At 47.3% G+C, this 529,551-nt stretch overlaps 8 protein-coding genes across 33 annotated transcripts; 4 read left to right on the top strand and 4 right to left on the bottom strand.

The window, feature by feature from the left end:
- The first annotated feature begins 7,436 nt into the window (after positions 1 to 7,436).
- On the top strand, positions 7,437 to 8,172 carry LOC131827734 (putative ALMS1-like protein). The gene has a single exon (XM_059168675.1). The coding sequence runs from the start codon at positions 7,690 to 7,692 to the stop codon at positions 8,170 to 8,172; it is 483 nt and encodes a 160-aa protein (XP_059024658.1). The 5' UTR covers positions 7,437 to 7,689.
- Positions 8,173 to 19,310: 11,138 nt separating this feature from the next.
- TMEM71 (transmembrane protein 71) lies at positions 19,311 to 50,538 on the bottom strand. 13 transcript variants are annotated; one of them, XM_059165595.1, is made up of 11 exons: positions 50,190 to 50,537; positions 48,750 to 48,831; positions 47,474 to 47,534; positions 45,480 to 45,692; positions 43,796 to 43,968; positions 33,476 to 33,526; positions 31,459 to 31,632; positions 27,492 to 27,567; positions 23,784 to 23,845; positions 23,622 to 23,682; positions 20,374 to 20,576 (listed from the first exon to the last, which is right to left on the bottom strand). In XM_059165595.1, exons 2-11 carry the CDS (start codon positions 48,793 to 48,795, stop codon positions 20,561 to 20,563), a joined length of 933 nt encoding a protein of 310 aa, XP_059021578.1. In that variant the 5' UTR covers positions 48,796 to 48,831; positions 50,190 to 50,537; the 3' UTR covers positions 20,374 to 20,560. The 13 variants fall into 13 exon arrangements, with proteins under 13 accessions (XP_059021571.1, XP_059021573.1, XP_059021572.1 ...); XM_059165588.1 differs by lacking the exon at positions 23,622 to 23,682 and having other exon boundaries at positions 19,311 to 20,576; positions 50,190 to 50,538; XM_059165590.1 differs by lacking the exon at positions 23,622 to 23,682 and having other exon boundaries at positions 19,311 to 20,576; positions 48,756 to 48,831; positions 50,190 to 50,538.
- Positions 50,539 to 62,328: 11,790 nt separating this feature from the next.
- Positions 62,329 to 137,624, top strand: PHF20L1 (PHD finger protein 20 like 1). Of its 13 annotated transcripts, XM_059165575.1 has the most exons (22): positions 62,330 to 62,615; positions 64,785 to 64,904; positions 81,879 to 82,050; positions 82,193 to 82,277; positions 85,519 to 85,607; positions 85,830 to 85,919; positions 90,380 to 90,593; positions 91,169 to 91,297; positions 96,554 to 96,636; positions 100,142 to 100,394; positions 102,607 to 102,795; positions 103,045 to 103,251; positions 109,228 to 109,284; positions 110,476 to 110,583; positions 122,967 to 123,131; positions 126,400 to 126,581; positions 127,560 to 127,659; positions 129,031 to 129,226; positions 132,633 to 132,999; positions 134,232 to 134,397; positions 135,760 to 135,929; positions 136,559 to 137,624. In XM_059165575.1, the coding sequence occupies exons 2-21, from the start codon at positions 64,822 to 64,824 to the stop codon at positions 135,900 to 135,902; spliced, it is 3,078 nt and encodes a 1,025-aa protein (XP_059021558.1). In that variant the 5' UTR covers positions 62,330 to 62,615; positions 64,785 to 64,821; the 3' UTR covers positions 135,903 to 135,929; positions 136,559 to 137,624. The 13 variants fall into 13 exon arrangements, with proteins under 13 accessions (XP_059021568.1, XP_059021558.1, XP_059021560.1 ...); XM_059165577.1 differs by having other exon boundaries at positions 91,172 to 91,297; positions 135,760 to 137,624; XM_059165574.1 differs by having other exon boundaries at positions 62,331 to 62,615; positions 64,789 to 64,904; positions 135,760 to 137,624.
- Positions 137,625 to 149,584: 11,960 nt separating this feature from the next.
- On the top strand, positions 149,585 to 385,492 carry TG (thyroglobulin). The gene is made up of 48 exons (XM_059168674.1): positions 149,585 to 149,633; positions 150,482 to 150,590; positions 151,986 to 152,083; positions 153,226 to 153,429; positions 153,791 to 153,950; positions 160,811 to 160,917; positions 161,600 to 161,743; positions 161,898 to 162,083; positions 165,969 to 167,063; positions 167,483 to 168,070; positions 172,206 to 172,445; positions 174,539 to 174,676; positions 175,044 to 175,121; positions 175,702 to 175,814; positions 178,158 to 178,260; positions 179,211 to 179,411; positions 183,456 to 183,668; positions 185,212 to 185,366; positions 187,615 to 187,771; positions 189,231 to 189,455; positions 196,398 to 196,547; positions 200,936 to 201,106; positions 206,472 to 206,588; positions 207,241 to 207,356; positions 210,950 to 211,058; positions 216,001 to 216,192; positions 220,112 to 220,276; positions 229,157 to 229,222; positions 231,204 to 231,284; positions 235,256 to 235,393; positions 236,248 to 236,424; positions 237,737 to 237,848; positions 239,699 to 239,778; positions 240,439 to 240,582; positions 247,054 to 247,116; positions 271,268 to 271,402; positions 273,083 to 273,247; positions 277,348 to 277,567; positions 278,540 to 278,633; positions 281,020 to 281,179; positions 287,955 to 288,157; positions 349,213 to 349,377; positions 350,424 to 350,591; positions 364,671 to 364,852; positions 366,617 to 366,724; positions 382,789 to 382,923; positions 384,232 to 384,425; positions 385,285 to 385,492. Exons 1-48 carry the CDS (start codon positions 149,585 to 149,587, stop codon positions 385,383 to 385,385), a joined length of 8,274 nt encoding a protein of 2,757 aa, XP_059024657.1. The 3' UTR covers positions 385,386 to 385,492.
- On the bottom strand, positions 295,412 to 377,099 carry SLA (Src like adaptor). Of its 2 annotated transcripts, XM_059165572.1 has the most exons (10): positions 376,950 to 377,099; positions 331,052 to 331,120; positions 328,337 to 328,602; positions 316,364 to 316,461; positions 308,218 to 308,317; positions 307,341 to 307,427; positions 304,485 to 304,588; positions 302,162 to 302,293; positions 297,984 to 298,116; positions 295,412 to 297,421 (listed from the first exon to the last, which is right to left on the bottom strand). In XM_059165572.1, exons 4-10 carry the CDS (start codon positions 316,422 to 316,424, stop codon positions 297,208 to 297,210), a joined length of 831 nt encoding a protein of 276 aa, XP_059021555.1. In that variant the 5' UTR covers positions 316,425 to 316,461; positions 328,337 to 328,602; positions 331,052 to 331,120; positions 376,950 to 377,099; the 3' UTR covers positions 295,412 to 297,207. The 2 variants fall into 2 exon arrangements, with proteins under 2 accessions (XP_059021555.1, XP_059021554.1); XM_059165571.1 differs by lacking the exons at positions 328,337 to 328,602; positions 331,052 to 331,120; positions 376,950 to 377,099 and having other exon boundaries at positions 316,364 to 316,629.
- Positions 379,812 to 380,648, bottom strand: PNO1 (partner of NOB1 homolog). Its single transcript, XM_059165573.1, has one exon. It carries the CDS (start codon positions 380,644 to 380,646, stop codon positions 379,888 to 379,890), a length of 759 nt encoding a protein of 252 aa, XP_059021556.1. The 5' UTR covers positions 380,647 to 380,648; the 3' UTR covers positions 379,812 to 379,887.
- Positions 385,493 to 435,492: 50,000 nt separating the features above from the next.
- CCN4 (cellular communication network factor 4) lies at positions 435,493 to 469,607 on the top strand. Its single transcript, XM_059165569.1, has 5 exons — positions 435,493 to 435,839; positions 453,249 to 453,528; positions 460,229 to 460,489; positions 463,746 to 463,939; positions 465,509 to 469,607. The coding sequence occupies exons 1-5, from the start codon at positions 435,771 to 435,773 to the stop codon at positions 465,806 to 465,808; spliced, it is 1,104 nt and encodes a 367-aa protein (XP_059021552.1). The 5' UTR covers positions 435,493 to 435,770; the 3' UTR covers positions 465,809 to 469,607.
- A 5,020-nt stretch (positions 469,608 to 474,627) lies between these two features.
- On the bottom strand, positions 474,628 to 528,248 carry NDRG1 (N-myc downstream regulated 1). Its single transcript, XM_059165568.1, has 16 exons — positions 528,063 to 528,248; positions 515,621 to 515,697; positions 512,832 to 512,867; positions 502,139 to 502,244; positions 500,053 to 500,173; positions 496,316 to 496,378; positions 495,523 to 495,583; positions 494,415 to 494,501; positions 491,964 to 492,020; positions 489,490 to 489,593; positions 488,041 to 488,097; positions 487,192 to 487,243; positions 486,059 to 486,106; positions 483,723 to 483,758; positions 479,771 to 479,822; positions 474,628 to 476,556 (listed from the first exon to the last, which is right to left on the bottom strand). The coding sequence occupies exons 2-16, from the start codon at positions 515,681 to 515,683 to the stop codon at positions 476,345 to 476,347; spliced, it is 1,155 nt and encodes a 384-aa protein (XP_059021551.1). The 5' UTR covers positions 515,684 to 515,697; positions 528,063 to 528,248; the 3' UTR covers positions 474,628 to 476,344.
- Between the last annotated feature and the right edge of the window lie 1,303 nt (positions 528,249 to 529,551).

Here is a 529,551-nt window from a genome sequence, read left to right as displayed (position 1 = left end):
CGGGGGTCCGCGAGTGACCCCCCACTCGCCCCGCGAGCCGCGGGCGGGCTGGCCTTGAGCTTCCTTAGCCAGTTTCCCCATCTGCAAGACGAATGATAATGACTTCTAAGGATCTTTGTGAAGATTTTCAAAGAGATGATGTGCGTGAACGAAAGACACTTTTTGAAAAAAACAGCCTCCATACACGGGGTGGTTACGTTGTTGGATTTCATGCCCTTGAGGTCACAGCCCAACAAGGATTTCCTGCTAACAAGTGTTCCAGAAACGCGACCCTCCATCCGCTTTCCCTACCCACCACTTTCTTAGCTGTAAAGAGTAGAAAGTGCATCTGCAGTAATAACCACGACTCCTCCCTCATTTCCCCAGACCCCTCCCCAAAAATGCCTAATAGGCTTTCACTGATTCTGGACTGGGAAGAACATCACTAATGCATCCTCATTCATCCTCGTATGGGAGGGCTTTAGTGGATGACACCTCCCAAAAGTTGTTTTGTTTGTGTGTTTATAGCCACCTTCACTGATTTTTTTTTTTTTTAAGATTTTATTTATTTGGCAGAGACAGAGATCACAAGTAGGCAGAGAGGCAGGCAGAGAGGAGGGGGGGAAAACAGGCTCCCTGCCGAGCAGAGAGCGGATGCGGGGCTCCATCCCAGGATCCTGGGATCATGACCTGAGCTGAAGGCAGAGGCTTTAACCCACTAAGCCACCCAGGCGCCCCATCCTTCATCAATTTTGCCCACACTCACTTACTTCTGGCAACCAAAATTAATTTTAATTTGTTCTCTGTATCTACAAGTTCCTCTCCTTGTTTTCGTTTTTATTTTTTGTTTTATTTTAGATTCTGCCTATAAGTGACATCCTTCAGTATTTGTCTTTCTCTGCCTGACTTACTTCACTTACTATAAGACCCTCAAGGTCCATACACATTGTAACAAACGGCAAGATTTCGTCTTTTTTTATGACCGAATAGTATTTCAGTATATATATTTATAAAACGTTTCAAATGACTGAATAGTATTTCATTACATATATGTATGATCACATTTTCTTTATCCTTTCTTTTTTTTTTTTTTTTTCTTTTTTGGTGGACACTTAGGTTGCTTCCATATCTTGTGTGTTGTGAATAATGCTGCAAGCACAAGGCAGTAGAGATATTTTTTTGCATTAGTTTTCATTTTCTTCAGGTAAGTACCCAGGAATGGAATTGCTGGATCATATAAATGCTATTTTTTAAGTTTTTGAGGATCTCCATACTGTTTTTCACAGTGGCTGCACCAATTAACTTTCCCACCAACAGCCAAGAGAGTTCCTTTTCTCCACATCCTCACCAATCATTGTTATTTCTTGTCTTTTTAAGGATAACCATTATAACAGGTATGAAGTAACATCTCTTTGGGGTTTTGATTTGCATCTTCCTGATGATTAGTTACATTGAGCATCTTTTCATATATCTGTTGGCCATCTACATGCCTTCTTTGGAAAAATATCTATGCGGATTTTCTTTCCATTTTTAAATCACAAAATATTTGTATTAAGTTACATGAATTCTTTATGTATTTTGCAAATTAACCTTTTAGCAGATATGTAATTTGCAAATATTTTCTCCCATTCTGTATGTTTCCCTTTCATTTTGTTTGGTGTTTATTTTTCCTTTATTTGCTTTTGTTTTTTGTGTCAAACTCTCCCACCCCACCGACAAAGGTCATTACCAACACCAGTGTCAAGGCACTCACTCCTGATATTTTCTTCTAGGTGTTTCATGGTTTTGTTTTTAATGTGTTATTATTACAAAAGTAATTATCGGCCTCTATCCATTTGCAAAAGAGAGAGAGAGAGAGGGAGTGCTATGTGTAAAATATTTTTTTAAAAAACTTCTCCCATCCCAATCATAGTAAATAATACAAAGTCCATGTTCTTATCTTGATATGTGTGTTATGTTTACATTATAAAAGAGGATTCAGAGGGGGCCTGGCTGGCTCCCTTGGCTAAGTACCTGACTCTTGGTTTTGGCTCAGGTCATGATCTCCGAGTCATGAGATCTAGCCTGCTTCCAGCTCCGCTCAGCATGGAGTCTGCTTCCCCTCTCCCTCTACCCCTCCTCCTGCTTGTGCACTCTTTCACTCTCTGTAAAATAAATAAATAAAACTTTACAAAATAAAAGAAGATTCATAGCGTACTGTTGAGTGTAAAGAAATGTAGTTTTTCAGCAGACATCTGTTAAGCCTTTACCATTGCTGGTTATTAGTGTTTGTCAGGTGGATACCAGGGCATGAACTGTAGCCGAGAGGGAGAAAAGCTGAACCGGGTGGCGTGAAGGAGGGGCTGGGAAGCCAGTCAGCCTGGTAAGGGAAACAACGCGTGGATATGCTTAGATCAGGGATAATGGAGACCGTAAATGTCAGGGCAAAGAAACGGAACTAGAAAGGTGGGGTTTCAGGCTCCATATCCGCACCTGGAGAGAAATAGTTGGAGTTCCAAGGAGACTCCCAACAGCACTCAAACCCTAAGTTTAGGTGACATCCTCTGCTCCTGCCCCAAACGCTTGTTCTCATCATTTCACTATTTTTTTGGAAGCCACACAATGTGGGGTGAAGAAAGTGAACTCTGGCACTGGAGACCTGGTTAAAATCCACAGACATGTTACTATGTGGCATCAGACAGATGACGCCACCTTCCAGAGCTAAGACTTCCCCATTTCCACATGGAACCGACAGTGCAGGCAATCTATGGCTATGCCACGGAGAATCTGTGGCTAATGTCTGATTGCTCACGTAGGAGATGACGTGCCCTCAGCAACAAGTCAGTTTACCAAATATGCCTATACTTGAACTTGCACATTTGACAGTGAGAGGTTCATCAAGACTAAAAAAGACCTATTTCTGACAGGAAGCTGGTACTGGGGGATAATCCACATAGAAGGGTAGTTTCTGAGCTAACAGACATGAAGTCAGGACCAGTAGAAAGGACCTTGGGATCTGGGTCAGAGAAGAAAAAAGGGAGATAGTCTGGAACTCTAGAAATTTCTCTCAAGATCAATTGTAACCCAGGTATCCGGTATGTTGGCTCTAAACTTTTATCCTTACCTTCAGAAAGATTCACTCTTAAACTCTCGACCTCACTGTTAAGCTGTCTAGGGATCTTAAGGGCCTTGAATTTTTCCTATGAAACTTAATATCTGTTTCCCATGAAATTTAATATCTGTGGACCTAGGGTATTCTATCCATTTATACACAAGTGAACAAACAATGCTGTCATTCTACTGCATAAAAGTCTCTGGGATATTTTTAAGCACCATGTACTCAATATGGCCCAGTGCTTTGTCTAACCTAATTAGTCTAACCTAATTCTCACATTAACTCTTGGAGATAGACAATGTTATCATCTGCATATTGTCAATAAGGAAACTGGCATCCGGTGAGATTGACGTCCGGTAAGATTATATTACCAGAATTTTATGCCTCAAACTGCCCCCCATACTGCATCACTTTTTTTTAATTAACATATAATGTATTATTCGCTCCAGGGGTACAGGTCTGTGAATCACCAGGTTTACACACTTCATAGCACTTACCATAGCACATACCCTCCCCAGTGTCCATAACCCCACCACGCTCTTCCTACCCCCCAGCAACCCTCAGTTTGTTTCGAGACAGAGCTACCTGAAGGCAGGAAGGGGGTTTATTTTTCATCTCTGAATCCTACCTATGAGCACAATTCCTAGTTGCTTAATAAATATTTGTTGAGTGATTGAATAAGTCAGTGAGTCAATCTCTCCAAGAGCTTGACATCCCGGATGGATACATCTCACGACTTAAGTAGGATCACCATGGACGTGTCCATGCTTTAAGGGGACCTATCAGGCTACTCAGGAAGAATGTCCCATCCTTTTGGTCATTGGACATTTCTTTGTCTTAGGACCTTTCACCAAAATCTAGGATAAGAGCTCCTTTGGGAAACAAGGTCTTGATCAATTTACCACTCTGGTGTAAGAGAGAAGAGCCTCAGATGATAAAACAGAGAAACCGTAATTTGTCATGGTCCATCCTGGGCTGATTATGCTGTGTTTTTCCTCAACCCAACACCACAATCACTGTGTTTCTTAGAAACAAAAGCCCCATGGAGCACAAAGGACAGGTACACGATGTGCTGTGATTGTTACAGTCCACTGATGGAAGGGAAGTGGGGAAATAAATCACAATGTGACAGCTCCAAGAAAAGCGAAGTTCGAAGTTCATTTTACTCCAACCGAATGAGACTGTTTAGAGTCATGGTGTGCGTCTACTTATGCAAATCATTATTCAAAACAGACTTGTTCCTGTGGCTCCTGGAAATATAAACAGATGAGTGGGGCTTCCTGGGGATACAACTACACTATTTTTGTGTGTCTCTAAGTAGGAGAGGTAAATCTCAGAAGTTTTTTTTTTTTTAATTTCTAATAACAGCAAAAAATTCCTCCTGCTTCTTTTGTGCTGGATAGATTCAAGAGACATTGACATATAAAGCTATTTGTTTCTTCTTATTTTTACTATTATATATAATTTAGTATTTTTATGATGTGTAATTAATACTGCAGTTACGATTCAGTTGTGCTTTGTGTTAATTTTCCTTCAGAAGGAAGAAAAATTGCATTGCATCTTTAGGACAAATAAATAAGCCTGCCAAGTTACCAGCATCTCTATAATATCAATTACTTGTTTGTTTCTCTCCTTCCATCCATCAGCAAATATTTGTCAAGTGCCTTCCGTATACCAGACACTATGAGGAGTGATTGAGACTATATATGTAAAACTCTTAGAAGAGTTCTTGCCATGTAGGAAGCATTCAGTAAGGGCTCACTGTTCATATTTTGAAAACAAAGTAATTTCCTCCCTAGATGGTAATCCTAAAGTAGGTACTATTATTACCCCCATTTTACAGATAAAGAAACTCTGTCTATTTTGGATCAATGTAATGGAAAGATCTAAGAAAATCAGATTTAACAGTGTTGCTTGTCTCAGGGGAGATTGGAGGTGGACAGCATTATTTAAATTGGTCTGTTACATCCATTTGAGGGATGACATCTCCCAGCTGTCAGGCTAACAACAGGAAATGAGAGGTGGGATAGGACTAGTAGATAATGTTCTCGTGCTTCTTTGATCCAAATCTATGGATATGAATTTGTGTTTTTTGATGTGAGTTCCTCAAACATGAGACACTTCCACAATCAAATGAAAGTTTGAAACCACACCTCCAAATCGAGTGTAAAATGTTTTTTTTTTTTTTCATTTATCCCATCTGTTAAAAGATAAACGGAGGTACACTAAAACTTTCAAGAGTTTATTTGAACAAACATGGATTTGAGTCAGGCAGTGCCAAACTGAGTGCCCAAGTGTTCCTCGTTCATAGAAGCTAGTGGAAAAGTTTTTATAGAAAAGACAGGACACATGGGGTGCCTGTGTGGCTCAGTGGGTTAAGCCTCTGCGTTGGCTCAGGTCATGATCTCAGGGTCCTGGGATGGAGCCCTGCATGGGGCTCTCTGGGCTCTCTGCTCAGCAGGGAGCCTGCTTCCCCCTCTCTCTGCCTTCCTCTCTGCCTACTTGTGATCTCTGTCAAATAAATAAATAAAATATTTAAAAAAAAAAAAGAAATAAAAAGACAGGACACAAATCAAGGAAGTCCTGTGATTGGCTATAGCTTAAACAGCTGCCTTATTGGGGAAAGCCTAACCGACTGTAGTTGGTTATCCTTAGGTTTTGACTTCTACATCTTGAGGCATTTATAGGAATTAACTCTGGCTTTGATTTTGGTTTACTTACATAGGCTGTCGATGAACTAGACCCACCTCAGTCTCCTGATCTCCTCATTTAAGTACTTGAACACCTCCAGACTTCTGCCCATGCCCATTAGCTTAATAAAAGTAAGAGTTGAGGGGCATCTACGTGGCTCAGTCAGTTAAGTACCTGGCTCTCGATCTCCGTGTTATGAGTTCAAGCTCCACACTGGGCTCCATGCTAGGTGTAAAACCTACAACTTCAAAAAAAAAAAAAAAAAATTTAAAAGTTGACATTTTAGGAAAGATTTTTACTAATTTGAATATACTCAGAGGAGAGTTACCAGGATATCCTACCCCCCCAGTAAGGGTTCAAGTACTGGGCCTTTACACATTTTACTTGACCTCATTGCTTCCTCATCTATAAAATGGGAAAAGTAAAGTGCCTACTTGATTGGGTTTCATTGAGGTTTGTAGGAGAGAATGTATAAAGCATTTGCCCACAATAAGTGCTTGATATATCTCCATTTTTATTATTATGTGTGAGGAAAGATGGAGGGCAATGAGGTTGTCTCAAAGAAGACTGCTGGGTACAGCCAGTGGTTAGAATAGCAGGAGTCAACCCTCCCTCTGTTACCATCCAAAGAGCCAGATCCATCAGCACACATTTCCACTGGAGGAATATGTTATTGATCTCAGAAGGCTGTTGACCAAGTTTTCCCTTGATTAGTTTATTTGTTTCCAGCTCAGGCATTTTGTTATTTTTTTTTTAGCACTTCCTAAAAGACAAAGTGGTAGCAGGTGCTGAGGCCTAAAAACAATTACAGAAGAAAAACTAAAAAAAAAAAAAAAACAAAAACAAAAAAAGAAACAAAAACAAAAACAAAAAACCTGTATCCACTAACTTAATTTTCTCTGAGAACTAGGTAAACAACAGCTTTGTTCAGTTTTAGTGTTAGAACACCTGAGTCCAGCTCATAGAAAACCACATTATTGTTTGAAAACCACTGAGCTCTACTAACTATGGGCAAAGACGTGAGAAAATGAAATCCACAAAAGTTAGAACTGTATCTCCAAAAACATTAATCCTGCCATAATAAAATCGACAAGGATAAACTTGAAATGAGGCCCCTGGGGAAATTGCAAGTAACTGCCAATTTTGCTAATGATAATAAGTTTATTTTAATTGCTAATATATTCCTAATTACTCTACATCTAAAATGTTTACTTCGCCATCAGTCATCTTCTTTGATTTATGTTCTTTGTGAAAAGATTTTGTCATATCAATCAACCCTTTTCAAGTTTCGTGGCAGCTGCTGAAATGATCTCACCTTTCTTGTCACATAGTTTGGCTGGGCACCATTTGTCCAAAGGCAGAGAGAAGCCTCCCTACTAAATCCTCTAGAATTCATAGTTTCCCATTTCAGCTAGAGGAAAGTAGTATTTCTAAGACTTGGTTATATGAACAAAGAGGACTGACACTGTTTATTCCAAATTCTGTTTTTAATCTGATTTTCTGTTTGTCTGCTCTATCTGAATGTGTGTGTGTGTGTGTGTGTACATGTGCATGCATATCTGAATAATTGTTTTAAGAATGTAATGTAGTTGGTGTAAAGATTTCTAATCTGGGTGGGCATTATAGGGTCCCATTAGCCCATTTACTCATTTTTTTTCTCTTTTAGTGATGTGACTTCTTGGTCAGAAGAAAAAACAGCAGAGAAAAGACTTCTTGCCAACGATCTTGGGGACAAAAAGTTAAGGAAGAACAAGCACTGCTTCTGTGAACGAGTTTCATGGTTTGTTCCCGTGGAAAATGTGAAGTCTGGTCCTAAGGAAAACCTGCCCCAGCATCATGATCCCAGTATCTGCTGGTTTGCACCAATAACCAACACCAAACAGTGGAGGGAACCACTGTGGGAATAGAACTGGCAGGGATGCCACATGCACAGCCATGGGGCACTAGCAGGCCCAGGCAGAGAGCCACCAAGGCTGTTTGTGAGAGTCACTCTACAGGAATCCCTTCAGTTTCACAGACCTGACTTCATCTCCCACTCTGGGGAGCGGATAAAGCGTCTGAAACTGAGAGTCCAGGAGAGGAAGCTGCAGAAGATGTTGCAGAGAAAGCGGGAGGCCCTGGTCAACGCTGTGAGAGAACGGCAGGGCCGGGACCCTGCGCACCCGCTTCTGAAAAGAGGCTTCCTGGATGTCCGAAAGAACAAGCCTATTGGGAAGAAAGAAATGATTCAGAGGTCTAAACGGATTTATGAGCCGCTTCCAGAAGTTCAGAGAAAGAGAGACGAGGAGAAGAGGAGATTGGAATACAAGTCGGACCGGCTGCGAGCTCAGCTTTTCAAGAAGAAAGTGAACAATCAACTCTTGGGGAGAAAAGTTCCCCGGAACCGATATGAGATATCGAGTCCTTAGGGCTGGGGTCGAGTGGTGACCAAGGCTGACAAGGTCTGGACCATGCCAGAATGTGTATATTCACCAATGGAAATAGACAGTAAACAAGTAAACAAATAAATACTACATAAGACCATTGCATGTGATACGTGTTTTGAAAGAAAAAAGGGGCGGCAGATTTCATCTGGAGGATACCTAGTTTGGATAATCAGAGTAGGTCACATATGGAGTGAGTCCTGAGCATGAGAAGGAGCCAGTTATGTGAAGAACTAAGGAAAGATCGTTCCTAGGCATAGAGGAAAGCAAAAGCTCTCAGACTAGGGAGAGGCTGGCCTGCTACAGGACAGAATAAGGCAGTTAGTAAGATGAGGAAGAAGCACAGAGAAATGTTAAGGAGGTGGGTGAGAGGCAAATAACTAGGTAGAACCTTGTAAGGTGACAGGTTGTTATTCCAAACATGATGGACACAGGCATGAACAGAGAGAAGACTGTGAGGGAAGAGGAACAGATGGAAAAGAGCCCAGAAGACTCCCTTCCCTCATAGCCCTTAGAAAGAAACAGATCCACCAACACCTGATCTCAGGCATCTCACCTTCAGAACTATGAGAAAACAAATTTCTGTCACATAAGCTCCCAGGTTTGTGGCACTTAGTTACAGCAGCCCTAGAAAACAAATAATAGGATTTGAGAATGAATACTGACATTTTTATTTGGAAAACTAAAAGAATGGCCTTTCCATGAACTAAGATGGTGAAGATGGTAGAAGGGGAAGATTTGGAGAAGGTAGAAATTAGGAGATCCATTTGGACATACTAATTTTCAGATATGTTTTAGACATTCGATGAAAATTTTGATAAGGCAGTTTGGGTGTATAAATGTGGAGTGGAGGTCCAGGATGGGGATTTAGGTGGAATGTTGGGTTTTTGTTTGTTTGTTTGTTTTAGTAGAGGTATTGACACTCATGTACATAGATGAAAATGCTCTAGAAGTGAGTGTAGATGAAGAAGAGATACCAGGGCTAAGCCTGAGCATACTACAAAATTTAAAGTTGGCAAAATATGGGAAATGAGCAAGAGAGACATAAAACCAGTGAAGTAGGAGGAAAAGCCAAGTAAGAGAATTGCTTCCAAGAAGTAAGGACTGATGAACCCTTGTCAAATGTTGCTATAGGTCAAGTACAATGAGATCTAAGAATTATTCATTGGGTTAAGCATCACTGAAGGTTGTTGCAGCTTTGCCAGGGGCTAGTATGGTAGATGGTGGGGTTATAATCCTGATGGGAGTAGGTTTGAGAAAGACTTGGAATGGAAGATTCTTCTATAATTTTTTGCCCCCTATTCTTTTCTTCCAATTCTATAAAATTATAGAAGAAAAATCTACCAAGGAATTTCATGTCTCCTGGGAGCAGAGCAATGGAGAAAGAGAGCAGTTATAAAGGATATGGGATCCAAAGAGGGCTTAATTAAGGCAGGTGTTATTATGGCACATTGGCATTCTACCACTGTAGAAGAGAGGGCAATTCCTGGAGGAATCTCCATAAATAGATAAGAGGGGGTGGGCTGCAATCATGAGTAGTGAGTCGGCCTTAGATAGCAGCAAGGACTTTCCATCCACAGAACAGGAAGGAAGGAGAGTAGGAACAGATGCTTGTAGGTGGATAAATGTGGTGCCAATGGCTGGTTGTGTCTTCTTAGCTGTTTCTATTTTCTCAGTGAAATAGGAAGCAAGGACATCAGCTAAGAATGAGGCTTAGAAAGGATGTCTTGAAGGTTTGAGGAGAAAGATAAGGCAGCAAATGGTCACCTGGGGAATGGAAGAGTGAATACATAGAACGGGGTAAGATGATTGCCAGGCATCATCATCACACCTTGAGAGGTATGGTTACAAATAAGAAAGGCCTCCTTTATACTTTCTCTCAAGCCATATTCAGAGTGTGGAAAACTGCATAACAGATGGAGCTTCAGACGCAACCAGAGTTGTGGGTTTACCAGGAAAGTACAATGAATGGAGGCAGGTAGAAGGGAATGACTTTATGATAGCTCATGGGATCTAAAAGAATTTTAGATCGGACAGGGAGATATTCTGGGGGTGACAAAAATGTCTTAAAATTGGACTGTAGCACTGAAAAATTGTTGGAAGAGAAGAGGTGGTAAGCCAAAAAACAGTAATCGTTGAAAGTTGAATGTCCAAATTTGAGATTATGAAGGAAGTAATGACAGGGTCCAAGGTTTGATGGTGACAGTGTGTGACTGTTTCAATGTGGAAGACAAGATTAGATCAACATCATCCTCCATAAGGAAATGCAAATCTCTCCGAGGATGGGGACCACTGAACTCCTCTAGGGCATGACTACAATCAGAAAGACAGACATTACCAAGGGTTGGATGAGGATGTGGAGAAACTATAACCCTCACACACAGCTGGTGGGGATACAAAATGGTGAAATTACTTTAAAAAATAATTTGGTACTTTCTTAAAATGTTAAATATAAATTTACCAGATGACCTAGCCATTCCATTCGTAGGTATCTACCAAGGAGACATTAAGACATATATTCCCACAAAGACTGATATGTGAGTTTCATAGCAACCTTACTCATAATAGCCAATGAGCAGAAACAACCCAAATGGCCATTAAGTAGTGAATCAGCCAACAAAATGTATTATATCTATATATTGGAATACTACTCCACCATTAAAAGAAATGAAGTAATGATTCATGCTACAACATGGGTAAACCTTGAAAACATTATGCTAAGTGGAAGAATCCAGACCCAGAAGACCACACATTATAGGATTCTATTTATATGAAATGTCTACCAAAGGCAAATCTATGGATAAGGGAAGTAAATTAGAGGTTGGCTGGAGCTGAGTGGTGGGAATGAGAAGTGGCTGCAAACGGACAGGGAGATATTCTGGGGGTGACAAAAATGTCTTAAAATTGGACTGTAGTGATGGCTGCACAAAAATCACTGAATTGTATATACTCAAACAAGTGAATTTTATAGGATGTTTACTGTAACTCAATAAAGCTGATTTTTTGAATAAAAAAGAAAAATAAAAGAATGCAGAAAACTGGGTGGCCAAAGCATTTGAGGGGATATGTATGTGTGTATTGAAATCACCAGGAGGAATGACAGGAATCATTGTGGAGGGAGTGACAGCTAGGGAGGTGTTAACATCTTCAAGCAAAGAGAGGTCGGTAGTTGGCTGCATCATAAAGGGGCAGCAGATGGTGTAGTTTGATGAAATGAACTCCAAAACTAGAGATTTTAGGGGAGGAAGGACAGACAAAATCCAGAGGTGGCCATGAAAAGCAAGGAGGCCAACCACCCTACTTCCAGGTTCAGTGATACAAGGACTCTGGGAGAGAAAACCAAATTTATAATTAATTACTACAGTAACCTGGTGAAGTCTGCAGGGAAGTATGACATGGGGCCAGACATAAGGCACTATTCTCAGCTCCTCCAGTGGTTAACAGTTGACCTCAACTTACCCTCTTGGACCCTTGACAATGAAATGAGAATAATAATCATTGTCAGTCTCACAGGATTGTTCTGAGAGAGAAACAAGAGTAAGTATTTACAAGCCCATCTCATGTTTCATAGTAAGAGCTATTATTCTCAAATACTTTCCATTTCTGCTGTTGAGAAACCTGAACTTCAGAGAGGTTTAGGTGATTTGTCCAAAGTCATACAGCACTTAAAGAACAAAGACAAGGGTCCGGACTCCTTCCGTCTTTTATGCAATCACCCTTTTGCAAAGCCTCCTCTCAGCAATAACACCCCTCTAGGGTTTCTGTGCTGACTCTGAGACAGAAATAATAAGTAAACATTCAATTTTTTCAGTGCCAAGAAATAATAAAATCAGAGAATTTCTAAAGCTAAGTTAGGATAAGCCTTGTATAAAGAAGCATCTTGGAAATTTTAGATACAGTCATTGTTTCCACCACAACTCATGGCCCTCCTGCTCTCTTTCTCTGCACCAGCCACACCATAGTCCTTGCCAGTTCTGTGTTGGATCCTGTCCAGCCATCTGCTCTTTCAACAATTACTTATTGATTACTTTCTAAATTCCAAGCACCCTTCTGTGCCCTGAGGAATCAAAGAATTCCTGACCCTCCTGGAGGTTCTGCTCTGGGGGAAAAGAAGAGGCCAGAGATAGGGGAAGCCAAAGACCAAAACCAAACCAACCAGATAATAAACTACATATGAACAAGAAATATCATTTCATAAAAGGAGACAGTTCAGTTTCTGGGGGTAGTGGAAGTGGATAGGGAGAACATTCCTAAAGTGGTTGAGAAGTCTTCTCTGCAGAGGTGGTATTTGCCTGATGAGAGGAAGCTGGCTTTGAGAAGTTCAGAGAGAAGAGTGTTCCTGCCAGAGTGTGGCAAGTGCAAAGGCCCTGAGGTGGAGATGAGCCTAATATATTATAGGAACAGAAAGGACAGCAGTGCTGTGACCATGACATACTGAGCAGAGAAAATGAAATGTGGGACAGGTCTCTTCGACAGGAAAGTGAAATGATCTGATGTACCTTTTAGAAAGATCACTGAAGCTGTTGTGTGGAGACTGGGCACATTAGGAAAGGAACATGTCAGGTAGGAAAATTTCTGCCTTGAAATAAGTTGCTCCCTGGTCTTCAAATGTCCCTTCCCATTTTCTTCACCTTCCAAGTTCATGCCCCTTCTTCAAGAGTATTTCAGAAGGATGCACAATAGCCAAAATGTGGAAACAAGGTTAATGTCCATCAGTAAGTGAATGAATGGAGGAACAGAAGTGGTACATCCATACAATGGAATATTACTCAGCCATAAAAGGAATGAAGGCAGACAAACCTTAAAAACATCTTGCTAAATGAAAGAAACCAGACACAAAATGTCATGTACTGTATGATTCAACTTATACAAAACATCCAAAATAGGTAAATTCATAGACTGAAAGCAGACCAGTAGTTGCCAAGGGATGGGGGAGCGGTCACTGGGCTGACCACATAATAGCTACAGGGAGGGTGTCCCTTTGGGGTAGTGAAAACATTTGGAACTTGATAGAGATGGTAGCTGCACAACATTGTGACTATACTAAATGCCAGTGAACTGTATACTTTAATTTTATGCTATGTGACTTTCATCTCAATTAAAAATTTTGAAGGAAACATTTATTCAATTTTTTTTCTAGCAGACAGGATAAATGTATTCAGACTAACTTCAGTTAGAAGGAAGGATCTATTGGAAAGACACTGATTCCTCAGAGACTTCCAGAAAGAGCTGGACAGCCAGACTGTGGGGGGATCTGGAGGATACATAGGGGATACACAGCCCTGGCTAGCTCCTGCCCCTCCTCCAATCACTCCCATCCCTGGAAAAAAGAGAATCTGATTGACCAAGCTGTGCCCCACACCTCCATGCTCCCCAGGGTGTGTGGTCTGGGTTTGAGGTCGTAGCCCTCCCAAAACCAACAGACTGAGGGAGGGAGTCATTGAAAAAGGGGAAGAAGCAATACAAGACAGAATAAGACAATAGATGTCACCTCAACACCCCTCAATTTATACATTCTTTCAAAAGCCTCTGTCCGGTCAATGTTTGGGGAGCATCTCCCCAGCTGGCACCACCTGGGCGCTGGGGAGGGAAGTGGTCTCTGCACTCCTGGAGCTGTAGTCATGAGGAAAGATGCTCACCAGCCCTCTGCCAGTGGGCGGAATGCTGTGTAATGCAGTACAGAGGACACTAGGGAAGGTTTTCCGTCTCTCTGTGGCTCCATGGAGTCACCTCTGTCTTATTGCTCATCACATTGGTATCACTGCTTCTTTGCTTGCATCACTCATTAGACTATAAGCCTTGAGCTGCACGGAGCTCAGAACTAACACAGAGGCTGAAAGTTGGTGGCGGGGGGGAGGAGGGAAGGAAGGAAAGAAGGAAGGAAGGAAGGAAGGAAGGAAAGGAGAGAGGGAGAAAGAAAGAAAGGCAGGAAAAAAAGGGAGGGGGAGAAGGGAGGGAGAGAGAGGGAGTGGAGAGGAAGAGGAGGACACGCTGATACATTAGATGCCCTAGATTTTAGTTTATGTCCCGCTGCCTTTTTGATAAAGGGTCTTTAAAACTAACTTTTGAATGGCCGTCTTGAACTCCACACTGGGGGTGTGGAGTGAGGTGGCTTTCCTACAGGGTGACAGCTGATGGCTGCCCTTTCACTAAATCATAGCAGGGGGTTAGGCCTGTCATCTGCCAGAGCCCTCTGCTTCCAACAGGACACTGGCTGCATGTTTGACCCCAGATGGTGGCTGTTTCCATGCCCAAAGTCCTTCTCACTGGGTGGCTTGTTTTCATATCTCATCAACCTTGCAACCAAGACAGTTTTCTTGGATAAACACCAAGATGTTGGCAGTGGCTGTCTCTGAGTTCAGGGATTATGGGTAACTTTCTCTCTTGTTTATTTGAATGTTGTCCTTTTTGTTTAAACAAAATGATGGTGAGTCACTTTCAAAATAAAGAAAAATCAAACTAGGCATTTCATGACAATGATGCCTTTCTCATGCCAGTATTGAAGCTCACTTTCTCTTCCTTGGTCTTCTCCATGACAGTAAAGTGATAGTCCCCTCCACTTCAGAGAGAACCACAAGACACAGACTCAGGTCTGTTGTATAGAAGAGCTACAGAGAGGCTGAGGGACAGGCCCAATATCACAAGGCTATAATTGGCAGGTAGCCAAGTCACTCTCTGTCTGTCTGACTGCAAAACTCATGTTGTCTTTCCACTACTCTGCCTGCCGTTAAACACTGGAAGGAGTATTTATTCAGCTAGACTGGCTCAGCCTTGACCCAGCCTGACCAGGGCTTGTCTCTTCATTCTACTGCCTCACCTCGTCACTGAAAAATTCATGTGGTCTCCGATATCAGAAGAATGACTTTCATCACTACTACTGTTACTACTAGTAATAGTAATATTGGTAGCTCCACTTGGGAAGAACTTCCTATACGTCTAGCACTGTGTTAAGCTTATGTACTTTGTCTGCATGTGGACTCATAAAAGTACTGTGAATTAGGTAACAATGTTATCCCATTTTATGGATGGGAAAATTAAGGCTGAGAAAGATGAAATATCTTGTCCAAAGTGACATAACAGAGCCCAGCCCCAGCGCTGGTCAGCCTCCAGCCCAAATATCACGTTGTACTAGTGCTACTTAGCATTCAAAGGACGTGATTCTGCAGACAAAGAATCCAGGAAGATGGGAAGGTGGAAGGCTCTAGGTACTTGATTTTTCCTTCCACTGACAAGGAGAAGGAGACAGGGGAGAAGAAGCAGTGCAGCTGCTGGCACTGAGTTTCAGCTCTCTCCCCTTGCCCACAGCAGCTCCCTTGCAGAATCAACTTGAGTTTCACCCACACAGAAGTATGCCATCTCAGTTTGGGTTGGGCTGGAGGATGTGTCACCTTCTCTCCCCGCAATGCAATCGCAAAAGGACATTTTGCTAGTCCTGAGGCACTAGCCTTTGTCCCCTCTGCCCCCACCCCCACTCCTGCATTTCATTTTCTTTGTTTTTCTTTCTTTTAAGGCTACAAAAGGATAAGAAAATTTTTGCAAAGTGGTTGCCAGCTTTTAGTATCCACCTGCTAAATTGCTGCCCACCCCCTAGGTACCCCGTCTGGCTCCATGGCAGGTGTAGCTTGCAGCTGTAGCCCATTTCACCCAGCATGGGACAGATGGAAAGGGATACAGCCATCGCAGCGGGATAGATTTTTTTAAAAATACACGACCAGACCTTCATCAAGGCCTGGTAGGGAAATGTGGCATTGATGCAAAGTATGCCAAGTTAGCAGGTGTCTGCTCTGCTGTGTTGCATGAGCAATAGTGGGATTCCTTTTGGGGAGGATGGGGGGTTGGTTGGCATCCCCTGTGGCACAGGCAGATCATTTTGCATCTGAGTTATTTTCAAGTGACTCCAGTAGGTTTTACTTGGGGAAACACTGAGGGGAAATGGCACTGGAATTTTAATAACCTGAGTAGAATCTGGGCTTCGCCAGTTATGAGTTGTGCAACAGAATGAAGCATGCATTCTGAGATCCACCATTCCTCATCTTTAAAATGTGTATCAGAGTTGGCTAGAGCTCACCAAACATCCACATGCTCCTCTGCATTTCCTGGCCTTTCCCCCATAGTTGTGCAACTTTAACACTTACTTGTGGCATGTAAGGGAAGGGACACGTCATCCCGCAGCCCAAGGCACTTAAGTGGGCAAGCTTCGAGGTCAAGGGCATAGTTAAAAGATAATGGAGACCTGCCTGGTCCACATCAGGCACTACATGGGTTTGCCTGCTACAGCAACTATAATATGAAATGATCCTTGGCAGGACCATGGGGGGAATTATAGATAAGGCAGATACAACATCTAGAACATAGTAGATGCTCCATCAGAAGAGCAGGTCTTTCCAGGAGCTGGGTACAGCTATAGAAGCCTTTACAAGCAGAGGTCTTCAAGTAGACCGGACGATGCTGGGCAATTTATGACATAGTGTTCATGTGAAATCTTGGACAAACTAGATTTGAGAAACTTGAGTTACAAGAAAGAAGGTAAAGTTCACAGTTTGGCTCTTTTCATTTAACCTCTTGCCTCATGGAAAGCTTTTCCTAGAGTTAGTGTTTCTGGAGAGAGTGCCTGGGGCAATATTGGATCTTCAAAGTCCCATGTCCTTCTCTTTTCATCTTTCTAGGAGTAATCAATAGTGGGAAAAGCAAGGACTGAGGGGTCACACAGACATGGGTGTAATACCTAGACCTCTTACTTTGCCCTCTTTGTGCTTGGGAAAGTTATCAAAGCTCTCTAAGCTTAGCTATAAAATGGTAGTTTTAATACCTGTTATTAAACCAATAGGACATATGAGAGATAGATAGATAGATAGAACCAATAGGATGTATGATTGATAGAAAGAGGGAGAGAGATGTAGATTTAGAAGGATCTAGATGTAGATCTAGATATCTATTGATATATATACAGATGAGCCCTGACTTACAATGGTTTGTCTTAGGATTTTTTTGACTTTGTAATGCAGAAGTGATATGCACTCAGTAGCAACTGTACTTTAAAACTGTTAATGTTACCTTCATGACAGAGGGACTTTAGAGATGTGACTAAATAAAGGATCTTAAAATGGAGAGATTATCCTGGATAATCTGGGTGGGCTTAATATGATCACAAAAATCCTCCTAAAAAAGAGGCAGAGAAGGCCAAAGTCACTGACAGCAGAAGCAGAAGGGTGTGTTTTGAAGGAGGAGGAAGGACCCCGAGGGCCAAGAAAGGTAGGCAACCTCCAGAATTTGGAAGAGCAAGGAAATGGAATTTCTCTGGAACCTCCAGAAGGAACATGGCTGCTGACATCTCGATTGTAGACTCCTGCAACTCATTTTGGGGCATTGGACCTTCAGAACTCTAAGATAATAAATTTATTTCGTTTTAAATCGTCAAGTCTGTGACAATTTGTTACAGCAGTGGTAGAAAGCTTATATGATTGGAAAGGAAAAGTCCTGGATGCAATAAAATAGAACATCATTATAAACTATTCTTCTTATTTCTTTTTTAAGAAAGGATTTTCTTTTTTTTACTATCTATTTGAGAAAGAGAGAGTGCGAAAAAGAACACACGCGGGATGGGGGTTGGGGAGGGTCAAAGGGAGGGCGAGCAGATTCCCTGCTAGGCAGAGAGCCAGAGGGCCTGGATCCCAGGTTCCCGAGCACATGACCTGAGCCAAAGGCAGACGCTTCACTGACTGAGCCACCCAGGCACCCTAATTATTTTTATTTCTGCTTCTGACTTGGAAATCATGAAAATTCAGTGACCCTATATAAACGTGTGCACAACACAGGGTCACAGGAAACATAAGGAATTCTCAAGGCGTGCTCTCCTGATAGAGCATCAAAATGAAAGTCTCTCTATGCAATTAGCTTCCAATTAAATCCCTCTTCAAAGCGTGTCATGAATGTAGTTTGAGACCACCTTCTGATAAGTTTGCTTACTTGTTAAAAAGACAAATGTATGGGACACCTCCCAGATCTACTAAATCATCCTGCAAATCTATTCCAAGCTGAAGATGGTGGCAGGCTAACTAATGGTCCTGGAATATATGAATATTACCTTCTAGAGCAAGAGGAATTTGTAGTCAGGATTATGTTAATGTTTTGGAGATGGGAAGATTGCCCTGGATGATTAGAGTGGAATTTAAATGTAAATACCCGTGTTCTTTATTTTTTTTAATATTTTTGACTTTTACTAAAGAAAGCATAAAGTATTGAATTGTACATTTATGATCACTATTATTTTAAGAATCAGTCAAGTCTTCATCTTACCAGCATGTTTCCAATACTTCCACATATCCTAAATAACATATCTCTCAAAAAATCTTGAAATCTCCTATAAGTAACCTGTTATCACTTTTCAATGTAAACATTAATAATACGATTTCTTGGGTTTTCTCTAATTTTTTTCTTTCTTTCTTTTTTTTTTTTTTTCATTTTATTTGCCTTGTATCTCTTGGCCATTGGTACAAGATCCTCTGGGATACTCTGGTGTGTTTTCCCAGAATATTACTTAACTCTCTCGTAATCCTCCAGTCATTTCTGGTGATAAGGGAAGTTGACACTTCGGTCCTCCCTACTCTCCCCATCTGCCCTACTCTACACAGTCTTTGATGTTCGGGGTAAATCACAATTTTTTTTTTTAAGACTCATTTGTGATTGTCTAACACCTTTTTTTCCCCCTTTGGGGTAAATCATAATTATAGACGAATACATGTGTCCTTTGGGAGAGAGGTGAAGGGAGATTTCACTGCAGACGAGGAGAAGGTGATGTGATGCTGGAAGCAAGCTGTGTGCCTGGAAGCTGGAGAAAGGAGCCACCTTGCAAACAGAAGCCGAAACTGGCAAGGAAAGAGATTTTTCCCTGAACCCCCCAGAAGGAAAATAGTGCTGCCAAACTTTGATTATAGACTCCAGAGATATGAGACAATAAATTTGTGTCATTTAAAGCCACCAGTTTGTGGTAATTTGTTATGGCAGCTATAGCAAACTAATAGTGTCCAAATAACGAATTGCAGTCGTGACTGCTCCTTATGATAGATAAATGATAGATAGATAGATAGATGATAGATAGATAGATAGATATAGGCACATAGATATACTTTGCTGACGACTTCATTTATTTAGTAGTACAGTACTTTTTAAAATCAAATTCACTAAATACAAATAATACAAAGAGTGATATTGTAATATTACCATTTTAAGCAAAGACAATTTTCTCCACACAGGTGGAGAGCTGGAGAATACCCTACATAACAACTTTGAACTGCAGGCTACGTTTGCCTCAAGAACATATTCCAAGCAAGAGCAATGATAGGGAGCATCTTCTATACTTCTATGTCCCTTCACCCAGCTGAGCGACTGCATTTTTTATGCATTTCATTTTTATACATTTCAAGGCACTTTGATATTTTGTCTTTGGGGGGGGGGCCTTAAAGATTTTTTTCTTTTATATCTTTATTTTTTTAAGGTTTAATTTTTATTTATTTGACAGAGAGAGACAGAGATCATAAGCAGGCAGAGAGGGTGGGGGAAGCAGGTTCCCTGCTGAGCAGAGAGCCTGATGTGGGGCTCGATCCTAGGACCCTGAGATCATGACCTGAGCTGAAGGCAGTGGCTTAACCTACTGAGCCACCCAGGCGCCCCCTCTTATATCTTTATTTTAATCGCTCTTAAGTGAAAGGTAATCATGAGCTCAAGAAGACTGAAAACTTTGTAAGAAAATGGCTCAAAAGAAGAATGTGCTTTCCCAAAGAAAACCTCTTTTATGCCCATTTTCCATTAACCTGCATCTGCTGACACCGACCCCCACCCAGCCACTCTTCGGGGAGAATGGTGAATTTTTTTCTACATTGTATTTTATGCTCAAACTGTGATCTATTTATTTTCAAGTTGGTATTGATTACAGAGACTTGCTTACATTATTCGATTAAAGCACTTCAGCAAGGAAGAGGCGTTTGCGGGCAGGCCCAGGAATCTGCATTGTTACAAGTGCCTCACGGAAGTCTCTAAATGGAAATTAATGTTTGAAAACCATGCGTCAGGGAATAAGAGAGGAATATCTACCCAGGTGGTTGTTTCTCTATCACAGTTTCTAGTCTGTCCTTTTCAACTGCTAGTGTTGCAAAGGAAACACAAATTAATACTATTTTCATGAGCACATTACAGTTACGAGGACACAAATGAGATTTTTTTTTAAAACACATAACCAAATTAAAATATTTTTTTCTCAATTATCCAGCTCCTCATTCTCCTCCAATAAAACAGTTGATTCCAAGCAGACTGCAAATCAGACAATTTCTGGATATTCAGATTGAAGGCATTCATCAGAGACATTCTTAAGTGGCTGTCAAATTTTGGCAAACCTAGATCAGAGAAGAGAGAAGAGAAATGCATGATTCATCCACATAGGCGTGAAATGTGATAACTACTGCAATCACTGTGTGCATGGGGGCACGCGCGCACACACACACACACACACACAAGCTTAACTAATTGTAACTAGGAAGAGTGGAGCCTCAACTTGGAGTAACTTTTATTTTTATCGCAGCTTGGTACTTAGTTAACCACCATTTCATATTGTTTTCTTTATCCACCTGCATCGCTTCCTCCAGAGCAGAAATCCTTACAGGGTTTTCCCAATATTTCTACTTGCTAAAGTTTATTCATTCATTCACCAACTGTAGAAACACACATTCTGACATGTAGGAGTCGAGGGAACAGATGTTACCCATCGCCTTACTATGACATCAAAAATGTGCAAAATGCACCCTGCCGATGCCAACACATCATTGGTAACAAGGGATACCTGCGATGACCTTCATTTGAAAGGGGCACTTGGGCCGATGATGAGCCATGTGGATAGTCCACAGATTCACAGACTTTAAATTGAACAAATAAAGTGGTTGAGTGAAAATCGCGTTATAGGATGAAAAGAGATGGACTTGAGAGGTACGAAGTGTGAAAGAATAGAGCCCTAATCTAATCGACTACGTACAGTGCAGAACAGGTGTGGGATAGCTGCACCACTAATGTTTGTGGAGTTGAATTAAGTGCTTGCACTCCTCCCCCTTAGGTTTTCATCCTTGATTGCTAGAGGAGCCTTATGAGTCATCCTTACCTCTTGATTTTAATAACCATGTCTTTGGTTTATTGGCTTCTGGATATGTTTATGTGTGAGGGAGAGAGTTACAAAATGTTTGATATACAGACACAGAGCTCTTGGCTGCAAAGGAAGTATTTTAAGAAATGATGCAGCAAATACATACAAATTGATGAATATTCATGGTATATGTACTATTCTCAAGACATTGAGATGCATACAAGAATAAAATCATTAGCCCTTGTTTTCATAGGTCTTAAATGCAATAGTGTGTGTACAAGAGGCTGGGGAGAGGGCAGCCAATGGGACAAAAATAGAGAGGGAACAAAAGAAGAACAAGGTAAGTACAGACACAAATAATCAAAGGAGGGATCTTATTGAGGCTGTAGATGAGTGTATGTAGGATAGAAATATCATCATCATCCTGATCTAATTTCTTTTAGGAGAGAACAAACAAGGAGCTCAAAACAATGGCAAGTGCTCTGAAAGCAACAGGTGACACTATGCCCTACAGGTGAGACTTTGGAATTCCAAGAAGACGCCCCTTCTTCCATACCGCCATCCCTCCCAGACTGGCAAAACCACTCTCCTGATGTTCCCCCAGCCTCTGTGCTAACTCTGTACTTGCACTAACCATATTAAATGGGACTTCACCTTGCCCTTTACATGTCTCTTTAGACTTTGCAATCTTAAGGCCTTGGCATAGCAGCCTTGGCACCTAGAGGCCATGTCTGACAGTTAGGAAAGACTCCATATTTTTCTCCTGGGTGCAACCAGACATTCAGCACAGCACAGAATGCATCATAAGTTTTCAACAAAGATTTAGTAGGCTAAGTGATGTCACTTTAGAAATAAAGGGGTAAAGATTTTAAAAACCATTTTGCCAAGGTTCACACAGTTAATGTGCAAAGAATTACCTAGAGAGGTTATTAAAAAAAGAAGGCTCCTTGGAAATTCTTGGATTCAGAAGAGCTGGAATCAGGAGAGAAGCTCTCCAGTTGGTTCTAGAGCAGATGTCCCCATCCCATGCATTGAGAGACTCTGCTCTCATTACAGAATTCTTAACCAGATGATACCTATATTTCTGATTAATTGTACAAGTTCACCTTAAAAATCCAAAGAGAAAAGATTTGAACAAGTCACACCATCTGACAAGCAACAACAATGTTTTCACTTCTGAAAGTGGAGGTACAAAATGGCTCTTTGTGTGAATATCTGTTGTTTAGACATTGTTGGTTAGTCCAGTCCTGAATGGTGTGACATCTCAGGCCAGAAAGTTGAGTGTGCATGCATTTTTGTCATTAATGCCAAGTGAGGTGCACTCCAAAGTTTCTGCAGACCTAGAGAGTGACCTGTAGCTTGAGGGAAGGAGTGAGTATCTTAGAGGAATTTAAGTCATTAATATACAAGGGCTACTGAATAAGAATTTTTTGGGTGGCCTCAGGACCCACTTTCCTAACTATGAGGTTAAACAAATCTTAGCTATATCAATGCCTGCCCCCCCAGAAACCCTGGAATGTGAGGAAACGAGGAAACAACGGGAAACATCAGTCAGAGTGTCAGGAAATCAATACTGGCTAGAGTCCCAAACAAAATAAATCTTCATTAAGTCCCATTGTGATTTCAGAATTAACACAATGATTTCATAAATAGGGCAACATTGTGTCAAGAGCAAAGGTCAGTAAACTAATTTGAATTGTAGACATCCATCTGTCTCCAGTCTATGGGAGCTGGCCTCTGGCAGCCATATTGAAGAGAAGGTAATTAGTACCATCCATCTTTTGATGGGATGGTGTTTTGCAGACTGTTTGAAATTCTGCAAACATCTCACTCAGACCCCAGTAACCCTTTGAAATATGATGAGCCATGGCAGTTAGCACACAGGGGGCTCATTACAAGAGTGAGAGATGGCAGAGAAACCACACTTTGTAACTGAGACCACTTCACGGGCAGTTTGCCGGTTATTTGGGAAACTATAAGATAAAGTCCTCTCAGTAAGAGGTATTTATAAAGGGCAGTGCTATGCATCTATAAAAGCACTTTGAAATTACTTAAAATTTCTAAGTTCATGTTATTTATTAAGTCCTACCTCCTCAAAGCTTAATTGTCTATTTTGAGGATTTTGTAAGAATTTAAGAGACAGAATGATAATGCCATTAGATTTTAGCATGAACAGGAAGTATTCTTAAGGACAAGTGATCAGGACCTTTCCTGTGTGTAGTCATTGTCATCTATTACTCAGCAAGAAGCATTCTCAGAGAGCAGATTATAGTCATCTCTGACCAGACGGTGATAAGCCAATACTTACTGAGCATAGGTGGTGGTTTTGACATAGCTGGCAAGGCCAAGAAATAATGGCTTGACGGTATCTTGGACAAGAAAGAGAAAATAGTTAAGAAATATTTTTAAATGACCCAAATTGGAATAAAATACAAGGATCAGGGGAATAACTTGAGAAGTGGCTACTTACAGGCAAGAATCACCACCAGTGAACATGTGAAGACACTGACTAATATTCCTTCCAGAAACCATCTGAAACAACAGGATTTCTCAGGTTTAGCAAACAGATTATGCCTTTCAAACACATGAGATGTTCTTGTAGACTAAAGGCTTATGGTTTACTTTAAGAATTACAGTAACTATAGTAATAACCGTATTGTGGTGTTACTGAAGGATAGACATGGGGGTCAATGGCAGAGAATGGAAAGACCAGAAGTGAACCCATATGGATACAGTTAACTGAGTCTTATCAGAGGAGAAAAAGCAGTTTGGTGGAGAAGGATATCCTTCTCAGCAATGGTGCTAGAACAATTGTATATCCACATGCAAAAGATGAACGTCCACATACACATCACACCTCAACACAAAATTGAACTATGTAACTCAAAATAAGCCATAGTCTGAAATGTAACCACAAAAGTTTCAACTATTTAGAAGAAACAAAGGAGAAAATCCATAGACCAACTGCTTTACAACCTTGCCCAAAAAGTATGTTAAAATTCTGTGGGGTTTTTTTTTAATTAAATTTTATTTTCTCAGTGTTCTGAGATTCATTGTTAAAATTTTGGGTTTTTACTGATCTGATGGGTATCGTTTCACAGGGTGGAATTTTTTTTTAGAAGATTTTATTTATTTATTTATTTATTTATTTGTCAGAGAGATTGAGAAAGCATCCACAAGCACGGGGAGTGGCAGGAGGGATGGCAGGTAGTGAGCAGGGAGCCTGATATGGGGGTCTGATTCTAGTACACTGGCATCATGACCTGAGCCAAAGGCAGACACTTAAGCAACTGAGCCACCTAGGTGTCCACAGGGTGGATCTTTTTAACAGAATCATTTACTTATTGTTTGTATTTTCAAAAAATGAATCACTGAAAGAAATTATAAATAAATATGGAAGGGAAAGGAAAATATCACTAAAAAACTCCACTGGCCTAAAGCAGCCATTAATAAATATTGATGAATATCCTTTTAGACCTTTCTTTGTATGCATTGAAGTTATTAAACTGAAACTTAACCAATGTACAATAAATCATTTAAAGTGCACATCTTGGTTTTCTTTCTTTCTTCTTCGTTTTTTTTTTTTTTTTTTTAAATCCTGAACTCCTCTATTCCCTACCCAGATGAAGATATGGAATATTTCCAGCAGCCTCTAACATCTCCTTTGCTTACTCTTTTCCCCAGAGTTAACCTTTCTTTCTTTTTTTCTTTCTTTCTTTCTTTTTTTTTTTTTTTAAGAGAAGTAGAGAGGGTTAGGAGGGACAGAGGAAGAGGGAGAGACAGAATCTTAAGTAGGTTTCATGCCTAGTGCAGAGCCCCACATGGGGCTCAATTCACAACTCCAAGATCACGACCTGAGCTAAATCAAGAATCAGATGCTTAACTGACTAAGCCACACAGAGGCCCCCTTGACTACTTTCTTAGAGTTGTAATAATGGATTCATTTTGCCTTTTCTTGAATTTTACATGTATCTGCAATCATACACTCTTTTCTCTGAGATTCATCCATGCTATTATACATATCAATAATTTTTCCTTTAACCAATCTCTTACTTACATAATCTTTTTAAAATTTTTGAATAACTTTAGATACACGGAGAAGTTGCAAAAATAGCACAGAGCATTTTCATTTACCCCTCACTGAGCTTTCCCAGGGATCAGTATCTTATACTGATCAGTATCAGTATCTGATCAGTATCTTATGACACTATGGCATAGTGTCATAATGAAAGAACCAATATTGGTACTTCACATTCAACTCCACACGACTTTTGGACTTTACAGTTTTTCCCTAATTTATCCATGTTCCATGAAGCCATCCAGGATGCCTCATGACATTCAGTCATGTCTCCTTATGTTCCTCTGGGCTGTGACAATTCTCAGACTCTCCTTGGTTTTGATGACCTTGATAGTTTTGAGGAGTCCTGGTCAGATAATATGTAGAATGTTCTCAATTGAAGTTTTTCTCTGATTGGACTGAGGTCTGGAAGACCACAGAGACAAAGTGCCATTCTCATCACATCATATCAAGGGTACATGTTATCAGTATAGCTTATCTCTGTTGATGTTCACCTTGACCATCTGAGCATCTGAGGTCATATTTGACAGGTTTCTTGGCTGTGAATTTCCTTTTTTCCCCCTTTCCATGCTCTGCCTTTTTTCAGGCAAGTTTCTAAATGCAACTCCCACTCAATGGATGGTGAGTTAAGCCCCTTACCGGGGTTGGGGGGGACGGGAGTTGGGGAGGTTCGTATCTAGAGGAATTAACCAAAGAGGAACATTTCATTAGTTGTCCCATGAAATAAAAGTTTCCATGATCAACTAAGGTTGGGAAACATTCATAGATAACATCTTAACATTAAGTTAAATAAAGCTAATCATGTTTCTTCCTTATGCTATTTCACTGGGTCTATATTAGGCTAATGCACATATGATTCTCTGACTTGGGATACACAATGCAGAATTTTGCAAACTTATTTTTAACCACAAGACCTCCCCCACTTTTTGTTCTTTTGGTCCCACTGTAATCTAAAAATATTTAATACTACTTAAACCTCTTAATTATCAGGGACACTTGTTTTAAAATACAGATTTTCACTAGATCGGAATTAGTGTCTCAAGGGCTGGGATCCAGGACTTTGTATTTAAAAACACAACTCTTCCAAGTGATGTGAGTATTTAACCCTCAAGAGGTGGGACTTGAGAGCAAGCAACACTTGCTTACCAGAGTGCAAACACCCAAAGATCCCAGGTCTAGACCATTTATCCCTGTTTCATTGATTCAACAAACACTGATGAGCCCCTGGCACTGGGGATACAGAAGTGAAGGAGACACACAATGTCTCCACTCTCATGGAGCTCACATTCCTTCAGGGAGAGATAGGTCATTAACATTTAAACAGGTGAACACATAATAGGTCACATGGTGATAAGTGCTCTAAGAAAAGTAAAGTGAGGCATGTGTGGTATAGAGTGGTATGCTATTTATACAGGGTTGTCAGAGAAGGTCTCTCTGATGATGTGACATTTGAACAGATTCCAGAAAGAAGTAAGGACACATGTTATAGGGCTTTCTAGAGAAGGCTGTACTGGGCAGAATAAATAGCAAGTGCAAAGGCCCTGAGGCATGAGTGCACTTAGCATAGAAGGGATTTGACCGCTGCCCTAGAGACTTGGGCAAGAAAAGAATAAGAATGGCATGCTGAATAGAGGGTAGAACAAAAATGTGCCTATAATCAGGCAAGAGCATTATGAGATCTGAGATCTGAGTGGGCTTCCCTGGAACAGATACTTCATGTGAGGATATAACAATGTAATAAGAAAGATGGAGTCCCAGCAGGGACTTCACATGACCTTATTGGAGCTTCAAATGCCTTTGAACTCCAAGTGGGGTTACTCAGGTTTTAATTGTAGCAGGGAGTCACTAGAATTTAAATGAAAGATCATACATAATAAAATCCAAATTCCTAGCAAAACCCACTGGCTTTTGTACACTCTGTGAGATAATGAGAGGGGGGAAGTGATAGAAAAAGAGGCACTTAAGGGGCACAGGCAAAAGAACCGATCGTAACCACGGAGCTACTGAAAATGCATTGTGGAATCGGGTGAAGAAATTATCAATCAATTACAGCTTTATTAATTATGAAACACTGCTGCATGAAAATAAAATTTGAATTACCTTGCACATGCACAGATGATGAGGAACACAGCCAGCAGAATTGCTGGAAAGGAGACATCTTGCCACAGACTGGCTTCTAATAGAAAAAATAAAAATAAATGAATTAGAAACCATTGCTGACAATCTTAGAACAACAAAATTACAATAAAATTTCTTTTTTATACACCAAAAAACCCCCACGAAACACATTTTCAAATGTATGTCAGCTCAAGCAATTTGCCGTAAGTAGCAAGATAAAATTATCGATGCCATACAGATTCATTCAACAGATAATTTTAGCAAATAATAAATTTTTTCTGTCTTTAAGAAATGATTATGCTACACAAACAGTTTTGGAGCTTGCCTTTTACTGTAAAATTTTTACTGGGGAAACATTTTGTGGAATATAAGCTAATGTCAGAAATCTAATTCTGATGATGATGACAATCAAGCCTAAAAGTTATAGACTGCCTTACAATTCACAAAGAGTTTTCATACCTCCTTGAGTCAACACAACAAACTGTAAAGTAGAAACCACTGTCATTGCTCTTACGTGAGAAGACCAAGACTGAGAGATGATGAAATCTCCCCAAGGTGACATAGCTCTGAGGTGTCAGAGCCAAGGTTTAAAAACCATGTCTAGCCAGAACACAGTGTTTTGCTTGAAATGGGGCAGGGAAAGAGAATTGCAACTTTGCATACTGTGAGTCTCTAGAGAGGAAAAAAAAAATGTATACTAAGAACTATTTGTCCTTGAAAAACTCTGCTATGAATAAAATATTTCAGTGCTATAAAGCCACATTGGAAATGACAGGAAATCCCCTAGGAATTGTAATCATTGAAGTCAAACCGATCATGAACCTGAATATTACTGGAGTGATCTAAAAGAAATCAGAGTTGGCTTAAGAAGAATCACACAAAGATCTAAAGGAAAGGATAAAGAGACCTCAGCTTAATTTCTGCCAAATGCTTCAAAAGCTTTATTTTGCAACAGTTGTTTAAAACTTGGAATGACTCTGTGCTGTGAATGTATTTATTTCTGCTATTTCTGCTATGAATGAAGATTGAGTCAGCTAACAAAACCTACTTAGTCCATAATGTGGGTGGCGTACTAAAGATTGGCAGTGCAAAATATAGCAGTTGTGAATGATGTCACTGAGAATGTACGGTATTTCATGTATACTGTGAATTCAATAAGTTATTGTGGGTTCAGCTGAACACTTAACCATTCTTCTAAAATGTGTTTGTATTCTTAGCTGACTCTGATTTGATATGGAATTTGGAAAACATTTCTTTACAGAAACAAGTCCAGCTTGACAGACCGCCAAAATCATTAGACTTGAACAGTGAACAGAGACTGGTTTAAATTCAAATTCTACAAAGATACGATTATGTGATTTGATACAAGGTATTCACTAGTTCATTACATCAGTAGCCATTTACCTACTATCTAGTTTGGCTTAGTTCAACTGTTACTTCCTTCAGGAAGCCCTCCTTGATTCCTTCAATTCCTCTATGGCTCTTAGCTACTCCTTCTCTATACCCCCATTATCCCTCATGCATTTGCATCAGCAACCTTAACATACTGAATTAAAAGTGTTTTCTCTAGATTTCCCCACTAGCTTGCAAAGTCACCGAGAATAGTAAGCATCTAACTGCTGTTCTTTGGTGGCACGAGGTGGTGCCCATGGGGAGCCACCTCTCCCTGCTCTTAGTACGTGATTCACTTGGAGACTGAGCTCCCTCCCAGCATCCAATCTCCTTCCAGCCATCTGGAGCTTCACAGACTTATCGACAAAGTGATTCGTTTTGCCATGTAGATGGGACCCTTCCAGAACCAGTGAAACTGGGTCTCTTATTATAACTCAAGAAGGCTATGATCTCTTTCCGCTAGACTGGAATCTGGGAAGTTGCAAGCACAACGCTATCAAGAAGCATCATAGAGTAACAATAGCCTTTTTAAAAAGATTTTATTTGTTTATTTGAGAGAGATAGAATGAGAGACAGAGCATGAGAGGAGAGAGGTCAGCAGGAGAAGCAGACTCCCTGTCCAGCAGGGAGCCTGATGTGGGACTCAATCCTAGGACTCCAGGATCATGACCTGAGCCGAAGCAGTCACTTAACCAGCTGAGCCACCCAGGCGCCCCAGTAACAGACTTTTTAAAGAGTAAAGCTGACATAGAAGACAAGAAACAACAGGAGTAGAAACTGACAGTAATCTGAAATCTATGCCCAGAATTTTCATTAATGAACCAATAAATTCCATTACTGATTAATCCAACTTGAGTTGGGTTCCCACCCACTGCAACTCAAAACATCCTGACGGACAGAGATGATGTCAGGCAGGCCTCTATCCTTAGTGGGTAGAAGATCACCTGGACTGCATACTCACAACCTACGTGTGAAGGAAATCAAACAAAATCGGATGGAGACCTTGTTTGCCCAAGGACTTCACAGTGGGAGAAGAGGAGGAAAATGTTTTCAATAGATTAAGTTCAGAGGGCTAGAGAATCGGAGGGAAGTGTTATCCCCACCAGCCCGAAGGGGACAGACAAGGGCCCACAGAGGTGTTCTTAAGTCTGGGCCTTGAAGGGGGTAGGGGCCTTCCAGGTACAGCAGTCTGGAGACACATTCTGGACACGACATAGCAAAGCACATGTACAAAGGTTTACCTGACCTGTCTAAACTTGAGTATCCCTATCTATGAAATGAAGATAGCACACTTAATTGGTCCACCAGTTTTGGAGCACCTGCTCTGGATCAGGTGCTATGTGGGCTGGTTGGTATCCAGATGACTGAGACATACTGTCCACCCTCAAGTAGCTCAAAGCCTGGTGGACAAGACGCAAAAGCAAATATGCAAGTGTGGTAAATATGCACGAGCAGTCTAGGAAATGGGCATGAGAGAAGGAACCCTTGAAATCTAGATGAGTACAAAGAAGGGTCACTTAACCGCCCCCCTAACCCCTGGAAAACAAGGTGGGACCTCTGGAGGAGGTGACTGTGGGCCATCTGGAAACTGTCTAAACAATGAAAGTTGCTCTCTCTGTCATCCCAGCACCTGGAAGGGAACCACAAAAGCCTTGAACAGTCACCTAGTAGCTGACCTGGGAACCAAATGGAACGGGGGCACAGTGAGGAAGAATGGTCAGTGAGATGCAGATTCATGGTTTTGTGAAGACAAATAAAGAGAAGATTTTTTTTTTTGTTCAACCTCAGTCTTATGTAATCATAATCTCACATACATTTTGAGTACTTAGGATACAGGACACGTGATGCTAAGTGCTTTCCACGAATTATTTTAGTCGTGACAAGGTAGGAACTATGATATCTCCATGTACAGATGAAAATGCTGTTTTAGAGAGTTCGGGGAACCGCTTCTGAGTTACAGCTAACAAGTGGGGGCTGGGCTTTGAACCTTGGCAAACTGAGGGACAGAGACTTGATGCTGCGCTGTGTGCAGACATGATTAATCTGATGTTGGCAAACTGGAGGTTGAAGAACATGCTTGTTGAATTTATTTCAGATTTACTCCTGACAGGAAATACCAATACCTTTATATCTTTTGACTTTTCCTTGCCAGAGGCATTGCACTAAAGGGTGCTTCTGTCTTCCTTCCTTTCTTTTTCTTCTTATAGAATATGTCACAGATACAGCGAAGTATGAAACATAAAATCACAGACACCTGTGTACGCATCACCCAGCTTCAGCAAAGCTTCACATTTTGCCAAATGTCTTCAGGGTTTTTAAGAGTAGAAATAAAACACTGCAAATCCAGTCCTTCTGGTGCCTCTAAGATGACACCCTGAAAGCAGGGACCTCCTCTGCTCGTGCGCCACCTGCGGCTGCAGTGCCTCAGTCCTCCCCTGCGCCCACAGGCAGATCCCGTTCCCAAGTGCACCTTAGTCATCTCTAACTCATTCTCTGGCCCTGAAAGGAGGAATTCTTTGGGTGTGGTATAGATTTAAAAAAAAAAAAAAAAACTCACTTGCACGATCCAAAATGTTCCCTGGGAAATGTTCAGAAGCCATCACATGAGACTGAAGAGCCCCATCGTGGGAGTTCTGTCGTGGAATCTGAGACATGGCATGGCTAGAGGAGGGGGCTACATTCGGCTGTTCCGACTCCCAGGCATCAGTCAGGGAACAGTCAGAATCCCCGCCTGGAAAAGAAGAAGGGCTCAGTGTGCGGTGCTGGTGTGCGGTCAGTGGCTCTCCAGGTGCAGTAGCAAATGGTCATTGCCATAGCGACGCTTTGGGAGTCTGATGGGAGATGGGTCTCTGAGTGGGGTGGCATTTCAATTTGTCCTCATCTTTGAAGGCCCCAAAGGAAAAGGCTCTTCAGTGCAGAGACAGCAAAGGCCAGAAGCTTGAAAGCCTCATGAAGAAGGACCATTCCAATACGATCAGAGCAAAGGGACCCACTGGGACATAAGGCTGGAAAGCAAGAGTGAGAGCAGGTCACACAAGGCACTGACTTATGCTGCAGGCAGGGGAGAGCTGGAGTGTCTCTGAGTGAGGGTGTCACTGGACATCCACACTTCTGTGGTATTTTCAGGTGGATAAAGCATTACGTGGTTTTAGTATATGGTAATATCCAGGTGGCCTTGCAAGTAATCATGAGCTAGTAGCCTAAGACTCAGGTACAGAAGAAGATTCGTTTATAGGATATCTCACTCTTAAACCCTGAGTGCAGTGGGGGTTATACAGATGGATTTGAGAGATTTGTAATGAGTATATGAGAGAGGCTCGTGAGCCATGAGCCTCTCTCATATACTCATCAGAGGGAGAGGGAGAGGGAGAGAGAGAGAATTTCAAGCAGACTCCCTCCTGAGCAAGGAGCATGACTCAGGGCTTGATCTCTGGACCCTGAGATCATGACCTGAGCTGAAATCAAGAGTCTAATAATCAATGGACTGACCGGCCCAGGCACCCTCGCCTCTCATCTCTATTGCAAACAATAGCAGAGCCAACTCCTTCTATTTCTTATTCATCCATTCAGCAAACATTTACTGGATGTGATTCTATACGAGGAGCTGACCCAGCTGCAAGGATACAATGGTGAAGACGATGTCTCGGTCCTCATGCACCTCATGCTCTGGTCGAGGAGAAAGAGAATAGCTGTGAAGGGCATTCTCCCTCTGTAAAATACCTTGAGATGCTGGATCAAATATAATAAAGATCTCAACTTTTTTTTTTTTTTTTCATTCAAGGAGGCTGTGGTTTGGAGAGGGACAGGTATACACACCAACAATGAAGATGCTGTGGGGTCATTGCTAGCATGAAGGGCAGCAGAAGGCATCCAGGGAGAGTCTAGGAAGGAATGTCTGAGTCCATCGGGGCAATCCAGGCATGCTTCACAGATGAGATGGTGCTTACATGAAAATCGGACAAGTAGGAGTTCTTCCAGGGAGATAGCAGGAAGAGGGGAGGGCAGACAGAATAAACAGGAAGGGAGTAGGGCAAGGAACGAGGGGAAAGGGAAAGAAGAAGAGGAGAAGAAAAGACATTAACCCACGAGAGAACATGGGGGAAGGTGTTCCCTGAATAGCGAGTGCTCCTATGAGCTTAGACAGAAGGGCATGTGAGGGTGGATACTCTTAGGAGATGATCTTGGCTGGACTGCTAAGCAGGGATCCGATCACGAAGGGCCTCACGAGTCACACTCTGTTGCTAAGATATATTTCCAGGGAATCTGGAACATGAGTGTAATGTGAGGACTGCTCTGTGTTGAAGTGCTCACTCAGCAATAAGAGACTCATATCCCCCATTCCAGGAGCAGGGAGCGATTGTGGAATCCCCCCCAAATACATGGGGTCTTCATACAATGGTGCTCCTTAACTGGAGGAGATTTCTGCCCCCAGGGACATCTAATAATGTCTGAAGACCTTTTTGGCTGTCACAGATTGGGGGGGGGGGGGCAGGCGTGGCAGAGGAGGGAGTTGCTGCTGTCATCCAGTGACTAGAGCCCAGGGATGTGGTTAGCATCCTGGGGGCAGGCCTCACAGTGAAGGATCGTCCAGTCCCAAGTGTCAGCAATGCTGAGGTTGTGAAACCCTGTCACAGAGAGAGCAGACCCGAGTGTAGAATGAATCCTGATCATCAGAGCTCTTTCAGCAGCTCTGGTAAGCACTTACAAGCTGAGAACATCTGTATTTTCCTACATTTTCTGTATCTTCCTGATTGCCCTTACTCTTGACAAAATACCCTGCATTCTGCCTTCATAGGGCAAACCATAATTTATGATGTCATAATTATTATATAAACACATACTATTTAAAACACAATTTGTGTGGTTTTTGTTTAATACCTACTTCCCTTATGAGACTAAAACCACCATGAGAAAAAGGCCACTTCGCCTGCCCCAGCCCCAGCCCCCAGCCATGATGTGGAGCATGCTGTTAGCACTCAGTAAGGTATGTAATACACAGAGAGTTCAGGTAGCGGGGCAGGGAGCATGAGACATGTGACGCCGTTCTAACAACTTGGGCCGCTGTAACAGCATCACAGCAGCCACAGAGATGGGGTGGGGGTGGGGGGGTCACTGCTCAGCTTTGTGGAGGCTAAAGCTGATTTGAGTTTGAGGCTTTAAGCAGGGAGAGTGGCCTCCTAGCCCAGGTTGGTGGGCTGACTCTGCATGTGGCACTCCCCTCCCACAGCCTGGATACTGAGCAAATGAGCTGGTGCTTTTGGACCCGGGAATTTCTGCCAACCCTGCAGTCTCCCTCCCACCATCCCACCCACACCCTGCGGCCGCTTGATAAAAAGCAGTCTGCAGAAGCATCCCTGCTGGTTGCCATAGAGAAAGGAAACAGCAGAAAGTAAAACACAGGGATCCTCCAGTAATGTCCATGCGGCCCAGGAGGTCCTGGACCATGTGCATTGCAGCATCAATCATAATGGCCACGCTCCCAGAACAACCGAAGCATTCATCTATAGATGAAGGAATGAAGAAAATCCTGCCATTTGCAATGCCATGGAGAACCTGGAGGACATTGTGCTAAGTGAAATAAGCCAGTCATAGAAGGGCAAACACTGTGCAGGTCCACTTACAGGAGGTACCTAAAATCCTCAGTCACAGAGGCAGAGAACAGAGTGGTGGTTTCCAGGGGCTGGGAGGCACCTAATGGGGGATTACTGTTCAATGGGCATAAAATTTCAGTTACACTTGATGAATAGGTTCTAGAGATCCACTAAGTAACATAATAGCTGTACGTAACAATAGCATTGTGCTCTGCAACATTTGTAAGGAGAATGGATCTGATGTTGAGTGTTGTTACTACAAACATCCCCCAAACACACACACATATGCACACAAGGACACGGAAACTCTGGAGCGCTTGGATATTCCTATGCCTTAATTGTGGTGATGGTGCCACAGGTGTTTGCACCTGTTCAAACTCATTGAATTTACACATTAAATATGTACAATTCTTTGTAAATCAGTTATATCTCAATAAAGCTGTCAGAGAGAGAGAGAAGCTTATCTGGTCAAATTCACATGGAAGTGAGAAAGAACTAAGAACTTTCATGGCTGATTATTTCTTGAAGGGTGACGTTTCGCTAAGATCTGCAGAGCTGTGGACGGGAGACCTGTGAGAGCAGTGAAAATGTCTCCATGCTTGGCTGCCTTGTTGAACTCAGAGCCTTGCCCTGGGAGCTGCATCCCTGTAAAGTACTGGAATCTTATTCAGAATTTCCTAGAAGAGATGGCATTAAAGAAGGAAATTGCAAAAAAAAAAAAAAAATCTTAACATTAAAGAATGATCAAAGAATTTTCATCTGTGGGAAGACATGGTTTGTCCCCAATGTACACTTTCCCTAACTGACATTTAATTTTTGTCTCCAACCTTGATAATAAATGAGAGGATCCTAATGCAGATAACATTTCCACAAACAGTTCTGTTGTATTACATTTGAAGGTATTAATTCTAATCTGTTTCTCCTGATGTATTTAAATTCAATCTAGCTTACTTCCATTTTTAAAAACGGTCTGTTTCTTCTAAGTGTATTTCCATATCCTTGCATATAAAATGGGCATTATTGTTTGCTATGGAGGGAAACACAAAGCCATATACAGAGGCTGCCATCAAAGATATAGGAGAAGTATTGGCTCTGGAGAAAAGCACAGACCTCAAGCTGGGAAGCCTTGTCTGAGATTGTCCTGCCTTTCTTTCCTTGGACTGGCAGAAGTGAAGTGGGCAGTCCTGACCAGTCCTCCCTGCAGGAATGTTTTATCTTCTTTCACTATGACTCACAGGCCCTGGGAACGTCTCCCGAACTGCAGTCTCGGGGTCTGGGGAGCTGCAAAATGCCATGGCTAAAAAATGATTGCAGCTGATGAGGAAGGTGTCTAGACACAGCTGCAGAAGGGGTGAGCTAAGGATAAAATAGGCAACCAAGAAAAATCCTTTTTAGTCTGAAAAATGAGGCACGAGAAAGTCAGGGGAAGTAAGTTTTGATTGCATCCCTTGCCCAGAGAGAAAACAGCAGAACAATTTAATTTTGAATTCTTCTTGAGTCTTCTAACGAGGCAACATTTCCAGAGAAAAATAAATTGCTGATAAAAGTCACGGGGCCTTGGGTAAATCCGGAAAACAAGAAGTCTGGGGAAGATTTGATTACAGTTGACAGCAGAGATGAAGGATTTCAAAGTCCTGTGTGCACCCGGTTTGCCTAATTACTGATTTTGGAGGGGGGGGGTGGTTTGATTTGTTATATTTAGAAGATATTTGGAAACCATGGGAATTTTAGCAAGATATCTCATACTCGCATAGCACTCGTGTGGTCCAATTGCTTTACAATTGTTTGGACATGTTTCCAGGAGGAAACTACGGGAAAACTAGATGTTAATTTCTGAATACATGTAACATTGCCTTTAGAACACCGAGTCCCAGACTTCTAACAACCAACCACCATTTTCCTGGTTTTTGCTGTACCCAGAGTCTGCCTACTCTTAGCCATCTTTAATATTTTCTTTGTTTCATTAAATCTTTTACTTTGAAGGAAACGTTATGTCAATCACTTAAATGCCACAAAGAGAAAGTAAATGTAAAACTGAGTACAATGAAAATGAGACTTTATTTAATTTGCCCGAAATACCAAAAAGCTGAGCCTGTTCTTTGTTAAAAGAACTTCGTGAAAACAAAAGACTAGCAAGACTTTGAGCCTTAAAGTACCAAGATTCTAAACTAAGCCTTTCTCCTTGGTTATGTCGGAAGGGCTGAGAGAATTGGAAAAGGGACCACAGCTTCTCTGTCACTGTGAGAAATGGTGTTCGTGACTTTTTTTTTTCCTTTAAGATTTATTATTCATTTTGAGAGAGAGAGCATGAGCGGGAGGAGCAGAGGAAGAGGGAGAAAGAGACTCTCCGCTGAGCAAGGAGCCTTACGTGGGGCTTGATCCCACAACCCTGAGATCATAACCCTAGACAAAGGCAGATGTTTAACCAACTGAGCCACCCAGGTGCCCTGGTGTTCATGACTTCCATGTCCTAGAGGGGTCGGCCACCCCAGCCCCCACTTCTGGAAATGTTGTGTCGCACGGAGAAGAGACTTACTGCATGTATTCAGGAAAGCCAACCTATAACCAAGAGATGGAAACCTCCAAAAAGCACCTGATGGGTGAATACAAGCAAGCCACTGCTGCAGCAGCATTGCCAGTGAGAAGAGTCATCCTTAAAAAAGTCATGGCAGTCCAAAATAAGCAAATCCATGGAAACGGCAAGCAGACTAATGGTTGACAGGGGCTCGAGGTGGGAAGGAAGAATCGGGAATAGGTAATGACTGCTCATGAGTGTGGGGTTTCTCGTTGCGGTGGTGAAAATGTTCCAGAATTAGAAAAGGGTCATAATGGCCTGGTGCAGTCACTGTGGGAGACAGTATGGAGGTTCCTCAAAAAATTAAAAATAGAGCCACCATATGATTACTTTACTGGGTATTTACCCAAACAATACAAAAACATTAATTTCAAAAAGACACGTGGACCTCTGTGTTTATTGCAGCATTATTTACAATAGCTAAGTTATGGAAGCAGCCTAATTGTACATCAAGGCATGAATGGATAAAGAAGATATCTCTCACACACACACACACACACACACACACACACAAAATGGGCTACTACTCAGCCATCAAAAAGAATGAAATCTTGCCATTTGCAACAACATGCATTTGCAACAACATCTAGAGGGTATAAAGCTAAGTGAAATCAGAGAAAGACAAACACCATATATGTATTTACTCATGTATGTATTTTAAGAAACAAAACAAATGAGCAACACAGAAGAAGAGATAAGCACAGAAACAGACTCTTGACTGTAGAGAATAAACAGATAGTGATCAGAGGGGAAGTGGAGGGGATGGGCGAAACAGAGCGAGGGCTTAAGAGTACACTTATCGTGATGAGTGCTGAGTAATGATGAGAATTGTTGAATCACTGTATTCTCCCACCTAAAACTAATTTAACACTTTGGTTAACCACACTGGAATTAAAATAATTTTTTTAAAAAGTGATCAAAGTTGCACAAATACCATGTGAATACATTTTTAAGAATCACTGAATTGTATACATTAAAATGATAGATATCATGATATGTGAATTATATCTCAATTAAAAGGTAATTAGTGCTCCTGATTACTGTAGACATTTGTGCCCATCTACCTGGGATGCCAGGAGTAGGTAAAATGTGCTCTATGTTGCCTTCTGATTAAGATTTCTCATGTAACTTATTTATGAGAAAACTTTTCAAAGCTATAGGACACTTGAATTGACTTCTATATTAAGCTGTATACATTAGCCATTTCTTTATATTCTCCTCTTCTGTGACATGCTCTTCTGGTTTCCTGAGAAATCTTCCCCAGAGAACCTTTCCTGGGTATAGCGTAGTGAGCATATGTTCAAGACTCTTGGGTTGGAATTCGGGCTATGCTACTTACTAGTTTTGTGGCCTCAGGGCAAGTATCTAATCTGCCTTGGTTTCCCTCTCTATAAGAGAGATAAGGATAATATCCTTTCTATGTTATTACAAATGATAGGATTTCCTTTTTAATAATGCTGATTAACATTCCTTTATATGTATATACCATATTTTCATTCTTCATTCATCACTGATGGGCACTTGGGATGTTTCTCTATCTTGGCTCCTGTAAATAATGCTGCAATGAATCTGGAAGTGAGGATAATATCTCTTTGAGATTTTGATTTCAAATCCTCTGAGTATATGCCTAGAAGTGGGATTCCTGGATCATATGGTAGTTCTATTTTTAATTTCTTTCTTCTGTGAAACCTTTACATAGTGACTGGACCAATTTACATTCCCACCAACAGTGCACAAGGTTTCCATTTTCTTCAGAACCTCATCAAGATGGATAGGCCTAAAGGACATTATGCTAAATGAAAAAGTCAGACACAAAAGGAGAAATATTACATGACTTCATCAGTCCAAGTTTCATCTGTGCCAGATAAACAAATCCTACTCATCTAGTGCACAGTACAGAGGCTATAGCTAACAATGCTGTGTTGTGGCCAAATTTTACTAAGAGGGTCGGTCTTAGGTTCAACGTTCTTAATACATGCGCACGCACACATGGGTAATACTCCTTCACAGACACTGGAGAGAAGGGATGTACATAATACGGAGTGACTGGGGGACACCTAGAATGCTCAGGTAGTTAAGTGCCTGCTTTCAGCTCATGTCAAAAGCTTGGGGTCCTGAAACTGACCCTTATGTGGAGTTCCCTGCTCAGTGGAAGTCTTCCCCCCTCTCTGCTCCTTCCCTTGCTGGTGCTCTCTCTCTCTCTCTCTCTCTCTCTGAAATAAATAAATAAAATCTTTAAAAAGTACATGGGTTGGTTGGTATAATGTTGGCCCACAATAATCATTATGGTTAAGGGGAATTATGACTGGACCTTCTGATCATTCTCCTCAGTTTCTTTAACTCCCATTTCTGCTCATTCACATTTTCTGTAAATAAACCCCTTTATTCCAGAGACCCCTGTAACAACTTCTACTATTGGCTTCCAAAGCAATATCTTTAGGTCCTTTCTTGTTCTGCAATGCTTTTGTTATGTTTCCAAACCTCCCCGGGCTATCGTACTACTTCCCATTTGTGCCTCAAATTCAGTTCATGTGAAATAGAATTTGTTATCTCATTTCTTGACTCAAATCTGTTCTTTTTTTGCTACTTTAGAGCTAATAAGTCCCAAGCAGAACCAGTCCCTATGCAAGTATGTACTTTTCACGAATTAGTACATATCACCCTCACAATGATTCTATGTGCTACTAGTATCCTCTTTTATATGTGAAGAAATGGAGGTTGGGGGTGTTCATTAACTTGCCTAAGAACACTCAGGCTGGAAAAGATGGCTTCAGAACTTGAATTCAGACCCATTCAGCTCAAATGTCCATTCCCCTCTTCATTCTGCCAATCCTGTCTTCCAGATCTTCGTGATGCCTCAACTTTTCCTGCCTTCCCCCAGTGTTCTTGGATTCTTCCCACTTCTCATTGCTATAGTCACTCATTCACCAATCTGTCCATTAGGCCTTGGAGAATATTTGTTAAATCTCTTCCTTCCTCTCTACTTCTAGATGTTCCTTTGTCTGCCTCTTGGTTTTAATCGCCCCTGAGCTCCCACTTGTCACCCTTCATCCAATCTTCAGTTCATGTTACTGTCAAGGTCATCTTTGAAAATTCAAACCTGATTATGTTATCGCCCTGCTCAAGAGCCTTCTAAGGTACTTTTGATTGAGTAAGGTAAAATCCGAGCTCCTCAATATGGCACAGAAGATTCTCCAAATATATCTTCTGTCTATCTTTCCAGGCCCTACTTCCCTGCCTCCTTCTCTTCACATCGTCCTGTTTATACATCCTTGTTATTGTGGGAACTAGGATACACTCTATTTAAATAATCTTTTGTTTGTATAAGAATTATGTCTTCATTTAACAAGTACTCTATTTTTAAATTTAAATTTATCTCACACACACAAGTACATTTAAATACTGGTGAAATCTTAATCCTATTGTGTCAATGTCAATTTCCTGAGTTTGATAATGACTGTATATAGTTGAGTAAGTTGTAACCAGTGAGGGAATCTGGATGAAGTGTATGCAGGCCTTCTGTATACTATTTTTAGCAACTTCTCATGAATCTATAATTCCCACAACTTAAAAAGTTGTTTTTTTTTTTTTTAAATGAATGTAGCATTGTGTTTTCTGCCCAGGAAGAAGAATGAGAAAAATAGTAAGACATGCAAGTACTAAACCATTAAATTATTATATGGTTGTATTATATGTCTCCTCTTGCCTGCTCTTTGAGCCTGGGCTGTGGGGTATATATGTTGAATTTCATCTTGGAAAGAAAAGTGAAATCCTTTCTGGCACTAGAACAAAGACTGGGTTTTTGAACCAGACAGATCCACATTGGATTCCAGTTCTGCTGTTTATAAACTAAATGAACTTGGGCAAGTCACTTAACCCTGAGCCTCACTTTCACCATAACTATAAAATATTATGATCATAAGACCGACTTCCTAGGGGGTTTGGGGATATTTAAACAGGATAATGTATATAAACAAGGTAAATACTTAAACGAGACAGAAGATACTTAGCTTATAAATAAACACGCTTGACTTCTTTCTCTAAGGTTACATCAGCAAATCCTGTTGGCTCTTTTTTTTCTCCTGTTGGCACTATCTTTGAAATGGATCCAGAATCCTCCTGCTTCTCACCTCTACCTACTTCATTCCAGCTACTATTATCACCCCAGTGAGTCACTCCAACATCATCTTAAATGATTTCCTTGCTTCTGCCCTACTACCTATCTTACCTTTAATCTGAACACAGCAGCCAGAGTTACCTTGTCAATGTATAAATAGAATCTTATTCCTCTGATTAAAATCCTCCAATGGGTTCTCCCCTTATTCGGAGTAGAAGGTGAAACTTTTGAACGGGCTTCCCATTGTCCCTGTCCTTCCGCACTGGCACAGCCACATCCCTCTGAGATCCTACCCTCTCTCTTCCCTCTCACACTCAGCCCTGGGGTGCTCCTAGCCCAGGAACTTTGTGCTGGCATTTCCTTTGCCTGGATTGTTCCTCTCCTAGATGCTTTAGTTCCACTTTGCAGCCAATGCTCAGAAGTCATTCTTACGAGGTCATCTTAATCGCCCTACTTAAACTTGCAATCCCCATCTCTTCCTCCTCTGTTTTTTCCCACACCACTTACCACTTTTAACGTGCTATGTAGCTTACATATTGTCTGTCTACCCCTACAGGGATGCAAGTTCCATGAGAACAAGTTTGCTTGCCAATATGTCCCAGTGTGTAAAATGGTCCCTGGTAGATAGCTGGCCCTCAATAAATCTTACAATTGAATGAATGAATGAATGAATGAATGAATTCCAGCAGAATGAACAACATGAGCACAGCCACAGAAGTGTGGAAGAACATGGTCCATTCAGGAAACTGAAAAAGGATGACTGTTCCCAGAGTAGAATGTGTGTGGGGGTGGGGGGGGGGTCTTTCTCCCTCCCTTCTCAGAAAGCATCTTGAAGGATCCTCAATCCCAGCCTCCATTTCTTTACCTCCCACACTCTTCACCCTCTACCCTCTGGTTCTCTTCTCTTTTTTAAAAAAGGTTTTATTTATTTATTTGAAAGAGCGAGAGAGAACACAAGCAGTGGGGGAGGGGCAGATAGAGAGGGAGAAACAGGCTACGCACGGGACCCGATGCGGAGCTCGATTCCAGGACCCCGGGATCATGACATGAGCCGAAGGCAGAGGCTTAATGGACTGAGCCACCCAGATGCCCTTCCTAGTTCTCCACCACCAATAACTTCAAGATCAACAAATCCGGTTGTCATCCCGTTTAACCCCTGAACATGATTAGTCACTGATAACTACCCCATCCCTCTTGAAGCCCTATTTTCCTTTGATTCTCATTTCATAACACTTAGTCTTCCTCTCACCTCTCTGGATGCCTCCTCTCAATCCCTTTTGCAGACTAATCCTGTCCTATTCACGCATTCAAAATGCTCCCTTCTGGACTCCCTCTTTGCCAACTCTACCTTCTTCCTAATATGTCTCAGCCATTCTGTGGCTTCAGAGGCGATTCACAGATGTGTAGCTTTAACTCACACTGTCCCTTGGAGACCCAGATTGACTTGCCCCTTATGTCCCAAAGGAACTTCACCTCAACATGCTCCAAACCATGCATGTGGTCTTCCCTCACCCAGCAAACCTACTCCCCAGATTCCTCAGACCTAGCCATTTTGTCTCTTAGCTTCCTCCTTTGCCCAGAGAAGTCCCTCCTATTTTCTGGAAAACAACTCAAATGCCACTTCAATGGGGATGACTCCTGAGTTTCTGATTGGGTCAAATTTCTCATTACATCGTATATTTTTCTCCATGGCATTTACCACAATTTTATATATTTATATTTACCACAAATTTATATATTATATTTGTTTGTGCAATTATTTGACAAAGGTCTGAACCTCACCCCCCTGCCCCAGCAAACTAGAGGCTGGGGTTATGTTATTTGTATTTACTTTGTGTCCCCAGACCTAGCACACTGCCTGGAAGATGGTAGGTACCCAATAAATAACCACTGTCCCCATTCTAGTAATAAAAATAATTGTAACTACAAATCACTGAGTATCAGGGATTGAAATATGCTTGACATTCATTGTCCATTTAATCTTTAAGATATACTTTGAGTTCATATCATTGTGTTTACATACATATATGTGTATCTATATACACATATTTACATATAGTAATATTGTGTTCTGTGTATTATATAATATGTATACACAGTATCATGTATATTTAATATGAATATATATGATATACATGTATATATAATACATGCATGTAGCATGTATTTCAATAGGAATACATGAATATATATATTATACTCTACATATGTATCTTGTTTTTAAAATAAGGAAACTGAGACATAGCAGAGTTAAGTAACTATCTCAGTGTGCTCACCCAGAGACTTGGACCCAACTTCAGTGTCTTTTCTCCATCTCTATCCTGTATAGACAAGATACACTGAAGATGTACAAACACATATTTCAGGTATTATCAGCTTAATAATTTACACATTTAAATTAGGCTATTTTGCATAACATGTGACATGAATACGTATGTAATTGGATCATGTAAGTAGTGTGGAGAGAACCTTGGTGATTTTTTTAAAATGTGGCCCATTCCTTCTATGCAATGATGGTCATCTCTGGAATTTATATTGGTCTGGGACCGCATGGTTGCTGCTGCCCATTTGTGAATGATATTGCACTGTGGAAAAGGAGATTCAGACTCACCAGTTTCACTGCAATGCTCCATGTCCAGCCTCCTGACCCCCTCTAACCAGGTGTCCTCACTTAAGGAAGAGTCAACATCACCGAAGATGTTTCCGTGCAGCCAGGATTTAGAGGTCCTGAGGCTGAAGAGATTAGAAAAGGAACGGTGGACTCTCTTTTTCTTTCTAAATATTCTGGAGAGAAATGGAGAAATGAAAGTAGCATGATGCATAATGCATAGCAGCCACGTTTGGTTCAAAACCAAAAATTTAGTGAAAGTGATTTGATGCATAGAACCCATCTCTGTAACTCGGATATGTGAAGCTCATTTCATTTGTTCCCTCTGTTAATCCCACAGAAGTTTCTTAAATTTCTGTGTGTTCCAGGTGCCTGGATCAGTATCAAAGATGCTGAGATACAAAATAAAACCTTCGGTACAAAAAGTTCACAAACCAGTACAGGAGAGAGACAAGAACTATGCAGATGAAGCTAATGACTTCATAGAGCTTATCCCACACCAGATGTCTTTCTTTGTGGTTGACATAAAGTAACTCATATTATCCTTGGAACAGCCCCGTGAGGGAAGTACTATCCTGACCCCATTTTTCAGATCAGGAAACTGAAGCACAAAAGGTTAAGGCACTTGGTTGAGGTCATATATCTAGTAAGTGGCATAACTGGGAAGCAAACCCAGGCAGCCTGGCTCTGGCTCTAGTCCCTGGTCTGCATTACTATACTAGGTAAGGGATGTGTGCTCCGGCGGAATTAACTGGAGGCTGCTCTGAGAGCATCAGGAAGGGTGTTGCTGATCAGGAGTCAAGGGAGGTTTCTGAGGATAGGAGACCACGGAGCTGCAGAGGATGATCTGATCCAGTCATTGAAGAACAAGTAAGTCTCATATGGGCCCATGCTAGGAAATGAGGCTGGACAGGTAACATGAAGGCAGGGAATGAAGAATCTTGAATAGTTCTCCATTATAGTAACATTATGTAAAGAGCTACAATTTGATGTTAGGGTAAAGGGAGATCACTGGGTATGTCAAGGGAGAGGCATAGTGATGACATGCATCTGATTTGCATTTCTGGGAGGTTTTGCCTGCTCACCCATCCATACTGCCAGCACCCTATCCTCCACATTGTAAGAACAAATCTGGTCATTCATCATTTGTCAATGGCTCCTCCTTATCTTCAGAACGAAAACAAACACCCTGAGCTGGGCTTGAAGCTTCAGTTTGTGTCTGCCCAGTCTTCCCTCCTGCCTCTCCACCCTGAGTTGATTTCTGCCAAACCGCCTGCCGTTTTCCAAATGGTACAGGGTCTCCCAGGGCTCCATGCCCATTCCATCTCTGGAAGTCTCACTTGCTACTTTTATCTTAGCTAACATCCTACATCTGTCAAGACTCTTGTCAAGACTGAAATCAATCTGCATTATCTCTAGGAATCTGGTTTTAACCTGTTTCCCCAAATGAAATGGGCTTCCTTTCCTCATCTCCTCCACTGCATTCTGTTCAGACCTTGACCGCAACACCCATACTGCTTCAGCGCGTTGGTTTGTTTTCACGTCAGCAGCCCTTGTCCCTTATGAGTCTTTGTGCCTCCACGATAATGAGCTCTTAGGAATCATCGCTAAATGAACAAATGAACGAATGAATAACTAAGTGGGTGGACCAGACTTCAGATTCTTTCATGTAATCTCCTCTACTTACCTCACTAAATTCTCCTTGTAAAGAACACTGGTCTGGGGTGGGCTCAGAGTTATGTTGCCATCTTTGTCATAGAGGAAACTGTCTTCTGTCCAAGTGTAGTATCCATTGGAGAGGAGTCTGGGACTTCGGCGACAGGCAAAGTGGGAGGCTGTTAGGAGATCTACAGAGCAGCATTTGAAGGAAGTGTCACCATCCAGGAAATCACAGGCAAAACTAAAGGGGGAAGAAGGAAAGTCCTTTCCACTTCTATCCACTACATCCAGTCCCACAAAAACCACATTTCTAGCCACTGTGAAGGAAAACACCTCTTAGCATTCATGGCTACCAGTTACTTCTGCCTCCCTAAGAATGTCACTTCTACTCTGGGCTTCATCTCCTCACTAGTGAGATCATTAAACGACAGGGCATTTAGTGCCTTTTTCTGTTTTAAACATGTTGATGAAAACTTTCTGTCTAATCAGTCTTTTCACCACATGATGCAACTACACCCCTGACATTAATCCATTTTCTTGGATGAAAAAATTGCAAAACAGCCTATCTGGGATGTTGGAAACTTATAGTCACCACTCCTTTTCTTTGAATAGCCTTCCTGTTGCGATATCTTTATTCTTTCCCTGATTGATAAATTTCAACCTTGCAGCCACCAGGCACAGAAGAGTTACAGGGTGAAGACACAGTCAAAGAGATCTTTTTGGCCTTTGCCGATTTCCCTCTAGATCAGCTGCACAAATGACTATGCAGTTGTGATTTGATATCCAGGAAAGTCTCCCATTTGGTTGGGGAAAATCTCCATGTGTGTTGGGTTTGAGAAACAACCATATGCCTGTGTGATTAAAAGGCCACCTTATGCCACAAGCTTTACGGAATTTCTGATAAAGTTTCATTTCATTTTTATTTTTTTAAGATTTTATTTATTTATTTGGGAGGGAGAGCATGAGAGACAGAGCACAAACAGGGTGGGGGCAGGTCAGAGGGAGAAAGAGAAGCAGACTCCCCACTGAGCGAGGAGACTTGGATCATGACCCCAGCCTAAGGCAGACACTAAGCCAACTGAGTCCTCTGATGAAGTTTTAAATGTAGAAACCTGTCCACAATTAATACATGCACTAAATTTAGTAAAGGACTATTTTAAATGGATATTATTTGTTGAAATTTACTATGGGCCTGGCTCATACTTCATGCTTTATCTACTTTTCACAAACCTCCCCCAAAACTAAGTATTGTGATCTTCATTACACTGTAGGAAAAAAAAAACAAAAAAAAAAACTTGAGATGCAGAAAGACAAATAACTTGGACATTTAATAATAGCTGGTGACAAGTGACAAGGCTAGGATTGGAGTCCTGGTCTATCTAACACTAAAGCATGGGCTCGCTCCACATGGCCGTCTTGTTCATCCTTGACTGATTCATTTGACAGTAGCAAGAGGCCTAAAATTTACAAATAAGGCCAGGTCCTAACACCAAGGCATGATTCCTTTATACCACTGGCACATTTTACAAAATGCTAGAGAAAACATCAGTTAGAGCTACATAAGGAATAAGAAAGAAGAGAAAAAAAAGAGAGAGGAAAAAATGAAGGAAGGAAGGAAAGAAGAGACTTCATTACAGAACTTGAACAAAATGGTAGACTCTACGTGGTTTTTTCGGAGAATGGAATCTGGACAGCTCGGGCATTGATCTAGAATCCTGTTGCTTTTATAAACTGAGATAGTAAAGCATATTTAGGAGAACATCAATTTGAGAAAAAGCAACTATTCATCAGCCTCCAACAGTTTCTCCACTCTCCGAACAATTCACATGTGCTCCCACACTCACAGTCACCCCCTCCAAATCCATTATTCGGTTAGGCAAGTTTTCATTTTGCATGTACATGGGACTAAAGATTTATGCCCGTGCCAAAACTGGATGAGAGATAAAACTAATATTTTTAAACCAGTATGACACATAGGAAGATACATGATTGATTTGTCTTGAGAAAAGTCCCATAAGATACCTTGGGAAAACACATGTGGGAGACAGCTCTCCAGTATATCTTCTCTCAGAGCCAGAAGAACCTGCATCGGCAAAGAGGAGAGAAGCACAAATTTATCCCACCTCCCCAACATGCTTGACTGCAAATAACGGAGGCGTCAAAGAAGGTATGAATAGCTCCAGGCTCAGCAGAGATTCCAGCTGGTGCAGGCATCCAGTGAATCAAGACTAACACAACTTGTCACCAGACCCTTATGGGGAGCCAGAAATAATCGAAGGGCTTCTATCTTTTGTTTCTTCTCTCACTCAACATCCTTTAGAGGTTTCCGAGTGGAGGATGAGGCAATAATAAACCATTAGCATCAAACTGACTCATGAAAAGGAGGAAGAAAGCATCTTGTGTGAAGCTGTAGAAAACCCGAATCAATGAGCCAACGTGCTGGTTATTTTAGCTTACTCAGTAATTTGAGGGATTCAATCATCTGCCCAGGCTGTCTCTCATTAGGGCAGTTTAAGGCGCTTTCATTGTAAAATAATGAGCAGAGGACATTAGTGGAGGAAAAAATTAAGTTTCGTTTTGTTTTATATAAATGATTTTCCAATGTATGAAGCCTGTGAATATTCTCAATGAAAAAAAAAATCATCCATTCATTCTGCTCACTTTAACCAAAGGCATAGCAACAGATTTCAGTTGGGCAAAGTGCAGTTAATTAATATTCTAAACTCTAAAGCGGGATTTTATACAGTAACGTGTGAACACTTCTAATAGCTTCAGTGAAACTTGATTCCACTGCAGATGATTAATATCTAAGACAAAGTTTAGGCTTTCAGATGGGGCTGGTTGATTTGTAAGGAGTAAATGGTAGGTATGTGTGTTGGGGGAGGGGTTAGAAGCAGGGCTTGGGGAGAAAATGTCTAGAGGAAGGAAGAAACTTGAAACCACTACCATTTTAACAACGCCCTTACTTCCTGCAAGTAGCTATCAAAATCATTCAGTATTTTTTTATAGACAGTTTTGCATCTTAATAGTGGCTGATAAACAATCTCCTTTCACATTTATGCACAGGCATCTAAAAAACCAGTGATTTTTTTTTTTTTTCTACTAGGAAGACAAATACCACATTTCTCTCAAGGAAAGAAATGAAGTCAAAATCATTGCCAAAGTGAACACTGGCACTTACGAAGCACAAGCTACTGACAGATGGTTAATGGTATGAGTATCAGCAAAATCAAAGCAAGGAAATTGCTAAAAGAAGTCTAATCGTTCAAAAGATAATTGCGCATAGCAGTTCTCCTACATTTACTTGCCACTGGTGTTGACATCAGTTGAGATATTCGGTACATCTTGGGAAGCCTGCTTGTTCAAACTTCACAGATTTTCTGAAAGAGCCATGAAAAAAAGGTGGATTATATATTAAAAATAGAAAAATCATGCCAAAACAGATGGCATCTACTAATTGCACCAGTCAGTCTTGTTTACTGAATGACACGAGATTTTGGACTGAAGGAGGAGACTGGAACCAGTGACCACTGAGATTATGTCTGCATCTATGGTTCTGTACTATTTCCCATTGCCTGTCTGAGGGCATCCAAAATAATCTTGTTCTGTAAATAAGAACAGCATTTTATTTGAGAAAGCAAGATTTATGCAGTTGATCTGTCCTCAAAATAAATAATGCCAGTGAATTATTTGATTAAGAAATCAGAAAAGAAGGTTGGGTTTTGTAGAGCCCTCTAAATAAGTATATTTGTAGTTTTGTCACCCAATGCACATCGCCGTCATTATCGAGTTTCAAGCAATGCTTGGAGATTGGTGTTGGTCTTTTGCGCAACGCCTCGGACCACTGACAGGTAGTCATAGCAAGGGCTGGCGGTCTTTCATAGACGCTGTCAGCCTGGACATTCTCAAGCAGCACAAGAGTGCACTTAAAATAGCCTACCACCAGGCAGATTTCAAAATGCAGCTCTCAGGAATATATAAATTTACTTTCTCAAATACAAATTTAAAATACATCTAAGTGTGTAAATTATGTAGACTTTGATCATATCCCACTCATCTCATAGATCTATCTGCTGTACACTATGACGCTTTCTACACATCACTATCCTAATAGCCTTGCAAGGTAGGACTAAATTCTTTCCTAATTTACCACCTCTTTCCACGTTTTTAAAATGTGGTAACTGGTAATGGATTGTTTTTGTGGCTGTCATACATTAAATCAAGCCAGGATAATCCTACAGCTCCAAACAGATTCTTTCAATAAACCAGATGCAACACCTTTTCAAAAACAGAGATCCTAGGTATAGAGACCTTTAGAGAAGTCAGGATAACTCTCTGGCATTCATTGGAAGATCTCTAAATCAAAGCATACATTTATAGATTTTTATTTGGAATATAAAATAATATTGCTTGCACCGTAATATAATAGTTTGCCACCATCCTTTTGATTTTTGATCTATACCATCTTAAAGGTGCAGCCCAAATTATACCACGTTCGCTTTTCCCAAGTATTACATTTAATTTTAAACCAACAAGTCCTGTGGCAGAAAGCAAGGTTTTTACTGCTATCTCTTACAAATACTTATATCAAGCTACAGGCAGTATACTAACAGTTAATCGAGTATTAGTAACACTAAAAAAGCCTTCAGTAACAGCTCTAAATCTTTTCAAGAAACAGATTCTGTCTACCAGTTCTATCAAAGTAACACATCCATTCTGCAAAATAATCTGTCCGTACATGTTTCTTCCAAAGGGGGTTCCCACTTTCTTCTTCTTCTTCTTCGTGATAAATAGAAAAATTACTGACGTGCAAAGTTTCCTTGGGTCGACGGTGAAAAAATCCAGGACTTCGCAGTTCTTCAGCTGAAAATCATGTTAGGGTGTCAACAGGTGCACAGAAGTCCTGTAACGAAGAGCATTCTCTCCTTCTAACAGATGCCTGCGAACATCACCGTGTGCAGGCATTTGCAGAAAGTTTTGTCTTCAGTGGCCTCTTGTTCTTTTGGCTGCTTCCTAGAATAAAGGGGCATGTAGTTCTTGAGAAAGTCAGCTTTATAACTGCTCTTGTTTTCTTTCAAAAGCAGCCTGCGTAACCAGAGACTGAGAGGCAGGATGAGGTCACACTTCCTGTTGGGCTCTCATCAGTGGCATTCACACCCAGGAGTATGGTGAAGACTCAAAATAGTTCCCTGGACCGGCAACAGGGGATGTGTAGCCCACAAATCAGGCCAGCTGGATGTACCCCGGTCACTCGAGGGATGCTTTTCTGAGCTACCTCATCATCCTTGCTGTGAGAATATAAGAACTGCCAGAGAAGCAACACTTCTTGCTTGTCATCCTCTGACCCTTTCCAGTATAGTAGCACAAGCTGTGCTCTGTCCAAATCAATTAAGCTTATTGGTGATAACACACTGGTGCTATTAAATTCAGCACCAGGAACTGGATTTTGTGAAAATGTCTGTAGTGGCAGTACGTTGATTCACCAAATGTTGAGATTTATAGGAACCTCTATGGGTGGCATTTTACATTTTATATTTATATTTTAGCTGAACTCAAAGAATTTCCTGCTATCGGTGGGTTCCTAAAAATCTCTACTATTGTAAATGATATATATATATATATGTTCTAGCAACACTAAGGTGCTTTGGATATGGAAAGGATGTGGGTTTAGGAGTTGCACAGACTGAGATTCACACTCTGTCCACCTACCAGCTGTGTAACCTTGGATTTGTGGCTTAATCTTTTTGAGCTGCAATTCCTTCAATTATGAGTAATAATACACATTTTGCAGAATGCCTTGGGGAATGAAATGAGATAAAAGAAATGAGAAATAGGTGAATCATCAGCTCAAATGTCCAAGATATGTTACTTATTTGCTTTCTGGAAATCAGTTTTTCTTCCGAAGCCCCAATTGGTCAGCTTGGCAATAAAGTTAATTTCATTCTTTCTTGAGGTTCCCTTTTTCTCTGAGGTTATGCCAAAGGCAGGATCTTCTGTAGAACATGCCCCGAGCTGCAGAAGGTGTTGGGGGAGAATGCATCTACTCTGTGGTAGACAGTTTGCCAAGATGGCCCTCAAAGAGCCTTGTGTGAGCCCCTCCCCTTCAGTGTGGGTTGAAGTGAATAACTTGCTTCTCCTGTGTAGATGAGACACAAGTGATGGGTTGCCCTCCCACAATTAGGTTGCAAAAGACTATGGCTTCTGTCTTGTTGGCCTCTCTATTAACTTCTAGGCTTACGCAATTTGATGAAGCAAGTGACCGTGTTGGAGAAGCACACAAACAAGAATCTGAGGGGTTGTCTCAAATGACAGGGAAGGACTGAAACCCTCAGTCCAATAGCTGGGAATCTAGCCAACAGCCACACGAGTGAGCTCAGGAGTGGCTCTTTCTCCAGGTGAGCCTTGAGATGATGCTAGCTCCAGCCAATACCACAAATCCCTTTTCCCGAAAGGCTGGCATCAAAACGACTTTAATTTTTGGACTATTCTTTTACTGACCTGGAACACATTGGGAACTCATTAATGATCATAATCATTGCTCACTTTATGGAGCTTTACTATTTACCAGGCACAGTTCTACTTCCTTTACATATATTAGCACATTTAATCCTCATACCCACTCCATGTGGGAGGTTCTGTTATTATCTTCATTTTACAGATGAGAAAACTGAGGCACAAAGAGTTCAATTCTTTGCCTAAAGTCACACGGCCAGTAAAGGGTGAGCTTGTAAATCCACAATTCTAATCTTGGATTTTTAGCCTGTAAGCAATAGTGATCACCTCAAACATGTTCGAGCATTCCCTATGAACCAGGCACTGCATGAAATACTACGCTGTGTGCAATCTTGTTTAAACCTCATGCAGCCCTAGGAAATATTATCCATGTGCAGGATAGAGGGTCAGGAGTTTAGATAATTCTCTCAGCACTATGAAGGGTCAGAGCCAGAATTCCAGCCCTACAGTTTCCTCTTGGCTTTTCTCTCCTCAGACCCACTTGTTTCCTTGCTATTCCTTAAATGCCAGACTTGTGTCTGCCCCAGGGTCTCTGTGTTCACCCTTTTCTCTGCCCAGAATATTCCCCGATAGTCACAGAGTGTTCCTCCTCACCTCCCTTAGCTCCTGACTCAACTGTTTTGCTCACTTACTAAATTGCCCTCCACATAATCTCCTTGTTCTTCCTCCTGCTTTATTCTTCTCCTTAGTACTTCTCACTATGTCATATACTTCAACATTTATTTTTTTGTACTGATAAAAATATTCTTCAGCCATATTGTAAGTTTTATGAAGGCAGAGTTTGGACACCTTTCTTCATTTCTGTAGACCCAGAATGAAAAATACTGCCTGCCATATAATAGGTTATCCATTAATATCTGTAGAATCAATGAATAACTGAATTAACATCTAGGTACAACTGACTTTAGTACTTTTATTCTGCTCACTAGAAATCAGTGTTTTTAAAAGGATGTCCCACAGAAGGCCCAATTCTCCACTGTTAATGGAGGAGATGTGTGCAGAAAGGAAAAATGGTGAGCAGTAAATTTAAGCCTGCTCTCACTTGGAAGTCCTACCCAGAGCAGCTAGCAAGACAAATAAATAAAAGGTATTCAAATCAGAAAGGAAGAAGTAAAATTATCCATTTGCAGATGACATGATCTTATATATAGAAAACCATAAAGATTCTTAAAAAGAAAAAAAAACTGTTAGAACTCATAAATGAATTCAGTAATGTGTGTGTTTTTTTTTTTAGGATTTATGTAAGATTTCTTGCAGCTAGAACTCCTGTCTTAAAAATGCTCTAGATATGTCCTTACTGTTTGCTCAGGGATCATATTTGAATGACGGTGGGAATAATTTTTTTAAGAGATTGAAACGGAGAGAGACAGACTGAGACATGGCAAGTCAGGAAAGGAGGGAAATAGAAAGAGACCAATTAGCTTGTGAAAACCCTAACATAAAACCTAAATAGGAGCTCGCATTCTTGGTGGCAAAGACAGTCTCCTCAATAAATGTTGTTGGGAAAATTGGACAGCTATATGTAGAAGGATGAAACTCGATCGCTCTCTTACACCATACACAAAGATAAACTCAAAATGGATAAAAGACCTCACTCAAAATGAGCCAGGAATCCATCAGAATCATAGAGGAGAACATAGGCAGTAACCTCTTCGACATTGGCCACAGCAACTTCTTTCAAGGTATATCTCCAGAGACAAAGGAAACAAAAGCAAAAATGAATTTTGGGGACTTCACCAAGATCAAAAGCTTCTTCACAGCAAAGGAAACAGTCAACAAAACAAAGAGGCAACCCATGGAATGGGAGAAGATATTTACAAATGACAGTACAGACAAAAGGCTGATATCCAGGATCTATAAAGAACTCCTCAAACTCAACAGTCAAAAAACAGATAACCATGTCAAAAAATGGGCAGAAGACATGAACAGACACTTCTCCAATGAAGACATACAAATGGTTAACAGACACATGAAAAAATGTTCATCATCACTAGCCATCAGGGAAATTCAAATCAAAACCATGTTGAGATACCACCTTACACCAGTTAGAATGGCCAAAATTAACAAGACTGTAAACAACATGTGTTGGAGAGGATGTGGAGAAAGGGGAACCCTCCTGCACTGTTGTAGGAATGCAAGTTGGTACAGCCACTTTGGGAAACAGTGTGGAGATTCCTTAAGAAATTAAAAATAGAGGAGCCTGGGTGGCTCAGTGGGTTAAAGCTTCTGCCTGCAGCTCAGGTCATGATCCCAGGGTCCTGGGATCGAGCCCTGAATCGGGCTCTCCGCTTGGCAGGGAGCCTGCTCCCCTTCCACTCTCTCTGCCTGCCCCTCTGCCTACTTGTGATCTCTGTCAAATAAATAAATGAAATCTTAAAAAAAAAGAAATTAAAAATAAAGCTCCCCTATGACCCTGCAATTGCACTACTGGGTATTTACACAAAAGATACAGATGTAGGGGCGCCTGGGTGGCTCAGTAGGTTAAAGCCTCTGCCTTCAGCTCAGGTCATGATCCCAGGGTCCTGGGATTGAGCCCCGCATTGGGCTCTCTGCTCGGCAGGGAGCCTGCTTCCTCCTCTCTCTCTCTGTCTACTTGTAGTCTCTGTCAAATAAAATAAATAAAACCTTTAAAAAAAAGATACAGATGTAGTGAAAAGAGGGGCCATGTGCACCCCAATGCTCATAGCAGCAATAGCCACGGTCGCCAAACTGTGGAAAGAACCAAAACACCCTTTGTCGGATGAATGGATAAGGAAGATGTGGTCCATATACACTATGGAGTATTATGCCTCCATCAGAAAGGATGAATACCCAACTTTTGTAGCAACATGGACGGGACTGGAAGAGATTATGTGGAGTGAAATAAGTCAAGCAGAGAGAGTCAATTATCTTATGATTTTACTTACTTGTGGAGGATAAGGAATAACATGGAGGACGTGGGGAGATGGAGAGGAGAAGGGATTTGGGGGGATTGGAGGGGGAGAAGAACCATGAGAGACTATGGACTCTGAAAAATAATCTGAGGGTTTTGGAGGGGTGGGGGCTGGGAGGTTGGGTAAACCTGATGGTGGAAATTATGGAGGGCACATATTGCATGGAGCACTGGGTGTGGTACATAAACAATGAATTCTGGTACACTGAAAAGAATTTTTTTAAAAATGGTGTTCTATTCATCTCTATAATCTCCAGCAGCAGATACAGGGCTGATGCAAAGTAAGTCCTCAGATGTGTGTTTTCATGGAATCACAGCAAGTGAAACTGAGACCACCATCAGAGATTACAATGACTAAAAATGTTTGTCCCTGTGACCGATGAGAAAGAAACATCAGGAAACGCCTGACATTTTTTGTGTATCAGTTATAATTGACAAAATATGTAAGACTTGTTCCATTGAGTTTAATCATCATTACAACCTTGGGAAGTAGATTTCATCCCATTTCTATGTGAGGAAAGGAGAATCAGAGATGTGTCTAGTTCCCAAACATTCTGGTAATAGTGTCAAGATTCATTTACAATTCCAAACCCCTAGCCTTTCATTATTTGAAGTTGCTATTTAATTAATTAATTTTAAAAGATTTTATGTACTTATTTGAGAGAAAAAGAGATATCAAGAGAGAGAGCATGAGCAGTGGGGAGGGGGAGAAGTAGACTCCCCACTGAGCAGGGAGTCTGGGCCCTGGGGTCATGATCTGAGCCAAAGGCAGACATTTAACCAACTGAGCGACCCAGGGGCCCCTAAGTTGCTATTTTAAAAAAAATTGCAAGAAACAAGTAAATGAATTTATTTTCTTTAAATTTATAGTCTTCTACGATCTTCAGAGTTTAAAAGAAAAGAAAGAAAACCAAATGGTGTTTACCGTATCCTGGTGAAACTGGCTCTGTTGAATGTTTTGCAAAAATACAAAAGAGGAAGTAATCCAACACCTGACCACAAAGTTGTGTTTCTGCAATATTTTTTTACTGAGGCAAAACAGTGAACTGTGGCAATGTTTGTGCAGGCAAATTCCCTGCCACTACCCCCTTCTCTTCCCTCCCCCAGAAGGGCACCGTTTCATCGGAATGTCAAGAGGAGATGTTGGTATTGTGTTCTGGTCCCCACCAAGAGGACAGATGCCTAGACCAATTGCAAATGACCAGTTAGAGTGCATATTCTGACCTTGCACATTTGTGCATGCTGCCATCTATGTCATGCCCAAAGCACCTTTTTGTGTGTTGGTCTACTTGACTGCCCTGTTAAATGCCTCAAGATCAGGCATTAAGCTCATTTATCACTATGCTCAGTACTTGGCACACTGCAGATGTTCAATAAATGATTGTGGAAGGAGATGGAAGTAGAATGATATTTTTTATCTGCCAAAGCTTGAATCAAAACTATAAAGAACGATAGGGCAATGATTATTTTAGGACCTGCCTAGAACTCTCGTTCGAAACCTTCTCATCCTCAAAGCATTTTTCAAATGCCACTTCCTCTGTGCAGTCTTCCTTGATTTGCTGAGTCAGAATACACAGAGGAATATATGTTCATTTCAAATGTAGTAATATCTAATTGAATATTAATATTGCTATTATACCTGGTTGTTTCTGTTTCCATCTTCCCATGATGGCAAGTCACCTTTGAATTGGATCTCTAGTTCTATTTTTCTTCCTGTTCTCTCAACCTCCATTGCCCAGTGTCTAGCACTTGGGAGAATTTCAACAAAGTTTGTGAGTGATTAAACAAGCCAATGAGTGACGAAAAAATGCATGCATGCTGTCTGCCTTATCTGAGGATGCCAATGAATTAGCTCCATTCTCAAGGAAAATAATGATCAAGAAGAGGTTAAAACTGTTTGCTGCTTGGTTACTATTCATATATATACTTGCTATGTTCTACTGCTCACCCTCTCCTCCCCAAGTTTTTTTTTTTTTTAAGATTTTATTTGCCTATTTGAAAGGGGGGGGGACACAGCAAGAGAAAGAGGGAGGAGGAAGAATCTCAAGGAGACTGAACAGATTGTGGAGTCCTAAGCAAGTCTTGATTTCAGGACCTTGAGATCCTGACCCTGAGATCATGACCTGAACTGACACCAAGAGTGGGTCAATTAACCCACTGAGCCAGCCAAGCGCCCTCTCTCCTAGTTGTAACAATCTCCAGCAATGTGTTTCTTTGGTATTGAGACCACCTCTAAAAGTAACTACCCAGGGAATCAGGAACATGAATGTTATGTCAATATCTCACTAGATTTGCCTTTCATTTGGCTTGCTTTTTAGTTTTGCAAACCAGGAAGAATGTTCTTAAGTTTTGTTGCATGGCTGTAAGTTGTAATTTGGAGTTACAGTCAGTAAAAGCCATTTGCAGTGAACATTAGTTGCTTTGTTGCCCAGCTTCTGCTCTCTTTCTTCCAAGTAACAGCATCCTAATTTGCTTCAAAGGACCCACTCATTCCCATCTCTCAGTCTATGTGGTTTGGCCCGGTCTCTACTCCCACTTGCCTTATTGGGGATAGAAACCAGATCCACACCACATCAGTCCAAATCACCTCTGTGGCCATCATGCTTAGTTCATAGGCAGGCACCTGACTTAATTTAAGTCAATGAAAGAATGACTTCTAGGACTTGTTTTTTGTTCATCAAAGTGTTGTGATGACAAGACTGAAGCTGTTGGGGGTCTAGATGTGGATTCTGAGAGTCAAGCCAACCCATAGGAAACAGAGTAAAATAAAAACAGAGTAAAAAAGATATTATAATTTGATCCCTGACTCCAACTGCCCCAGAAGGCAGACTTAACCCCTCTTGATTCCACAAGCAGAAATTCCCTTTATGCTTCTATCTGTTTGCATTATATTTTCCGTCGTGTGCAACCAAATGAATTCTAACGTATTACAGTTCTGAAACGTCATGTACCTTAAGAATCATGTAGGATGGCTTTTAAATACTGATTGCTAATCTCCAAATCTAAGACATAGGTTAGGGCACAGGGACTTGCAGTTTAATAAAGAGCCCAGGTGGGTCTAATGCAATGGTTGGTGGAGCAGTGCTTGAAAATACTGCTTAGTTAATGGAAGGGTCAAAAAAACAACAACAGAAATTGGAAGAGGTAAAAAGAATCAACATAGAAGCTGAGAGTTAAAGAAAGAACTCTCCTCTGTCCTGGTATTGCAAAGGAGAAAATCCACCAAGGAATAAAGAGTTGATTCCAGATTCAATGCTTTTGCAGATAGGGAAACTTTACCCTATTTCCCTTTATTATTCCTTCTTACTTTAGGGAGCATGATTGTGTGTCTCAGTTTGTCTGGGACTGCCCATGAATCCACTCGTTATTCTGCCATAATTATAATAGCAACTTTTTTTTTTTTTTTAACTCTCCTAAGTGTCCAGGTTTGGATGACAAACTCTTGGTCACTCTATTGTTTCAGGACAGTCTGCACAAAAAGGACTTCTTTATCATTTAGATCTCTTGCTGCATTTTTAAGCTTTTGCTGAGTGAAACATATTTTTTCCCCCTATTGTATGGCCTTTACTAGCAGACAGATATTTCAAAATCACTACCGCCAAGTCAAAAATTCTTAAAAATCTCAGAAAGCCATATATTTTCTGAGTAACATATGAACTTCCAGTAAAAGTAAATAAATAAAGTTGTTTATGCCATCTGATTGTCTTTAGGGCTGACTCATTTTAAGAAAGCAACATATAAACCCATACATTGCAAAGGAAATTGTGTTAGAGATGCGACCAGGATACTCTGTGGACATATGGGAGAGATTGTATCTCTCCATTCTGTTCGTACATGGGCGAGAGGTCAACAGCAAGAGATTAATTCTGGAAAAATTATCACTTCTGGTCAGTTGTAAAGGGGGTAGAATGACAGGCAAGACAAGTAGGTTCATAGGCAGGGGAAGGAAGTGAGGTTTGTGCCATTTTCAAATATTTTTAAACACCTGGAATAGAGAGTTGCCATAGGTGTCTATTCCAACAGTTCAGGTCTTTATTCAACTAGTATATTAACAAATTTTTTTGAATTGTTTGCTTTTCTTCTTTGGTGCTGATTATAAGATTCGAGAAAAATACACAGACAAAATGGCTTTCTTGTGTTTCATATGTAACAAAGAGTATGTGATATTTTGTAGTAACTTTTTCCTCCCTTAAAATAAGTAGATAGAATTGTCAAATATTCCAGGAGATAGAATGGTTCCATATTTATATTTTTAATGTCGGAGGAATTTAGTTCAGTGATTTCTGCTTAGGGACCGTTGTTTCAAGATAATTTGCTCACTGCTTGTTTGGTTCCACTCAAACACAGCTGTAAGTTCTTTCTTTCTATATTTGGCAATGAACTGACTGATGGCTAACATTAACCATCTGGATGAGGGGTGCATTGGGTGGGAGACAGGGGAGGGGACATAGCAATGCTTAGCTTCACTGCATGGCTAGGAAGTCATCTCTAGACTTTTCTACTTCTTATATCCCTGCCCCAGTCCTGAACTTTGCGTCTATATGGTCAAAAGAGGCAAAGATAGAGCATATGAGTTTTCCTCAGTTTTATCAAATTTAATGCCCCCTTCATGAGTTAATATTATGTAATATTCTCTGGACTTTTCTAAAATTAAATTCATAGGTGGTATAATCAAGCTATATACATTTAAAAAATTACTATAATGACATAACAATAACATAAAAACAAACTTTATGGAGATAATCTATAATAAAAAGAACATGTATTTCAATACATAAGTGTTCATCCATGACTCACAAAGAGACATAATGCTTGCATCAAATGCATCAAATGCTTGCATCAAAATTTAGATTTACCTTGAATGTAACAGCTACAGATACAGAGAGATACAGGTATATTGTATCAGTGCCTCAAATACTATGAGTAGCTTTGTCAATGGCAGTAATTTCATTTACTCCATCTAAAGATGGAGTAATACACAAACAATGAATTGTGGAACACTACATAAAAATCTAATGATGTACTGTATGGTGACTAACATAACATAACAAAAAAAAATGGGATAAACTCTTGGATGTGTTTGTAAAAAAAGAACAATCTTCCCTCATACTGCATGGTTGCTTCAGTCCTTGAAAAGTTGTGTTTATTAAAACCTTGCAAAATACTTTGTGCGTTGATCCAAAACTGAGTTCTAGGCTTAGACAATTATGAAAAAGGTTTTGACCTACATGAGTGTTTAGAGGGACATTCAAAGTCATGCATGACCTGGGACAGTTCTTCAAGATATGGGACTGCACTGTGTGCCTTAGGATGTCTAGAAGACCTCTTCTGTCCCCACTAAATTGCAGCAGTACCCTACCTCAATCATGTGACAACCAAGAATGTTCCCTTCCCCATTTCCAAAGTGTCCTTTAATGGATAGTATTAAGTCCACTGAAAATACATGCCTGTAAAATTCACAAGCTGGGAATCATTTACATAAGATCTCATTTCATTTTTTTTTCTTTCAAGTTGTATTATTGGCGGGGTCCCTTATTAAGTCCCAATTAAAATAGAAGAAATATATTTTCAGGGTAGATTGGTGAATTCTTAACAAATGGTGTAGAGCAGATAGAATCTATGTTATCCTTTATGTATACATTTTAAATTGAAAGCAATCTCAAATTTTCATTGATGTTAACAACAGATATTAATTTTTTTCTCACTGGCTTATGAGTGAGCTTGGGTTCTTCCAGGGTTCAGGTAGTTAGCTCTAGGCTGAAAGTCAGAAATTTGGTCCCTGGTACTGTCACTGCTGTTGGAGAAGATTTTCCTTATTTTCAACATCACCAGCAGCTTCTCATACAGTCTTCAAGGACAGAGTCTAGTAAGTGTAGCTAGAAGAGCACTTTTGCTGGAAGAGAGACAGGGAATGGGAGCTTCTGACATTTTCATCTTATTAGTGTGAGTTTGACTCTGCCTTCAAGAGTCATAAGGTGTATCGTCAGTTTGTATTTGGTTATGCTGCATCACAAAAAACTTCCAAACTCTCAAAAGCTTAAAAGAATGAACATTTATTTTTCTCCTTATATTACATATCAGTTGTAAATCAGTACCGAGTTCTGGGCTCATCATGATCTGTCTAGAATCTGGGTGACTAGAGCAGCTGTCATCTCAAATATTGCTTATCACTGTGCCAGAGACAGAAAACTGGATGAATTGCGCTTTAAAACTACCAGCTGGCCATGACAAAGTTCATTTCCAATTTTATTTTACTACCCAAAGCAAATCAAAAGGCCACACATAATTCTAAGGCGGGCAGAAAGTATAATCCTGTCATATGTCCAGGAGATCCTGGAAATATATGGTATACTACACTAATGACAACCATGATGGTAAATTTTCCAAACATGGAAAGGGTTCAGATGCTGGGCAACTCCAGTACAAGGCAATTGTCCACTAGAGACTGTCTTATTTACATCTTTTCTATATATCGCCATGCTCAGTCTAGCTCAGTAGCTATTAGTAACATAGTAAGTGCTGAATGAATGTCTCTGGAATAAAAGGATATGAATATAGTTGTTTAAATTACCAAATCTCACTATAATTAAAGCTTAAAGAGAGATATTTTGCTATTTTAACTCCACACTGTAAAGCATGATAAATATAAGTGTTATTTGTATGCAATGTTGCATTTAGAAAGCTTGAGATCCAGAGTGGTACATTGGAAAGAGAGAGAAAAAAGACTTTCATTGGTTTGAATGTGTTCACTTGTTGGTTTCCCCTCCTGTGGGGACACTTTCTCCTGTGCCTAAGTCAGAGTCTGGTACATGGTAGAGATACAAGAAAAGTAGCTCTGCTATCCTTAGCTGGGTATTCTTGGGGAAGTCACGTTCCTTTACCCAGAGGCTCCTTAGCTTCAGAAGACACACACACACACAGAGATCTTAGTAATATGTGCCTTTTGTACTGTAAGAATCTCATCTAAGAGAAAGCAATACAATTGTGCTAATGCGGTTGTCATGTGATGCGCTAGCAACAGAGTAACTTCCACTCAATAGCTGTTCGCTGACTGTGGCAACAACCATTCGCTCTATTCTTCTTGTGGAATGGGAAGAGTGCAGTGCATTTACCGAAGTTTGTTCAAGGGGCTGGGGTTGAGTTGTTCTGGGAACGTGTTTCCTATCAAATCGACACTAATAATACCCAGTGGGCTGTGTCCTCATCTCTCAAAGGTCAAACACTTCACAACTACTAATGGGCTCCTGGTGCTCGCTTTCTCTCTTTTGCTAATCACGACCACTCCCGCTAGCCGTCAGCCAACTGCTGCAAAGCCCCGCCTCCCAGGGCGGCTCTCCAATCGGCTGCGCAGCCTGGGCCCAACCCTCGCGAGTCACGTGACGCATCCAGGCCCGCTTCCGGCGCGTCGCGGGCGGCTTACGTCGCTGGGCCCGGCGTCGCGTCAGGGCTGGCCGGCGGTGGTGGCGGCGGCGGCGGCGGCAGCAGCGGCGGAGGCGGCGATGGCTGCGGACGCTGAGCGGGCTTGAGGGCTCGGACCTGCTACCTTCCGCGCGACTTCGGGCGCGACTCAGCTCTGCGGCCCCAGCTCGCTCCCCTCCTGCTTCCTCCCCGGCCGCTGCCTGGGCGGAGGCGGAGGCGGAGGCCCGGGCTGGCCGCCCTGCTCGTGTCCCGGCTCGGCCCCAGACGGCCCGGCTGCTGTGCGGAGAGGAGGCCGAGTCGGTAAGAGGCGGCGGCGGTGGCGGGGCCTGGAGGCCGCCTGGATCCCGTCTGGCCGCCGGGACGCCCCCGCGCTGGTATCTCTCCAGCCCGCTCCCCTCTCGCGTCCCTCCCCTTAACTCGCCGCCTCTATTGTCTGGACGCCGCCGCTCCCTCTCCGCCTCCCTTCCTTCCCCCCTGCCGAGGGCCGGACGGCTGTCAAACCTGGAGGCTTCTCGCGCTCCCCGCCAGGCCGGTCTGCGCCCTTCCTGTGTCTCTGCCAGCCCCTCCCGCCCCGCATCCACCCCCTACCTTCTGTGGCCCCGCGGCCGTTCTCTGACCTTTGCTGCTTCGCTTTCTCGGTGTTGTGTCTTGCTCCTTTTCTTTTCCCTCCTAGTTGTCATCTCGTGCAGCGTTAACCGTCCTGATAAATGTGTGCCATTCTTGTTTGCCTTCTTTTCGGTTTCTGTGCCTCCGCGTTCTCTCTGTCCCTTTTTCTCTTTTTGCTTCAAGTCTCCCCCTCCCGTCTCCCCTCCCTGCCCCCCGCCGCCATAGACTGTCTTACTTTGCCTTTTCTTTATTTCAAATCCCTAGTCATCCTCCTCTCTCCACCCAGGGAAAAGGAAATTGTGCCTCAACCCAAAGTATCCCTGAGAGTTTGTATGTCTTAACTCCACGTTTATGGGTTCGATGTTTGACTATAGAAAATAGTGTAACTAGTCAACACCTCTTTCTAAGTTCTTCTCGTGAAGAACAGTAGAAAAGTTTGGATAGATTTCTACACTATCCAAAGTCTGGAGAGATTTCTATATTTAAGTAACTGCCTTATGTGTTATACGCTGACCAGACTTTAAAAAAAAAAAAAAGCCATGCTTTTGTTCTTTTACACCAAATATCTCTGGCCTAGCTTCCCCTTAACTTTAATGAACTAATCTTTGTTCTTGACATGGCCAGAGGATAGTCTCCCCCGCCCCCCATGAGCATTTAGGTTTGATTTTACATATTATTATGGGAAGTATTGGTGTTATTTTTGCCCCTTACCTATTAGATTTTTTGCAAGAGGAAAAGACAGTTGGTTATTTTTCCTGCTACATTCTGTCCCTTTTGAATTGTGAGCAAACCATTTAAAAAATACTGTAGTTGTGTATTTTCTTTTTTAACCTGAGAGAAAGCATAGTCGTATTAGTAATTCTAAATCTCTAAAAAAGGTTTTAGGGATCTCTCTTTCCCCCCAGTAACAGTAGGTTTGCATTCCTGATTCCCTGTTAATATTTTTATTTAGCCTGTCTCAAAGTGCTTCATATTGCTCAAGTACTAGTGAGTGAAAAAGGCTACCTCAGGTGTTCTGGGTGTCCAGTGTGGCCAAAAGGAGAGTAAAAAGTGTGCGTGGCAGTGATGTAGAGAGGGATATTCCTTGTCGGTTTTTGTTTGTTTGAGTGTGATGAATATTATGACCCCTTTTGTCAGTGTGGACACTGACAATATTGAAATAGAGTGAAATAAATTTTCATTAAAAAGGCATTAAGTGCATTAAAAAATCCACATCATCATTCCTTATTGAATATGAAGTATAAGGAAGACATTTCTGTTGCAGCTTTATATGTTAAATTAAAATTATTGGATCATTTGCTACCAAAGCAGGAGATCATAGCTTGAATGGAATTCATAACAAGAATTACAAGAATTATTGTTGATGTTGTCACTGGCAGAGGAGTGTCTGCTGTCCCTTCATGCTCGTTAGTGTCTTATTTAGTGTTGTATACTATGAGGCACTCAAATATTGATTGAAAACCTTCATTAATTTGTACTCTTACGAATTTCAGCAGTCATATCCCAGAACCACTCAGGTGTCTTGATTTTTTTCAGAGACGGAAAACTGTTTTCAGCACGCGTGGAGAATTTTTTTGGGTATTTTCAAGTTAAAATTTCAAGCATTTTAGCCATTAGCAAGGTTAAATGCTTGTCTGTTCTTTTTAAATAGTTCTTTTTCATGTTCTTTTTCCTCGATTCATGATCAAGATTGCTTGTAAGGTATATGATATTATATCTATAGATATTGGTAATCATCATTCAGATTTCTTTGAAATTTGGCAGTTACTTTAACTTCTCATGCAATGCTTTTAAAATTCTGTTTTATTCCCTATGCATTTTATGCATTAGAATCTAACCTTTTTTTTTTTCCCCCCTCTTGAGGTAGTGAAAAGAAAATACTGAAGAATAGGATTTCAAGATGAGTAAAAAGCCCCCAAATCGTCCTGGAATCACTTTTGAGATCGGTGCTCGTTTGGAGGCACTGGACTACTTACAAAAATGGTATGGAGAATATGGAGCTCTTGACTGAAAGCACGCCTTTGGTAGTCTTACACATGTTGGTCAGTTGCTGTTCTTTTGACAGCGGCAGAAACATTTCTGTATTCACATTTTGAATACACATGGACATTGTTTTTTAGTTTTCTTGCTCTTTAGCAAACTGTGTAGGTTTGGCATTTCAAAGCTGTTTTTTCAAAATCATTTTAAGGTGTTTGAGAACTGAAAATAATTATCTAGAATATGAAGTATAGAGAAGGTGTCAGTACTCCTGTGTACTTGATACAGGCTAGAGTGGTGGTGGGAGGGGGGAATTCGTTTAGATAGCCAGCTTCCCAAGATTTGAATAGATCTTGATGTAAATCTTTTTTCTTGGCCTGTGTCAGAGGTGATCTTCAAAATACAGAGTATGTTGATGGTTAGCACAGTCATTATTCACTATCCCATCTAAAATAAAAAAACAGTTTACCTCCTCTTTCTCCCGGGGATAGTGAACTAAAGACAGGTTGTTACTTTCCCATACTAAATGGGCAGTATTTTCAGACCTTTTAAAATTTCTTCTGTTCTGGCCATGTGTGATCAGTAGTGAATTTAAGCTACTAATATACCCTTAGTAAATGGTATAAGGATAAAATCAGCACCCCGAAAGGAGAGAAGAGGAAACAACACATGGGTCATGAGGCCACGGTAGGAATGACGAGGATTCCCTCTTTCTTCTAGGGAATGCTTTCCTCATTCCCCTAAGCTGCCCCTTAGTTCTTGTCCCTGGAAGGAAGTCTCTTGTTGTCATTCTCAGCGCTCTACCTGAGGGGGCATTTGAGAATTCCTCTCTGGGGAGTGGGGTTGGCTTGGCTCTCTTGAAGCCCATTTATTTTGATGAGAGATCTGGTGGCTTAGCAACTCCAGAACTTCATCCACTAGGCTTTTTGACATTTTCTGTCACTACAACTCCCTTGAAAACACAGTGGGTATTTTGCAAATTTGCTCTTGATTGATTTGCATTAAGTCAACTTCCTGAGTTGACAATGGCAGGCAGAGAAATCTTGTTTAGTCATGATATTTGACTTAGACAGGTCTTGGGTTTTTATCTCCAACATATGCAGCTGTAGAATTCTGCACATGTCCCTGATACCCAGGCTAATGGGCTCTGTCTTGGACACTGCGGTGGGACATTTTAAAACTATGGTTTGCTGTGGGAAGGCAGTTTTTTTGGCCCCATGCCTCTAAGGTGCATCTCAGAGGGTAGTTCTTTTTAGGGGACTTCATTGTTAGTCTTATCAGGTGGAGAATGTACATAGTACTTCAGGAGGGGCTTGGGAAGCACTTGGAACCAGGCAGTAGCATCCCTCATAGTCCTAAAGCTAAAAATTATTTCCAGACATGGTGGAGTATTCACTGGGGGAGCGCACATGTTCCTGATTGAGAAGCGCTGCATTAGGCCATACAACAAAAGATGCCAGTTTAGTCAGTAATTGGCCATCTTTGATTCTCATTTGACCAAAAGAAGCTTTTCACTCAGAAGGCACACTGTTAAACCTCCACGTGGTATGAGAAATGATACTTCCTCTTTGATGCTAATCTTAATTAATCTTTTTTTTTAATTACCAGCTTTTGAATCACTAGTTAATTCATATTAACATATTTTCTTAGGGTTCCAAACTGACAAAGTTACAATCGAAATAGCTTCCAGTGTTGGAGGAGCACATGGTTTACTAGTTTTCTTAGAGGATTTTAGGGAAATTAACATAATTTCGGTATTAGTAAGAAATTTGCTTTCGATGGTGAAATGTTCTCTGATTCAACAGCTGTCAACTTGATGATCCAGTAGTTAAAATAAAAAGATTATGAGAGAGAACTACTTTAAAAATCAAGCCTGAATGTGCTTTTACATTATTTGGAATTTGAGAGAAAAAAAATGATAGTTGTAGCTGAAGTTTTTTTTCATTGTCTTATGTTTCACACCAAGGCAATTTCTAAGTGCTTAGGTAGGATGGTAACAGGCATCTCTACTCGTTAATGAAGTTTAGCTTTGATTTTAATGACCCTAGTAGTAATGGTCTCCTTTTTTTCTTTTTAATTTTTAATTTTTTTTGTTGTTGTTGTTTAGATTTTAATTATGTATTTGACAGAAAGAGATCACAAGTAGGCAGAGAGGCAGGCAGAGAGAGAGAGGAGGAAGCAGGCTCCCTGTAGAGCAGAGCCCGATGTGGGGCTTGATCCCAGGACACTGGGATCATGACCTGAGCCGAAGGCAGAGGCTTTAACCCACTGAGCCACCCAGGTGCCCCTAGTAATGGTCTCCTTAAAGTAAGTAACATCAGCCAAAATAATCACATATGGCAATCACTGAAATATGTCAGCAACTTGATTTTTATGAACTCATTTATATGAAGATGTTAGCATTCTGCTACAGTTGGAATTAAGGAATTAAGATATGTATATTTTATATGTGTAAAATAACTACCTAGAATATGTATATAAAATATTCTAGGTAGTTGAAAGAAATGATTTTTTTGTTGTGACTTTATTAGTGTAGGTAGTTTCAAGAACTAGTTAGTCTTGGGCAGTCCCTTTGATTTAGTATTAAAGTCCTTTTCTGTAGGACAACTAATTAATTACTAAGATTTATTTTGTTTTATATGGGCACAAGAGAAGTTCTGTGAGACACTCTACTCTTAATAGGTTTTACTTTTAAATAAGATAATAAACTTTATTCTTCATATCATTGCCTTCATTAAGACCCATTCTGTATTTCATACAAATGCTGCAGATTTTTGCTTTAATATCAGGTAAAAGTGTAGAAGGATTATTCAAGTGTTGAGAAACTTTACTATTTTTTTGAGGAGCAAAATATTTACCACTGAAAGTATTCTGAACTGATTCCCCTCTCTCTTCCACCTCTCCCTCCCTATTTACTTTACTCTTCTGTTGCATCCGTAAAGAATGCTTAACCTTCCACATTTATTCAGTACGTTTGGAAAAGTTTTGAGTTCTTATTTGACATGAGTATCTTTTGAACTATTACAGGCAATGAACAGGGAGGAAGCAGGAGTGCGGATAGTGCTTACTGTCTCTGCACACAGGACATTGCCAGTAAGCCGTGTATCTGTTGTGAAGGAAATGACCTCACATGTTGGTTGGTTACCTTTTACAGAGAAGGGCAGAGGGAAAGTTGTGATAGTGGAGAACCCAAAATCTCAACTTGTCCTGTGTGTAAAAGATGTTTCCTATGTAAAAAAAAAAAAAAAAAAAAAAAAAAAAAAGGAAAAGAATTTTTACTGTGTGCCCTGGAAAGAAAACTGAATTCTAAATCAAGTGGGCAGAAATAAACTGAATTTAAGCTTCCACTTTTAAGTTTGGGGTAGATTTGATTTAATTGGAAGGTGCAATCTATTTTTCTCATGGAAAGGACATTATTAATGCTTGAGCAAACCATATTCTAGTCTTCAAAGTTCAGAAAGATATTCAGAAAAATACACTCTACATTTTTTAAAGTAGTGATTTATTACTTTTTGTTTTCTAAATCACTTTAAAACTACATCAGAAAGCTCATTGATGGTTTGATTATTTACCAATAACTAACTAATGCAGGCCTAAGAAGCCAACAAAAGGCCAGTCATCTCCAGGGCCAGTATGTGGTTTTTGGGTTTCCTGTAGTGACTACACCTAACTCCTGTTGGGTATTGTAGGTTGCTTAATTTTGTTTTTGGGGGGATTGCTTAATTTTTAAAAATATTGTAGTTTTATTTAAAACATACTGATTAATTTCTTTCTCAACAGTCTTTTAAAAGTCTTTCAAAAGACTTAATATGCTACTGTTTATAGATAACGTAATCAGCCATCTTTGGTCTTACCTCTGTCATATTTTCTATCACACTCCTGCCGTTCAAATGGTGACAGATCAGATTTGTAATCTCTTGAATGCAGTGACATCATAAGATTGAAAAAGGGTACAGGTTGTTGATACAGTAGTGTATTTGGGGGAGGAGAAAGTTTAGAGTTGAAGTTCTGCTGGAGATACTGTAAGTGGATTCTAAAGATGAAAGATGCAGGTTCAAAGACTGTCACCTCCTGGTCCTGTAAATATGGACAACCTCTTGACTTCAGTTGGCTTGTCAATAAAATGGAAGCAATGTTACTGGCTTTTACTTAAGAGGATTATTTTAAGGATCAAATAATGTATTTAAACCTGCTTCAAATTCTATAAAATAGTACATAATTATTAAGCATTGAGGTAAATGCAAGGGAAGAGGGAGAGGTGAAAAATCTTTGAGGATTTGAAGACTTAAGTGTATGTTTTTAAATGTGGCTTCAGTATTGACATGAGAATGGCCTGGAATGTAGAAGGAAAGCCATGTCCTTGCAACCTGCTATAAATCATCTTTTTTGGGTGATGATAAAATCTTTTTGTTTGTGCATAGCTTTCTAGTTACAAACACCTTTGCAAATATTTTATCTAATCACTCTGAATACTGTTCAGTGAGAAAAGATTGAACTTTTATCTTTTGAATGAAATTCAAGTAGTTACTCTACAGCAAGTGATTTATGAAAACAAAAAAAATTCAAGTAATATAAAATTTGAAATGCAGAATTAATTTAAAGCATTCAGATGAGTTAGGCTCTTCTGACCTTTTTTGGTAATATTTCTATTTAATTCTCTTATAGATCTAAAGGAAAGGAAAATGAAAAATTAAAAAAAAATTGTGACGCTGTCTCCAAGTATCAGAGTTTGATAGAACAGTGTAAAATTTGAATTGACAAATGCTATTTCCACACATGGGAGTTTTTTGAACTGTATGGAACATTTTCAAATGTGAGTTTTTAAGATGTTCATTACCAAAATTTTTACAGTGTGGAAAATTGAGGATATTTAGACTATAACAAGTATAAATGCTTTTTAATTTAGGTAAAAGTACATTATTTTCTGAATAAAAAGGGTTGCTTTTTCCTAATTGAATTTAACTATTCAAAGGCAAACATTAATATAAATAAGTTGTGTTTTCTGTATTTGGAGTAGAAGAGTACTCCTGAAAAGTAGTATGTTGATCAAATTTAAAAACCAGTATCATTTTTAAATTTTACTTTAGGTGAGTTTGAAACTTGTAGAAACCTTAGGTGAATACTTTTAAAATAGGAAATCTTTTGCTAATATGAATAAAATTCTTGAATATTGGGTTTTCCTAACTGTATATTTGAAAAAGATTCTTTTGAGTCACTGCCTACCTTTGAAAGCCTAATTAGAGCTGTAGACTCAGAAAAATGTACATCATATTTATATGCCAAAAATACTGAGTTATATATTACAGGTGGTCATAGAAAACTTATCCATGGGCTCCAGATTAAGACTCTTCTAGCAGAGAATTTCAAATTGAAATCTGTATGATATGTTTTTTTAATTCTGAGATTTTTACATTCTGAAAGTCACTAATTTTGAATCTGAAGATCTAAATGAGCTCCGTTTAACCATCAAGCAAGTCTGCATCAGTGCACAAAGACTGTAGTTAACTTAATTTGTTAAAATTTTCATCAGTAAGCGCCCTATAAACTTTTAAAGTGAAGATCTTTCTCCTCCTCCCCTCAAAAAATATAGAAAGCAAGGTTAGACAAGGGTCAGAGTACATGTATTCATTATAAAATACACCTGGTTCTTGTTCTTACTCTGTTGTTCTTTTCATTATATTGATTTATTTTCTATAGAGCTTTTTCTTCTCTGCTCAAGTTTTTTGCTTATCCTAGTTTTCTTGGAAGGTGAGAGAAAACAAATCCAGGGAAAAGTAAGTTTAACTGGAAGTCAGGAGATAACGGGTTCTCAGTGCTGTTCTGTTGTGAACTCTGCGACTCTGGAAAGTTAGTTCTCTGCTTTAATGTCCTTAAAATGAGGGTGTGACATATTAGGTAATCTTTCAGGTCCCTTGAATTAGAAACTCAGATTTCTCTTACCTACTTTCCATGTAGGGAGGGAGGATTTTTTAAATCTCACTTTTGGATGGGTAAGTAGCATAGACTTGAGGCAGAAGTAAGAGACAAAAAGTAGAAGTCATACATAGTTTGCTCAAAACTGCTGGGCACTAAAAGAACTTTGAGAAAAAATGAGTTGAAAAAGTAGGGAAAGGTGAATCTAGTTTGGAACAAAAATAATAATTTTGAAGGTTGGAGTATAGTGGTATTGGGGCACATGGTTACCCTTTCTCCTTCCTGCTCTCCCACTCATTTAAATACTTCCATTGTGTAGTTCTGAAATTACATAGTCATAACTATTGGCTTAGAAAAGTATATGTAACTAGTCAGATGCTTTAACTCCTTAATTTTCCATGTGGTAATAATTCATTGATTGATTCTCTTGCAAAGTTCACTGATGCTGTAGTTTTTTTGTGTTTTTGTTTTTGTTTTTGTGGTTGGTTTTTTTTTTGGCTGGGGGGGGATGCTGTAGTTTTGAAAGTGATTCAGGTGAAGTCTAGAAGAGTGAGTCTCAAACTTAGCTTCCTGGGATTCACCTAGAAGGTTTGTTAAACATAATCACTAAGCCAATATCCAAAACTTGTGATTCAGTAGGTGTGAAGTGGGGCCCAGTAATTTGCCTTTCTAAAAAGTTTCTGGGTGATGCTGCTGCTGCTTCTTTGGGAACAGCATGTGAGAACCACTGGCCTAGAGTGTACAGAATTATTAACCGAAAGATAAAGTTTTTTGAGTTGGATAGCAGTGGAAATATCCAGGATTATTTTTGAATTTATAGTCTATTTTTACTTCTGTTAGTTGGAAGAAGTAAAGTGTAAATACTTGGCAAAGTGATGCCTGATTCAAAACTTTTTTTTTTTTTTTTGCTGTTTTCCAGTAAAATAGAGCATACTGATCTACATGAATTTCATGTGCTTCAGTTTTCTTGCTCTTCCAATTGCTGTAATTACCACTACATGGCTGGATAGTTGGATTTAGATTCTTGTTGCTGTGGGTGGGAAAAAGACTGTCCCTGGTTTTAATTAATTATGGATCGCTGTTGTGAGATTGTAACTTCTATAATGATTCAGAATATATAGGAAATACTCAGTATGTCACTAGAATTTTATAAGGAGCCTGTCATGTATGGAATGATCTTTACCAGTTTAGAAATGACAGATCTGAGGTTTGGAGATATTAACTTTTTTATTCCAGTTCATCTGGAGTAAAAGTCAGAAAAATCATCTTATAGCCAGGTTCTTTTGACTGTGAGTCTGGTGATCTCGTTACAATAACCTGTTGCCACACATAGGGACTCCCTGAGGTTTGAGCCTCAGCTTCAGGGAGTAAATGGGCTCAGTGTTCATAGGCTATCTTAATTCCTGACTTTCTCTAGTGATATGTATCTGTCTGGTGTTTAGAAGGGCCCTGAGGTCCAGCATGCCCATATCATTCTTGTTCTGTGGAATTGGCTTTTGCAAGGCAGGTTAATTGCTGGCCTGTCTGTCCTAGAAACCCTCCTTCTCAAGCTCACCTTTGAATCGAGCCTTCAAGCTGATCATTTCCTGGCCTCCTTCACAAATGCACAGTAACGTAAAGTCCAGGAACCTCGGTCTTATTGTGCTGTGCTCTGTGTGTCAGTGTGTGCGTGCACACTACACTTATATAATGGCAGGGGTTGGATTGGAAGAGAAGACGGTTTTATTTGCTTATCTGACATTTGATTGAAAGTCGGCCGTCATGTATCACATGCTTTCAACTCTGAAAAATGTTTAGCAATTCTGGTTTTGCTGAGTAGTCAGAACTGGTATCTACAGATGCTGAAAAGTTTTTAATTTTGTTTTTGATTCTTGAAGTGAGAAAAAAATACTCAGTTTTAAATATCAGTAGTATAATATTTTTAGAAGCACTTAAATTGATATTGAAGAGACAGCTTAGTTTTGCTATTGTTCATAAGGGTTCTAGTTTTTAGTACTTTTATATGACTTTTTATTTCAAAGAACTATTGACTATCCCTACTATCACCTTCCATAGATCATTATTCAGCAAAAAGAACTTTTCTTTTTATTAAATTAGAAATTGATATGCCAGTATTATGTTATTTCAGTAACTATAATTAATTCAACTTTGAGAGAATTGTTGCAGTGAATTTGAAGAAAATTTGGATATTTAATATTCAATGTGTCTTAAAAGTCTGTTTTTTCATTGCCAAAAAGCTAACCCTCTTTAATTAAAAATGAATCTGTTCTAGTTCATTATGGTTCGGTAAGGTAACAAAGTATAAGCTTCTTACATGAAGTGATTTTATCCCTAAAGATACCCAGCAGAGCTTACTGAATTTTGGCAGGTTGGTAAAGAATGAACCCAGAGTTTTGGGGATATCATGAGATGTGGTTACTGTAATTTTGGCAAGGGAATTATGACTTAGGAGGCAAAAACCAAGTATAGGATTATATTTGTCAGACTAGTTTAGTAAATATTATTTTTAAAGTCACTTAGTGTTTTTCTTAGTTCTATAGGAAATCATACTCTATAGATTCCTTCCTGTATTGGGCTTGGGGGGGGGGGGCAGAGGGAGAGGAGAGAAAGAATCTTAAGCAGGTTCCACACTCAGCATGGCACCCCACACAGGGCTTGATCTGATAACTGCAAGATCTTTTTTTCTTTTTTAAAGATTTTTATTTATTTATTTATTTGAGAGAGAGCATGAGAGGAGAGGTGGTCAGAGGGAGAAGCAGACTTTCCATGGAGCTGGGAGCCTGATACGGGACTCGATCCCGGGACTCCGGGAACGTGACCTGAGCCGAAGGCGGTTGCTTAACCAACTGAGCCACCCAGGCGCCCCACAACTGCAGGATCTTGACCTGAGCCCAAACTGAGAGTTGGAGTCCTAACCAACTGAGCCATCCAGGTGCCCCGGATTCCTATCTTAATTTTTAAATTTATATTATAACAATCTGTATACACAATGGAATATTACATCTCCATCACATGTAAGAAAGGATGGATACCCAGCTTTTGCATCAACGTGAATGGGACTGGAGGAGATCATGCCGAGTAAAATAAGTCAAACAGAGAAAGGCGGTTATCATATGGTCTCATTTATTTGTGGAACAGAGGACATGAGGAGAAGGGAATAATGAAGGGGGAGAAACTGGAGTGGGAGACGAACCATGAGAGACTGGGGACTCCCAGAAACAAACTGAGGGTTTTAGAGGAGATGGAGGTTGGGGAGCTGGGTGAGCCTGGTGACAGGTATTAAGGAGGGCATGGATTGCATGGAGCACTGGGTGTTATGCAAACAATGAATTATGGAACACTATATCAAAAACTAATGATGTACTGTATGATGACTAATACAACACAATTAAAAAAAAAATCTAAAATTTATAGCAATTTTGAAACACCCTAAAGGTTAAGCTACTCTTTTCTCAGACTCTTATATTTTAATGCGGTGTTTCATACTTAGGCACAGTTGAGATATAGTACACCTTTTGTCTTGAGAAGTTCTAATAATAAAACGAGCCTTTCTATGCATAGGGAGATTTTGTTTTGTTCTGTGTAATTATATCTGTTTTCTGTACTCTTTGGGCTAACAAAAACCAACTTTAGGCATTTTGTATCAAAAACACTTATATAAAATTGAATTTTCAAGAAAAAATAAACAGGATATAATGTGACTTTCATCTTACTTTTGTTTTCAGTACCTCTTGGTAAGAGCACCCTATATTTGAAACACTGCAGTAAGTGTGATAGGAGTTGAAAATCATCAGTTGGCAAGATGCCGAATATATATTGCACAGTCTTTAAAGACAGACAAACCTCAATTCGAGATCTGCTTAAATATCTGTTTTTACTTGAGCAAGTTACTTAACGGTTCAGAGCCTCTGTGACCTTTCTCTAATAACTGGAAGCAGTAATAGTACCTAACTCAGAAAGGTTCTTTGAGGAGTAAGCAAGATGAGTGATTATTAAAATCTTATCATGGTTTTTGTCAATCAGAGGCACTTAATAAATGTTAGGTTTAATGAAAAAAAAATAGCATGAATATTGGTTATTTTATGTAGAGAGGAGTCTGCTTGGGAGACGAGTGAATGTAAATCCTTAAAACTTGAATCAGTAGGTATATAAGCACCTATAGCTACCTGTAGTAGTAAAATAATTTTTTAAGTGCTAAATATTAAGAAATAGGAACTAAGTGGACGTCAACCTGCTAGAGTTTTGAGTTTTGTTGCAAAAGTAATGAAGAATTTGGTCCTGTTGATTTGAACAAAGTATATGAAATATACAGACTTGTGGTACAATACCAGAAGTATTTTTGGTGGCATTTTTTTGGGGTAGAGTAGGAAAGGAATTCTTGATAGTCTAATTAAGTCTTGCGGTGGGAGATGGTAATGAGTAGAGAGTAGGTGTAGGCACTTTGATTGGTTAGAACTGACTGTGAATGAATGTAGGGATGGCAGGAGATTGAGGTACTAGGGAGGTGGACAGCAGTAGGAGTTTGAATCCCGGGATCTGAAATGAAACCTTTATTTGAAAGGTGGTGGCATCAAGGTTCTAAAGGAAGTCAACGTGGCTAACTCGGATCTTACCTGTTCTTTGCTGCAAAGGTCCTGGACAGATAGGCAGCGGGGTGGTCTGGCGGCTTATACTGGACATGTGTCCTGGGGGTGGACGCCTCTGAAAAGAGGATGTGAGGGATGATGTCATGGGACGCTTAGAATTCAGTGTTGGGAAGATGTGATTTTTGACATACAAGCTATTATCTGAATGTTCTGGAAAGTCTAGATTCTTTTACTTCCATTTGGGAATGTCAGATTTGAATTACTCATAAGAATTGTTTTCATGTGTTGTTCTTCAAGTGTGAAACAACTTAGCATGCACTACCTAAAAGCACTCAGTCTAAAAATACTATAATAATACTAGGTGACATTGTTCTTGTAGTTTAATCAGTGAGTTAGTTGGTTGAAGAGAATGTTTTTGAAAATTACAAAGTGTACTATAAATTAAAATTGCTTCCAGGAGGCTAAAATTTTAAAAGGTTACTATGTTATAAGAATATTATGTTTGGTTTACATTCTACATTAATTTTATAATTGGCAAATAATTCTCCTCCTGACATTTGTATGTGAGGGAGTTCTGTATTTCTAGTTGTCCTAATGTGTTTTAGCCATTTTTTTATGACACATTAGAGTTTCTTGCTTGTGAAGTCCTTATCCACAGAACTGTTTTGAGTTGTTAATCTTGACTCCCTAAATTTTCTCTTAACATTAACATTTGGATTATGTATAAATCAGATTTCAAGTGTGTTTCACTTTTTTTAGTTAGGAGAACATCTAATTTAGGTATTCTTTGTACTATATATCTTTGCTATTTGACTGTAACATAGCTTTACTATTTCACTAACATTGTATGGTAATTGTGTTCCCTTATTTGGTTCTCTTTTTCCCTCCCCTCCTTCTTGAATTTGAGTTTATTGATTGGAATAATATTTTTATTTGTAGCTTTATTCCTACTTCAGTGTTTGGCACATAGTGAATTAGAGACTCAGTGTTTATTGGGTTAAATGAAACAAATGAGGAACTGTCAATTTTTAAATTTACATATCTTAGAAATTTTATTATCCTATCAGTATAAACAAATGACTATTATTTAAAATACACAGTTTGAATAACTGTTGGGGCATGTTTTTAAAATACACTGCCTTTTTGTTGGGGTGGGGGGCAAAAGGTGGCTCAGTTGATTAAGCTTCAGACTTTTGATTTTGGCTTAGTGCTCAGTGGGGAGTCTTTATAATTTTCTCTCTCCCTCTATCCCACACCTCCGCTTGTTCTCTCTCTCAAATAAATAGATAAATCTTAAAAAAAAAAAAAAAAGGTAAAGTATTTTGCCTTTTTGATTAATGTGGCATTTATTTCTTAGAGTGAATTCCAATGGTCTTTAGGACATTAATAATGTCTGGCCTGTTCAGTGGATTGTTACCTATCAATGAGTAGTTAAGAACTCCATCTGGTGGCTTAAGTGCAGGAGGCCTTAACTGTGTTAAGGAATTTCTCTTGTCATTTCCTCATGGTTGACTTTCTTCTATCCAGACCTTTACCTGTATTGATAATCAAACGAGATGACAGATCAGAATGAGTTCAAATAATGTTTAATTGCTTTACTGTTAATATATTGAATATAATTTTTTTTAATAGCCGCGTGCCCATTTTTTTTTCCTTCCAAGGATAGTGGAGCACCTGTATTATGAGTGTTAATAGATAATTTTGCTTTCCAGAAAGATTTTTGTTTTTAATCACGGACCCCTTTAAAAATCTGATTAAAATTGGGATCTCCTACTTCAAGGGAATACTGGTTGGCAGCTACATGAAACATAGCATTTTGCATACAGCCTCAGGGCATTGTGATCTCTTGATGTAGTCAGAAAATCAGGACCTGCCCATGTAAAACAGGTGAGCTAGTACAGCAATTCATCTGTAATGGTAATTCCCACCTTAGATTTCTTATATTTTCTTTGTGTTTTGACAACACTAAAGAGTTGATACTGTAGGGAACTAATGCAGTATATTCAGTGTATAACCAACCTCTTTGGTCAGTATTTGGTTGTCAGTGGGTTAGTGGATTTGGTCCAGAATCCTTAGATATTGCTACTCTGAACAGTCTTTTACAAGTGGGAGATAACCAGTAACAGTGTTAAAATGCTGGTATTCTCAGATGAGGCAATAAAGCATTATTAAGAGTTCAGAGAAGGGGGAGCGCCTGGGTGTCTCAGTGCGTTAAAGCCTCTGCCTTCGGCTGGGTCATGATCTCAGGGTTCTGGGATCGAGCCCTGCATCAGGTTCTCTGCTCCGTGGGGAGCCTGCTTCCCCCTCTCTCTCTCTTTGCCTGCCTCTCTGCCTACTTGTGATCTCTGTCTGTCAAATAAATTAAAAAAAAAAAAAGTTCAGAGAGGATGAAAATAATTTTTATTCTCGGTATTGAATTTGTTCTGCTCAGTAATTATAGCCACAGTTTAACTTGACATTACAGGACTTTGACTACACTAACTCAGAAAAGACCATCTACCATCATGATCTGTCAATTGCATGAAAATGATGCTGCTGTAGGGCAAGATAGAGAGGCACTTGTGAATACATTCATTCAATAGTATTGTCATTCATTGTATGTATCAAGGCATTGTTACTATGGACCATTTGCTAGAACAAGGAAATCCTTTCACTAAATCAGATTATATGTTAAGTTGCCATTTTGTGCATTTTACATGTAATAGCAAAGATTTTGATGTTAGGGTTTATGTTTTGTTTTGTTTTTTCCTGAGGTGTCCGTGAAGACCAAAGTAAGGGATTTCCTATTTGTAGAATGACAGGGCATTTCATCAGTTTATTATTGCAAAGCCCTTCAGTTTGAACCTAGCTAATAAGTCCAGTCTGATGTCGCACTGTTCACACTACTGCCGATTGTGTCGTCTAGCCAAAGGGAATGGTTTCCTCGAACTGCCCCTCCAATCTTTGATCAAGAGTTTCTTAAGGACAGACACCTCATTCTGCTTCTGTCTGAATCCTCATTATGTGGCTGATTGCCTAACATTGGTTTTAAGTTAATGAACGTTGATTGACTAACTGAAAGTGTGTACACTTTACCTTTTTTTGTACCTTGTTCATTAAGTCTAAATCCAAGAAGTCCTAATCAAGATCAGCGTAGATAATGTCTCCCAGGAACATTCAGTGAATTCGTCAGTTTTCTCTGAGCTATTATTAATAGCATCTTATATAAAATTTTTGTATATACTTACCAGTGCACCATATATGATATAATTACTTTGATATAGGCATTATCCCATTTCTCCTGTAGGCTTTTGTGCCAGTTGTTTTTGGCCGTGAATACCCTACCATGTGTATTCTTGGATTGTGTTATCTATACCTTGGATGGTTACCAGGATCCAAGGAGATAAGGTATATAAAGAGCAGTTGACACTGAGTAAGGAAAGAACATAGAGCTAAACTAACATACATGTAAATGTTCTGAATTTGTTCTCTCCTTATCTGACTTTAAGCTAAACTCCTTGAAGGTAGGTAGGAATTATGTTTCCTCTTCTACAGCAACAGTACCTAGCAAGTGTCTTAGTCTTATTAGATGCCCAAATTTATGTGGAATGAATGAATAGAAACTTAGTCATCCTTGATAATGGTAATATTTATGGCACTTTTATTTAAGATTCAAAATTTGATTAGTAAATGTTGTAAGAATAGAGATAATCTTGGGTATTTGTGTTACTCAATTCTTGGTCTTCATCTGAAGTTTACCTGTCATTCTCTAGATATTTATGTAAAGAGTACATAATATGCTATAAATTATCCTGAAGCAGTTCCCCAAAATACAATTTTTAGTCTGGTTGTTACATCAGGCATCCTGACAGTGAAAGGAATTTGAAATATTTTAGGAAAACTCTAAGTCACTTAAAAGTGCAACCCAGATTTAAATTATTTGAACTTACTTGGATTCTAACTCTTTGCCAAATCCAGTCAAGTTATGGAAATAAAGTTGTGTTTAACTCTGTTACTGTGGACCATTCTTATTTGGAGAAATGTTTTAAATATTTGGAATTGTTTACATTTAGAATTGAAGGAACCTAGAGATTAAACCCCTAACGTTTGTTCAAAAATAAAAAGATGTGATAATAAACAGGTGGAAATAGAAATTTGTCCATTTTTGTAATTGATAGAAAATCTTCTTACAATGATGAAGTGGCCAGTGAATACTGGAAAATACACTAAAGGGCATTCTTACCTCTAGGCTTCCCTCAGTGCTAGTGGCAGTTTTTATGTTTTAAGAACGGGAGGAGTGAAAACATACAATGAGAGCAACATTGTAGAAGTCAGTCATGAAAGCATTGATTCTCAGTGGGTGAGGCTGGCGTGTTCCCCTGGGGGAGTATGTTAATTCCCTGTGTTTTCTTGTGTTGTGTATGCTTTTCTTTAACAAAATGTTTCTTCATCCATACCCATTCCCCCAAAAAAGACTGAGAAGACTAAGCTCTAACTTAAGGTTATAACATTGACAGCCTTCTTAGTTCTGAAGATCTGTACAGATAGTCTTTAACATCACTTCTTGTTCATCCCGAGTAATTTGCGAGTGGCTGGTGTGTGTCTTGTCATTGGACTAGATGTTGGGGGATACAAGGATACACATATCTCTTATTCCTTGAAGCTAACAGGTCAGGAGGTATCTTCTAAAATCTTGTCCCTTAGAGCTCTGGTAACACCAGAAATGTTAAAAGTTTTGCGATAAAAGGATCAGCTATTTCTTTTACTTCGGTAATAGTAAATGTTTTATCTCCAAGTTGATAGGACCAAGAAACCTTTAAAGAAAACAATGTAGCTTGTTCTCTAGTATTTTCCCAAGCTATTTAACCACCAGGTCAGGGGTATTAACATTGCAAGGGCTGTAAATGCTGTGCTGCACATAGTTTAGGAACCTGCACTGAAATCGATATTGGCCAGGTGGGTGCAGTGAGAGCAGCTGGGGCCGAGAGCTGGGAGGGCTTTACGCATGAGATTACGCACTCCAAGCCTGGAATGAGTAGCAGAAATGGAATAGTGGGGGAGGCAGTTTAGGGCTAGGCAGAAAGAACAGTGTACAAATGCACAAATGTTTGACAGAGCTTGGTGTTTTTGAGGAAGTCCCAAGCAGTTGAGTATCATTAAACCAAAGTGGGGAAAGAAGCTACACCAAAGGACTCAGGGCCTTTGAAATGTTTAAGAAGCCTTGAATAGCATGAGCGATGTTTAAAGCCTGTAGTAATCGGTTCCCAAATTTCAAAAATAAAAAGATGTGATAATAAACATGTGGAAATAGAAATTTGTCCATTTTTGTAATTGATAGAAAATCTTCTTGCGGTGATGATGTGGCCAGTGAATACTGGAAAATACACTAAAGGGCATTCTTTACCTCTAGGCTTCCCTCAGTGCTAGTGGCAGTTTTTATGTTTTAAGAACGGGAGTTAAAATTTCAGAGTTATGTAAGATCTGTCATACTTTATGGTGAAAACCAGTTCTCCATAGGGGGAAGAAAAATTCCTGATTTATCAAAAACTCGCAAAAATATGAAATTATTATGGCTGAATCATCTACCATGTGCTGCTATTAAATTCTTAAGGTTATTTAATGATACTTTTGAAAAATTTTTGAGTCATCTGTGAACATTTAATATGGTACATTAGGAACGATGAGGCAATTTTCCATGTTGCAAGTTTCAAGTTAACTAATTTCTATTTTAGAATTTATTGTAGGAGAATCATCACACTTAAAGACAGAACAATGTGATGTTTTTTTATATTTTAGAATTTAAAGTTTAACTGAGCTTTCCCTGCTATCATTGATCTGCATTATTAAATATCAGAAAGTACACAGAAATAGAAAAAAACAAAGTGGTTTTGTGTCATTAAAGAGACAAATGTGCATGTTGGTATTTTTTGCTGACAAATTCATTTTACATACTTAAAATTCTACTAAACACAGTGCTGCTACTTGTTTACATTTTCCCATGTAAATTTTTTGTAAATACCACATTTAAAGACTATATAACGTATCATTCAGAGGATATACCAATGTTTGTGTAGCTGTAGATAGTCTTCAGTTTTTCTAAGTATATTTTTAGATGGTTTCTATTTTCTTTGTTATTATAAATATTTTGTATATATAGTTCCAGAATTGTAATGGTTGAGTCAAAAAGTGGGAATATGTTTAAGGCTCCTGAAGCGTATTTTTGAATTACTTACCAAAACAGTGCAAGTGATTTTTATTTCCACTGGGATTGTATTGAAATATTTATTTCACTAGGTATTGAGACCAATCATGTAAAAAAAAAAAAAATAACAAAGCAAACTTTGTTGGTTCAGTAGTTTAAAAATCTGGACCCATATTGTTCTGTTTATGGTTTTTATGGTGAGCAATATTTCAGTTAAATTATCCTTTTTTTTTTTAAATACTGTGTGTAAACAAACATTAGAATTTTTTTTTTAATATAAAGCTGCTTTTTATTTTGGAGGTATCCATCACGAATTGAAAAAATCGACTATGAGGAGGGCAAGATGTTGGTCCATTTTGAGCGTTGGAGTCACCGTTATGATGAATGGATTTACTGGGATAGCAATAGGTTGCGACCGCTGGAGAGACCTGCATTAAGAAAAGAAGGGCTAAAAGATGAGGAAGATTTCTTTGTAAGTAGAACTTTTCCATTTGGCAGCCATATAATGATACATTTCAAAAGGAATTCTGTTAAATATTACAAAAGCTTAATTTTATAAAGGAAACGCTTATTTATTATTACATGGTATTGATCTCAAAAGTTGTTTAAAATAGGATTTTAAAGCTGGAGAAGAAGTTCTGGCTCGCTGGACAGACTGTCGCTATTACCCTGCCAAGATTGAAGCAATTAACAAAGAAGGTATGTATTTGAGGTGGTCTGAGATTTACAGTGGGATTAATAGTTAAATTTAACTGGATTTCTAATTTTAATTAATGTGTGTAATTGTTACATATGGTGGTTACTTCTCTTTGTTTCAAACTTTACTTTCCTACTAATATTCTTTTTTTGGGAGTATTTTATTTGTAGTATATAGGATAACATGACACCTGATCTACTGCCAAAATAAATTTTATATTAAGAGCAATAGTTAGGAGTGGTGGATAGTTGGTTAAAACTGTGCAGCATTCAGTTCACAGGTTTACATTGTATGCATTTTATTTCTTATTCTCATCTTCTTTATTTCTGTTTCTGTTTGTTGGCCAACAAACAGAGCCTCAACCAGAATGTGAGGGAAGATTAAAGATCAAAGGAAATTCAAATCAGGTTACCTTGGAAGTAAAATGCGGTAGAGTGTTTTCGGAGGAAGGAGTGTGAAAATTTATCAGTTTGAGGATTTCCTTTATTGGATCTTTTCCCTGCTCGTTTTCTTTATTTCTACAAATAAAATTGGGACTGTTAAGTTTCCTAATAGCCTTTGTGGTATCTAATGCTGATATTGAGCAAAAATTACTGAACTGATCAGAAATGTTGACAATAACACAGAAATCAGGTGTGTTAGTATGGCCGAAGGTGAATACTTATGTTGGGACAGTAATGTATTGAAGAAAACAACAAAACAAAACAAAAAACAACTTCTAGACTGATTAATTTGGAAAGACTTGAGAATTAGTATTTAAATTAGTATTAAGAATATACCTAAATATTTTATTTTTAAATTTCGTATTTAAAATTTCACTTTAAAAAGCTATAAAATAGTTTACAAGTATATTTTTCAAGTCAGTAACACATTAGTTTTCTATAATGATTATTTTTTAAACATGACCACTCATTCATTCTTTTCACTGAAGAAACACATTGAGTGGCAGCTTCTTTGCAACAGGAGCATTTAATCTAAGTAAGGTGATGCTTCCTTTAAACCTGAAAGACAGACGAGTCAGCTAGATAAAGAAGGAATGAATGGCTTTTTCAGACAGGAGAAAGGTATATTGCAGGAGAGCAGAAGAGAGGCTTGTCACTTTTTAGGAATTGCAAGACTTTGATGTGATTGGAGTGAAAGAGCCCTTTAAAGGGAAGAGAATATCAGAAGAGGTGGAGAAGAGAAGCAAAGATCTGTGTATGCAATGTCTTGTTGCAGAATTTGAATTTTATTTGGAGATGATGGGCAAGAACTGTGGAAGGTATTTGAGCTGAGGAGATTTAAAGTAACAAACTTGAGAAAAAATGGGAGGTAAGAGGAGATAAAAGGGGAAAACATTTAAAGAGAGAAAGAATGTTCGGTGTGGCAAAGTAAATCGTTGTTTAGCTTGAAATTATGACATAACTTTACAAAGGCCTATTCCAATGTATTGTTTTAAGGAATTGAAATAACAAATATGGCTATGATTTTACTACCTACCACTAGTCCCCTTACTTCCAGAAGAGTTGAGAGGCATCTCCATTGTTAGGTTTGCGGGTCACTTGCTTCCATGCTTAGAGCTCTTTGGGAGTGTAGCATATTACAAGTCCGTGTGCACATACACTTGCAGTGCCCTCAGAAGCAAAGCCCCCATATTTTATCCTATCCCATTTGTCCATGGGCATAGAAAATAAAATTAAAATTGCACTGGTGGAAGAATGAAGACACTTACTGCAGTCTCTGCCATTTCAGGAGGAGTTTAAGTAAGCCCTTAGTGAAATATTGACAGGTGTAATTTCTTTTTAAAAAGTCTCCATTGTAGGTATTTGTCTTGTGATTTCTGTATGTTCCACATGGTGGATGAACCTGCTTACCGTGCCCAGGCCGCCAAAGAAAAACCAGGCAAAGGATGCCTTCAAGAGGCCTTCTGTTCGCTGTAGGAACTAAACAAAATGAACACAAATAGACATTAAGGTGTTTGAAATATGTCTTAGAGAAATCGAAGAGGAGGGACAGATCTGTAAACTGGAAGGCACAGGAAGTGTTCATGTTATGGGTGGGATTTGAAGAGCTGGTCCTTGAAGAATAGGTTGGAGAGAGGAAAGGACAAAGGCATCACAAGAGCAGAAGCAGTGTGATCAGCAGTGGGGAGGGGTGCATGTCCGGTTGGCATAGTGTGGCGCCTGCTCTCCTCTGGAAGGCCCTTACCGGAGAAGGAAGAGGACAGGTGCAGGAATGAGGTGGTGTCATGTGCGGTGGATGTGTGTGTGGTTCGGTGTTCTCGAAATGTTGTCGGTGTTCTTAGAGCCTTGCTACTCTGTGGGTCAGTGTTTTCCCAAGACTTGGGTCTAGATCTTTATCTCTGTGACACTGTGAATTATGCTGATTATAGAAAAGATGAAATCCTATGATGTTCAAATTGCAAAATTAAGGAAAATCTTTATACATCTATATCTGGCTTTGGTGCCAACTTCTAAGCCGATCATACTTACCACACTTACTGTTTATACGCCTTTTGTAAAGGTCTAGTATCTGTTAAAGTGGCTCTCAGCCCTCATTTGTACAGAAATGATAGAAAATTATTGAAATTTCTTAAGTATAAAATCTGTGTGATTTATATGTTTTGTGATAGTACTGACTTTTGTTGACTTGAAAACATGGTCTCTGTAACCAAAAGTGAATATACTTTGTGATTGTCGTGAGAACACAGTCTCAAGCCCTAAAAGCAGAATGAGTGAGTGGGAGAGGCATGGGCATGGGGATGTAGCTATGGCTGTGCTGCTGTTTAGTGGACTGCTGTGGACAGAGCCTTCAGCCTCCCTGGAATTCAGTGTTCTGACCTGCAGAGCAACAGTGTCATCTAGATGGCCTGTATTTTCTAACTTCAAAGCTTGTGGATCTGATTCGTACTTGCTAGTTCGTTAATAGAACACGTTATTCGCGAACAGAATAATCTTTCCTTGAGTAAATGACTTTTTTTTTGTCTATCGGTTCTTTCTCTCTAAAAAGAAACTTTCAAAGAGAGCAAAGGATAATTCCTATAGATAGATAATTCCTTGGGATTTCTTTGTAAATAATGATTTTATTAGGGGAAAGGGAAAATAAACTTTAACCAACTTGGTGGAGTTCTTAATGGGTGTGTGTTTGCAGTTACTGCAGTTAAACAGTGTATATGCTTCTGTCAGGGCATTACTTGTTAGATTTCAAGTGTTGCTGTAAAATTCAGTTGTATTTTCTAATGATTATGACTTGCTCCTGTTTCAGGAACATTCACAGTTCAGTTTTATGATGGAGTAATTCGTTGTTTAAAAAGAATGCACATTAAGGCCATGCCCGAGGATGCTAAGGGGCAGGTAAGGGTGCTCAGCATTCCTAGCTACCCAAAGGGATGTCTTCTTGAATGGTGACAATCAAAAAAAGTTTTTATATATATATTTTAAAGTGAACTAATTGTAGGATTATGTGCTGATAGCCCCAAATAGCAGCAAGAAAAAGAAGCTTAGAATGTAAAATAAATTTATACACTTGATTTTTGCTTCTTTGGCTTTAGACCTGCTAAAGTTATAGGTCACTAGTTTCTGTTCCAGGTGAAATCCCAGCATCCACTAAGCTGGTGTTGTCCTATCGACCCAGCTGGATCGTGTAACCAGTCTATGGGAAGTGAGGTAAGTGCCTTTTTTTAATTTCATTTTGTTTTTCCTGGTATATAGTATCATTTAGAAAGTTAATTTTTAATATAAAATTTTATATTGAGTTTCTTACCTTCTTCTTTCCTTTTATAAATCATAGTCATTAATCTTCTTTTAAAAGGCGCTTACCTGACACTCTAGGCTGTTTCAGGTAGGGCTTTCTGAGTCATGGGACGTAAGCAGTCTATTACATGCTTTGTCACTGCTCAAAGCAAGAAAGAACGGTAAGCATTTAAAGGAGAATCTGGGATGAAGTTAAAACCATGATTCCATTGGTTGAATATGTTTCCTGAAAAACTGGAAAGAAAAGGTGCCAGTAGAAATTTAAAAGATTTTCTTTTATGTTCTGCTGTTATTTGGGATTTTCAGCACCTGGACCTACAATTAATTTTTAAAAATTGAAAGTAATCTATGAAAATGTCTAATATGGATATATGCTACATATTTGTTCCATACTGTGCAGGGAAAAGTATCATTCTGAAATGTGTTGAAGTCATCTGGTCAGCTCCAGCCAAATGTATATCACCGCATTTAAAAAAAATGATTCCCGATAAATTCCGAGAAGTATGATTGTTTTAAATCACCTGGTTTTCAAAAATTTAGTTTTGCAGTGTTCAGCTAGCAGAATTTTCTTCCCCAGTTAATATGGAAATGCAATTTAAAATGGAATTGCTTTTGATCAGGAAATTGCTTTGTGTCTTCCTACCTGTATGTATAAATAAAATGTTCCTTTGAGCATTCCGTGGTGTGATTTCTTGGTTACTGCATAGAGAGATTGATTAAAACATTGGGAATTTAGTTTAATATACATCTTTAATTAAATTCTCTCTCTCTCTCTTTTTTTTTTTTTTTTTTTTTTTTGCTTTAAAGCTTTTATTTTATTCTGGTTATTCAAATGTTGGTGAGATGACATTAAGCCTAAAACTTCATTTTTTTCCAAAGTGGGATACCAAGCAATTTTTGGTAAAATTACAAGTCATAAAAATTTATGGGATGTATTGGGTGTTTACTTTTAGTAAGTAGGTACATCTGAAATACAAAGTACTGAAAGAAAATAGGGGTAACACTGCATTTTTTTTTTTTTTTTAAAGAGAGAGAGAGAGAGCTTGAGAGTGTGCACAGGCCAGGTTGGTGGGTGCGGAGGGGTGGGGGGGTTAGTGGTAGCGGACACAGGGCTCGATTTCACAGCCCTGAGATTACTACCTGGGCTGAAATCAGGAGTCAGAAGCTTAACCGACTGAACCACTCAGGCACCCTGAGTAACACTATTATTTCTTTTAATTTATGTTTTTCTTCATAATTTTTAATACTGGCACACTAAAATATTGGTAGAATTGTTTTTTATAAAATGGCCTCATTTTATAAGTGTCTTTTTTTTCCCAAAAAAGTTTTTGACTTGTTTTCATGAAGGAAATATACTAAGTCAGGTGTTGTGTGGGCAGTGCTGAGAGAATCCAACTTTGCATGTATCTTAGAAATTTTCAGTACTTTGAGAATTCCTTTGTAAAGATAACACAGTAAATTTCTTTTACTAAATTAGCAAAGGATAAATTGATGCAGTATGGAGATATATTCTTCTCTAAACTTTCTGTAGCTTTTTCTGTCCTACTTTTTCTTTTTGCAAGTGTGCTGATGTAATACTAATATTAAAGATTTGCTCTTAAGGTCCTCTACTATTTATAAAAATTTTTTGCGTACATTATTTAATTGGGTTCTCATAGCAAATCCTTTGACACAGCTATGACTGATACTTCTATTTCACAGTTGAGGAATTCAGAACTTAGAGAATTGAGTGACTGACTTAAAATTTCATATAACCGTAATGCAGAGTGATTCTGAACTTACAGCTCTGTTGTCTACAGGGAGCTTTGAAGCAGATCATTAGTTCTAATTCATGGAATGATCACACCAGTTATTTTTAATAGTGGATCTTACCTGTTTAAAAATAGAAGGGCAGTATAATGGGAGAATTCTTTAATGACACAACTGCAGTGATTCCATGATTAAAAAGTCATATGACCAGGAACTTTAAAAAAATTATCTGATTGTACTTTTAAGAGCTACAATATGAATCTCTCCCAGTTTTCTGTTCAGAAAAAAGGTGGGGGAAAAAAGAGAGAAAAGAGGTGGGGATGGAATTTACCCCTGGCATTTGTCAGCATTTCTCTAACAACTTAAAAATTTCCTCACAATGTGGAACAGAGAATTAAGCACTCTCTTCATAAGACCATACAGGTATGATCTCTCTGAATTTGGCACTTTGCTAGTCCGGCTCTATTTTTGTTTCTCTTTCTGCTTTGTTGCTTATTGTCCATTTCATCGGCGAGGTGCTTTTTTTCTCTAATACTTAGTGTCAGTCTCAAGGCTCAATTTAGCTGTAGCCCTTTGACTTACTCAGACTGTTCTTGCCCCTTGTGCCTGTTCTCATACACTCTGGTTGCCGTGGCTTTGTCTAATGGGTCCTCTTCCTGGCGGTGCCCCTTGACTCCTTTCCTTCTGCCCTTGACCCTGAAGATTCCTGCTGCAGTGCTCACCTCATCTGTTATGTTTCCTGAAGCCTTCTAGTAGCCTTTCTCTTAAGTCAAGATTAATCTTTTGTTTTCTTCCGTGGTATTTTGTGTATTATTCCTCCACTGCCTCTTCTGTCACACTGTCTTATAGTTAATTTTATTTGCCTTTCAGTTCCTTATAGGTAACAACAAAAAACATGACTCTAAGTATACCTGGGATTGGACAGTACTGGTTTATCTGGTTTGTTTTATTTTGTTTTACAAATTAGAGACATAAACTTGTATTTCACAACTGTGGTTGTTTTTTTTTTTTTTCCTTTAAGATTTTTATTTATTTGAGAGTGAGTGAGAGAGAGATCATGAACAATGGGGAAGAGGTAGAGGGAGAAGCAAACTCCCTGTTGAGCAGGAGCCAGATGCTGGGTTCCAGCCAGATCCTGCGTTCCAGGATATGGGGCTGGATCCCACCGAAGGCAGACACTTAACCGACTGAGCCACCAAGACACCCCATGTCTTAATTCACTTTCTAATAAGATATGTACTGGGGACACACTTTAAATACTGAAAAAGCTATATGCTGGTCATCTTCCAGGCAGGAGTAAAGGTGTTCCTTCTAGGCAGGAGCAGGGCCAATGCATTTTTGGGGTCTTTCAGGCAGCATCTCTTAGGAATTGTCTCATGCATGCTTAGCATGCTTCTTGGCACATGTAGCAAGGTATTCAATAGAAAGTTGGGTGAATGTTTTAGGTGCAGTCGCATGATAGTTTTAGTTCATTTTAATCATGGGGACATAACGAAACAGACTTTGTTGGTTTATTTTTAATGGCTTATTGTCTTCATATATTTTCAAGACTGAGCAGCCATCAACCTGTATCACCTAATGATTGACTTTTGCTAATGACACCTGTGAAGTAAATGCACTTGATGTTGTGAAGTAGTGTTTAGTTATATGGACTAAGAATTGAATGTATTACCCATTTTTGTTGAATTTGAGTTAGTCTCTTTGAAGCTTAGTGTTCTCAGTGGAAGATTAACTGTAGAGATAGTATAAATACTTGTTTTAAAAAAATCTTTTTGATTGTGAAAATTAAAATGTTAGCACCACTTTTTAAGTATCTTTTCATTTTTTTACAACAAGCATTTTTAGTTAAAAATAAAATAGTAATAGTAAAAATTATTTAGCAACAAACTGAGACTATAAACACAGAAAGAGTAAAGCATTCACATCTCAGAAGAAGGGCGATCCACACAAATACTAGGAAGTCGAAGAGAGAGGGAAATTCGTCTGGAGCCTGACTGCATGTATTTCCCCTTGGTCAAATCAAATGGCTCTTTTTCTTTCACTATAGTTCTAAGCTGTTGTGATAAATTGGTGTTCAAATTTTCAAAGCTTTAAGAATTAATAAAATCATACCTTGAATTCTGTGAAGTTGACCATACTGTGAGTGCTATATTCTTCCTAATAAGGAAGAGTAATTTGCTCAATGGAAATACATTTCATTTAATCTTTACAGAATTGCAACGAAAGCATTTTTCTCTTACTTCTTTTACGCTTTGTTGTATTCAGAAAAGAAATGCAATTTGCCACTTGAATCTAAAGTGCTAAGAGCACCATGCAGTGTTCCATATTTATTAAAGGGTTGCCTCTATTATTAGGTTTTATTTCTGTGAAAATATATCAAAGGAATATTTGTTACTGAATATTTTCTAAGTTTATGTAAGGTTATACAATCCCAGTAACCCATTAGATCATTAAATTTGATAATCACTGTGTTGATTTATCGTATAAATTAATTAATTCAATTTTTATATTTGTGTGCATGTGAGGGTAGCTTTGGAAATGTGAGACATGTTTTTATTCATTAGTGTAATTAAATTTTGATTAATTTTTTAATACTTCACATGTTTTGTGTTTTTCCTTTGGAGGATTGGATAGCTCTAGTCAAAGCAGCTGCCGCAGCTGCAGCCAAGAATAAAACAGGGAGCAAGCCTCGCACCAGTGCCAACAGCAATAAAGAGAAAGAGAAAGAGGAGAGGAAATGGTTTAAAGTACCTTCAAAGAAGGAAGAGACTTCAACTTCTATATCTTCTGCAGAAGTTGAGAAGAAGGAAGATCTACCCACATCTAGCGAAACTTTTGGTACAAAATATGTTCTTACGTTCATTCTTCGTGGCAGGGTAAACTCGCTAGAGAGTAAGCCAGATCCTTTGGTTACCTGCAGTTGGAGGGTATGGTGGAATGATTGGGCTCTTCCCTTGCATGAGGGAAGAAGTTAACTTCTGTAGCAGGTTGCAGAGCTGAAAATTACTGTCTAATATGGGTACTGGTTAATGGGTGATCTTAGTATTCTTCAATAGAAATGAGTTCCGATTTTGACTTCTAAGTTCTTATTAGTAGGCTTTGGGGTTTTTGTTTGTTTTGTGATTTTTTTTTCCCCTTTAACTTTTTAAGTGCTTCTGCATGTATTTTAGTATGTAATATGGAAAAAGCAGTGAGTCACTTTCTTCCTGCTTTTCTTTACTAAAGAATAACTACTTAATGGTTCTTTATTTCTAATATCAGTCTGGAGAAATTTGTGTTTTTTAAAGTTCTGTGTTAAGCACAGGTAAAAATTAAGTGCAAAGCATTTTTACTATTTTGTTATCTAAAAAAAAAAATTATGTGTTTTAACTTTGGATTCTAGATAAACTCTCATATATGTATTCTATTAAAAGTAGGACTTCATGTAGAGAACGTTCCAAAGATGGTCTTTCCACAGCCAGAGAGCACATTATCAAACAAGAGGAAAAATAATCAAGGCAACTCATTTCAGGCAAAGAGAGCTCGACTTAACAAGATTACTGGTAAACTACAATGATTTTTTTGGGGTGGGGGGGGAAGGATTGGAGGGTTTGATTTTAGAGTAATCTGTTTTTAATAAAGTAAAATGTATCTCGTGGTTTAGTGTAACAAGCAGGTTAACAAGAAAGACAGTTACTTTATGGTTCTTCAAGGTCAGCATCCTCCAACACTGTCAGCTTTTTCTTTTGTGAAATGTGAAAACTATCACATTCTTTCTACCTACCTCACAGGGATGTTGTGAGGATTGATAGGATCAAATGTGATAAAATTCCAGAGTTTTAAAATCACCTGGTAGGAGTAGTTTCTATAAACATTGAATTATCTGCTTTTGTCAGTCTGTGGTGACATCATCTCTGTGGTTGCACATATTATTATATAAACATTTCTTACTCTTGCCCTGTCTCGTTAAGGATGGTAGCAAATAAGGAGCGCCTGGCTGGCTCAGCCCATGGAGCACGCAGCTCTTGATCTAGGGGTGCTGTGTTCAAGCCCCATGTTCGGTGTGTTTGGTGTAGAGGTTTCCTTGAAAAAATAAAATCCTTTAAAAAAAAAAAAAGATGGTAGCAATGCGGTTGGAAAGGTGAATACTTAATTAAATGTAGTTCCTGAAATGTGTTAATTCCAAAGTAAAAGTACTTTTCTAAGTTTCTCAAATTTATCTTCAGGTTGGTCCTTAGAAGCTCGTCTTATTTTTCTGTGTTTTGTTATAATTTAGGAAGTAGGGTGCTAGGATGGTGAAAACTCTGGAAGTCTAGCCTGGGTAGTGTTCACAGGAGAAGAGATTAAAGTATCTGAAGCAGGGCCATGTCACTTCCAAGACCTGTTCAGCCTAATGATTCTCCTCTTTCAAAAAATTGTGAGCATACTTAATTTTTCACGGTATATGCTAAAAGGGAAATTAAAATACTTCCAAGTATTTAGTCATATGTTTTTATTTTAAGGACAAAGTGGTTTTTAGTGCTTAATAAAGCTGTATAAACCTTTGTTGGCATTCTTTTAAATAATATGAAGAAGCTTTGGTGTCATTGTCAGATCAAAGAATAAACGGAATTTAGACATGTTGACCATTTTCTGAAGAATAGAACCCATTGAAAAATGACTGCAGCTGAGGGTTCTTTAGAACCACTGTTGTCTCATGGTAGTGTTCATCTTAAGTCATTAGAATTGGTTTCAACAGGTGAGGATATGTAGTCTTTCTATTTGTTAATACTGTTTTTGTGCCTTTTTCTGATAAAGGATACTTTTGACCCCAAGTCAGGAAATATTTCAAATGAATTCACCCATTCCACCTTTTCCTTAGAAACTGTTAGCTTTGTAGAAAGTCAAAATGTTATCCAGGTGGTTGTTATGATGGCAGTTTTAAGACTTCGTTTGGCCCTAGCAGAATGGAAACTAGGGTTGCATACTGTGGCAGAAGAGGAAGAGCACTTCCAGCTCCTATGAGACCAAGACCGAAAGAGCACTACTGGAGGGGTCAAGACCGAGGGAGATGGACGTGACACTGACGCGGTGTGACTGCCAGCTTACCAGCCTCAAGGGTTGTCCTGCAGTCTGGAAATCTGCTTTTAGTTTCAGGCAGTATGTTCCCACAGGTGCTTTACTGAGAAGTTCAAGCCCAACATTTAAAGAAATAAAAGAAGAAAACAGCCCCGTGCACAACAATGCATTATTTACATAAGGCCTTGAAAAGACAATAGTGGGTAAAACCATTTTGCCTCAAGGAAGCTCTAATGCTGGTTGCTTGGTAACATCCTGCACCTTGTATGGAGGGACTGTGCCCCTCACTTCAGCCCTTGGGAGTCTCAAAAGAACAAGTGATAGTTTGGGAGCAGTAGAAAAATGTGAGATGTTTATGGATGTGAAGAAGCCATTGTGTTTTTTCCCTTCATTTACTCAGAATATTGAATATGTGATAATCCTTTTAATAGTTCATATTTCTGCATTTATTCCTGTGTTCACCTTGCAACTATATCATGCAAAAAGATGAATAGATCTTGCGAGATTATCTTCACTGGTTGAAGCTCAAGCTTGTTTTTGTGCAGTACATTTCATTTGTTACCATAAAAAGAGATGAGAACTACTATAAGATAGTGATTTTGTTATGGAATTATGGTATATTTTAAATTTATCAAGCTTGCTTATGGTGTCTTTTTGCCCCTTTACTACTGAGAGGAATACGGCTGTGATCGTGGCAGCATCTCAGCCTGCTCTGATGTCTCCCCCCGCCCCCACCAACTCCATTTTATTTGTTTTTGAAGTCATTCTAGCTGGAAATAAGTGGACCAGCCACTGGATAAATGTAATTGATATATTCACCCTCCTGTTTCCTGTAGAGATTCTAAACCTGAATTCTCTTCAGGCAATGATATAAGATGGCTTTTTTGAAGTTTCTGAATAAGTACATTCTGAAATGATAGTTGCACAGTGTATATATGTTCTTCCAGAGACTGACTTTTCTTTATGTAATGTACACTATTGATAATTACATACTTCACACATTACTGAGTTAGAATTGACAATTTTACAGAGAGATTTAAGAGTCCATACTTCGGGACAAAGTTGCAAGCGAACTTCAAGCGAATTTGAGTAGATTTTAAAATACAGTTTGTTAAGGGAACAGAAGAAGTAACATCAGCATTTGGTCATGGTGTATTTCTGCTAGTTCTAGGAGTTGCTGAATTTTAGCCAGCTTAGATAAGTGTGTGCAGCTTATGGGATTTTTAAAATAATTTAAAAAAAAACAACTCAGAGGTCTGAATGGGCCAGTACATGTTACTGATGATAATTTTAAGAATATTTGATTCTTATTCGCAGCAAGAACTTTGTGTTTTGGAATCCCTGGTTGAAAAGTGGAGCACAAATTTAACTAGTTTTTCTTTCCTCCCTTTTGCCATTCCAGGGTACTCTGGCCTCTATTCTATTCATTCCTGTTAGCAGAGAGTGACCGCTATGTATTTTGTAGCAGAAGTACAGTATTGAGAAACTGTGACTTTGTGGTGACTCATGAATATTTGATAATGTACTTTAACCTGATATTTACCTAATAATCTTGAAATGATTATGCATTCTGTTATGATAATTACAGATGCATTCTTCTGGAGGCAGACCTATCAGTGATATATTGGTAATAAGTATTTACAGATAACTAAAATTAATTTGTAGCCTTTCCCTTTCACTTAACTCTCTCTTCTCATTTTCTAAGGATATTGCATTTCTTCCCGGCATCTTCACAGGCCAAGAAAACAGATTTTGGACAGTCTCTTAAGGCAGCAGGAATCAGAGACTTGCCAAAGACTTTTATTCTTTTTCCCTTTTGTTGTTTGTATTTGGTACCTCTTCTGTAAGATAGCATGGATATAAAGTATGAAAAGCATTTATCAATTGTATTGGATGCATATGAATTCTCAGGATGTCACGTATTGTATTTTCTAATCTAATTTTGAGTACTTTTTTTTTTATTAAATGCCCTGTTACCTTTTATAAGAATATTACAAAGCTTTATTTTTCATTCATAAACCATTAAGTGGGAATTGCTTTTAATTAATTGGGTCTGTAATATCCTAATTCAAATTCATGAGTATGTCTGAATTTTTTTATTTTAAAGCTTGTGGTCCCTTATTTTAAATTTCATAATTGAGATCTCTTCTGTGCACTGATGGGATTTGAAAAGTATTTCTAGAACCTATGTGAAAGGAAGCAAAAGTAAGATATATTTGATAGACTGAATAGCAAAATATTTGTCTTAGTTGAGTAAACCTTAGAAGTGGAACCTGTACTCAGTTTCCTTTAAAAGAACTTAATCCCTAATACTTTCCTTTTTATTTCAGTAGTATTGATTCTCAAAAATACTAGCTCGAAAAGAAAAACCTAGTGAGCATGGTTGTATATGTTAAGGAAGTACACCATGCTATATCTCTTTCAGTCACCTAAAAATATGTTCAGAAGGGATACCAATATGATTAGGATTGGATTTATGATTTATAAGTTTTTGTGAAATTATTTCTGTATTGGGGTTTTCCCCCATTTAAATCTATACTTAATATTGTGTGAGCAAACTATATAGATTGTTACATCAACTGGACCAAATGTATCAAAATCATTGTTTTACACCCCACCTTTTCTATCTTAAATTACAATTCTGGGTCCTGGATATTCAACTTCCCAATAAAGGAAGGGTGTTTTAACACTCATTTAACACTTGGCTCTAATACTGCTTTACGGGTATGATTTTAATATTTGAATTCATACTTAGATTACTTAACATCTATCATACTGTTACCTGAAAAAGTCAAGAGATGTGGCCACATGGATAGCCTGATGTTACTAATACGGCGTCTGTGGGCACTTTTTCTATTAGGTCTGCTCTACACTCCTTCAGTGTAGTATGGCTGATACACTTGCTGTAGTAAGTTTACTGTTATGCCATCAGTTAAATTAACTTCCTTTGAAGCAGAGTTTTTGTGTAACCAACTTCAAAATGACAAAAGTGATTTCTGGTCACTTTTTATGTGCCAGTGGTCATCAGCAAAGACATATTCGTTATCCAAATAAATGTCTTTTTTAATTTATAAATTAAGGCAGAGTTTTAATGTCTTGCAAAGTTATTTTATATACTCTAGATGAAATATTTTGTTTTCTAAAATTGAGAGTGATACACGTTGGAGAAAACTGGAATTCCTAGGATGAGGCTATAATATTAAGCTCAAATGTAGGAAGGGTCTGTACTTTGGTCCTGTCAGTGTTTTTGGCACTTTTGTAAGAAGATAAGGTACAGTGAGGTACAGGGATAAACCCATAAAGCTTAGATCAAGGGAACCAAGTAGAGTTAAAAATAAAGCATTGTTCTTTTTTGTTGTTGTTGTTAGCTAATAATGAAAACAACAAAACCTTACATTCTAGATGTTTGGAAAGATTTCTCAGATCTTAATATTAACTATTTCAGTTGTATAGACAAAGCCCATATTATGAATATTAATCTAAGCAATCTTGGGTTTCTAGACATTAAGTTGTAGAATTAATTTTTAGGCTAAATGTGTGTGTGTGTCTATGTGTGTTTTAAGGACATCTTTAGGGGTAATATTTTTACAGGAAACCAATTGCATAAGCATCTCAGGTGCTGATTTAGTCCCTTAAGAGTGTTTGTATTTTTGACAAGTAAAATTTGAGAATGGGGGATTTCAACTGCTAAAATTTGGGGGAAGTTGGAGTAAAAGTCATTAATTTTTCTAATAAGCAATTTCTGTACAATTTTTCTCAAGGTTTGTTGGCATCCAAAGCTGTTGGGGTGGATGGTGCTGACAGAAAGGAAGACTGCACTGAAACAGCTCCAATGCTGGAGCAGGTATGAAACGGTAGCATTTGATTGTTTTCAAGGTTCCCAACTGGAATGGTCACGGAGCTATAGTATCCACGTAATTGAAATTGCCCTTGTGATCAGATGTGGGAATAGGAAGCTAATTAATGGATGATATATTTTTAACTTTGCCTTCTCCCAGGTATACAGATAAAACTACAGACTTTGTTAGTGTTTGTTTTCAGTAGACTGGCATTAAAGCCTCTCTCTCCAACATTTGAAGGCCCAGAGACAGGCATCCCAGGGTATAAGCTTCCAGCTGGACCACCTTTAACTAGCTTACAAAAGACCCTTACACAAATACTTTTCATTTGTGAGTTAAAACAGGGTTTTTGACATCTAATAAAGCTTCTTTTGTAAGAAGTTTCTTTTATATTGTAACAGTTGGTGTTGTTAGACTGACTATGTGTTTTATGAATTGATCAATGAGCCATACATTTTTGCTAGGATGTATATTTTAATAACTACAAAAAAAAGAATTTTAAAAAACTATGAAGGGTCTGTCTTTAAACCACCTAATAGAGGAATTTAAAAGCGAAGGTTGCAGTTGCTAGATTTTGCCTTGGCTACCTTCAGATTCCCATAGTACCTGTACATAATGAACTGTGCATGCTTTTACATTCTCTAAGGGCTTAACTTCTTGGGCACTGTAAGACTATAAGAACACAGTAATAGCCATAACTGGATTTCCTTGGTTCTCCTGTTTTAAAAATCTGAGCCTTAATGTAGTTTTAATATATCCTTTTGTATTAATTTAATTTTCTTTATTAGTAGCCTAATAAAGAAGACTTTAAAATGAATATCTTTTGCTCCTCTCTATATGCGTTTTACAAAATAGTCCAAATTTAATTGATATTGTATTGAGTTTTTCAGGGTTATTTTAGGCCTGATTTGATAACAGTGCATTGTTTTGGTGCCTCCATTTAATGTTGTATTAAACCAATGGCTTTTAAATTGATAAATATGTCAGCGAATCATACCTTCTGATTTTCTGTGATTATTAAGCGGTTAAGTCTCTGCCGTTACTGTCAGTATATCAACCAAATTTTAAGTGATTTTTTTTTTACTCTGTATTACTATATTCAACGTCCCAGATATAACAATATTTTGTATTTTCACCACTGTTTATGGTATTCTCAGAATGCAATAAATCAGGGACTTGGGTAATAAAATGTTTCTGGAAAATTCATTACAATGTCAATCTTTCATTATGCACAATCCTGATGCGGTGAATGTGATTGTGAAAATTACTTATTACATGTGGAAGTTAGCATAAAGGGCAGTGCCCATTTCAGAGAGAATTACAGACAGTAAAAAAGAGAAAGAAAAATTGAGTAACTCGGCTGTTTCTCTTTGCATAAGTAAGACATTTTTGAGAGTCCTTGCCAGTTTTGTAACAAAGAGACCAATAATCATTACTGAAAAGTTTGTAAATTATTTGAGTTTTTTAAGGAACATAAGTGCTGTTCCCCTATTTTTTGTCATTCAGATTGATATCATTGTGAAAATGTTCTGTAACCAAACTCTTAATTTTTATGCTGTTTGCCCTGCTTCAAAGTTAAAAAGCCGAGTTATAAAACTCTTAATTATAAGTATTGGTATCTAGACTTAAAGGAGAGGTATTGATTGTCACTAACCTCTGTTGTCTTAATGAGTAAAAATAATGTCACTCATGACATCGATTGATAACAGGCCTATAGCCAGAGCTTACTGTGCTAATGGATTTCCTTTATTTACATTTAAAAAAAATTCAAACTGTGGTTTTGAACCCCAATTCTCAGATATTAATTATAGATTATTTAATTGTATTAGGGAATTGTCATGTTATATTTACTTTTGGATAAACCTGCATTAGATGCATAATTCAGCAAGTTTTAAAAAATGTTAATTTGTCCTTGTTTAGAAGTTAAGCACCTTATCAAGATACTAATTTAAGTTTTAAAATCTTGTTTTATAACTTTGTAACTCGAGAGTACTGGATGCTGTAGTGATGTCTCTCACATATGTGAAGATGAACAATAAAATTGTTTATTTACAAGTAATGGCTCTAATTACTTTTCTGGCAACACCTTGTATGATAAGTCCAGGAATCCTTTCCATATATGGAGTACTTTTTCAAATGATTATTCTGCACTTATACACATGTGTAAATGAGTAAATTCAAGAATAGAAATGACAACTGAATGAATGGGACACTTGACACCATCCCTTTGATGTGGTATGTCTGACATGCCATCGGTAGGACATCCAAAGGTGCCCTGCTTAATACCAACTGTACCCCGAAATTTGAGTGCCTTGTATTTTAGTGGGAGCAGAAGGCTGTTTGGTCCCCAGACAGTGATCTTTCATATTCGAGAGAACTGCAGGCTGCTGACCTCATGGTCATCCCTCACAAAAGATCAGGAAGTAAAAAGGTTCCTGGGGACAAGCATGTTCATAGTGGCAATTTGATTCTATTTTATAGAGGCCTGTTTCAGTATGGATTTTTTAAAAAGTGTATCTCCTATTTTGCTCTCAAATAAGTGTGTCAGAAAGAGATACAACATAGGCATTCCCAATCCATAGATGATAAATCCATCTAATGTGGCTATTCTCTATTGTCTTTGGACACATTCACATCTATTTCTACATAGGTAGGAAATTTTACTGCCAAATGAATAAAGAAATCCTTTATGAAAGAACTGACAAAGTTCTAATTTTTTTTTAAAAGTATCAGTTGGCAGGAGGAAGGTAAAAATTCTCATCTAAGAATGCGACGTATTTTGTTTTTAAATCCAATGTTTTTAACTTACACTTGGTTTTACTCCTTGGTTTTTTTTTTGTTGTTGTTCTTGTTGTTGTTGTTGCTTGTTTTGTATTGTTTTTTAGTCTTTTAACTCTGTATTGCTGGTGGCTTTGATTTCATGATGCACTATGCTTATGAAACTCTAGCTTTCAGCACTAAAATGAGTTAAAGATAATGTTTCGTTAATTTGGTCATTGTTTTCCTGTTGAGATCTTTCTTTAAAGGGAAACTGTCTACTTACACCTCTGCATTCAACTTAATAAAGGAGATTGTTTTATTAGAAAACATCTGAAAGTCAGAAGCTTTTAAATGTATTCTTCTACTGACCTGGAAAATGAAAGTGCTGTTTACTTACTTGTTATTAAGGTAGTTGGTAATTATGCTGTCAAGTGAGATATGTTTCAGTTTAATACTGTGAAAATCTTCGCCCATCAAGATAACATTTTATATTCTGAGAATATTATGAATAATATGTTTTTAAAAAGTCAAACTTAGACTAAAAGTTGACAGCATCCCTTTAAAGATAGCCTATTCAACTTTTAGTTAATAATTTGTGGGGTTCTTTTTGGTTTTTCATTTGTAATAGAAATGTTATATGTTGCTTAACAATGTTTTTGGATACTAAAGTTGCTTAACAATCAAAATAGAATACAAGAACAAAAATGAAGAAACCAAAATAAAAATATCAATTTTTTATTATTTATTCAGGCGATTTCACCTAAACCTCAAAGTCAGAAAAAAAATGAAGCTGACATTAGCAGTTCTGCCAACACTCAGAAACCTGCACTGTTATCCTCAACTTTGTCTTCAGGGAAGGCTCGCAGCAAGAAATGCAAACATGAATCTGGAGATTCTTCTGGGTGTATAAAACCCCCTAAATCACCACTTTCCCCAGAATTAATACAAGTCGAGGATTTGACGCTTGTATCTCAGCTTTCTTCTTCAGTGATAAATAAAACTAGTGAGCACAGATTTTTAAAAAATAGTTACTTATCCTATAAGATACATTAAAAACAGTTTGATTGTAGTTATATTGTATTTTTATGAAGTTGCTTTTTACAAATTCCAACTTAAGTGGATATGATAGGGAAGGCTTAAAACTATTTCAGGGGCAAAAAGCATATACATTTCTGACTGATTTATTGTACAGAGACTGTACTGATTGAGAAACCTTACCATTTAATAACGCAAATTTTTACTGTAGTTTGACTATCCTCAAGAATAATCCAAGCACAGTGAGAGGCCTGATTCATTACAAAAAACCAAACCAAAACAAAACAAAAAGTTAAAGACTCACACGGGATATTTTTTATCAATTCCTGAGACTGCTGTTACGGTGGACCCGGTTACCGTCCTCATTTGTCTCGGTCTCCCTGCAGTGCATTTTATCCATTCTTGTTCTGGGGTTTGGAGTACAAATTTCAGTTTATTTTTACTAATGAAAAGGAATGCTTCCTTGGTCTTATTTTTAAAGATTTTACTGTTTCAATACCACTAATCTTGAGGTGATTCACTTGTTAGTCTTTTTAAAAATAGCCTCCATCATGGGTCTGGATATAGAAGAGAAGATGACCCTGCATTTCTCTTGTTTAGTATTCTAAATTAGAGACATAAGGAAAACTGTTACGTGGGAAGACCCTAGATACAAGAGATACTTCTGTTGGCGATTGATATATCACTTGATCTTAGCCAAAAGGCCGAGAAGCGATTGGCAAATGATACATCAAGTGAATTAGTATCCTGATTAGTAAATGAATAAGACACATTTTCTTATGAACTCTTCCATATCCTGTCTTCCACTGTGAAAAATGTTGGCATTGAGAAGACTTTGATCAGTCAGCTATAGTTGCCTCTGGTTCCATTCAGTTGCCGTATTTTCTACCAAACCGTATTTTTGAATTTTTGAGCAGGATTTGGTACTTTTTTGGTTTGGTTTTGTTCTTTTCAATAAACAGGTAGAAAGAATGGGAACAGAAAAACTCCGTTGTTTCCTCATAAAGCTTCATTGCATTTTGACATTTATCATATGAAGTGATGTCATTAGTAGTCACCGCAATGTCATGTGACATTGATAAGTATTTTATTTTGAAATTGTTTTGTATTTTGGTATTATAGCCACAATGTTACAGCAATTGAATTTTATTCTTTTATTTTTTTCAATTATCACCATGTCTTTTTTTGTTTCGATTTTTGTAAAATTACTTTTAAATACCCAAAACATCAAGCTCTTTAGACCACTCTTATTTCCTCCTTCTAAGTTAACATGAGTGTATTGGCCTGTGTAATCCTGCCTGTTCTAAATTCTTCCATGTTTACATGCCACATAGAAAGAAGAAAACTAAAGTTTAAAAAAAAAAAAAAAGCAAAAAAAAAAAAAGTGGAAATTTTGCGTTACATAGACGATGTTTAATCGACCCACCAAGTTAGCTTATTAAAAAAAACAAAAACAAAAACAAAAACCCACAAAAGAAAAAACCCATGAGGACCAGAATAGTATTCTGTTCTTTTAAAGTCCTCATTATTTGCCTATAATAAGTACTTAAAATTGTTTATGTATCAATTTTTTTTAATGAATCAGGCCCAAACTTATGTTTATAAAAATCCGTTTGTGGGAATGAGGGTGGGATAAACTTATTTACGTTACTTTTATTTTGGCAAGAGAAGCACTAACTCTACAATGCATGTCAGATTTTTGTCACCGATGCCCCTTGCCTTTTTTTTTTTTTTTCCCTTCGAGTTTCTAGATTGTAATGTAGCAAAAGGAATATATATATATATATATATATATATATATATATATATTTAATTTTTAAAAAATCTCAGCTCTACAGAGACTATTTTCCCAAAGGAAGAATGACAACTATCACAATGATCTGCAATTAGAGAATTAACTGTAGTCTGTCTCTTGGGAAACTACCTGAAATCAATGTTCCATGTTTTTTTTTTTTTCTTTTTGGTTCTAGTAGGCTTTAGATTTTAGAAGTTTTGATTAACTTTTTGTGAATGAGGGCACAGTTTTTGCCTTTGATTACTTTTGGAACATGCCGTTCCTTGTGGATACCTTACAACATCAGAGGGCAGAATTTGAATCATTTTTCCCATTTATCTCCTTAAATATTATAAGATGGTCCTGGCATGTGTCTGCTTCGTGAACATTGAAGATCTTTTTCTAGGTTCTCCACAGCCTGTGAACCCCCCTAGACCTTTCAAGCATAGTGAACGGAGAAGAAGATCTCAGCGCTTAGCCACCTTGCCCATGCCTGATGATTCCGTAGAAAAGGTTTCTCCTCCCTCTCCAGCCACTGATGGGAAAGTATTCTCCATCAGTTCTCAAAATCCGCAAGAGTCTTCAGTACCAGAGGGTAATGTATATTGATTTCCTATAGAACCAAACGTAAAAGAGATAAAGATTATGAAAGCACTAAGAAGTTTCTTCTTTTTCCTTATTACGTCTTTTGGACTTAACAAGCACTTCGTTGACCCTACAAATATTTGAGTGCCTTCTGTCATGCCAGGCACTGTTTAACTTAGATAACATTTTAATCCACATTGATTTTAATGAAGCCAGTTTATCTGTGTTAATATTCTGTTACATTCTTTATTTTGTATAGTGCCTGATGTTGCACATTTGTCACTTGAGAAGCTGGGACCCTGTCTCCCTCTTGACTTAAGTCGTGGTTCGGAAGTTTCAGCACCACTAGCCCCAGATCCAGCTTACCATAATGAATGTCCCAGGGCAGAAAAGGAAGACACACAGATGCTTACAAATCCTGCTTCCAAAGCAATAGCTGATGGAAGAGGAGCTCCAACAGCATCAGGTAAAAAAAAAAAAAAAAAAAAAGTAGCTAGGGTTACAGTTAAAGGGTATAGGCATTTCAATGTCTAATTTAATATGTAATTCCTCTTGATAGATGCTTTTATGTAATCTCTATGGGAGATAGGATTTCTCTGTCAAAAGTTCTTTTGGGAGACCATTCACCTTTACCTTTCTTGGACTGACTTCTTGTTTTGTCACTTCAATCGACTTTCTTCTTGCTTCTTTCTTATATCCTATTTCTACTCAAATAGGAATTGTTTGAGCTAAAATAACTAGAGGGGTTCGTGGTTTTGAAGCCAGAAATTACTTAATGGGATCAGAACTTAGGTTTAAGGATTTAATAGAAAGTAACATTTCAGAAACACATGGCTTAAGTTTAACTGTGTACCTTAAATATACTCCCATATTTGTGGGCAGAATCTCCCAAATTTAAATGTCATTTGTTATAATGTTATTTTGGGCCTCTGATGTGTAAAATCAGCCAATTAACACATTTGGCTGGTGGATGATTTTATGATATTGTAACATATGATATGGTTACATTGTTTAATTTAAAAGTCTTAATAGAATTTTAACCTCAGCCAAAGAGTATACATGATTTATAAAAACAGGGAATACTAATTTCAGATGTTCTTCTAGTAAACTACTAATTTGGAGATGGATGAGAGAAGTTTCAGTTGAGCCAGAAATGAAGAAAAAGACACTGATTCTTGATCTGCAGCTTAGAGCATTAGGAGTGACTGTTTTAATAATACCTTCCCTTGAGTCACTTTATTTACCAGCTCATCAGATGAAGTGTAAAACAGAGCTTGCTCTTTTCTGCTGGTGGCACATACTAAAATGAAATGTTTGAAGTAGCTTACTTTTTAGATTACTGCCTTTACCTTCTTTCAAAGTAAAAATGTAATATTATATACACAGTTTTCTACGGTTTGATTTTACCAAAAAGATTGAAGTTACTTTGTTTCTGTATTTTGTTTTAAAAAAATCAGTGCCCAAATCTGAAGATTTATAGGTTTTGAAATATTTTTCATTTCCCAGATCCGATCCATTGCCTTTGACTCTTTTCCAATCCCCTTCTCTCCATAGGGTAGTTAATTTTTCTTTTCCCTTTCTCTACAAAATTTCTGAGTTACCATTGACTTTTTGAGATATTTTTCCTGATGAAGGTCTTCTCCAGTTCTTTAATAATCTGTAGTTTATTAAAGATATGTATGGATATATGAAAAGTATATTAAAGTTATAATGATTTATATCTTTTGGGGAAATTTGATGTGCATTTGGAAATATTTATATTTTCTTTAAATATATTGTATTTTGTATATTGTAAAGAAAATATTGTATTCTCTTTGAATATTTAAGTAAATATGTATATTTTCTAATAGTGTGACTGAAACGTAGACCAATATAAGCAGCTATGTAATAACTGAGAATGATGTTATTGTATATCCTAAATATCAAAGTAGTGATTGCATATGGAATGGGAATCCTTGAAATTCAAATGATTTTGCTTCTAATCAGAGTAATAGCCTAGTTTTTTTCAGAATTCTATTGTATTTGTGGACATACGGCTAATTGTGGCTGGGATGTGGTTCTTGGTTCTCATAATAGTTAAAATGTCTTTGGGGAGAGGGAAGGCACACACCTTTTTAAGTCTTGGAAATAATTTTGATGAAGTCACAGTAGTAAGACGGTTTTCTGGAGAAGTGAATGGTAGAGAGTGGTTTAGATTTGTGAGATGATGAATTTGTAGATGCGCTGAAGAGTGAGGATCCTCTGCGTGTGATGATGGCTGGCAGCTTCAATTGCTTAAATCAAGGAAATGCATGGTTTAAATGTTAATTACTGAAAGTCCGTTTATTAGAGGGTTGAACACAGCCACAGTGTTTGAATGTGGCGTGATGGGGTTTCTAATTTATTTCTGTTACTGCTTTTAATGTTTTATTTTTGGAGAAAGCAGTGGAATTTATGTCATATCTTAATTGGACACGTTTTTATTAAAATTTTGTGAGCCTTTCTGACTTGCATTGAAATTCTGAGTGGTTTGATTGCTTTTTTCTCCTAACATTTTTGTTACCTACCTTTTCTCAGTGGCTTTGCAGGCTTTGTTGGGCTTCTTACTGCTTCCCAAGGAGTCTTTCATGTATAAAGTACCAGCTGTTTGTGTTTGTTTGTTTTCTATAATACGTGTGTTTGCTTTGGTGGTTGGTTGGTTTCCATCTTCATTTTATTTAATTAATTAATCAATTAATTTTTAAAGATTTATTTCTTCGACAGAGAGAGAGGGAGAGTACAAGCAGCGGGTGGGGGGGGGGGCAGAGGGAGAAGGGAGCCGGATGCAGGCAAAGGCCGTAGCTTAACTGACTGAACCATACATCTTCATTTTATAAAAGTAAATTTGTTACTTTTGAATTTTAAAACGTCTGTAGAAAGGCTTATTTACTTGAACTTTTATTAGAGGCATTTTTTGTCAAATTGAAATTTGACAGAAATTATATTGAATTTGACAAAAATACAATTTGTATTTTTGTCAAATTGAAACTCTTGGGGTCTTTAGAATGATGAGGTTGTTAGTCATGAGCTGTAAAATGGTTTAACAGACTTAGATTTTCAATTTTTTGTGTGTTTAAGAGACATCCACATTGCTCAATTTTAAAAATTGTGGCAAAGGATTGATGAGATTATGTAAGTTATCATAGATACCTGTTCTTTAACAGGTTAAAGTTTTATTTTTTAGTTGTAGCGTTAATGAACTCACACTAATCCTTCTACATTCTTTTCCTGGCAACCATGCAGGCATGATGGTAATCTAGGTGAGCATAGCATTGCTGTCCCCATTCCCCAAAGAGCTCATTGGTGCCCTTGTAAAAATTGATGCCTTTGTTCTCGTTTCATTATTGGAGGGCTTGATCTAACAGAGCCAAGCAGATTTAGGTGAGGATAGAACCTTAGTTTTGGTACTATCTGGAAATGTTAGCTCATTTTCTCATTAACCTGCTGAAATTATGTGTAACAAACACTGAATTGCTCTTACCTCTTTAAGGAGTTAAAAAGATAAGGAATCTCCTTGTAGGGAAGGGTGAGCCAGCAGTAATCCCAGGAGCTCTGATTTGCGGACCACTGGCTTGGGCTGTGGCGCTGTGCTAGCACTTTAAATAGATGGGTTTTAGTCCAGTGTCTTACCTCAACTTGGCATTTACTTTTTTTTTTTTTTTTCTTAGATTTATTTATTTATTTATTTGACAGAGAGAAATCACAAGTAGATGGAGAGGCAGGCAGAGAGAGAGAGAGGGAAGCAGGCCCCGAGATCACGACCTGAGCCAAAGGCAGCGGCCCAACCCAATGATCCACCCAGGCGCCCGGCATTTACTTTTAAAAAGACTTTTGTTTTTAAGTGTTTTTCAATTCTTTTCTTTGTTTCCAGAATTGTGCAAAACAAAACTACAACCAGGGACTCTGTAATCTCCTTCCACCCCCATGCCACATGTTGATGGCTCCTACAGAGCCTGGGGTTTCCATGCGGAGTCTCAGGGAGTAGCCTGAGGAATTACGGATAGTTAGCATACTGGAAGGGGCTTGAGAAATCCCCTGCATTGCTGGGTTTCGTGTTGTGGGCAAGCAAATGCAGTTCGGAGATTTCTCTCTTTTTACATAGCTCTGTTTGTTTTTATTGTTCTTTTTTTTGGGGGGGGGGGTTGTATTATGAATCGGACTATCCTGTAATATTTTGTTTGAAGTTGTTCTGTTGATAAAATTTAGTTTAAAGTATCACCATTCTGAATAGTAAACTGATATCCTTGTTCTTTGGGTCCCATATTCCAGCACATGCTGAAATGAGCCTCAGGTAGTGAACTTGTCATAAAACTAAATTTTTTCTCTTGTTGAATTCTTGAATAGGTCTATTTTACTTTTCTACTTAGGTGTGTTTTTAGAAGTCCTGCCATTATTGCAGAGGTGAACATTTAATATTCTTATATAAAATATTGACAGCCCTTTGTCAGTCCCTCAGTTTTACTTCTGAAATTTATCAGTTAAGAAATCTAAAGGTTTGGGGACCACTGGAACTCGTGAAACCTGTATCTAGACCTAGTCCTTTCTGAAAGCACTCTGGGAGTGATTATCTCTTTTCTGCTGTATTCTGGAGCAGCAAGTGGTTCATAGACATTTTATTTGTCCAGTGAGTGAAGGCAGCCCAGTAAAGCAGTTTTTCCTTTGGATCACCTTGGATTTAGTGCTCCAGGCGGTGGGGACCTGCAAGGCAATGATCATGATCAAGGGCTGCTTCTGAGTATGTCTGCTGCCACTGGGACTCAGAAGCTCCTTTCTGATTGTTTGTCTTGTAAATGCCTCATTATTTTCATGTAAAACTCATCAAATATGTAGAATGTTCAGTGTGTGGTAATTAGTAGTTAATGAATAGTTATTATTAAAGGGAGTGTTGTGGGGTACCTGCATGGCTCAGTCGGTTAAGTGGCTCCCTTTGGCTTAGGTCATGGTCTCTGTGTCCTGGGATTGAGCCCTTAGTTGGGGGGGTCCCTGCTTGGTAGGGAGTCTGCCTGTCTCTGCTACCCTCTCGTGTGTACCCTCTCTCACTCTTTCTCTCTCAAATAAAATCTTTAAAAAAAAAAGAAATAAAAAATAAAGGAAGTGTTGTATTTGTTCAGTAGTCTTGATAACGTGGAAATGTAGTTGTATTTACCTTTGTGCTGATGTTCCTTTCATTTTTTTGTTGTGAGAGATTTGTCAAGGCGACTATCAATATTCTTACTTAATTTGAAACTTAACTTATTAGAGCCTTACTAACATTTAATGTAAGTTGAGTGGTATTTTTGTATTTTTATTAAGTTTAAATTATATAAAATATTTGAAGATGAATGAAATGCTAGCTTTTTGATTCTGTATTAAGTGACTTAAAAATCAACAAACCTTGTGAAGGGCAATATTAAAGCATAATAGACTGAAATTGTATTTTAAATGCACTGTAATATTTTTCTTAGATGAACCTTAGGTACATATTAGCATTGGAAACGGTTGAGTATGGGTTGAGAAGCTTGATTAAATGTATGTGTGTCAGCTACACTGTTACTGAGGTGTATTGGTTTAAAAAATATATTTTGGATTATTAGTTAATAGTTCCCAGATGTCATGAGGGTTGAATATTTGCAATGTGTAAAATGAGCTTTTGTATCTTACATTTAGATAAAGACCAAAAATGATTTGTAAAATAATTATATTTTGGCTTTTATCGTTACCTAACAACACATTCATGATGGAGTTCAAAGGTACAGTTTATTTTAGACAACTGAAATTAAGTACTAGTTTTAAAACTGTATGCACGTTGTTGAAAACCAGTGTACTTTAATATGAAGTTCAATATTTCATATAGATGACCTGAATAGCATTCATGTCACAGAAGTGGACACATTACATCAGACCTACCATTAGGGTGCATTTCAGCATTTGGATTGCCAAAGGCTGTGATGTCAGAGTAGATCTTTACGGATTGCCCAGTACATTTATCTAACTTTTTAGATGGTGTAGTCTTCAGTTATTACCACACCACAGAAGAGAAAGTGAAAAAAAAATACTTATTATTACTCCAACACTAGTCTAAACATTTTATGTTTTTTGACTCCCCTAATACTAATAACGTGAGGTAGAGAGTCATTCCTAATAGGCAGATAAGGAAACTGAAGCACAGAGAGATTAAATAATTTGGTCAAGGACAAACAGCTAACAGATGGTGGAACCAAGATTTTAATGTGGGTAGTCTGAAGGAACAAAAATCCTTAGTTTATCAGTCTTTTGAAGTAAGAAATCTCACTTCTTTGTCACTAGTTCAGGAAATAAAATCATGTAGACCTTTAGAAGAAAAGAGTCTTAAGTAAGGTTTTGTGAGCACTTGTAAAGTAAACTATCGTCCCCTACTTTTAAACCTTTTCTGACTAAACTTACCTATTTTCCCCCTAACCTGCAGGAATATCGAAAACAGAAAAAAAAGTGAAATTGGAAGAAAAAAGCTCAACAGCATTTGGTATGAACAGAAAGTAATCTTTAAGCAAAAGACTATTGGCTTGACAGTGGGAGGACATAGTCTGTCCCTTACTTTTTACCTGTTAGTGCTCCTTTAGGTGTAAGTGATCATCTGTTTTAGTATTTATTAGTATTATTCAGCTCCAGATATATGATTTCTTAAACATATATCTTATGTGTATTTTTTTTGTCAGGGGAGTCTAAGGCTTTCTCTGAGAGTTTTGTCTTTTTGAACACCTTTACAGTTGTGGCTATTTAAAAATAAGACACCATTTAATATTGTTGAGACTTAGGGAAGGGATGATGAATTAAAAGTCATTTTTTTTTCAGACTTTCTTCTTTAGCCGAACTTATAAAAAAAAGTTACCAAGTTTTCTGCTTTTTTTTTTTTTTTTCCTGTCTTCTGTGCTATAATGATGAAAAGTTTTGCAATAATTGTTGATAGTCTTAAATATTCTGTAGATTAACTCACTGGAGCATGTGTCCCTAAAGTTTAAATATGTTTGATAAATTGTAGACTACATCATTCTGAGTTGGAGTAATAGTTGAGTATATGTGATGAACCAATTTTAAGTAAAGCACCCTGGGACACTGCTTTAACATCCATTTGTTTTCTTTAAAGTACATATGATTGGGGTGGGGGGGGGGAGGTATTTTAAAATTTGGGGAAAAAGTTTAATGAAATAAGTTTTTTGCTTTGTGTTCTTAGCCTTCATTGTTGTACACACTGGAAAGTATTGGAAGACTGAAGGAATTATTTATGGATTGATTTTATTTTTCCGAAGGAAAAAATTTCATTAAGTTCTTTTTTAAATTTAACATATTTTCTCATTAAATTCTATGTGGAAATACTGAGTCTTCTCAGTCAGGTCTTTCTTAAATTAAGGAGTTTATTTCTTGCCACATCAGGGAACTGAGTATATTACTCATTTAATATTTTAACTACTGTCTGTGTTAACTTCAAGGTGTCAGGAGTTGGGATTTCTCAACACTGCTAATGAAGACCCCCTCTTAGAGCCCAATAAGCTAATCAGGAGTTCCAGATTCATGACAGGAACAGTTTAATTGAATCCATCCACTGGGCAGGTGACTGGAATAGCTGATTAAAACATAAATGCTGCTTTTAGGTTAACCACAGAACAACAGCTCAGGATCAACCACGATTGCTAACTTTATCACTTATGTCATTTAGGTAAGAGAAAAGAGAAGGATAAGGAAAGAAAAGAGAAGAAAGACAAAGATCACTACAAACCAAAACAGAAGAAGAAAAAGAAAAAGAAAAAGAAATCCAAGCAGCATGGTAAGTATACTAAAATGATGATTCCTGGTTGTTTTTTTTTTTTTTTTGATGATTCCTGTTTTTTAAAATTCTCAGATTCTTTTCAATTTTTCTGTGTCCTACCAAAGTGAAGGTAGGGCAAGATCCCCATGTTGTTGAGAACTTGAGAAGTCCTTGTAGTTTTTCCTTGTCTTGTTGATTTAGAAACTATGCAGCTTTGTTTACTATAGTCTGTAAATTAATCCATCTGCACACTGATTGTTACAGCTGATTAGAGACTTTCATTTCTGGCATTATGGTGGATTGGATATGTTTGTCAGGTGTGCTTCAACTACTGAAGGAATTCTTTTCAGTCTAGAATTACAGTCCCTTGAAGTAGTTTTTAAAACCAAGGATGAAATAAAGATATTTTTAGAAGTTGAAAAAAAATGATTTTTCTAGCAATACCCTGTCTAAAGGACATCCTAATCGTGTACCTGAAGGCTGAAGGAGAATGATGACAAAGGAAGGTAGGAGATGCCAGAAGAAAGGATGAGCAGAGAAAATGTAAATATATGGATAATTCTGAACATTGATTATATAAGTCATTTTGATTTGTGGGGAAAAACAAAATGGCAGAGAACAAAAATAAGTGACAGAATAATAGCTTGTAAATTGAGAGAGACATGCTTGTATTTCAGTGTTTTTCAGGTCTTGTATTGTTGTGGAAGAGCAAAAGAAATGCATTGCTTTTAGGCTCTAACAATTTAAATCTGCGTTGTAGAATTTCTAACATGAATACTAAAAGAATGGAAGCTTGGGGTATAATTTCCAAAATAGATAGTAAGAAAATGCAATGAAAAAATCATCCAAAAGAAGGCAATACAAAGAGAAAAACAGAAAATAAGAAAAATACAAATTAAAAAACAAGATGGTAGAAATACAAATATATATGTAATCATAGTAAGAGATTATCATAATTGATTTTAAAAATCCAGTTACAGGTTATTTTCAAGAGATAAATCTAAATATAAGGATGGAGAGGACAGAGCATTGTTGAAAATTAAGAAAAAAATGTGAGCAAATACAAAGCCAAAGGAAAGTTGGAGTAGATATGTTTGTTTCAAATAGTCATTAAGGGAAAAATTATTCCTAGAGATAGGCTACCATTTGGTGGTAAAGGTTCAGTTCACTTTATAAGTTCCTAGGTACAAAATTTAAAAAAAAATTGTTTTTGCAAGAATGTGCATAAGTGGGTAAAGGGAGAGACAGAGGGAGAAGGAAAGGGAGAGAAAGAATCCATGGCAGGCTTGCCATGGAGCTTGACCTCATGACCCTAAGATCATGACCTAAGCGGAAATCAAGAGTTGGACGCTTAACTAACTTGAGCCACCCAGGCACCCCTAAAAGTTTTAAGTTTTATAACTGAATAAAATCACAATATATTTCTTAGTAATTAGTAAATTAACAAAACTCAAAAATCTTCTGTGAGGGTAAGAAAGGCGGCAGCAGCACAGATGATCTCACAGGCCTCTCGAGGACACGGACCTCAGCAGCCACAGAGCAGTTTGCTCAGATGCTAATGTGTAAAAATTGCATGATGCAGCCCTAAGCACATCTCGACACATTGTAAAGATTGTGATAATGCAGACTATAGTTTCTGACTACAGTATAGTTAAATCAATATTAAAAAGATAAGTAGAAAAACCCCATACGCTTGGAAATCATGCCACACATTTTTAAATAATTCATGGGTCAAAAAACATTACCAAAGGGAGGGTAAAGATTGATTTATTTGAGAGAGTGGGAGAGGAAGGGACAGAGCACATGAGCCAGGAGGGAGGGGCCAGGGGGGGAGAGAGAGAGAGAGACTCTCAAACTCCACACCCATGATCTCAGGGTCATGATCTCAAGGTTATGAGCTTCAGTTCTACAACTTACAGTGGAAGAGTAAGAAGCCAAAAATAATACAGTCAGTCTTCAAAAGAATAAAGAGAAGAATTACTATTTAGCTATAGTTTAAAGTGGCAACTTGATGAAGCAGAGGAAGGGATCCGTGAACTCAAAGACAAGACAACTGAATTCACCCAATCAGAGCAACAAAAAAGAGAAAAAGGATAGGTTAGGATAGATTAAGGGGCTGCTGGGACAATATAAAATAGTCTAACTTTCACATTAGGGTCCCAGAAGGTGAAAAGATAATTCCATGCAGATGGAAACCAGAAAAAAGCTGAAGTAGCTATATTTTTGTCACAAAATAAACTTTAAAACCGACAGTAATAAGAGGCAAAGATATCACCACATGGTGATAAAGGGGTCAGTCCAATAAGAGGATACAACATTCATAAATATTTATGTACCCTATATATAGGAGCCCCTAAATGTAAAAAGTAAATATTGCCAGATCTAAGGGGAGATGTACCCAGCAATACAATAATAGTAAGGAATTTTAACGTCCCACTTACATCAGTGGGTTGACCATCCAACCAGAAACCTCCAAAAGTAGAAGAATACCCATTCTTGTCAATTGTACATAGAACGTCTTCAATGTCAGATCATATGTTTGGCCACAAAACAAATCTTAATAAATTGAGGGGGATTCAGATCCTCTTAGACATCTTTTCTGACCACAATAAGTAATAAGAAATTAGAAATTACATGGAGAAAACTGGGAACTTTGTGAATATGTGGAGATTAAACCACATGCTGAATAATCAGTGGGTCAGAGAATAAATCAGAAGGGAGGCAGACCGCCTTAAGACAAACGAAAATGGAAATACACCAAAATTCATGGAATACAGCGAAAACAGTTGTACGAGAGGAGTTCCTAGGGATAAATGCCTTCCTCCAGAAACAAGAAAATTCTCTATTATTCATCTCAAGAAAATAGAAACAGGAGAAGAAAGAAAGCCCAAACTTATTAGAAGAACGAAAATAATAAAAATTAGAACAGAAATAAATAGAGAAGATCAGTGAAACTAAGAAATGGTTCTTTGAGAAAGCAAACAAAATTGATAAGCCTCGTAAAAGTAGATTGGATAAATAGAAAAGCCATTACATGTGTTTCTGTTTTATTTAGGGAAGTTAGTACATGTTCAGCTAAAACATTCTTTTTTGGGGAGGGTGTCTTTTTGGGGATTTTGGGATTACTTGATGAAAGGGAGATGGTAATGGAAAAAAATTGATAAGCCTTTAGCTAGACTTATTGAGAAAACAATCAAATAAATAGAATGAGACAGGAAATGTTACAGTGATATGACAGAAATGCAGAGAACCCAAAGGCACTACTATGAGCAGTTATATGCCAACAAATTGGACAATCTAGAAAAAATGGATGAATTTCTAGAAACATACAAAATCCCAAAGCTAAATCATGAAAATAGAGCTAAATAAATAGAAAATCTAAACTGACTGGTTACTAGTAAGGAGATTGAATCAGTAATTAGAAACCTCCGAACAAAAAACGTTCAGGACTGAATGGCCTTGCTGGTTAATTCTACTAGATATTCAAAGAAGAATTAGTACCAAAGTCTTCTCTTAAACTCTTGCAAACTCTGACGCTTCCCCCCCCCCCTCAAAAAAAAAGAAGAAGAGGAGGAGGAAACTCTTGCAAACTCTTTTTATGAGGCCAGCATTACCCTGGTAATACTAAAACCGGACAAGGGCCCTATAAGAAAAGAAAATCACAGGCCGGTATCCCTGATGAGCATTGATGCAGAAATCCTCAACAAAATATTAGCAAACCGAACTCAATAATATGCTAAAAGGATCATGTACCATGATGAAGTGGGATTTATTCTTGGGGGTACAAAGATGGTTCAACATCTGCAAATAAGTTAGTGTGTTTTACCATGTTAATAAAATAAAGGATAAAAATCACATCATCTCAGTAGATGCAGAAGAAGCATTTGACAGAATTTAACATTTATTTAGGATAAAAACTGAGCAAAGTAGGTATAGAGAGAATATAACTCAACATAATAAAGGCCCATATAAGACAAACCCACAGCTAACATCATAGTCAGTGGTGGGAAAATGAAAGCCTTTGCTTTAAGATCAGGCACAAGGAAAAGATGCCCACTCTTGCCACTTTTATTCAACATAGTTTTGGAAGTCCTAGCCAGAGCAGTTAGGCAAGGGGGGAAAAAAAAGGCTTCCAAATTGGGAAGGAAGAAATAAAACTGCCACTCTTTGCAGATGACATGATATTATATACAGAAAACTCTAAAGACTCTATCAAAAAACTATTAGAACTTATAAACAGATTTAGTGAAGTTGCAGAATACAAAATCAATACAGAAAAATCTTGCATTTCTATGCACTGATAACAAACTACCAGAAAGAGAAATCAAGAAAATAATCCTATTTACAATTGTATGAAAAAGAATAAAATACTTAGGAATAAACTTAACCAAGGGAGTGAAAGATCCCTGTATATTGTAAAATACCTTTTTTAAAAAAAAAATTTTTATTTATTTATTTGACAGACAGAGATCACAGTCAGGCAGAGAGGCAGGCAGAGAGAGAGAGGAAGGGAAGCAGGCTCCCTGCTGAGCACAGAGCCCGATGCGGGGCTCGATCCCAGGACCCTGGGATCATGACCTGAGCCGAAGGCAGAGGCTTTAACCCACTGAGCCACCCAGGCGCCCCTATAAAATACCTTTTTAAATATAAAATGTAATATACAATCTAAAAATAAATATATAAAATATAAGACCTATATTTTGGTGTACTAAGATGTTAAAGAAAGAAATTGAAGAAGATGCAAATGAATGGAAAGATGTTTTATGCTCATGGTCTGGGAGAAGCAGTACTGTTAACTTGCCCTTACTATCGCTACACAATCTACAGATTCGTTGCAATCCCAATCAAAATTCCAAGGACGTTTATCAAAGAAATGGAGTAACTGTTTCTAAAATTTGTAAAACCACCAAAAACCCCAAATAGCCAGAGCAACCTTGAAAGGAGCAAAGCTGGAGGTATTGCACTTTTTGATTTCAAATACTATAAAGCTACAGTAATTAAAATGTCATGGTATTAACATAAAAACAGACACTTAGATTAATGAAAGATAATAGCCCAGAAATAAACTCTCACATATATGGTGAATTACTTAATGAGCGTGGAGCCAAGAATATACAGTGGGGCAAGGGGATTCTTTAATAAGTAGTGCTGAAGACTGGCCAGCCATATGGAAGAGATTGAAACTTGACCACAATCTTATACCAAACAAAAAGTTAACTCAAAGTGGATTAAAGACTTGAACAGAAGATCCCAGACCTTAAAACTCCTAGAAGAAAACATGGTTAATAACCTCCTTGCCCTAGGTCTTGGTGATGATTTTTTTAAAAATCTGATACAAAAACAAAAACAAAAATAAACAGAAATACATCATACTGAAAAGTTACTGCACTGCAAAGGAAACTATCAACAAAATGAAAAAGACAACCTACTGAATGAAGAAAATGTTTGCAAATTATCTGTCTGATAAGGGGCTAATACCCAAAATATATTTTTAAAAACCTCTTAAAACTCAATAGCAAAAACACAGTTTAATTAAAAACTGGGCAAAAGATTGAAATAGACATTTAGCGAAGATGTACACATAGTTAAAAGGTACATAAAAAGATACTCAACATCATCAATCATTAGGAAGATGCAAGTCAAAACCCCAGTGAGGTAACATCTCACACCTATTAGAATGGCAGTTGCCAAAAGACAACAAGTGTTAGTGAGGATGTGGAGAAAAGAGAACCATTCTGCATATCGGAGGGAATGCAGCCACTGGGAAACAGTATGGAGGTTCCTCAGAACATTAAAACATTAAGGAATAACCTTATTCAGCAATTCTACCATGTGATATTTTTCCAAAGAAAACAAAAACACTAATTTGAAGAGATAAATGCATCCTCATATTCATTGTAGCGTTATTCACAGTAGCCAAGTTGGGGAAACAACCTAAGTGTCCACTGATGGATGAATGGATAAAGAATTTGTGTACACAGACACACAGAGTGGGGTATTAGTCACAGTAAAGAATGAAATCTTGCCATTTGTGACAATGTGGGTGGACCTTGAGGTCACCATGCTATGTGAAATAAGATAGAGAAAGACAAATACCTTATCATCTCATTTATATGTGGAATCTTAAGGGAGAAAAAAAAAAAAAACCTCATAGATATAGAGAACAGAATATTGGTTGCCAAAAGCAGGGGGTGGGGGTAGGAGAAGTGGGTGAGGGTATCAAAAGATAAAAAGAAAAAAAAAATAATAAAAGAAATTCCCTTACAGGGGAAAAAAAAATGGAACTATTATACAGAGGGTGAAAAGACAGCACAGACTATCAGAAAACACTGCAACAGGTGCATCTGACAAAGGATTGGTATTCATACTGTGTTTTGAACTTACAAGTCTAGAATAGAAAGAAAAATTTCCTAGTATGAAAATAAGCAGAAGATTTTAACAGGTATTTTCACAGAATTGGAAATCTCTTTGGTAAATGGTAAGATGAATATGTAACGTGATGTCCAATCTTATGAGAAGCAGTATTAATGTAATTTTTAATACCTGTCGGCATCTATTACCTAGCAGCTATCTGCAAAAGTTACAAGGTGGATGGTATCAGATGTTGCTAAGGCAGTGGAGACACAATACTGACTACTGTGGAAAGCGGCCATTGGCAAGTGTGCTCACCATGTAACTTACAGTTCCTAACTAGGCTCTCATGACCCATCAGGAGGCAGTTATGAGAATGGCCATAGCAGCGCTGACTGCCCAGATACCCATCAAAGTCACACACTGATTCCGTGGAATCTGTATCACTATGTAAATAAATGAACTATATCCACAGGAATCTCAGGAACAAAATGATAAGCTAAAAATCACTGAAGAAAGCGTGTAATATGATTTTTTATATGTAAAGATCAAAAAGTTGTAATACAAAACTATATGGGAACATAGCAACAGCATAAAGTAGCAAAAAGTAGCAGAAGCGTAAAGAACAGCAAGAGAATGGTGAGCAGAATTTCAGGACGTGGTAACCTCTGAGGTGGGGAGTTTATCAGTTCAAATGGGAAAATGGTAGAGTAGGACCTTCAAAAGTGAGGACAGGTTCTCTTCAACTATGTGACAGGCACCTCAGTCTTTTGTGGTATTGACTGACATGCTTTATGTCATCCCAGGGTTTTTTTCATATTCATTAAACACTTGTAAAACCAGGTTTTTTATTTAAATTTTTAAAAAGATTTTATTTGTCAGAGAGAGAAAGATCATGAGCAGGGGGAGGAGGGGCAGGGAGAGAGGGAGAAGCAGACTCCTTGTTGAGCAAGGAGCCCACTGTGGGGCTCTATCCCAGGACCCTGGGATCATGACGAGAGCCAAAGGCGGACGTTTAACTGACTAAGCCACCCAGGCATCCCTAAAAGCCAGTTTTAAAAACTATAAAGCCAGCTGGGAAATTTCCAAGTCAGTAATTAGTGGTAAATTCTTCAGATTTTTAATTCCCTCACTATGCCCCAAATCATATTTTAATTGTTTCTACATTCTCTCACCCAAAAGCTGCCAGCGTACATTTGACATAGGATCAAACAGAGGACTGAAAAGCTTGAAACTACTTTCCAGAGAATGTCTTGAACATATCTGTGCGCTCGTGTGCCCGCACTGCCCCTCGTGTGCCCGCACTGCCCCTTGTGTGTTCTCCCCTCACCCCGCCCTTTCACATACGGGTCCCTGGGGCCCAGACTCCTGACTTTTCCTAAAGTCAGGAAAATCTGGAGCTTCATAAACAAAAACCACTGATCACAAACACATTTGATATATGAATACCCTCCTGGGAGGGAATGTAACGCAGACTCGAGAAGCTTCAGACCACATATCATACTGCCAGGTGAACTCCCAAGTGACCAGAGGCCAGGGGGATTTGGCGGACTGGGGTACTGCGGCGGGGACAGCCTCGCCTCATGGCAGGAAGGGCGAGCTGCTCACGCCCCCCTCTGCCACGTCAGCAAACAGATCGATTCCAGGACTCCCCAGCAGACACAGACTCTTAGTGTGCTAATACCCTGTGTAAGGGTGGGCGGGGGGGGGGGGGGGACGGAACAGGGAGGGGCTGACCAAGGACAAATGAAGAGGGGGTCACATTTTGGCAGCGTTGGGGAGAATGCAGGAGGTGGTGGTGTCCTGGAAGAAAGAGGGTGATCTGGATTAGTAAGACCGAGAGGAAAAGTTGCAAGGAAAATTGGCACCTCAGAGTTGTGTTCTGCAGTTACACTACTCCTGCTTTTAGAGAGCCATTAATCCTTAAAAACATGTTCATATATTTTTTTATTTTTTAATTGAAAAGAGCTTTATATCGTTTACATTTTAAAATCAGACCTATAAATGAAAAATCTTAACTTTGTAAATAGAATCCTAGCTAATACTTAAAGATGCACCGAAGCATTGCTTTTTATACACAGCAGGTGTGGAGTTGGGTAATCACAGGCATCTGTGCAATTAATTATTACATTTGAGAATTTATTCTGGGCTATTTACATTCATCTTGGAAGTGACTCTTCTCCAGATTAAATTAGAAAAGGAGTCTTTAAAGCTGGAAATAGGGGGTTTTAAATAACTTTAAAATTTTAAAGACATCTTAATTTTAAAACATTCACATTATTCCTACTTGAGGTTCCTAATATAATATGCATTTTATTCTACAGTTACTACAACCAGGGAGCTTTAAAAATTCTTTCTTAACACTGAATGTTATTTTGCATATCCTGCCATGCTTATTATGTATTAGATGTGCTGTAGGCATTTTTTATACAGTGATGTATTTAATCCTCCCGTTAACTAATGCTTTTTACAGTGAAGCCTCTTATACCCATTTTAGAAACCGTGAACTGAAACAAGTAGAGCTGTCCAAGCTCACATGGCTAGTGAGTGGTGAAAAGCAGATTCAAACCCAGGGAGTCTGGTTTCAGTCTTAATTTTAACATGAACCATCATGCTCTGTTGTTCTGTTACTTCTTGGGCCTTAGAGAGTGTTTGCTGGACCCTGCGTTCTTCCCTTTAGCAGGTTTTACTTGTCTTTGCTGGCGTAGGAAGTTCTTTCTTAACGGTTGTCCGTAGGAGAAATCGCCATGTTGGGATTTAAGAGTGACATCCTTGCCAGTTTTTACCTTTGTTACTTTGAGCCACTTGGTTACTTTGAGCCAGTCGCTTTATCTTCTCATCTTTCCTGTATCTGAAAAGATGAAAAGGCGTGGAGAGATTTAAAAGAACTATAATGAGAAATGCCAGGAGAATCTGGAGCATTGTGTGGTGAAAACAGAGACTCCCTTCTAGGAGCTTGTAGGCAAGCCTTATCAGCATATTGTAACAGCGATAAGAAGCACATGTCGTATTGGGAAGTAAAAGTGATACAGAGTAAGTTCTGTCTGTAGTGTAGAGAAGCTGGAGTGATCAAGGAAGGGGCTTTATGTGGAGGATTACAGCTGATCTAACCTAAAGCTAGCAGTGGACCTTTGTTCACTATAGCCAGAGGGGCCTGGCATGGGGAATGCAGGTGTGGTGTAGAGTGCCAAGAAGTATTGTTTAGTTGCTAATACCACATGGAAAGATTATCTATCAGTCTGTTTTATTTGTAACCACCAAACTGAGGTTTCTGTCATTATTCTGACGTTCAGGCAATATAACATGTCATTGATCAAAGGGCCACTTTGAAAGCTGAGCTTTGGGTTCAAATTTTCATTGCAAAGTGGAACTTCGTCGTCCTTTGGCAAGTTACTTAAATTGTATAAATGTCAGTTTCCTCATGTCTAAAGTGGTAGTAATAGTTTCTGCTGTGTAGCTTTACCTTGAGGATTCAGTCAGGTAATCTTCATCAGGTACTGAACACGATGCCAGCTAGCATTTAGCAGATGCCCTTTCCTCACCTGAGCCCAAGTAAGAGGGCATGGGGCAAGCTGTGTAGAGCCTGTGGGGCCAGGAGAGGCACAGTGGCCCCGTGCTGTACCAGGGTCACTCTGCAGTCTCAGCGTCTGCAGCGTCCAGGTGGGTGCCTACTCCTGACCTGCTGGTGGCGAGGCCTGGGAATCTGCTTTGCCAGGCTTTCCGGTTTGTGTATACATGAAACATTGAAATCCACTGGTCACCCTTTTTGGTTAAGAGTAAGGCTCTGTACTCAGGCTCCCTGTGTTTGAAGGCTGACTTTACAAAGAAAGCTGTGTCTTCTTGGGCAGTTCAACCTTTTCAGTCTCTGTTCTTCGGCTTGTGAAATGGCACTAGCGGCTGTAGCTTCCTCGTTGTGTTAGCTGGAGGATTAGGAGTTAATACACGTAAAACACTTAGAATCGTGCTTGGCACAGGGGTGCGCAGTAGACGTGGCTGTGCTGTAGTATGTACGGTCAGTGCTATGTTCGTGTCCAGTTGCTGCTGGCACATAGGACTACATATCAGTGACTTTAAAAAACCTGGATTTATTAAAGTTCTGAAGGTCACGAGTGCAAAATGGGTCTTGATGGGCGGAAGTGAAGGTGTCAGCAGGACTGCATTCCTTTTGGGAGGCTCTAGGGTAGAATCCATGTTCTTGCCTTTCCTAGCTTCTAGAGGCTTCTCTGTGTCTTGGTTCATGTCCCCCTAACCATCTTCAAAGTCAGCAAGGGCCACTCAGGTCTTTAGGGACTCTTGTGATTACATCGGGCCCACCCAGATAATTCAGGGTAAATTTGAGGTCAGCTGATTAGCAGCCTTAATTCTGCTTTGCTACAGAACCTAACACATTCATAGGTTTGGGGATTAGAATGTGGGCCTCTTTGGGGACCATTGTTTTGTCCACCACAACCACCGACTTTAGATGGATACTCAGTGCACACCTACACTGGTACTGCTCTTCTGGAAACTTGCTTTCCTACTCTTGACCTTTCCTCCACCTCTTTCCATTCCCTAACCTGCCTTAGGTGTCCTTTGCCTCATATACATTGAGGAAATAGAAGCCACCAGATGAGAACTTGCCCATCTGTCTACAACTATGTGCTTAGCTGTTATGTCCATCTTTAACTGCTTTGCCTCTATGCTAATGGAAACTGTTGTCTTTCTCTTCTTAAAATCCTTCACTTGTCACCCTGCCTCCCCTTATTTTTAGATTTTTGCAGACGATGTGTAGGATCTCCCATCTTTGAAAAGCCTCTGGGGGCACCTATGTGGCTCAGTCCATTGAGTGTCCTACTCTTGGTTTCAGATCAGGTCATGATCTCAGGGTCCTGGGACTGAGCCCTGAGTGGCACCCTGCACTCAGCAGGGATTCCCCCTCTTCCTCTCCCAACTCCTCTATGTCTCCCCCCACTGTACTTTCTCTAAAATAAATAAATTCTTTAATAAATAAATATCTTCCTCTGGACCCAGTTCCTTGTCTGGTTTCTCCTCCTCCCTCTTACTCTTCAGCCCCAACCAAGAGGCCCTCTTTTCACCTCTTGGTAGTTCAAGCAGAAGCCTGGAAACTGCCCTTTTGACGCCAGGCCAGCCCCAGAGACCTGTGGTCTGCAGACCTGCAGATCGCTGGTCTCCCTGTCAGTTTTCAAGCCAGCTGTCCTCTCCCAGGCCAGACCGTGGCGCCCCCTGCCTGCGCCTCCCTGCACCCTTCCTCATTCCACAGCTCCAGTAGGCTTTGAAAACCAGAAGCGGACTTGTGTCACGCCCTTTTTGCCGAGTTTAGGATTAAACTCAAAAACATATGTGTAACCAGACCTGCCCCTGCCACTCTAGCCTCATTTCTTCTTTCTGTCCCTCACTGTGCTATAGCCACAGTCTCAGATTTTCAGTGTGCCAGGCTCTCCTGTGCTCCGGAGCCTTCCCAGGACCCCGAATCCTGCCCTCTCCTGCCTGTCCCTGTCAGCATAGCCAGCTCTCCTGGAAGCTGCAGGCGGCTGCTTCCTGTCCTCTGTCTGCATGGCTCTTGCTAAGCTGAGGAGGATTGGACTCGGGTTAATTTCTTTTAGGACCACATAATTTCATTGAAATATTTTTTGCTGAAAAATGTATCAGTTGTCAGTGTAATAATTGACATGCTACACATTAGGAGTGCCTCTTTACAAATTGCAAAAAGAAAAAAGTTAATTTCCATCTTGTACATCTTCCTGTAGACATAGCCATGATTATAATGGAGAGAATCTGTAGAAATAATCATTTTTCCCTTCTGGACTCGCTCGCAAGACTTTATGGATACCAGCTGGAACGTGGCGCTCCCTGGTGGTCTGTGTGTATTGCCTGGGGGTACGGGTCCCGGCTGTTCTTCCCCAGCCCAGTTGATTGGATACTCCACGATCTCGCTGGTGGCATGGTTATTTTATGTCTTGTAAAACTTAACTTTCTTGTTAATTTTTATAGTGACTCTTCCTGATGCCCTGATGCTTTATTAATATTTCTTTATGTATCTTATATTACAGACTATTCAGACTATGAAGACAGTTCTCTAGAATTTCTGGAAAGGTGCTCTTCTCCACTAACTCGATCTTCTGGGAGTTCTCTGGCTCTGCGAAGCATGTTTACGGAGAAAAATACAACATATCAGTACCCGAGGGCAATTTTGTCAGTTGATCTTAGTGGTGAAAGTATGTGTAATCATGTAATGCTTAAACAAGTCTTAAGATTATTAAATGGGGAACTGAGCTGGAAACATACTTCATTCAGTGAGGGCTTATCTGAGCACGCTATTGAAGAAGTTATCCCAGAAACTAATAGGAAAGTCTCAACCTTTGCAAGTTGAGCTACTTTTTAAAATTTCTAAAAAGTAAAATTGGCTCTTATCATTAATTATAGGACATCTGGTGAGGAAGTTCCTAGTGTCTACTACGTACTGGTTATGGGTGTTTTACATGTGGATTCAGAATCTGTCAGGTTGCCCTGCCAGCCATCCTGGCTGCCACAGCTTGAGTATACTCGCCTTCCAGGGCTCCCAGCAGTGGGAGGGAGACTCTCCCCATGCAGACCCTGATGGCAGTGGCTGGAGACTAGAGTGAGGGATGGGGTCTTCATCTTATGTGAAACCCCAGGGGTACTGACGGCTGAGCTCACTTCCGGCCTTCACCTTTCTTCTGAGGGCCCAGCATGGTAGGTCCTAGGTGATGTGTTTTTGTTTGCACGGATACCACTCGCTTTCTTCCAGGCCTAACTCCTGTCTGGCCTCCTGTGGAGAGAAGTGCCATTTTCCCTTCCTCCTAAAATAAGCACCAGGCAGTTTGGAGATTTAACATTTTCAAACATAGAGGGGAGGGAGGAAAAACTCCCTCTTCCTTTTCTAACAAGCACAAGTCCCCTGTTCCCTTTTGGGCCAGTGGCTCTTCACCCCACGTGTATGTGACAGCTGTCACTGTGATGCTTTGAAACGACCGATCCAGAGGTGTGCTGCAGAGTCAGATGAGATTTCCGGGAGAGTAGATGGAGTTCCTGAGTCATTCTTAGGATTGACAGTCACATAAGGATACTCCTTTTGGGGCCGCCAAGGTCAGAAAGTCCTCACCTTATGCAGAGTGCTGGAGAATGGAGAGGCTAGCTGGTTGGCAGTGCTGTCGGAACTAGCTGTGTGAGAGCTTAGTGGCAAGAGCGTTGAAGGCAGGTGTCCCCAGTCCTGGCCGGTGTGTGACCGAGCCCTGAGCCGGGAGGAAGGAGGGGCGTTGGTACAGGGTGCGGGGCGTTGGCCAGAGGTTCTCAAGTGTTAGCATGCAGCAGAACTACCTGGGAAGCTTGTTAAAACACCTTCCTGGACCTCCTCACAATGCCTGACACCTAATGAGCTCCCGGGTGATGCTGATCTGGAATCACCACTTAGAGAATGTGTCTGGGGAAACAGCAGTGGTAGTTCAAGAAAATGGTGTTCCTGTGGCCTCTCGGTTGGAGCTGTTGTCCATGTGGTATTTCAGTACGAGAGGGAACTTTTTTTTTTTAATTTGCATTTCTTTTTAACTTTGAATCCATGGGGCCATTTACTCAGTCCTTAGAATTCAGCCAAACATTTGATGCTTGGGAATTAGTTATTCAAACTAGGGTTTCTGGCCAGTATGTTAAGTTTGTATTCTAATGCCATAAAACCTGGTTATTTGGCCATGAAAACATATGTGCGACACATGCTAATTCCTTTCAGTGATAATAGTTGTATGAATTCTCTTCTGATTGCCATCCACGTAAGGTCACACGTATGCTGCAGCTGTGCTTGGAACTGTTCACTCGCGTTCCGGTCTGCCATTTTGAATCATGAACTTGTGTTCAGGAAGGCCCAAGAGAAAATACTAGTTTTGGATTTAAGATAGTAAAATGAGGAATGAGTGAAATTTCCCCTCTCGGTTCTCAAGACTGCTTATCTTGTTATTAGAAGGATTTTATAATGCCTAATTGATTTGCTCCTTGAAAATTTTTCTGTATTTCTCTAATATTTCTTCTGACCTCACTTTCTTCAAGATATCCTAAGACCCTAAAGAAAAGAAAATGTTTATTTTTCTGTAAAACATTAACTTTGGATAAGTCAAAAAGAAAGCATTCAAAAACGGGAAAAATCAGAATAGAAACTGGTAAAAGAAGCACTAAATCATGAAATATTTCAAATATAAACAGCATGACTTTTTTTAGTTCGAATCGGGCCAACTTCTTTCTGGTCCGATTGTCTGAAAGAGAATTTTCTCTGGCTATGGACTCCCTCCTTAGCTCCTTCAGGAGCATTCTGGAGCAGCTTACTGCGTATAGCAGGCTTCCTTCTAAGCCCTGGCCGTGGAGCATTCAGAATGCAGAGCCCTTAGTGCTGCGGCCTGTTGACACTCTACAGAGGAGGTGAGTAAGGAGCAGGTGCAGGAGTGGCGCAGACCATGACGAGAGGTCGAGTCACTGAGGCAGAAGGAGCCACCTCTGTCGCTCAGGTGCTCCCTGAGGGGCCTCACAGCAGCGGGCACGTCTTCGACCAGGCATCCCCCGTGTTTCTCCAGCCACACTCCTGCCAAACCTTTAGTGTCCTGTCGTCATTTCTTTCCCTTTGTTGTAAATAAATTTTTCCTTGTTTTGCCTCGATTTTTTCTTTTTTTCTTTTTCCTCAGTGGCTGGACTAAATTGGCATCTTTGACATCAGCAGTGGTACAAATACAAACCTAAAACCTGGCCTTTAAAAATGTTGTGGTCATAAATCTAGTTTCTAGAATATACTTACTCAGTTTTAAAATATTTTAAGCAAAGTGAAATTTTAGAACTCTACATAGGGAACTTGTGATCACAGTTTCAGGAGCAGTGGTGACATTGAGAGCACAGGCTCTGGAGTCAGGTAGTCCTGCCTGCAGTTAGCTCGACCGTTAGCTGGCCGCGCTGTTCCAGCAAGTAATAGATCTTCTGTTTGAAGTGCTTAGTATAGTACCTGCTGCACAGTTAGTGCGCTGGTGGTTGAGGATTCTGATGCCGTCAGGAACAGCAGTGTTGATGTTACAGACTGCAGGCATACTTCTTTTTGCTGAAGTGCCTTGACTGTCGTGTAAAGAATATAATCCATTCTTTTTACAAGCTGTGAATCTGGAGAGGATGAAAAGGACTAATGTTTGTGAAAGCATTTGAAAACTATGCAGATTTGAATTATTACCACCCTTAGCCATGACCTCTATAAGCACCAAGACGAAGGATACTTTCCAGGTTACTTGTAATAGTGTAGATGTTAAGATGTAAAGCCAACCATAACTATTTCTTCAAAAATTGTTTCTTTGTTCAGAGACATATGCCAATCCCATATATCTGGCCTTCCTTTTTATATACTTAATGGCTTATTATCACTTCCTTTAGCGCCTTTCTATCTGGAAAAGTGACACAAGCATAGGAAAAAATACGCTGAGTATACCTTTATGTATATTCTAGATTTATCCGATGTGGAATTCCTAGATGATTCTTCAACAGAGAGTTTGCTTCTCAGTGGGGATGAGTATAATCAGGACTTCGATTCAACCAATTTTGAGGAATCTCAGGATGAAGACGATGCTCTTAATGAGATTGTGCGGTGTATTTGTGAAATGGATGAGGAGAACGGCTTCATGATCCAGGTAACCGGTCTTCCCTGTTGTGGCAAATAATCATTTCAGGTGCTCAGCAAGCACATCAGGGCGTCTGTGTTCTTTTGTCACTCGTGGTCTCACTGAAGACTGGTCTCTTGCCTATCATGTTTAAAATCCCAGTAGTAATGACGGGAAGGTCTCTTCATTTGAAGGTCTCTTCAGATGAAGTAACGATCACTCTCCCTTTGCGAGAGTGTTGAGTTTGAGGTCTTCAAGCCAAAATTCTGGAAGCCATTTTTGGAAGCCATTTGGGTGGGTGAGCATCTAGATATATTGAAGGGTAGACTGTATCAGCCCTTTGGGCCTGGATCCCTGTTTGTAGCCCTTCAGTGGGCAGATGAGGAAATAAACATTTCCTCTCTTGTCAAAAATTGTTACAGGGCCTGAGCATTACAAACCACCTCTCTCTGTAGAAAGGGTATCTTTAAGAAAAAAGGAGCATAACCCACATTTTGTGATGTCATTTAGCAGATTTGGAGATGTTAGTTGCAAGAATAAAGAGTAATGTTTTCTCACCCTTTTCAAAGGTATTCTCAAATAAGGGAACTACAAAAGTATAGGGTCACCGCACAGGTTATACTTGAAGAAGTGACTGCTACAGGCAATCCTACGAACTTGTCTTTTTTAAGAAAAATGTCCACACTTTAATAAGCTATTTTAGGGATATATTTCCCCTACAAATTAGTGGGAAGTAAATGAGAGCAGTAGTTTTGTGTATGTGTGTGTTACGTGATTTAAGTAATCTATCAAGGCACATTTTAATAGCTGCAACAAGAGGGAGTTCTTGAAGTAGCCGACTCTTTGAAATATAAAATTCATCCTCTGTCGGCACTTGCATCATGGTGTGGAGTAAGAGTTGAGCTCTGGGAGGCAGCGAGAGACGGCCACTGCTAGCTGAAAGCAAGGGGACTTGTCTTTTTTGCTGGTGAGCAGACCTGTGACTAAGCACTCCTGTGTTTTCGGCAGTGTGAAGAGTGCCTCTGCTGGCAGCACAGCGTGTGCATGGGGCTGCTGGAGGAGAGCATCCCCGAGCAGTACATCTGCTACGTCTGCAGGGACCCTCCTGGTAAGCCTCCTCCCCGTGCTGGTGGCAAGATGCCCAAGATCTCGTTATGCCTAGAGATCTGTTGACGTAGGGTACCCACTGCATAAGACATTGTTACTTCTTCATCAGTTAAATTCTGCTTCCATGGTGAAATTTTAAAATATTTTTCATTGTTTGTGACAGCTTCGTTTTCTGTGTCAATTATTGAGGCCAGAACATTAGCCTCGTTTTATTAACATAACTGCTCCACTACTTGAAGGACAGAGTTAATGTAGGTCATTTTCCTGGAGAAGGATTAGCCCTGTCGTGTGTCCCTGTGTATTGATTTCTAAATAGGTTTATGTGTGCCTCTTTAAGTGGAACTGTATTCTGAATGTAACTCCTTGTGATGTGATTAAAAAAGTTCCTGACTGTGCTGCATATCCAGCTCATTTTAGTAGACGGGCTCTCCCGATGATCACGGTCCACCCCTTATTTTACTGCTGAGACAACTGAGCCATGGAGAGTTGCACGCCATGTGCACAAGGAGAGTACTAGACATGGCAGAACTGAGGTGGAAACCTGTCCCTTTAGACTCCTTGTTCAGTGCCTTCCTCCGTGCCGGAGGCTTTCGAGTAGCAAGGTCTTGCATATCGTGTACACTTTCAGCTGCCCAGGTAGAAGATAACTAGATATTCCCAAATAAAAGCCTACCAGTACTCCTCTTGTCTATCTTTAAAAAAAAAAAAAAAGAAAAAAAGAAAAGAAACATTAAGAGGCAGGAGAATGATTCAGATCTATATGAATGTAGATATCTGTTTGTTCATTCAGCAGCCTTCATTGGATGCCTTCTATTTGCCAAATGCTGGTAAGAAGTAGGATGATTGATTCTAAGCATACCTTTCCACTATCTCATAGTATAGTAGGGGTCACAGACACATAAGCAACTAATTTAACAGACATTGACGTTGAAGATATTGGATTATACAGGAGCCTGTGAGATCTTGAAGAGGGGTCCTTATTCACTTAAGTCGAACTCTTACTTCATCCAGTTCAAAACAAATGTTAGCGAGAGAACGGGTACCCCGTTTAGTTTCTGTCCAGCCCTCTCAGCCCTTCTACAGGGCAGATGACAGACACATCAGAAATGGAAAGCCGTCCCCTCAAGGTTCCTCTGCAGGTATCCTCTGCGTCTGAGCACATCCTGAGTGGAGTGTGTTGTCGCTAGTGGGCAGGAGACCCCGAGGTCGGAGGAGGCTCGCCGGCTTCTCAGAATGCTGTGTTGCTCTTCTTCTGAATTTATTCTTAGTGCCAGAGCTCACCTTGCTCATGGCAGTGTTAGTAAGATGCCAGTGGGAGGGAAGTCCAAGTAAGTGGAAAGCTTTGTCATTTTAATGTCACCTTCATCTGCAGGTCAGAGGTGGAGTGCGAAATATCGGTATGATAAGGACTGGTTGGATAACGGGAGGATGTGTGGGTTATCGTTTTTAAAAGAAAATTACTCTCATCTCAATGCCAAAAAGATAGTATCCACACACCACCTGCTTGCTGACGTCTACGGTGTCACGGAAGTCCTGCACGGGCTGCAGCTGAAGATCGGCATACTGAAGTAAGTGCGGAGCCGCGGGGCGGCGGGTGGCGTGCACTTGAATTCCGGGTCATCAGGCAGCCTTTGGAAGGTTCAGATGAGCAACTGGGGAGACAGAAGAGATATTTGAACACATTTTAACTTTGAAAAATAGACAGGATTAATAAGCTTTTTGGATGAGTAGCTAGTTCCTGCCTTTCGTCCTGGAATGAATAAGCATGGATGAAGGTCACTACCACCTCTGCTAGTCCAGCAAATGCTAGTCCTTGCCCTGCTGTTCTGTGTAATTGCCGTAGGCGCAGAATTAAGTACAGTTGCTTGGTGAGCCGGTATTTTGTGTGCTCCTCCAGGAATGGTGTCCAGATGTAGTATTTTTTAATTACCTTAAGATGGACTCTGAAGGGAGCAGGTCATATAACCCATCCCTCTACTCTGCACCAAATGGGTTTTAGTCATCCTAGACTCTTTTCCCTTAAAACAACAACAACAAGAAAAAATAAACAAGACAAACAAACCCAGCCTGAGCCTCCCTAAGTAACATGTCCAGGTATTCTCGAAGCCCATGTTTTCAGTTCTTCTAATCCCTGCCTAGAATTCTTCTCTTAAGACAGTATTTTATATAAAAACAGGATGCTTCACTGGTTTCTCACAGGACTGTCTTCCTTGGGACTCACTTGCCTGGGCCGGAAACTTACCCTTCCCCCTCCTCGGCCTCCGTCTGTGCAGCTGTCCCCTCAGCCTGGTGGGCCCGGGCACCTGGCCGTTGTAATTCCTTCTCGTTGTTCTGTGTGTCTCTCCTCTTCATGCTGGCCCAGCCCAGGCCGCTCTTTTCACAGTGCCACACCTTCTTAGTTCTCTGCGGCTCCAGTCTTGTACTCTTTGAGTTCATCCTTACTGTTGCCAGTATGAGTTTAGTAAAAGATAAGTAGGACTTTGAAGTGCCTGGGTGGGTGAGTCGGTTAAGCACCTGCCTTTGGTTTAGGTCATGATCCCAGGGTGTCTCTGCTCAGTGGGGCGTCCGCTTCTCTCGCTCCCTGCGCCTCTCCCTGCTGGTTTTGCATGTGCGCTCTCTGATGCTCTCAAATAAATAAAATCTTTAAAAAAAAAAAAAAGAGAGAGAGAGAGAAATAGGAGTTTGCCTCTTTTTCAGCTTCATATCCCACAGTGCCTTCCCGGCTCCGCAGCATGCACGCGGAGTCCTTCCCTGACGTGTATTCTGTTGTTTGCTTGCGGTGCCTTCCCTGTCCCACTTGTTCTCCCCCGACACTGCAGCTCTACCAAACCATAATCCCTGAGTGAAGCCTGCTTTATCATAGTTACAGGCCTTTACTAACACTTCGAACCTTCTACAGCTAGTCTTTTTAGCAGGTGCCTCTTCATGATACCTGCCCGACCAGGGCTGATCACTCACCCTTCTTGGCAAACTCCTTACATACTGAGGTTGGCACTTTTGTGCACTTTGTTTTTTCATGTCCACCTCTCCTCACTACACCATCATCTTGTTGCCAGTCCCTAGTATACACCTAAGTATTCGGTGACTGTTGAATGTGATTTGCTTCTGTTGTAGGTCATAAATCTGAATATGGATTTCTTTTTAAAAAGGGCATATGGATGCTAAAACTTGAGGGAAGAGCTAACCTATTAAAAAGAAAGTCTACTTCATGCCAGAAATTAGTGCTGTAGTATCAGATTTCATTTAATCCTTAAAATAAGCCTGAAAAATAGATCTCCTCTCATTTGATAGATGGATAGTCAGAGATAGAGGTACTTGTCTAAGCTCAGTGACAGAGCAAGACAGGGTCCATTAGACAGAGTACAAAGCCAACTTTCTGCTGTGCCTTTACTATAAGAGAATTTTAGTATTTTCTGATACTAAATTAGAGGTCCAAAAGATAAAATGTGTAATTTTAGAACAATACTTGGGTACTACTAAAAGAAAACTAAAGTTGGCCCCTGGGTGTTTGTCTAACCTGGAAATAATTAATTCACAAACATTGAGGTTTCTGAAAGGTTTATGCTTCCTGAGTATTTCCCTTTCTTATCGATTCTGATTGAAGAATTGTGGTTTCACTCACTGCAGAATTTTAATGACTAGAATTAGCGATAGGAGGACATTATCATAGACTGTGGGTGAGGGCTAATCACTGCAACCTCTTTGGAGGCCGCTTGGACATTTATCACATTTAAAGTGTGTGCCCACTATCCAGCAGCTCCGTATCTGACTGAAATTTCCCCACTCGTGTGCAGAGAGCACACGAACACGCACACACGTCTGTAGGTAGGAATGGGCTGGTGAGCCTAGACGGGGGTACATGGATACTGTTGAGCTCTAGAGTAAAAGTGGGGGAAACATCTGTGCACTGAGGGGGCAAGATGCCCAGATATGTTGTCTATGAGGAAGGCAAACTGAGAGCCCCATTTGTATAAAAAGAGAAAGTATATACTTCTCCATTTAAAAAAATAATTTTAGGGGCGTCTGGGTGGCTCAGTGGGTAAAAGCCTCTGTCTTCGGCTCAGGTCATGATCCCAGGGTCCTGGGATCGAGCCCCGCATCGGGCTCTCTGCTCAGCGAGGAGCCTGCTTCCTCCTCTCTCTCTCTCTGCCTGCTTCTCTGCCTAGTTGTGATCTCTGTCTGTCAAATAAATAAATAAAATCTTAAAAAAAAATAATTTTATATGTATAGAAAACATCTGAAAGATAATACCTCATTTTTTTATGATTGCCATGGTAGGGAGGTTTTTACTTTGTATGCGTTTATTGCCTGGATTTTTTGTCATGAGCAAGTATGAATGAATGAAGATTTTAAACTATTGTTATATACAAGTTTTTTGTGTTGTGCAGTTTAAAAAAATATGGTGAAACGTCGGTAGGAAAAGAAGGGCATCAATCAAGTGATGATGTGAGCTGTGGACAGAACTACATCTATCGTTGCCCTTCTTAAAGATTTTATTTATTTAAGAGAGAATGAGCACGAGCTGAGGTGGGGTTTGCTGAGGGAGAGGGAGAAATAGACTCCGTGCTGAGCAGGACCCTGAGATCATGACCTGACCCAAAGGCAGATGCTTAACCCACTGAACCACTCAGGGGTCCCTCGTCATTGCTTTTCTACCTGAGTATTATTTCTATAAAATTCTATTCTGCAAAAAAGAATTCAAACTTTGGATTAAGTTCTGGGACAAGTTACCCTAAAGAATACCTCTGCTTTGGTCTTGAACCCCTGCCCTCCTTCTAGCCTGGTTCCCTCAGTGAGTCTGGGTCTTCCGCAGAGAAGTGGAGACCAGTTTGCCTGAGTCCGCACACTCTCTGTACAGCACACACGGACAACCAGCGGTTATCTGTATCAGCTTTACTTTCTGAAATTTATTATGGCACTAAACTTGTTTCCCTCCTGCCCCTGAACTGCTCTTTTCTCCAACTTTGCTTTAAGGAATAAACATCATCCTGACCTTCATCTCTGGGCTTATTCTGGGAAGCGAAAAGACCAAGATCAAGGAATTGCTGGGATAGAGAAGAAACTAGCAGTGCCAGACACAGTTAATATAGAGGAAAAGAAATACCACATACAGAACCATAAAGAACCACCTCGTTTGCCCCTAAAAATGGAAGGAACGTACATAACAAGTGAGCACAGTTACCAAAAGCCACAACATTTTGGTCAAGACTGCAAGTCTCTTGTAGACCCTGGGAGCTCAGATGATGATGATGTTAGTAGTTCTGAAGAAGAACGAGAATTCCAAACAAAAGATAAAACCCGTTCACGCTACTCAGTCAGAGAAGATGGAATGCCTGGAAAGGTATAACTAGTTCCTTTGTTTTGGCTTGGAAAATATGATAGACCATAGGACAGTTTTATAAAATAAAACATACTGAATTCCTAGTATAACTAGGCTTACATTTCCAAGTTCACGAATACCTTGTTGGGTAAAGATATTTGCTTTCTCTATTAGAAAACACTGGCTATTTGAACATTGAATTATCCCCTAATTCAGAGTTGTAGTAATTCAGTAAACGTTCGCCCTAATCAAAGTTTCAGTTGTTGTAAGCATGCTTAGATATCTCCAAAAACTATGAGACATATTTTTTTCCAAATGAAGATGTCTGTGTGTGAGACCGTGTAAGTGTTTGTGGGTGTGTTTATATTAATACAATATGTGTTTCAGATAAAAGGTGGCATTCCAGTCTTTTTAAAATTTTAGTGTACTTACATATGCATATCAATTGCATTATGCGATAAACTGAATTCTTACAGCTCTGTGTCCATTGAATTTCTGTGAACTTTTTACTATTCATAGAGATTGTCTTAGAAATAGTTTCTTCTTTTTTCATTGATTTTTCAGCTAGTAATGCCACTTTATAATTAGGTCTTTATTTTTCTGGCCTTGTTTTATCAAGAAATCACTGTAAACAAATAAATTTGGGAAGCCTCTAGTTCATGATATTTGTGGCAGATGATTTAGTCAAATTACTGTCCCTTTTATGAAATAAATTCTTTCTGGTGAGTCGAGTTCAGATTTTTTGTGTATGTGGAAAGCATTTTGCAATTCTTAAGTTTTTAAAAGATTTTTATCTCTCTCATGCCTCACTGATTTAACTGCAAGAGTTAATTATAGTCTACGGGTAATGAGACTTTAAACTGGCCTTTGTCAGCCCTCATGATTTTTCCATCATTGCTCTCTGCCTTCACTCCACTCATGTCATTAGCTTAGATTCATTGAGGAAGGGGTTAGTCTAGATGAGCTGGGGTTTCTCGCTACAGAGTGTAATTAGCAACTTATTTCTTTAGCACGTCTTGTTGAATGCTCTCTGTGGAGCCCCGTGCTAGGCTTTGTGGAGAGACATGGCAAGCATATCTGCTCTTTTAAGGGCCATCACATAATTTAATTATGCGCTGGCACTTCCTTTAAAAATAATCTAAGAGTCTGATTGGATTTCACTGATCGTTGTAGTAATGAGGTGTTTGGTGTATCTTTCCTGTTATGACATTACATTTCACCTAATTTTGTTTTTTCCTAATGGTTCTTTGGAGAAGAATCCGGCTGAGAGGAGTACGGTATTTATTTATAATGATAAAAAGGGCACTGAAGACCCAGGAGACTCACATCTTCAGTGGCAGCTCAATCTCCTTACGCACATCGAGAACATGCAGAACGAAGTCACCAGCAGGATGGACCTAATAGAGAAAGAAGTTGATGGTAATTTTAAGAAAGAACTAAAATACAGTGGCTACCGTCTGCAGAGTGTATTTATTATTGTTGTGGCGACGTTGTGTGAAGTGTTTTAAGTTACGGGCTGAGAACCGTAGGTGCTCCGTAGGTGCTGTCCCTACTGATGGCCTGTCCCCTTCACGCCGCATTCAGTACAGCTGGGGGTTAGGGTCTTTCAGGCTGAAAACAAGACGATTGGATATTATCTCATTTTTTTTTTAAAGGTGGATGTTAATTAAATACCGGCTGCAATATAGAGAACATATGGAATATTTATTAGTTTCATTGAACTGTGTTTTCTTTGGAAGTCAGTGTAAGGGCCTTAAGCATATTTAAAATATGAGGTGAAACATTTTGTATCTTTGCTCTCACTGTGGTCAGTAGGAAGTAAAATCAACAACAACAAGAAACCCCCACAAGCTCAAGTAGGTAAAACCGAAGTTTGCACACACGTTTTCAAATGCTTTTCTTTTATATTTTTCACTTTATTACATAGGACGCTGAGGAGTGGACAGGAAAGATACTATCCCCATTTTATAGTTGAGAAAATTGAGTAAGAAGTAACTGATTCCTAATCCAATGGGTTTTTTCCTAACGTCATACATAAGATTGTAACCCCCCGTCTTTTTTCTTAATTTCACCCTACAGTAAGCTAGAGCTCTTACTGCTTTGTTTTTCCCTGAGGAAAGAGGAAAAGAAAACCCATTTCAAAAACATCTTCCATTTGGTTTAATTTAGCTTTTTGTTACTGTAATGTTGTGAGTAGATATGTGACGGGGGAAAAATACATTGGACACTATCCCTTATTATTAATAAAAAGTGTGGAATCAACTAACTGCATTTTGCCTAGACTTCTCATATGCTTGCATTTTTTTAAAGTAATGATAAAGTAGTGGGACTGGAAAGGACACCGAGAAGCTGCCACCCCCTTTCCATTCTTAAAAAGAACTTCCTGATTTAAAAAAAGAATGGTTAGAGTAGTTAAGTTTTATTTAAAATGAAGTAGAGATTACTTAAGTCTAAAATAATAGCTTCAGCAGGCACAGGAAACTGTTTCCTATTCCAGAAGAGAGTAGAAGGAGATATTCAAAATGAAATTAGTTTATGCCTATGAAGGGAAAAATTACCTAAAATAAGAACAGAAGTTACCAAGAAGGACTAGAGCTCTTGTGGGATACGATATAATATAAAAGCTGCCAAAGCCTCTCAGAACTGGCTTGAGTCTGTTCCTGGCCTTGGGGAGAACGGAAGGTGAACCCTGTCTCCATCCTTTTCCAGCCTTCCAGGTAGACCATCTTGTGACTTCTTCCAGTTGCCATTTAAATTTGTTTGTTCTGTTTTCTCTTTTAGTTCTGGAAAGCTGGCTTGATTTCACAGGGGAGTTGGAACCACCTGACCCTCTCGCAAGACTGCCCCAACTTAAGCGCCATATCAAACAGCTCCTAATTGACATGGGCAAAGTACAACAAATAGCAACTCTTTGCTCTGTATGACAACAGTGAAAACCTAACGAAAAGAATGTGGGTTTCTTCAGTTGATCATTTTTATTATCCACGTGACTGCTAAGTGGATAGTTAAAAAAACGTAGTGATGTTTGGTCATTTACTGATTTGTGACATCAATAGGATGGCACCTTGGAAAGGAAAAGGAAGAACAACCTCTATCAAGGAAGCTAATATTAGAAAAAGTTTATGCGCAAGCTGTCTGATAATGTGTTATATGCCAGGGATCAATGAAGTTGAATATAATCTGTACCAAGGAAATTGAGTTGGCAGGATTTTTCAATAGTTGCTTTACATGAAGCTCGACATACGTGTAGAAAGAAAGATGGTGTGCTTATCTAATTTTTAGTAGAAAGATCTATGTAATAAACCAGCGTTTGGCCAAAAGCAAAACTATAGAGGCAAGGAGATTCTGGAGAGTTCTATAAGGTTGCCGTATGAACTGTCTTCTCTGCAGGTGATCCAGCTGCTCCGGGGCTTAGAGTATTTAAACTTGTATGGGATCATGAGCTGTTTCCTAGGTAATGAATGTCCGTAATCAGAAAACTGACAGTGGAAGCCTCACTTCTGAGGAAAACAGTTGTGGAATTCTGACTTCATTTTGATTACATATTTAAAAAATGCCAAATAATTGAAATTTCTTGCAGGCATTAAGCTCATTATAAACAGAATGGCTTGCAGAAGAGTCCGTGTGCCAAATGACGATGACACTGCTGGAGAGAGAGTGCTAAATGTTGTGGGAGTTCTGCTCCTGGGTCTTGCGTATGCCATCAGCCCATCAGAAACACAGATGTCATGCAGACTGTATATGTCCTACATACAGTTGAATTCAGGACTCAGGCATCCGCGTACAGTTTGATCCTGAGTATGCTTGGTGTTTGCCTTCAGATTAAATATTGTAAATCACCTCAGCTGGGATGAGGAGTGACAAAAATAACGAAATAATTTGTGGCTGTGGATTTTTTAACTGCTGGTAGTGGGATACTGGAAAAGCTTCATTTCTGAAGATGAATTTTATTTTTAAAAAATACATGCACACTCAAAACTTTTAGCTTTGATCACAAATGGACACATTTCTGAAACCAAAGGCAACTAAGTTGCTGAGTTAGCTCTTGCTGGATTTCGGGCCCAGGCCTTCCTGTCCGCCAGTGCTCTTGTGAGTTGTGTGCCGCCGCCGTGCCCCATATGCGGGTGTGCGTGAGCGTGTGTGCTTGTTTGAAACAAACACTCAACGTACATATGTACATAGCCTACACATATTTATATCTGCACATATCTAGTTTTATTACTATAGACTATAAGAGTTGGTGGTTAACATGAAATGTTACCTTTTAACAGACTTTTTAAAAATTAAAAATGTATGTACAGGTTTTGAAACTTTTTTAAAAAGGAGAAAAAGATTGTTCAGAGGAGGCTATTTGATGAAATAACACTTGAATATTTTATGCCTCATTCTGTTTATCAGTTCTAGGGATCTGTGTAAATGCATTTTAGAACTGATACACAGTAAACTTGAAATTTATCTTTGATAAGAATACATGCCACTGTACATTCAGATATTATTTAAATTTGCAAACACACTGTTCTATATGTAAGGTACTGTATGTAAAACTCTTTATTAAAACTATTCCACATATCCTAAAATTTCAGCTTGCCTTCTTGCGGCCTTATATTTTGATGTGAAGATGATTAAAAGAGTGAGCAAAACCGTCATTAGAGATTTTTATTGCCTTTTGACATTTTCCAACTTGACAAATGTGCCAAAGATCAACAGACATAAGATACAGTCTTGTGTATTTACTTGTTATACACAAACATTATCAGAGATCTTACTGGGAAATGAAAAGCTTTAATAGAGGTGGTTGGGATACTGGCTTAAATTTGTATATTAAAGTAAAAGAAGAGTATCTCTCTTCCATGTGTGGCCTAAGCGTCCTAATGTCTGTATTACCTTCCGTTTGTGTTAAAAATAATGACTCTAATCTTTTCCCTGTGGTCGTTAAATTCCAGACATTGAATTTGTATCTTTTTTTCTTTTTTTTTTCCAGAGTGGAGCAGATAGCATCCTTAGCCCATGAATAGTGGAGTTGCCTAGATTCTTGTCACATACACAGAAGACCCTTTGTACCTAGTAATACTCCTCTTCTCAGTCCCTGGTGACCACAGTTAGATTGCTGTGCATTGTTTCCGTAGTACCTTATGATCAAATCAGATTATTTGTTAGCAGCCAGCAAATGAGAAGTTCCATTAATACTTAGCTTACTAAATTTTTGTTCTGCTTTTATGTATACGAATTGAAAGTACGAATTTTTTAATGTAGGTGTTTGGGTTTTTTTAAAGATTCTATTTATTTATTTATTTGACAGAGAGAGATCACAAGTAGGCAGAGAGGCAGGCAGAGAGAGAGAGAGGAGGAAGCAGGCTCCCCGCTGACCAGAGAGCCCGATACGGGACTCAATTCCAGGACCCCGAGATAATGACCCGAGCCGAAGGCAGTGGCTCAACCCACTGAGCCACCCAGGAGCCCCTTAATTTAGGTTTTTAAAGTCAGTCAATGTCAGATTACTTTTATACGCAAACCTGTTTAGAATATATCAACACTTGATTTGAAGTAAGCTGCGCTTTTCCCTGTTTGAGTATGAATTGGTTTTTGAGAAGTAAGTTCATTGTGAGAGGTTTCAGATGAGTTTTCTTTCCACTTAGTCTTGCTTAACAAATACATGTCTTTAAGTATCAGCAGTAGACTAGAGAGGGTATTTCTTGATACCTTTTCACTGCTACCCAGACAGAACCAAACGAGCACCGGTGGGAGGGAGCCTGAGTATGGGACTGATCAATGTAATGGTACTCCCTCATGCGCTTGCCTGGTCCTCCCGACTTCGTATTCTAAAACTCAAGGACAGTGCACTCTTAGAGGAACCCAGCCACTCTCCTAGTTTCCTAGCACTCTCATTTTCACTGATTTATTTCCTCATATACTCATAGTCCACGTCTTTGAAACAAAGCACCCTATTTCCCCTCCAGTCCCCTGGACCTCCACCTTCACTCCCTGCTGTGACATGATGCTGAGAGCCCCAGCTTGAAACTCACAGTCTCCCCAGATCTCTCCATCCCCACCTGTGCTGCCTGCTCAGAGCAAACGCTGTTTACCTCCTTTGCCATCTCTAGTTTTTTTTTTTATCACATCGCGCTGTGTTAATACTGGTGTTGATACTGGCCTCCTGAAATTTGAACCTTGCCATCACTGTAGTTCATGAAAACGGTCACTTGCCAGGCTAGAAGGTTCAGAGTTCCCATGCCTGCTTTATGCCAGTGTGGTGTGTTACCTGCAGAGTCTGGTTTAATGCTTGTGTGGATAGTTGGGCAAACAGTCCTTTTCAAGTCCTCAAGGAAGTCCTCAGGAAGACTTAAGTGGCAGGTTCAAGATGCAGAGGCTGTGCTGGTCAAGCTCATGGCCTCCAGCAGAGGTTTTTTCTTTGCTGATTTTGTTTGTTAAGTTGTCTTCTCTGAATCCGCTAGTGACTCCCTGTTTCAGATCAGGTCTGTGCCATCCGGCTTTCAAATTCATTTAAGCCTCATTGTTAGATAGACCATGCTCATTTCCATGGCTTGCCTCCTTAACATTTCTCTCTTCTGGAAGATTCTCCTTTGTGTCTCTACAAAACCGGGCAATTACTGGGGCTTCAGTTTCTCCTGCATATCCCAGGCTGCCTCTTGTACCCTGTCCTGTGCCTGCTGCAGAGGAGCAATGTCCGGGAGCGCTGTACCGGGCGCTGGGGGACTGGTGTGAGCTCTGCAGCTACGCCACTCTGGTTTTCACTCTGGCACAGGACTAGCGGTGATCGCTCTGAGCTCGGGGGCTCTTCACCCAAACTGTGCTGAGAGGTAGATGAAGCAAATAAAGTTCCCAGAAGCTTCGATTAAATTGTGAAGTTGAAAATTAGATGCAGCGGTCACACTGAATGTCCTCCTTGTGCCGGCCATCAGGTTATGTGGCTGGATCTGGAACTCACCAGCTCCTAGCCCGTCAGAAACACTGAAAGCCTGTTTTTCAGAGATGGGTGATCTCGAAGACTACAAGGAGCCAGAGAGGTAAATAATGGAAAGGTAATTGTCTTTGTAGGTAGAGGGGTTTGGGGGAAATAGAATATGTACATTAACTGGAAAAAACAAACAAAAAAAACAGGTCTTTGAATGTTTTCTGACCTCTGTATAGGAATTTTGGAAAATTATCTGCTCCTGGTACCTATGTCATTGGGTACCCCTAAAAGCGGATCTGAAGATAAAACTTAAGTATGTTTACTATGTTTAAGAGTTCATTCAAGGAAGTTAGAGTGAGGAAGATTGGGGGCCAAGGGAGGAAAAAAACAATAAAGTTATGCACAGCAGAGGACACCGCAATGGGCAGTGGACCTTTGTTTTTTCCATTTGAAACTATTCACCATAAACTTAAACAACTGTAAAGGGTGTGGCTTCCAGTTTGTAAATACTGGCATATTAAAATCAACCTGCTGTTTGTTTTTTTTAAGATTTTTTTTTTTTTTTTAATTTGACAGACAGAGATGACAAGTAGGCAGAGAGGCAGGCAGAGAGAGAGAGGAGGAAGCAGGCTCCCTGCCGAGCAGAGAGCCCGATGCGCGGCTCGATCCCAGGACCCTGGGATCAGCACCCGAGCCGAAGGCTTTAACCCACTGGGCCACCCAGGCGCCCCCAACCTGCTGTTTTTAAATGTATGTAATAGAGTCAATCATTTTGCTACTTACCAACATCTATTTTCAAAATACACAAGCAAGCTTATTCTTGACATTGGGAACTTTCACTTATTTTTTTTTTTTTTAAATTTCTTTTCAGCGTAACAGTATTCATTATTTTTGCACCACACCCAGTGCTGCATGCAATCTGTGCCCTCTCTAATACCCACCACCTGGCTCCCCCCAAATCCCACCCCGCCCCTTCAAAACCCTCAGGTTGTTTTTCAGAGTCCATAGTCTCTCATGGTTCACCTCCCCTTCCAATTTCCCTCAACTCCCTTCTCTCCATCTCCCTATGTCCTCCATGCTATTTGTTTTGCTCCACAAATAAGTGAAACCATATGATAATTGACTCTCTCTGATTGACTTATTTCACTCAGCATAATCTCTTCAGTCGTATTTTTTTAGTCTCTTTGGCCTTTCCATTTCACTTCCCAATAGAATGTTGCCTACCATTATACTTACAGATGTCTATCATTCTGCCTTTTGTCCATGAAAAAAATAAATAGTAAATTACAATTTAAAAGTGGACTTACAGATTTCTTACTAGAATGTCAAAAGTACATGTAGTGAACAGAAATATTAGTAGAAAATGGGGAAAATCTAAATTAGAATTCAGTAATTCAACCCTCCTTTAAACCTAATTGATAGAACAAGTAGAAAATCAGGATATAGAACACAAACAAACGTGAACACTCAGTTTGACCTAAATGGCACACTACATTCTACCCAACAGCATGAGAACAGAACTTTCCTTTTCAAGTGCATATGGAGTAATCAGAAAGATGGACAGTATACTAGGCTATAAAACAGTTCTCAATACCTTTAAAATAATTGAAATCAGAGTATGTTCTCTGGTGACAATGGAATTAACTAGAAATCTGTATAGCATATCTGGAAACTACCCCACCCCCGACCATGACTTGAGATTATTAACACATTTGTAAAATAACCATGACACAGAAAAGTTATAAATAGAAAATACTTTAAATAAAATAAAAACAATATGCTAGCAATAGGGAAACCATATAAACCAAAATGGTTCTTTGAGCTAATCAGTAAAATTGGTTAGTTCCTACATAAACTGATAAAAAATTAGAATGGAGAAGGGAACATTACTATGTGTCCAACAAACCATTTTTAAAGATACGACCATAAAGTTATACGCCAATAAAATTTGACAGCTTACCTGAAGTGGAATAATTCCTCAAAAGATTACCAAAAGTGACTCAAAGAAATTAAATAAATTGAATTCATAATTAAAAGTGTTTTCTCAAGACTCCAGGCCTGAATGTGAATTCTATGAAACAGTTAAGGAAGAAATCTCAATGTTGTGCAAGCACTGCCAGAAAATAGGGAAGAAAGGAACACTTAACTTTTAGAGACCCAACTTTGACCTCATGCCAAACCAGGAAAAGACACCAAAAGGAAAAGGAAATTACCAGTACATGGTCCTCTTGAATAGACACCAAAGTCCTCAACCAAATATTAGCAATGTGAATCTGGTGATCCATTGTAAGGATGATAGATTAAGTTGAGTGTTCCACAGGAATACAAGTTTGGTTTAATATTTTAAAAAATCAATGTCATGTCATCAAAATAAAAACATGTTCATCTCAATAAGAAAAAGCATTTTATGTTTCAGGATTTATTCATGATTAAAAACTCAGAAAAGAAATGGACAGGAATTTGCATTAAATATTACCCTTTATGTTTTAATGATAAATGAATACTTCTTTCCCTAAGATAAGGAAGAGGGCCAGAATGTCCACTATCTTCACTTCTAGCCACCATTGTTCTGGAAGTCCTGCTAGTGCAATGTGTCACTGAGCTTAATAAAGGAAGAAAAAAAGGTTCACTACTTGGAAAAAAAGAAACATTCCCAAGTGACGTGTATAGGAAATAGTGTAAGGAATCTACCAGAATGCTGTTAGAACTATTCTTTTGCACATGAGTAACTACTGGAAATTGGATTTTTTAAAAAAATGCCATTTTCAGCAGCACCAAAAATGTTAATACTTAGGGGTAAATCTGAAAATATACATGCAGAACCTGTACGTAGAAAAATAGAGAACAAGGCCTAGAATACAGATGGGATAAAGGAATAGAAAAATACACCAAGGTCTGGGATTGGGAGATGCAATATTGGTAAGTGTCAGTTTCCCCAGAACTGACCAGTAGATCTAATGCAATTCCACGTAAAATCCCCACAGACTTTCTGAAGCAGCAATCAGCAAGCTGATTCTAGAATTTGGAATTCACAGGGAAATGCAAAGGACCTAGAATAGCCTAAGCAATTTTGAAAAAGAACAACAAAGGACAATTTCTGATTGGGGCTTATTATAAAGCTACAGTCATTAAGACACTGTAGAGATGACAAAGAGGGATATAGACTGATGGTACAGAATAGAGAATTCAAAAACAGGCCTAAAAAGTTAGGGGCAGTTGAATGGATGAGAGCCGGCTGCTCCCCATCCTTGCCAGCATTTGGTGTTGCCAGTGTTTGTTATTTTAGCTCTTCAATAGGTGTACTGCGCAATCTCGTGTTAATTTCCACGTAGGTTTCTAACGTTCCAGCACCATTTATTGAAAATGCTGTTTTCCCTTGAATCACCTAGGTGCCTTTGTTGAAAATCAGTTGGCGGTAATCATGTAGATTTATATCTGTACTCTACATTCTCTTCATCCATTGATCGATGAGTCTCTCTTTAAGCAATACCACACCATCTTGATTACTATAACTTTATAGTAGGGTTTGGAATCAGTGTAATTCCTCTATGTTCTTTCTTAACTGTACTTGATAATCCTGGGTTTGTTGATTCTTGATACACATTTTAGGATCAAATTTTCAACTTTTCAGAACATGTTGCGATTTGGACAGGGATTGCATTGAATCCCCAGGTCAGTTACCATCTTAACACTTGAGCCTTTTGATTCAAGGGCATGATGTATTTCAACTTTCGTTCAGAATTTCTGTGTTGTTTTCTCAGCAATGTTTTGCAGTTTCCAGTGTTTAGATTTTGTACTTTTTGTTGAATGTATTTCAAAATATTTAATTCTTAATATTGTGAGTGGAATTGTTTTTTTCCATTTCATTTTCAGATATTTAATTGTTAGAGTATAAGTAAAATTGATTTTTTAGTATCTTTGTGACTTTTTTTTTTTTTTTTTAGATTTTATTTATTTTACAGAGAGAGATCACAAGCAGGCAGAGAGGCAGGCAGAGAGAGAGAGAGGAGGAATCAGGCTCCCTGCTGAGCAGAGAGGCCGATGCGGGGCTCGATCCCAGGACCCTGAGATCATGACCTGAACCAAAGGCAGCGGCTCAACCCACTGAGCCACCCAGGCGCGCCTCTTTGTGACATTGTTAAACTCACTTATTAATCCTAGAATTTGTGTACATTCTTTAATATTTTCTGAGGAGGAGACTAAGACGACTTTATAGGTTCATGAAATGTGAGATCCTGGATTGGATACTGGCACAGAAAAGGATATGAGTGAAAAGCTGGTGAAACTCACTGAAGTCTGCAGTTAAATAGTATTATATTGATGATCATTTCTTGGTTTGGTAATTGCAATATGATTGTGTAAGATGTTAAGGTTCAGTGAAATTAATTAAAGAGGGACCTGTACCACTATTTCAGTCTCTGCATAAGTTAAAAAAAGTATTTCAAAATAAGTAAAAAAAAAAAAAAGACACATAGAATGAAACTTACTGCGAACTATGGATTTAGTTAATGTATACATATTGTCCCAATAATTGTAACAAGTGCACCACACTGATGCAAGATATTAGTATCCTTCACCTGTGTGAAGGAAGGTATATGGGAACTTTCTATGCTCAGTTTTTCTGTAAATCTAAAATTGTAAGGCCTATTATAAATTTTAAAAAGTTGAAGAGAGAAGAATGTGAGAAGATAATTATAATATGCTATCTTTGTAGTTTGGAAAGAAAAGAATCCAGTGAAATTATTACAAACCCACAGGCAATTTAAGGTTCTATCCTTGAAATAACTCTGTCTAGAAGTCAGGCTTGCCCAAGAAATCAAGGAGGAAATGCAGTCATTAAAAAAGTATGCTTCAGGGCGCCTGGGTGGCTCAGTGGGTTAAGCCGCTGCCTTCGGCTCAGGTCATGATCTCAGGGTCCTGGGATCGAGTCCCGCATCGGGCTCTCTGCTCGGCGGGGAGCCTGCTTCCCTCTCTCTCTCTCGCTCTCTCTGCCTGCCTCTCCATCTACTTGTGATCTCTCTCTCTGTCAAATAAATAATAAATAAAATCTTAAAAAAAAAAAAAAAAAAAAAAAAAGTATGCTTCAATAAAGTCAGCACGGGAGCACTGGGGAATTGAAAACAACTTTAGAAGGTAGGAGAACAAGAGAATTTGGTGTGGGAGAAAGGCTGAGCTCTTAGAAGGCGGGCTGACCTGATTTCAAGTGGACAATGGAGCTCTGGGGGCCAGAGCAGGCTGATCAGTCAAGAAGTGGAGCCTCACGGGAGAGGCAATTGCTTTGAGAAGAGGCACTAGAGAAAGCAAAGGATCTTAACTGTTACCAAATCAGAACAGACTTGAAAACATTGGACCAGGCTGCACTCAGATCTTGGCACTCTTGTTGGGTTTCTCTGAAGAGAGACAGGACTAGGATCATGGGACTATTGACAAGTTCCATCTTAGTGCCACAAAGGGGGACCCCATAGTAAGAGTGAGGGAGAAACATCCCTTGAATGGGCCACTGTATAGGATGCTTACAGAGAACCTAGACCCATGTGAGAAGACGGGACCAGAAGCATCAGTACAGAACCACTGACCCCATGGGGGGGGGGGTTATTACTGCCCAGCCAGGGTGAAACTCCCACTTCCCACATGACCATCCTGTCTCCAACCTGAAAAGGCGCTTGGGGAGCCGCCTTATAGTTTGGCAAAGGTGGATTTCTAGGGTCCCCAACTTAACCTTTGCTAGCATGGATGGAGGTAGAGCCACAGTTTTGTTTGTTTGTTTGTTTTTTCAGTGATGCTTGCTGGAATAGAGCAATTACCATGCAAAAGATTTTCAGGAATTTTGGTGATTTCTCCAGCAACCCAGCAGGAGGGATGTGACTCTTGAGTCACTGGGTATGGGGGAGGAGGGGAGAAGCTGTCCAAGGCAGCGGCATGGAACCCAGCCACATGGTAGCAGGCTGGCGTAGAGGAGAGGCTTCTGGGGAGTGATTCTCTGTGGTGGGCGGCAGCTGATGGAGGTCGGAAACAGGGACATCTGATGTTATAAGTGAACTCATGTGAGTTTGCTCCTTGGTATGAGTTACAGGTAGAGAGGACACCAGGTAGAGTTGTCACACAAAGGCAACTATTTCCAGCAAATAAGGAGATCATGGGGAATAACCTCCAAAGCTGTGACTCCTCAGCAAGGGTGAATGGGTGCCTTTATTTAGGGTTGGGATGATGATTTAGCTAGGGAAGCGTCGTCATTGTGGGGTTGGGCATAAGTTTGTGCACGTGCCTAAGGAGACATGCCTGCACATACGTTGTATGTTATGTTTATGGGGCTTGTGGTCCTCCATGGGTGGGGATTTTAGCACTATAATGAGGTAGTGGTAACTACAGGTCACTCCAGGGTCACTCCAGGGTCCTCCTGCGCAGGCATGTGTTGGCAGTGGAGCTCAAACTGGCCTGGATGGTCTGCACAGTCCTTATTGCTCCAGGGGTAGTTTCCATTCCCATCTTGGGCCTTCGATGAGAGAGAAGCGGGAAAGGAGAGCTTAAGAAAAACATTGGACAGAGGCTGGTGGCCACAAGCAGCTGGGCAGTGAAAGTCAGCTATTTTCCTCCTCTTCATTCTAGTTTCTCTCTGTTCCTAACTTCTTCACTAAGCCCCCCAGTATCAGGGCAGGGAGCAGCTGAAAGGAAGGTTCTGCGGCCACATTCGGGGTCTGAGCATCCCAGCTGTGAACCAGGCATGGGTTGTCTGGAGAGGAGCTGAGCAGGCATCACCGCGGAGGCCTGTGTGTCCCCATGTGTCCCTGCATGTCTCCAGGCTCTCAGCCAGCACAATGGGGGCAGCTGAGTCACCGTGAGAAGGGCCAAGAGCCTGGCGCCGGCCCCAGCTCCACGCTCTGCTGCCTGCTGGAGAGAAGCACCTCTTCTGTGCTCCCCGTGGGCACCCCTGCAGCCCCAGAGCGGTGGGGGGGGAACCCTCACGGCCCCCTGCATTCCAGGGTTCCAAGGCCCTGCCCCTGCTCCCCCAGCACCAGACCCAATGGAACAGAACAGAGGCTGGGCCAGAGGCAGTGACTCAGCACGGCGTGGTGCTGGGCCTCCCGCTCGCCCCTCATCCCCCCTTCACTCTTGGGGCTCAGTTCCGGTGGGCAGGTCAGCCATGCTTCCAGAAGACCCGATCCTCCTCCTGACCAATGTCGGAAGGTAGCAGCAGCCTGACACCGGGTCACCATGCATCACAGTGCCCTGGTCACCCCCTCTCTCCATCCCATCGCAGAGGTGTCTGTCAGCTGCATCCTCCTCAGCAGGGCGAGCGTAGCACAGTTCGATTTTTGAGAGACAGACCACACTCCCACATTTTTACTACAGGCGTTTGCTGTGACTGTTCTCTTTTAGGCTTAGTTGTTAATCTCTTCCAGTGCCTCATTTGGAAACTGAACTTTGTCATAGTTGTGTAAGTAGGGGGGAAACCCAGTACATACAGGCTTTGGTGCGCATCTGCAGGTTCAACCATCCTCTGGGGGCTTGGAATGGGTCTCTGGGGATAAGGAGGAGGGGCTGCTGGATCCCCATGGTGAGCAGTGTCACTTGTCCTGTGTCAGAGGGGCTGGGTGGGCGAGTTTTTCCTGTAACATCTCCTTTTCCAGTAAACACCAACATTCCTTCTCACACTGCCTTTGCCTGAAATGAGTCTCATTATTAGTAATCCCCGCCAGCCCTCTACCCCCAGGGCTAGGTGGTCTTAGGAGCTGCCCGTGGTCTTGACCTTAGAACACCTGTGCAGTGATTGTCCATCTCCCAGCCCTGCAGCTGGAGAACAGCCTGGTGAGGACCAGGGTGAGCAGCCATGCCAGTGGCTAGTCCAGAGCTAGGGGCCTGAGGAGGCCGTGAGGATGGGTCAGCCCCAAGGCTTGGGAATGAGCTTTTGCTGGTAGGCTCTGGGGGCTGCTGAGAGGTGAGTGGAGAGGTTAGGATGTCATTCAGCTTTGCCCTTAGAAAGACAACAAGAAGAAGTCGTCGAGAAGCTTTGTCTGGGGACATCTTGAATTTGGAATGTCTGCGGAGCACTGAGGCAGAGTGGACTTGAAGCTTCTGGCTGGAGCTGGGGCTGGGCCTGGACCTGGGGCTGAGTTAGGGATATTCAAGCCTAGGGCACATGTGATTCCCCAGGAAGGATGTACAGAACAGGATTTCTTACCCATTTTTCATCCCACTCCCTGCCAGTTAAAATAACTGTTGAGTTTTACTTTCTGTCCTTTGAATCATGAACATAATAATGATGAAGGAAACCAAGGTTGAGGAGTTACAAGCGGGGGCTGTTTTAAGCACTGTGTGAATGCTCGTAATGTTTATGACACCTCTACTGGGGGGCACAGCCCACGGCTCTGAGGTCAGGGTCCCTCATTCCTGTCCTGGGTGCAAGCGTGCCTCCCCACCCCCCCCCGGGGTTAGCATCCCTCCAGACCCTCGCCGGCTCTCCCTCCCACTCGAGGGGCCTCAGCCAGGTCTTCCCTGCCAGCCCAGCACCCCTGCCCCTACCTGTCACCAGTCCCTCATCCTACAGGCTGTTCTGTGTATCCGTCACTCCCTGGCACCATGTCATTTGCAAACTGAGAACATCAGTAATATTAATTGCCGGCTTCTCTCGAGCCCGGACTCTTCAAGTCCCGTTTTTCCCCCCTTACTGCAGACCCAGCAAGTCAGTGCATGGTGTCATTCTCCTTTTTCTTCTGTTTTCCAGAGAAGGAGGCAGGGGTTCCAGAGCGTGAGGAGCGCGTCCCACGGTCGCGCAGGGAAAGGAGTGAAGAAAGGAGTCTGGCTTTGCCAAGAGAAAGCACACTGCTTTACAGCCTCTGTGTGGCAGGTGCAGCTCCTGCAGCTCTGGGCTGGGGATTCGGAAGTCCTGGGACAGACGGGAGAGGAGAAGTATGAATAGGAGTGTGTGTGTGTGTGTGTGTGTGGCTTTTCTCACTAAAATTCTTATATTCTATACTAATAACTTTGCCTGCTTCCTGCCATATTCTCATTGTCTCGAATAGGGTCCACTCGTGGAGTGTTGGTGGGGGAGTCTAAAAAATACTGATGGAAGTAGGAAGCCGGGGGGGGGGGTGTAGAGAGGAAGGAGAGAGGAATGGAGGCAGGAAGGAGGGAAGGAAGGAGGCAGCGAGGGAAGAAGAGAGGAGGAGGAAATGCGTTGCTCCTGGGAGGGCTGAGCCTGATGCACACAGAGCCGTAGAGCTTCGGCCTTCATTTGTGAAGATGAACTTCAAAGCTACCCAGCCCTGTTCTGCTCCACAGAGCCTCAACAGGTTTCTCATCCCCCACTGGCCACATGAGTGTCCTCAGAGCGGACAGACGCAGGTGGAGGCCCCCTTGTGACCAGCCCCCTTGTGAACAGCGCAGGCGCCGCGTCACTGAGTGCCCGTGGGCGGGGGCGCTGGTTCCAGGGCAGGGCTATAAAGGCTCCACTGGCTGAGGGCGGGCGGTGGCTTCTACCCCTCCAGCCCCAGAAGGGCCCACAACAATGGCACCGGCCTTGTGGGTCTTCAGTCTACTCAGCGCAGCCTGCTTGGCGTCGGCCAACATCTTCGGTGAGTTCTGAGCCCAAGGCCACGGAGCAGAGGGTTTGGAGGGAGCTCTCGGGCCACAGCTCCGAGGTCAGCCAGGCTTGGCCCCAGTGCCCCCGGACATTTCTGATCTCATTCAGTCCTCATGATATCCCAAGGAGGGAATTCAGATGAAGAGACAGAGGTTCACAGAAGTAGACTGAATTGCCTTGAGTTCACGGAACCAGCGATTGGTGGAGAGCAGATGGGAAATCAGATCTCCCTAATTCAGTTGTAGCTCACCCCACCCCATCCTTTTAGTGAATTTTGACACTGACTTTTTTTTTTTTTTTTTTTGTATCTCCTTAGCTATCTCAGGCCGAGGCCATCCGTGGGAGGCATTTGAGAGTAGTCTGTAGGTAGTGAAAAAAACCAAACTCACCTGTTCAGTGAGATAGACATAAGTTCCAACAGCAGCTCGGCCACTTGCTGGGTGACTTTGGATAAGTCTATGCTTTGGTTTTCTTGTTGGAAAAGTGAACACCCCTCCCGGGGTGGTTGTGATTTCTGAGTAAGCTCCTGTGTGTCACATGCGTTCTCAATGTGACATACAAATACGACTTGGGGGAGTTACTAATTAGTTTGCACTTCTGACCTGTGCCAAGAAAGTGTCCTGCCCCCAGGGGTGGCTTGATAAATCCAAGAACACCTTCTTTCTGGTGTTCAGACCTAACCCCACCAAGGTTCAGGGTAGTATGAGGGTCTGAGAGTTGACTTTGAATCCTGCCCTTGCCAACGGTTGACCTTGAGCAGGTCCCTGTCACTGTCTTAGTGACACAAGGGTAAAATGCAGACATCACTTCCTGGGAGAGGCTGAGGGTTAAATGAGCCAATGGCATACTTGGAAACATGTGAGTAACTGCCAAGTTGCAAGTTAGAAGGTGATTATTGATGATGACGCCGGGAATACAACTCAGGACAGCATCTGTGTTTTGGGGAGCCCATCATTGTCAAAGAAATCCCACCCACACTCTTCCCTGATGGGCTGCTTCCCTCTTCCCAGAATACCAGGTGGACGCCCAGCCCCTGCGTCCTTGCGAGCTGCAGAGGGAGACAGCCTTTTTGAGGGGAGCGGACCACGTTCCTCAGTGTGCAGAAGACGGCAGCTACCAGTAAGACTCCCTCAGCCCTGTGGACCCCCGGGGCCCTAAGAAATGTTAAAGCTCATCTCCACCCCTCCCCCCTGACCCTGTGAGGTGCCCTCACCTCACAGGGTCTCCCCCACCTGTGTTCATGGCATGTGACACTGTCACGAGGGGAGGGTGGCAGGTGTCCTCCTCTAGGATCTGTTCCTCAGGCTGATGGACGCTGGATAATCTGACCCGGAGTGTCCCAGTCACTGCTTCATTCCAGCCGGGATCAAGGACTTCCCTTTTTTCCTGCCCAAACGTGCAGTGCAATTGCTTTAATGAAAGGTGTGGGGGATCAATGCGTTGGCGCCTCCTGTCCTCTGTGGGTACTTGGAGAAGTCCGAGGTCAGGGGAAGGACAAGCTGCCTGGACTTCGGCCCTGCTAAGGCCAGCGATCTGGGCCAGGCGCGTCTGTCTCCCCAGAGTGAGCGCCTCTCCGGAAGCAGTGTTTGGCCGCCCTAATGTGAACGTGTGTCCTGGGCTCTCCCTAGAGAACGGAACCATAATATACACGACATCCCAGCAGAACGCGCAGGAATCCTTTGTGTGGGCCTGGATTCTGACGTTCCTGTGCTATTCCAGCCACATTGAACGAGGGGAGCTCTATCCGTGGACTGCGTTCTGGGAACCCCTGTGAAACATCGCTGCCGACCCTCATTTTTTTATGTGCTCTTAATGCACCCGGCAGCACCTTACTCCCCAGAGCGCGGAGACCCCTTGGTCCAGCCCCTTGTTGGGCATCTGGGATGTCGGGAGCGACAGAAGCGCTGGGGGGAAGCTCACCTTTGTGGTTTTATTCGTGTTGCTGTTCCTTGTCACTTGCAGTTCCAGGCACCACCCCCCCCCCCCCCCCCCGCCGCCCCGGTCCTCCTCAGGGGGCTTGTGTTGGCTTTTCTCCTCACCCGGAGCCCTTTTGACCTCCTTCTGCCCCTAGTAGGACAGCCGATCCTCCTGCCGGCCTCACCGCAGACGCCATGTATCCCAGGCAACCCGAGAGTGCCTCCTTGTGTAACCCACACCCGAGGCTCTGCTCTCCGCCGGCCTAGACCTCACGGGCTGTTTTGCCCACCCCTGGGCCACAAGGGCACTGGCTTTACCCCCTGCAGCAGATTCCAGGTGGCAGCCACATGGTGGGGCGGGCGTTCGCCGCAGACCTTGTAGACCAGACGGCCGAGGGTGGACGGCTGAGCTGTCACGCGGATGAGCAGGACAGGAAAAGGCCAGCTTTGGCACCTGTCGCTCACCCCCTCCACTGCATGTCCCCCTAATTTACACGAATGAAAACTTGGAAGACTGGAAAGGAGAAGAAGACTAAGCTGGGTTGTGGCTCGGGGCCCCAGTAATGCTGTCTGTGTGGCGTGTCTCTCCTGTCTGCAGGACCGTCCAGTGCCAGAGCGATGGGGGCTCCTGCTGGTGTGTGGATGCCGATGGCCGGGAGGTGCCTGGCAGCAGGCAGCCTGCTCGGCCCGTGGCCTGTGAGTGCAAGAGGGGGCGTCCAGGGAAAGGGGGTTCCTGTGACCCGGCAGGTCTCCCTCTGGGTTGCTAGAGGTTCCTCTCCCAATTAGGGTAACAGTCCTGCCCACGAGGCCCTACTTCCTGCGGGGCTTCTTTGAAAATCCAGTGGGCCCGTCAAGTCATTTTTTCAGCAAACAGGTGCTGAACCAGCCCACTTGCGGGCTACATGCCTGGCTCTGAGGAAGCCACAGGCCAGACATCCAAGGTCTCTGGAAGCAGAATTAGGCCACAGACACACCTAGTGCTTTCTTACCTTGGTGTTTCTAAAATCGGAGACCTAGGTGAGCATTTCCCCATCGAAAACAAGTATTATCATGTGTAGTCAAAGAAACACAGCCTCTCTGTAAAGCACGTCAGAGCTAAGCCCAAGACAGAGTCCAGTGGGGACTGGTCATCTTTAAATGGTGATATTGAGCTTGGAGCCAAAGATCTCCTTTGAGGAGAAAAGCTCTGTTTGGGGGCATGGGGTTGCTCGTGGCGGGCCTGGCCAGCCTGGGGAGCAGGCTGGCTCCCAGCATGCTCCGGCTGAAAACCCCAGCCCGGTACCATGCCCTCACTGAGCTGTGGTTCCCCATCTTTCATAGGAATGTAGGATCCGCCTCAGGATGTAAGGCAGGCGTTGAACCCTGGGCACACAGTCGGTACTCAGCAGAGGCAGTGATTGCCAAGGTCACTGTTCTTCATGCATCGAGGAGGGTGGTCGTGTTTCAACCCTACACATAAGGAGGGAGACCCAGAGTGGTGCAGGGAGGGTTGCACAGCGAGGTGCAGGGCAGGGACGTGGGAATGCTCCGAAAAGCCTCTGCCAGCAAACAGCCTCCCCTCGGCAGCGCCCAGGCTGTGGGGGGTTCCCGTGGGCCAGTGGGCCACAGTGGAGTCTGCCCTTCCCTGACCTGGCACACAGGATGCTGGGCGCAGTCCTGGGATACGGCCGGACAGTCGGAGCGCTGGTCCTGAGCTTTCTGCCAGCTCGGAGGATCTGAGGTTCATGCGCCTGTCGCTCCCTCTCCCCCGGGGGTGGGAAGGACATGTCCCAGTCTCCAGGGAGAGAGCCTGAGGCTGTCGCCGCAGCACGGTCGGACACTGCTCCATGCACCCGCAGGTCTGTCCTTCTGCCAGCTGGAGAAGCAGCAGATCTTGCTGAGCGGCTACATCAACGGCTCTAAGGCAGCCTACCTCCCCCGGTGTCAGGCTTCGGGGGATTACGCGCCCGTGCAGTGCGACCTGGGGCAGGAGCAGTGCTGGTGTGTGGACGCAGGAGGGATGGAGGTGTACGGGACGCGCCAGCGGGGCAGGCCGAGCCGCTGTAAGTCTCTGGATTCCCCGCAGCCCGCACGCCCAACCCCCAGCCCGAGTGTGCGCCCCTTTCCACCAGTAACCGAGACCTCGTCGGGTCTCCCCGACCAAAGGGAGAGAGCCTGGCCCTCAGTGCAGAAAATGAGAGCAGTTGAGGAAGGTTTTATCACTTCTAATCTCGCCACATGGTGCACGACCAGGATTTGCTGGCCGGTTGGTAGAAGCATCTGCATGGAGGTCCGTGGCAAGTCCGCCGTGCGGGATCCGTCTCTGGCTGGGTCTGGGCCACGTGTGTAGGATGAACACGACTGCAGAAGCCTACGCACCTACTCCTACCTCAGCCCTGAAATCTTGTCCTGGAAATTGTTTAGGTCCCAGGAGCTGTGAGATAAGAAACCGCCGTCTCCTCCACGGGGTGGGGGACAAGTCACCAGCGCAGTGTTCTCCAGATGGGGCGTTCCTGCCTGTCCAGTGCAAGTTTGTCAACACCACAGACATGATGATTTTTGACCTGATTCAGAGCTACAACAGGTAAAAGGAGCCGGCCTCTGGGGTGTGTCCGACCTTGGACTATCTCTTGTTAACCCTTGCTGAAGCTCTCACTCACGCTGGGGCTGGGGGCTTCGGGGTGTGAGAGGCCCAGGCTGCTGGGAGTTGAGAGAGGCCTCGCTCTCATAAGCTGCTGGGCAGCTGAAGGACAACAGTATTTTTTAACAAAGCAAGCTGGCAACAGACATCCAAATTAAGACTAGCGCAAACTCCCACTGTCCCCTTGCCTGGGCCAGGCAACCCACGGAAATAAAAAGACCGGAGAGCGAAGACATATGTATTGGGATGTCTACTGTGTTGCTTCTCACTGTAGCAGAAAACGGAGAACAAAGCGACAGAGAGACCCAAGGTGGATGGCTGGATAGGTGGCTACCACTGTAAATACGTGTGCAGCCACTAGACAGAATGCCTTGGCACTCCGCCAGTTGACTTGGAGAGGGTGCTGCCATGTATATCATGATAATACACAAGATACAAGGCACTTGTTTGATTACTTTTTATGGAACAAATAAGCATACATACATCCTTTTACACGCATGGACGGGGATAGGATTCTGCTCGGGTCTGTACGAGATTAGGTGAGCACAGGGGACGGATGAGTCAGCGCACACTGGGTGGGGGTCATGGCCATCCGCAGGGTCAAGCGGCTGTGGAGAAGCAGGGGTAGGGAGAGGGGAATCAGCAGAGAAGGAGAAAAGATGGCCCTCTTACAAGCACGGGCATCATCATATTTAAGCATTTTTTTGTGAATTGTGTGTTTGTATGCACTTATACATAAGCATAGGGATTTAGGTAACAAATGTACAAAAGGAGATGCATGACAGATCTTGACCCAAATAATCAGGTTGCTTCTGTTATTCAAGATGACCCCTTTGTCATTGTAAAGGGCCAGCACAGACTCAGACAAGATTGAAACTCCTTGAGTGAGATCAGGAAAAGTATTAGTCTGTGGCTGCTGCTGGGAATTCTCTTGGAGAACCTGAGCCTCTGTGTGGTTGGCTTCCAAGCAACCCGTTTCTTGCCCTCTCCAAGAGAGAGTTCCCATGGGCTGCGCTGGGAGAAGTCTCAGGCTCACAGTCTGGCCACAGGAGCTGGCCCGTGAAAAGTCTTATTTGAGCTGTATATTCTTCTAAAAACCAAAACATTTCAAGTTAACTCCATGAAATTTCTGTTTGCATAGGTAAAAATAGTTGAACATCAGCAATTTCTTATGTTTAACTTAATACACAAAATTCTGAATTCCTGAATTCCCCCATTGGCACCAAGAAGCTGGCTTTGAACTGTCCTTTTTGGGCTGACCACACATGGTGCGGCACTCTGTATCCCTCTGCCTACTCCTTCCATCCGTGTTACCTGCCGGGCCCCACTGCATTTGCCTCTATGACCCTCATTCTAACTCCACCCCTGCTTGGCAACGTGACCTGCTCATTTACTCTCTCTCTGTCCCTGTGCCTCAGTGCCCCCATCTGAAATATGGGGAGAGGGCAGGGACAAGTCCCTGTGTCCTAAGTTCTGGGGAGGATCTGATGAGACCTCATCCATGAAACCACGGAGACAAATGCAAATTATGATGCATCTGTAGGGATTCTTCCCATACCGCCCAGGTGCAAAAAACGTAATTTTTTTTTTTTCCTTTCCCAGGCTTAGAGAATGGCCTGCCCGTGTGCACATAAGGATTTCTCGAAAGCTCGATTTACTGATACTTATTGATGCACACCAGTGTGTACTCAGTTCAACTGAGTGCTTACTCTATACAGGCAATTTGACATCCTTCTGCCTACTTTAATACTTACAAAAAAAAAAAAATTATGTTCTCTAGCAAGAGATGACGCATCTGAAACACAGAGGCTAAGGAACTCCCGGGAAGCACAGTCAGTGGGCGCTAGTGCTTCCTGGCTCTACTTACTATCCCACACAACCCCGATTCAGCTCTCTCCCTGCAGCACCCAGCACAGAGCCTGGTGCACAGTAGGCCTGCAGTTCGTGCTTGTCTCGAGCGCTTTCAAGAACTTTTGCGGGTGACAGCTTGAAGCACAGTTCACAGCTCCTTCCACAAGAGGGCAGTCAAGTTAAATGCAAAAGTTCAAGACTCCGCATCCATTGTTTAAGACAAACAGACAAAAAAATTACTCCTGAAATGAGATCCTTTCCTTCATGAAAGCAAGTGTGTCTCAGGGGGGAATTCCGATTTGGAAAGGTCATGGGAAGGGTTGGGTGGTTGGTTACGGGAAGCCCAGCCGTATTCAGAGGTTTCTTGATAAGCCGACCCAGGCAGTGCCAGGCCCAGCTGCTCCACAGGGCATGGTGGCAGGAACCCCAGAGGCCAGGTAGAGAGTGTAGATTTCATCCCTAAGGTTGAAGATAAAATACAGAATGTCCAATTACATCTGAATTTCAGATAAGCAAGGGGTAATTTTTAGTCTTAGTATGTCCCCAATATTGCATCAGGAATTTTGAGCCTGTGGGGGTTGGGGGGAGATTGGGTATATTTTGAATTTCGGAAAGAATCGACTGTCCGGAGAAGAACAGGGGGAGTGCTCGGAGGCTGCTCTGTGGGTCCGCGGGCTCCCGCTCGGGTCCAGGCGCAGACCGTGCTGGCGTGGACGGAGAGCGTGTGGCGGAGAGCGCTGTGAGGAGACAGAAGGGCTGGAGAACCATGGCTGAGGTGGAATCCATGGCACTTGGTGAAGGTGGAGAGTGAGGCAGAGGAAGAGCCAAGCCCAGGTCTGGTTTCTGGGTTCATGCTGCAGGATGAGTTTAGAAAAGGAAAGTCACCAGTTTGGTTTGGGAATACTGAATCTGAGAGGCTTTCTTTTTGAGACTTCCAAGTAGAGAGCACTCGGCAGCTGACTTACTTGCATGGGACCTGGAGGGGAGGCCGGAAGCCTATGGTGAGCTCATTTGCCAACCTGCTGTGTTGTTGTGCACGTGCCGGGGGATGATTTGCACTTGAACGGGGCCATAGTGTTTGCCTGTTTGAAGCAGGTCCTTTTGCCTCCTGGAGGCCATGGCTAAGGACACCTGTTTGGCTGGTGACTTTGAAAACCATGTCACGGTGTGAAGTAAGTTTTGCTGGTTCTTCTGACTCTACTCCACTTTTCCTGCTGCCTTCACGCAGCCACTAATAGAGAAACATATTCTGCCCAAGCAGATTGTAGGTCAAGGTTTTAGGAGCCGATGCCATTGCTAGACTTTAGTGGTCCATGCTAAAATTCAGTTAATTGATTTGTCAGCTCTTGTCCTTACTGACTAAGCAAACTCCAACTTCACAGCAACCCTAGATCCTTGGCCACCCATGCTAATCAGTTAACCCAATGAGAAGGATCAGATGTGTTTTAACGTGTGGCACGGGGACATCATTCTAGAACATGGGGAGAAATCTTCGAAGACTGACCACCAGTTACCCTCATAGGAGACATCCATACCAGGTCCTCTATTGAAGGAGTGCTCTTCTGACTCCTAAATTGCTAATTTATTAATTGATGGTTGGATTTCTAGAGGAACCATCTCTGGGTGGACTGGAGAGTCTGACTGAGGGGCAGTATCTGCTGCCCGAGCTCAGGGCATGGATGCTGGTCTGCACCAGACCAGGACCAGGTGCCTGGCAGGGCCGGACCTTTCATATTCCACTGAGCCAGAGCTGTGATTTCTCTAATTGGGTTGGCCACAATCTGAGCCTCAACTCAGGACAGCCACCCTTCCCCTTTCCCCCTGCACCATGATTTTCTTTCTCAAGAACTTTCTTAAGATCCTCCTAAGGGTTTGCTCTAATTCAGCAGAAGGGACACATCCTTCTCTACTAGAAGAAATACGTCATTTTTTATTTTTAAGGTTTTGTGCTGATTTTCTCTTCCTCCTTTCTTCTGACATCCCCAAACAGGCTAGAAACGGGAAATAGAGCAGATCATAGGGGAGACAAAATAAAGGTAGAAAATAAGAATAAGACAAGGCAAGGTTGGCACCACACGTTCTATAAAGGTTTCTTATCACAAATATAAGGGGCTTCATATTGGTCTTCAAGCGCCTTATGCCCAGGAAGAGAAAACATTCTCAGTTATTTGGTTTCCACCAGATAAAAATAAACCTGTTTCTCAGAAGAACACATTTTTTTCTTCTACTGAAGATGCAAAAATCTTTGTTCCTCTGATTCTCATAAAAGGGACAATGCCGTATGCCACAGGGTCCTATATAACTCAACCATGTCCTGCTGCTAACAGGACAGTTGGTTTCCTAAGACCCATGTCTAGAAGGAGAATGGGCATGGAGCTTTCAGGAACAGCATGTTCATGGTAGAGATGCTTGTGTCCTGACGTTCGTCACCAGACCTGTGCCTCCCCCAATGACGACCAGTCTCTCAGTTTTTCCTTCTGCCCATACTATCATCCCCTGCCCCTGCTTTGAAGTTGGAGACACGCTAATGGTCCTTCTAGACATGTTCTCCATTCTCTCCTTGCCAAATCTTTGTTCTTAGCTTCAGAATCCCACTCCAGACTCACTTCCTCTGGAGCATTCCATGGCTATACACCAGGTTCCAAACCTAGTTGGCCCAACTATTAGGATAGAGCCTTACCCCCATTTCCTTTAGACCTGGGTTCAGTTTCAGTAGTTGGACTTTGGTTGGGGTGGCAGAGAAGGGTGGGGATCTAATAAGCAGGAGGTTGGAAGCATGGCAGAGCCCTCCCTGCGTTTGAAGCGAGGTTGTGAGGATCCGGTGAGATTAGAGGGTGTTTGGTGCAGTGTCTGATCATCCAGAGCATGCCCCCTGTTATTATTTCAGGAGTAGTCATGATGAGCAATGACCCCATAGGGTTAAGCCAAGGCTGGAGCTCTGACACCCCTGCCTCTAGACCTAAGCTCTTTTCAGGGCACACAGCACTGGCAAGGACGGGTTCCAGGTGTCATCGCCAGGGGTCTGCCCCGAGGCCAGAAGACGACAGCCCTGGAGAGACCAGGTGGCAGTAGCTGCCCTCAGGTCATCTTCCTGGGGGTTTGGGAGGACGCCCCGTCTAGCTGAAGCTACAGTGATCTGGCATGTGCAAGAAGGAAGGATATCGGGAGTGAGGTCCCTGCAAAAACAACGGAGGCCCAGGTACTGGGTAGCATCTAAGACAGTGAATGCAGAGAGGAGGTCTCTGACCCTAAAGAGGTGGGATGAAGATGGCTCGAGAGTCTTGCAACTTGCCCTGGTCCTGGGACATGACCCTGAAACAGGCCTTGGGTGGAATCACCAGAACATGGGTCTAGAGTGATAGAAACTTCCTGTGCCTAGGGCTGGAATGGGTTTCAGAGCCTTGGTCCAGCCAGGTGCCCCAACCCTGCATTCTCCAGGATGCGTGTCTTCCACATCTATTAGATATCGAGAAAGGCAGGCCGAGGAGAGTGTCTGAATGAAACAGAGTCACACGCCTTTCAGAATGTGGAACAGGAGCCAGGTGCAGCCAATATACATTTTTTTTAAAGATTTTTATTTATTTATTTGAGAGAGAGACAGTGAGAGAGAGCATGAGCGAGGAGAAGGCCAGAGGGAGAAGCAAACTCCCCATGGAGCTGGGAGCCCGATATGGGACTCGATCCCGGTACTCTGGGATCATGACCTGGGCCGAAGGCAGTTGTCCAACCAACTGAGCCACCCAGGCGTCCCCAACATACATTGAATAACACCACTGGCAGACGTAGGCGGCACGTGGTTGGTAAGACCTGGGTTTAAACTCTATCTTCCACCACTGTTTTCAAGATTGGTAGCCAATATAACATACCTTACCTTCTGCAAATACACCTGCAGTATATTTGCAGGCCGTACTGTATTCTACCCTTTTTATGTAATGTTATGTATGCATCCATTTGAGAAATTTACCATCATTTACTTATTACTTTTCCTATCATTGGACATTAGGGTTGTTTTCAGTGCTTTGCTGGATTAGATGGCACAGCGGTGGGTCTGTACAGCGAGCTGCTGCTTCTGCTCACTGACTGGGGATATATTTCCGGGCATAGGTAGAAACACGTTATGCTTGGTTCTCAGGTGCTAGCCCTCTAGGGCATAAACGCAAAACTCTCGATGTTACATAAAGATGAAAAATTCCTCTCTGGTTGCTGAATCATTGCACACAGGAAGAACTCTTGAGTATGGTTTTTTATCACATAGCTTCGTCTTACTTCAGGATCAGGAACCCAGTCGATTAGCTCCTGACGGCAGTTGCCCACTCAGACACGGCGTGGGCACCCTTTCCCTGCACTCGTGGAAAGGAATGCATAGCCTTTTTAAGTGGTGTCGTGTTGATTTCACATGTTTTCAACTATGGGACTGGGAAATGTCCTCAAGAATTTCCTATGGTGGAATCTGGCTTCTTTTCAAGCTCTGGAAAAGTTGTAAGGGGCTTGGAGTCGTTTGATCTCCCCAAATGAGATCATCTGCAATGCACCATATGTTTGTGAAGCAAACTTGGCCTTTCGTCCCTAGAGTTATAGTCTAGTAAAGTTATACTCCAGTAATGTGAGGTTCATCACCTGTGTTCCGCCTGATCCTATGAGGCACATGCTTGGGTAGAAACTGATGAAAATTCACGAGGGAGAGAGAGGACTAATTAGTAGGTGACAGCTGAGCACAGCTTCATTTTCACTCATCCAGCTTGGCTCTGGCCAGGTCAATCCAGCTTAGAAAAGAAACATTTACTGTAAAAAACGTGGAACAAATGGCATGAGATTTAAAAAAAAAAAAAAAAAAAAGGCAGACATTCCTTCTCTCCAGATGAGATGAGTCCACAATTATTTATTTCTACAAGAAGAGCTTGTGAAGACTTATGTTTTAGGAAACAGTGACCATAAATCTCCTTTTGCCTTAGGTTTCCAGATGCATTTGTGACCTTCAGTGCCTTCCGGAGCAAGTTCCCTGAGGTGTCTGGGTATTGTCACTGTGTGGACAGTCAAGGGCGGGAGCTGGCTGAGACAGGTAAGCACACCTCAGGCATATGGAGGGAGAGAGAGGTGTTCCCCAAACCTGGAAGCTTAAGTATCACTTCCTGCCAAGCAGAAAGAGCAGTGTCTGCCTCCTCCCCTGCTAGGCTGCCCTGGGTCTTGAAGAGACCACAGTTTGCAAATGTTCATCTATGGTGCTTCGAACACAGCTGCTGGTGCATATGGAGCCTTTGTGCTCACCGGAAGGAGGAGCTCCGCTTTGGGCAGATGCGACTCTGAGCCTGGAGAGTGGAACAGAGGATGCATTTTAATCTGCTCTCATAAGCAGTGCTCCTTTGTGCTGCAAACAACCTGCACAACTGTACACAGCAGCCCTGACTTTGGAAACCATTAATTTTTTTTTTTTTAAGATTTTATTTACCCATGGGGGGGTGGTGGTAAGGGAAGTAGAGAGAAAGGGAGAGAGAATCTCCAGCAGACTCCCCACTGAGTGCAGAGTCTGACGTGGGGCTCGATCTCATGAACCAAAATCAAGAGTTGGACGCTCAACCAACCGAGTCACCCAGGCATCTCCGATACCATTAAAATCTCAATCAGACCTGACACATGGTGTTGCCCGCGTAGGCACTGGCTCTCCTAATGTCTGTGTGATCATCCAGGTCAGGACTTCCTTTCTGAATGCACCCGGCCCTTGACATGCTTCTGTCCTCGCTCAGGTTTGGAGCTGTTACTTGATGAAATTTATGACACCATTTTTGCTGGCCTGGACCTTGCCCCCACCTTCACGGAGACAACCCTGTACCGGATACTACAGAGACGGTTTCTAGCAGTTCGGCTCGTCATCTCTGGCCGATTCCGATGTGGGTACCGAGGGGCTGAGGCATGTCCATGTTTCTGCTTGGAGGAGACCACTTGGGTTTCAGAGTCACTGCAAAGCAAAGAGAATGTGTGCTGTCAACCCACGAGCCTTGTTCACCTGCTGTCCTCTCCTTTCCCCACCCCCATCTCTCCCAGGCCCCACAAAGTGTGAAGTGGAGCGTTTCACAGCGAACAGCTTTGGTCACCCCTATGTTCCCAGCTGCCGCCGGGACGGGGGCTACCAGGGGGTGCAGTGCCAGAGGGGAGGCCTGTGTTGGTGTGTGGACGCCCGAGGGAAGGAGATCCATGGAACTCGGCGCCGAGGCCTGCGGCCATCTTGTGGTGGGTTGCCTCTCAAGGGCCTTCTCTTTGGTTCTCATCAAGTTGTATAAATTTCATTGCTTCTCCAGACCAACCACTCCAGAGCCCACTCATTCCACTGCCTCCTGAGTGTCCCCCAGAGGCCCTTCGAGCCCAACATGATGGAAAACCCACTTATCGTCATTAACTTCCAGCATCTTTCTCCTCCCTATGTCAGCCGTAGTTGCTTCCTCAGTGAGCTCAGAGAATATTGGGGGCCTCATAGGTGAAGAAAGAAAAGAGAATTATGTTTACTGTGCTGTGAGAGAAGTATGTACCAGTAACAAAAGCAGCGCAAACAGGGGAGGGTCAGGTCTATCTTGCAGAGTGTATGAAGAGGAGACGTTCAGGAAGGCTTCATGGAAGAGGTGACGCTTGATTAGTCTTCTCAAGTAAAGATATTTCCTGAAGGAGGAAAGTAAGGAGAGGTGTTCTCTGTCTATTGAGCAGAAGAGTGAAATTATAAGGACATATATGATAAGCACTGGTGTGGTACTGATGCTGAATCTGCAAGAAGGGCAGAGAACAGTGTTGCAGTAGGATCAGGATGGCGCTCAGCACTTCAAGCCTGGGGGATGGTTAGGATGAGACAGTGAGGTTCTCCTTACAAGAGCAAAGGCTTCATCCTAGAGGTCAGGTGAAGAGGTTGAGGGATTTTAACCTAGAGAGTTCCATGGTGGGTTTTGTGTGTAAGAAAGACCACCCAGGCACTTGGAAGCAGGGTGTGTTGAAAGCAGGATTAGACTATATGCCTGGGGCCAGTGTGAAGGTCATTGCAATGTCTTGAAGACTGAGGAGGGGACTGTATTACTTTCCTGGGGCAGCTGTGACAAGTGACCACAGAATCAGGGACTCAGAACAACAGAAATATATTGTCCTACAGCTTTGGAGCCTAGAAGTTCAAAGTCAAAGTGTTAGGAGGACCATGCCCCCTCTGAAGGCTTCCGGGGGGAAACTCCTTCCTTGCCATTTTCCTGGCTTGTGATCATTGCCAACAATCTCTGGCATTCCTTAGTTTGTGGCAACGGGAGCCTCAAACCCTGCTTGGTCATCAGCGGACGGTCTTCCCTCCTGTCTGCCTCCATGGCTCTTCCTCTCTTCTCAAAATGACACCAGTAATATAAAATTAAGAGCCCACTAGACCCTAGTATGACCTCATCTTAACTACCTACATCGACAATGACCCTATTTCCAATTAAGATCACATTCTGATGGAGACGTAATACTCCACAGTGTACATGGACCACATCTTCCTTATCCATTCGTCCATTGAAGGGCATCTTGATTCTTTCCACAGTTTGGCGACCATGGCCATTGCTGCTATAAACATTGGGGTACGGATGGCCCTTCTACAGTGTAAGAGGGTTCCCCTTTCTCCACATCCCCTCCAACACATGTTGTTTCCTGTCTTGCTAATTTTGGCCATTCTAACTGGTGTAAGGTGCTATCTCAATGTGGTTTTAATTTGAATCTCCCTGATGGCTAGTGATGATGAACATTTTTTCATGTGTCTGATAGCCATTTGTATGTCTTCATTGGAGAAGTGTCTGTTCATATCTTCTGTCCATTTTTTGATATGATTATCTGTTTTGTGTGTGTTGAGTTTAAGAAGTTCTTTATAGATCCTGGATATCAACCTTTTGTCTGTACTGTCATTTGCAAGTATCTTCTCCTATTCCGTGGGTTGTCTCTTTGTTTTATCGACTGTTTCTTTTGCTGTGCAGAAGCTTTTGATCTTGATGAAGTCCCAAAAGTTCATTTAAGTTCATTTAGGGGTGAGGGAGAGGAGGAAGGAACCCAGGAGCTGGATGGATTCCGCAAGACTGCAAACAGTGAAGGAAGTGGGCAAGTGTTTATATAGTCTCAAAAGGGATCCAATGCTCAAGTTCATTCAACAGTTCCTGTGAAGTCACTGATGTCTCCAACTTAACATTTTGAGTGTTCTGCATGGTGTTCGGTAGTATTCTATCTGCCAAGTGCGAGAACTTGGAAGAACATTTTGAAGGTCTGTCTTGACGGTATTTATGATTAGACTGACGTTCTCTTAAAACCTAGGGAATATTGTGCCCTCCGGGTTCCAGGTGGACATGGAGAACTATGGTTTTTCCAAATTAAAACCAGAATGTTACCAAATGTGGGGATCATATATTTTTACTTTCTCCTCTCTGGTGTATCTGTCCTATTTCCATGCAAACGAATGCCACAGGGAGTCAATGTCTGCATGCTTTTGCCTTGGTAACACTACATAACAAATGAATAGAAGGGATATGCCCTCAATTTGGAAAACAGAATAAGCAAAGCCATGGACTTTATTTCTTCCATACCTCCCTGTAATACCTTCCATTCAAGGCAGCCATGGACTGGTTGAGGGATGTGTTAGGGGTTCGGATGTTCCCAGTCTGTTTTCTCTCTCTGACCACATGTTCCTGTTCTTTCTCTGTTGCCTGGTTACAGAGGGAAATTGGCTGACTTCCTTTTTGGCATCCGTGTGAACTGAAGGGAAAGAATTATTTTAAAAAGTTGGGGGTGGGTGGGTGGCTGGCTGGCTGAAAAGGACCTCTAAAATGTATGGTTTTATGGAGAAACATGAACTTACTTGTTTCCACCTGTGGGATGGAGATGCTTGGAATTTGAATTTAAAGTCTTTTTCCTTAATGTGATTGCAGTCAAGCTAGATTATTCTGATAGAGTGACCTGGCCAACCATACATGGAGTTGACTGAGCTGATCACTGTTTAATTAATAACTTCAAGGAAAGGTCAAGATGCCTAGAAAAATGTACTGTATGTTTGTTGCATGGCATTATTATAGGAAATATTTCCATATTTCCTATAATAAAATATAATATATTATGTATTACAACATAGGAAAATATTTATTATAGAAATATGAATAGCATTTAAATTATGGTTCTTATGGTCCAAGAGCCTATAAACTAGTTAGCCTAGACAAACCTACCCACAAGGAGGGGTTAGGCAGCCGTGCGAAGAGCATATAATGAAGTATTAAAGTCCATTAAAAATTCCAACAAAAGTATGCTAGGAAAAAAAAAATTTCATTAAAAACCAATAGGAATTTGTGGGTGTATTAGTTTCTTAGAGCTGCTGTAACAGATGACCGCAAACCGGGTGGCTTAAAACAACAGAAATGTATTCCCTCCCAGTCTAGGCCAAGAGTCTGCAAGCAAGGCTTGAGCAGGGCTGAGCTCCCTCTGAAGTCTCAAGGACTTTCCTCCTTGGCCCATCCAGGTTCTGGGGGCTGCTAACCCTCAGCCTTCTTTGGCATGTAGCTGCTTTCTGTCCCCATCATAATGTGGCCCTTTTCCCTGCGTGTCTGTGTTTTCACATGGCTTTAGAAGGACATCCATCATTGGATTTAGGGCTCACCCAAATCCGTGTGACCTCATTTCAACTAATTACATATGCCAAGACCCTGCTTCCAAATGACATCCTATTCTGAAATTCTGGGTGGATAGGAATCCTGGGCTGAGGAGACAGAGAGGACATTTGGTGTGAGTGAGTGTGTGGTCAGGACATTTGGTGTGAGTGTGTGATCAGGTTTTTAGAAAGGGGGCCAGTGCCTATGACCCCCAACTTAGTAGGGGGTCACGCTCCAGGGAAAGGCAGGAGAAGGAGTAGCGTCAGTTGGAGCACTCATGCCCCCAAATGGCCACCACAGATGCTACTGGGAGTCGGGGCGGGGAAGAAAATAAAGAAATAACAGGCTAGAGGAGACAGAGGTACAAAATGTTGATGTTCTTCATTGAAATGCTTGACATCTTACTACCGGAAGGGTCTGTGGGGCGGTCTCAGTGTTCCTTGCTGACGTTGAAACCGTTTCTCCTGTCTGTCTACTCTGTCTTGTGCAGCTGAAGACCAACTCTGCATCTCAGAGAGGAGGCAGGCCCTGTCTAGACTTCACTTCGGGCCCTCCGGCTACTTCAGCCAACACAACTTGTTCGTGGCTCAGGAGGGAAGATGGATGTCTCCAAGAGGAGCCAAATTTTCCACATCCTGCCCTCCCTTGATCAAGGAGCTCTTTGTGGACTCTGGGATTCTCCACCCAATGGTCGAAGGGCAGGATAAACAGTTTCCTGCCTTAGAAACTCTCCTCACAGAGGCCATCGGAGCGATTTTTCCCTCCCGAGAACTGGCTCGCCTTGCCCTTCAGTTCACCACCGACCCAAAGCGCCTCCAGCAAAACCTCTTTGGAGGGAAATTTTTGGTGAATGTTGGCCAGTTCAACTTGTCTGGAGCCCTTGGCACAAAAGGCACATTTAACTTCAGTCAGTTTTTCCAGCAGTTCGGCCTCCCAGGCTTCCAGAATGGAGGGACCCATCTCGCCAAGCCCCTCTCCTTAGGATTAGATTCAAATCCTGCCACAGAACCCCCTGAAGCCTCTAAGAAGGGAGATGCTACGAATAGGCTGATTTTGGACAGCTTTGGCTTTGAGATCAACTTGCAAGAAAACCAAAATTCCCTGACGTTCCTTGCTTCTCTCCTGGAGCTTCCAGAATTCCTTCTCTTCCTGCAGCAGGCTCTCTCTGTGCCAGAAGACATAGCGAGGGATCTAGGTGATGTGATGGAAATGATGCTCAGTTCCCAGGGCTGTGAGCAGACACCTGGCAGCCTTTTTGTCCCACTGTGCTCAGCAGAAGGAAACTACGAGGACGTCCAGTGCTTCGCTGGAGAGTGCTGGTGTGTGGATTCCCGGGGCAAAGAGCTTGCTGGCTCCAGGGTTCGAGGTGCACGGCCCAGGTGCCCCACAGAGTGTGAGAAGGAAAGGGCTCTCATGCAGAGCCTCTCGGGCAGCCTGCCTGCTGGGGCCAGCCTGTTTGTCCCTTCTTGTAACAGTGAGGGCCATTTCCTACCTGTCCAGTGTTTCAACTCAGAGTGCTACTGCGTGGACGCCGAGGGGCAGGCTATTCCTGGAACTCGAAGTGTGCCTGGAGAACTCAAGCGATGTAAGTCATTGAGTATCCAAGCCACAGATCCTGATTATCTCTTGGGGCCCTGACATGATGCAGTGCAGAAAAAATGGATTCCCTCGTAACTGCTGCAAAGGCAAAATTAGCCAATTCACTTACAAATTGTCCAGAGAAGCGCTGATACTGTCAGCCATTCTGATGAGTGAATACGGGGACCCTTTTGGCCTTCAGGAGCTCAAAGTTTTCTGTAGAGCTGACAACAGCTGATTGTAACAGTGCAACTTCGGTGCTGGGGATGCTCTTGGTCTAGATGTTATTTACAGATTTACGGTTGATGGGATTTCTTTGGCTGTGTAAGTTTTTAGGTAGGATTTGGATAGTCAGGGGTTTTCATCTTGGTCTTTTGGGCTCATGAAACTTTTTCACCTGACCTACCTGTTCCTTGTCCCTTGCAGGCCCAACGCCCTGTCAGTTACAGGCTGAGCAAGCCTTCCTTGGGGTAGCTCGAGCACTGGACTCTGACTCCAGCGTGCGGCCCTCCTTCTCCAGCAGTTACGTCCCACAGTGCAGTGCCAGTGGACAGTGGAGGCCCGTGCAATGCGATGGCCCTCCTGAGCAGGCCTTTGAGTGGTACGAGCGATGGGGGGCCCAGAACAACAGTAGCCAGGAGCTGACCCTTCCAGAGCTGCTAAGGAAGATCACAAGCTATCGAGAAGCAGCTTCCGGAAGCTTCCGTCTCTTTATTCAAAGTCTGTATGAGGCTGGCCAACAGGACATCTTCCCAGGGCTGGCAAGATACCCTTCTTTCCAAGATGTCCCACTGGCAGTGATGGAAGGCAACCTGACCCAGGCTGGGGGGAACATACTCCTGGAGCCCTACTTCTTCTGGCAGATTATAAATGGCCAGCTCAGCCGATACCCAGGGCCCTACTCAGACTTCAGCATTCCTCTGGCACACTTGAACCTTCGGAGCTGCTGGTGCGTGAATGAGGCTGGTCACGAACTGGAAGGCACCCGGACAGAACCGAGTGAGATCCCGGCATGTGAGTTAAGCCGTGTGGAGAGCTGAATCTGTGTTTTTACAAGCAGGGTGTGTGGTAGGGGGATATTGTCAGAGCTGGCATGAAGTTCGGATATGGCCAGGTACCTGCCTTTCGTGGTTGAGGCACCCGAATGCGTTAGTCAGCTCTTGGTGCTGTAGCAGAATACCACGGACTGCGTGGCTTCACCAACAGATGTGTCTCACAGTTCCAGAGGGTACAAGTCCCAGATCAAGGTGTTGGCAGATTCCTTTCCCAGTGAGAGCCATCTTCCAGGCTTGTGGAAGACCACCTTCTCCCTGTGTATTCACATGGCAGTGAGAAAGAGCTCTGGTCTCCTCAACTTTTTGTAAAGACACTAATCCCATCCAGAGGGCCCCATGCTCATGGCTTCTTCTAAACCTCATCACCTCTCCAAGGTCTTCCTTCCAAGTACCATCCCCTTGGGGATTAGGGCTCCAATACATGCATTCTGGGGGGGACATGAGCATTCAGACCACAACACCAAAGCTCATGGAAAGGAAGTCACTTCCGGACACCACTGCAGTAGGTGTTGGCAAAGTTAATGTAGTTCAATTTTAAATTTTAATGTAGTTTGAAGTTAATGTAGTTCATTGTATGATTGATTATTTAAATCAATGCCTCAAATTTGAGCTGGATGTTGTCTGTGGTCAAAGCATGATCTTAAGACCGAGGAAGGCTGTAAAGTAGATATGATGTGGCTCTTGGCCCCCTGTAATCTCTCATAGATTAGGTAGACCTTTGGATTGAGCAATACACAATGTGATTCTACTCACAAGGGCATGCTAGGTGCCCTGGACCTCAGGCAGTACCCCTGGCTTCAAAGTCCCTTTAATTTATTTGAGAGGTTTAATTACAGGACTGATTGGAGAGCAGCCAAAGGAGGTCGATAAGTTCCGCTCTGTGGCTGGCGGACTTATAGGAGAGCTGTGGCATCTGAGGCATGAGCAGAATGAGGCTGACTCTGTCTTAAATTAAAATGTCTTATTACCAAGAGGCCATGCTGGAAGCTTGAAGGGATAACAAGATGGATTCAACACTTATTATCAAATGAGAACCTCTCTAACCAGCACTTGCTAATATTACAGGAGGATATTACAGCTCTTCAAGGCCAAAGAAATCTCTCAGTCCATTCTTTGCAATGTTCAACACTCTCCACACCTTTCTGGATCATGATAACGTCAATCAGATGATTTTGACATTAGCCAAAATGTAGGCTTTAGCAGCAAGTGGGTTTTTAGAATGCTGGGTCATAGGAGCATGCAGTAAGAACAGTAGTACCCCAGGCGAAGTCCTGAGTCCTAGCAGCAGGCAGACCCTACAAGGGAATGGATGGGTATCGGCATGCCTGTTGTATAAAAAGTCTTTTTCTTTTTTTCTTTCTTTCTTTCTTTTTTTTTTTTTTTTTTTTTTTTAAGATTCTCTATACCAATAGTCAGGTCTCCCACATGGGTACATTCCTATGATTTCAGATGCTTTAACACTGAATTTAGTCCTCTTCACATCTGAGTTTTGAGCCCCAAGTTGCTGAGACCAAAAGCACATTGTCACTTGAGTAGTTAGGTTTGCTCACCTTGGCCTGAGTGCCAGGCAAAGCATTTGAACTGGGCTGCGAATCTGCAGGCCTTTCCTGTGAGTACCAAGACTGCCCCCAGGGTACAGGTTAATCTGCGGAAGCAAGTATTAGAGCTCCCATCTGCAGATAGTGTCTATCTTTTCCTTCTAAAGTTCTGCTTCTGGTTTTGCAATGACATATTTTTAACAGCTGGAACAGCGGAGCGAACTTTCTCTAATATATTATTATAGTCATATGTGTCTTTGCTTTACAAGTAAAGAAATACACATGTTCCGGGGGTACTCATTCAAACTCTTTTGTTGATGGGGCACATGATCCAAAGAGTTTGATGACCAGGGTTTGGAGACTTGACCCTCCAAGTGTGGTTCATCAGCAGCATTAGCATCACTTAGTGAAGCTGATCGAAATTTGGAATTCTGGACCCCACCTGCTGAATGGATCCCTGCCTCTCTCTAGGCTCCCCAGGAGGCTCTGATGTTCCCAAAAGCTTGAGAAGGGTTGGCCTAGAGGACACAGTACAGGTTCTGCTGGGGTCCTCAGCCCTGTTTCTACCGCCGACTATTCTGTGGCCAGAGACACAACCTTGGTTTAATCATAAGGTCTGCATAAGAATGGATAAGTCCCTTAAAGGTTGTTGTGAGCTTTGTAAGAGGTAATTGATGTGAAGTGCCAGGTGTGGTGCACAGAGAGTCCTTCCTAAATGGTTGTATTCATGCAACTGACATTAAGTAATAAAGTGACCAGTGACCTTCCTACCTGTAAGCAGGGCAGACGGTCCTGCCTCCAGGGACATGAGGTCAGCTCCTGTCCATATCATAATCCCCAGCCTGCTTGAAATTTTGCTTTTTTTAGGTAATATGCAATTATGGACAACCACTGTATGGTTGAAGTAATACACTGTGATGTATGATGGGAAGACAATCCTAAGAAGGGTGTGGTGTCTGCTCCCAGGGACTTAGTGAGGGAAACTAAGGTGTCATCATGTGAGTAATAAACAGAAGCTCTGGAAGTATGAACACAGAAAACCAATGGAGGATATGCCCAGAGACTGGGGCTATTCATGGGTTGGGGGGTTGGGTAAAGGTTTGCATGGCATCAGCTTCTGAATTGTGAAGGATGTTTGCCCACCCGAAAATGGGTGGCAGGCCCTTCCTAATAGAGGAAATGGTATGTGCCAGGTCAGGGCAGCCAAAAAAGGGTCTGCTTTGTTGGGAATGGGGTGGGGGAAATCTCAGTGACATAGGAAGGAAAGGGACTGGGAGGGAGTGATGGAAGAAGAAGGTAATTATAAACCTGAGCCAGACTTTACAAGGTCTTATGTGTCAAAACAAATCTCATATGTCCAGTTACAGAATTTCCATTCCTTTCTGGAAGACATGGATAGCAAGCTTAGATTTCTAAACAGGAGTTTTCACTTCAGGGATTCCTGATCCCTGGAACTGATAGGATAGATTATTTGATCAAGAACATCCATAGAAAGCAATAATGTTGTCAAATTCCAGAAGTCAAGGGTTTCTGCTGATTCCGTGCTGTCAAAAGGACCCACTGAACACATTCACTGATGAATTTACGAAGTGGTTGTTTGTGAATAAATATGGCCAGTGTGACTTTTGTTAATAGCGACAACTTCAGAGACAACATGTGCCAGACACTGTGCCAAGCTCTTCACCTGCAACACATCATAGAATAATTATAAAAATCCTATGAAGAAGATGTCCCAATCTTCCCCATCTCACAGACTGAAGCTCAGAAGGGTTAAACACATTATCCAAAATGGTACAGCTAATAAGTGATGCAGCTGACATTTAATCCATTCTCTGAGAACCATGCTCTTTTCACTTTGCAAGAATAATTCTCTACTAACCTACAATGTTTCCCTTCAACTCTTGATATCCATCCATCCACCCACCCATCCATCCATCCATCCATCCATCCATTTATCTACTCCCACATCCATCCATCCATCCATCCATCCATCCATCCATCCACCCACCCATCCATCCATCCATCCATCCATCCATTTATCTACTCCCACATCCATCCATCCATCCATCCATCCATCCATCCATCCATCCACCCATCTATAGCTCTCCATCTCTCCTCTGGAGGCAGCTGGTCAAGATCTCTGGTTCTGGAGTCATACTGACTAGACTAGAATTATGAATCAACTACTTGTTAGCTAGGATGGAGCCTACATGACTTTGAGTTATGTGACTTATCCATGCCTCAGTTTCTCATCCGTAACACATGGCTAAAAATGTTATCTTATTGGGCTGTTGTATAGATTAAATCAGATTGTCCAGGTAAATGCACTTAGAATAATGTCTGGGAATAGACATTAGTTTTACTCAACTTCTTACACAGCAGGTCCTCTGTAAATGGTGAGTGAATGCAATTGTAGAAATGAAACAGAAGGAACATTCCAGGCTGTAAAAAGAGCTGGGTGAAGGAAACAGCCGTGGCAGACACGTGTGCATATGTATATGCACACGCATCTAAGAGGGGTCCAAGTGTCCAGCCATGATCTCTTTACTCCCCCAGGTCCTGGCTCTTGCGAGACGGTGAAGCTTCGTGTTCTGAAGTTTATTAAGGAAACAGAAGATATCGTCTTGGCTTCCAACAGTTCTTGGTTCCCTCTGGGAGAGAGTTTCCTAGCGGCCAAAAGCATCTGGCTGACCAACGAGGAGCTCTCCCTTCCTCAACTCTCTCCACCCCGGGAGACGTTCTCAGAGAAGTTTCTGAGCGGAGGCGATTACGCCATTCGTCTGGCAGCTCAGTCTAGTGAGTTCCGTGTACTTCTGGCTTCTTGTTCCGGCTCGTTGGGAAGGCAAGGGCTTGACTTAGCTCAAACTTTGTGGCCTGGGTTTTCCCAGGCTGGTGGGTCCCTGAAAAGACAAAGTGGTTTTGTGTGCCAGTCAAAGCTGGAATGATGCACACCTCTCCAATATATTCCCGAATCCACCAGCACAGCCACTTAGGGGCAGGTCTCCACATTTTGTACCGTGGATGGTGCCCTAAGTCCACCACGCAGCCACGTTTTTGCTAGAATGTGAGGGGACCTGGGCCAAAATGCTCATGGTCTGTTCTGAAGCTTCCCTCTACTTCTGTGGGGAAAAAGGAGTTCCATGCGATCAGTGTTGCGCTCACCATCTGTGATTCCTTTCATACGCAGAGAGTGGGGTTCAGGCACATGCCCACATTAACCCAGCGAATAGCTAGCAGAGCCTGCATGGTTTGGGCCCCCGAGCCTCTGTCCCCTGCTGCACTGATCCCTGGTGCCCAGAGCCTGGGGCTGTCTCATTCCAGAGCCCCTGGTCTTCCTCCACCACTTGAAGCCTCTGGGGCAGGAGCGTCCGAGCGCTCTCCCGGGCCTCTCACTGACCCCACACCGATTGGGCCGGGCAAACAATTGCTCTACTGCAAGCATCCCGAGCTCCCCGCTCCTTGACAGATGATCTCAGTGGCTTCCCTCTCCGGGCTTCTCTGGGCTGCGGTCACACAAAGCAATGCGGCGTTGCCCCTGACAACATCCGTGCCAAGACGAGAGCCCCCTGCCCACTGCCCCTCCCCTGCAGGCCGGAGCCTTCCTGCTTTCCCCCTCAGGGATGTCTGCTGCTGCCACCTGGGGATGGGGGCTCAGGTGTCCAAACCCCAGTGAGAATCTTCCAAGCACCATCTTTGTTTCCTGCCTCACTGCCATGCCCGTGGTCTCTTTCGGAGCACGAGGCACCACGTACTGGTCATCTTTCTGTCGTGGGGCCTGGCACAGTGCCTGACAGATAGAGGAAGCGCAGGCAGTGTTGCTAAACCATCCTTCTTGCTTCTTTTGTTCCCACTTTATTTCTCCTCCGTCCCCCCCCCCCCCCCCCCGCCAAGTTCAGACACTTCTTTTCTCTGTTCCTCAGGGAAATAGGGACTTCTGCTTTCGGCAAGAAACCAGTTGTTTTCCATTTGGTCCCTGGACAAGGTTTGATGTCATCAGAGGGTTATGTGGGACTGATGCTCGCGTGGTTGTGAACACTGGTTAGGGACGGACTGGAGAGGAAGGGGAGAAGCTCTTCCTGGGATTTAGTCATTGAATGGCACCATGGCATTTTCTTCAGAAGTGAAGTTAAGGAAGTTGCCCTCCACCTAGCAGCGCGCTCTGACTTTGCCTGTCTGGGGCGGTGGTGAAAAGAGGAAGGGTTCATGGAGAAGGACCAGGGGTGCTCATTTCTCTCGAATCCTTCAAGACGAGAGGAGGTGTTTCTAATCTCGCAGAGGCGAGGAAGCTGCTTGTGTGTAGACCTCCACGTCCTGCAGGGTCTGGTGGCAGACCTAGGACCACAAGAGATGAGGGTCACAGAGTGTCTTTGGCCAACAACACGTGGTCGCCGTGTTCTCAGGCCTGGGTAGGGAGGGACGCGGGAGTCCTTTTACCCAACTGTGCTTGGCACGAGCTTGGTGCTCAAGATCTTTAGACATAAATGTCACACTGACCCTGTCGGGGAGGTATTAGAACCATTTCACGGGTGGGAAGACCGTGGTTCAGAGAGCTTAGGGAGCTCGCTCTTGCCCACTAAGATCACTCATGAGAACCAAGAGGTGCTGTGCCAGGATTTGGGCAGAAGCTCGTCAGACCCACTGTCTAGGGTCCTGGTCTCCTCAAGGGGTCCTGACCATGGGCTGCTGGTGTCTCCCCTAGGGAGCCGCGAGCCCCTCTCTGAGAGGAGCAAGTCGGGAGGTGTGCTCCAGTGGGAGGCCGACCACTGCCCGCTGGGCTGCCCTAGATAAGACCCTGTGGCTGCCTGGCTGTTGTCAGTGCCAGAGCCCACGTGGCGAGGCCCTTCCAGGTTGGAGGCTCACGCTGCGGCTCCCCTCTCTCCCTACCGCAGCCCTTGACTTCTATCAGAGACGCGACCTTCTCCCGGGGGAGTCCACACGCGCAGCCGCCCTGCTGCGGCCCGGCCCCTATGTGCCCCAGTGCGATGTGTGGGGAGGCTGGGAGCCCGTGCAGTGCCACACCGGGACCGGTGAGTGGGGATGCGCACCCTGGGGCGGGGGTTGTTGGTGGTGGAGTGACACCCCACTTTGTCCTTGAGAGCAAAGGACTTTGTGCTGGGATCAGTGCGCTGAGGCCCCTCTTTGGCAGTGGGTGGCAAATCCCTGAGCGTCTCTGACTTTGGTTTCCCAACTGTTTGATGGGAGTTGGGACCTACCAGCCAGAAGGTCCAGTGAGTCCTTGCGGGAGGGATTGGGGTGTGTGATCGTGGACGGGGGGCAGGGGGCTTAGACGTGGGACTTGCTGGTACTTCTGTGAATGCACAGAAGGAAAGTTGTTTGGGGGCACATACCCCCCTGACGCACTTCCTAAACTTCTGAGTCCTGACTCTTTCCTAGGGTACTGCTGGTGTGTGGACGGGAAGGGAGAGTACGTCCCTGCCTCGCTGACTGCCCGCTCCCCACAGGTCCCCCAGTGTAAGTGAAGCTCGAGGAGCTCTCTCCCGATCCTGGTGGTGGGAACTCTAGCCCAGCGGTGACAGCTGTTGTTGCCCAGCCTAGGGATGCCCCTGGATCAGCCCGAGTGCCCTCAGACCAGCCCCCGAGGGCAGCCAGGCCGGATTTTCCCACATCCCCAGTCCTGGAAGATTCTCGTGATCTTGGCCCTGCCTGATCTGGGCACCTAGCTTCCTAGGAGGGGAGAGTCACCGACCACGGAGAAAGGGCCTGGAGTCCCCTTCTTCCCACCTGCTCCCAGGACACGTTCATCTGCTTCTGCCATCTCACAGTCTGACAATCGTCCCACAGCTGCTCGAGAGGCCAGCCTCCCTCCTGGGGCTCAGACCCATGTCATCAAGACCCACATCACATTCAAGGATGATACACCCCTCTTCCCCCACGGGTCTCTGTCCTTCAACCATGGCCTGCTTCTCCTCTGAGGTTCCAGATCTGCGCAGGGTCTCTCCATCTACCCCAATGGAGGGACCGCCTGGGCTCCCTGCTTTCCCCCTGCACCCACGGCCAGTCAGTTAGGAGTTTCACTGTCTCTCTCCCTCAGGCCCCACGGCCTGTGAGACATCTCGAGCCACCGGGCTGCTTTCCAGCTGGAAACAGGCTGCATCCCAGGGAAACCCATCTCCAGAAGACCTCTTCATCCCAACCTGCCTAGAGGTAAGGCTCTGAAGGCCTAGGACGGGTTGAGATGGGAGCCAGAGCTTTCTCCCACACGCTGAGGATGGCTTTTCTAGTTTTCAATCAACTTGTTTTAGTTAAAAACTCATAGGCAGTCACATGACATCAAAAACTAATGATGTACCGTATGGTGATGAACGTTACATAGTGATGATGACAGAGAATATCTATTCTTTAAAACAAGGGAAAAACAAAGACAAAAACAAAAACACAAGAAAAACAAAACCAAAAAAACCTCACAGGCAGTTCTAGGCCTGGGCTTTCGTCTTCACCCTGGCGACCCTGGCTGGGTGACTTGGGGCAATTTGCTGACCTTCTCTGTGTCCTAGTTTGCTTTATTTGACCCCGAGATTGGGCCATGTTTTTAATCCTACCTAGTGTGAGGACTGTTTTGAGGCCCCAGGGAAATACCTTCCATGAAATAATCTATACTTATGTACTTGCTCCTGTGCCTTTCCCAAAGTCATCCTGGCCACATTGCTATGCCCATCTCATATCTGTTTCTTATTATAAAGGGAAGACATTATAATAGTACCTTTCTCAGATTGTTGGATGATTGCAGGAAATGATACAAAACCCCAAAGAAAGGATTCTCACGGGAGTTTTAATCCCTTACTTGCTGAGTGTTGGCAGTCTCTGCTCAGTCCCTGGTGGTTTCTGGAAGCCAGAGGAAGTCAGCCATGTAGAAGTTAGACTACAAATCCCTGAACAGAAGCTTCCTTATTATTTTTTAAGGGTTTTATGTCTTTAAGGTTTTATTTATTCATTTGAGAGAGAGAGAGAGGAAAGGGGAGATGGGCCGAGGAAGAAGCAGACTCTGCTGAGCAGGGAGCCTCGATCTTGGGACTCCAGGATCTAGATCTGAGCCAAAGGTGGTCACTTCACCAACTGAGTCATCCAGGCACCCCAAAGCTTCCTTCTTCTTCTTTATTATTGTTGCTTTTTGGGCTGTGGACGTGGATCCCAGTTACTACTGAGTTGACAGAGAAATTAGCCTCTTTAGCTTTTTATCTTGGCTTACAGCCCCCTCTGGCTGAGACAGAAGTCTCTTCCACCATCCTGGGTTCAAGCATCAGCCCATGGATAAGGAGAGGTAGAAGCCACAGCTTCTGTCTGAGGGAAGAGCAATCCTGAGCCAGCCCTGAAGGAGTGGTTTCTCAGCCTGCCTCCCGTTTAGGTCCCAGGGGCCAGGAACAGGACTCAAGCCTTCCACTGCCCCAACTGGGCAGTGGATGGCTGGGTCTTTGATCTAGCTACCTTGGAGATGTTCAATTAGTGACCAGAATGTTCTCAATTTTAAGCCTTTCTCCTGTAAAATGTTTTCAAAGTTTTCCTTGCATTTGAATCTTACCTGTATAGCTTCCAAGCCATGTAACTAGGGGCATACACCTGACCTCTCTGGGCCTCTGTGTAGAAAGGGGGCAGGAGGGTCCCTGCCTCCTAGGGACTGCGTGACACTCTGGGCGAGGGGGGTGGTGCGGATTGGCATGGAGTGGTCCTCATGATTATGCTCCCTGTTACTGTCAGGTGCTCTTACCGCCATTTCTTGCCTGTGAACCAAGCACAGCAGAGTATGAAATAAGGAGTGGTGAGCAGAAGCCCAGAAAGCCCTCGGTGACAGCCAGGAGGCTGCGGGCGGCTGGTTTTCCGCAGTGCACCTGCTGGTTCTCATGCTTTTCTGTGCCAGATGCAGGAGACAGGACAACGTCTATCATCAAGGCTCCGAGAAGGAGTGCGTGCAGGCATCAGACGAGTCCTACCTCCTTTTCCCTTTAGTGGGGAAACTGAGGCCCAGCAGATCGAAGGGCCTTGCTCAGTGTTCCCCAGCTGGTCCCAGGACAGTCTGGGAGAGAAAGGCCCAGCCAGATACAGTCTGGGTAGCTGCCTTCTGCTGATTTCTTCATTCTCTCTTACAGATGGTGCAGACTTCTTTTCTCCTAGGGGTGCTTGTGGAAAATCATTTCTGGCACTGGGCTGGGGAGCTTGGAGCAGGATAGTGGCTGGGCTTTGGGGCTGGACGGGTTTAGACCCAGCCCAGCTCTGCCATTCTCTGCCTATGGGGTGTTGCTCTGACCCTTCACATCTCTGAGGCTCAGCTTTTCCCACCCTAAAAGAAGAGAACTGTGGGCCTGGCCTCATGGGATTATTGTAACCATCAATTCCAAGAACGTACATCAAGGGTCTGTAGCCCATAGCGTCTGCCTCTCTTTTTGGAGAAACCATCACCATAGTTTTGAAAGGAACATTCTGGATGTCTGCCTGCTGACCTGGTGGCCGCAGTAGCATCTTCCCTGGGGTGACATGCCCTTGGCTTTGTCTCAGACAGGAGAGTTTGCCAGGCTGCAGGAGTTGGAGGCCGGCCGCTGGTGTGTGGACCCAGCCTCAGGGGAGGGAGCGCCTCCCAGCAGGAACAACAGCACCCCATGTGAGTGGTTGCCTCTCCTCTTGCCCCTGCCCGCCATGAGCACTGGCTCCCTGTTCCATGGCTCTGGAAGCTTCTCCCCTTGCTAAGCCTCCGGTTCCTCTCTGTGAAAGAGGCACAGTGGATTCTTTGGCAGGGAGGAACCAAGAAGTGCAGACCAGCAGGGTCCCCGATGCAGTGGCTCTGGAGCTTTCTGGGGGCACTGGCTGTGTGTCGCAGATGCCACACTGGCCCCTGCCTGCTCCCTCAGCTGCCAGCCTGGCCCTCCCGTCTGCTTTCCATGGTGAAGTCAAGATGATGTCCCCAAAGTGCAAAGGGGCTGATGTCCCTTCTCTGCCTCCCCGGGGTCCTCAGGGCCCAAGCACCGCACCGTGACTCATTGGCCCCGGGGTGGGGGTTAGCGTGTGGATCTTACACCTCCCTCTGCTTCTCTCCTTCGCTGCATTTTCTGCTCTAAGGACTGGGTGTTATCAACTGTAGTCAGACTTTTCAAGAAAGAGGATGCTCTCTTCCCCCCGGGTCTTCACCTGCCCTTGTGCCCTCCCTGGCTAATTCCTACTCAGCCCATGCATCAGTCCTTCCGGACTGGCCTCCCTTCCAGGGCAGAGGGCAGTGATTTCAGCGGGCTCCCGGACGACGCTGCACATTGTCCCCCTCCCCTTTTCACTCTGCGCTGTAATTCCCTCCCCTACTTGTTCAGTCTCCTTAAAGATGCCACGTTCTGTGACAGCAGTATGTGTGCGTGTGTGTGCGTGCACGTGTGTGCGTGTGTGTGCGTGTGTGTCGGGGGGGTACCGACCTGACCAAAGCCCAGGCTTTGCCCTATCCCAGGTTAGCCCCGCAGTGAGAAGACAGCCCCAGACCCTGGAGGGCCCAGCAGGTGGCTGGCGGCAGGTGGCGGTGGGTGGCAGCTATGGGGGCCAGGGGCCCACTGAGCTTGTCTTTGTGTCCAGGCCCGAGCCTCTGCGAAGTACTTCCGAGTGGGGTCCCATCCAGGCGAGCCGGCTCAGGCTCTGCCCCAGCCTGCATGGCAGAGGACGGAGGGTTTGCCCCCGTGCGGTGCGACCCGGCCCAGGGCATCTGCTGGTGTGTCCTGGACAGCGGAGAGGAGGTGCCTGGGACCCGTGTGGCCGGGAGCCAGCCGGCCTGCGAGAGTAAGCTGTGACCCTGGGAGACGCTCTCGGGGCTGCGGGGGGCGGGGGGCTGGCCCGGGGCGGGGGGAGCTGCTGCTCATCTCTTCCTTCACGAAAGCTGGGGAGGACTCCCAGGCGCCAGGGGAGTCGGGGCGGGAGGGGCGATGGCGAGGGGCTGGGGGATGCGGAGGCAGTGGATTCTCATGCTGCCAAAACTTGTGTCTACTTCCTAAGAGTGCTCAGCCCTGCAGCTGAAGTCCAGGAGGGTCTGGGCAGGGATCCCCAGAGCTGGTATCTCAGAACTGGGGTGCTAGTCTGCTGGGGTTCAGGGTCTTGGTTTCCCCATCCTCGAGTGGGGAAGGGGGCCTGATGCAGGATCTCAGGGACGGTGGGGCCATCCTAGCCGGGAGGCTTCAGAAATCTGTGGAGGCGTTGATTTATTTCTAGTTTTAGTTAAAAAAAAATTGTTTTGGTATCAAATACTAAATTATCTATCAGATAAATATATAATATTAAAACACATGATTATAGATTAAAATATATTTACTTGGTTTTCAGTGACTTACCTTTTATTTTTTCCTGTATACTCAAGTCATAGGATATTATAGTCATTTTAAAATGTATGTGAGCAAGTAGGTTAGACTCTGTGTGAATTCCGCTTCAGGACGGTAAAGGAAGATGCTGCAAAATATTTATTGCAGATTGGGGCATTGGGTCTGGTGGGATTGAGAAATACGGCGCTATGATTCTGATTTCATTGCAGCTGCCTTTCTTTTGCTGTCCTTATTGGTTTATTTTTAAAATTTTGTCGTCTGTTTACAACATTCTGAATGGCGGAGACGTTTTGCTAGGCCTAGAGGGTTGTATATATAAAAAGAATTGCTGTGGATTCGTGAGTGTGTATTTATATTTGGAAGGAGGCAGGGGGAGGCTGCCGAAGCAGGGTGGAGGGAAGAGCTGCCCCCTCTCTCTGCAGGGCTCCTTCCCTTTTGTCTCTCCCCGTCCTGTGGTGTGCCCACGCCTTTCCCCACACGCCCGTCCTCCCGAGCTCTGGCGTGGTCATCTGTCCAGGGCTGGACAAGGCAGGACCCTGTCATGCTCATCTCTGGGGCCGGGAGCAGCTGTCACCAAGCAAGAAACATAGGAGGTGCCCGATGGGTATTTATGGGCGGAACTCCCTGTCCTGTGTCCCACAGAGGTGTGGTGTCAGCCTTGGTCAGGGTGGAAACAGTCAGCACCCAGCTTCCTCGTCATCTAAGAGTGGCTCTCACTGTCTGGGACGGAGGACATAGACGGATGTGTCTCCCCCAGGAACAGGGCTGGGAGCACAGGTCCTGTAAGATTTGGGAAGACCCCATGTGACGTGGCCTTGCCGGGTTCCAGGACAGTGGCTCATGTGTACAGGAGATTGACCCGCTGAAAGTGATTTTCACATCTCGTAGTTCAGTTTTGTCCCCTCAACAGCACTGATGAATAGAACGGTCCCATCCCCCCATGTTATGGAGGACAAAACTGGGGCTCACAGGCGTTCATTAGCCTGTCCAGTCTCAGAGCCAGCAAGCAGGACAGCCAGCACCGACCACGAGGCTCCTCCTCCTGACGTGTCTGCAGAGTGTGGCGGAGAAAACCAGATGTGGGGAGCAGGCAGACTTGAATGCCAACTCTTACACTCCCTTGCTGGGTGACCTTGGGCTAGTCCCTTAACCTCTCTGGACCTCAGTTTCCCAGTCTGAGGGATTCCCAGCACTATAGCAATTTCTTGAGTCGTTGTTAGGATTCATTCAAATAGTCTTTATCAACTCCTCAGCCTGGTGGCTCAGAGCACAGCCTCGGGTGCCATGCCTGGTCCTTTCCTGGCAGCCGCAGGACTTAGAGCAGAAAGGCTCATCTCCCCGTGCTTCGTCGTCCTCACCTATGGCCAGAGGGTGACAATAGTCCTCCCCCACGGAGTTGCTTTGAAGATGAAATGGGTTCAGGGGAGGCACTCAGGACAGCCCCCGCACACAGTTACCGAGCTGCGTGTCCCTGGGCAGGTCACTTAGCTCCTCTGAGCCTCCATTTTCCCCATCAATGAGATGACCCTGCCTGAGCCCAGAAGAGAGCAGGGCCCTTGGAGATAGTATTATAACTGCCAGTGTGGAGGGCTCCGAAGAGGAGATACGGGGCTCGGGGAGCACAGAGGAAGGACAGCGGTGAGGGGCAGGGGATGTGCATTCCCATCTCGGAGCAGCACCAGGTAAGGGGAAGCCCTTTTCTCCCGGGGTAGTGGTTAGATTCAGAGGACCCGTGCCCAGGTGCTCTGTCCCTCCAAATCCTCAACATTCGGTTTCTTCCTCTGTAAGGGGAGGGTGATAACACCAGGGCTGCCGACTTCATGGGCTTATTTTGAGTAAGGGGCAGGGAAATACTGATCACGACCTAGTTTCACAAACTCGAAAATTCGTGGCTAACGATCACATATGGCGACGGCCAGCTTAGCCTGGTGGGGCACCAAATGCCCCTTCTTTGTTCTGAAAGGGTTAATTCATGTCCTAAAATTTCCATCGCAGGCAGTAACGTAGTTTCTTGCTGTTATCCATAATAATGACTCAAGTTAATGACCATTTATTACGTGCCGGTAACTCCTCTGAGCTCTTTATGGGCCTTAATTCATTTCGATTCCCACCATCCTTAGGAAGTAGCATCATTGCTTATTGTCGCCATTTTTACAGAGGAGGAAGCTGAAACACAGAGACGTTAATTAACATGCTCAAGGTGCTCAGCCAGAAAGCGATTGAGCTGGGATTCAAATCCCTGTCGGCTGGCCCCTGAGCCCACAGGCTGACTCTCCTCGTCCCCACAGACACGTGGCACTTGGTGAGAACCAACTCAGCAAGCCCACGGCTGATTACTGCAAAACCTCGGCCCGACGCCAGTGTGGGTATTAAAGAGAGGGCCCCTGTACCCTGGAGGTCAGAATGGGTCTTCCTCCGTCTTTGAGGCCCCCCGAGGACCCTCGAGTCACATGTGGATTACAGCTGTGAAAACCAGACCCATGTGGGCGGCAAGGCTGGGCCCGAGAGTCAGATAATTAACTAAAGCTCTGGTCATGTATGAAATTGGCTCACCGAGAGTGCGAGTTATTTCCTTTACTTGTTCGTCCACTTATGTAACATATATCCCCAGAGCTTATGTTCTGGGGGGAACAGAGGAGAAGCACCCTCTTTCCGGCCCTGGCTCCGTGCGGCGGGGAGGCCGGTGTGCAGGTGATAAGTTTTGGATGATTGGCCCCGTGGAGGTCCGCCCAGGAGGCCAGAGAGCTCGCTGCGTGCACCTGGGAGAGCCACGGAAGGACTTAGAAAGCAGGGGATGCTGAGCTCATGATGCAGGGTCATAAAGGGAGTCCAGGCAGCTGCACAGGTGAAGGGAAGGCCTTGGGGTGCGCAAGCAGGCTGTGTTCGGGGAGCGATAGCCCTGCAGAGGCAGAGGGGCAGGAGGGGTTGAGAGAAGAGAGGGTCAGGTCTGTAGGCCCTCAGGGCAATTGAGAGCCTGTGTCCAGCTTCACGGGGGCATCTCCACTGGTGGGCGGGCTTGGATGGGATGGAGCCAGGTGTGGAAGCTTCTGGAGGTAGTGTTTTGGGAACAGGTGGCTAACACCTAAACGAAGGGAGCGCAGTGGGGACGGAAGGGGTGGTCTGCAGCCCTCCCTCGCTCTGGGGAAAGCGGATGGGACCATCTGGGGGCTGCTGCTGTGTTTTGCTTGGGACAGCTGGGGGTTGGGGTGCATGTTGAGCTCCGGACACTGACGCAGGAGCAGACCTGGCCACTAGTGAGGAGGTCTGGTGCGCTGCCTTCGACGTGGAGACAACCAGGTGGCAAATGGACTGACAGGTGGGAAGGAGCTCGGAGGACCCAAGCTGGAGAGGAAGACCTGGGTGTGGTTCCCGCTCAGGAGTCTGTTCAAGCGGCGAGGATGCGCTCGCCCAAAAAGAGGGCGGAGAGAGGGCGGGGAGCGGGCCGGGGAACGCGGGAAGTCAGAGCCCCCTTGTGCGGCTAGCGCCCACCGGGGCCCCTCTTTCCTTCCAGGCCCCCAGTGCCCGCTGCCGTTCAGCACGTCGGCTGTGGCCGGCGGAGTGATCCTGTGTGAGCCAGCCTCGGGCGCAGGAGGAGCCCCCGTCCAGCGGTGCCGGCTGCTGTGCCGCCGGGGCTATCGGAGCGCCTTCCTGCCGGGGCCACTGCTCTGTAGCCTTGAGGAGCAGCGCTGGGTGTCCCAGCCGCCCCAGCCCCACGCCTGCCAGCGTGAGTGTCCACCCAGCACCCAGCTTTCTCTTGGGGCTCAGGGCGGAGCACCTGCATTTTCCCCGCCCGAGTGTAGCATTTCCATGGTAAGCCAGGTGGCATCAGGAGGGGGAGAGAGGGCCCTACGAAGCATGTTCTAGAAGGAGCAGATGTGCCTCACAGACTCCTAGGGTTAAGCTTTATTTGGGGCTTCTCTGGAACAATCTGCTCCTTGGAAGAACTTCCAGCATCTCAGGCTCTCCTGGGACGTCGTGGATACAGGACTATAAGTAGGAAGTATGCGTTCTGAGGGCCATATTGGTTCCTGTGGTGTCGACAAACTCAGAGCTGTTTGGGCTCTGAGAGCAATGCTGACTCACCAACCTCTCCCTCTCCTGGGTCCCGTCCGGGGCTCCGTGGCTAATGCCTGGTAGAGCTCTGGGGCCTTGACCCTCTCGGTGGGTATCAGTTCTGATGGCTGTGGGGCTGGGCCCTTGGAATATCAGCAGAGGTCCTCTCTCCTGCTCCCCCAGCGAGCCTGTTGGTGCACCCACATGGCTGTGAGGCCTTAGTGCTCTGACTGCATCCGCCTTGGCTGAGGCTGGCCACGATTACTCATAGTCTAGCAGGGCTGGGGAGGGTGCTGGGACCCACACGGGGTCCCCCCAAGGCACTGGGAGGAGTGTCTGAGACAGATGCCCAGATCCTGGGGCTGTCACAAGCCTCTGGGTGGTTGTCGGAAGACAGCATTTGTGGCAAAGCTGCTTGGGATCAAAAAAGAAAAAAGAAAAAAAAAAAAAAAACAAATATGCTATCCAGAAGGGCATCTGGGTGGCTCCGTTGGTTAAACATCTGACTTTTGATTTTGGCTCAGGTCCTGAGCTCAGGGTGGTGGGATCAAGCCCTGCATTGGACTTTGCACTGGGCATAGCATCTACTTAAGATTCTCCCTCTCCCTGCTAAAAAAAAAAATGTTTTCCAGAAAAAGGTCAGTATGATTTGGACAAATCAATGGTCTATCTCCCTGATGGTGACAAAGTGGCCTAAGCTGAAATTAAGACCAGGCTAATCAAGACTGGATCTAGAGTAAAGCATTTGGGAGAAGAGAGGAGTGGGTCCTGAGCCCTTAACATTGTATGCAGGGCCATTGTGTATGACTGTATAGGTTGTGCACTGAACGATCTTAGAGTATGCCTTTCATGTAGTCCATGGTGTTCCATCTTAACTGGCAAAATCCTATGTAGCAGCCCTGTTTTGAATGCAAGATAACATGGAAGACTTTCTAAGAAGAATGTCCTGCCTGGAGCCCCAAAATGTAGAGCAGTGTGCTTTAGAAGCTGAGGCAGGACTGAGCACGCCATGAGGATGCTAAATAATTTCAGAGCCATCATGCTAGGAAGTGCTTAGACTCTGAGGATGATAGTGCAAGGTGGTAGTGCTTGTGTGTTCTAAGCTAGATGAAGAAGGGTGATTTCACCGAAAAAAAAAAAAAAAAAGAAAAGAAAAGAAAGACATCCCACAGGTGTGTTGCCTATGTCTGCTGACCTCCGGGGCTTGTGTGCAGGGCCCCAGCTGTGGCAGACCCTCCAGACCCAAGGGCAGTTCCAGCTCCGGCTCCCGCCTGGCAAGATGTGCAGTGCTGACTACGCGGGCTTGTTGCTGGCTTTCCAGGTCTTCATCTTAGATGAGCTGGTGGCCCGTGGCTTCTGTCAGATCCAGGTATGTCCCTGACCTTCCGCATGAGTCGGGGCTTGGACTGGGCTCTGGGTCACTGTGGCAGAGGACCTCAGGGCTCAAATGAACCTAGGGTTCGCCTCTCACTCATTTTACCAATAGGCAAAGTGAGGTTCAGGACAAGAATGCCCCTTGGCCAAGGCTAATCAGAGTGGTGGGATGGAATCCGTACTCATCACTGGCCATTCTTTCTGTGTAAAGACGTCAAACCAGGTGTGTGCTGAGTGCTCGCGAGGCACCAAGCACGGCTCGCTGTTGGCTGGATTAGCAATGCTCATGGGGACCCTATTATTACTCCCGCTTTGTGGATGAGGGGCATGAAGCCTGGAGGGCTGGCATAATTGTCCAGAGCCACACAGCTGGGGATGAGGAGCCAGGCAGATGACATGGGGACAGAGCTGTGAACGCCCATGGAGGACTGCCACCACCCGTGGAGGAAGGGCTGTAGGAGAACAGAAATGCCAGGATGCACTCCCTGAACGCCTGTGCCAGACGTATCTTTAACAAACCTGCTAGAAGGCATTATGGACCCTCCCTGGAAGGACACTATTGCATGCCAGCAGACAGACCTAGTCCTGTGAATAATGAAATATCAGAGTTTTTAGCTATGTAATAAGCAAAGGCTTCTGTGATTTGAAGTCAAGTATTCACAGAAGGAGTCTTTAAAAATTGCTCAATTTGGGGCATCTGAGTGGCTCAGTCAATTAAGCGTCTGACTCTTGATTTCCACTCAGGGCTTGATCTCAGGGTCTTGGGATCAAGCTTTGAGTCGGGCTCTGCACTCGGCAGGGAGTCTGCTTCAGGATTCTCTCCCTCTCCCTCTGCCCCTCTCCCTGCTCATATGCACACTCTCTCTCCCAGATAAATAAATCTTAAAAGACAAAAGTTGCTCAATTAAGTAAGTTCTTGTTTTGTTCAAACCTTGTTAACTCATAGAGAAACTCAGTTTTAACCCCATATGCTAAAAATTTTTGGAGAATATACATTTTCACAAAACCAAATACAGAGAGTCATACTTCTAAGACAAAGACAAACATAGATCGCCCCCTTTTATCCAAAGAAATGTACTTGACAACACGGGCAGTAATATGTATTAATTATTGAGCCCGGGCTCTGTTCCTGGGACTCGGCTAGAAGCTCTACATTCCTTATCTCTGCTTATCACAGCACCCTGCCCAGCGAGCATCAGTAACCCCTAAGTTATAAGCTGTTAACTAAAGCCCACCGAAAGTAAGTAAGTTGCCCAGGATTTCACAGAGCTAAGTCCAGGTCCTTTTAGACTCTTTCATTACACCAGGTTTGTTCCTTCCTCCCTTCTTTCTCCCATTTAACAAATGTTTGTGTGCCTGTTACAGGCTAGGGAACGGTTTCAGGCACTGAGGACTAACACGAGCAAAACAAAGCCAGGCACTAGTTAAAGCGGTCAGGACAGACTCTCATCAGTAATATACTAATGCTGTAGGGAAAAGGAATCTAACTCGATTGGCACTCAACTTTGATTTGTGCCTGGACCCTCGTGATCCTCAGAGGGAAGAGAGGGCCAGTGGTGCCTTGCCCCCTGGGGTTGGGTTGAAGGGAGGGCGGAAGGAAGTGATGTAAGGCACATTCTGACACCTGGTGTGGGCTCGGCAAGGTTGGCTCCTGACTCTGTTCTTTTTCTTTTTTTTTTTAATTTTTGTTGTTGTTGTTGGGGAGGTGCCTAGGTTGCTCGGTCTGTTAAATGACTGCCTTCAGCTCAGGTTGTGATCCTGGGATTGAGTCCCGCATCGGGCTCCCTGTTCAGCGGGGAGTCTGTTTCTCCCTCTCCCTGTCTCTCTACCCCTCCTCCCCCACTTGTGTTTGGTCTCTCTCTCTCTCTCTCTCAAATAAATAGATGAGATCTTAAAATACATATATATACATATATATATATATGTACATATATATATATATGCAAATATATATTTATATATATTATATATATTATATTATATATATTATATATATTATATTATATATATTATATTATATATATATATTATTATTTTTTTTTTGAGAGAGAGGAGGGCCAGAGGGGAAGAGGGACTCTTAAGCAGGCTCCATGCCCAGCCCAGAGCCCAACTTGGGGCTCTATCTCATGACCCCAAGATCATGACCTGAGCCAAAATCAAGAGTCAGTTGTTCAACCAACGGAGCCACCCAGACGCCCCAGGGACTCTGTGTTCTGGAACTTAAGGGATCTCTCTCCACATAGGCAAAGACTTTTGGGACCCCTGTGTCCATTTCTGTCTGCGACGGCTCCACGGTGCAGGTGGAGTGTCTGACTGGGGAGCGTTTGGGAGTGAACGTCACGTGGAAGCTGCCGCTGAAGGATGTCCCACCGGCTTCTCTTCCTGATTTGCATGACATTGGTATGTTTGGTGACACTATGTGGCCTCAACATTATACAACTTCTCGGAAGCTGTTTCTCCATCTGTCTTATGGAGACAGTAGAGCCTATAATGCCTTCCCGGCAGGTGTTAATGAGTGAATTATGCCCTGGCCCTTGGAGGACCCAATTATTAAAAAGTATATAAGAATCAGCATCCTGCTAGTGGCTTACTAGAGTTAAGTAATATCTCCCGATTGCACTTCCGTGGATAGTTTCTAATTCTTCCCTCGATTTGCTGGGCTCAGAGAAGGAGACGGTTGTGAAGAAGGGGAGAGGGGAGGCGGATCTGAATTGGTTTATAATTGATGTTCTGCACACTTGCAATTATAACACATCTCAGACCACTTATGCTCTTTAAACCCATCATGACACTGTGTCAAGTGGGGCCGGTGTGTGGATGACCTGAGAGAGTGGAAGGATCCGAGAAGGAGGCGCAGAGCGGACTGTGCAATGGTGCTGTGAGCCAGTGTAGATATAATCCGTATTGTGACTGGGGGTGGGCAGCCCCCTTTGCTCTCCTACCACCCAGTGGCCAGACACCCAGGGTCAGTCATGGCTGCAGCTTGACTTTGGTTCGACGATGGGGAGCTTCTGGAAAATGCTGCCAGAGTGTAACCCTGGGGGAGAGACTGAGTGTCTCTCATTGTGCAGTCCTCGTGGCAATAGTATCCCCCAAACAGTGTTAGGAATCAGGGGTCCTTTTCTGCTGCTGGAAAGAGCTTGGAAGATTCAGGTGTGTTTGAAGATGCAAAAGGAGGAGATGTTTATTTCTGGCGTCCATGCTGATGACTGTGGTTTCAGGCCTTCGGCTGGCTTTCAGTAGCCTGCTGTAGCATGGTGCTGATTGTGTGTGGGAATCCATCCCAACTCCGGATGTGACACTCGTCTGCTTTTTCCTAGGAAATACTTATGGATCAGCAGCTGGATGCCTTTTCAGTGTTTAACCACTGAGGTAGATGGCTGTGTTCCCTCCTGGAGGCTAGGCCTTCTCTTTGAGTGGTCCCATCACACACATTTGCTCTTAGAATCTTCACTGATTACAAGAGAGGCATTGTCAGCCCCATTTAGCAGATGGGGAGAGAGAGGTTCAGAGATCGTGGTTTGCCAAAGGTTGGAAGAGTTGTGTACCCATATAGAGCACCTGACATTACTGACTGAACATAGGATATCTTGTACCGAAAGGTCTCATGTTGGTGCCACAGAAATGCTAGGATCCAGAGACCTGGGTTAAAATCCTAGTTGCATCATTGCCTCCTGTGTAACCTTGGGCCAATCTGTCCCCTTATATAGGCCTCAGTTTCTCCCTCTGTAAATTGAGTAACCAGGCAATGCTTACATCTCATTTCTATGGCGACATTCTGGGTGGCTCTGCCCCTTGGTCTCCCCTGGCCCTTGCAGAGAACAGTGGTGACATTCCTGCCTCATCCCGTGTCTTGCAGAGGAGGCCTTAGTCGGCAAGGATCTCATTGGACGCTTCACAGATCTGATCCAGAGCGGAGGGTTCCAGCTTCATCTGGATTCCAAGACCTTCCCAGCAGACACCTCCATCTACTTCCTTCAAGGAGACCACTTTGGCACCTCTCCCAGGACGTGGTTTGGCTGTTTGGAAGGATTCCGCCAAGTCTTGGCTACCAGCAATGCCACTCAGGACCCACTGGGGTGTGGTAGGTCCACTCCCTCCCCTGGGACTGCTGTTTTCAGACATGTGAGGCTGTGAAAAAGGCCACCAGAGCCCTGGAGATAGATCACTCTGTATGTACAGAGTGGGGAATCACTCATTTAATTGTCTGGCTAAAGCCTTTCCAGTCATCGACTCCGTGTAGGCATGTGGTCATCACCCCATCAGGTAGTGGCCAAAACTAGAGACACAGGGCTCTTCCTGGTAAGTGTAAGATCACAACTAGTGATCGTTCTTCTTGCTAGGCTTGGGCCTTGGGGTCTGGGCCATGTTGTCTTTGTGGAGAAGGCTGATGTCCATCCTGTGTGCCTGCTGACATTTCTTAGTCTGGTTATGGCAATGTGGTCCTCATCACCACGTCCAAATGGCCATTGATCAAACTAGGACTTCCCCTCATGGGAGGTGATTCTTGGAAAAAGTTAACAGGGGTTGTCCTTCCTTGCCCTTCCCCTATGTATCTTTGAAGTGTTTGTTTGTTTGTTTGTTTTTTGTTTTGTTTTCCAAGAACGCAGCTGCAAGTTTATTGAATGGCAGCTGCATGAGTCTGGCTGCCATCACGAGTCAACACAAACTCTGGCCCTAAGATAATCCATATTTATCATCATCCAGCTCTATAGGTTTGAATTCCTGGTCTGGTCTTATGAAGCCAAAAGCCATGGTGTCAGCAGGGCTGTGTTCCTACCAGAGGGGATCTGTTTCCTTGACTTTTCTGGGGTCTACACATTGCCCATATGTCTTGGCTCGTGGCTTCCTTCCTTCATCTTTGAAGCTGTAGTGCTGTAGCTCTCTGGACACTGCCATGGTCACAGCTCCTTCAGACTCTGTCTTTCTCTTCTCATGACCCTGGTGGTCACACATAGCTGGGCAATCCAGGACACTGTCCCTATCTTTGGGTCAACTGGTTGGACCAGTTTCCCCTTGCTGTGTAACCTACTGTGTTTGTGGCTCCCGAGGATCAGGATGTGGCCGTCTTTTCTGCCTCCTACTTCCAAGGGCTCACGATGAGAAGCCTTCCTCCCCTGTGGCATGAGACAGAGGAGCATTGTTGCTGAGTTACAGAAAGGGAAGATGTTTTTCAGTTATTTATTTTCCATTATTTATATTGGTTGTAACACAAGAACTACACAGCCTCTCCTCCTGTGAAATGGGCCAAGTTCTAAACTCCACATTGGATTTAAGATGCAGCTGACTTTTACCACAGAAACTCAGAGATGCACCCACTGCCCCCACTGCCCATTAATATCTACAGGAGATTTTGCAGTTTACAATGCACTTTCAGAAGTATTTACTGCTCATGATGGGCCCTGGTGGCACATCATGCTCCCATTTAACAGATGAAGAGTTTGAAGCTGATGAAACAAGCTAAAGCATGTGTCGTGTCCAGAGCAGGGCTGACTCAAAGGAGGGACTCAACTTCATAAAACCAATCATCTGTGGGTGTGTAACCCAAGGTCCTCTGGGACCAGAGCTCATCCCCTTTCTATCCCATAGAGATGCCCAAACAAAGAGGATAAGAAGTAGGTGGAGTGGAAGGTGTCACTTGCCAGGGTGGGTGAAACAGGGTCAGAGTGATGGAGGCGTTCAGAACCCCCACCATTGTGTTCTTACACTTACCAGGAAGAGCCCTGGATTCCACTGCTCTGTGTGTGTGTGTGTGTGTGTGTGTGTGTGTGTGTGTGTGTTGGGGAAGAGTGTGTTGCGGGGGTGTATTTGGAGGAGCAGCAGCAAGAATCTGCTTTTGTAGTCACCCCAGGTAGTGTTGGGAAGGGAGTCCAAGAACCCTACTTGGGTGCACTCCCGGGAACATGGTGCCCAGAGGAGGAGGATCAGGAGTTGGAGACAGGTGCTAGGCAGGGGCCAAGTGAGGGACCCCTTACTGGCTCTGCCTTTGCATTCCCCCTCCACCATGACCCTGCTCCTGCATATAAAATCAAGCCCTGGTTCAGAAATCTGAACCCGAGTTTCCTTCTAGGGAACTCCTTTGTTGATTAGATTATTTCATGTCTATCAAGATGGGTAGCCCAGCTCAGCAGGAAAGACAGAGCAGGCAGGAGAGGCTGAGCTAGGAGCACAGCAGTCTTGTCTGAAGGATGGTAAGTGGTAGGGGCACTGGTGGGCAGAACTCAGGGTGGCAGAGTTTTAGAACGAGTGGGAACCACAGGGTGGCCTGGAAATGGGACTAAGTAAAATGTTTTGCCTGGGCTACACTTGCTGCAGGACAGGACTTGGCAGTCTTGTTCCACAAAGGGCCAGAATGCAAGTATTCTGGGCTTCCTAGACAATACAGTTTTTGTCTCAGTGACCTAACTCATCCATGGTAGGGAGAAGAGTATGGCTGTGTTCTAATAAAGCTTTATTGGCCAAGCAGAAGGGGAGTTGCATTTGGCCTATGGGCTGGGATTTGCCAGTCCTAGCTCTAGATAAACCTACGTTCTGTTTTGCAGCTGCTATAGCTTTTTACTGACTCCAAAGAGTCATTGATCGTGCCATTCAGCCCTACCTTCTTATTCCAAATGGTTAGAAAGATCTAGAATGGAGTTCACAAAAGCAGCACTGAAAACTCTGGGTTTTCTCTGCTCTCAGTGATAATATCTACTTGTTACTGAGTTTCTAATATGTGCTGGGTCTTCCTAGCATTTCTCTGGTCTAGAGGGTCAGGTATTATCAATCCCATAGTTTGGACGAGGGAGCCAGTGGTATTAGGAAACAGCTCTTGGAAGCCAAGTGGCTTTAAGTTCTGGGTCCAACACCTTCTCAGCGTGGGTTCTTGGGACATTGCTCATCCTTGCTAGGCATAATCTGAAAAATAGGGAAAATAAGACCTATTTTGTGGGGGTCGTGGTTTGCACAACATCATGTAATCAATACAAGTATATTCCTTCACACGTGGGAATGCTCCACAAATGGCCTTGTTGATTGGCCCTGCTGGGATCCAAACTCAGCTCCACTGATTCCAGATGCTCTGTCCTCTGCATCACGTGTCGCTCTTCTCAACAAAGGGGCTCTTAGTGAAACCACACCGTTGGATTCTTGTGTCTATTCTTATTGGCTCTTTGCCCCTTCCAAGGCACATCTGGAACACAGCTGTGTGGCTGCAAGCAGAGCGTTGTCCTGTGGAGACGAAGCAGGGTTTCTGTGTGGCATCTCAGGGGGGCTAAGCTGTATGATTCCCTCTGGAGGGCAATGACTCAGGGGGTTGAGTGGGAATGTCCCCCTCCCGTGACTCATGTGGGCATGGAAGCTTGTGTCCTGGGAACAGAGACCACAGGGAGGAAGGGGCTTGGTTTGCAGCTTTGATGGGGTCAGTTACGTTCACCCTCTTGCCTCAAGGCCAACCACGCAGCTTCCCTTGAGAATGACCTGTCGGCAGCTTTCGTACCAGTTCAGTCCATTAAGGAAAACCTTAGAGAGATTATCTGGATTTTCTATTTTCCATTCTAGACAATGTGAACTTTCACTCATCCACTACAAGTTCTTATAACCGAGCTAGTTCTCTGTTTTGTTTTGTCCCCGAAGTAATATGTTACATCCTGTTCCCTCTCTCCTCTTTTCTTTTCTCTTCCCACCCATGCGTGTAGCCATCCATTCAAGTTTAGAAATCGTAATTATGTGTTAAACATCAGTTTGCATACTTAGGCAGGCCAAGGTCATAGCTCTGCGTTTAAAGAACTCAGTCTGGGTGTGGAAGAGGGAAATGAAAAGTCAGATAAATGTCCGCGTCAAAGCCTTTGACGTCGCAATCCGGGCATTCAGGGAAGACTTGCTGGGGCGGCAGGGGCGGCTTGCAGTGTTGAAAGGCACATTGGAATCGCTGCTCAGGCAAGAACAGACAAGAAGTGGGGTGTGTGCCTGTGTGTGTGTGCACGTGCGTGTGCATGAGTTCCTCCGTGCTGAGGGTGCTACAGTGCTGGAGGGCATTCCAGAAGAGGAGACTGGTGCAGGGCGTCGCAAAACTGTGGCTGTAGGGGGACAGTGCAGGTGGCTTATGTGGCTGGAGAGTGGGGTGTGTGGGGATATGACAGGAGACGTACCCAGAAAGCCAGGAAGGAGCCAGGATGGGAGGGGCCTGGGGCCGGCCAGGGCCAGACTGAGGGGGCTCCTAGGGGAAGGATTTCAGGTCGGAGAGTGACAGGGCCAGATATGGGGTTAAGCAGAGCAGGTTAAGGAGTGAAGGACACTTGCACTTCCTCCCAGATGCTCTTCTTCCACAGAGACACGTGTGTCATTGTTTGGGGCCCATCGGGATGGGTTGGCAGGAGGGACAGCATGACCTGGAAGTTTTGTGAAGTTCTCAAACTCAAACCGGCCAAATTGTCTCATTTTATGAGGGAGGGAACTGAGACCAAAAGGTTTTCTGACGAGTTCGTGGAGGGGGTCAATTGATAAGCCCAACCCGTTGCTGTGGACGGAGGGGTTCTTCGAGAGCCCACACCTGCCAGGGGCAGGGTGAGGATATCGAGCCTCTACCTCATGCTGACTTACATGGGGTTCCCACGGGTGTGAAGGCTTTGGCGACACAGCAGAGAGAAACGGGACACAGGTTCCTGGTGCATCGTCACGAGGCCTGCAAGTTACTGAGCTTGCGACAAAAATTAGTCCCTGTTCCCCTCTTTGACCCCTCGTCTTGCACGCTGGGTTCGCAAGCAGAACACCTCGGGCTGGTGGAGAAGGCTTTGTTTTCCTTCAGCAATGAATCTGGAGACTTCCTGAAAAAACAGTCACAGTCCTGGGTTCAAACACTTGAGATGATCAGCGAGCTGACTCATAGGAATAATGAAACCCCACTCTCTGAGGGAGGGTATTAATCGCTCAGGGCGGACCGGAAAACACAGTGCTCAGTTTCCAAGCTGTCTCTTGAGTTTCTGGTTTACTCAGATGTGCCGAGTACGTGTGCACACTACAGGTAGCACGGGTCAGGTCAACACGAGCTCCATGCCCTACATGTCCGCACTCACTTCTTTGGCAAGGGAAGGTGGTTGAACTGGTGGATGGAGCGAAGGCTTTAGTTTGCAAGGAATGGGGCTCACATCCCACCTCTTTCACCCCACCTCCTGGTCCATCTTGACTTCAAGCTTCAGCTGTCTCCAGTCTAGGAGATGGTACCTTTCTCATAGGACCTTGAGGTAACACGTTGAAACAGTCTGGCACCATGCTTGGCATAGCCTCTGATTTTACATCCTCACTGCCCTTTGCAGAAAAGCATGCTAGGGAGTCAGCACGAATGTCCCAAGGCTCTGCATTCTCTTCTGTGAAATGAAGTTAAAATCCCAACTCCCGGGTGTGTGGTGGTCAGGTGTCAGGCACAGAGAAAGTGTCCTAAGAGTGGCCAAGCTTCCAGCCCCCACCTTCACTGGGGAACAGCTCACTTCTTCTGGAAGTCACTTGGCAATATCTTGGGAACACAACCCAGCACCAACAAAGAAAGCAGAAAGAACCTCCTTCTCCCACTCCTTCTCTGAGTTCTTAAATCAGTGTGGCTAGTTCATGTTCACTTTCCGGACCCTAACTTAGAACTCTTATAAGATAGGCGTCTCTCCACTTGGAGTTTCTAGCTTCTCAGCCCATGTCATATCAGGGGAAGCAAATTAGGAAAGACTTGGTGTCAGAGGGACAGAAAACTGCGAGATTCTGCAGACTCACGGGTAGCACTGGGAGGTGAGGGGTGAGACCAGTGAGGCATCTGGGGGCAAGATGCTCGGAGGCTTCAATCTCAGGGTCACACTTGATATTTCTGAGTGAATCAGAATCCCAACAACCCAACAGTGAGGGCCTCCACAAATCCTGCATACTGGGTGTCTCACCTCACTGTGGTCCCAGATCTGAGCAATGCCCCTGATGACCCACCAACAGGAAAGGGCCACATGAGTCAAAGGTGGTGGTACTGACCTGCTGAGATTGCCCAGTTTGGACAGAAGGGGCACTGAGGCCGGCTCCAAGGAAGGATTCCCTCAAGTATAAAAATAGTGATGGGTGGGGGCGATGGGTTAAATAGGTGATGGGGATTGAGGGGTGCATGTGTCGTGATGAGCCCTGGACGGTGCGTGGATTTGCTGAGTCACGATCCTGTATACCTGAGATGAATATAACACTGGGTGTTCATTAACTAGAATAAAAATAAAAACTTTAAAAAAATCATGACCATTTGCTGAGCACACATAAGGGTCTGGCATGATGATCTGTGCCTTCTGTACATCATCCTGCATTCCCATGGGATGATACTATTTATAACTTTCACGGAGGAGAAAAAGGAGGCTCTAAGAAGTCCAAAGTCATTTGGGAGTAGCAGGCAGAGGGATATGAGCCAGTCTGGCCAACTCCAAAGCTTTTCCCCCTGGCTGGGCTCCATCATGGCCCTCACTTAGGGCAGTGTCCCCATGGTGGCCGAGGGATGGACCCTCCTGTTTCGGGTTGTTCTCCAACCTCGTCTCCGGCCATTCTTCCCTTTGTCTACTAAGCTCTAGCTTCATAGCTGGCTTTGTCTGGCTTTTTCCTTTCCATTCCTTAAATAATCCAAACTCATTCCTGCCTCAGGACCTTTGTCCTTGTGGTTCCCTCTGCTCGGGGTTCTTCTCGCCTAGCTCTTTGCCTGGGGCGTTCCCCATCATTCAGTGTCAAACGTCACCTTTCAGAGGGCTTCATCACTAACAAGTGCTGCTCTCCCGCCTCACTTTACCCATATCTGAAGTTCTTTTCTGATGCTGCTTATCCTACATCCTGTCAGCTCTTGGGGAGCAGGAAGCTTGTCTACCATTCCCACAGCTTAGCCTTGTTTGTGGGAACCTGGCAGGTAGCAGATTCTCTGTGGGTACTGGTTAAGTGAATGAGCTCTTGTGCTGCTGCTGCAATTAGCATACCCTGTGTGTTTTGAGGTTCCCCTACAAAGCAAGAGCCTTCTCTTTAACATCATTTCTCTATTGATCTTTTCTAGTTAAGTGTCCTGAAGGAAGCTATTTTCAGAAGGATATTTGTATTCCCTGTCCTGTTGGATTCTACCAAGAACAGGCAGGGAGCATGGCCTGCGTCTCATGTCCCCTGGGCAGAACGACCATTTCTCCTGGAGCTTTCAGCCACATGCACTGTAAGTTCTGCAGGGTTCTAGTGTGAAAGAGAAACCTTCCAATGCAATGGGGACACAGCAGAGTAGCTCAACCTTGGCGCTATTGAAATTTTGGGACAGAACATTCCTTTTGGGGACTGCCCCATGCATAGCAGGATGTTTATTTAGGGACATCACTGACTCTTACTTTTACATGTCAGTAAGACACCCTCCCCTCAAGTTGCAACACTCAAACATGTCTGGGGACATTGCTGAATGTCTCTTGGGTGGGGCACATAGTTGCCCATGCTGGAGAACCATTGCATAGAGAGCACAGTAATCAAAGGGGCCCCACCTCTGAATGCCACACTCTTCTGTCGGGATCTAGGCCAGACATTTTATTAAATGTTATTTTATTAAATGCTACCAAACCCCCTTTTCGGTAAATATTATTAGCCCAACCTTTACAGATAAGAAGGCGAAGACTCAGAGAAGTAATTTAACCAAAGTCATTCAACTAATAGGTAACATAGCTGGTCTTTGTTTGGTCTTGGCATTGTCTGATTCTGAAACTTCTGATTTTTGTAAGTCATCCTTATCAGATTAAGAAATCTAAGACATTTTCCACCCACAGTCATTACAAGTATGTAGCTCATGTTCCCTTTCTGGCCCTATAAATTTCTCAGGACCGAGTGTACATGTGGCCTTCCCATAGGTCATGTGATTTCACTTGGCCTACTTACTTGAGAGTCACCTGGGTATTGCTGGGTTTTTCCTACCAAGGACCCACAGCCTGCCTTGTTGTGAGCATCTTTCCATGTTTGCCTAAAATTATGCTAACATGAAGCAAACCATCAAAGATTTATATCTGAATAGATTTTAGAATTTTAAAATAATTCACCTAAAGAGATCAAGTCATCTTCTCTCATTAGTTCCCTGACCAGAAATAAAGATTTTATTAATTTATTGAGAGCGAGAGAGAGAAAACACGAGCAGGGGGAGTGGCAGCCAAGGAGTCCCTCAGAGTCACGAGCGGACTCTGCACCTAGCCGGATGGCAGGGCTCGATCCCAGGATCCTGAGATCATAACCTGAGCTGAAGTCAGACACTTAACCTACTAAACCACCCAGGCACCCCCCAGAGGAATATTTTCTTAAAAGGGGATCAATGCAATGTACAGATCCTTGTTTATGAGGTGGCAGTGGGTGGGTGCTATAGAAATGGCAGGGACGAGAGGAGGATCCTGAGGCTTTGCACCAGCCAGACCCAGCTTGTTCCCCGCTCCTTCCTGCTGGCACTGTGACTGAGGCCTCCCTTGTTCCTTCTCTGAGTGTCAGATTCCTTATCTGTTAGATGGGGCCCATGATCCCTCCCTCGTAAGATGGTTATGAGGCATGTCTTAGTCAGTTCGGGCTGCTACGTACAAATTACCCTAGATTAGGTGGCTTCAACAACAAATGTTTATTTCTCATGGTCTGGGAGGCAGGAAGTCCGAGATCAGGGCACTGGTATGGTCAGGGTCTTGGTGAGGACCCTCCTCCTGGTTATAACCTCACATGGCCTTTCCTTGGTGCATACACAGAGTGAGGGATCTCCTGTGTCTTTCTCTTTTCATAAGGGCACTGATCCCATCACAGGGACCCCACCCCTATGACCTCTTCTAAACCTAAGCACCAGAGTCTTACCTCCAAATACCATCACATTGAGGGGTAAGGCTTCAACATCTGAATTTGGCGGGACATAAACCTTTAGTCCACAACAAAATGCGGCCCATTAAGATATTCAAGGTGAACCGTAAGAATCATCCCCATCCTGCTTTGGGGGTGAGCTTTGATTGCATCTCTGTGCAGAAGTGGAGGGCTGTCATATCATCCCCATTCTCCTGGGTGTCTTCCTTGAGTAACAGAATAGATTTCGGTGGGTGAGTCTCTAGGGTCAACGGTAGAGTCTACTCTCTGGGTATGTTTGTATCTAAGAACATCTCCATGACTCATTAATATCACCATTCTGCCTGTGGTCTTGTCTGATCCGTGTTCTTAGATGGAATCACATGAAAGAGAAGCACAGGGGAGGAGGGTCTGCCAAGTTTTAAGAGATGTCAAGTGATTACAGTATTTCCTTGGTTTCTTTCTTGGTGTTAGGCTAGCTCTTAGAATCTCAATTCCTCTATATTACTGTCCTCACCCACAAATACTTTCCTCCTCTGTTTCCTAACTGTGCAAGTCTACCAGATGATTTTGGAGGTTCTGTTGATAACCGAGTAGCTCTTTGTTTATTTGTTGGTTTATTGATGCTTTAATTCGTATATGACATGCATGGCATGCAAAACATCCTACTTAAAAAGTAGCCTTTGTAGTCTCTCCCCACAAAGTTGTAATTGATCATCAGTTAGTCATATGACTAATAGTCTTAAAATACAGAAAACTAGATGTTCGCAAGTCCTGGGCTGCACGAAAGAACATTTTCCACCTTCTTGCCAGCCCTGGAGAACCAAGTCAAGGTATTCTCTTTTGATATCATTTGTCAAAAATGTACCAAGCACCTTTTTTTTTTTTTTAAGATTTTATTTATTTATCAGAGGGGGGGGGGAGTGAGTGAGCACAGGCAGACAGAATGGCAGGCAGAGGCAGAGGGAGAAGCAGGCTCCCCGCTGAGCAAGGGCCTGATGTGGGACTCGATCCCAGGACGCTGGGATCATGACCTGAGCCGAAGGCAGCTGCTCAACCAACTGAGCTACCCAGGCGTCCCCCAAGCACCTTTTTTAATCTTAAATTTTTATTGAATACATGAAACAAGTAGAGATAACTTCCCTGTCCTCAGGGAGTTGAGAGTCTGGTAGGAAAAGAAGACATGTGAGGATGCAGATGAATGTGTATAATTACTAATATAATGGAGATGGTTGTTTTATGCTACTGTAGCAATGGACGCCAGGTCTGGAAGGACAAGTGGGGACTAACCATGGAGCAGGTGGAGAAGAGAGACTTCGGGGCAGAGGAAATAGCTTAAGCACAGGAATAGAGTTATTGATTCAGCTAGTATTTATTGATTGGGTCTTTTTGAGGGGGGGGCGAGGAGTGTTTCTGGACCCATTTCCAATGTGTGTGTGTGGGGGGGGTGGTCCCCACATGAACCATAAGCAATTTGGACTCTCAGAGATAGTACCAGATCCCACAGATTGAGGACTCGGTCCCATAAGAATGACCCCACTGCCCCCATCCTGTGCCTAGTGGAAAGCCCAGGCTACTACCTGTGTTTCTGATGGACGAGCTACAGGCTGGGGGCTCCATCGACCCCCTCCCACTCAGGTGTCACTCCTAAGTCCAGGCTTTTATGTGTATTTCCAATCAACTGGCTCTGAAGCCAAGGTTCCCACTGCCTCCTCCTCATATGATTAATTTGCCAGAACAGTTCACAGAACTCACAGAAATGCTTTACTCAGTAGACTGCCAGTTTATGATAACAGGGTAGATCTCAGGAACAGGCAGGTAAGATAGGCACAGGGCGTGGCGTGTGGAAGAGGCCTGGAGGGTCCACGCCTCTCAGGCACATTGCTCTCCGCACATCTCTGTGTGTTCACCCACCGGGAAGCTCTCAAAACCCCATCTTCTGAGTTTTTAGGGATGTGTCATTACAAAGAAGGCTTGATTGAATCACTGGCCATTGGTGATCAGAGGTCAGGGATAGAGACTGAAAGTTTCAATGCTCTGGTCACATGTGTGTTTGTCTTGGCAACCCCATCCTTGAGAGCAGTCCCAAAGTGACCTCTATGATGTGACCAAAGATGCCTTTATGGCTTTCACCGCTTAGGAAATGACAGGAGCTTTCAGGGACTGGGTGCCAGAAATGAAAGCAAGCCCAAATATTTCTTATTATAAATCACAGTCTCACAATGGGGGAGCTTGTGTTATGGCAGACACTGAGCGAGACCCTGGGATCCTATAGGGAGCAAAACCAGATCGAGTTCCTGCCAGCTTGGACCTTCTCTGGGAAGTGAGGAGGGCAGCTGTCAATCCATTCATTCACAAGGACAATCGGAAAGAAAAGCCGTGCTGTGGCAATGAGCAGGGGTACGGAAGGATAGGAGCATGTAATGGCCAGACGTGGGGGTCCCGGGGCCTCCCTGAAGAAGCAGGGATTGCATCAGACGAAGGAGAGCTCCGAGCGCTGAGTGCCCTGTGGACTGTGGAAGCACAGGGGGCGTGTGTATAGTTAGATGGGCACAGCCAGACCTCGGGGTTTAGTGGCCCCCCCAGTGGGCCTGGACATAGTCTTTTGACCAAAGGCTGGGAACACTGATGAATCTGAAGCTGGGGAGTGTCTGGGTGAGACCTGTGACTTGCAATCCGATGTCAACAACGGGAACCTGGGGCCCCCGAGGGAAGGGGTCCCGAAAGCACATCAGTGACGGTGCACGTGTGTCTCGTTTGCAGGTGTCACTGAATGTCAGAAGAGTGAGGAGGGCCTGTGGTGTGACCAGAACGGCCAGTACCATGCCAGCCAGAGGAGCAGGGACAGCGGGAAGGCCTTCTGCGTGGACGGCGAGGGGCGGAGGCTACGGTGGTCGGACATGGAGGCTCCTCTCTCCGACTCCCAGTGTCTGAGTACGTGCTGGGGGCGAAATCAGCCACGTGGCTGGGGAGAGGGCGCAGGCTCTCAGGGGACTCCTAGAAGCGGAGAAACCCATGAGCTGCATTTGTCTCTGACTTTATTTTGGAAATTTTTAATCTATGTAGGATCCGAAAGTGGGATAAACAAGTCACCTACCACCTAGGTCCAAAAACTGTCAGCATTTTCCGCCTTGTTCTTCCTCTCTCTTTTTGATCGTTGGAGAGTAAACTTCAGACATCACGAAACATCACCCCCAAATACTCCAGGGTGTATGAGGCATGGATTTAAAAATAATTAATGAGCTGATTTTCCCATTCTTGGGGGCAGTGTGCCTCTAATAAGCTGGTCATCTTCTCTCTTTCAACTGAATATTGTGGGGAGACTTGAATGCCAGTCCTGGTTCCATAACTTACTTGCTGGGTGACCAGAGCTAATCGCTCAACTTCTCTGATCCTCAGTCTCCCCAGTATTCTCCTGACCCTGAAGGGCCAACATCATCCCACAAGGGCAACGAGCATTCGTGGAGCACCGTCCTGAGCACGGCACAGCTGTTCAGTGACGTGACGGGCGGGGAGGTCCTGGGTGAGCCGACACTGGACCTACAATAGCAAGTGTGATGGGAGTCGTCGGGTCAGAACTAGTTCCATCTCCGTGGTGCCCTTGAGAAGCTCTGTAGTCTGAGCAAGCTATTGACCCTCAAGAGTTTATTCCTCGGTCAAATGGGGCTGTTCATGCCTGCCTTGCAGGGGAGTGGAACATGTTAGCGGTGACGTGACTGAGAGAGGTAGTAAGCTTGTCAGAATCATGAATAGACTCAGTCATATTAGCCGCCTGTCTCCTCCTCAGCGAATCAAGGAACAGGCAGAGGCATGCCCAATTCTGACTTTTCTAAGTCTTTAGGACTTTGCCTGACCATTCTGTAGCCACCTTGCTGCCCGAGGTCTGGCTGACCTTTGCACACCTGAGCAGACGGGGCCGGCACCAGCTGCCAGTATCTTTCAGATTTCTTTCTTTCTTTCTTTCTTTCTTTCTTTCTTTCTTTCTTTCTTTCTTTCTTTCTTTCTTTCTTTCCTTCCTTCCTTCCTTCCTTCCTTCCTTCCTTCCTTCCTTCTTTCTTTCTTTCTTTCTTTCTTTCTTTCTTTCTTTCTTCTCTCTTTCTTTCTTTCTTTCTTTCTTTCTTTCTTTCTTTCAAGATTTTATTTATTTATTTGACAGAGGGAGAGAGATTACAAGTAGGTAGAGAGGCAGGCAGAGAGAGGGAGAGGAGGAAGGAGGGGGGGAGAGCGGAGAGCCCAATGTGGGGGCTTGATCCCCCACAGAACCCTGAGATCATGACCATGGCCAGGGCCGAAGGCAGAGGCTTAACCCGCTGACCAGCCAGGTGCTTCTCTCAAATTTCTGCATAAAGAGAGGGTCTGATGTACATGGGCCTACTACGTGCCAGGCCAGGCCCTGAGCCAGGCAGTGTGGTGAGCTTCACAGAGGCTCTGAGGGGTAGATGTTAGTGTCGCCGATCATTCAGCCAAAGAAACTTAGGCAGGAATTGTCTCCATGACTTCCCTCCCTCGCTAATCAAGGTATAACATACCTAGAATTTGAACCAGTGAGTGTCTGACCCCCAAACCCATTCTTTCCATAACAGCAATCTGCTTCTGCTTCGGGTTATCTACTTCCTTATGAAGCACACACCTGCCCATGCACACAGACTTCTACACACTTGTAACACACACACACACACACACACACACACACACACACATACACACAGCCTACGTGCTCTTGCTCTCCAGGGAACTGGCGGCAGCTAATCACATCCAACATCTGAGAAAATCCATTTTGTAATGCTCAGAACAATCATTCCCTTCTTCGACAAAGCACTAATGCATCTCAAGGGTGCGTGTGCGTGCGTGCGCGTGTGGGTGCATGTGTGTACCCAGCTGTGTGCGCGCGTCCCCGTGAATAAACTGTAAATCCAGGAAAAGTCTAATCCTCCCCCTGCACCCCATTATTCCTCTTCTTGGGCAGAAACAGCAATCAGGGGCGTTAACAATTGAAGGTGCTCTTGGCCGTGGGGCTGGCGGACCCAGATGCCCTTCCCAAGTGAGGCCGAGGCCGGCCACAGTGCGGAGCAATTTGCTGAGCCCTGGCAACTCCTGGCTATTCCAGGATCATCACCTAAATGCTTGCCTTTTAACTCCTCTCCTTTCTGCTTCCCTGTGGATACCTTGGTGCCCAGAGTTTAATCTGCACTTGGCAAAGCGTTTCAGGCTTCGTTGGGCCCTATGCTCATCCAGAGCAGAAAGGACAGCTTCGTCAGTGGTCCCAGAAGGACTTATGAGCGACAGGACAGCCTTGTCAACTCCAGTGACGCGTCCGCGAGGCTCCAGCTGATGAACAGCCTCCAGGTTGGACCTCACGGTCTCTGGCTTCTTATGCAAAGCTCGGAGTTTCAGGTTTCCCTCTCCGGGTACTCAGGAGGATTTCCATGTTAAGAAGCTGGGTCCCCATGGGATGTCAGTAGCCCCTTCTTGGAAGCCAATCAACTTGGCTTTGAGAGGAGCTTCCCCTCGGGGAGAGGGATTGCAGTCCTATTTTTCAGGCCTTTGTCCTCTAGAAAAAGCCCAGCTATAGATGTCAGCTTTATCTGCAGGTAGGGTTAGGGTGGGGGAGATTTGCCTCCTATCCACCTGCTGTGTCCAGCTCTGGGTTTCCACCCACAGGGATTACTACTGTGACCTGCCCTCGTCCTCCTGCTCCAGCGTGAGCCCCCCCCCCCCCACAACGATTTTTCCACGATGCTTCAGAACAACTATCTACAAGGCTCTTCTGTTTATGCATTGCCCCTTACCACTCTTCAGAGGTTCTGCACTGCTCTCGGGATAAAGTAGAATCACATGCCTCACCCTCCACTCTGGGTTCTAGCCTCCTTAGGTAATATTACCCTTTGGGGCTAGGATTGTAGCTTACTTTTTGTTCTATCCTGTGGTCGTTGGTGCTTGTCAGCAGAATGAGAGAGTTGCTGTAATCATTTGGGCCTCTTTGAAATTGTTCCCAAAAGACCATCAGGGATGGAGAGTTTCCCACCACTGGCATTCCTGCAGCCAGTTTGACAGGCCCTGATAGTGAGTGCGGCAGGTGTCCTTGAGGGGCGCCAAGGGACCGGCAGCTGCTGAACTGCGGTCGTGTACCAGCTTTTCCATGTTCTTTGGTTTCATCCTCCCAACCACAAAATCAGGCTCTCAGAGATTGAAATGTGCACCAGGACACAGAGTCGGTAAGGGGTGGTAGCGCCCGAGGGAGGGACTCGGGAGAGCTGGCCCTCTTCCCCCACTGCCTGCCCCCTCCCTTTGTGGCAGTTCCCCTCTGTCTTCTCTGTGTCACCTATGGGTAAACCCTTAGTTTATGCCCAGACTGAGTCGTTTACTTGCTGACTTTGGCTTCTGGAGATATCATAAGCTCATCTTCCTTTAATTCTAGATCCAATTTCCTCATTCTGCTTTTTGCTGAGCCATGCCCAAGACTTCCTAGAGCATGTCAGGTGCCCAGAGGTCTATGCGGGGATCTTCGCAACGTTCCCAGGCTTCCTGGGGCTGCGATGATCTCGGTAGTCTTTGGTTCATTCTTCACTGCATCCAGCTAATTCAGGGACACCAGGCCTCCGTCACTCTGCCAGCTGGCAGGTGTTCACGAACTGTCAGAGCATTGTCCTTGCCTTGGAAAGAGATGGGCACCTAAATAGCTCTCATGTGGACCCTCTACACTTTCCCAAGACATTTGCAAATACCCACTGAGTCAAAATGCAGCCTGTGGGAAATTGTACCCCTAGATTGTAGAAATCTGCCAGCTAATGCAATATTCTACGGAATTACCAGCAATTTAGTGCCTGGATTGTTTCTGTTCTGTTTGGCAATGAGCTTCCTTGCAGGATGCTGCAACATGATATTCATCACCAGGGTGTCCCTTTTGCAAAAACCAGCAGATTGTCTACCTGAAGTGCTACACTGACTGCATTTTCAGCCTCTGGGAAAACTTCTGTCGGAAACTGAAAGACCTAATTTTGTTTAGTTTGCTACAAGGTTGTGAGCCTCTGTCTCTACCTGTTAAACTTTAGAGACAAAGGGATGAATATAGCTTGGGGTTTGCTGGACTGGAACCTGTAGACTCTATAAACAAGAGAGCAAGGGGCGTAAAAATTTCAAAATAAATATATAAATAAATAAGAGGGAGAGAGAGGAAGAGATGAAAACAGAATCATTGAGTGTGGGCTGAGCCATGAACTTGACAACTTCAGTGATCAACATGGAAGGAATGCCTGGTAGAATTTGAATTTTTTTCTATATCAGAATTTGTGAAGGCGTAAAACATGCTATTTCTCTTGTAATAGCATCCTGTCTCCCAACTTTTTGTCAGAAGGAATAAACTTTGTTTTTCTGCACTAATTATAAACATGGAGAAGAGTTTGCTTTGGGTGGTCTTGACTATATTGACGTGATAAAAAGCAATCCAGCCACAAGTCTGTTTCACGAAGCAATAGTGTATGAGAATGGTGCTTTTGTGTGTGTTTGTAATTCCGTCTGTTTTAGTTTAGGGCTTGGTTTTGATAGTTATTCACAAACCATTGACACTTCTGGGCATTTGTTTGTTTGTTTGTTTCAAAAATGAGTCTCATTCCTTGTGAGTTGCCCACTGTACTTTTCACTTGGTGAAGAATGAATTCTGAGTCTTATTATAAGTCTCGAGATCTTATATTTATTTCTTCTTCTCTGTTTAGTTCCCTGAGCATGTGTCTCTGTCATTCCTACCAGAGAAGAACTCAGGCGTGTTGATGGTAGTTAGAGAAACAGACACTGACATATCACTCAAAGACTGTGATGAAGATGCCTGGGCCACAGGACACGTCTTCAGATGGACGTGAACCCACTTGTGCCTGCCTTATTTGTCTTTTGAAAGATAACTTGCTGCTTTCCAGAAGGAAGTAAAAATTGTTTTATGGAAATAAAATTTCAATTTTTAATAAAATAATTATAAGATAATTAGCATTCAATGATCAGGACCAGAAACTATAAATTTAGAGAGAAAATCCATATCAATGAGAAAAATGAGTAATAAGGATGAACACAATATTGGATTTTCTCCTTACCTCCTGACAATGAGGGAGCAGCCGGAGACATGATTACACATAGCTCTCCGCATCAGATACGAAGCAGCTGGAAGTATTTTCAAAGAGAGTTCCTCTCCTGGGGACATCTGTGTGACCAAGAGCTGTGAATGGAAAGGGGTTTCTTGACTAGACATTTTCCTGGCTGTAGAGCCCCCTGCCTTTTAGAGTCACATTTGATCAATCTGCTTTCCTTTCAGTGATGCGGAAATTTGAGAAGGTTCCAGAATCTCAGGTGATCCTCAGTGCCAATGTCACTGCGGTGGGCAGGTCCAAAGTTCCTGGCTCTGAGTCCCCCCTGCTGCAGTGCTTGACAGGTAAGGGGTGGTGAGGAGGTGGGTACACACAGAGATCGGCTCAGCTGACCTTGGCAAGACAAATCAAAAAGAACCATTGAAACCCTGATGAGGAATTACACTTTATTGGAACACTGGGTGATGGGCATTAAGGAGGGCCCGTGAAGTCATGAGCACTGGGTGTGATACGCAACAAATGGATCATTGGACATTGTATCAAAAACTAATGATGTACTATGTGCTCGCTAATTTAATTTAAATTAAAAAAAAAAAACTTGGAAAATCAATGGATTCCCAAAATGTATATCCAACTCATAATTTCACTTCAAATTTTATAATACACCTACTGTGTACCAGGAACAATGCGGTGCCAAACACAGGGGAGCAGAAATGAAGGATGTAGATTCCTCGTAGTCTTACTTGTCCTGGTTGGGAGAACTCTCTCTCTCTCTAGCAGCAGCCAGGCCAGAGAGGACGACATCAGCTCTCCTTCATTGAGTGTGTAGATTACAAGGATTGTTAGGAGATCATAACTCTCCAGTCTGGGATGGTCACTGGTGTCCCCGTTACAGATGAGTGTGTGTTTGGGTGTGTTGGGGGTGGGGGCATGTGTCCATCTGTCCTCAGCATCACCTGAGAACGACAGGTGCCGACTGGCCCGTTCTGCCCACAGACTGTGCTCTGGACGAGACCTGCAGCTTCCTCGAGGTGTCCACGGTGGGATCAGAGGTCTCGTGTGATTTCTATGCTTGGACAAGTGACAACATCGCCTGCACGACTTCGGCCCAGGTGAGTCGTGGCAGCTGTGTGGGGGTTCTGTGTCCGATGTGCTCTGACTGACTGAACATCAGACTACAGGAAATGGAGACCGCATGGACCGGTGGCGGCTCAGGCTGCGGCTGTGTGAAGCAACGTCCGTCTGAGCAGAATGGCTTCCTGACCCGGGTCAGAGGGGACGTCCGTGATGAGCACTCCCTTCTGGGACCCACCAGCTTATCTCACTGGGCAGACTGGTCGCTGGGACGGTGGGACCTTGTCCAGAGCCCTAAATACCATGTCTCTCTGACTGCTGGACTCCAGCATTCCTTTCCAGTGTACAAGTAAAATATGATTATAGTTTAAAAAGAAAAATGTTAAATATTAGTTTGAACCACATGAAGTAACTGTGTCTGGAGGTCAAAGCTGGCGATTTCACTGTTACCATGAATTAAGATAGACGAGGGCAGAGAGGGAAGCAGTTGTCCTGACTTCCCAACTCCTAACCACATGCAGATCTCCATTTTTACTCTTCCAGTTTTTCATGGAATCTTCCAGAAAATGTCTATAAGCTTCCTTTTTTTTTTCTTTTTTTGGTTTGTTTAAATGGTAAGATCTTACAATATTATTCTTAATATTATTTTCTACCTTGATTATCTCACATAATGTTTAACTCTCTGTTTAAAATGAATCTCGTTCTTTTTAATGGCAGCATACCAACCCATTCTATGGATGTACGTAATTTATTTCACATTTTAAAGAAGATTTTAGTTAGAGAGAGAGCGCTTGAGCAGGAGGAGGGGCAAAGGGAGAGGGAGAGAGAGAATCTCCAGCAGATTCCCTGCCGAGCGCAGAGCCTGTGCAGGGCTCAAACTCACAATTCTGAGATCATGACCTGAGACAAAAATCCGGGGTCACACAATTGATGGAGCCATCCAGGTGCCCCTTTATGTCACAGTGTTAAGGACATGTAGATGTGTTAGCAGTTTTGCCATGTGCCCTTTGCACACGTACCTGTGCAGGGGTGTGAGTATGTGTTCATAAGTGACATCCCAGAAAGGGCATGCAAGGTGGACCCCTGAATTGTAGGACTCAGGCCAGGGTCTGTAGCTGCAGGAGCCAGAGAAGAGACAGGGAGGGGTCTTGGACTGAATCCCAAGCCTGTCAGTTTGGGGCTTTTATTTATTTATTTTTTAAAGATTTTATTTATTTATTTGACAGAGAGAGATCACAAGTAGGCAGAGAGGCAGGCAGAGAGAGAGAGGAGGAAGCAGGCTCCCTGCTGAGCAGAGAGCCCAATGCGGGACTCGATCCCAGGACCCTGAGATCATGACCCGAGCCGAAGGCAGCGGCTTAACCCACTGAGCCACCCAGGCGCCCCAGTTTGGGGCTTTTAGACCACGTGCAGATTCCTAACCTCAGACTCCTTGTCTGTAACATGGCGGCTGGACCTCAGAGGCTTCTGGTGAAGATTTGAGAAGCTAACACAAGACACACAGTAGTCAGGGCAATGTTAGCTCCTTTGAGTTTAAAGGTTAAAGCATTTGGGGGAGGATGACTGTGGCTTTATTTTTCCTTTCTATGGTGACTGAGGCCTGCCTTAAGATCTGCCAGGAGGAGATGGAGCCGGGGAGTGGGGCGGGAGGTCAGGTTCTCAGGCTGGTGATGGTCAGGCAGGACCCATAGGCATTAAGGCTGTTGCACAACTCAGAACGGGTTGGTTTATTTTTTATTCAGGCTTTCCAGGTACTGTCCCCTCACCTTGGCTGGTCTGTGTCAATGTGATTCTATAAATGGGACACCTCTGTCCACACTCCCCATAGTATTTTGTGGTCAAGGGGTCTGAGGTCCCAGTCAGTGACCCCACTTCCTGGGCAGCTATCACATCCCTGGGAATCTCTGACCTAAAGAAATTCTCCTCTATTTCCCTAAGAATCAGATCCAACTTATAGGATTATTAATAACGAAAATAGCTGATATTTTCTGAGCACGTATAAGTACTTGGCATTTCCCTGAACAAAAGTATTGAATTATTGGTCATCAGAGCCTCTGATGCCCTGACCACTGCTTGCTTTAGTAAGTATGGATTTTAGTCTATAAGAAGTAAAAACACTTCTTCATTAAAAAAAAATGCAAAATAGGAATGAACTCTCCCTCCAACTCGTCAGCCTAGGAGAGACCGTCTGTCACAGGGACCGTTCCGGAGGTGACTGTGGAGGCAGGTTTGGGTCCCAGCCCACTGCTAGCTTGTTGCTCTTTGTCCCTTGGTTCCTCAGAGTCATCACCTAGGATGCAGGACACCTGTATCTCCCAATTCTAGTGAGGACTGAGTAAAGTCATACCTGGAAAAGCTTACCGGACAGTTTCTGCCTCAGAGAAAGAGCTCAGTGCCTGTTATGATTGTGGTCACCACTGCTGTCAGGGTCGCTTGACAAGCTGGCAGAAATCCTGTCTCAGCTGTCACAGGGCTCCCCTCTAGGACCTGGGGCTCTCAGTGCTGTCTCAGGCACAAGGGTAAGGAGTCAGTTGTGGATCATGAGTGACGCAAACAATCCACACCACCCAGCGCTGAGACCTTAGTGCCAGGTCCTGCCCTTAGGATCCCTAGCACCTTGTGTCCGGGGTAGGTTTGGGGTGTGGAAGGGACTCTTTACCAAGACAGGAACCTTGTGCCATGGGTCTAGGCTGCTGGTGTATGGTCCAGCTGACAGTCGCCCCACGCCCTCCAGGTCTGACCCCCTACACGGGGGCTCTAGCTGGGACCCGCCACCCATGCCCTTCTCAGAAGTACAGGACTCTCCGGGTCTCAGAGGCCCCTCCCCCCTCCCCAGGCCATCATTCTGGCACTGAGCTCAGATCTTCTAAAAAGGAAGAAGAGCTGTTCCTTCAGATACTTTGCTTTAGCTCCTGGCCTTCGAGAAGATTCCCACAGCTGGGAAACTCAGTTAGGCAACCCTGAGGGGAGGCAGAACTCTAGGAACCAAACACAAGCTGATAAAAACAGGTTTATCCTGCCGCCCCACACAGCGGGAGTACTAGAAAGAGTCAGAAAGAGAGATTGGAGATTAGCAAGGAAGACAAGGCCTTTGGAAGTCTGACCTCATTTCCAAGCTTAGGAACCTTCCTCTGATCCTCACCGGACATAAGCTATGCCTATCAGGACTGCTGCTGGCTGGCTCCTGCCTCTCTTTCCTCTCTGAGAACCATGGGCTCTAGCCCTCAAAACACCACAGAATTCTTTAACTTCATTTCTGCCATTTCCTTTGCTTAAAATCCCCCTTCTTTTATTTCCAACTGACGAACTCTTACTCCTACGTCAGTACCCCACCCAGATTCACGTTTTCTGGGAAACTTGTCTAGCTTTCCCTTCTCAGTAGAATGAATCATTCCCTCTTCTACAGTGACCCCCTCTGGAATAACATGTGTCTCTGCAGCTAACACCCTGGGCTGGAATTTACCGCGTACATGTCTGTGGGCTCTGAAAGACTGGGAGAAACTAACGGGTTGGAACCTTCTCTTTTTTATGTTTGTGGTCCCAGTGCCTCGCCATGGTTAGGGTTGGATAAATGTTTGTGGAATTGAATTGACCATCACGGGGTAATAATGCAGCCTCTTTCTGTCTCCAGCATCAAGACACGTTGGGGAATTCAAAGGCCACCAGCTTTGGAAGTCTTAAGTGTCGGGTGACCGTGAGGAGCCGGGCTCAAGGGTCCCCAGATGTGTATCTGAAAAAGGGTAGGTTGGTCAAGCTGGAAGGCTGGGGGCCTTGGTGGCTTTACTTGGTTGGTGTTCTGAGCTGCTTCCTCATGGGCCCCTTGAAGGAGGGGCCACACTGTCCCCAGCCCCTGGGGTGGGGAGGCTCTCTCTGCAGGTGAGGAACAAAGTGGCAGAGCAGATGTGGGGGCTGCACTCAGAGCCTCGCTGAGGGCAGACTGCCTGTCCCCTGCAACCCCCGGAGGGGGCTGCCTGTGAGCGGGGAGCATCCCCAGCTGGGGGATGGGCTCTGAGCTCCTGGCGGCTGCCCCTCTGGGCCTTCCCACTCATGAAGCTTCGCACTCCCCACCCTTTGGTCTCCACTGGCCCTGGAAGTTACCAGACCTTCTCACAATGGTCCAAACCTCCAAGCTCCTCCCCTCACCAAGCCTACTCGGGGACTACTGCATAACACGCTGCACTGCGCATGCCTGTTTCCTGCCGGCTTGTGAACATGCAGATACTGGGTCCTAGGGAAGCTCCATTTTTTATTTTTTGAGGAATTGCCACACTGTTTTACAAAGTGGCTGCACCAACTTGCATTCCCACCGACAGTGGAAGAGGGTTCCCCTTTCTCCACATCCTCTCCAACACACGTTGTTTCCTGTCTTGTTGTGGTATTGATTTGAATCTCCCTGAGGGCTAGTGATGATGAACATTTTGTGGAGCATAAGGAATAACGTGGAGGACATTAGGAGAAGGGAAGGAAAAGTGAATTGGGGGAAATCGGAGGGGGAGACAAACCACGAGAGACTGTGGATTCTTGAGAAACAAACTGAGGGTTTTAGAGAGGAAGGGGGTGGGGGGAGGGGTGAGCCTGGTGGCGGGTATTAAGGGGGGTATGGATTGCATGGAGCACGGGGTGTGCTGCGTAAACAATGATTCATGGGACACTGAAAAAATAAAATTAAATAAAAAAATTTTAAAAACCACAATAAATAAATAAATAAATAAGAAAAAAGGAAGAAGGAAGAAGGAAAAAAAAAAAGAAAGAAAATACAGATGCAGAGTCAGTACCCTGGGGTTGGGCCAGACTCTGTCTTTCAGATAACCTCCCAGGGATGCCAGAGCTGCTGGCCGGAGGGCCACGCTTGGAGTAACAAAGGTGTATCATAGCCCCCCGTTTACAGCCTGCTTCCCCACACAGCCTTCATCCACCCTTCCAGAAATTCCCAGAGGAAGGCAAGAAAGGGTTCATTGCCCCTGTTTTACAGATAAGGAAACTGAGGCTCTGAGAGATTAGGAGAGTTTCACAAGGTCAAACTGCTAATAAATTGGGGAGGTGGATTTGAACCTAAGTGTGTCTGAATTCCCCTGCACGGCTTCACAGAGCGGGGACAGGGAAGGCTGTCCTTGTCTGCTCTGTCCTGCTCGCCTCCTGCCCTCTCTCCATCAGGCCCAAGAGAGGGGTCAGCACATCCTGGGCCTCGGGGAGGCCTCCCACAAGCTGGGACCCTTTGCTGGTCCCTGCTTTCTGGGCCCTCGTTCCCTGGGGTCAGGGTAAGGGTGCTGGTGCCGGCCTGCCTGGACTGAGCCCATCTGCCCCTCACTGGCTGTGGCCAAGATCCCGGACGTTCTCTGGGCTTCCATTTCCTCAATAGTTAAATAAGAGTCACCAGTGAGCTGGGGAGGTTGGCAGGTTTGGGGTGAGGTTACCTGCGCTTCTAGAACACTGCACAGCATTGGGTAAACAGCAAGAGCAGGAGATTTCTAAGATGGTTTGCCTTCTTGCGGACATGTTTCTGATGGCCCGGGGTAAGGCCGTGGACCAGAAGGCAGCCTGGGGCCAGGCCGAGGGCCTGGGGCTGGCAGGGAGGGCGGCGGGCGTGCCACCTCCCAGGTCTGTAGCTCAGGGGGCTGGGCTCCTGGCAGTTCCAGAAGATAGCAAAGAGCTGGCAGAACGTGAAGACGGTGCCATGGCCCAGGCCTCGAGTCTCGGCGGGTCTCTGGAGCGGTCCGCAGCCCACCGCCCAGTCAAGTGTCTGTAGCTTTCTGTCTCTGGCCTTGCCTTCACCTATGGCCTCCATTCTGTCTGAGGGGAGGGCCCCCCCCGGGAGAGAGGAGTCCGGCAGGGCTGGGATTTCTCTCATCTGTGGCCAGGTGACTAGAATTTCTGCCCCAATGTTTATTCCAATTATTATAATTTTTTTATCCATTTTAAAATAATAACAGAGCACAAAGGTTTTTTTTTTTTTTTCCTAAAAAGGAAAACCAAAATCAAACAAGTAACCCCTCTCCTCGCCAAAATACTCTTTAAAACCAATCCTTGGCCTTTTATCACATTTTTTAAAAAGGCAACTCTATTCCTTTCGAAGTGTTTGTTCTTATGTGTCCTTGTCTTCTGAAAGTTTATACTTTGCGGAGGATTGCAACGGAAATTGAGAAGCTTCCTTGCTGCCAAACTAAATCAGGGCAGAACTGGGGTTTGGGTTTTTGGTGTTTTGTTTTTTGTTTTGTTTTGGTTTTTTTTTTTTTTTTTTTTTGCTTTTTTTTGTTTTGTTTTGCCTTTTTTTTTTAAATCAGAAAATGCACAGACGCAACCATTTTGCCTCCTAAGAGAGCAGAGAAGGGAGGTTCAGACTCCTACCTCCCCTCCGCCCAGCATCATCTCTGTTCAGGAGCCACTTGTTTAGTTTCCAGGCTGTAAGACAGGGATCAAGTGTCCCCAGTGAGGAGGAATAGACACAGTTTTTGAAAGCCTCCCACGTCCGGGGCACATGCTAGAGGTAGGCAGGCACATGCATTCACACACCTGACCTTAAGTGACCCAGAAGACAGGACCTTGATTCATCTTCCAGGACCGTCCTGTCTGCGCCCACTTAGAATCTGTGGCCTGGAACATGGACGAGCGGCCATGTGATTTTCCAGATGTAAAGGAAGACAGTACTAGAAGGTTCTTTCCCGATTGTCTAGCCCAACCCCTCGTTTCACAGATGATGTCTACAAAGAGGAAATTTCTTGCTGCTCCAACAAGGTAGAACAGACAATCACTGACTGATAGAGAAATCGACCTAGCCATAAGCTCATTTCAGAGGGTTTTGATGAAGTGTTTTGATGAAAATGAAACAGAACCATGGGATGAAGACTGACGTAGGCTTCCTGGACAGTCAGGTTCACGGAGGCAGGAAGTAGAACTGGGGTTACAAGGGGCAGGTCGGGGGAGGGGATGGACAGTTAGTGTTGGACGGGTGCAGGGGTTCATTTTGGGATGAAGCAAAAGTTGTGGAGGCGGATGACAGCAGCGATGGCCCCATAACAGTGTGACCGTACTGAAGGCCTTTGACACATCTTACGATATGTAAGATAGTTACAATGGTAAATCTTATGTTATATACATTTTAGCACAACTTAAAGAGGAAAAGAAAGATGAACAGTCTATTCCATGGAACATCCCACATTCCATTGTGGAATGTTGGTCAGGGAAGGTGCTTCAGAGGAGGGGACTGGGAACTGAGGCCGAAGGAAGAGGAGGATTCCACCACCAAAGACCTCAGGGAAGGGGGTCCTCCATGCTGGGCAAAATGTGGTGAAGCACGGGCTGGGGCTTGGCAGACTCGGTGCATGACGGGGCGGTCATGGGGAAGGGGCGGAGGGAACCAGTGCTGGGAGGAGGTGGGGCTTTCTGGAGGCCTGTGCAGTGTCTGCTGAGTGTCAGCTCAGTGCCCGGCGCAGTGCTCAGCCTTTTTATGTGTGGTCCAGCTGTTCACCTACTCAACGTCCACGATGATTACATACTATCATCCCCATTGAACGGATGGCCCTGAAACGCTGTAGGGACTTACACTCCAGTCTGTCTCATTCTGAAGCCTGTCCTCTTGGGACCCACACTGTGAGCCTCTCCACGACCTCCAGGTGCATGAATCGGTTAAGCCCTGGTGAACAGCTGGATTCAGGGGAGGTCAGGCCGGTGGAGAGCGAAAACTCCACCTTGCCCTGCCTCCCACCAGCTGTGTCAGCCTAGGCTCCACCGCTTACTCTCTTCCCCCACATGGGAATCGGACATAATAATAGGATAGACATTTCGTCTATAGATCTCTATATATATCCCTGGAAATATCTCCTCCTTGCAAAACGATGCTCTAAAAATAACAGGGCTTCTGGGAAAACTAGAGTTAGGGACAGGCGAAACCCAAACCTCGCCATTTTTAACCAGAGGACTGACAACAGCAATCACAATCCTGTTTAAAATGCTAGCAGAATTTTTAAAAAGACATACTGAATCCATCACAAAGAAAAGCTACAGAAACTCGTAGAAGAGTCACAGAGCTTGATGTGGGAGGGAGTTGGGGGGGGGCGGCTGTCGGCTGAGTTAGGGAGGGGAAAATTGCAACCGTCTCTTTGAGGACAGAGAAGGTGGCCAGTCTGGGGCCAGGGGAAGAATGTGGGCCGATGGGCATGGTGTATGGTTCTGCATTTCTTGCAGCTTGCCACCCTCCGCTGTGCTTGTGTGTACTGCGTTCACCTGTTGTTTGATGGCAAAAGGCAGTGACGTGCTGGGGAAACCATAGATGAACCGATGTGGCTTGAACCACAGAAACACAAGCTGTAGCAGAGCGGGCTGAACCTAACTCCCAGGGCAGGGAAAAGAAAATGAAGTCATGTAGGCAAGGCGCGTGTCCCTGTGTCTATGTAGACAGAGCTCAGTAAATGTGCGCAATAATAAAAATAATAATAAATGTCACCTCTCCACAGACGCTTGTTAGTCCTTCAGGGGTATGGTGGGTGTCTGTCCAGGTCTGCTGGAGCTCTCTGTTCTCCACACGTGGGCAATCCAGAAGCTCCGTGGTGCAGAGTGTCTCATCTTGGACTTCGCACTACTGTCCCTAGCCCAACCAGAGGGTCCACTGTCGAATGACCAGTAAACTGAGGTCAACTCCGAAGGGTTTTCAGATTTTTAAAAAAATTTTTCTGCCTTTTCCCCCAGGCCAAGAGTTCACCACAACGAGTCAGAAGAGCTTCGAGCAAACAGGTTTCCAAAACACGCTCTCTGGAATGTATGGGCCCGTGGTGTTCCCAGGCTCAGGAGCCGATCTGATGGGGGCTCATCTCTTCTGTCTTCTGGCGTGCGACCGTGATTCCTGCTGTGACGGCTTCATCCTTGCTCAGATTCAAGGAGGTAATCAATGTGACCGTGAGGACCGGAGCCTTCCAGTCCCAGGACCGTGGCCTGACAAAGGAGCAAGCAGGGGTGCCGAAGCCGGGATATACCATGTGGGGATGGCGTGGGGTGGTGCAGGTGCCAGGTGATGCTTTAGCTTATGCGGTCCTGCAGGTGGAGTTCATTCTAACAACAACTGGGAAGCTTTAAGTGAAGGCTTAAGTGAAGGTTTAAGGGAAGGCATGCCATGCTCAGATGTGAATTTTGAAGCTTTGGTTTGAGTGTGCAGAAGGTAGTAGCTGGGGGGTTGGAACAGAGATGGGGCTCAGTTAGGAGCGACCCCCACAGTGCAGCTGAAAGGTGGGTAGCATGGGCTGGGATGATAGCGGTGGAGGTGGAGGAAAAGGGTCAGGTTGAAGGTATCCTCAGCAGGCAAAATTGGAGGACCGAAGAAGGGGAAGGTGTCAAAGACCATTCTTGGCGATCCAGATTGTTCGCCTGGTTGGATGGCTTGTTTGTGTGGCGAATAATGGAGGATACCACCTCCTCCTCCCCCTGGGAGAGGGGGACATGAGGGCACGAGCCCATTTGCAGTGTGCCAAGTTCACAGAGCCCTTAAGACATTCACAAGATGTGGACTAAGCTTTTGGGTACAAAGGTCTGGAGCTCAGAGGGGGAGTCCAGGTGGGAGATAGAGATGCATGAGTTCCCAGCACTGAGGTGGTATCAGAGCTGTGGGTCTGGATGGGATTTCCTAGGAAGAGGGTACACGGTGAGAAGGTAGGGGAGGGGCGTGATCCGTAGTGAACACCTACATAATGGGGAGGATCTTCAAAGAAGATGGGGAGTTAGAGCCCAGACCTCTGGGAGGAGCCCCAGGAGGGTGTGCATCATGGAAACCGTGGTAGAGAGGGTCAGAAGATGAAGGGAGGTTGTCCACAGGCTTGAATGCTGCTGGGAGTTCAAGCATCGTGTTTATAGAAAATGCTGAGGTTAGCCCACAGCTGTCTGTGGGGCTGGATGAGAGCATGTTGTTGGAGGGGTAGGGCAGCAGTCTGGGACTGAGTTGAATTCTAAAATCCCTTTTAGATTTAATGCTCTGTGATTATATGATGTGCATTCATGGTAGTGTTTAGATAAGCAGAAGTATACATATAGAGAGAAAGATATTATACATGCACACATGTACACACGCACAATGATATAAACACAGGTATGTATGTGAAACGCTGCAGTTAAAATCTGCAATGCCGCCTGCCCTCTCGCTGAAGACACGGTAATTCCTCCAAATGCTCTTATTACTCACCAAACCATATGGTTTTTCAACTTGGAAGGTTGTTTTCTTTAGAATCGTATATGGGAGAATTAGTTTGTTCCACGGAACAGTAAGCCCACCAAATCCTTTTTTCCATGACATTTCTGGCTCGCACCTCGCTTGCTTTTCCCTCCAAGTGGCACCTGTGACCCGTGAATTATGTGGAGCTGAATGACCACCTCACCATGCCACAGGTTAAGCCCTCTTAGAGATGCACATAAAACACCAGACAGATGTTTTCCCCAGGCTTGTCCGATGGGCAGATCTGGAGCTTTGAATTATAAAGCTTTAGCCGGATCTGTCGATGACTGGGAACAGACTCCCGCTCCGTCCTTTTACTGTCATCTGGAAAGTCATTTAACCTTCTGGTAGATTCCCCCTTCCCCTCCCTGCTTCTGCCTCCTCCAACCTTCAACTCCTAAGTGGCTTTGCTTCCACTGATTATTAAAGACAATTCACGAGACTTCGGTACCTACATTTCAGTGGGTTCTGAGAAACTCGTGTGCCCCCGCACTGCCCAGGAGTGTAACGGAAGCCAGCAGGACGGATCCGAATTATTTTGAATCTCTAGCTGGCACTCATCTCTCAGACACACGGAGTTCTCGTTGACACTTTAGCACGAAAGAACAAAGCTACGTGGATTTCTCTTCCAAGGTCTGAGAGCAGAAGGAAAAAAATACACCCACCTCTTGTTTAATTCCATGACTCTGTTTCCTGGCTTGGGAGAGGGCAGCCACAGGGCTCAGACTTCCTCTGGGCTCTCAGTGGGCTCTTAGGCACCCCTGCTACCCGGGGTGCTGAGAGGAGGCTCAGTCTGGAGGCCCCCCCTGAGACCCTTGCTGGCCATCTGGCCATTCCTCCAGTTCTCAGCTGGAAAAACCTTTCTTTTCTGTGCCTCTGTTTCCTCATCTCTGAAACGAATGGTCTGACCCGGTCAGGGAGTCTAGAGCTGAGTGTGCAGCAGAGTCATCTGTGATGCTGTTGACAAATCCTGATTCCCAAATGTCACCACCACCTACCCCTACAACCTACTAAGTCAGAAAGTCTGGTTGCTGCTGAGGAACGCGCATCGTCAGAGCTCTCCCTGTGTTGTTGTTAGAACCAGTCAGAGCCCCGGGTTTGAGAACCAGCAGTCAGAGGACCTGTAAGGGGATTGTTTACACAGAGATGCTGCTGTTGGTTTCTTATCACCTGTGGGTTAAGTGGCCAATGACGGGAGAAGGACAAAAGATCAGATTCATAAACTAGACATCTGAGTCATCGACTTTGGGGAAATTCTGGTGAGAGATGAGGTTGAAACTCTATCCGGATCTGGGCCTAAATTAGGATAAGGAAGGGAATGGGGTTATGAGGTGGCAGATTTCCTATTTTTTTTTTTTTTTCCAGGCGATTCTGAACGACCACACTAGCTATAATGGGATTATTTATTGAAATGACATAGAGATTATTTAATTTTTAGATCTCAGTAAATTTGGGCAATTAACTTATATGAGACTCAGTTTCCTCACCAGTAAAACAGAAATAATAATGTCAGTAAGAATTAAGGGGATTAACATTTAAAGTGTTTACCAGCATAGTGACTGCAAAGCACAGACATCCGAAATCTTTGAGTGACCTGCCTTATCTCACTAAAACTGATGTTGGACGCACTCAGTACGGGGTAAATCTTCCTGGTACTAAATGAAGTCGTAACTTCAGGGAAACATTTTAAAAATTAGGATATGTATTCAAAATTAGCATACGTAGGAGTGCCTGTTTGGTTCAGTCTGTTAAACGACCAACTCCTGGTTTTGGCTCAGGTCATGAATTCAGGGTCATGAGATCGAACCCTACAACAGGCTCTGTGCTGAGTGGGAGTCTGCAGGAGATTCTCTCCCTCCCCCTCAGCCCCTCTTCCCGGAGTGTGCACCCTCTCTCTATCTCAAATAAATAAATCTTTTTTAAAAAATCAGGCTTTACAAAAAATTGATCCAATAAAAAATTAAACAGAGTAGTCTAGTGCATCCCCTGCTTATAGAATTCTCTCTGCACATCCCAGAGGGCCTCTGCTTGAATGCACCCAGAGACAAGGAACTCACTTCCTCATAGGGAAGCTTGTGTCATTGGTACAGAGCTCCTGGTTTTTCATAGTTCTTTATTTAGAATCTGAGTACTCCTTTCTGAGTCCCTTCAAAGTTGCCATGTGTGTGTGCGTGTGTGTGTGTTGTAGAGAGAGAGGTTGAGAGAAGGCAGAGAGACTGAAGCTGCTATTTATTTGCTTAAAGTCTCAAAAAGATCACTCGGTGGGGTAGAGGGCAGAGAATGAAGACAGAGGTCTCTAGCACTAAGACTCCCAGTGGTATTGAAGACGTCACTGCTGCTGACCCATGAAGAAGGGCTCTACTGGAGGGGGAAGGCTTCAGCAGGACAGGCATGGGGGTGGGCCTCCCTTTGGGACTATCAGAGAAGAGGAACCCGACTGAACACCAGCCTCCTGAGCTCCAGTGTCGGTCCGAGTGTCCTCCCGAGGCATCGTTACCCGTCCCCATCCTCCGAGCCTCTCCGGGCACAGACATGCGTCCCTAAAAGGGCCCTCCTTGTTCTTCATCACATCAACCTCTCCTCTCTCTCCTGACTCTGCAGGTCCCATCATCTGTGGGTTGCTGAGCTCCCCTGATGTCCTACTTTGCAATGTCAAGGACTGGAGGGACCCCGCTGAAGCCCAGGCTAATGCCACGTGTCCTGGTGTGACATATGACCAGGGGGGGCGCCAGGGAACGTTGCATCTGGGAGGCCTAGAGTTCCAGAGTAAGTCCCTGCCTTCTGCCTCACTTCTTTCAAAATGTATGCTTTGCATCTCACCAGCAAGTTCTGCCATTCCTCTCCGAGGAGCCTCCTCGTACCCTGAGAAAGTAATATTTCTGAAAAGAAATTGCAGAAAGACACTGCTTAAAACCTGAACAGAGCATCTCAGCAGCTCTCCCAAGGCTGTAGGCTGGCTGGAGGGAGGCCGGCGCAGCTGGGCAGCCACACTGCTGCAGAAGGTACAGCTGCATTGCCCCTAATTATAGGCGTGCACGGGGCTGTGTGCCCTGCCACCCGCACTCCGTTGACAGAAATAGCTATTCAGCTTGCTCAGCTCTCCTTTCTTTCAGAAGCTCTTCCAACATTTTCCACAAACTTATAAGCATGAGATCTAGACGTTACCCCAAAATCACCTGCCCACCCCCTCATTTTACAGGGCTGGGTATTAGCGCCTGAGATCCCACGGTGGCCAGGCGGATCACCTCTCTGCCTCCCCCAGCCCTGTCGCCTCAGCTGGCGTCCATCAGAGAAGAACCCTAAGCTGAGGACTGACCATACCAGCAAACTCTGTGTCGGGGCCAGGGAGCTCGGCATCCCCAGAAGCTCATTAGAAATATGGATGCTCGGGTCCCACTCGAGACCCTCAGGGTAGCCCCAGGAATCTGTTCTAACCAGCTCTCTGGAGAATGCCATGTCTGCTGAGTTTGGGAAGTTTGAGAAGCCCTGACTAGGTGACCTGGAAGTTTCCTTCCAACCCGAAAAGTCGGAGTTTGGTGAGAACCCAGCCCAGAGGCTCACTGACCCCAGGTTCCTCTGTGAGGCCGGCTGAAGCCTGGTTCCATCTTGCCTCCTCTCTGGTTTATTTGCCGGCACATGGTTCCAACCCACCCTCTGCGTTGGGAGGGGTGAAGGCAGTGCAGGTGTCAGCCAGATAGGGCAGGGGAGACCAAGGGGGGGGGGCAGTCAAAGAGCCCTTGGAGGCTTCCTGTCTCTAGATGTTCGTCCTTCAAAATGGGCAGCCACTATTTCCTGCCTCCAGGAGAAATCTGTAAGACCTACTTCTCAGTGTAAGGCAGCTCTTGGGGTTCTAATGGCAGAGAGCTCAACATCTCCTCCTCCACGGGCCTCCCTGACTACCCTGACGAGTTCAATGTTTCGCCCACCATAGAGCTGCTGTGTTCTGTGTTCTGTGAATGGCTCCGATAGACTATGCGTTGGGCAGTGTGGTGGGCAGGGACCTGAAAGGGTGCCTCAGCCTGTCTACTCTTCGCACTTGCCAGCTGGGAGTGTGCCCGTGCTGTTGAATCCCAGTTTTGGACACCAGTTGTGTGACCTGGAGCAGGTCAGGAGATATCTTCAGGCCTCATTGCTTGTCTACAGAATGGGGTAGCGAGAGGACCCATCTCCCAGGGCTGTGCTGAGGTGGGCGGAGAGAGTGGCGATTATCTTAGACGTGTCTTCCCTATGCTTGCCATGAGCCGGCCCTGCTCTCAGGCTCTGGTCACGGCTCACTCATGCCCCAACCCAGTGCTTGGAGAGAGGCACTGCTTTCCATTCTCCCCACTCTACAGCTGAAGAAACTGAGGCACACTGAAAAGTCTTATTAAGGACCGAGTGCTTCCAAGGAGAAGGACTGGGACCCGAAACCAGGCAATATGGCTCCCGAGCTGACGTTCTAACCCACTCCTCTCTGTAGGTGCTTACAGATCATAGGCTGCCACATAGTATTAATGTTAGATAATACTATTATCATCATTTTTTTAAGTTTGTCATAGTCTTTGGTTGTTTTTATGAAGTGGACCCATGTCTAATGAATTTCTAGTTTCCCACCATCCAGCATGAAACCTGACATAGAGAATATACAATATCTGTGGAATAAATATTTACCAAAGCCTAAAAAAAAAAAAATCCTGCCTAATTAAGTGGAATTCCATGAGACTTAACTTTTTTTTTTTTGGGGGGGGGGATTAATAAAATCAAGTTGCTTATTGATGTGGTAGATAGCAAGCATATGGTATCTATTATTCTGAGAGGTAGACCAGGGTGAAAACAAGTGTTTGCAGAAAGACGTATGATATCTTCATGGGCAATAAATCCAGAATGAATTGCTTCACATGGAGCATGTGCTTGGTATGTGCCCCAAAATAAAGAATGTGTCCTTGTCTGGCCTCCCTGAGAAGGAGTGATTATCAAATGACTTTTGAGGTTTTGGGTTTTTTCCCCGATGTGTATATTTTCGGGTGTGGACAAAGCTTTAAGAAGGGTACTCTTTGGTGGGGATTTCAGGCACCTTGAATTTATATCCATGATGTTCCAAATTGGGGGTCACCTCATACACAAACGGACCATGAGGCCCTCTCCAACTGAGAAGAATAGGGCACAGATGTTCTCTGCCGCAGTAATAGGTTACTCTTCAAGTACAGTGCGTCCCTGGGAAAAGAAAAAAAACATGGTTTAAATTCTTACTAAAATGTGAGTAACTGATAGACCTCCTTTTCTGACAATACATATTGATAGAGGGAAAGAGGAGTGAGGATTCCATGGAGCCAGACAGCGGCAGGGGGCCACAGAATGGATCGAAAGCACATGGGAAGGATGTAAGGACCACAGCGATGAACTCTCTCTGTTACGGCCTCTGCCTTCCCATTTAGTCCTTGGTTAGATGTTCATTAAAACACAGACTTTGGAATCAGACCCCAGAATTCAAATCCCAGTGTGAATGCTTACTCCTTGTATGGCTTTTCTGGGCCTTGGCCTTCCCCGTTATAAAATGAAGATAATCATGACTTTGGATTCTTGGGAGGTTGGAAGGATTGAAGGAGGAACGTGTGGTGAAGCTTTGGGAGTGGTGCCCGGAGCAAAGGGGGCGCTCCATAGATAGTAGAGATTATGGGGCAACGGCCTGCATCAAAAATCCTGGCGATGATTTCTGCATTTCTCCTCCAGCTCTGTGGCCCTGCTCAAAGCACTTCACCTCTCTGAGCCTCAGGGTCTGCATCCGTAAAATGGGGGCACACTTCTTTGCATATTAAAGAATGAAGGGCTAACATGCTCTATGGGCTGTAGTTTAAGGCACGGTTTCTGAACCTCAAGTCCTCGCTGCCCTGATGGCACACCTCACAGAGGCACCCTGTAGGACTTCCGGTCTGGACATCTGCTCTCATTAATCAGCTCACCAGCCCTCTGAGAGTCTGGTCCAACAGGTGGTCTGGTTAAATTAGCATTTACGTACAAAGTGTAAGTGAATCGATTGCCATTTGTAGGAATTGGCAACCCAACAGAATCCACTAAATTAAAACAGGAAGCACATCAGTATCTGTGTTGCATTTTACAAAGCACTTTCACCCCATCGACTCACTGATCCTTTTGATGCTTGAGTGAGGCCGCTGGTTTCATCACTCAGGAGAGTGCAGTTCTGAGCTGTGACGGGTCATACTTACAGAAACTGCCTTTGCATGAAGTGCCGTGGCTGGAACCTAAACCTCAGGCTTTGGGGAACAGGGCTGTCCGTGGAAGCTCTCCCCCGCCCCACCCCATGGTGCCACGTGCTTGTATAGTTTGTGTTGTCCCAGCAAATTAAGGAGTCCAGTAGTGGACGTCCCTCTGGGGTTGCTCCGCTCCAGACATCGGGTCGTTAATGTCAGGAATCCACACGTTCTCCTTCCAGGATGTTCAAGGACTGTGGGGAGAAGGGGACAAAAGGCCCCGGGAAAACAGGAGGGTCAGGGGTGGGCGGCAGAGGTGACCTGTGTGGGCATGAACAGCCACAGAAGAGGGAGTTGTTGGGCTCACTTGTCTGTCACTCGTCCTGAGAGCTTGCTGAGTGTAGGCGCCAGGCCAAGAACTGGGGCACACACAGGGAGGAGTGGCCTCTGTGTTGGAAGGAGTATGAAGGTTAGTTGGGGTGACAGGAAGATTACTGACATGCAGTGGTGCCGTTTGTCCGTCTCAGAGGACTGACAAAAGTCCAGAGAACTCAGAATTCCCTTTTAGTTCATTTTTCCTTGTTTGTTTACGCAACCAAATATCAGTTCACGACAAACAAACCCACAAACAAATAACCCTGCAAAGCCCCTGGGAGCCATTTTATCCCATAAGAAGGCCCAGTGCTTTTCCTGGTTGTGAGATTTCTCTTCCCTTTTGTCAGATTTCTGTTTAAACATTACTCTCAAGAGAAGAATCCACCCCGAGTCTGTGTCTCCCAAATTGCCCGTGGGCATCTCTGGATGTTTCAACTGTTTGAGACTGTCTAAGGGGAAAGGCTTAGAAAGCTCTGGAACTGCTTATGTCTTCTTTCTCACAATGTCTTGAAGTGCAAATGAATGAAAACTAGGCAGATTAAATGTCCCTTACTACCCACAGGGACTTATCATTTGACAGGAAAAACAAGCCTTAGCAGAACACTCCTGGGTTTATTCTGAATCCCAAAGGCTTCATGCTTTGGGCAGTGCTGAGGCTCTGCTCATGGCTGGTGTCCTCTTCATAGGAGTCTGTTTTGTATCAGTGCTTGCTACTGTCTCGGGGTGTTGGGAGGTAGGTGGAGAAACATACAATGCCTCTGGGATGCTCACTGTCTCCACGTGAATTCAGAGAAGACGTCTGGTGTGCACATACAAATAGGATGATTCTATTATAGTTTTTTACAATAGCAGTCATGTGCTTTGCACTAAGCAGAGCCTGAGACAAGGATTCAGGAAAGCAGTTAATTTAGGAAGGGCAGGGAATAGAAGGTAGACTTCGAAACCTGGGCTTTCTAGTTTGGGATGCTGCCCACTGCCAGGCTGTAGATTTAAATTAACTGCCCAGACACAGCACATGAACTTGGCAGAAGTGTCCTGAAGTAAATTAAGTGCTCACCAACCTCCAGGAATCAGGTTCCGTGCCAAACCCCAAAACTTCTAAATGTGTATGTGTTTGTGTTGCCTTGATTATGGAGAGAGAGGTGATGAGTCAGAGCATGGAGACCTGTTTGTGTCACAGGGATATTCTAACTCAGCTGTCATGGAAAGAATGGAACAAATGTCTGGATAGTCAAAACTGCTTTACCTTAAAATATTGCTTAGTGGGGAAGAGGTGGAGTTATGTTTGCTTCGGTCCCATGCGCTTCCTCACAACCAACAATATTGAGTCGGGGAAGTTTTGGGGAATGGAGGGAAGCATTGGACGTCTGCATTAGGAAAGCTAATTTAGTGGGCAGCCTTCCTGTGCTTAGGAAGATGATGCTCTGTGTTTGCTTGGTGGGCTCTGAATATCATTGATTACTCTGTTTTCCTCATTCATTCCTCCTTGTAGACATTAATGTGCTGAACACCAGTTCTGCAGCAGGCCTTATGCCAGATGTGTGCGACACAAAGAACACTAAGACCCTGTTCCTGATGTCCGAAAGCTCTAGTATGTTCAGTGGACAGTTACAGTAAAGTGTAAAATTAAAGATAGAGATGCTTGTTGAGTGTTCTGCAAATCTAGAGGAAGGGCATATAACCCAGCCAGGGGGTTTGTGGGGGCCTTCTAGAAGGAGGTAGCATTAACCCTGATTCTTAAAGAACGAGTAGAGGTTCACCAGGTGGAAGGGGGTGAGGGCTCTCGAGGGCAGTGATACAGAAGGCTGGAAGCATGCATTAGGTGGAACTAGGAAGACAGGCCCCTTGGGGATGGCACGTGGCTGCTCACACTGCCAAGAACCAGGTCCCAGGGAAGTGATTCTGAAACCTACGGTAGCTATAGCAAGACTGGAGGTAGGATTGCCTTTGGGGAAGGATTCCTTGGAGCTATATGACTGGGGGGTAGTGGGAGAGAGTCAAGGGGACCGGTCAAAGTCTGTGATGAGGCCTGAGCCAAGAGGGAGGGTCCTGCTGTGGGGGAGGATTGAAGACCAGTTTGGGAAACAGCCTGGGTGGATGTGGAGTTTGATGCAGGCAAGGAGGATGGGTCTGAGAGAGTGACCAGGAAGGGGTGGGTACCCTTGACTGACTTGGAAAGTAGGAGGAGGTGACTGTGGTGGGGGATGGGGAAGACAAGAGAGAGGGTGATGCCATGCCCTTCACCCTGTGGCCTCTATGCCTGCCTGTGGAGACCTGGCAATCAGTTCAGTAGTCAAAATACCAAGGCTGTTTTCACTTTGTGGTGATTTACCCGCATCTACATGTCAGTCTGTAGATGTCAGGTGGCTTTCTGGATCTACCAAGTGCTCAGCTTTTTGTGTCCTGGATGTAACTGAATTCCACTAGTTTGAATGGTGTTGAAATGAGCCAAAACCAAGGATGGGGTTAAGACTCACCATATTTTCCTGGCTAGAATGCACGGGGCTCTACTGCCTTGATATGGACAAAAAGTAGGAAAGAAATCCTATTCTCACCACAGTTCAGTGCATTCTGGCTCTAAAATACAGTGTGAGACCTGTCCACCTGTGTGGAATACCTGTTCTTCTCTGGGTGATGGAGGGCTCCTTCAATTGTCCTTGCCACTCCATGAAAAGCAGGACACATCTACCACACCACATCAAGATGTTCTGGGCAACGTGAGAGGTTCACCCACTCATCCAAGTCAGAAATGGGGACTGCTGAGTGGTAAAGAAATGCTTGAGGGATTAGTGCTCTTGAGAAGGAGCAATGATGGGGATGTGGACTAATATTACTGAGGGTCCATGATCTAAATGCTCAGGTGTATCCCATGGTAAATTACTTTGTAAAGGGTTCCTCAGTTTCAGTCTTAGATTTGAGAGCAATAATGCACTTAAGATTGATAAGAATAAGATAATAAGAATGAGAATAAGAAGAATAAGAATTAAGATGTTGTTGTTTCTCCTACTTTTATAGAATAAATAAGAATCCTAATGCATGGATGAGCTACACTATTTGGAAAATTTTACCTTATTTATGTATTTTGTGTACATCTATATTACCAAAAGGATAAATCTCTCTCGATATATACACACACATATACGTATGTATACATATATATATACATGTATATATACGTGTATATATGTATATACGTGTATATATATATGTATGTATACATATATATACATATATATATGTATATACATATATATACATATATATATGTATATACATATATATGTATGTATATATATGTATATATATGTATGTATATATATGTATGTATATATATGTATGTATATATATATGTATATATGTATATATATGTATACATACGTATACATACGTATATGTGTGTGTATGTGTATATGTGTGTGTGTGTATAGATGTGTGTGTGTGTGTGTGTGTATATGTGTGTGTGTGTGTGTGTGTGTGTGTGTGTGTGTATCCTCCCATCCTTTTGAAGAGTCAGTATACCATATAGATTTGGGTGTAAAAAGTTTTAAGAAACAAATTCTCTAATTTCCCTTGGGGTCAGGTCCCAAGTCCCCTTGCCTGCCCTTTGTCATGGACAAATGTGACCAGGAAGGGTAGCTGAAGCACAGCAGATTGCTCCATGTTCATGTTGGAAGAGTGTACTATGGGCTCCTCTGTTGTGTGTTGAATGAGTTTCAAAGTTTCAAAGATCCAAGTCTAGATTTCCCAGACATCATAGGTTTTAATTTCCCCAGATTTTTATAAGAGGCATCCACCCTCTGAGGAGGACGAGGAGAGAATTATGAGTGGGTCTTTTAAGGAAATGTGTAATCCCAATATTGGGCAGTGTGAGATGTTCTGGAATTGCTGCTTATTCCCATTTTAGAAGCAAAACCAAATGGAAGTGTAGCTCAATATTTTGGGCTCACTTCCCTGACCTAGAGCACGTCACACCATTCTTGGTATGGAAGGGCTCATGACTTGAATGGCTGAGTTTTCCAAATCATTCACTGTTTAATTAAACCTCTTTAAACCTCCTTAAATACCCCTCTAAACACAAGAGCCTTTATAGGTGTTTGCTATTTTGGATGGACAGAATTCTAAAATATGTTATCCTCTCTTCAGTCTGGTGATTAAGAGCAGGGGGTGTGGAGCCAAGCAGGTGGGATTTGAACTCTGACATTGGCCTCTGGATTTCGATCTGCACCTCGAAATCAGGGACAAAAATGCCTACCTGTGAGGTTTAAATGAGGCAGTATCTGGAAGGTGCTCATCATAGTGTTGGGCCAATGGTGAAGAGTTAATAATAATTGACTATAATAATACATGGTTCTTAATGATACTAACATGATGTGATTAACTTCTTGAGGTCTCAGGTTGTGAACCATTTGTTTCCTGCCATGCGTGGAGTTTTTTTCCTCCAGAACCTCTTCTTTCTTCTGAGCTCTCTTCCCAGGCTTTCATAGCGCAGGGGATAGAAAAATCTTAAGTCTGAGCAGAGGCAAGAGAGGCAAACTTGACCATCAAGGAATGGTGTGGCAAAGCCATTCGCAGCTAGATGATTCCAGAAGAATGTAGTTTGGCAGAAAGAAAACTGAATAACGTTCGTAATGAATCTAATAATGGAACCTACCCATCATAGGGTGCTTATCAAATGCTGAGGGCTCCAGAAGATGGTTCCCAGGATTCCCACTCTCACTATTACTGTCCCCATTTGCCTGCAATGCAAGAGTCTCAGAGGGCTTACATGACATGGACAGTTAAGACAGCACCCGAGTCTCTAGGGGCTTGGTTCTCTTTTGGCCAGTCGCCAGTTTCTTCAGTGACTCTCAGTTTCCCACCCCCTACCCACGATAATCTCTTTGGTGCCTGACCTGGGCCTGACCAGCTCTGGTCTTGTACCAGGTATCTGGAAGACTATTCCATCATGTGTTGTTTTGGGGGCATGCAACGTGGTAGGTAGGAGGGTCCTGTGTGGGGGAGAGGAGGGTCAGCGTGGCCGTGGTGGGTCCCCTGTGAGAACAGGCACTCTCAAGCTCATAGAAATAAATATCTCTCTTGGCAGTTCCAGCCTCCGTGGAAGGACCTCCAGACACCATTACCAGCTTCCAGCAGGTTTATCTCTGGAAAGGTGAGTGGTGGGGCAGAGAGGGTGAACAGGACACAGATTACACCAGACTGGCCTCACCTCTCGTTCATGGGGCACTCTGCTCCCCAGAGAGGAAACTGTAGAGATTTGTTTTCCAAATGAGTGCTCTTTGTGGCATAGAAGGACCTGACTCTCATCAGATAAGATACCAAACCCTCGAAGAAATGTGTAAAGGGTAGAAGCCCCAGCAAAGATGGGGGAAGGAAGCATGGCTTCCTGTGAGATCAAGTTCACTGACCCCGAGCTCTTGTTCCTGGAAAGGAGATTTGAGGCTGCTTTGGCCAAGGATGCATTTTTCCAGGGGACTCAGCCACAGATGCCATTCCCCCATGAGGTCACGGCGAGGGGGCATGTCCCCCTGTGCTGATGTCATGACCCCTGCTGAGAGGTAGTGCCCCTGTGGGTGTCTGGAGCAGGTTGGGGCTCCAGATAAAACCAGGGTCTGCTCTGTTTGTTCTCCTCTGAATTTCCTGAGCATCGCCCAAGTGCCTACTCAGTGCCAGGACCGTGCAAGGCATTTTGGATGAGTCTGAGTGGGACGGGTTGAGAGAGATGGGTGAGGCACAGCCTTCACCTCGGGAGTTCCAGCCGCGGGAAGCAGCGGGGGTAGCCGACCTGTACACACTGTGGCTGTGGGGCTAGTGGGGGGAGGGGGACTGATGCCACCCCATGTCACTCTCCTCCTCTTCCCGGAATCCCTCCTCACTCTTGTGGGGTCTGCTTAGAGACAGGACAGTGCCCTGGGGTGGAGTCACCGGGTGTGATTTCTGGTTGTATTACGTACTGCCTTGTGGCCTCATGCACATCCGTTACACCCTCGCAGCCCTGTCCCCTCATGGGCACCATGGCAATAAGAGTGCTGGGCACACAGAGCTGCATGAGCCGGGGCAAGTGGCCCAGTGCCTATTGCGGCCCAGCCACTGCCGCACACTGGTGGTGGTGAGGATGGATGGAGAGCACGAGGAAAAGGGAGGAAGAAAGGGGTGCCTGGGGGGCTCAGTGGGTTAAGCATCTGCCTTCGGCTCAGGTCATGATCTCAGGGTCCTGGGATTGAGTCCCGCATCAGGCTCCCTGCTCAGAGGGGCGTCAGCTTCTCCCTCTCCCACTCCCCCTACTTGTGATCCCTCCCTCTCTCTCTCTGTGTCTTTTTCTGTCAAATAAATAAAATCTTAAAAAAAAACTAAAAAAGGAGGAAGAGCGGGAGGGACGGAAGGATGCCCACTAGAGTCTCATTTTAAAGTTTAAAGATTTAATGAGATTATACACGTTGTTTCTCATTAGCTGTCCTTATAAGGTAGCTGCAAAAGGGGACGGTATTTTATTCATTTCGCAGACAAGAACAACCAGGCGTGGAAAAGTTCAGTGAAATGCCCTCCAGGCTTCCCAGGGCTGGGACCCCGACTCTGGCTCCAGGTTCAGAGCTTCCTAGTTATCAGAAATGTCTGACAAATAAGCTGCAAGCTGGTGAGGGGTTACGGACTTTGCCAGCCTGAGCAAGAGCACCCAAAGGCGTGCCTGATGCCCTGTTCTCCCCAGGGGCCCACTCTGCTTTCAAGGAAGACACGTTCCCAACTTGGAGATTTTATTTAATTTTCTCAAATTCTGATTCATCTACTTTCCCCCTGAATACTCTGGGCTGAGTTCCTTCATCTCTGCGCATCTCTGTTTTCTCAGGAGTAAGTGACAATCTTAGCCCTCATCCTCACAGGGCATTGTAAAGACCAAGATTTATGAGCACATCTCACTAGCTTTGCAATGAGTCACTTCAATATCGAGGACAGTAATGATTCTCTTAATGAGAAGGTGGCTGATGTGCCCTCAAAGGCCAAGATGTACAAGTTTCTGCCCTGGATTTGTTCTAGATCCTGTGAGACTTTCCCAGTTTGCCATTTCATTGACAAGAGGAATACCTCCCTTTTCTCACCCCAACATAAAACAACAATCTTTTTTTTTTCCCTCCTAGATTCTGACATGGGGTCTCGATCTGAGTCTCTGGGATGTGGAAGAAACACGGAGCCAAGGCCAGTGTCTCCAACAGACACAGGTACCCACCGCAAAGCCTTTTTCTACCCAGGGGTGCCCGGCTGTGGAGATAAGATGGTGATGCCCCACGTCTGGTCCATGCTTGGACCCGTTAGCATCCCTGCCCCCCGCGGCCAGGTACCACCCTCTCAGCTAATCACGTCACTCAACACAGACGGCTCCTCAGAGGGGCACGGACAGTACAGCAGAACCATTGCAGAGTCATCACTGCTCCGGGAAAAGAAAATGACCAGAACAGCAAAACCCAGCAAAAGTGACTAAACAGCCAGCTTCAGCTGACTGTGCTCAGTGACGTCAGTGATGTCAGTGATGGAACGTACCGATTCCGGCACCGTTCCGTGAGGGAGATTTCCAGAGCGTCCTTGAGAAAGGGTCCTTTTACTCAGTGGAAGATACAGATCCATACGTTAGTAGGGACAGAGTGTATGTGCTGAGATGCTTTATCCCTAGCGTCTCTGAGTTGTTATTTCTTAGGGGGAGATAAAACTCAGAGGGGGAGCAGGGCAGCGGGGGGAGGGGGAGAGGAAGGAGGAGGAGGAGGAAGAAGGGGGAAGAGAAGAGGAGACTCGGGGAGGCAAGGGAAGGGTTGACAAGGGAACAGAACGGACGGCGTGGAAGGGGAGGGAACAGAAGGGGGTAGAACAGAAGGGAAGGGGCCACGGGGAAGGGGAGGGAACAGAAGAGAAGGGAGGGGAATAGACAGGGGAGGGGAGAGGGGAGGCAGGTCAATCTGCCTGCCCAGGGGGACAGCATCGCACCGTGGGAGGAACCCCGCACTGCAAAGCAGATAGATTAGGGCTTGAGCCACTTTATTTGCCACTTACGTTAACTGCATGGCCGTGAGTACTTTGCTCACCTTCTCAGAGCCTTGATTCATGTGTAGAAGGCACCCCGATTTCCACTAATCCCACTATAGCACATCTGGGTGAAACACCTGGCACGTTGCCTTTGGCAGTTACCAGATGCCATCCAAGTCACAGGTTCTTCTGCTTTCTGGGGCTTCTGTCCAGCTCGAATGAGAGAAGGTGCAAAGCCTACCCCAAATGGGGCATATTCCGTAGTAGTCTGGCTGTTGTGAGTTCATTCTGCATTTGTAGAGTTGCAGGAACCAAGGGCTATGCCCTGGTTTAGACTACAGGTTCTCAGGCCAGAAGAGTAGGCTTTAAACCCCAGCTCTGCCTCTGTCTGCCTGTGCAACCCTGAGTCACCTTCCCCAGCCTCAGTTTCTTCCTCAGTAATTGAGAGAGAGAGAGAGAGAGCAGTCCCCATGAGCCAGGGCAGTTGCGGGAATTAGAATAAGTAATGCTGAAAATTACAGGGGCACAGAGAAGGTGCTCAAAAATTGGTGGCTGTTATTACGTGGCAGTCATGGTATTGGTGATGCTGATCCTAGCACCGAGCCTGGCTCATAGCAAGCCTTCTGTCAAGTTCTGTCCCTAGTCCTCTCTCTTCCTGTATTGGGTGTCAGAGAGCAGGTCCCTGTTTGGCGTGGAGACTAGGGTCAGGGTACATACTCCTGTCCAGTGCTCTTCTCAGTGGTGTCTTTTGCACTTCGGGAGGTCTTCCGGTAGGAGCTTTAGTTTTGCCAGCAGGGTGGTGGGAGGTGTGGGTGGGCGTGCAGGAGGCTGCCCTGCCTTGCCCTCATAAGCAAGCATGTAGCTGGCTTTCCTCTGCACAATGTCCTGGACCCTCGCCTTTCTGATCTTTGCCCGAGCAAGATGGCAGATTTGTTCTGCCTTGGGAACCTCCCGAACACGTGGTTGGCATTCCAGTTTATCTGTGGCCAGCCATTGTTTTCCTGGTGAGCAAGGGTGAGCTCAACACTCCCCGGGGAGGGGAGCGGAAGAGAGCAGGCTCCCCTTCTTGAGCTTCCTGGTGGCAGGCCTTGTATTTGGTGCTTCTTATGCATCGTCTTGCAAAAGTCAGGGCAACTCTGCTGTCTGGTGTCATTGTTCCCACTTCGCCAATGAGACACATAAGGCCTCAGATACCTCAGTATACCCTGGTTAAGCCAGTCTAGCACGAACTAAGCAGCACCAGGGTTCAAGCTGTGGCCAGCTGCCTCTGAAGCCTGTGTTCTTCTAGAACACCAGCCACTCCTTGGCACAGTGTGGGCTCCAGAGCTGAGTCCTGGTGACCCCCAGCTAGTGGAGCAGATGGGTTTTGGTTTGATTTGCAGAGCAGACTTTTTTTTTTTTTTCCCAACTGAGCCAGTATTTTTAACTTAGGAGATTTTATATAAAAATTGAGATTTTAAGCTTCTCTAGAGAAAAACAGAGGACAAGCACTGGCAGCACTGGTTTCAGATTTCTGCCTGGTGCCGGTCCTTTGAGCTGAGGTGAGCTGCCCTTGCCGTCAGGGGCCCGGCTCTCCCGTTGGCCCCAGACCCTGCCTAGCACCAGGAACTCCAGCTGACCCCACCTCCCCTGGGACACTTGTGTTTGGGGTTCCCACACCTAAGCCATGCCATGGCGGCAGGTGGTGGGGAGTAGCCAGACCACTCATGGCAAGGTACAGGTGAATGGCTTCGGGGCGATTCTGGACATTCTGTAAAATCCATCATTATATCCCATGTCAGTTCACATCTATGGAACCATCACACGACTCCCACAGGAAGGACCCCCCCCCCCCAAAATGCCCTCACCAGAAGGGGAGCTGGGCCCTGCGCCCAAGACCTTGGAGGGAATCAGGGTGAATAGACCCAGCTCAGCTCAGGTTTTCCCTTTCCCAGCTGATTACATTCCTGGGCTGAGGAAGATAACGCCCCTGCAGGAGTCACCCCTTTGATCCGCTCCTGTCTGGCCTAGGGCCACTTCCCTGCCTTGTTTACCTGGCCTGTGCACCTCGGTGTTCCTCTGAATGGTCTCCCCATTCAGGGCACAGTGAGTAAGTCTCCCTTCTCCACTCCAGGTCAGTCTGAGTGTTTGAGACCTGCAGAGGGAAGCCAGCAAGGAGAGCCTCCTATCTGGCCAGGCCTGTAAATGGGCCCCAGCTCAACTCCATGAACTGTGTCCCCAGAGTAAGCACCTCTACCAAGTCAGAGCTCTCATGAAGGGCAGAAATCAGCCCTTCACCCCTGGGCCTGGAACACTGAGCCCTTCAGCACTGGAGAGCCTCTTTATAGGGCTACAGAACATCAGAGAAGGAGGGAACAGCATTGGCCTTGAGGCACAGGAGGACTTGGTAGGTGAGGAAGAGGGGTAAGCATGAACAGTGGTCCTGGGAGCAAGCAGTGTGGCAGGGCTTCAGGAGTGAAAGTTGAAGCAATTGGAGATAAATCTTAAGATACAGGTAGAGCCTGGACCAAGAAGAAAGCTTGGACTTCTGTCCTATGGGCAGCACAGCACCCAGAAAGAGCCTTCAGTCAGTGATCATGGCACATGAAGCTATAAGGAGAGACTAAGGGATAGTCAAGCCAGGGCTTTCATGGTTTGGGCAGAGCAGAGCTGAAAGCTGTCTGAGCAGATGAAGGCTGCCATTTGGGAGAGAGCTAGGACTTCCGTGTGGCTTCAAAGGATAGGAGCATCAGTGGTCCACAGTGATAGATATGACTCCATAACTTCTTAATGGTGGAGTATGGTGCTGTGGTCAGCCCAGACATGTCAAGCAGGCTGTGGGGGCAACAGACAGAAATCCTGTCTGTTGGAACCAGATGGCTCCTAAGATTTCTTCCAAACTGAGAGTCTAAGAGTTTTCAACTCTATAATTTTTAGGACTGTCTGAAACCTTCTGAACTCTTCCTGCCTGGCTTGACGCCCAGCCCCATGGCCTCCAGACATGCCCTGAGTTCACACCGCCTAAAGAAAGTGTGTGTGTGTGTGTGTGTGTGTGTGTGTGTGTGAGAGAGAGAGAGAGAGAGAGAGAGAGCGAGAGAGATTGGGGGAGAGAGAGAGACAGGGATGGTGGGAGACAGAAAGAGAAACTCATTGTGAAGATAAAGCAAAGGAAGTTGACTCTCTCCTTCCTTTTTAGATTTGGCAACAGACCTTTTCTCCCCTGTGGACCTTAACCAGATCACTGTCAATGGAAGCCAATCCCTGCCCATGCAGCAGCACTGGCTTTTCAAACATGTGTTTTCACCTCAGCAGGCAAACCTATGGTGTCTGTCTCGTAAGTATCCTCTGACCTCATCCTTCCCCTTCTAGATCCTTTGATCAGGCAACACAGACCTGATTAACAACTCTTGATAAATAGATATGATGAAACTCAATGGCATAACTCAGGGATCACTTCAGTATTGTACCATCAGTAATACTGAAGAAAGACAGGATATAACCTATATCTTCAAGAAGCTTATAGGATAGATAAACTCTACTTTACTCCAAGAACCTATCATCCATCCATCAATCTATCCATCCCTTCACTCACTATCCATCTATCCATCCCTCTTCCGTCCATCCATCCATCCATCCATCCATCCTTTACTCAGCAGGCATGTGCCTATGTTCTAAGTCTTGTGTTTGACCTTGGAGATGAGAAAAAAAAAAAAAAAAGAAAATGAATTAACTATGACCCCTCCCTGTGAGGGAGCTACCATATACCAGTGGGAAAGTCTGACATGGTAGTGGGAGCAGGCAAGATCATTCACAGAATTCACGAAGTTTTTATAGTCCTGTGGTCTTTGGTCTGAATATTTCAACTGCCTCTGAGATGGTCTTGGGTAGATCCAGTGGAGTTTTGTCCTGGTTCTCCTGCATTTCTGTGTGTACAGCTCATTCCTCATCCTGCTAGACTCTGCTTTTATTAAGAGCCATATGGGCTCTCAGTTTGATGGAGAGTACTCTCTCCAGCTAGTAGAACCCCAGTATTTTTTCTTGGACCTTCCAGACTTGGTAGTCTCAACTCTCCTGGGCCTCTGCCCTCCCAGGAAGAATCCCTACCAGACATTTCTTCCTTGTAGATCCTGTAGAGGTTCCTTTCCTGCAGGCATCCCAAGGACTAAAACCCATCACTCTCTTTTGCAGGCTGTGTCCAGGAGTCCTTTTTCTGCCAGCTGGCAGAGATAACAGACAATGCATCCTTATATTTCACCTGCGTCCTCTACCCAGAGGCCCAGGTGTGTGATGATGTCGTGGAGTCCAATCCCAAGGGCTGCAGACTGATCCTGCCTCACAGGCCAAAGACTTTGTTCCAGAAGAAAGGTGAGTACTTGGTGAGATCTGCACAAACTTCTTTTCTAGTGGGCTCTGGGCTCTGTGGTTTTAGAAATATCCAGATTAACTTATTCTTTTTAAAATTAGAGTTACTCATGCTCCTTGTAGCAATGTGAAGCCATTTAGAAATGCATGAAGCTGATGGAGAACAATCCTGTTCTGCACTCCCACTCCTTAGAAAAAGCCACTGTTAATGCACATATAAGTTAAAATTCCATTTCACTGTGTACTACAGAAAATGCCAGCAGTGGCTTTAACAAGATAGCAGTTGATTTGTTTCCTCCAAAGACATTAATAACACTATTTTGGGAGGGGGGAGTTTTTTTCCCCCTGTACTGCTTCTATTTCTTCCAAGATATTATTGTGCTTCACTTACTATTCTATCTGTGCTGGAGGTCTCTCTTAGATATCTGGCAACCCTTGATTTTACACTCAAATATAAGAGAGGGGCCCAGAAACTAATTGGCAGGCTTGGAGTATGTAGTGAGAGCTTGCTGACTTGAAGTTTCCCTGTAGGGTAGTCTATTTGGGCCACCCTTTGGAGAATCCCTCAGGTCATTATTTTTAAGTCTTTCCTGTGTAGGAATCTTATAATATCAAGGTGGGCCCATGAACCTTGGCTGCTATTTGTTTGGACGCCAAATTAGATTGGAAGATGAGAATCTCAACCTTCACCAAGTGGATAAACTTGAATGAATCCCCTAGTTTCAGTGTGGGACTCCCCCCACGATGGGAAGTCCACCTGTTGCACCCAAGAGATCAACTCTTTTTTGTTCTCTCTGGAGAATAAACCTTCCACCTTCTCCTATGGTGGGGAGAGGACACTTGTCTCCTGTGCAAAAGAGACAAAGACATCTGGAAACCTCATTGCTTCTTAAGGAAATTTCCAGCCTATCCTAGTTTAGTCCACCATCATCCCAGTGAAGCCAGTGCTTAAACTTTGGGGGATTCCAGAAGGTGGATAAGGCTGTTTCTTGTTCTTGCCACAGAAAAATTGAGGATTCCGCTTCCTTAGTCTACAAATTCAACTTCATATTCTTCTGTGCGCTTTCTAGATTCTAGAACTTTGTTGATCTATCCCCTCTTCTATTTTCTTTATCCTTGTGGGTGTGATCCTTTACAGAATTCCCCTGACTGTTATTTTAGCGAGATTTGGGAGGAGAGCAAAGGGTAGGCATGTGAGTTCAATACGCCAACTTTAATTGGAAGCTCTCAATCTGATGCACACGTACTCATCCTCATATTTTCATGGATACAAGTTTCTTCCTAAATAATAGAGTTTCTTTCTTCCCCCGTATAGTTGTACTGAAAGATAAAGTGAAGAACTTCTACACTCGCCTGCCATTTCAAACACTGACGGGAATTTCCATTAGAAACAAAGTGCCCATGTCTGAAAAATCCATTTCAAATGGGTAAGCAACTTCAGTCCCTTTAAGTATTTATTATTAAGACTTTTTCTATATCCACAAAGATAACAACTTAATATCAGTTAAAGGCACACACATAAAAAACCGTAAACCCAAAGCAAAGAGAAGGTCATGAGGAGGTGGCCATACCTAAAAACCATGACTAAGTTAATGAAACACAAAATTTAGCCCTGAACGCCAAGTCAGCTGACACAAAAGGGAAACACTGACACATGTCTTATCAATAACAATTATCAAACACTGTAATAAACCGAATCAGCCAAGTCTCACTGTGTTGTATGCAGAGTCTGGAGAGCCAGTAGATCATAATAGGATCATAAGATTATAAGGACTTTTAATTTGACTTATTATTTTTAAAAGTACGTTATGATATATTTAGTTAGTTAGTTGTGATTTACTTGTTTTAATTGAAGGTGACATTTCTGTCAGCCCAGGCTATGAATCTTACCCATCAGAATCACCAAGAGGACTTTTTACAAACCTAGGTCCTTCCCTGGACCTACTGAATCATCATTTCCTGGGATGGGGCTCAAGAATCTGAATTTTAAGTAAGATTCTCCTCCTGGTGATTCTTTTCTATTTTGGAATTTGAGAGTCATTGGTCTATGATCTTTTGGTCTGCGAAGTGTTATTGATTGATGAAACTGTGTCATGTTGCTGGTGTTGAAGATTTGCTGCTGAAGGTGGACTTAAAAAAGTGTTACAGGGTAGATGACCTTAAGATCTGGCAGGATGCTGCCCATGATGATGGGACAAGGTTAGAGAAGGAGGGGTGGTACAAGGGATCGGTCTGGTCCTGGTGTTGGGGACTCAGAGAATGGTGGTGCCATGGGAAAGCATCTCATCCAGGCTGGAACTTAGAATTGGGCTTCCAAAGAAGGAGAACAAAGAGATGGGTGGGCCGGTGGGTAGATGGGCAGGACTCTGGGAGATGAAATCATGTGGTAAGAGCCCATAGGAGTCAGGGAAGAGATGCACTCAGCACTGGAAAAACTGCCCAAGACAGGGAGGTTTTATCCACTGGGATGTGTCTTGGGTTCAGGGCTCCTAAGACCAGGCAGGAGAATGGCAAGAACGAGGCAAGGTCCCCACCCCAAAAAGGAGTTGAGGGGTTGAGTGAGTCCTCAGGGATCAGAAATAAGTGATCAGAACTGGGACATGTGGTCAGGGTGAGAGAAGTTAGAACTGAGCCCAGGAACATTGGCTTGGGCCCACTAAGTTTCTCTAGGACTAGTCGTAGAAGCTGAAGGTGGGGTCTAGCAGCCACCTGAGTTATTAAAGAAATTACGTCCTGGGATGGGGCCTGGATGTGTTGACCCAACAAACAGGGGCATGTTCCCAAAGTGTAATTAGCCTACACTGCAGAGTGGATATGGCAGGAAGCTGAGTCAGGGGACAAGTGCTGGTCTTTGGCAACAGACACCTGATTGGGTCACTCCGACGGTAAGCTCACAGAATCCCCCATTTCTGCAGATGCCTTCACTACCATCTCATTCTTTTCCCAGAGCCCCAGACTGGACTTTCTCCCAATATGAAAGGATTGTAGGGGCACATTCTGATGCTGGGTGAACTTGGCTTAGAGAGACTGGCACATAGCAGGCAGAGAATAAATGATTGGTGAATGAATAAGCCAATGAATGAAGGAGAAAAGAGTTGAATTCTGTTTTCAGAAGGAACTCAAAGCTAGCAATCCACTCATGTATACTGACCAAAGCACCCCCGACTTTAGGGAGTCATGAAGAAAGGAACACCCAGAAATAAGAATGACTGTAACTCCGTAGGTCCTGGGCCACCCACACAAACCCTCTTGCCCTCTCTTTCTGTTCTCATGCCAGCTTCTTCGAATGTGAACGGCTGTGTGATGTGGACCCGTGCTGCACTGGCTTTGGCTTTCTCAATGTTTCCCAGTCAAAAGGTAATAGTGATAATAATTCCGCCTGCCTGTGTGCAGCTCTTTGCAGCCAGAAAGCATGCTCACAACTCTGGTCTTCTTATGCTGGATGGGGAGGTGTGACCCTTGTTCCCAGATGGAAAGTGGGGCCAGGGAGACCGGAGGTGGTTAATCACTGGGATAGCTAGCAATAGGTCCTGGCCCACTGGCGCTCCTGCCCTGCTGAAATGGCTTCCTTCCATACTCCTGTCTCATTTAAGACTCAGCTCAGGCAGCTGGGGGAGATGAACTCTGGATCCACCCATATGACCTGAGTTGAAACTTGATTCAATAACTTCCTAGGGGTGGAATCCTGGGAAAGCCACTTAATCCCAGAGTCTCAGAATCCCTTATCTGCAAATAAGGATTCAAATGCTATCCCCTCATGGTGTTACATGGTCCAGTGATATGGTGCAAACAGGACCCTAGCACAGTCCTATGAGGACCATCTGCCTCCATCCCTGTGCTCTTAGATCAGAAGCTTATTGCGGTACAGGTTTTTCATCAGTAGCTAAGATCCCACCTGGAATATGGTAGAACATCCCAAATATCTACTGGAGAATGATGAGTTTGCAGAATTTCTCTCATTTAGATACAGTCTTTCATCATGATCATTTTCCTGGTCCTGGTTCCTCTTTGCTCCAGGAGGAGAAATGACATGCCTAACTCTAAACAGCCTGGGATTTCAGATGTGCACAGAGGAAAACGGAGGAGCCTGGCGCATTTTGGACTGTGGCTCTTCTGACACAGAGGTCCGTACCTATCCCTTTGGATGGTACGAGAAACCTGGTGAGTGACCCATCCCAAACAGCTGTGTGGGAGTCTTTAGTTGACATTTCCTAACCATGTATGAGGATGATGTTCTTGGGCTGGGAAGTAGATTAGCTGGGATTCATTGGGTACACATGACAGAAACTGATTCTGTTCAGTGTAGGCAGAAAAGGAATTTATTAGAAGTCTGCTGATGGACTCAAAGAAAAGATGACTCGCTAGGTCTCAGCGACATGCATGCATTCAGCAGGAAGGGATGGACACATCTCCATCATCAGGTTTTGGTGGCTATAGTCAAACTTTAAATTCAAGGGAGAGAGACTGGCCTAGCTTGGGATATGCATTCTCGCATTGCTAGAGGCAAGGTGGGAAGGCTTGAGTGACAGTCCCAGCAAGACTGGATGCACTGAGGGAGAGGAGGTTCCCCAAGGTACAGTTAAGGTATTGTTACTGGCCAGGGGAAACCAACAAATGTGCCCTCTGCCAAGGTCCCTTGTTTTTTGAAACTTGTTAATCAGGATAGTAGAAACACATGGTAGTCTTGGGACAGGAAAGAGGGGCACCGATGTATATTTGACAACATACATGGAGTTGAGATTTCAGGGTGAAGGCAGAGTTGTATCAGTGTGGATACTTCACCCATCTGTGCTGAGTATATCCCAGCAGATTTTAGGAGCTCAATTTGAAAGTGGTGAATGAATGAATGGTCTGCATGTTGTGATGGAGAAGCTCCTATACTCAAATGAAGAGGTACTAGTGTATTCCCAACTCTGTCATCTACTGTGGATTTGTCTTTGGAAAACTCTTCCCTTTCCTCAGTTTCTCTGTTGGTAAAACAATGAGTGATACTCACTCCGGTCTTACCAGCTCCTACCTTCCGAGTGTGTATCAGTGTGGGTACTCTTGGTAACAATAGGGAGTTGCATGGAGACTAGACATCCTCCCCCTGTGTCCCAGAAGCAAATTCATAAAGATGTCTCAGATACAAAAAGATTGAAAACCCTGTCTGAGTAGGTGTCTAAGGGAGAGGATGAGCTAAGTTTCATTATCTCTGGTCTCTCCTACTAGTGGCTTCCTCATTAGTTTCAGAGTTGATGATAAGACAGATGCTGGCCCTGCTGGGGCACCTGCGCTGGAAATGAGAGTCCTGGGATTTCTGGCTTGGAGGAATCTTAGAGATCCTTAACTTTGATCTCTATATTTTTCATATCACCCAATACAACACATTGCCCAAAGGAGGGAAGTAGAGGAGAACCGATACTATTCATGGGTCTGCCATGCGTTCACATGTGTGATGTGTCCCTGCTTGTGCTGGGTCTTCTACATGGGTGTATAATTCACTAAGCCTGGTGCCCTGTGGAGTAGACATTATTTCCTCAATTTCAAGATGAAGGGAGAATGGCATAGAAAGCTGAAGCTACCCAACCAAACCACACAGCGAGAGTTAGGTTGAAAGCCCAGAGCTCATGACCCCAAACTTCACTCTCCTCCATTTCCGTGTTGGCTGGCGGGTCTTCGATATCCAATGAGAGATCAAATGGGGAAATGTCCAGACCCTTTCTCTGACTGGTTTTCTGCTAACTCAATTAATTAATAAGCAATTGACTAGTACAATGAAAAACACAAAAGAAAACTGACTAATAAGCTAACCGACCAAAACAGTCAATGATTTGACCTCTGGTTCCAGAGCCATCTTCTACTTGAGGGGCTGGATGGGGTTTCTTGGTGGAATCTGGCCCTTGGCCCTTGCTCATGAGCCTGCTAATCCCCAAGGCATTCCTTGGCTTCAGGGCAGATTTATTTGGAGTTAATTATTAGCAGGTTGAACGGAATCTTCCCTGTTGATGTCTACCTTGAGCATCCTGAGACTGATTCTTGGTCTGAATTCACTCAGTGTTAGGGTCATGCTTTTAGTTTTATTTTAACATCTTGATTTATTTTAAGAAAAACCTCAGAGTTGTATGACAAAAGAGTCTCACCGGGTCTCTATTTAGAGAAAAATGTTCTATGTAGGCTTTCACTAACTCACAGGGACGGGAGAAGTGAGTGCCTGCTGAGAATAGCGGCCCCTTGGGAGACCCGATGCTAGCTGTAAGTACTGAGGGCGTTTTGAAGCAGAGCGCTTACCCTGCAGAGCCTCCCTGCCCGGCTCTCCTCCCAGCCGCCATCCCAACTCCTCACCCCACCCAAGACTGAAAAACGTCATTTTCCGTCTTCATATTGCTCAGGGAAGAGTTGGGTAAAAAGAAGCTTCAGAAGTAAGCCATTTGTTCAGAAAGATCATGGGAATCAGACTGGAACATTGCAACATCATAGCAGGAGTTGGCAAAGCAAAGAACCCAAAATGCTCATTGTCCCGACTCATTCCATCTATTCTGTTTCTTCTCATCTGATGGCTCAGACCACTAGCTTTTGCCAATATATATTTTGTAGGGTCAGGCTGGGGACTCAGAGTCTGTCCAGAAACTCCAGGCCAGGGCATTAAGTATTTCGAGTGGTGCTCTCTTTTCGCGAGCTCTGAGTGAGCGCGGACCATGCCCAGGGCCTTGGTGTCACCAATCCTGCCTATATTCCTTGCACTCTTCCAGTGTGGCTGGCTGGATAAAGCAGTAGCTTGTCTAATCCTCATAACCCCTGTGAGATGAGGAAAGGAAGGTCCAGGGAGGTTAAGTCACTTGCCCAAAGTCACACAGAAATTGTGTCTTGTGCACCCAATGATTGAGCCCATCAGAAAGAACTAGGTCTGAACTCTGGCTCTGTCATTTGCCTGCCTGTACCTTGAAGGGGGCATAAGACCCTGATCTTCCCCTCTCCATCCATCCTGCACATGAAGCATTAGTTTTTTCAGAAAAATCCTTTGCAAGAATTTCTGTAATAGACTTCGCCCTTGCTTCTGAACCATGGCTTGGCCACTTAGTCTACTGACATCTGTACTGAGTGTTTACCACAGGACCCTGGTGAGCCCCCAGGCGGAGAGCCAGACACAAGAAGCCTAACACGGGTCTCCTTTCCGAAGAACTAGCCCTGAGGAAGGAGAAAGGAAGTGATACTCACTGAGTTCCTACTGCACGTCAAAGACTGTGGGAGCCTGAGAGGCCGAAGTTCGGGCCTGCAGAGCAGTTAGCTGGGCTGAGGATGCAGCTGTGAGAGAAACAGAACATCTCTGAAGCTCGGACTTTATGTCACAAGAGCGCGTCCCTCCTCTACTGATTTGCTACCTCCCTATTGGCTCTATTCCTCTCTCCTTGTGAGGAGACAATTATTCTCTGTAATCAGAGAGCTACTCAGGGACATGAGGACAGAGCTCATCCCCAGGCCAGTGTTCCTGTGACAGGATCCACGGGAGCTTCTGGAACACAGAAAGGATTATGCAAAAGTGGCTCCAGGGCAAGTCTGGACGTAGATGAAGGAGAGCATGCTGAAGGGAGCAGTGGCCACCATGTGGGGACAGGCAGCAGGCCATGGAGGTGGGGTGCACCATGGTCCTGCCCTCACAGCCCTCAGGCCTTGAGAGACCCAATTGGGCAAACACACCATAACCTCCATACTGGGTTGCTTGCAGAACAAAGGCCAGAGCTTAGCCTCCTGGGATCAGGGAGCAGAGCCCACGACAGTGCCCTATCTGATTTTACTGTCCACAGTGCACAGAAAGTAGCATGTGTCAGCTCAGAGCTGAGACTCATGCTGAACGACTGTGTATGCAAATGAGGCTGTTGGCAGCCCCTTCCTGGCAGTAGGACCCCGAAGGCAAGCATTCTTTGCATCCAGGAGGGGAGTAGCCGGGCAGGTGTTGCTTGTGGTCTGGCAGTGCCCCAGAGCCCAGGGTTTTCTGGAAGGGGAGGGCCTCTGGGGCACTGGTACCTTCCGTTTGCCCTTTGAAGATGACTAGGGCGACCTGTTCTCTCCCCAGCTGTGCATGGCCTGCAACAGGCGCAGGGTCTCTGATTTCTTTATAAAGTCAAATGTGGCTTCTGAAAAAAAAAAAACAAAAAAAAACAAAAAAAAAACAGTCGAAGCCACATGGTTCCCGCCCTGTGCTAAGCAAATGCGCTTGGACCTTGTAGCGATTCTAGATATGGGAACATAACCTGGGAAGGAAATGAAAAATGCTTCTCATTATGCCTCCTTACAGTCCTCGTGGAAATGGTCACCTATAGGCATGACATGGAACAGTCCACTCTTCATACTCACTCACTTCCAGCCTGGTCCTCAGCACCAAGCTGGCTCTGGGCACCAGGCCGGCATTTTGCAGCAACATCTTCCTTAGTCCCCAAGCAACCCAGTGCAGTAGGGCCTGCTGTCACCCCTGTTCTGTGCTGGGCTGACCAGGGTTTCACAGGTGGCAAGGGAGAAGGGAAGCCCTGATTTGCCATGGTGTAAATGTCCCCACCATGGCCACTTAGGCTACCAGCTTGCTCTCTGTCTTATCCCAAAGGCACAACCCTTTTAAGAAATACTATCAGGAGGTGACTGGAAGGTAAGAAAAACAACAGAAGAGTCATGTGATCTGTTCTGTGCTGAGATGAGCTGCACGGTGGGGCTCCCGGGAATGGGCTCTGGCTCGCCTAATGCCTCTGTGACGCTAGACATTTCTATATTTCCCAGTGGTGTGTAGTACAATAAAATACACTGTGTGCTCTGTGTATACCATATGCCTTCCTTACAGTACAACATGACACAATACACCATATAATACAGTACAATAGCAGGACTCCTTGGCAGGCTGCCCTTACCTTGATTCCAAGATAGATTTCCAGAAGCAGAGTTACTGAGTCCGAGGGTGAGAACATTTGAATGCCCTTGACAAGATGGTCTCATTGTTCTCTGAAGGCTTCACTAAGTCTTAGAACCTTTGCTCTGAGAACCACTCTCTTCCAGGAAAGACAAATATTTCAACACACAAACCAAGCTGGCCCGCTGGGTGTAGTAGGGCATGACGGTGGTTAGCAGTTCTGAATGTCGCCTGAAGAGCTCACAGAATATTGGATGACTGAAACTAGAGCTCCGTGGTCCCCAAAGTGTGCCCCTGAGAACTTGTTAGAAATGCCAGATTATGGGCCCCACCCAGGACCCCAGGATCTGCTGAATCAGACACTGTGGGGGCAGAACCAGGGTCTAAGAATGATGCCTGGGAGGCAGTGGGTGTTTCCAGGCAGGTGAAACCAAGAAAAAAAAAAAAAAATCCAGCACAGCTGGAGGTTCTAGAGCCGAGAAAGGCTGGGTCATGGCTCACTGGGCCAAAGTGAAGAAGGGAAGGGAGAGGTGGCACTTTAGGCCAGATTAGGGCATGACTCGAATCTAAGGCTTTTCAGGAAGCAGAGGAGGATAGCAGTGGCAAATTGTGTCACTGCAGAAGGGCAATGTTAAGAATGAATAACGGCCAGCATTTATTGAGTGCCTACTGTATGCCTAAATCTTTACATGTGCCAACTCATCTAAACCTTACAGGCCTGAGATATGTATTGTTGTAACCCCTATTTTATAGACAAGGATGCTGAAAACAGGGAGTTGAGGTCACACATAGGGAAGCATCCAAGCCAACGTTGCCCTGGGCCGCTGACCCCAGAGCCTCACCCTTGACCACTGCACCTGCCGCCTGCAGCTGGGCAGGCATGGAGATTAGTCTGGGCCCCTGGGAGAAAATACTGATGGAGCTTTAGACCCGTTCAGTGCGGGGAGAGTGAGGGGAAGAAGATAGTTAGTGGGCAACCTCCGGATCACCTACTTAGTACGCCTGATGTCTCATGTAATTTTCCTCAGATCCTCCTTTTATCAGTCCTGATACTAGGTCTGGAAAAGTCAGATGACTTGTCTCTCCACATTGTTCCTAAGCGGCACACGGAGATGCAGGTCCAGCTCTTACCCATGCCTGGCGCTCCATGATCTCTGACCAGCTTCACGGTCATTCTCAAGGTGGACTTGTATTAGCCTCGTGCACATGTGGAAATAGGCTCAGAGGGATTTATTTCTCGACCAGGTGAAGAGTCAAGAAATTATGGCCGTGAGCACATGTGCTGTTCCCCACCTGTCCCTGGAAGAGGGCAGGACTGCACCTGTTCACCCCCAGACTCACTACTGGCTTTGGTCAGGGACATGTATGCAAATGAGGTGTGTGTCCTTTGTTGGCAGAAGCCATAGTCAAGAGTGAAGTTTGCTGTGTTTCTTTTTCCCCGTTGTGGTGGAAACCAGGGGCATGGCGGAGCGCTCTTCCCCCCGGGATCTGGGAGGGATGACACAGAACCAAGCTCCAGCCCACCTGCTGTGCGTATGAGGTACAAGGGACAGACCCTCCTGAATGGTGGTTTTAAGCCACTGAGATGTGATTGTCCCCTCGGCCCAACCTAGTCCATCCTGACCGATTCAGGATGTCCCCGGGAGCTGAACAGAGCCTTCCTGCCTTGCAGATGTGATTTCGCCATCACCCCTGAACCTCTGTTAATGCCTTTGAGTGTGTAGGAGAGCTAAAAGTCTGCCTCTTCTTCTTTTCAGTTGCTCAGAATGATGCTCCCAGTTTTTGCCCCCCCGTGGTTCTGCCTGCCCTCCCGGAGAAAGGTAAGCGTGTGCTCTTTTCCAGCTCTCTGAGGAGAGATCCACTTCCCTGTGCCTTCTCCTCTTCCCCTTGGTTTTGCCCACTGTGGATAGCTCGCCCTGCGCTCTCGTCTTGGTTAATTCAAGCTCCTGTCACCTGCACACATGGGTAGACAGGGCAATGCTGGCACCATGCCCATTTCACAGACGAGGAAACCTGCTCTCAGGGAAAAAGGCCTTGACTGATTAATGTAATCCACTGGAAGCTGAGGAGGGTTTAGTCTGGTTTCTGCACATTTCTTTCCAAGGATTATTTTCACCCAGTCCCAAAATGCCCACACATTCCCTGTCCTGGGTCAGTGTGAAGAATGGTGACTCTTTCGTGCCCAGAAGGAAGAACTAGCCATCTCTTCGTGCAGAGAAATGGGGACACACAGTTCTCAGGCTGCTGGGTGGCACAGGAACATCTGAGGCAGTGCCCTACCCCCGGGACCGCAGCCAGGCTGAAGCTGCCACCTGGTCCTACGCATGGCGCACGGCCCCACCAGCACAGTCTTGTCTGGTCACAAGGCAGCAGGAAGTGTGGGACTGGGGAGAGCTCAGGGCAGGTGAGCGTGGGCCTTGGTGCACATCCTGGTTCTGCCTTCCTTAAGTCAGGAAATGACTGCAAGGGCCCAAGCGACGACGTTAATTCTCGTCCTGTGACATGATGTCTGAGGAGCTCCAGACACCTGTCATTAAGATCCTGGCTGAAGAGACAGAATGCAGCTTGTGTAGGAGGGTATCACTTAGCCAAGGCTGTGGCTAAAAGTGTAAACGTCCTCAACAACCCAGGTTGTGAGAGCTGCTTCCACCAAGTTCAAAGAGCTCACTTTGGAGATCGTATGCACATGTGGATATTTTTTCCGGCACATTCTCTACCGAATTGTACCTGTGTCTAAACAGTTGAAGAATTTATGTCTAGGACTTTGGGTGTGAGAGTCGTATAGGTATTGCATGGTGGCCGCTTTTTGAAGTGCTGTGATGTAGGAGTCACCATTTACCACGTCGTGGATGGTGGATGGGGAGGGGGTTGCTTGGGGTTGGTTGACACACCCAAGGCCAAGCAGGGAATACATTTCCCAGCCAGACTGTGGTCAAGGTTGATATCAACTTTTATCAAGATAATGTAAAAGCAATTGAAATAATCAAATTGTCCTCAAAGATTTATGGTTTAACAAAACCCAACTGGTTCCTTGTCTCACTTCTACCACCTGCCACTTCTGCTCCCAGAGCCTACCACGTTTAACTCTTAGAGGTGTCTAGTCTCTTTCTGGTCTCTCTGATTCCTAATAACACGGGGATCCTGCTATTCCTTGATTTATCCGTCTTGGAAGCTAGTGTTGGGCTCCTGGCTTGAATGGGGAGGACTTAGGGTTCTCGTTTATCACCCTTTCCAATGTTCCCCCTTCATCTGCAACATGTAGTAATGTCAGGACTTGGGTCAAAACAAGAGTGAGTATTACTTGCTCTGTCCACATACATATGGCTCACGGGGGAGCCCCACAGAGTGGGAACGTTCTTCTGTTTCCATTACCAGTCACTGTGTGTGGGTGGCTCACAGTTCTGCTTCAGACCCATGTTCCACCCCTGCCTTCCATGACACCTCGTCCTTCCTGGGCTTCCTGGGGTGCCCGTGGAACAGACAGGTCACACAGGTGCTCTGCAGACACCTGGGGATTAGCTTCTCCCTGCTGACATGACTGTTAACACACCTCCCTCCTCCTCTCCCCCCTGAAAAATGTGTTCAATTCCCTTACCTGCTCTTTGCTCATTCCCTTTACTTACTTCATTTTGTAGGAGGGAAAGAAGAGAAATTGTGCTGCATTTAATTAAATGCGAGAATATAGTCTCTTTTGAAACTTTTAACACTTAGCGAAGGCTCCATTTTGTCCTCAGCACTGAGCTAAGCATTTGATCTTCACCCAATTCTCGAGAGACCCAAATCTCCTCTTTTAATATCGGTTAGTTGTAGAAAATTCAAACAATGCAGAAACAGAGAAGACAAAAATCGCAGAGTTACATAGAAGTCATGCCGGTTCAAACATTGCTGTATTTGCTTCTAATCTCTTTAGGCTTATTCTGTGGTCTCAGGTAGTTGTAAGCTCTCCACAATGTTACTCTTTTGCTTTTAACGAATAGAGCATCCTGTGTATATTTCCAAATTATTGTAGATCGCTCTAAATCATGTATTCACGTATGCATAATATGCTTGTTCATACATGTATACTCATTCATTGATTGATTCATTCATTCATTCCTCTGTCACGATGCTTCCCATCTGGTGAGGAGGAAGCAGGTAAAGACAGGTCGGTGTCAATTAGCAATGGTTTCTGTACTCTTCGGCCAGGTAGACATGCTGCCCTTCAGTGACTCATTCCTCTATTTTTGGACATTTGATTGTTTATGACGCTTCCCCAGTACAGAAGTGCCACAGTGAATCCCTGAGTACATAAAGCTCTTCCCAACATCTAGGTTACCTCCCAGGGGCACATTCTCCAAAGCACCATTACTGGGTTTGACAGCTTTGTATTTTTTTTTTTTTTAAAGATTTTATTTATTTATTTGACACAGAGAGAGATTGCAAGTAGTCAGAGAGGCAGGCAGAGAGAGAGAGGAGGAAGCAGGCTCCCCGCTGAGCAGAGAGCCCAATGCGGGGCTCGATCCCAGGGCCCTGAGATCATGACCTGAGCCGAAGGCAGAGGCTTTAACCCACTGAGCCACCCAGGCGCCCCTTGACAACTTTGTATTTTAAGACTCCAGGTTCGTGTTGCCACATTGGTCTCCAACAGCTGTTCCTAGTGGCACCCTCGCCAGCAGTGAGTGAGTTCATTTCTGTCTCTGAATGTCAGATGTGTACTGTGCGATACGAACAAATCAGAGCACGTCTGCCCTCAGGTGACGAGAGTGCTTCCATGCTGGTTTCGTGATCATCTGTAGTCCTGGGACTTGAAGGCCCCACCCGAGAAAGAAGAGGACGTAGACTTTCGCTTCCCCCTTCACGCACGCAGGCTGTGGATCGGAGCGGGGCTTTCCAAGGCAGAATGACCTGTCACAGTATTTTTAAACAAGTGTGATTTTGACAAGTGTGATTTGGAAGCAGGAGGGATGTCAGAGCTGGCATTCCATCTGTGCTTAGAGTTCCCAAATTGGAATTAGGAGTCCGGGTGTGTTCCTTTGGTGGGAATCAGGGGGAGCGCACAATTCTGCCTCCATGGTATTGAGATGCCAACGTGATTCTGATAGGGATTGTGTGTGTGTGCGTGTGTGAGTGAGTGTGTGTGTGTGCACACGCATGCGTGCACACACCATGTATGTATGAAATGTTCATCTTTATGTACTTTCTGTTCTGGAAGAAAAGTAAATATTTATTAAACACCAAATATTTTACAAATCATTCAATGCTCATGAGAAATTTAGATGGTGCTAAGTTCTGTCTTTCAAATAAGGTAGTGGAGGGCCGGAGAGGTTAAATGAACACCTGGGATTTGAGCCCCCATGCATCTGGCCCCTCTCTGAGCTAGATAAGAATGTCTGGTTGGTTTGAGTTTCTGGAAAGCATGACAGATACATATTTCCAGTCCTAGACTTGCCTGGACGTCTAATGCTTGGCCTTGTTTCTTGTGATGAGTCTGTGTATTTAATCACCCAATCAAAGCCTCTTTGAAGAGGGGCTTCTGAGACACCGATTGGTCAGTGGGGATGGTGTGAAGGGGAAGGGGGCTTCTGAGCTCCCACATGTCTGGCTGGGGTGCATACCATGTACTAGAGCACTTTCTTTACGTTGTCCCAGGGAGGTTTTGAACACACGAGCTGGTCTGAAGATGGCGGGAGTTTGTCAGTGGGCCAAGCTTCAGAAAGCCTTTCCTTCACAGAGAGTGGTTTGTGTGTGCAAAGGCCCAGGGGCATGAAACAGCCCAGGGCACTCAGACACTGGAGAGGTTTCCATACAGTGGATGTGGGGCCATCAGTGAGGTGAGATGCATGAGAGAAACCTGTGCTTGAGTGTGAGCTGGCAGGAGACTTTGTACGAGGTTCGGCACTCAGACTTCGGAGGATCATTGGGGATGGGTGAAGAGCAAAGTGGCAGCGAGCTCTAGGGTGGGCAGGTTAGAAAAATGTGTGAGGGAATGGCTCATCTTCACTTCAGTGCGGTTCGGTTCAGTGACTGTGTGAATGCCACTTCTAGGGTGATGGATTCAGAATTTTCACTTACGTTCCAGAAAAGGCACTGTGCTGCATGTTGGAGGTCTCGAGTACAGAGGAGCCTGACTTTTGGTTAGGAGAAAGGTGCAGGAAGTCAGAATTGAAGGAGATGAACCACTTACCATAGAGGGGGTTCAAGAGCGCTCCCCCCAGATTTACTGCAGACAGGCAGGGCTAATGTCACAGGTGCACCGTGGCCACACTGGGTCGTAAAGAAGGATTGAGCATTTGTCAGATGCCAAGGTAGGAATAGAAAGCACCCTTTGCAAGGGGGGGGGGGGTGCATGAAGAGAGGCCAGGGTGAGCACTGGCCTCACATATGCAGGGAAACGGAAGTCCTTCAGGATCCCAGGATCAGCAAGGGGCAGGGAGAGGCTGGATGGGGGACAGGGCCCAAGAAATAGAGTGCTTTGGGTCCCACACATCCCCGAAGGTCTTTACACGGTTGCACAGTGAGCTTTAAAACTGTCCGAAGACCCTCCCCTGGGGTTGTGAGTGCGATGCATTGGCAGATGGACAGGCTTGATTTTGGAAAAACGGGGACAGCTGTGTCATCTCTGTATAGAGCACCATTTTACTCTTTGGGGAAAAAATATACATTAAAAAAAAAAAAAACAAGTGGAGCACTAAAGATGTCTTTATAACAGACAAATGTCCGTTGTTTTTAAAAGACCCACAACAACCCATCCCGAGAGGGTGCTTGGGGTTACCAGGAATCACCCGCTCAGACATCAGAGCCTGCTGTAGGAGGGCTTCTCTCTCCCCCTCTCCTGCATGCCCAAACACGGAGTACTGGGCTTGCAATCCAGAGGAAAACATAGACTATGAGGCCTTGGGGATCTGTATCTGCATTCTAAGCTCGTGCCACCTGAGACACTTGAAAATGCTCCTTAGGAAATGCCAGCCCTTGAGCGCGAGGCCCCCCGTGAGCAGCAGGTGCGGAGGGCTGTGAGTGGCCCTGCCGGGAGGGTGCGAGGTGGTGCTGAGAAACAGGCCTCCTTCCACTCCTTCCCGTGGGCCCTGCCCAGCTTTCTGGTGCTTCTCCTCCCCACGGGCTAGAGCTCAGAGACAGCCGAGAGCCTGAAGTTCAGGTGATGGGAGCGGAGGCACGAACCGCCTTTTGGGCTGCGCTTGGTCTGCCCCTGTCTTTTCCCATCGCGGTGCCAGCGGGCTGGTGGAATTCAGTTGATCGTTTCTACAGATGTTTTCCACTAAGCCAGAGAGTCGTGTGATCCCAGAAAATGTCAGTGCTGGCCGGGAGCGTGCACATCGTCTAATTGAGGGAAACAACGGGACACGGCACGGCCTCGGGCTTTGAAGTCCGTCCACCCAGCTTCCAGTCCTGTTCCCGTTCTCACCCACTGATGTCTGGGACCGTATTTCTCAGCCTTGTGCTGCCTCCGCTTGCCTCTTTGAAATGGGGATGATGGTAGAAAATAAGACAGACGAATCTAGGAGGCTCGTGTTGCCGAATAAGTAAAGGACAATGTTCCACACAGAACCTGATAAAGTGAGTATTTAAGAAATGTCAGTAATAATTCACAAGCCCAAGCCCATCTTTTCATGGAAGAGGAAACAGGCAGAGAGAGAACATGGCCCTACTAAGTCACAGCCATTAATGCACATCGGGAAAAGCTATAAAATTACACACACACACACACACATAAATATGTAGAGAGAGATTACATATATGTTATATATAATATAGATTATATATATTATGGGGGGGAGGGAGGAGGCAGGGAGTGCATGCAGGGGGAGGGGCAGATGGAGAGAGAATCTCAAGCAGACTCCCTGCTGAGCAGGGAGCCTGATGCAGGGCTCGAGCCCATGACCCTGAGATCATGACCTGAGCTGAAATCGAGAGTCGGATGCTCCACCGACTGAGCCACCCAGGTGCCCCTCTTTTAAAAATTCCTGAGTATTAGGATATCATGTCAATCACTGTGCCAAGTGCTTTCCCTACTTTAACCCTCGCAACTGCCCTATGGGTTGTGTATGATTATACCCATTTCACAGATTTGGAAGCCAAGGGTCAGAGAAGTCCAAGGTCACACAGTTAGTAAATGATAGAGCTCGGGTTCAAACACAGTCTCCCGCCTGCATGTGCTCACTGTTGCCGGCTGAGTTTCCCCGGAATCAGACTCTGAAGGGGTTAGGTGTGCAGGTCCTTGTTTAGGGAATGGTACCCGCAGGGGTGGGAGGGGGAAAGGGAAGGCGCAGAACTGGCCAGAGGAGAAGATAAGCTACAATGTGGTCTCAGCTTCCCTTTCAGGGATGCTGGGTTGATCTTTAGAATGTCTGTGCCCTCACATTGGTCACATGTTGACGTGAGCACGACCCTCTGGAGGGGTCAGCAGCACCCGCAACGGCAGGGCAGACCGGCTCGTTCCTGACGGCACAGCGTGCACTACAGGGGGCAGACTGTAGTAGTCTCATCGGGGGCAACCTGAGGACGCAGTGGGGGCCACTAAAGACTGCAGGTGCATTGTCGCCTTCCCACTGAGCCTTGAGACTGGTGACATAATAACCCAGGCAGGGGCGAATTCTTAATCCTTTTGGTCCTCAGGCTGAAAGGCCCAGGTGAGCAGGTGCCCACTCCAAAAACTTGTGTAAAATGTGCGTCTCCTTTCCAAATATGCAGAGTTCGTGCATGTGCACACCCTGTCAAGGGAGCTCACGGCTCAGTGTGTAGCAACTCCATGAGAACAGCTGTCTGGGGGTGGGTCCCATCTCCCAGGGACCAATTCCCCTGTCCGAGCAGGGCATGCAGCTGGGACGCTTCTCTGGCACAGGACTGTGCTGCCTCACCAAGTGCTATCAGCAGGGATGAGCGTGCTGTGGGCACAGCCCCTCCTGGACCCCTAGCAGCCCCTCCTGGACCTCTCCTCTGAAACTCAGGGGCCGAGAAACACAAGGGCACGGCTGGGGAAATGGGAACACAGCCATGGCAGGTAGAAGGAAAACAGGAAATGTGTGTCCTAGGGCACCTCTATGGGGTCTGATCACCTTCCGCTCTGAGCTGACATCACATCTTATTCTCCACCCCTCACCCGGCTTTGTTGTCTGCTGTCAAATCTTCTCACCTGTTTACTTCTCGAATATCCGTCTGCCCTTCCTCCAGAAGGGAAAATGCACAGGGCTGAGGCTTCATCTGTCTTATTTGCCGCTGTAGTCTCAGACCCCAGAAATTTGCCTGGTACCTAGTTAGCCCTCAGGAGGTATTTAATGAATAAATAAGTGTACTGCTTCTTGCTTGCTAGGTTTTGTGCTCCCGGAAACTGAATTTGGAACTTACAGCTTGATCCTTCACACAAAACGTAGTGTCTGGTCTACAGTAGATGCTTGATATTATTTCATTTATAATTGTTAGATTGAATATGTGTATATTCCGTCTACTCTAGGTTACTTAAAGCTAATAGTGATTCAATTAATGTTTGTTGGAAGAAGGAATAAAGGGTGTAGAGTGTTGGAAGCCACCAAGAGATGGGAGCCCTTCCTTGGCCGCTCCTTAGATGTATGATCTTGACCAATTTAAAGAACTTTTTGAGTCTCAGCAGCCTCACCTGTAAAATGGAGATGAGGATGCCTACATCAAAGAGGTGTTATGAAGCTTCTAAGAGATATTACATGTAAAATTGCTTTATCCAGTGTCTGCTGAAGGTTGGCTTTTTTGAAACAGCTAACTTAGGTCAAGCATGGCCAGTTTGAAGGGATCCTTTTAAAAGGCAATATTTATGATGCTGCCCCTATGATTATACAGTGTACAACCTGTGCAGCTGTCCATAGTGAGCTTGGGAGGCACTTAATTAATGTTTGCTGAAGGATTGGGTCTTGAACCCTTGTTAGATCTTAGGGGATGTTGAGGTCCTAGGATTTTCCTCAGAAACTTCCTCCTCAGATAGGATCAGTTTTGTATCTCGCCCATCAAGGATTCGTTCAATCAAATTTAAGAGGGATAAAGCCAAGAGGAAAATATGCCAACTAGGAACTGCCTTTTGTGTTTGGTCGTTTTGGCTTTAGCTTTAAAGATTTTTCTCAGATCTCTTACTAACCTATAGGAGGTATTTTTTTAGCCTGGAATCAATCAGATACCATGTGATTAAAAAAATGAACCCAGTGGAAACTGTGAGGTGGAGGGAACTGACTTTTGGTTTCACCCGATTTTCTCTCCCTTCTTACTCCTGGCCTTCAGCCCACTCTGGGAAACTCATAACTTCATGCTTCTCGGCACCATGCCTCCCCTCTGGAATGTCCATCCCACCCGCAAATCAGCCTTGATTAGCTAACCCAGATGGAGTAGAAGCACCTTGCTTATTTACTGTTTCATTTCCTAGGGGCCTGCTAGGGAACTCTTGTCAAACCTAATGGAGTTAACAAAATAATTCAAACTAAGGTGATCATGATTGATATTATGTCAATATGATATTTTTTACAAGAGGTTTCCCATTTTAACAAGTGACTAAACCAGAAAACTTTTATTTCTCAGATCATTTATCAAGTATTTGGCGGGAATATTTTAGACAGGTTGCCTTTCCTAGAGCCCCTCACTCATTCTATGTAGCTGACTATAAATTAAACCATCCCTGAATGCAATCCGTTGACAGTGGCAGATTTCCTTTAGTTTCATGGGTTATAATAATATTAACTGTTGATTAAAAATACCAATACTTGGTTGTAAGTAGCTAATGCCATATAACGTTTTGTTTCATTTTAATGATCCTTTGGTCATTTCCCATTTATTCTTCCCCACTGTTGAGTCTCTGCTGAATTCCCTGACCTCCTTGGAGGAACTGGATTTGATTTATGATGGAAGCAGTCACCTTCCCTCCATATGTGCAAAGTCTAGGAGGTGAGAGGGCCCAGCTCAAGAGCCAGGAGCGACCGAGGGATAGTCTCAGTATGGATGAGGCATCTGGCATCATGGGGGGGGGGCAGTGGGTCATGAGCGGGGGATGGGGTCAGAGGATGGAAGGGAAAGACATTGTTGGTCTTGTTGTGATGGAGACTGAAGGGAAGAGCTCCCCGCCACTGGAGTATTCAAGCATGTTGAAGATGCCCTTGCTGCGTGAGGATGTGGCTTACGTGTCCTCTAAGTTTCCCTTTGAGTTTTCTATTTTTGTGATTCTAATGTTTGGCTTAGTTATGCTTTAAGGTGTGGCTTTTGGTTTTCTGTTTTTGCGATAACTTACACACAGGCAATAGGTTTTTGGCAGATGTTTGTAGAAATAGAAGCAGTGAAGCAGAGAAACCTTGGCTTTGGGTGAATCTGGGTTTCAATTCTAGTTCTGTTCTTAGTCTGTATGACCCAGTGCGAGTCATGCCACTGCTCTGAGCCTGACTGTCCTGAAGGCAGATTTCTTAATGTTCCTGCATCCTCAAGTGACTGTGAGATTTGGATGAAGTCACGGCAGGAAGTGCTCAGCGCAAGGTCTGACACACACAGTAGGTACCTGATAATGGTGACAGCCACAGCTGCCCTTCCTGCCATGGTCCCTGGAGGCGAGGGGGGCAGAGGGTCTGAGTGCGGTCTCGGGAGTCTGACTTGCTGGGTCCACAGCAGCTGTATGACCTGGCCCATGACCCATGGTCCACTGAGAGATCAGGCTAGCCTTTGCCTGATGCTCTTATTAAGCATCCCAAGACAGACCTCTGCATTATTGGAATTATTTTGCTTGGCTCATGTTGGGTCTCCATATGCATTTGTGTCCCTGCATTTCTACAGGTAGACTCAGAACCCAGAATCACACACAATGACCTTGAGAAAGAGGAGTTTACACGCTCTCAGAAAACTGTATACTTGTACTGTCTTCGAGATTGCCTTGGTATCATGGGGAGGATTTGAAAGGGTCTACCTGATATGAGTCAAACTTCTTAGAGAGAAGTCAGATGTAACCTGAGCCTTTGCATTTTCAGTAGGAATTTTGCTCGTGATGAACTTAGTCATTTGTTAGGAGGATATGAAGGGAGTATGGCTCCAAGTCCTGTTTCATGTGTATGTCTTCTTCTTAGTTAGAAATTTTCTCCAGCAGTGTCTTTGAAGTGAGTGGTGTAGAAGATGATTATTCACCAACCCACAGCTCATAACCTCAACAGATGCTGGACCATTTTAGATGTCTCTGGAAATCTCTGCCCATGAAGTTCATACCACTAAAGGGAACCACTTTATGTTTGAAGTTGAGTCAGGAGGAGAAAGGGGTAGCTGTGGGGACTGGGAGGGGTCAGTCTTGGTCAAGTCTTTGGTTTGCCAGCCATGAGCTTTGACCGTGGCCATGTCATTCACCACCTCTGAGCTTCAGTTTAGTCCCTTGAAAAATAGTAATATTAATACAACCAAAGCACATAGTGATTAAATCTTACAGAGGAAAGGAAAGGCTTATGAACTGGGATGCACCATATACAAGTGAGATAATAGTAAACTGATAGACCATTATTTGTTTCCTAGGTGATTAATTGATCTACTCTTCTAATTATTTATTGAGGTCTTGGGGTATGTGAGTGATTATAGTATTCATCTTTATAAAGAAAAAATTGGTATCCTATTTCTTCTTTATTAATTAATGAACTTGATTAATTAATTCATTTATACACATTCATGAATTGAGTAGTTCATGCAAAATCATGATATTATCATTCCTGCTCAGCACATGGAACACTTAAATGCCACTTACAACTATATTACTGCTTCTATTGTTCATAGTTTTATATACTATTATGATAGGTCTTGGAGAAGCAATGAAATTTGAGGTAGAGCTTTTGATCTCCAGGAGCTAATAATTTAATAGAGAGATAGAAAACAAGAAAATTGCAATGTTGTGTGTTTGTAGAAGAGTAGATATATTAGTGGGACAGGTTGGTGGTGGTGAGGTAGAAGTTTTAGAAGTATTTGCATAGAAAGAGACATCTGTATTGTGTCTTAAAGGATGGTAGGCGTTGATTATATGAATACACTGACTTCATTTTTAAGTGCATGTTGAACGAAAGGAGTAGTGAACAAAGTCCTATAATATAGAGTGATTTGCTAGACTGCCAGATGTGAGTTTAGGGTAGTAGGGAGTAGTGGGTGAGAGATGTGGCTGAGGAGGTAGTTAAGGGAGGCAGCAGACAGATTGGGAGGATGCTTGGAGGCCCTATTTTTGCTAGAAATTCAGATGGGATGTGTTACCCCAGGGAGAGTAGCCACTTACAATGGTAGAGTCTGAAATTTAGACTTGAAAGAACGTTTATTTTAACTTTCCTTCTATAGTGTTCTTACTAGATGGACATTCAGTCTACTTGAACACAAGTCGCAGGCAATATTTGGCATTTCAGGTTGGGCAGTCCCATGGGTAGTGGTGCTAGTGTCTGAGACAGAATATGTAAGAAAGGAACTGGTTGAAGACTGTGGGTGAGGATGGAAGTAAGAGTAAGCCTTCAGTTTTCAACCTGCTGAGTTTGGGATGCCTTGTAGTATCTGCTTAGAGGGGTCCAGTAAACATGACTGTCTCAGCATGGGGCTTGAGTGAAGCTTCTGGCCCAGAGATACTGGGATGATTATCAATGTGTCAGTATTTTAAGTGGGGGGGGGGAGAGTGAGATGACTTGTGGGGAGTGTATTGGATATAAGCAGAAAAGGTCAAGGACAGACCCCTGGGGAACAGCAGCATTGAAAGGAAGAGCAGAAGAGAAACCAGAGGAGCAGGAGGAGGGTATTAGGGATGCTGGTGGTGTGGCGTGTGATGGAGACCAGGGGACAGAGACGTGACCAGCAATTTCAAGGAAGATGGGGAAGGACCGTGACACCCATTGAGTTAGTCAAGGAAAGCACTCTGCAAATGTAGTGGGGTGGTACGGGAAAGAGCTATAAAGTAGTGATTTGAGAAAGTGGAAATTGTAAACTTTTCCCAAGTATGTTGGCTCTGAAGAAATAGAATGAATTTAATAGCTAAGAAAGAAAGATGGCACATTTGCTGGTAAACACCATTTTTAGGTAACAAGGAACCCCTGAAGATGTATTGAAGCAGAATCCCCCTCCATAATACCAGACTTTGCCTACATTTGCAGGGAAATCAATCCCTGAAATCCAACCCCCGAGTTAAAAAACCATGGGTTAGAGTAACATGTTGTTTTCAGGGGAAATTTGAGTATGTTTCTATGCTAAGACTAAAGTGTGTGTCCAGGGATAGGCCAAAGGCAGAGGATGGATGGGAGTGAGGCTGGGCTGGAGGTACCACTGGTTTATCGATGCCCCTGAGGGGGTGAGAAAGAGCCAGTTCTAGAGCACAGGTGGTGGAACCAGCTCCCACAACCATCCTTTCTCCATTTAGGAGGAAGAGAGGGAGAAAGGTGGGGTGGTGCATAGAGAGCAGAGAGGGGGACCCAGGGTTGAGGCCGGTGCTGATGACAGTCTTCTTTTCTCTGGGAGGGAAGGAAGTGGTCAGCCACCTACTGAGCCTGGAGGGAGCAGTAAGCACCAGGGATGCTGGCTGTAGAGACCGGAAGGAGGCAAGGACTAAGGTGTCAAGGCGTTGAGAGTTCAGGTGAGGCTGGGGATCCAGATATTGGGATCTGGATCTCTAGTCGTGCTCAGCTGATCAAGCTAAGCTGCAAAGAAAGCAGTTCCTTGGATTAATCCAGGTGGGAGGAGAGAAAGGTAAAGAGAGTGGCAAAAGGAATGTTGACAAGATGGACCATTGGGTGCCTGGCTTACGTTAGACCAGTAAAAAGGATAACGTGATGGGGGGAAGAGAGTAGAATCCCAGGGAAAGTTAGGAGCTGCTTTAGGTGGGTTCAAGTGTGAAAAACCAAGTCTTAAATGGCATGGCGTTCAGCACCTTGGTGGGATGAGATGTGACTGTGGAAATTCTTGGCTTTTATGAGTAGACATAAATATCTCCAGGACCAAAAAGGTCAGGAAGCTGAGACCAGAGTGATGAGTGGGCCATTGGCTTTCCTAGTACATGAAAAGGTCACCCAAGATTTTAGCAAGAGTTGGGGTGGAAATGATAATTGTGAGCTGAAAATTATAGAAAAGAATTTCAAGAATGTGGAAGAATGACTAGGCATCTGCAGTTGAGGGTAGTTAATAAGGAAGGCTAGAAGTTTCCATAGTCAGGAGGCTGTGACCTAAAGCAGGGGAAGGAGGTATTATGGCCATGGTTATGGCCCTTGTTTCCTGGACACGGTATTGAGGAGGGGAAAGGCAGGGTCAAGGGTCATCTGTGACAGCAGTGACATAATATGAGGGATCTGGGAGCAGCAGGAGGCTGGATCTGGAGTGGGAAAAGTCCACACGGATGTGGAGAAGACAGGAGGGCTTATGTTCTGCTCTTGGATTGGAGGCTTACCTTGTGCTCTTGGACAGTTCATGGTTGCCAGGTTTTCATTCTACCAAATAAGAACAAATTTTAGAAAACAAGGCAAATGAATCATCACCATTGTGTAAAAGGACGTTAACACGCCAAGTTAGGAAGCACAATTATCAGCACGTCAAAAAAGCACTCTGTTTTGCCTTCCAGATGGCATCTCCCAGAGTAGTACTCATCTTCGGAAAAAGCACAAAACTCCCCATCAAGTAGCCTGTTGCAATTGGGATTCCCAGAACGTAGACCCCACACACCAGTCCATCAGGCCCCGTGCAGTCGGAACCCATGACCCTGCTAGACCAGCATTGGCAAGCCGTAGCCTGCAGCCTGTTTTTGTAGGACTTGTGAGCTGAGAAGGGCCACAGACTTTTCAAAGGATTCTATAAAAATATGTGAAGAAGAATGCAACAGAGAACAAATGAGGGGCACCAGGGGTGGGGAGCTCAGTCATTTAAGCATCTGCCTTTGGCTCAGGTCATGATTCCAAGGTCCCAGAATTGAGCCTGGTGTGGGGGGGGGGGGTCCCTGCTCAGTGGGGAGCCTGCTTCTCCCTCTCCCTCTGCTTGTGCTCTCTCATTCACTCCCTCTCTCAAATAAATAAAATCTTTACTAAAACTCAGAGAACAAATGCGGCCAGAGAAGCCTAAAATATTTATGATCTGGCCTCTAACTGAAAAATCTTGCTGGCCCCTGGCCTGGCCTAAAGATTTGTTGTCTTCTCTGTGCTTTATCCCAAATCCCTGAATTACTTCAGTGGGTCTTTTCTGGTCCTCCTGGGCCACATGCCTTCAGCTGGGGCCCACTGTGTGTCCGTCTTGACCAGGGAGGTGAGGGGGTGGAAACAGTCGCATCAAGACTATTGATGCTCATGATTTAGTTGAAAATGCCCTATTTTAGAAGCGATAGCATAGATGCCTTAGTGCATGGAGCAGCATGGCCCAGAGGCAGGAGCTCTGGCTTTGGAGGCTGAGACGCAGGGTGTCAACTCTTCAATAAATGTCATTGAGCACTTCCTGTGCGCACATCCGTTTATAGGGAGAGATCCGTTCAGCACTTATCCTTTGTCGGGGGCCCACGGACTTTCTCATGCCCTGACACACGTCAGGGATGTGTGGTGAGAGGGGAGAGGACCAGCCCGAGCGGCCTCTACCCCTACCCCCAGCGCCCCCGGAAACCTAGAAGCATCAGTAGCAGACTACGGCCCTGGGACATGGGAGACATAACTGTTCTAATACATGGATTAAGACAAGAGAACTTTTAAAACTTGGAGTGTACAGGCGCATGGGTGGCTTAGTCAGTTGAGCATCTGCCTTTGGCTCAGGTCATGATTTCGGAGTCCCAGGATTGAGCCCCATGTCCAGCTCCCTGCTCAGTGGGGAGTCTGCTTCTCCCTCTCTCTTCCTCTCTCTCTCTCTCTCTCCCTCTCTCTGTCTCTCACTTAGTCTTTCAAATAAAATAAAATCTTAAAAAACAACAACAACAAAAAACTTAGAAGGTAATTTACCCGAAGCCAGACTTGGCAGTAGGTGAGAGCGAGAACCAGCCAGGCCAGGGGTTTCCAGAATGACCCCTCTTCAAAGAATGGGGTGAGACCTCTCTGGTTCACCTCTGTGAACACGGCTGTTTGTGGAGGAAATAGGACAACACAGCAGCACATTGCACTGGGTCTAATAAATAGGAAATGCTTAATATTCACATTAGCCATTGGGATGTGTATGTCTTTACATGGTAAGAATTATCATCAGGATTGGCATTTCCATGTCAGAACAGGAAAGTGAGTCACAGCAGGCTCTTGGCGAATCAGGGAAAGGATGATCTTGCTGACTATTCACTCACTGTAGTCTGTTAGGGCGGTCAGAGCAAAATGCCACCAACTGGGAAGTCCAAGATCAAGGTGTTGGCAGGTGGCCTCTTTGGAGGCCTATAAGGGATGCTTCTATTCCAGAACCATCTCCCTGGCTTGTAGATGGCCGTCTTCTCCCTGTGTCCTCACATTGTCTTCCATGTATGTGCCGCTCTGTCCAGATGTCCTCCTCTGTTTAAGGAGACCAGTCGTTTTGGACCAGGGACCATTCTAATGATCTCACTTGAACTTGATTACCTCTGCAAAGATCCTATCCCCGAATAAGGTCAAATTCTGAACACCTGGGGGTTAGGAGCTCAAAGTACATATCATGAGGGGACACATTTCAACCCACAGGACACACTGTCATCTGTCTACTAAGCTCTGAAGATGCAAAGGGAATAAGGCGTGCTTAGTTGGAGAGCTTAGAAATGGGTATTTGGAGGCTGAACAGAAGTAAATATGTCTCTAGGTACTTTTTTTAAGGTTATAAGTACCAAAAGAGGCCTGGTAGGGTCTGCTGTAAATGTAAGGCATTTTTTTCTAGACCAACATTTTTTCTGAAGAAACGCTAGACCAACAGGCAGTCTGGTCCCATTTTCATCTTTCAGATTACAATCTATTATCAAAAGAACATCTGGGGTTTTTTTGTGGGTGTTAACAAGGGCAGAACAGCACAGTATGACATAGTTCTCATTTCAAAGACCATGTCTGATGAGAAATCAGGATGTCTGACTGTTAGTCCTGTCCCATAACGACAGCACACGGGATCTTCCCACCAGTGGGTACTTGTGACCGCGAAGCTGTGGAAGCAGGATCAGGGCGTCTGTTACAGTCTTCTTACATTCAAGGTCGAGGCAGCTTGCTAGTGCCTGAAACACTCTTTGAGCAGGTGCTCGAAAGGCTTCCAGCATGGGTGTTTTGCCCCAGCCAGCCAGCCAGCCTGGGCATGGAGGCCGCCTCCAGTGTTCCTCGTGCTCTCTCTGTATTCTGCACCGAGCCCTTGGATCAATGCAGAGGAGCTGAAAGGAATACCTTTTGGTTCTGTTTGCAAGAGAAATTGGAAGAACCCTGTGGCCTCTGGGATGCTTTAGAGATTGTGCCCATTATAAGCTTTATTCTTGGTGATTCTTAAGAAAATTATAAGATCTTTTCATAAAAAAAAAAAAAAAAGGGTCTGTGATTCTTTGAATGTTGGAAAGGCATTGCCACTGGTTTGACGTTTCTGCACTTTGATGTGCTTTAGCAATACCACAAAGCACTTCCCCGGTTTTCAAGTGAGAAAAGGGAGGGCCAGAGCGGGAAGTTACGCCCAGATACCCTGTCCCTTCTGTGGTGGCATAGATCTGCTGGTTTTTGTGTGTGTGTGTGTGTGTCGGTGTGTGTGTGTGTGGGTGGATGGGCGTGTGTGTTGGACTTGGGGTCAGGCTGGGGTTAAAGCTATTTTTAATGGTTGAAACGTCTCTAAGTCTTGAAATCAAAATCATCATTTCCTCCTTTAATTGATATCTGGAGAGAAAGACAGGAGGGCAGGAAGGAGACACGAAGGAAGGAACAGGAGGAAGAAAGAAAAAAGAAAACGGATGAAACATGATTGGTCCATGTATTTGAAAATACCTAGTCTAGTGATTTTGGTTTTACTTAGTCTACATTAAAAGGAAATACAATGTTTTCTGGAAAGGAGCTGAAGTACCTCGATATTCCCAGAGGCTGGACGATGCCCAGGTCGCAGTCCACGCCGCCCCAGAGTCACGGAGGGGCCCACCCACCACCACCCTGCCTCCTGGTTCTCTGCACCCTCCGCCCCCATCCTGGCTGCCATCCCATGCTCTCCGCAGCTCTGTGATCAGCAGTGGACTCCAGGGCCATACAGCTGAGCTGGGGTCAAATGTCGATTTGCTGCCTCTGAGCTGTGTGGCCTTGGGCATGTCACTGGCCTTCTCTGGGACTCACTTTTCTCTTCTATAGAATAGGGATGATGTCCCTCGTCTCAGTGAAGTATTGTAAGATGGACTCAGATCATCCCGAATTTCCAAATGCTTAATGTCCCTCCCACTAGCTGGTGACATGTGGGGCTGGTCTGTGCCATCAAGGAGGACAGAGGTTGCATGACATTCCCTTAGGGGCCACCGTGCCCTCTCTGCTAATGGACCAACAGGGTAATTCACCTTCAAGGCCTTAGGACATGGTGGTGAGCCATCCAGACTCAGGTCGTCTTCATAGTATGGAAGAGCTGCCCAGACTCTTGCCCACCACAGTGCCAGGTGTGGGTCAAGGCTGGGAGAGAGCATTTGCTGCTGAGGAGGATCTGATCTGTCCGACACCACCTCACCAAGGCGGTCCCAGGCTATCCTGAGGCAGAGGAGAATCAGCACAGCCCTGACTGCTCCCGTGGGACTGTGAGGAATGCCTCTGTGACCTTCCCTGCGGCTCCATGTCCCTATCTGACGTGGTCTGGGTGAGAGTGGGGAGGACTCGGGTCCACCCGGAAAGTGGGGGGTGTGGTGCAGCCGGATGCTCCGTGGACCTTTCCTGCCCTCCTGCTCCCCCCACCATTTGCCTGTTTCCCCAAGGACGGTGGGCGGTGAGGACTACATTCTGATTGTGAGGGGACCCCAGCGTGCCTGTGGCCTGAGGGGGTGAGACTGGCTGGAGGGGGGCCCGTGTGGGTCTCAGGTACCGGAGTGTCAGTAGACAAGAATGGAATTGGCAAGGCCAGAATCCGGAAGGGAAACTGATGGTTCTTGAAGTGGCCAGGCCGGCACAAGGGACAGAACAAGGTGAGGCCACAGGAGGGTAGGATTTCTCGGTAGGACACTGGCGGGGAGGGGAGGCACATGCTGACAAGAAAGAACACAGTGTGGGAATGAAAAGTAGGATCAAGGGTGGTAAGGGTTTCATTTTGGGTTGAGCTCATAAAACTTTATTGCTATATTCAGCAGCAGGTGTGCTGTGGAAACTGAGGCCCAGCGACTGGTCAGGCAGGCACAGGGCCCGGTTTCACTGTGCCTATGACCGGACCAAGGGGGCAAGGGGGCCACAGGGCCGAGGATGAAAGGCATGTGGGCGGCAGCAAGGTGACCGGGACTGAGGGGAAGCCAGGATCTGGCAGACATCGCTGTCAGGACATCGCTGGCTCGTGTACCACTTAGGGAGCGGCTGCCCCGGTTCTTGCGTCAGGCTCAGCCCTCCGTAGTTCTGGGAAGAGAGGGACCAAGACGCAGCGAGAAGCCACAGCTCGACCCACAGGCTGTGGGAGTGGCTCCGTGGCCTCGTGCCTGCCGGGTCCCGGATCACAACCACACCGGGAGGAGGATCTTGTGTTAGCCCCATTTTGCTGATGAGGAAACGGAGGCTCAGAGAGAAGGAGGGGGTGGGTTGCTCTCAGTCACCGAGCTATGGGCTGGGGAGCTGGGATAAAGGCAAGGAGCCGGCGGCGGCACCGCCTAGGACTCATGGCCTATGCTCGGAGCCAGCCATGCCTCAGAGCTCTGTGATGTGCTCACTCGTCCTCTGGTCTCGGCAACTTCAGGGCCAGGCCCCTGACCCCTGCTTTCTCCTCTACCTGGGAGTGGCTCCTGGGGAGGTTCGCAGGTGGGCTGCAGGGCCTAGCACAGCTCGAGGGCATGTGCTTGGCTCTGCTGGGTGGTGGAGTCTTAGGGACCCTGGGAGGCATCTGTTCTTACCAGGTTCACAATCATTTTAGAGGGACCAGGACAAGTTTCCTGAGGCCTGACTCAAAAGGGTTCAGAGTAAAGGGCCTGAAGAGCTCATTTATGCCATGATGTCAGGGGGCACGTGTCGTTCACTGGGAGCCATTGTGTGTATTAGAGATGGAGAGCAAGGGCCATGTTTGACACAAAGACGTGATTCTTTAAAGACTCGGGTTTCTCAGAGTAGTTAAGGAACTTGCCCAAGGACACACAGCATCAAGCTGAGTGAGGTGTGAACACAGAATGGTCTCTTTTCATGAGCTCAAGCTATTTCTCCGTCACTTATGACCAAACTGAAATAACAGAACCAAGGGAATATTTCAGAGACTTTCAGGCAACTGTTCTCCCTTTGGTTGTATGTCAGAGTCGCCTAAAATGGGAATAAGGAGCCCAGAGGCCTTGGCTTGTCAACGTGGGGACAGTGCCTGGGGTCTGGAATTTGTACCAAATTCTTTGAGTGACTCTGATAATCACCAGAGGTTGAGCATTACTCATGGGAAGTAGGAAGGATCCTCAACTTTTTAGCGAATTAGCTCATTTTTCCAGCCCCCCCCCCACCATTTTTTTTCTCTCCGGTATAGAGCCCAGGCTAATGTAGAAGTTGTTGAGTAAAAGGGCAAATCCAGAACTAAACTGGTTACAACAGACAACCGTCTGGCCAGAGCCCCCGAGGCAGGTCATTGACGTCTGCCACCTAGATCGGGCCCCATTTCCAAAGTAGCCACACGGAGAGGAGCCCGTCTTTCCGCCATGTCTGCGAGTCACACTGAGTCAGTCGGGATCCTGTTAGAAAATGAACGCACGCAAATACATAGCTTTCCTTCCCGCCAACAATAACTCTTAAAAATATAATAGGAAAAAAATTCCATTCCATTCTTCATGACAACAAACACGAGACATAATAAAATCTAAAATCTTTTTCTCAAATTGGAATTTAAGGACATTCTAATTAATATCCCAAAGGAGCTTTTATGAAACTTGATAAGATGAATTTGAATTTCAGCTGGTAAAATAAATAACCAAAAATAGCCAAGGAATATTTTATAAAGAGAAATAACATGGGAAGACTTTTACCATTTGTTTGTAAAACGTATTCCACAGTGACTAGTTTAAGCAGTGTGAGTCAAGCCAGAATTCATACAGACATGAATGAAAAACACAAGGTTGGGACACCTGGGTGGCTTAGTTGATTAAGTGTTTGCCTTCAGCTCAGGTCATGATCCCTGGGGTCCTTGGATTGAACCCCATGTCGGGCTCCCTGCTCCTGGGGAGCCTGCTTCTCCCTCTGTCCTTCCCCTGCTCCTGCTCGCTCTCTCTCTCCCTCTCTCTCTCTCAAATAAATAATAAATAAAACCTTTAAAAAAAAAAAGAAAAACACAAGTTTGACAAAATTCATTTATATATAAGTACTTAGTATATGATGAACATGGCATTTTAAATGCAATGGGAGAAGATTTTTGTAAAGTAAGTGACGCTGGCATTGCAATCTATAGACTATATTTTAAACGAAAGAAACAAAATGAACACAGAAGAATATGGCCCAGAGGACACCCTCTGGGCATGCTGAAAGCAGCTCCCCCAGCGGTCATTGACAGAGATGGGCTGGCCTTGTAGTAAAGCGTGGTTTCTGAAGCAGAAGGAACTGGGCTCATACCCAGGCACTCCTTTTATCAGCTAAGCCAGTGTTCCTGGATCCCGTCAATGTTAAATGCAATGGTATTGCCCGTTTCTTGGCAAATCGTAAACTCCCACGAAATGTTCCCAAGCTGCCCAGCTCTCAGGCTTCACCGGAGTTTTACATGCACCAAGAACGGGTTCTTGGAATTTGCATGAGAGGCATAAACCCCAGATGTTGGATTCTGCACAAACAGCCATGGCTCGTCCCAGGGTTGCTGCCAGCTGGGGGAAGGGGACAGGGAGAGAGTGTTTGACAGAGACTTGGCTCCAGGCCCTGGGATGGCGACAGACGAGCTAACTCTCACTTTGGAGACAAAATGCACCCTTCAATTATAGCGCTTCCCCCCAGACATCAAGCTAAGCACGGAGTGCAGCCAAGGCTTCCATTTTAAGACCATAATTGGCAACTTTGGTCCTAAAACCCCGCCATGTGTCTTCTGTGAAATTGCAGTGTCCCCACCATCTAAAAATATGCAGCGCAGTTTGGTCATGCTGCAGAAATGTCGCTTGAACTGACCATGAGAATAGTAACGCGAGGAGGGCACTGAGATAATAAAGGCCCAGCGTCTGCGGGAGGGGAGCCAGGGTGCAAGGTTGGAAAGACGAGGCTCTGGATTCTGAGGACAGAGGTCCAGGACAAGTATGGGGGTTCTCCTACTCTGGCTGGCAGACGTTATTTGGCACCTTCCTTGGATTAAACCCTTTTTTTCTTTCTTGTTTCTTTCTTTTTTTTTTTTTTACATTTTTTTTTTTAAATTTTTGAAAGATCTTATTTGTTTGTTTGTTTGTTTAAGAGTTCATTTATTTATGGCACAGAGAGACAGTCAGAAAGAGGGAAAAGCACAGGAGACTGGAGAAGGAGACACAGGCTCCCCACTGAGCAGGGAGTCCGGACATAGGGATGCATCCCAGGACCTTGGTATCATGATCTGAGCCAAAGGCAGATACTTAACTGACTGAGCTACCCAGCGGGGGGCCTGCATTCATTCACTCCTTCCTTCCTCCCCCCCCCCCCCCACCTCCTTCTTCTTAAGAAGAAAAAGGCGTGGTTCTAGTTTCTTTTGCTACTTTATTTACCTTTCTAATTTTAGTGCTCTGGGCGTCAAAGGCAGGTTTGAGATACAAATGACAGCCTTCCCCATATAGCTAAGAGCATGGTACTGTCCAAGATAAAGATCTTTTCCTACCTGGAGAGAATTTTCCAGAAAGGGTGCTCAGCTATTTAGGAAGCTTGTAGATGACAGAGGCAACACCAACTTGGAGCCAAACGGTCTGGTTCTATCTCTGGTTCAGTCACAGTCAGCTCTGTGTTCTTAGAAAGCCACGTGAAACTCCCCTAGCTTCTGACCCCTCGTTTGTAAAGAAGGCTTACCGCCCAGACCCCACCACTCCTGAGGAGCTCGGAGCTCCCTCCCTGGGGATATGCTCTCCTGACAGGTTTGTCCCCGGGAACCCTGAGGCCGTGGAGTAACACCCTTAAAGCACTTAGCTGATAAGCGAAGCACTTTGTAAACTGTAAAGTGCTACATCTACACTTAAACAGTTTGCTGTGCTGTTCTGTTAGCACAAAGGAAATGCTCACAAATATTTATTACAAATGTTGTGGCCTCCTGAAAAAAAGAAATCAAAAATAGGAAAAGTAAAGAAACACCTGGATTTTTCTCCATGAACTCTCAATGACGTGCCCACTGAAGGGATCTTGAGAGTGCTAGAATCAGGAGATTTGAGGCCAGGAGGCAGCATTTTGCCAACTTTCATGCTCTTTGTGGCCAGAAGAAAGCAACCCATCCACGTAGAGCCTCAGTCTCCCCTCGGAGTGGAAGCTCAATGTCCCTGTTCAGGGCCCCTTCTGTCCTCACAGGGACACTGGTGCCCTGCCAGGACTCTGTACCTGCGCCAAGACATCTGTCTGGCAGCTGCACCTGGACATCCCTCCCTGTTAGTGGACAGGTAGACAGATCATGGGAGGCAGCCCCATGGAGCCAGGAGGGCATGGGCTCTGTGCATGCAAAGACCCAGTTTCATTCCTGTTCCACACCCCCAACAACGGCACTCTCTGGGACAAGCTTCATTTTGTTTGTTTGTTTTTAAGATTTTTAATTATTTATTTGACAGACAGAAAGCACAAGTAGGCAGAGAGACAGGCAGAGAGGGAGAGAGGAAGAAACAGTCTCGCCGCCGAGCAGAGAGCCCGATGCGCGGCTCGATCCCAGGACCCCAAGATCATGACCCAAGCCGAAGGCAGAGGCTTCAACCCACTGAGCTACCCAGGCGCCCCCATTTTGTTTGTTTTTAAAGAGGCTGTCTTAGCAGCTGTTTTCCAGGAAACAAACTCAGTGATGGAGATTTGCATGCAGGAAATCTCAGGCGCAGGGCTGGGGCTCGTGGGAGCGGCACCTGTAAGGAAGTAAGGGGGCAGGAACAAGCAGGGGGTCGGGGGGAGGGGGGGGTACAGCTTCCAGGACACCACAGCCCTGCAGCAGATTCCATGCTGAGCTCTGGAGCTGGGCTGGCCCTGCAGGGTTGTCCCATCTTGAGGCAGGGGCTGGGACTTTGCATGCCCACGTGGACTAGTGTGTGGACACAGGCTGACCCTGGGAGGGGAGGCAGCTTGCCTGGACCACGGGCAGTTCCTCGAGGGGACTCCACTGGGAGCCTCTAGACAGCAACTTCCCAACACTGGGGACATGAGAGGCTGGATCCTGAAAGGTGGCCCGGACAGTACACCACAGCATCCTTTATGGGGGACAATGATCTTTTCTCCCTCTGAAGGCTGGGGGACAATTTGATGACACGGTGTCTGGGAAGCCCCACATGCAGCACCACACGACAACACAGATACATCTGCAATCATCACCGTCACTTAGCTTCATTCTGATGACTGCCTCGGAACACTGCGTTACCACGCTGGCCTTACCGTGTTTCCTTCTCTCTTGTTCTGCTGTGAGCTGCTGCAGAGAAGCAGCTATGCTTTTCTTTTTTTTTTTTTTTAACCTTTGTATTCATAGGCTTGATCACAGATCGTGGCTCATAAAATACTCTTAATAAATCACTGTAGGGCGCCTGGGTGGCTCAGTGGGTTAAGCCGCTGCCTTCAGCTCAGGTCATGATCTCAGGGTCCTGGGATCGAGGCCCGCATCGGGCTCTCTGCTCAGCAGGGAGCCTGCTTCCCTCTCTCTCTCTCTGCCTGCCTCTCTGTCTACTTGTGATTTATCTCTGTCAAATAAATAAATAAAATCTTAAAAAAAAAATCACTGTAGAATGGGAGTATGGATCAAGGAATGGCCACAAGAAGGATGGCCTGGGGCTGCCAAAAGCCATGTGTGACTGACGTCCCCTGCTCTCTCTCCTAGTCACTCTGGGCTCATGGCATTCCCTGGCCCCCTCCGCAGCAGTTCTTGACCCATCCATCAGGACCTTTGATGTTGCCCACATCAGCGTTGCCACCACCAGCAACTTCTCTGATGCCAGAGACGTCTGTTTGTTGGGTAAGAGGAGTGTCCCACGGCTTGCTCACCCTCAGGCAGGTGGCTGATTGCGATGGAGTCTCACAGAGGGCTGCTCATGCCCTGATCTCAGAAACCCATGGGAGACTCCAAGATGACCTGGAGTCCCAGGGAAGGAAGGGATGAACCTGGGGACAAGACCCCGGGTGGGCCTTCCTCTGCCGTCTGCTCATCCCCCTGCAGGGGCAGCCCACAGTCAAGGTTTCCAAGGGGAAAAGCCGGCCAGAAAGGGAGCAGCGTTGAGCCAAGTCAGAAGACAGTTGTCAGGAAGGATCTAGGGGGCTAGTCTGAGACAGAGGAGATGAGCAGAAGTGGTGACAACTGTCCTCTGATTATAGGTGGGCCATCATGGCAAGGAAGAAGTATAGTTGTCCTGGCCAGGCTCTTGAGGCAAAGCTAAGACCTAAGGGTAAAACTCAAATTTCAAGAGTCTTTCTCAGGGCAATATAAAGAAGCTTTGTTTATTACAAAGCTGTTCACAAATGTATACTTCTTTTAGGGGTTTTCCGGTCACTAGTATTTAAACAAAAGTTAAATAATAACTTGATATAGATGTTCTACAAAGATTTTAATTTCAACAAGAGCCTGAGATTGGATAACATTCATACTCTTCTAATTCTTTGATTCCATGAATCACCTCACCTACAAAGTTACACAGCAATATGCACATCTAACAGAAAGGTCATATATGGATGTACAGGTTATGCACTGCACAACTTTGGATGCTTCAAAAACACAGAAAGAGCTATGAATAAGTCTTTTACACAGTTCACAGCTTGCCTAAGTGAATGAGTCAACATCAGCTTCACAGCAGTTCCTAGGTCTGAAAATCCTGAATGCCATGAATAAATTATCTAGTGCAGGATCTGGTACACATGGGAAAGGACATAATCCCTGGTGGGAAATAGTGGGTATGAGGGGAACTGGAAAGGGAGATGAAACTGAAGAAGAAGGCAAGGGCTGGAGCATGGAGAGCCTTGTCTGGTATGACTTAATCTAAGGCTAATGAGGAGCCATCGAGTTGCTTCAAACAAAGGAATGGTAAGAGCATATTTGTGAATTAAGTAAACCATCAAAAACCTGATTTTTGTGTGGAAAATAGATTCATGGGAGAGTTAGGTTTCCCCCAATGACAATTATAGTCCTAGTCCCCGGTACAGTGCCAGGAATGTATAGAAGGTACTCCAGTGAATAAATAAGTGATTGCATGGATGGATGGGTGCATGCATGGATAGATGAATGCGTGGATGGAAAGATGGACACATTGTTGGATAGATGGATGCATGGCTGGATAGATGGGTGCATGGATATATGGATGGATAAACAGATGGATGGATGGATGGATGGTTAACTAGGTGGATGGAGACATGGATGGATGGATGCACGGGTGGATACATGGGTGCATGGATGTATGGGTGGATCATGGATGGATGGATGGTTGGTTAAGTAGATGGTTGGAAACACGGATGGATGGATGCATGGTGGATAGAGGGGAGGACATAATTGGGTGGATGGATGCACAGATACATGATGATAGATTGGCGGATGCACGACTAGATGGGTGGATGGACTGATGGATGAATAGACGATGCATGATGGGATTGATGCATGGCTGAGATGTCATCTCTGAAGCCCAAACCTCACTCTCCTCTTATTCTGTAGAATGTTCCCGTCACCCAGCCTGCCTCGTCACCACTCTGCAGACCCGACCTGGTGCTGTGAGGTGTGTATTCTATCCTGACGCCCAGATCTGCACACACAGCCTGCAGGCCCAGAACTGCCGACTTCTGCTCCGTGAGGAGGCCACCCACATCTACCGGAAGCTGAGTGAGTCCCAGCCTGTGCCTTTGCAGCTCTTCCTGGGTGTAATAGCTGGAAGGGACTGTCCAAGAGCATGGTAACTTGTGGGCAATGGCTTTTGAGGTTCTCTAGAAAAAATTGGCCGAAGTTATCTTGGACCAGGTGGCATTCATTTGGAAGGAACTGAAGGAAGGTGAAAACCCTGCTTCTAAGCTAGAGCTTCTCTGGCCACCTTTATTCATTTACTGGAGTTATGGAAGCCATTTGGCCTTTGAATTCTTAGTAAAATAAATAAATAGACTATTTTTGGTCACCATTTTATAGTTTAGAACATTCTGTCACATGCCTTATCTCAATTGGTCCTCACACCAATCCCATGAGGTGGCACAATAAGGGGTTTATCCCCATCTTAGAGATCAAGGGACTGGCCCGGAGAAGCTACTTCTCTGATTTTGCCCATCTAGCGATGACAAGAATGGGCGCTTGGAGCCAGGTCTCCTATCTCTAGATACAATCTGCTCACACAAAACCACATCATCTAACAACCCTATCAGGGTCTGGAGAGGGCTGCTGCTTGTGGCTCAGTTTCATTTGAAAGCATTCAGTAGGGTGTTACATGTCAGATGTTGTGTTAGGTGCTAGGGATACAGGGAAGAAGCCAGCAAGGGGAGAAAACATAGAACTCTAAGAAATCCTAGAAATCCATCACTAAGTGCGGTAGGTAAGACCTGTGTAATGGGAGACATGGGAGCTGGAGTCTGGGGCAAATCCCACCCCCCATTAAACATGCTCATGGGATGAAGTTAATGACTTTTTAAAACTTTGCCTATTTCTGCCATCTGATCTTCTAGAGCAGAGGTTGGCTAACTTTCTCTGAAAAGGGCCAGATAAATATTTTAGGCTCAAGGCATCTGTTATAACCACTCAACTCTGCCACTTAAGCAAGAAAGCAGCCACAGAAAATACGAAGATCAGTGGGTGTGGTTGTGTTCCAATAAAACTTTATTTACAAAACCAGGCAGCAGCTGGATTTGATCTCATCCAGCCTTAGAGCCCTGGCGGTCCCCAGGCCTGTCTCGATCCAGTGGTATCCTCTTCTGGCCTCTCCTCCACCTCAGCCTTTGGACCATGAGAGTGCTTCCCAGGCCTGGGGGTGCTTGGGTTCCTGTATGCTGTGGTCACGGGCCTACAGTCTCAGATCTCGTCTACCTAGACACTCACAGCGTTCCGTCGAGTTAGCTTCCGCTAGTGTATTTCACTCACAGCGTAGCTAATCTGCATGGAAATCCTGCTGTGGGGAGAGGCCTCGCTTTGGGGTTTAGGTTCCATAAAACAGATTAGACTGTTTCTCTGTTAATTCTGTGTAACTCAAGTTCAAGGTTAAAAGCTCATCTCGAGCTGAAGAGGAGAGCCTGTGTGTATATACACAGACATTGTCTGCACTTTGTGCCCACATATAGCTCTGGATACTTTTCTTCACTTAAGAGTCCTGTGGCCTCAATATAGGGCTGTTCTAGAATGAATCCATCAGTTTCTGGAAAACAGTTCAGAAGAGAGAGCTGCACATCTAACATTTTTCCCATGTTGGATCTCATTCAGTCTGGGATTCACCAGGCAGCCTCTGGAGGGAGGGCTGAATGCCACTGTCCGTGGGAAAGCAGGCTTGCACTCCCTCGAAGTTCTTTAGCTTTTGTATTTTGTGTCTTTGCTCCCTCCTTCAGAGGGTGCCACGTTCATGAAATGTGGCTGTTTTCCTGTGGAGCAGGGGGACAGAGTCTGAAGGTTTTGCTGTGTTGGCAGCCGCAGGCCTGACTATTGGCCTGAGGTCCTGTGATTGACAGTGAAGCCGGAAAACTTGTGAGAAGGAGCTGTGGGCTGAGACCAGTCGTGACTTGTGACTGAGCGTAGATTAGAATGTGCAACTCTTTCTTTCCATGCTGGGTTTACACTAGCCCTCAGGGTTTTTGCAACAGAGAGAATTTCATCTCTGTTTCCAATCTTCGCTCTCTCTCTCTCTCTCCTTCCTTCCTTGCTCGTTCATTCTTTCTTTCTCTCTTTCTCTTTCTCTCTTTCCTCTCTACTGTTCCTCCCTCCAGTCCCTTCCCTCACTCCTGCATGGAGCCCCTGCCCCTGGCAGGCACTGGGCTCAGAGCACCACAGGCTCCCTGCGCTTATCCCCAACATCCTGGTGTCATTCCGGCTCCACAGGGGGAAAGTGAGCATCAGAAGAACTAGGAAGTTTCCCTGTAATAGCTGGTGCGTATGACCTGAAACACAGGTCTGCTTCCTAGTGGGACTCTGCACTCTTCAGTTCCTCCCCACCATGCTCCTCGGTGGCCCGGGAGTCACACAGGGAGTCACACACCGCCCCAGGGGTTCTCAGGCTTCACCTCGCTGAGAGCCCAGGCCAGATGGTTCTGTGCTGTGGGGGCCGCCCTATTTACTGCAGGGTGCTTAGCAGCATCCTGGGCCTTAACTCACTAGATGTCAGAACCGAGCATCTCTCACAGACCCTGGTGATGACCAGACGGTCCCTGGAAGTTATCACATGTGCCCTGGGATGAAATCCCCTCCAGCTGAGCCACCGCCTGGCACGCAGCTTGAGGAATGGGTAGACGTCTGCCTGTCTGTCTGCCTCCTCTCCCCTACCCCTCCCTTGTCCTCACAGATGGAGGAGGGTGTCAACGGAGCTGCAGACAAGCGGGGAAGTTCATGGCCAGTAGCAGAGCCCAGCAAACCAAACACACTTGTGGGAAAGAATAAGCAATTCCCCCTTCTCTCCCACTCTCTCTCTCACACAAACAGGCAGAGGGGGCGGCGAGGAGCCTGGAAGAGAGAGAGAGAGCATCTCTGCCCCAGCATTCAGTCCTCCCTTTGGGCCAGGCCCTGAGCCCCCTGGGGAGTCAGAGGCCGGCCTGTTCCAAGTCCCTGAAAACGGTATTTGGCACGGAGTCAGGGTCCCAACAAAAGTTGATTGACTCAATCACTGAAGGGAGAAACTGTGCAAGAGGAGATAAGAACCAGCGGCAGAGAGAGGCTGCTAGGAGGGCCGTGATTAGCATTACAAGGCTGGGGGAAGGCTTGGGGGGCGGAGCTGCGAGTGCAGGCTGGCAGGTGGCACTAGCTTTCCCCTGGCAGGCTGGATGGAATCTGGGGGCCTGGAGGTGGGGAGGGGGGCGTTGCGGGCAGGGGGCTGGGGCAGGGCCCTGGAAAGGGGCCCTGAGCTGGCCCTTGACCCGTGTGAACAGCCCTGGTCTAGCCTGGTCGCTGTCGGGGTCCAGAAACCCTTTGAATCCTACACCTTGGAATCCTGGCAGCTCCCCACCCCTGGCCCCTACCTCTGTTTTCTTATCAGCGAAATGCAAATAAGGGCCCAGGGTTCCTCCTCTGCAATTCTGAATTCCCAACCTCCTCAAAGGTAGAAAAAAAATTTTTTTTTGGTGAGTTTACTGCAAACTTATTTGGTGGCAACATTTGACCTCAAATGACTGAAGATATCGTATTCTTTATGTATCCCTGTTAGTATGTGTGGTTTGTACCCGGTCACTGATATGTTTGAGGGTGGCGCCTGACTCCAGACCGCTTTGGGGGATTGGCTGAGCCTCGCACTTCCTGTGTCTCTCTGTTCTTTTAAAAATCCCAATACCTGGGGATAAAAATATATGTATATAAAAAATATATGTTTATAAAAAATAAAAAATAAAAAATAAAAAAAAAAAAATAAAATAAAAAAAAAAAAAAAAAAAAAAAAAAAAAAAAAAAAAAAAAAAAAAAATCCCAATACTTCTAAATGTCCACCCACTTCTGGCCTCCACATGCTGAGTTAGGGGTTAAGGGCCTGGGTTTAGGCTCAGCCTGGCCTCTGGGTGGGAAGAATCAGCGAGGCAACACATGTAGAGAAGGGACCCTTGCCATGCTCTACACATGTTCAGTGCCTGGTAAACATCAGCTGTATTTGCTATTAAGTTTTTTTTTTTTTTTTTTTTCACATTGAAAACTAACCTGGCTAGACTCTGGCTTCTGGGGTTGAATGAACTACCGACATTTTTTTAAGTGTGATAAGCAGTGTTTTTGTTTGAATAAAGCACCCATGGTCATCTCTTCCCCCGCTATCTCTCGCCCCACAGACTCCCCTCTGCTGGGTTTTGAGACACTGGCACCTTCTGTGACCATCGCCCCCCACGGCCAGCTGCTGGGCAGGTCACGGGCCATCCAGGTGGGCAGCTCATGGAAGCAAGTGGACCAGTTCCTGGGAGTTCCGTATGCCGCCCCGCCCCTGGCAGAGAGCCGCTTCCAGGCCCCAGAGCCCTTGAACTGGACAGGGTCCTGGGATGCCACCCAGTCACGGTGAGGACCTCGTGGAATGCAGCTCGGTGAATGCCCAGGGAACTCCCTTCCTGTTTGAATGCATCAGACTGAGACTTGGGGGCACAGCCGTGCTTGAGGGGTGTATGGGAACGGTCAGCATACTAATCAAGGGGCATTAAGGGCTCTTAAAGATAAACCCTCCAAATACCATTCTCTTGTTCCTGCAAAGTGCATTTGGTGATGGGGGTGGGGGTGGCGTGTTCTGCTCTCTGCAGTGGTGCAGGGACCCAGGCTGCTGAGGCTCTGCCCTCCTCAGCATGAAGGCATTGAGGGCTTGAACTTGGGCGGTGGCGGAAAAGTGTGGAAAGCCATGGTAGTAAGTCTCCACCATGGAGACACAAAAGGAATAAGCGTGCACTAATCAGAGTGCTTCCCCATGTCAGGGTGGACCCACATGACGGGGGAAGCTTTGGCTGGAGAGTAGGTGGAGAGCTTGCCTTCTCAGGGTCCATTGCAAATGAGGCTGGGGGACACGGGAAATCACCTCTTGGGCGGGTCCCATCGGGCTGCCGGTGGCCATGTCCCGGATGCGGTCTCAGCTCTCATGCTTGGGGACGCTCAGCCTGGAACACTCGGGCCCCGTCCTGATGCAGAAAACAGCTCAGACCCCACATCCAGTGACAGGTCTGCACACGTGCAGCAAGGAAGGGCCTAAGTCCCGAGCAATACCCACGTTCCTTGTCCCTATCTCGGGCATCCTTTCTCTGAGCTGGCAGCTTGTCCCTGGAGGTGTCCTCCATGGGCCTCGGTGGAGGGAGAGGTGGGCATCCTGCCGTTTCTTCCCTGTGCTTGCCACCCCCTTTCCCCATTTCCCGAAGCCGCCTAATCCTGCAGAGCTGGTCGGCCATGGCCATTGGGCCTTTGTAAGGGCTGGGGGTGGCAGGCGAGAGGGGAAGACGAGGCGTGTATCTTTGGTTGTTCACCTGGAAGTCATGCAATCTGCCTCCCCAGGGCCAGCTGCTGGCAGCCAGGAACCCAAGCGCCCGCGGCTGCCAGAGTCAGCGAAGACTGCCTGTATCTTAACATGTTTGTCCCTCAGAACGTGGTGAGTTCGGAAACCCTTGACTGTCTACCCTGAAAACTGCCCTGTTAGACTCCCCCCTGTCCCCAGAGCTGCCGGGATCATTCACCCCCTCCAGGCTCTGTGCTCCCTGCGCTGTCCTCGCCGGTTCTTGGCTTTCTGAAAGCCTGTGTGGTCAGGAGGAAGCAGAGGAAGTAGAGGGTCCTTCTGGAACCACAGGGCCTCACCTGACCCTCCCCCATCCTCAGGCCACCCCCATGGCAAATGGGGCACGATTGTCCTGGTTCAGTTCTCCAAGAAATCTTCATGAGGGCCTGTGTCAGGGGGCACCGCTCTGGGTCAGGGGGGTAAGACAGAGAAGTGACAAACAGAGTGGCTGCCCTCAGGAGTTACACGGTGGTGGGCAGGGCAGAAACCAATACGCAAATGATTATTGAACAACCATGGTGTGGATGAGACTCTGAGGAGAAATAGAGGAAGGGACACAGTGACGGGAGGTGTCGGGTGGTGGTCAGGGGCGCCACCTGACCGGGGTGAGGGGCGGGAGGTGTGAGCCAGACAAGTGGATGAGGGTCAGCGATGCAGCGTCTCTGAGAGGGGAGAGACCCACAGTTGGGGAGGATGGAGCCTGACTGGGGCTCGTCTGCGGGTGAGGAGACAAATCAACCGCTGTCCTTGAGAGACCCTAGGAGTGACCCCTGGGGGTGCTTCCGCTTGGACTTCTGTTTGGGGGGCAGTTCCAGAGGGTGAGGTTTGGAGCTGTGACCCGGACAGGGTGATGCCCCGATTTAGAGCCTGGACCGGCCTAAGTAGTGGCCACGAGCCTGAAGCTCCATGTTTGAGTTTCCTGTTTGCGGGGAAGGGTCCGGGGGCATGAAAGCAATAACGGATGAGTTTTAGAAAACATCAGTTTCTGGGGACGCCACCCCAGTGCGGATAGATACGATGATGCCCCAGACCGTGCCCCAGCTTCGTGGTCCCCTGGCCCACTAGCCACGAGAGGCCGCCTCCCTTTGCAAGCTGGTCTGAGTGAGCTTTGTCATGAGGCCCCCACAGGTGAAGGTTCTCGTAGATGGTGCTACAATGAGCAGAGAACCCAGAGCAAGGGAGACAGTGGGTCCCCTCTGCCCAGCTCTGGTCTCCCCATACCTGCGATGCCAGATTGAGGTGTGGCCCCCAGCTAAGGTGCCGCTGACCCCTGCCTCACTGGTGTAGAGAAGCTAATTGTGTTCCGTGTGCTCCGGGTACTAGTTCTGAAAGGGGGAGAGAAGGAGCCTCTGGCTCATACAGTTCTTGCAGGAATTACGTAAAAACACTGTATGGAGACTGATGAGTCACTAGGTGGCTGATGGGGACATTGGAGATAACTGAGTGGGACAGAGACCACATGTAAAGGGATGAGGGTCACTCCACCTGCAAGTGACGGCAGGCCTGCAGCCCACTGCCTGGAGCTATGCAGTCTTCCAGCACCCCAGGCCTGGCCCCGACTTTATTCTGGAAGACTGTCTGGGTCCTCCGTGGTAAGTCCTTTCAGTCTGGTCACCCTGCCTGAAACCTGTCCCTAAGGGGCGTGGTGTCACAGATGGGAGGGCCCAGGAGAGTGTGCTGGGAGGGGGGCTGAGCCTGGAATTCTGGGTTGGCCCCTTCCTTTCTGTACGTGCTTTTAAAAGTCATTTCACAACTGCGAGCCTCGGTATTCACACCTGTAGAATGGAAGTGCTTGTAGTCCTTAGAGTATCTGCCTACGGGGTGGACCTGGGATGTGGCAAGACTGTCTAGCTCCAGGTGATGGGCTCCTGGTCTGCAGGGGCTGACCCTTCTGCTCACTTTGCAATGTGAGCGAAGTATTTACTTCATGACCCTCAGCTTCCTTCTCTGTGACATCAGGCTTACTAGCGTGCTAGGGCTGCTCTGATAGGGTTCCACAGACCGGGTGGCAAAACAACAGAAAGATTATTTTTTCAACATTCTGAAGGCTGGAGGTCTAAGATCCAGGGGTAGGCGGGACTGGTTCCTTCTGAGGCCGCTCTTTGTGGCCCAGGGATGGTTGTCTCGTCCTCCCTCTGTGTCTACATGGTATCCCTTCTGTGTGTGTCTCCATCCAAATTCCCCCTTCTTCTGAGGATATAGTCATACTGGGTTAGGGTCCACTAGCTTAGCACCTCGTATAGGATGCTCTCCCAAATTCAGTCACACTCTGATTTCGTAGAGTCAGGAATTCAGCTGTGAACTTGAGGGGGACACAGTTCAACCTGTAACATAGGACTAAGTGTACCCACGTGGCGGAGTTGACAGGAAGAGTTGTGGGTAGGCTCGGAATCTGGCACCTTCTTGGGAAAGGTGCCCTCACTGAGCTCTGGTGGGTGAGAATGGGTCAACCTGTAGCCTCACATCTCTCCACTCCCCACAGGCCCCCAATGCCTCCGTGCTGGTCTTCTTCCACAACACCGTGGAGGGGAGGGGGACTGAAGAGCAGCTGGCCCTCGACGGCTCCTTCCTGGCTGCTATCGGCAACCTCATCGTTGTCACGGCTGGCTACCGAGTGGGTGTCTTCGGCTTCCTGAGTTCCGGTAAGTCACTGGCATGGTTGGGGATTGCCGACCCCCTGAGCTGAGGGCCACTCTACGTGTGGTCAACCCCTTCTTCCCAAAGCCCCATCCCTTCAGGGCCCCTTGGCCCTCCTCTAGCTGAGCTGAGCACTCAGTAGACTGTCCCACATGCCCATGAGACCTTCCAGCGATGCTGACACCCATACCGGAGAGTAATTGTTGCCATTGGTTGATCTTACTATGTGCCGGAGCTGTTCTGACTACATTATGTGTTGTATCTTGTGGTGGTGGTGGTGGTGGAGTGTATATGTGTGTGTGTGTGTGTGTGCGTGTGTGTTTTGAGGCCCCAGAAGGTTAGACACTTGCTAGCATCAACAGTCAGGAAAGATCAGAGCCAGCTTTCACCACCAGGGCTGACTGGCCCTTAGGGAACCGTAGTATGGATTATAGTGCTGGGCCCACAGGGGCACCATTTGACTCCACGTAAGGGCTGCCTCCGTGATGTTTCCCGTTTCCTCTTTAATGCCAGCCTCGCTTGCGAACATCAGCTTGTCCCCATCCAGTCGCAGAACTGTTTGTCTCCTTGCTTCCATGCACCCTCCTCACCAGCACCCGGGGCAGAATCGGGGCCCGGACAGCTCCCCCTGTCCGTCTTTTCCTTCATGTCCAGCCCCTCCCAGTGGTGGGACACTTGTCAGACAGCCACGGCTGGGGGTAGACCTGCAGGTCTGGGAATCTGGAGAACCAAAGGCCACCTCTGCCATTCAATATCTGTGGGACCTGGGCTAAAACCCTTCATTTCTGAGTCTCAGCTTTCTCCTCTGTAAAATGGGGACAATCTTACCCAACATCCACAGTTCCGTGAGGCCGTAGGGAGGCTGTACATGAGAAAGGGCTTTAGATGCTACAGTGGGAACCTCCAGATAGGCACTGAACTTCATCTCTCTTCTCGAAGGATCTCATTTAAGACCCAAACACCTTACGTGCTAAGTCAGGATGGACAGGTGGAAGGTGGCATGGTGAGAATAATGGACTCATCTAGAGTGTGGGTGAGTGGGTAGAAATTCCAGAGTGCTGGGGAATGAGGGCTGGGTGCACACGTAGCATGAGCCCTTGAGTGCCAGGAAGAAGATTCTAGGCCTGCAGGACAACCATGAAGCGGGTACCAACTTCAGGCAAAATACAACCAGATGCCAATGAGGGAAATGCGGATGGTGCACACATTTCAGAAGATTTTCCTTCAGAAGGACCAGGGTCAGCTGCCAGAGCAACAAAAACTCTGCCTGGGTTTCCTTTCCTTTTTGTGAACGTGGGACTGATGATGATTTGAGAAGTCCGTAGCTCCCATCCCTGAAGAGGCAGGTGAAATTCAGACATCTTGAACGTGGTCTTGGACGTGGTCAGGTGGAACGTTCCACAATGTGGCTGATGCCTTGTCTTCGAGCCTTTCTGGACAGAGGGGAGCGAATTCCCATGTTCCCCATGCCTGAGGGGCATGTAATCTTATTGAGAATTTGTGTGCTTCTAGGAAGGGAAACTCATTCCTGCTGCTGGTGGAGTCAGTGTCAGGGGAGGCAAAGGAAGTTTCTAGAATACCTTCTGGAATGCCCTTCTCATTCCTGACCTGGAGCGCTTCCTGTTCATTGTGCTTAAAGCAGAACGGTCAGCGAGAGGGGAGGAATGTTACACTCAGCAGTGCCTGCCTCTACCAGACGTCTCTCCTGGATCGCCTTCTTTCACTCTCATGGCAGCTCTGTGGGGCCAGTACCGAGTGGCCATGTGGCAGGTGACTCAACGAGGCTCTGGGAGGTCAAGGAACTCCATGCGCCAGTTGGGAGTGCACTTGGGGTGTTAAATCCTATTGGTCAAAGAGCAAGGAGAAACATCTTGTGGCTTGCTCCCTCGGAGGTTTAGAAAGGGCCTTTGGATTCTCTGTTCTTCTGTGTAGAGAGCAGGATGTGTCTTTTATGCCCATTGAGCCACAGACAGGTTATCTTCGCTTTATTTATTAGACTTCCTAGCTTCCCCCGCATTCCTGGACCTTTGCCTGCCTTAGCTGAGCCTCCCTACAGCTCCACTAGGAGGGGGAGCGATGCATCTGTAGAAAAACTGAGACACTGAAACGTTAGGATGCAAACACGGCCTTCCGACTGCCTGTGATCCTGGAGGATGCTCTGGAAGAGGAAGACAGTGGGCGTGTGAGTCTGCAAACTCCCCCAGTAAATTTGTGACAAGAGCCCACCATCCCCTTTATCAATTAAAACAATAGTTAATAGATTTTACCATGTAGAGTGGTTTTAAGTTTACAGAATAACTGAGCAGGAAGTACAGAGAGTTCCATAGATGCCTCCCCCTGCCTCAGTTTCCCCTACTGTCTGACACTGGGTGTTGATGGGGCACCTCTGTTAGGATCGAGGAGGCAACACTGGTAGGTTAGCATTGACTGAGGTCCAGAGTTTCCAGTAGGGCTTGCTCTTTGTGTCATCCTCTCTGTGGTTTCGATAAATGTCACGTGTCCGCCATTATGGGTCACGCAGAAGAGTTTCACTCCCTAAGACTTCCCGTACTGCCCCGTCCCTCTTTCCCCTTTTCCATTGAAAATACTTGGACACCGATGTTCCGAACATGGGTCTGGAGAGAGAGGGGCTACTCTGAGTGCCAGCCAGAGCCCAGGGTCCTGCAGGGAACACAGGCTTGGCATCCACGCAGCATGGGCTCTGAGGGCAGTTCAGCCAAGCTGTGGACCCGAGGGGCTCTGGGCAGTTCCTTCCCTCTGCATCCACCCCTATGCTGCCCATCTCTCAGATGATGCTAAGATATAAGTGTGGAAGGCCGACAGCTGGCACCCTGCCTGGCACCCAGCAGGGGGCTCACAAGGGTTAAGCTCCCTTTCCTCTCTATGGACCCAGACGGGGCTCCTGCCAGGCAGGGCTGGTTGTGGTCATGCCCCGGCCCCACATGGAGCCAGCAGCTGGTACGAGTTGCCCCTGGACCACAGCGGTTGCGATAGCCCCTGGCGTGGACGGAGAGTCCTGCCCAGCGGTCTCTGCCCGCGTTCGGTGATGAGCGTGGGTGACACCCGCTATCGTCGCCCGCATGAACGGGGTCCTCCAAGAGCTCCAAACTCTGGAGGCAGTTTTCAAAGTGCCGGGGGGAGGACAGAAACAGAAAGAAGCTCATGCCAGGCCTGTGGCTGACAAGACAAGCTCGTGTTCTCTGTGAGAAGAGGGAGGCCAAACCCAACAATACTTTAAGGGGGCCCTGGTTCCTGGTAAACTGAGCTGTTGGAAAGGACGAGAAGGGGTTGGTGGTGGGCGGGGGAGGCCATTTCCCCAGCCTGGATCCGGCCCGGGGACAGACCCTGGGGGGCACAGGGCTCAGTGACAATCCCCACTCTGGCAAAGCACGGCAGGGAGGGGAGCAGGGGCAGGTGGAGTGGGGGGCGGTCAGGCTCAGAGGCGTGGGGGGAGGAGGGTCAGCCTGCAGGCCCGAGTAGGCTGTGGGGCAGAGGAGGGGTGCTTTGGCTGGGGAGTCAGAAGGCCAGGCATGGTAGTGTTGCCCCTTCCCTCATCATCCCCAGGGCCTCCCGAGAGGGTCTGCTCCCCTCCAGCCAGAAGAGCGGGCACAGAGTCCTGTTTCAGCGGCTCTCCCACGTAGGTGCAATTTCTGCTGCAGAAGCCAAGGCACACTCTGCAAAGAGTATCTGGGAGAATCTGCTGGGACCTAAATCTGTTTCATTTTATTCAAGAAAAACTAGACAATTTCTACAGTGCTTTATGCTGGGCACTGTTCTGTTTCCTTTACAATTGTTAACCAATTCAATCATCCTAACAACCCGAAGACCTAAGTAGGGTTATTACTTCCATTGTCCTGATAGGGGAAATCAAGTCACACTAGGCAGTGTGTCCAAGGCCCCGCAGTGCTGGTAGGTGGTGGGGTCGGGGCTGCTCCCAGCTGGTCTGGTTCCATAACCTGGGTGCTCGGCCACCTCACCTGCTTCTCCACGACCATCAGTGACACTGGGGGAGGGCCCACTGTGAACTCAGAATGGCCCCAAGGAGCATTAAAGGGAGAGCTGGCGACATCACGTGAGCGAGAACCAGTTAGGGAACGGGGGAGCAGCTGGTCTGGCTGGGGTGGTTCTGGCCAGTGCAGGTAGGAGTGCCGAGCAGGGCAGCCTGGGCAGGTGGACAGGGATGGATGCCCGCTCACCTCTGTCTCCCTACTGGACTCTACGTGCAGCTGGCAGGGAGCCCCACTCCGGCGTCCTCCCCCAGGGGCACGGCACAGCTCACGTGTGTGGCAAGATAGAGCCAGCAGGACACCGAGGAGGCCTCAGGGGCTCGGCCACAGCAGGATGGCCAAGTGAACGTGGCCGTGTTGGCTGGGCAAGGGCCAGTGTTGGAAAATGAAGGCAACCCAAGCTGCTTGGATGGGCCGAGGCCACTCGCAGAGGATCACAAAAGCCGGGAAGACATTTAGACTTGACTCTGGGCACAGACAGGGGAGTTAGCAGAGCTTTTGAGCACGGAAAGTTCCATAAATGGAGCACGTTTTTTTTTTTTTTAATGAAAATAACACAATGCCTTGCACATCATAGATTTTCCAAAAAGTGTTGAATTGGTTTGAGTGTTGGGACAGAGAGTTCCGAGTGTGTATTAGGATCTAAGTCCTGACTTTCTGTTACATTTGCTTCTTATGCCGAAGCAAACATTTCCTCTCAAGAGTCAGGTTTAGTCTCAAGGGTCAGCCTCAGTGAAGGAAGGGGTTGGAGCAGACTGCCTGAGAGCGGTTAGCTCGCTGCCCCTGTGTGCATGGCTCAGGCTGTGTGTCCCGAGGGCCAGCACCGAACCTGTCTTGCTCTCCATGGAACCACATTCAACACCCGGCACCAGGCCAAGCCCTATCCAGACTTGTTGGAAGAGCAGCCCTTGGAGGACCCTCCCCTCTGACTTCTTGGGGGTCCGTAGACCCCACAACGTCAGCACTGTACTTGGGAAGCTGATCTATGGGAAGTCTGAGGCAGGGATAGCCGTCCCCAAACCTCCTATATTGTCCCCGGAAATGCAGGCTGCGGATGTCACTTCCTGGACGTGCAGGACTGGGTCCCACCCAGAGGGCGCCCAGCTTTCCTGCCCTGCCCACGACCTCAGAAGCCACGCGCTCATCCTAACAGAAGAGATGCGCAGTCCAGAAGTGTCCACAGTGAGGACTGTGGTAATGTCTTCACGAAACCCAGAATACAAAATGCATTTGAAGAAATTCTGAGAAGACTCTCAGACCAGCTGGAAGAGTAATTTGTACTGTTGTGGCCTCCGAGTGGGCGTTCTCGTCAGCTTGGTGAGCGCCCGCGTGAGGAATTGGGACACAAGATTTTCCTATTCTTGTGTTTGGGAATACGGAGTCTTGTTGACAGTTCTGCACTGGATACTGAGCCCTGTTAATCGTAACTACGGTCGTTCATTCACTGGGCATTGACGAAGGACTTGCTCTGTGCCCCTGGTTTCAGTGGAGGCCATGGGCTAGCTAGGAAGGCGGTAGCCAGCTCAGCAGGGAGTCTGTTTCTCACTCTCGTGCTCTCTCTCTTTCTCAAATAAATAAAATCCTTAAAATTTTTTTAAAAAAATAAATAGATAAAAGAGCCACTCAGCCCTCTCTTAAAAAATTTAAAACTTAAAAAATAAACAAAAGGCCACTCAGGATGTGGCATGGACGATTCATCAGAGGGAGAGACACGTGGATACAGGAGGCCAGTGAGAAGCACTGAGGGGCTCAGTGGGGAGAAAGCCCGAGCCGCTGGGGAAGAGGCGAGCCGGGGATTCAGGGCAGCAGGTGTCAGGGAGGACCCTGGGACTGTGTAGGAGCAGATCGGGTGGGTGATGCTGCATTAGAAGGAGAACATAAGAAATTCTGCAAAGGCTCTGTGCTCAGGGGACTTGGAATTGATTCCCTTTGGGACTCAGTGCTCTTGAAATGTCTTAAGCAAGGTAGCCTCCTGGAGACATGAGGGGCTGGTGCTGGGGGAGTGCTCCATGCCCGTGATAATCCTGAGCCAACCCCATGTGGGTGGTGATTGAAAACCTGGGAGCCACTGGGGTGTCCTAGGGCAAAGTGGGCAAGTCTTAGTGTGAACCAGAACAAGCCGGGTATTTCCGAGTGGTTAGCCATGTAGATGGACAAGGAGGGGCCGCTGGATTCAGAGGATGGCCAGAGACCATGGGCATATAAGTGTCCCAAATGCTGACAAGAGCATATTTTTGCTATATTATATATACATTGTGCGTGTACATCTGAATCACTGCATTAAAAATATAGTGCTGAGATTTCAATAAATATTTTCTGAATTCCATGAAAAAAGAAGAGAGTAACTCAGCTGAAGGCTACTGAAGGTCATGGGAGAAGAGGCAGTGGGAGCTAGATGGAGAGCCTCAGCCATGCCTGGTCCTGGTCAGGGAGGAAGAGGTGTGGAGAGCCACCATGGTGGGTCAACACACGGGGCATCCCCACTGCCATGCCAAGCCAGGTTGTGGTCTGAGCGTGGACTGCCTCTGATGTGAGCAGCCCCCCAGGAGGTGCCCTCGCCTTTGGTGGGAGAGCTGTGGCCCAGAGAAGTGGAATGACAACAGCAGGCTCTCCTACCCAGAAAAGGCTGGAGGGGTCTGGTTCTGAAGCCATGCTGTTCCCACCAACCTACATAGACACAAGTCCAGGCCCCCCAGAGGTACCCCAGACAGCCCTGGGGTGGGTAAACCCTAGACTGTGAGATCGTAGATGGTAAAAGGCTTTCCTTTTGCAGGTTCTGGTGAGGTGAGTGGCAACTGGGGACTTCTGGACCAGTGGGCAGCTCTGACCTGGGTGCAGACACACATTGGAGTGTTTGGTGGAGATCCTCGGCGCGTGACCCTGGCAGCAGACCGTGGCGGAGCCGACGTGGCCAGCATCCACCTTCTAACCACCAGGACCACTGATTCCAGACTCTTCCAAAGGGTCGTGCTGATGGTGAGTCACCTGTTCAACCTTCAGACTTGTTTTGGACACTGGTGAGGTGAAGGAGCCTCACTTACTTCTTGAGACCACTTGGCTTCGATTGCTTGGTTTCCTTTATCCTTTGTTTTGAGTGTGTTCTTGCTCATGGCCATCTTTCCATGGTCAGGGAATTTGAGGATGCCAAGAGGCTCCTCTGACTACTGTCCATCATCCCAAATGGTGAAAATTCTAGATGGGGAAGTGTTTCCATTTTGGGAGATCGCTCCCAGGGTTTAATGGTGTGAACTCTCAAAGATCTCTCTCGTCAGTAGACAAACACAAGGAGATGGAATGTAGGATGAGGAGCTTTCTGGTGGAGGAAAAGCTAATGATGGCACAGTTTAGCCAATATGATGCTAACGACACCTGACATTATTGCCACAACAGGAGAGAAGTAAAACAGAGAACCCTCATCTGTTTTCTGGTGTTGCTTCCCTGCCCTTCTCAGGGTTTGAACTCTAACTCTTCCTTTATGTTGTCTGGTTTCTTCAATAGTCTATGCTCCCATCTCCTGGCTGCAGTTCAGTTCTGGCAGCATTTCTTCATGGAGCACTATTGGGTGATTCATTCCTCTCTCTGAACGCTTCCACCTCATTGTCTAAGTTGGGGAGGGGTGGCAGGGACCCCAGAGCTTGTCCACATTGCTGCTGTGTCAGCAACCACGGGATGAGGCATGGTGCTCCCAAGATTTGGCCAACAGTCATTGACTGTTGAAAGAAGGCAAAGAATAGAAATCATCCTTCATGACTCTGCTAGATGGTCTGAAGCTCCTGCTGGATGGTGATGGTGGTGATGGAGATGACGGTGATGATGGTGATGATGATGATGATACAGTGATTTTGATAATGACAATAACTGTTATGGAAGAAGTTACCTGTTGATCACAGCACAAGACCTGATGGTTATTATCACTGATTAGCTGCTAATTTTGTGGAACGTCCAGTTTGTGTGAGGTGCCATGGTAGGCGCTGGAAATGTCACGCTGAATAATTCATGTCCTAGTTCTTGGGAAACTTACAGATTACTGAGGGGTGAGGGAAAACACTTAAAGCAGATATTTAAAAGTGGGTCTTGGGGCAGCTCATAGAGAAGCCCCCAACTAAGCACAGGGAAGAGGGAGTGTCCAGGAACACTTCTGAGGAGAAGATACATCTGAGTGATGTGTTGAAGACTGTGCAGGCATTTCACTGAAGGAGGAGTTCTAGCACTAGGCCACAGCTTGGCTTCTCACTGAGATCTGCCAGTCCTATATGTGGGGGACGGGGGGACAGGATCTTCATGGTCAGCAGTGATGGACATTGGGAGGCAGGGAGCAGCCAGATTGGATGGACACCTTGACTTCCATCCTCAGTGAAGGGAGCCATTGGGGAGTTAGGTCTGGTTTGGTTTGCTTTCCCATTTTAACCATATTTAAGTGTACAGTTTAGTGGCATTAAGTACCTTTACAGTGTGGTACAATCATCACCACTAATCACTTTTAGAATTTTCCATCATCCCAAACAGAAACTCTGTAACTATTGAAAAATAACTCTCCATTCCCTGCTTCCCAAACCCTGATGACCACTATTCTACCTTCTGTTGCTGTGAATTTGCCTAGTCTAGGTACCTCACAGCAGTAGAGTCATACAAAGTGTGTGTGTGTGTGTGTCTGGCTTATATCACTTAGCATAATGTCTTCATAAAGTCTCATCCATGTTGTAGCCTATATCAGAATTTCCTTCCTTTCTAGGCTGAATAACATTCCGTTGTACACATAGACCACATTTTGTTCATACAGTCATTTGTTGATAAACACTGGGGTTGTTTCTGCCTTATGTGACTAGTGCTGCGATGAACTTCGGTGTGCTGTCAATGTGCTTTTAGGCAAGTAAGAAACTTGCTTCCCTTTAGGAAGACTTGTCTTAAAGCCAAGTGGGAGATGCCTTTAAGAGGGACAATCCTGGAAGCAGATAAAACGATGATGAGACTATGAAGTAGCCAAACTAAGGAAAGATAGAGCACCATCAAAACCAATGTCATGGACTTGCTAGCAATTCTAAGGTCAGATAAACAGATTCCAGCATTGTCCAGCCTTCTTGGGATCCAAACCCTTGATTGTCATGAGGAGGATAGGAGTGACATTGTTTGGGAAGATGTGATGCTGGATCAGTACTGTCACCATTCCCTCCCGGAAGCAATAGCACTTGCCACTTCGTCTCTCTCCTTGAGCCGTAGGAGCTTTCCAACGTTTCTTGAAGGGCCGGTGCTCTATTCTGCTTCCCTCTGTGGGAACACTCTTACCCTATCTTCCTCTCTGCCTTCTCTATTTGTCATTCAGGGAATTCTTCCAGACTCTTTTTAGCCCAGAACCAGACCTTCTTTATGGCTTGTGCTGTCTCTACTTCTCTGCACAGCATTTATCACGATTTCCTACCAGTAAAGAATTATTCCCACTGCTCAGTCTTTCCCGCACAAGACTGTGAGCCCCCAGAGAACAAGGGACAGCTGTGTCTTATTCTCGCACAGGACCCTAAGCACTCAACACAGTTGTCCTAGAGTGGATGCTGCATAGCTAATATCCAGGCAGTGAATGAGCAGAGGAATGGGGGACAATGCCCAGGACCTCCCAGGCTGGTCCACTTCCCTCCCTACCACCATTGCCTTGTGTTTCTTGTCCTTTGATTCAGATTTTCTTCAATCTCTCCCTCTTAGTGGGCCCATCTGCATGGCAGGAGGTCTGAGGCCAAACATCTTTCAATTCCTGGTATTGAAAACAGAACTTTCCGACTTTGAATGCTCCTGCAGGGGTTTTCCCAGAGGCCTCTCCGAGACCAGATACTCAGTGGGACCTGGAAGACACCAAAAATGCCTTCCAGTCAGCCCAGAAGGCAGAATGCTTTTTTTGAAAATTCTGGAGACTTGAGGTGTTTGGGGAATTTCAGAAACTAATCTGTTTCAGCAAATGGTAGTGTATTTAAAAATAAACTCTCCATCTGTTTTAGTCATTTAGAAACAGCTTTTACAACTGCTCCCAGCAGTCTTTGGGATGCATGTGAAATTATTTGGTATTTGGAATCAAGAGAACGAAAATACTTCAATACATTAGCAGTTCTTAAACATGTTCTTTACCAACAGATGTTTGGGGGAATGGATGTGAGTTGGTGATATATTCTTGGATAAGATCTTAAGTCTTTCTGCAAATCTTGAGGCCAGAGCTGTTACAAGACATGAGGCACAACAGGCTCCTGTGATAATTAATGACTTTATTTAGATGATTTGGGGCCACAAGGCTCTTCCAATATATTATCTTGTGGATTGCTCACATTGGTTGGCACGGGGTCTTTCTATTATTTGCAATCTGAAGACAGGAAGTCTGAGGCTTAGGGAGGTCTAGTGACTTGCTAAAGAACACACAGTAAAGAAGGAGCCACATTAGGGGCTAGAACCTAAAGCCATATCCTGTGTTTTCCCCACCCTTAGAAGCTGCTTCCGCAGAGAAGCTGGAGACTCTTCCAGGGCCTTAATGCCGAAGGGAAAGAGCTCAGGCCCATGATTAGGCAAGCCTGCCTTAAGATCCCAGCCTTGGGCAAGCCCTTCACTCTTGAATTCTTCATGGATAAAATCAGTATGTTTAATTCTGTCTCCCAACGGCTCAAGAAGTGGTCATCATGTAAGAATTGTGGAGTGTCCTGCACCATTGTGCATTGTGCAGGAACTCGAGAAATCCAGGTTCCCCCTTGTCTTGCCAAGCGAGGGCAGCTCCAAAGCAAAACAGGTCAGGGGAATTGGTACCTGCACCCAGGGCCTGGGTTGAAGACGGAAGAGGTGGCGACCTGTCGCAAACCTGCACTCTGTGACTCTGATGCCCTGGACGGTATTAAGAGAAGACAGAGGAGGTCATGTCCCCCACAGTATGGTTCGTAGGATCCAGAAGAGGTTTCCGTTGCCTTCCTACAGTATTGCCTCAATTCTGTATTCCTCAGAGGGAGCACCAGGCCTCAGGAATTGGCCTCAAGCTACATTTTCCTGTCTCTTCTCTTCCTCCATTCCTGCAGGAACCCTGCTCGCCAGGCTCCCTAGTACCAACATTCCTAGAAAATGCCATGCCTTCTTCCACATCCTTCCATTGCCCTGCTGTGGTCGGCATGCGAGCTTCTCCACTTGGAAAGCCGCTCCGTTCTTCAGGGCTTGGCTGAAATGGCACCCTGTAAGCCTTTCTCCATCTCTTCAAACAGAATGATTCTCATTTCAGTAGAAAAACTTCTATTTAGCAATTTTTAGGAATCCTGCCTTGTCTTCCATGCTGGCTGTTTTTCTAGCACATCTTATTCCAATTCTGTTGTGACTGAAAGCTTGACAGGGCCTGTGAGCTTTTCATCTTAGACTTACCTTAATGCTTCGCAGGGCTCTGTGTGGAAGATGGCACAGCGTCTGTGCTGAGTTCCATCAAACTAGCGGAGGGGCCCAGGAACTCTTTTCTCCTGTTTTCACACCAACTTCATAGTGCCAGTACTTTCTTCTCCGTTTCTCTTAATCAGAATCAACTGAGCTATTCATGGGCTCTAATGCTCTCATCTAGATTTTAAGATACATATATCGATTGCCTTTAAATAGTCCTGATGGGAATTTGAGTGTATCTTCATGGAATTTTTTTATGATTTTCAAAAAAATATCTGTGTTTTTATGATGTGAAGTTTCATACCCGTGAATCCAGTTGATACCATAACCATGAGCAGGATTTTTGTCTCCTTGGGTCTTTTCATAGAGTTTTGAACTTCTCTCCCCCCAAATTTTGCAACATCACTGTAGGCAAGTCCCTATCTGTGTCCTAGTTCGGTTGGCATTATGAATGATGTCCTATTTTTATTGAACTTTCCAGCTGGTCAGGACTGGCATAGGGGAATAAAGTTAGCTCCAGATTTTCCGAGCCTTCGTACCACTGCCAGCACTCGGTCTGTTGTCTCCATGGGCTTTTCTGATGTTATTTCATTATCTGTACACGTTGGCAGGCTGATTTCTATCCCCTTTGGACAAAAATGCTCAGCCGTTCTCACAAATAGATCCAACACTGAAGGAACTCCAGTGATAAATATGTTTCTTTTTATCTCTTTTTCTTTTTTCTTTTTTTTTTTTTCCTCTTTATCATCATATTTCCCAAAGTGTCTCATGATCTCTGGGGGCATGGGTTCTTTCTAGGTGTTTCTCTGCCATCTGAGGGCCTTGTTCCCATGCGCAGGGCTGAGGCTGGACAGCTCAGACAGCGGGGAGGGGAGGGAGGAAGAGGGGCCAGCCCTGCTGACTGAGGGAGGCAGAGGTTCCTCTCATTTGCACCCCTGCAGCCCATCAGCCTCTCTTTTCCTTGGACCTGATCCTTCCTGCTCTTGGTTTTCTGCGTCATACCAATCTTACTATTCCCCAAGTTCTTGCTTTCTGAATCTTCTTTATGGCTTTACTTTTAAAGCTCTTCTTTCATCTGTGTTTACCTTTGTCATCTTTTACTCTCTCCTTGCTGCTTCGACAATCACCTGTTCTGTGAGCTTCATGAGTTGAAATCTGAGCTATCACGCGTCATTTTTTGTTTTCTGGTCAATGGGTTTGAGCAATAAATGTCCCTCTTACTGTTGTATCAGCTCTGCCCTGGGCATTGGGGGAAGTAGCGACATGTCCTATATTTCTGTATCTTTGATTATTGCTTGTATTATGTTCTGCTTAATCATAGGAGATATGCCTTTTTTTTTTTCTTTTAAAAGCTTTTAGATACATAGGATTTTAACCCGTTCTTTTGCAAACTGATTTCTAATTTTATTTCATGATTATTATGGAGCTTGTGTTGGGGAAGGTTGACTCAGAAATTTATTAGGATTTCCCCTGTGACCTAATATGTTCTTCGTTGGTCAGCAGAAAAGTTGTATAGCGTTATCGAAATCTTCTCTCTACCTACCTACTTATTTTTGCTCGATCTCTCCGTTTCTGAGAGTTGTGTGTTTAAATCTCCAAATAAAATGACCCATTTATCTATTTGTTCCTACAATAGTTGCTTGATATATTTTGAAACTCTATTGTTAGATTAACACAGGCTCAGTCATTATATCTTCTTAATATCTCATTCCTTTTGTAATATCTCTTTTGCCCCTTAGACAATTTATTTTTGCCATCAATTCCATTTGCCTCGAAATTCAACACTTGCCCTTCGTTCCTTTTTGCACGAAAAATGTTCCAACGCTTTATTTTGAAATCCTGCATTCTTTTGTCTTAAAGCTTGCAAATTTTCACGATGTGTCAAGTAGATAATACAACATCAGAATTTTTAAAATCTCTTCTCTTCATAGCAACCAGTCTGCTCTTTAAAACATATGGATGAAATGATATCCTTCCCTTAATTAGATCCTTCCACTGGCTTTGCCTTTCTCCTAGAATACACCCTGACCTCCTGACATTCCCATCCAGAACCCTGCGGGAACTGCCTCCCTCCTGACAGCCCCTGCACCTCGCTCCAGCTCACTCAGCCCAGGTACCCTGGGCCCCTTCCAGCTCCTGCCACAGGCAGCCTTGCTCCTGTCCACAGGAATTGCCTCAGTTAACCCTACTGCCTCCGGTTTTCCTCGAGATATTTGCCTGGCTATTTGCTGCTCACCTTTTAGGTCTCAGCCCAAATGGGAGCTGAAACGCATGCACTGGCAGGGAGGCCTTTCCTAAACAGACATCCGGCTAAATGACTTCTCGCCCAGTCACACGTGGGTCCCGGGTTACTTTCTGCACTACCTTCCCTGCCGTGACAAAGTTTCTTATTTATTTATAATCTCAAGCTCTGTGATATCGGAGATCTCACCTAGTTTTCCCTGATATAACCTCAGCACCTGGAGCCATGTCTGGCATTTAGTAGATGTCCAAAAAAAAAATATGGGTAGACATCAATTCTTGGAAAAACAGAAAGCAAAACTATCACACGTGGTCCACAGAAGTTATCTGGGTGAGGTAGAATGTTCATAGCGATCGCTAAGAAGTTGTTCTCTCCCCAATCCCCTGTGCCCAGCTTCAAGTTTGATTAGACATCCTCTGAATTCACAAACTCAGTTTTCCTAAGGAAGAAAACTTCAAGGAAGAGCTGAGCTGCTACCTGGCACGGTTCTTCTTAGTGTTCCTTGTTCTCTTCTCTCTCCAGAGGCAAGTTTGTCTGGAAATTCGAAACACAAAGATGCTCCCGAGTGAGCCTCCCTCCCACCTTTCCCAGAAAGCTCTCCCCACATGCCAAAGGTTAAATATTTATTAGGTATTATTTTAATCAGAAATAAATACATGATTTAGCAAAGTGTAATGCTTCCCACTTAGAAATCCCTCTGAGTGCTCCCCAAAAGTTCTCAGCACACTAGTTACAATGGAAAACAATGCATAAGACACTGTACAAACATCTGGCTTTTGCAAGGTCACCCTGCCTTGTGGTGGAAGTCAGTATCCACAGTGTTATATTCATTTCCCACACATTGGCTGGCCTCTTGCAATGGCCTTTAGGGACTCCTGGGGGAAACCGTGAATATCTTCTTGTATAAACACACCAGAGTCTGATAATACAAAGAATCACGTAAATGCATATACACATACCACCAGCACAGTGATCTCAGATCTCCGGAATGTGTGTGCTGAGCAAACATCTCCTATCTGGCAGCGAGGGGATTGACAGGCACACCTCCCCCCTGAATCCCTCTGCAACAGTGGAAAATGAGTCTTGGGTGCCTCGGCAGCCCCCTTTCTAACAAGATCCGGATGGGCGGCCTCAAGTTAAATACTTTTCCTTTTCTAGAACTTTTCTGCGCTTTCTCTTTCATCTCTTAAAATAAGTAGGCCAGAATTAAAGCCACTCTGCCTCCCTTCCTTCCCGGAGCTCAGCCGTTTTCTTCGTGTGGCTGCCAGGCCCGTCTTAGAATAAAGTACTGGTGATGCAGAAAAATAAATTAATCCTCTAGAACTTAATCAATTTGCAGTTTTCAAAGAAGCCAACCGTTCTCTCCTACTCAATCCAGCTGCACTTAGCCTCTGCGAAGGTGCCGCTGAGATGGGAGCTCACGGGCCACCCTTGCCTGACCTAGTCCCCTTGGAGCCATGAGCTGATGTCTCCTTCTACAACCCACTTTCACGATATTTGTAGACTTCTCCCTGTCTATACCACGAGTCCTCTGCTGATCTGTCCTTCTTTCTGTCAACCTGACATGGGACTTAATACACTTAGCTCTTCAGGCAATCGTGAGAGAACCACTGATGAGTCATTATTGGTAAGAGTCTCAGCATGTCAGAGAAGTTCTTTCTGCACCACGAAGCCATGGCTGGGGACACCAGGAAAGCTTGCACAGCTCCAAGTTTACCCTCACGATTTCCCATAAGCAGCCTCCCTCTCTCTCCTTTGCCTTGCCCTCTGCAGAGCAGGGAGGCTGTCTGATTGTTGTGCATGTGGTTCCAGCACCAGCAAGCCACTGGGTTCTCCTGATTCAGGGATGATAAGAAAGATTAACGTTTAGTGTCACTGAGTTCCCTTAAAAAGAAAGGAGCTGCATATCAAAGGTCTCTATGGGTTGGTTAGAAAAGTTCATTGTGGGGGACACGTTTGCAAATCTGGCCTGGCCAGGACACAGCGTTCAGCTCATCTTCTCAGGCTTTTCTTGTTCAGAAGTTATCTCTGATGAGCCCAGAGTGTGACCATCTGGACAGTTCGTTGAACGGTCTTGTGCCCTTTCTTGTGAGATAATGTCTTTATCTTTCCCACAAATACAATGAGCACACACATATACGCGGGGCTCTTCGGAAATGTTGCCCAATCACGTCGTGATTCAACGTTTCCTGATGTATTGGTACTGATCAGACACTGGGGAGGGGTTCCCTTAGTCATGATGTGGACAGAGAAGATGTGAGTTCGAGTCCCCATGTGCCTTCTCTTGGCTTCTGGAAGATGTGTGGCTCCCCAGGGACCAGGAAACCACGTGTTTCCACCAGATCCCAGGTGATAGTTCCAACCTTTGTTATTTTGGGTATACACGATGGTGTCTGTTCTCAGGCTAGTCTTCAAAATATGGTGGTGACGAGAAGAAGGAGCTCTTCCTCTTGCTCCCGCTGTATATCAAGGACATGCTTTTCTTCTTTCGATCAAAGGAGGTGTTGTCATCGCTGGTCAGGGACAGGTAGGAAGCGATGCTTTCCCGAAGGCCATAGCTGAAAAGGGACTCATCCACACCGAGTGGGTTCCTGGCTCCCTCGGCGTCCTCTTGCAGTCTGTGAGTGGGAAGAATGGGGACAGTCGGAAAAAGAAGAGAGGGACAGAGAGAGAGAGAGCCAGAAAACAGGAGAAGAAAAAAAGAAGAAAGAAAGCCTGGTTAATACTTCTCACACTTACTGTTCTAATTCTGCTTCTTACAATTGTGGCCAAGTGATCTTGGAGAAATCACTTAACCTCTCAGAATCACCATTTCCTTGAATGGCTGTAAGTTCTAACTGCAAATCGGAATGAGTATTTCTTTATGACCTTTACAAGAAAGAACAGTTTTCTTCATCTCCCAAGGCAATTTTCTGATCTCAGTGTTGAAGATGACCCACTAGCTCCTGATTACAGATCCCTATAAAATGCAATGACAGTGAGGCCTGAGGCTGGGTTAGGGTCTCCCAGGGGACAGAGGGATTCTGTGGGTTGCAGCGTGCCCTGCTGAGCTTTCCCCAGGCCAGGCTGTAGTCTGCTATGTTTTCAGCTGTCAGACTCACTCACTGGTTTGGGGTGCATCCATGCAGGACACACACACACACACACACACACACACACACACACACACAGACATCCCACCTGGGCACCCTCTTCCAGTCGAAAGTCTTCTGGCGCAAGGTGACGGGCGAGTCAGGGACCCTCGCTGCGGGGGTGGCCGTGCTCTGAGTGAGGCAGGGTGTGGTCAGGACACAGCACAGGCCATCAGCCACCTCTAAGGACGGAAGCAGAAAACTGGTCAGTGACCCTGGGATGCCCAAGCCAGCATGGGGTATGGGGCCTGAAGGACCATCCAGTAGGGATCCCTGGTTGTTCACAGGGGAAACGAAGGCCGAGATAGGAAAGAGGCATGGCAGTGTGACGAGTCATGCACCCAGTTGTTTAAGACATGTTAAGTGCCCTGAATGCGCACCGTGCTTAGCTTGGGGCAGGTGGAGTGCCCTAAGATTGGATCCAGAATCATCTATACTGGGGTTTGATTTCAACTATGCCCCTGACAGTGAATCCCCTTGAACCTTTCCGAGCCTCAGTTTCCTGGACGGTACACAGAGAGGACAGGCAAGTGAGAACAGCCGGCAGGAGGCTCTGCCTCTAGGGTTCACGCTCTTGCCTGGCTCCATGAGGTGCACCAGGTGCAAGGCAGGGTCCAAGTCCACCGATCAGCGCTTCCTCCGGCACCAGCGGCTGATGCACGTGCAGGAAGACAGGAGGAGAGAACACAGGCGGAAGGAAGAGGGAGCCGGCGAGCCGGAGGGCAAGAGTTAAGGAAGGGGGGAGGGAGGGAGAAGAAGTAAAAACACTGCAAAAGAAGAAAAGACACCAGAAAAGAAGGAAGAAGAAGGCAAAGATAAAGCAAACAAGAGAAAGTGGAAAAAGATAAAAATGAAGCACAATCTTTCTTCTCTAGCCTGGATGCTCATGCACAGAGAGAATGATTCTTCTCTAGCCTGGATGCTCATACACAGAGAGAATGAGAATTAAATAATCCACTGCTCTCCCCACCCCTTCCCCCCAGGGTAGCGCATCTCTCTACCCGCATCAGGCTCCAGTCTCTACGCCCCGCGGCTGTGGGAAATCCTTGGTCTAGCTGTGCTCATTCATTCATTTATTTCTTTCTTTATTTTTTAAGATTTTATTTATTTGAGAGACAGAGAGTGAGAGAACACGGGAGCACAAGATGGGAGAGGGTCTGAGTGAGAAGCAGACCCGCCCCCTGCTGAGCTGGGAGCCCCATGCAGGGGTGGGTGCTGGGACTTGGGGATCATGACCCAAGCCAAAGGCAGACGCCCCACTGCCTGAGCCACCCAGGTGCCCCTCAGACATTATTATAGGCCGAGGAAATCCTGTGTGGCCTCATTTAGGTTGCAGACCTTGGTGCAGGGGACAGGAAGTGTCCAAGGGTATGAAACATTGCTGGCCTGCAGCAGGACAGAGCCCCTGGCCGGGAGCTGGTCCATTGCCAGGCTTTAGGGAGAGAGTTTACTTCTGGCTGTCTCCGCCTCTCATGTTATTTAGGGAGCTCTGGGTGCTCTTGCCAAAGAACAAAAGGACGTTGTGGCTGAAGAAGCAAACCAAGGCTAGCAGGGTGGCAACCAATAATGCCTTGTTTCTTGGCGTTCGTTCTGACTTTCACTGTGAGCTCAAATATCCACCCACACAGTCCCAAGAAACGTAGGATTGGGCCCTGAGGTTGGGGGTTCTTAACTGAATGTGTGTCTGAAATAATGCCCTGTCATGGGCTGGAAATTGAAACAACCTTTCAGGTTAGGAGGTGAGGGAGAGGGAGCCAGACGCAGACTGGAGGGACCTGGGCCAGGGGACAGTGGGCAGGGTTTGTGAGTGGTTAACCCTGACGCTAAGTCCGAATCCCCACAGAGTAAAAGAACCAACACTTTCAGAGCCGGACCTGAGCTTGTCCCCAGGCTTCAACTCAGCGTGCCCCGGGCAGGTCTGAGCAAGCAGTGTTGTTACACTCACTCAGGGAAGGAGGAACCCTGGGCTCCTGTCGCTTGTTCAAGGTCACAGAAATGTGACCCAAACCTGCTTCATTGACTCAGAACAAGACACTTGTGTCAAAGATGACTCATTACCTCTGAAATGGGGGAGAGAGAGGTCCTCTCTGCCTGTGGGGTCTGGACACACTCCCTTCAGTCTCTCCACTCCGTAGAATATTCCAGAATGCTCATTCCTCTCATACGCCTGGCTTCCCAACCACTGCACATCTGGGCTGTCTGTGGGACTTGTGTCCCACCCCTCTGTCTTCTCAGTCACCACCACACACAGGACAATTTAGGGGCCAGAACTTTACACTCATGGTTTTGTGTTTGGTCCTAACAATAGTCTCCTAAGAGGCATGCAGACGGACGTCCCCATTTTAGAGATGAAGAAACTGAGGCTCCAGGCTGTTAATGTATTTTCCCAAGGCACCAGGTAATAAATACAAGCCACCTGGAACACAAAGATGTCTGTACAAAGCCCTTAGCACACAATTTTTCTGATTCTGTGATTCTGGGTAGAATCTGGAGGAATCTTATTTCCCTTGGGGGTCCCCAGGGGCACAGGAAGCCACTGACACAGTGGCCAGGGTCATATTTCTGGAAGACACTGCTCCCGCACTGGGGCAAGCCACCTGGGTACTCTTGGCCTGGACGCCTCATGGGTCTCCCAGTCTGTACAGTGTTTGCTGGGGCAGCAACCTTTTTGCTGTTTGCTTTTGTCTATGCAAAACTTATGGTCTCTCCACCTCTCCGATGATTGTTATTAAAAGCCAAGTACCACAACCAACCTTTACTCATAATCAGTAAAAGCTGACTATCTCCAGGACTCCCTTCCTCTTTCATTTTTAGCTAAGCTGCTAGGTTTTCAGGTATCAGAGAAGGAACCTTTGGCTGTCACTTACTTTGCATCTGCCCCATTCCGTAATGACATTATGTTAGGGGACGCGCTACATGAGCGACCCAGTCATCGCAACCACGCCAAGGGGTTGTTCTCGTCCACCTTCCACGAACAGGGCGCTGCGGCTCTCAGAGAGGGGGATCTTTCCCCGAGGTCTCACGGAGCCCGGACGCGAGCTTGGGCCTGTGTCTCCCGAGAAGCCATTTCTCCTCCACGCTCTCCCTTTCTAGTCACTGGCCCGGCGTGATAACCCAGGGCCTGCGGGCCCCTTTCACCTTGAAACACCCTTCAAGACCGCACACGCTTTAGAATGTTAGCAAAGATACCCAGGACGGCGAGGTCCGGAACCAGGAGTGGAAGACACGTACACCATGGAGCAACCTTTCCTCTTCCCGCCAGTAGCAGGAGAAGGGAGGAGGAAGGAGGAGCCCTGGCTGGGGACAAGGTGAGAAGGAGCCCGCTTCTATGTGCCTGGCCCTCCCTTCAGCACCTTCCTGGCACTACTCAGCGGGTTCTTCACACACGCCAAGGCACAAAGGCACACAGCGAGCCTAGGGTTGCCCAGAAGATGTGGGATATGAACGCCGAGGTCCCAGAGCCAACTTTTTACTATAACTCCCTCTCACCTGGGGTAAGATGTCACCTCCTGGCCTGGCATTCAGGCCCGTCGCTGTCTACCTGGGACCTCCTCTTCTCACTCTATCCTTTCCTGTCACCTCCATCAAATCCCGCCCCACGGCTGCCATCTTGGAGGGCGCTCCCCATCCTGGCCAGTGTGGAACACTGGGCCCTCCTTCCTGGTCCCGGGGAAACATGTCCAAACAAACAAAGTGCAGCCCTGGTCTTAGGAGCTTGTTGGAAAAGCCAGACTAGGACACAGCTCACTGGGTCATGAGGCAAAGAGACCCCGTTCTAGGGAAAGGTCGGCATGCATGGGAGCCGAGAACCCAGGCAGTCAATCCTGACTCCGAACACAGATCAAGGAGGTGGCTTCCTGTTGCTTTGCCAGGCAGGAAAGGACATGAGTGGCATTTCACAACAAAGTCTCAGGGGTCTGTAAACATGTGGTGCACTTAAGGAAGTGCCACCTGTTTGTGGCTGCAAATAATGGGCCATCCTATTTCTTCCCGTAAGGTTGAGATGAGCTGAGTTTTACCTACTTACGCAGCCTTCACAGGCAGCCTGTTTTAGCTGGAAATCTATAGTCTGCATTAACAAGAAAAGAGCAGATTAAGGGAGCAGGGTGAGAGCCGAGTCAGTCACCTGGCTTGTATAGGGGACCCATGCCCATCCTAGACACAGGCACCGCGGGGCAGTTAGCCAAGAGACGCTTCATTGCTCTGCCACCGCGGGGTGCTTCTTACCGGAATAGTGATTCACCAGGTCCTCCAGGCACTGGAAGGTGAGCCTCGGGGAGATGTAATACCAGTTGTTCGGCAGGCGGAAGATGCGGTAATGCTTCACCTGCCTGTGTCTCACCGAGAGGGAATAAAAACCTGTGGGAGATGGAGGATGGGTCAGAGGCGTCCCACAGGGCTCTGCCGGCCATCTGGAGAGCCCACAAGGTGGAGAGACTTCCTCAGCCTTAGGATGCAACAAGAACACCCAGACGTGCACTCCTGCATTTGGAGGAGCGGCCACTAGGACCCCCACCTTCGGGGACTACGCTCCCTCTGCTGAGACCCCACGAGTGTGCTCCTCTCGTGGCCCTGACCCGCTGGCCACACGGATTTTCAAGTGCACCTGCTTAGTCTTTGCTCTGTGAGCTTACCGTGCTGGGTGCTCCCACATCCTTGTCTGGATAGCCACCACGTCCTGGTCCCTACACCCTCTTGGTTATGCCTTACGCTTGGTTTTCTCAGAAATGTGGAGAAAGTGTCAGCTGAGACTTTTTCTGGGTATCCCCAAGAAACATGTCAAATATGCCGTTTTGCCTTAAGTGCCGTAAAGGTAGGGATGCAGTGTGGGCTAGGAAGAGCAGAACTTTGGACAAGCACCTTCCCCTCTCCTAGCCTCGATTTCCCTAATTGGAAAGTGGGAGACTTGGAAGTAGGTCCCTTCTGCTCTGTCCTTTGGGTTCCAGGAGTAAAAAACACTCAACAGACGGTGAGAAGAGTAGGACATTAGCTTTTACTGAGCCTCTTTAGTCTCCACGGGCTGCTCAGGGGCTAAGCTATTTCCCAGTGCTGTCCCCAGATATGTTATAGCTGCAGAAACGAGGCTCAGAGCCCCTGAGCACTATGGCTGGAGGCACGGAGCTCGGGATCGGACCCTCGTCCTGATGGCATTCGACCTTTGCCCCAAGTCTGCCCTCTGAAGCCCGTCATGCATCTTCCTGTTACAGTGACAGGAACAAGAAGTCTGGTGAGCAGCTCAAAGGTGGCAGGTGGAAAATGATCAGAACTTTGCATACCCAAGGGAGCAGAGCCCGCCACCCCCGACCCCACCCCCAGCCCCACCCCGGCCCCACCCTGCCCCCAGCCCCAGGCTTGGCCACAGACCGGACAGCAGCTTTGATTTTAGATCAGCTCTGGCATCTCAAGCTGGGTTTTTCCCTCTCTTGGCCATGCCAGCTTCGAAGTTCTGTCTGAGTCTGGGTCTCCCACCTCTGGGAGGACGTGCCCAGGAAATGTAGCCTTTGCTTTGATCTGGTTTCCGCCTAGCACCTTTGAGCTTTTGTGAGAAAAGTTGTTCTTGAATTTTCTTTACCATAGAGAGATGGCCCCTGCTTCTCCACAGTGGGGCCGTTGCTCATTTAGGTGAAGGGCTCCGGCTCCACACTGCACTGGCCCTCAGTAGGTGTGTGGGAAAGAGTCTCAGGTACATTTTCTCTCCTTTGATACTTGGGCTATGAGAAACAGCCAAGAACCTGAACATATCTTCTGTTTTTCTTAGTCAGCCTGGGAAAGCCCGAGCTGCTGTCTTGCTCCTGTGAGTCCAGGTGCTTACCACATCCCAGGTACTATGCGAAGCCCTTCCGAGCGTCAGTCTCATGTTCTAGGAGAGGGTGCCCGGGCTCAGTGAGACAGGTGTCTTCTCAGTAGTGCAAACAGCCAAAACTAGAACTCAGAGCCCTTGCTCTGGACCATGACACAGAGTCCGGATCTTTGGTTTTCACTGAATTACTTACTGTGTTACATGTCAGAAAGTTGTAATGATAATGCTCGTGGTAAGTATGAGTATCTGTCTGCCTGACCTGATGCTCTACGCGGTCTGAATTCAGTGTAGGGCACAGTGGAAACCAGTGTTGAAGGCCTCCTGCTTAGCGAGAACTCCATAAACATGGTCATGTTTGCATGGCTCCCCAGATGAGCACACTGCCCTCGGAGCAGCAGACGACCTGCCCAAGGCACAGAGCTTAAGAGCATGGGCCAGGCTGACTCGGCCCAGTGCTGCCGACACCTGCTGTTGGCTTTGCTTCCCAGTTGATGGGACATTTCCCAGCAGGAACCTGCGGGGCTCATTGAGTCCTGTCGTGGCTGTGCCCTGCCAGATCCCTTCTCCCTGGCTCTGGGTCTCTAGCTTCCAAGCTGGCCTCTCTGGAGGTGTGGAGGCTATAGGGAGCTTACCAGATTGGATGGGTTTGCACGTGTGGGAGGAGGCAGAATGAGCCCTGTCGTGAGTCAGCCCCAAACCTCCCTGCTCCTCTCAGCCCTGGCACGGAAAGGCGAGTCGGAGGCCACTCACCTTTCTTCGTCTCACTCTCTCGGATCATGAAGGAGCCCATCTTCGTGTCTGGCAGCTGGAGCAGCTCCTCTGCCTTGTCTCTGCCCAGCCCTTCAAACAGCCAGCTGGGAAGGAGAAGGGAGGCATGAGTATCCTGGGCACACCCTCCCCCAACCAGGCGGGCGGCACTGAGATTCAGAACAAGGTCCAGTTCGTATAAAACTGTTGGGATTAAAAGGAGGGGGCGATTGGTCTTTCCTTCCTCCCTTCCTTCCTTGTTTCATTCCTTCTTTAAATCTATCAGATAAAATTCCCGAGTGCCTACTGCATGAGGCCACAAAGATGCGCAAAACATCTTTCTCATCTTGCTCTCCAATGCCAGCCGACCGTGACCGTTCTGTATTAATGACGTAGACGCATTCTAAACCACGATAAGGTGCCTGTTTGGCATTTTGTTCAAGGTCTCTGCCTTGTATTCTAGCCACCCCACGGCTCCCTCACCACCCCACGAAGACAGTGACTATGTCTGTCTGTTCGTCTTTGTGTCCACAGGATCGAGCCTGGTGTGTATTTGTGAATGACTAAATGGGCATAAGAAAGACAGGGTGATGCATAATTCCACCAACCTAACAAGCCCCGCTTTGCATCCATTATATTTCCCTCCTGTCTTCTCTTGTTCAGCGTATTTTAAACAAAGTTGCATGGCACGATGCATTGACATGTGTTTCTTCCTTTTTTTTTTCACTTAACCATAAAAAAAAAAAACAGTTGTAATACTGTAGTCCAGCTTTCCAACAGAACGTACACCTTCCATATGACAGCCAACACTCTTGAATATGCCTTTGAAAGCAGCTCTGTGCACAAAGGAATCTATGTTCTAAGGAAATGGGCACTTTCTCATTTTGCAAAGCAGTCCCCAGCCAGATCCCAGCGTGGAAGAAAATGCTTTGTTAGCACTTGGCTGGGGTGTACTCAGAAGCAATTATACCTCTTTTTAAACAGTCTCTGTATTTTAGGGGGTGAACCTTGGCTTCTAATCCATGGGTCTGAACTAGTGCGCACCGCGACAAATACTAATGCTTCGTCCCATCGCATCCTTCCGCATCCCCCAAGGCACGTAAGCGAGTCCTTCTGGCACTGTGGCTGTGAGACAGTGATAAGACCACAGATTTATAATCAGATACCGTTTATTTATTTACTGGCCTCCAAGAGCACTTTTGTTATTAAGATCGTGATTCGGCCTAATATTTTAACTACCCTCTTAGTTCTGCACAACATCTGCATATTAATTATCCTAGTGTCTGCGACAAATTTTCATTCTCCCCCATCCTTCTAGGAAATTCCACTCATAAACACGAATTCAAGAAAAAACAATAGAGACAGCCAGGCATGAATACGCATTACAAATATCATGCATATTGTGGGCATTGAAGTCGGATCCTCACAGTCACCCCCTAAGACAGGTAGTCTTGTCTCCCTTTCACTGATGAGGATACTGAGGGTCAGAGTGAATAAGTAATGTTCTCAAGTTACAGCATGTCAGCCACTGGTCAAGTTAGACTTGCGGAGCGTTTTTCTTGGACCTCGAATTCCATAGCTGTTCTCCGGCACCGCCTCTCTTCCTGGTCGGTATTTGAAAGATACCTACTAGACTGGAAGCTTCGATGGGCTGTGATTACATCCTACTCCTCCAGGCTCCCCACCACCGAGCCCTGGCCAGCACGCAGCCCCACGCCTTCAACATGAAAGCGTTGATGCGTGTTTGCTCAATGAGTGCATGGGTCGGTGACACGCAGCTGACTTGGAAGAGTTATGTGACCGACACATCTTTCCGACCACGGCTGTCACAGCCGCTCTTGTCCAACCACCTCTGTTTCCCTTCATCGTCTTTGGCTCAGAAATGGCTTTTGGTATTCATGATCACAATCCGTGACATTGTAATTAAATGCAGAGAGCTACGTTCTGCAAAATAAGCAGGCAGTTATCTCTGTGTCAGCAGGTGTGAGTGTGTAAAGAGGTTATTTCTAGAACCCTCCAAATAAAAAAGTAATGCTTTACTTTCTTCCTTCTTTTATGCCGAGGTCTGGCCTTGGCAAACCCCCTCATGGGGGGCTCCTACCACGGAGCTCAAGGAGCCAAGCTATGTGTATTCCGGCGCGGAGTACTGGTCTCCAAGGCACCCCCAGTCTGCACACCCTCAGAGGAAGGCAGTGTGCTTGTCTACTCCTCCGCCATGCCTTGTTCTTTCAATTTTCTCTTTTTCTGCCTGACTTCTCCATTTGTCAAGTTGGGTCCTTAAGTGTTTGGGGCAGTCAGTGTTCTCTGTGTTCTGGATAGGATTTGATAAGAATCTGGCTAAGATGTTCCGAGCGCTTACTCTAATGCCAGGCATCGTTCCAAGAACTATTCATGTGTCACCTCATCTCCTCGTCCTCACAGCCCTGTACTTTGGTCTTACTATCTATCATCGTCCCTGTCGTTCTGTATTGTGAACTCTGCCTGACAGATGAAGAAAGGAAGCCGAGACAGAGCTGTTGAGGAACTCGCCCACTGCCGCACGGCCTGCAGGGGACAGAGGCAAGATTGCAACCGAGACAGGCTCACTTTTAGCAGCTGTGCCCCTTTAATCACAGCTGACGACTGCTTATTGCTACTTGCCAGGAACGCAGCATTGGACGGGAAAGGTCCAGCTCTCTTATCTTACTGATGGGGAAACCAAGTCTCAGATAGGGCAAGGGTTCCTTATGGACTGAGTGAAAGAGCGACTGTCTTGAAAGTTCCTTCCCACGGTGCCATGCTGGGATCCCTCTGTGTGTGCTCACGTGTCGGTAGCATCAATATCATACTTCATAGGTGCCATTTCAGAAGTGTACTCACCCGTGGTAAACTCTGGCCACACATATTCCAGGGATGTAACTCTCTCGGCCAGTGCTAAGGGAAATGGCTTTCCACCAGCCCCCTTCGCTGGAAGAACAAGAGCAGATACGGAGGGTGGATGGGTGAGGGGCAAACAGAACCCATGCACAGAACAATCAGATTTGACCCGGGGCACAAAGGGCTGTTTCTTTTTCAAACCCACCATTGGCCACATTTCCCCGTATAAAACTACAGTTTTTAAGTATAGTTCTCATTCCAAGATAACCAGGAACCCTTCCCATGTTGCTGGCACTGGCCATCTTTTGGGGATCCACAGAGAATGTGACAGAATTGGAGAGTTTTTAAAACCAAGTGTTTACTGTGCAAAATTGCACCCGGCAATATAACCAAGGTAGTTTTTCTGCATCAATGAGAATCTAAACAAAAGGGGCTGAGAGCCCCTTGTTTGTTCTAGAGCCCATTTTGGGTCATAGAGAGATGGCGGATGGAAGGCAATACTTTGTTTGTCCTCAGAAGCTTCCGCAAACCCCTGCGTCCTCCTGCCTGAGCTGCCACCACATTGGTCTGTAACATCAACACTGTGCGGGTCGAAGATGAGACTGGCATGAAAAGCAGAATTTGGACCATAAAGGGTCTTAAAAGCCAAGTTAAGGAATTTAAATTTAACCCACCAGGCAATGGGGAGCCACTGAAGACTTTAGACCACTGGTAGTATTAAGATTTAAGCCTAGGATCTGTTGTATGGATCAAATTTCTTACCTGACAATAGGACCAGAGCCCGAGTGGCCTTGGACAACTATAGCTAAAATCTAATGATTCCTGCTCAATTCAAGTTCACCCTTTTAAAGGACCGTGAAACATTTGGAAAGGGACTCACTCAGAAATCACTCGTAGTTTCTCCCCTCGACGGAATATGGGGGGGCTGATGTCAGGAGATGGGTAATCACTCAGCACAGCCAGGAAGTCACTGTCCAGTCCTGGGGAAACAAAAGCAAGGCATGTTCTATTTCACAGGGAACTGAAAGGCAACTGACCCCAGGGACAGGAGGGTCATGATCAGTCCCTCTCACGGACTTCTTAGCTGGAGACACATGACTTGCTTTAGCACAGCGGTTTACAGCAGACCCTGCTCTGCTCAGGGTGGTGACACAGGAACCCCAAGGTCGGTGAGCTTCTTCGATTTGAAGCCCGCCTTGGCCCTGACATTCTCCGCTGAGAAGTGGGGATCCTGAGGTCCTTGAGCTGAAGTCACAAGATCTGGCTTCGAGGTTTGCCTCTGTGTCTACTGATCCCTGTAATCTAGGGCAAGTCCCCAAATGTCTTGTAGCCTCAACTTCCCCATCTTTAAAGTGGGGATAACACTACCCCACTGCAGGGTCCATATGGAGATGAGATGAATGTATGCTGCAGTGCCCTATGAATGATAAGGGGCCATAAAAACATCTTTTATTATTACTCTCCTTGGGGTTGTGAGTCCCCATCTGTCGCATACTGGGATCGGGGGTATCATGGTTGGGCTACATGAGTTCTGAGACCGCACCAGGACTCAAAGACTGTAACTCTGAAACTCCACAGAGCACTTCCTCCTTGTAGAATATGAGGCCGCGCACTGTGGGTCTTTTCAGTAGGGACTTTGGGGTGGAAGTAGGAGAAAAAGGAACTACTTTTCATCATATGTACATTGAAAGGAATTCTGGTGACGTTTGGGGGAAAAAAAAGCCTACTGTCCGGTTTGTGTGAGTGCAGCTTACTGTCAGCTGGAGAAGGAGTGATCACATGCGAATTCACTTTTTGGCACGAAGCAAAATCCTGTTTTATATGGCCTTAGCAGTTTGCTGGAATTCAAGTACATTAGATGCAGGGTAATATTGGGGTATAGTTTTGGGGAAATAATGTACCTTATGAGTGGGCCAATTCCATATCTGTTTGCTACGACGTTGGGTTTACCCTCTATCTGCTGACTGGGCATCTGCACTCAGAATTCTGCGTGACTTTCCATGTATTCATTCACTCAGCACGTGCTCCCTGAGCACCTACACTGGGCCAAGCATGGTGAACAGAGCAAGCCAAGTCTCTGTGCTCCAACAGAACTCACATTCTAGAGAATCCATAAATAATCATAGGAGGGGTCATCACCTGCCCTCTTCACCCCAGGAAAACCAGGAGAAATCCCAGCACTTGGGTATGGCAGGCTTGCTGGCCCAAACTGGCCACTTTTGGGATCCAGACACCTCCATGCTGGGACTTCTAGACCCCACCCCCTTACAACTCCTATATCTAGGACTCTGTGACTCACCAGTGCCCAGACAGAGGAAACCCAAAGACAGCTTTAGTAGTAGCATGCATCAGAATGAATCAGAAGCCACTTGTCACCATGGAACAGCACGTTCAGAGATGTTCTTCATTTGGGGAAGATGAGCCACAGACAATAAAGCAGATAAAAGCAAGTATTGTCAGGCATGAAATGGAAACCAAAAGTGATTTGTGCTGGCTGCAGTCACTGAAAGGAGTCAGGCCTGGTCACAACTGGCCCAGTGGTGCTTCCCTGGAGCCTGCAGGGACACCTCCCTCCCATTCTGCGTTGCTGGATTAAAAACAAACAAATAAAAAAAGATTTTTTCCTCCTGTAGCCCAGACCCCAGCCCAACAGTAGGAGGCAGCGCTGCCACTGGGCTAGAAGCCAGCAGTCCGGAGTTCTGATAAAGGGTGTATCCAGATTTTGTGAGGCATGAAGCTCATGCAAATTTGGAACTCCTCTTTAAGAAAAAGAACAAAAAAGAAATTGCAAATACAAAACTGGGTACCGTCCCTAGGAAGCTGTGGTGCCCATGAGGGGGGAGAGAGGGTGTTCACACAGAGGATTTGGTCAGCTTCCCAGTAAAGTGGCCCCGATTCTGAGTTTGACTTTGCGCTCTGAGTGCGCTGCATCCTGCCCCTCTGGGGCCTGCATTAATGTGGAAAACGAGGGGTTGGAAGACACTTTTGTGATGGAAATCTGGGCTAATGGCCCCAAATATGAAGAAGCCGCTTATTAATACGGTCTCCACTGCTCAAGAACAATGTGACAAGCCGTCGTGTTTTCAATTTGCCAGGATGCCCCATCTTTAGAGCCCATGGACAGGCTGCTCCCTCTACCAGGATAGCTCCTGCTCCCCCCTTTCTCATCCCTCCCATCCCTCTGGGAGGTTTGCCTGATGCTCCTGCTTTATGCTCCCCCTGGGGCTCTCGGCTTTTCCTTTGAGGCGATTACCCAGGTTGTATTCTGGAGTTTGCAAGATGTGGGGAGAATGAGTGTGAACTCCACTAGGAGTTGTCCTCCAGCCCTCCTCCTGCACCTGCTTTCCCATTTCAGATGCTCAGGGCAGATTTGTGGAATGAAACCAGGGAGACATCTCTGTGCTACTGGGCTCCTCCTGTCGGGCTGCCTAAAGCTGTCCAAGGGAAGGAAACCTGATCTGTGGTAGCAGCATGGTGGGTGGTCTTCACAGAACCAGCTCCTTGTGAAAAACAAGGCTGGAGGAGAGGCTCAGCTCTCTGCAGCCATCACAGAACCTTGAAATCGACCTGCTATCTAGGTGGCGGTTGGGGCTTTGATGTCTTATTCACCATGAAGACTCAGAAACAGAGCAACTGCTTTTCCTTACTTTAAAAACAGAAACAAAAACACGATCCCATTATCAAAACAATTGTCTCAATAGTGGAAAGAGGCTTCAGGGGCTGGAGAGTTTCAATTTCACAATAACAGCGTAGAGCTTCCTGTGGAATTTCCATAATAGTGATGTTTTTATAGCTATAAAACACTTCCATGTCACCGAGAAAGCCTCACAGCGGGGCTTTTGCTTAAAAAGGATGGCCTTGGTGTGGTCCTTTGCAAAGAATTCCAGGCCCACCCCTGCACTGGTCTCCTGGGCCCCTAGGGTAGAGTACACGCAAAGCAGGAAAGTCAGGTTCACTCATGGAGCTCAAGCACCCTGTCAGGTCCTCCTGGAACCCCAGGTTCTGGGGAAGGCTGAGAATTTAATCAGATAAGTGATGTTCTCGGGGAGAGGCACGGAGGGGATTATCACGGATTTAAGATAAGGAAACAAAGCGGGTGAAGAAGTGTGCCGTGCACAGGTGAGAAATCCAGAGAGGATTTTCAGAAGAGAGAATGGGCTTTGGAATCAATCAGATCTGGCTTCAATTCTACCTTCACCACTTAATTGTTCTGCGATTTGGGGAAAAATTTATTTTTAACCAATCTGAGCTCGATTTCTTCATGTATAAGAATGAGAAATATCGAAACCTACCCTGTACAATTGGGGTTGGATTCATGATGCCGCGTGTGTACAGAACTCCTCCTGGGTTCTGTAAATATGCTAATACCATATTTATGGGATGGGTGGGATTAGGGTTCATAGCCCAAATCCAATTTCAGCCATCGGTGTTCTAAATTTTGAAAAACATCTGGATGTGTAAATTTGAAAATATTCTGTTCTAAATACAAACTCCGTTTGGGGGAGAACAAAAGATGGAATCTGGAAGACCAAATATTTACCAATGGCTCAACCTGAAAATGTGTCGTATTGAACAAACTGTCCAAAAGTATAAAATGGGAAATGAATCCAAAAAAGGAAGGAGACCCTGGCAGAATTTATTAGCCACAGATATTACTTGGTCAAAGGAGAACAGGCCTTTTTAAGCATTATTATTCTTCATAGAATCATTACCATTCCTTTTTAAATGCTAAAGACCTTTCAGTAGATTCATTTATAACTCCAGGAAAACCAGCCTTTCAGGACTCCCAGTGCTCCACAACACCCTCGGGAGTGTACAATCTTATTTAAAAAATGAAGAAACAAAGGCTGGGAGAGTTTTCAGTAACTGCAGTGAGAGCATGAGGGTTGTTAAGCTCCCGGTCATGTCCCTAGGCCACAGAGTTCTCCATGGTGTGTAATTACCAGGCTCTCCCTGATGGGTTAACACTTGCTACTTGACAGGTTGGGACAAAGGCTGACTCCAGATGAGGTTTCCAAGCTGGCAGCAGTAGCTGAGTGCAGTTGGTTGGCAAGGAGCTGAACAACCCAGGGCTTTCAGCTTCTGGTTCTGTACTCCCTTGAATCATGCCCAAATCCATGGCCTCCAGAGGGCCAAAGCAGGCCTTGCTTTGAGTGTCTTTTATAGGAAATATATACACACAATGAACCAATCAGAGAGGGCTGGTCGGACTGGCCTGATAGGAGATCTACCAAGTTCTGTTGATCCCCACGAACCACAAATTGTACCTGTGGGTCCCCTATGGTGGGTTGAAAAGTGAGACACAGCTGTCCACAGGTTCTGTCCTGTCCCACGACTTGGCTGCCCCATCTCTGAGATGGGGTAAATTGGGACCGAATAGGTCCCAAGGCTCTCACAGGGCACAGTGAGGTGGAGAGACCAGCTCAGGAGCACAGAGTAGCAAGCCGAAGGCCCAGTCTCAAAACCCAGTCGGTCACCTAGCAGCAGAGGGGCAACCTCTAACCCCAGCCACCTGCTCTCCTCATGCTGCTGAACACCCACCCGCACTACTACTTACTTACTTAACCGTGTCTTTATGTTAATTTGCTTTAAAAAATATATATATCTTTAGCTTCATTCTAGGCACCATGAAATCATGGTTTGAGGGACGAGGTGTGTTTTGTATGGTCTCCATCACAGAAGTTGTACGTTCAGTGTAAAGAGATGAATGATCGCGTTCTGCCTAGAACCGTCTTAGTGGGATAAGTAAGACCCAGGTGGGAAAGGTGGACCTAGTCAGAGACCGGAGGCACGTTCCCCTGCAGGGCCCCGGACTGTCTGGGACAGCGATCACTTCCTGCAGGTGCCGGAGGACGGAGGGTGGATTTGTGTAGAGCACTCGTCTGGCACGTTAGACGCAGAGTCACTCTAGTCATCCCCTCGTACAAGTGAGACCAGAGGGGCACAACGGAGACAAAGTGACTTCTCTCATTTCTCACTGGGTGTTAGGACTAAAAGCTGGGTCTGGGATGCGACCTTTCGGCTTAAGCCAGGGGGCTTATAAGGAATTCCACGGGCTGTTCCCCTCGACCCTCATTGAATTCTGATGAGTAGACCTGGGGTGGGGCCCCGCGATCTGCGTTTTGGACAACTTTCAGAGGCTCTGATGCAGGTGGTCTGAGAGTCATTCAGGGAGAAGTGCAGGCGGGGTCTGAGACCTCCCTGCCCCCTTCCTCCTCCTCAGAGCCCCTCCCATCTCTTCTCTCCATGGGCAGCCCCCTAGGTGCTATGTAAATGCCAGCTTAGCATGATCCCCGCTTGCACAGAGGGGGTCTGAGCAGTGTCTGGGCTCGAATTACAACCTAGAGATCTCGTTTTAGGACGGTGATAAAAGCTGAGGAGTGGAAAAAAAAAAAAAAAAAAGAACAAGGTAAGGTGGGGGGGGGAATTATACCTTCAGATTGTCTTTAAGGTAGACATATGTCATTTCCGAGCTACATGGGAGTTCCCTAGGTCGTAGTCAATTCTGTACTGTGTCTGGCTCAGAGCAAGAGTTTGAAATAAGGATAGAATTGTAGAGAAAATGAGTTACTTGGGATGATTGGGAAGCAGGTCACGGAACCTCTAATTCGACTGCATTAAAACTTTTTTGGGGGGGATGGGCATTTAGACAGAGCCTAGTGCAATTGGGTGACCTTCCCAGTGGAGTTTAAAAAAGTGATTCCCCCCGCATTTAATAAGTAGTTACTTTGTGCTATCATTGCTGTGAGAAGGGAATTGTCCATTTGAGAGCTGAGCCCTACCCATCTTTTGGGAGGCCAAGTGACCTACCCCAGGTCAAATGACTTCTAGGGGCAAGACTCGAAGCTCAGCAAGGTCGTTTGTCTCTGAGACCTGCCCCATTCCCATCAAGTTCTCCTACCTCTGTGGGTTTTGTGATTTTAGTCTCCAGGAACTAGAGCAATCAGGAATGTTCTAGAAGGCTTCATTTAGGAGCCAATGGATGGACAAAGCTGCATTCCAGGGCATACACCGTCCCCGCCTGGGGGACAATACACTCCTAAAAGCTTGGAAAATGTGTCTGTCTACAGTACAGGCGGGCCTCTGCCGATTCCTGTGTGGGGCCTGGGGCTTTTGATGACTTGAATTCTCCGCCACTCAGCCTAACGTCAGAGGAAGCTCCACTTGTATGGGGCCAAGAACGCTCAGCTCCCCGCACTACTTCCTGACCTATTGAGTAAGCATGAGTGTTAGTTGAGTAGGTGCTTATTCCAGAAAAACCCAAAACCCCTGCGGAGATTGCCTAGAGACTAATTAATGTAGCAGCCACTGCAACGACTTTCCTCTCCTTCCTTCCAGTGGTTGGCAGGAAAAAAAAAACAAAAAACAAAAAAACAAAAAAAAAGAGGAAATTGGGTTAGGACTAATCACAAGGGAAACTTTTCAGGGGTGGAGGTTGGAAAAGGGCCGCTGCTCGTGCTTGATGTGGTTGCCTGGACCGCACACTGGGTCCGACCTGGGGAATTCTCCTCACCGGGGGGTGGAGGGCCGGGGAGACCCCTCTACCTCCTTTCTCGAGGTTGCCTCCCACCACCCACGCAGTGGAAAAAGAGAAACTTATTTCAAGAGAATTTGCATTCAAAAACTAAAGGCAAATGAGCGAGCCCTTAGAGACCCATGTTTTCATGGGGTTTGCTCAAGCATGCCCCCTCCCCTCCACCACTGGTGCGAAGACCACAGTACAAAATGGCCAGGGCGGGTGGGTGGGCGCATGCGGACGTACGTGCCTCCCGAGCAGACATGGGCCCAGGGTGCTTTCGACAAGAAGCCCTGACCCGAAGGGGAAGGGGTTCCAACCTCTGTCCTGGAGGGAGAGAGTTCTTTTGTCTTTTCCTCTTAGGCTTAAGGAGGGGCATTGGAACAGATAAAGGCTAGAGTGGCCCTGCCTTGGGCACTGGAGAGGAGGGTTGGCTTGCAGGGTCTCTGCAGGCTCACCTGGGAGCCTCGGAGGTATCAGGAGACCCTGTGTAACTTGGTATCTCTGTTCTGGAAGCAATGAGAAGGAATGAGTAAGTAGAGACAGGGTGCCTGGCACTGTCCTCTCTCAGCAGGCAGGACAGCGGACATCTGTGCATGGAAACTGTGCAGGGTGTGGGGCTGTGGGAGGCCCAGGGGACTCAGGGCATTAGCAGAGGGGGCCAAGCACCAGCACTGTGACCTCAGATAGGAGGTGGGAATGTCCCAAGGGGACTCACCCTGGGGACACAGATGGATTACCTGACCTTCTGATCATCCCTTTCCCAAGACCCTCAAGGACCCACAGAGAGCGCACCGCCACCCCACCCAGAGTAAAAGGGGCTTTATTCTCTGCCTTTGCCTTCTGCTTGCCAATGTCCCCTTCGGGCTCCCTGGACAGTCTCTGAAAGGCTCCTGGGCTTCAGGGGTCTGCCTCCACCTAGCAGCACCGCGGGAAGCTGATTTCTGTCATCACCGCCTAACCCGTGGCCTTGTACCCTCCCCCTAGGATGGCTGGCCCTATGATCCTACCAGTGGGACCCAGGATTCCTTTCTTTTCAGGAAGAGTTCCTCGAGCTAGTGTCTAGCTTCATCCAGCTGCACTGCAAACGCTTCTGCAGAGATGTGATCATAGTAAACCCACTGTCATATTCTATCGCGGCTGGCTGGCGGGGTGTGGTACGCAAGAACCAGGGGTTCAGAATCAGCCCGGCAGGGGTTAGAAATCTGAATCTTCCCATAGCAAATCACACTGCCTTCATGAGCCTCAGTTTCCCCACCTGCCAAATAAAGGTGGAGCAAGAGGTTCTCGGAGTTCCACCCCACAATGCCAGCAGCCGCTCAGGGCACCGCTGCTCTGTCTTTTTTAACACGCAGTCATGAAACGTTCACCACAAGCCAGGCGAGAGAGGAGGCATCTCTGCACCCCGAGCCGTTTCAGCAGCTGTCAGCACCCGGTCACTGGGTCTTGGCCATGGCTCCCGAGCGGTGGAATCAAGCATCACACCCAAGATCCAAGAAGCCAGACTTACCATCTGGGCTGGGCACGGGCCTTTCTGGAGGTGCTGGGGTGGATCGCATGCTGTTGCCCATCGCTCTGTCTCCCTGGGCTGTCGAAGATGCTCGAAGCCTACGGCACAGGGGATACACACAGCAAGTCAGCCACGCGCCGACCCCTCTGGGTGAAGAATGACCCAGTTTAGAGTACATCGTGTATCATTTTTCAGCAGCTCACTTCTCGAGGGACGGGTGTTTTCATGTGAAGTTGAGATTCGTGAATGTTGGTTACATTTGCTCAGCCCTGGGTCTTTTATCAAGGGAATGACAGAGAAAACCACAGAGAGGGAAGTTACGAGCAAATGCTGTTGGTGGCAGAAGTTTCCATTCCTCCGTACCCCGGCTGGCGGAAAGCAGCCAGCGGTGCCTCATGGGCAAGGCGAGGGGTGTTTCAGAGGGGCCGCAGCTCCTCCCCACCCCACTCAGGACCCCATCCCAACCCCCATGCATGGAAAGTTGGGAGCACCTGAACCCCAAGGAGATGTCAGCTTGGCAGCCAGAGGGGGCTGAGCCGAGGGTACTTTCTGTCTCGACTTTCTCCTGTGAGCGTTTCTTCACATGCTCTGACCCACGGTGAAGCGGGGAAACTCCATACCAACGCTGCGTGCTTACGGCGCGCCCCACTTGCACATCCGCTGGGATTTCTGATTATTGTCTAGCCCCTGCCTCCTTCACCCCATTTCGCGGTAAAGGCAATGGAGTCCCCAGGAGGGTAAGCTCTCGTCTAAGGTCACGCAGCATGGATTTGAACAGCTGCTGCTGAGCCTCCGGTTTGTTCCATACTGGTCTGCGTGTCCAAGGGTGGTGACCTTGGGCACGTTACTGACCTCTGCCTGCCTGTGGCAGGGGGTTGTGGCTGCAGAATTAACAGTTAAAGCACAAAAAGCACTGAGAACATGGCCTGGCCTAAAATCCTTGTTAATGATTGCAACTTATAGTGTATTTTCAGATTGTCTGTAATGATAAACATTCAAATTCTGGGCCCTCATGTGAGCATTTTAGAAGGGAGCATAGATAATTACAGAAAACGTATCTTCCTGGGATCCTTGAAGCACAGAGAACAAGGCCCCACCCACAGAGCCCTTTCTGTTGGGCGGGGGGTGAGGAGGAGCGTGGAAGGGCAGGGTCCACCAGCCCCTGTCTCCGCCAACTGAAAACTTACACCCCCTCTTTCTTTGTCTACAGTATAGGGTGGAGAACTGAGTAACTTGAAAGGGTCCACAAGTTGGCCAACCCTACCCCCACCCTGGTCTTAAATCCTTCCTCTATGCACTGCATAATCGGATTCTGGAGATCTGTGCTCCCAGTAAGGCCCTCCAGAGACTGAGGAAGGTCTGTATCACTCCCTAATTTACCAAGGAGGAGGCGGAGTGGTGGGATCCTTCCTGTACTAGGAAACGAGAAAAGCCAAACTTCGTTTTGCTGGAAAGTTAATATATTTTAAATATCTACATAAAGAGTTCATTTAGAATCATGCTCTTCCTAAGATAACTACAAGCTTGCATGAACTGTAAGCCCAAAATGCACCACAGAAAGTGTGGCTGGAACGGATCCCACATCCAAGGTTAAAAACCCCATCTTCTGATCGTGTCCACTGAGAACGACAGAGGTGGTTCCAGGCTGTGACCCCTCTGGATAGAAGCCCCTCATTTCCCCATCATACCTCCCTCTCCCTTGGCCCCATATAGCTGAAGGGATGTCTCTGACCTTGGCTGAGCCCTTCCTGCAAGCCAGGTAGGTTTTAACAGCATCGCCCCTTGTCGCCAGCTCCTTGGCTGGTGTAGGCACTCAAGAAAATGTGCTCCTAAAAAGTCCTCAAAAAACCACGCCAGTGGAGGGGCTGGGAGCCTCATTACCTGCAGCTCGGTCCCCGGCCCTGAGCCAGCACCTGGAGAAAGGCAGGCCCCTGTGGTCCCTCCCACCGGACCGGGACCACGTGCCCCCTCGGAGGCCCCACCTTAGGTCCAGGGAAGGAGCAAAGGAAGTCACCTCTGACTCTGAGGAGCCGGCTGTCCCCCAGCACAGAGCCGTGCCCCGTGTGCTGTGCAGAGATGTCCTGCAGAGACCTCTGTCGCCCCCGTTATGCTCCCCGTGCTTTCTGGAGCCCCTCAGTCACCCCAGATCTCTAGCTTCCCTGAGTGTCATTACCAAGGCCTGGAGAAAGCTCTCAGGACAGGCTGGGGAGAGGTCTTGGCGGGCGTCCTGTCTGGGGCTGACTCGGAAACAGGCCTGCCGTCCTCATTCCTTTCCTCTGCAATGTGTCCCCGTGCCGCAGTGCGCCGCACAGTCACTTGGCTCCCCGGCTATGCCGTTCTGCCCCCTGCAGCCTGACACGTGCACGGAGCATCAGTGAAACGCCAGGGATCGCGCCTTGAACCCCGGCTGCATGTTGGGTGTCAGCCGCCGGCGCGCAGACATCCCACCGGCCCGGCCCTCCGGCTCCGCCTTCCCCTCCAGAGCCCCCTCTGGGCCACAGCCTCCAGCCTTCACCTCCCACTCCTTCCTTCCTTCATGCCGCAGCTCCCGAAAAGTCACGGGGAAAGAAGACTTTGTTACCTATCCCAGGGAATTCTGACTTCAGTCCCTCCCAACAGCTTTGTAACTCTTCTCAAGCCCGCGTGTGTGGTTTGGGGGAATTCGTGGCATCGCGGACGGGAAAAAGAAAGTCTCGAGGTTTGCATTTTGCAGGTGGGAAAACTGAGGCCCATCCAAGAAAAGAATCGTACCCAGGGTGGTGACACGCTCAAGGTCTGTCACACTCCCTCTGCCCTGTTCCTCGCACTCTCGTCTCTCCGGTCTCGGGTCGGCACGCACGCGCCAGCCCACCGTATCCTGCGCTGTTCAGAGAAAGGTCTCGGCAGCCCTGAGTGGTCTGCTTGCTGGCTTCCTGTGCTCTCCAGGAAGGAGTTAACTTATCTGCGAGAGGCTTTCATTTGAGCAGAGTAAAAATGCCCCCGGAGACCAAGAGCCGGAGTCTCCCTAATGAAATGGCTGTGAGGAATCTGATTTAATCTGTGACAGTTTTATGCAGGGGCTAGAGTTGGGAGAGAGGGTAGGAGACACATAATTGCTTCTAGGAACAATAAAGAAACGGCAAAAGAGAAATGAGTTAATTAACATTAGATCGGAGCATTTGGTTTCTTTCTCCCTTTCCCTCGTGATGTCAGGGATCAGAGCTGGTATTTGCCTCTTAGCTTCCCCCGAGTCTTCGGACCAATCCTGTTTTCTTTCCGTGAACTTGGGCCCAAGCTGACTCTTCTGAAAAATGAGAGGAGTGAAAAAGATGGTCTCCAAAGACAGAGCTGCTTAGCCCCTTTTAATTCTAGGAATCAAGACTCGGCGAGTTTTTGAAGACAATTATTAGAAAGACGATCATCACTTTTCTTATCAGGTCCCATGGCAGAATCCAAACCCTGACTTCATCTTCTTCAGGGTCAAGGGAAGGCTGTTCCGATGGGTTCCATCCTCTGGTGGGCAATTGCCTCCCACCCCCCACCTCCCTGGGAGGCCGACTTGCCCCTCCCCCTTCTTGGTGTGGAGGTCAGCTGTGAGCTCATCTGTTCACGCTTGGAGAGCTGGAAAGGTGTGGGGTAGGGCGGCAGGAGGCTCACCTACCTCTCCTGACTTTGGTGCCCGTGTCTGCTGTCCTTTCCCGGGGACCGTGCCACTGCCTCTCCCCAGGGAGGAGGGAAGATCACGTAGGACCCCTGGGCAGTACAGATGCAGAGCATAGAGAGGTCCCATGGCTGCAGGGAGTTACCCCTGGGGGTGTGGGAGGTGGTGGCCAGCACAGGCTGTCTCCGGCTAGGTTTCTGTGTGACCAAATCAGGGATCATTTCACTGTGTGTTCCACATTATCTTATAAATACAGGGGGCAGGCTTCTGAGAACCTTCCACTCTGGATGGTGTCCTGGGACCCTTCTGTGTGCTCTATCCACTTTGGGCTTCTAATGCCCGGGCCTCGCTGTCGGAAGGGCGAGTAGCCTGAACCCCACACAATGCATTGAAGGCAGAGGGTTGAGGGACCCCAGCTGTGGGAAGACGGGTCTGGGCTTTGTAATAAAACCAGGAACAGTTGGAGAACCTGGATGACATGGTTTAATTAATATAGAAATCTACTTAGGGATGCAGCCTTCCGTCTCGGCTTAGCAAGTTTCCCCACAAAGAGTCGTTATAAGTCCACTGGCTTCTAAGGCGTGGAAGTGTGATGCCCCCAGGGGGGCCCCTCACTGTCCACCACACCGGGACCCCAAAGGCGGCAGTAGTCCCTGGGGTCACCACTCTCACCATAGCTGATCAGCCCTTACTCTGTGCCCAGCACCAGGCGAAGCATTTTCTAGCCATCATACCCTTGTCACTCACAACAACTCCCTTTGAGAGGTGAGATACGTTTTGTAACTTGTCCAAGGTTCTATGACCAGTAGGAGGGATGTCTGGCTCCCAAAGCAGCTCTGTCAGATTCTAATTGCTGAGCTCACCGCCTCCATGAAATGTTGCCTTGCTTTCCTGCCCTCTGGTGCAGAGAGAAATGATTTTTTTTTTAGGGCTCTCAAAGTAAACTTCTGGGACCATGCACTTTGGGAGGAGACTTTAATACGAGGGGCAGGCAGGTCTGGAAGGGTCTCTGGCGGGTCAGGTGGCAACATTTGGAAGCCACGTCTGGGGATCTGGCTGGAGGGGAGCAGAAGGGACAGGAGAGAGAGAGGTAGGGAAGGTGAGCTCAGGCCTCAGCTCTTAGGTCGCTTGCTGTGGTCCAAAGAGCCGGAGTGAATCACGTGGAGTGCTCTCCACCCTTTCACAGTGTGAAAGAACTGATAAATGCTACGGGGGTGGGGGGAAGAAACAAGAAAATAATGGCTGACACCATCCCAATTTTATAAAAAAATAAAATGCATATGCATACATGTATAGAAAAATATGAAAGGAAATTATTTCCAAGATGTTTGCAAGGGCTCTCTCTGGGTAGCAATGTTATAAGGTAAACACACCCATTTCTTTTTTACACGTTTCTAAAGTCTCCGGATGTTCTCCCACATGCATGAACTGCTTTTACCACCAGAATCAGACCTTGGACAGAATTAGACTTGAAAGGGTTTTTGAAGGCAGGCAAGCCTGAGTTGGGATTCCAGCTCCCAGCCTCCTGGCTGTGTCTTCTTAGGCAAGTTACCGCGCTCTCTGGGCCTTGATTTTTAAACACCCACACGGGATGCAAATACGTGTCCTGCAGATTTGTTTTGAGGATTGGATTAGAGGTCCCATCTGAAGCAGGGATAGGTTTGATAAAATCAAATAGCCATAAGCTTCCCCGAGCTGGATCTCTTGGTGCTACTGGGGGTTGGTGGGCAGCTAACTGCTTGCAAGCTTGAGCAATTCTCTTCACCTTATTGGGACCTCAGTGTTCTGAAATACGACGGGACGAGGGTTGGGACGGATGATGGCTCATGGCCCTTTTGCCCGTTCAGTGTGTCTGGTGCCAGGTTCCTGCCCAGTTGACTTGGGACTTGCTCGGGACTGCTGGGGGTCTTGTGCTATGCAGCAGGAACGAGAAGAGCTGGACCGGGAGCTCGGCATGGGCTGGTTTCCCTCCCAAGGATCTCGCAGGATATCCGGGGGGCACCCCACCACATCCTGACCTCACCCAACAGGCACACCTGCCCCGTGACCCACATTGTTCCCTGCTCTCCTCTCTGGGCAGGTGCAACCACAGCGTGTTCCCCTTACCCCCGCAACCCTACCCTGTTCTCTTTTCCTGGGTCTCCTGGGGCCCTGGGCAGGGCCTGTAGCTAGCTCAGAAAAGTACATGCGTGCTCCCTTTCCCTCCTCCTGCCTGACTCAAGACCAGAGGCTTTCAACTGCCATTTGGAGGAGACCTTGGTAACCTCTCATCCAAGATATTCCAAACCTGTTGGTTGAAACCTGTTTTAAGAGTTTCCCCAGAAGCTTAATATGTAACATCAATCAAAGCAAGCTGCTGGTTGGGCACTCGGGGTTCAGCGCTCCTGCCACCCTACTTCCCCTGAAGGGAAAACCCAATCCCAGAATATATAAAGCACCAATTAAAAAATAGCAGTTCAGTGCCTTCATATTACAAAGAAAAGGCTCAGAGAGAGCAAGCAACTTGCTCAAGGTCACTCAGGAAGCTTGGACAAGGGCCGTGACTCCCTGTCCAGCACTCTGTCTGCCATTCTGCCCAACCCCCATGTCCACGAGCCTGTGTTCTGGCATCTTCTGCACCTGCGTGCCCAGAAAGGAATTTCCTATATTACCAGGCTGGCAGGGAATCTCAGCTTTACCCTAAGACAGGGATGGGTACATCCTATAAAACAGTTTATGCTCATTTCAGGATGCATTGGGACGGAGCCTGATTTGAGGTCAGTTGGTGCTAAAGCAAATTTCAGTCTCACCCCTTAGTACCCCACTAAGCCTCTTTCTGTCATTTGTTTGTTTTCATTTAAAACATGGGCATAGCCACCAATGCCTTGCTGGGGTTTCACAAGGAAGGATTAGGGAGATGTGGTATTATAAGATGTGCAAACCGTGGGCTCTGTGTGGCCCCCCTGTCTGCTGACAGGGGCCATGCCACAAGTAAGCAAGGGCTTTGGGGCCCAGACCTGGTGGCTGTCTGTGCGATGTGGTGTCCCGCATGGCGAGACGGCCCGAAAGTCAGTCCTGACTCGGCTTTAATATTTCATTGTGTAAAAAGAAGAAAGTCCCTCCTCTCATTTGTTTCTTTTCTAGATCAGCTTTTTATGCACAGAGGCTGATGTATATATATATATATATATGTGTATATATATATATATATATATACACATATATATATATATATGTATATATGTATACACCCTAAACACCAGCAGCGAAAAGAAAAGTAAAGGCACATATTTGGTATCAGATTACACAGATACACAATTACACAGAATGGGAAAACTATAAATATGAGCAAGCTTTTTCTTTTCCTTCCAAATCTGGCTACTTGGGAAATACAGGTTTCATCAGAAGGAGGGGGCTGAGGCAGATTTGCGTGCAGACATGAGAGGTCGCCTGGATACGTGGGCCCAGGGACGTAAAGTTAGTGACTTGTTTCCTATATCACATTTCACAGCAAGACTTAGTTGGGCTTTTTATTCACAAACATGAATCAACTGTGTGGCTCATAACCTTATCGCGCGAGATGGAAATTGATAGCTTGTTAATAACCTCATTTGCATATCCTGAGCCACCTGCTCCAGTGTCTCTGCCCCTCACTGGGGATCACTCATCACAGCACAGACTTGAGGGTTCTACCCCGGGGTGCTCAGACGGTTCCCCTAGTGGGACGGGGGTACTGGTCTTCCTACAAAGACCCCAGGATATTTGCATGTGCTGGCGGGGGGTGAACTCCCACCTCCCTGGGAACCTTGCGTTGTCTTTTAAGTAAATTATAATAGTAACGATTACTTGTGTGATTGTTCAAGGAAAGTCTGTAAGTAAAGACAGTGGTCAGATCTGGTTTTACTCATGGCTGGAACAAAGAAGCTATTCCAAGAGGGAAACAAAACGGGATAGGTGGAAAGTGGAAAAGCAGTGTGCACTGGAGAGAGAGTGGGTGAGTGGTATAAATTGTAACAGTGTATCAGTAAATCGTAACAGTGATGGGGGGTGGGAGGGGGACCCGGTTGGGTTTCATTCCTTCCATGGTGTAAATATTCCCACTGTGGCTGATCTCAAATTTGCAATGTAACCTCACCAAACGCGGAGTTAAGAGATGGGTGCAGCGGGCCCTCACAAGCGAGTATGCCCCTGCTTCCAGGCCCTGTAGCACGAAGAGACTTTCTTCTGACAATCGTCCTTACTTGGAACAGGTGCCTGAACACATCCCCGTTGTTATCGCTAGAAGCATCCACTACATGGAAAGTCTCAGTTAAGTATTTGAACTACACTGGCTCATCTGATTCCCCAAAGAGCCTGCCATTTTGCACAGGAAATAGAGTCTCAGAGAGGTTGAGTCACTTGCTCAGGGTCACACAGTTCATTCAGTGGTGGTGCCAACTTTCAAACCCTGATTCTTCTGACTACCGACTCTGATTCCTTCCACCACCCTCATCCTAGAACAGTAACATTTTTAATCTTTTAACATACACTCAGAGAGTTAGCATTGCTGGGGAAGCCAGAGAAGCACACAGGCCTGGGAATCTGCGTGTTACCTGCCCAGGTCCTCAAGTCCTCAAGTCAGCCAGTACTGCTCGTGGATAGTGGCCAGCCAAAGAGCCAACTGTCCAGCTCTCCCCTCACACCCCTGCCCCTCTGCTCTAAGCCTGCAGGCACCGAGGGTAAGCTGTGAGCTTCGAGTCGTCAAATCATTTGAAGGGGTGAGTCCAGCCCTGGGATGAAGTCGAGAGTTAACCCCTTTCCCCTCCCTGATTTTTCTTGATTTTTACTTCTCACACATTGCATCTTTAGAACCCACAGTGGGCCTGACTAACCTCTCAGAGACTTGGGGTAAGCCACTTTCATTCTTTGGGTGTCACTTTGCTTCCCTGCAAATAACAGGTAGACCAGCTGGAGGGCTCCCTGTGTTCATCACAGATCCATGCCAGCTCCCCACAGGGCCGAGTATATGGCAACAGAGGAAAGACAGGAGCTTACTGTGTGTTGCAGAAGTGTTTCAGCGGGACTCTCCATTTGACTCTTACAACGAATCTATGTAGGATGCATTGTTACCATTATGCTTTTTGTATAACTGGGGAAACCAAAGCCAGGGCATTTCTGAAATCTGTTGGAGGTCACCCAGTTGGTAAGAGGTGGAGGCAGGATTTGAATCCCGGCATCTGGCTCCAGAGCAAGGCTCTTAACTGTGTGCTCCTAAGCATCAGGGAATGGATGAAGGATTGTACAAAGCTGAGAAGATTATGGCGTTACTCTCATTTTGGCAGGCTAGAGAGTCAGGTACGTAATGGGCATTCCGCAGATGGACCCTGAGGTGTATTGATAGAGCCTAGATCAAGAAGTGAGTCTGACACTCCAGATGCTGCGAGTTTGCAATCAAGAGGGTGTAAGGAACCAGTGATGGTCCCTGTGACTTGGAGGCCGTGGCTGGGGGGAGGGAAGGAGTGGAGAAACTGGTGAGTCTGCAAACTGGGAAGGGCATGGCTACTGCCCAGGATAGCACGAGAATTACACTGCACGAGCTTCACTAGCAACCCCCTGCTCTCTGCCCTGGGCCCTGTTTGTTCCCTTCATGGCACACACCATAAGGCATTTGTTTCTCTTAAGTGTGTCTTACCCAACCGCACCCCAGCTGTAAACTTCCTGAGAACATGGTCCCTGTCTAGTATATTCCTCAGTGAACAACAACAACAACAACAAAACCATGTTCCCTAGCTGGTGGCTGGCACAAAGTAAGCATTCATTTCATTCGGTTGAGGTCCTGAAGGTGTCGTCTTTAAAGTGCCTGGAACAGCCCAGCGTGGCTGGACGGTACTTTTGCCCCTTTCTCCTGATGCTGTTCCCCCTGCCCCACCTGCCACACCCCAAGGCCTCCAGCCACGGTCCCTGCTGCCTGGCCAGTGCCATGGAGGAAAGTATGACGACAAAAGGGAGCCACTGAACTTCGAGGCCCTAGGGTTTCTGTCTGTAGCTCCGTTACCCTAATGAAATAAGCCCCCTCCCTTGGTGGTTCTCAGATGGGAGGAAGTGGTTTGGACCCAGGGTACTGATTTCGCTCGGAACGCCCGCGGAGCTGAGAGGGAGGAAGTCAGTCACACGGTATGGCCTCAATGCATATTTATTAAGGGAAGGGCGGGATGAGGGAATGGATAGCTGTACTCACAGGGCCCCACTCAGCTGGCTGACAAGAACTGAATAGTCTGCCCTGACATGCTGGAAAGGCTTAATGAGAATTTTTAGCTCTAGCCTCTGTCAGATCTGGGGGAAATAAATTCTTGCTGAATGTGCAACGAAAACTGTAGAAAAAAACAAAAAAAACAAAAAACCAAGAACAGTAACCTTTATGAATGCACGAAGCTGGTTAGGGTTTACCACAATGGAGACTTACTAAGTCTTAAAAAAGAGACCGTCGCCTTGGTATGACAATACCAGGTCCCCAAACTCAAGAGGGGGGAGCCGTATCTGTTACAGCTGCATCATACGGAGAAACTCGCAGAAATAAGCATTAAGAAAAATCAAGGAGCGTCCTGCTCTGTAGCTGTATGATTCGATTCGTTGTATGTCATGCTGTCTGTTACCTGACTGTTACCTGGGGCCACCTGAGGAGGCGGATGTCCTCTCCTTGTCTGGGTCAGGAATGCTATCTCTGCCGCTGCTTAGTACTTACCCTCTCCTATATATGACATATAATTTAAACTTCTTACAAATGTACAAGGTCTTTTTATGCAAAGGAAAATAAGACTCAGAGAGGCAAAGGGGCATGTACAGAGTCACATAGCTCCTTGGCGGCTGACCCAGAATGTTGACGCAGGTAGAGCTGATGACACCAGAGACTTTCCATGAGACTGTCTTGCTGCCCTGACTCTAAGATCTGTTTAAGACACAGAAGTCTAAATGGATTTTGATCTATTTCATAGGTTTTTAATATTATGATTATACTTTTCAGGACACATTTAACACTCTTGAATACCATTCTTTTAGCTGGATAAAATCATTTGCAAAAGATGTTGCTGGAACTTTGATTGGGGCTTATTTCACCAATTTTAAAAGGACCATAGCCCAGCTTATCGGTTAATGGCTCAGTGCCTCATAGCAAATCACAGAATTTGTACACTATGGGGAAATATTTCTCTTAAAATAAAGAGCACTGTTTTGGTACACACTTTGGTCCTTCATGTACTTGCTGTATCGGAGACTCTCCCCTCCCCCACCTCAGCCCTCAGAGCCCTTCGAGCCTCTCCCCAGCTGTATGACTTACACAAATGACTCACCCTCTCTCAGCCTCATTTTCTCATTTGTCAAAAGCACGTAGTAAGCATAAACTTGCGGGATTGCTCTGAGGACTGCGGGAAAAATAACTCTCCACGCAGTGACCCTCCCCCGCCCCTCAGCGTGGCCCCTCATCACCAACCCTTTGCACCTACACACATGGCCCCAATTTAGGACATTCTGAGGCCAAAGCCCAGGTCATTTTCCTGGCATCAAGCTCTCTGGATGTGTTGGCACCTTGAAGAATGCAGAGTACGCTGTATTCCCTAGAGAATGCCAGCTCTCCAAAATCTCCTCTAACCTCCAGTGTTTTCAGAGTTTATATACCTCACCTATTTGCCTTTCCTTTAATCCTCACCCCCCCCCCCCCCGCTACCGTACACACACCTTCTCCTCTGCTTGTTGCTGATCACTGTTGGTTAGCACCGGCACCTTCCCAAAGATCCACCACCCAACTCCTAGAAGTACTACTGTGATCGGTCAGCCTGCTGGGCTCTGTGCACATTTTAGATGTCGTGACTCCCTGCTGGTAGCATTTATTGAACACCTACTATGTGTCTGAAATTGGCCTGGGTACTTTGCATATGTTAGCTCATTTCATCTGCCCAATGCCTATTGAGCTGGGTACTTTTCTTCCCACCTTACAGAGGAGAAAATGAAGGGCTGGAGAGGTTTAGATGTCTTGCCCAAGGTCATACAGCTAGGAACACCGAGAGCAAGCAGGAGCTGCCCTTAGTATGAAGCCTGCTATGTGCCAGACTATTGCTCCGTAGCTAGGAAATCTCCTCTGGCAGGAGTGGCCCTGCCCCCCAGATCCCCGGCCCATCTTGCCATATGTAATTCTGCATCAAATATTCACTGGCAGCTGCCATGTGCTGGGCTCTGGGTCAGGTGCTGGCCTCCCTCGAGACGTGGCCCTGCCTGTTCTCACAGAGTGCTTTCCTGTCCCCAGAAAGTCATGCTCTGCCAGTTGTGGGTCTAGGAGTCTGAGGTTCCTCCCCGCCCAGCCCTTGCCATGTCCCCTGTGATACCTTCAAAAGCTGGTCATGATCTCCCCTGGGAGTAGCTACGGAGGACCCGCCGGGAACGCCGTCACTGTCTCTCCATCAGCTGCTGCTGCTCCAGCACAGTGAGCAGGTGGCCAGGCCTCTGCGGGTGCAGAGAAACCCAGGCTATCAAGAAGAACAGCAGTTGCTACACCGGCCACACACTTCCTCTGCTAGAAATGAGGAAGGCGCGCGGGACTTGCAGAAGAGCAGGTTCCTGTTTTTAGTAACCACTCTGAGTAGGCTTCTCTCTGTAAGGACAGGGAAGACCGTGGCATTATTATTTTTCATTTATTTATTTATTTATTTTTACAAAGTGCTTGGGAATGCGTGCAACTTGATTCTAAATGCCTGAGCTGTGCTCAGGTTCTCAGAGGCTGGGGCCTTCTTCTCTCATTAAAAGGCAGGGGAGGCTGAGAAGCTGCTCTCACACATCCCCAGAGCTCACTGTGTCCAAGGAGGCTGGTGCTCAGGCCTGCAGCTTGTTTTTTTTCAGCATCCTGGTTACTATAGCTTTTTTTTGTCCCTGTGAAGGGGCCTCTGGAGCAGAGCTTCTGCCTGGGCTCTGCCACAGACAGGGTTTAATTGGCAGAGGTACGAAATAGTAGGCATCAAACCCACTACAGAAAGAAGCTGCCTATCAGCCTTCTGGGGCCAGGCAGGCAACCCCTCTGCTGTGCTACAACCAGAAGAAACTAGAAAGGCTATGAAATGTAGTCAGTCTCCCCGTGGGTTCTAGATTAAAAATGACTTAAGAAAACGTGGTGACTAGGTGCTGTGTGGGATGCTTGACTGGCTCCTGGATTGAGGGGAAAGACCTAGAACATTCTTGGGATGGAGGTGAGGGGTATTCACACAGATACTGCGCTGGAGATAATGTGTCAATGTTAACTTTCTGGGCCATGAAAATGACACTGCAGTTATGTGGGAAGAGGTACTGGTTTTTAAGGAGGTACATGCTGATGTATCTGGAAAGCAAATGTCCTGACGTCTGCAACTTTCAAATGGTTCGCTAAAAGAAAAAGAACTATAATATGTAAATGTAAATAAATATAAATCAAGAAAAAGACGAGGGCCCCTGGGTGGCTCAGTCATTAAGCGTCCGCCTGCAGCTTAGGTCATGATCCCAAAGTCCTGGGATTGAGTCCCACAACAGGCTCCTTGCTCAGCGGGAGCCTCTCCCTGTCACTCCCCCTGCTTGTATTCTCTCTGTCAAATAAATAAAAAGCAAAGTCTAAAAAAAAAAAAAATAGACAATGAGAGAGGCAGAAAGCAAATGTGGCAAAATGCTGACATTTGCTGAATCCAGGTGAAGGGCATATGTGCCTTGTACTATTTCAACTTTCTGATGGGTGTAGCATTTAGAAAATAATAGTATATAGCTCCCCATTCATAGTATGTGTGTCCCCATTCACAGTATATGTGTCTTTCCATGGTGTGTGGGAAAGCTCAGGCGCATGGGGACTGAGGGCTGTTGGTCGTAGGACTGCCAGTGAGTTACGTGCCGGGGCTGGGGCGGCCCGCCAAGAGCCCCGGCTGGCCCCCGCTTCAAAAAGATGATGGAGCAGAGTGTCCAGTGACTTCCCCAGAATCACATTCCCGGCCCCATCACAGAGCCAGGACCAGTGTCCAGGACTGATGACACGCTGTTCCCGCCCAGCAGTGCCAACATGGCCACCCAGGGACAGTCTTTCAGAACCCTCACTCAGTGCACGTGTCACATCTATTGAAAGCATCAGGGCCACTTCTAAACTTGAACTCTGTGCTAGATAGTGCTTCCTTAGGCAACTTGTGAAAATACCCACTCTCTGGATAGGCAGCCCAAAAAGGCAGAAAGGAAATGTTGAGAAAGATTCCGATGGGGAAGAACAGAGGGGTAGAAGTCAAGCCAAAGTGGAGTTTTCCCACACGATTCACACGGAGGAGTAAAAGATGTGTGTGGGAGGGGACTACTTCCCACAAGTGGCCAGTGGTCGGGGGAACGCCTGTCGGTGAAGGCACCATGAGATGAGACCTGGCCTGGGACAAGCCAGGTTGAGAGGGGCAGGAGGGACTTGTGGCTTGGCACAGGCTTTAGGGTTCGGGGAAGCTCCAAGTCTGATGGCAGATGACAGAGAGATGGGGGACCACAGCAGGGTCTCCATCAGAGAACACAGTCCATGGACAGGAGAAGCTGCTGCAGAGAAGCGCAGGATTGGGAGCCCCTGGTGGCCAGGACTGGAATATAGGCTCTGCCTGTTTCTGCTGGGTAATTCTGTGATGGGGGGTGGAGAGGGGGTGGGAGTGCTGCTAACTTCCCCTGGCTCTGCTGTTTCTTCATCTCCTTCTCACTTTGGGGGGTAGCTGCCAGGAAACAGAGGGAGATTGAGAATATGTTCCTAAAACCACCAACTCTGCTGCATGGGAGCTGACCCGTGGCTTAAGCTGTGGGGTGCAGAGGTGGGAGCCTAGGTCAGTAGCAGCAAGGGCAGGGATGAAGCCAGGTTAGCCGAGCGCCTAGGTACAAGTGTCTGCAAGTGACCCCAACTTTAGACCTCTGTTTCCAGTTTCCCAGTGGGTTTTCAACCTTGGCCCTATGGACATTCTGGCCAGACCGTTCTTTGCTGTGTGTGTAAGTGGCAAAGGGTTGGGGACTGGGAGTGGAGGGGGGAGCCGTGCTATGCACTACTGGATATTCAGTAGCATCTGGCCCCTACTTACCTGATGACTGTAACACTGACTTCTGCCAAGTCATGACCACCAAGATGTCGCAGGCGTCATCATTGTGCCCTAGAGAGAAAAAGTACCCCTGAGAACCACTGGATTACAGCTGTCCTGCATAGAATAGGTCAACCTGGGCAGTGTTCTCTCATGAATTGCAAATGCTGCTCAGTTTAGCAAAATTTATGACAATTGCAAAGTTTTTTTTTTTTTAATTAACATATAATGTATTATTAGCCCCAGGGGTACAGGTCTGTGAATCGCCAGGTTTACACACTTCACAGCACTCACCATAGCACATACCCTCCCCAATGTCCATAATCCCACCCCCTTCTCCCAAACCCCCTCCCCCCAGCAACCCTCAGTTTGTTTTGTGAGATTAAGAGTCTCTGATGATTTGTCTCCCTCCCCATCCCATCTTGTATCATTTATTCCTTTCCTACCCCCCAACCCCCCCATGTTGCCTCTCCACTTCCTCACATCAGGGAGATCATATGATAATTGTCTTTCTCTGATTGACTTATTTCGCTCAGCATAATACCCTCTAGTTCCATCCACGTCATCAATTGCAAAGTTCTTATGTGTCCCACCTGTCTTGGGAACACAGACAGGGAGGGAATCCTCAGACGCGACACGAGTAGGGCTCCATCCCTCCCTGCCCTCAAGGAATTTCTAATCTTGTGGAGGAAAAAGACACACTGTCAGATCCCCAAGGGAATATAGGAAAGATGCCAATAGGGTGGGAACCCGACAGGGGTGTGGACTCTTAGTTACATGGGCACCTGGTGGTAAGGATGGTGGGACCAGATTGGATTGTTGGCATTCAAGGTCACTGACGTTCTGAGTCAGTAGGAGAGATAAAGACATAAAAACACTTGGCAGGGGATGCCCCCACCAAAGACCTCAAGTATAAGTATAGGGTCAGCTCCACCCAGTAACAGTATGTCGGGAAGCCCCAATTTAGGGCTCAGAAAGATGCTCAAGTCTATCTGTGTAGAAAGACCTGCCTTCTGGAAGGATTTTCCAGTTAATTAACTATTAGGTCCCAGACTATGGCCCCAGAGATCAAGGTTCCTAGGGTTTAGCTTGCTTGCTCTACCTTAACCAGCTGATGAGGGACACCATCCAAGTCCAGATTAGCAATATGACCTCACAGGCTGATGATTGCTCTATTAAGTATGAGGTCATCACGTTACTGAAATGGAATGTTTCACCATGTTCTTAACATTGTCAGGAGCCAGGTACTATGTTCCCTAGTTGGGGGACTGGCAGGTCTCTCAGCCCAAGCACCAAGAAGCCCATTTCCTCATCTTTGGGGGCAGAGGGGCTCCAGGTCCTAGAAAGTTAAGGCAACTCAGTCCTATGTGGCAAGAGTGGGGTGGGTAAGCCCCATGGTTTACAGCTTGGTCTAGTATTAGCAGACTCCTGGTTCTATTCAAACGTATTTTTCCTTCTTTCCACATAAGTGAAAGGTTCGAAGATGAGAAAGGCAACCTCGGGAACTAATAAGCTCCCTCTCGGTGTAGACGGTCAAGTGTAGGCTGGCCCATTTAGTAGGGAAGCTGCATGAGCATATGCTTGGTACTATAAGACTATAGAGGGGATCATCTGTATTTGAAAGGATTAAACCATATGACCTTCAAGATCCCACACAAACTAAAAGTTGTCTCAGAACCAAGTTTATGCCCGTCCCTGGGCTGGGCAAGTGACTCATTCATCCATTCAACCGTTCATTCAACAAATATTTGTTGAGCACCTTCTGGGTGTTAGATGCTGCTCCAGTGGGTTGAGTTAGTGATGGGAACAGCTAATGGCCTAAAAAGCACCTGAAGGAATGGGGACAGGAGGGGGAACTCTTGCCTGGGAAGAGAGTTTTGAAATGAGCCCAGAATGACGCCACTGTGAAGATCAGGAGGAAGGGCCGTTGGGGAAATCACAGGGCAGGGATTGCTTGTGGTATTCAGGGGCCAGAAGGGAACTGATGTTTGGGGAGGGCCAGGAAAGAGACTTGGCTCTGTTTATGGTACCTATTTATTCTTTGTAAGTAGTCTGTATGTCACCTGAAGAGACCAAGGTTCCTAGGGTTTAGCTTGCTTGCTCTACCTTAACCAGCTGATGAGGGACACCATCCAGGTCCAACTCAATCACTTCTGGAGGTGAGCTCCCTGTCACTATTCACTGCCCCCCAGAGGGACGTCCCATGTCCCAGTGCTTCCCTCACACCTTTCCTGCCTGGTGTTTTCCTCCAGTACCTGCTGAAGACTCCTGTTTCCCACAGGACCAGCGTCATCCCTTTTCCTGGCATTCAGAGCTCGTCACATTTGTTCTTTAACCCCCTCCCACGACATCACCATTCAAGGCCTTGATGTGGCCTTGAATTATAAGAACCTTATGTGGCCCCCTGCATATCAGACAAGCCTCCCACCTCTTCACCATGAACTTTGCCACCGTCCTTCCCCTACCTATGTGGGATGACCTCCCTTATGCAAGACCCAACCCAGAGTTCACCTTGTTCTTCCATATTTCCAGCCTCCCCCAACCAAAGATGATTGCTCCCTCCTCAGAACGAGCCTTGGAGTAATAACTGCTCACAGCAGTAGGACACATGCACATGGAAGTCAAGAGCAAGAGAAGGAGTTCAAGATATTTGGGAGATGTGTGACCTTGCACAGGTGTTATTAATCCTTTTGCCTTCCCAGGACTGTGGCTCTGTAGAACAATGTGTACAGACCACCTAGCACAGTGCAAGGTACATACATGAATGTCCCCCTTGCCCTTCAAAGTGGTGCATGCTGTTGAGAAGGCAGGTGAAGGTCCAACACATGACCATTGATCCTCACCTGAGCCTACCCCAAAAGAAATGACCCATAATTATCCACTAATTAAATGGATAAATGAAAGTCCTGCACCTGCCTTCTGATCAAAAGCCTGTACATTGTGAATGCTGAATTTTACCTCTGGGGAAGATAGTAAGCTAACCATAGGCATCATCTGAGAGACATCAGACCCTTTTGTTTCTCTAAAGATGGCAGTTGTTTCTATTTCTGGAACCATCTCCAAAAATGGGTAAGTGGTCCATCTGGATGGTCTGAATTCTCCAGCAGGCAGGGGACCCACATGTTATCCGTTTCTCTGTGTTTCTCTGAGAGGCCTCTTGACATAACAGTGTTCTCAGGAGGAAAAAAAGTGAAAGCTTTCTTCCTCCTGCACTCTGCCGTAATAAGTTGCACAAAAGTGTTGATTCACTGGACTTGTTGTCTTTGGTCATTGCTCAACCTAACCCATTAACTCCACTTCGCAGGGGAGACCTTAGCTCTTCCCAGCTTTGTGAAGGTTGATAAAGAGGTCACTGGGTTTCTCAGAGCTCAGGAAGTTCTCTGAGTGGGTCTTAAGTTCATTCTTGTAACTTTGCTTGCCTTACAAACTTCCTCTCGTGTACGAATATACAACCTCTTTTATTCCCTAGACCTAACTGAGCCACTCATTTATTCAAATGACAATTATATTAAATGAATATTAACTTCTGGCCAGCTGTGAGGCTAAGCTTTAGGGAGATAAGGGTGACGGTGACACGTGCCCTGCCGCCCAGGAGCTCAGTGTGAGTCAAACAGGGTCCTGAAAGGAACCGGAAGCATGGTGGGAGCTCCGGAGATGAGGGAAACCAGATGAAATGGCTCGTGCTTGCAGGGAAGCCAAGGCTTGATGGAGGAGTGACATTCAGCTCCACCTTGAACATGAGAGCTGTCCATCAAAATGGGACATTTGGCAGGGCCAGCCGGATGTTCGTTTTGTGCCTTCTCATTTTGTTTTTCATGATGGGGATGACTTCAGTTGCATCTTGTCTGGAAATGGAAGTGACTTTGGGATCTGCCACTCGTTTGTCATCCTGCCTCCTGTGATCTCTTTGTCCCTCCTGTAGCTGGGACAGGCTGACCACTTGCCCCTCCTCAAACCGGTTCTGTCCAGTACTGTTCTTCCCCATCACCCTTGCCCCATGCAGATCCTCATCTGGTCCTCACTGCCCCAACCTGCCTTCCCAGTCATCGTCCCCTTTCTCCGCTGGCTTCTGTCTTGGACTTTACTCCTGTTGTTCCACCAACTAGAATGGCTTCCCCCTCATTTGGGGATCTGCCAGAATCAGGGATGAGTCTCCAGTTGGGGCCAACCAGGGCTTTGATGGAACTTTCATCTTACTGAGTCAGAGTCTGCTCCAAGGGCTCATGTTCCCTTCACACTCTGCAAAAGGTGGGGCCAAGCTATGTCCCCACCACCCACCCCCACTCTTGTCCTCTGCCCAGAGGTGGAATTCATTGATTATCCAAGTGGGTGGTGCCTGAGGCTGTCTCATGGCATGTGGCACTGGTGGGCAGGAGGGATGGCAGCTATGGGGCCATCCATCTGCCGCTGAGCCTTGCCAGAATGGCTTGCCACTGTCCCAGAAGCAAAACATTTGCCAATCATTTTTATTCCTATGAACAGAGCAGGCCCTGTGGGTCTGTGGTGATGTCCCAGCTGGACTCTTTCTTCAGCTGACTGAGAAAAGGGTCTCTTCCTGTTGTCAAGTATAGTCATCTCCAAACTTTCAAGTATGCACCCAGACAGTAAGAGTTTTGAGTAAGCACCCCCATATATGAACATTTAATCATTAATTATATATGTAGGTGACTCTGCAAAGACACACATTATAAATATAAAAATATTTTTTAAAAAATATTTTTAAAGTATAAGACTAGTTAAATAGTACATTCTAGAATTTTCTTTTTGTGTTCCAGTGAATTATCTTGGGCACTTCCTTTGGGAGACCAAGACTCTAACAGAAACAAAGGAGACAGGTATCATTGCTAAAAAAAGAGGGATCTCAATGAGGAGTTTTGAAAGGCTACATTTTATCTTCCCCACAGCAAATATATAGATAGTCCAGGTTCTGGAGGGGCACAGAGGCTCTTTTGTGAACTCCGCTTAGAAAAAAAGACCAGAGTGTTGCTTCCCATGAGAAAGAGGCAGTGCATAATGGCACTGGGTGGCATCAGGCTCCAGGAAGAGAATTTGTTCAAGGGTCTCTCATTAACACTTCATCTCTTGGCTGGCCTGACTTCCAAAAACTGTAAGCTCCATGAAGTCAAGGAGCCCAGCTGTTCTGTCTGTGACTGACCCCTGGCATCAGCACTTCTCACAGCCCAAGCGAGCAGGGTGGAAGAATGGGAGGGAAGGACAGAGGGAGCAGGTTTAAGACAAAAATAAAAACCATAAAACCTCCCCTCCCTGTAGATCAGAAATTTTCTCAAGTCCTTCTTCGCTTTCTGATCCCCCCCAGCTGCTTTCATATCAGGGTGCCCCAAGATGGGCACAGAATTGTCCTGATAATTGCCTAGCTCACCGCAGCAGAGCAGCCTGAGTCCTGAGGACAGCCCGGGGACAGCCGGGCAACAGCCAACACAGCTGGCTGGACACGTGGCCATCAAGCCTCTGTGATCAGCTTCTCATCGTGAACAGAGTCAGGTCTTCTGAGCGCCCTGCCCTGGCATTTTCATCTAAAACATAACAAAGGCACTGCCCCATCCACCTCTAAACGTGCTTTAATAGCACAAAATGGGCTTAAGATCTGTGACAGAGCAATGATGGCTTTTGCTGGTGTTCTCTCCAGAGCTTTCATTCTGTGATGCCCTAGCTTCTGGGAGATGCGCTTTTTGTACTCACAACGAGGTCCTGCTGCTGGTACCTAAGGAGAGCAAGCTTGGAACTGGCTGTGATGTGATCTTAAAATGGTGTCAGGCATTCATAAGTGCCTGGACGTGTGTGAAATTGCTAGCCGGTATCTACTTCATCGCCCGCTGAGCCACAACTAATTACACCAGCAGTGGGCGGCAGCCAAGGGGGACGGATAGGGACAGACAAGCTCAATGGCTTAAAATAGCCTTGGCCAGAACAAAATTCAACCGTGGAAGCCTTTTTTTAACTGGAAGATATTTCACTATTTCTTATTTTAGTTTGAGTAGCACTAATATTAAAAATAGTATCAACTGTGTTCTGCCTGGTGCTTTAGTTGATTTCATTTGTAGAACTCTTTGAAATATCGATTATGATTTTAATGATTGCTTCTACTTATTAGAAACCTAATACATACACATACTTTCGCTGTTGTCTCCTGAATTCAACTCAACGATAAACGAGGTGAATATTCTTAACCTCATTTTACATCAAGGACACTGAAGCATAGGGAACTTAAATCACTTCTCTAAGGACAAACAGCGGGTAAGAAGGATTGCTGGACTTGAACCTGGACTGATGAGCCCCATTGCCCATGCTCTTGATGCCACACCTTGAGAAATAATAGACCCATTTTATAGATGGAGAAACTAAGACCCAGAGAGTAAAGCCACTTGCCAAGTTGTCAGTGCAAGATTCAGTAAGATCTTTCTAATCCTGATGCCCATGCTCTGTCCCTTTTTTCTATGACTATAGTAAATTTTATCTGTTTCTACTCGATACATTTGAAAGGGATGGTGTTAGAAAGGATGCATACCTATTTAGTTCATAGAGAGGCATCATCACCTTAGTAAACGTCCCCTGGAGTGTCTGCATGGGAAAGTTTGGGGAGACAGTCTCCTTGAATTACGGGCCAGGGACTGTCAGGGCTGTCCTCTGTACAGGGTGGGGGCTGGGTTCTCACCTCACACACCACTGGGGCTAACACAAGCTAAGGAAGGAGTGGCTAGCGTTGAGCTGTGTTGAGCACAGCAGGCCTAGTTGGGGAGGGCTGGTGTGTGAGGCTCAGGTACCAGGACTGTGGTCTGATCCCACCCAGGCAACTCAGGTCACACTCCTTGTGTGGTGTCCTCTGAGGGGCTGCCTTGACCCCACTCTGGCACAGGAGTCGGCCAGCTCCTCCTGCACACTCAAGGCCATGCACACCCACAAGAACCTCAGACCATGTGCACACACCATGCTTATCTAAGGTGGCGAGCCCTTTCTCCTGGCTGGGAGCTGGCCGGTGGCATTTCCTGAAGCAAGGAGGGAGGAGGGACCCAAAGGAAGGGAGAAATGGAGAGAGGGAGGCAGTCAGAAACGACTGGGAGGAAAATGGTGATTGGACATGACTTTCTCACTTCTAGAAGTCTTTGCTAGCTTCAGCATTATTCTAGACCCTCCTGTCTCTTGGGGAAATTCTTCGTACACCATGGCTGACTGCAGGAGTCAAACTGGCAGGGAACACAAGTGGCTTGGTCCATCCTGTGGAGGAGAATTGAGGTGGCAAGACTTCCACTCTGGACCAGCTTTCTTGCTCGGGGGGCACCTGCTGGGGGATCTCTCTCCACCTCCATCTTTCTACCTTTAAATGAGTACAAGGACACAGCTCTGGGCAATGGCTGCCTGTGAATGCCTCCACATGCATCAGCTTCACCAATCTGCACAACACATCTCAGAGGTACAGATAAAACTCTACCTTTGCAAAACGGATTTGGTGATGTTAGTTGATTTCCCTGAAATGACAAAGCCGCCAAGCAACAGAGCAGAGATTCAAATGCATCTTTCTGATTTCTAAATTCATGCTGTTACTGCTTTTCTACACTGAGGGTTGTTTGCAAGGGTTTAAGAGAGGGACAAGGTGGAATTAGTCAATGACATGCTGGCGTGCAGGTGTCCTGCTGGTTGTACCAACACTAGAACCAAGACCGGCAGAAGTATTAGAAGCCAGGCTGCGTGCACGGCTCCTCACAGGACACATTTCTTGCGCCTCTTGCAAAAGTCTGTGAGGCAGGTGCTCCAGAGCTGAGAGATGGAGGCATGGAAATGTAATTTGTTCAAAGCCAAAGAGAAAGAAGGCAGCAAAGCTACAGTTCAACCCCAGGCTGTAATCCTCAAAGGCCAGTGCATTCCTTCTCCCCTCTACAGGTGCACTGGTCCCTTTTCTGGGCCAGCTGGTCCCTGAAACAAAGCTAGAGCGTCAAGTGACTGGAAAGAAACACCCAGGCACTTTTGCAAGCTCTAATTATGAATTTATTTTTCAAAGGCAACCGATACCAATGCAAATCGCTGACCAAGAATGAAGGGAGAGACTCCCTGCATTTTATAAAATCCCTTTGCAATAAGGGGCCCATCCTTGCGGCTGCCATCATCGGTGTCACTTTCAACGGGGGATCGCGCTGCTGGCGAAATCCGTTCTTTTTCAGTGGCAAGCATTTAAATGGTTTCTGACAGCCAGAAGGTGATGGAGACAATTAGATATAATATTTGTGACAGATGGAAAAAGGCATTTTGTCAAGTCTGCAGGCACCTGGAAAAAAACCACGGCAGGAGAGCAAGCTCCACTCTAAAGGGCAGAGCCAAGGGCTGGTTCCTCTCCCCTCTCCACGCTGAAGGGCCTAGGAGTGCCCCTCCCCCATGCCACCACATTGGAGTGCTCCCCCGACAGATGCGTGGGAAGGCCTCTGGACTGTGCCTCCATTAGTAAAGAGGACAATTGTGTGGCTGAGCCCCATGAAAAGCAGGGTTTGCCGAGGTGTTTGGAGAAGGAAGGAAGAGTATAGAAACTTGCCTCCATCCCGGTTCCCTTTGGCACAGGGAGCAGTGGCTTTGGAGACAAACAGCCTGAATCCAGCTCCCAAGCAGTGGGTGACTGGGGACAGGTCATTTATCCTCTCTGAGCCTCTGCCACTCTTTCACTAAAGGGACACAGTCCTCGATCCTCAGTCAGAAGTTCAGTAAGCACACCCTGGGAACAGTTTGTAAGGGGCAGGAAACACAGCGGGCTCCCCCTAACTGCTGCTACCTTGCTTCACTCTCCTCCATGTGCAGACAGAGCCAGTCGGTGATTTAGGTTTGCAGACAAAACACGCCAAGGCACAGGCTCTCTGGAGGGCACTTTGGCAGCACATTGTGAAAAAAAGAAAAAATGTTTTTAAAATATTTTCATATAGAATGCAAAGGTTAAGTGATGGTTTCTTAACTATGACTCCAAAAGCTGACTTCCTCAGTATTAAAAACATTGAGCGGCAAAAGCTACCATCAGGAAAGTGAAAGAGACAGAAGGGGGGAAGTGTTTATGAATCATATATTTGGTAGGGGACTTGTATCTGGAATATATGAAGAATGCTTCTAACTCAAGACCAGAAAGACAAATAACCACATTTAAAAATGGGCAAAAGATCTGAACGGGTATTTCTTTAAAGAAGATCTATGAATGGCCTCTAAGCACATGGAAAGATGCTCAACATCATTAGACGCTAGGGAAGTGAAAATCAACACCACCACAAGATCACTTTATACCCACGAGGACTGCTATGCTCCAAATAATTTTTTAAACAGATGACAAGAATGAGAGAGCTTGTGGAGAAATCAGATCATTCAAACCTTGCTTGTGGGAATAAAAATGGTGCAGCTCCTTAAGGAAACGTTTTGGCAGCCTGTCGGGAGGTTAAACACAGAGTAAACACATAACCATGCACTCCTACTCCTACGTACACAACTGAGAGAGTTGAAAACACACACACACACGCAAGCACACACACACACGCACACAAGTGAACAGCAGCATTACTTACAATCACCAAAAAGTGGAAAGGACCCAAATGTCCACCAGCTGATGAGTAGATAAGCTAAACATGGCGTATCTAGGCAATAGGATGTGATTCAGCAATAAAACGGAACAGAGGACAGCTACATGGACGAACTGGAAGGATCCAGACACAAAGGCCATGTATTGCATGATTCCATTTATATGAAATGTTCAGAATAGGCAAATCTGCAGAGACAGAAAGTAGATTAGTGGTTGCCTGGGGCTGGGAAATGACGGCTAATGGGTTCATGGTTTCTTTGTGGGACGCTGACAGTGTTCTAAAATCGGATCATGGTGACGGTTGCATGACTCTGAATATAACTAAACACCCTTGAACTGTCTGCTTTAAATGAGTGAACTGTAGGCTACGTGAGTTACATCTCAATAAAACCACTTTCCCAAGTTAGCTCTAGATGCCAAGAAACATAACCTTAAGACCTACAAAATGTTCATCGTACATACATGATAGAAAAATATTTTCCTTTCATATTTTCACACTGTATCTCTTTAATGAGAAACCGCTAGAATGTTACAGTAAGAGCTCATGCCACACATTGTTTATCATCTGTCAGGAAAAAGGGATACTTTCTGACCTAGGCATGCCTTTGTATCGGGAAATTATCACAGTAATGTGAACAGATTGGCTATAAAGGTGTATGTACGTTGCAGGTTTGTCTAGAACATAGTAAAACTGGAAGCAATAATAGCTATCATTTATTGCATATTTACCATTACATGAAAATCATCTCATTTCTTCCCCCACAACCATACTATGTGGAAACTCTCTAGATCATTACCATCCTTCTGACAGTTGAAGAAAGAGTCTCTGACCAGACATAGACAAAGCAGAGCTGGGATTTGCATCCTAGCCCCTCATGTCCCACCGCCCAGCAGGTGCTGTTGCCCTCTCTGTGACTCTTCCCAGCAGCCTAAGCACCCGATTGTGCCACGGCTTTAGAAACAGTCTTGTAACTGAATAAGCAACGGCGCAGAGTGAAATTCATAATTGTCAGGTGAAAAAGACAGGTTTAGAGCCAAAATGATCTCACTTATTCCCTGTGTATAAATACATAAATATAAATAGACCCACACGCACCTGTAGGCACACACGCACGCTAACAGTATTCGACAACTGTGTTCCTTTGTTGGGAGGGTTATGTGTAACGTTGATTTTCTTTGTTTTGCTTACCTAGATTTTCTATTGTGGATTTTTGTGCCGCTCTTTTTGCTTCACAAACTCTAAAAGTTGTTCTATTTAACCTTTAAGTAAACTAAGGTAACACCAATGGATGTAGAACAATACACATCAGCCTTTTTCTAGGGCGTGAAGGGGATTGGCATTTTGGCCAGACTGTGATGACAGCCAGGGGTCCTCCTTCTGTCCCATGCCTCATTACCTTGGCCACTCCACATGCTCAATGATCAGCTTTCATGGTAAGTGATAACAAATGCTTTCTTCATAACAGAAATCAGTTACATTTTAGAAGAGAATTGATCTTTTAAATGTCATTTAGTTGTTTCTTAGTTACAAAGTCAATATGAATTCATTGGGAAAACAGTCTGAAAAGTACAAAAATCCAATAAAACTCATTCACTTCTCCCTCACCTTGAATTAACAGGGGACTCTGATAAAGGGGACCCTGATAAAGTTGAACTATCCCAAGAAGCTGGTGGGGCCATTTGCAATGGATGAGGGGCAGAGGATGTCCAAGAATCTCTTATGACCTCCACCGTCTACTGAGGCAGCACAGCATCATGGCAAAGCTGCAGCATTTTGGGGCCAATAAGTTGGGCTCTTCACCTCTCTCACCCAGGATAAGCACATTACTAGAGTTCTTTGACACACTTTCCTGAGTCTACCCCCAATTCCTTTTGGAATAAAGTGAGGAATATACAAAAGAATGATTAAATAAGTCTGATAGTTTCTTTTTAAGTAATACTGGCTCTTTCTACTTCATAGGATGGCTGTGGGTATTTAAGACAATGTAAGGGAAGGGTGCTTGGGTGGCTTGTTAGGTTAAGTGTCTGCCTTTAGCTCAGGTCGTGATCCAGAAGTCCCAGGATGGAGTCCTGCTTTGAGCTCCCTGTTCAGCACGGAGTTCGCGTCTCCCTTTCTCCTCGCTCTGCTTGTGCTTTTCCGCTCTCTCTCTCTCACTCTCATTCTCATTCTCTTTCTTGCTCTTTCTTAACTAAATAAATAAAATATTTTTTTTAAAAGACAGTGTAAGCAAGAGCTCTACATAAAGCAGAATGTGGTCCAGTTAAAAAATTCATGCCAAGGCAACCCATTCCTGCCATGGGAGAAGCAGCCTGTCCCCCCTTTCACTGTCCTGGCCATCCCTGCTAAGATCCTATTTCTGAGTCACCAGCCACCAGCCTCTCATGAATGGGGTGGGAAATAAGGGTCTGTGATGTGTTTAGTTGTCACTGTTTTTCGTGGTAGGCAGTGCAGGGAAGGTGGAAACAGCAGGCTTCATAATCCCAGTCCTACAATGTTTAGTCCCAAGACCTTGCACAAATCACTTAGCCACTCCGGGGCTCAGTCTCCCCATCTGTGACGTGGGGATGCCAGTCCTTACAGGGCTGCTGTGGGGATCACATGAGAAAAAGTGCATGAAAGATCTGGCTCTCCAAAGGTACTTTACCAGTGTTGAGTTCTCTTCCACCTCCCTTGAAAAGTTTATATAATTTAGAGATGGCAAGAGGAAGCAGGGGGAGGTTGAGAGGTCCCGCAGGGCTCAGCAGGGAGGGAGCATCAACACAGGGAGGGAGCATCCGGATGTGAGGTCTTGCCCGCTGTTCATTTCCCTGAGCCACAGAGAAACCAGGCTCTGGTTTTGACTTCTGGCATCAGCCATGACTTATAAAGGACTACCCAACTTTTTGACGCTGAAAAGTGATTTCCAAGGTTTAAAGAGTGGTAGTGTGGGTAGCTCAGTGGTTTAAGCCTCTGCCTTCAGCTCAGGTCATGATCTCAGGGTCCTGAGATCGAGTCCCGCATCGGGCTCTCTGCTCAGTGGGGAGCTTGCTTTCTCCTCTCTCTCTGCCTGCCTCTCTGCCTAGTTGTGATTTCTCTCTGTGTGTGTCAAATAAATAAATTAAAAAAAAAATCTTTAAGATTGGTGGTGTGGAATTAGCCAGTGAAGTGCCAGCATGCAGTCATCTTCTGATTGTACTAATGGAACGAAGGGCAACAGAAGTGTAGAAGCCAATAGAACACTTTCTCTGTCCCAGTTCAGTACACAGTACATTTCACGAATGCCTTGCAACAAATCTGTGCGGCAGGCACTTTACAGCCGGGAGTCGGGTGCTGAGGCTTAAACGGGTGAAGAAATGTATACCCAGGCACATTTCTTTACAAAAGAAGGAGGTCATTCACCGAGCCTCCTTTCACATGCTCTTCTCAGCTGGGTTTCATACCAGGACCTGGTGTCAAGGCCCTTCCAGTCAAAAGAGCATGATAATATCAAGTGGGTGATGCTGGAAGGGCATGAGCAAGGACTAGGTTATAATTGTGGAGTGCCCATCCCAGCATTATTTCTCACTACCTCTCATGCAAATACAGCTTTTCACTCAGGAGAATAAATAGGCCCATCCGACTGTCTGTCCGTCCAACCATCCATCCATCATCCATTTGTCCGTCCATCCATTTGTCCTTCCATCCGTCCATCCATCCATCCATCCATCCATCCATCCGTCCGTCCATCCGTCCGTCCATCCGTCCGCTTGTCCAGCCAGCCAGCCAGTCAGCCATCATCCTTGCCCTTACTCACACAGTCACTTGCTCACTCACTCAAAACATGCCTTCCTGAGTTCCACGCCCTGTTCTGGGGATGCTGGGATACTCGGGCCCCAGTTCCTCTCCTCTCTAGCTCATGTGGTTATTCAGTCCCTTGAACCCATCTGCCGTCCCTCTGCATCCGTCCCCAGGAAGGTCCATTTCAAGAAATTCTGGTGTGTATGGGCTTATCATATGTCTGTGTGTATCTGAGTATATCTGTGTATTTGTGTGTGTTTCTGCCCATGACTGAGTGTTTCAGAGTGTGTGTGTCTCCGTGTGTGGCAAGATTGTGAGTGTATCTTTCTGTCTGTGACTGTTTGTGTTCATATACATGCTTGGATGGAAGCAGGTCCTGGTTCTGAGGTGACTCTAGTGGCTGATGGAGGTCAACTCTCCTTATGATGTTCAGAGGCTCCAGGGAAAAAAAGCCGTGGTTAGCAATTGCGGTTTTGCCTCGCATTATTTTCGAAGTTAAACACACACACACATGCATACACACAAGCGAAAACGTTGCCCTTTAATAGTTTGGTTAGATTAGGATAAGCGTGGGCCCAGGGCCGGATGTGAGACTGCTGTGTGACCAGGCAGGCTGAAGACCCCGCTGTCCCCAGCCCTGCAGGGGTCCCGTTAACCCCCACGGTGCTCACTGCAATCCCAATTCACTCTCCCCCGTACACAGGACCGCCACTATCCTGCATGTGTTCTCATGAGGACCCTTGCACTACAGCGCATCATTCCCATTCAAAGCGGAGTAGCCAAAGCCCCCAGATGTCCGCCACTCGCCCTGAGTCCCTTCCTGAGGGCGTAACGGGGCTGGTGCATGAAGCCGGTCCTTCTGCTGGCTTCAGACAGGGCTGACAGCCTAGCCTACAGACTTGAGACAGGCCTGGGCTGTGGACGCAGTTCTGTCTCCAGACCCCCCCGCACTCCATGCACCCTGTGGCACACCCGCTCTGGCCCCTTCCTTTGCTCTCCAGACAAGTGCTTTAAAGGGAGGGCTGAGCCGGCCGTTGACTCGTCTAACCACTGATTTTCCACGAAGAAAGACATTTCTTTCAGTAAGACCGATTACAACAACCTACTTGAGGGAGAGGAAAGTTCTCTAAGCCATGGTGCAGTATCGCTGTAACCCACGCCTTTAACCACTTCCTCACTGTATCGGGAGCTCCGGCTTTTTATAGCTGCACACGGTGCTGAAAACATCAGCGGGTGCCTTCCCAAAGTTCACATCCCCACGGCCTACACGGCCAAAGCGGGGCCCAGCAGCCCCCAAATTGCAGGGCCTGCAATTTGCTGGCTCAATTTGCAGTTTAGAGTGTGGGGCTTTGACCTTGACTGTCTTGAGCATGTGCGTGTATGTGTGTGTGTGTGTGTGTGTGTGTGTGTGTGTGTGTGTGTGTGGTGTTCTCTTAAGACAAAGCAGACTCAGTGGTTCTCAAGAAAGCTGGACCCCTCATCACTGGAAAGAAGCCCCTGGATAAAATCCCTTGGCCCTGGGTGCTGTCCTCCGTCCCGTTGAGTTCCTGGCTCAGGGCTGGCAGGGTGTTTTACTTCTCAGCTGCTCATTCTCACCGTGAGCTCAGGCGTTAGGACTGCGTGTGTTACAGGGGCTGAAGTGCAGAGCGGGCCACCAGCTGGAGCTCAGTGGTGCAGGAAACTTGCCTTGTGCATTTGATAGCCAACCCCGCCGACAACAGGAGACTCTGAGCTTACCTAGATGAGCTGAGGACAGAAAACCGATGCAGACGACAGCTCGCTGTGTCGGATCTGCAAAGCCCGCAGCCAGCCCCAGTCTGAGTGGCTCAGAGATGTGAGAAAGGGCTCCCAGGCCCCAGGATGACGCTGCTGCTACTCGGATCCACACCCCACGTGCTCTGCTCTCTCCGGCCTTGGGTTACAATGGGTCTCACCTCGGACTCTGGCCACAAGGTTCCTCCTTGGTCCTGACTACTAAGTTGAGATAAGATGGTAATAATACCACCACCTTTCATCAAGAACCAGCCCAGTGAATCCAGAAGGCTGGCCTGGTGGCTAAGGGCTTGGCCTTGGAGCTTAGCCACCCACGTTCGGACGCCGTTTGGCCTCCACCCAGTCCTGTAATCCTGAGTGAGCCGTTTGCCTCTCTGGGTTGTGAGCCCCTTTTCTATCAAATGGGATGATGATATCATCTGCCTCGTGGGATGGTCGCGAGGCAAAAAGCAGTAACTGTAAAATCTGCAGACACACGAGGAACCCTCTTCCGAGGTTCCCTCTTTTGATTCTTAGGCATTTCACCCGCGGGGGCAGCGTGGGGAGCTGGTAGCACTGTGTTCATGTGACTCGGGAGGGAAAGAGGCTGGGTCCTTTGAGAAGTTGCTATGTGGAGTCGGAAGCCAGGACGGGGGCTGTGTTCAACGACACGAGACTGCATTGAGCTGCTAAGATTTGGGCCCTCAGGGCTGAGGAGCCAAACTTGCAGCCAGAACCAGCTTCAGCTTCTGCCCTCTCCCTGCCCCACGCAATGCTCCCCTCGCTCTCAGCCTTCCAGGATAGCCTATCCTCATTGCGATGCCCATGCTTTGCCAGTGATCCTCAGTACTGACTCGGAAGCATAAGGAACCCTGGAACTTTCTGGAAGCAGTGCTGTAATGTATTCCCTGACTTCAAGAAATCTGTCCAGCTGGAATCTCAAGAGGGTGGGTCTCCTCCCCTCTGGACATCTGTCTGTTGTCTGTTTTGCACAATGGGTAATAGCACCAGTGACTCAGGTAACCAGTATACGTGGGCACCTGTGTTTACAGCTTGCAGAGTGCTTTCCTCTGCTATTTTTCAATGATCCTCTCAAAGAGCCGGAGAGAGCAGCACCCTCTGATACACCTGTTGCTGTATTTCTGGTGTTTTTACCAGTTTCTGACATTTTAGCTCAGGGTAGAGTCTAGAATGGAAATGTGTTCTCTGTCAGCCAGATCAGCGCTCTCTTTACATTGGGGTAAGAGGGTTCATTCTAGCTCAAGAACACAGCACGTTGTTGGGGATATAAAAACACATAAAAACAAATGTGATATAATGTGGGGTTGAATGTATGGCCAAGGTGGGCTGCTTGGACTGGGGTCCTGGCTCTGGTAGTTGCGTGCTGTGTGATGCTGGCCAAGGTCCTGGACCTTTCTCTGCCTTAATTTCCTCCTCTCTAAGAGAAAGGGGTAAATAACATTTACCTCTGAGAGCTGGGGAGAGGATTTAATGAGTTAATGTGTACAAAGTGTTTACAACTATACCAGAAACTTAGCAAATACTCAGTAAATGTTAACTGTCATTATTAGTTTTTCTTGTTGCCCGAGCTCCTAAGTCCTGGTCCCTATTAGATTATAAATGAGGATTTCCCTTTTTCCTTGGAGCCTCAGTTTGCTTATCTCCAAAATGGGGATGACAGCTGTACCTGCCTCCTATTACTGTTGCAGAAATTGCAGATGATAGAAAGTTCCTGCAAGGCTGAGTACCTGGCAGGTGTTGTAGGTGGGCAGACCCCTTCGTACAGAGTTTGCTCACAGAGCTAGAACCTCCTGCTCCCCGCCCAGGGTCCTGGAGCACGACAAATTCTGGAGCCCAGCTGCCTGCATCCGTAGGCTGGATCAGACCCTGACAGCATTTGTGACTTTGGTCAAGTTACTGAGTTTTTCTTTAACTTTATTTTCATATTTGTGAAAATGGGGGCAATGACCCAGGCTAACTTCCCCAACCTTGGGGGCAATGGCCCAGGCTAACTTCCCCAACCTTGGTGAGGATGAGCGAGACGAAGTGGAGGAGGCTGTTGAGTTAACAGTCGAAGTCCTCGGGGTGCCTGGGTGGCTCAGTTGATAAGCGTCTACCTTTGGCTCAAGTCATAGTCTCAGGGCCCTGGGATCAAGCCCAGTGTCAAACTTCCTGCTCAGTAGGGATTCTGCTTCTCGCTCTCTCTACCCCCCGCCCTCTCCAGTGCTCATTCTCTCTCTCTCTCTGAAATAAATAAATCAATCTTAAAAACAAAAAACAATCGAAGTCATCAATCGATGGCCCTTGCTGTGTATTATCAGTTTCAGTGGTGCCGGTAATTGTTCTGGTGCTGGTAGACCTACGGCCCTCCGCCTCCCTTGTCCCTGATGCTCTCGTGTGAAGCAGCGTCTGAGCTGGGGGTGCTCCACAGACAGAAGACCCTGCGGTTGTACCCTAGCCAAGGCGCTCAGCCTACCTCTTCCATCCTGGGCAGAAAACCAATCCCCCCAACAGTGCAGGCCTGGGGACGGGCTTCCTGGCATTGCTGCCACCTGCATTCCGAGACGGGAAAGCCTCCCAGCCAGCCAGGGTTTGACAGAGACTTGCATTGACTCTGCTGGAAAAATTTCCTTGCACAATGACTGTGTTTCCATCACCTTCTAGGTGGGTTTCTATTTGAAAGTCCAAGTCTGTTTTAACGGAGCCAGGAAACTTCTATTTAAGAAGACCTAAGAGATGAGAGTGGGGGTTGTGGGCACGGACAATTCTGCTCCTTGTCCCTCTTCGACCACCATCAGCCCTTGGCCTCAATATACAAATTTAGTCAATGATCACTCTGTTGAGGGCCCACACTTCCTGGGTAAGGAAACTGGGGCCTAGAGAAGGCTTGTTCAAGGTCACATGCAGTGTTGATATGCTGTGGATGGTTCTGACCCCCTGAAGGCCTGTGGGCATCTCCTGAAAGGGTCCTGGGTTTTCTGAGTTTGGACAAATGATGCGGAGTCCTGATGTGGTCCCAAGGTCTCTGGGCTGAGCCAGGGGTATTGGGAAGGAGACCTTCTGGGCTGTTTGACCTGAGTCTGTGTTCTCTCCCAGGGTGGCTCCGTGTTCTCCCCAGCCGCTGTCATCAGCCCAGAGAGGGCTCAGCAGCAGGCAGCTGCTTTCGCAGAGGAGGTCAGCTGCCCCACCTCACCCATCCAAGAAATGGTGTCCTGTCTCCGCCAGAAGCCTGCCAGCGCCCTCAATGACGCCCAGACCAAGGTGGGCACTTGTGTGTGAGCCGGGGAGGGACATGCTCTGATCTTTTCCAAATGGAAAACCAGGCCTAGAAAGGAGACCTAACCCACCCACCCCCCCGCCCCAATCCATGGCTGCAGAGTCAGGCGGATGACCGGCTGGAGCTGGAATGCACACTCCCTGACCCCCAGCCCCATGCATAGGCCTGGCATGTAACGGACCAAGCATGGGTACTCAAGGTGAATGGTACTCAAGGGTCTCTGAACATTGGATTTTAACTGTAGAATATAAATGTAAAATATAAGGTGGGCCTTATAGAGTAGGAGGATAAAATGAAGTGACACGTGTCAAGGACTGTGCCAGGACTGTGGTGGCACTCTGGAAGGTCACAGCCACCCAGATTGAGCACAATGGTCATACCTGTAGTGGATTTGAGCTACCCCATGCTCTTAGACAGGACAGCTATGTGAGCCACGTGCTCTGTTTTCCACCTGAAAAGATCCTGCTCACAGCCCACGGTGGCTGGCTGTCCCTGACAGTGCTGAAGGGGACACTAGCTGGAGGAACTGTGATCATCAGAGCCAAGGGCTTGATGCCTTCAGCCATGGGCCTGGATTCACAGGCCTGGAGCCGGTGTGACCTTCAGCTCCCCCAAGTGTGAGCTACTGAGAGAGTGGCGAGAGCTGATGAAATTCTCTGCCGGATCCTGCCTTTGGCCACCACCCACCTGCTCCTCAGTCATGTCTGCTCCCGCTTGCTTATACACCTACGGGCTCAGGCTTACCCATTCCTCCCTGTGGATCTGTTGTCGCCTAGGTGGGGAAGCCCTGGGGACCACCCATTGCCCAGAGTGACACTTGCCTTCCAGTTTCTGGCCTGCCATCCTTGCTGCCTATGGTTCCTGTCATTTTACTCTGATTGCCCAGTACAGCCCCAGATGGATAATAGGCAATAGCGCTCATTACGGTTGAAACCTGATTAAGCGAAGCCATGCAACTGATTCTTGTAGAACCATTTAAAAAGGAGGATAACATCCATGCACATAACGACATCTCTTTGTCCCCATGTAGCTCCTGGCCGTGAGTGGCCCTTTCCACTACTGGGGTCCTGTGGTTGACGGCTGGTACCTCCGAGAGGCTCCAGCCAGAGCACTTCAGAGGACTCCAAGGGTGAAGATCGAGCTGCTGATTGGGAGTTCTCAGGATGACGGACTCATCAACAGAGCGAAAGCCGTGAAGGTAAGCAGCCAGCAGCTGCAGAGGTCCCCTACTGGCCGGGCCCCAGTGGCTCAGGACCTCAAAGTCTGACCTTGGTCCAGAGCCCTTGACTGACCCGCTCATTTACAAAACTATCTCTAAAACACTAGTGAGTACAAAGGCTCTAGAAGGAGCTCAGGAGATGGTAATGGGGGGAGGTGTTTCAGACCTGAGACTCGTGCAAGGTTGTGAACAACACAGACACCTTCACCCCATCCACAACTCTACCTGTGTGTGAATCACCGAGGAAAGCGGTGTGCAGAGCCTTACCAAGGAGCTCTGTGAGCTTCGGGGTTCCAGGCAGTGGATGCCCCTGCCCCTTGAAGGATGCTTGTCTCACTGAGGGTGTGGCCGAGGTGGCACCCTCTTCCAGTCCTGGCCAGGACAGCCAGACCCCGTGCTGGGTTTCTTCCCCAGGAGAACTGGGCAGGGGTCATACCCCATAGCCGACAAAGGAGACTTCTCGTGGCTGCTCCGAGATACAGCAAAGTGGGAGAAAGTTGTAAGCACGCTCTCCTCTGGTCTGCTCCCTACCAGCCACCCGTCCTTGTCAGGCTGCTCTTAACAAATCCTTTTAAGTCGTCAGACCTGGGATGGTAGGTGCAGCGCGTGACCCGCAGGGAGCCGACACTCACACTCAGCATGGGGCTCTGTCCAGCTCTATTGACTAGAAGGTAGCTTGGCTGGAATTAAAGAAATCATCCCCGCAGCCTCCCAGGATCCTGCATGGCCTTGCATTATCCTGTTCCCTCCCGTAACATGTCTCACTTCGGGGAATCTGTCTTACAGCAATAAACACTCCACTTTAACATGATATATCTCACAAGAGTATTTATCACAGCATGAATTATTGTGGCAAATGTTGGAAGCAACCCAAATGGGCATTAACAAATCAATGGCGAACAAGGTTGGGCTACACACAAACTATTAAATATTACGCAGATGGTGAAAGGGGCGAATGGATCCATCGCTACGGGCTCGAGGGATGCCTAGGACATGTTGCTAAATGGAAAACAAAAAACAAGAATGCAGAGGAGTTGTGAAATTAAGGGGGCATCCATATTTTCTTAAACAACCAGCCTGTATCCATCTGTAAATATGTAAATGTGCATAATTTTATGTTTCTTTGTGAAAGGGTTATAGTGTGGGAGTTTGTACAGCAAGCATTAACGTTGACTATCTCAGAAGGTGTAGCAGCATGAAAAAGGGTATTACTGATAGCACTCCTTAGGCATATATGCGTAAGTCATATATATATGCTCTTATGTTACCTATGATGTACGCATGCATGTGTAGATACATAGAGAAAGTGGGTGTGTGTGTGTGTGTGTGTGTTGGGGGGCTTGGTGTAGAGTAGAACACAGTCATTAGCTTCTGTCCAGTTGAGAAAGAATGTCTCCATCTGATCCATCTCTGTTTCCCTGCGGAGTGCCCACATACAACACAGCCCCAAGTGCAAGGGGCTGTAACTGAATTATTGAACCAGACTGACTCTCGGGGAGCACTGAAAAGACACCCCTTCTTCACCATGAGCCCTGGGCCTCTCTTCTCTAAAGTAATGGGTCTTTGAATGGCGTTTGATCTAACCCTTCATAATTTAAGCCTAAATATATACATGTGTACTCCTGTGCTAAGATGCTGAATTGCTATGAAAGATTCATGAAAACAGAACAGATTTAAAGCACGAGAGAGAAATGAATGTTTAAAGATTTATGCTGCACCCTCCACACACTCCGTGCTGGAGATGAGGCCCTGCAGCGTGGCAGCAGAGGAAGGAACAGCCACTTACCCTGGACCCTTTCCCATATGCAACAGCTCATCTTACGTTGGCCTGCAGGGATGTGGGGAACTTTGTGCGGAAGAGAATATAGGCTTGCAGCTCGGATTCTTTGGACTGTGTGCTAACAATTCATCCCAGCCTCTCCGACTTTAGAGAGAGGAAGGGCTACTTTTCTACTCCCAGGAGGCTGGGGATCATCCTGGGCAGGTGGGAGCAGCTAGTTTCCGTACCCCTCCATCTGCAGCTCTGGGACAGTGGCAGGGGAGGGGCTCTTGCCAGCGGATTTGGGGCTGTGCTGGCCCCAGTCTGTAGCATCTGATTATGCCAGCCCATTGTAAGGGGGTTGCATGGCCATGCAGCTGCCTTGGTCTTCCATCTTCCTCTCCTGCAGCGTGTTTGGGAGTCTCTCAGCTCTGTCTTGAATCTCTGAGCCCCCCAGCCAGGAGTCTGGATCCAGAGAACTGGGATCCCTCCTCAGCAATGTATTTTCATTCCTTTCATTGACTTTCCTGCCGAGGCTTTCAAATAGAGGTTTCCTCAGTGCACTTTCGAGGAAAGATGGCGGAGTTGCTCGCTACCCACACCAGGGCACGGCTGGGAACATGTGCCCTCAGGTCTGGCACCAGCATAGGGAAGGTGCCAGGAGGACAGGGTGGAGCGAGGGCTGGCCCTGTCCCACGGTTGTTATCCAAACCCCGGTCCTGGGGCAGAGGCCCCCAGGTCCTCTTTACTCCTGGTCAGAGCCTTCCTCTCTTGCTTCCCTTCTCCGCTCATTCTCTTCTGAACTTGTGCTAGTCCAGCCACTGTGTGGCTTTGTGAGCCTGCGTCCCGCCAAGAACTCATCTGGGTGCTGCTCGGGGGGAACTGAGAGGGGACAGGGAGTAGTGGTGGCTGAATTTGAAGCCAGAGCCAGAACTCCAGTGCCATTACGTGCTGATGTCTCCTGAACAGATCCCTGTTCAGGGCTTTATACTTCCAGCCTGGCTTTGCCCTGGAACTCTAGATTGGTTTGACCCAGTCTATTTGCCCTCTTCACTGAGACGTCTCATAGCTTCCTGCTCTTAACATCTGGAAGGGACTGCTGGTTCTCCTGTGCCCCGGCCCAACCAGTGTGTTCTGCTGAGTTCTTCTCAGTAAACAGAGTCCTGCTTCTGCAAGCAGGGCTGCAGCGAATGGTCATCGTGACTCTGCTCGCCTCCACCCTACCAGCACTGCGTCAGCAAAACTGGCTGGCTCCATCTTCTAAGTGCCCCCAGGATCCATCCAGCCTCACCACCTCTTCTGCCGTCACCCTGAGCCATGCTGTCCTCTTTCTCCAGGATCATCCCCCAACTAGCTCCCTACACCCCTCGTCATCTGCGAGACCACCATGGATAGAGCCATCCCTCTACCTTGTGTCAGATCCTGTCACTCCCCTACTCAAAGCCCGGTGGCCTCAGCTTCTGCAGAGGGGAAGCCGTAGTCCCAACAATGACCATTACTTGATTGGCTTCTGTTTGCCCTCTGACCCCACCGCCTGCTATCCCCCTCCCCCACTAAGTGTGGTTAATCCCAACTGATCACTTTGGTGTTCCTCAAATATGCTGAGCATGTTCCCATCTTAGCATCTTGGCATGTGCTGTTCCCTCTTCTAGAATGTTCTCCAGGTAACTCACTGTCTCATGTCTTCAGGTCTGCTTCTTCAGGGTACTTGCTTGACCCTTCAGATATAGAGGGAGACATATTCCCAGTGTTCTCTCTCCCCCTCACACTGCTCCCCATCCTTAGCACTTATGCCCCTGACATACTATACATTTATTTGTCTGTTGTGTTTCTTCCCCAAATAGAATGTGAGGCCCATGAGCTCTGTTTTATCAGTTTTGCTTTCTGCTTTACCTCTGGTGCTAGGAAAGTGTCCAGTCTACAGTAAGGGCTCAATGACTCCTCATTAGATTGAAAGAATGAAATTAGGGGAACCTGAATATGTGTCAGAATCTAACCTAGGAATCTTCAAGGAAATAATTCATCCCAAACAACCCTATGATCTGTGACCTATGATCTATTCAGCTGGGAAAGCAGTTCAGAGACAGAGCAGAATTCAAATCCAGATCTAACTCTGGATCCAAGTCCATGGCATCGTCTTTCGGCTGTGGCCCTCTGGGAAGAGCCAGGTCCTTCCTCCAGGAGCTCCCCACCCACCCACGAGTCTTGAGGTACTCTTGGGGTCACAAACACAGCTAAAACGAGGGCTGCTTTGTGTGAAAGGCCTCACAATCCCACCTCCATTCTCCCTCAACAATGACCCTGGGAAGGAGATGCCCATGAACTCGTATTTACCACCATTTTATGAAAGAAAAAGGCTTCTGGGGGTTTCACGATTGTCCCAAGATCATACAACTAGTCACTTGCAAAGCCAAGCCTCCACTGCAGATCCTTTGGCTCCAAATGGGAAGCTTTGCTCCCAGCCCCATGTGTGCTAAACCCTAGAACAGGTGGGGCAAATGCACCAGGGCCACCCTGTCCCCTCCCAGATACAATTGTGGCCCAGAGGTGTCCTCAGAATCCCGGCCAACACAGGACCACAACACTGTCATGTCAACACATAAGCGGGAGCCCGGCTACCAGCTGCCCCTCCACACACAGTATTAAACACCCTGCTCTTGTGTCCCCCTAGGGTGCTTTGCCTTCCCTCAGCCTGCTCACAACCCTCCTTCAGACTTGGGTTTGTGAGTTTCTCCATTTTCCCCAGAAGGTTTGGTGTACCTAGATCCAGCTACCATTAGCTGAGGGGAGCCCCAGGATGGCACAGCCCCGATGGCCTCAATCCCAGCGATTCCTTCTCCTGAATCCTTCCAGGTCCGCCTAGCTCCTCCTGGCCAATTGTGCGGGGAAGCAGGACCTCACAGAAAACCACCGCAGGCTAGAGCAGGTGTCACCCACGTTTTCCCAACACCAAGACCACTGTGTTTAGTCATGCAACACTCACTGAGGCCACTTACTATGTGCCAGAGACCAACCTGGGTGTTTGGGTACAAGTACACATTCAATCCCTGCCCTCAAGGAGCTCACAGTCAGGCAAGGAGAAGAGAAATGAGCAGAAGTAAATAACTAAAATACAGTTTGACAAACACTAGATGGAAAGACAGACATGTTAGTGTGGGGCCTCAAGAGGCACTTGGGGTGGGTGAGGGGCTGAAACCGCAGTGGCCTCACCAGCAGGAGGGTCACAGGGATGAAAGAACTAACCAGGACCCCATCCTCCAAGCAAGCGAGAGCATCTGGGTTCCCCACAACCAGAGCCTTAATTTCTTTATCTGTAAAATTGGGAAATTACTAGTCCATATCCTCCTTAAGATGTTGGGTGAAATCATATATGAGGCCGTGTCTGGCAGATAGTACGTGCTCAATAAATACTAGTTTTTCACCTAGGTCTTTTAGGTATTACTAGAATTAGTGTCCAAAATGATTGTCCCTGAACCAGGGACTTCTCCAGGGAAAGCAGGAATACAAAGGATGTACAACCACTGAATCACCTCGCCTGACCTGAGCCAGTTTTCCAAATTGTGGCAGACGCACACACATGCTTTTTCCGTATGCCAGCTCTGCCTTCATGCCATCCAGAGCCCAACCCACCAACACACACCATCCGGCTTCCCGGGGGAAGTCACAGGAGCAGTAGGCATTGCTACCCCCCACCAAGGGAGCCCCTGGACCCACCCATGACTTCAACAGAGACCCACCGAATCCCACAGACCAAGGAGGGTGGGCAGGCAGGGCTTCTAGCCAGTCCCTGTGAAGACCCTCAGCCACCTTCCACCCCAGGCCGGCGTGGGTCCACACACACAGTCCTAATGACACCAGCAAAGTTAACAACATACCCGTGGAGCATCACGGCCGCCTGAGATGCCTGGAAAGCCTCTGCTCTCGGAGAATGATCTTATTTCCTGAAGTAGCAGCTTTCTGTTGAAATTCATCAGTCGCTGTGGTAGGGATTTTTTTTTCCCCTCTTTTCTCCTCTCTCTCCTCTCTCGCTCTTTCTAACTGGTGAAACTGACAGTCTGCCTACATTAACCGGGCATTAATTTGCATGATCAAAAGCAGATTTGTTCCAAGATGCACTGTTCTGCCTTCCCCTCCAAGCACAAGGATCTCCAAGGAAGGCGAGAAAAAAATCAGAAACAGCGCCACCACTGTGCCCCGAGCTTGGGCAGGAGCTGGCCCCGTCCAGGAGCAGGTGGAGTGGGGGCCCTTCGGGGAGCGGGGAGGGGAAGGCAGCCCGTCTGAGGGTTGGAAGCAGCACCTGGCAGCCTGAGGCTCTGGCACCAGCCCCAGCACAGGAAAATCAAGCCTTTGGTGACAGATGATAGCAGAGGAGCCTGCAGGAGTCCCGGCGAGCACACACCATTTCCCCGAAAAGAGGCACTTGGGCGGGTGGGTGTTAGGGTCTGGACCCGTGCCGGGCATGACGGGGCCCCGTGGAGAGCCCACAACCTGGAATCAGAAAAACGGATCTCAAATCCCAGCTTCAGTCAATTCAGGCAAGTTGCTTACCCAGTCTGAGCTGCAGTTTTTTTATCCTTCGGTGGGCGCAGAGAGACCAGCCCTGCTTGTCTCCTGCTGTGGGATCAGGAGGCTTCTAGGCAAAGGAGACAGGTCCCAACACCAGGGAGCCCCGTCGGGTCCCTGGCTCCGGGCCACCCTGCAACACTGCAAGCCCCCCCACCCTAGCGCTGCGGCTCCCGGACTCACACAGGGTGTCTCGCCTACATGTGCTGTGGCCCCACCAGGTGGGGTTATCATGCTCCATTCAGAGAAAGTCAGAGATTGGTGGGGCTGACTTACCGCACCCCCCGCATAGTAAAAATATTTTATGACTGCACGGGTAAAGATGAATGGGAGGCAAGCTGGATTCATTCTTACCAATTCACTATGATGACATTTATTTTTCTTCAGGTCATAAAAGAAATTGAAACACATTTTTTTTGAGGGCCCTAAAGTTATGGGAGGCCCATAACTGGGCCTGCTGTGTGGGATGGAGAAGTTCGCCCCGTGACATCTGTGATAAATGGAAGAGGCAGGAGCGGTCCATGCATTGGTTTGTGCACAGGCCCAACCTGTACTTACTGAGGGGCTCTTCTCTAGGCTGTAGGGGGAAGGTCGGAACCCCAACAGATATGGCTCCTGGCTTGTGGAGTTCACGTTCCAGTGAGAGGACACGAACCGTGATGTATGAGCAAGTACATTAAGAATTTCAAATCTTGAGGGGTGCCAGGGTTGCTCAGTTGGTTAAGTGTCTGACTCTTTGTTTCGGCTCAGGTCATGATCTCAAAGCTCTGGGATCGAGCTCCACATCAGGCTCTGTGCTCAGTGCAGAGTCAGCTTGAGATTCTTTCCGTCTGCTCCTCCCCCACACTCTCTCCCACCTTAACATGCACAAGCACTCTCTCTTTAAAATAAATCTCTTAAAAAAATTTCAGATCTTGAAAAGTGCTGGAGAGAATGGAAACATGAATCCAAGGCACCTTGGCAGGGAGGACTGAGACCTGAATGATGAGGCAGGGCCAGTTCTGGGAAGATCTGGGTGACGAGCTAGTGCAAAGGCCCTGTGGCAGGGCTTGTCTGGGGGACATAGAAAGCCAGAAGGCTAGGAAACACTGTGGGTAATGGAGGAGGTGGAGCAGAGGAAGTGGGATGCACTGGAGGTGACCCATTAGATGAGGTCTCATCAGCATTAGGAGAATGATTCTGTTCTACATGTAGGGCACAGTCACTAGAATGTTTTACTCTAGAAAGTGATTATCTTGATTTATCTTTTTTAAAAAGAGTATTCTGGGGGTGTCTGGGTGACTCAGTGGGTTAAAGCCTCTGCCGTCAGCTCAGGTCATTGTCTCAGGGTCCTGGGATCGAGCCCCACATCGGGCTCTCTGCTCAGCGGGGAGCCTGCTTCCTCCTCTCTCCCTGCCTGCCTCTCTGACTACTTGTGATCTCTGCCTATCAAATAAATAAATAAAATATTAAAAAAAAAAGAAAGAAAGAAAAAAAGAGCATTCTGGCAACATGGAGTTGACTATGGAGAGGTAACAAAGGAAGCAGAGACCAGATTGCCCTGTATTGGAAGGTCCAAGGAGTAAGCTAATGAGTTAAATAAGAATTGAAGGCATGGTAATGGCAAGAAATGACTGGATTTGGGATAAACCTTGGATTGGCAGTTGGGTACTCATGGTGAGAATTTAGGAGAAAGGTCAGAGCTGTAGGTACAGATCTGGGGAAAAAAAAAAGGAAAATCTGATGTCACAAAAGCCAAGAAAAGAGTATTTCTGAAGGGAAGCAGAGGTCAAACGTCTGAAGTCATTGAGGGTGGAGTGAGCCGAGGGCAGAGGTGGGGCTGCAGGCCTGATGGGACATGGGTGACGATGAGGGCCCCCTCAGTAGAGTGAAAGGGAGGGAAGACTGATGAGGTGCGGAGCCTGGGGAGTGTGGAAATGGCCACGGTGCTTCCGGAACCCTCTGCGCCATCAGTGACATCAGATGCAAACCCTCAAGCAGTTTGCGAGGGGGCAGATTACTCCCTGATGAGTTGCCCCTCGGACTTTAGCAGCTGTGTTCCACGGCAAGAGCCGTGTCGTGTTCATTTTGGATTCCCAGTTGCTGGCCCCGGGGGCCTTTAATTTACGTTCATTCAGTGAGCAAATGAGTATTTCTGTCCACCTCAGAGCTCTAGAGACTTCTGGGAGCTTTCATTAATTCATGCATCTCTCCATACAGGTTTGTAAGAATCAGGTGAACTCTGGAAGGATGCCTCTTTTTTCCCTTTGGGGATTCTACTCTGGGTCTCTTCTTCTCAAACCTCTGATGTCATAACCATTCTGTGTAACTTTAAGAGTAACCAATGAACAAAAATTACTCAGGGACCTTCTGTGTACACTTCTCCCCAAATGCCCACCCGCCAGAGGTGGTATCCGTGTTTCTGCCCCAGGATGGGATAGAAGCCGACGAAAGCACGAGCAAGGATAGGACAGGAAGAGTCGATAGGATGGTGGTTAAGATGTGCTGGGGGGGAACCCTCGGGACTGGGGTGCACTAGCATGCTGGGGAAGGTGGAAGTAGGAGGGGTCAGCAAGTGTCTCTTTTAATCAGATGACTGGCTCCTGGCTTAGTAATTGGGGATAGGAAAACAGCCGAGGAAGGTTCTTGACCTGGGGAAGAGCACATGTAGACGACGAAGTTAAATTGTACTCACGTTGAGTTCGAGGGACATGAGGGGTGCCCAGGAGCCGGCAGAGGTTTGGATGTGTGGGACCGAGATTGAGGCTGAATGGAGATTTAGAATTCAACAACCTACCAGCCATTATGAACACCAAGGGGAGAGACGGTACCACCTCTCCGCATGTCTGGAAGGAAGGGCAAGAGAAGGGGGCAGGAATGGCATTTGAAGAGAGAAGACGGCAGGAAGATTCCATAAATGAGCCTGAAGCAGAGTCGGTTAGGGAAAAGGAGACGAGAGGGTCGTCGAGCTGAGTGGGGGAAGAGAGCCAGGACGGGACGGGGAGATAGCGCCGCCGCTGCCCGGGGTGGGTCAAGGGGTAACATCAGCGACCTTGGAGAGGGTGCGTGGGTGGGGAGAGGGCAGGAGCCAGTTGGCTGCGTGGGCACGCTTCCTGAGTGTGCAGCCCAGAGCCGGCAACGCCAAGGTGGGGCAGACAGACACCCGGTGGTCTGGCAGACAGACCCCGCCCAGGTGGGTGGGGACACCCGTCGGCATTTAGCTCTCGGTGGGGGCGGACTCACGGAGAGCTGCACACCACGGCTCCTACAAGAGAGGATTTGCCTGGTGATGCCAACGAAGAAGTGCAGAGGGTCCCAGAGCTCTGGGCAGGGGGGCCTCAGCCTCAGGGGAAAGAAGGGGGTCCCTCAGTCCAAAAAGAAGGAGGGAATTCGGGAAAGGCTCCAGATGGGCATTTCTCTAAGAATAAGAGGGCCAGCCGTGTGGGTGTGGGGGGAGCTCTGAGGATCGCCTTGGGGTTTGAAGCCTCATCATGGGATTGCAGTGGTAGAAGGAACCAGTAGGCAGCAGTGGCTAGTGGCTTCTTACTGGGGCCCCAGAACAGGTGGCACCAACTCAAGGACACCTGGCAGATGGCTGTTCTGCTTCTCCCCCACATGGACCCCCATCTCCGGCAGGCGACACCCGCAGACCACGATGGAGGACCCTTCACCTGGCCCCTCCTGAGGCACAGCAGCGTGGGGCCATGCCAGCTGCTCATCTCTGCATCCCCTCTGCCCCACCTCTGGCTCCTCTGTCCTGCACTGGCCACACTGGCCTCCTTCCTTACTCACCGCCTGTCCTCACCCCAACTCTCACCTCCCCGCCTCTTGGCTCAACTGTCCTCCACGGCCTGCCCTGATGATCCCCTCTACGTTTTCAACCCTCACGGACCAGCACCCCCAGTCCCCTTCCCTGCCCTGCCGGCCTTGTCTGTGTCACATCCTTATCACCACCAAACTTATCACCACCAAACGTTCTGTGTTACAAAATTTGCCGTGTATCCATGTCGGGCTCTCCAGCTCTACCGGAAGTCCCCAAAGGGCAGAGAATTGAACTTGTATCGTTCCCTTGTATTGTTCCCTGAAGCATCCCAAACGCCACCACTCGGTCCTGGCAAATGTGGGCACTCGATAGACGTCGGTTGCATGAAATCGTGAGTGGAAGGTAAAGACCCTCCAGCTAAGCACTTTCCATCATGTCTGTCAACCCTGCACTGAACATAAGGGCATTTATTTTCAATAATTTGCTGGCTAGAGGAGAGAGAGAAGGAATATGGATTGTCACCCGTGTGCGGCAGCCCCTCAGTAACCGTGAGTTCACTTGACTCCAACGTCAAGCCCAGGCACAGAGAGGAATATTTCCTGAGCAAATTTATGGACGGCTGTGAGTCTTCCGAGGTCACACACCGGAGCCAGGTTCGAACCTGCATCTCTCAAACACAGACCCAGTGCTCCGTGCACCAGGCGATGAGGCATCCAGACCGTGGCCTCAAGAGTTTCCTATGTGCTCAAACTGTTCGGTAGGACCTATTAATGGCGGTCCCTTAAACACACACACACAAAGAGGACTGTGGGTTCCTGATGGCCCTTAACGCAGCCCAGCCTGTAGCGAGCCCGCTTCCTCGGCGGATTGTGCCTGTAATTACAGCTTGTGGAAGTCGGTGCTTGGCGTCATGTGACGGCCCCATCCCTCCTGCTGACTCTCTAATTAAACTCGCAACAGCATCTGTGCTTTGGTCCTGGCCAAGAATGAAGAGATGTGGCTCTTGCTGGGCCCCCTTTGCATTCCCATGTGCTCCCTGCGGCTGGGGACCACACGCCAGCCATCTCCAGAATGTCCACCAGCCAGCGAGGCCGCGCCCTGGCTGCTCTCAGCTGGGCTCAGATCCCTGGGAAATGTGAAAGCAGCCAGAGTCTCGCGGGAGACAAAACCGGGCCTTCCCTCCGGCTCCCTAGCTGGGCAACTGCTTACAGCTATGGTGGAGGAATTTCTAGCCACACCTGGGCTCAGGGCCCTGCCACTCTTAAAAACCACCTCACTGGGATTCCTGGGTGGCTCAGTGGGTTAAAGCCTCTGCATTTGGCTCAAGTCGTGATCTCAGGGTCCTGGGATGGAGCCCTGCATCAGGGTTCTCTGCTCAGCAGGGAACCGGCTTCCCCACCCCCTCCTGCCTGCTTCTCTGCCTACTTGTGATCTCTGTCTGTCAAATAAATAAATAATACCTTAGGGGGGAAAAAACAAAAACCAAAAAACAAAACAAACAAACAAACAAAAAAAACCCCCACCTCATTGTGAAAATAGTTTCTAAGGAACTTGTGTAGGGGCTCTACCCTTTAGGTAGGGCCAATCATTTTGCCGCAAGTATAGGGAAGAGGAGTTCCCAGGGTTTGGACCCACAACTGATGGGAACAGCATTGATGAGGCCTTAAGACAGGGGCTTCCCTGACCCCTCTGGCCTGGGCACAATATTGCGTCTACAAACATTGGGCAACGGTAACACACGGGCTGAGAAATTGGTAGTAGTCATGTCATCTCGCCTCATGACAGTTTTATGAAGAGGGTAATATTCGTGTGCCCATTTTACAGAGGAGGAAATGAAGGCCCAGGGAGACTCAGTAACTTGCCCAAGGTCTCACAGCTAATAAAGGGCAAAGCTCGCATCCAAGCCCAGGTCCCTCCAGCTCTGGGATCTGAGCCCGAGAGGTTTGGCTCTGGGGTCCCCTTGCAAGGACCGTATCCTGTCTCTGGAGTCCAGTGTCTCCACCAATCATCTGCCTGGCACGTTTGCTGAGCACCAGCTGTGACTAGGTGCCTAGCCCCGTACTGTACCCCATGTGCCCCTTTTGCCGCATGGTCCTTCTGGAGCTGTAGACAAGCAGACACCAACAGCATCTGGGGACGGAGCATCTGGGGATGGAGCATGGCATCGCGAGTGTGTGCCGGCCTCCCCTGCCCTGGCCCGGTAGTCCTCACCTCTATTGCCCATGTGCCCAGAACTGTGCTCAGCTCTTTCGATGTATGCGGCGTTGGAATTTGGCACTGATTCAATCCAGTTTCCTAATCCACATGTGATTTTGATACTTCAGTAAAACAGGCATGGTCAATGTTTGGCAATAATTGGAGATACGTGTACGATTTCTCATACTTCTGTTATAAAATATTCTGAACCCTCAGAAAAGGACAGCAAATAATATAATGCAGTTTTTCCCCTGAACTACTAGTAGGTTGTGAAGTCAGCCAATGCATTCTGAACAGCTCAGACTGGAACAGGAACTCGCGTAGAAACACTCGGCTCTGGCAGACATGGGAAGAGCCACGAGCATGAATGTCCTTCCCGAACATTGTTCCAGGCCTCTGTGGGCGCGCGCCTGGGTTCTGAGCTATAAACTGTCTTTCTGACTGTAGATCACGGTCATTAGTACTTGGTGGTCATCGATAGAATGACGGCTATTGTATTCACTCTTCGTTTTTAGCAGATACTAGTATTTTGCCATAGTTGCTTCAGATCTTTTTCGAAGAAACACAGGTTACAGATAGAATTTAAGTGATCCTCCGCTCCCCTTAGCCTCTCCTGAGCCCACGCACACGGCTGGACTAAATACTCTATCAACTGGTCTGGCCTCTCCTACGTGAGCCCACCCGCGTCGGCTGAAAGAATGTCTCAGGCGGGAGAGGTTGCTTCCTGATCATACCCACACCTCGAATTCTAATCGCACGTCCTGTGTGTTTGGAAAGGTTTAGAAAAACAATTTAAACAGGCCAGGATGTCTTGATGAGCATGTCATGCTGTTGGCATAAGAGCCTAGAAATAGGTGAACACCCGTGATAGGACCGAGCAAGGGCCCTGGGGCCTGGGCCTCACACTTGAGAGCTGCATGTCTTACTCTCTGCTGCCCCTTGTCTTCAGAAATGAGGAAACTGAGTCCTGGGGGAGGCAGATGGTCCCCCAAGAGTGCCCCAGTGCAGAGAACAGGAATGTTGGGACAAGGAAGGAGAAAAGAACGGACGGAGGGAGGAGGGAAAAAGAGGGGAAGGAGGGAGGGAAGAGAGAGAGAGGGACAGCAAGCAAGCGAGCTAGCGCCATGTGGACACTCGTCCCCGGAGGACCCAAAGCATTCCCTAACCACTCCAGGAAAACTAGCCCCGCCCTCCTTCGTAGCGCGGGGATCCCGGGAAACTGCTTCCTTCCCACCTCTGCCCTCCAAAACCCGAGGCCTCGTGAGAGCAGGGAGCTGCACCAGCCTGTGCCCAGCTCCTTCCCCAGCCCGGCCCATCACGGAGAACATGCGCAGGAAGCAATCACCTGGCGACGGCTCGCGTCGCTGGAGGAAACTGGAGTTCGCTCTCCCGAGGAAACCAGATGTCTGGCCGGCTGAGAAGCTAAGGGATCAAGCACGGGGTGACCCGCACCAGCCGGCCGGAACGGCCTGTGTCTACTGACCACTTACGGAGTACCGGCCACCACTTCAAGTACTCGGCGTGTGTTAGCCCTTTTGGTCCTCACTGTGAGCCCACGTGGAGTCATCTGTTTTCAGGCAGGGAGAGGCAGGTGTGGAGAGCCCCGCCACCTGTTAAAGGTCACACAGCTAGGACAGGTGGAGCGGGGATTCGAACCCGGGTAGCCTGGCTCCAGCGTCCCTGTGTGACCACCACGTCCCCCGGATTCCCAGGGAGAGACTTCTAGAGCAAGGGTCCAAGGGAGACTGACTCCAGCCCTTCAGAAGCTGACTGGGCATTTCCATGTCTTATTTTAAAGCAATTTGAGGAAAGTCAAGGTCGGACCAGTAGCAAAACAGCCTTTTACCAGGCGCTGCAGAATTCTCTGGGTGGTGAGGACGCGGACGCCAGCGTCCGGGCGGCGGCCACATGGTACTACTCCCTGGAGCACTCCACGGATGACTATGCCTCCTTCTCCCGGGCCCTGGAGAACGCCACTCGGTGAGCGGGGAGGGCGCGGGCTCCCGCTGCCCCAGGGCTGGGGTCACGGATGCACCTGCCGTGTGCTGCGAAGGGATGGCTTGAAGGGTGTCGAGACCCCCTGCCCGGTGTGGTGTCCCCACCCGGGAGCCTGTGGTTTCCAATCCCAGCGTCACTAGCTCAGAATAAAACGTGGTCCCTCCCCCTGGGATCTTGGCGACCAGAAAGGCTTTAATTTTGCCTCTACTGGAGACCTGTTTCCAGCCATGCAGCCAACAGCTATTTCTAGAGGCCCAGCCCCAGACTGGACCCTAAGAGCTCGCAGACGTCCAAGTTCTAGATGCTGCGAGGCTTATCACCCAATCCTGCACCTGGCTCAGATGCCGGATGGTGAGAAAACTTGGGGCTGAAATTCAGAAACCTACATTCTTGCCCCAACTTTGACTTTAACCGGCTTGGAAGACAACTGTGCCCGGGGTGGGGGCGGTGAGGGGGGGAACTGAAGAGAGAGAGAGGGCAGGTAACCAAGGAAGGCTTCACTGAGGAGGCGGATTCCAGTTCCCTCTTGGCTCAGGCCCTCATAGCCTCCTGCCAAGCTCAGGCAGTGACCTCCCTGCCTCTCCTTGGTGGCACCCCTCCACCTGGCTGCCAGGGTGGGACTCTTTCCTGCAGGTCTGAATCCAGCCTGGGCCTGCTCACCATCCCCTTCTTCATGAGAGAGAGCATCGCTGCCTCGTGTGCCCTGCCAGACCCCCATGGCTGGCCCTACCCCTACCCCACAGCCAGAAAACAGGCAGACAGACCTTCTGTACTGAGAGACTTTCATGGCTCTCACCAGCCTCGGCTTTTACAAAATCCCTGTAGCGTGGGTGCCGTGGGCCCCATTTCTCAGATGAGGAGAGGGAAGGTGAAGGAGATTCAGAAACTGCTGACTGGGATTCAGAACCTGGTGGGTTCCAAGCCGCCTGAGGTCTGTCTTATTCTGACCGGGCCTGGTGCCTCTTACACACACAGCCTGAGCACCAGCCCACGCATGACCCACTGTTGCAAGCTGGTGCTTCTGGAACGTGTTCCCATCACCCCCAGAGAGGGAACGAGTGTGAAGGCTTAGGAATCTAGAACAGGGTTCTCAGCCTCCTCGCTGTGACATTGTAGGTGGATAAGTCCTTGCAGAGGGGTCCGTCCCAGACTTTGTAATATGTTCAGGAGCCTTCCCGGCCCCTGCCTGCTAGATGCCAGTGAAAAAACTTTCATCTACAGCTGTGACAGCCAGAAATGTCCCCCAAACTTTGTCAGATGTCCGCTGGGAGGGGGGAGTGTCCCCAGCTGAGAGCCACTGGTCTAAAGGCATCATATATCTTTGAGGATATTTCTTCTGCCTTCTTTCCAAATGTGCAGTCATTTTGTGTTCTGCTCCAGGGTATGTTGTATTAATTTTACTCTGGAGTGTTTTGCTCCAGGGTATGTTGTATTAATTTTACTCTGGAGTGTTTTGTTCCCGATTCTCTAAAAATGATGTACCAGCAAGATGCTTGCCCCACGGGTTCCTTGTATAACCTTGGGTGACCTTGCCGGCCTACACCAGGCCAGACCCTGCACCAGCCGTGGAGCCAACTATGGCGAGAGGCACAGTAGGCAGCGCAAGGACAGGGCGTGGTGTCTGCAGGCCCCGTGCGGAGGCACCGGGTGGTCTAGGGGACTCTGGCCCGGGGAAGCCTCTCCCCATCGCAGTTGTCCATAGAATGATGCGTAACTAAACTCCCTCCTCTGCTCCCATTTGACCAGGGACTACTTTATCACCTGTCCCGTAATCGACATGGCCAGCCACTGGGCGAGGAGGGCCCGCGGAAATGTCTTCATGTACCATGCTCCTGAAAGCTATGGCCACAGCAGGTAAGGTGGCCGCGTGGCCGCGGCGGGCACTGGCAAGTGAAGGGGGTCAGGCAGGGCTCCGTGTCGATTCTGTGACCTTCAGGGAAGCCAAGAAGAGACGGCAGGACTGAGGTTCAAGTCCTGGCTCTGTGACATCGGACTTGTTATTTCGTGTCTGAAAAATGGGTATAATAATGATCTCTACTTTCTCTCACAGTATTGTTCGGAAGGGCGAGCCAAACCGCAAAATAGAGGAGGCACCTTGGAAGTCCAATGTTAGCTCTTAATGGATTGACCTGGCTTGGGGGAGGGGGCTTCTTTATTAATCCTACATATTTGTGCTGCTAAAACCTGAGCACTTAGCTTCACTAAGGAAATGGCTTTCCGAAGTATAAAAGGCTGTTGTGTGTATGTGTGTGTTTATGTGTTTTTACAACAAAAGGAAAGTTCTCTTTACGTCTAATCTCTATATCCTACTTCTAAAGTGCATTCAATATGCTTTATAATAAAAATCTCAGGTGCAAAAGCATAATCACAATGGAAACAAGAAATAATAAGTAAGTGAAAGAAAGCCCATGAGAAGCAAAGTGTAGTCCTGCGTGTTCCAGAAGCCAAGGGCAAGATTAAAAAATTAAAGAACAGTCCGAGCAGAGAGGCTGGGGGGCAGAGGACACAGCTGAGGTCTGCCCGTTGGAGACCACTGCCAGGAGGTTAGCGGGCACATGGATGCCCAGGGCATTGGAGGAAGACTGTGGGGTCACGTGTTCTACCTCACCATGACCTTGCTGTCCTGAGCCATTCACCTATGTCAGAAAACCCCAGGCCCCTTCCCAGCTGGGCCAGCAGTCCCCGAAATCCGGTATGATTGCCATAAGTCACATCAGATGAGCCACTTCATGCTGGAAATTCCTGGGGAAGAGCTCATGTCCCACAAGCCTCAGGGTCAGCCCTCTGGGTCAAGTGTTCTCAGATAACAGAGGGTCAGGGGTCAGGGAAATGGGGCTTTAAAATGCTAAAATGCCAGCTTTATAGCGGGAGATCCAGCCCCACTGCCAGCCAGCTCTGCAAAGGTGGGCAGGCTCCTTTGCCTCTCTGACCCTCAGTATCCTCTTCTGCTCAATGAGGCTAATGGTTTCCCCTTGCAAGCTTGGCATTAATAATATCTGGCCCAGAAATTATGCTTTCACCTATGTTTCTTTGCAGTGACATCAAGGGAACTCTTAAAAACACAGCTAACTTCTCCTTATAATTGGCAACATCCCCATATGGTCTGAATGAGGCCGAAAGATCCCAGGTCCCAACCTTATGAGGAAAAGGGGCTTTGCAATGTGATTAGGTTAAATCTTCGACCTGGGTAAATTACCCTGCATTATCCTGGTGGGCTCCAGATGCAAGCACGAGTGTTTTGACCAGAGAGGCTGGGGAAGGTACATAGAATTGGGGGAGGCAACGTGACCAGGGAGGCAGAAATTGGAGTGGGACACCCATGAGGCAAGAAGCAGCAGCCAAACAACCCCCCCGGTCCCACCAGGTTCCAGGTGAGAATCCACAAGAGCTCCTGGGACCAGAACTGGCTTCTGTCCTAGGGCCCCCAGAGGGAGAGGGAGTGTGGCTCTGTGGACAACCTTGATTTTGGCTTCATGAGACTAGTTTGTTGTTTTAAGCCACCAAGTTCATGGTAGTTTGTTACCACAGTCCTGGGGAACTAACGCAGTCCTCACGACGCTCTCGTTTCCCTGGGCACCCACTACTTCCCGTGTCCCCCGATAGATTAGTGGGCTTGTTGAACACTTCACAGAAACATCCAGAATCCTAGTGAGGCTGGCAGCGTTGAAATGGTCGCCGCTACTTTACAGATGAAGAGTCTGAGGTTCACGGAGTCCGATGGGATTTCCCGCAAGGACCAGCCACAGTTTGTTGTCGAGTCGCGACGTGCTTACACTTTCTCGGAGCCCCTGAACGCTCTTCCCGCTGAACAGTGCAGTTCTAAGCAGACTGTTTATAATCCCAACCGCCCCCACGTTGTAGGAGAGAAAAGAAATGGCAAGTGCAGGTTCTCCTAAGAAGGCATGTGGAGAGAAGGGACGATGGCCAGAGTGGCGGTTTGGGTGGGGATGAAAGGAGCCCTCGTCACGCAGGGACCAGCCATGGCTGGGGGGCCCAGCGTGGGAAGTTTGCAAAATATGCCTCAGCTGTGCCTCCCAAATGCCAGGGCCCGAGGATCCGAGACCCAGACAGGAGTCTTGTTCTCTGCCTTCCTCCCTATTCAGGCACAGATTACTGGTGTTCTCGAGGCGAGTCTTATCAAAAGCCTTAAAACGTGTGCATATGCCATTGGGTTCCAGAACAGTCAGTGGCAACCCCAGAGAGGCCTCTGCTCCCTGAGGACCAGAACGGCCAAAGCGGAATAAGACGGAAGGATCCATGTGATTCCACAGAATCAATAGTGCTTTTGTCCCACCCTGTGCGTTCCTGGGGCTGCCTTAGCCATGTCCCGCACACAGGCCGTTTATAACAACGGGAATGGATTGTCCCACAGTTCCAGGGCCTGGAAGTCTAAAACAAGGCGTCATGAGGGTGCTCCCTCTGGAAGGATCCATTCCAGGCCATTCTCTTAGCTTCTGGCATTTCTCTTAGGCATTTCTTGGCTTGTAGATGACCACCTTCCTTCTGCCTGTCTGGGTCCAAATTTCCCCCTTTTCATCACAACACTAGTCCTATTGGGTTGAGGCCCACCCTGTGTCCTTATTTTGACTTAGTTACCTCTGAAAAGACCCCAGTTTGAAAGCAGGCCATAATCTGAGGTCCCAAGGTAAGGGCTCCAGGACATCTTTTGAAGGGGACACAATTCAACCCATAGCACCACCCTTCTTTCTAAAGTAACAGCCTCGCAGGCCAGGCTCCTGAGTGGGGAGGGCCCCGAGGGGTCTGTCTCAGACCTAGACGTGAGGTGGTCCACGGAGGTGGACTCTCCAGCGGACTCCGGACCACAACCTCATTTTCTCACGCCCAGCTTGGGATTCCCTGTCGTTCAAGAGCATTCCCTGCCCCTCTGGGGGCTCCCCAGACCAGGCTCCACTGTGCTGTTCCAGGGAACCGCCCCCTGAAAGGAAGCCACGCTCAGGAGCCAGACCCGCACACAAGTGCCTCCTGGCTCCTCACAGCCACCGCGCCTCAGGGCCTAGGGGCCCTCCTGGCGAAGGACGAGGGGCTCAGGAAGTCACGCTGACGCCAATCCAACTGCCTCATTTGAAGGTGAAGAATGAATTCTTTCTGCTGTGGTTCATAGGCTCCTTGGGGCTCAGTTTTGCCATCTGCGCAATGGGAACAAGGAGGTGGGAAAGGTCAGGAGCACAGCCATAATCTGAGGTCCCAAGGTAAGGGCTCCAGGACATCTTTTGAAGGGGACTCTTCTGCTCTCTGTGGTGTTCTCACCCTGGGCAGGAGGAGAGCTACGTGCTCTATGCCTTGGAGCCTGAGCTCCGAGGAGAGCATCGAGTTTATGGAGGTTAGAGAGCTCAGTCCCCCGTAAGTGACATCCAGCTGTCACAGTCTACCATTTGGGAGGGCAGAGACACTCAGAGGCACCCATGCCTTTCTCAGGCCAAGCTGTTGCTAGGGGAGCTATGTGTATGGAGGCAGAAGGTATCCAAAGCACGTTCTGGACAAGCTTCCGTGTCTGTGTCTTCTCCCTGACCACCGTCACGGGGCGGTGCCATCCGGGTAGTAGATGCTGCAATCAATGAATGAATCATGGAAGCTAGCCCGTTTAATTGCTGGCAAGTGTATCCTTTTTGCCTGAAAAGACATCTCTCTCACTCTGCCCTGGAGCTCTCACACCTCTCACTTATTTCTGGCTCAAACCTACAGACTTAAAATATACGTGCCTGCCGTACGCTTTCAGCCATCTGTCTGGTACCTCCATTTCTGTGAGCATAGATTAGCTTTCCTGGCATAGCCAGGGTACAAAATGTAATACATTACTACTTTCTTAAGACTCCTGTTAATTGATCACGGCATGGCGTGGTTCTGTAATAGCTCCTGGATTATGGATGAGATTTTCATCCCTGAACTTGAGGACCAGCCTCCATGAGGGAGGAACAGGCTGGGGGAGGGGACAAAGAAACTAAAGTCTACAGTGGGAGAAGCAGCTTCCTCTTTAAGATTTAGATTCAAAGAAACACAGACTACGGAAATTGATTTCATCCGACTCCTTCATTTAAGGCCAAGGTGAGGAGCCAGTTGCCGGCAGTCTAGACCCAAACCCTGTCACTTGTCCTCACTGGAGTGATTGGAGTTGATTGTACCCTCAGCCCCAAGCTTGAGTGTCTGCCACTAGCTGTGTGACTGTGGGCAAGTTGCTTAGCCACTCTGAGCCTCAGTGCCTCCTCACTTACACACAGGGAAAGTCACAGTTCTTGTTCCATAGTGTAGCTAGAAGGATTTAGAGGAAGAGTGGCTGCGTCTGGGATGTGTGCTTGTGTGTGTGTGTGTGTGTGTGTGTGAAACACGTGGAATTTTTGGTTTCCAAGACTACTAACATAAGGATAAAGCTTACCACCTTTCTTTTGCCCAGCTCTGCTCACTGGGGAGATTTGGGGCCAGTCTTGCCCATGGTTAATATCTTTAGCCCTCTGTTTCAGGAAGAGGGGTTTTCACTCCTGACTATAATCCAGGCCCTCTCACGCTGCTGCTGCTGACATTTTAGGCCGGCTAATTGTCGGGATGGACTGTCCTGTATATGATGTGTGGTGTTTAGCAGCACCCCTGGCCTCTGCCACTCAGTACCAAAGCACCTTCATCGTTGGAACAACCAAACACGTCTCTAGACATGGCCAGTGTCCCTGAGGGGCAAAGCCACGCTCTGTCGAGAACCACTGGCGGACTCCGCTGAAACCGGGGTTGTTACAGACAGCACCTGAAGGGAAGACGCAGCCCATTGCCCAGACTCGTCCTTGATCAGTGCAGGACCCTGCACAGACACTGCCCCTGACCCCACCCCACAGGAGCCCATTCAGGCAGACCATGAATGCACCGCGGGAACGGAGCATGGCAGGTTCTCCGTTACCGAGCTGGCTGGAAGGCTGACACGCTGCTCTCCTATGTTCATGTTGGCAGGGCTGTGGTCTGCTCTCTCCTTCCAAGTTGAAGGCTCAGGGGGATCTCTAGGCCGGCTTCCCTGCTCTGTCTCTACGTGCCACCTCCTGAATGCAGCTATGATTCCCTCTTCCCCTGCCAGTCCCCTGCTTTACCATCCTGCGGATTCTTTGTTGAAGTCCTTTTCTCGAACCAGCCCCTTCCAAAGGACACACTAGTCCCTGTATTTTCTTGGGAGGATCCCTCACCCCGTTCTCTGCAGCCCAGGGCCAAAGGACTCCCAGACCCTGTGGCCAGCCCGGGTCTGGGGGACCCAGCCCCCAGCCCTCTCCTGGGAGTCAGGTCCAAGCAAGTGTGTGTGTGGGGGCACTGATTTATTCTCTGACGTTACCTGTCCATGGACAGATCCACCGAGGTGCACCCCTTATGCATGCCTCTGGGCCGGTGACAACCTCTCAAAGCTTCTGCGTCCTCATTTGTGTGATGGAGCGGATAATAACACCACTGCAGGAGTGCGTCAGGATTAAATGAGAGTGCGTGCAGACTACTCAGCTAACTGCCCCTCATAAAGCCAGTGCTATGAGGTGACATCCAACACTGTTCCTGGGTAATGCTGGAAGAATCCACATTGCAGATGGACAGGTCCCAAGAAAACAACCGCAAAGGAGGTAGTTTCTGGGTGCCAGCCACTGAAGGAGGAGCTGTGGGGGCCCTTCATCGTAAGCTCACTGGTGCTAGTTCAGAGTTTCCATGGAAATTCACTATAGGGCTGTGGGGGAGGTGGGGTGTTGTATGTGAACTATGTGGGGCCGTCAGGGCCTTCCTTCAGAGCCCTTGATCCCCGAGTCCTGAGGGTTCATTCCCACATTTTAACGGTGCAGAAGACAGTTCAGAGAGATGGGTCTTAACTCCCCTTTGAATGGACATGGGACAGGGCTCTTGCGATGACACATCCATATAGGATGCCAGATAATTCTTTGATTTAGGGAGAAGCAGCTCAGCATAATGGAAGAACTCCCCCTTCGGAGTTAAATCAACTGGAGGTTTAATTCCGTCTCTTCCATTCATTAACTGTCTACGTTTGAGCAAGGTTTTTCTCAGTTTACCAACCTATAAAATGGGTATAGTTACATCTACTTCATAGTATGAAGATTCAAGTCAATGTATGTTAAACCTGGCATATTCTAGATGTTCAATATTAAGGTGACTTTTACCTCTGGAAAAACAAGGCTCTGAGAAGAAAAAAAAAAAAAAAAAAGATGACTTAAGAGGCAATCACGTTCTTTTTTTATACGTTGTCCCAACCCTGGAAAACAAAGCCATAACTTCTAGACTCAAGACAATTTGTACACCACTACATTTGCATTCTAGACATGTGTGTGCATTCCAGCAGCCTTTAACACTCCAGATTCAAAATATGATCTTTTCAGTTGACTGTCTCCTGAAGTTTGTTGGAATTAGCAAACCAAAGAAAATATTAAGTGGTTGGATTCTTGAATTGGGTCCACTAGCCTGGCAACATTGATGGAGGTGAGTCATTTTCTAAAACCGACCACTCCAACCTAGTGATAAAGACATGTGCCATGTGTCCTTCCCAACATGGATTCAACAAATATTTGCCTGCTGCCTTCTATGCCACAGATCCTAGCAACGGAGAGAGAGAGCCTGTCTTCTTGGTGTTAACTTATGTTAGGGGACACAACACACATTGTAAGCAGGGGAAGTTCAGAAAACTGCTTGACATGTATGAGAATAAAGAAGGAAGCCAGGGAGCTGGAGTCTGGTGAAGAGGGGGAGGGTGGTTGGAGGTGGGGGGGGAGGGGTAGGGTCCTGTAGTTCACAGAGGAGTTTGTAAACTGTGACAGGCAAAGAGATAGTATGTTTTCTGAGTGTGGTGGAAAGGCATTGGAGATTTTCAAGAAGGCAAGTGATAGAGAATGGGTCTTTTCTTTCCCACTCAAATCACAGCTCACTGAGAACCAGGTGGGTTTCTTAATGGAATGTGGAATAGAAATCCTGTTATCCAGGGTGATGATCAGCTGGTTCATCAGAAAAATCAGTTAAGATGGGAACTCACAAGAAATGAATAAGGTAGACATATTAAACTTGAACATGTTATCGTTTCTGTGTGCACTGAAACGTGCATTCATCTTTGAGTCTGTCAGTGCAGGGTCAGAGCCTATAGTCATAAAGTGCTCCCTTTGGCGGGAGGGATGTGCTATGGTGAGTGCTGTGAAGTGTGTAAGCCTGACAATTCACAAACCTGTACCCCTGGGGCAAATAATACATTATATGTTAATAAAAATAATTAATTTTTTAAAAAGGAAAGAGAAAGTGCTCCCTTTGAGATTCTTGCACAACCATGAACATAACGCATGGCCTATGATTCCCAGCTTTGATTTCTGGAAAGTGGGGTATCCACGTGCTATTTAATTAATTTAATTAAGTTCTATAATTACAGTGACAGATACAGCTGACATCAACAGGTTTGAGACAAACACAGCTGGCTCTTGGTAAACACATAACTTCCTGGTGGGAATGGACGCACCAGGCCAGGAAAATTCAGCCTTTGCAGAGCAGTGGTCATAATGCTTTATATGGGGAATAAAATGTCCAGGTTATGGGGTACCTGGCCAGCTCAATCCATAAAGCATGGGCTCTTGATCTTGGGGTCTTTGAGCCCTGTGTTGGTTGTAGAGTTTACTTTAAAAAAAAATTAAAACAAATAAAATGTTCAAGTTAATGCACAGGTCCCCCGAGACTTCACCTGTGTGTACCACCCAACTTCGCTGGGCTTTCAGGACTGTGAAAATATTCAGGTATTTCATTTGGGGCTGAGGATGGAATTGTATCATTTAAAGTAAATTGGGGAGCTAATTTTTTGTTGTTGTTTTTGTTTTGTTTTTAAATATTTTATTTATTTATTTGACAGAGAGCTCACAAGTAGGCAGAGAGGCAGGCAGAGAGAGAGAGGGGGAAGCAGGCTCCCCACTGAGCAGAGAGCCCGATGCAGGGCTTGATCCCAGGACCCTGAGACCATGACCTGAGCTGAAGGCAGAGGCTTTAACCCACTGAGCCACCCAGGCGCCCCAGGGAGCTAAGTTTTTGAAGGGTTGCATAGTGAATCTTTTTGTAAAACAAAAGCCACTTGTAAAGCGTATGATTGCCTCCTGATACTTCATAGACAGAATCTGAACTTCCCCACATTAGATTTGCCCAAAGAGAAGCACAGTCACAGGTTTCTATTTGTAAGTTAGTGAACACTGCCTCAACCCCTCAAAAAAAAAGAAAAAAAAAAAAGAAAAAAAAAAGCCTGGGAAGCAGAAGGATTTCCATTCCTCCTTGTTCCTGATTTCCGTTGGAGGAAGTTATTTAGAGATGCCGGCTAGAGATAAGAGGGAGTATATTTTATGGGGGTGAGGTCAACAAACTTCCTCCTGCAGGGAGAACAGCAGGGATAGAAATCTCTGGAACAACAAGCCCTCACATCAGTCAGTCAGATGCTCTGGAGCAGGGAGCCTCTCCACAGCACAAGGGTCTTCAAACCACGTCAGTGTAAGAACGACCCCCACTCGCTCTCCTCACCTTGAGGGGAGCCCCTCTCAGGTCACCGTGTTCCCTAATCAGCCCCAAAGGGCCATGAATGATGTGCGGGCAGCAGAGCTCAAGTCAGGAGCCTGTGCAATGACTCATCTCTGAAAAGTGGCTTGAGGCTGGTAGGAATGCAGGCCTGGCCTCCCTACGGTGCGAGCCAGCGGGACTGAAGACGATGAGGATGGCCCAGGGGGAGGTTGGGGCGCGTGATGTAAGCAGAACCAGCCCTTTTGTCTCTCCCGGACTAATGCAGCAACCCCTTGATTTCTCAATTCAAGCCTTCCGTCTCACACCGCTCCAGGAGTGGTGCTAGAAGAAGCATAGCTTGCCGCTTGCTTGCTTAGAAGATGCTCATGTCCCCCCCCATCTCCTTGAAGATGTGACCTTCCATTCCTCTGACCTTGGTTCTCGCACCTTCCACATAACCAGAGCCTGAAGGACCTCAGCGAGCAGCAGGCAGGGAAGTTGTTCCCAAACTTTTGGTTTACCTGGGCCTGGAAAGATGCCAATTTCACTTTTTGGCGTGGTGCACTTCTCAGTACAAGGGAGGGGACCACCCCGAGATTTGGGGCCTCTGCTGCTTGTTACGCAGCATCCCGGCTCACAAAACCTTCCCCCCAACCCTCTCACTAAACCCCCAACTTGTCTTGCCAGCACAAGTCAACCCGGAGAGGAATTCCTCTCTCTGACTTTCTGTAAGCCGCTCTCAATGCCCTTGCCTGAGACAGGCGCCATCACCCTCTCTCTTCTTGTGAGGTACTGTAAACAATCGCAGCATTTGATATCTAGCTATCCTCCATCTCACAACATCTTTTAAAAATGTCAGCTTCTCGGCATTTCCTGTGAGACTGTGAGCCGTGCCAGATGGCTGACTTAGCCTCTTCTCTGCCCAGCCCCTGTTCAGACCACCACACACAGCAGGCAGGGAGCTGATGGGCCCCAGTGAGGTCTTGTTCTGAGGTCCGGCGTTGTGCCCCCATAACACACACACACACACACACACACACACATACACACGCACACACCCAGAGTCATCCCCGAGACGTGGCCAGTCAGTTTCTCCCATACTCTGGCTCACGGTAGCATCTCCAACATCATCAGCGACCATAGCTCTTCCACAGAGGGATTTCCATCCACCACAGACAGGGAGCATCCAGGGGTGTTATGTGGAAGGCTAAACAGAGATGATCAGAGTGTGCAGAGAGGAAAACCAAGGCTCAGAGAGTCAGCGGCGGTATTGGGCTTGGAGCCCGGCTCTGGCAGCCCGGGCAGGGAGCTCTCCTCACCCCCACACCCACATGTGACGATGAGAGATTCAGACCTGGCCTGAGCCTGGGGCAAGTAACTGTCAGCTGAGGGAAAGGCTGGCTGGAGCCTTCTTACCAAAGACAGTAAGTGACGAGTAAAAGCTAAGTACCACCAGCTTGAGCACAGGCCCACGCGACTGCTGCGGGGCGGACGTTTGTGATCACACCTAGCACAGAGCACCCCAAATCGATAAGTATGAACTGTCAGCCCCACCATGGCCAATCAGCTAACAAACTTCTCTTTTTACCTTGTCTGTCCCTGGATTGTTCTTCTTCATCTCCTACTGCTGCCACAGAATCCGAATGCCCTCTTCTCCCTCCGGCAGTCCTGAGATTCTCAGCCAGGGCCCAGGGTCCTCCGATCCCAAATGCCCCCTTCCACAGCTCCCACTGGCTGCCCTTCCTCCAGATGTCTGCCTTAAACTGCTCGAAATAACTCCAGCACCCTGATAAAGATCAGCCCTGCTAAGGAAAAAACAAAGCAGAAGTCTTCATACACAACAGGCTCTTAAATTAAACAGCTCTGATGAGCTGGAAGACCAGGTCTTTTCCCAAAAGCAGTGCCTTGTGACCTGCTGGGGCCTCACACAGACCTGCTGGGGACTCATACAGACCTGCTGGGGTCTCTGTGACAGCTGGAGGTGACCCGAGCCCATTCACAAGGGCCATCTTTCCCCAAATCCCAAGGCCCGTGGTATCATCTTGGTAGGTTGAAATTCTCTGTGGCAAGAATACTTACACCTTGGAAATTGGCAAAAATTGGCAATTGTTTTATTTATTTATTTGTTTGTTTGTTTGTTTGTTTGTTGATGGGGGCTTAGGTCAGAGGGAGAGGGAAAGAGAGAATCTCAAGCAGATTCCTTGCCCTGTGGAGAGCTCAATGTGGGGCTCGATCTCATGACCCTGAGATCATGACCTGAGCTAAAATCAAGAGTCGAACACTTAACTTACTGAGCCCCTCAGGTACCCTAGAATGATGTTATTAACCAGCACACTGTGGGCACAGATCTTCTCAGGAACATGAGAAAAGCTAGAAGGCTCTCCCAAGAAAGTGTTGATATACAGTGTTACTCTGTTCCACATGAAACTCATGGCCCTCTGGAGCCTTACAATGGAAGTCTCAGATTAAAGACCCTCATTCTTGAGTTTTCAGGTGTTTTTCACAGCTAAAGAGGAAAAAGGAATGAGTGTCTGAGCTCAAAACTGAGCAGGAGATTTGAAATATTATTGCTCCTCTTCCCTGGCTCTTTGGAAGCATCGTCCAGTCACCATGTTGCAGATGAGAACACTGAGGTCCAGAAAGGTCATGCATCTTGTCCAAGCCTTCACAGGTATTAGGTGACTGAACTAGGGTTTGGACTGTGTTCACCACACTACTTCTTTCTTTGGAAGAAATGGCAGACAAGGCTGCTGTAGTAGACAGAAATGCAGCCCCTTGATATGTTGGTGTCCTGATCCCCAACGCCTGTGACTGTGGTACCTTACACAACAGAGGGACTTGACACATGTTAAGGCTCTCCAGATGGGAGATTATTCAGGATCATCCGTGTCGGCCCAATGTAAAAACCTGAGTCCTTCAAAGCATCAGAGGGAGGGAGAGGAGTGTGTGGGAGATGGCATGCTGGATTTGAGGATAGAGGGAAGGAGTCATCAGTGGTGGCCTCCAGGAGGTGGGAGTGACCTTCAGCTCATGACCAGGGAGAAAACAGGAACCTGGGTCCTCCACCTCAAGGAACCAGATTCTGTCACAACCCATGCGTAGGAGGCAGCTCCTCCCTCAGAGCCTCTAGAAGGAACAACGTCTGCTGACACCTCGATTTTAGCCCAGGAAGACCCGTGCCTGCCCTTCGAACTCTGGAAACAGTGAGATAGGATGTGGGTGTTGATTTGAGCCATTTTGTGGTCATTTCTTAGGGCAGTGGTGGAAAACTCACGTGGCCACTTTCCCTAAAGGGCCTCTGAGAAGCAGACCACTTCCGTCCTCCACACCGCAGGGGAAGGAGCTAAACATGGTGGGGCAGTGGAGGGCACAGGCATCCCCTGTTGAGGTCGGGCTGCCAGGTTCCTCTGCAGCTCACACAGAGTAGGCGGCCCCTAAGGCTATGCGTGAGGCCAAGGGCTCTGCTGGCCTTGGAATCACAGGCTCTGCATGAGTCTGGCATCGCCACTTCCCAGTGGGGCCTTGGCGAGAAAATGGCCTCTCTGAGCATACTTTCCTCCAGTGTAAACACTCTACAAATTACTCCAAGAATGTCTACTCTCAGGACCGTGGAGATAATGAGGTGAAGAGTGTACCTAAGGACTGATTTCTGTTGCCCTTACAACTTCTTCTTTTTTTTTTTTTTTTTTGCTCTGTATTCCTTTCCTTTCTGTGTCTTATATCACTGAGAAGCCAGGCCATTAGTACTTCTTACTGATCCGCAGCCCCTGCCCACAGGTAGACAGAGAGCGGGATTTGGGGTCTGGGGGACTCAGCTCTAGATCCTGGTTCTCCCGTGTTAGAGGCATGTGGCAACCTTTCTGAGCCTTGGGTCATCACCTGGAAAATACACAGATGCTGTCATTTCTGTCCTTGGTGGGTCCCGAATGTGGGTGGTCCAACCCCGGTACCTGGCACGGCACAGCTGCTCAGGAAATGGCAACTGGAAACAGGGACTGAGTGGAGCTGGCGACCAACAGGTCACCTTGGCCAGTGCAGACTCTGGACTCTTGTCTGTGCTTAACCACAAATACTTCTGGAAGGAACTCAGCTTCTCAGAGATGAGGAGGTTTAAATGTTGATGCCATTGCTCCGTCCTGCTCTCCTTTGTAGGTTTAAAACTTTCCTAAATGGGTGGAGGGTGCCTGATGCTGGTTGCAAAGGGATGCCATGGTGTATGATTGAAATTCTTTTTTTTTTTTTATAGAATTATAAACTATATAAATCTTTTATTTAAAATGAAGTGACAAATTATAATTAAGGTATAAGTACAATAATGATAATAAATTCAGGCAGGGGAATTATCCTCAAAGTTGCTGCATGTGAATATGCATCAAACCTTTCTGTTGATGCTTCTGGCTGAGAACAGAAGAAGCGATGGAGGCTTAACGTGACTGAAAAGTTCTTCGTGTGGTTTCTCATAAGCATGTGCAGAGGGCAAGGGCTTTTTCTCTAGAGTCCAAAGACAAAAGGTCTCTGATTTGAAATCAGAATCGATCTGCTGCTCTGCTAGCCACAGCTCGGATATTGCCATAAACCTTTGATGGAGGATTTCCCAGAATGAGGTTGCAAATGGCAGTTCTTGCCATCTTGATGTTTTGGAAAGAGCCAAGGATGTGAACTTTCACATCAGCCAAAACTATCCGTGTCCGTGTCACGTTCTCTATGGTGAATTTGGTTTTTCCTCCTTTGCCAGCGATTCTTCCTATTGCCCTTGACAGGTGGTCTCCCTTTAGGGGTTTCACATCTGTAATTTCAAAAGACTCTAGGAAGAGATCATCCAACCTAATGAGGGCAAGTGCGTCCTCCACCTGAAACCCAAGAATAAAGGCTTTCACAAAATCAGCTGCTTTTGTCAGTGCACTAACATCCTTGGTTTCTTTACAAGTCCTAATTTCTACATTCCTCGACTTCAAGTTAAACCGTATCTGAAGTCCCAAATGTTCTACAATAGGAGTAAATATCTTCATCCAGTTCTCTTTTAATGGCGTGTATCTGTTAGCTGGGACTGGAATTTTCCTTGTTTCTTCTTTCCCACTCAGGAATCCATCCCCGGTGAGGGGAGGGAAAACGGGCCTCTTCGCGGGCCGGGCCTCCTCCGTGTCCATGCGGCCCGCGTCCCCGCCATCCCCCGTGGCGGACAGCTGCTCAGCCTGCCGTTTCTTCGCCCGCCGGCCACCCTTGCGGGTGACTTGGGTGAAGCCGTCCTCGGCCCCCGCGCTCTGCGCCTCCATCTCCGTTTCCATGCCCGGTTCTGTATGATTGAAATTCTTAGCTCTGTTTATCTCACATGGTCTCCCATCCATTCTACGACACCTTCCAGTGTGGAGCTGTGTTGACGCACAATGACCAATGACTTGGAAATGCACTTGTCACTGGTTTGCACGTGCTCTGGTAGTTCAGCCTGGCATTTAATGATGAGCAAACTAAGACCCAAGTCAAGTGACTCACCCAGGGTTATACTGGCCCTAAGTGACCGAGCTGACTGAGCTGAGTGATCAGTTCCAAGCTATTCCCTCTATGACCTGTTGAAAGTCATATGCACCCCTGGCAATCATGCTTATGTTCGGTCCCAGGAGGAATTCCAGCCCCTGCACCCTTCAGAAGTCCATCCAGCCTGAGCCCTTTCCCAGCACATGCATGCAGTGGGTGTCTGGGTGTCTCTGCCCATCATGGTCGACAACCCTGGAGAGCCCCCAGCCTGAAATGCTGCTGTTAGCCTGATGACAGCTGCTTACACAGCAAGTAGAAGGATAGCGGAGAAAGAATACTCCCCTTACCTTTCAAACACCCACTACGTTGACCGTCTTATTCTGGTCTTCACGATGACCCCATAAAGCCAGCATTTAATTATGTAACTGCTCCAAAAACGATGAAGCAGGGAATCGGGGAGGTCATATAACTTGCCACAGGTCACCAGCTTGGAAGTGGGGAGGCCTAAGACCTGGGAAGGGGGCCCTGGGGTGGGTGCCTCCCATTAGATTTTGCCCCTAGCCACGCTCCTGATCCGACTCTGCTATTAGATTCACTGCATGCCTCTGGGAAGTCAGGAAACCTCTCTGGACTTTGTTTCCTTCATCTGTAGAATTAGAGTTGGCTCTTGCAATAAATTGGGGCCAACTAGAAGGTTGGAGAGGTCTGTCTCTACAGAAGACCATGCTCACTTCTGACACCATGTGCAATTGCAGGGTCTTCCCCAGACCACCCCCTGGGTTGATAATTCTCTAGAAAGACAGACCTCACTGAAAGCTGCTGTACTCATGGTTAGGGTGATACAGGGAAAGGACATGGATGGAGACCAGACAAAGGAAAAGTGGCATGGTGTAGAGCCCAGAAGGGTTCCAAGCACAGAGCCCCAGTCGCCTCCCTATGTGGTCAGGGGTTACTTCGTTGGCACAGATATGTGACAGTGGACATGGGGTGGCCCCAACCAGGGCAGCTCACCCAAACTTGGCTGTCAGAGGCTTTATTAGAGCCTTGTTACTTAGGTGCAATTGACTGATTCATTGCCCATGGTTAGTCTCCATCTCCAGGTCCACTGGTACCATGTGGCCCTAAGTCACATGGTCTTTTGGCATGACCAGCCCCCACCCTAAGGCTATCAAGTGGAACCCCATATATGGAAAAATCCAGTGTGGGGAGACTCTGCCCTAAACAAAGCTATGACCATAGGTGCAAAGGCCCGACTTCTCTTTGGGAGAAGTCTAATTCTTTGCTACACAATGAAGTCCCTTCAAACTTTCCCACTCTGACGCTCCCAGCATTCACCCCCATGGCCCCGGGTTCCCCTGGCCTGGCCTCCGCAGGGCCAGCTCCAGCCCTGTCCACCCCAACCAGTCATCTGTCCTGCACACACGTATTCCTGCCTGCTGCTGCTTATTATTATTCCTTTCACTCATAGTGTCTATGAACTGACTAACAGTCTTGTGCTGGGTGCCGGACTAGGGGTGGCTAGGTGGATGAATGTCATCCTTGAATAAGTGTGAGAGTGTAAGTCTATGAACAAGGGCTAACACAGAGAAGGGCTTGAAACAGAGGCTCTTTTGAACAGAAAAACGTTCTCTTGATGCCGCAAGTATCATGTTAGACTTCGGTCAAAAGAGCATCCTCTCGGGAAGTTGCTTACAGGCATTGTTTCTGGAGAGGTAAGTGCTCAGCTGTGGGCGCACTTCAACCAGAAGGGGTCATCGCTCTGCTCCAAGGGGGCATCGGATTAAAGGCCAATCCAAATCTCAACGAAACAAACTAAGTACTAAGCCAGAATCTTAAATATAAAGACAGAAAAGTCCTCATTTGGGGAGGAATATTGGGTTTTAGCTCTTTGGCTTTTCTGGTAGTATATTATTCCTTTAACTTTTGCTTCTTCTTGTTTCTGCGTGTTTCCTTAGCCTGGACTTGCTGGCAGATGTTCAGTATGCCTTCGGGCTTCCCTTCTACCCTGCCTACGAGGGGCATTTCACTCTGGAGGAGAAAAGCCTGTCACTGAAAATCATGCAGTTCTTTTCGAACTTCATCCGATCAGGGTGAGTGGACCACATGGGCCCACTGCGGCCATCACGCCTGCCTCCCTCCCTAACCCCCCTAGATGTTGTAGTCACCTGCTACCGGTCTCCTTGTCTCGGTCCCCCTCTTCTAGCCCAAACCACGTCTGTGTAGGTTCATCTTGGCATAGGGAAGCTTCCACCCACACACTGCCTTATTCAGCCACATTCTCTGGCTTTAGGTCAGGGTTTCTGAACCTCAGCACTGCTGATGTGGGGGCAGGTAAGTCTTTGTGGTGAGGGCATCCTGTGCACCCCGGGGGGCTTAGCAGCTTCTCTAGTCTCCACCCACTAGATGCCAGTAGTACCTCATCTCACATTGTTTGTGAGAACAAACTATCAGATGGTGCCGGATGCCCCGTGGGGGGCACAAACTCCCCAAGTTGAGAACCATGGTCTTAGGTGATCAAATTCAATTAAGATGTTCAAGACCCTTCCTTATCTACCCTGGCATCCCTGCATACCTCTACTCTAGCCCAAGTGGCATAGTCACTGTCCCCACTTCCAAGGATGGCTCCCTTTTTACCTCTTTGCCAGACATCATCCATAACCTACTGACAGTCGGAAACCCAAAGCCCAACCATAATTAAAAGCGGGGCAAAGTAGAACTTTATCTAGTTCATTGTGGGAGTTAGTGGAAAGACTTTTCTTCAAGTTCAGGTTTAGAAAATGTTTTGCTGGGGAAGTGACATGGAAGCTGGGCCTTGAAGGACAACAGGATATTCAGACACAAGGTGCCAGACAGTAGAAGAAGCCTAGGAGAGGAGCATACAAGCAAAGTCACTTCGGGTGGAAGGGACGAGAAACAGCCTATTTGGTGAATGTCAGGAGGTCAGGTGGGGCTGGGAGGAGGGGCTGGTGGCAGGCTGGAGAGGTGCCAGAGTGTGACAAGGGATGTCCTCACCCTCATAGGGAAGATGGATTACAGGGGGTAGATAAGCTGGCTTGGTTTGGGGCCCACCCTCCTTCCCAGGCCTGGGACAAATGGAGGTATTCCAGGGACATTCCAGGGACTGGTTGTGGTGTTCAGATAGAAGGGCACCAGGATGGAAGGGGACATGGTGACCTTGTGTGAATTCCAGAAACGGGCCTTTCCACTTTCCATCATTTGTAATGCGGCAGATCAGAACACAGCTGCAGAAATTGGCTCGGGCAGGTCCAAACCCCGCTTTGACACCTAAAGGCGAGGGACTTAGTCCTTGGACACCAAGTGCAAGTGGAAAGAGATCCCAAGTGATAAAAGGAAAGCCATGTTTCTCTCATGGATGTTCTTTCTTGTCATTTACCCAGAAATCCGAACTACCCGCATGAGTTCTCAAGGAAAGCCCCTGCGTTTGCAGCCCCCTGGCCGGACTTCATCCCGCGGGCTGGCGGGGAGAACTACAAGGAGTTCAGCGTCCTGCTCCCCAATCGACAGGGCCTCAAACGTGCTGACTGCTCCTTCTGGTCCAAGTATATCCAGTCTCTGAAGGCGGCAGCGGCAGGTGGGGAAGCCAGAGCAAACAGAGGCTGGCAGAGGGCGGGCGGGTGGTTCATCCCCAGCATCGACCGAACTCACTGTGTGGCAGACCCAGGTTGTGTGCTTGGAGCCACTGAGTCATGGAGTGCCATCAACACAGCCCTTCTCCATGAGGAGCTCCCAGTCAGGGTGGGGGGGTGCTCCTGTTCTGATGGGGGAATTTTCAGAGAGATTAAGCCTCAGAGCCAGGACACCAGGGATCTAGGGGTGGGATGTCTAGCTGGGGAGAAATAGGTATTATTACCTCTAACCCCTGAAGTGCACTTCCTGATGAGCCGGTATTAAGGAGATAAACCGAATCATAATGAGGGCACTGGGAATACAGAATGAATGCAATGCCCTTAAGAAGCTTCCAGGAGAGGGGGGCAGTGAGTAACACAACCCAGAGAATGGCTCTCATCTGTCCCCACCCTGCGATGGAAGTCTGCACCCAGGCCAGTGGGAGCCCCGTGGAGGGAGGGTCTGAGAAGGCTTCCCAGGGAGGTGGATGGTGGGGCTGAAGGTTTTCAGAAGGACATGATTTTTTTGTGCGGCTAAACATGGGAGTGCAACATTCAACAAGAAAATGACCTTGACCACCATGTTTTAGACCCTCCATGCTGAATTTAGCCTCCAAGGCCAAGAGGATCTATGTTAAACCCAAGTCTTATTATACTCTTAGCATGACCCAAGAGCCTGGTGATGAATCTGGTACCCGACCCCTGGAAATGCCCCTCCATTGAACATTTGTAGGGAAGACCCATCAGAGGCTGAGGTCTCTTAGGGCCAAGGGGGAAAAGACAAGGGAGGAGTCCAGATCTGAATGGACCACCCTTCTATTTCAGATGAAGCCAAGCAGGAGCTGTCGGCAGAGAGTGAAGAAGAGGATGGGCTGGTTAACCCTAGGCTGGCAGGAGAGCCAGGATCCAAGAGCTACGCCAAGTGACTGTCTTCTAAGACCCTCCTGCCTAGCCTGCCAACTCCATCTCTGGCTGCCACAAGGCATGTTATTCTCTAAAATAGCCACTAACTTTCAATAAAGTGTCTACATGCCGTGAAGCATTGATGACTCAGATTTGTTAATTCAAGACAGTCCTGGGGAGACACCAAACTGTGTTTTAGTGAGCTTCCTAAGGCTTGAATTCCAGGCTACCATTTCCTTCCAGCCAATATTTGTGGAGCATTCTATGTACACCAGGCCTTGTGCTGATTGCAAGGGAGACAGAGACCCTGCCCTATAGATGGAGAAAAAGGCAGGTGAACAGCTGTGAACAATAACACAAGAAATGCGGATGCATTGAGGGCAGGCCACAGAGTGATATAATCCCACCTGCGTGTTAGAAAGGATTTTCAAGTGAAGGTTCCAGAATGGAGATGGGAGACCAACTAGGCTGGTCCAATATTCTAAGCAAGAGACAATGAGGTCTGAGTCCAGGTAGTGAGGGTAGAGGTGGGGAAGGCAGAGATCTGAGAACTCTTTAGGAAGCAGAATTGATAGGACTTGATTGAATGTGAAAGGCTTGGGGCAAGGAGATAGAATTATTACCCTAGTTAGGGTTGCTTTGGGCTCCCAGATCACCAACAGATTTCATCATTTATCCCTCTAAGGGACATACTCATGAAGGAGAATCTAAGACTGTCTCTCTTTTAATCACACACACACATGCACACACACAGAAAGGGAGAAAATTAACCCAAAGTAAAAGCAGATGGAGTTGGTTAACGTCCTCCATGTCATTTATAAAGTATGTCAGAAGATATGTTGACACACATCACCTCATTTGAGCATAGACAAAATTCAGTACTTGTTCATATGTTGGGAAAATCACCCCCATTTTGAAGAAGTAGAAGGTGGGTCTCAGAAAGGCTTGTGACATGCCTAAATTCATACAAGGGGGAGGTGGAGAATCAGAGTTCAACTCAGGTCTTCTGATTTCTCTATTTCCCTGCACTTCCTAGACTTTGGATAGGTCTACAGCCAAACTCTGTGTCACGTAGAACCTACTGAAACTACTGAAAACCTCAGGTAACCTCTCATCTGCTTAGAGGATCAATCAGGATAGTTCAGTGCAAGTAGCAAACACCCAACTACAGTGCCTTAACTGAAGTGTACTCCAGGAGGGGGATGGTCTGAGCATTGGCCTTCCTCTTTGCTGTCTTCATACATGGATGATGCCTCATTTCACTGACACAATATGGTTGCCACTGTTCCAGACATCACATTTGCTCCTGAAGGCATCTGCACTGGAAGCGCGCAAGGCGTGCTATGGAGGGACTTTCCTTTAAGCATCTTTTTATTTTCTTGGAAAAATTTCTTTCCCAGAAATTCCCAGCAAGATTCCCTTTACATTTCATTGGCCATAATGGTGTTGTGTCCCTACTTTTAGATAATAACGCACAATAGAGAATGGGCTTACCATGATCCGATTAAACAAACATGACTTACTCCTTAGAGGATATTCCCTAGACATACTGCTGTTCCAACAAAGCTGGGGGACAGTTAACAGCAATGAACGGAGAGATACTTACAGGGTAGAAGCGTAGGGATTCCTCATCCACCAACACCTTAGTGGGGGCTGTGAAATAAGATCTGGGCCAGGAGTTCAAAGTAATGGAATGACTTGGAGTAATACCTTTAACCCAGTGGTTCCCAGCCTTGGCCAACAGCTAGAATCATCAGTGTCCTTTTACAAAATCCCAGTACCAATGCCACATCCCAGAACAATTAGATTGGAATCCTGGAAGGGGGTGGGTGGGGACCAGGCATCAAGGATTCCAATGCACAGGTAAGAATGGACCCCACTCTTAACTTCTCTGATCTTTGTTTTACTTAATTGTAGAATGAATTCCATTAAGTTTACTGGATGAGCAATGCTTCACAAGGGGTATGCTGGAAGCATTTTTATTTCAGTTTAGTATCCATTTCGGGTAGGCAGAATAATGTCCCTCCCCAAAAATGATAGCCCAATTCCTAGAAACTGTGAATGACCAAGACTATACTCTACGTGGTATTAGGTCAAAGATGGAGTTAAGGTTGTCAATCAGCTAACCTTAAGATAGGAAATAGATCTGTGATTACCCACTCAGGTCCAATGAACAACAATGTAATAACAATTTCCAAGTGGGTTTTCAAAAGTAAAGGAGGGAGGCAGGAGAGGCGACCAGAGGGCTGTCAGTGTGAGAAGGACTTGGCCCCAAATTGCTGGTGCTAGAGATGGAGGAAGGGATTGTGCGGCCTCTAGAAGCTGAAAGAAGTAAAGAAATGCCCTCTCCCCTTCAAACTCTAAAAAGGAATGCAGCCTGCTGACCCCTTGATTTTAGCCCACTGAGCTTTAGGTTGGATTTCTGATCTACAGAACTGTGAGATAACAAATTTCTATTGTTTTAAGCCCATAAATTCATGATGATTTCTTCCCACATTCATAGAAAACTAAAATATTGTTATCTCTATCAGAGCTATAGTTTATCCTGCCTTTGAACCAAACCTCAGGCATCACTCATTGTTTTCCTGATCATAAAAATTCTACTCCAGACCAATATTGAAACACCAAATCCACCACCAGTAGTCCTGGACATGGGTCACTCACGTTCTTTAATGCGGCTGGAGTGGGGGATGTTGGTGGAACCAAGTTGGGCCATCCCCTTTGTTGGCCCTGCACTACCGTCTAGTACCGGATGCCACCTGCTATTTGCTCTCAGTCTTTGAAAACTGAGCTAGAAAACATCTCATTTTAACATCCTGTTGTAATAATAATGCCTACTTTGCAAATCCGCCCTGCAGATTAAGGGCACTAAAGTATGTAAACAGAAAACAGTGAACTAGTGTTCCCAAGCCCTTATAGTTAACAGTCCATTCAAAGCATCCACTACAAGCCAGTCCACAAGAAAGCTATAGATGGGAGATTGATAAGAGATCCAAAGGCCAGGCTGTCTGAGCCTCTGCCTGGAACAGCTCGCAGAAAAGAGCAACCAAAGAGGCAACACACTGTAGTTAGATGGTCTGAGCTAAAGGGGGCCTGAGCCCCTATCTTTTTTTTTTTTTTAAGATTTTATTTATTTATTTGACAGACAGAGATCTCAAGTAGGTGGAGAAGCAGGCAGAGAGAGAGGAGGAAGCAGGCTTTCTGCTGAGCAGAGAGCCCGATGTGGGGCTCAATCCCAGGACCCTGCGATCATGACCTGAGCCAAAGGCAGAGGCTTAACTCACTGAGCCACCCAGGTGCCCCTTGAGCCCATATCCTGATGAAGAAGTGACAGCCAGAGAGAAGGTATGCATCCCAAACTCCCAGATCCAGCCCCTGTCTGGGCTTGTTTCAGAAAGGCAGCCCCATACTCCCACTCTAGGACTTCCTCCTACACCAGAGATTCATCTGGAAGTCCTTGTCCATGCCCAGATGGGATGGGCCAGCAGGATGGGTGCAAAACAGCCATAAGACATCACAAACTCTTTTCCCCTTGGCCAAGATCGGGAAGGCCACAGGACATGCAGTGCCAAGGCCAGGGTCACTGAGAAGTCAGGAGGTGAATAGGGCAGCATCTCACCCTGGGAACCCAAATGATCTTAAAGATTAGCTAAAACAGGAGTCAAGAAAGGAAGTGAAGAAATTCACCATCAGTCCAGTCATTCATCTGAATCAGCTTCCTCTTGAGCTGGAAGCAGACCTGAAGGACAGGAGAAGGCAGTCAGTGACTTTCTCAAAGGGAAGTTATAACATCAGCCTGCATCCTCTGCCTCCCAAGGCCCTGCACAGAGGCAGCTGAATGGCCAGAGCTCCGGACGCCCTGTGGCTCCCCCTGGAGCTGAGAAGGCGAGAACAACTCCTCCCAGACCATCCAAGACCCCCAGGCAGTGGTTCTAAGACAGAAGTCAGCACATGAAAATCAGAGTCTCCTATTTTTAGAATCAGAGATTCCAATTATTTTTTTCAGAATGAATAGGTCTAGGGCAGGTTCATAAATCTGTATTTTCAATTACACAACACCTGTACCCAAGCAATTACCTCCCATGGCCCCCACCTGCCATCATCCCCTCTGAAGCAGCCCCTTCTTTTCAGAGTTCCCCTCTCTGTCTGGTGACCCGCATGACTCAGGACAGTGTGACTTTACCTGTTTTCTGTGATTTATCCACTTGATGCCAGGCGTTGATTCCCTGCAGAGTCCAGTGAGGGTTTTACCCACTCAGTCCCCCCTCAGGCTCTCTACATATGTCTCCAAAAGCAGGATGACAGTATAATTCTTATTTCCTCTTTTGGTTACTTCTATAATTCTTTGTTTGTTTGTGTTTGTGTTTGTTGTTGTTGTTGTTTTTTGAGAGGGTTGGTGGGGGGAGGACCAAAGGGAGACGGAGACAGAGAATCTAAAGCAGGTTCCATGCCCACTACAGAGCCTGATACGGGGCTCAGTCTCACAACCCTGAGATCATGACCCGAGCCAAAATCAAGAGTCGGAGCCTTGACTGACTGAGCCACCCAGGTGCCCTTCTTTTGTGATTCTTATTGTATTTTTCTTATTCCATCAATGCCCCAACAGTCCCTAGCTGGCAACTTAAGTGATGAGCCTGTTGGCACCCTTTAACCTCCCCTTTTCCTTTTTGTTTCTACTGTCCTGGTTTGTGGTTTCCTTTGTCCTGTCACATCATCTAAATCTTCCATGCTTTGTTCAATAGGGTAATTCAGACCCTTAAAAACCTGCTAACTTCATTTGCCATATTAAGAATTTATTTATATATCACAGGCAAGCACTGTGCTAGCATCACACCCTCTATTCTTTTAGTTAAGAATGTAACCCCAGACCATTTCCACAGCCTTGCATCTAGACTCAAGATCAAATGATTTTCTTATATGATACTTTACCAGTTGGTTAACATCATGTTATGTTTTGGAGCGATTTCTGTTCAGACCACGATATTATGGCAAAGTTTCTTATTGCACCTAGCATTTATTTTTTATTTTTTTATTAATTTATTTTTTATTTATTTTCAGCATAACAGTATTCATTATTTTTGCACCACACCCAGTGCTCCATGCAATCCGTGCCTTCTCTAATACCCACCATCTGGTTCCCCCAACCTCCCACCCCCCCACCACTTCAAACCCCTCAGATTGTTTTTCAGAGTCCATAGTCTCTCATGGTTCACTTCCCCTTCCAATTTCCCCAACTCCTTTCTCCTAACTCCCCATGTCCTCCATGCTATTTGTTATGCTCCACAAATAAGTGACACCATATGATAATTGACTCTCTCTGCTTGACTTATTTCATTCAGCATCATCTCTTCCAGTCCCGTCCATATTGCTACAAAAGTTGGGTATTCATCATTTCTGATGGAGGCATAATACTCCATAGTGTATATGGACCACAGCTTCCTTATCCATTCGTCCGTTGAAGGGCATCTTGGTTCTTTCCACAGTTTGGCGACCGTGGCCATTGCTGCTATAAACATTGGGGTACAGATGGCCCTTCTTTTCATGACATCTGTATCTTTGGGGTAAATACCCAGGAGTGCAATTGCAGGGTCATGGGGAAGTACAGAAAGGGAAATCAGAGATTTGATTCCATTTACTATAGCACCAAGAACCATAAGATACCTGGGAATAAACCTAACCAAACAGGTAAAGGATCTGTACTTGAGGAACTACAGAACACTCATGAAAGAAATTGAAGAGGACACAAAAAGATGGAAGACCATTCCATGCTCTTGGATCGGAAGAATAAGCATTGTTAAAATGTCTATACTGCCTAGAGCAATCTATACTTTTAATGCCATTCCAATCAAAATTCCACTGGTATTCTTCAAAGAGCTGGAGCAAATAATCCAAAAATTTGTATGGAATCAGAAGAGACCCCGAATTACTAAGGAAATGTTGAAAAACAAAAATAAAACTGGGGGCATCACGTTACCTGATTTCAAGCTTTACTACAAAGCTGTGATCACCAAGACAGCATGGTACTAGCATAAAAACAGACACATAGACCAGTGGAACAGAGTAGAGAGCCCAAATATGGACCCTCAACTCTTTAATCAAATAATCTTTGACAAAACAGGAAAAAATATACAGTGGAAAAAAGATAGTCTCTTCAATAAATGGTGCTGGGAAAACCGGACAGCTATATGTAGAAGAATGAAACTCAACCATTCTCTTACGCCGTACACAAAGATAAACTCAAAATGGATAAAAGACCTCAACGTGAGACAGGAATCCATCAGAATCCTAGAGGAGAACATAGGCAGTAACCTCTTTGATATCAGCCACAGCAACTTCTTTCAAGATACGTCTCCAAAGGCAAAGGAAACAAAAGCGAAAATGAACTTTTGGGACTTCGTCAAAATCAAAAGCTTCTGCACAGCAAAGGAAACAGTCAAGAAAACAAAGAGGCAACCCACGGAATGGGAGAAGATATTTGCAAATGACAGTACAGACAAAAGGTTGATATCCAGGATCTATAAAGAACTCCTGAAACTCACCCAAAACAGACAATCATATCAAAAAATGGGCAGAAGATATGAACAGACACCCCTCCAATGAAGACATACAGATGGCTATCAGACACATGAAAAAATGTTCATCATCACTAGCCCTCAGGGAGATTCAAATTAAAACCACATTGAGATACCACCTTACACCAGTTAGAATGGCCAAAATTAGTAAGACGGGAAACAACATGTGTTGGAGAGGATGTGGAGAAAGGGGAACCCTCTTCCACTGTTGGTGGGACTGCAAGTTGATGCAGCCTCTTTGGAGAACAGCATCTAGCATTTATAATTGCTGTTTCTCTCCCTCCCTTCTTTCTTATCCTCTTTCCCCTTGAACCCTATGATAGCATTCTATCTTCAACGAATGTGTGTGCTCTTAAACCACACTTAGTGAATCTTAGCCAGGTTTGGAAATCATAGCCTTAAGGTTTTTGAGATAGAGGAAAGTATTTGGTTTATGGAATCAGACAGAAGTTTGAGTTCTGACTCAGCCACTCACCAACTGAATGACCCAGAACAAACCCCTTCCCCAATCAGGGCATTAAGCTTCAGCTGGAAAATCTGAACAACTCATCACTCTCCTAGTGTTGCTGGGAGGTTTCTGTGGGGCAAGAGAAATGAACGCCCTGCATTATTAGAAATTGGTGAACAATAATTAGATGTTTTCCTTGCCAATATATATTTAGTCCAGTTCATTCTTCACTTTGTGCCAGACCCTCAGCTCAGTGCTACAGTACAAAGATGAATAATTCCACTCAGACAAGTATGCAGCTGGTCACAGTACAGTGGCATATAAGCAGCGGCTGGGGTAGACCAGATGTTTTGGTAGCTGGAAGAGGAGCACCTAAGTCAAGCCAGGAAATGTTCTCAAGAAGGTGACCCCAAGTGGAGTACAAAGGACATACAAAGCTAAGTAGGACATAGAAAGCTTAGGGGTGTGGGGTTGGTGTCCTAGGCAACTCCCCTGTATGAGCAATCTTACAGGAGCCTGAGGGTGTGACAACACCTGGCAAGCCTCCACATATTTTGGAGCTGCCTTGGTCATGCCCAGACACAAGGCTGCCCTCATTTGCTGAGGGGGAGCCTCAGGTCCCTTCTGAGTTCCCTGTCCTTCCAGGGCTCCTGGGTCCCTGCCCATACTCCTCTCTTTCAATGGACCTGCATCCACCCAATGAGATGCTCAGCTTTCTATCTCCAGAGCAAGACTGCCCAGTCTACTGCTGTGCTCTGGGCACCCTCTCCCAATTGTGCCCCTGGGGGACAAACATTCTGGGCCTTTCCCATGTTGGAAAATGAGTGTCACAGTAAGGAAATAGACAATGGAGTTAACCATGAAACTTGAGGCTTCTACCAGCAGGAATCTTCTCCGGAAGTGCTGGCTGGCCTGGGACAGGGTCTGCATTATAAGGGGTGAAGGGACCCAGTGTCTACCTAAGGCTTTTTCTGGTCCTTTCAATAGTGACTTTGGGGTCCCCTCATCCTCTTTTTCCCTTCTCATTAAAACTGAGGCTCATTAGGTCTTCTCTGCCTCTGAATGAGACTTGCTACCTTCTTCCCTTGCCCTCACCCAGCTGTCATGAACATCTTTGAGTCCAGGTGTGTGCTAGGCCATAGGTGAGGGAAAGAAGAGGCACTCTGGTCCCCCTCATGAGGAGATGATGTTTGTGTGTATCTGGTTGATCAGCTGAACCAGCCATGGAAGAACTGGAGAGAGCAGGGTTCTGGGTAGAAGAAATAGCACACAAGGTCAAATAAGGAGAAATTGCCCCCCCCCCCCCACTCATCACAGGCAGAGGAAGACCTGGGAGGCCCAGAACTATCCCATGAAGTGACAAGTCCATGTGACCTCACACACCAGTACAGGTGTCAGGACCCACATGGTCGCAGAGCAAGATGACATAGTGTGGAAATGCCAGAGCTTAATCTCATCATCCCCTACCCCTTCCAGTGCCCCTCCTAAATGTGGTCCTTGGTCTTTCTGAAATTTGGTTCGTTTACCTGTCAAATAGGAGAAGAAAACTCCCCCATTACAGTATTGTTGTGGGCTATAATAAAATCATGGATGGGGCGCCTGGGTGGCTCAGTGGGTTAAGCCTCTGCCTTTGGCTCAGGTCATGATCTCAGGGTCCTGGGATCAAGGCCCGCATCGGGCTCTCTGCTCAGCGGGGAGCCTGCTTCCCTCTCTCTCTCTCTGCCTGCCTCTCCATCTACTTGTGATTTCTCTCTGTCAAGTAAATAAATAAAATCTTTAAAAATAAATAAATAAATAAAAATAAAATCATGGATGGACCTGGAGGCATTGCTGGCCTTTCTGTGTGGCTGGTGGAAGGGACTTGGGCTGGGAGCTGGCAGAGCCCACACCTGTCTTTGAACCTAGATGGGCCAGTGTTATGTCCTACAGCAAGTTACTTCACAACTAAGCACCTCCTGAGTTCATGATAAAATGCCTCTCTCAACACTTGTCCAGGGTGCTGTGAGGAATAAATAAATAAGCATCCATCCATGGCATAGGAAAGCATCTGGCACACTGTCACTCTTCAACAGGTGAATGGTTATTATTAAGAGCAATACTAGTACTGGAGGTGAATTTTTCTTAGGATGCAGCACTTTTTACTTAGATGTTTCTGGCTCTCTGTCATGGCCCTTCTCACTTTGCTCAACAGCCCATATTAAGCACCTAATTTCTTCCCAGTTCTCTACAAGACTGCAGACTGAAGTCTACGGCTCATTACCCTTTGGGGATGAGCTATAAATACACCAAGTCATTAAAAAGAGGAAGGAGTGCACCTGGACAACCAAGAACATGTAAATTCGGCCAGAGGAGACTTCTAGGCCCCTCCCTCACCCCATCATTGTGATCTCGCCACTCCGGCTTCTGCAGAAGACCTCTGGGCATCTAGGTCAGGGCCCTCAGTTCAGCCAGCTCCCCCCTCCAGCTGCTTGGGAAACCCCCCAGGGACCCTCACCCCCTAGGGGAAGAGGGAAGTGACCCTCGGTGGCTTGGCCCCCAAAGATGTTCAGTTCCCTTCTGTGGACTAGAGATGTCCTGAGTGTCTCAAAGCAGGAGGGGCAGAAGGGAAAGAGGGTGCATGTCTTGACTTTGCAGTGGATGAGTTGGATTATCTTGGGCAATTCATTAACCCCCTGACCCCCAGTTGTCTCATCTGTATAGTGGGGTGACCTTGAACATTAGAGAAGACACAGGAAGTGTAGCTGACACAGTAGACATGCAGCAAAAGTGGTTTCTCTTTCTCTTCCTCCTCTTTCTCTTCCTTCTTAGTGGCATCATTTCCAGTATGGATCCCAAGTTCTTAGCAAAGGTCTTGGCACACAACATGCGTTCAAGAATTTATTTATTTATTTATTTGTTTGTTTATTTTAAGAAGGAAGGCAAGCTCAGATTTCTCCAGCTTGGAGTCTCTCAGAATTAGCAATGCTGTTTTCATCGTGAGACAGAATTCACTGTGGAATGTGCTAGATATCATGGTACTGTAAAGACATCACTACTCTCTTAACTGCCTGAAATCTATGGATAGGTAGTTACGTGGCAAAAGAGTCTTGGCAGGTAAGATTAAGGTCAGGGACCTTAATATAGTAAGTGTTCTGGAGTATTTCCCCAGGGGCCCAATCTAATCACATGGTCCCTTAGAAGCAGAGAACCTTCTCTGGAGAGAGGTAGAAGAGATGTGGCTGAAGGGGACGGCATAGAGATTTCAAGCAGAAGGATTCATCATTCTGTTGCTGCCTCTGAGTTGTGGGGGGGTCTGCTTACAAGGACCAGACAGAAGCCTCTAGGAGCTAAGGGTGTCCCCCAGCTGACAGCCAGCAAGGAACTGGGACCTGACCCACAGAAACTATGATAGAATACATTTGTATTGTTTTCAGCCAACTCATTATGTCAGTAATAGACAACAAATACTCAGAAACTCCAGATAATGAAGTCTGAAACACCAAACCCCTTGGCGGATATATACATTTACCAAGTATTCTGGCGGTGTCACCAATACCACCATTTGTGGAGGTCTACTGAGTGCCAGGCACCAGTGGTTATTGGCTAGCGGTTGCCATGTTCCTCTTTTCCCCAAGTGTCCCACCGCCCTTCAAGATCTCTCACTGTATGGCTACCCAGGCCCATGGTCCTTTAGGCCTTGGCCCCTACGGTGCCAAAGAGGCACCCTAGGCAATTAAAACTAAAGCATTTTAGCTGGGGAAATTCCACTGAGATTCAACGTATCCCGTGCAACAGGAGTCTGATAATATTCCAAGCAAAGTCAAGATTTTCCCCTCAATTTCCCTAAACTCCGTGTTTTCACTGTGTCTTACATTCCTTCCCACTGATAGCATCTTCTCACAAGTATGTAACGTGCCACATCTATCTGGTGGTCATGGGAAGAGCGGTGAGTTTTAGCAAGCAGGTGGAGAAAACTGTGCTGGAGGGAGAGCTTGTTGCTTCTTCCATCTGGATCTCTGCTGCCTCAAGTAGGTAATGCCCACGCCCTGGGGTGAAAATCGACGCCATAACATAATGACTGCCGCTCTCCTTCCTCACCCGGGTCAAAGATTTGAGGGCATGATGGCTTAGACAGAGAAATAGTCAAGTCAGTCAGCTGGGCCGGTGACTTCCTCTTTAAAGATCTCCAGGGTGTCTGGGTGTGAAGGGAGACCAGATGGACGTTTTCTTCTGAGTTCATTTCCAGTTTTCATATTAGGTATCTGTCCCAGTTGAAGAATCATTGCTACCCCCCTCTTTGTGAGGGGAAAGTGAAATTGGCAGAATTTATGTGAGTGTCCAGGTGTTCAGAACTGTCTGGAAGGAGACTGTGCTGCGAGACACAAGGGCAGGGAAGATTCTTCATCATGCACGACAGCAAACGATAATCCTGACAGAGGCCTATCATGTCAGGTGCTCTCTTCTCACATGAAATAAGGGGTGAAAAATCCCTTCCACCCAAATCCAGAGACCTGAGAATTCCTGCCCAAGGTCACAGCCTATAATAGGGATCTGGACTTAGAAGTCTGATGCAGGAGCCCAGCCACAGGTGTCCTGCCAGGCTGTCTCTATGCCATCTCAGGAAGGGCAGAGTGGCAAACTGGTTCCTTGAAACGGTGGGTCAATGTTGAACCACCCAGGGGCAGTGGGGAGATGCTGTGGGCAGAGTGCCCATTGTGGGGCAAAGTTAGGGGTTCGTGTGCCAGGGGCGGTAGCAAATGTTCAAAAATGATCTTGAAAATCCCCAGCAGGGGCACCTGGGTGGGTCAGTGCGTTAAAGCCTCTGCCTTCGGCTTAGGTCATGATCCCAGGGTTCTGGGATCAAGCCCAGCATTGGGGTCGCTAGTCAGCGGGGAGCCTGATTCCCTTCCTCTCTCTCTGCCTGCAGCTCTGCCTACTTGTGATCTCTGTCTGTCAAATAAATAAATACAATCTTAAAAGAAGAAGAAGACGAAGGAGGAAGAGGAGGAGGGGGAGAAGGAGAAGGAGAAAATCCCCTGCAGATCCCAGTAGGTAGAGTTATGGTGAGGGTGCTCTTGGTAGTGGAGTGGCAGGAGGTGAGCAGGCTGGGCAGGACTGGGGGTAAGGCTGGGTGTTCCAGCTTTCAGGAGAGCAGAAGCTTCAGGCCCCAAATGCCATCGCATGTGTCCAGGCCCAGCCAGCCGCCCCTTCTGCAGGCTTAGCCCTTCTTGGGCTATCTGGGCACGTTCCTATGGGCCGAGTGCAGAAGAGATGGGCTCCCTGGACAGAGGACAAGGGACTATGCCTCAGTGACTTCACTGGCCACAGAGCCGCCCAGCCAGACAGCAGATGACATCATAACCACAGCCAAAGTCTGGCCTGCCAGGTGACATCATGAGCCCTAAATAGCTCCAGCATTTGCTGGCAGGGAGTGAGTAGGATCACGTGAGCCTCCCCCGCCAGCCACTGTGCTTCGTCTAGAACCCCTCTGGGGTTCTTCCCCAGCTGCTTCTTGGATCGGTTGGATACTTACAACTGATTACAGAGGCATGAACATCATTACTAAAAGCAGACCAGCAAAAATGAGAAACATGAAGTCACACCCCAAACCCCAATACCCAGAGTCCCTTGTAACGCTTGTGGTATATCCTTCCACTTCGTATTTTTAGAAACAGATACCTGTATCACATGCACATATAAATGAAAAAGACCCGTATACTATATACTACCTTGTAGCCTACTTTTTTTAAAACATTTTGACAGAATGTGGACACTTAGTGCATCATTAGTTATTCTAAGTAATTTTAAAAGATTTTTGTTTATTTGAGAGAGAGAGACAGAGTGCAAGCATGAGTGGTGGGGAAGGGCAGAGGGAGAGGGACAAACGGGCTCCCTGCTGAGCTGAGCAGGGAGCCCAGTGTGGGGCTGGATCCCAGGACGCTGAGATCATGACCTGAGCCGACCTTACCCTACTGAGCCACCCAAGCACCCTGAAGCCTCCCCATTCTAAGTAATTTTCAATCCTGGTATATTACATCAGTACTTAATCTCATGTGAGTACTAGTACTATTGCTCCAGTACTGTATGTTGCATTGTTGGAGGGACGTCAGTCTCTGATATCTTGAGTAGATATCACGTACGGTCAAAATCTCCAATAACACCCACGAGGGAGGGTTGTGGTATAGACGGTGTCTTAGTTAGTTGGACGGTCAGCATTTTCTCTGATGTGGGAGCAAGTCTCTATTTCTTGGGTTGATCCCAAAGAAGAAGTAGATGGCTTCCAAGTGTGGATACTTTTTTTTTTTTTTTTTACCATTTCTGTATGTTCACCATACCATTACGATCGAGTGCATGGAGTTAAATATTTGGAAGCTAATGCAGCTGGGATGGCATGTCACCGTATTCTACTTTTCTGGACAATCCCTCAGCCCCATTTTGAACACTTCACAGAGGACCAAGATGCAGGGAGCGTCCCAAACAGCCCCGACACAGAGACCCGATCATCAGAACCATAGGCCTGTGGAGTATCAGAGCTGGAAGGGACATCTGGAATCACCTGTGTCGATCTGCCATTTTCTGGGTGGAAGCTGAGGTTTGGAGAGAGGGAGGAGCCCCAAGAACATCAACCGTAGCCAGGTCACATGTTGCCAGGATCTCCCAGCAGGGCTGAGGGGAACCCGGGGATGGTGTGAATGGCTTCACCGAGTAGTTTGGCCCATGCTCTGTCAGCGGCCAAGTGGGTGGCAGACTTCTGCTCCCGACGCTTTGATTTACTACTCACGTCGTAAGTGTTCACCGTGCACAGATATTATGTGTAACTTGTCTGATCCTCACCAGTCTGGAGAGGAGGCCAGAGCAGGGATCGTCCCCTACATTCCAGAGGGATGACTCAGGTTTGCAAAAGATAAATGGTCACAAAGCCGGAAAGCCGGTCCTGCGGGGTCTCCGGTGAATCTCTTGTCTGACCACCGGCTCCAGGGCATTCCTCAACACAGTATCCTTCCCCTGAACAACCGTGTCATGCCAGGTTTCATGAGACCATGGGGAAAGGGAACCAGTTCTCTGGAAGCATTCAGGACAGAACCTACTAGAAGCCATGGTGGGATTAGAACAGAGAACTCCTCACTCCAGGCCAGAGATCTAGTGAGACTTGCAGGTCCAGAGAGAAAATTTCCATCTGGGGAGGCCCCTGTCAGTTCCTGGTTTGGGACAGAGGTAAGTCTCCACTCCTCCGCTATGCCCAATGGGACCCAAGCCAATGCTGTCATCCAGGACCCCAAGTCTTCTGCCAGGCGTAACAGGCTTGTCCCTGCCTGCTCAACCCTCTTCTCTCCCCTTGACCATAGACCCCTAACCCCCTGGCCGGGCACTATTTGTGAGAATCACAGTTTTCCTCCTCAATTTCTTGTCCAAGTTTTAAAGGTGCAGAATTCCTTCCAGTAGGCACCCAAACCTTCCAGGAACACGAGAAAAGAGAGTGGGGACAGCAAGCAGTCTGCTAGACAAACCATGGACTTGGGGTCATCCCTCCCAGCCTTGGCTCACATGGCGTCCTCCTCAGCCTGGAAGGTTCTTCTCTCTTCCTCCCTTCTACTTGCCTCTCGAGCCCCTTCCTGCAAAGTCCACCATCCCTCTCCCTGCCCCAGGCAACGGGGACTCTGCCCTGTCTGCTCCCACAGAACCTCACTGTCTGCTGGTTTATGTGACCTGCACCATGCCTGGCTCCTCCTGCCAAGGGGTCAGGGAACAATGGGTCTAGCGAGAAGGCTTCCCATCTCCTCTCCTCTCCCAGACTCTAGACTCTCTCTGCCCATCAGAAAACATCTGAAATTCCTCTTCTGTTGCCAGCTAAGTCATCTCCATCGATAGCCAGACTATGTTCCGGTCCTTGATCGCGTGGGGGGTGGGGAGCAGCTTGCTCTCTTAGTCACAAAAGGCCCCCTCTGGCATTTTTCTAAGCCAAGAGCCACCCACCATCGTTAGTGGCCCGCTCCTTTCCGTCTTTCCTATTGTTAGCTACGTGAAGACATTCTGGAGGCATCACGGTTGTAGGATCCCTGAGCAAGCCCTGGGGTGGGCTCGCACCCTGCCCCTCCTAGTCACACTGTGAATGCAAGCTCCCTTGTCTGAGTCCCCCTCTGGCTGTGGTTTGTGTGAATGAGTCAGGAAACACTCTCTTTATGTGTGTGTGTGTGGGGAATATAGTGTATGATGGGCTTGAAGCGTGTGTGTGTGTGGGGGGGGGTGCGCGCGCACATGCGCGCATGTGTGAGATGGGGTGTGGTGCTTGCATATGTTAGAGCTGGAGGTCGGATGGGGTGTGGGACAGGGAGAAATTTGTATATGATTTGAGATTTCTCAGGCCACTCCTTGCCAAGTGGTTTCCTCTGAGGCTCAGAACCAGCCCATATGGTCTAGGATGGAAAATATTGCTGTCGGCAGCCAATCCCTGACTCATTGTGAAAGCCTGTGGGCTCACTGCTCACTGCCGGCCAGACCCTCATGCTCTCCACTCACCCCTGCCTTCAGGTGGGGCCTCTGAGGACCCATGCTCCTTCCCAAGGGCTTGGGGGGGGTCCATGGGAAGCCTTTATCCTATCTGTCACCTTGACTCCATTCCTCCTGTCTGTCGTCTTCCTCAGAGCACAGCCCCTCTGCTATTTCCGCAGCTTGGGTTCAACGTCTCCCCAGCTACAGCTGCCCTGCTCTTCCCTGGAGGTTCCAGAGGCTCTTGCAAGTCCTTGGTCCTGAAGGACCACTTTTTTCCTCTGCCACCAGCACTCCCTGTGGGGACCTGCCACCCCAGAGCCATGAACACATGACTCAACATCCCCTCTGCTGAGAAGGGAGCACTGAGACTGTGTCCACCATAAAAACATAAAAACCATAAAAACATCGCTTTTTCATACCACAGAGAGACGACCCAGGCACCTTCCGCCTTCCAGAACTTTCTGCCACCCTGTGTGAGACTCCAGGTGGGAGGGCAGGGGGCAAGGCCTGGCAATATCTGGGGAGCACGTTCACCAGGAGGGCTGGCAGCTCTGTAAATTCACAGCCCACTGTCGCGGCACATCCTGAAGGTGGCTGGACTGTTGGAAAGCTCAGGGCTGGTTCTTTACAGGCGGCAAGCAAGCCAGGAGGCTGCCTCTGCTGACAGTGCCCCTGCCTGGCCGGTTGGTAAATACTCTCCCCTGGGGGGGATCCCTCCCACTCACCACCCACCCACACCTGCCTACATTCGCTGCCACCAAGACATCCGCAGAGCACCCGGTTTCCTAGACCAGCCATTTCTTCTGGGTGGGCTACATTGTCTGTTTCTGCCGGTGATCCCCTCATCCTCAGAATCATTAGACCAGGAGCAGAGCCAAAGGGAAACCACACAGCCCTTTATCTTCCTAAATCCCCTCTCCTAGCCCCTCTGGTCTTCTACCACCCAATCTCTTCTTCCCTCATCTGTCCCTGATTTCTGCATAAAGCCTCTTTGCTGCTGGGTTCACAAGATGCCCCGTGGAAGGACCGGAGCAATGGTGCGTGGACCTCCTCACGGCCCAGGAAGGCACGGCCTCATGAAAGCAGAGCTGGGCCCAGAGAACACAGCTGTGACTGCTTTCCAGTCATGTCACCCTTGCCCGAAAAACCCTGCAGACGGGAAGCTCATTACCACCCCAAAAGATTTCTGATTACTAATGCAGCAAAATATGGACTATACTGTCACCAAAGTGGATGGACAAAAAATTCACGTTGATGTCAATTTTGAGCTCCCATTTTTGCCAGGAAACAGAAAACACAGCTTAGCTCCTTCTTAACAAACTGAGTCACTGCAAGTTCATGTGCCACCTCTTTGGGGTGAATGGTCAGGTGACACTTCCGCCTCTTACCTCAGGTGACATCTGAGTTCTGGAGTCTCGGGGCATTGACGGGGGTTGCATATCTGGTTCACGTCCCCATATGTCCCCTAATGACACCCACCGGATATAAACATTCTCTTCCAGGACTTGGTCTTTGGGTTTGGGGTCTCAGGAAAACAGTGGCTGAAAGAGTTTTGGTCCAGGTGGGACGCAGAGCTCCCTGGCCGAACCCACCATCCTTTTGGCTGTTACAAGGAAAGAAAGCGATCAGTCATTGGATTTGGAGTGCATCCTACATATTATTTTTGGCTGCTCTACATTTTAATCCCCAATGGCATTACAGGCAACTTCAAGGAAGTTAGTCAAGAAGACTTTGTCTCAATATATAGAAAGCACTATCTGATATGTAGTTGGAATGTGGGCTCTGGAGAAGACAGGACAGATGTGAATTTGCAAATAAGGATGTGAACCCTCTGACACAAAAATTAAAATGTTATAAAAAAACATTCTTGGTTCTTTCCACAGTTTGGTGACCGTGGCCATTGCTGCTATAAACATTGGGGTACAGATGGCCCTTCTTTTCACTACATCTGTATCTTTGGGGTAAATACCCAGTAGTGCAATGGTAGGGCTTCACTTATTTGTGGAGCATAACAAATAGCATGGAGGACAAGGGGAGTTAGAGAGGAGAAGGGAGTTGGGGGAAATTGGAAGGGGAGGTGAACCATGAGAGACTATGGACTCTGAAAAACAATCTGAGGGGTTTGAATTGGCGGGGGTGTGGGAGGTCGGGGTACCAGGTGGTGGCTATTATAGAGGGCACGGATTGCATGGAGCACTGGGTGTGGTGCAAAAACAATGAATGCTGTTATGCTGAAAATAAATAAAAGAAAAAAAAATTCTTGCCTGAGGGGTGCCTGGGTGGCTCAGTCGGTGAAGCATCTGACTCTTGATTTCAGCTCAGGTCATGATCTCTGGGTGTAGGGATTGAGTCCTCTGTGGGACTCAGCCCTCTGTGGGGCTCCACGCTCAGTGGGGAGCATACCTCTCTCTCCCTCTCCCCCTCTGCCCTTCCTCTCCCGACCCCTGCCCTGCCCCCACACTCTTACTCTAAAATAAATAACTAAATCTTGAAAGAAAGGAAGAAAGGAAGGAAGAAAGAAAAGAAGGAAGGAAGGAAAAGAAACATCTTGCCTGAGAAAATAAATTAGGGTTGAAAAGAGTCAGCTTAAAAAAACAGACACATTTTATTGAAGACCTGATTTTTTTTTCATTTTTTTCTTTTTAAATGGCTTTTTCAGTTGTACAAATCACACAGATTCATTATGGAAACGGTTGTTTTTGTTTTACATAAATGTAAAAAATTGTATAAACTAAAAAAAAAAAAAAAAAAGTTGAAAGTCACCCATAATCTCTCCAGGAATCCCAGAAATAACCATTATAAAGATTTTGAAGTATTTTCTTCTGGCCTTTTGTCTCCTGAGTGGGTGTATATAGAGTTATGTAATTATACTAATTCTTTACATGTACTTTTCACCCTTTTTTCTCAGTGAGTTTTTGTTTTCTAACATCCACCATTATACCGTGAGCTCTCTCAATTGATCTGATTAGTGATCAGAACAGGCAGAAAGGAAAGTCTTCATGGATCACATGGTACTGGGGGTCAGTGGATCAAAAATGGACAAAAAAGAAAATGAATACAAACATTTTTTTTTATTTTTAAAGATTTTATTTATTTATTTGATAGAGAGATAGTAAGAGAGAGCGTGAGCGAGGAGAAGGTCAGAGGGAAAAGCAGACTCCCCAGGGAGCTGGGAGCCCGATGTGGGACTCGATCCCGGGACTCCAGGATCATGACCTGAACTGAAGGCAGTCATCCAACCAACTGAGCCACCCAGGCGCCCAATGAATACAAACATTTCACATGTAGCAAATTGTTGCAAGTGCCGTGAAGAATAACAAAGCAGAAAGGAGAGGAGGTAAGATGGATGACATCTCCATCTGAGATGGGGAGCTTTAGGTAGATCTCTCTGCAAGGTGATGTTTGAACAAAGTTTTGAAGGAAGTGAAGGAGACCACCAGGACAGATCTCTGGGAGAGAACATTCAGGCAGAGGGAACAGCATGTGCAAAGTCCCATGAGAGGGTGATTGAAGGGGGAGGAGCAGCTGGGGAAACGGAGTCAGAGAGAGAAGGGGAAGAGGTGAGATTTTGTATTTGAGGGCAGGGGTCCGGTCACTCTTAGAAGCCAAGGTAAAGACTTGGAATTTTCCTTTAGACGGGACGGGAAGGCACTGGGAGACTCTGAGCAGAGTGACATAACACAGCTCGCATTATAAAAGAACGTATCTGGTTTCATGTGGAGAAAATACTTTAGAGGGAAGAGGGATAAAAAACAAAAAACAGTGATAAGAAGCTATTCCAATGATCCAAACTAAAGATAGTGGGAAGTTGGACCAGGGTGACAGGAGGCAAGGTGAGAAGTGCCAGATTCCAGATCAGCTTTGAAGGAGTCAGAGAGAACACAAGAGTAGGGGAGTCCTGAGCATCACTCTGGATGATATTTAAGGTTTTCACACCCAGAGGCTGTGTCCTAGAGAAGAAAGAGGCCCAGGAACTGAGTCTTGGACCACTCTGGCAGGTAGAGGTTAGAAAGGGACTAAGAGCTCAGGTGGCAACACAGAAGACCAGTCTCTTTTGGAAGCCAACTCAGAAGGTTGTCAGTATCAGAATCTACATGCCATCTTGTGAGAAGCCATGTTATCCCCATGTTACAGATGAGGGAAACTGAGGTTCAGAGAGAAGGAAGGAATCCTTCCAGGTATTGAATAAGGAAGAACAAAGCTGGGACTGGAGCCTTTTTTTGGATGAATGGATGGGTAAGTTTCTCAGCCTGTGCTGTGATGGATGGGCAAGCTTCTCAGCCTGGCTGTGTCCTGCACTTGCACATTGGACACACCAATATGGAGGTTGTCATTTCTCTTTCTCCATTAGCCATCAACCATGACAGAAAGGAAGTTGTTTGGGATACAGATTCCAGCGTCCCTCCCTCTGGGCTGAGACAATTCTGAGATAATTCTCAGGTTCCATAGTCTCTCCCTGCACTTCCCAGGGGAGCTGGATCACTCCCTTGTCCACCACAGTCATCACTGTGTGTTGCTTATGTTCCTTACAGTCTCTTCCACACTTGACCATTTTCATAGTGGTATTTTCCAAATCACCCCTCCTCCCCAATAAATCCCTTACACTTGAATTCTTATCTTGGGGTTCTTCTGGAGAAACCCAAATGTAGACTCCTTTGTATGAAGAACAAAGACACGGTCCTGGGAAGGGAAACAGATGTGTCCCTGTGGCGCTGTTGTCCGTGGTGTGTGGGGATGGGTTCCCATGCACATCAAGCCTGCATGTGTGAGACACATGTATCTGGGCACACATCCCTGTATGTGTGAGGGTGGGTGTCCCTGTCTGTGGGCCAGCTCATAAGTTAACAACAGGAAAGGAAAATGTAAGCAGCTTCTTATGTAAATATCAGGCAACCAGAATACTTTTCTTTTGCTTCTAGTCATTTCAGAGTTTCTGAAACTTTGCCGTTCCTCCCCTTGGATGGTGGATGGGAGAGGAGGTGGGGGAAAATGAAGTTATTTTTGTCCTGGGGATTTCAGGGTCTCGCCTTTTATGCATGTCTCTCCTCTCCCTCCCACCCACCTGAGCCCCCGGGGTGGAGCGGCGGAGATCTAGTGAGGAGACAGGGTTCTTGGAACCTTGGCAAAGCTGGTGGCCCCTCTGCTCCATTGGAAAATGGAGAATTCCCTGAACAACCCTAGATCCCCCAATGGCTGCTCCAGCCATCCTGTCCCAGGGCTCACAGCTCCAGAGAACAGGGTGGGCAGGCACCGTAGTTGAAGTGGTTCTGCATTTGGTGACAGAAACCCACCTCCTCTGAGTCTAAGGAAGGGGGTAATAGAGCCTGCCTTATACTCTCACAGGGCGGCCGTGAGCCTCAAATGAGCCTAGGAGTCACCGGAGAGCATTTGAAAGAACAGATTTTCGAACCAGACAGACAGAGGTTCAAATCTTGACTCTGCCATTTCTAGGACATTGAGAACTAGATTAAGTTTTCTGACTCTCTCTCTGTTTCTTTACTGGTAAAATGATGATTATATTTTTAAAAACCTCATTTAATTAAATAAAGTAACATATCAATTATGTATCCTCTATAAGGCATATAGAATACGCTTCTAAATGTCAATATCCTCTTGTCTCCCTATCCAGTTCCTTCCTAGAGAATGAGAGAAGATAAGGCCAGTGCAGGTAGACAGGTGGGAAGGAAATAGAGGTTTGAGACTCGGAACATTTTTCTTTGGGTTAACCAATGCATAACTCATTGGAATGTTAATTTAGTCCAATTCAAAAAACTTTACTGCAGCAAGAATAGAGACTACAGGCAGAGGATGAATATCTGTAATTTACAGAGATCTTTATTATACATTAATAAGAAAACATAAACTACCCAATTTAAAATTGGTAAAATTATAAACGGAAACAATGACAAATCTGCTGAAAGATCCTTAAATTTACTAGACGTCATGGAAATAAAAGTTCACATAACGATGAGATGTTACATCTCCATCCATCCGATTGGCATATCTAAAAATAGTAACACCGTTTGCTCGGGGGAACGCCCTGGAAACAGGGTTTGCACACATTGCTGGTGGAAATGCAAATTGCTGGAGCAAGATGACAAAACAACGAGGTAACATCTACTCAGACTCTAAATCATATATTCTTTAATCTAGTGATCCCACTTTTAGGATCCAACTCCATGGAGATAAAAGCATCATCGCGCATTCACTCCCTCCTCCCCCTACACACAGAGTTAGGTGAATGCTTCATAAATAATGCTACAATGTACCGTGACATGTTGTGGTATTATTTAAAGAATATATTTGAATTCTATCAGTTGAATCTATGAAATATTATTGAGTGATAAAAGTAAGAGACAAAGAGGTATATTTATATTATATTATGTCATTTTTGGTAAAGAAAAAAATGATTCAAATAAAAAGCCTATACATGGATACCAACAAATGTGGATGGTCGTCAGAGCAGAATGGACAGCAGAAGGTGTACATGCCAGACTGAAAATACCAGCTGCTCAGGGTCGGGAGGGGTAGGTTACAGGGTAAGGAGGAGGGTGAGGAAGGCAGAAGAGAAAAGTAAAAGAGCAGGGCTGAGATTAAAATCAAGTGCAATACACCCTAGGTACGTGCACGTGTCTAAATGCATCAAGAGGGTCACGAAAAATAAAAGATTCCATCAGGTGTATAACCTACTGACTTCACGGAAGGATCCCCTACATTGTTGAGTAAATGAAAGTAATAACTAGAGTGAGAATACTAATGAGTGGAACTTGAGCTCTCGGTGGCTTTCAGAGAAGACAGTCCCCGTGAAGGGGGAGCAGATGCAAAGTAAACGTGCCTGGCGTGCACCTGGCCTGGAGGGGTGAGTCCCAGGCCAGTCCACAGTCCCATGCTGCGGATCAGGTCACAGGGGAAATGACAGCAGGGGCATCATCGGTATCACAGAAGGGGGACACATTCTGTGTAGTAGAATGGTCAGTGGAAGCCGTGAGAAGCCAGAACCAGGAGAGGAACGAAGGAAAGTGTAGGGAGTTCAAGGGTGCTGGTTTTCTCATCCTCAACAGTGCAATGAATAGACACCGTGGAAATGTAACAGATCAGAAATAATTAAGAAGCAAATATAACCAACAAATATGTAAGGGTAGGAGAGGAAGGGGAGTGGCGCTAAGGAAGTAGTCATCTCATCAATTCACCCCGTCAAAATTTAGCACTTGCCCTGTGCCAGGCATTTGCTGGGAGAGAAAATACAGAATTAAAACAAAAACCAAAGCACAAATCTGTAGAGCTTCCATTGCTGTGGAGGAAGCAAATGACACACTCGTATGAGCGAGAAAGCTGGGTGGTGATGGGGGTGAAAGATGGGTGGGGTGGAGTGCGTCGGACGAGCAGTTGTCATGCAACCTGTGAGGAAGCCTCCTTGGGAGGTGACAGTGGGCAGGGCTGAGTGAGGAGTGCAGTCCCAACAGAGGAGCCAGCATATACATGGGACCTGAGCCCAGAAAGCCCAGAATGTTCTAGAATCAACAAGAAGCATGGGGCACCTCAACTGGTTAAACGACTATGTTCAGCTGAGGTCATGATCCCAGGGTCCTGGGATGGAGCCCCACATCAGGCTCCCTGCTCTGCGGAGGAGCCCGCTTCTCCCTCTCATTCTGCATGCTGTTCCCCTTGTGCTCTTTCTCTCTCTTTCTGTGTGTGTGTCAAATAAATAAAATCTTAAAAATTAAAAAAAAAAGGCAGTGTGGTAAGGGTAGAATGAAAGAAGGGAAAGATGAGACAGGAGGAGATGATACAGATGTTTTAACATTTATAAAAATGGAGTACAGGCACTTTACTTAATGTTATGGGATTATTTACCATAAGGACTATGAACAAAGAAGTCAAGATAGTAGTTTTCAAGGTATGGACTTTGTATGCTCTTTGAATTTTTGTTTCCCTATGAACCCATGGCCCTCATTTTTTTTTTTTTAATTAAAGTGTTATTAAGTGGACAGAGCAACACACCAGGGAGAGAATAAGTGAAAAATGAAGACTTTTGTTGATAGCAAAGTAAGTACGTAGGTTATCTTCTACAACTGATTCCAAAAGCTGCATCCAGGTTAGCTCACTCCTCCACCATCTACCACCATAGTCAAGGAAGAGCCAGTGCGAATCCACTTTCAGGAGCATCATCCTGAAATCCTTACGGAACTGTATGCCCCAGGGTATTTGAACGCTCAGTCTACTCTACGATTTTATAAAATAATTTTAAATTGTTTTATTTTGTGACTACAAAAGGAATAGAAGTTTATTCTAGAAAATTTTGAAATCAAAACTTAAATGAGAATACTGAGCCATGATGCCATCGACTAACTGGTCTCTGTTAAATAGGATATGTTTCTCTTTCTAGGTTTTTCTCTATAGTTGAGATCATGTGACATAAATAAACTATAGTCTACTTTTTTCTTTCTTTCTTTCTTTCTTTTTGCTTAAAGTTATAGCATTGATTTTCTAGTTTCTTAAAGAGAAAGAGTGAGAGAGATCATCTAAGGGATGATGATTGCCAAAACTCTTAATTAACCAGCATTTTGAAGTGACTAGAATATGCCATTTTCCCAATATTCTGGAACTATAAAGCTCATCACTCAAACTGTATACATTTAGAGATTCACTTGAAATCTTACTTCACTTGAAATTCACTTAACAGATATACAGTTCCATATATCAAATGTATCTCCGGTCAAAATAAACTTCAAAGGAGTTTCCTATCCTTCTAACCAAGTCCCAGCAAATTCTCAAGTGCTAATTCTACTCTGTCCCTCTTTCTGTCAATCAGTTAGCAGGCTGCTCCCAGCATCCAGGGACATGCGCAGGAACAAGAGCAATGGCAATGAGGAAGGGAGGAGTCCCTACATTCAAGATCCGCTTAAGAGGTAAAGTCAAGAGGATTTATTAAGAGGCTAGTTAAGGAAACATGCCCATTTTTCTGACATTAACAAGTGAATGGATGGAGGTGACTTTGACCAACATGGAAAGAGTGTGGGAGGAATATTTTGGAGGTCCCACAAAAGCTCGGTTCAGGACGTGCTGTCCTTGGCATGTCTGTGACATAGCCATTGGACATTTGAGTCTGGGTTCTGAGAAGAAGACATGGCTGGAGGGTACATCTGGGAGTTGTTGGGATGTGGTTGGCACTTCAAGGCACTGGAATAGATGACGTCACCAATGAAACAGAAGAGGTCCTTAAAAAATTCAAAACCCAACTCAGTTATTTCTAAACAAAATACCCATATTCTTGAAGATTTTTAGAATAAATGATACTTGGAAGGATTTCCTCCATGGAGCTGGGTTCCACTAGTCATCTTTGGCTGCAGGTTTGATGTTGCTGGCCCCAGTCCTTGGCTGATCCACACGGTACAAAGCCGGCTTGGAAAGCATGTGTCCTCCGGTACTCCTGGTGCCAGGTCCTGTGATCCCACTTCCTCCCACTCCCCCTTCTTCCACTCCCTCTCTGCTCCAAGGTAATGAGACTTTGGTCTCGGAGTTCTGGAAAAGTTATAAGGATTTTACAACAAGGTTTTGCCTTCTTTCTCATATGCTACAGCTTCATTTTGGATTAGTCATACATGTCTAGAACGGATATGAGAAAGCCAGATCTGTAGGATTCAGTCTGGGGAAAGGCTCAGCACCAGAATAAATGGATCCAGTGAGGTGGTCTAGAATTTGGGGTGGCTCTGGTATCAGGGCAGACAGAGGTCGTTGCAGAGGGAGGAAAGCAGTGTGAGCCTCCTTCTCATGGGCTTCTCACTTACTATAGCTAAAACAAAAACCCTGATGCTTTCTTCTCCAAAGCAAACCCTCATTCAGTCTTGCTAATTTCTTTTAATGATGTCATTATTCATCAAATCATTTGACCCAAAAGGTAGAGATAAACAATGAAGATTCTGTCCCTTTCCACATTGCCCAGTCAATGAGACTCCCAATTTTGTGGACTCTGCCTCCCTGAGGTGTTGCTCACTAGTCTTCTGTCCTCACCATATATCCACTCCAGCAATCCTTGCTTGGGAATACTCGCTGGGAGACTTACCCCCTAATTCTCCCCCAACCACCACAATCTCTCTTCTGAATGTTGCCCGATATAATTCTGGTTCCATAATGTAAAACCCTGCCAGGGTCCTCCTAGTCCCTCAGGATGAGTTCCAAGGTCCTTAACTATCATGGCCACTGCCTACCTCCCCATCTACCTCCCCAATTTCCTCTCATACCTTTCACCTCAATCTTAGTGAAGTACATGTACCTAATGCTCACTGGCTTCCTGTACCTCCATTTCCACCGGCATGTTGATCCTCTTGCTTTGTGCCCATCCCCCCAGCTATATCCTTCTCATCCTTCCCTGGCTTCCCCCTGCAACTGCACCTCATCTGACTGAGATGCCACTTCCTCTGTGGTCCCATTATTATGCTGTTTTGACACCCGACACTGTGTTGTGTTGTTGAAGTTCATTAGCTTCCTTCCTGGCAGGTCTGCATGATCTGTGAAGATGGAAGCCAGACCTTAGCAGATTTTATGTTTCCAGTGATGGCCACAGTGCCTGCCACAGAGGAGACATCAATGAATGCTTATTAACCTAGAGAACTGATGATCAAGATACACCCTCACATACACATCAGTCTAGCTCCCTGCAGGACATACAAAACACATTCATGGGGGACTTGAAACCGGAGGGACACTTGGTTGAGTTGTAAAGAAGGGATGTCAAAGTATAGGGACCAAGCAATAGCAGACATCATTACCACACCTCTGCTAGAGGAGCCAGTAGAGGACAGTTTTACTGGGGTGGAGTGAGAGCCAAGTCCATGAAGATGGGCCACCTGGAGAGAACTTTAGGACAAGCTGGTAGAAACCAGGAGGCTTGGGTCATTCCTGTTGGTTTCCTTGTCCGACCTCCTCATGAAATTGTAAGCTCCTTAATAAGTCACATGTTATTCATCACCAGGTCTCCAGAATTAAAAACCAGGCCTGTCATTGATGAAGCGTAAGTTCAATTAATTTATTAAGTAACGAGCCCTCTTATTTCCTAAGACTGCGAATGCCGGTAATGTCACCTTCATAACCTATCATGCACTTCCCTCAAAGAAGCAGCAGACCAGCTGTACCAGAAAATGGTCTCAAAAAGCAGCATTCAGTTTCCACTATATGTGCACCTCTCCACTTGTGGTACCAGCTTCTGGATCCTGCCTGATAATCCCAAAGAACATATTATAGTGACTGTACACTTGGCCAAGCCAAGTAAGCTACAGCTAAAGGATCCCAAGCCTCCATTAGAAAAGTCAGAGAATCTGAAATGACTGGGGAAGCCAGAGAAAATCTCCTGCAAAGCCTTGTATGTTTCTTCTGGTGTTAATGTGAAAAAATGGGGAGCGAAGACTAGAATCTTCAGAATCTTCTAGAATCTTCAGGTCAGTTGCTGAAGAGGAGGGTTATGTCAATTCTCTTTATTTTGTTCTTAACCAACTTTGAATCTTCTCCTCTATGATTTTCCCTTCCCATAATCACAGTTATATTCACTCACTCATTCATTCATTCATTCATTCATTTGTTCATTCAGTTAATCATTCAATATGTATTAAACACCCACTCTATGCGAGGCACAGTTCTGAGTGCTTAGGTTCCTTTTTTAGAAACAAAAAAAGCCATATTCCAGCCTAATGGGAGGGAGACAATGATAAATAATAAGATTAATAAATAAGCTAATTATAGGAAATCTTATAATGTGAGAGGTTTTATGATTAAAAAAAAAAGTTGAGCAAGAAAAAGAAGATTGGGAGTGAGCAGGGAGAAGGGGCAACTAGAATAAGCAGCAACAGCAACAAAGTCCCCATTAGCAATTTTTTTTTAAATTATGTTAGTCATCATACAATATGTCATTAGTATTTGATGCTGTGCTCCATGATTTGTTATTTGTGATAACACCCAGTGCCCTCCTTAATACCCACCCCTGGGCTACCCCATTGGCATTTAAACTTTTAACTCACTTCCTTAACTTTGGGTCACTCTTTTCTAGTGCTCTATTTTTCTCCTCTCTGTGACAGCAAAATTCTGAAAGAGAATTACATTGTCTATTCATTCTCTCCTCCAGTAGGGTACCTATCCCCATGAGTTGGCTCTGAACAAGGTCACCAGTGATGCCTGCTAGTCTCATCTCAATCAGCCTCTCGACACTTCTGTTTCTTCTTGAAGCTTCTGCAGTACTTCTCACCTGGTTCTCCTCTTACCTCACTTGTGTCTCCTTCTCAGTCACCTTGCTGCTGCTTCTCCTTCCACTTATACCTATAAATGCTGAGGTAAATACCTTGGTTATCTATTACTATATAAAAGACACCCCCAAAATGTGGGGGTCCCAAACAACTAATTATTATACTGCAATTCTCCAGTAGATCAAAATATTCTTCTTCTTCCTGTGGTGTCTCCTGGGGGTGCTGAAACACTTGAAAGATCCAGAATGGCCTCACTTACATGGCTGGCTGCTGACTGCCAGCTGGGGGCCTTTCCATGTGACTCCTTGGGTTTCCTCACAGCATGGCAGCTAGTTTCCAAGGTTGAAGATTCCAAAAGAGTAAACACCAAGGGCAAACACTTAAAAAGCCTTTACTTGCACCCTGCTTGGTAATAGCCCATTAGCCAAAGCTAGTCACATGGCTAAGTCCAGAGTCAACATGATAGAGAGGTACAAAGGGATGAGGACCAGGGACAATGGTTGACCAAGAGCCACCATTGTAATAGTTGTTCACAGAGTGTCCATAGGTTTTGGACATCGCCTATCTTCTACCCTCTCCCAACACTGTCTCCTCATGATCTCACCCAGTTTCATGGCTTCAAATGCCTTCCAAAAGCTGAGGACATCCCATTTATTAGTAAACCAGGCATACTTTCTTTTTTTTTTAATATTTTATTTATTTATTTGACAATCAGAGATCACAAGTAGGTAGAGAGGCAGGCAGAGAAGGAGGAAGAAGCAGGCTCCTTGCTCAGCAGAGAGCCTGATGCGAGCTCGATCCCAGGACCCTGGGATCATGACCTGAGCCGAAAGCAGAGGCTTTAACCCACTGAACCACCCAGGCACCCCCCAGGCATACTTTCTTAATCAACATCTCTTCTTCTTTTTTTTTTTTAAAGATTTTATTTATTTATTTGACAGAGAGATATCACAAGTAGGCAGAGAGGCAGGCAGAGAGAGAGGAGGAAAAGGGTTCCCTGTCGAGCAGAGAGCCTGATGCGGGGCTCGATCCCAGGACCCTGGGATCATGATCTGAGCTGAAGGCAGAGGCTTTAACCCACTGAGCCACCCAGGCACCCGTCAACATCTTTTCTTTAGTATACAAAACTGTCTCAAACGTAGCATACCCTTGACCCCGAGTCTCCTCTTCCCCCAACAATTGATCAAGCCCAAATCCAAGAACTCATCTATTATTTTCTCACTCTTTATTACCCACACACAGACAACTCTGCCTTCAAAGTAGATCCCAAGTTCACCATGTCTCACCACCAGTGCCATTTATCCCTGCACGAAGCCAGTAACTGATTTGCCTGATTTCAATGTGTTCCCTTTCCATAGCCCATCCTCCATCCAGCAGCCAAAATCTTCTTGCCACAGAGGAAGGTGGTCAAAGGGACCTTATGGGACCTAACCTTACACCCAAGCCCTAGTGCCAGAAAGACGCTCTGTGGTCAGCTTCCAGCTACCTTTATACTATCCATGCTCCCTTCCTTCATTGTGCTTCTCCACACCCACCTCCCTTGCATCCTCAAACATCCCATGGTCCTCTTGAGGTCTTTGAATTCTCTGTTCCCTCTGCCCAGAGCACTCTTCCCCTAGACTGTCACATCTCTGCCTCTTTCTCATCATTCATGTCAGAACTCAAGTGACAGCTGCTCTCTGTCTTCCCAGAACTTAGTAGATGAATTTGATGCTTCTAAACCCTCTTTTCCATATTCCCTGATTTCTTCTCCATCCAGCACTTAGTTTCTGACATTTTCTTATTTACTTAGGTAGATATTCATTATCTGACTTTCCTTTCTGAGGGGTAGGACTCTGTCTGCCTCTGATACTTCTGCATCCTCAGTGTGAAGAGGAGAGCCTGGCACATAGGATGTGCTTAATAAATCTTTGCTGGCTGTCTACTTATAGCAAAATTAGAGCTATGATTTAATAACTACTCACATGTATGGAGATAGATAGTATTTTTGTAAGAATTCAAATTTTTGCAAGAATTCAATTTTTTTGCAAGAATTTCAGTCCATGCTAGCTCTGTGGTTTGCCCATGCTGCTTAACTTCTCTAAGCAACATAAGATAATATCAGCCCTTCCTTCCAGGAGGAGAGGATGGAAAGCTCACTGATGTTAAGAAAGTCAACAGCTTTTTGCAAGCTGCCTATTCTCTCATTTCATCTTTCCAACAGTTACTAACTACGCAGTAAGTGTTTTTTTTTTTTCCATTTTACAGAAGGCTGAACCTCAGAGCTGCCGGTTGACTGATTGGAGGTCACACATAAGAAGTGGCAGAGCAGGACGTGACTGTACCCAACTAGTGCTAACAACAGCACTCGGGCCTCGACTTCACCTTGCTTGAGTATTACATTCAGCCTGAGAGACTGAGCACCTAAGACAGCTTTCCGAGATAGTTTGATTTTATTTTCTCTTGGCCTTAGTTTTCCCATCTTTGAAACAAGTCGATGGTCTAGACACTGCCCATGACCTGTGAGGACGCACGAGGCTGACACTCAATTCTCCATTCCTGGAATGACTGGTTGTTCTTCCAGAGTTACTCATGGCAGAGAAACAAAATCAACAACTCTAGTACATGAGGTTGTTGGGGGATTTGTCTGAGGTCAGAGGCTGGCTTTGGGTGACACCAACCAACCACAAACCTACACTAAGCTCAAGGCAGCCTTGTCTCAACCAACATTCATAGCACTGGCATGGCTCACAAGTGAGCTCATGGCAGCTGAGCAATGGGGGAAACCATGGGATTGGCTCAGATTGCTCCAGTACATTGTTCAACCATGAGAGAGAACTTCCATCTTCCAGAGCTGTGGAATGGCCTTAGACCACGGGTTTGCTGTAGAGATGCCAAAGCCTGGAGAATGTTAGCTGTGAAGCATTATCAGCCAAACCTCAGCCCTGGCTATGGTTAGGTTGAAAACAGTGAAGGCAGCAAGAGGGGAGAAAAGGGAGTCTCATCACAGAATTGGGGTAGCAGTGGGAAAGGGTTAAGGGAAGAGCGGGTGCCATGGGCTACCCTGTTCCTCACTCGAGTTCCTTGCCCAGGCCAGATCTTGCTTGGGCAAGATTGCCTCAACCAATTCTGATTGATTTTTCAGACCCAACCTGTGGGCACCCGGTTTCTAACAATGTTAGGCTCCAGATCATTAATTATGCAGCATAATGATTTTTTTAAAGATAACAATAGTGGAGTGGGTGGAACCTGGGTGGCTCAGTCAGTTAAGTGCTGACTCGTGATTTCAACTCAGTTTTTGATCTCAAGATTGTGGGTTCAAGTCCCATGTTAGGGTCCATACTGGGCATGGAGCCTACTTAAATATTTTTTTAAATATAGTAAAAATTAAAAAAAAAAACCCAAAGATACTAATACTTGGCACCAGAGTCCCTTCATTCATTTACTTATACTCGTACTTGCAAAAATATTTATAAAACCCTAGTGTTATGCCTACATTCTTTAGGACTGAGAGAACAGGCAGCTTTCAAAATGCTGTTGACTTTCTTAACATCAGTGACCTTTCCATCCTCTCCTCCTGGAAGGAAGGGCTGATATTATCTTATGTTGCCCAGAAAGGTTAAGCAGCATGGACTAACCACAGAGCTAGCATGGACTGAAATTCTTACAAAATTTATCCTAACAGTAAAGATAACCAAGCCTCTAGCCTCTTTGAATTTATACTCTGATGGGAGAGAGATAACACAAATGTACAATATTTGGAGTATTGGGTGGATGTTTGAATAAAATTAAGATGGGGAAAGTGGTAGAGGAGGGACCTTGGCCATTTCCAACAAGATGCTCCCAGAAGTCTCTCTCAGAAGGTGACATTTTAGTGCAGATATTTGTTCAGGGAGTGACTTTGATAAGCAACTTGAGATTGGTTTGGGGGGCCTTGTGGGCATAAATAAGTAGAGACAAGGAACCAAGAAGTATTAGATACAAAGATGAATTCAGGGTTAAGGAAAAAAGAGAAGAGAGAGGCCAAGACATATAGCAGAGAAGCTCGTGACCCGGTAAGATGAAAGATGTGTGTAGTTCAAGATTATTTTCTTAGTATTATGGTGAATAAACTTCCTTGCCTGTCCTGTAAGCTTTCTGGTAAGTCAGCTACAGACAGATGCCCTGTGTTTGGTGCATATGTGTGTGTGTGCATATGTGTGTGTGTGTGTGTGTGCGTGCGTGTGTGAGAGAGAGAGAGAGAGAAGACGAGGGCTGAGTCTGAGTCTGAGTCCATCCCAAGACTAGATACAGAATGGAGAACAACCCTACAGAGGTGGCAGAAGGCAGTGACAGCTGGAGGTGGTGCTCTCTGGCAGAAGAGCAGTCTTTCTGAGCTCCTGACTGCCTCCCAGGCAGAGGACGTTCTGCCAGCATATTGCACCTTGTTCTCTCTGCCCCTTTGCACAACCTGCCCAGGTGAGAAGAATCAGTGGGTTCTTGCTCTCTTCCTTGGGAGCACGGACCTTTCTCTGCTCATTGGAGTCCACATCTCTCTGTGTGAATTCCACAGATAATTCCACCCCCAGAATCATGAAGAGTGACCCACTCAGATAAATGCCAGTAATTGTTAACACAGGTGTGAAGCATGTAGAGTCTTGTGGGTGTGCGCAGACCCAGCACACAGAAGACCCACACATCCAAACCTTGGAAATTCAAGGAAGTTTCCTAGAGATTACTACATAACAAAGCACCCCAAACTCAGTGTTTTAAGACAATCATTTTATTTTGCTCACCATTTTATGATTCAGGAACACAAGAAGGACTCAGCTATGTGGTTCATCTCTGACCCACATGGTGTCCACTGGGGCTGGGAACATCCACATCCAAGATGGCTGCTTGGCAGGGATGGTGGAAGGCTGGACTTGGGTGGGCACCTCTGTTTCACATGTAGTCTCAGGCCCTCTCTGGTAGGCTGCAAGAGACCGCAGGAGAGGATCTATCCCTTTAAAGTTCAGGCCCCAAACTGAGTGATTTCTGCTTTACTTTATTAGTGAAAATATTGATGGAACCAGTCCAATGTCAAGGGGAGTAGGGATCGACTCTACCTTCCACTAAAAGATTGCCAAAGAATCCCAGCCATCTGTAATCTTCCAAAAGAGGGGATGCCTGAGCTCAAGGATACACTAACATTTCTTGAACCCATAGTACAGGGCAGGCCCTTTGCTGAGCATTTCATACATAACAACCCCCTGAATCTTCATCCTGACCCTCTGAGGAGGTAGAATTATCAGCCACATTTTAATTTGAAAAAAGTGGGACTCAGAGAGGTTCAGTCACTTGCCAAAAACCACACAGGGCAGAACTAGGTTTAAAACCCAGACTGACTGACCTGGAGCTTACCCCACTGAGACCTCCCCTTAGGGGCTGGTAGGTGAAGAGCTTTATGAAAGAAAGATCGATCAAAGATGGGTCTTCTTGGCCAAGAGAACAGAATGAGCAAGGTCCGGAACAAAAGAGAAAGAGTGTGAGAGACTGTAGGTGCTTGCTTGGGTCAGATTCAGGATGTGGAAAGGCATGGGGTATAGATGGTCAGGAGAGGACCCATCCCAGAAGAGTCTGGGCCCCAGGCTTTTGAAGCTTGGTCTTACCTTGAGAGCAAAAACACCACTTGATGGATTTAAGGAAAGACAGGGCAATGGTCAGGTTTCTATTTTAGGCCAGTAGCTCTGGCATGTAGGCCGGGCAGGGTGGGGGTGGGGGAGGACAGCTGCAAGGGGATCTGAGGGGGGTGTTTGCTGCAAAGTGGGAGGGAGGATGCTCCTACCTCTACGGGCCACCTCTCCTCCTGAGCTATGTTTTAGGAACGTGTGCACGCACAGGAGAAGCGGGGGCCACATTCAGCATGCACTGCTGTCTGGAACTTGCTCCCTTTGCAGCCCCTCGCAATGTGGTCTTAACATAGAGTAAACAGGCCCAGAAACACATGGTGCTGTGTTTCTTGCACTTAGGAAAACAAAAACAGATTTACACGAGAAACTTCTGAAGTCGAGCTTTGAAGCTTTGGGCCAAGCCCTAAAGGACAAAAACAGAGCAAAACAAAAACCCAAAACATAAAACCAAAACCATTCTCAGCAGATTGCCCCCTTCCTGCCCGTGAGTATTCAGCATGTCTCTTCACCCCTCTTCCCCCGAAATCTCCGAATCCCCCCACCTTCCCACCAGGCAGACCATAAGGGAAGGGAATAGGAACAGGCTCTAACAAGGGCACATCTGTAGTTCCTTAGTGAGCTGTGGGTGGCACTCAGGCTACTGGGTTTCTGGAGGAAGGTGGAGGGAGGATCCAGGGGGAGTAAAGTTGGGCAGAGGTGGAGTTTGAAACTTCAGAGACTGGCAGAAATTGCAACCTCAGCCCCTGGGAAGCCTCATGGGTCACACAGTCATCCTGGGCTTTGGTCTCAGGCAGACTTGGTTTCAAATCCTGAGCCTGCACAGCTAGAGTAGTACAAAGTTGGAAACAAGCTAAGTGTCCAGTGATAAAGGAATCGCTTGCCTAAATCTCAGTGGGACCGTATACAGGATGTCACTTATCCACTTCAAACGAGGCCCTCCCAGGATGCTGAAGGCACAAAAATAATTTAGCTTAAAATATCAAATAAAAAGTGAATAAATACAAGTAACTTGACTTCGGTTTCTGAATATATATGTAATATATACGTATGTATAGGAAAAAAAACTGGAAGTCACTCAAAATGGTAGCCTCACTTTAGGCGTAAAATTCCTATGTCTTTGGACTTTCTTCTTTAATAAGTTTACTTTATAAGCAAATATTATTTTAAAAATATATAAATTACACACACACACAGGGATACACACACTAATAAGTTAGTATGAAAAATGGCCAGCATTTCGTCACGTGGCAGACATTTGGCCAGATTCTTCATAAAGGTTCTATGCTAATTCTCATAAAAGCCCTTCTTGTCAATTGTTAGTTAATTTTCACTTGCAGAAGAATAAATTGGAAGGCTAAGTAGCTTATTCAAAGATATCCCACAAGTAAGAGGTGAGGGGTGTTTGCTGAGGGGCAAAGTCTGGTTTCATACTGATTCTTCTCCAGGGGCCCTGAGTCTCATTGCGCTCCCTGCACCCCGGAAACCTGTCCCATCCGGGGTGGGGGTGAGTTGTTTTGGAAACCAGTCTGGGCTGTTTTTCCTGTGGAAGATCACATTGAGCTCACTTTTGACAAACACCAGGTTCCCACTGATCTGGCAGCTTTCTCTGGGGCAGAATTTGCTGAGACTCATAGAAAATAAGGAGAGAGAAGAAAGCAGATGGTTTATCTAACCCAGATCTCAAAGAGAGAAGACAGGCAGCATTGTGCCCAGGCAAGGCATGTGGGCTGGGGACAATGGGGACCAGGCGCCCTCCAGGCAAGGCTACCCACGCAGAGCCAGAGATGTCCCTGTAGTCTGCAGGATAAATGAATTGGGTGCCATCCCAGCCAGAGACTGCCAGCCCGCCGGGCAAGGGGGCTGTCCTCAATTCCCCTCAACTGCAGGAGGGTACTGAGGTTCTCTGGGTAACTCAGGGAGAGTCAGAGGGGGAGGTTTCCCTCAGATGGTCAGTCTAGTCATTCATTTGATAGAATGAGAATCTGAGGCCCAGAAGGAGAAAGACCAGCCTGGGGACTTACAGTGAGATAGTGCCTGAGTGTGCTGCCCAAGCCAGCACCCTACACCTGGGCGCAAAGGGAAGGTGTACTAATTCTGCACCAGCAGTGGGCAAAGCACACAAACTCACTAGTGCATGGAGGCCATACCCCAGTGATAAGCACTGTATACCCGCTTAACAGAATGGGAAACTGAGTGCCAAGTGATTAACAAACTTGCCTCAAGACGACCCAAGCAAGAATATTTGAGGTTCCCCTACTGCTTATACACACAGATTCATAAATAGAAACAGCCCTGAATTCAGAGGCTGGGAGTCAGTTCTTTAGGTCCTGTTCCTCCATCAACCAGCCCAGAGACATCCATTCTCTAAGACCACCAGGCTGTAGGCTGTAGGCTGTAGGGCTGGCCTTGCCATCCCAATGGTTTGCAAAAAAATCAAATTGATCTTCAGCTCTCCAGCATTCCTGTTTCTTCATTTATTTAATTATCTCTTTAATCCATCAGTTCATGTCTGTCTATCATCCATATAGCCATCCTTTCCATCCATTCTTCCATCCATCCATCCATCCATCCATCCATCCCTCCATCCCTCTGTCCATCCATCCATCCACCCATCCCTCCATCCCTCCATCCATCTGTCCATCTGTCCACCCATCCATCCATCCCTCCATCCATCCATCTGTCCATCCATCCATCCATCCCTCCATCCGTCCATCCATCTGTCCATCCATTCTTTCACCCATCTGTTCGTCTCTCTGTCCTTCTGTCAATCCATCATCCATGCATCCATCCATCCTTCCATCCTTCCATCCATCCATCCATCCTTCCATTCGTCTTTCTGTTCTTCCACCCATCCATCCATCCACCCATTCATATACCCATCCATCCACCTTTCCACCCATCTAATTTTTTGTCCACCCATCCACCCACCCACCCATATATTCATTTTCCCAACTCGGTCATCTTTTTGTCTATTGTTTTCACTTTTTATGCTTTCTTTTCCTGTTCTTCTTTGTTCTTTGCTCCCTCTCTCTTTCCATTCCTCCCTTCCTTCTTGTAAACCCTTAACTGAACACAGGTTGAACACTACAGCTAATGTAGACAGCTAAATGAAGACCCGCTTCTGCCCCCAGACATCTCAGAATCCTTTGAGAGAGTTCAAAGTATTTCCAACTAATACTACACATAGGACATGTATATGTTATGTGTAAAATCTATAGCGGTCACTTTAACTATACAGGGAGAAACAAAATGTTACAGGAATGAGGGTGGGAGAGAGAGAAGGAGGGAGCAAGAGAGAGAAACCTCTAGTTGAGGGTTCAGGGAAACCTGCAAAGAGGAGAACAACAGCATTCAAAGCAGCAGGGACTGTGGCTAAAGAGCCATCCTCTGGTCTGCAAATCTGTCTCTTATTCCAGTAGAATCTCTGCCCTCCATCATTGCTTCACATACTGTGCAAATAGTTGGCTTGTCCCAAACCGGGGCCAGTGCCCAGCATGCTGCTGGATGGTTGAATGAGCCATTCACCTTTCTTGTCTCCCTTTCACACCTGCTTTAATCCCAGAAGTGGAGACTGTGTGTGCTGGGCACTCAGATTCTAAGTCAGCCCCTAGTGCCCCAGGAATATGGGTATGGCAAAGGCCTCACACCTTTCTCCACACCACAGCCAGCGCATTCCTCCCTTCTTTCCTTTGTCCACTCACCCATCCTTCATCACGTCAGCCCCACTCAGCAGCCCTGGGAGTGCTCCTTACCTAGAGGGTGAAATCACTTCTGTCTGCTTCTGTGACTTGCCTCGCGTGGCCTGAGCCCAGCCACCTCTGCCACAATAGCCCCACAGCTCCTGACTGGACTCCTTGCCTCCAACATTCTCTCCACCATGCTCCCACCCAGCAGGGGCCATAGGAAACATTCTAGAAGATCTGACCACATCTGTCCTGTAATACTTCTTTAAGTGGCTCTCACAGCCCTTCAAAGGACATGCAGAGCCACAGGTTTGGGGTGTCTGGCCCCTCTGCAGGTCTCCCAACCACTCTCCCAGAGTCTCCTACAGTCTGAACTCATAGCCCCACCAACATGCAGGGACCTTTCCCATCCCTGGGTCACCTGGTCTTCCTTCTGCCCAGAAAGCCATGTTCTCTTGCTCCACCTCATGAAGTCTACGTCTCCCATCTCAGCTTCCTCCACTCACAAACTTCCACCCACCTCTGGCCCCACATCCCACAACCCTTGAGGGTGAGTGACCCGTCTCCTCGGTATTTCCATAATTCCTTGCATTTGCCTCCAATGCCATCGTATTGCAGAGTATAGAATTTTTTTTTAATTTTTTAATTTTTTTTTTTTTTTTGTCTGTTGTCTTTGGGGCTGCAGCTGTGTTGACCACCATAACCCCAGCTCCTTCCAGGGTCTGGCAACAGAAAAATCACCATCAGTGCTATAGACAGCAAGACTGCAACAGTGTTAAGCAGGAGCCACACTGAATAGCATCCCTGCCACTTACTAGCTGTGAACTTTGGAACGAGCAGTTTAATTTATCCATACCTCTGTTTACTCACATATAAAACAGAGCTGAAAAGACTGCTAGGTTTTGTTTTGTAGTGAAGATTAGTGGGTGAATGTGTGTCAAGTGCTTTAAATGGCGCAGAGATCTCAGTAAATGTAAGCTTGCATTGCAAAGACGTGCTTTTCTCCACTTGAAATCTCAGTCCGCCCACTCCCTTACCTAGTGACCAGACTCGTACTCATCCTCACTGTCCCCTTTATGACCCATCAACAGCTTTCTCACATTGGCTCTCTTTGTCCCTAGCACAGGTGACCTGAGTCCCCCTTATGAGGAAGTTGCACATGGACACACCATGATCCCTCACAGCCCTGCAGTGGCCAGGACCTCGGCTTGCCCTCTTGTTCCCCTTAGGGTATCCCCTGGGAGTCAGGCCTGACTCACAGCTTCGTCTGCAGACACTTGACTCCCTTTACTCAGATGCTCATGAGAGACTTGCCATCGGGGGGGACAGCTGGGCTGGGGCAGAGCACAAGGGGGCATCACATCACTTTGCCACAGCGGTATCTGTGTCTCCATCTGTGGCTTGGAAGCTGGACAGGGAACCGGGAAGAACTCTGAGACCACGTAGCGCTCAACAACACCCAGAGAGTAACAACACTCCACAGAGGCAGGAAACCACCACCAGCTCCAAACATCCCAGACCGTCTTGGCAGGAAAAAGCGCTAAGCAGGGGATACTGTCTGACTCCTAGAACCTCCCAGGCATTCAGAACTCCAGGGAGCAGGGTCACATTCCAGCTGGCTGGCCCTCTGCTGAAGCAAGCTGAGTGTCGTGCCCAGGGGACAGAGCCGCAGCCCAGCTACTCGCCTCCACGCTCTGCTGAAGGACAGCAAACCCAGTAGCGGCCGGCTTCCTGTAACCTCGGCCCACGGTCTGCTTGTCTGAGTCACCGCCTGGTGGCCCTGGGCCCTGTCTCTCACCATGTCCACTCACCCGTCCCTGGAGAATCTTCCCTGATAACTAGTCCTGCTCTGTTGATTACCAGCAGCGTGTTATGGGCTGAACGGTGCTTCCCCCAAAATTTGCATGTTGAAGTCCTTCACGCCAGAACGTCAGACTGTGGCTGCATTTGGAGACGGGGTCTTTAAAGAGGTGATTAAGGGAAAAGGAGCTCCTTAGGGTGGTTGCTGATCTGATATGGCTGGTGTCCTTATAAGAAGAAGAGATTGGGGCACAGGCGCGCCCAGAGGGAATGTGATGTGAAGACACAGAGAAGCAGGCCATTTACAGGCCTGGGAGACAGAGCTCAAAGAAACCAGCCCTGCTCACACCCTGTTCTCAGACTTCCGGCTCCACACATGTGAGAAAATCACTTTCCGTCCCTTCGGCCACCCAGGCTGTGGTACTTCTTAATGGCCCCCAGCACACTCCGTGGTCCCCGCGAGCTCCCCTCCCTCAGCTGCGAAGTGGGCATTCTACTGTCTAGAGTCATAGGTCAGGATAGAGCAAGCCTTGACCTTAAAAGTGCCTGGACCATGTCATTTCTGACTGCCACCCAGAACTCTCTGGCCTGCATTGTCAAGGGTTTAGCTCCCCATGTCCCTGAGGTGGGAGGAAGTTTGCCCCCAGCTCCTCATCACGGGGAGCAGAACCTGAATGTTTCCCCCTAGATCCCATGGATGGTCCCCAGGAAAATGTCTCAAGGCATGATCACAGGGCAGTTGCCTGAGTGTGTCTTATTGCTAAGCGGTGTTCGGTGGCTCTACAGAATGGCTGCCCCAGCCTGTCCTGGGTGGGGTGCATGGCCATGCAGGCTTCATCTTCCCTGCATCGTCTTCGGGAAGCAGGGACAGTGTGTGGTTGTGCTTTCGGGTGGCAATGACTCCCAGGCCTGGTCCCAAGCATCCAGCAGCTGACAGACAAGACCACCATGGCAGACACCTCCATTGACAGCTGGAGCCTGGGAGAGCTGAGCCTATAGCAGGATGCTGTGTGTCTAGAATGTTTTTCTCTCAATAGCCAGGATGTGTGAACCAATAGGAGCGTGTGTGTGTGTGTGTGTGTTTCTATTATGGTTCTGAAAGAAATCCTTATCTTTGGTAGTCAAAGGGTTGAGATTTCTGAAAGCCAAACCCAACACGAAATCCTGGGGTGACTGAGTGATAATGCAAATTGTATCCACAACCTTGCAAGGAAGGAGGCATGGAGAGAGTGGTACCCACAATACTGAGATGGGGACAGATGAACATTTTCTGTAAATTTCCTCTTCCAGGTGGAACAACCCTCCCTCCCCATCTAAGAAGATCATCTTCCCCTATGTGTAGAACCCACTAGGGAATGTTCTGCATGTCAGGAAGGGCTGGTCCTCCTCAGCACCCACTTCCACCACCTCTCCCTGCCCCCAGATTGACTGCCGCATGCAACTTCCAACAGCACTGGGGGCTAGAGTCCGAAACCTACAAAGTTTTGCTAGTTTATATCTGCAGGCACTTGAGTCATTTATGATTTATAAGGTTGATATGATTTGTAAGGTTGTTGGACTAGGGTGAAAGAAACAGGATATTGAATCAAGTCTTATTTATTGACACAAGCTCATGATCCAGAAACCTAGGGTCCAGCATGGCAGCTCAAATGGCTGGGAGTGGTTCTAATGGTCAGTTTGGTGGAGACACAGAAACCTGGACCCAAAGATGACCCATATGGAATGAAGTTGACATACCAGAATTTTTTGGTGATCCATGAATGGACTTAGGGAAACTGGATTACTGGGATGGCTATTTTTTTATACATCTGCTCACTTGCCCCAAGTTGTACCCCCAGGAGGGTCCCAGAGATGCCCATGTCTCCAAGCCCTTGGAAATGGTGGTGGGAAGGGCCCTGATGTGGACCTCTTCAGCAGGCCACTGCTGACAGCAGAAGATGCTCTAGCCAGTGAGATTTCTGAATTCAGCGAGGACGATGAAGATCCAGAGGGGAAACTGTCAGAGACCAGGTGGACACGACTGCCATAAGAGACAGCAGTGTCAAAATCAAAACTGGGCCAACTTAGCAGGTATGATTCCCCAACTCCCTCCACCTCCTTCCTCCAAATCTGCATGGCCCTTTCCCGGACTCCTGTGTGTAAGCTCTAATGCCTGAAATTTCATTTTAAAAAAAAATCCCATGTGCAATCAATGGAACTCATTATTTCCAGCCTGGTCTGAGCTGAGGGAAGCAGAAAGTGTGTGGTGTGAGATGAGGCTGGACAGTAGTTAGGGCCGTCCTGAGCACACGGTGAAGGACATCGGTCTTTCACATCTAGAAAACCCCACTTTCTACTCAGGCCCTTGATAATCTCCCTTCCCTCTGAACAAACACAGCATATACAGCAGAGATGAGCACTAGGATACAGAGTTATGGAGACTCAAGGCTTCAGGCAGGAGCCTTCCTGGATGGGGATGAACGGGGAACTGGCCTGCCCACCACCACCACTCCAGGAAATGTCGAGCTGAGTTGATTCTGAAAGCCCCAGCTCTCCTGAGGGCCAGCCAGGGCACCCCGCCCCACCACCTGAGTTCCAGAAAGACCACTGCTCGGCACCCGTGGGTCCAGCTCCAGCCATCAGAGAGGCCCCCCAGCACTTCTCAGAATGGCTAGTCTCCCGAGGGGACACTGTCCCTGGTGAGCCCAGTGTCTGTCCACGTCCTAACCTCCAGAGCCTAGGGATGTGACCCTATTTGGGAAAGGGGTTTTTACAAATGGAAATAAACTAGAGCTCTTGAGATGAGATCAGCCTGGACCCTCGGGGTGAGCCCTGGATCCAATGACACGGGTCTCTACAAGACACACAGAGGACAGACCCACAGGCAGAGGACAAACCAGGCAAGTGTCGAGGCACACAGGGAGGTTATGCAGCCAGAAGTCATGGGACGCCTGGGGCCTCCAGAAGCCAGAAGAAGGTGCAGAAGGATTCTCTGCTAGAAACTTCGGGGAGACTACAGGCTGGCCAACTCCTTGGTTTCTGGTTTCTGACCTCTGGAACTCTGAGAGGAAAAGCATCTGCAGATCTCAGCCACCAGGCTACGGTCATTTTGGGAGTAACCCTAGCACGCTAACACAACGATTATATGCCAGCCTCACAACTCCAACACAACACATCATCAGCCCATTTTACGGATGAGAAGTAAGAGGCTAAGAGAATGTAGACAGCTCTTCCAAGACAAAACGCTAGCAGGAGCTGAATCCAATTCAGGTCCGCTTGCACCCAGGGCCTGGGCTTGCTTACTCTGCCCTGTTTCTCAAAGCAGGCTTCAGGGAAACCCTCCTGCAGACTTACCAGGAAGTGTTTGTTTAAAAGCAAATTTGCAGCCTTTCCCAGACACACTGACTCAGAACCTCTGGGTTGCAGTCCTGGGAAGCTGTACATTTTAAAAGTGAATTCCATGTCCAGTGACTTTTGAGAATGTCCAGGCCTCACTGGGCTGCGTCTGAGGCTGGCCAAACACCCAGGAGCTCACGATAGAAGACAGGCCCATCACTGGCCCAACCTAGCCTCCTGTGGCACAATGGCTGGGGTGTCTCTGGCAGGCAGGCTTTGAACCTGCTGCTCGGAGGTCCCCTTCACAGGGGTTTTGAAAAGCCTCACTGCCAAGGACAAGGGTGAAATTAAGCTCCTTTCTGCAACCAGACAGCTCCCTGCTTCCGAGCCTGGAACCTGCGTTCTTCCTGCTGACTTCTGCCACACCCAGCACAGACCCCAGCACTCAGCGAGCACCAGTTTTCCCCACCAAGCCTGCCCAGGGCTCCAGACCACTCTCCCTTTCTCCTTGACCATGCATGAGCCCTGGAGCTTTGCACAACCCTCACTCAAAGAGGCATAAGTGTGGGTAAGGGTCCCAACATTCTGGAGTCCAAGCCTCAGCTCCAACATCCTCAAGACTTGGACCTCTTTACTCCTCTCTGTGAACCCGTTTCTGCTTCTGTTAAATGGGGATGATGTTTGCATCCAGTGGCTCTGAGATAACAGTAAAACATGGGGAGATTTCAACAATAGTGTGAAACAGCTATCCACCTAGGAGAACGGCCCAAATCCAGAACACTGACAATCCCTAGTGCGGGCAAGAATATGGGGCAACAGGAGATCTCATTCACTGACGGTGGGCATGCAAAATGGAGCAGCCACTTTGGAAGACAATTTGGGGGCATCTTACAAAAAGAAATGTACTCTTACGGTGGATCCAACCATTGCGTCCCTGGGTGTTTCCCCGAAGGAGCTGAGAACTTACGTCCACACAAAACCCACACACAGGTGTTTATTCCAACTAGATTCATCGTGCCAGACTTGGAAAGAGCCCAGCCGTCCTGCAGGAGGTCCATGAAGAAACGTGTGGTGTATGCAGAAAATGGAATATTATTCCACGCTAATGAGACACGAGCTCTCAAGGCGTAAAGAGACCTGGAGGAATCTTCAGAACATATCAGCATGTGGGAGACTCCAATCTGGAAAGGCTAGATGGCTAGATGCTGCCTGAATTCCGATTACGTAACCCCCTGAAAAAGGCAAAACTATCACACAGGAAAAAGATCAGCGGTTGCCACGTGTTGGTGTGAAGGGAGGTGAGCGGACGGAGCAACAGGAGATTTTTAGGGCCGTGAAAATACTCGAGGGTATGTTAACGGATGCCTGTCATTGTGCGCCTGGTCCACGCTGTGGCGCGCGCAACATCAAGAATGAGCCCTAACGTGCCTGTGGACTTCGGGTGAAGAGCGTGAGTCAGTGTCGGTTCATCCCTGGTGGGCAACGGGCATGGTGGTGGACAACGGTGGTTGGGGGGGGGGGTTGTGTCTGCGTACGGGCAGCGGGCGTACGGGAAATCTCTACACCTGTCTCTCAACTTTATTTTAAACCTAAAACTAAGAAACTAAAGTCTTAAAAAAAGAAAACACACACACACACACACACACACACAGGGAGGGTTTGGGTAAGTCGCCAACACAGAGCAATAACGCATGTCGCCAACTCTCACAGGGACCCCAGACACAGAGCGTCACCCATTTTCTTTGATTTAAGACTCACTAAAATCTCAGGCGGTAGATAGCATTGTCCTTTTGGAAGAGGGTGGAGAAGGTTTCTTTTTATTTTTAATTTCTAATTTTTTACATTTCTTTTCAGTGTACCAGAATTCATTGTTTATGAACCACACCCACTGCTCCATGGAATACGTGGCCTCCATAATACCCACCACCAGGCTCATCCAACTTCCCACCCCCCACCCCTTCAAAACCCTCAGATTGTTTTTCAGAGTCCATAGTCTCTCATGGTTCACCTCCCCTTCCAATTTCCCCCAACTCCCTTCTCTCCATCTCCCCATGTCCTCTGTGTTATTCCTTATACTCCACAAGTAAGTGAAACCATATGATAATTGACTCTCTCTGCTTGACTTATTTCACTCAGCATAATCTCTTCCAGTCCCGCCCATGTTGCTACAAAAGTTGGGTATTCATCCTTTCTGATGGAGGCATCATACTCCATAGTGTATATGGACCACATCTTCCTTATCCATTCGTCCGTTGAAGGGCATCTTGGTTCTTTCCACAGTTTGGCGACTGTGTTTCTTTTTATAATGACCATCTCTAGAGTCACTGTTGCAAGCAAGGCACGGGGTCAGCTCAGAGGAGCAGAAATGGAAAGGTGTGGTGTGGTCTTCGGAGAGTGTCCCTGCTCCCACCCACAGCAGCTGCCTCCCAGCCAGCCGGGAATCCCAGGAGGGAGATGGCGCAGATGCTCCAGGACAAGGGCTCCCAGAGACCTTGTGGGTCCGGGCAGGAAGGGGTCTTGGGGTGGACAAGTTCAGGGCACATTTGCATTTGCATTCAAGGGGTTTCAAGCAAAGGACCTTGCCACCCCTTTAGGAGAAAGCCCCGAAATGCCACCAGGGATTCAAGAAGCAGCCTAGGTGGCTGCCAGGACAGCCTGTCCCTGTCCCACTGTTTCCATTTGTCTTTCCTTGTCTCTACCTGCACCCGCCCCCCCGCGCCCCCGCTCATTTTCATCAAAGAGCCCGGCAGATACCCACGCACTGCTGGGAGGACTATGGGATTTTACTGGAGGAGACAGGGACAGAGAAGAGCAGGCGATATTAGGTCCCAGCCTGCACCCATGCTGGGGACAGGAGACTCCCGGTGAGCTAGGGGTGACCCGGGCAGGGCCGCAGGCAGAGTCTCTGTGATGCAGAGCCAAAAACATACTAACCATAACCACGTACTCAGCATTACCACAGACTGAGCACCAGTTTAGTCTCTCTCATGGCTAGGAGTAGATATGATCATTACCCCCATTTTAGAGCCAGGAAAACTGAGGCTCAGAGACTAGAATTGGCTTCTCCCAAGATCTGCCGCCTGATACATAACAGATGGAGAGCTTGCTGTAGGCCTGGCTCACCCCAATGTCCTTGCTTTTCCCCTCTACCTTCCCAGCTGAAACATGAGGAGTCCTGGGGATCCACACCTCAGGCCAAGGCTGACTCTAGAGGTGTTCTCCTGCCCAATTCTATCGTCCTTCTAGAACCAAGGAGTAAGCAGGGGAGCCCTCCAGGGGCTGCCTGTGACTCCAGCCTCCTGGAGCAGATCTAGCTGTTCTGGCTGAGCACGAGGGAGGTTTACCTTGACCCCTTGGGATCTAGGCAGTCCTGGAGCCAAGGGTCACTCCTTCCAGCATTCTTCCGTTCTTGCTTGGGGCCCAGGAGGAGAGCGGAGCCCCGCCTGGGCACCAAGCAAGCACGGCAGGGAGGCCCCGCAGACCCACCTCTGCCTCTGCAGCAGCCAGGTTGGGTCAGGGCAGCTGGCCTCTGTCTCCCAGGCAGGGGTGTGTTGTGCGGATCTGAAGGGCCCCAGGAACTGGCATCGTGTGCCCTACACAACGTGGGCTCCGTGCTCATTCATGGGACAAACACATGAAAAAAGGGCTGTGAGCAGATCTGGGGCTTCCTGGGCGTCTGGTGCTGAGCGTCTGGAATCTTCCGTGCATCTGGTTCTGGTCAAAGCAGCCTTACTGTTTGGCCTCGGAATCCTCTCGGATGGCCTCTGTTCTTGAACCCCCTCCTCCAGCCCCTCTTTGGAATGTATTTATAGCTCTGGGAGATCTGCTGGAGGAGGCCCCTCGAAGCTGTGCTCAGGCTGACAGAGAACATGCAAACAGCTAGAGACAGGGACACTGGAAGAGGCGGAAGCAGAGGCTTCTGGTAACGGGGCTCCAGCCAAAACCTGCCCCACGCAGCCTCTCCTGTCCACCACACACATCTGCAGTGTTGCTGTGTGTCAGGCCTGGGGGCAGGTCACAGAGCTGACCTTGTCCAGACCCTGCTCTGTGCTCCCAGCAGAGGCCGAGTGAGAGCATTCATTAAGACGAGGGGTGCTATGGAGCCCTGATGATGTGCGCAGCTTGTTGAACACACGCTCACACAGCCCTGACTCCAGGCCAGAGATCAGCACCTCCCTCATCCCCATGTTACAGACAGAGAAATCAGCAGGCCAACCAGAGAAATCACACACAGCAGGTGAATGGCAGGAGGCAGGATCCCACCCAGGCCTGTGCATTAGCTACACAGGAACGGCAACAGCTACAGCGACATCTAACTGTGAGGCCCAAGTCACACAGAAATCCCCCACCGGGCCTGCTGGGTGGGAGCTGGAGGTCACGTGATGGCCCCTCATGGGGGTGATGGGATGAAGCAGCACTTGAAGATTGCACCCTGGGGAAACTGAGGAGCGGCAGAAGCCACACGCCAGGAAGAAGTGGAGGGATCGGAAGACCACAGAAGTGAGTGGGAAACAGGAACTGGAAGGTTCCAGGAGGCCGCGTCCCCCCCTTCTGCAGGAGGAGCTCGCAAGTGCCCCCCCGACATAGCCCACGCTCTGCTCTGGACTCTGCGCTGTGACTTGCTGACCCTTCAGCTCTCTGTGCCTCAACTTCCCCAAATATAAAGAGAGATGAAATCAGCACCTCCCTCCCTGTAAGGTGCTCAGAGCAGAACTTAGCACATAGTTCACGCGTCATACGTGACTATTAAATCAAAACCCTCACTAGGTATTTTACAAAGATATATAGGGGCGGCATGAGTTCAAGGACACAGGTCCTTGCTGTTGCAGGTGGGGGGTGGGGAGAGGCATGGAGGCAGGGGACACTGGGAATGAGGAGACAGTGTCACGTGCGGATGGGGCCCTGTGTAACCCTCCCCCCTCCCCCTTCTCTCCTTCCTTCCGTCATCGTCCACACGTCCATCCAGCACCTCTCCACGTGCTCCGCTCATGCACCTGGCTGCTCACTCCCCGTGTGTCTTGGACCCGCACTCGGCCAGGCTCTGTGCGTCTGCTGGGATACGGCACAGAGAGAAAGACGTGGGGCTGGTCTCACCCTCGGACCTCACCGTCTAGGAGAGCCCCCAGGACCTGTGTTGGCAGAGTGGTCAGGGAAAGGAGACGTGGATGCAGAAAACAAAGATGTGGAGCCCAGGCTGGGAAGGCCTGGGACCTGGAACATTCCAGACAGCGGACTCATCTCCGCATGCATTCCTCCATCTGCCAAGCCGTCTGCCCATCTACTGCATTCATTCATTCCTGCATTGACTCATCTGTTTGTTCCACGCGTGGTCTGCTTGACCAAAGCCTTGTTTGGAAGCTGCTCAGGTCCGAGTTCCGATCATAATTCCACTGCCACGTGGTACGTGATCTCCCCAGGCCTCAGTTTCCTCATCTGTAGGACGGGGCTGCGCCAGAGCAGGAACTAAGAGGAGGACCCGGTGGGACAGCGAGCATTCCTGGAATGTGGTGAATGTCCCATAAATGGCAGCTAGAGTCCCAGTCACCACCAGCCAGTCACTTACAGTATGTCCAGCTTGAGAGAGGGGAGTGCCTGGCCCTGAACCCCCACCCACCAAGGCAGACCCCAGCCATACACCCAGGCTGCTCCATGAGCTCCAAGAAGCCGGACCCCTGAAACAGGATGTGCATGGGGCTATCCGGTCATACTGGCCCATTCTGACACTGCCCTTCACAAATGCCAAGACACACCTCCCTATCTCAGGCAGGCCTCCTGATGACCTTGTAGGCACTAACCCCATCTTATTTTTTTATGCAAAGGCAACTGAAGTACAGAGAGACCATTCGTTGTCCAAGGCCCTCCAGTAAGTGGCACCGCTCTGCCTGGGTCACCATGTCACCTTTCTCAAGGTGTCATTGGTGCCGAAGGATGGCGGCTTCCAGCAGGACCAGCTGGCCATCTGAGACTTCCCCCGCAGGGGCAAGCGGTCAGCACTGTGCCATACTTTGCAGTATCTGTTCTGACTGCCTGTCACCATCAGATTTCCCAAAACAGCCCGGCATTCTCTGGGTTCTGCATGGCTCCTGGCAGAGAATATCCAGAGCCTTTGGTAAGTCAAGCTCACTTGCTTGGAAGTATCGGGTCCTGACTCGGTCTTGTCAGGGTTCAGAGTCTTGGGTTCTTGTCCCAGGCCTGCCACTAACTTAGTGTATGCCCAGAATCAGCCAGCATCTCTGAGTTTACACTGTCTCTCTTATGGTCATCAGATATCTCGTAGCATGGGGACCAGTCTGTACTTGGTGCTCATCAAAGGGTCACCAAACGTGGATTAGCACCTAACACCTTGCATGACTCCTTTAATGACACCTGTTGATGGTGCTTGCTTCATGGGACTTATTCTGAAGACCAGCAAGTAAGTTCATGAGAAGGAAGCAAGGACTCACACTTACTAAGCAGTGTCCATGTATCATAACCCTCCTCCTTGGCCACTTGACATGCATGATTTTTGTAAAGCCCCATATAGTAGTTAGGAGGCATTTGGCACCAAAGAATAAGATACCTAATTTCAGCATGCTCAGTAAGTCACTGAGTTAATTCATGTAACAGAAAGTCTGGAGGTCACTGTTCCAGGTTTGGTTTAGTAACACCATAAAATCCCAAAGCCCCAGCCTCTTTTCCTCTTTCTGCTCTACCATCCTCAGCACGCTGGCTTTTCATCCTCAAGTTTGTGCCTCATGTACTCAATAGGGCTGCTGCAGTTCCAGCCACCAACTCTGCACACAAGGTAAAAACAGAATGAGTAGAGAATTTTCTCCTTCTAAGGGATTCAGTCTTTTCTAAGGAGCCCCCCACAGATCTCTCTTTATGTCTTACTGGCCAGAATCAGAACAGAGGCCAAATCAATAAATGGAAAGATCACCAGAGTCACCTCTTGAGGGGTCATGTCCATGGTCACAAACCTACATCACACTGAGCAGCCATGCATGCTCCACATCCCCTTGTAGAGGCTGCAGGAAAAGAGAAGAGGGGAAGTGACTGCTCTGGGAACCACAGGGATGGGACCTTGCTGGGGTGTGAGTGGGAACAGCAAGGCGGCCAGCATGGTCAAGTGTAGCCCAGGGAGAGAGGACAGAGAAGTGTGCGGGGAGGTCTCAGATGCCTCACCAGGACTGGGGATTCTGCATAAATCAGTGGGCGGGCTTAGGGAGCCTGTAGCCTGGAGAGATTGGTTCAATTGGTTCAGCTGGAAAGTTGGTTCAATTTTCCAGGGTTCACTCTGAGGGCTCTGGGAAGCCGTAAAGGACATAGAGAATGGGCATCAGGAGGGGAAGCTGGGAGCCAGTCAGGAGGCGGTTGCTGAGATCCCCGTGAGGGTGAGGGGGCTGGACAAGGGCAGACAGGATCCCAGAGGAGACCCCTCACCGGTGTGGCAATGTCCAGCAGGGGCCAGGTGAGGCACCCAAAACTGACAGCGATACCAAGTGCCCAGATGTGGGGAGACAGCTGCCAGCACCCAAAGGGCCTCTTGGGCTGGTGGTAGGGAGAGGTGACGCCTGTAAATTGGCCACCACGGCTTCAGTTGGTTGTGGAGGGCTGATGAGAACCCAAGCCCCAGAGCTGAGTTCATTTGGAAATTCCCATCATTTCTAGATGGCTGCTCTCAAAGCCATCCTCCTTCGCCTGCAGCCGGGGAGAGAAGAGTGCATGATGGCAAATGAAAACCAGAAGTAGGCGCAGTCTGAAGAAATGGGAGGGAGTTCATTTCCCTCCGCGGGGAGCGCGTTCAAAGCCCCCCGCCCGCCCAGGGTAACAGTATCCCCACCTCCACCTTGCGCCCTCCCCGACTTCCCCCTCCCCACCTTTATGAAATAGCCGGGCAGGATGACCCCAGCTCCTTCTCTGAGAATTTACTGCCCCAGTGTGAAATCATAGCCCTGTAACTTTCCCTTTAAGAGCTGTCAGAGCGGGAGAGGCTGGCCAAGCTTGGGCTGGAGGTGGGGACAGAGGGAAGAAAGGGAAAAAAAAAAAAAAAAAAAAAAAGGAGAGAGGCAGGAAAAGTTTTTTCAGAGGAAAATGCAGGGTTTGTCCTTAACTCTGACGTCAGATCTTGCTTTAATAAAACCCCCCCAGGGCTGTGGGAAGAGGCATATCTGCTGCTCCTGATGGGCCAGGCCAGTCTCTCGGCCCAGCTCCCCGGAGAGGCGGCCGGAACCCTGGAGAGGCTGCTTGGTAGATGCCTTTGCCCCTGACTTCCAGGCATGAGGTGGTTCCTGCCCTGGACGCTGGCAGCAGTGACAGCAGCAGCCGCGGGCAGCGTCCCGGCCACGGTGAGTCCTGCCGGCAGGGGCTTGCAGAGGGGTCCCAGATCCCTTTCTCCAGCTGGTTCTGCTACATGGGTGGGCCAATCAAGAGGGGCTGGAAGTGTGGGGGCCAGTGAAGCCCAGGGCGGGAGAAGGAGGACTGTGCGGGGTCGGCTGATGCTGGAGGAATGCGGGGGGGGGGGGGGGGGGATAAGCCCCCGGTGGGGGGACCAAGCAAACAGGTGGCCCACGCCCTTCTTTCCCCCCTGAAACTCAGAAAAAAAAAAAAAAGGGACACTTGTTGGAGCAGGGAGTCAGGGCCCTGGACTCCAGTCCCAGCTCTGCCCAGGTTGGCCGGGTGACCTTGGGCCAGTCACTCCTCCCCACGCAGCACTAACTGAAGACTTTGGCAGGAGACTTGTGAAGTCTTAGGTCTGGAACTTGAGTCTCCAAATGCTAGGGATACTACAGAGAGAGGAGTCAGAAAACACCCAGAGAGCTTGGGAAGGCTAATGCCAGCTTTCAACACAAGTGCCTCCCTTAAGCAAACATTGCCTGGGCGTGCTTTCCATCCCCAGCTGCTGGTGTCTCGGGCTGGCACAGCCCTCTACAGCTTAGGAAGCGTGTGCCTTGGGGCCCTGCACGTGACACCTGCTGTTCAGCGGATCCCAAGGTTTCTCTCTCTCTCCTCTCTCTAGCCCAGGGCATGCCAAAGGGAAAAAAGGGGAAGGGTCTGCACCTCCAAGAGGCCAGGGGAGCAAGACACGTGGCGGCACACAGCCAGCCTACTGGCGTGGGGACGGGGCAGACCCAGGGTGCAAAGGAGGTGGGCAGCAGGGAAGAACAGAATCCAAGACCCTACGGCCCGGGGCCAAGGCCTGCTGCCTGTAGTAGTGCCCAGAGGCAGTGAGAAGCTTTCATCACCAACTCCCCATGACGGTTTCCTTGAGGATCACTGTGCTCCACTTGTGGATGGGGGAGCTGAGGCTCAGGGGTAAAGTGACTCACCCACGGGCTCAAAGACATGGGTTCTGATTCAACCAGATCTGAGGCTGAGCGCTGGCCGCTGACCGCAGCCCCGCTGCCTCTGGACCTGGGGGTGAAGTGGGGTAGAGGTTCTTCCAAGCACCATAGTAAGATTAAGGAAGGTAGGGAGTGTATCTTGTGATTTGTTGTGAAATCCTTTGAACCTAGGCTAGTGTGGTCCCCGCCCAGGGTGGGTGCCAAGCCGCGCTACAAAAAGAGGTACTGACTTCACTTTATAAAAGAAAGAAACGGAAGCTCGGGGCAAGCAAGGGACTTACCCAGGGTCTCACAAGGAGTAAGTGACCAGGGCTCCAATTTAAACCTTCCCCTGCCAAATCCCACTCTTCCTTCTAGAACTTTCCTAGCTGAGGGGAAACCGAGCATTTCCTGCAGACTGCAGCAACCACGAGGAGCCATAGCAGCCTTTTTTGGGGGTTGCTCTGGCTGGGAGGACCAGGGGTGGATGGAGAGGCAAGATGGGTAGGGGAGCAGGAGTGTGAGGGAGTGTGAGGAAAGAAGCTGACGACGGCAGAGCCCAGTGCCCTGGGGCCCATTACCTCCCACAGCAGGCAGTGCTGGGGAAGTGAGGGGTCCTGATCCAGGGGCCCAGCCATGGGGCCATGTAGCCAGGGAGCCAAGAGCCGGGACAGATCCTCCGGACAGCAGGCTGGAGGGGAGGCTCCTGGGAGGATATCAGGCTCCTCTCTCCTGTGTAGCCACCCCCACCCCGAGGGCATCTCTGGACCCCCAGGCCCACCCACTGCACAACAAACAGATTAAGGCGCTCCCAGCAGGAGGGCTCTCGGAGCAGCCTAACATTCGGCAAGGGCTGGGAGACAGATGTCGACCAGGGCTTTGCTTTCTGGCCAATTCCATACGTAGCTGTCCTCTGCTCACTAGTGTATAATAGGAATGCAAGTTCCCTTTGGGGCCCAGTGAGGTTTTAATGGAAAAAGGATCATAGAGGTTCATACGGAAGACAAGGTTTGTGGGAATTGCCAAGAGAACTTGAGGAAATAGCGTTCTGAGGGAAGACTTGCCCTGTTGGATAGTGAATCTGTGCCTGAAGGAGCAAGATGCCGACCAGGAAGAGAAACGCTGAGGAGGACAGGGCAGCGCGCTCAGAAACCCAGCCAGCCGACTTGAGAACGTGATATCTGTGATAAAGGTGACTACAGATTCGACTGGTTTTCCCATCTCTTTGTTCTTTTCTTCCTCCCACGTGGAGAGTACCCCGCCCCCCACGCCCGAGAACGGGGCTACCCTTAGTGGTTGATCTCACATGCCCTGCCAGGTGCTCCAGACCTTCCTCGAATCATCCAACAGTCAAGGGCATTCATCGGACACCTCCTGAAATCCTCATCACAAAACCTTGGAGTGGATGTGATGATCCCTCTTTGTAGATGCCCAAACTAGAAGTCAGAGAGGGTCAGTTATTTGCCCAAGGTCACACAGCTGGTGATCAGCAGAGCTGACTTTGAACCTAGGTCCCACGCTTTGCCAGACGGCCGGCTGCCTTCCTGGTCCAGGTACTTGCAGAGAAATGAGAGGCACAGAGTTTCTGCCCCTACAGAGGGTACGGGCTAGAGACGGATGACAGCCACCACGCGTGGGGAAGTGGGGCAGCAGGGGCGGAGTCATCCAGGAGGGAGAGGCTGGGTGCAGGTTAGGCTGCGGGCTGTGCCAGCTTCGGCAGGACCCTTAACTACTCCGGGCCTCTCTGTCTTCTCTTGTTAATCGGGGCTCACGACCTCAGTCCTACCCAGCGCCCTGCTGGGGCTGAGGAATGACCACAGGACTGCATCAGGGAAGCTGCCCAGAAGCCTGGGGCTGGGGAAACATATTATGTGCCAGGAATTCCAAGTACACATTGGGTCCCTGATAGTGTGCAGAGGAGACCCACGCCCCATCTCCCCTGTGAATGTACATGGGAATGGGCACAGGTGTGCGCGTGCACGCGTGTCTGAGATTGCAGCTTGTCTGAGTGTACAAATCGGCCTGGCGTGTGTGAATACATAAGGATGCGCATGTGGGACGCACACTCTTTTTCCGCTCCTAGGACCAACCACGGGGCGCTGCGGCCCAGGAGGCGGCCTGTCCCTTTTAAAAATGTGAGAACAGAAGTGACACGTCTTCTTTACATCGCCTGTCCATAACTTTGGACCCAATCCAGCATGCAAATCTGCACCCCACCCCCACCCCGGCCCCTGCTTGGGGCCTCTCCCTGCAGCTTCGCTGCTCTGCTCACAGCGGCAGCCCCTCCCACTCGCCGCTTGTCCAGGGTGCAGGAGTGAGTGCAGCACAAGCAGGCATTTCCCACCTGGCACAGCGCTTGACAGAGCCTCAGCATCTGGAATGGGCATGGGAGCAGTGCTCCTTGGAGAACCTGATCCTGGCTAGAGGTGGAGCAGTACCTCTGGCCCGTCAGCAGACTCCCCAACCCCAGCGTTTAGAAAAGGCCCCTGCCCCATGCCAACAAAGCAGCCAAATACCAGGAAGCAGCCTTTGGCTTTGTACAAGGATTTGGGCACGGGGTTCCTCCCAGGAGCCTCAGCCATCTCTCTGGGCAGCTGTGAGGGGCCGCGACACACACGGGTTTCCATATGGGGGCAAGGAAAGTAAGACAGGAGTGGCCCAGGTGGGGGGGTCCCAATGGGGGCTGGGAGCCTTGCCAACAACAGCCAGGAAAGCAAAGCAAGGAAGGAAGTGTTGAGCAAGAACACAGAATGCTGCGAGTGCCTGAGAGCAAGCCTTCAGCACATGGTACATTCATTCAACACCTCTGGAGCTCCCCAGGTCTCAGAAACACCGATGATAATGAAGGCGGTCACTCTGTAAATGCTCACAGTGTCCTATGCACCTGTATCTATCAGCTCACTTGAAAACCACACCCAAAAGGCAGGCAGCATCCTTCTCCCGCCACCGTCCAATGTGGCCACTCATTGCGTGAGGCCACCAAGTGCCAGAAATGTGGCTCATCCCATGTGAGATGGAGAACCGCATCAGATTTCAGACTTGGTATGAGCACAAGAACATCACATGCTCACTGTAAATTTTTCTATCGGCTCCATGTTAAAACAAGAATATTTTCAATACTTTGGGTTAAACAAATAGAATGTTAAACTTCCACTAGTTTCTTACTGGTTTTCAGTGCAGCTGCTAGAAAATATAAAATTCCATATATGGTTCATCTTGTGTTTTACTAGATACTGTTGGCCTGGGAAGACGCAATTGTGCATAGATGGATTTTAACAAGTGGAGAGAGAAAGATACAAAGTGCTCTAATCCCAGCACCTCCATGGAGCCAGTCTTTTTATCTGTGAAAAGATGTAATATTAGTACTTGCTTCCTTGGGTTACTGACAAGATTAAAGAATGAAACAGAGATAAAGCACAGGAACCCCCAGCACATGCAAGGGGAGGTGGGGACATGATTCACATCCCAGCTTGAGAGGAAGCATTGGCCACGACAAGGGCCAGGTCTGAACAAATGAGCAGAGGTTCAGAAAGACCCCAGACAGCAGCATGTGGGTGAGAGGAGGGGCAGACTTACCTGTGGGCCATATAGGGCTCAGGGCTGAGTTGGTCTCTTAAAGCTCCCAAGATTTCCCCATCATGGCTAGCTTTCCAGTACATTTTGAGGGAGTCAAGGAACATGTTTGGATTATCATGTAGGAGAGAGAAATACTAATGCTGGCTGTGATGAGGAGGATGGAGCTGATTGATGGTGGTGCTGTGACGAAGGTGATGATGATGAAGTTGGGGATAATGATGGTGGTGGTGGTGATGGTGATGATGGTGGTAATAATGGTAATGATGGCGGTGATGGTGGTGGTGATGATGGCGAAGATGGTGATGATGGTGATGATGATGATGGTAACAGTGATGGTGTTGGTGATGGTGGTGGTGATAATGATGGTGATGGTGGTGATGGTGATGGTGTTGGTGATGGTGGTGATGGTGATGGTGTTGGTGATGGTGGTGGTGATGGTGATGGTGGTGGTGATGATGGCGAAGATGGTGATGATGGTGATGATGATGATGGTAACAGTGATGGTGTTGGTGATGGTGGTGGTAAAATAATGATGGTGGTGGTGATGATGGTGATGGTGGTGGTGATGATGGTGGTGGTTGGGCTAATGGTGATGATAGTGATGATGGTGGTGGTGGTGATGAAGATGGAGATGATGGGTGAAGTTGGTAAAGACGACAGTGGTCTTGATGATGGTGCTGATGAATTATGGTGTTTGTAGTTGAGACTTGTGTCTTACAACCTTGAATCTCTTGATGCTGATAGTCCATCCACTTATGCACTCCATGGATGCTCACAGACTTGCTGTGCACTCAGCCCCTTCCTATTCTAGAGACATGGTGATAAATGGTCATTTCTGCCCTACTCTCAAGAATGGCTCGTGTGTTGGAGATAGACTTTTATGCTAGCAGAGAGGAGCATGTTGAGGAATCCAAAAGGAAGCTCAGAGGGCTTCAGGAGAAAAACACCAATTCTGGGGCTCTGAACCTGATTTCCTGGGGAGACACCCCAGGTACATGCACATTAACTGGCACCTTGGTGATTCTTAACACACACCTGAATTCAAAAATCACTCCTGTCTCTCATCTAGCCTTGACGTTTTGCTCATCTGCCAAATGTCTTCCTGCACTTCTCTGTGAAAGGGGGAGGTGGAGGAGGAAGGAGAGACAGACTTGGAGAAGGAACTGTGCCTCTCAAAGCATGAATAATGGACATTCCAGGGGATGTGGTATTATCTGTGCCCACCCACCCCAAGGCCCTCAGCCTGGAGGGAAGTCCAGGCTTGGGACATCGACTATGGGACTGCTAAGGCCCAGTAGGGGTGGGCAGGGGGAGTGAGAGGAAATGAGAGTCGGGGCCCAAAGAAGAGGAAGGGACGGGTCCAGCCTTGCCCTTCTGGGAATCCTGCATTTAGCCTTGGAGGTGAGAGAAGAGGCGTGTTCTATGAGCCTGCCTAGGTCAGGGTGGGTCTTGGGGGAAAGGGTGGAGGAATATTCTGAGACAACAAGGATGTGTCACTCTGTCATTGGGGCAGGTGGTGGACTGGCCTGGTTGCTCGCCTTCTCAGCCCTTGTTATCTGGTTTTAAAACTGAGGAGACTGGACTTGACTCCTAAGCTTGCTTCCAGCTGGAGCCACCAGAGTCCTGAGGTCCATTCACAGATTCACTGGGCGGCTGATCCTCACACCAGGAACAGAGATCATGGGCTGGGATTCTCATGCTGTTGCTGCAGGACAGGACACTGAAAAGGGTGTCCCATGCTCTGGGATGACCCTCCAGATATGCCTCTTCCCCTTAAGGTGTCCAAAGATGATTTCCTGTGTGCCTACATCTCGTCTTTCAACCCTCAGAGTGTATCGCTGGTCTCATAAAGCCGTAAAGCACACCCCCGGCTTAATCTCCATAGGATTCCACCCCAGTCGGGCCCAATCCTGAGGATCCCCAAGTACTCCCTACAAAAAGCAATCCCAGGCTCCCCAGACCTACTGAGTCAGGCTGGGCAGGGATCCAGGACTCCAGAGGTTTAACACTTCCCACCACAGATGAACCTGGATGCCTTGAAAGTTCGGGAGGCACCCTGGCGGGTAGCAGTGCCCTTGGAGGACTTCAGTCCCCAGCTGCCTCCCCATGTCGGTGAGGAAGTCTCCATCTGCCCCTAAGGCCAGCCTTGTCTTCAGGTCCCCCACTCCTCCCAGCTGCCAGCGGGAGCACTGTGACCTTCAGCTGCCCCTCCTTCTGGGCCCTCCAGGGGTTTCCTCTGACCTCGAGGCTCAAGTGCACACACGGACATTGGAGGGAAGAGAGTGAACTCTGCCAACAGAATGATCGAGAGTAAACCATGGAGTCTGAATTTAGAAGGGGGCTCATCTTGAGCCCCTCACTTAGCTTTTTTAAGTCTCAGTGTCCTGTGACACAGGGATCTGGTCCTGAATGTCACTGTGCCAGGGGACGAGCTGGGTCGAACACAGAGCCTAAAGCAGGTGGGCGTGCCCTGAACACCGCCGCCCTCCCCACTGTGAGTCTGGCCAAGCCTGCATCCTTATCCTCTGGGACTGCCTTCCTTCACCTTCTTCCCTACGTCAAGGACAATTGTCCCAAATACACAAGCGTCCTCTCTCCTGGTCACAGGCCCCTTTTGTTCCTTCTGCCTGAAATGTTTTCCCTCTCTTCTCTGTTGCTGAAATTGATGCTGTTGGAACTGACACCCTCTAGGATGTTCCCTTTGGTTCCCTCGCAGGTGGAGCAGGCAGTGGGCACCCATGGGTCCTTGTTCTCGCCCACGGAGAAGGAAACATGTCACAGTGTCGGAGCCCTCTGCTGGCCCCACCCCCATGCATGAGCCATCCGCCCTCAGGCCCCTACCTCCAGCAAGGATACACACCGGTGACCTTGGCACAAGCTGTGCCCCACTCCCCTGGCCTTGAGCACACTTTCCCCTTCTGGACCTGACACTTCCTGGTGGACAACAGTGTGGTTGAATATTAGAAGTGCTCAATACGTACTCGTTGGTTGGTCAGTTGAATGAATGAATGAATGAATGAATGAGTGAACAAAGCCAGAAAGGCTGGGCAGGATGGGTATAGAGGGGAAGGGAGGGAGGGAAGCTATGGCACTGACCTTTACGGTAGAGGCTTTGCGCTGGGGAAGGGGACAGGGGAATCTGACAAGGCCTGGGCCTGAATGCTAAGAGGGCTGAACGGGGAACAGGAACGTATGGACTGACTTCCTGAGCTCAGAACAAGGAATCCAAAGGCGTGGTCCTAGTCAGGCTCTGACTTAGTCTCTGAGCCCCTGTTTCTCCATCTGAAATGCAGACAAGAAACCTGGGCTGCCTGTGCTGGACGGCGTGCTGGTTGAGGGCAGGCGGCGGCACACGGCCCGGGGCAAGAGCCAGCTCTGCCATTTCTCAGCGCAGCATCAGCTTGTCATTCATAAAATGGACTTTAAAAGCCCGGCTGATGTCTGCGTTGGACCCGATCCAGGATGGGGTAAAGTTGCTGAGGTCAGGGTCTGAATGCTGGAGGGAGGAACCACCTTTATCAGAGGCCCAGCTCCGCCAGCCAAGAGTGCTGGAAGGTGCCAGAAGATTGCCTCACCTAAGCCTGCCCTGCGGGGGAGCAAAGGGTGGTCCAAGGCCACAAATCTCAGCCTGGGGGCTGGAGCCCAGGGCTTCCCATCGAGGGCAATTTTTTCCACCCTTGTTACTATCGGCTATTGCTCCTGGACAGCCCTGTCCCTGGTCACCTCATGGCCACTGCCATTTCTAGACCTAGGACAGGGAATCCCCCCAGTTCCTTTGGGTGAATTGCAGGAACTGGACATTGGGCAAGAGAAGGGTCGCTTAGAGGCCACTGGAAGATTATGAGATCCAGAGTCTGAAGACCAGAGTGTGTAATTTTCCTGCTGCATGCTAACCTCTGTGGACCTCGGTTTCCCCATCTGTCAAATTGAGACCATGAGGGCTGACCTCCCAGGGCTGTTTTGATCATCACCAGCACAATGGGTTGGCTACGTCATGAAAGACTATTTCCCCCAGGGATGCACATATCCCAGGTGTGGCTCTTAAGGTCCTCTGACCATGGCGCCAGCCTACCTTCTCCGTGTCCCTGAACCCTAAGCCCCAACCTTGACCACAGGTCATTCCCGCTTCACACTGCATCACTGCTACCAGCACACCCTGCTCCTTCTGTTTCTCTCTCTGCCCTTCTGGTCAGTTCTCAGTCATCCTTCAGGACACAGTGCACGGGACGCCTCCTCCAAGAAGCACTCCCTGTTCCTATGCCCTCACCCCTTACCTCACCCCTTACCTCGTATCTTGCTCTCAAAGCCCTTATTTAGACTCTGCTGAGACAGCACGTGGGGTGGCCATTGGAGTTAAAATCCCACCCCTGCCATTTGTGGGTGGCCTTGGGTAGATTATCTGACTGTTCTGGGGCTCGGTTTATGCATCTGTACATTGGGAAAGATGGTTGCAAAAGCCACACGCCGCCTGGGGGTGTCATGAGTTAGACAGAATGAAAATGATTAGGAGGCACAAAAGGCAACATGCAGAACCCAATGTAGGCCTGGCATTGATCTTGATTCAGAGAAACCATCCCATTAAGAAATTAAAAAAGAAATCTTGGAGATACATCCATGAAATTTGAATAAGGACTAAGGTGTAGGTACTAACCAGAGAAAATCACGACACTGTAACTGATTTTATTGGTGTGACCATTCTATGGGGGTTACATTTTTTAAAAATTTCTCGTACTTTCATGCACCCTCAAGAATCTCAGGTAAAATCACGCGGTGTCTGGGACTCGTTTTGAAATCCTCAGGGAAGGAACCCTTGTGAGTAGCCAGGAGTGACAGATCAAGAAAGATCCACACAGCGTCGATAATCGCTGATGCTGGTGAAGGGTACGAGAGGTTGTATTATTCTCCCGACTTTGGCGCGTAGCCACACCCGTCTCTAACAAAGAGTGATGAGCAAACGCTGCCTATGAAAGATGGAACCGTAAATAGCCTAGGCTTTGTGAGCTAAAAGGTCTCTGAAGAATATTCTTTGTTTTGGTTGTTTTTCACAAATTTTTTTGAAAATGGGAAATCCATCCTCCCCCTTGCAAAATGCAGTGGGCCAGATGTGGTTGATGGGCTGCAATTTCCAATCCTTGTTCTGGACGCAGTTACCCCTTTTAGAGTCCTGTCTCCTCGGAAGGCGGGGTGCTCCTTGAGGCTTCGTACTGGGAACCTAGGAGATGCTTCATGTGCTTGGTGAATGAATGAATGAATGAATGAACAAACGAATGAACGGACACACCAGGGCTTGTTATTTGGAAAGAAGTCTGGCTTCCTGAGCCTTCACCCCTGTCCTATAAAGTTGAGTCCCCCACCCCTTCCAGAAGCTCACAAGACTGCATGTTTATAAAGCCAATTAACAGAAAAATCCCCAAAACTCTTCCACACCCTGTGACCTGCAGCCTGGCCAATACTGAGTCATCTGCGGGGCGTTCAGTTTCTGCGTGGGAGCCAGAGCCGGGCATGCAAGGGTACGGGCAGTGCTGGGTCCTCCCCTCACTCAGGCGTGGTGGCATTAGGGGTGGGGAACTAAGATCTTTCCGAGACACTGCCCACCTGAAGCCAGCCCCACCAGGAACACGGCTTATAGACTCCTAGGGGTGCTTTCCTACAAGGAGCTCGGGAAATAGGGGTCCACCGGCTTACAGTGTGACTGCTCCTGTCCCTACCAGACGTGAGAACAAAGTGGTAGAGAAGGCAGGTGGGCCGTGGGGGTCCCCACACCTCTGCGCCCAGGCCAGAGGGGGTCACAGTCTTCCACTGCTCCCAGGGCCCTCTTTTCTGTAAAGAGGTGAACAGAAACTGCTTCCAGGCAGGGCAGCCCTTTCCTGAGGTCCCCAGATCACAGCGGGGAGCTGCTTAGACCATTTCTGTCTAAAGGCTGCCCCCTTGTGGAGCATCTCGTTGCGGCCTCCCAAAAGCAGAGAAGCCAGGCTCCAGGACCATCCAGATCCTCCGGGAACTGAGCACTCCCTCACCACCCCCAGCCAGGCACCTTCCTGGACACTGAGGAGGTGATGACAGCCCTGCCTTGAAAACCCTCTGGTGAGAGGTTCCCATCTCCTCTCCTGGGGTCCTTGGCAACTTGGGCTCAACCCCATTAGAATCCTCACCACCGGTGGGGTAGTCTTGATGCTGTACCCTTTCCTCTCCCACGAGAGCTCCTGCCCCCCATGAGCTACACACACACACACTCAGAAGACGATTGTGTCCATCTCTGTCATCCAGCAGAACATTTCAGTCCCCTGGGTGCCCCACGCCATCCCAGCCGGCTTCCTACTTTCCGCTCCCTTGCCTGGTGCCATGTGTTCTTGGAGAATGGATAATGCAAGTCCAACTGTAGATTCACTTGTTCTCCGGTCCATTTTCAGAGGCTGGAAAACACCATAAAATCCACAGTTACTGCTCTTGGTTAAACAGCATCTCCAAGCTCCATTTGTAGCATTTCCTACAGAGGCTTTAATTTTTTTGCCCCCAATTTTCATTTGCTTAAATTTGTCATGTAAGTTCCATTGAAGGGATCAACTCCTTTCTTTAACCCTGCCTCGTGGTCGCTCTCCCTGTCCAGAGGGGCAAGTGTCTGATACTGTCTTAATCCATCAGGCAGCTGGAACCATAGACCGGGGGACTTAGGAACCACAGAAATGTGTCCTCACAATTCCGTAGCCTGGAAGACCAAGTTCAAGGTGGCCACGTGGCCATGTTCTGATAAGGACCCTTTTCCTGGGCCATAGCTGGTGTCTTGTCACTATGCCCTCATGCAGAGGAAGGGGCGGGGGGGTGGGGCTCTGTAAGATCAGTGAGCCTTCTGGGTCTGCTGCTCTAACCCCATCCCCCACAGGTCCTGCCCCGCTGCCGATGTTCAATAAATACTCTGCAGAAAAGAAACCATGGGCTTCACATTCTCTTCCAAATGGGCAGGTTGGTCAGAGAGGATTTTAAGACACCCCAAGCTGGAATCCTCCCGGACCCTTGAGAACAAGGCTGGTCCTAAGCCCTTCCCTACTCCTCGCTTGGCAGCAGGCTCCCGCTTCTGTTCTCTCCAGCCTGCTCAACCCCAGGACCATAGCTCAGGACAATTTCTGCAGGAAACAGGACTTTGAAACAGGGCTCTTGGCTGCTGGGCCTCAGTTTTGGCCGTGACACGAACACCTGAGGTCTCCTCATGTCACGAAATCCTGAAGGGACGGACACGTCACACAAGGATCCCCACAGCCTCTCCTGGAGCTCCCAGCCTCTGGATATTTGCTGTGATGGGAGTGCGTTCCCAGGGACCACAGGAGCGCCGTCTTTCCTGGGAGGGTGGCCACAGACGGCAGAAGAGTGAGGGGTTCAAGATCTTTGGACAAGGCAGACTTTTGCTGCATCCTGGCTGTGCCCCCCACCCCCCAACCGTGACTAGCTGTGTGGCTTCAGACCATCACTCAACCCCTCTGAGCCATTTCCTCTGCTCTGGGAAAATGAGTAGGTCTGTCTTGTGTTTTGTTGGGGGCACTGTATAAGGTAGGCATAAAATGCTTCCCTATATACAGTTGGCTAAGCGTCCAACTCTCTCTCTTATTTATTTTTTATTTTTATTTTTTTTATTTTACAGAAAGCAAGTGTATATAAGCAGGGGGAGCTGCAGAGGGAGAAGGGGGAAGTAGGCTCCCCACAGAGCAGAGAGCCCTATGCAGGGCTCAATCCCAGGTCTCTGGGATCATGACCTGAGCAGAAGGCAGATGCTTTACCAACTGAGCCATCTAGGCTCAGTCCCAAGTGTCTGATTTTTGAGTTTGGCTAAGGTCATGACCTCAGCATCATGAGATCGGGCTCGTACTGAGCTGAGCATGGAGCCTGCTTGACATTCTTTCTCTCTCTCCCTCTGCCCTTCCCCCCACTTGCTCTCTCTCTCTTTCCCTCTCAAAAAATAAAGAAAAAAAAAATTTTAAAGTTCCCCATATACAACAAACACTGGTAGATATTAGCTATGATGTAAGGGCCTGTGTGTGTGCACACATAGGGAAATGGATGGCATATGGTTTCTGCCCTCAAGGGAGGACAGCATCAGGGGGAAAATGTACATTGACTCATTCATTTTATTCACAGATGCTTGTCGACACCTACTATGTAACAGGGTTTGTGAGACCTGAAACTCCTCTGCAGCCCCCAGCCCAGATGATGCTACTTCTTGATTACCTCCACTGATGATGTGCTCACTACCTTACCACTGATTTCTTCCATTAGAAAATTCTCCTTCATGTACAGTGGTGGGAAAAGCATGAAGTCAGCATATTTGAGTTTAATCCCAAATTCTGTCACTTACTACCTGTTGACCATGAACAAGTCACTTTGCTGATCTGTACAGTGGAGCTCATGATAGCAACCATTATGGGGAAGACAAAAGAATAGCCACAGGAACTGAAATCTAGCTCAAGACTGGCCCCTAGTGGTCACCAGAGCTAAGGTCTGCAATGGAACTGTAGATGGACCGGCTAGGACACTTGGAAGCCATAGCCATGATCTCATTTGGTGCTTGCTCCCAGAACCTTGGTGGGCGTATCTAGCAGGAACAGCAGAGAAAACCAAGGCTCAGAAAGTGAACTCCCAGAGTCGCTTGGACAGTACGTTGCAAAGACTAGGCTTGACACAGGGTGATGTTTCTAAAACACAAATCTGTCCTGATTCTTCTGCTAAAATCCTTCAACAAAGGATGACGGCAGAATCCAGCCAAAAGCCCGAGACCTTAGCCAGGCATTCAGGGCCCTCCTTGATCTATTTGACAATGACCTCATTGTGATCTAGTCCAGCCTGCATCTCCTTGTACGTCTTGTCTGCCCCAGCTCCCTGCAATTCTCCCCCATCCCAGACGCACGCCCTGCACATGGCCTTTGCGTCTGCTGCAACGTTCCCGCTTGCCCTTCGCTATTCTTCCCACACCCCACCCCCACCCCCCAAAACGCCCCCTCTAGTCCCAGCAGACATGGCCAACCCTCCTAAGTGCTCACACAGGCAGGTCAGCTTTGTCTCCCCGTGGTATCCCCCACTGTCTGCCCAGCACTGAGTGCCACAGTTGGACAAAGGGAGAGCTGACCAGAGGTGTGTTGGTGACCCAGAGAATAAGAGGGGTGGGCAGGTGTGTGTGGTGCCATCATTATAGCTTTGATCACACTGAATTACAGTTACTGTGCTCACATCTCTGGGCCTCCGGGGGTGGTCGACTAGGAAGCAGATGGGTTGTGTCCCATGCAGCCTTGCTTCCTTCAAGCCTTGCACAAATCCAGGCACATGGTTGGTGTTCATTAAGCATCTGTCCACAGAATGCATGAAAGAGTCGAGCACATTTCCCCAACGAAACCATCTACTCTTGAGGGCAGGAAGCACATGCACGCCTCGGCTTCCCTGTGTGCACACACAGAGAAAATTCATCATCAGGAAGAATCCGCAGTCACATCCTTTGTGGTGTCAAGGCTGGACAAGACAGCAAGGATTCAAGGGTCTCACATCAAACCCAGGAGTTCTCAGTCCCCCCCACCCATGCTCTCCCCCCTACCTTCTTCCCTGGACAGAGGTCAGGAAGGTTTCCCACCAGCAGATGGCGCCAACAGCTAGAGCAGGGCTAAGCGGAAGGCCCAGAGCCCATCCCTCAATGTCCCAGCTCCCCTAAGCTGCTTCCCCTAAGATTGTGTGCTCTAGGGCTCAGGCAGGTATTGGAAAGGAGGTTTCCTTCTGGGGAGCTTTAACTTGGAGACCCCGGGATAGGCGGCGGCCATGTGGAGAGGGGTATCTGCCAGATGACAGCCCATCCCAGCTCAGTTCAAAGGACCTAACCTGCTAGTCTTCTGCATACACAGGGCTGCACCCCCTCCCCATAGCTCCCGGAGGGGGACATTATTGTGGCTGGATCACAGATGGGGATGTCAAAGCCCAGAAAGGTTAGGAAGCTTGTCCGTGGCCACACAGAAGGAACACACTCAGGTCCCATGTTCTTTTTTAGACACTCAAATGTAATCCAAGCTGAGAGGCAAGGTTCCAGGACTGGAGGTCCTGAGTATGAAAGGATGCCAAAGCCCCTTGTAATCAGCAATCCCCCATGGCCCATTCCTCTAGGCAACACTTCCACAGTCCTGCCGTGGGCCATGGGCCATGTTTCACAGACAGCAGTAAGGCCTTTACAGTTCACTATCTAGTGGGAAGGGACCCCCTCTAACACCACCTGGGGAAGGCATGGAAGGCTTCCTGGAGGAATAGGCTTTTTAAAATTTCCTCTGCCAAGAGTATATATATATATTATGGGCCTGAGGACTGGTCAGAGACAGTTCATGGGTGCTTACGAACCTCTGAGCCTTCTAGTGTCACAGAATGATGAGGAAAATTCTCTCCACAGATTCAAAAAGAGAGGTGTGTGTGTGTGTGTGTGTGTGTGTGTGCGCGCGCGTGCACGTGTGTGCACAGGCGTGTGCACATCTGGCTGGTTTATTGATGAGGGGGTTTGAGGTTTTGTTGTGTCTTGTTGCATTTCTAAAGAATAGCAGGGCCAGGGAAGTGGATCGCCTGGTGAATGGGAACCCACACTGCCGACCTCCTAGAGTTCTTGGACCCCGGCCAGCAAGGCCTTGCCAAGCCACATCACCCATGGAGGATGGAAGTGGCCGCAGGCATGATTCTCCTGGCTGTCCTGCGTCTCTGTCTCTGGCCGAGCAGAGAAGCCCCCAGTAAAGAGAAGATAATGAGGGAAGGAAGGGACAGGTTCCATGGCATCTAGAGAAATGGGTGGCAGACAGCGCCAGCCTCCCTACGGCCCTTGCTGTGGGCCAGGTCCCCTGTGGAGGGCCCCGCTCTGCCCTCCTCCCCATGGGCTGGCTTAGTCACCCGAACACATGCAAGTCTGACTACCAAGTGTGGTCAGCAGGCCAGGAGCGTGCTCTCCGCGGGAGGCCCGTAAGGTGGGGCCTGAGTGCCAGTGCCCTGGTGAAGGGAAGCAGGAAGAACATTCTGGTCACAGGGAACTCAGGGCTGAGGTCCTGCGGTGGGAAAGGAGTGGGCACCACTGAGCCCTGAAACCAAGCCCAGAGGTGACAGAAGCCTCAAATCAAGGTTTGCCAGTTGGATTTTCAAAAGTTCAATCAATATTTACAGAGAAAAGGTGTACATGCCCGTGAGTCCAACCTCTCGACCTAAATCATCGCTCCTGGCCAAGTGTGCAAGGGTGGGCTTCACTCCCCTGGACAGAGCGACTCCTGCCCTCGCCTTCAGGGAGCTCCTGGGGCTCCCCATGGGACGCCCGGCACTCTGCGTACAGCTTTGCGCTCTAATAAACCACCTCTCGTGTCCATCTCTCCCAAAAGCTGTGGATTCTCCAAACTGCGAGAATTTTTAAATTCATCTTCAAACATCTAAAGCTCTCGAGAGGCTATGGGCTAGCCCAGCACACATCTGCTGTGCAACTCTAAGAACCCAGAGGGCAAAGGGTGTAGAAACGAGAGTTACAAGAGTCGTTTGTGCCTCGGTCCTGACGCACACTGTGTCACTCTGGCCGTGTCCCTCCGCCTCTCTGGGTCTCGGTTTCCTCCTCGGGAAAAGGGAAGAAGAATCTGTATATGTCAGCATGTGTCATTCCAAGGATGGAAGGCAGATCTCTAAGCTCCATTGAGCGGGGTTTCTTGGGTTCAAGGTAGGGGTGGGGAGGGTGCTGTGGCTCCACCTTGGCCGCTTGCAGAAACCCTGGTCCCTATCCCTGCGGACCTTGGAATTCCGGAGCACATCTGAGAAGCCCTGGATGGGATGCTCCCCGGCAGGGACCACACTGGCCTGGGAAGGAGAGAATGGCTGGGACCTGGCTGTACACTCTGTCCTCAGACAAGTCCCTTTCTCCTCGGGCCTCTGCTTCCTCCAGTGTAAAGAGCAAGGGGCAGGATAGGGGTCAGGGCAGCACCCAGAGGGCATGGGAAGGTGGCCGGCTCCCAGAGATACAGGCAGCTTGAACCTCCTAAACTCAAAGATACCCCAGAGCAGCCTTGCATTCTGTCTACTCGTTCTTCCCGGCAGGGACGGCTCTGTGGGCCTATCTCCCCTCCTCCCAGCTTCCCGGTGTTGCGTCCATCGTATTTTCAGGATGATGGCAAACCTGGGGGATGGGAATGGGGCCATGGGACGTGCGTGGGCTGGGGGACTCCTGTCTGCAGACCTGGCACAAGCAACAGGGGCCGAACTCCCCTCTAGAGGGGCTGAGAGGGCCAGCCGCAGGGGTCATTTGTTGGCGCCCACCCATAGCCTTTAATGGGGCTCAGAGGGCAACTAACTATAATAATAATAGGTCACCTGGCTAAAACCTGCTGTCAGGTATGAGTCACCTGCTCTACAAGCTCCTAGGACTCACAGTGGCATCAAGAAGGTGGCTCCTTGGGCTGTGGAGGAAAGGCAGTGGGTACAGAACCGGTCACAGTGTGGCTCATGAGAAGGCATTTGCTGCTCAAAGCCTCAACTCCCTCATCTGTGAAATGAGACCAACCCGACACCCACCCAGGTTGTGGGATGCTTGGGGATGGAAGGAAACACACATGAGGCTTAGCGTGGCCAGAGTTCTGACATAAAATCGGGGCCCCACAACCTCCAGTAGGGGGACTGGGGGAAATTGGCTTGACTTCTCCAACCTCCTGGCTCTTTGCTCCTATTTGTTTTACGGAAGAGAAAGGAGATTTCTGGCTATTAAAAACATGGTAGAAGAAACATAATTGTATATAAACCTTTTAACACCAGGAAGATGAGAAGGTGATTGCTGGCCCTTTGGGCTTTGATACCCCTGCCTAGCAGCCCTTTATCTCTGCTGTTCCCCCACAGGCCTTCTCTCCAGGCTCCACGGCCATGGCTTTCACCCCAGTGCCACTGGAGGACACAGCTTCACGCCCCCAATTCTGCAAATGGCCGTGTGAGTGCCCACCGTCACCCCCTCGCTGCCCGCTGGGGGTCAGCCTCATCACAGATGGTTGTGAATGCTGTAAAATGTGTGCGCAGCAGCTTGGGGACAACTGCACAGAGGCAGCCATCTGTGACCCCCACCGGGGCCTCTACTGTGATTACAGTGGGGACCGCCCGAGGTACGCAATAGGAGTGTGTGCACGTAAGTGAGACCCTCCCTACCTTCTGGCCAGCCTCCAGCACCCCAGCTCTATCCTCCCCTGTAGCCTGTCCCCTGGCCAGTCTCCTGTCCCCCTCCTACTCCAGTCCATCATGAGAGGTCAGAAGTTGTGCCCTTCCCGAAGAGGGAGGGATGCCTGCATTCCTCTTGTCTCCAGAGCCTGGCTTCCCACTCTCTTCTTGGTCCTGGAGGTACATCCATGGCTGACTCAGGAAAAGGGAGCCACCAGGAAAGACCTAAGCATGGTTTCATTCTCTTTTGGTTTTCATTTCTTCTGGTAGTTATTACCATATAATGCATGTCTTCTGTTATAACTCAATTGGCTTAAAAAAACAATTTTAGATAACATATCAATGTTCGTATATGACACCTGATGACTTAACTCCTCAATACCACCTGACACATTGCCTATCTTTCAGTATTATTTTCATAATTTTTGGTTATACAGGAATCAGTATTTATAATATTATGAATATGTAAATAATGTTGCTGAAGGATGAGGTATTGTATTTGTTTGAATTTTCTTTCTCTTTATTTTTTAAATTTTTTAATAATTTTTAAGTTTGTTTATAAACATATAATGTATTATTAGCCCCAGGGGTACAGGTCTGTGAATCGCCAGATTTACACACTTTATAGCACTCACCATAGCACATACCCTTCCCAATGTCTATAACCTCTACCCCCTCCACCCCCCGGAAACCCTCAGTTTGTTTTGTGAGATTAAGAGTCTCTTATGGTTTGTCTCCCTCCCGATCCCATCTTGTTTCATTTATTCTTTTCCTACCCCCCAAACCTCTCACGTTGCATCTCCACTTCCTCATGAAGCTTTTTGTTTTTCCTGGGGTTCTAATTGCTTTTGTTTTTTCTTTACTCTTGCTCTTTAGAATATCCTCATGCTGGGGGAACAAGTGTTGCTGCTGTTTGTTTGCTCTTCAAGTGCTCTATCATGTCGTTGTTTGTTTCCAAGAGACTTCCTTCAGGGACTTTTGGATCTCCTGCTTCTATCTGGAATGGTAGTCACTTAGCTTGAATCGTCTAAGCATTTATCCAAAATACATGACCCAGCATGATAAAGAGAGGTAACTAGGCATCATGACACAATAGCTTAACTTCTGGAAAAACACACAAAGCCTCATAAACCCAAGAATGCCTTTCTTCCCTTAGTGCTGAGTCAAGACTTCTCCTTAACTATGACTCCATATGCACCCAATTATATGTTCACACATAGCATAGTCTCTCTTCCTCAGGTAACCTATCATATATCCTGAGGTAGGCGGTTGCTAAAGGTTATAACCATAATTTCAAGTCAGACAATCCTGCCTGTTTACAGTTAATTAAATGCACTTTCTGCTCTTTTATCATTGATTCATGCTTCAACTTTCATACAAAGTCATCTGTCTTTAGCTTTCCAAGTAACCACGCTTGACTCTCCCATTCCTTACTTTTCCCCTTTCATTCAGACTCACTATTAGCCCCACACAACAGTGTGCTCAGACAGAACTTGCACCACTCCTGCACACAATCATCTGATGTGTTGGTGGAAAATGTTATCCTGGAGCCCAATCCCTGACTAACCGAATGAAATTCTCTAGAAGTGAAGATGGGCACCTACACCTTTAACGGGATGCCCAGATGATTCTCATTTACACACAAGTTTGAGACTAACTGCTTATACATATAGAAAGTCATATAGTCTCTCCTCATCCCCAGGTGAAGAAATCTGGCTAAGACTTCCTATACTCAAATCCCTTTTTTTTTTTTTTTTTTTTTTTTAAAGATTTATTTATTTGACAGAGAGAAATCACAAGTAGACAGAGAGGCAGCCAGAGAGAGAGAGAGGGAAGCAGGCTCCCTGCTGAGCAGAAAGCCCGATGCGGGACTCGATCCCAGGACCCTGAGATCATGACCTGAGCCGAAGGCAGCGGCTCAATCCACTGAGCCACCCAGGCGCCCCTCAAATCCCTTTGTTATCGGAGATTGTTTCATCACTTCTTTCCCTCTTTACAGCTGTTATTCAAGGTCATTAAAAAGGTAACTAAGTTCACTGTGATCCTACTGATCTCTAAAGCTATACTGATGTCTGATTATGTGCCTGGCACCATGTCTTCATAGACATTCTCTCATGGACCCAGAGATTGTGCAGGCCTTGGAACTGCCTCTCGCACCTGCCCTTCTCCACCAGACGCTTGGAGAACCACCTTCCCAATCCATCCATAACATGTATCTCCTTGTATCTTGGGTCTTGCTTTCACTCACTATAGCCTCTTAGCTTCACCTCACCATGAGCCCCCATGTATTTCCTTTCCTTTTACCTGGAAAGAGAACTGGTCCACAGGTTTTAATAGGTATTAGACTTGCCAATGGTTCCCTGGTCATATAAGTTTGCAGACAGTGTAATAAACAAATTTACCCAATTTCTGAGAGGTTTCAAATGTTCACATCCACTGCAAAATTCTAAAATTGGGAGATATAAGAAGCCCTTGTTTTTGAAACTTATTTGCACAGGAAATTGTTTTGTCCAGGTAGATTTTTACCACTCATCCACCCCACCACATATGTGCACACTCACAGATACACACATCACATGCCTGTATGTGTTTACACATACACACAAACACAAAACTCGCTAGTGTTCTATGAAACATCTTCCTAGAAATGGTGATCACGGTGTCTGAGTTCACGAGACCCTAAGGCAAGACGGAGGAGCAGGCAGGGTCTGAGGGGGAAAGAGAAAGAAGAGTCCCACAGATAATCTTGTGGCAAATGGTTAACTCAACCACTGGACGGTCCCCAAGACAGGTTAAACCTGTCCTTGGAGCTGTGCATGTAACTAGGCTGAGAAAAGACAGGTCCTAAGAATGAGCAGTCACAACACCGACACAGGTAACTCAGAGAAAGGTGAATCATGGCAACTTGGTGAACGCAAGCTGTGGTTACCAGGGGTCCCTGCTCCTGGCCACCAGACACTGTGGCCAGGCAGAAAAGTGAGCTTGGTCTTGTCTAGTCTACTCAATTTTCAAGAGAATCCAAAAATTCAGATTTGTGTATGTTTTGTAAATGTTGGCAACATGTTAAAAAAAAAAAAATTTTTTTTTTTTCCCCTAAAACATTCTGTGGGCCAAACTAAATACTTCTATGGGCAAAGAGTGACCTCTGAATTACACTCTTTGGCTATTTTTGTTGTACAAACATTACTCTGCATTTAATACAGCTGGGCCAGGCCTGAAAGCAGTGTGGTTTGCTGAAAGGATCATGCAGTTTACAGGCAGACAGAACTGGGTTTTGAATCCTGGCTACGTGACCTTGGGCACATCATGTAAGAAGCTCGATCAAACCAACCTCATGCAATTGTTGAGAATAAACAAGGGATCGCATTAAAACCTCAGATGTGACCGGCTGTTCTGGGTCATTGTTTTACTTGCTTTGTTTTAACCTTCCCTTGTAAAAAATTATCTCACCTTTGCCCATGGTCATCCTTAGAGGAGGAGGCAGTCTCCTTCCAGAGCAAAGGAGTAGACAGCTCATGCATGGTCTTTAGAGACAGACAATCTAAGTTCAAATCCCAGCGCCATAACTGATATGGTGACCTTGGGCAAGCTACTTAACCATTTAAGTGTTAGTTTTGTCATCAAGGAAATGTGACAAATAATACTTCTTTGTGTGGTTGAGATGTCAAGAACCTGACACATGGTAGCCAAATACAGATGAGGGTTCACCCCACCTCCCATCCATCCATCCATCCATCCCTCCATCCCTTGATTCATTCACACAGTTTTGAATAGGTGGGTGATACTGCAACAGTTGGGTTACAACATGGCATGACCCCCTGTTCTTGCTCCCATGCAGCTGACAGTCCATTAGGGAAGGGAGAAAAGTGAAGACCTTGATGGTAGAACCAGGGATTTGAGTTCGTACAGGTCCTTCGGTAAGAGGAAGGCTCACCACACTACTCTAGTACTTGCAAGCCTGAGATTAGATAGGATACGGTTTTCACCAAGAGCCGGTCCTTCCATTAGTTCAAAAGTAAGCGATGTGGGGGCATTAGAGTCTGCTGTGGGTCCAGTCACCATACATGTCGTGCACCCTACTCTCACTCTAGCCAATGGTGGGCAGGCTGCTCAGGGCCACCAGTACCACCACTGTCCCCATCTGCCCCAAATTCCCAGGAGACTGGGAGCAGCTTTTGGAAGCAGTGGTTCCCAATCTTGGCTACAAACTGAATTCACCTGGAGATCTTTAAAAAAATATCAAAGGCCAGGGATGCCTGGGTGGCTCAGTCGGTTGAGCGTCCAACTTCAGCTCAGGTCATTATCCCAGGGTCCTGAGATCAAGTCCCATGTAGGGCTCCTTGCTCAGAGGAGAGACTGCTTCTCTCTCTGCCTGCTGCTCCCTCTGCTTGTGTGCATTCTCTCTCTCTCTCAATCTCTCTCTCTCTCTCTCTCTGATAAATAAATAAATAAATAAAATCTTAAAAAAATATTGAAGTTAAAAAAATTACAAAAATATCAAGTCCCGGGTCCACCCCATATTCTGGGGCATGGTGAGGGCATCAGCATTTTTGAAATCTCCCCAGGTGGTGTCACTGTGTTAAGGGCTCCCGGGCACTCGGTACTGCCTTGCCTACCCAAAGTTCCCCCAACAGGGGCAGAGACCAGGCTTCAGCACACTTCCTTTTCCCCATCCACCAGCGTGTCCACACATGTGCACACACGCGGGCTCACACCTTCCCAGAGCAAGGGCGTGGTCGGCGTGTGACTCAGAACAAAAGGATGAGTGATTCACCCAGTGCTTCCTCTGCTTTGTTTTGTTGTGCCTTGGTTTTTGTTTTTGTTTTTGTTTTTTTCCAATTCCCCCTCCTTTCCTGGTGTCTGGTGGAAGGAAATGGGCTGTGGAGTCAGATCCCCGGGGACCGAGGTACAGCTCTGTCATCACCAGCTGGGTGACCTTGAGCTAATGAATCATTCGACCTCCCTGTCCATCAAATGGGGAAAAGAAAACTCTCCTGGTGAAGTCACTGGGAGAACCGAATGAGATAACATATCATGGTGCCTGGCACAAGATCAGATGGCCGCCAAGCGGTAGTGGCTTTCCTTCTCCCTGCACGATCACTTCCCAGGACAAACAGCCGTCATGCCAGGCTGAGACTCTGCGTCTAGCTGTGTCATCTTCGGCGCGTGACTCAACTTCACTGAGACTCAGTTTTGCTGTATGTGAAAATGGGGTGGTGTTTCCTTATAGGACGAAATCAGCAATGCATGAAAGTCTGGCCCAGAGCAGGTCAGGTGGCCAAGAACAGAGACAGAACTTAGGAACACTTCACTCCTGTTAGATACTGGGATTATTACTATCAACGACCGGCTGCCAGCGAATCCGGGAGATACGCCAGAGCTTTGGGCAGACTTCGGATTCCAAACTAGCCCTCCTTGGGTGGATACCCCTATGCTTGTATTTCTAGACACTGTCCTCAAGGCTACATGGCATCCGGGGGGCAGCGCTGGCCGGGCCCTGCAGCCCCAGGTCCTTCCCGCCCTCCAGGCTTCTGTAACCATGTCCTTCTCATGTCTAAGGAAGAACTCTTGAGGTCACTCACCCCACCACCAGCTCCTCCAAGGACAGAGCATCCATCACTCCCCTGCCAGGGCTCAGGTTATGGGACGAGGAGTGTCTCCCGACTCATCTCCTCTGCTCCTCACATCTCATCCAGCGGCAATTCCTTCCAAACACACCCAGAAGCTGAGCTCCCGGTCCCTCCAGGGTGTGAGCACGGCCCCCCGCCAGCCTGGACTATAGGGGTGGCCTCCTGACTGTCCCTACTCCCTGTTCTGTTCAGCAGCTCCCGGGCTCTTGTGAAGCACGAGTTGACTCAACAGTTCCTTATGGAGCACACACTGCACGTCTAGCTGCTAACAGTTCTGAGCCACCAAGGAAGCCCACTGTCACCTCATCTCTGGCTACCCCTAACCTCCCAGGTGTCTTCCCTCCCTCCCTAAAAGATCCCCCACCAACACCCGTGCCAGCAAACTTCCTTACCTCCTGCCCCCTTTGCCGAAGCAGCACCACACGGGCAAGGAAGGGGTCTGCTTTAATCAGCCACCGCCCCCCACCCACCCACCCCTCCTTTTCGTTGTTCTCGCGCACACCGGTAGCCTTCCGTTCTCTGTATGATCTCTGCATCCCTTCTGAGTGGCCCCCACTGCACGGGAAGCTCTACGAGGGCATGGTTTTGTCCATTTTGTTCACTGTATCTCCAAAGCCCAGAACCTTCCGTAAATGCCTGCCTTGAATGAGTGGGATCTTTGTTCCCAAGTGTTATGATAGGTTTTACACTTGGCCCCTCAGAACCCTGGCCCTAGAGGTCTTCCTCAGTGCTCAGCTCTGTGCCATGTGCTGGGACAGCATGGGTGGGACAGGACAGGTGGCACAGGTTCCAGTCCCGACCAGACTCTGTCTCCTCACCACGGCCAGCCTGGCCCCAGGGTCACTTGATGGCTGGTGGCTGAGTCGCACCCCACACTCTGGGAGGGAGAAGGGGGGCTGGCTGGGCCCTGCCTGCCTTGCCGGCCTGCCAGCCCCCAGGGTGGGCACTCCCCAGGTTCGGGGCCAGGTCCAGGGGTGGGCTGTGTGTCCGTGGGGGCACGATGCCCAGCGGGCCTGACCTGAGTGGCACATGTGTTTGCAGAGGTGGTCGGCGTGGGCTGTGTCCTGGACGGGGTGCGCTACACCAACGGCCAGTCCTTCCAGCCCAACTGCAAGTACAACTGCACATGCGTGGATGGCGCGGTGGGCTGCACACCCCTGTGCCTGCGCGCGCGCCCCCCACGCCTCTGGTGCCATCGTCCCCGGCGGGTCAGCATCCCTGGTCGTTGCTGCCAGCAGTGGGTATGCGACCACGACGCCAGGAGGCCACGCAAGACAACACAGCGCCACACCGGTGCTCTAGGTGGGTGTGAGGAGTAGGAGGACAGAGCGCAGGAGGGGGTGGTGATAGGAGGGGGGAGGGGAGGGGGAGGAGAGGGCGGGGCCCTGACTCTCTATGATTGGCACACAAGTGCAATGACTCCCAGTCCCCAGACCTCTGCCCACTGGCTGTGTGACCTTGGCAAAGCCATCTGTCCTCTGCGACCCTATTTCTCTCTGTGTCCCAACTGTTCTGTGAGGTCCTCCCAACACAAAATGAGGAAGAGATTTATAAAGAGCAAAGCCAGATCCATGGGATTCATTGTTAGTTATCCTACTTAAGAGATTAGACTGGGGCGTATGCAGCACCCGGGGAAGGAGAAGCAGGGATACAAGGTGTAAGAGCAGGAGAGGGGGTGGGTGGCTTCCCTCACGATGGAGAATAGATGGGCAGGTGAGGCTGCAGCCAGGTACACAGGCCGGAGGGAAGTCCTGGAAAGGGAGGACAAGGACAAGCCCACTGGTTTTACCACTGCTTGCTGCAGTGGCCCAACGCCGGCCTCTTAGCAGGTACCAAATCCATAGTTGTCTTAGGGATGGATAAATGGATGGATGGTTGGGCAGATGGATGGATGGATGGATGGATGGTTGGGCCAATGAGGATCTGAGCTAGGCCACTGGAAGTGGAAGTGGCAAGGAAGGGACAGAGGTGAGAGAGACGCTGTGTGAGAAGTAAGCCTGAGGCCATGGCCTCAATCCACTGCGAGGAATGAAGGAGAGAGAGGGGTAGACAGTGACTCTCGGGGCTCATCGTGACCTGGGAGGGAAAATGAGAGGGACACATTGAGGATAAAGAATTGCACTGTTTGAAACAGCTTGAGTTTGAGGCTGGCATGGCCCAGAGGAGTTCTGAGGGTGCTGGTAATTTTTTAAAAAGCTATTAAGTGCATGAGATTGCTCAAGGACGCTGTGCTGAGCAGCGTTTCTCAGCCTGGGTTCAGATATCTCGAACCTGAGACTCCTGTGCACTGTGTGATGTTTAGTGGCACTTCTGGCCTCTACCTGCCCCCCCCCCCCAAGTAGCAACAACCCCCAATACCTCCAGACATTGCTGTTTGTACCCTGGGGCACCCAGTCGTCTGGGGGAGAACCACGTGTGTGGCCCTGGAGATCCCGCCATCCAAGGCGAGGGAGAGAAGAGAGATGGGGAAGACAAATCCAAGACGCAGGAGGAAAACCGGAGAAAGAGGTTTGGCCCTGGAAAGCCGGGGTCCGAGGGGACCAGCCCAGGCGTTGGAGACCTGCCTCCAGGCTGTGTGCCCTCAGTGGCTCTGCCTGCGCGGAGGTGATCCTGCCCTGCCCGCCATTCAGGGGTACACAGTCTCTCTGGAGGGGTTTGGGGGTGGCTCCCAGGGTCTGAGCCAGCCCCATGAAGAGGCTGTCCCATGTCCACGGAGGAGGTGGGCAGGGGAAGCTCTGTCCTAGCACTCCCCACGGCAGAGCCACACATGGGTCACTGGGGGCGGGGCCGTGGCTGTCTGCCCATTGTGTGTGGCCCAGTGACCCCGTTCTGACCCAGGACAAGCAGGGCCCCCGCCTGCTGGTGGGCGACCCAGAAACCAAAGCCGTTTTATCCTCCCAGGCAAATCCTTCCCTCCGCCGCCCTGCTCTGCGCTCGCCCCGCGGCCATCCCCGCGGCCATCCCCGCCCCACTCTCCTCTGTCCTCAGATGCTTCTCCCGCTTTCCTCCACCTCTCAAGTCTCTCGGAGCTCCCCTCTCACGCATTCATGCCCGCCTTCATCCCGCCCTATTCCCTGCACGCCCGCTACCTTGGTGGGGGTGGGGGTGGGCAACCGGCGCTGCCCCTTCCCCGTGCTCCCTCCTTCCGATTCCATTAGGTGTCTCCTCTTCGCTACATTTCCCGTTCCCACTCGCTGACCCTCCCCCACTCTTTTATTCCTTTCCTGCCCCTTCCTGTTCTCCCCCATAAACCATGCAAAGCTCGCTCTCTCCTCCTCTCCCCGCCCATACCCTACCCTACCGTCCCTCTCTCCCTCTCTCTCCCTCCGCCTGATGCCCACCTGCTGGGTGCATGTGCGTGGGTCAGGGCTAGACTGACTGACGTCCTCTTCAGACCCTCCTCTCGTGTATCTCGTGGTCTTTCCGTGGGATCCATCTTCTCCCTTCCTGGCTTTTTATCTGCCTCCACCTCGAGCTCCGTCCGTTTCTCCATTACGCAGAGACCACTCCCCACATTCTAGATGCTGCGATTCGTACGTTAATAGAGCCAGACAAGTCCATAGTCCATAGTGTCTCATGGTTTACCTCCCCTTCCAATTTCCCCCAACTCCCTTCTCCTCTCCATCTCCCCATGTCCTCCATGTTAATTGTTCTGAAAAACAACCTGAGGGTTTTGAGGGGGCGGGGGGGGGCGGTTGGGGAACCAGGTGGTGGGTATTCAGGAGGGCACGGATTGCATGGGGCGCTGGGTGTGGGGCAAAAAACATGAACACTGTTACGCTGAAAAGAAATTAAAAAAAAAAAAAGTTTAGAAAAGAAAAAATAAAAAATAGAGCCAGACAAGACTTGTGCAGTTAACAGTCAAGAAACCATACGAGCTCACATTTACTGAGCCAGAGATGGCTCCCAGCTTTCACAGATGTGAGGACGATGCTATCGCCAAACCCCATTTGCAGGTGGGGAGACTGAGGCAGGAGGTGGGCGCTATGGAAGTTCCAGCTACTGAGTGGCTTTGCTCAGAGTTGAACCCAGGGGACGTGGCTGTGTGTGTCCTTATCCACTCTGTCCTCAGCATCACCCGGCTTAGACATCAGGCACCAGCGTATAGACACTCCCTCTGATTTTCTCCATCTGAACTTGACCTCTGTAGGGGTAGGGCCAGTACGCTCCATTCTTCAAATCCCAGCGCCTTGCAGATGCCTGATACATACTCAGTCAACAGGTCCTTTCATTGTCACACCAGCCGTGGAAGGCTGTTCCAGTGAGGACACTGAGACCTGGAGGGAATTATCTGGAACCAGATAGCTTATAGGTAGTTAAATAGGATGGTAGGATTTGCACTCCAGTCCACCTGTCTGTGAAGATGGTTTTTCTTCTGGAGAACTACAGGAGCTCAGAACGGGTCCTCCTTTGCCCGGGGACCCATGATGGTTAGAAGTGGACTTGCCCTTTCGGGGCTGGGGGTCGACAGCCCGCCCCCCTCCCCTTGGAGGTTCAGGTGGGAGAGAGGGGCTGCCAGCAGCTGGAAATTCATGAGCAGTCTGGTCTCTATCCTCAGCGGCCACAGGTGAGATGGAGTCATGGCATAGGAACTGCCTCACCTACACAAGCCCCTGGAGCCCCTGCTCTACCACCTGCGGCTTGGGGGTCTCTACCCGGATCTCCAATGTCAACAGCCGCTGCTGGCCTGAGCAAGAGAGCCGCCTGTGCAGCCTGCGGCCCTGTGACGTGGACATCCGTCCGCACATCAAGGTCAGTCCACCTCCCCCGGGCAGGGAAGAGGGAGCCATGTTGGACTTGCAGGCAGTAGAGCCTGCTTCAAACCTGGCCTCTGGACTTCCTCGTGGGGGCCCTTTGTGAAATGGGAAGACGCGTGGTGCCGGGGAGGGACCCTCGCTGACTGCCGCTCCCCCTCTGCTCCTGTCCCACCCAGCCCACATGGCCCCCGGCACAGGCATGACAGCCATGCTGGGCAGTCGGGGAGCTGGAAACAGGGCTCAAGGCAGAGGAGGTTCAGTGGCTGTCTATTGCTCGCTGCGTGTGACAGGGCCACTCTCTATGTCTTAGAACCCCAGGCCCCTCATCAGTAAAACGTGGCGTGGGTCTCAGGCCTCGCCTCCAGCTTGCAGAGTCTAAGATCCTTAAAACAAGGGATCTGGGATAGAGTAGGTCACGGCGGTTAGAAATGAGTCTGATTGGCCTCTCTCGAGGCCTCCTCACTTCTGTCTTAGGACTGGTCATCTGCCTTGCCCGGAAAAGAAAAAAAAAAGAAAAGAAAAACTCAGCACTGACTCCATTTTTGGAGTACTGATAGTCTTGGGGTTGCTGAGGAGAGGGGGGCCTGGTAGACAAGGCAACTCAGCACCCCCAGATCCTCCTCGCTGGCTGTCCCCGCCCCTGCTCCCATGAGCTCCGTGCTGGCCAGCGGGATTCTCCTCCCCGTCTCTCTTCTTCTCCCTGTCTGATCAGGGACCTTGGCCATGCTGGCCTTCTGTACTTGGGGCTCGGTACACAGTAGGCACTCAGCCGATGTGGCTTCGCTGAGAGCATGGACAGAAAGGCTACCAGCAGCAGGAGAAACAGGAGCAAAGGTCCTAAGCTGGTGACTGCCTGGGGCTCTCGAGGGTCTCCCCCAACGTCTCAAGTCCTCGCTGCTGGTTCACGCTTCCCACCCAATTTTGGTTTTACAATTATGAACCTCAGATGGTTTTTCGAACCGTATACGCCTCAGCCCCCAGGGAGCCTGGCTCTGCACCACGACCCTCCCTGTTCCGGCATGGCACCGGTCCATAGTAGAGCCATGCCTGCGATGAGCTTTGTGAGTGCCTACGGTGTACCAAGCACGGACTTGGACTGTAGTCATAGAAAGGGCCTGCTCTTGACTGGCCCACATCCCAGCGGAGAGACAGAACACACTCTGGTTGGACAAGTTAGGTGAGGAGGGTATGTGCGAGAGGCTGGGGGTAGAGAGGAGGAGGAACAGGTTGGGGGAACGTGCATCTCCCCAGTCATGGAGCCCCGGGATGAGTCTGCTACTCACTAGCTGGGGTGTTGGGTGGACTGAAAAAGCGACATGGGCATTCTCTGTTGGGGACAGAGATACAATGATACAATGCCCTGAGAGGTCCGCGGTTAGTCCTGCATAGTGTGGCTGGGCCTTCCTGTGTTTGGGGAGGTCCTTCCCAGCTTAAAGGAGCCACAGAACTGAAGGAAAGGTGCAGTGGTCCCACATGGTGCGTGCAAAGGGAGAATTGAGGGCTTGGTGGGGAGGAGTGGCTGTTCATCTTCTGAGCAACCCAGCTGGAACCACCTTTCCTGCAGGAAGGGAAGAAGTGTTTGGCCGTGTACCAGCCAGAGGCACCCATGAACTTCACCCTCGCCGGCTGCATCAGCACACGCTCCTACCGGCCGAAGTACTGTGGGGTCTGCACGGATAGCAGGTGCTGCATCCCCTACAAGTCCAAGACCATCGATGTCGCCTTCCAGTGTCCCGATGGGCCCGGCTTCTCCCGCCAGGTCCTATGGATTAATGCTTGCTTCTGCAACCTGAGTTGTAGGAATCCCAATGATATCTTTGCTGACTTAGAGTCCTACCCTGACTTTTCAGAAATTGCCAATTAGGCAGACACAAAACACGGGGCTCGGGGCCTGGCCCAGTGTTTGCAAGCCAGCCAGCCCTCTGAGGCCCACACTTGAGCCCTCTTCATCCACTTCCCACTGACTTCTAACTATCCTGATCCAGATCCTTGGCCCCCTGTCCTGTCTCCATCTACCCGAATATCCCATGCTGCATACACACTCCAGAAAAAGTGTCCATCTCCAAAGAGTCTGGACAAAACCCAAGCCTGTCCAAGTCACCGGAAGTCTTGCCGGATCTCGCCGGAGTTCTGAGGAACAGCATCAGCGAGGCACTTAATATCACTCATTTCTGTTCTCGATCCCGAGCCATGAGACTCTTTGGGTCTATTCAGAAGGACAGATGGGATGTAGGACCCTGGACCAGTCTATCATCTGAGCCCTGCCAAGGGGCACCCTAACAGACAGTTCTGACCATAGCCCACCCACGGAGCTCTGATTCCGAAGATCTGTGCACCCTAAAGTCACCAAATATTTGCCAAGTGTTTGGTTGTTTGGTTTTGAAATTTAATGGAAAATTGGGTTCATTAGCCTAGGTTTTGTGGAGGTTAAGTCTGTCTTCATCCCTGCCCAGTAAAGGGTAAAAATTGGATTCATTTTGGTCAGAAATGCAATTTAATAACTTTCACTCTTTTTCATGGGAAAAGTCTCTAGGGTCAGAGCAGGGTCAGCTCATTTTCAGAAGTGTCGGCCCCTAGCGATGAATCTGATGCTCATCCACAGGACAGGGGCAGCCGGCCAGCTCGGGCTCGCATCCACGCCCTCTCTCTGCTGGGGGGCTCGTGGGAGTTGGTAGAGCCCTTACGATAGCCCCTGGGGCCCCTGGGAATGGCTTCCGGGAGCATTTCTGCTCTTGCAGAGCCCTGGGTGACCCCGTCGTTGTCCGGGCCAGCCCAACTTGAAATAACCGACATAGTTTTAGGCTGGATGTGGCTCAAACCAAGAACTGGAGCCAACTCAGCACGAGCCTGGGAAGCCAGAGTTGTCGGGTCACCCCCTCGGCGCAGGACACCTCTCTTTCTGCCACAGGGACCCCTTCCACAGACTTAGGGTCTGTGGACCCAAACAACCCAGTTCTGGTGTGAAGACAGAGGTATACCAGTTGTTTAGAAACAGAAATATATTTTAACAGGAATCAAAAGCCAAAAAGGGGTTGGAGCTAAAACAGAACAGAAAGCTGTTAGGAGTTGAAACAAGGTTATTATTTATGTTATTAGTAGAATATAAATATTTACTGTTCTCTTTCTTTTATTTAGTACCTTTTAGGTCCCAGACCTAGTTCTCAGTGCTCTCTGTGCATTAGCTCCTGGAGAAGCTTTGCAATGCTGAAAAGTGCCCAGTATTATTTCTATTCTCACAAATGTGAAATGGAAGCCCAGAGAGGTATGGAGCCTTGACCAAAGTCGCCCGGCTGGTGAGAGAGGGAGCGGGGATTCTAATCCAAGTCGAGCTGACTTTCTAAGCCACGTCGCTGACCCTGCGTGTACAGCTTCCAGACGTGTCGAGCGGGAAAATATGTCGGCATCACCGACTTCACGGTCTCCTTTCTTACTCTTTTTACTGTCTCTCTGGCTCCTTTTCCAAGAGAAGAGTATCTGACTTTCTGATATTTTAGGTGCCTGAGCATCCAAAAATACATGGGCTAGACAAAACCCCATGGATTCCCTGCCGATTCCACCCCCCCCAAATCAGAACCAGCTCTCATCGTGCATTTAAAAGATGATTTTGTCTACCCAGTGCTGCTGATGAGGGATGTGTAAGCTGTTCCTCAGGGAATTCTGTGTGGTGTGCAGAGGGATTCTGGAGGAGGACCAAGGGTGGGAATGGGCCCGCCTGACTGTACCTCCCACATGCCTGGTCCAGTACAAGGCATACAGTGGTGCTCAACACATATTTGATGAATTAAAAAGAACCTTGTATGTTTTCCTACTTTTACTCAGAGGCTTTCTTCTTCCAAAGGTACATGCCAGTCTAATTTTCATTAGCCAAGTCTTATTTTAAGCGCCATAGGGAAAGAGGCATTTAATATTTAAAGAAAGGTATATTTTTATTGGAAAAAAAAAAAAAGAATTCTTGTGTGAAGAGCTTTCGCCCTACGAATAGACTCTCCAATGAGCCCATGTGTGTCAGATTTTCTCAGAGTGAGATCTGTAAATGACAAGGACTGGGTGACAGCTAACCGCATTTGAAATTCAGCAGAAACCCAAGAGCTAGGTTCTTAATGAATTTGCATCCCAATTTGGGAAAATGAGCATAGCTTCCAAGATCCTGGGAAGCCGGGCTGGAGAAATCTGGGATTATCCTGGGACTGAGAGGGCCAGCGTGTTTTGAGAAACAGACCAGTCCAGGGCAGAGAACGCCTCAGCCCCATGTTACCACGTCACTGGGAAGGAAGTTCGGGGCAAATGTAAGTAAGGAAGATCCCTCCAGCAGCCACGGTCACTCTGCCCTGGTGCAACCTACTTCGGTCAAAGTTAGGAATAAATAATCCCAATGCAAAAATGTCTCTTTATTGAAAGCTTACGTGGTACCACCCACTTTGCTAGCTTTTAAATTCTCTTACTCATGATCACAACCATTGTAAGTAAGCCTCTCGTTCCCATATTTTTCACGAAAAGTTTGAGACTCAAAGAGGCTGAGAATTCAGCCAAAACACGCTGGAGCCCAAATTCCAGCTTACTGCACTGGGCCTTGCTCTCCAGGAGGCCTCCAGGCAGAGGGTAAATGACCCCCAACCAAATGTTTATTGGCTGGGGAATCCAGTGGGTGAGATAAATGAGCTCTCTAGTCCTTCGTAACTCCAGGAAAGGATTTGTTAACCTTTGTTGAAAAAATTCGCATTCGTGCTCAGAGTGAATTTCTTGGGCATGCTCAGGCGGGCAGAGAGAGGAAACCTGCCTTCACCAAACCACTGCTTTTTGCTAAACCTTGAGCATTTGGGGAGCACCCCTGAGGGCCAGGCCTGGGCTAGGTGCTTCACTGCAATAACTTATTCAATCCTCATATCAAACCTACGAGGTGTAGCATTATAATCATTTTCCCATTTTAGAGGTAGGACACTGGGGCTCACAGGGGCTATTCGCTCAGTGTCTTACCAAGTAGTGAACTGTGGACCAGGATTGCAAACCCAGGTCAGTCTGACACTTGAGCCATCTTTCCTGTCACTAAGCCCAGTTAGCATGCCCCCCCAATTAAAAGATAAAAGAGACGCTTTACCGACAAGACAATAATTACAATGATAATTTCAAAGTGATTCAGGGAGTGAATAAAGAAAGTAGATTCGAATGATATGATCCAACTGATATAATTTCATTAACATTGTACTGTGTTAGAGATAATGGGGAAGCAATGTAGCCCCTGACTAGTCTATTGAATTAGGTCACTGCCTTTTTAAGGACTTATCTTGATCCAAAGTAACTGCCTTAAGCCTGCACAGCTGGGACTCGTGAACGGTCAGAATGGTCACCTGTGTATCTCTACACATACACACGTGTGTGTCTGTGTGTGTGTATGTATATCTATATCATATTCAGACTGTGACTTCGTATTTAAGTATTCCTACTGCCATTTTTGCAAGGGACTAAAATACAAAAGAAGGAATGTCTCAGAATTTCCCAACAGAGGAAAAAACAGCACTTGGGCAATCTGTCATGTTTTATAACATTCCTCATTTTCTCATGATCTGTGTAGCACAGAACGTGTTTGTTCAATGTGAAGGATTTTCATTGCTCAAATTCCCCATTTATGTTTTTCTCCTTAAAGCAATAAATCATCAGCAAAATCACCTCCTGGATTTGGTGGATTTTCTTGTACATTCAGTTCTGATGCGCAAAGACGGAGCATTGAGTACATTTGATAAATGTGCAGATGGTGGAAAGTTAGGTCCCAGATAGTTTACGTATGGTAATAAAAATAGCTAGACATTTGGAGATGGGCTCAGAAGGATGAATTCTGGAATTCACAAAAGGTCGGTACTACAAATGGGTCCGGGCTGGAAGACACCTCCCATAAATGCAAAAAGGAATCTTTAACATTCCTGTGTTCATTTGTTCATTCCCTGTCTCATTTATTCAGTGCCTTTCTACATCTCCAACTAGACTGTGGGTGCCTTGAGGTCAAGGACTATGACTGCATCCTCTTGGCCTCGCACAGTGTGTGCCATGTGTCAGGGGCTGGGTAAGCAGGGCTTGGACCCATGGAGAGACGGAGAGGGGCGGGTATCTATTGCCAGCTGCCTTAGGAACGGGTGGGAGTAGAGAGACAGATAAGGCACGTTGCGGGATGAAATGGAAAGGGCTCTGACCTTGGGAGTCAAGTGGATCTTTTCGTACCTTATTCCTTCCTGGAATTCCTCTCTGCACCCACCTGAGCCTCAGTTTCCCCAGGTGTGAAATGCAGGAAATGACTGCACCTTCCTCAGGGGGATGATGCCGTGATGAATAAAATGCAAATGACATGCAAAGTTTGGAACAGAGCTTGGCAGACCATAAGTGCTTAACAAAACCAGTTATTATTGGCCGATGTTTCCGTGTCCTTGTGTCCTTCTCCGTGTCCGTGTCCTTGTGAATGGGGTATAGTCAGCAAACGTAGAGTAAAAATTCGAGTCAGTGTATGTGTCTGTATATTTTGTTTTAGATCATTGTTTCACAGCAGCAAATATAAAGAGAAAGTGTCAGCAATGTTTAGTTGAGTGTTTTTCTACTTTAATCATATGCTGCTTGCTCCCTCACCTTTTCTGTTTGATGTTTTCATTAGTTGTTATAATTTGATTAAACACTGGTTCTTTAAGGCAGGAAAGGCATTCTTGTCTGTCCCCCAAACCCAGTGCAGCACATAGCACGCGCCCTGCTGTGTGAACAGATGTGCATCCAGCTGAGTACACAGGGTGAAAGACATGCGTGATGCCTTCTGGCCAAATCCCCCTCCTCCACTACCTCCAAAACATGTTCTGCTACTATAATAAAGTCAGAGGAGTGTCAATTCCAAGAAAAGAATAATTGCCTCATGAATTCTTTCCAAGAACATTTCTATCCTGAAGCAGAACCTTCTCAAAACCAGAAGTTAGATCATGGAATCCTATGGATGCCCCAGATTAAGATAAATGTGCAGATTTGGGGAGAAATTTATGATGACTTCTCAGGTGGGTGAAGTTTGGGGAACACGGCATTTGGCGGAAATGGCCAGAGCATTTTATCGCGAAGGTAAAACACATGGCAGAGAAGTCGGTGTTCTCCATCCCCTCCCCGATGAAAGGAAAATGCCAAAGCATCCTCTGTATTGAGAAGTCTGGGTTCCAGCTGAATCTGGGTTCTTTCCCGGTGTGGAACTGAGCGAAAATGTCTTCTAAGGAGATGACAAAGCTGGCACCACGCCCCTGTATGTTTTCATATAATATATTCTATAAAGAATGTTTCCAGATTTCCGTGCTAAACGGGATTGCTCTCATTTTTCACACAATATGAACAAAGTGGATTTCTTAGTCCATCACGTACAGAGGCAGAAGCAGCTACTAAAAGGAGGCTTATTGATAGCCATGAGAAAATGTCAGCCCGCCAACAGAGGGGACAGAAGAATTGAGAGGCAGGTAGAAGATAATGGTCAAACACAGGTCACCGGAGCCTGGGTGGGACTATTTAACAGAGGAACAAACATCTCCACAAGCAACACAAGCCTTAAGGGCATCTGTAGGTTCAGGCCGGGGAACTCAGCCGACGTTCTGCAATCCCGACACATCGATCGCTGGTTCTATTCATCATGTGCTCAGTGAACTGTTTTTAGAGGCAGCGAGGGACGTGGTCCATTTTAGAAATGCCTGGGCAAGTCATCTAATCTCTCTGAACCTTGGCTGTCTTATCTGTGAAACAAGGATCACTCATCCTGAGAGACAGAATAAAAAAGGGGAAAGAAAAATACTACTTGCTAAATATTACACTTATTAGAGGAAGTGTTTCTCCATTTAACAAAAACCTGCTGAAACGCCCTGGGCATTTTGTGCTGGTCCTAAGGACACAGAAGAAATGCCATTGCCAGAGAAAAGGACACCTAAGGTAACCCACAGTTGAAATACTGCACGTTCTACTGGGTCCGGCTCTGCAGGACACCCTTGTCACATGGTGGGTGCTTCCTGCGGAGGACGGGTAATTAGGAAAATACTTCTCAGAGCAGGGGTGAGGAAGGCTCTGTCTTGCAACAGTGAGTTTGGCTGTCAGTGAATTTAACCTTGAAGAGTACATAGCAGTTCACGTGTTACAACTACACACATTGCTTAGAACCCCTGATGCACTTATGTGGGGGGAGGGGGTGAGAGGAGGGTGAACCCAGTCATAGTTGATTGGACAGTAAGTGCACACCTAAGTCAAGCTGAATCAGTGGTTTTCTTTCCCTTAGGAGACACAAAGACCTGACTGGTTCCATGTCCAAGAACCTGAAGGTCAGAGCCCTTGGGTTAGGACTACCATTTTAGGCTTAGGAGATACAGAGAAATCTGATTCTTTGGAAGAACAAAGAACGAGGCTGATGGGCTCCCCAGGGTCCCTCCCTCATCTGGTCTCCAACCTCTTAAGGCCAACTTTTACTCTTTGCCCCTGGATTCCACATGGGACACCCCTGAAGGGTTTCCACGCAGCCCAGCTAGCCCAAGACAAGTAGGTAACCAGAAGGATCGGGGTTACATCAAGGGACCGATCCAATGATCAACAGTGAAGCTGTATCTGAGAAGGGACAATGAAGGTGGTGGCAGGTCAAGTCCCCAATGTCCCTAAAGATCCTGCACATGGTTCATCTCCATGCACACTTGCTCTGCTGGCTACTACTGAAACCCAAAGGTTAGGGGACAGAAACCAAAACAGGCATCTAGGAGAACAGAAATAGGTCCCCCCAGCAGGCAGAAATCCTCTGAGTGTAGCGTCTCTCAATAGCCATCTGGTGCATGCACGCACCTGCCACAGCTCTTCCTCCGGGGGAAGCCCGAGCCCCAAGCTATGAGCATGGCGGGTCCAGCCGTGGCTGCACCACGCCCCCACTCCCAAAGCCAACCTAGGCACCCACCGCGTGCTTCTGGGCTCTTCCACTACCCGCCCTCTCTCTGTTCTGACTCCTGCATAGGACCCGATGCAGAAAAGGGGCTTTCTAGTGAGTGTGGGAAAAGTTCCTTCTCCCGTGTGTAAAGTAGGCTTCCCTAACGTGGGGTGCTCCGCCCCATGGTCCGTGTTTAGAATCCAGGGGCCATGTACTGGGATAAGGGTAAAACGCATCTTTGTGTTGACTAATCTGATGGCGGTTTAGCGTACCCCCCCCCCCATTTAAGCGTACGCAACACACCCCAATATCACCGACTGAAATCACACCATGGCAGGTTATCTGCTTGGTCACCTGCCCCCGTCTCCACTACAGGCTCCTCACAAAGGCCCACATCTTCCCTCCTCCGCACTGGGGTCCACACAGTCCCCGTGGCTAGGAAAGCCTTCTTACCCTTCCGTGCTGCACTAACAACTCTGTCAGCCCAAATTCATTTCTGAAATCAGCAGATCTCCTCCCTGAACCATAGCGCAGACATCAAGTTTTATAGGGAATTTATAGCCAATTACACTTGAAGGAACTCTCCCACGTAAGTGAAGAAAATCCCGCATAAATAACAGCAAGATAGCTATTTAAAAGGGAAGGCAGGCTTGAGTGGGGTCTGTCTTCAGCAATTTAGTGACCTCCTTCCAAAGAACAAGTGTAGGAAAGCAGAAAAGTTAACAGGGCAGTGGAGGACCCTGGCCAACCCTGCCTCAGCCAGGTGATCAGGGTCGACGGTGTTGAGTGGGGACTCCCGATGACTCATCACGCTGTTGGCATGGCACGGTCTCTGCGATCTTCCTTCCAAAAACCCATCGCCCCAGTGGAGCCATGAGAATAGTATCATAGAACCCTTCACGGAGGGACAGTCACAAAATGCCTGACAAGCACTTCTTAAAGGTATCAAGGTCCTCTAAAGCAGGGAAAGTTGGAGACACCGTTACAGACCAAGAGAAGTTAGGGAGACATGAGGACACATACCGTGTGGCATCCTGGATGGAATCCGGGGACAGAAAAAGAACAGCGACAAGGTAGTGACATTCCAAGGAAGTATGGAGCTTAGTTAATAGTTAATTACCAATGCTAATTTCTTAGTTGTGACCAGTGCACCGGAGCAAAGTGAGGTCTTACTAACAGTGTGGGGTATATGGGAACTCTCCACTGTCTTTCCAATTGTTCTACAAATTTTAAATTTTAAACTAATCCCAAGCCGCCTAAGTAACAAGATATTAAAACCTGTTGTGTTTAAATTATTTTTTTAGTCTAGTAGAAACAAGGTGTGAGGAGGAGTGGTTTTATCACATGCTTTGCTGTAATAAAAATAAAACGTAAGGGATGTTTCCTTCTAAATACGGGTTGAAAACTTTTAATCCTTTGTTGCTGTGCCGTCTGAGCTATGGAGCCCCCGAAATAGGGCTGGTCTGAATTGAGAGGTACTGTAGTGTGAATTACTGATTTTCTTAGCATAAAGGTGAATTATCTTAATCATTGTCATACTGATTCTATGTTGAAATGGTTGATATTCTGGATATGCTGGGTTAAAGGAAACATACTAAAATTCTCTGGTTTCTACCTTTTAAAATACGACTATTAGAGAAGGTAAACTTATATCGGTGGCTCGCATTGTAGTCTTCGGGGACAGTGATGTCCTAAGGCAGGCGTTGGGAATTCCCAGGTGAGGAAGGACCCCTCCCGCCATGTGGGGCTACACACCCACTCTCTCAGAGGAAGAAGACACAAGCCACTGCAAAGTTACAAATTTATTGGTCTGGAAATAAATACAAATATCTCATTAAGAAACTCCTTTGGAAAGACGTGTACAGAACAGTTTTGCGTCTCGATTCAGCCACTCCTGCCCTGACCCCTGACCTTTCTGCACAAGTCGGGGGATGGGGAAGCCTCTGGATGGTAGGGGCAAGAAACTTGAGTCACTGCCCCTCCAGTTACCTTGAAGTCTAGACTACTTCCTTCTACCTACCAATCGTAGGGTCCCAGAAAGCACCAGGCCCCAGTGGCTGATTCGCACGGATTCATCCCACTCGGATCAAACCTCCTCTAAGATCACCCATGGTTAGCCAAGATGAAAATCAAAAGCCAGTAGTACAGAAACTTGACAGCGACGCTGACATTGCCCAGAACTGTCAGTGGTGCCGCTGCATTCAGCAAAAGGTTAGAGGAGCAGGGAAGAGGGGCAAGCAGGAGAGGGAAGGCAGTCCCACGGAATATTCCAGAATCCCTTCATCTTCTCAGCCAACACTCTCCGTGTGAATCCCCACCCCCCTGCAGGGGCAAACGGTTCTCCCCGAAGACCCAGTGATGCTACCAAGTCAGAGACATTCCATTCGGCTGTCACACTCAGGTTCAACCCCACTAGTCAGAGATTGGAAGCAAGTTAACTCCATCACCCAAGATTCCTGGGAACCGGAGTGGGATCAACTGAAATCACGACTGCCCTGGATCCCATCACAACCACAGAAATCCCTTACATCTAATAAACCAAATACCACCCCCACCCCAAGCCCTGCCCCACCCCCACCCCCGCCCCACTGCGTGGAGACTCATCACAGCCATGTAGGGCTGTTTGGAATGTTTCCCTCCATGTCAAAGAAAGCAAGGACAAACCTAAGTCCTCTTCCCCATGAACGAAATCATCACTCACGTATTCAGGGTGGGAAGTCGGGGCTACGGAGGAGGAGGCAGACAGCAGAGCCAAGGGCTCCGATCCAATGACACCGATGTTTGCCAAGACCATTTCTTTGGAAAGTCCAGAGATTTTGCTGCCCACTTTCACTGTCCATTGAAAGGATGCCAGAAGAAGAGGCTTGTATGTTTCGGCATGAAAGAGTGGCTATATACACTAAATTTGAAAATCTATGTCTTCACGTCAACTGCGTAGATTTGTTTTTCCAAGCATTCTAGCCTCCACATAAATTCCACCTCTCTCCCGCTTCCTGTTTGGTGGAGTTCAAAAGAGCTACCTACAATCTGCTGCTCTCCCCTCCCCAAATCAGAACAGGGTTCTGTTTCCAGAAACTGGGTCAGTTTGTCTTTAGTTGGAGAAGAAACAGGAAGGAGAGGGGGCTGGCTTCCGACAAAGTGCCCTTTAGAACCAGGATGCTCGGGTCAGCCTAGGCCTGGATTTAGGAAGTGTTTAGGGCGGCGTGTCTTGTTTTTGGCAGTTCGGCGTCTCTGAGGGAGGGTGGGGGGCGGCCATCAGGCCAGCCCGGCCACGAGCACAGACACTGAGATCCTTCTTTTCCTTTGGTCCGCCTACCCTGCTTCTGCTGGGGAAGGCGCCCTTGTTGAACCCAGTCTCACTGTGTGCCCCCCCCAGAGCTCTCTTACACCATAAGCTTTGGGTTAATACGAGTTACGTGTGGTGTGGCAGGCGGGGGCGGGAAGGGCCAGAGAAAGGGCAGCTGCGCAAGCCCAGAGTCCAGGGGCAGCCGTGGTGCAGGCCGCCTAGCAGGAGACCTCCATGGACTTGGGCCCGGTGTTGTTGCCCGTGGCCCCGGAGTTGGGAGTGATGTCCAGGCGAGCACCCTCGCTGGTGTGGGAGCGGCTGCGGGTGCCCTCGCTGGTGTGGGAGCGGCTGCGGGTGCCCTCCAGGGACGTGACGCTGGAGCCAGAGGCCGTGCGGGAGCGCATCAGGCGGGTCATGCTGGCTGAGGGCACTGGGGAGAGAGAGAGAGAGAGATGCCCCTGGTGAGGGACCCGGTTAGAGAACACGACGGGCACCTGCACGCCAGCAACGGCGCCTCCTCCTGCCTGACCTGTCCATTCCGGTATCCACCCAGCCACCGGGCTCCCTGTCCTCTCCGTATCTGCTCGCCATGGTGGACAGCAAGTCCCCATGAAGCTAAGAACGTGCAATCACACAGTGGCTTGAACCTAGAGGTGGGTCTGAATCCAAGTTTGCTACTTGCTTAACAGCTGTGTGACTCTGGGAATGTCCCTCTCGGAGCCCTCCAAGCCCATCAGTAAAATGGAAACACCAATCCCCCAGCATCAGCACCCCTGTGTGTGCCCACGTACCACAGCCCTCCACTGTCAAGACACCCCTGGAGGACACCAGCTGGGCTAATCCCCGTATGCCACAGGTGGGGAATCTGAGGGCACCCCCCCCCCCGCGCCGGCAAATCTGCAGCCCAGCTGTGACTGGTCATCTCTTCCAGAGAGCTCGTGAGCTCCCAGCTATCAATGGCGATGTCCATCCTTTAGCACTTGTACTAGCCTTGCACAGAGCAGATGGCTGAGAAAGTGAAATGAAGACAAAGCGACTCCCCCACCTGCACTGGGCTGAACCCTGCCCTCTACTCCCCGCAAACTCCTAACCACCAGCCCTAAGTTCATAGGCAGCAGAACTGAAGAACAGAAATATGGTCCTTGCCAATACATTTTGTTAAGATGAGGTCATACTAGATTAGGCCGGTTGTTCATGAGACAGAACATCCCTACACGTGCGCGCACACACACACTCACACGGCCATGTGAACCCAGGGCAGAGATGGGAGTCATGTGGCTACAAGCCAAAGAAAAGCGAGGGCTGCCAGCTCCCTCCAGAAGCTGAGATGAGGCAAGGAAAGATCTTTTTAGACTCTCCAAGGGGAGGCATGACCTTGCATACATCTTGATTTTGGACTTCTGGCTTCTAGAGCTGTAGTAGCGTGAAAACACGTTACTCGGTGTTTTTAAGCCATCCGGTTTGCGGAGATCTGTTATAGCAGCTATAGGAAGCTAGTACACCACCCAAACAAAGCATCACTGCGAAGGCCACACTGAGCAATCGGTCACAATCCACGGAGCCGGATACATACACAAGCCTGGCGGTGATTACGCCCGTCACTCCGAGGGCGCAGGGGCTGGCCTGTTGGGACACGTGCCCATAAACCAAACGAATCTTTGCTGTACTGAATTCCCTTCTCCAAGAGCGAGTGTTTAGATCCAGGGAGAATCGGGATTTCTCCCACATCTGTCGCTCACATTTTTTTCTGAACCCCTATTTCTCAGTCCCCCAATCTGAGAGTTTTTTTGATGTCCCAGGGCTTAAGGCTGACCAGCAAATGATGTCACGGATGCAGAGAGCGAGTCCTGCCTGGCCCAGCTTGAGCAGACGCTCAGCAGATGACTACTTGCTTTCTGGGACGAGAGCTCTTCCTGCTTTCTTCCCCTGTAACCTGCCGGATGCTTCAGCTTCCTGGAAACAGAAGGTGTGTGTGTGGCGGGGGTGGATATGTGTGTGTTGGAGGGAACAAGGCCTGTCTTTCACTTCCTCTCTCCTCAGAATACACTTTCGGGGCAGAAATCCAAAGCCAGGGCAGGTCCAAAGCAAACAAGCCATGATGTACGCCCTGCCAGGTAAACTAAGTCCATCCGGCAGCGTTCTCCGGGCGCTGCCTCTGCCTGCTCGCTTTCCCATTGGGCAGGTAGCTGAGAAGGCAGCAGACCCAGAGACAGATGTTTTCTGTTGGAGCAGGGCACCTGGGGACACGGGCCCTGCCTGCAGCATGTAAATGAGACTCACTGGCTCTTGGCCTCTCCAGAAACTAAAGGCGGCTGCGGCCAATCTTAAGAGTGTGGTTGGCTTACCAAAGATACCATTACTGTTTTAAATGACAAAAAGTTTCGGTCTCCAAGGGGGAAAAAAATGAATAGATTAGACATTCAGACATCCTCGTTAAGATGGGCACATAAATTATCATTCAAAGCCGTCGGCAGAAAGAGCCAAAAGAACCACGTCATGGCTCACACCTCAACTGATACCATCTGTGGCCACAACCCGCCAGAGTGCTTACACTTGGCAATGGTCTGTCCCGGTCATGGGACTGCACTGCTGAAGAAGGCTGGATGTGTCTAACAACTAAACTATAACCATCACGTGAGAAACAGCACGTTCCTGAAGTATGCTTCTATTTCTCCTTCAATTCCCAAATCCAAGGACTTGGCAAAGAGGCACAGTCTTGAATATGGGTGACTTTATCACCCATGTACCGAGTTTTATGGTTTTCAAAGAACTTGCAGAGCTACCCACTCTGCTGCTTGCTTAATCTCTCCAAACCTCAGTTCCATTATTTGTAAGATGAGGTAAGAGGACTTCATAGGATGGGCACCTGGGGAGCCTGGGGGGCTCAGTCATGTAAGCATCCAACTTTTGATTTCGGCTCAGCTCATGATCTCAGGGTTGCAAAACTGAGCCTTTCACTGGGCTCTGTGCGGAGTGTGGAGCCCAAGATTGTCTCCCCCCTCCCGCTGTTCCTAACCCCATTTGTATGCACATGCATTCTCTCCCTCTCTCTCAAAAAAAGGGGGAAAAAAGTATCATATAGGCTCACTGTGATGGTTAAATGAGGGGAAAAAAATGATTTAGTAATAATCTTTCATCATGACCCTCATCACCACCACCATCCCAACTGGAAGTCTCGTAAGCAAGCACATAATCACATACACATAACTTGACGAATCACTAAGTTTTGCCCCTGAAACTAGTGATGTACTATATGTCAATTAAATTGAAATTAAATTTTTAAGAAAAGCAAGCAAGCATGTAACCGAAATGTGGAAGATTTTCAGAGTTCCACTGTGCTCTTTTTGGTGCGTAGACGGTGGGTCCTCACCTAATCTAAAGAAAATTCCGTTTGAAACCACACCTGGTAATTAGTGGATGGAGATGAAGCCACCGTGGTATAAAGAAGATACTAGAACCTCCGCACTACCGCCCATCCACCACACACCTAAACATTTCCTCCCCTGACCTTCCTCATTTGCAAAAAGCTGAGGCTGGCCGGGAGTACTGAGAGTGGTTACTTACAAGCCCGGTCCAGGTCATTGTGTTTTCAATTCCCGTGCCTGCCCCTCACCCCACCACCCGCCCAGAAAGGCCACACTTACTGTATCCCATGCCCTGCACGAAGTACTTGAAGGCCTCGGCAAGCTTGGCTGGCTGCAAGAGGAAAAGGGACAGTGTGGTCAGTCGTCGGAGGTCTCCCTCCTGAAGGGCTACGTGGAGCTGTGCCCACAGTCGCCTTTATTAAAGAGCTGGGCCCGAGAGGGAAGGCCACCCCGTGCTGATTGGACAGGGAACAAAAGGAAAGGAAAGACTGTGGGTTAGTCATGGGGAGCAGAATTCACTTTGGCTAGGGAGAAAAAATTGTAAATTCACTTCATAGCTGGAGTAGTCTGGTCACGTTATATCACCTCTCCCTGTGAAACACGGACAGATGGCCACACTAAGTGCTGAGGGTTTCCATGAAGATGATTACACTGATAGTGATGTGTCCAACTCAGCATCTGGAATGTAACAGCACTAACAGCCGGAAGCAGTCCATCTTCTTTTGACAATAACTTTCTGAAGTTGGTGCCATTTCCATGCATGTTTCATTGCTCAACAGTCATGGAGCGGTAAATAATCCATCCACGGTCTTACAGTCAATTCATGCGTGGTCCTACAGATTCATATGGGGCTTTCTGAACTCCATGCTTTCAAGGCAATTCACTCTCTGCTTCAAGAGAAGGCTGGCTGGCTGGCTGGCTGGAAGGATGGTGGACAGGTAGATAAAAATAAAGACGGATGGATAGAAGTAAGGAGGATCGACAGATGGATGAAAAGAAAGGATGGATGCAAAGAGATTAAAAACAGAAGAGGAATCGATGGATGAATGGATGGATGGATGATGGACAGTTAGGTAAACCAACTAACCGAATCTATGAGCGACTTTAAGTGAAATGAGTTCGGAATACTGAGAACCTACCCAGTTCCATCAATTAATCTCTCCAAATTTAAATTCATCTGAACTGGGAGGTGACATGTTCTCAAGGCCATACCCACAGTCCCATTAACCGCCAACTATCCCAAGCGATGTCCCGGGTCTGCGCTCCTCAGTTTCTTTCCGCCCCAGTGAGAAGTCATCGGCAGTCGCAGTGTTCCTGCCCACCCCCACCAATGCCTGCCACTATTCTACAAACAGCCATGTGACATTTAAAGGAGAGGCTGTAGGGGGGCTGGGTGGCTCAGTCGGTTGAGCGTCTGCCTTGAGCTCAGGTCATGATCTCAGGGTCCTGGCATCGAATTCCGCATCAAGCTCTCTGCTCAGCAGTGAGTCGGCTTCTCCCTCTGCCTCTGTAATCTCTCTCGCTTTCGCTTTCTCTCAAATAAACAAAATCTTTTAAAAAAATAATCAATCAATAAATAAGGGAGAGGCTGTGTTCAAGCTGCCGTCTGGGGTTTGTGCGACAACAGTAAGTGACAGGAGTTGTCATCGGAGCCCAGCACAGAACAATTCTTCAGCCTCCCTTCCCCTTCCGTGACACTGCAACACACACCTGTTCTTCTCACCTCTGAGGCCTTGCAAATGGAATGAGGGATGGGGATGCCCCCTGGAAACACACCCCCAATTCTCGTAAGGGCAGGAGGAAGAGGAAGGACAGTAAACAGGGTCTCCCTGGACTGGTCTCCCGGAAACTGGGCTGGTTCAGCCCCTGCCAGGCTTTGACAACGTGTTTCCATTATGGTCAGGATTGGAGCTGTTTTCATTTCCAATACAGACAAGGAAGAAGGGGAAGGGGGCAGCGACAGGGGGAGGGAGGAAGGGAGGGCAGATCGAAGGAACCCTGGGGCCCCTCTCCCCGAGCCAGCCTGAGGACCGTGGGTCCTGGAGAAATACTGCTTCACTAGAAGTCCAGCAGCGAGCTGGATGCTGGAGGATGCACCACTCGCGTGCAGGTATTAACCCCTGCTTCTGTCTAAGCAGGCTCTATGGCGGGGAGCCCATCTGTTCCCTCTGGAGGCGGGACCAGCCCACCCTCCTCTGGTTTCTCCCAGCTGTAATGAGGCGTAACACAACAGCAGATGAAACACTACAAGGATTTTGTACTTTCCTAGTGGGAGCGGAGGGAGCCACTGCCAAGAGGCTAGTCGAGCTACCAAAAGCCACTTGTGCCTGCACTTCTGTGCAGAGTTCTGGAGAGAGTGGCTGCAGTTGAGAGACAATGCAGAGAAACGAGTCAAGCCCAGGATGCACCTGTTCCAGAAATCTGCTTCTCGGGGGTCTCCTCTTCAGAGCCCTCAGCGAAATACCCCATGACCCCAGACAGAAGACCATTCTCTGTTGGGACAGCTCTGGCTAGTACCAAGATTGTTCTGCCCCCAGATGGACCTGTCAGCCATCGCCCACTCCCTGGGGACTCAGAGCCAAGACTCTCCCTTTTCCATCACACAGTCCTTGAAACTGGCAGGGCCGCGTGAAATTAACCAAGAGCTGATCCTTCCCCCACTGAGAGGCTCTCCAGAGCCCCACAATGAACAGTGAGAAACTGGAAACTACCTGTAAGTGTCCAGCAGTAGTGCGTCAAGAAAACCTATTACAGGTTATCTGTGTGAAGGCATTCTGTCCTGCCATTAAAAACAAGGTACAAAGCATTTTTAACCAAAGGAAGAGAGAGCTTGGAGATGTCAAGTTATGTGGACTAGTAAAAAATAGATACACGATATGATCCTAATCTTGCTTAAAGTAACAAAAATTAAAATGTACACAAGTATATAGAGAAGGAAGACTAGAAGTAAATAACTTTAAAGTTTGTAACAACGTTAACCTGAAGTTGGGGAACTACGGATGTGGGTTTTTTACTATTCTTTTATTCACCTGTATCTTTTTCATTGATGAACATGTATTACTTTGCAACTAGAAAATTAGAAGTACTAAATAGCATTGATTTAAAAAAAAAAAAAACCTCAAACTCATAAAATACACATTTCAGGTCCTGGTTCGTTACTGAGGAGGGCACATAGCCCTTTTTTCCTCTGAAAATCTGTTTTGTCTGATCTCCCCAGCCTGACATCATTGCTCGGATAACGGGCTCGTGGATAAGGCGGCCCTCAGGGCACCTGCCAGGGAGAGTCAGTAGGAAGACCTAGGGGGACGTGGTCTTAACCCTCTGGTGCTCGGTGCCCTCTTCCCTGTCTCTCCCTACACCCTGGCCGGTGAGACGGACCCTGCATGCAGGCTCATTGCCACAAGAGGCTCCCACGGTGGGGGCCCAGGGGGAGGGAGGATACGTGTCTCTAGAAAAAGATCCAGATTCTAGTGCTGCTCATCAAGAAGGTGCTGGATTGCAGAAGCCATGAAGTCCCTTTCAGGAGGGCAGGGAACAGAAGACAGAACAGGCATCATTCCGTCCATTCCCACAGTTTGGTGGCAACGGCGACCCACGATTCACATCATGTTCCATGTTAGGATAGAGAAGAAAACTATGATGATGAAAACTCAAGGACAGAGATTCCGAAGTTCCTTCCCTGGTTAGGTCAGTGGGGTTATTTACGGATGGGGGATGGGAGGGATGAGTGGTTGGGCAGCAAACACACTGCACTGACGTCTGTACGCACATGCACACACACGTGCACACACGTATGTGTTCACATGCGCACTCACAGGCGTGCTCAGACACATGCACGTGTTCACAGGCACAGTCATACATGTGTACACACACACACACACACACACACACACACACACACACACTTTGGCTTCATCCTTCATCTCCCCACTGCCCCGCTCTGCTTGGCCTTGAGCTCCGGCAGAATCCTGTGGTCTCTGAGGGCGAACCCCAGACACAGTTCGACTTGGGTCTGCAGGTGTCAAGCCGTGTCCGTGCATCAAACCCCCTCCCCTCATAAACCCCAGCGTCATCCACCCCGCTGGGGTTCCTAGGATGCTCAAGCAATTTCTGTATACAGTGACATGTCCGTGGTGTCGTCAGATGTCACAGTGAGTTGGGGGACAAGCAGACAGTGGGGGAATGGGTGCTAACAGGACACAGAGGCACCCACGGGACAGGTGGGACTCACCTGGGAGATCTGTGGGAGGCCACCGCAATCCGCCATCTAGGAGAGAGGGAAGCTGGTCAGTGCCAAACACCACGGCAGAGGCCTCCCTCCCCAGGGGACCCGCCTGCCACCGCCCGGCCCGGTCTGGCCTCGTTCAGCTGACACTGGGCACCTGACGGGTGGAGAGACACCCACCCCCACCCACCAGGGCTGCTCGTTTCTGTCCATCTCGGCATGGATCTGTGTCTTCTTGACTGAGATGCCAGATACCCTGCTGGCCCCTGGATATTTCCCCCAGTTCCCTGAGAACCGAAGGTGCGAACATCCCACAGCAGAGGCACATGGTGGGCCTGAGAGAGCTCGAGGAACCAGCAGGCCTGAGGCCAGGGTCCATCTGACCAGAAAGCCTCCGTGTGGGAGGCCCCGCACACACACATTCTCGTCGAACGTTCTGAACGTTCCCTTAGACAGAAACTGCTCCACCTGGGAAGGCCGGCCTCAGTCTCCCCACTGGCTATACCAGCACAAACACCACAGCTTCCAAAGTTTCTACGGAATCATCAAACCACCAGGCACGTGAGACCATGACCCAGAGACCCAGGGCTCGGGAGACTGGGGCAGCAGGTGGGGACAGCAGGGGGGACGGGGTGAGGACGGCTAGGAGAGACACGGGACCGGCAGGCCTGGTGAGGGACCGGGACGGCAGCTGGCACTGGGCCAGGCCAAGGCCCAGCGTCTCGCCTCAGGGTCAGGCTAACTGGGGTATCTGGGGGCACCCATGCAGCGACAGGACACCAGAACCGACCCCAGGGGCCAGGCTGTCTGGACTCAGATCCTCATCGCGGCCAAATCCGCCCCTGCTCATAGGTTGTCACCTTCCCTCCACAGATGTGCTGAGCTAAGATGAGGTCGTACTGGAGGAAGGTGGACCCGAAATCCAGTGACTGGGGGTGTCCTTAAAACCAGAGGGAAATCTAGACACAGGGCTGCCCAGAGAGAAGGTTGGGCGGCATGGAGGCAGAGACAGGAGGAATGCGGCTGCCAGCAGGGAAACTGAGGCCTGTCGGCAACGGCCACAAAAGGGAAGAACATGAAAGGGGCCTCCCTAGAGCCCTCGAAGGGGCCGTGGCCCTGCCCACACCTGGACTTGGGACTTGCAGCTTCTTGACCGCAAGGCAGCAAGAGAACAGACTCCTGTGACTTTCAGCACCGCACCCCCCTTCCCCTGATCTGGTTGCTTATAATGGAGACGAGGAGACTAAACCCCTTCTCGAATGCTCCATCCTCCTCTCCCTATCAGCAGTAACTGTGACCTCTCTGTCTTTCTCCTGGGATAGCGGCCCCAGTGCTGCCAGAATCCAGACACAGTTTGCTGGGACAGTTAGGAAAGTCAACGGGCCTCCTGGTGCTGATCAGCAGCCCCCCGGGGCCCAAAGCCCCACATCTTCACCTGTTATTTCCCGTGAAGGAATCTTGATAGAAAATGTATGTGAAGTCAGGGCACCTGGGTGGCTCAGTGGGTTAAGCCTCTGCCTTCGGCTCAGTTCATTATCTCAGGGTCATGGGATCGAGCCCCACATCGGGCTCTCTGCTCAGCAGGAAGCCTGCTTCCCCCCAACTCTCTGCCTGCATCTCTGCCTACTTGTGATCTCACTCTCTGTCAAATAAATAAATAAAATCTTTTGAAAGAAAGAAAGAAAGAAAGGAAATGTATGTGAAGAGCCGGCTCCGGGGACCAGGTCCCCTCCTCAGTATCAGACGCCTCCCAGTGCCTTTCACAAGGCCACTGAAGGCACAGTCCTCCACAGACCCTCAGCTCATTCCACGCAGGCCCTACCTGGGTTGCCTGCCCTCCTGGAGGTACAACCAGAAAGGGTCCTCATCTTGTGTGGTGCCTTTACGCAAGTCACAAACAATATGGTGGCTGGACTGGGAGTCAGGGAGGGCACAGACCCTCCATCTGGCCTCAGGGACAGCGAGCACCTCAAGTACCCAGAGAAGCTGCCAAAGTCCTGCCCTCCCATGGCAGAGCCCCTCTTGGAGGAACATCCAGCCCAACACTTAGGAGAGCCCCTGCTTGCACAAATCCTAGTCCATCCTTCATTGGAGAACCAAGGCCAGGAGCCCACAGACTCTAGGGCTCCCCCCAGGGGTCTAGACAGTTCCTTTCATCTCTGCAGCCTAGGGTGTCCAGCCACGGGCACAACAGATAGATGTTCACGAACACACACATTAAATAATTATTTCAAACGGTCTCTTCCCCCAGCTGTGCCTCAATTAGGCACTACTCCATTCTGCAGCGAGCTAGGGGTTTCTGAGAAAGAAACAAAGGCAAACTCGCATCCTTCTGCCTGTACCTTCAGGAGAGTAGTCTTTGTTGGATCCAATTTCGAGTTGCACTCCACCTGGACCAGGAAAAGGGAGAAGAGATCTGTTAATTTCCCACCCACAGCCAAGGTCATCAGCCTTCCCCCTTCGCTGCCCCCAGAGTGGCAACTCGTCTTCCCACTAGCATGGAGGCAAGAATGTGAGCTTCAAGATGAAGCGACGTAACCGACGTTCCAGCTCCGTCATTACTAGCGACCTTTGACAAGTTACTTAATTTCTTTGAGCCTCCGTTTCTTTATCCATAAAATGGGGGTAATCTTTTTTCGAAGGATTGTTACAACGATGAGCTAAAATCCAGCAGACGCTCCAGAAACAGCTGCTGCATGAATGGGCTTACTTAACCCAGTGCTGCCAGAGGTTCTACAAGCGGATCAACATCTGCAGTCCTGACAACCAGTCTTCATACGAGATTAACACCCACTAGCTTTAATTTGTCAATGACTATCTCAGAAGCACATCCAAACTGGACAAAATACCCACATGTAACCTGTGATGTTCCAAGTGCCCTACAGTAAGATTATCATCTCCCTTCATATGAACAATATCTCTGCACTGATATATCCTATGATTACGCCTGTTGGGTCAGATCACAGGAAACTCATGGCCCTTTGCAAGTCCCACTCTGTAGCCACAAGGTGTGTCACCATGCTAGCACTCTGCTCAGTAACCCCTAAGGTTCTCTGTCTCCAGCTGTGGGGCTATGAGAGGGTCAAGTCTGCGCTTTGCCTCCCCAACATCCCAGGTGGGAATTAAGGGATGGAATGAGTCAGAAAGCCTGGTCTAAACGCCACTCCCCAAGGCCCTCTCTGCCCTGCCAGAAAATTAGGCACCAAGCACGTCTGGAAACTCTACCAGATTCCCGAACGAGAGGAGAGTCTGTTGGCCGGGAAGCCAAGCAGCAAACATGCCCATCTAAACAGACCAATGGGAGGTGGAACAGCAGGTGTTGGGCCTGGAAATAAAAGACAGAGGACCCGGTGCCAAGCAAACAGGGCTGGCAGTCACCAGGGGTAGAGGCTGATGTTGGGGCCCTCTGCCCAAAGGCCAACCAGATTGGGACTGTCGAATTAAGCACAGAAACAAGTGGACGATTCCTACATACCACAGCATCCACAGCAGGAGAGTTGTCCCCAACCACCAACAAAGCAGGACACCTGGGAACAGAGAGAGAAGAGCGAGTTAACACAAAGTTTACTTATTAAAGATTCATATGCTCCCAGGCCTCCCAGGCTGAGACCAGAATTCTAAAAATATTTGTTTTGGTCTCCCCAGTACCCTTTGCTCTTCAAACTTTCTTCTCCTTCCATCCTCTGCTTTGTTTTAAGATAAACTGAGATGATAGTCATTTACACCTTAGTATGAATTTCAGCCAGAGAATTTCTGGGCCCTGATGTTTTAGTCTCAAGCATCCTCTCCTCAAGGAAGGAGGAGTAGGGCTCTGCCAACAATCAAGACCAGAGACCACGTGGACATGCCCGACAAAGGGAATGGCATGTGCCAAGTTCAGGTGTCAAATAACATGGCTCACTGACAGAACTACAACAGAGGATACTGGCAGAATGCAGTCCGCTGTACCCATGACTAGCTTATAGGGTACTTCAAGGTGGGACTCATGTCTTAGTCATCTCCAGGTTCTGTGAAAGCAAAGCCTAATGCAATATTCAACATAGAGCAGGTACTTAGTACGTTTTATCCAAAGTACATGCATCACTCTTTCTCTGAGACCCTAGGCTCCCACCCAAGTCGCAGGGACACCCCCAGGAACTGAACCCCTGCACATCAAGTAGGCGAGAGAGACTGGGCCAGGCCTGCCTCCTGCGAAGCACACACCCAGGGCGCGCCACTGATGGATGTCCTGGCACAGAGCGCCACCCCTGCCAAACACAGAAGGACGGCCCTGCCAGGGGCTGAGCAAGACGACAAGACGGCGAGGGGGAGAAAGGCCACTCACTGCAGGGTGACTGTGTGGGTTCCCGGCATCGGCCGCTCAATCTCCAGGTCCCGCCGGCTGCAGACGACAAACGCATGGTTACATCGTTACCTGGACAGCCCCTCCCATCTCCCTAATCCCAGGAGGCCCTGCCACTGGCTGTCCTGGCAAAACACTCGTGTCCCAACCCGCATGGCTCTCCGGGCCAGCACAGCCTCTCAGGGCCGATGTTAATGGTTTTAGGGACAGCAGGACTCACTCATTTCCCATGGCACCCACCTCCTTGTCCCCAACCCGAGTCCTCTACATAATCTCTTTTACACTGCAGACCTGATCCTTTCCCTCCTGCATTTCAAAGCCTCCCACGGTTTCCTACTGTGCCGCCTCCTGCCCAGCATGGGCCCGGCCAGCCCCATGGCTCACCCCTGCAGACGTCTATCCAGCCTCTCGCCTCCTGAGGGCTCCTACCAGCAGACACCCTTTTCCAGAGCATGGCCTGGAGCCAGAGAGACTGGATTTAAATCACACCCTTCCACGTCCTCGCTGTGTGACTTTGGGCAGAATGCTGAACCTCTCTGTGCATGTGCTTCCTTGGCAGGAAATGGTGATGGTAACAGTGTCCCAGGATTTTTAAGAGGATTTACTTGATTCCTAGGGGCACCATGAGGGCAAAGCAGTGTGTGGGACTTGGAGGTTTGTTCTGGTCTCTGCAGGTCTGCTGCTTAGCCAACAGCCTAATTGTTCAGGCTTAAGCAATGCTCTGCAGGGTCCCACGTCTTCAGTTGCCCACTGGGGCAGGACCTCTCCCTCCTGCACTGAGAGGCGGGATGCTGGGAGGATGGTAGAGGAGATGGACACTGAACTTTGTTAGACACTAGCGCCTTTCATGAAGCAAGCTACTGACTGCAGAGAGATACAGTCCCGAGGCTCCTTCCTGTCCCCCAAATGGGAGAGCAGCAGACGGCGTTCCCTGTTTGCAGAACACCTGGCTGACACCAGTGTCCCTGAGCTGTCCCCTCCCTTAGCTGAGGTCCAGACCAGCCCCTCACTATCATGAAGAGGGCTAACACCTTGCCAAAGACTGGAGGGATGTGCTCCTCGTCCTTGGCTTGACTCACCTTCCGGCAGCTTCTCTGGACTCCTCCCTCCCACTCGTTCCCGCCCCTCACTCTCTTCACCCTCCTCACACCTGGCCTCTCTGCAGGGTCAGCTGGGGCACGGACACTTATTCCAAACCCCGGTGGTGGGGGGTGTGTGCGCGTGACCGTGTCTCCCTCATGCCTGCGTCCCCCTCGTCTGGAGTGCAGAACTCCGGGAAGCACCTGTCTCCCTCTCCCAGCCATCTCTGTTCAAATTCAGGGGCTGGATCCTCTATTGACTTCATAAGCCCCCTTTGCCTTATGCCACATTCCAGACCAACAAAAGGAACTCGATTGATGGCCACTCAGTGGTCGAGCCGCGGACTAATACCTGTTGTAGGCGTTGATGAACAGATGCAGGTTGCTGGGGTTCAGGTCGTTCACAATGTGCTGGCGGTAGGTGTGGACCACCTCCACATTGTTCTGCATTTCCTCCTGCATTGAAAGAGGAAGACAGCCTTTGCTGGGATCAGGTCCCCGGGGCCACTCCCGAGTACCTCCATTCTTCGGGTTATGCAGGTACAGAGATAATAAGGCATAATGCATTCAACTCCCAGGGAGCCTGAACAGACTGCAGGAAATGCAGTCTGATTTGCCTATCAGCTGATAACAGGAAGGAATGCAAACCCACAAAGGGAAAAGAAAGCTCTTCTCGGGGGCACCTGGGTGGCTCAGTGGGTTAAGCCTCTGCCTTCGGCTCAGGTCATGATCTCAGGGTTCTGGGATCGAGTCCCACATCGGGCTCTCTGCTCAGCAGGGAGCCTGCTTCCTCCTCTCACTCTCTCTCTCTGCCTGCCTCTTTGCCTACTTGTGATCTCTCTCTGTCGAATAAATAAATAAAAATCTTTAAAAAAACAAACAAACAAACAAACAAACAAAAAAAAAAAAAAAACGCTCTTCTGGGTTCCTTACTTCTTCAGGCCTTTTTAATTTGAGGTCAGTCCTCCCAAACCTGGAGCTTGTCTCTGACACTGTCCTTTTTTGGGGGCAAGTGTCTTAACCTCTTGGAGCCTTAGTCCCCTCAAAAATTAAAGGGGGGATGACTATTCCCTGTATCAGCAGGCTGTGGGATTAAGAGAGGTGGTGCACATAAAAGCCCTTTGTAAAGAGTAAAAATTGATGCAACTCTTAGAAGTTAATGTTTTTAAGGGGGAGTTGAGAAGTTTTTCATGCTGGAAGCACAAAACCAAAGCATGCAACTCCTGTGAACCTTCTGGAAAGAAGGGCCTTCTCAGCTTCCGGGGGTGGGGGGGCGAGCCAGAGACCTGCAGAAGCCTTAGCTTTCCCTCTCCCTGGTTTCTTTCTGAATGTGATTTGGGACAAACAAACAAGTTACAAGCTTGCTCTGTTTCTCATTTGTAAGAGAGCGGATGTGACGGCTCCACGAAATGGCCTGATGTGATCAGTGGCCGCCAGGGCAGGACAGGGAGGGAGCAAAAGGGACCCCGTGTCCAGCCCGAGCTATTGTCTGACAGTCCATGATCAATCAGTGAAGCAACAAAGAAGCCAACATGCCGTTAGAAACGTAATCAAGAAAAAAACCATCGTACATTGTGCTGCGGGTTCAGACAAAAAACAAAAACAAACAAAACAAAACAAAACAAAACAACAACAACAACAAAACAACAAACTATAGCAACCTGGGGGTTCCTCAAGTAATGTGGGGCAGAAGCAGGTCAGACTCTCACCCTACACTTGACACCCCCTCCTGCAAGGAAATACAGAAACTGACTTTAATTTCTCCCATGGTCCCCTCAGGCTCAGATGATACACACTCCGGTGGAGGAGACGTATCGCAAACTGAAGGGAGCACAAAGGGGAAGACAGCTACCGTGGGCCGCAGGCTAGCCCCAGAGGCCACATCCATGTCAAGCCCCTGGGCACCGTGACCGCTAACTTATCTGAAAAAGAAGTCTTTGTAGATACCATTGAGAAGGATCCTGATATGAGATCATTCGAGATCATCCCAGTAGGTCCTAAATCTAACGACAAGTGTCCTTATAAGAGAAAGGCAGAGGGAGGTTTTGTTGTTGTTGTTGTTGTTTTTAAGATTTTATTTATTTATTTGAGACAGAGGGAGAGAGCGTGAGTGAGTCGGTGGGAGGAGCAGAGGGCACGGGGCGGGCAGACTCCATGCTGAGCGCGGAGCCTGACGCCGGGCTCGATCTCACAACCCCGAGATCATGCCCAGAGCTGAAATCGAAGAGTCGGGCGCTCCACTGAGGCGCTCCCAGTGGGAGATCTGAAACAGACGCGGAGAGGCCCCCAGAGACAGAGACAGAGCCTGGAGGGCTGAGCCACAAGCCAGAGAATTCTGAAGCTACCAGAAGCGGGAAAAGCAAGGGAGCAGCTGCAGAGACGGATCTCAAAGCAACTGCGCCCAGCGCACGAGGTGGTGCCTTTTATGTAAAACTCTAGGAAATACGACCTCATCTCCAGCGATGGTCAGCAGATCAGAAGCTGTCCAAGGGGCAGGGAGGGAAGGCTTATTAGCAAGGGGTATGGGGGGCTTTCAGGGGTGATGGATATGGTCATCATCTCAATCAGTGTGGCTTTATGGGGAATGTGCGTATGTGTCAGCATTGGTGAAATTTCATACTTCTAATACCAAAGCACCTTTAAAAAGCCTCATGTTAGAAAGAGAGCAAGCGGGACCTCATTGGAAAGCAGTCACGGGCGCTGTGGGCGAGGCGGACGTCAGCAGAGGTCTCAAGGGGTTTGTGTCTGGCTGGTCTCTGCGCCCAAGGCCCAAGCAGCACGCAGTCGCATGGCATGAAGGACAGGATGTGAGGCCACGCCACTCACCTTCCCAAAGAGGTGGGACACCACCATGTCTGGAAGGGCTTGGGTCCATCCGGAGATCTGGGCAGGGCAAGAACAGGTGTGGTGAGAACAGGTGTTTGCGGTGGTGGGTCAGCAAAGCCTTCAGTGCTGCGCCCCCCACACTTTTAGGTCTGAAGACAGCCCCCTCATGGGCACTTGGTTACCTGTTCCAGTTGCCTGAAAGACCTGGGCCCTCCCTGAAGGCAGCACCTGAGTCTCCACCAATCACTTGTTCCCAGGGCCCCACGCACAGTGCAAAGATGCACAGAAAACAGGAGCTGAACAGAGACCCAGCCTGCTCCTGGCCTTCCCTGTGCTGTAGCACACTGGGTTCTCCCAAGGAGGGCCCCCTCCCTTTCTTCTATACACACACCAAGCTCTTCTAGTCTCTACCCCAGGACCTGCTTACCTTGAACTAGCCTTCCTGTATCATCCTCTAGATTACCCCCGTCGAGCCAGTATCATCTCTTGGAATATATGGAGGTCACTAAAGACACGGCCAACTTTCTCCCCTCTCTCTCTCCCCAACACAATGCCAGGTATACAGCAGGAGCTCCATAAATGCTAGGTATACAGCAGGAGCCCCATGAACGCTAGGTGCGTAAGAGGAGCTCCATAAATGATCAGGATACAGCAGGAGCTCCATAAATGCGTGCTGACCAATTTCAGTGTCAGGCAAGGATGGGCAGGATAGAGAAGCTCCAGACCAGGGGACTCTTCAGACTGGGGGTCCTGCCCTACACGTGCTGTGTGGGTCTGGGTGGGTTGCAGAGTCTCTGAAGCTCGAGCCTCTTATCTATTAAGCAGCCGTGCCGGGAGCTTCAAAGACGCAAGGTCAAGGTGAGGATAACATGAAGCGACCACACGTGTCATAGGATCTGACATCAGTGCCTGACACATCATAGACGACTCCCGATATAGGGCTTTTTCCTCTTGGGGTTGGAAAGGAAGGATATGGTGCAGATACTAAAGCCACACAGACATTCCTCAGGCCCTACTCTGGCCAATGGTCAGCGTCCCCAGCCCTCCACGTCTGGCTCCAAACAGTTACCCAGAAGCCAAACTGGCTGACGGTACTATCACTTCCTTTCCTGGAAAATAGAATAAAAAACAGGGAGTGTGCTCCGCTTCTGAATATCACGCAGATCAGAGGGATGGGCTCCGGCATTTTGGCAGAAGGTTCCAGAAAAAAATGCAGTATCAGAGTGGCCAAGACGTGTGGGAGGTAGCAGGGAGGGGCGCAACCCCTTCAAACGTTGGTCTGCGACAGCCACCCAACACTTGGCCAAAACACACTTTCAAAATGAAGGGCCAGGATCACCCCAGCTTGAAAGGTTCTGTCCTGTTTCAATTGGAACGGCTAACCTCTTCTCTTGGCAAATACTGGTGCCTTTATGAAAAACACAATAATCATTTTTAAAAGATAAACAAGGAACGCTAGGACGCCAGCCAGAGCTGAGCCTCCCAAGATAGCATGCGTCCCTCCCCTCCAGGCAGGCATGGGTCCTGCCCCCTCTGTATTCCCAGGCCTGCAGTGCTTGGGTCACGGGGCCGTTCCACACCTGCTGGATGAGACCGGGGAAGGAGGCAGGAGGTGAGGCCCAAGGACTACGGAGTCCATGGGATCTGGATTCAGCCACTACTTCTCCCACTGTCTAGCTTTGTGGGATCTTGGACAGCTTCCTTCACTTCTGAGCCTCACTTTCCTCCTCCAGAACCTGGTTTTAACAAGTCCACCGCCCGGAGTCACTGGGAGGATTCAATGTGGTCAGACAGTGCGAAGAGCGCCTGGGAAATACTCAGGACACACTAGCTAATTATTGTCGTCACCAAATGAGTAGCGGCGCTGGTCCTAAACACACCCTCCTTTTTCATCAATGATATGTGGGTTCCTGACATCAGAGGCCTTTGTCTTGTTCCTCTTTTGATTTCCAGTGTCTTGACCGAAGCCCAGTACATGTTAGGTCCTCAGGAAACACTTCTTAACCCAAGCTATGCTTATCCGAGCTGGCTCGAGGACTCGCATCCCCATGGGATGTCTAGTTTAGATCACAGTGTCCTACTGGAATCTTCTGAATGGCAAATGGCTGAGGTCATGTTTACTACCCCAAACAAAGCAAAGCAAACTGTTTTCTTTAAAGGGGTGGGGAGTAGGAGGCTGCAAGGGGTTTGGGTGGGCACAACTATTCCACTTGCTTGACCCTGACCCTAGACCTTACCCTGACCCTATCCCAGACCCTCACCCTGGCCCTGACCCGGCCCTGCCCCTGGCCCAGACCCTGACCCTGGCCCTGCCCCTGCCCCTGGCCCAGCCCTGACCCTAGCCCTGACCCTAACCCTGGCCCTGACCATAGCCCTGGCCCTAACCCTGGCCGTGACTGGAGCCCTGACCCTGATAGTGACCTTGGTCTTGGCCCTGACCCCCAGCCTCACCTTGGATGCAGCCCAATCCATCCAGCCTTCTGCACAAGGGTTCACGTTGATAAGGACGAGTCCCTCCACCATCTCGGGGTTGTTCAGCTGCAATTCAAGACATAAGGTGAGTGGCAATGCCGTGATCTCAGATACCATGCACTTCCAAGGTGAAGTAGAAAATGGAGAAAAGTACCAGAAAAGGGCCCATGTGCATCCCCAGAGCAGTCTGCTGCCCTCAAGACCCTTCAGCCCCACCTCCCATGCCAAACGGAGGCTCCAGTTCAACAGACACAGGACTGAGCCCGAGACAGTGGGGCGGGGAAGCAGGGGAAGGAGACGTGTGTGCGCTTGGCACACCTGCCTTGGGCAAATCACTTCCCCTTCCTGCACCCCCAGCTGCCAGATGGGTCTACCAGAGCACCAGTTTCAAGGTCAGGAAGGGCATGTCATGGCTCCTTAGCAACCACTCCTGGAAGACATATCTGTGTCCATCTCATATCGAACACGGATCTTCCTTTATCAGCCCAGAGCTTCGTCCGTCAGGGTTCTGGGTTTTTCTGTTTTTGTTTTTTTTTTTTTAATTCATACCAGCATTTCTGAGTTCTGACAACGTCCCGCAAATGACATGCAGTCGGAATACCTTCAAGTCTATTCATCAAACGAGCACTGCTGCATTTTTAAGCAGCTGCTCGGTAAGGACACAGGGGCTCCAGGTGCACCTGGCTTGGACCCACAGTCACGTGAACCTATGTGTCTCTGATTCTAGTGGAGAATCAGTCAGAATCCGGAAGCTGTGGGGTTTTCATGAAGCAGCAGAAGATATGGTGACATGAGGACCTCCCACAACCAACCAAGAAGTGAGCAAAACCAGTGATCAAAGAGTCAGTCTGTCTGCGGTAGGAAAGGCAAGGTTGTCAGCACGTATATGAGTACACTTGCACGCGTGTGCGCACACATGACTCTGGACCACACACCACCGTGTGAACTGCGGTTCTTCCTTCAGACTTAAATTATGGGTCATTTCTCTCTTCATTCTGGGATTTTTGATGCTTTTCCAGTTATTTTCCTTAATCCTGACTCAGTTGCATTTAACACATTTTTTTAAAAAAAATGCCCAAGAACTCACAGCAAAGCGAGTGAGGATGTAAGCACCTGCTCCCGTTCCCATGCCAATAATGCTTTTCAGCCTGCAAGCAGAAATAAAAAGGCATGTCACACAAGGATGAGCAATGGGAGCCCTAATGACCCTCTTAAAACCTCTCCCACTCCTGGCCCCTAAGGAACACCACCGCCCCCAGCGTCTGTCCCGCTCATGGCGGAGTGTGGCTGGCAAGCCAGAACACGCTGCCTCAAGGACCCGACATGCATCATGCTTTACGGCTTGACAGAACACCGTGACCTTGGGAGAGACTCATCCCTTTTCTCAGGCAGGCTCTGAGAGACTGCCTGACATTTATGGGAAGGCCCATTACGGCACCACTTCTTCCCCTCTTAAGCTTTATTTTAGACTCTGAAACTAGGAAGGAAAATAAATTGGCCAAGAACTCTGAGGTATGATCCTCACACAAAAGGCTCAAGTAAAAGGCAAATGAGCACTTCAGAAATAGGGCATGGAGGGAGAAATGGAAGGCAGGCCACCCTCTTCCAGAACATTCCATCAATAAGGAAGAGCAATGAAAGAAGAGGGGGCAGGGAAAGGATGGGGGGGAGGCGGGCTTTAGGTGATGGATTTGCTCATGGAGAAAAGCCCAGCGGGAGAGAGGCAGACCATGGAGTCGAGATGGTGTGACAGCTCCTTTCTTTCCTGACCATTCACCCTACATTTCAGTGGCCAGGCCAGATCAAAGCCAAAGGATAGACAGAGGCTAGAAGCCACCTTTCTCTGCAGGCTGCTGGGGCCATCGATCCCTCGTTCTTACCCAAACTGGTGGAGCACTCCAGGAAGCATTTCGGCCAGCTGGTCCATGGAGGGATACATGTACCTTGGGAGAAGCCATGCAGAGGCCATTAGTGGGGGCCTGGACCCCGGCGGAAATGAACCATTCAAGCAGGAACAGGACTGAAGGGCAGGACTCCTGTCCGAGCCCCCACTCAGCCCCCTGTTCAGTCCCCTGCACCCTCCGTCCCGGCATCGAGCCACACGCACCAGCCTCAGTCCCGGCTCGAGGCCGCGCCCCACCCCAATCCTCCCTCCCCGTTTGTAAACTGACCCTTGAACGATTGCTTCCTAGGCTCCAGGTCCCACAGCAAGCATCAGAGGAGGCTTAGCAGCTCATCTGATACTTACGGCAACCCTGTGAGGTTCCCGTGATTTCCCCCGGTATACAGATTATAAATAGCAGTGAAGCTGGAATAAGCCACTCGGCTTCACAGCAAGGCTGGCCTTTTGGCATCTCCCGTGGGCTCTGGGATTTCTCACTCACCTCCCAGAAGGCGGCCTGCCAGCAGCTCTCCCTAGAACATTCCTGGCCATGGGGAAGTTCCTCCCTTCTCCCCCCTGACCCCGAGAGATGCTCTGGAACTTGGAGAGAGCACAGAGAAGCAGGCCATGTGGATGAGCTAGACACAGTGGGCTTTGGGAGACGGAACACCCAGCAGGATCTGAAAGCACTGGGATGCCTCGATTCACCCATTTTCTGGAACCATGGTTCCTGCCTGAGTGTGGAGTCTGCAGGCTGTCCTAAGCCTACGTATTACGGCGGATGCTTCCCCTTCCCAGAGTGCAGGGAACCACCATTGCCTGTCACCAAGTCCTTAGGCCAGGCCCACACGAGGCTTCTTGTTCCCTCTGTGCCCCCCTTTCCCATGGGCATACCCATGCCAACCCCCTGCACAGTGAGGAGCCACTTCCCACCAGTGCTGCCCCCAGTGTCTCGTGGAGCATTTCCACGCCTGCTCTCTTCCTGGCCTTCACATAAGCTGTTCCCTCTGCCTGCTCACACCGTGTGTGCTCACCTCCCTGGATCTCCAGAAAAACTAAAGCTCTGCCCCTGCAAGAGCCAACAACCCTAGCCAGAATTCCTGCATGTTTTCTTTCCCGACTTGCCTGGAAGAACTCCATCACCCCTTTTCCCAAGGCCTTGGGTGCCATGAGCAAGCCGGGCCCTTTTTATCAGAAGATGCACACGGCTCGCTGTTCAGGACCAGCTCCTCGGACATCCCATGAGTCTCTGGACGGGTCTCTGGAGGAGCCCGAAAAACTCCGCCCGAGACCAGCAGATAGGCCACAGTATCGGGGAGGCACAGGAGCATCCTGGACTAGGAGGCATCCCACAGGGCTGGTCTCCGGGAGGAAGACTCCGGGAGGAGGCCCTTCCACAAAGGAATTACAGGTGCTCACTCTTCCCCAGGGAGACCACATGAGCACAAAACCCCAGTCCCACACAGGGGCCAGGCGAAACAAGGGAGTGTAATGACAAAGGATGTAACAGTGAGGGAGGTGGGGGTGTTCAGACAGGGATCCCTGTTCTTTTGGATCAGGTGGTTAGGGAGGGCTTCTTGGAAGAAGTGACACTGAAAGAGGCATTGGGGTTTGAGGAGTGTAGAGTAGAGGAAACATATTCCAGGAGGGAAACCCAGCAGGTGTAAAAGCTCTGGAAAGAGCCAGAAAGAGCCTGGCTGGTTTGTCTACACATAAATGGGGCCAGTTTCCTTCTGAAATGGCCATGGCTCAGTTTACAGCCAGCAGTCCCTAAAAGGGGATTCTGGGGAAGCCACTTACCCAACGGCTTCTTTCCTTGCTGTTCCTGGGGTTGGATGCAGAGTCAGGAGGCAAAGGGATTCTACACAAGCACCCCCCCCATATGTAGGAAGCTGACTCCAGAGCTGGGGTCCCCAACCCTGCTTTGCTGCCTCTGCCTCGGGACAGAGGGAACATACCCCAGAGGGTACAGGAGACCCCCAACTACAGAAGGCAGAAATACGGCAGGGCCTGTTGAGGCCGTGGCTGCCACCAGCCACACACTAAGATCACCTGCTGACCCGGGGGATGGGGGGCAAACACCCTGAACCTTGGCCTCCAGGTCAGCTTAATAAAAACTCCCCAGGGTGGGGCTCAATGCTCAGGACTTTTTTTTTTTTAATCCTCCTATGGGGAGCTAAGAGCCACTGTGTTACCGCAAGTCTTTCAAACACTGGCTCCCAACTAGGATGGATTTGCTGACAGACCTATGGCTTCATCTGCTAGTGAAGAGATAACAGGGTCCCAGGGTATTAGGAAGCTTTTCATTTTTGGTCGTGGCCCCATGTGCCGGTGTCCTTCCCGGTCTCTGACAAAGGTTCATTATTAAGGATAATTCTGAACACCAATTAGAAAAGAGAAGAGCGGAGAGGAAGCTACCTGTGAATGTCAAGAGGCCCCTTCTGGGAGACTTGAAACCCCTGAGCCTGCTGCACCCCGGTTTAATGACAGCCTCCAAGAGGTCTGCCTCCCTCCAGGGGCCACTGATGGTCCCGGGCACTCAGGAAACCTCAGCCTCGCAGCAGAAACCAGAAGCCCATGCTGGCTGCACACTGGGGAGAAACAGGCAGCTAAATCCCTGGGACAAGAGACCCTGAAGTTCTAAAAAGAACATGATCCTTCAAGTCAGCAGAGTCTCCGATTCCCCCAGTTAAATGAGCTGCAGGACTCTGAGCAAGGTACTTAGCCTTTTCACTCCTTAGTTTCTTCATCCAGGAAATGGAACTGTAACACCAGGCACATATATCCTAGCCACAGGACTAAGTGCAAGTGACCCGTATGAATAAAAACCAACCTGGGGGGTGGGGGCACCAGGGTGGCTCAGTAGGTTAATTTAAGCATCTGACTCTTGATCTCAGCTCAGTTCATGATCTCAGATCATGGGACTGAGCCCGTATTGGGCTCCCTGCTAGCTGGGAGTCTGCTTGGGATTGTCTCTCCCTCTCCCTCTGCCCCTTCCCCTGCCCTTGGGCACTCTTTTTCTCTCTCTCAAATAAATCTTAAAAAAGAAAAAAGAGGGCGCCTGAGTGGCTCAGTGGGTTAAGCCGCTGCCTTTGGCTCAGGTCATGATCTTAGGGTCCTGAGATCGAGTCCTGCATCGGGCTCTCTGCTCAGCAGGGAGACAGCTTCCCTCCCTCTCTCTCTCTGCCTGCCTCTCTGCCTACTTGTGATCTCTCTCTGTCAAATAAATTGAAAAAATCTTCAAAAAAAAAAAAAAAAGAAAGAAAAAGAAAAAAATAACCTAAGCCTGGACCACAGGAAGTACTTCATCAAGATTATTTCCTATTGTTCCCTCTCTTTTTCTTCCCACCTTTCTAGAACTTCCCATACTGTTTTTCTTGTGAAAGTCTTCTCCACTCAATCGTGTGCCTGTCATGCGCACCTATTAAAAAGCTAGCTCCCTGGGTGGGTGAGAGTGGGGGTCGGGGCAGTTGGGGGCAAGGAGTTAGTGCTTAGCAGGGACAGTGTTTCAGTTTAGGAGGCTGAAAAAGTCCTGGCGACAGGCAGTGGGGACGGCTGCACTACAGTGTGAACGCACGTGACACTACTGAACTCCAGGCTCGAGAATGGTTCCAAGCGTACATCTGGGGTTATATATACCTTACCGCCATAAAACAGAGACCCAGTGTAACACCTCCCCCACCCTCTGCTCAGCTTTTCTGTGCCCCTTTGGGGGCACGGGGTTCTAGGTCTTACCCCACAGGGAAAGAGGCAGCGCCGTCCTGCTGGCCAGGGGCATCCACGTGGCAGACGGCAAAGTGCTGCGTGATCTCCTGCATGTCCTCAGAGTTGAACAGGGGGTTGTAGCAGGTTTTGTCTGGAGAACAGGCAGGGGCGAGAGACGAGGAAGGAGTAAGGGCAGAATACATCTGGGTGCTTGGTGGCATGTAATGGCCTTTTGCTGCTCTCACTCCCATGCAGGGAGGAATGACTGCAGAAGCAAGAATGCCGACCTTCCTGTCCCCTCACTTGCCTCTGGTGCCGAAAGGCAAGCAAGCGGGCCTGGTGGTGCCAAGGGCAGGTAAGCTCCACTGCATACGGCAGCGGCTGGAGCCCAAACACGGATGGAGCTGGTGCTGTGAGGAGGCTCCTGTCATGGCTCCAGCATCACCCCCCATCAGCTGGGCTGCGACGGACCTTGCTGCACTCATGTCCTCTTTCTGTCTGTGTTCCTGGAACCCCCACATTGGAAGTAATGGCCAGGGCACATGACTCTCAACCAAGGAGGGCACAGGAGATAAAGCACGGACGCTCTCACTTCTTATGTGGCCTTGGAGGAGTCTCCCAACTGCTGAGTGCTTGAGGCAAAGAGGGCCAGCTGTTCACCCATCCACCCCCCTTTTCTTCCTGGGCACACAGCGGGATTACATTTCCCAGACTCCTTTGCAATGAGAGGCAGCCATGTGACCGGGTTCTAGCCAGTAACTCGTGAAGCTCGCAGTTTCTTGTTAATACCTGCCACCCATTCTTCTAGGTTTCTCTCCCTGCTGCCACCTGCCAAATGCAGAAGGCTCTGAGGCCCCAGGGGATGGAGGAGCCACAGCTGGCAGGAACCTACATTCTGGAATCACCAAGCCAAAGGTGTCCCACAGAATGCCCAGAGGCATTACAGGAGGGAGAGACAGATGTGTATTGTGCACAGCCACAGAGATCTTGGGGGCTTCTGTTTCTGCAGTTGGCTTACTGAAGCAGTGAGCCTCCACCACAGGGTAACAGCCACAGGCAATTCCATCCCTTAGCAGGGCTTGGAAAAATAAGATGGCAGATATCCAAGGACCTAGCACGGGAGCTGGTAGCTAATAGATCCAAGGGTGGGCACAGAGAGGAAGAGGGATATAGGAGAAGGGATGATGAAAGAAAATGGTTTTCCGTGACTGACATCACTACCTCAAGGTACTAAGAAGCTGGAGGAAAAACACGCAAGCCAGGCAGGCTGTCAATCACCGATCACACCATCACCCAGCTTGCGATACTCAGGATTACAGAGGGGCCTGGACGTGCAAGCCGTCAGTGCCTTCTCGATCTCCACGGAAAGATTCGCTTCTATCCTGCGCGATTTTAACATTCGGCAGACCTTACGCCTTTACCGTCTGTGAAACATGGGGAACCCACATATGGTAACACTTCCTGGGAATCTCAGAAATACAACGTAAACATTCACGGCAGCCTCATTTGGAATAGCCAAAAAGCAAAACCATCCAAGTGTTCATCGACGGAAGGACAGAAATATGAACTGTGGTCTATGCCCACAATGGAGTATCCTTCAGGAACAAGGACCGACGGACGTAACACAGGGGACGATGTGGATGGACGGAAACCATTAGGAAAGCAGCCAGCCGCAGAAGACCCCGTGTGGTAGGACTCCGTTTATAACAAATGTCCCGGATACACACGTCCTTAGAGATAGAAAGTAGACCAGAGGTGGCCGGGGGCTGGGGGGTTCGGGAGATTGCGAGAACAAAGTTTTCAGAGTGATAAAAAAATGTTCTTAAATGGCCTGTGCTGATGGTTGTACAACTCGGTCAAAAATCATAAAAACAACTGTACACACTGATCAAAAGAAGTCACTGTCACCCACAGACGTGGAGGGCCCCGAGTTCCCAGCACACCCAGGCACAAAGACAACGTTGTGCCCTGTGTCGTGCATTCCAGCCTCTTCTAGACTCTCACAACCGCCCCAGGAAGTGTCAGCAGAAGAGGAACAGCCGGCCCTCCCACCAGCGGCCCTTCCGCGCGGCCCTCCTCCCCACCCCGGCGGGAACCGAGGCTCCCGGGAACTTACGGTTCATGCCAATGTCATGGTACGTGAGGATGACGGGCCGATTTCCCTTCGGGGTCCCGCACAGCGTGACGTGAATGGAGCCATGCACCGTCTCTATGTCCTGCTCCTGAGGAAAGACAGAGACAGAGGGCTCTGTGATGTGGGCTTCTCAGCGTTGCTGCGGCTGCGACCGCTGACTGCGTGCGTCCAGTTTCCAACTGTGTTTTGAGGAAGCTCCACGTATGTTTCTCATTTGGTCAGCAGAGCTCTGGCCTTTGGGGAGCAGATCTCTCCGGCCAGAGAAACCGCTCCAAGAGCCAGGGAGCGAAGGGGAACTAAGCTAGGAGGCAGAGGAAAGAAAGAGTCCTGGCTCGGATGCGGACATTAACCGCCCGAAATGTGGGAAAGGCACCAGCCCCAGCCCCTCTCTGCACAGGATCTGGTTTTCTCCACCTGGGAAATGGAGGTCATCAAAGCCTGAGCTTCCTCGACTGTCTGCTCCCACGGTGGATGGTGACAGCCTGGATCAGGGAAACCAAGGCAGCTGCCCAGAATCACACTCAGGACCCACCACAGGATCACACTCAATATTCTTCACAGGCTTCTTACGCCCTCACACTCTGAGAAGCCTGAAGAGTCAAACCACATTCATGCCTCAGAAAGCCACCTTAGGTCAGCCCTTGACATTTATTCACCGAGGAGAGAACATTCTAGATGCCATCTAACCTGCTCCCAAAACCAACCTAAACGTGAACCATCTCAACTGCTGATGAATGGCGGGAAAGAGCAGGTCAGGGTCCACCCCACGTGGACAAGAAGAAGAAACGGGCCAGATGCCCCAATTAGGAGCCTCATGGAGCTGGGCAAGCTGCCCTTCCCCCAGGCTGTACCCTGCGAGCAGACCTAGGACCTGGCAGCTCCGGGGATGCCAGGAGGCCCACGGGACAGGACACAGCAGGAGGGACGGTGCCCACAGCCCCTCCATCCCAGACCTGTGAGAAACTGGCTCACAAATCAAGAAATACACCCCAATTCTCAGGCTCTCCCTCCAGAACAGGGCAGCGTGCTCTCCACGCATGTAGCAAGAAGCCGCTCCCCTCCCCATCCCAAGCAAGCAGTGCTGGCGCTTCCAGCCCTCGCTCGAGGACCCCTAAAGCAAGCTGGGGGATTCTGGGTCCTGGAGGGGGCCTTCCCCGGCTGCCCTCACACCTGTGACATAGGGAGAATGCTGGAACCTCACCGAGTATGAGCGCTCACCAGGTGACGCTGATGGGCCCACACAGACCACAGCACGGAGGGGACGCCTGTTCCCTGTCGGTCCCAGGCCCATCCCCATCACAAGGGTCCTCCTGAGCCGCCTCCCTCATCACCCCAACAATGGCAGTCAGTCCCTCGAACACAGAGTCCACGGTCTCTCTTCCCATTGGTGCCCAGCACTCCGATCTTGCCTCTACAAGCACTGGAAAAATCCACAGACGAGGGAGCAACAGCCCGGCCCCAGTGGGGGCCACAGTCATCTGCTGGGCCCGTCCCTGGCCCTGAAGCCAATCGGGGACAATGGTTCATTGAGAGGGTCACATTCTCCATTGTCTCCTCAGCGGACCCACACGGCGCCCTCTAAAAATAGGCCAGGCTAAGCAGCATCCCTGCCAGCCTGAGGTCATCAGGGTTCAAATCTGAGTCCTACCCTTCCCCGATGCTTCTGAGCCCTGGGTCCCTAGCTGAAGGACAGGAGCGAACCACCTCACCCTGGGATCCTCAAGGGAGGAGGTCACCTTGGGGTCTGAAACAGTGCCAGGAGGAAAGGAGGTCTTTGGGACACGGCAACGAGGTGTTGAATGCAGTGCCTGGGTACTACTTAGTGGCAGATACAGGATGCCCAGCCCTGGCAGGCACCAAGGATGTCCCTGACAGCCCACTGGGGTGGGGATGTGTAGCTGATGTTGACTCAGCTCTGTGGAGGCCTTAAAATTATACCTCCCTGTAACCAGAACTAAAGGTGTCCAAGAAGCGAGGGGCAGCCCTGCCTGGCTTACTGTTCTGTCCCCAGGCCAGGCACCCAGTCCATGCCCCCAGCAGACAGTCAGGAACTGTTGCATTAAGACCTGAGAATAAATTATCTTTCTTCAGAAAGTCCACTAACTACTCTGGGTTCAGGCTCCCCTCTGCCTCTTAATTGGCTCTAGGCTTCTTGGAGAGCTCCTGCTCCCACTTGCAAACTCCAGGATTGGCACGAAATTTCCCAGGACAAGTGCAGAACCTCCCAGGACTGCATATAAGCCCCATGGAGCATTAAGGTTTCATCCTCGGGAGGAACCACCCAAGGGTGGTGGCCGGTGGTGGCCATGGCCCGCGCCGTCTCACCACTAGCCTGGACCTCTGTGCAGCCAAAAGCATTCGCCGCAGCTCGCCTCATCTGAAGGATAAGGCAGCCAGTCTCAGAAAGCGGAAGCAATACAGCAAGGGCACTCGGGCAGCAGGAGGAAAAAAGACCGATGTGATCTTTCTTGTGCGAGTCCCATTCCTTAAGTCACAGAAGCACGCACACACACACACACACACACACACACGTGCACACGCACGCACAGGATGCTAAGCCAGCCCTGGTGCTCTCTCTGCACTGGCCAAAACCAAGACTGCACCTGAGATGGATGGAGGAATTAAAACAAAAACACATGCTTTGTCCTCTTTCGACCCAAAGAACATTCTGTCCTTCTGTCTCCAGGGGGATGAATCACTACGCCGTATCCTGTAGGAAGGGGCCTACCTCACACCCCCACATTCTCCCACAGAGAGGGCACCAAGAAACGCAGTGGCCCATGCACTTCTTGTCCCCTTGCCTGAGAGAGGACGTCCCCTGTTCTGGGACTTGCCAAGGCTCCTCTCTCTGGCTACGACATTGGCTGGATTTCCTCCACCAGCCAGATCTCCAACCTCCACCCTTCTCTGGTTCAGAGCCAGATCTTCGAAATGCCTTTGCATAGGGGTCTGATCCAGCCAAAAGCAAGCAACAGAGAGAAACCCAAGCTGTACAGTTTTCCTCTCTCACCTCCTCTGTTAAAGCCTAGAAAGCCACTCTCTCAAGATACAGAGGAGGTGGCAATATGGCAGAAATACTCACCCAATCAGGCCTCCTACTCGACTCCAGCCCCACCCCGAGCATTCGTTTCAAGTCTTCTCCCCAAATGCACGCAGCCCCACCAGGTAACAGCTGTCCTCTTTACAGAAGAGAAGACAGGCCAAAAGAGGGCAAGTGATCTACCCGAGGTCACACAGCTGCAACAGAATCTGAGGCTGTTCCAAGTCCAAAACCCTGGACTCTGTGTGCTCTCTGACACCTGTTTGCTCTCGGTGCCAGATGGTACACGAAGAAAAGAAACCTTTAAGACAGAATGTGCACTGGGACTCTAAGTCAGACCCCTCCCATGTGACTGTGGACGGCCTTCTACGGCCCCAGCATCTCCAGGAACGTGCCATCCACAGACAAGGTGCTAGGGGTACACTGGGCACGTGGAACAGAGGCATGACACTGGCTCCGCCCATCCTTCCCAGGACGTGCACCTGCCTCCACACTGTCGTAGGCCGGCAGGTGTCCCACTCGGAAGAGCCTCAGCACAAACATCACTGCACTGGGCTGACCCCTTCACCGTGTACTGGTACTTTTATCTGCAGTGCCCACTATAGGGCAAGTATCTGTTTGATCACACCTCCCACCTGACAGCCAACTCCCAGAGAGAGAGGCCAGCTCTGGCCCCCAAAGGGCACCAAAATTCACAGAGTCCATACCACCTATAAGCTGGTAAATGGCGAAAGGGCACCTATCCTATTCCTACTGTCTACATGGCTTACAAGACAGCAGGTGGTGGAAACAGCACTTACCACTAAGTATTCCTTCAAGATTTCATTTCAGCTGCCAATCCTGGCTTCGGAGCTTTATTAACTATGGCTGACCATGTGGGCTGGCCTCTCCCACATCTGTTATTCCCCCTTTAGGACAGAATTCCCAACAATGTGCCTGATAAAATTTTCCCTTCTCCCATCTGCCTTCTAGCCGGTTGGGCGGGGGGTGGGGGGGTGGTCCAGAGACTCGTTTCTGCCTCATGAGATGTCAGCAGAGTTTTGAGAAGAGTTTTTTTTAAAAAAGGTCAAACTTGGCCTTTTGATTTTTTTTTTCCCTTTCACCCCTCTGCCTGCTTCCTTCCTGGAATGTGAATGAGATGGTTGGAGGTTTGGCAGCCATCTTATGAGCATGAGGACATAAACTGTATGCTAGAGAAGACAGAGCAGGAAGCTGGAAGGAGTCGGGGACTGGGTGACTTCACAGGTCTTCCAACTCAGCAGAATAGCAAACATTTCCTTGTTGAGAGCAGTGTGTGTTGAGGAATACTAATCTTAATGATACATTCCCCATGTGCCCTTGGGCAAATTACCAGACTAGTGTGGGAATTCCTCAGCTGTCAGCTGAGGGCAGTAAGGAGTCCACCTGCTCTTGGGGCTGCTCCCCATGGGATGCGCTGCAAAGTGTTCTAGAAAAGGCAGCCTTTGGCTCCATGCTGGCTGTCACAGATGCTTATCCCAGAGATAATCAGTGTGAAGCCACAAGGGGGTCCCAATGGCTTAAGTCAACTGGTTGAGTGATCCAGGGGCGCTCTGAGACCAGCTGCCACCACCTCCCTCCCTAATCCCCTCCTTCCCAGCTGGCCCCAGGGAGACACAGAATCATCTAGACTCTAAGGGATGACACACTTAGCCAGACGCTAAGTCAGCTGGCGCACTGGGCTGCCCCTCCCCGAAGTCTAGCAATCCTTGGTCAAGGCACAGCCAAGGGTGGAGGGCACTCTCTGGAACAACAAATAGGCAAAGAAAACCGATTTGGGCTAGTCAGACATAGCATGAAGTCAAGCTTTGTTGAGGCAAGAAAAGGCAAATCATGACCACAGAAGCTCAAGAGGAAATGGCAGGGGACTGCCCTCCCCCCATCCTCCTGGTTCATCTCCAGTGCCCACAGCTGGGGAGGGGCACCGCTGGCTAGGCCACTGACCACCTTTCCATTAAGAAGCAGGTGAAGAGTGGAAGATGCTGAGGAGGGGCGCGTGTGTGCAAGAAACATAGATGATCTGCCTGTAAGGACAGTCGTCTGTTTACTGAGCAAACACAGTAACAGCCATTTCACAGACGGAAAAAGCCAGCATCTGTGCACCTCAGCACACGCACCTGCACGTAGCAGAGGCAAGGTTCAGGACAGGCCCCTGGGCCCCCCACGTCCAGATTGCCAGCCAAGCCCCAGGTTATAGGAGGCACACTGGGCCCCCTCGGAAGACACGACCTCAAGGAGGCCCAGCAGAATGCTGTCATCACATCAGGGAAAAGAAAAGCTACAGAGTCAGGAAACCAGCTGTTGCGGGCAGACGGTGTCAGCCTGGGAATACAGAGTGAAGCTGGAGCCCACACCAAAGACCGCAATTCTGCAGGGAAGAGAGAGTTAGGAGGGAAGTCTTGTCGGATCAGAGAAAAGAGAAGGAGCAGCACCGGCCAGCCACCCACCCACGGAGCAGAAGAGGGAGGCTTGTGTGCTGCATCCCACGCTGTGTTTATCATGTTCACGACACCCCTGGGAGTAGTGATCCTCCCCCAGATTACAGATCAGAAGACTAAGCCCCTGGGAGGTCAAGCCACCGGCCAAGGACACACAGCCGACAAAGACAACCGGCTTCTGTCCACTGGACCTGCCCTGTGACTCCAGGACATGGATGTCTATACTGTGAGCCTAGACCTAGGGAGAGCTGAGCCCCACCACGGGGGTGCTTGGCGGGTGAGGCACCCCTCTGCTGGCCCACCGCCCCCCTCCCCACAAAGGGCACTCCCAGGAAACCCCCAGAGGAGAGAAGCAGCAAGTCATCTCCGTGACCCAGAGGAGCACTTCTGCCATCTGTCACTCTGGCTTGGCTCTAAGCCCCAGTGGCTGGGCTGGGAGGTGGGGCTGGGGAAGGCAGGGATGGGAAATGGTGGGTTGAGGATTTCCAAGCCTCTGAGTTCTGCCCACCTTCAGTCAGGGAGCATGAACACAAGAAGCAACTGTGTGCAAAGAAAGAAAATTAGTAAAAGGTCACTGTTTCCATTTTCCCTAGAAGCTGATCTGCTTCCAAAAAATGGGGGGAAAATCACCTCTCCCAACACCATCACCCTCTGCCAGGCTCAGAACAGAGCTAAGAAGTGGGAGCCAGACCCCAGGGGACGCTGCTCACTGCCTCCTGTGCCATGGCCCCTGCTGCTCCACACCCAGAGGCCCAGCGGGGTCATCAGCTCCCTGCCCAGGGAGCCCTGAGGAGCACACAGACGCAGATTCCCACGGACACCAAATCAGATCAAACCACCTGAATAACTGAAGATCCAGGTGGAAGGAATGAGAAACAGCAAATCTAACAGGGAGGCCATTTGGGGCCAGAGCAAGTGTCCCACCTCTGGAGTGTTGGAGTGAGGGGCAGTGGTTGTAACCCTGCCACCCTCTCCCCGCAACTGGTTATAGGGACTTTGACTTTGGCTCCAGACATGGGCACTGGGTCAGGCTTGGTCATCTATTTCATCACGGGGCAACACGGGGCAAATCCCTTCAACCTTCTCTGGGGCCTTGTCCACTATAAAACACGGGTGCACTAAGCCGTCAGCTGAAGGCCTGGTGTGAGGGTTAAGGACACCACACAGAAGAGGCCAGAACTATTTCCGGGGTACGGTTAGTGCTCAGAACATCAGTAATCAGGACTCCCGTGATTATCTCCTATCTCAGAGTCCCGTGGGTCACTGAGGGTTATCTTGACAGCACCCTTTGGTGCATTTCTTTACATCTCCAGACTGATTTCTCATCTGCGAAAGAGGGTAACATTCACACCTGGCACGGACGGCCTCCAACAGTAAGCAGGAATTCAAATAATGCATTCGTTCCCTTCGCCCCTCTCCCCCCTCCCGTTAGTGGCCTTCCAGGAAGCCTCCCCACCTGGAGCGGAGAGGGAAGGGCCAGCTCATAAAGCATCTGCCAGGTCTGATATTCTTGGATTCTGTGAGTCTAGCCAAAGAAAGCAAGCTGGAACCCAAAATATTTCCACCTACCCTACTCATCCAATTTGCAAACACAACAGCCTAGTTCCTGATGCCAAAACCTTCTCTGCAAAATCAGATCGAACTGCACCCATGCTACAGCCAAGGCACCTCAGCCCAGTAGCCCACCCAGCCCTGTACTCTGAGGACCCCAGAGGGTCGCCAGGAAAGGCAGGCAAAGAAAGGTCCCAAGAGCACGTCACAACGTTCCAAGGCTGGGAACCAATCAATTTGCCCCAAAACATCAGCCAGGCCCCAAACTAAGTGCCCAGCCTAAGGTAATGTCAGCCGGGAAGAGGCGAGGCCACAAAGCCTGTGTCCAGGCAGCGAGCTCTCCCACAAGGAGCTCTCTCCTAGGGCAGGCAGCCCTGAGGCTCATGCCACAGACCCTCCAGCAGCTTCTGACTGCTGAGATCTGGGCTACAGTGTGTTTTGATTCAGGGGGAAAAGAAATCTTGACTACTCTGGGAAAAGAACAAAGAGTCTGCCTAAGTTAGTCAAAATGCTGAAGCACCAAATTTTTTCCAAGAAATACCATGGGCTGCCGTGGGATCCATGCAGGGAGGCTGCTCAGACTCCTTAAACTTGGCCCTCAAGGAACCGCCCAGCCAGGGCCCCCATTTTCATGAGCATCAAGGAACCAACTAAATGAACAGATGAAAGCAGTTCGCCACGAGGGCACACCCGCTGTGAGTCCGGCATCGGCTCCCCCTCGGGGGTTAAACATTCACCCCCTCCAAAGTACTGTCCAGAGTATTTGCCCAGCCAGGTTGGTTTACAACCGGAGCTGCCAAGATATGCTGGCTTTTAGCCCCCACCGGCCCTCCCAGGCCCATCACCACTGTAAGGCATCACAGCAGAGAGAAAGGGTCAGGGTCAGACTGGGTTCAGTGGGGCCCCTTCACACCTGCTGGAAACCCTCAGTTTCCCGATCTGCCAAGGAGGGATGATAGGACAAGTCCCAGAAGAGTCAGCAAGAGTGCCTGGGAAGCCCTGGGCACTAGCCTGGCTCATCTGAGGCCAATGAAATCTGCAGCAGGCAGGAGACCCTTTGCCAGAGCCCCGTGTGAAGTCTGAGGTCAGGGTCGGCTGGTGAGTCCCTCCCTGGGGCACAGAAGCACGGCTCTGTCCTTCTCCACCTCTGGCCTGTGGTCGGTAACTCTTTAGGATACGGAGAGCCTCACAGGGCCGTGCAGCTTCAGAGGGAATGCCCCACAGCAACCCACACCCACGATTTCGGAGACTGCTGGAAATCTGACGGAACCTTTCATAAACACCATGAGTCAACCAGGTCTAGGAGCCAAATCCATATTAGTATAGTTTTATACAAAGAGATACTTTTGCAAACAGCCTTGACAGAGTATTACTCCGCACCCAGATTCAGCCCCGATACCGATTCACAGGAAAGATCGCACCTATTCGCTTAGAGAAGATGTTAGGGAACCCTCAGAAGGCTCGGGAACCAAGCCAGAGGGGCCTCTGTGTGGGATGATGGGTCCCTAAGCTTCTGCTCATCACATGACTGGCTCCATCTATCATACCTGTCTCAGCTCAATGTCACCGCCTCCAACAGCCTTCCCGGACAGCACCCCACCGTGGGAGGGGGAGTTGATGTCCTCAAAGCCCGTCCAGGAGCTGGCGCTGGCGTGTTTGACTGGTTCCCCCGACTCAGAGCAAACTCAGAAGAAATGGTTTCCAACAGGCGCTCTGGAAACGCACCAGCTGAGTTCAGACCCTTTTCCACCCCTGAGGCTCCAGGCAAGCTACTCAACCTCTCTGTGCTTTGGGCTCTCCCTCCGCACCACGGTGAGAGGGACCATTGTGAGCTCGCCCCTCTGCGCTCAGAGCCATGCCTGGCATGTGTTCAGGGCTTGGCAGTGCTGAGCTAGGAGTTCGGAATTTAAGTTCCTGAAAACAAGGATCACCGCCTGTCACACCCCCCACTGTGTCCCCAGCACCTAAGACAATGCCAGGCACAAAGCAGGCATTTGTGAAAGGAACAAAGGGAGGCACATCAGAAAAATGCTCCCACCTCACAGGACAGCTCTGGGATTAACTGCGAGGGCCCAACCCAGCCTGGTGCATGATGGGTTGGGGGAGAATCTCACCCTCTCTCTCCCAGCCCCCGGCCAGGACTTCCCTTTGCTGATGTCCTGAAGATACAGCATCCCACCCACCCCAGCCGGGGCGACCTTAAAGTCAGGTGGTAACCTGGGATGGCAGGTGGGGCCGGAGGTGCTGTTCTCTGTTCTACTGGCTATCAGTGCCTGGAAATCACAGCATCTAACAGTGGTTTGCACACTACCAAAAAAGACACAAACACGGGGAATTATCTTCCTGGGAAACAAATAAACGATGCTTTCAAGGTTTCTCCAAATCCAGAACCAAACTTTTAAAAATCTACGATAACCACATGATCCAACCATTCTCCATCTGGGGGTGCACCCCGAAGAAATGAAAGCAGGGTTCCCGAACAGACATTTGCACGCCCATGCTCCCAACAGCATTCCACACAATCGCCAAAACGTGGAAGGAGCCCAAGTCGCCACTGAACGATGAGCGAATAAACCAAACATGGTCCATAACACCTACAACGGACAGTATTCAGCCTTAGAAGAGAAGGGAATCCTGCCTGACACCTGCCGCAGCACAGACACACCCCGAGGATGTGGCGTGAAGCAGAAGAAGCTAATGACAAGACAACAAAACTCAGCAGGATACCCCTTACATGAGCCATACAGAGCAGCCAGATGCAGAGACAGAAGCAGAACGGCGGTGACCAGGGGCTGCGGGGAGGAGACAGTGGGGAATCTGTGTCTACTGGGGTTCGAGTTTAAGTTTTGCAAGATGAAGAGTTCTGGAGCTGGACAGCTGTGATGGTTGCACAACACCAGAAATGTTGTTAGTGCCCCTGGAGTTTACATTTAAAAATGGTTAGGGCAGTAAATTTCATGTGTATTTCACCACAAGGATTGGGGGGGGGGGGGGACACAACACAACAACTCGCAGAAGAGTTAGTAGACAGGGTGTGCTACTGACCCAGCACTGCCCAGGACACCTCCCATCAGGGTTCCCCCACCCCCACGTGAGGCCCATGCCAGCTTTGAAATAATGAGTCCAGGGCTTCCAGTTCCTGAGGTTCTGACCCTTCCCTCTGCCAAGACCAGCCAGCCTGCTCTCCTGAAAACTTGTTCTTGGAAAAAGCTCCAGACACACCCCCCTCGCCCGCGCCAACCCTGAGCAGGGATGGAGCCAGGAGACCACAGAGAAGGGCTCACTTTCCCAAGCAGAGCCAAGAACATCAAGCCTTGCTCGGCTTCCTCCCATCACCGGGTTCCAAGCCCACCCAACTTCTCCCCCATGTCCCTCCCGCATATGCCCCACAGCCCAACAACCCCCTCCTGCCTTCCTAGGGAGAGACGGGCTCTTGCTTCTTCGACCAGCGATCAAACCAGTTTCTCTCCGGGGAGAAGGAGCGGAGTGTGGAGAACCCGGTGACGCAACTTCCTTCCCTCCCCTTGCCCCTAGTGTCCGAACAAAGATCTTCAACCAACAGAAAGAAGAAGGAAAGAGAGAAAACAGAACAGGGGAGGGGGAAGGGCAGCCACACCCTCTCACTTGCCTGAACATCAAACTCTTGCAGGAGGCCGGTGATGGTCTGTGGAGAGAAACAGAGATGAGATCAGTCAGTTCTGTCAGTTTCCTGGGGAAAAAAAAATAATGTTGGAACACCCGGGTCTCTCCGAGCCCTGAGTCTATCCTGACCATCCCTCCTCCGTGGGACCTCTCCAATTTCTCACAAAGAGAGACTTTCCTTTTCATCTCAAGGAAGAGCAGTCCAGCAAAAAAGTAGACACATTAGCCAGATCCTTTTTGACAATACACTTGATCAAAAAAGATCTGAAGGTCTAAGCTGGCCACAAGCTTGAGAGATACAGGAATGTAACAGGCTATTAAGTAGTTTCCCTGCCTCTACCCACAAGTTACACTTTTAAACTCAAACCTGACCATGTCACTGTCCTTCAGTATCTTCCATGGTTACCGCCATCATCAGGGGTCCCAGTCCCCTGGGGAGCAGGGAGAACGTGGCTCTGAGAAGGGACTGCAACTTTCCCAGGAGATGTTGCTGGCATGTTTTTTTCTGGCCTAGAGATGGGAGTCCAAAACACTCTGAAAATGAAACCCCTTCCAGACCCTATAGTTAAACACTAGGGAGGAAGACAGCTCAGCAGAGCAAAATGCAAATGAGGGGAAGGAAATACAGAGGGAAACCCCTTGGGAGAGCCAGAGCTGGAAGACCCGATTGTAACAGGTGTCCCGCTGCTGGAGATTAAAGGGGCTTCACACACCCTGGGCGGGGTTAAGGTACAAGCAGATGTGGCCAACGCCCACTCTGTGAACGTGTGTGTCGGTGGGAGGGGGCTGGAAAAGCCATTCTGTACAACCCCGCCAAGTGTCAACAAGAGCGCCATGGCCATCCAGATTGAGAAGAGGCATCAGAAAGAGCTTCCCCAAGCAAGTCTAATTAAAAACACTCTGCTGAGACAATCAAAAGAACTAGAAGGTTTCCTTCCATCAAAACCTTGGAAGAAAAGGCAAATATTCACTTTGAGATAGACGTGCCACCTGCAAGTGATAACCTCCTAGATGTTGGTTTCGAAAATAAAATTTTCCCAAGATACCAGTAGGCTGCCTGGAAAGTATAATGACTGTGTGTAGAAATGCAGTTAGACCTGGACCCAGAGATGCCACCCCTGAGAATTTATCCCAGCGTTGCACCTGCACGTATACAGATGACGCAGGTCCAAGGTCCAAATGATGCAAGTACCCCGCAGCGTTGCTGGGAATGGCAAAAGGTTGGGAAGACCCACATATCCACAGACAAGGCATTGGTCCAACCAACTCTGGGGGACGCTGGGAAACTGGAAGGGAAAAATGTCCTGTGGACCCTTGCTGGAAAGGTCTCCAAGAGAGTTCATTACATGAGTAAAGGCAAGGTGTGCTCTACTATTTCATATGGCTTTTTTTTTTTTTTAAAGATTTTATTTATTTATTTGACACAGAGAGATCACAAGTAGGCAGAGAGGCAGGCAGAGAGAGAGGAAGGGAAGCAGGCTCCCTGCTGAGCAGAGAGCCCGATGCGGGACTCGATCCCAGGACCCTGAGATCATGACCTGAGCCAAAGGCAGCGGCTTAACCCACTGAGCCACCCAGGCACCCCATATGGCTTTTTAAAAGGGAAAAATTAGACCATGTTGCTATGTCTCTGTATGACCAAGGGTGGGTTGGTTGGTTTGCTTCCTTTTAAAGCCTCTGTCACTGACCCCAGATGGAAGAGGAAATGGATTTGGAGCATGTGTAGAGACAGCAGGGACCAGCAAATGACAGTCCTCCTCTATTTTTGTCAATAAAAGTTTTACTGGAACAAACAAGTCCATTTGCTCACAAACTGTCTATGGCTGCTTTCATGCTGTTAATGGCAAAGCTCAGTTGTTATGAAAGACGGAATGGTGTGCAGAGCCTGAGGTATTCACTGTTTGGCTCTTTACAGAAAATATCTGCAGACCCCCAGGGCAGAATGGTAATAAGGAGTCTGCAGCGTTCCCTGGGCCTGGCTTCTCCTCCTCCTCCTGGATGATCGTGGGTGATTCCCTTCCCAATACAGACCAGTGTCTGTCTCTGCAAAATGGGGAGAGACACGATGGCCTCACACATTCCTAACAAAAAATCTACGAAATAATGGACCTAAGACACAGCAGCCACATGCAAAGTCATGAAAATACCAAAGGAACAGGCCATTCACCCAAAGCAACTGGCCTGGGTTTGGCTCCATGCCCCACGCTCTGTAATTATGTGACGGAAAACACATGAACTTTCCAAGACTCCCCTTTCCCTTCTGTTAAGATGGGAACGATCATAGAACCTAGCATCAACTCATCCTAGTCTATCCTGTCGGTCAGCCCAAGAGAACCATGAAACGGGCATGCAAGACATGGCTGGTGAGTGTTAATCATTATTTTTGAAAGCCTTTACTTGGCCTTAGCATAACTTCATTTTGAGCCTGAGCCTTGTATCCTTAAAAAGATGTATCATCCCAGGCAGTTACAGAGCTTGGGAGGACAGGGAGGCGAACACCGCGTCAACCGTGCAAATGGAACGGCTTTTCCGGCCCAGGACGGACCCATGGCAGCCCAAGCTGGAGGACATGGGCTTCTGTTTCCAACAGGGAGGCCTCCTTGATGTGAAACATCAAGATACCTCTTGTCCTTCTGCAGTCTTGGACACTAGGAAGCAGGGGACAGATGCAAGTGAGTATCCACGCGGGCACACACGTGTCTGTACTGCATGCCCACCGATGTCCACGTACGAGCGTGCATGGGAGCGGATGGAGCCAGGAGCGTCTCCACTCACCTCCCCTTTCTCCACCAAAGGCTTCACCTCAGCGAGGTCCACGTCCTGCATCTCCCGAGACATGTCCCTGCTGTTACCTGGCAAAGAAACGAAGGCCATGGGTCAGCTCTTCCTGCTCACAGACGTTGCCCAAAGGAAGCAAATCTGAGGCCACGGAATGAGCCCCCTCTGCCCAGTGGCTCGCACCACCCACCCAGCACATCACAGTCACAAGTAACCCCCACCCCCCGCTCCGTGCCACCATTCCTGCATCGGGGGCGGGCAGGGAAACCAAGGCTCGAGGACACAACTGCCTTTCTAGGGAAAGGGATGGACTGACACTCTAAGCCGGGTCCTCGCCCACAGCCCCCAGACCCCCCCGCCTCACCCAGGGCATTTCTCATGGCGTTCTTTTCATTAACTTGTGACTGGCATGCGGTATGATGTTCCTTTCCGGAGATATTTGTTTCTGGAGGGTGACCGGTATTTTTATCCATTACGAAATGATCACCACGGCAGGTCTCCAAGTGAGGACAACGGTGTTGACTACAGGACCTATGTTGCTACTGAAAGTGTAGGCAGTGAGCTCGCAGATGTTGGTCTAAGCACTATTTTGGGGTGTCTCCTCAGGCAAGGGCAACCAAAGCAAAAATCGGATGATATCTTGCTGCATTTGGGTAGGACCCGCATCACTGATCCTAAGTCCGGCAGCCCCAGGCTGACGACCAAAAGGGGATGGAGAGTCAGGGGAGGTTCCCCGTATGAAGGCCTGGTGCGAGCTTCGTCCCCTTTCATTCTCCAACTAGTCCTAACAGTGGGCTGCGCCGCCCGGACACCTCCATGTCCGCCAGCGTGCAGGGCTCTCTGCTACGTGCTGGTGAGGACGGGGCCGGGCCAGGAACACCTCCATCTCCACGGGTCTACAGGACTCGACATTCAGAGGGACTTTGAAGGAGAAAAAACTTTCAAGGCAGCAGGGAGTGGGAAAGAGGGTGTGGGAGAGTAAGGTGGGAGAGGCAGGGGGGGGAGGCGATGGTAGGTCAGAGTGGGGTTGGGCAGGGTGGGGGCAGGGTGGGGGTAGGAGTGGGAGAGCAGGTGTGGGGCGAGGGGGCAGGGAACGGGGAGGGTGAGATCAAGGATGGGGAGCAGGGGTGGGGGCAGTGAGAGGGAAGCAGGACGGAGCCGGGCTGAGGGAGCAGAGTGGGCCGGAGAAGGCTCTGATTGGCTCTAACATGGGAAGGCACAGAAGGATCAGGAAGGGACCCCTACAGAGCTCAGCAGGAGAGTTCTGGACTCATCAGCTGTCCCCGGAGCAAGCTCTGGGCAGTGATGCATGGCCCAGCACTCCGGAGACACAAGGGGGCCGAGAGAGCAAAAGCTATTTAACTAGGGCTCCTCTGAAGACCCATTCTTAGAACCCGTGAGAATCTTCATCGTGAGGCACCTCTCAGAGGTCACCCTGAACCCACCCCCTGTGCCAACATATGGCATTCTGTGGGCAGATCCCCCGGGATGCTCTGGTCTGGGGCCCCAGCACGATTATCCCCAGCAGATAACCAGCCCCACAAGAATGCCTTTATGCAGGCTTTGGAGTCTATGCTCGAGAACATTCTGAAAACAAAGTCGGTTTTATGTTTGTGAGCATTCCTGGGCAGCTGCCAGTTCGGAGGCAGGAAGCATGAAAGGGAGAAATCTGTCGGCTTTGCTAACTCAGCGTGTTCGTGGTCCCGAGACCCTGGCCCGTGGGACACCTTCGCCTACACAGCCTAAGGAGCCTTCCAGAAGCCCCGGGTTCTGGCAATGCCACCCTTCCCATTCCACAGGCTCCTACACGCAGGGCAGCCCCACCTGCGAGCTCCCCAGGACTGGGAGCTACCTACCTCGTCCCCAAAGTTGGGACCACAACTCGCTTGTTGATTACATGAACAGGTCTGATGCAGTCTAACAGCCACGTCTGTGTTTAAATTCAGTCTTAAATCATCACTACACCACAGGAGCGAGGACTTGAAACAGTCCCCATGCCCCGGGACTCCAGCACATGCCTGCGTTCAGCCCAGCGTGGTGTGTGGCTTTCTGATACTGGGATCTCATCAGAACCTCAGCCTCCGCTGGACCGGCTCCCTCATTCTCCTTCAGAACAGGAAAGAGCTTCATCCCAGCCCTCCCGGGTTCCTAGATGTGCTCCCGGGGCAGCCTCCTTCCCCCACTCCCTCCTTTTCCTTCCTACAACTCAGCTTCCCAGTCCACGCCACGCAGCAGGTCCAAGAACTGGCCAGTCTGTCTTGAAGATCAAATACTCAAGAATCACTGCTTCTCTGGAGCCCCTGGGGACCTCGGAGAGGCTCTGGTGAGGCCCCCGAAAACCCCCGCCAAGTGATTCTCCAGACAAACAAGTGATTCGGTTCCTCCAGAGGACATTAGCAATGTCTGGAGATGTTTCTGATGGTCACGGCCCGGATACGCTGCTGGTGTCTCGTGGGTGGGGGTCAGACACGCCGCTCAGCAACCCCGTGTTGCACAGGACGGCCCCCGCGGCACGACTGTCCCGCCTCAGCTGTTAACAGCACCCAGGCTGAGACACCCAGGTCTAGATGGAGAAATATTCATAGGGCCCTGGGGACTCTGAGGTCTGTGGGGAGATTGGGATAAAGCAGAAGCAGCTTCCGTACTACGTGTCCCCGGGGAAGGTGGGGGTGCCGCGGGTCCACGGCCGCCTGTACTTGTGAACGCGAGTTTTCCGGCAGGGCTGTGCCAGGTCACTGCCCTGCACCAACCATGGCTGCCCACACCCAGGCTGCTGAGGTGCTCTCTGCCCCTGGGGCATGCCCCCCTTCTGTCCCTGACCACAGGCGGTCAGTCTGCCAGGGGCAGAAAGACAGGTGACTGCTTCCAACACAATTCTGCTGACTCGGGCCAGCCCCAGGCCAGCCCGCACCCCGTTTTCCTTTGCCTGACTCAGAACATTGCAAACTTTTATTTAGAACCTGTTTGCCTAAAGAAATCTTATAAAACAGATTTACAAAAAAGCCAAAAAAAAAAAAAAAAAAAAAAAAAGCTGGCATGTGTTGGGTGACACGGAGAATAGGACCCAATGCCCCCTGGCAGCCCCCCCGAACCTCCCCCTCCACCCCACCTCCTACCGTGGGTCCCTGCTGCCCTGTGCCTCTGTGCCCACCCTCAAACACCCTTCGAGTCCCAGGAGAGTGGGCTTTGAAACAATGATTCGTTCAGAAACTGTTTTCTGTACTCGCTTCTCCCGTGCCCAGGACCAAGCGAAGTGTGACAGTTCCCATAAGTTTTGCTGACAAGGCCCTACTGTGTGATGGGTCAGGGGCAATGTCATGAGCACAGCCAGCCCTGCCCCACCGAGCTCGCAGTCCGGCTCACCCCACCCCCGACCCCCATCATGGCTGCCCGTCTCCCCGCAAGGCCACACTCTCCCAGACTCAGAGTCCCACATGTCCCCCACCACCACCACCATCACTTCGCCTGCAGCCCCGGGGGGTGGAGGGACCGGCCTGGAACGGCACAGTGCCGGTGCGGACAGACTGGCCCGGATGCAGAGGCCTCTGCTGCATCGTCAACTTCTTCACCACACTTTTCCTTAAAAAGCTTTTGCTACAGGTTTCAAACCCACAGCAGCGAGACCCTATGGCCCATTCAAGGAAGCAGGTCCAGCAGCTCATGCCGCTTTGCAGGCAACTCTGATTTCCTTCACCAGGAGGGAGGGACGCCTGTGGGGTCACCTGGTTTGGGGTGCTCTGCCTGGTGCCCCCAGGCCATCCGAGGCCCCACATGTCTCAGCAGGTTCTATCCCCAAGCTTACGGCCCCCTACTGCATGCCAGTCCCTGCCCCTCTGCCACCTCCTGGAGAGTCCCAACACAGAACATCAGGTCCCAAAGGGCCAAGGTGATCTTTTCTAGAAGAAGGTGACAGGGCAAGGACATACAGGGCACTAGGTGGGAAGCCGGGTGTCCGAACTCCAGGCCTCTGGCCCCACCCAGCATGACGATGGGTGAGCAGCATCTGCCCACTGTGTCCCCAGAAAGCACAGACATGGAATCAGATCAGGACAGATCTCCGGCCAAGACCCCAAATCAGGGCTGAAAACCAGCTCTGGGGCAGCACACCAGCTGCCAGACCAGTTCACAGCACCACGTCCTCCTCTCCCACAGGCTCTCCCCAGAAGGAATTCAGGGGAAAACCATGGTGGACAAGGGGACAAGGGGACAGTCACCAGGAGCTGGCGGAAGACTGGAGGGTCAGCCTGAGCGTCGTCATTTATTAGCTCTGTAATCCCTGCCAAGTTCCCCAGCCTCATGGCCTTAGTTTGTGCATCTGTGAAACGGGTCCAACTCCTGCTCCCAGCAAGCAGCAGCGTGGCTTGAAGACTAGAACACAATCTGGCACACGGCACAGTCTCCCAAGATCCCCAGGGGACGCCCTGAATACTACGCGCACCGTTCTCCTGTATATACGCACCCGTGTCAAAGGCACAGTATGAACGATACCTCCTAATAAAATGCAGTGATTCTAACGATATACTGTAACCAAAGCTTTGTGACTGCGAGCTCCGTCTCTTGAAGGGTCTTACTGTGCCGAGCTCACCCCTCCTGGAAGGGTGTCGTCGCTGTGAGGCGACGTGCCCCCAGGACCAGATGGAGTGAGGGGAACGATGCAGGCGTGTGTCATGGTGGTAGGCTACTGTCAACCTTCTGAGGACATGTCAGAGGGAGGGTCATTTGCCTCTGACCCTGGTTGACCGTGGGGAGCTGAAACCATGGATAAGGGGCTGTCTGCTTGATTGCTTGACTCATCAGTGCACTCCCCCTTCCTGGTGGCCCCAGAGATCCAGGGACATCTGTGAGGACACACCCTGGGTTTTATACGCTATGAGTCCCCGAATCAACCTAGCAAGGAGGGGGCGCTCACGGAAGTTCAGCAAGCACTAGGTGGGTTTCCCGCAATCGGACCCAGCGCACCACCACGGGGGTCTTCCTTCCATTAGCCATGTTGGTGAATGAGTAACGAGGGCCCAAGGGCAGCTGGGCGAGCACCTTTCCGGTTCAGTAGACTCAGGACACAGTTAGCAATTAGCTGGACCTCCTGGGTTCCAAGGGAAGCCAAGACTGGCATTTGCCCAGAGAAGGGAAGACCATGACTCTGGGGATCTGGGAGGGCAGGAGACTGAGGTATGCTGGGTCATGTGAGACCCAGAAAACGGTTAACCAGTCACGGGGACCAGGGACACTCAGAGCCTGTGACTCTCAAAAGCCTTGATGCAGCAGCAGCAGCCCTGGCCGAGGAGTCAGCAGGGCACGGAAAGCCAGTCACTCTGCTGCCATGTGACCTTGACCAAGTCATTCAGCACCTCTCTGGGGGCCTCAGCTTCCCCACTTGCGAACCAGACTGAGTGTGCCCTAGGGACATCACACGGTCCATGAGAAACGTGGGGACGAAGGCTGCTGAGATGGGAACGTGCTTTACCCAAAGGCCACAAGCGTCCTGCCCGGATCCACCCAGCCTGGCCCAAGAGGCCACAGACACAGACACACCATGACAAACAGCACGGGGACAACATCCCCAGTGTTTACTAGACTCTGAATTCCATACTGCCTCAGAGCTTCTCAGGACCCAGAGGCGGGCACTATCATGTCCACCATGTGACAGACAGGGAAACTGAGACACAGAGCAGTGAAGAAATGTGCCCCAAGTCACCTAGCCTCAAGCTAGCCCAGGTTCAAGAAACCTTTCAGGAGAAAGCTGACTGTGCAACTGGCTTGGTCTATACTGGGCACCCACCCTTCGTCCAGGTGGGATGTTCTTAAGTTCTAAAAACAAGCTGCTTGTGGCCAGGAGGCTTTTCCTGTGGGAGGTCAGCTCAGGGAGTCACGGGCTTCCCCTCCACCTCGCAGTCCTGCAGGGCCCCCACGCCTAGGCTTAGGCTCTGGACAGAGTCCCCGTCCTAGACTTTCCTACTTTCCTTCATAATGCCCAGAAAGGCTGTGTTTTTAGCTTCCCTCCACCTTTTTTTTTTTTTTTTTTTTTTTTTTTTTTTTTTTTTTTTTTTTTTTTTAGTAGGTTCCATTCAGAACATGGCACTCAATGTGGCCTCAAACTCATCACCATGAGATCAAAACTGAGCCGAGGTCAAGAGACAGACACTTCACGGAGCTACCCAGGTGCCGGCAAGATGCCTTCAGCAGTTTTGACACTTGGAGAAAGTGTTCATTGCCTTGTTCTATTTGTGCCCCGTGGAGGTCCCCGGCAGAAGGCGGGGATCACCAGCCAGGCTTCCAGATGGGTAACCCGAGGCACAAAAGCAAAGGTCCACATGACTTCCGAAAGGCCAAGACCCACCCCTTCAATGTGGGGGCACGCATGGAGAGCAGGGGCGGACAGACGGCATCCTCCTGGTCACCTCTAGTGGAGCAGAGGGAAAGGCAGGCCAGGAGGCTTTGTTGACAAGCTTGCATCGATTGTGATCGTCAGCAACTGGCCCAGATTTTGTCCCCTCCGTAACACACCCGGTTTCAAAGCCACATGAAAGTGGTGTTCTTTCCAGCACACTGGGCTCTTTATGGAACAGAATTGAAAAGGGGGTAGCAGGGGGTGGGGTGGAAATCAATGTGTGCTGCTGCTGTTGGACATAGCAACGTCCCTGGATACTGCAATCCCCGAAGCTTCCAGAACAGCCCCACGTCCATATGAACCTCAAGGAAAGCAGCCTTGGGGTATGCCTTGGCTACCCCTTTCTTACTGTAGATAGAGGCAGTGTTTTCTTTTTTGGCCAAGGAGATTGTGATGTCAAGCTGTAAGGTAGTTCACGGTTCTCTCTAGATCTTTTGAAACTCAAGGCTCTAGGGAGAGTAAGAAGTTGGTGGTCTTAAATGGCCATGTTTTTCTTATGTAATTGAGCTAGTAAACAATATGGAAGAACCTAGAAGAACTGGACTTTCAAGAAAGTCCCCCAGTTTAGGGGAACGAAGTCGAGAACAGGGTTCTCAAAGTCAATAAAATGGTAAAAATGCCAAGCAGAGGGGACATCAGACTAGAAATTCCTAGAGTGTCCCCTTCCCGCTTTGCATGGGGCCTGCTCAGCAGCATTCAAGAAACTGCTTGATGCCAAAAGAAAGAAAAAGGAATCTTCCAGAAAAAGGCTAACCCCAGCTTACAGGGCTGCAGCTAAAATAGGACGGCCTGAGGTGCCTCGTTAGCGCAGTAGGTAGCGCGTCAGTCTCATAAAATAGGACGGCCTGTGTTCAACCAGAGCACAGAACTAGCCAGGGGGTCCGGGACACAGAGCAGGAAGAGGGAAGGGCTGGCAATCCATCACCACCCACCCCCTCTCTGTAACATGACCCAGGGATCTTCCTGAAGCTTCTCAGTGGAGTCTTGGCAGCCCGATCCATGGTTTGGCAGAGAGAAGACCATTCAGAGGACAAGCAGAATAATGGAAGTCTGAAGGAGGACACTGGTGGGATTCGAGGATTCGTCTGCAAATCTGCAGGACAAGCATGAGCTACCCTAGCTGGTCTGTGAGATATCAAAAGCCCACAAACAGAGCCAGTGTTGGCACAGGACACGGAAACAGATTCCTCCTACAAACCCTTTGTCCCAGAGATGGGGCGGTTGCCACATTGACAGGATCCTTGCTCAAAATGGTCTCGCTGTTTCCACACCCTGGATGGTCTTCCGATCTTTCCTACACAGGATGGCCCAAGTTATTTGCTTCATAAACAGAGGGTTTCTTCTGACCAACGCGGAGTGCCTACTAAGTGCCAGGCCCTCAGGGGCCACAGGAACAGGGTAAACAGAGACTCAGTCCAGAATGATCCAAGGAGGGCACACACAGCAGCATGCCAGCTTGGAAGGGAAAGCCAGCGACAGCTTCCTGGAGAAAGGAGGCCAGTTCAATGCTTGTTAAGGACAGAGGAGAGTCGGCCAGGGTTCCCAGCTGGGGAACTGTGGACCTTTGGGCGGTGCCCAAAGAGCTGTAGAGAATCTTCTCAAAGCCAAGGGCGTGGAGCTGGGATTGAGATGGGGACAGCCTAGAGCTCTGGTCCCCATCTACCCCTTCAAGGAAGGCTGCACATGGATGTAAGACTCACACTTGTATTTTGAGGTTTCTACAGATTTCAGAGAAGAAAAACTATAAAGTAAAAGACAGAACTCCTGGGCGCCTGGGTGGCTCAGTGGGTTAAGCCGCTGCCTCCGGCTCAGGTCATGATCTCAGGGTCCTGGGATCGAGTCCCGCATCGGGCTCTCTGCTCAGCAGGGAGCCTGCTTCCTCCTCTCTCTCTGCCTGCCTCTCTGCCTACTTGTGATCTCTGTCAAATAAATAAATAAAATCTTAAAAAAAAAAAAAAAAAAAAAAAAGATAGAACTCCTGAACAGGCCATTCAACGCCTGCAGACACTAACGAGCCTCAGCTCCCACCACCTCAGCTGGACTGGAAAAGCCCAGACACAGAGCCTGCACAGACCTTCCCCAAGGGGAGCACATCCCATCTCTCAGAACACCCACCTCCAGCAAGCCTGGGCTGCCATGGCAGGAGGCCAAGAGGGCATCAGAGAACTCACCTCTACCTCCGTAGCACACACTACCTTCCGTCCATCTCTTGTCTCCAAATGGAAGGAGAAAAAAAAGCAGAAAGGCAAGGCCTGGGATCAGGCAGGTAGGAACTGCCACACATGAAATGGGCGCATGAAATGAATCAAGGAAACCAAGTTCATGCTTCAAAGACAGGTCTAGAAGGGTCTGGAGGACCTTGACACCACCAGGATGGTCCACCTAGAACAGGACCCCACTCACTTGATTATAGACAAGCAGGTCATCTGCCCGTGCCTCAGTTCGCTGACCTGAGAAATGGCAGTAATGTCACGTATCTCAGCTGAATGAGGTGATGAGCCGAAACATCAAGGCTCCTTGGCCAGGTAAGCGGGGCTTACAGAGCACCTGGGTATGGAGGTACAGAAGTATGGGCTGCTCTGGCCTCTCCTTTCCTTTCCCTCTCCGCAGTCATTCTGGAGCAGATGGCCTCAACTCCACCAGCCTTCACGACACCCCACCCTTAATCCAGCCCAGGCGGCTTGGAGATGGTGCAGATTCCCGGGGCCTCCCAGACTTACTGGGCCTGGAAATCTGCATTTCAGACAACATTCGCATTACATTCTTATGCTGTCTGCATCCGCTTAGTTCTTTTGGAAGAACTTCAAGAAGTTCTTGAACTCAAACCATGAGTTCAGTCCCTGCAGGCACTTTCACCCGCATGGGCAGGCTTAGGACACAAGTCCCTGAAACTGATCGCCAAGGAATGCCTTGAGAAATGTAATCTGTGGGAATCACTGACAGCCAACACCTACATGGTGCTTCCACGTGCCAGGCACTGTTCTCTGCTCTTTCTATGGATTAATTCATTAATATTTATATGTCCCCATGAGACAGTGTCTGTTATTCGCATTTTACTGGAGAGGAAACTGAAGCACTGCACTCCTCATCACATCTCTGGACTTTTCTTTCATTCCAGTTTTTTCCAGTTATCCCAACATGCTGTCATGAAAAGGAACAAAGGCTTAGGTGTCTGCCTCTCTGGGGTCAAAGTCCGGCTCTCCCACCTTTCGCCACTTGGCCACAGGCCAATCTTTCCAACTTTCTCAGCCTCATTTTTCCCATCTACTCAATGGAGCCAATACAGATCAGGCCGCGCTCTGGCCAGGAGGACGGGGGTTAGGAGGGATGCAGCAGCTGACTAGGAAGACTGTCCTGCCCCTCCCTGCCCTCTCCCAGCCAGAGTCTTAGATGCTGACTCATCATCCTGGCTTCCTTTCTGAGGCACAGGGACTTTGAGTCACGCCTTGGATGGGATTCTCTGGAGCTAGGTCCCAAGGAAGAACAGCAGCTTTGGGCCACCAAAAACACACAACACAACCCTTCTTCCACATCCATGCCAAGGCAAGCCCAGACCAGGAGCTTTCTGTGAGCCTGGTGGAGGGAGTCCCCAGCTCTGTTCAGATCTAAGTCCAACCTGGAGGGGGCAGCCAGAATCCAGTCAACCATCCCTCAGCAGGGCTACAGCTCCTCCTGCTCACTGGACTGATTTCTGCTAAGTTCTCAAGAACATGTGACTGACACTAAATAAATAAATAATCACCACATTCCACCTGGAAAGTTTCCTCACCAAGAAATGCAATGAAGACCCAATGTCAGCTATGAGAGGGGCAACAATCAAGACCAAGAACCCCTTTCACCACCTTCAATAGCAACCAGAGGGGTCTGGAGGGCCAAGTTCCAGCTCTGGCTCAGCCTTGGCAAGTCATACCCTGTCTCTGGGCTTCAGTTTCTCTCTGTAAAATGGAAGATACAGAATCAGGAACATGTGTTGAGTTCCTGATTCCATCCCAAATTATCAGACCGACTGTTGGTAGTCTTGGATTTGCTCCTTGCTCCGAAGACTCTTGCTCTGGGGAGGGAAGATCCCAACAGGTGCTGGAAGGTCTCCCTGGAAAGCCAAGTCAAACACCACCACCCCGAAGGTCAACTGCCTGCTTGGGACTCTACCCAAGAGATTACAGGGGAATGGGACAGAGGAAAGGAGCCATTCAATTCATTCAATGCATGTATCTGAACTCCTGGGCCAGGTACCAGGTTACAGGGCAGGGCTAGGGAAGCCTTCCAACTCACCCTCTTGTGGGGGACAAGGTCCCACAAAACGAAGAGGTCACAGTTCAGCGGACACCCCAGATTTCACTGCTTACACCAGGGCACCGTCCCTCACAGTTCCCCAACACTTCCTGATCACCTCTACCTCGCCATACCTGGGACCCCCACCCCGGGCCACACCAGCACTTACACTCTTTGCCTGCATTTCTCCCCCCAAATGGGTGAGCCCCTTGAAGGCAAGGGCTGGAACTTGCACTCTACCTTGCTTATTTCAATTCGTATCTGTGAAAATCAGTAAAAACCTAGCATTTTCGGTACAGGAGGAGGGGCTGGTGAGCTTGTCTTCGAACTGCATTTTCATAGCAAGAGCAGTTTGTATTTCAATATTTGGCTCATCGGAGGTGGCTGAGAACATTAAGTATGGCCAATGGACATCACAAAGAGAATCATGCTCTCCCGTGCGGCCAAGGGCTGAACTCTTTTCCCAGTAACTTAAAGCAAGCAAAGAACTGAAGGGCCTGGAACACTCGAAGATCTGAGCCTGAACCTTCCCCAACCAGATTTCCCTCCCCCACTGGCTGCCAAGCACCTCCCCTTTCCAGACACATATGGGTGCTGCCCCGACCCACAGGGACGTCTGACAACACAGGCGACAGAGTGGCTGGGAGGGGGGTTGTGTCCTGTCGGGGGACGGTGAAGGAAAAGACTCACTAAATCCCAGCTTCAGCCACTCAAGTGACAGAAGTGGTGACAGCGCCTTTACCCCCAGCCTACCACTCTCCACACGCCCTGCACTCCCCGCCCCAGGCTGAATCAGAGGCCGCGGATCTCCCAGGAACATCGGAGTAATTCCAGCTGTTCTTCCCTCAGGAGGGCAGTAGAGGAGTCCCCGAAGGCAGGGGGACCCGGCCAGGGAGGTGGGCGGAGGCGAAAATGACGCCACTCGCAGCCTTGGCCGGCGCTGGGCCGCCCCTTGCCCACACGACCCCTCTGGACCAGGCCACCTCTTCGGTGCCACCACAGCGCCAACCCCGGGCCACCTCCGGGGACGCACCCTGCCCAGCGGTCCTGGCCAACACTCGCTCCCGCGCGTCTGGCACGCACTGTGACACACTCAGACCCTCCCTCCCAACCCCCCCACCCACCCGGCAGCACACACGCACGCACGCACACACCCCACCCTGGCCTCGAGGCTGAATCGGCCCCCGCCCCTCACGGGCACATCGGTTCAGAGCTCAGCCAGGAAACCGGACACACCCACGCCCCTTTCTCCAGCCTCAGCTCGCCGCTCTCCCATACTCACCTCCTTTCCACACACGCGCGCTCACACCCTCCTTCCCCAGACACCCCACTCGGAGAATACACCCCACCCCAACACGCGCGCGCGCACACACGCACTCTCCCAGGCCCTCCTCCGGCTCCCACTTCCAGTGCGCTCTCAGGCCTGCGGCGCCAGCTGTGACTCCGGGTGGCGCTGGGAAGCGCGACGAAGGTGTGCCCAGGCCGGCTCTCCACCCCTCCCTGGAACCCAAGAGATCCCACTTTCCCACTTGGGGGAAGGTGAGCAGGGACCTGTTTTTTTTTTTTTTTTTTCCCCTTCCTCCTCTTCGCTCATCGAAACCCACACCCATTCCAGCGGCGGCCCCGCCCCAAAGCCCCTCCGCGCGCCCTCGCCGCAGGGTCACCACGCACTTGCAGCTCTGGGGGCCACAGAGAGCCATCCAGAAGCCGCAGCTGCAGGCGCGGGGTTATCGATCCCCGATCCCGCCCTGCCCGGCACGAGGAGGGTGTCGGGCTTACCTAAGGTATAGAGAGAAAAGCAAAAGGAGCCGGAGCGGGGGCTGGAGGCGCGGCGGCCAGCGAGCGCGGAGCAGAGCGGCGAGGACGGGCGTGCGCTCCGTAGACCAAGCTGGGAGCCCGACGGGGTTTGTTTATGCCCGGGCGGCGGGCGACTTTATAGGCGCCGCGGCCGCGGCCCCGCCCCGCGCTCGCCCCGCCCCGGCCTTCCGGAACCCGCACACCGCGGGGACACACCCCTTGCCGCTCCCTCCTCCCCGGCGCTCCTCCCGCTCCCGCCAGCTCGCGGGGACCGGCCGGGCGGAGGCTGAGCGCGCCGGGCGCCCGCCGGAGCCGCCGCCTGTTGCGCAAGCCTTTGTAGGGGCGCGGCGGGGAGGGGCCTCCGAGCTCTGGCTGCGGTTCGGCTGCGCGGTCGCCTTCCTCCCCCGGAAGGCCAAGGCCTCCGCGGGTGCAGTGGGCATGTGCCCTGGGGATGAGTCCGTGTGCTCGCGCGTGAGCATGTGCTGTGTGTCTCTGTGTGACCCAAGGGCCCCATCTCGGTCTCAGAGTTTCTTGAGTCCCATCGCGCCACGCCCTGACATCCCTGGTGGGCGACTCCCTACTTCCTCCAAGTCTCAAGGTCTTAGCTCCCCAACCCGATTTAACTGCCTTCCCGGGGGGAGCGGCTCCCAGCGACTCTCACTCCATGCCCCTGTCTTGTTGCATCATCTCTCCGCTGAAATCCTCGCTCCCACTGAATCCATCGCGTTCATTCTGTTCACCCCATCAGCTCTAAGCCCAACCGTGCTAGTCCTTTCCCTCCCTTGGCCTTCTGCCCTCCCCCAGGAGCCCTGGCTGGGAGGATCCTCACCCCCTGAGTCTTCTGCTGCCCAGACCTTGTTCTGAGCACCCTTTGCACTGTTAGCTGCCCTTCTCTGCGGCCTCGTTTTGTTTAAAGATTACCTCGTGTTCTCAACCCACCCTGCGTATTAGAATTCCCAGAGGAATTTTTTTTAAAAGATACCTACCAGGGGTCCTAGGATGGACCCTAGGCCAGTCGTATCAGAACCTCAGGGATTGCAGAGGAGGAATTGGGGTGTTTTTAAAGCTCTCTACGTGGCTCGAATGTGCAGCCAGGTGAGAACCACTGCATTAGAGGAAGACCTTGTCACTGTCCCTCAGGCCCCGGCAGGCCTCATACTGGCAGCTCAAGGGCCCTTCCCCCACCCTCCTCCCTCTGGTTAGTGACAAACCTGTTCCCTCCAGCGGCCCATGCTTTGCTCAAGGCAAGGGACCTGACTCTCTGTGCAGCCCCTTTACCTCCATAGGCCCTGACATTTACTTTTCCTGTCATTCCACAAATATTTATTGATCCTCTGCAATGAGCCCGGTTCTGTGCTCAGCCACTGGGATAAGGACTGAAGAGGCAAAATCCTTCCCCTCAGGAGCACAGCATAGAAGACCGAGTCTCTGTTCTCCCATCCACACAGCAAGAAGGCTACACCGAACTCAT

Source organism: Mustela lutreola, chromosome 3 (genome assembly GCF_030435805.1).
Source record: "Mustela lutreola isolate mMusLut2 chromosome 3, mMusLut2.pri, whole genome shotgun sequence".
Lineage (NCBI taxonomy): Eukaryota > Metazoa > Chordata > Mammalia > Carnivora > Mustelidae > Mustela > Mustela lutreola.
Note: the sequence above shows the minus strand (reverse complement) of the source record. Positions and strands in the feature narration are given on the sequence as shown.

Bases quoted from the DNA above. Each gene is read 5' to 3' on its own strand.
- LOC131827734 (XM_059168675.1), top strand. From the start codon at position 7,690: ATGCACAGCCATGGGGCACTAGCAGGCCCAGGCAGAGAGCCACCAAGG.
- TMEM71 (XM_059165588.1), bottom strand. From the start codon at position 48,795: ATGTACCGAATATCTCAACTGATGTCAACACCAGTGGCAAGTAAAT. The intron at 45,693-47,473 runs GTATCTTATGGG...TTCCCCCTTTAG, and splicing joins CCCACATGTGTTTTCCCAAG to TTTTGCCTGTGATTTCCTGG. The intron at 20,577-23,783 runs GTAAGTAGCCAC...TCTCTGATCTAG, and splicing joins ACTGGTGGTGATTCTTGCCT to GTTTGCCAAAATTTGACAGC.
- PHF20L1 (XM_059165575.1), top strand. From the start codon at position 64,822: ATGAGTAAAAAGCCCCCAAATCGTCCTGGAATCACTTTTGAGATCGGT. The intron at 64,905-81,878 runs GTATGGAGAATA...TTTATTTTGGAG, and splicing joins CTGGACTACTTACAAAAATG to GTATCCATCACGAATTGAAA. The intron at 126,582-127,559 runs GTAACCGGTCTT...TGTTTTCGGCAG, and splicing joins AGAACGGCTTCATGATCCAG to TGTGAAGAGTGCCTCTGCTG.
- TG (XM_059168674.1), top strand. From the start codon at position 149,585: ATGATATCCCAAGGAGGGAATTCAGATGAAGAGACAGAGGTTCACAGA. The intron at 211,059-216,000 runs GTAGGTTGGTCA...CTTTTCCCCCAG, and splicing joins AGATGTGTATCTGAAAAAGG to GCCAAGAGTTCACCACAACG. The intron at 384,426-385,284 runs GTGGGGAAGCCA...CTTCTATTTCAG, and splicing joins TCTGAAGGCGGCAGCGGCAG to ATGAAGCCAAGCAGGAGCTG.
- SLA (XM_059165571.1), bottom strand. From the start codon at position 316,541: ATGTACTCTAAACTGGGTCATTCTTCACCCAGAGGGGTCGGCGCGTGG. The intron at 307,428-308,217 runs GTGAGTCCCTTT...TTGTTCTTCCAG, and splicing joins AAACTACGAGTGATTTCTGA to CGAAGGGGGCTGGTGGAAAG. The intron at 304,589-307,340 runs GTGAGTACACTT...TCTCCTTCCCAG, and splicing joins GTGGCCAGAGTTTACCACGG to CTGGCTGTTTGAAGGGCTGG.
- PNO1 (XM_059165573.1), bottom strand. From the start codon at position 380,646: ATGGAAACGGAGATGGAGGCGCAGAGCGCGGGGGCCGAGGACGGCTTC.
- CCN4 (XM_059165569.1), top strand. From the start codon at position 435,771: ATGAGGTGGTTCCTGCCCTGGACGCTGGCAGCAGTGACAGCAGCAGCC. The intron at 435,840-453,248 runs GTGAGTCCTGCC...GTTCCCCCACAG, and splicing joins CGGGCAGCGTCCCGGCCACG to GCCTTCTCTCCAGGCTCCAC. The intron at 453,529-460,228 runs GTAAGTGAGACC...ATGTGTTTGCAG, and splicing joins CGCAATAGGAGTGTGTGCAC to AGGTGGTCGGCGTGGGCTGT.
- NDRG1 (XM_059165568.1), bottom strand. From the start codon at position 515,683: ATGTCTCGGGAGATGCAGGACGTGGACCTCGCTGAGGTGAAGCCTTTG. The intron at 512,868-515,620 runs GTGAGTGGAGAC...TTCTCTCCACAG, and splicing joins CTTTGGTGGAGAAAGGGGAG to ACCATCACCGGCCTCCTGCA. The intron at 492,021-494,414 runs GTGAGGCTGGGG...TGCCCTGCCCAG, and splicing joins TGGATTGGGCTGCATCCAAG to ATCTCCGGATGGACCCAAGC.